This window comes from Corvus hawaiiensis, chromosome 14 (genome assembly GCF_020740725.1).
Source record: "Corvus hawaiiensis isolate bCorHaw1 chromosome 14, bCorHaw1.pri.cur, whole genome shotgun sequence".
Lineage (NCBI taxonomy): Eukaryota > Metazoa > Chordata > Aves > Passeriformes > Corvidae > Corvus > Corvus hawaiiensis.
The window spans coordinates 18,307,109-18,883,824 of NC_063226.1; the positions used below are offsets into that span (position 1 = coordinate 18,307,109).

General features: G+C 44.6%; 11 protein-coding genes and 2 long non-coding RNA genes across 51 annotated transcripts; 6 read left to right on the forward strand and 7 right to left on the reverse strand.

The window, feature by feature from the left end:
* Positions 1-6,657: 6,657 nt before the first annotated feature.
* LOC125333216 lies at positions 6,658-24,644 on the forward strand. The gene is made up of 3 exons (XR_007206802.1): positions 6,658-6,904; positions 19,787-19,860; positions 24,459-24,644. It is a non-coding gene; the product is annotated as an uncharacterized LOC125333216 (long non-coding RNA).
* A 960-nt stretch (positions 24,645-25,604) lies between these two features.
* On the reverse strand, positions 25,605-28,193 carry LOC125333369 (collagen alpha-1(I) chain-like). Its single transcript, XM_048319234.1, has 3 exons — positions 28,056-28,193; positions 27,203-27,869; positions 25,605-27,132 (listed from the first exon to the last, which is right to left on the reverse strand). The coding sequence occupies exons 1-2, from the start codon at positions 28,191-28,193 to the stop codon at positions 27,210-27,212; spliced, it is 798 nt and encodes a 265-aa protein (XP_048175191.1). The 3' UTR covers positions 25,605-27,132; positions 27,203-27,209.
* A 209-nt stretch (positions 28,194-28,402) lies between these two features.
* On the reverse strand, positions 28,403-33,219 carry LOC125333371 (serine/threonine-protein kinase PAK 3-like). Its single transcript, XM_048319235.1, has 8 exons — positions 32,871-33,219; positions 32,565-32,617; positions 31,581-31,690; positions 30,709-30,821; positions 30,214-30,312; positions 29,593-29,789; positions 29,166-29,279; positions 28,403-28,687 (listed from the first exon to the last, which is right to left on the reverse strand). Exons 1-7 carry the CDS (start codon positions 33,217-33,219, stop codon positions 29,178-29,180), a joined length of 1,023 nt encoding a protein of 340 aa, XP_048175192.1. The 3' UTR covers positions 28,403-28,687; positions 29,166-29,177.
* Positions 32,991-35,231, reverse strand: LOC125333215 (leucine-rich repeat and calponin homology domain-containing protein 2-like). The gene is made up of 2 exons (XM_048318987.1): positions 34,915-35,231; positions 32,991-33,862 (listed from the first exon to the last, which is right to left on the reverse strand). The coding sequence occupies exons 1-2, from the start codon at positions 35,198-35,200 to the stop codon at positions 33,735-33,737; spliced, it is 414 nt and encodes a 137-aa protein (XP_048174944.1). The 5' UTR covers positions 35,201-35,231; the 3' UTR covers positions 32,991-33,734.
* A 3,063-nt stretch (positions 35,232-38,294) lies between these two features.
* Positions 38,295-50,885, reverse strand: LOC125333241 (UAP56-interacting factor-like). Of its 3 annotated transcripts, none has more exons than XM_048319043.1 (9): positions 50,781-50,885; positions 48,301-48,444; positions 44,389-44,531; positions 42,556-42,680; positions 41,646-41,727; positions 41,175-41,218; positions 41,019-41,093; positions 40,269-40,380; positions 38,295-39,512 (listed from the first exon to the last, which is right to left on the reverse strand). In XM_048319043.1, the coding sequence occupies exons 1-9, from the start codon at positions 50,860-50,862 to the stop codon at positions 39,417-39,419; spliced, it is 903 nt and encodes a 300-aa protein (XP_048175000.1). In that variant the 5' UTR covers positions 50,863-50,885; the 3' UTR covers positions 38,295-39,416. The 3 variants fall into 3 exon arrangements, with proteins under 3 accessions (XP_048175000.1, XP_048174999.1, XP_048174998.1); XM_048319042.1 differs by having other exon boundaries at positions 41,646-41,730; XM_048319041.1 differs by having other exon boundaries at positions 39,324-40,380; positions 41,646-41,730.
* Positions 50,886-59,212: 8,327 nt separating this feature from the next.
* LOC125333070 (leucine-rich repeat and calponin homology domain-containing protein 2-like) lies at positions 59,213-100,278 on the forward strand. Of its 5 annotated transcripts, XM_048318616.1 has the most exons (22): positions 59,213-59,525; positions 72,815-72,959; positions 75,075-75,201; positions 76,006-76,111; positions 76,213-76,349; positions 76,572-76,705; positions 76,835-76,922; positions 77,244-77,355; positions 77,631-77,728; positions 77,824-77,891; positions 78,125-78,229; positions 79,889-79,966; positions 83,439-83,507; positions 84,815-84,863; positions 85,975-86,091; positions 88,057-88,101; positions 88,509-88,559; positions 89,629-89,686; positions 90,319-90,431; positions 91,615-91,752; positions 92,051-92,128; positions 93,269-100,278. In XM_048318616.1, exons 1-22 carry the CDS (start codon positions 59,240-59,242, stop codon positions 93,386-93,388), a joined length of 2,322 nt encoding a protein of 773 aa, XP_048174573.1. In that variant the 5' UTR covers positions 59,213-59,239; the 3' UTR covers positions 93,389-100,278. The 5 variants fall into 5 exon arrangements, with proteins under 5 accessions (XP_048174573.1, XP_048174575.1, XP_048174574.1 ...); XM_048318618.1 differs by lacking the exon at positions 88,509-88,559; XM_048318617.1 differs by lacking the exon at positions 88,057-88,101.
* Positions 100,279-107,853: 7,575 nt separating this feature from the next.
* IL13RA2 (interleukin 13 receptor subunit alpha 2) lies at positions 107,854-129,606 on the forward strand. 6 transcript variants are annotated; one of them, XM_048318528.1, is made up of 9 exons: positions 115,793-117,386; positions 120,207-120,358; positions 122,437-122,590; positions 123,055-123,175; positions 124,800-124,984; positions 126,519-126,676; positions 127,456-127,600; positions 128,242-128,344; positions 129,254-129,606. In XM_048318528.1, exons 1-9 carry the CDS (start codon positions 117,308-117,310, stop codon positions 129,294-129,296), a joined length of 1,140 nt encoding a protein of 379 aa, XP_048174485.1. In that variant the 5' UTR covers positions 115,793-117,307; the 3' UTR covers positions 129,297-129,606. The 6 variants fall into 6 exon arrangements, with proteins under 6 accessions (XP_048174482.1, XP_048174484.1, XP_048174483.1 ...); XM_048318525.1 differs by lacking the exons at positions 128,242-128,344; positions 129,254-129,606 and adding an exon at positions 107,854-108,087 and having other exon boundaries at positions 117,239-117,386; positions 127,456-128,235; XM_048318527.1 differs by lacking the exons at positions 128,242-128,344; positions 129,254-129,606 and adding an exon at positions 108,762-110,365 and having other exon boundaries at positions 117,239-117,386; positions 127,456-128,235.
* Positions 120,354-141,529, reverse strand: LOC125333032. 9 transcript variants are annotated; one of them, XR_007206720.1, is made up of 8 exons: positions 139,071-141,529; positions 138,457-138,941; positions 137,723-138,349; positions 137,427-137,571; positions 136,114-136,346; positions 135,831-135,995; positions 132,244-132,393; positions 128,016-128,102 (listed from the first exon to the last, which is right to left on the reverse strand). It is a non-coding gene; the product is annotated as an uncharacterized LOC125333032 (long non-coding RNA). The 9 variants fall into 9 exon arrangements; XR_007206723.1 differs by having other exon boundaries at positions 132,244-135,400; XR_007206722.1 differs by lacking the exon at positions 128,016-128,102 and adding an exon at positions 120,354-121,454 and having other exon boundaries at positions 132,244-135,995.
* Positions 141,530-142,134: 605 nt separating this feature from the next.
* Positions 142,135-409,744, reverse strand: HTR2C (5-hydroxytryptamine receptor 2C). Of its 6 annotated transcripts, XM_048318517.1 has the most exons (6): positions 409,655-409,744; positions 409,203-409,285; positions 218,723-219,146; positions 183,079-183,721; positions 154,241-154,441; positions 142,135-143,403 (listed from the first exon to the last, which is right to left on the reverse strand). In XM_048318517.1, exons 4-6 carry the CDS (start codon positions 183,461-183,463, stop codon positions 142,571-142,573), a joined length of 1,419 nt encoding a protein of 472 aa, XP_048174474.1. In that variant the 5' UTR covers positions 183,464-183,721; positions 218,723-219,146; positions 409,203-409,285; positions 409,655-409,744; the 3' UTR covers positions 142,135-142,570. The 6 variants fall into 6 exon arrangements, with proteins under 6 accessions (XP_048174474.1, XP_048174473.1, XP_048174475.1 ...); XM_048318516.1 differs by lacking the exons at positions 409,203-409,285; positions 409,655-409,744 and adding an exon at positions 357,469-358,311; XM_048318518.1 differs by lacking the exons at positions 409,203-409,285; positions 409,655-409,744 and adding an exon at positions 305,380-305,462.
* Positions 409,745-442,277: 32,533 nt separating this feature from the next.
* GDPD2 (glycerophosphodiester phosphodiesterase domain containing 2) lies at positions 442,278-459,973 on the forward strand. Of its 3 annotated transcripts, none has more exons than XM_048319296.1 (16): positions 442,278-442,331; positions 451,262-451,410; positions 452,481-452,584; positions 452,658-452,751; positions 452,984-453,043; positions 453,389-453,487; positions 453,875-453,968; positions 454,397-454,542; positions 455,036-455,118; positions 455,630-455,777; positions 456,308-456,523; positions 457,380-457,531; positions 457,877-458,024; positions 458,257-458,339; positions 458,778-458,877; positions 459,116-459,973. In XM_048319296.1, exons 2-15 carry the CDS (start codon positions 451,297-451,299, stop codon positions 458,872-458,874), a joined length of 1,638 nt encoding a protein of 545 aa, XP_048175253.1. In that variant the 5' UTR covers positions 442,278-442,331; positions 451,262-451,296; the 3' UTR covers positions 458,875-458,877; positions 459,116-459,973. The 3 variants fall into 3 exon arrangements, with proteins under 3 accessions (XP_048175253.1, XP_048175252.1, XP_048175254.1); XM_048319295.1 differs by lacking the exon at positions 442,278-442,331 and adding an exon at positions 448,474-448,643; XM_048319297.1 differs by lacking the exon at positions 442,278-442,331 and adding an exon at positions 448,475-448,643 and having other exon boundaries at positions 458,778-458,806.
* Positions 459,974-460,329: 356 nt separating this feature from the next.
* DLG3 (discs large MAGUK scaffold protein 3) lies at positions 460,330-538,242 on the forward strand. Of its 13 annotated transcripts, none has more exons than XM_048318378.1 (24): positions 460,330-460,408; positions 462,425-462,556; positions 470,225-470,373; positions 471,989-472,144; positions 499,956-500,009; positions 507,717-507,767; positions 510,798-510,922; positions 511,393-511,562; positions 511,937-512,073; positions 512,396-512,540; positions 512,684-512,843; positions 516,361-516,517; positions 516,903-517,005; positions 522,403-522,517; positions 526,078-526,254; positions 526,930-527,005; positions 527,578-527,677; positions 530,462-530,503; positions 531,208-531,258; positions 532,050-532,151; positions 532,328-532,500; positions 533,055-533,164; positions 533,748-533,839; positions 535,545-538,242. In XM_048318378.1, exons 1-24 carry the CDS (start codon positions 460,393-460,395, stop codon positions 535,649-535,651), a joined length of 2,700 nt encoding a protein of 899 aa, XP_048174335.1. In that variant the 5' UTR covers positions 460,330-460,392; the 3' UTR covers positions 535,652-538,242. The 13 variants fall into 13 exon arrangements, with proteins under 13 accessions (XP_048174335.1, XP_048174337.1, XP_048174339.1 ...); XM_048318380.1 differs by lacking the exon at positions 527,578-527,677 and adding an exon at positions 529,371-529,416; XM_048318382.1 differs by lacking the exons at positions 527,578-527,677; positions 530,462-530,503 and adding an exon at positions 529,371-529,416.
* A 4,195-nt stretch (positions 538,243-542,437) lies between these two features.
* Positions 542,438-569,562, reverse strand: TEX11 (testis expressed 11). The gene is made up of 29 exons (XM_048319244.1): positions 569,477-569,562; positions 569,199-569,386; positions 567,127-567,211; positions 565,868-565,947; positions 565,229-565,309; positions 565,027-565,146; positions 564,018-564,098; positions 561,718-561,803; positions 560,339-560,396; positions 559,469-559,564; positions 557,953-558,034; positions 556,181-556,259; positions 555,359-555,510; positions 554,560-554,645; positions 553,517-553,654; positions 553,138-553,240; positions 551,960-552,084; positions 551,116-551,201; positions 550,932-550,985; positions 550,454-550,494; positions 549,768-549,854; positions 548,605-548,675; positions 547,927-548,043; positions 546,992-547,064; positions 546,479-546,628; positions 545,347-545,455; positions 544,317-544,437; positions 543,792-543,956; positions 542,438-542,767 (listed from the first exon to the last, which is right to left on the reverse strand). Exons 1-29 carry the CDS (start codon positions 569,505-569,507, stop codon positions 542,696-542,698), a joined length of 2,817 nt encoding a protein of 938 aa, XP_048175201.1. The 5' UTR covers positions 569,508-569,562; the 3' UTR covers positions 542,438-542,695.
* A 150-nt stretch (positions 569,563-569,712) lies between these two features.
* On the forward strand, positions 569,713-572,564 carry LOC125333403 (nuclear cap-binding protein subunit 2). Its single transcript, XM_048319272.1, has 4 exons — positions 569,713-569,886; positions 570,044-570,225; positions 571,008-571,146; positions 571,804-572,564. Exons 1-4 carry the CDS (start codon positions 569,800-569,802, stop codon positions 571,900-571,902), a joined length of 507 nt encoding a protein of 168 aa, XP_048175229.1. The 5' UTR covers positions 569,713-569,799; the 3' UTR covers positions 571,903-572,564.
* The last annotated feature ends 4,152 nt before the right edge of the window (positions 572,565-576,716 follow it).

Sequence of the window (576,716 nt, forward strand, 5' to 3'; positions counted from 1 at the left end):
CTCAAACTCCTCTGTTAACTTAACCTTGAGGGGCTTTTATTGTGTTCTAGAGAAATTATTCTTATGCTCTCTACCAACACATTAAGGCTTGGAAGTGTTGCTACCCCTGCTTCATCTCTGAACTCTTTGCTGACATTTCCATTTAAAGAGAATCTGTAGCAGATATTCAGGAGCACATTTACACTTATTTTACATAAAGCCAAAACAGCACAGTTTCCACATTAGTAGGAGAACCACAGCCTTTGCACTTGCTGTGATTTTCTCTTTTTGAAGCCAGTAAAAATTGAAATTTAGGAAGCAGTCTCATGCACTGTGCTTTGCATGAAGTTAAACTGTATTTTTACACTGATTCATTAAAGTGTTTCTATTTTATTTTCTATTCACTTTGACTCTCCACCTAAATTTTAATTCCGAGACAAGCCCTGTATGCATTGCATAATACATCACGTAGGCAAGAGGTCTTCCATCTTAAACAGCTTCATGCAGCTGTTGCATTTACTTTACAAACCAGAGCAAATATCCAGGAAAATGTTATTCCTAGTCATCTTAAGGGGCAGCATCCTGTTATATGGATTAGATCCCCTTGTTTAGACCCATTGCAGTCACTCCAGGAACCAGTGGAAATCTGAGTTTTTCAGGATGCTGGTGCATGCACTGCAATTTTTTTTTCTTTTTTTTGGTCAAAAACTGTTTCCAGTAACAGATCAGATACCACCCCTGAAATATTTTGGCATCAGCTGAACCACATATTCTAATTGCCTTTCCTTTTTTATTTTTTTTATGTGTCCCAATCAGTTGTAGTCCTAAGTGTTTCTGAAATAATTGGTTTCTTTCATGGTGCAATTAATTTAATGGATTGCTTTAAATTTGTTTAGTAAAAAAACCTGTTCAGCACCGTGCAGCAAAAACATGAGACAGGTTTATCTGGACAAATTCTGCTCTTGTCTTCTTCAGTAATTCCCACAGCTGTTACTGAGAACAAAACGTCCCCATCAGCTGGAAGTCTCATAACAGCACTGTCATTGATGCATAGGAATAACTCTGAAATGTGTCCTCTTTACATCAAACAGAAACAGAGCATAGTGTTCTGCTATTACAATATTAGTAATTAACATTTAAAAAGTTACAATACAGGATGTGAGTTGTGAGTCTTACTATATTCCTAGCCAGCCTACAGCTGGAATGAACTCTGTGAAGTATCCTGTATTAATTTATTGCTACTGTTTAAGCAGCAGGTGAGTTACAGCTGAATATTACCAGAAAATTACTGATCTAATCTGAGATACTCTGTAAGTTCCAATCACTCATGCTGAGTAATGATGAATAAAGGATGAAACAGAGTTCATGAGATTTTCAGGAGTAAGAAAACTGTCCTGCTTTAAAAAGGAAATAAAAAGAAGATGGTTTGTTTTGGCAAAAGACATAGGTTCTTTAAGGGTAGAGGGGAATGTAAGAGAATTCAGAGAAAAATGCTGGCCCAAAATTTGACAAGAGTGAACTGGCTAGAAATTAGAAGTCTGCACATCAGAATGGTGAGATTCACTGCAGGGCAGTAGGTTTGGGAGGAACAAACTACCTGTTCTAAAGAGAGGGCTTGCTAAAAGTGTTGTTGCCTGTGACTGGCTATGACAGAGCAAAACATTTTTTAACTGTAATACAGAATCACACTTCAAATCCTAGCAGTGTTTTGTAGTGAGTGTTAACACAATATCTATGAGCAGAGTATTTGAAGCAGACCAAGGCAAGTTCTGGATACTCTGAATGAATTGCAGTTTCATTTTGTAGAGCTTAACACTACTTGACCCTCTTGTACCCCTGTTGCTATACTGCTTGTACTTAAAGCAGAGGGAAATGTTGGAAAAGCTGAAACTGGTACAATAAACTAATTAAAAGTAACAGCAGATGAGCTGAAATCTGTCCTATTCATGGACCATAATGTCATAGGCTGCTCAGTGCTGACAGTAACTGCAGCAGAAATTGTGTTTTTCCTCTCTGGAGAAAAGGGCAGCATGACTGGGATGAGTGTGACTACAATGGCTCAGGGTTACATTGTTAATTTAACTCAGCTGGATCCCTTTGCCTGCGATGAGACTGCCCCTTCATGGAACCTGGCAGCTCCTTTTCGACTCTGAGGGTGTCGAGTTGCCCGCACGTCTAATTCAGCCACCTTTTGGTGAGCTTTGTGCTGTTCTGAGAAGAGCAGTGATGCCACGTGCCTAAAGCTGCACTGCTTTATCTAATTGGTTATTATGAGGTTTCTTATTAGAAAAACTGAAGGCACTTTTTTCTAAAAAGCCCTGCATTTCAAGGGAAATCCCTTTCCCCACAGCCAAGTGCAGAGCAGCAGCAAGGTCACTTAGAACAACGAGTCCAGGTGGCCCTTTCTCTCTCGCTGTTAAATCTTGGGTGAAATATATGCTGTCAGCCCCTGAGATTAATAGTTCTATTTGCTGTTCAGTATATTTGAGAAACTCCTATTATTAATTTAATTTGGGAAGAACTTAAAGTTCTCAGGGCCTTTTTTTAGAGTCTGTATGTGTGCTGGTAAGGTTCTTTTTAACATCTTATAAAAGGCAACATAACGTGGCAAATTTATCCCCGTATAATTGTGCTCAGAAATATCTGACTGGCATATTTCTCATTCAATAATTATCCCTTATAGCTCTATTTGCTCTCACTTTACTTGCTTTAATTAAAAATAATTATCTGGAGATCAGAGATGCATTAAGTCTTGCTTTGGAATTTGTAATATATTCCCATTATTCTGGATGAGTCATATATTATTTTCTTCATTAAGCAGAAACATGATTTTGTGTCACTAGTAGTTTTAAAGTAGCGTATGCCTTGCCTTTGGGTGTTCTGGTAGAGATCGTAAAACTGAAAGATATCAGCAAAGTTTCTCATGTCTCCTTCTAATAGGACAATGTCTACATCAGTTAGTACAGCTTTTACTTCAAGCAGTAGGCATGGATGCTGAAATTGAAACTGTTTACATCCTTTTATAATGCTGGTGTAACAGGCAATTGCATTATACCCCAAAAACTGTACCTTAGACTTCTGATCACTATGAACACAATATTTTAGTTGCCATTTTAGTGAACTCGTTTAAATTTGTAATAAATGTATTATTACAAGGTGGGCTGTAAGATTAAAGTCTCATTAATAACTAAATTTCCATATGTCCTTATGTTTTTCAGTACCCTGTAGACAGCAGGTAACAAGGGTAGCTTGGATTTTCTTTACACATAAACTAAATATAACATATTCCTGCATTCTTCTTACATCTGTGGTTTGGCAAGTTCTCTCACCTGTTGCCTCGTTACTCTGGGGTGGATCCCATCAGGGCCCGCAGACCCGTGAGGGTCCAACTGGCAGAGCACATCAATAATCACCCCAGGGATTACAGCGGCTTCACTCAACTCTCCATCCCCAAGTTCCAGCTCTGGGGGCTGGGTATCCTCAGGAAAACTGGCCCTGACATTAAAGACTGAGGCAAGTAATGCATTTAGTACCTCCAAATTTTGTTCCTCATCCTGTGTCACTACACCATCCTCTGCATTCAACAAATGAAGGCCTTGCCTTTCTTGGCCATCCTTTGCCCTTCCTAACAGTCCCTTGAGCTGCCTTCCCTTGCCTAACCCTTCCTTGGGTTTCCTCGCCTTCCCTGTCCCTTCCTTGCCTTCCCCTCTCCTTCCTTTCCTACACCTGCTTGCCTTGCCTTGCTTTGCCTAACCTTCCCATGCCCCGCCTCGGCAACACCTCCCTTGCCTTGTTTCCCCTTCCCTTGCATGCCTCTCCCAGCTCCACAGTCCCTATCCCAGCCCTACAGTGATCCCAGCTCCAGCCCCACAAGCTTTATTTCACCACTTTGGCTCTTTCAGCTCCATCTCTGCATCCTCCCCATCACAGGCTGAAACTTCAGCAGGCTCTCTCAGCAGGATCTTTTCTTTGGCTCCAGCTCTGCGACATTTCAGCTCCATCCCAACAGCCCCAACATTCCCAACAGTCCCAACAGTGCCCCAGCACTACAGTCACTATTGCAGCAACAGAGCGATTTCAGTTCCACCCCTGCACTCCTATCCCAGCTCCACAGCCCATCCAAGCACCAGGGATTCCAGCTCCAGCGCTTCTGTCCATATTCCTGCCCCACACTCACTGAATCCCACATTCAGTACCCAAGTCCCACAGTTCTTATCCCAGCCCCACAGTGATTTCAGCTCCAGTCCCACAAGCTTCACTTCACTGCCAGCTCTGCCCGTCCCACTCCAGCTCTGCATCTACCCAGCACTGCCAGTCCAAGCTGCTCCAGGTTCTCAGGACAGGATCTTCAGTTTGGCTCCAGCAGCTCTGGAATGTTTCAGCTCCATCCCTACAGCAGCCATCCCAGACCCAGTCACCATCCCACTCCTACAGCGATTTCAACTCCAGCCCTTCTGTCCCTATTCCTGCCCCACACTAACTAGCCAAGTCCCACAGTCCCAGCCCCACAGTGATTTCAGCTCCAGCCCCACAAGCTTTATTTCGCTGCCAGCTCTGCTGTTTCACTTCCAGCTCCACATCTTCCCACAGCCACCAGTTGAAGCTGCTCCAGGTTCTCAGGACAGGATCTTCAGTTTGGCTCCAGCACTGTAACATTTCAGCCCCGGTCACAAGTGCTATCCCAGCCCTACAGGCCCCATCCCAGCTCTAGTCTTTATCCCAGCCCTACCGGGATTTCAGCTCCAGCCCTTCTGTCCCTATTGCTGCCCTACAGCCACTATCCAAGTCCCACAGTCACTGTCCCAGCCCCACAAGCTTTACTTCGCTGCCAGCTCTGTCGTTTCACTTCCAGCTCCACATCTTCCCACTGCCATCAGCGGAAACTGCTCCGAGTTCTCAGGGCAGGACCTTCAGTTTGGCTCCAGCAGCTCTGCAACATTTCCACACCACTACTACAGTTGTGATTTCAGCTCCACAGTCCCTATCCCAGCCCCACAGTGATTCCAGCTCCAGCCCCACAAACTTTACTTCAACACCAGCTCTGTGACATTTAAGCTCCAGCCACAGTGGCTATCCCAGCCCTGTACTTCCAGTTTCATAGTCTATCCTAGCATGATTTCAGCTCCAGCCCTTCTGTCCATATTCCTGCCCCACAGTCACTATCCAAGTTCCACAATGATTTCAGCTCCCGCCCCACAACCTTTATTTCACTGCCAGTTCAGCCATTTCAGCTCCAGCTCTGCATCCTCCCACCACTGCCAGGCAAAGCTGTGCCTGGTTCTCAGGGTAGGATCTTAATTATGGCTCCAGCCCCACAGCTGCTCTCCCAGCTCCACAGAAATTTCAGCTCCAGCCCCACAGGCCTTATGGCAGCCCGTCAGTGATTTCACATGCAGCACCAGCCTTTATCCCAGCCCTACAGTGATTTCAGCTTCAGTCCCACAAGCTTTATTTCACTGCCAGCTCTGATGTCTCAGCTTCAGCTCTATATCTTCCCAGCACTACCAGGTGAAAAGGGGCCAGGCTGTCAGTGAAGGATGTTCTTTATGGTTCCAGCTCTGCAAGGTTTCAGCTCCCACCCCACCATCTTTATCCCAGCCCTACAACGGTTTTGTGCCCAGCCCTACTGTCTTTGTGTCTCTGCCAGCTCTGCTACCTGAGCTCCAGCTCCTCAGCTTCCCACTGCCTCTAGCTAAAAGCTGCCCTTGCTTCTCACTGCACCTCAGGGCTGTTGACAAGGGCATAAATCAGTCCCTGTCATCACTTAAATGTATCTCTACAAGCTGTTACATCCATGCCCAAGGGCGCTCCCACTTTGGCGGGAGCAGCCAGTCAACCCCTGGCTCCCCTGGGACTGGTTCTGAACAGCCCTGAGATCTGCCTTCCTGCCTTGGTATCACTGTGGGGGCTGGAGGCCCCAGGGCATCTCCTGCAGCCCCTTCCCCAGGGGATTTATTTCAGCTCCACATCACTTTGAGGCTGGCTCCAGCCCCAAGGCTGTACGTTGGTGAACACAATTGGTGTTTTGGCCTTACCACCTTTATTTAATAGGCACCATGTATTAAGTAACAGAGTAAAAAATAATAAAAATGCAGTAATGCTATAGTATACTACATTAATAGATTAGTAACTAGAACACTAAAGTAATGTAATAATAAGGTGTGGTAGTAGTAGTAGAAATAAAAGTAGAACAAAGTAATAATAAAGTGAAACAGCTTTATTGCCCTTATTTTTGATATTACTTTAACCCCCGCACCTCCGTGGGGCCACCCCCGGCCCCCTCACTCAGCACCCCACGGCAGCGGCCGGTTCCCCCGCCACCCCTGCGGGCCCCGCACCAGCCTGGCGCCGCCACTGCCCTACTCCCCCCGGGGCACTCGGGGTGCCGGGCCGGGCCAGCACCACCGCCCCGGGACAGCGCCCGCCCGAGGCCCCGTCCCGGCCCCGGCTCACCGGCCCCGGCTCACCGGCCCCGGCTCACCGGCCCCGGCTCACCGGCCCCGGCTCACCGGCGCACCCCAGCACAGCCCCACGGCCACACCACCGCGCCCGCCATTTATACCCCAGGGCACGGCCAGCCCCGCCCCGCGCCGCCGGCCCAGCCAATCCCAGCTCGAGGCAGAGCCCGGCCCCGCCAATCGCGGCCCGCCCGTTCCCGCCCCGCTCGTCCCCCCCGAACGCCGCGGTCCCCGCAGGCCCCGCTCCTGCCGCCGCCGCTCCGGGTGGGATGACGCCGCCCGCTCCCTGCCGTCCCTTCCTTCCCCCGGGAGAACTCCCGGCCGGGGCGCGAACGGCAGTCCCCGCCGGCCCTTCCCAGGCCACAACAGCACCCGCCGGGGCTCCGGCAGCGCGGCCGCGCCGGCTCCAGAAGCGGCGTCGGCGAGAGCGAGAGGAGCGTCTCAGGAAAGCCGGGCTGAGGGGCCGGGTAAGGGGCGGGGCCGCGGCTCTGTTGAAAGAGCGGCTGTGATTGGACAGGGCGGAGAAAGGCGGGCCGGGATTGGCGGGGCCCCGGGGCGGGGTGGGCGGGGCTTGGGGTCTGTGGGGCTGAGGGGGACGGGCCGGGACCTTCGGCAGTGAGCGAGATGAGGAGAAAAGACGCTCCGAGTGGCAAAGTCTGTTCTGATGTAGGTGGTGGAGCGAGCTTTATAGTGTTCTAAATTGCTGCGATGAAGAAGAGTTCCCAAACCTGCTATACCGCAACTTATGTTACTCCCTTTTTACGCATGATCCAACTCCCCCAAACAAAATTCCGAATAAAAAGCAGAACGTATTCTATGCGCATTAATTTTGTAAACTTCCTATCTGCAGTTAGTTATGATGTATGATGGGTTTGTGTAATTCTTGGACTTTTAAAATACCTTTGACATGACTTACTGAAGACACTGGTTTGTTTTCTGCTCTGGGGGCAGGGGGGGTTGCGGAATGTATGGAAGAAATTATACATGTGGTAGAATGTAACAGATTGCATTTTAAATAAGGAGCAAACAAAACGTGCTGGCAATCTTTCCTGAAAGAAGACTAAAGGAGTTGCCATGGAAATTATTGTAATTTATGAGCCACTACAACAACAAACATTTAATTTGTGATTTTTTTGTTCAACCTATAGATCTCATTGGAATCTTGCAAAGATAGTCAGGAGTGCTGCATTATGTTTTCATAGAGTTCATAGATTTAATATTTTTCTCATAGTTTCTAAAAATAGAATAGCTAAATTTAGGTTTAAACGGCTCTGAAGTTAGAGGTAGTTCATGTTACATGCTGAACTTTCAGCTAAAATCCTTGTTTTATTAAAAGAGGGGTTTGTGCAGTGGTGGAAAAAGCAATATAAGTCCAGAAATATGCAGCTAATTTTCAGCTTTGTTACCCTACCATTTCATGCAATAGAAGAAATATTAAGAAGTATATTGACATTAAGTAGTCAATCTTTGGACCTATGTTTAAAAGATTTGCCTATGCTTGAGAGCTCAGGTTGTAGCCTAGAGCCACATTTCCTCTGCAGCCTTTGAACAACCTTCCGTTACTCTGCTTACGAAAAAGTTACTCAACAATAAAGTTTCATGGCAACATCAATATTGCAGATTATTTCCAATTAATTTGTTGCAAATTGCTTTTGTTTACTCACTCTCCTGTGATAGCAACCATCATTCCCACTTCTGCAACTCAGGGCTTTCAAAAAATTTTGAAAATGCCCATTTAGAGGTTTTGAAAGCCTACCTTTCACATTCCAGTTGTGTCTTGTGGGGTAAGGTCAGTTGGGAAGAAGAATTTTAGTTGACAGTTTGGGGGTTTTTTTAAGTAAAATCTAAACTTTCATTACTGGTTAAATAGAAAGTTAGTATTTCCAGTAGAGAAGAAATATTAGCAAGAAGGCCTTCTGAGCATAGATTTTAAAATAGATCAATTTCCTCCTCTGTTTGAGGCTATGAGAAGAATTGATTTGAAATAAGGATATTTAAGATGGGAAGGTTTTCACCAGGAAACACAGCATGTGGTTGGAGCAATAATTGCAATATTTGCCTTAAAGTCCAATTATAAAACTAATCCAAACATCATCATTTTATTTTGTTATTTTCATTAGAAACCTACTTCATTTTACTGATACATTTAATTTTTTTAAAAAATCTAATACAACTTGTTCATTTTCACATTGAGTTTTTATATTTATTTGCATAATATTACCTATAGTAGCAATATAGATAATACTCCAGCATTATAAAATGGAACATTAAAGAAAAATATGGGTATATAGCACTTTCATAAACCATTAATTCAGCTTTGCTGCGGGTGGGCCTCATTAAAGTCTGTGATAGTGGCATGCTAATGTTTACAAAATGGCATATATCAGCTGTAAGAATCTCTGGACCCTTTTTATTACAAAAAGTACTAGTTTTCCCAAAAAGCCTCTTTGAATTCAGCTAATTGTTTCTTTGAATAAGTATTTCTGCATCCAATAACTCATGTACAATGCTACTTGTTTATTTATCTGTTCATTCTTTGCCTCTATATATGCAGTCTAAAAGCATTTAAATCCCTGGATTTTTTTCAAAGTTATATTGGATTTGCCTTTTGAAAAGGAGCAATTACATTGTAGTACATTAGAAAAAAAAAAAATCTACATTTTGGAAAAAACTCGTTTTCTTTTAAATGCAGCCAGCTGAAGTGTAATTTTAAAAACCTGTGCAGTTGGAATCTGCAATCCCTCCAATAGCTGTAATTTTAATTGTAATCTGCAGAATGTCTTTGAGGTAAAACGAGATCTTAACTCTTTCAAAGTCTAAGGGACTTCAAGACAAAGAAAGCAGTTCAACTGCCACAATATTGTTGCAAAAATAAGTTTGGACACAGCAGATGCTTCCATTTGCAGCCCAGAGCCAAGGAGCATCCCACAAGTCTGGACCAAATAAGGACAGCACGAGTGGCTGTCTCTGTGGAGTGCCAGTCTGCATGGAGCACCCAAGAAACAGCAAGGAGAAGGCCCAGCTGAGGCCCTAAGTGGGATGTTGGTAGGAGAGGGCAGAGCTAAAATCACTCCAGGTATGGACTGTCTGAAATGAAAACCAGTATTGTAAAAATTTTGGTCTTTCTGTCCACTGCTCCTAATTAAAAAAATGAATAAAGTAACAACAAAAAGCAAAAACAACCAAAAAAACCACAAAAAAACCCCCAAACAAGCAAACAAAAAAAAAAAAAAAAAACCAACAACAAAACCCACATAATTTCTTGCCTTTTCTTTGTTATTCAACTTTTTTAACTGGCTTTCTCAAAAAATTAACTGGGAGCTCCAGCACATTAAATGGATATACATGTGTACATCACCTGGATAAGTGATGTACAGAAACAGTGCAGGCAACAAAATCAGCTGGGGAGCAGAACGACACAAATATTCTGCAATGCTGCAAATATTCAAAGCAAGGTTCTTTTTCAATATATTAGTCGACTAAAAATTAGTTTTCTTCTTCCCATGGCAGGTGAGCTGCTTAAAAGCTGCTTTAGTGCTGTGGGAGAGGTTTGGGGGAATTAAGAATGTGGCCATATCCAACTATGCTGGAAAAAGAGTTCCACCTTTTGAATCAGTAAAGTCTTGGAATATTCACCCTGAAAATCAAGAACCCACATTTCTCCACAGCAAACTTTGAGTGGGCTTTGAGTTGGTAATTGGAATAATTGCGACTATTCTGGCCCTCTACATCCTCTTTTGTCTACGTGCTTTGTCTGTGATTGCTCAGTCCTAGCCAGAGGCTTTGAACATTTTAGTGCTCTGGGTTTGCTCAGTGCTCAGTGCTGAGACAGTGAGGCTTAATGAGGGCCTTCAAGTCATGCTGTAAAAGAAGAGTGAGAGCAACAGACACCTTTAAAATATGTTTTGATTCCTTCCCTCTCAGCTGAGCAGGACAGAAAAGTTTACCGCTTGGGTTTTGATGCACTTACCAGCTTACACAAGATGGCCATTAGTGTTCATCAGAGGCACTTTTTTCTGGTTTTGTTCGATTTCTTTTTAAAATGTTGTCATTTACGAAGAGATAAGCAGTCTGTAAATGTAAATCCATGGGGTTTTTTACAGTTCTTACATAAACAACTAAGGCTTCTCAAATCACTGAAGGTCATTAAAATTTAATGCTGTGTAAAGTTCAGTGATCAATGTATCCATTTAGTAAACATACCTTTTTGTACAAGCTTTTAGCCCTCACCTTGTATTATTCAGGTGGAACCATTATATTCTAAATATATATTTTAAATGAAGCTTTTAAAAGCTTCCTCTGGCTTTTAAGTTTATACCCTTCAAATTAATAAAAGGTCTTCCATTATGTGATGTCATGTTTTGCAATGTTTGTTTATATAAAGTTTTTCTTTCCTTGTATTTTTATCTTTTGATGCAGTTGAAAATATGAATTTTTAAAGCTGTTTCTAAAATGGAAAGCTTTCTTTTGTTTGGTCACAATATAAAGAGGACACTTATGAAGACCAACTCAAATCCTTTTATTGCTTATGTAATCTTAAAATTTCAGTCCAATAAAGATGATTTTTGCACAGCAATATTCCCCTCAGTTCTGTGTCTTGCTCCAGCTAGACCAATCTACATCTATAGTCTGCTGTAATACCCATGGCCTTGTTAAGCCTTGCTACATATACAGCCTTCAGCTTTCCTCATAAGAGATTATCAGGGTTATTCCAGCCTGATGGAGAGGTAGCCTGAGATAGGTAGATATTTTCTTCAACAGAGAATTGTAGCATGATATTGGGGCTGGAAATAATATGTAACTGTCCATTTAAGTCTATCTTATATCTTTTTTTTTATTTATTTAAACTGAAATAATATTTTTGCTCTAGGGTCAGCTTTTAAAAGGGATTTTATGAGCAGGTCATTCCACTTTATTGGATTCTGCAGAACTGAGGTATCTCTTCATTGCAAACTTGTTACTAAGTGTACTTGTTTCAGAATTTGCTTACCCGTAGTTTTGGCAGCTCTAAAACAAATGCTGTTCCAGAATCCTCCTATGAACTTAAAATCAGCATCCATTACCTAGACAAGCAATGATTTTAGTTTCCTCCCTTGTCCATGTATCTGAAGAAGTAGTTTTACATGTAATGCTTACAGCTTCCATTTATCATTAGTTGTCTTGATCTGGATGGTGATCTCAATTTGAACCTCAATAGGGAAGATTAAATAGAAGAAATGAAGCCCAAAAAACAGCCTTGGCAGACACATAACTGAACATGATACAGAGAGACAATTGCCCTCATCTCTTCAACTCCTCATGTAGGCACATTGATGTTCATCTTAGGTCAGCTGATGTTCACACCCCAGGGCTGCAGCAATCAGCTTGGAATGGTGGGATTGGGCTGAGAACTGAGCACAGAGCTTTGGTATTTCATACAACATCTGTGAGTGACTGTGTGTCTGTATACCCGTATATATGGAGAGAGAGAGAGACACATATGCAAATATACATACACATTTGCAAATGTTTCTCTTTTTTTCCCAAATTTATTAAATTTTATGTGTATTGACATCACTGCACAAGAGTGTATTTAAATATAATAAACATTTGTGTTTCAGCTCCTCATCATGCCTCCAGTCCTGACCATATGAAATGGGTAGAATTTGGCAATTTGGCCTGAAAGTATAATCACTCAATCATATTCACCATAATTGATAATGAATGTTAAACTGAAGGTGAAAATTAGAAGTGAATGTTCAACCTTTGGTCTTGAATTACTATGATTTATCTCCTATTTTAAGGGGACTTTTTCCTTTTTAATTAAAAAATCAAACTAGGTGCCACCATTTGAAAAAGTCAATAGGAATGTGGGTTTTAGCACTGGGATGAAATGATCCTTTTTCCTCCACTCAGCTGTACTCCTCTGTTTGCAATGAGTAACAAGCCTTTTTTTAGCCTGTCTCACAAACATACACTTGCAGATGCACTTGCAGTTCTAACCCCGTATGAGAAATAAGCTCTTCAGTTCCATCTAAGTTCCAATAATAGATGTTTTCAGACAGCAGGCTTGGGTAGTCAATTTGGCTAATCACGGCTATCTAGTCTGTCTACATCTGAATGCCACATGGTCAGAATTGTTTCTCAGGCCAAAAGAACATAAAAAAAACAGGGGGGGTTGTCATCCTCTACATGAACTATGTACTGATGTCATGGAGGTACAGGAAAACAGCTTCTCACAGATAACAAACTTGGACAAACTTTAATCCACAACCAAATTCTATGGCCAAGACTAACAAACAAGGTGTATCCACGATGATGCTCCAACATCCTCCCAGGTTCCCAGTTCGCTGTGCCCAGGATACAGTTACTGCACGGGCAGGAATGATGGCCCAAAGCTGCTCTCACAGCACACAGACACCTCTCACTCAAGGGCAGCCGGCAGATCGGCCTGTTCCAGCCAAAGGGTCAAAGAATCCCTCAGGGGTATCCAGCAGAAAAACAATCACTCACCAGAGGCAGAGAGGGGGGTAAGGGCCCTCACTCCCAGGCAGTCCCTGTGGGTGCTGCCCCACGCCCCAGGAAAGATTTCCCTTCACTGCTCCAGGGAAAACTGCATTGGTGGTGCTGCTACATAGCTGGCTCCAGGCAGTGTTGCCTTCCCCTGGGCAGGAGTACAATCTGCTGCTGGCCTCCATCAGGTTCTCTGCTTTGAAGGGTAGGCTCTGTCCAAGGTTGAGGCATCTCAGCGCTTGTGATTGGACTCAGGCTCTTATAAGCTCAATGCCATGCTCTGTGGAGAAATGTGCCAAGAATTTGCATGCTTTGCTGTCCATGCCCAGTGCACTGTGAGCTTTAGGAGTCCTCCTGCCATCTTTCATCCTACAGGACTATGCACTACCCAGCAGTGAGGAATGAGCATCCTCTGTGGGGTATGTGCTGCTAAGAACATTCACTGCAGAATGATCTATCATGTTAGTAACACTTTCTTTAGTCTGTGCCCAGACTGCTGCAGGCACTTGTTTATTCTTTCTTCTCCATCTGGTTTTTGGTTTAGAGTTTGCTTTAACTGAGATCTCATTCTCTCAGCTGGGTTTTGTTTAGCAGCTCAAAATAGCAGGGCCAGCAATGCCTGGAGTCACCTGAGAGCAAGATTTCTCCTTCTAAGCTTTAGAAATAAGCAGCACCCGTATTCTGTCCATTCACTTTCTTACATTGGTTTCTAGATCAAAATCTATGCGTCTAAAGGTCACTGAATTACTTGATGTGTGAATGTGCAGTTGATTCCTCTCACTCTGCTGCTGTTCTTACCAAATAGAGCACTCTTAGCTTGCTTGAATTTGAGAATCCACATTACATTTGAAAGCTTTTTCAACATGACCAGAATTGGATTCCCTCAGATGCAGCTTCACAGAGACAGAGACTGGGCTGGAATCACTCATCCGATTCACCCGGTGTGGATGTATTCTGTCAGTGGGGAGTGCATGAGGAATCTCATTCCCCTGTCTGGTTTTGTTATTATTACTTATCTCCCTGGGTCTTGCATCAGAGATAGAACCTTGCACTTGCAGAAAAAGCAGAATTTATCTTTTTCTAGGTAACTGATGTACAGGCTCACACCTCAAAGAACGAGCTCTGTACTGCAGGCTAAGAACTTCGTTCTGAGGCATTTCATGCCTGAGGCTACTTTGTGCTTCTAAATAAGTGCCTGAAGAGTTAAGCTGCACTTCTGGGGGAAGCAGCAAGGAGAGGGAGACCTCAAGGGAGATGTGAGATCTTGTCAAAATTCTATTTTTACACATAATTTTCTGGTCAGAACATTATTGCACCATCAGAGCACACCTTCATGTTCCAGTGAAGATTCCTGTGTCTTCACTCCTCTGATAGGTATGAACACACTGAGACATTAACATTTGAAGTTAGCATTAGGATAGTTTTCAAAGAAAAACAATAGTTTTCAATTATTATGTAGAATAACTCTAGCAAGTAATAATTTGGATTTTATTCTATATACTGTTGCCTTTGAAGTAGCTGAAGAGATTTTGTGGTTAAATGTTTTCTTCCAAGTCCTGTGTTGCTTTTAGGACTGTTATGAAGACTGCCATTTGTGATCTGTACAATTACATTTATCATCAGCTCCAAATAAGTTTTGGCTGATTTTCTGGTTCGTCCATCAAGAAATGATTTGGGTCATCCATGTAGGGGGCTTAATATAGTAGAAGTTTTCCAAGATGGACATAAGGCTCTCTATAAAATAAAAATGTAAGCACAAATGAATAGAGGTGTTCAAAACTTGATGAATTTTACCTGTTCTTTACATTCAGTATCCAGCTCCATAAGAACTGTCCTGAAAATTGCAATTTGACACTGGTCCATGAGCTGTTTATCCCAGGGTGTTTTTCAGCATTTCCCCTCAAATTTTTAATAGTATTTTATAGACTCAGAGACCTGTTAGTAGTTAGTTTGATTTGGGCTTACCTCTGTTTTCATTGAATTAATACCTAAAAATAGTGAAGTTTCTGTACACACTTCAAATAGCAACCCATAAAGGAAATGGAAGGAAAATTCAAACAGTTTTATGCAGCTTATTATAACTGATAGTCCTTGGGAGAGGACTGAATAAATAACAGTAGACTGAATCACTTTGTAAACTTCATTCAAGAAACTTTAAAATGATGAAATAAATCTCATTCTCTCAGAGTTGATGGTTTGTTTTTCCTTCTTGCCCTTGCAGAGGATGCAAGTCATTTGCTAAGTACAGCAATAGTTATTCTGCAGATTACTTTACCCAAAACAAACAGGCTTTGTTCTTACCTTTCAAGTCTGCAGTCTGGTAGGGTAGGTGTGCATGACAGATTCTTGATAAATAAATGCATAATAAAATGTGGCTAGACTTTATTTTTCCCCAATGTATTGTAATATCAAAAAGAGCTTGGCAGATACTTTACCTCTGCTGTGGCAGGTATGCACATAATTATTCCTCATCCTTGCAAATGTAAAAGAAAAAAGCAAAAACAAAACCAAAAACAAAACCACTTTGTTGCTGGCCAGGATTAAAATTGAAGCCTGCCTTTTGGTGATGACATGAAGAAAGGAATTAACTTTGGTGATACGAATTTCATTGCCTAGCTATTCTACACATTTCATTCACTCAAATTCTTTGTTTTGAAAATAAAATGCAGGGAGGCAGGATTTTTTTGAAGCTTCCATGGCTCTCATTACTTTTTAGCGACCTTTCACTTGAGAACTGTATCCCACTCTCTTTTTACTTCTGCTTCTGTAGTGGGGACTGTCACAGACACAAATATCCACATTGCTATTTTCTTTAGAATTGTGCATAACTAAAATTTAAAAATGTATTTCAAGGACTGAACAGATTGTTAAAAACAGGAGAGGGAGAGATGGGAATTGCAAAGCCACTAGGTAAACTGGAGTGGAAACTATTGTGTGAGGAAGTTATCCAGAAGAGAAAGGCAGAAGGAGGACAGAAAGGAGAAATGATGGTCAGGAGAGTGGTCAGACAATGGAGGGAAAAATCACAGCAAAGCCTCTAGTGACACAACAGCTGCATGAATGGGTAAATACTCAGTGAGCAACTGCCTTGACCAGGGTTAAGAATCAGGTGTAAATTAGCAGGAAAATATTCTGTGATCTACATGACTTACTGCGCTATTAGTTCAATTCAGGTTACTTCACTTTTCTTTGTCCTTCATTTTAATTCCCCATTTTACTCCCTGTTGCTCGTCAACCAGATGTTTTTCTTTCTCATCTTGCTTTATCCCACCACTTTCACTGACTCAGCTAGAATCCCCTTGTCTGTACTGTTTCGGTTTGATTTTTTAACTCTAAAAAAATCCTGGTGCCATTTTCTTCATGATTTCACTTTGTCATTTTGGGGTTTCTTTCTTTCTTTTCTTTCTTTTCCTTCCTTCCTTCCTTCCTTCCTTCCGAATTCCTTCCTTCCTTCCTTCCTTCCGAATTCCTTCCTTCCTTCCGAATTCCTTCCTTCCTTCCTTCCTTTCTTTCTCCTGCAGAAATAATTACTGTTTGTCTGGCAATAATACTGAGAATAACTTGGCTTCATATATGTCAAAGCAGGCCTATGATACAATAGAGGAATCCAGAAATGCTGTTAGCAACTATGAAAATCCAGAGTTTAAACAACAACTAGTTTTTTATTGTCAGTAGAGAAACCCTTAACTTTTCATAAATGAAAGCCATCCTCTCTAATACAAGTATCCTTTTCATAAGCAAATTACTACTGATATGCAGTTAATCTATTAAATGGTTTGCTTTAGTTCAGAGACTTCATCTTTTATGGCAAATTATTTTTCTAAGAGACCAAAGCTACTTCATTAGCTTCCCAAAATATGAGGCAATTATTAATTAGATACATCTTTTTTCCTTACCAATAAATAATCTAATGCACGTTTGGTTGCAGCAAAGACTCAGTTATGCAGTAAAATCTTCTAGCTTTGATTTCAGAAATTAGTTTTCTGTACTGAAAAGCATTCCTGGGAACTGCTGAGCAATTGTGACCTCTGCTGGAAGCCTTAAAATGGCTTCGGATAGACGGCAACCACTGGAAACCATCATTATTGTTACTGTAGGCACTAATCTGCAGCGTGCTGGGCCCTGTACAGACAGATTAAGAGATTGTACCTACTCTGAGGAGTTTACAGGATAAATAGAAAAGGAACATACAACATAAATAGAAAATATAAATGAAACCAAAGAGGTCATCAGTGGTAGTAGCTCTTAAACTGCATGCACATGCTACCTTTGAAATAGTATAAGATATTGATGAATATTCACCATGCTTATGGACATGGTTATAAGTATCCTGATAAGCCAAATACTCCAAATTCTTAGATTGAAACAATATTCCTTATCATTATTTCTAAATACAACAGTGAAACGGGTAAATTTTTGTTTAGGAAGAAATTCAGTATTGAGTTTCTGCTGGAAAAAATATTATATTCACATGTGTATGACAGAGGGAGGCTTTAGTGGAAGTACAAAGAACTATATATTCATTGATCTGGGATTGCCTTAAGCCACCATTCATGATTCCAGCCCAGAGTAAACCTTAAGGTGCTTATAACCCCAGTGCTTGAAGTGATGCAAGGCTGTGAATCAGCATGAAATGTACAATTAAACACAAATTCCATTTGTATTCTTGGAAAGAGACGTTTATATTTGACAATTTATAGTGAAGAATGAACTGATTGTGGAGTTTTGAAAAATGCAAATGAATTTATGGCTGTTCTTAGAGTGGAGCATTTGCCATCCTGAACATATGGTTCATTAAGGCTTCAGCAACTGCCTACTGTGGTTAAAAACAGGGGTTTGGGAATTCTAAAAAGCAATGCAGTAAGATCAGAACTCTTGATGTCAGAAGGCCTTGAAGACAAGGCTGTCTTGCTCTTCCCAGTGCATCCCTGCTTTCTGTGATGGTCTGTACAGTATGTGACTATCATTTTTAAAAATCCTTTTGTTGTGATTGTGTCAAAAAACAGGCATATCCATAAGAATCTCTTAGGTGCAAGTGTCATGTAATGAAAAATTGACCTGCATGAAACTAGTTGGGAAACAGCATTAGTTTAGTACAAAGAGTAGCCCATTTACTGGATGCTCAAACCTGATTGTCACACTTGAAGGAACCAGCTTACCATCCAAATTAAACCTTTAGGCATCCTCTGAATAAATGGGAAAACTAACATTGATTTTGGTCAATGATGAGTTTAGCCATAAATAGCTTACAGTGTATAAATAGCTCTTTAAGAGAAGGGGAAAAGATGCAGGGAAGAGTTGAGAGATGGGATGTCTGTCTACAATAGGGAAAGAGCACTATGAGCCCTCTGCCTATTCCTAATCCTTCTAGCAAAGCAACTGGGGATGGTGTCATTTCTTAAAATTGCTGGAGAGGAAGAATATTCAGAGAAAACTTAGATTATTTACTGAGGACAGAAACAAACTTGAATGTTTCTCTTTTCTTCAAGAGAATAAGTCTTCACGCAGTCCTTTTGATGAACTTAACTGAAATATAAAGCAAACACCAAACTAACCCCATTCTTTATTTCCAGTGGATTTTAACTTCTTATACATCCCTATTTATTTCAGTTTGTCTATTTAATCCTTCTTAGCTTTTGCACGGACCTTCAGGGTGCTTTTTTGCCATACCTTAGTTACCATGCTTCAGCAATATGCTTTGAATTATTCCAGATCCTTTCACTGCAGATGCAGAGCTAATATAAATCAGGTGATGAAACTGTGAACCAAGAGGAATGTTAGATGGTATTCTTGGTTTTTTTCTTTGCAGATTCTAGAATTGTATTTTGTTGTTAACAGACTCTTAGATTTTCCTGGAGGGGAGTGGGGGGGAAAGTAATATCCTTGAAGTACTGGTGGAACAGCTGGAGCAGAATTCAGAGGAAAATAAAGGGGGTTTTCCTTATTTTTTCTGTGCTTTTAAACCAAGAAAAGTGTTTCATGCATTAGTGTCTTATAGGGATGAAGACAAGGAATTCTATACCTTTTGAGACAGCAATGAAGAACCAGCAACTAATTTGTCTTTCCAATAAAAAACAGCACAGCAAAAAGAACAATGTCATTTCAAAGCACATGTTAAGGCAAAATACTGATCCTTTTGAAATTACATCAGCATTCTGCTAGGGAATGAATAGAGAGAATATTAGTCCTCATTTCCTCACTGCCAAACAGACAAGTACAACGAGATTGGCCCAGCATGATGAGATACCTAAATGGAAGACTAATCATGTCAGGCTCCCTTTGGAATAACTGGGGAGGAAAAAAAATGTCTAACTCAGTGTTTGGAAGAGCTCCTCTGTCATTGAGCTCCCTCATGTGACTTCATGCCCATCCAGAGACCATTTAACTGGCGTGCCTGAAGTAGAGTGAATCTGTCTCAAAGATCATAGACAAAGGATGTTCCTGGGGATTTCAAGGCAGGACAGTGCCTATATTTTATTGGGACTGTGAATAATTAAAATTATTGAAAATATGGGGACTCATGTTTCAGATAACTCTAGGGTTTAGAGAGTCCAAAAGGGTCATAGGTTAGATTTTGCTGCAAGCTGTAAAAATAAGTTTGCAGATGAGAAACTGAAAATGTGATTAATCTCTAAAGATGCACTCTCAAATTGTGAACAGATGTACTCATTTCGATCTGAGAAACTGCAAGGTTTGTATAAAGTCTCAGTGAAGACCTAAATATTCAAAGTATATATTGTGCACTATGGTAACATTTTGAAATGGTGGGAGTGAAATAATTGAGAAAGCTTTGCCTAATATGAGAACAAGACAAATTATGACTGTCAATAACACAACTGGTATTAAATCCTAAGCAGGTGTGAATGCAAGATGGAAGGAAATGCATTTCTCAGCTCATGGGTGCCTTGCTTGAAGCTGAATGTTGCAGGCAGTAAGTACAGGCTTACCTAAGTAATATTTTATACATGATACTACTGTCCCTAGTTCCAGTAGCCCCTTTATTACATTAGTATTCTAAGTCCTTTGTGCTTCCTTTGTGGAGGAAGTGCTAACTTTGGCAATTGCAGTTTCCCAGCTCTAAGACTAATGAAACAGGAGTGCAAGTGAAAAACCTTTCATTTGTTGTGTTTCTGCTGCTGGAGGGCCAGCAGAGGGAGCTTAAGTAACAAACACTCTTCCCAGGGCTTATTAATAATACAAAGATACATAAACAAATAAACAAAAGTCTGCCATGATAGCCTATTCCCTGTAGGAAATGGGAGGAAAAAGAAAATCAGTAGCTCTTGAATGGAAAACGGTAAAATCAGCAGGGAAAGGAAACTTTCCTAGTAAACAAGAATGCACTAAAACTACCATAAAAAATAGTTTTTAAAATCTATAAATCTCTGTCAGATTTGCAGAGAATAAATGGTATTGCTATGTTCTTAAGCTTTTATCCATACCCAAGAAATTTATTGTTAGTCTTGCTTACTTTTGCTTTTTTATGCATGCTCAGAGTTTTAAAAAGCAAAGTCTTGACTTCTTACTTTACACACCATTGTCCTACAGGTGCTGTGACTTCAGGAAAAATAGTGGGGATAGATTTGCACTGTGCTTTCTAACGCAGTAGAATAATGTCCAAGCAATTCCTAAGTCCTTTTATCTCTTTACCTATCTCAGCAGGACAATCAAGTTGGTAGGAAGTAAGAGATAAACAAACAGGAAAATAATATCCATCTCGTCTTCAAGGAGCTACATAAGATACCTCAGTTGGCTTTTTCAACTAAGACAAGCAAATACTGTGCTCCAGGATCACTTGACAGAGCAGTGACAGGGAAACTCCAGTTCCTGCTCACCTGAGGAGCCTGGGGCACTTTGTTAGAGTGTCATGAGCACCTTACTTCAAGTGTATAAATTTTGCCTATGCTGGAAGGAGGAACATAATTTTGGGAAACTATATGAAGGTCTGGAAAAGACATGAAAAAAAATCACAAGTGTGTTCTCAGGTGATTTTTCTTTCCTTGTTTTTAAGTATGTATACTTTTGTGCTCAATATTTATAGCACTATTAGTTATAGAAAGGTTGGGGTTTTAATCAAATTATATCAAAGATTTCCTAAGAATTGGTAGCTAGAAAGATTGGTTAGTATTGAATAAGAATTTTCTAATAACAACTTTGCTGTTAGAACCCAGTATTGATTGTGCAGCTTGTGGCAGAGCTGTCCACAGGGCACATTGTAAAATGATATCCTCTCACTTAGTTTCTTTCACTTGCAGCATATTAGGGAGCAGTTGCTGAAACAAGTGGCAGTGATCTATAGACTTGCTGAATGTATAGTTTATTTCCAGCTACACACACATTTATTTCACATTGCCACTTCTGAGTGCCAAGTTTGGGGGTGCTCTCCTTGAGAACACAAGACTTTCAAGTTACGCACACTGTTCTGATTTGCTTTTCGTCTCCATAAATAAAATTGGTTTATGGCTTTGATAACAGGAAAGCAGATCCCTCAATAAAAGATTTCTGAGTTCCTTTCTCCTTCTTGTGGGTCAATACAGCACTTGGCTGCCTGCCTCTTTGCAGCCAAGCAATCAATCCCCTTCAGAAAAGACCTAGACCAATTTCACACTTGCTGTGTACTTCATAATTGGCCCAGTTCATTCCAGTGTTAAAATTATTTATTTTGTCATCATGATAATCTCTGTCCAGTAGTCCTAAAGTGTCACCTTGTGGCTTCTACTGGTTATGATTTTATATCTTCAACAGAAAACATACCCAAGCATCAAATACAGAAAATCTGTAAATTCCTCTCTGGGTATTGATAAAATTAATTTGGGGTATTGATAAAATTAATTTGTATTTTAACTGAGAGTGCACTATTGGGGTTTACTTTTGAAATAACTGGTGATAGGTAAGAGCAAAAATCTACTAAGTAGTTCATAATCTATTTGCAAGCTACGAATAGATTTTTCTATGGTTAAATGCAGTCAAATGACTTTAGGATGTGTGAAAAAACAAGATGTAACAAATCATTAGATCTTTAAAATGCTGATTGTTAATAAACCTAATTAATAAACCTAATTTTCACACTACAATGAAACAAACAGAAATGTTTATTTTGAGAGGAAAATGTATACAGTCCCTGACTGTTTTGCTGGTGGCTAGGGTCAGAGACACAGACACCAACTTACGGAACAGTGGCATTTACTATGATGTAAAACTGCAAAGAATCACGAAAGGATAAGCTAAGCAATGCACCTAACCATTAGCAAAGAGTTACAAAGAGATAAGCTGAGCAATGCTAATCATTACTAGGAGAGAATGCCCACAGTGATTAAGAAAGATACATCACCACTTACCCCAATAAAATAAATCATCCAAGTGCGAGAGGCATCAGCTGTGGGGGGAAGCTGTCCCAGCCAAGGACTGGAGAACCATGCCCGGAACTGGGAACTCCTGCAGTGCCTCCCCCTTTGCAGCCACGAGGCTCCCCCACTTTGCTCTGACAGGGGCCCAGTTTTTACACTGCTCAACAAACAAGCTGACATAATTTCTAATTTCATTTTCCTGCTAGACTTCTCCCAAAGCCTGGCCAGGGCTCAAGGAAGATCCAAGGGAGTTGTCCTTGATCCTACACCCCCTAATTAGGCCAGATGTGGCCTTATCCTGTTTCTAGATATGGAAAAGTGAATAAATTCTGCCAATAAATGAACACATATAACACTACTTCGTTAGTGAGCAACTATATGTATAACATTAAGTTGGAAGGTTCATCTAGAGGTCAGCTTTGGCTCAGGGCCTGTTGTTCAGGCCTGGGTACTTCAGTGACCCAGAGCACATGGGATCTAAGTTCATTTGCATAAAGGCCAGGGGAATTAATGCATAGACAAGATGATTTTTCTGAGATGAGAGTTGCTAATGAAAAATATTCCTGTTGTTTCAAGGAAAGTGTTGTTATGAGCTCATTTGTGTGTAATATTTTATACTGCATAACATGTCTTTAAAATAGATTTTTGAGTTATAAGTTGTGAATCAGCTAGCACAGATACCCACTTTAGTGATAACTTCCAATGAATTCTGCTTCTGAACTACTGCTAAGGTAAATTAGATATTGATTTCTGACAAAATGGAAGATTTGTCTCATAGCTGAATTTTGAACCTTACATATTAAATAAGAATTTGATAGCTGATGCTAAAACTTCTTGTTTTGTTTGATAGATCCAGAGTCCTAAACTGAAAGATGCCACTGCACAAATGCTCAGTTTAAAAATAAACACAAACAACAACAACAAACTGTTTTCCCAGTCAGCTCTGCTCTGCTGGAGCTTTGAGTGATGACTCTGAAGTGTTTCTTAGCTTGAACTTCCTTTTTGCCAAATCATTTTCTTGGGGTGTCAGGTTATTTCTGCTGCAAGCAGTAAATTAATGACAACTGAGACTGGCACTGTCTGTGTTCACACACACAGGTGGATTGCTCACTGGCTGACATTGATCACTTGCTGCATGGCTCTGACTGAGAGCCACATATTGAATTCATTATTACTGTATGTCTGTTATCTGCAAATCTCATGTGTTAAACCAAGCTTGCTGATAAAGCAAGAGATATTTCAAAAGCAAGAACCTCAAGAAAAAAATTACTGGTAGTTTAGGATGAACAATTTAAAACTTAAATATGTGGCAAAAAAATAGATCTTTTTCTTCACCCTTTAGTACTTAACTTCTTTTTTAACATTAAAGTTATAAACCCTGTGTCAGAATATGTGATGAGATTCTGCTGAGAGTCACTAGCAATGGTATAACAATACTAAAATTATTTATGTCCAGTGACGTAAGTTGAATGAGCTAGACCTTGGGTTCAAAGAAAATATGAGGTTTTATGTAAATTAAAATGGATTTTTACTGGCCACTAATCAAGTGTTTACCTGTTTCCATTAAAACTACATTGAGTTTAATCAGTATGCCTTCTAATGCATGCATTTCTCCCTAAATAAGCAGGATATTTGTCATGAATATTTAAATTGGATTTTAAGTCCATGAAAGTGTAATTTAAATAAAAAGTGAGGTGTTTTTTTCAGGGTTGGAGATTAGCATCCTCAGATCCTATTCAAAAGTTGTAAACAAATTTTCAAATTAATGGTCTCCAAATACTTTTTCTTAGCATTTGGGATTAAATGTCTTTAATTGCAAAAGGCTTAAAATGTAACTACAGTTAATATAATGCTATCTGTACATAAAGGGTTTTTTTCTTGTAACTAAACAGAACTATTACTGAATAATTCAGAAATGGGCAGAATACAGAGTATTTTAAATCTAAAACATGGATATATAACTGTACCTTATTCAAATGTCTGTGGAAAAAAAGGCCTCTGTGTGTTGATTTCTATGAATATATATTATATGTATACAAACAGAAGTGAAGCATTTCATGCTGTAAAGAGAAACCAGAATACAAGGAAGCAGGGAGTTGACAAATGATGACCACGTAAATAATTTTATGTTCTCTAGCGATTTAGAGCACAGCCTCTCCTAATTTCTCCTGTCTTTTCACAGGAAGTGAGACAGACCACCAACAGCTCAACTTCCTGTGAGCAGCTGATGTTTTAGGACATTTAAGTTAAGCCCTTAATAAAACCCTGGTTCTGTCGAAGTTGACACTTACCATGGACTGGAATAAAGCCAGACAGACACCCCTATTATTCCAAAAACAGAGGTTTTCTTTGACCTTCAAGGTTTATTTCAGATAAGCCAGCAGCAATGGAGTTGTATTGAAGGTGTAGTATTGCTCAGGATGCTCTTTAACACACAGAAGTCCACGTGAGAAAGGCTGTCAGCAGGCTGGTTATCACTGCTTGTCACTGTCACAGGGGTTTGGCATTGCTGTTCAGGCACTGAGTCAGTTAAGTGTTGCTGAAAGATGAAGGGCTGGATATAAATTATGTAAATGTTCGTGAATACATGCACTGTACTGTGATACTGTCTGTCACTCAGATTCACAGAGTGTAGGAAATGCTACTCCTTGCTGGATGAGCTTGGTCTCAGTAGTTTGAGGGGCTTTCTCGTTGTATAGAATGAAACCTAACAGACAAGATGAACTGCAAAGATGGTACCTGAGGAGAAAGTAGCAAACATGGGCAGGGATAAATGTTGACAGAGGTCATTCACACTACATGCAAGTGAGGTCTGGAAAGCCATAGAACTGAAGGCAGGATTTCCTGAGGCTTTAATGAAACCAGGGTTTCGCTCTCGATTCCTAACCTGGACACTTGCTCCTTCCAAGTTTTTACATGTACTCTCCCCTGCCTTGCCTTTCAGCAGTTTTGGCTTGATAAACAGCCTTGACATTGTTAAACTGACTTCAAGTGTTTTGATCAAGACTTGGCTTAACAAGGTGTGGAATGTAGCCTGCTTTCTGTTGAAATGCTAGCTCTATAAGATGTATAATAATTGCCTTTATTCAGTAATTACCTCACATTTTTATAGGTAATTTCTCTCTTAAATTCTAAAGAATTTTACCTGTGAGTCATCATTGGCCAAAACTGAACAGATTTCCTCCACTGGCAAGAATGATGGTATAAGAATCAGGCAGGGAATGGCAGTGGAGAGGCAGGAATGTTCTTGTATTCCTAATCTTGAATATAATCACTGGTCTCCAGCTTTTGACTCGTGTCTCCCACAAAAAGAAACAATAAACATAGGTTCATTACTTTTTATTTTAATAAGTAGTTCCCAAAACACCATATATTTAAGAAACAGAATCTCAATTTTAGTCTTAACTGGTTTTATTTTTGCTTTTTAAAACCAACAAACAAGAACCTACTGTGGAAAATAGCCCTCGTGTGTCAGAGAACCCTAGCAAGTTTAAAGGCAGAGAAAAGGAACAGATTAAAAACTATTTTCAATCTTGAGAAAAGGAACATTACATTTCATAAAATGCTTCTTGTAAACGCGCCTTCCCCATCCCAGTCATCGTATTTTGGTTTTTCCTGGTGACTGCCTCGCTGCAGTTGAGGCGAGTATGAGGTGCCTAACGCAGTCCTAACTTGCCATCTCGTGGCACGTTTCTGCATTACCGCGGTTACATTTCTGACAATCAATTAAGTATTTTTACATTCAAGAAAGTGTAGATTAACGTGTGTAAGCCCTCATAAAGGCATCTAGCCTAGCCCCTCATTAGGTACTTAAAAACCTAAGGGAGGCAGGTATCCAGTGTCAGTTTATCAATCACGCCATCTTTAATTAGGCTCAAACGATGCATAAATGATGCACGGACGAGCCTGGCGGGTCCCTCCCAACTCAGCGGCCCTGCACGGCCGGTGCTGCCCCGGGGCTCGGCCGGTGGGGAACGGACACAGAGTCACGGACTAACGGACACCCGGACTAACGGACACTCGGACTAACGGACACAGAGTCACGGACTAACGGACACCCGGACTAACGGACACAGAGTCACGGACTAACGGACACAGAGTCACGGACTAACGGACACCCGGACTAACGGACACCCGGACTAACGGACACCCGGACTAACGGACTAACGGACACTCGGACTAACGGACACCCGGACTAACGGACACAGAGTCACGGACTAACGGACACTCGGACTAACGGACACAGAGTCACGGACTAACGGACACCCGGACTAACGGACAGAGTCACGGACTAACGGACACTCGGACTAACGGACACTCGGACTAACGGACACAGAGTCACGGACTAACGGACACTCGGACTAACGGACACCCGGACTAACGGACACTCGGACTAACGGACACCCGGACTAACGGACACAGAGTCACGGACTAACGGACACCCGGACTAACGGACAGAGTCACGGACTAACGGACACTCGGACTAACGGACACCCGGACTAACGGACACTCGGACTAACGGACTAACGGACACCCGGACTAACGGACACTCGGACTAACGGACACAGAGTCACGGACTAACGGACACCCGGACTAACGGACACCCGGACTAACGGACACTCGGACTAACGGACACAGAGTCACGGACTAACGGACACCCGGACTAACGGACACAGAGTCACGGACTAACGGACACCCGGACTAACGGACACCCGGACTAACGGACACTCGGACTAACGGACACCCGGACTAACGGACACTCGGACTAACGGACACAGAGTCACGGACTAACGGACACAGAGTCACGGACTAACGGACACTCGCACTAACGGACACAGAGTCACGGACTAACGGACACCCGGACTAACGGACACCCGGACTAACGGACACCCGGACTAACGGACACCCGGACTAACGGACACAGACTCGCGGACTAACGGCCCGACGGACAAACGGCCCCGGCGCTCCGGCCAGCGGCGCCTCTACCGCCCCGCTCCCACTCTTGCCCGTCCTCCTCCTGTCCCTCTGCCGGGGTCCCTCTCGCGGCCTCCCGCTCCCCCGCCGCTCCCTCCCGGCCCCGGGCGGTCCCGCCGCAGTCTCGCCTCCGCCCGGCCCTGGCCGTTCTGGCTCCGGCGCTGCTGGGCGGGCCGCAGTGGCTGACTCCGGAGCTGTCCCACTGTCCCTGGGCTCCGCCTGGCTCGCCGCGGCTCCAGGGGGGACACACGCGCTCCGGACACTCCCGCGCCTCCCCAGGCCCCCGGCCCGAGCTCCGCCGCTCGGCAGCCCGGCCGCCGGCACCCGGTAGCGAAGCCGGGCCCGCGGCGCTCGGAGGCCGTCCGTGAGGCCGGGCCGAACGCTGACAGACGCGTCTCGCCAGCAGCGAAGGCGGAGGAGGCCCTGCAGGAGCAGTACGGGATGGGCTCCCTACTGGGGAGCGGCGGCTTCGGCAGCGTCTGCTCCGGGACCGCCGATGAGGGGCGGGGCTGGAGGGAGTAGGAGGGCAGAGAAAGGACAGGACAGGCGACCAGCTGAGACCGATGCTTCTCTTGACTCGCAGGTGGCCACCAAATGCGTATCCCGAAATCGCATCTCCCTGCTAACAGCCTCCAGCACCCACCCTGTGCCGGGAGGGGCCTGGGTTGCTGGGAGCTAGTACGACAGAAACAAACACCCGTAAGGCTACCAGACAGAGCCCGGGAGCCTCAGAACCGCGCAAAGGACGCTTTGGTTAGCAGGGACGGAGGGGCCTCAGCTCCTCCCCTGCCCTTATTTGACTTGCCACATGATTCAAGTTTTTGGCCGAAGTGGGAGGGGATAAACGCATGGGTTTTCTCCGCCACTGGCCGCGCTTTTCCCTTGCATGGAACAGCTGGGCGTTCCCTGGGCCCCTTCTGTCCTCTCCTAGCACCAGGGGCATTTTTCACCACCCAAAGTTTGTAAACAAGAGTCGGATGCACTCGAGAAGGCTGCAAGGGCCTCCTTCCAGCCTGGCTCTGCAGATGCTGCTCTGGGTTCTGCCAGGGCTCTGCCAGGGCTCAGCTCTGGGCACGGCTGGGCCCACTCTCCCCTCACATGGCTCCAGCCAGCTGAATCACAGGGTGAGAAGGAAGGAATACTTCAAGGGAGTTGAGGTTTAACAGAGTTTTTATTCAAAAAACGAGTGTAAAAAACTAGTTGTCCTAGCTAACATAACAAACTAGTTGTCCTAACTAGCATAAAAAACTAGCTGTCCTAACTACCATAACAAGCTATCTTAGCTAGCAGAACAAACTAGCTCTCCTAACTAGCATAACTAACCAGTTGTCCTAACTGGCATAACAAAAAGCTGTCCTCAAGTGCTTCATCTCTGCTGCTCCCTCAACTACTTTGCTGCAGTGATCAGAGGTGTCAGGCTGGAGAGAGGCTTGGCTGATGATAAAAATGGATATTGCCCAAAGAATAAAAAATAAAGAAATGAAGCATTACTTTCCAAACTCAAGCTCCTTACAGGCTCTGGTGCAATAGGACAAGGAGGAGTGGTTTAAATTCAAGAGAGGGAAGTAGACTCAGATTAGACATCAGGAAGACTTTTTTTACAAGGAGAGTGGGGTAACACTGACAGAAGTTGCCCAGAGAGGTGGTAGGTGCCTCACCCCTGCAATCATTTAAGGTCAGGTCAGGCAGGGTTCTGAGCCATCTGATCTGCTTGAAGATGGCCCTGCCCATCGCAGGGCACCTGGTCCAGATGACCTTGAAAGGCCCTTGCCAACCCAAACCAGTCTAGGATTCTGCTTGCTCTCCATTTGAAAAGCACCGAGACTGCAGATTATAGGACAGGGGCCTGCCAAGAAAACCCCTCCCTTGTGCTACTGTTTCCCCTGCATTTACCTGCAGCAGCTCCTGGGCAGAGCAGCAGTGCTCCTCATGGGGCTCCAGGCTGCACTGAGGAAGTCCCGCAGCAGAGCCGACAGGCGCCCGGGCTCCTGCAGGGCGGGGTCCCGTTCTGCCGCACCAGGCAGCGAGCCTGGGAAAAGCCAGCACAACACTGCACCAGTTCTCTTCATACCCACAGGTGCTCAGAGCCACCCCAGGTTCTAAACCCCAGGCTCCAGAGGCAGTGTCCACCCAGACAGAGATGCTGTCCAGAGATCACTTTTCTGTACCAACAATAAAAACCCAAACCCTGATGCAGCCACAGCTACATCCAAACGAGTTTGCCCTGACAGCCAATTTCAGTGAGTCCTCTGGGAATTCCAAAAACATCCAGCGGCTCATCCCAGTGCAGAGCCACTCTGTGCACACAGGCCCACGCAAACACTTGGACATCTGCCTCTTACCATGGCCACAGTTTGCTTGAAGTAAGGAGGTTCTCCTTCTACCACCTCGATGGTCACTATCCCAAAAGACCAGATGTCCACCTTGGGGCCATAAGGAGAACCACTCACAACTTCTGGGGCCATCCAGTGAGCAGTGCCCACCACAGAGCTCTGTTGATCCTGCTCAGGGGTCAGCTGAGTGCAGAAGCCAAAATCAGCTGAGGACAAAAACAAAAACTGTCAGAGTCAGCGGCAATTAAAAATCCAAGCAAAAGAATTCCCAGCTCTAAGTCTAAGAATGCACCACTGAATTGCACGAAGCTGCAAAAGGCCTCAGGCCTGTAGCCAAGGAAATATGCAACTGGCCACTTAAAGATACCCTCAGGTTTCAGGCAGTGGCTTTTATGTATTCACTTGAAGCTTTAGATTCTAACTCCCTCCCCTCTGGAAGGGACATACACAAAGCAAAGCCACTCTTGACACCCTGCTTCTCTCCAGACTCCTCTGCACGTTGCAGGGGCCCTCAGCTGGCAGCAGGATCCAGGCACTTTCACCAGCACCACTTTTGGGGAACTGGCCATCACTGGGAAGCAGCCCCACACCCACATCCCAGGAACACTGTGCCTGACCAAGGATATCTACCCAACTTGACAGTGCCATCCATTCCAGAAGGATGTTGGAGCTTTTCAGATCTCTCTGGATCACCTGCCTCAAATGAAGGAAATACAGGGCTTGCAGACACTGATAGAGAACAAGAAACATGAGGGTAAAAATTAATGACCTGAATATACAAAAAAGGACAATTTAGAATTCTGCCACCAGCAACTTTGCTTTGACAGGCAAGAAGTGCAGTGCAGCCCAGCTCCAGACAAAAAGAGTTCAAGGAAAAGTTGAGAACAGCAAAAAAAATCAGAAGAGAGAGAGACAGAGTACAGCAACAGTCTAAGAGTATAAGAAGAGAGCAGAAGTGCAAGGATACTGACAGGTGGTTCATTTAAGAGGCTCTCTCTTCTCCAGGGCATAAAAAACAACACAGAAACAAAGCTCTGAGCATGAAGCCGTTCCAGTTCTCACCATCTCTTTCAAAGGACCATCATGTCCAAGCCATGGGAAGCACAAGCAGGAGCCCTTACTCATAGCTGCCAGCTGCCATGTCTTCTTCAGCCACATGTGTCTGTCTAACAGCATCCTGGAAAGTTCCTCCATCCATGTACTCCATCACCAACCAGAGATCTTCATCAACAAGGTAGCTGAAAGAAGAAAACAGTGGCATGGACATGAATGTGCACAGCTAAATTACCTTATGAAAAAGACTGCAGGGGAGTTTTGCTTCCAGGTCAGTTGTAAATGAACACAGAGTAAAATGGAGAGACATTCCTGTAGGCTACCATCCTTGGAATCTTGCACAGTCTAAATGAGAAGGAGACACCTGTGAAAAAGGAGATGCCTTACATGGCAAGCACGTGAAAATGCAGTTTAGGAGGAGCTGAGATCAGCCTGGAACCACACCACTTGCCACCAGCTGGTTCACCACCTTAACTCAGCAATTCCACCAGTAACTCCAGCAGCAAGGCAACACAACTCTGAGTTATGCACAGAAGGAGGTTGTGCACCACTTAGCACAAAAGTGGTCAACTGTCTGGAAAACCTTGCCTAAAGAACCTTCAGAAACAGGCAAGGCAATTGAAAAATGGGCAAAATAGATGTTTCTGGAAACAAGAACCTTGTCTTCCTGGCATCCACAGCAAGGGAAAAGAGCAGGGGAGAAGCCAAGGGAAATAATTTCTACCACACTTTATCAGCACTTCTCATAAGACACAGAAAATAGGGTCAACTTCAAGAAAAAACTAAACCAAAGCAACAAAACAACAGGGACGTAGTGAACTGACAGGCTGTTGTTTTAGGAAGCTGTGGCCAAGTCAGGCTTTTTCCTAAACAAGCTACAAACTACATCTGCCAGAAAAGATTAATTCAGGACCAGTGCACGGGACAATACATGAAGCACTCACCTGTCCAAATAGCTGACAATGTTGGGATGCTTCTTGTCCTTGAGGACCAGGATCTCATTCACAGCTTGTTCCTGGTTCTGCTGTTCATGATTTATTTTCTTTATGGCCACCTAAAAGGACATTGAAGACCATTAACTGGAGAAGGCTGTGGCATGAGAGCACAACAAACATGCAGCGAGTCTTTTTGGAGTGAGGGAGCCAGGCTGTGCAAAGTGCCCTGGGATAGGACACCAGAGCACAGTCAGTGATGTTCCCCCCTCAGGGGCTGCTTACAGGACACATGGCCAAAGACATTTGGCCTTGGAAGCCCTCGAGAAATGGGTCTCTCATCCATCACCCACAAAACTCTAACAACATTCTCTGCACCTACAATCTTCTCAGTTTATCACCACTATTATTAATATTCACATAGCTTGCAAGCAGGAAGCAATTCTAGTCCTGTGAAAATAGAGCAAAATACTTGAGAAAGGGTTTGGTTATTATTTCAAATGCCACTGCTGCTGTTTGGGATTGCATAACAGAGCAAACACACAGCATACATTACTAATATGATCACTGTCATGGGCTGTCACTGACACCAAACCTAAACACAACTGTAGAGTTTAGGAGAGAGCTTTGCTGCCTGTGCTGAAAAATCCCATGCAGCAAGGCAGTCCCAAGAGAGCATTTTGCTTTCCACATACATCTTCTCAATTATCTCTCCCTTTCTATGAATCTGCTGCAGGAGGACTAAAACCCAAAACTGATGCCAAGCAGGATCTCTCCTTAATTAGGTCTTGCAGTATCCTTTGAAGTTACTGTCCTAACCTGGGACTATAAATTGGCCCTCAATAATGGCAGTCTCCACCAGCTGATGCATTAAACATTTTTAGAGAATAAGACCAAGCCAGCATGTCCTGCTCTGAAAGATACCACTGCCTTCCAGCAAAATACCTGGCCCCTGCTTGTGTAGAGGTCACTGACTTGAACTTACCCTTGGCCAACTGGCTCAACTTCAGTGTATTTCTTGGCAGGTTCCTCCACGCTCACGGTGTTCCCTGAAAGAAATAGGAAAGGCAGTCACTCCAAGATGGAGATCCTGCCTTGCAGCGGAGCCAAAATGCAGCTCCACTCTCTGGGGCTGTGAGCCCCTTTTACTCAGGTGGGCAAGAGCAATAAACGACATCTATGACATTCAGCTGCAGAGGAACACTGAGTACAGCTGATGCTCAGACACACACACACACAACAGCCTGCTCTGGCAGACAAGGCAGAGAGCAGACGTACCCAGCTGCATCAGGCACCACTCACCTCTCCCCTCTGTCTGTAAGGCTGTGCTGCTGTCAGAATGCTCAGCCCATGATGCCTCAACAGAGAGAGGTTCACTGTCCTCTTCCCAAAATGATGGAGCTTCACCACCCTCTTCCCAAACAGTGGGACGTTCACGGTGCTCTTCCCACACGGAGAGATGTTGTCCCTCCTCTTCCCATGCTGCATGATGTTTGCCATCCTCTTCCAACGCCACTGGATGCTCCCCATCCTGGTCCCATGCTGCTGGATGTTTGCCCTCCTCTTCCCATGCTCCGAGATCTTTGCTGTTGTTCTTCCCACAACGCAGGATGTTCCTACTCCTCATTCCACGCTGCGAAACATTCACCATCCTCGATCCACGCTGCTGGAGCTTTGCTGTCATCTTCCAGAATGGTGGGAAATTCACCCTCGTCTTCAAGAACTGTGGGAAGTTCACAATCGTCTCCAAGAACAGAGGGAAGTTCACTTTGTTCTTCCTCCTCTCCAGCCTTCTTGTCTTCCTCCTCTTCGGAGACAGACAGAGCCAGAGGAGGCCCTAATGCAGCTTTTATGCTTTGTGGACAGACAGTAGCATGAGGGACAGGAAGTCGTATTACACTGATTATCTTATTTATCCTCAGCTACACATCCAGCTGCACTAAAGAGAAATAGCATTCTGAGATGTTGAAACTAACAATGGGCTAGAGTAGACATTGCCACTTATGGTTGTGAATTAGATACTCCATCACGGCTAAAACCAGCAAGCAATCTTTTGTCTGCAAAATCATTCCTGCAGCTGTTCAAAAGCTCTTCAAGAGAAAAGGAGAAAACAGCCAGGGATCCCTTAGCTTCTGCTGCTGCAAAGACACTGACAGGAACTTTCTGTCAGCCCACCAGGCTGGCACTCAACTGGCAACACGCCAAGCTCACAACTTGCTGTACAATTCTGGACACCAAAGGTTCCTCTCCACTCCCCGAACGAGGAGTTTCTCGGTAGCCACCCGTGACGTGCCCTGCAATGGGAGAGGGAAAATTAACCAGATGCTGTCAGGAAAATAAAACGCCTGTGCTGGAAAATCCCACACAACAAGGCAACCCCAAGAGAGAGCGTTTTGCTTTCACAGTATGCCACCAGGAGTCCTTTCATCGAAAGCGCCACTGCACACACGGGGACAGAGACCACTCCACCCCGAAACACACCGAGCACCTCAGCCCGTGGTGAGCTCGGACACGCACAGCCATGTGCCCCCGCAACCACCGACAAACACAGAGCCCTGTGCCCTTCCACACTCGCACACACCCCTGTGCCCTCGCACACACAAATACACACAGCCCTGTGCCCTTCCACACTCGCACACACCCCTGTGCCCTCGCACACACAAATACACACAGCCCTGTGCCCTTCCACACTCGCACACACCCCTGTGCCCTCACACACACAAATACACACAGCCCTGTGCCCTTCCACACTCGCACACAGCCCTGTGCCCTCGCACACACAAATACACACAGCCCTGTGCCCTTCCACACTCACACACACCCCTGTGCTTTCGCACACGCTCACACACAGCCGCTCGCCCCCCACCTCCCCTGGCACCTCCGGGAGCCCCGCTCCGCTCGCACACACGAGGCTCAGCGTGCCCCGCTCTCAGCCCACACCTGCACGGCCGCTCGCCCCACACCCACGCGGCACAACCGGCCCTCAGGGCGCCCAGCAGGGCAGCCCCGACACTGCACCCCCACATCCTCCAGGCCCTGTCCTGCACGGAGAACCCCCCCGAACGCGGAGCCTCCCCGCTCTCCTCCACTGCCCTCACACAGCGGGGCCCCCGCTGCTCACCCAGAGCGGCCGCTCCCGTGACACCCCCTCCACTGCCCCCACAGCCCTCCCGTGTCACCACGGGGACCCCTCCGCTGCAGCCCCGCACCAGGGCCCCGCACCCGCCACCGCCCGGCCCCAGCGCCCGCCACAGCGGCAACGCGCCCCCCGCCCTCACCGCCGGGCCCGCAGCGGCCCCGCAGGACGCCCGCAGCCCCGGCCCGGCCACGGCCGGGGCCCACTCACCTGCTTGCGTGGTGTCGCTCAGGTCGCAGCCGCTGCCGGGGAAGTCGCGCAGCTTCCTCCCGCTCAGGCACAGGATGCCCGAGCTGCCCGCCTCCTCCAGGGCCCGCTCCAGGCTGCGCACCGTGTGCGACTGCGGCAGAGCTGCCGCGCCCCAGTGCGGCCCGGACGAGAAGGAGAGGGTCAGGTGCGCGGGGATCCCGAGCCCCGCCGCTCCGCTCCCGGGCGCCGTCCCGCTCCCGCTGCCGGTCCCGTTGTTGCCGCCGCCGCCCCCCTGCCCGGCCGCCATCTTGACCGGCCCCTCCACAACAACGGCCGGGGCCGCCCCGCCGCCGCTGCGCAGGCGCCGCGGGGCCCGCAGGGGGCGCCGCGGGACGGGGCGGGGCTTCGCACCGCCCCTCGGCCGCCACAACCAATCCGCGGCGCAGGCGGTGCCGGCGGGGCGGGGCTTCCTCAGGGGGCGTGCGCCCGTGTGTGCCCGAGGGCTCCTGTGCCGCTAGGGGGCGCTGCCGGGGCTGTGGGGCCGGGGTGAGGGGCCGGGGCTGAGGGGCCGGGATCGGGATCGGGATCGGGATCGGGATCGGGACCGGGAACGGGGTCGGGGTCGGGGTCGGGATCGGGACCGGGACCGGGACCGGGATCGCGACCCTCTTGGCAACGGGGGCATCCCGGGAGCCGGGGGAGCCCGGGAGGGGCGGTCCCGCAGCCGGGACGGGAGCGGGCGCGGGGGGCGCCGTTCGGGAGGGCGCGGCTGCGGGGAGCCCTGCGGAGCCGAAGGAACGCGCAGAGATCGCCTCGGCAGCCCCGGCGCCGCTGGGAGCGCGGCCCTGCCCGGCCGCGGGGCCCGTCGGCTCCGTCCGCTGCCCTCAGGCTCCGCTCGCAGCTGCGCTCGCATCTGCCCCGGCAGCGCAGAGCAGCGCCCGCTCCTCAGGCCCGAAGCGCTCCTGCGCCGGGAGCATCGGAGCCGCCACGGCCTCTGCCTTGCAAACCCGGCACCGGCAGAGCCGGACTGCGGATCCCCGCGTGTGGCAGCGAGAAAAAGCACCCAGGAATCGGCCGTGGCAGAACAAAGGGAAGACGAGCGAGCGGCTCACCCTGAAATGGGTCAAGGAACGCTCACACAAAAGCCCCAAAGGCACGAATGCCCGTGGCTCAGAGTGCGAAAGGGCAGTGGGGAGACATAAATCAGAAGCCGCTTGCAAGGTCCGGGGCCCAGTTACCTGAATAAAATGCTACACGACTGCTGGGATACTCTATGGATGGATAATTGCCTCTCTTACCATGTAATCAGTTCTTGTTAGGTGCTGCATATTTACTTTCCAAAAATGCCTCTGGAGCTGTGATTAGGAGGTGCTAAAGAAAGCCTCATAGAACCACATTTTAATGCAATTGCTCTGTGTTTGATAAGCAGAATCTGCTTTTAAGCCTTGAACCTCATGAAGATCCTTGCATTCTTCAATTGGTTTGGGCTGGTTTTTTGTTTATTTGTTTTTTGCATCCATATGTCATGCTTAATTTGGGGATCTAAGGGAAATTCCGTTTGTATGGAACACACTGGCCTTCAGTCAGCAACATATCACTGGGAGATAGCTGAGCCATTATTGATCACAAAAGGATCAGACCTGAAATACTTTGTGCGTGATGTCTGGGGGAAATTCAGCAGAACGGACTGAGCCAGGATCCCTGAGAAGGTACTGAAGAGTGAAGGCTTCAGTCCTGAGCTGCAGCGCTGCCTGGATTTGGGGATCACCCTGTCCTGGCACACAGACTGCCCTTCCAGCAAAGAGGTCTGTGTGCAACATGCAGGTGTAGGGAAAAAGGGGTCCCTTTGTCCCCTGCAAATCCTGTGGCTGGCTGCTTCCTCTGACCTCAGCTGTGGATCCTTGTGGGGACTGTGGGATTCAAGCTTACAGATGAATATCTACCAATCAGTCTGGCTGGGCCAGAGCTTCTGCTCTTGCCCTGAAAACTCATAATACTGCCCTTTGGAATCACAGACAAATAGAAAGCAAAAAGCAATAGTAGAAGAATCCTCCACCAAGTGCTGTAAAATACTGAAGACACAGATCAGTGGTACTGTGGGTTCAGTGCAGTGACCAAGCAGGACCACACACTTGTGCTGGTGTCTCCCCTCCCCTGGGATGCACTATGGGGGACTTTCTTCTAACCCTGTGCAGTTGATTCTACATTTTTAAACTTCTCAGACACCATCTGAGATGTTACTCTGAACGTGACATTGCCTGGCCTGAAGCAGTAGAAGTTTTCCAGGTGACAGATCTGCCCGTTCACAGTGGCCCCAGCCTGTGTGCAGCCATCCTGGCAGGGAGCTCGGCCAAAGCCAGCTGCTGCCACTCCCCAGGTGGGGAACTGCTGGGCCACCTGTCCAGCACAGGACACTGCACGGGAACTGTCAGACCCTGGATGAACACAGGCCACCTGTGCCCCTGGCAATGGCTCAGGAAGCAGCTGAGCACACAAACACCCTCCCCCAAAGGACAGCCAAGCCCTGTGCAGCAGCTCACCCTGTGTACCACAGCAGGGATAATTCTGTTAGAGACAATTATTCTGTGGGTATTTTAGTACTGTAGCAGAAAGGGGGATTTTATGCCTGTTGGGGTGAGCTCATACTGTGGCCTCTCCCAGTATGTTTTTAGTGTGATGGTTACGCATTTTGGCTACTTGTGAATTCGTTGCAAAGCCTGTTTTATCTCCTGTACATAAAAAGTCACCCAGCACTGCAAGGGAATCAAGCTAGGAAAAAAAAGCAGTTTTTATCACCTCAGCCTTTAATTTAAGGAATGGTTAAAAGATTGTAAGGTACAGATTGCTAAAAAACATTTCTGTGGAGAATAGAATCAGGGTGCACACTCAGCTGTTCTTTCAGGATTGAAGGGCTCCATCCCTTTGCAACCTGACTGAAGAAGTGCTCAGGTTTTCCTAGCAAGTCTGCCATCTTCTGTCCATATTTATAGTCAGGAGGCAACTGAAATCAGGGACACTGCCATTTGTGACAGTGTTTCTTGTTCAACTTTTCAACTTTCCATGACATATAGATTATTTGCATAAAGGGGTGACGTCTCCTCCAGAGTTCGTTAACCTGGGCGTTGGGGTGCATTTGTTTAATTTTGAACATACTTGGAGCCAGGACTGCTCTGATAATTTTGCCAATAACATTCAAGGCAAAAGAGCTCACAGCAATGATTTTACGAAATACCTATTGAAAACCTCACACTGCTTTGGAGGCAGCTTTTAAAGCAGTAAACTGCCTGCAGGTGGGCACCAGTGGGGACCCCGTTTCCCTCAAAGCACCAGCCCATGCAGTGTCAGGCTGAGAAGCTGAACTTGCACCAAACGGCTGTTGAAGGAAAGGAAATAATCAGAGGTGACATTTGACAAGTTAGGTTTTTATTCAGTGCACTGGACTCATACATCACGGCTTCGTCAACTAACAACATTTCACACATTCCTGTAAAATCAATGCCAAGTCCAGTCTCTTGTTAAAGATGCTCGGTGTAAAATGTAAAGCAGTCTATCAAATATTTCCTTTTTTAAGTACAGCTTAGAGCCCAATAACAGGCTGTGTCCAGCATGTTCAGTGTTGGGTTCCAGCAGTGGCTGGAGAATGGAGCAGTTACTCAGGGTTGATGCAGGGCTTCATTAACAACTGTCTAAACCCAGCTCATTAACATCTCAGCCAATGTTCATCAGAGTGCTGCTGCTAGTTTGATTATGCTGCTGCTTTGAGCATGGGTGGAGCTGCAACTACAAAAACCCTAATGTAGAACTACTCAGCACTGGAAAATGTGATCTGGGCTGGGGCAGCCTGTCTGTGCTCTGTGCTGAGGACAGTCACTCCAGCAGCACGGCATGGCACGTCTCACCCCGTCCCCACAGCTGGGCCAGCAGCAGCAGTCAGAACAACACAGCAATCCACAGAGAAATGCAAGGTGCTCGGGCCTGACTGTCAGGGAAAAGCAACATGTTTTCAGGGTGGAGGGGTCTTAACACTGCAAACGTCTGGGCAGGGATGCCTGCAAGCACAAGCTGGGCAATTAGGTGGATGCTGGGGATTGTGGGCAGGTGGAGCATCCCTGCTTCCCTGTGTCTCTCATGTGGGCAGGCACAGCATCCTCAACCCTGTCCCACCCAACAGGACAATGTAGGGAAGGCTCCATGGTACACCCTCCCACTTGCAGGAGTCACCCTGGTCAGCATAGGGTGCCCTGGCCAGAGGACTGGGCTTGTGCCAGCCCTACAGCTTCCCAGCAAATTCATCTCCACTCATCCCTGTCCACCGCCCTGCCCATGTCCCACCTGCCCTGTGCTCTGGCCCAAACTCTCATCCTGCCTCATCCCTGCCCTCAATCACTCATTCACTCTGTGTATAAGGAAGGAGACAGCACATTGCCAAATCAGCTATCTCGAAGGGAATCTAGCGACTTTTATTGAGCCCTAGTGATGGAGCCTGGACTGTTCCAGGCAGTCCCTGTGACGAGCACGCGGTGCTAAGGCATGGTGACCGTCCGTCCGGCGCTCCTGGCCGCTGTAAAGCGCCTCTTATTCCTCAGACCAGAGAACCTCTCATCCAGCGTCAGGCTGGTCTGCAGGGGAAAGCGAGAGCGAGTCAGTCCCTTGTCTTGTGGCAAAGCACAGCCAAACCTGTAGCAGGGTATTGATTAGAGCCCATCAGTCAGGCTGGTGTTTCACAGCTGGTTAGTCAATTAAATCACTCAGCACACAGAGACAGGGAGCTCGACAGACTGTGTGCGGCTGGAAAACCTCCAAGCAGCTCCCAGCCCCAAGACACAGGGCATCCTCGGCAAGAACAGGAGCAAGCAGATGGCATTTGAGCACAAGGCATCAAGTAAAACCAAACTGTCCAGACAAGAAACGCCGGCAATGAAGAAGGTGGAGCAGGATTTCTCAGCTGCCCCAGGGCTCTTGGACCATACTTCAGTGTAAAATATGACACCAAGAAGGGCACCAAAGCAAAGAGCGAGCAAAGCCCAGAAGTGCCGTGTGTCTCTGAGGAATGGGAAGCACTGACAGTGAAACAGTCCCCTCTCGCCAAGACTACTCATCAGCAGGATCTCCCTGCTCCAAGCAAGCACATGGACAGGCCAAGACAGGCCATCAGAGTGGGGAAAACTGGGCTGAGTCTGTAGTTGCTGAACAGTCTTCTCAAGTGCCTTCAGCTTTGTGAGCAACCTGGCCAACACAGCTACGAGACTTTCCTCCCAGGTTCTGTTAGATAAACCCAGCTGGCAGCCCCAGAAACCTGAGTGTGACGTTAACAGCTCAGTGGCAGGGCTGCTGCAGGGAGCCAGGAGCCTCCTGTCTCGTCGACAATCCTCTACCTGGTTGCCCATCGCGCGGAAGTTGAATCTCAGCAGCACCCCTTTGGGCTGGGGCTTGGCCACCCGTGCCGGGGGTCTCTGGCTTCGCAGGAATGGGCGCTTGGATCCAGGCCTGGGAAAAGCACACAGCTGCAGTCACTCAGGATGCTAAGGCAGCTCACTTCCCACCCTCTCCAAACCAGTGCGGAGTCAAGAAGACACCCACACCATCCATCCTATGGCGTGTCTGACCCCTGGCAGAGTCAAAAGGCAGCCAGGAGAGCAGCCGTGCAGGCAGAGTTCCAGCACTGGGGACTGTCACATCCAGGCTATTGAGGGGTGCTCTTGGCACCCAGAACATGCACAGTGCCCTCACCCATCCTTCTCTCTGCCCCCACGTGGGTGCCAGGTCCTGCAGCTGCCCCTTTCCAGCCTCTGAGCCCCTTTGGGGCACACTGTTTCTCCCAACACCCCACAACCAGCACAACCAGCCTGCCACCTCCTCCCACAATGGTGCTTCCATTTCTACTCACTCTGCATAACAAACAAGGGCACGTTAATTACAGATTACCACGTAATTAGAGGTAAATACAGGAGATTTTTATCTCCTTTTGATATGCTGGGAAAGGAACCAGACATCATTTGCTAACCATTTTGGATCTGAACCATTCATTGCACACTCATTATGGAAGTGATGCTGCAATAATGCTAAAGGGATTTTCGATGGCTTTTGTAGGGCTCCCACCCTAACAAATCACCTCATTTACTTACGAGCTGGTCTGGCCTGCCTGGGGATTAACCACAGAAACCGTCAGAATTGCTCCCGGGCTGGGTTTCACTTGCCACCTGCCAAGACAGGGAGATTCATCCAGCTTCAAGCGTGAAAGAGCACGTCATATTTGCATTGTGCCTTTGTTCACCAATTACCTTCTCATCCTTGGCGGTTTCCCTTCTCCTTGAGAATCCATCTGCTGTAAGATATATTTAAAAACAATTACTTAAAAGAATTAGCTCTCAGAAACAATGATTTTTCCAGGATTTTGTTTGGCGTATCTGAAGAGCTCCTTCCTCGCAAGTTGTTAAGAAATGTGCTAATTTGGGGTTTCCCACTGGCAGTGATGTGTATGGGATGGCTTTACCTTGCCCTGCTTGTGCTGCTCTATAAACTGCAAGGTTTATTTTTATCACCCTCCCAGGATTTACTTCCCAGCTGCCAGAATACCAAGCTGCATTAAAAGTTGCCTGCAAATGCTTTCCTTTCCTACCAACACATGCAGCGTTCAGGTCATCCACCTCCCTCCCCCAGCTACTTTTGGAAGCAAAGCTACAACAAAGGCTGGTAAAATTGGAAGGTTTGTCACTACCAGCAGACTGCAGAAGAAATGTCTCAATACTGACCCCTCTCTGGAAGCGGGCTTTGGAGAACCACGGCTGCACCCGCTTCTGCTGGAATGCTGGTCCCCTGTTCAGCAGGAAAGGCCTGCTGGTAAAGGAGAGAATGACAGAGGTGAAGATGATGCCAGGTCTCTCTAATGTTTAATGCCAAAATACCTAACCCGAGGTGGTCTTAAAAAGCAGAGTAAGAGGCAAATGAGGCGGTGTGTTACCGAGTTCAGCCCAACAGGTTTTTCTGCCAGCAAAGGGTTTCAGAGGAACTTGATTTTCTGCTCAAATGAGACAACAGCTTGTGTGTTCTGAACTTTGCTCATTAAAAGCAAAAAAAACATGGGAGGAAAATCACAGAGAAAAAATCAGGTCAAGAAGGACCTCTCAATGTTATTCAGTCCCTGTTCTGCTCAGAGCAGAGAAAGGATTGCAAGGAGGTTCCTTTTGAGCTCAGAGAACATAATGATCTTGATGAGACAGGCACCAAGACAGGGCCCAGCACCTGGCACACTGCCTTCCTCACAGCTCTTGGGGCACAGTCTGCTCCTGCAGCCCCTCATTAGGACAGACTCCCTGTCTCTGCCTATCCCTTATGGCTGGAATCTCTATTTCCTGCCTTTATGAAAATAAATGCTATTTTGCCCTTCAAAGTGTTTCCCAAAGCGACAAAGTTTAATAAAAATACAAAGGTCACATTTTCTGTGCTTCCTGAAATAAAACAACAGATTAATATCAGCATTATTAACTACGAGCATGAGGTTGTTTTCTTTCCAGGTGCTTTCCTAACATACCGGGGGTATTTTTCTCATATTGCACAAGCACATGCCCAGCTGGCACGTATGGAGAGCAGAACCCCATGAGCTGCACTCACTGCAGGGAATCACTGAAAACCAAAGTAACCCAGAGCTACCAAAGATTTTACCTTCTTCCTGGGGTGCGGATGCTGGAAGGATCTGCTCTGAATCTCTTGGGGCCTGGAGATGGCTGTGGCTGTTCCTCCTGTTGCCCACTGCCGCTTTTGGCAAAAGCATTGCTCTTCTTGTTGCCCTGAAAGAGCAGTGAGACCTCAGCAGTTGTCACCTGTGCCACAGTCTCGGTACAAGAACAGGGAGTGAGGACAAGGGACAGCACACAACATCCTGCTCTGCACTGACTGCTGCTGACACTGCTGTCAACAGTCAGGGTGTGGGCCTTGGTTCCTGGACATGGAACTACAAGCGCCAGGAAGAATGTTTCATTCTAATGCTGCAGAAACCAAGGAAGAAAAAAAACAATCAGTTCATGGAGAGCAAATCTAGCAGAAGCCATGCATTATAGCCCTGCTCAGGTGTGGCGACCTGTTTACCCATTGCTTTTCCTATCCCACATTGTTCCTTCCCTGTTCCTTGCCCCTAGCCCTGGCCATTCCCTCGGGTCCTCCCTACTGGTTCCTGTACCCCAACTCTGCCCATGGACCGCCCCAAGCCCCTGACAAAACCCCCTGTGCCCAGATCACGAGGTCTCTCTGCCTCTGAGGGTCACTGGGACAAGCTGTAACCATTAAAAGATCCTCTTAAACCCTCATGGAGAGACCCTTCTCTCCTCCTTCACCATCACTGGCTGTAACGCTGATGGCTGACCAGAGCAAAACCGCGGAGCCGTCCGGAATGGGCTACGGGATGGCGACATGGTCACACTGCCCTAAGCAGCCCTGCTGAGCTCTCAGGAGAGCTGCAGCCTGCTAAACCAAACCTAGCATTACAACACTCAGCTTTCCTTCTGGTCATCAGCTCTTTCTTGTCTGGACACCTATATTGCCTGGACCACACCCTGAAGCACGAAACACACCAGAAGACCCCTCAGCAGCGTCTCTCCTGCAGTTCCAACACAAACTGCCCCAGGCTTCAGCCTGTTTATTTCTGTGGGACAACTACCAGCACTGTTACTACCCTCTAACCGAGGTGTGTTTCCATATTCTTCCCCCTTGGTTTATTTCTGCCAAGTGGAAGCTACTGTAGAATTATACCTCCTAGCAACTGCTTATTACTTTCTGTAAATACCAGCCACGCTCAATATTTGAGTCATCCTGGTCTTTATCTTCGGGAATAACCTCACTCCTTGCACATGCATGCTCAGTTTAGGGCGTTCTTATTTATACCCCTACAACACATCCACTAAATGCCACCCTGCTCAGCACTTGCATTTTTTTTAAAAGCTTACTGAGCATCTGTGACCTCCTAACTGAGTGGATTTTCATCAGTGCAGGAAAACCCAGCTGACTCTCACACTATCTGTCAGTACTGGGAATCAGTGTCTCTGGTGGAAAGTATGTCTCTGAACCAGAGCCACCTGACAAGTCACCAAGTCTGTCCTCTGACTTCACAGGAACTTGGAAAATGCTCTGGGTGGACAACAAATAACAAAGAATCTTAACACACCTCCTCTAAATGATAATAATGAGATGCTGTGGAATTAATTTTTATGGAAGTATTTTTAAACCTTTTAAGACCAATTCTTAAAAAGTCTTTTTTTGCAAAACCCATGGGAACTGATCAGTAAAATTATGCTAAGTCAGAAGCTTTATAAAACCAACTGGAAAATTGCTATTCCATATGCATGTATGTCTGTACTCACCTATGCATACAAATGCTGTGCACAGGCGTATAAAGGATGGTGCTTTTTATGTAGATTGTTCTTTGGGGTGATCCAGGATCATAAAATCGAGCAGATTTCTACATGACATTTGGGAGAAGCCGTACCTTCCTTATTCCCCTACCTCCTGAGCCGATGTCTGGCGATTTAAAGGGCTCACTCCATCGAATGCAGCAGCTGCTCTTCTCTTGCGACCAGGCAAGGTATTCCTGAACTGTCTCCGATTGAACTGCTGCTGTCCAAACCCTCTTCTGAAACGGTTAGGTCCTACAAAAAAAGCCCTCTTATTTTAGCATCCTTCAAAATTCAATTCATGACTACAGCTTTGTAAATAGATTACAAGGTTAACTCGATGTGATACAGGAGTATCTACACAAATAGTGGTGCAAGAGTCATGCTCATTCATATTAAATAATCAATTTTTCCAATGTCTCTCTGGCATTCTTACTGTATGTAGGACTGACATACACATTATTTGATGTGAGAGAATACAGAACAGAAAAGCTTTTCACAATTCTGATTCCTTGTAAAGGCAGGAACACCCACATCAGGAGACCTGCCAATCTGTTGTCAGAGCTCACATTGCTATGAATTAACTATGACACAGAAAAAGCCTTTTGATACAGATACACAAGTGATTTGAGCATCCCAAAGCCAACCCCACAGTGCCCTGAAATAGCTCTGAGTGCCCACATTATAGCATAAATTTTATTTATATATATATACTTTCATTTTCTTTGAGCTTGACATACCATTACTTCCCATATTGGAGGGGACACCTCCTGCTGGCTTTTTATGATACACGCACACCCGCAGTCCCTCTTGCATTTAACCTTTTCCCCTAAGCCTGCTGATGATTTTGAAGAGTGCTGAAGTGTTGAGCAAGAGGAAAGCCCTGTCAGACTGAGGCACAGTGCTTCCAAACCTAATTACTCCACATAATAAAATTCTGTAGCTGTAATGAGACAGAAAGTTTCTGAGTCACTGTATGAGCTGATACAGGCACAACAACAACCACAAACTCACAGCTGGAATGCCAGGAGGGAATTTATTTTTTACTTCACAAACCAGCAGATCCCTGAAGCAACACCTAAGCAGAGCCACTTGGGCACCACTAAGCTTGGCCCAGTGCTGGACAATCCCCAAGCTGCCATTCACACCAGTTTATCAAGGGTTTGGAGCCTGCACAGAGTTACAACCACGCTGTGTTCTGATCTCTGTACCAAGGCAGGGAGCTCAAGCATGTCCAGTAGGATGCCCCCAAGTCTACCAAACACCTCCATCATCTATAAGCAGATGTTCTACTTCTCAATGCACACAGAGGGTAAACAGCAGTAGATGTGTATTTTTCTTCACTGCTACTTCAGACTTTGCTATCCCCAGCTGCGAGGTCACTTGAGCATACAGCCCCTCTGTTTTCGGCCCACTCCCCCCAACAGCTGCTACACCAGTGAGATGTGCACACATCTTGGGGTTGTGTAAGTCAGGCCCAAAGCTGTGCATGGCACAGGCCAGAGAGTGCACCCAAACCCTGGATCTCACAGCAGAACCTCATTGACACAAACCACAGAGCAGTGAGCTGCATGTATTGATCTTGTCCCATCGACTGTTACGTGACAGCAATTTATACTGACTCGCAGCAGTTGGAAATGAAGTGTTCTGAGGCAGCAGTGACATCACAGTGAGGGGCCAGCACTGCCATAATGAATGAAGGCTCCAGCCTCAGGGTGTAACACCAGCCAGCACCAGCCTGAGCTGCTTACACTGGAACATGTGTGAAGATGATTTGAGCTGCTCTGGCTCTAAAACAAAAGGGCACCAGGGCAGGGCCGTGGGAAGTAGATCCCAAACACCATGCTTCGTGCCCTATGGCCAGAGGTGCTGGTTGGGAACACACACAAAAATGCAATGCAGTTCACAAGCTCAGGGGCCAGTTGTTATTTCCTTTGCAAACAATGCCCTCTCAATGCAGAAGTGCAGATGTGTAAACGTTCCTCTCTTGGCAAACATTCCATTTTGGCAAACTGTTTCTTTTTGACCAGGTGTGGACTTGCTGTATTTAATGGCCCTTTGATTTTTTTCTCCTGCTTCTATTCCCCCAGTTTGTTTTTGCCCAGCCTTGTTTCTCTTCAACCCCCACCCTGCACCCGTCCCTATCTCTTGCCTATTTGCTGGGCTGCTCTCCTGCTGGCCACCAAGCCTTGCTGCACAGCTCTCCTACACCCTGGAGAGGACAAGAGACTGAGCTCAGCTGCCTTTCCTGAATATTCCATCAGGGCAATGGGAGGGAGTGCTGCGGAAGGCAGCCCTGACTAGAAAATCGTACCCCTGTCAGTCTGTTCCTATTAGGGAGCCTGTGCTCAGCAGTGCACTCAGGCACGGCTCACCCAGCACAAATAACACATGACAGAGCCAGCAGCTTCCAAGGGGGACCCCATTACACCAGCTGGGGACCAAGGCCTCGCTCTGTCATGTGTGTCCTGAAGTGTGACACATGGGAGGCTTCATCTCTGCAAAAGGTCTGGCAGATAGTTAATAATGTAAGAACATTTCAGTAAAACCCCACAGCGTCAGCAGCTGGGGAAGAAACCTCCCCCCACACACATCCCATGTTTGGGTGCACGCTCAGAGCCTGGTGCTGAGCACACCTGGGATGGCCAAAAGGCATCTCTGCTCAGCCAGTCCACTCTGGGCACAAGCTCCCGTGTCTGACAAGACTCTTTTTTTCAAGGAGATTTGAAATTCAAATTTCTAGTCATTAAAAATCATCTTTCCCCCACTAGGGAGATGGTTTAAGCCATATTCCAAGAGGGATTAACAGCACTTTGCTTGCTGGTTTAATCAGCGTAATACCCTTCCCCCTCCTATGTCATTACAGTGCTGGGCTTCTCAGATCATCATTTTGATAATGGTTATCACATCTCAGCCCAGAAGGGACTGCATTTCAGCAGCGACTGGAGTGAATTGAGCCCCTGATGAATTATGGGCTAAATTCCCAGTCACGCTGAGCTTCCCCAAATTGCTACCGACAATCAGCACCACACAGCATGGTGGGTCTCTGCACTTGGCATGGCTGAATTCAGACTCACTGAAAACCTGTGAAATACTAAAACCAGCAGAAATAATTCTATAAATTAACAGAAAAGTTTTCCCATCTAAGGAATAGGGTAAAAAATATTTTATTGGATTTGCCTCTGGATGCAGTGCTTAAGTGTGAGAGAATATCAAAGCCTGTGGATTTTGATAAAAAAATCAATTTACTACGGGCATTTTTCATCATTCTGTTTTGAACTGGAACAATCCTCAGTAAGGCACTGTGTGGTGGACACCAAGAACACAAGGATGGGAGGCAGAGCAGAGGCAAGCAGGATTGCTCCCAGTGATCCCACTGTCCTGATGTGTGATTGGCACTCCAATATAAGACTGCAAAGATATTTCTGCAAAATATCCCTAAAATCTTCAGAGATTAGCAGTATTTCAGTGCTTAGTGAATCTTCAGTGACTTAGCAGTAATTAAAAAAAAATAAAGTTCACAGAGATGGCATTTCATGCAGCAGATAACTTTGGTTTGTAGGTAAAAACCAGTGGAACAAAACAAAGGTGTGATCACTCGGTATTATAAAAAAAACTCACCATAAAAACAGCATGCTTGGCAAGAGTGACAATTTAGCTTCAATAACTGAGCTATCAAATACAGTTACTGAGGGGGTAATTGGGATAATTTAAGTCTGCTCTGGGAAAATGAGGATTAGGAACAGGCATAATTAAAATATGCAAAGCCAAGGGGAATAGAGAATAGATATTAAGTCACTTTAAATTAGTAATTCATGAGAGAGTGGAAGGGAGAGAAATGGATGAATTATGCTCTGAAAGGGCCCTGATATTCCATTGTTACGGGGAGAAAAGCTAATCAGAGCCCGAGCACATCTTATACACACAGAGAAATGAGATAGGAGAAGGATTTAAGAGCTGGATTTTGCTACAAAAATGCATTTTCCAGCCTGGCAGGCCTCTGGTGTCTCAAGTGCCCATCTACCTTGCAAATTCCTCTGCTTCCAGGCGCGATATCGGGGCCGCCCATAGCCCGAGGCTGAACTCCTGTTCTTGACCGGCTGCCTTCTGCTGTCGCCCGAGGCACTGGCATCTGTCTGCTCTTTCCTGTGGAGCTTTATGATGTCATCTAGAATGAAAGGAGAAGAGCAGAAACGCATAGCACCTGCACTTTCCACCCACAGTGATTCCCTCTTTGGGTGCTTGCAATTGTCCGCAGTAAACACGGAGCTTGCTGTTCTGTGAGCTACGCTGGACAGACAATGGAAGATTAAGCTTAGCTTAGAAAGTATAGGATCAATTTACCGGGCTCCTGCGAGCTGGAGATTAGAGTGCAGCAAATGATTTAAAAATGTGCTACCATCCAGCACGTCCCCACCGTGGGCAGGACAAAGATTTCAGACCCACATCCACCGAGGGATCTGATCCTGCAGGCTTCCCACAAGCCTAAGGGAAGATGTTTTTGCAGAGGCACCAGGAGCTCAGTGCTGGGCAGAGAACTTTTTTGAGAAGGTCTGACTTGAGTGGCTCTAGGAAAGGTGGTCAAAGGGAGGAGGATGTCACAGCTGTTGAGCTACTTGGATCACACACAAAGTACTTTCAGATGCAGAGCTGTATCAAGAAACAGCTCAGGCGCCTCCGTTCTCAATCAGCTGGTCTGCAATCAACGGGATCTTCTTAATTCAAGCTGTTCAGATGAAGAGGAATGGAAAAGGCAAAGGGACATCTCTTCATTAATTCATATTTTCCAACCTCAAATCTTCCAGAAAATACTTCGCAAATAATAAAAGCCACATCTGTGAAGCTCCAGACAGAATGTTTTTAACTTGAATAAATTAGCAAGAAATGAAGTGTCCAAACCAGGCCCTTTCCCAGGCAGTGGCTACTCCAGCTCCTTAATGTATCACTGGAGTCAAAGGCCAGAAGTACCATTTGCTTTCAGGGGGTGCTTACCATGAGTTATCATAGCCCCAGCACTGGTCCCTTGTAATTTTCCATCAAGAACTCCTGTGTCCAAATGAATACAAAGCCCAAGGAAAAGAAACGAGAGCAGATGTAAGAATAGGCTGCTTTTATGATTTCTCTTTCAAGTCTGCCAGGAAAAGAATAGGCTGGGAGATGCTGGGCCATGTTCTTGGGATGAATTTGCTAATGGTATCAGCTAAGTGTGCCTTTGGGACATGTGTGATTTGGAGCACAGGATGCTGTGAAGCATTTTGAAAGCATCCCTGCACACTCTGCAGGGAAGAGACCGCACGCATCCAAGGGTGGGCTGTCTACAGCATGAGGAAATGAGAGGAGCTGAATGCTCAGGTGCCTGATCTGCCACTTTTCAATGTCTTTTTTGTTTGGGTATGAGTTGTTACCCTTCTTTTCTGCCCATAAACATGATGGGATTAACAGAGCGATGTAATGGACTTCTACACAAGGCTGCAAGGGGATTCTGAGAGGTCACTTATGGTACACCTACGCCCTCAAGGCAGAATTAAATCTATCAGGGCAGCTTTAGAGCAACTCCTGCAGTTTTTTTGTGACTGCTAACTCATGTAAGGCACAAATATATCTGAAAGCATAGAAAAACCACCTGATGGAAAAAGTTCTTCACCAACGGGCTCTTGTTTTCCAATTCTCTCTTCTACCCTGAGTAAGGTGTATTCTGGATAGAATATGGAGTGGGACCACAGGAGGTGATCGAGAGAAACTCTAAGGGAGAGCAAAAGCAAAGGGAGCATCCCACATCAGCAAAGAGAAAAAGGGTGTGCAATACTATGAGAGAAAAATAAATAAAAAATGAGGGATCTGCTGTTGCGGATATAGCTCCTCATAGACATATTAAAATAAAGGTGCATCAGCCAAGGGATCAATTTGAGTTTGCAGCGGAAAATGTCCTGCTGTTCCTGACAGATGGCTCTTTGCTGGAAAGAAATGACACAAGGTTTCAGTTAGGAAGCTGACCCAATAATAAAAGGTGCTGCTGGACTTTCCTTTCACAGCAGAGACGCCAACACGATAATCCACCAAGATCTCTCGTCCATGCGTCAGAATCCAGGCCTCGGGAGCTCATGACAGGGCGGTTGCTGGTTGTTTATGCACACTCCACATTCCCAGTGCCAAAGGAATGGCGAACATCGGAGCAAGCTGCTATAAATAGCAGCACGGCGAGGCCGTGGCTCCCCTTCCCATGTCCAGGGGGCTGGTTTGCGTGAGCCCCCCCGGGCCGCTCTCCCGTGAGCTCCGGGCTGCTGCCAGCCCAGCGCCGAGGCCGGGGCCCCGCACACACCTCCTCCTCCGCCGCTGCTGGCCGCTGCCACCCGGACAGGGCCACCCGCACGGCGGGGCCACCGCACGGCCTTTGCCCGGCCCGGCCCGGCCCATCCCGCGCACACCCACCCCGGCTCCCTTCGCCGCACGGAGCCCCCGCGGGGCCCGGCCCGGCCCCGCCGCCCGGCAGCGCCCCGCACCTACCGAGGGACATGTCGATCTCCTCGGCCGCCGGCTGCGGCCCCGCCGCGGGGCCCGGCACGGGCTGCGGCCCCGCCGCCTCCATGGGCCCGCAGCGCTGTGCGCTCACTGCGCCTGCCCGGAATGTGCCGGCCCCGCACCGGCCCCCGCCCGCCCCGGCTGCCCCGGCCCTCGCCCCGGCTGCCCCGGCCCCTCGTGCCCGGCTCCCTGTGCCCGGCTCCCTGTGCCCGGCTCCCTTCTCCCCGCACTCAGCGGCCCCTGCGTCGCCCACAGGCAGCGCTGCTCCCCCGCCTGCGCTCAGCCCTGCCCTGGCTCCCTGCCCTCCGCACCCTCCCCGGCGGTCCTTTCCATCAGCACCTCCCCTCTATCCTTCTCTGCCTTAAGCAGCGTTCTCCAGGCTCTGGGCTGACACTCTTCCTCTTCTCCCCCTGCATCCTCTTCCTCTGGAGTTTATGCCGGCAGCAGATGTATCTTAACAACCCAGCAGTCATTTCTGAACCAGAAAAACAAGGCAACTCTGCAAACAGAGATACTCTTGGCTCATATTCGTGCGTGAAGTCTGTTCTCGTATTTGTGAGCCCCTTGCGGAGGAAGCACCTCATTTGGGATTAGTGTTAGGGCAGCATCCCGAACTCACAGAACTCAGGTTCGTCAGATCTTTCAGTCTCTGTGTCACATTGGTTATGGCACCGAAACTATTCTACAGTTTGAATACAAAATGTGAGCTAAACCATCTTCCTCTACTTCTAAAGACGAGTGAAGAAAATAAAAAAGAGATGGGAGAACTATATCTTCCAAAGGGCTGCCATGCATCAAGTGAGGAGCATGCTTTTCTCTGAAGTTTCCGTATGATAATACCCTGAAATAAACTTTCTCATCACGTACATAATAGGGGCCACATAAATAGTGAACAATGTCTGCATGTTTTGTGTTTTCAAGTCAGGTTTTTTTTCCCCACCTTGCACTTCAAATGGGAGAAAAATCTCTACACGCAGATCAATCAGGGCAAGGATTGCCTCCTGGTATGTGTACAGCTCTTAGAAAGATCAAGTGCTTCTGAAAGTGTTGGTTTAGGGAGGTGTTCTTTCACGAAAGAAAATAATAGAACAGTGTTGAGAGAGCAACAAATAACCTTTGCTATCTTTTGCAGTGACACTGCGGAATGACCATGAAAGCAGATTAACGTGAGATGTGAGGAACTGGGGTCATGACACCCTGTTTGCAACATTCTGTGGTACACAACGTGTGCTGGGGGCTCTGCTGCTTTCTGGAGAACCCTAGCACTAATGCTGCCCGAGTCCAATAGCTTTCCTCCAAAGAGAATCCTTGAAATTTCCCAGCAATTTGGCCAGAGCACCCAGGGAATCTGTGGCTGCTGGGAAAGGACTGGAAGTATCCATATAAGCCCAGTTTTTAGCAATAGACTGGAAGAGGAGGTTTACAGCAGTATCATTTTCTGCCACCTAAGGAGGGTGTTGGAGCAGGGCTCTGGGCAGTGTCCTGCAAAGCAGCAGCTGTCTAGAGACACGAGGGAAGGACTGCAGGAGGGATCTGGAGTCTCCTTGGGTACAGGCCAGCCGTGAGCTGAATGACCCAGGTTTCCACATGGGGCAGCAGCTGGAGTTGGTCCCTTTGTGAGAACAGTGTCATGAAAGCTTTCGTGGCTTTCTGTAAAATCTTGCACATTTGTATCTTCAGAAAATCTGAAAGCAACAGTTGAGAGATTTCCAGCAGTGTTTCTATTTGATCATTTTTAGTGAAACAAACATTTGAGACCAAAGATGACAAAGGCAGAGTTTAGAAATGGCAACTTATAAAATATTCAAAGGGCATTTTTTTCATGGAACTACACCACAGCTTTTTCAGCAAATTCCACTTCACCAGCCGAGAGCTTTAATTAGCTGCTTTCCTTCAAGTGCATTAAAGGCAGTGATAAAACCTCTCCAAGCCATATTTCTTCATCTGGGAAGTATGAGCTGATATGTGCTCTTATCTCTCAACTGCCAGTCTGTGACCTCTTAACATTTTGGCAAGTGTCCCATTTCCTTAGTATGTCTAAGCACTGCCATCATCTCAGTTCTGAGTAATTTCTCACATCAACAGTGTAAGTGACACATGCTGGAGTTGGTGAAAAGGCCTGAAGAGCCAGAACCTCCTCTAAAGCACAATCCCCCTGCACTGGAGAGGACTGCAGGTGTCTGGCAGACAGACTTGACCCTACATCCTAAAAAAAGAATGTCAGGAATGTGACTTTCACAACGAAAAAGCAGGATTAATAAAATAACAATGAGAAAAGAAAGGAAGAAGGGGGGGGAAGTATTTATGTTATGCTTTCTTCTAGAAGTGTTTTGTGTTGGCTCACTGATACTGTGGCAACAAGGCATCAAGTTGAGCCCTCAAAGAGCACTGTGGCACCTCTGCCACAGGCACCAGGTATTCCTTCCCCTTGTTTGGCATAGGCAGGACCAACTTGTTCCAAAAGACCAAGTGTTACTTTGGGGCACTGGGCCTTTCCATTTATCAGACGCTCTTCTTGCCATATAATGAAACCCCAAGGAACCCTAGAAGGCTTTTAGTTAAAACTAAACAAAAATAAACTCAGTGGGAGAAAGGAACGTATGCCAGCAGTCATACACTTGTATTATCTGAAATGTTTTCTTGGTCTCTCAGTAGATTTAGTGAATCTTTTACATGTTAAATTACTTGTCATGATTTATTGTTGTAACAAATCTTACGCCGTGATCTCAGAATTAACACTGGTCACTTTGTCTGTTATTCCCAGGGGTACCTCATATCACAGTTATTTAATACAAAACTGCAAAATATATGACTGTTCACTTTCAGTGAAGTGGACTCAAAACTACATTACTCCATTGCTAATAAATAGTTATTGTTTTTTTTTCCTTGGGAACTAAGCCTGGATGGCTGTAGGAATGTGTGTTAAGGAAAGGCTTGGAATCTGCATGCACACACTTTTTTTCTGAGGATATGGAAGCTTTCCAGCCTCTCCCAGAATTGCTCAAAGCATAAACAATCACTTAATTCAATGGGCCAGAACTCTGATCACTTTTGTGACACTGTGTTTTGCCCACAAGGGGGATGCTTAGGCCTTTTAATTTATGGGAACCCCACAACCATCAGCTCTTCACGAGGAACGGCTACAAAGCTGTTCCAAAATTGGTGAACAACCACTAAAAAGAGCTTATGTTTTATTGTTAGATGCTGGACATGGCCTTTCAACCATGTGTTACCACTTGAAAATCATCTTCTTGCGAAGATAGAAGAAAACAAAACACTTCTTCAGGCTTTTTGAAGAAAATTCTAGTTACACCAATATTTCTTTATTTTAACCATTCCCAAAATGAACTACATTGATAATGATAATTCAGTTTTTATGCAGAAGTTTTATGCTAACTGTGTGTATCTCAGCCACTGTATGCTATAAAGTGTCTGAGGTACACACATCACTGAGTTCTGCTTAGGGAAAACAAGATCAACCATGGATAATGACAAAATCCTTGCTTTGCTTCTTACAAATTTAGCAGATGCAGCCTGCATAGAGCAAAATTGTGAGTTATTTAGAGAGGGGCTGTTGGCTTTTTCTCCACCTCTCTTTCTGTATGTGTATTAAAATTGTCATCTCAGCCTGGCACGTGCAAAACTACTGCTACAACACCCATAAGCTGTACCTCTGGACTATGCAGAATGTCCCCATAGTCATCCCATAAAAAAGCACATGTACAGGATGACAAGGAGCTGGTAGCTTCAGTGCAATCTGTAACCAGCCAAGCTACATTCCAGTAAATGGAGATCCACAGATACACCACCCTGTGTTGGCTGTGCTGCTTGTTGTCGTGTAGGAGTAGTTTCAGTTTATGCTGCTTTTAGGGATCTCTCAATATTAACGCAAACTGAAAGGGCTATGCTTCTAATCTCTCCAGGAAACAAGCAAGGCAAGTATGCTACTGCACAGCAAACAAGTTATTAAAAATAGACTAAAAAGACAAATCCTGTTTGAAATCACACCAAAATGATCAGCGAAGGACAAAAGCCTCTGCAGCACCACAACAAGGTATTTCCAGTGCATGTAGTGTGAATAGGTGGGGATCGAAATGACATCTTTAAGGAGAGATGCTCCCCTCCCCACTGCCTTCAGAACTGTTTCCTTGTGCTCAATGAAGCAGTGCTAGCTGTGCAATCAATCAGATGCTCCCAATGGGAAAGGTATCAGGAATATTCTCATTAATGGATCTGCTCGCTTACTGTGGTCTGTTAATGACTGTTAAGAACAGATACTGCTTCCCAAAGCAGGTAGACAGAATCCTGCTTGCTTCTTTTCTATTCAAGCATCAGATGCTGGAGTATTTTGAGCTATTTCTAGCTCTTTAAAATGGCATTTCAGATAAATGACTGCCCTTTAGCAGAGATAGAGTGGCATTTGCCTTTTGATCTAAGTGGGAATATATGTATGATTTGCTTGCTTCACTTTCAAAATGGGCCAGATGGTGCCACTTTAGTATGAATCTTGAAGCCAGGTATTTGGAGATTATTTTAACTGCCTGTGGGAAGACTTGCAGGTCTCGAAGAAGAAAAGCAATATCCATGACACATAGAGCATGTGCTGATAAGCAAAGTAAACACAAAGAAATTGAAGAGGCATCAAGGAGATGGCACCAGGATCATGGGAGTGTTGAAGGAACAGTGACTGTGTTACCTCAGTGTCTCATCCATTGAAGAGTACTGAGGCTACTCATAAAGAAGCACAGCAAGAACAGTAGGAAAGCTCTCATGTTTAATTGCTTAAAGCAAAAGAAAGTCTCTAAAGGATGCAAAAAAAGCTCAGTGCTGACATTTCAGGAGGATTTAATTTCTCTAAGCAAATGGCAGTCTAGACTGACAAAGCCCTGCTCTGTGTTCACCTCAAGTACTTAACTCAGGAACACTGAAAGCTTCAGGGGTCTCCCTCCTGTCAACAATCCCTGTTGCTTGGCCATAGGTGCCCAGAGCTTGTGTGGCCTGGCAAGCACTGTGGAGGTGTCGAGGGAGCATCACACTGCACAACGCCCTGGGCAGCACCTCAGCTTTGCCACTGTGCTTTGATGTCCTTACCACAGGCACTGGCCTGCCCTGGGACACAGCCTGCAGCACACGCTGCAGTGACAGAGGTAACCAAGGACTCCACTCTTGCTGTCCCTACTGTCATAATCAATTTCACACCAACATGACAGATAATCCTGTCTAGCTCTCTCCAGAAGGCAGTGCCCTGGGGAACTTTGGGTCCGTGAGCGATGACGCTGAGCAGGGCTAAGAGGTGCAGCAGCGCAGGCAGAGCAGCAGGACGGGCACACAGCTCTCACTCACTTGTTCTGAGCATGCCTTGGGCCAACTGTGCCAAGGGCTACCTCACTGCAAGAGTTGTGAGTAACCACATCTTGCATTCCGTGTTGAATGTTAGACAGATCAAAGCCCGATACAGATCTCATTCCTTGAGGCATTAACATGAAATTTGTCGAAGTCATATCTTCATGAGTTTTCATCTCATCTGGAGCAGATGTGGGTAACCACAAAGACTTTCAAAGTGGAAGCTCTTCACGGAAGTGTGGGATTTTCACAAATTTTCAGACTCCTGAAACTCAACTCTGGCATGGCTGCAAGAAAATATGTTTGTCTTCCGCATTCTCATGACAACACCTGGGCGTTTCCACCTCGTCCTGAACTCACCTTTCACAATAAATAAGGAAATGCAACAATCTCTGTTTTATAGGAGAAACTGAGGGATGGCACAAATATGGCTTACTGCTCATTGTGCCAGGAAGGTTGGTTTGGGGAGCCTTCTGCCACTAGACTAGTAACTCTGGTTTTGCTTGTGAAATGACAAAGAAAGGAGGGCATGGGGAAAAAGACCTGTTGAGATCCTGTGAAATCCATTATAAATAAAAGTAATTAGAGGTTAGCATTCCAGACATCTGTTCTGGTTCTGCAGCTATTGGAGGTGATAAATGACCCCCACAGGTAAATCTGCTCTACCATAGGCACGTGCAATCAGTTTTCAAGCTTTTGCCTGAGTAAGCAGCAATTTGCTCAAGACAGTTTGCAGATTGGGAATTTTTGGTGAGCTGTTAGGAAAAGCCTCAGACATTGCTTCCAGCCTACTGTATGGGAAACCTCAGTTCCTGTGAAGATGTGTGTGTCTGAGCAGACTAAGCAAGCTTGGCTTGCTTTTCGTAGGAGCACCTGCAGGTACAGTGAGTATCTGGTTAAAGATAAAAAGGCCCCTCATATGTGAGAACTCCAGAGTGACAAAAAAGCATTTTGACTCTTCTGGCAATTTCTCAGGCCTATTTCATACAAAGAGAGCTGAACTTCTTTCTCTTTCTAACTTGGGCTCTAAACAGAGCGGCTGAGTGATGTGGCTGAGAGGGAGGACAGCAAATCTGCATCTCTGAGCTGGCCCCATGCCAAGCCACACACTTTGGATACTCAGAGCAACTATCTCTAACATTTAGTAGAAGTTATATGCTGGAGCTGCTCCTGGCTCCTGCTCTGCCTCACTCTTGCCAGCTGGAGAGACTCTGTGCCTCCTGCTCCATGTCTGCAGGCAAAATCATCCTACACACTTGGCCCAATATCAGTCTGAGTTTATTCACCCTCCACCCTCTCTGGCTGGAACCTCAACTGAGGACAGAAGTCAGCAGTATTTATACAGGTTTGCCCGATATTCTTGTTGTGAATGCAGGGAATGATCAGCTTTTTTAGGACAAGAGCAGAAGCTCTGGCCCAGCCAGACTGATTGGTAGATATTCATCTGTAAGCTTGAATCCCACAGTCCCCACAAGGATCCACAGCTGAGGTCAGAGGAAGCAGCCAGCCACAGGATTTGCAGGGGACAAAGGGACCCCTTTTCCCCTACACCTGCATGTTGCACACAGACCTCTTTGCTGGAAGGGCAGTCTGTGTGCCAGGACAGGGTGATCCTCAAATCCAGGCAGCGCTGCAGCGCAGGACTGAAGCCTTCACTCTTCAGTACCTTCTCAGGGATCCTGGCTCAGTCCGTTCTGCTGAATTTCCCCCAGACATCACGCACAAAGTATTTCGGGTCTGATCCTTTTGTGATCAATAATGGCTCAGCTATCTCCCAGTGATATGTTGCTGACTGAAGGCCAGTGTGTTCCATACAAAGGGAATTTCCCTTAGATCCCCAAATTAGGCATGACATATGCAGGCAAAAATAAAATAAAAAACCAGCCCAAGCCAATTGAAGAATGCAAGGATCTTCATGAGGTTCAAGGCTTAAAAGCAGATTCTGCTTATCAAACACAGAGCAATTGCATTAAAATGTGGTTCTATGAGGCTTTCTTTAGCACTTCCTAATCACAGCTCCAGAGGCATTTTTGGAAGGTAAATATGCAGCACCTAACAAGAACTGATTACATGGTAGGAGAGGCAATTATCCATCCATAGAGTATCCCAGCAGTCGTGTAGCATTTTATTCAGGTAACTGGGCCCCGGACCTTGCAAGCGGCTTCTGATTTATGTCTCCCCACTGCCCTTTCGCACTCTGAGCCACGGGCATTCGTGCCTTTGGGGCTTTTGTGTGAGCGTTCCTTGACCCATTTCAGGGTGAGCCGCTCGCTCGTCTTCCCTTTGCTCTGCCACGGCCGATTCCTGGGTGCTTTTTCTCGCTGCCACACGCGGGGATCCGCAGTCCGGCTCTGCCGGTGCCGGGTTTGCAAGGCAGAGGCCGTGGCGGCTCCGATGCTCCCGGCGCAGGAGCGCTTCGGGCCTGAGGAGCGGGCGCTGCTCTGCGCTGCCGGGGCAGATGCGAGCGCAGCTGCGAGCGGAGCCTGAGGGCAGCGGACGGAGCCGACGGGCCCCGCGGCCGGGCAGGGCCGCGCTCCCAGCGGCGCCGGGGCTGCCGAGGCGATCTCTGCGCGTTCCTTCGGCTCCGCAGGGCTCCCCGCAGCCGCGCCCTCCCGAACGGCGCCCCCCGCGCCCGCTCCCGTCCCGGCTGCGGGACCGCCCCTCCCGGGCTCCCCCGGCTCCCGGGATGCCCCCGTTGCCAAGAGGGTCGCGATCCCGGTCCCGGTCCCGGTCCCGATCCCGGTCCCGGTCCCGGTCCCGATCCCGACCCCGATCCCCATCCCGATCCCGATCCCGATCCCGATCCCGGTCCCGGTCCCGGTCCCGATCCCGATCCCGGCCCCTCAGCCCCGGCCCCTCAGCCCCGGCCCCACAGCCCCGGCAGCGCCCCCTAGCGGCACAGGAGCCCTCGGGCACACACGCGCGCACGCCCCCTGAGGAAGCCCCGCCCCGCCGGCACCGCCTGCGCCGCGGATTGGTTGTGGCGGCCGAGGGGCGGTGCGAAGCCCCGCCCCGTCCCGCGGCGCCCCCTGCGGGCCCCGCGGCGCCTGCGCAGCGGCGGCGGGGCGGCCCCGGCCGTTGTTGTGGAGGGGCCGGTCAAGATGGCGGCCGGGCAGGGGGGCGGCGGCGGCAACAACGGGACCGGCAGCGGGAGCGGGACGGCGCCCGGGAGCGGAGCGGCGGGGCTCGGGATCCCCGCGCACCTGACCCTCTCCTTCTCGTCCGGGCCGCACTGGGGCGCGGCAGCTCTGCCGCAGTCGCACACGGTGCGCAGCCTGGAGCGGGCCCTGGAGGAGGCGGGCAGCTCGGGCATCCTGTGCCTGAGCGGGAGGAAGCTGCGCGACTTCCCCGGCAGCGGCTGCGACCTGAGCGACACCACGCAAGCAGGTGAGTGGGCCCCGGCCGTGGCCGGGCCGGGGCTGCGGGCGTCCTGCGGGGCCGCTGCGGGCCCGGCGGTGAGGGCGGGGGGCGCGTTGCCGCTGTGGCGGGCGCTGGGGCCGGGCGGTGGCGGGTGCGGGGCCCTGGTGCGGGGCTGCAGCGGAGGGGTCCCCGTGGTGACACGGGAGGGCTGTGGGGGCAGTGGAGGGGGTGTCACGGGAGCGGCCGCTCTGGGTGAGCAGCGGGGGCCCCGCTGTGTGAGGGCAGTGGAGGAGAGCGGGGAGGCTCCGCGTTCGGGGGGGTTCTCCGTGCAGGACAGGGCCTGGAGGATGTGGGGGTGCAGTGTCGGGGCTGCCCTGCTGGGCGCCCTGAGGGCCGGTTGTGCCGCGTGGGTGTGGGGCGAGCGGCCGTGCAGGTGTGGGCTGAGAGCGGGGCACGCTGAGCCTCGTGTGTGCGAGCGGAGCGGGGCTCCCGGAGGTGCCAGGGGAGGTGGGGGGCGAGCGGCTGTGTGTGAGCGTGTGCGAAAGCACAGGGCTGTGTGTATTTGTGTGTGCGAGGGCACAGGGCTGTGTGTATTTGTGTGTGCGAGGGCACAGGGATGTGCGGGCTGAGGGGCTCCGTGCACCGCCCAGCTGTGCGTGTCCGAGCTCTCCGCGGTGCTCGGTGTGTTCTGGGGGGTGGAAGTCGCTGTCCCCCGGGTGGTGGGAGCGGAGCCGGCGCTGTCGGTGTGCTCGGGCTGCCGGGGAGCGGGGCTGTGCGGGGAGGAGAACGCTCTGTGTGCGGCGAGGGGAAGGTGCTGCGGTCTGCCTGCGTGCAGGGAAGGGGGGCGGTCTCAGGGAATCGGGCGTTCGTCCCCTGTGTCCGTCTGTACGTGCCTTAAGGACGGGAAATTGCAGTTGTTGTGCCCTGAGCAGGGTGTGCAGGGTGAGGGGAGCGCTTGAGTTCGCGCTGGGGGGAAGGAGAGCTCCGTGTTGTGGTTGGGTTGTGCCTTCAAGGGTGTCGGATCCCTTGCAGTAAAGCGGTATCGCGGTCCCGACTCCGCAGGAAGATGGTTCCAAGTGCGGGTGCGAGGGATGTGTGAGCATCCAGCAGCGAGTATGGGGAGCTTGATGTGTTCACTCTGTTGGTAAATGCTTGGATGCCGTGAGTGTGGGCCTGGATTTACCCAGGCTTTTAGGTGAAGTAAACATGGAGGCATTTTTCTATACAGTTCCTAGAAGACAAAGCTACATTTTCCACGGAGGTTCTCTCATATTGTGGCTCATCCCCGAAGTGCTTGTGGTTTTTTTTGCTGCTGGAGTAGTTGCTTAAAATGGATTATTTTGAATAATGTGCTAGACGAAAATATTACTGAGAGGCCCAGGGTCTTTTGTTCACAAATAGTAGTGGCTTTCGAAAATGTTGTTTGAGTGAATTAATGCTGTGGGGCTTTTTGTTTTGTTTTGGGGCTTTTCTTTCCCCATGGTTTAATAATAGCTGGTATATTGTTTGGAATAGGAAATTGTCCATGATGGTACCTGGAAATAAAAAGAGGTTCCATGAAATAATGGAAGCTGGAGTTTTCCTTGTACCAGCATAAAAATGTATTTAGCAATGTTGTTGGTCACTGCTTTGTGAAGGTATTCAGTAACCAAAGCATTCAGAAAGAAAGAAGCATTGTAGGCATATAGGCAATCTATTATTTAAAAGACTTTCTGTATCCTGAAGCTGGTCCATCAAGGATCTATACTTTTTGTTTGCTTCTAATTATTGCTGGTTGCATTTTGGTAGGTTTTTTTGTCCATTTATTTTGAATCTCAACATTTGAGTCAGAGCCGTCTTCAGTGATCTTGTTTCTCTGTTTTAGGATGTAGTAGAGCCCAGTCATTCCCATCAGGATTGAATTGTTGTTGTGAATGATGGTGTGAAAATGTTTTAAGGGCTGCCTCTGACAGAAGTAGCTTTATTGCTTGCTGCTCTAAAATCCTGTACTGAAATAATCGATCTGGGTCTATGAAAGTACTGTCTCAGAAGAATCCTGATTTAATGTAGTCCTGGTTTATGAATGAATCCTGATGAAGTACAAATTTTAGACATCTTTCAGATGATGCTTGTAAACAAAAGATCTGTAGTCTCTATTTTGATTTAATCTGTAGAAATTTTTGTCAAGTGGGTAAACAGTGTTCTGCTGGTGAATCATGGACATCCTTGACAGTGTCAGTGTGGCCTGGAGCTTGGTGGGGAATTAGCAGCAGCCTCAGAGGCAACAGTCATGCAGTTACTGGTGTTTCTGTCGAACTTATCCTTGTTTCACATGCAAATATCCCTGTGAACAAGGTTCTAGATGGAGTCAGAGATGTGGGAGATGGGGGCTTGGGTCAGAAATATTTGCAGAGTTTCACTTTCTGTTTTAAGTCAGTGACTACGAAATTCAATTCTGTGGTATTAGGAACAAATATTTTAAAAAAGCAGCCTCTGACCATTGTGGATGTAAGCAATTTCTTCTCTGTATCACCAACCCTTAGGCAGTAGATCTGCAGCGTTACTGTAAACCCAAAATATTCTGTCTTTATCTCAATAAAGTCAGCAAGAGCTGTGTTGAAGCACAACTGCTGATTTATCAAAAATAGCTTGGGATTTTATATTGCATCTAACTTACATAATGGCTTGCCAATATTTAATTTGCAAATACTGAGGCATACTTTTTGCATCTTAAATTAGGTGTCTAATGCGCAGTGACCAAATCTGGCTGCTTAGCTCTTTTTTCTGTTTTTTTTTAACTGTGAATTGTCCGTGCAGCACTTTGGCCAGGAAATCCTTATTTTGTTATTTATCTGAATTTGTCTTCTGGCTGCCCAAACAGATCGTGTGCTGCTTTTAATGAACTTCAAAAAAAAGTAAAATCATAGTATCAAGAGAGATCTTGAATATTCCACTAATTTTATGTGTAATTTTGCTTCTCTGTGTCTGAGCAACATTAGGCCCCCTGGCAGTTAAGTAATTGAGTCTATCACATCCGTGTAATCGCAGTCTGCTTAGCTGAAGAGTTGTGTGTTTGCTGTTTTATTTTCTTAGAGATAGTTCAGGATGACAGTGTAGCACAGGAGCCTAAGTCAACCTGCGCCTTTAGCAATTTGCCCCCTTTTTAGTGAACACTTATAAAAAAATGAATTTAGTAAATACGGAAGGTGCATGACCGACAGTTCCAGTTAAATGCAGCGGTGCCATCAGGCTTACTAGTTTATAGCTTTGTCACAGCAGCTTAAATTCCCACTTTTTAATTCTGAGGGAGCTTCCAGGCAATTATAAGTAGGTGAATAATTGCCTGCAGATAGATGAATGTTGAAATTTCTCCTTTCTCACCACCTGCTTCCTCATAGCTGAGGAGTAACACCAGTATATTCCAGTATGACTTGAGAGTGAGCCCTCCTGTCATGGCCAGTAGCAGTCTGGGCATGGCATTGTTACAGATGCCATTGTCACCATTACTTGCATGTCTCACTTTTTTTACATCCTAATTCTGGCCCTTCTAAGGTATATTGTCATTCACGTGATTACAGATTAAACCCCAAAGCTTAATATTGAGAGTGAAATGCAAAAGAATGTTAATTTATAATGCGGTTCTGCCTCTCCAGTATGCACTTCCAAACCAATTATATTTTCCTTTCTGAATAAAATTATTTCTGTTGGTGGAGCCAATGTTGATTAAATTGAGGATGGCAGTAACTGAAGAGCAGCAACAAATCCAATATTCAGCTAAAAAAACTAGCACTCATATTTGACATATATCCTAAATCTAGACTACATTCTGGAAATGTTGCAAAATGTAGTTTTTCAGCAGCATTTCCTTCAGATTTGAACAAAAAGAGGAACTCTTTGGGGGAGAGGGACCAGTGTTTATGCTCTGAAATGCATCTGATGCAAAATCTGGTAGTGACAGTTTATAAACAAACAATTGTGGAAATTTTCCACGGTGTTTTCACAGCCTGTCCAGTGTTTGGGCTAAGGGGAAATGAGCTGTGTGTGCTTGAGGCTTTCTTGCTGAAGGCCAGTAATAAGGATCCTTGTTAAGGATACTTGGTGTGATGGGCAGGTTAGGAAAAGTCTCAGTTCAGTGACTTGAAGTCAAAGGAGCTGATTATGACTATTTGCCTGCCTAAAAGGATTGTATTATGAAAAATTCTACTTATATCTTAATATTAAAAAACCCCTATAACGCAGTGTTATAGCCTTATCTGAAATACTGACCTACAGAAAACATGCGATGTGTAATTTTTTGACTTCTTACCGTCTCCATCCATCAAAATTAAATTTGCTATTGCATTGACTATTTGTGTTTTGTAATATCCAACATCTAGCACTGGTAGTATTTCTGTGTTTGATCAACTAAGGAATTTTTTTTTGATACTTCATTACTGATTATTTGCAGAGGGGGCAAATTATTTAGATTGCGAATTGTATTGCAAAAACTTGTGTGATAAAGAAAAAGGGAGTAGCTTTTGCTTTTTGAGATACTCTTTTTGGTGAAGTGTGTTTTCCCATTTGAGTTGTGCTGCTTGGTTGGAGCCGATTCAAAAGTACATACTCATATTCCCTGCAAGCCTGGCATTTAAAGCTGAAATATGTCCTTAGCAAAAAGGTAACAAAACCAGGGCTAAAGGCTGGAGTTCTGCAGAAAATGCAAAGATACTTGGATATTTGATATGTTTTTAGGGATTTTTGGGGGGGGGGGTTTTGGTGATAAAAGTTTTACATGACAGTGTGAAGAGACTTCTGAGTTCTCTGCTTTTCTGTGGCTGTCCAACAGTCTAATGTTCATCTGTCTTCCAACTAGCCTGGAATTGTTTGCCACTTGCTAGGAGAATGTGCTGACAGGTCTAGAGAAGGTCACACACTTCAGGTGAAAATAAAAAATACAAGTCTTATTCTCTGGTATAGAACTGAAATAGTTTTGTGCTTGGCAGACATAATTATCACAAATGTGTTCCCAATGTCAACATATGACTTCTGAAAAAACGTTTGTGTAGTTAAAAGGCTTGAAGGAGCCCTGAGCCCAGCCTTCTGGCAGCTGAGCAGCCGGTGTAACTGCACCGTGAGCAAATCCCCGACCATCTGGGTATTAAACCAAACACTCCTGCCATTTGTCACTTTACTTCTGTTTCCATAGGTGGAAGCAGGATGAAGTGGACGAGAACTTGTTCTTTTGAAGACTGACCTAGAACTAAAAGGTTTCTGAGAGTGTTTGCTTCAAGTCATTACATGCGGTAATGAGAGATACTACGTAATTATTTTTAAGCTAATAGAAGTGGCTGTGGCCATTCTTAAACGCTGCCATGAGGTCTGGCATGAGTAGGACAGAGTCGGCAGGAGGCACCAGCCAGTAAGAACAGATGCTGAAGTTGCTACAGCAGGGACCTCCAGGTCTCAGGAGAACATGCTGGAGTTGTTGCTCGACCCTGCTTACTCAGTGCTCATGGACTGCTGCTTTACCCAGTTTCTTCAGGTTTTTTTCTGCTTTCATCTTAGTGCATTTGCCTTGTTTTCCAGTGTTCTTTGTCTTCCAGTAGTTCAGCTTACTTGAAAAATGTTTCTGCTTAGTTTATTCAGTGACAAGCCATTTTATCTGCACATAAAATAAGTCATGTAGTAAACGCTGATTACTGCAGGTTGATTGTAGCTTCTGTCTCTGCCTCATGTCTATTTAGAATGTAAGCTCATCAGGACAAAGGCTTGGATGTGTGTTACTGAGCATACAGATGCTGATGTAAGTCTTTCCTTGGGAATTTTGTGTATATTTGAGCTATTCCTTAACAAACCCAGGCTTTGCTTCATTGTTGAATGAGGGTTACTTTACCTTATATTGTCTGTGAAACGGAAATTTGGAGTTAAAACATTTCAAAGCCAAAAAAGAAATTGTCAGAATTAAACCAATAAATGATGGTGAGTTTAAGTGGGAGGAAGATGCCCTGTGCTGTAATATGCCAGCTTAAGAAGTCTTGCTGACTTGTCAAGAAAATACATTTCACTCTTTCTGGTAGAAAAGCATTTTAACAATTATAGTCTAGACTAAATACTAAAGTGCCAAAACAAAAAAAGCTTCCGGTGGGATTTTCTTCTTACCACTTTAAACTCCAAAAGCTCTGTGGAGCCAAGACATCTTCAGTAATGGAGAGGAAGATAATCCTTGACATGAGGTAATGTCCTTTTGACATGGTATTTGAATTTACATCTTCATGTGCCAGATTGAGGAGTGATCCTGGTGATGTGTTCTTTATTTTGCATTTAAATCAAAATTAAATAGCTGAACACACTCCAGGGCTGGAGCACTGTGGTATCTTGTGCTGGAAATGTCTGGATCTTTCTAATGTTGTAACATGGTGAAGAATTCGCTGAATTCATCTGTTGGGTTCATCCTCATGTTGCAAAATGTGGAATGTGTGAGATTTTCTTAAGAAAGGATATTCTTTGATGTTTGATCTTTGTGTACTTTCAAGCCTACTCAGCAAGGAGGGAGATTTCAATCGGTGAAACAGATAGCAACTAACATGTAAGTCCTAAGTGATGTCCAGGTGTTAGAAAAACAAATTACTGGTTTAAGAATTGCCTTGTTAAGATTTAGGGCTTGACAGGCTTCAGTGATCTCAGGTGTGGAAGGTGGTTTACAAGGCTTGGGAAGAAGGATGTACCACTGATAGTGGGCACAGGGAGTGCAGAATTTAAGGGCCACAAGGACAGAACTCCCAAGATAAGGATGGAACCTATAAAGGCAACTCAGCATCTCTGTTGAATCAGTTCTGAGTGGGTCAAAGGTAATTCCAGCATGGGGAGATCACAACACCAACTCACAGACCACCAACCCAAGTAACCCACTGACCCAAACGAAGAGAGACTGGGCACATGGACTAATTAGCGAGAGAGGTCATTACCCAATAGAAGGTAGAATACTGGTTATTGAGAGAACCATGTAACTTGCAGCCAATGAACACTAATTCCTTTCTTTGCTAAAATGTATAAATAGTAAAAAGTTTTTATAATTGGTGTGCTTGACTCGTGGAATACCACTGAGCACCCACACTTGCACAACTCCAAAATAAATAATCAGTGCCTCTCTCAAGTGTGTAATTATTGGCTTGTTGCACCTCGAGTAACAAGTCTGATTTGTATGGACGACACTGGCATTGGTGTGCAGCAGATCAGCACCAGCATGCCCCCCAGTTATTCCAACCTTTAGATCAGAGCTTCTGGTTTAGTTTTGTGCTGGTACAGATTTCAGGAAAAACCTCACATACCTGAACCAGCATGTGGTGAGTGGAGGCAACTTACATGAAAAACACGAATTGCTTGAACCAAACTGCCAATTTAGACATGTTCAGTGTAGATGCATCCAATACAGACTGGGAGACTGGGCTCAGAGAGGGTGGACTGGAATAGTGGGTTCCTTAAGGCTACTTTGATTTCAGAGCCAGTGTGCTGGATCTCAGTTCTTTCTCCCTGGTAGCAGAAGTGTGAGAGAGAACCATTGGTCTATTCCAGTTACAGAAACATTTCCTTCATGTGGAAGAACTATGGTTCAGTCTGACAGGGTGTTTTATTTTTTATTGAAGTCTCTAAAGCAATAAAAGTGTATTTTTGAAAAGGATTTTGGTTTTTTTTGGAAGTGCTGATTAGCATGAAAAGCCAAGAACTCAGAATCTGTCAAATGGAGTTTCTGGTTGCCTGTACAACCCTCCCTCTGTACTTGATAAGAAACCTCAATTATATGGTTGTGTACAGTTTCTTTGTTTGTCATTTTAATTGCACAGATCAAGTCTGTAACTAAACTTGGGGGTGGGGGTAACCATAAAGCAAGTATCTCCTAGCACTTCAGCTGTTGGATCTAGAATCCAAATACCATTTTGATACCTGTTTGTAATACGTTCTCACAAAACCAGAAGCTATTCCATGCTGTCCATGCTGTCAAAGAGCCAGCTGAAAAAAAGTAAAAGCTGCTTGTAGCCACCTCTAGTCTTGGGAGTGTTTTTTCTTTCTTTTAAGCAGAAGACAGCCTGCTTCTACTTGACTTGAGTATATACAACACATGAAAATCAAGTTAAATATTGGTACATAAGCTTTTAAGAATAGACTTTAAATGTATGTAGCTTTTCTTGTGACAATTTGTGGTCCAGTTAGTTTCCTGGGAGCTGCAGGGTTTTGGCAGGCATGCTCAGTTCCCTTACCGTGCATAAGAGTTGATGGGTGCTCAGTTTGTTCTGTGTTGTCCTTCACCATAGCTCTTAGTGTTGGAGAGGAAATGTTGATTTTTATGTGAAATTCACAGTTACATGTAGAAATTATGTTGCTGTAATTCTTGACCATTCTTTGCCGGTAAGATCTAAATTTTTGGTCTCCTTTGCAACTGAAATGGTTGCTGTTTTTATCAGTATGGGCAATCATTCTGCATCTGGATGTATTTTAATTGTTCAGTACTTCATTTTGCAACATAAGTAAGTCTGAAGAATTCTGATATTTATTATTTAATTACGCAGGTTCATTTTTCTTTTGAAGGGAAAATTTTAAAACATTTCTGTGTTTAACAATGCTAGTCATTCATTAGGATTGAAACTGTGAAACTACAAGTAGATGTGTAGGGTTTGAGGGAAATGCTAGAGAGACATACATCCCATTTGAGGTGAGCTTGGGAATCTTAAGAGTTCCTTTCTTCTGAGACTCCTTCTCCAATTTGTTGAGAAGCTAAGAAAGTCAGGAAGAGATCTGTCTCCTGTTACTAACCACAGAAATGGCACTTAGCATGAACAAACCAATTTCACTGTTTATGTAACAAAGCTTTTTTCAATCAGAATGATGGTGGTTTGTGGACATGGACAGCTTGTGCCTCCCGGAATTACCACATGCAGGTGTTTCTGTAGTGTTTGAAGCTACTTTTTTTCTTCTTCAGAACCATCTTGCATCTGACAGACAAATGAGTGTTCTGTGTGATGATCTCAGATTTATGTGTAGATTGACTAAAAGAGTATCTTTGGGATCAGCTCTGAACACTTGTTTTATGCATCCACTGTCTTCATTAGTAGGACTAATTATACAGTTACAACTTTTCTTAGACTTTGGTTGGGTTAGGCTAAAGCATTGCTAGAAAAGCTGGCTAGGAAAATCTGTATCTGTGATGAGTTAGAGCAGTTCTGGCTTTTGTGGGGTGAGGAATGTGAGGCTTTTATGATCTAGTTTCTTAATGCCATTTTGGAGCAAACAAAAGCCTAACACCAATATCCTGGATCAGCAACGTATTTTTATGAAAAGAGTATAATATCAAGATCAGGTTCAAGTGTAAATTTCCGAGCTGAGCCTCGTATTTCAAGTTCAGCATTTAGTGTATGTAATATGTGAATACAAAAGGGATTGTACTGGCTTAAATAAAAGGCCAGTCTGTTATATCAGGATGTTCCTGACAGTAAGCAGTACTGCATCCTTAGGGAAAAGTGCAAAAACAAGGCAAATGTGATGTTAACACTACTTAACTACCTTGCTGCACACTGCTATAACCTGACAGCTTGAGCTTTTTGTTCTGCCTTTTGATCATGGCTTAAATTTTTACAAGATAACTTCTTATAGCTTCCCTTCCAGACTGATTTCCTAAAATTCTTTCCTTTTTATCTTTCTATATATTGTTTTTTAATCACTGTTTTATAGTTACTAAAGACTTTACTTTTTCTGTCAAAAAACTAAACTGCAACTGACTTCTTCATATTTTTCTAGTTCCTCTTTCAAATTTAACCTTAGTAATGGTGTACTTCTCACTTTTATTGTTCCTGCAGAGATAGTGTATTGAAATACCCTGTGATTCATGAGCAGGCATGGATAGTGTCTTCTATTTAGTCCTCACATAACACTCCCACTGAGAGTTTTCCAGTCTAAACTGGTTAAGCAAAGGATTCCTATAATCTCACTTCTAGAGTTGTCGTCCTAAATCATCTGTGCTTCTGCATTTAGCAGCTTTCCTTGCTTCTCCAGTCTATTAACCCTTACAAAGCCATTCTCAAGTGCTAGCAGCCTGTTTTCATTTCAAGTGAGATGAAAGCTGTCTTGTTTATAGAGAAGCAGCCTATTCCTAAAGTTTTTTCCTTTTTTCAGACCACATTTTCTTGGTCATCCATTGTGTTATTAGTCTTCAAAAAGTACCTAAATTGCATAAGTTTCACATCTACATTTTATTTACCATAATAGACAATACTGTCTCATAAACTTCTTGCTTGTTATGAAAACATTTTTGGAGTAGAAATCATTCTTTAGTTTGGATAAAAATAGCTTTACTTGTTTTAAAAAAGCTGCAAGTACATTCAATATGAGAATATTGTGGAAAACTATAGATACTCAAATCTTTCTCTTCAGAAAAATCTGAACCAACCCCTGGAGCTATTCTAATGCTATTTTGCAATGTTGGAATGAAAAAGTTGGTTGGACTAGAAGTCATGCTATCTCCCACCTCTTTAATTACCTTTTTTATTTTATTATTGAGAGATAGTGGGTATAATTTCCTGTTTTAATAGGATTTCTGGGTTTCATAATAAAAAAGTTTAATCCTTCCCCCAGAGTGTCTTCAAAGGCATTGTTTTCAGAGAAGTGGTCCTAAAGTAATACACAAATAATGTGACCTTGGTATATATTTTGATGTGCAGCTGTATGGGGTTTTTGCTGAGGGGCTTCAGCCAGACTGTGCTGATGTGATTTGTGTCAGGCCGGGGTAGAAACCACAGCCGGTTTATGTTGCCCGTATTACACTGCTGGTCCACTTATCCAGAGCAGAGAGTTGGTGAATCCTCTGCTTGTTTTCTGGTCTGCCTCTAGAATTTATTTCTGCAGAAGAAATAGCAAAGCTGGTTTTTAACCTGGGACTTTCTAAGATTTGTGGTTGAGGTATGGCTGGAAGCAAATAAAGCAGCAAAATTTTCATGGTGCCCTTGAGCCGCCTTGTTCAGGTGTAGCCTACAGTCCTGCTCCTGGGACCAGTGGCAGTAGGGTGGGATTCTTCATTTCTGTTTTTTGGACTAGGTCTTTGTACTAGCCTTCAGTCACCTTTCCAGCTGCTGATAAAACAAATCAGGAAGAGGCTTAGACCTGTTTTTTTTCAGAATGGGGTTGTATCAAAGACTTCAGCATGTGGTGGAGGTTGTAGAACTGTGCCAGCAATAAAACCGTGGGCATCTTTTCTGCATGCAGTTGTCACACTCTGCTGAACATTAGAACAAGACAGCATTTGTTTAAGAAGGGTTTTGCAGAAAACTTTCATGTGAAAGTTGTCATTTTTCTGTAACATTTTGAAATCCAATGTAGTAGAAAACAGAAAGTGAACCTCTCTGGTTGTAAAAACTCTTTCAAGCATGCGAATTTTTTAAATAAGCTTTTTATTTTTTGTTGAGGTGTTCAGTTTTAGTTAACTTTGTTCCATTTTTCTCACAGTTCATTAGGAATGCCACTCCTCCAACCTAGGAGTGTCTTTTTCTGCCTCTTGCAGGTAAAGTTTGCAGAATTCAGTATTAGCAGTGGATACTCTGATCTATTGGAAGACTTTGTGATACTTAAGCTTGAGAATGTTTCTTAGAAATAATGGAGTGACAACCAGATGACACACAAAATTTCACATATTCTAGACTTCAAGAAGTAAAATTAAAGCTGCTGCCAAAAATGACTCCACGGGAAGGTGGTGTTTCATTGTACCAGTCCATTTTATTTGCTGGTCACCTGCAGCACGCTGTGGATGGCCATTCCCTCTGCTCAGTACCCTGGTATCTTGCATTCAGCCTGTTGTGTACCAGCATCACAGGGTGTTCTCTGCACAGCTTTCCTCTACCCTTCTGTCCTGCAGCTCACACTGGTGTGAGCAGGTATCTGCCACAGGTGCAGGTCTTTGCACTGGCCTTTATTCAAGGTGAGTGTCTGCCAGGTGAGGTCCTGGCTCTCATCCTGTCCCTCCAGCATGTGAGTTGCCTCTTTGCTCCCTCCAGCTGGATGCTGTCTGTGCACTTCTGAAGGCACATTCTATCCTGTTTGCCAGGTTGGTGATGAAGAAACTAAACAATATTTGATTCTAGTGTTGGCCCTGAGAAATGCTGCTTGTAGCTGGTTTGTCAGTTAAACTTCAGGTCATTGAGCTCTCTTTGAACCAGATAATGACTTTGAGCCAATTTTCCAACCCCTTTCTAGACTTTTTGCAGAACTGTATGTTCATTCCAGTGTTAATAGAATGGGAGCTAAGCAGAAACAGTTATGCCATGCGAGTGTTAAAAACTGAGAACTAAAGCCTGAAATAGCAAGGGATCTGTATTACTTCTCTGTTAAAAGAGTTTGTTCAGCATTTCTGAGAAACCACATCCTTTTAAAATGTCTTGAGTTGGGAACCACAGTTACTTTCAGAAGACTGGGCAGTTGTTCTCAAATAAATACCTCTTTCTTCCAAGGTAGTTGGTGGACTTTTGATGACACAGGTTTTGGTAGTTTAGCTGATGATTTTCAGGATTCTTAGGTCACATTTCATTTGTATTTTCTGGTTCTTTTCAAGGTTTCATACAGTCAGAGGTGCTGTGCATTTTGGTAATGCGCAGTTTTGTCAGAACTCCTGCATGCAGATTTGCATAATGTAGTCATGCATTGTCAGAATAAATCTAGCTCAACTATTGTGTTCCCATGGTCAAAGATACCTCCTCTTTCCGTTTTTAGGCCAGGCTAAATTGCATCTTGACTTTTATACATAAATACGTGTGGCATTGGTTTTTGCAACTTTATGCTCTTTTTAGCTAAGTTACAAATGTGCAGCTGGAGAATGTCAGTTACTGTGGAAGGGTGTTTTGGGAGCTTGGCTTTAGCATTGCAGATACATTGTACAATGACATTGGATTCTAACGTAGCTGTCAAACAGGAAAAATGACATTGACTGGGTTTGTACCTTGACTTACTGTTGTGCCCAGAGTTGGAGGGGAAGAAATCCAAGAATTGCACAGAACAAAGACCTGATAGAAGAGGGACAATCATAATTGATATTCAGTGTCATTGTAACTATGTAGTATGAAATGTATTTTTGAATTCCTGTCGTTCTTCTACTTTCTCTTGTAATTGCATATTGAGCAATAATCTTTTAGTATGTTAAGGCTCTTTTGTGTATTAATTATATGCGGTAGCATCTGGTAAAACTGAATTATTTTACACTGCCTGCAACACCTTAATTTTTAGGAGCATGACAAGAATAACAGTGGGTACTGTTATCTCCTCTTACTGCAGGGAAAATCTTGACTAAAAAAGGAATTTTTTTTTTTTTCCCCATTTGCTTCTAGATCTTTCAAAGAACAGATTTACTGAAATTCCTCCTGATGTCTGGCTTTTTGCACCACTGGAAACTTTAAATTTGTATCACAACTGCATCAAATCCATTCCAGAATCTATTAAAAACCTGCAAATGCTTACCTACCTTAACATTAGGTGAGTAATGGTGGTCGGTTTTGGTCTTTATATAATGTATCTCATTGGAGAGTTGGAATTTTGCTTCATCAGGTCATTGCGTTTGCAGTTTTCTTTGTTTCTGATGTTATGTAGACAGACAGTGTTCAGAAACTACAGGTATGAAAATTTGCTGCCATCAAGAGGGTAAATTACTCTGGCTCATTTTGCACATTATTTACATCCACTGCTGTACTGCTCTTTTTAAACTTGGAAAACATATGGTTGGATTTTCTCACAAGAACAGAAGATGGATATGAGCTCTGGCAGGAGAGGGAATCTAAAAAACTCTCCTGACCCTGTTTTCCACAATATTCCTTGTTTCTGATATTGGCTGCATCAAATCCAAAACAGTTTTCTCAGTCAAGAGCTATTTAAATCCCCAAAACCTACTCTGTCTCAAAATCTGCAAATATCAGTTCTTCTAGTGCTAATTCATGAGTAATGTGCTCTGTGGCACTTTTAAAGAGGATTAATATGATACAAAACTGCAAAATTTTCTGAAAGAAATACGGCCTTTCTTCAGCAGCAGCCCATTTCTCTTTTGATGGTGTTTGAGGTGCTGAATACATTTCTTTACACAGAAATGCTGTGTAGTTCTAACTCTTCTTTCAAGAGTTGACTCTCCTGATCATCCTTTGCCAAACTGTGCTTTGTCCTCATTTCTGTGCTCCTATCCAAAGACTGTTTTCACAGCGCAGGAACGTGTGGGCTGTAGTATTGGAGAGCAGGCTAAAATCCTTCCTTCCTAGCTCAGATGCTTTGTTACAGAAGAAAACCACACGATCTCAGATTCTAATTTGGGATTCAGATGGTGGAAGAATCGTATTGTGCATTTCATAGTAAAGCAGGCAGCTCCTAAAAAAACCCAAAACCTGGAAAACCAGAGGAAATCTATGTAAGCGACATGAATGACTGCTTCATTGGCACTCTTTTATAGTCAGTTCAAGAAAAGCTTACTTGCACATTGTGTTTTTGCTTCTCATACCATCAACCAAAAAAGCCTGGCATATCTGCCTGAAATGCAACATAAAAAGAGACTTAATGCACACCTATATACAGAATTTATTTGTATTGTCCACTTTAAATTTTACAGAATAAATCTGTTGCTTTTATAGAGAGACTGTGAAAAGGTTCTAGTCATTTTATGGTGTAATTTGCAAGAGTATGTTTTTGTTGATTTTGCAGTTCTGTACGCTGTAGTCGTGGAGAAAATATTAAAAACCCCCAAGATTTGTAGATTGAGAACAATGCTCTGAATACATATCAATTAAGCACTAAAACTTCTGTATTTTTCTTAATGTAGTCTGAGGACTTAAAAGGTTTTTTTGGTCAAAAATAGAGCGAGCTCTACCTAAATCAACAGCAATTACTGATTTTAATTTTTTTACTTTCATATGTGAAAGGAATTGCTTTCATTTCATACCATATCTGAACAAGCTTGTTTTCCAATGACTTTTTAAAATGTATCTTATTAGAAACATTTTATGTATTTCTGGCAGTGGAAGTCCATCAATGTGGATAGCTTTTTCAATATAGATTTAAATCCAGTAGTGGGTAAGAATGTATTTCATAGCAGGTACACATGCATGCAGCTGGAAAATGATATACACAGAAGAAATATATTTTAATTAAGACTTACTTTCCAGACCGTTGCTCAGCAAAATAAATAAATGTTTAGGGCTTTTTGTGTTGGCTCAGGAGAGACACAACAACATGACATGAGAAGCAATGGTCTTATATAATGTTCTGGTTTGGCAGACTATCACATCAGGTGGTTCTTCTGAAGGTATCAGCAGGATAAAAGCAAGTGTCAAACATTATTTCTTTTAACACATTTCTCTGTACATTTTGGTGTTAGATTCTGTCCTAGTACATACTCATTTCATCAAGTAAAATGGGGATCTAAAATTCACATACCTGAGATAGGCTGTATCTGGTAAGGAAATTGTGGTGGAGATTGTAGATGAAATTGTAATAGGTGGAGAAAGTAATCTGGGATGGGAGAAAAGTTGTACAATATTCATCTCAGACTCCCTGAGAGCTAAAAAAGAGATTATAATCTAGTCTTGCTTGTCCCTTTTTCTTTCTTTCAAGTCGAAATCTTTTGTCAACATTGCCAAAATACCTGTTTGATCTGCCACTGAAAGTTCTGGTTGTCAGTAATAACAAGCTGGTCTCCATTCCAGAAGAAATTGGAAAGTTGAGAGATCTAATGGAGTTGGTAAATACAACTGTGAATCTTTGTACTAAGTAAACTTATAAGCAGTGTATTTTCAGTATAATAAATTATTAATATTTCTTTAAATATAGAACTACAAAATTTAAATTCAGCTACTGTGTTTTATTGGTATTTTCAGTTTATTTTTCAAGGTTATCAAACCCAGAATGCATGCTCGATGATGATTAAGGACATAGTAGAGAGAGTTTAATTCCAGTACCTGTGATATACCTGTTTAGAACATAAGAAGGCTAGAAAGACTCTATATGATTGTTTAATCACTCTGGTCTACATAAATTAACACTAAATTAGTGTCAGAAATAGCTGTAGTCTTTGTTCACTTGATGCAGTTTTGTCACCCTCTAGTGCTTGTATCCAAAAAGCTGGTGAGCCTGCTATTGCTGTCTGTACTTTTTTTAGTTTTATGGGTTGGTTCAAGGTTTATTAAGGAAAAAGAATTTTTAGAAGAGGGCAGAATGCCAGTCAATTTCCAGCAATAGCACAAGAAGTTTTTGACAGATACAGGAACTATACCAGGAATGCCTGATTCCTAGGCTACAGAGTTAGTTTCAAAACCCAGTATTTTATCATTCATTGATTTAACTTCTTGAATTGTATTTCTGGAACATGAATCACTAAATACTTTAAAAATCCGCAAGATCTGTTATGGTTCATCTTCTCTGTGGAAAATCCAAGGTAGTTGGGATTTCTTTTAATAGTATGCTTTATAATAGTTTTGACCGCAGTATTCCTTTGTGTAATTTCACTTAAGATGTTCAGTTGATTTATTAATTATATCTTTCTTAGGATATTAGCTGTAATGAACTTCAAGTTCTTCCCCAGCAAATAGGAAAATTGCAGTCACTTAGAGAATTGAACATTAGAAGAAATAATCTCCATATGTTGCCAGATGGTGAGCTACTCATCTTCTCCCCATTGATGTAGGCAAATTAGGTGAAGTGTTAAGAAGATAACTGATTCTTTTTTTTGTTTTCTTCTTTTCCCCAAATGCAGAATTAGGAGACCTTCCCTTGGTAAAGCTGGATTTTTCTTGTAATAAAATTACAGAAATTCCAATTTGTTACAGAAAGTTACGTCACTTACAAGTTATAGTTTTGGATAACAATCCAATGCAGATACCACCAGCACAGGTTAGTATTAAAGCACACAAATACAGAAATTTGTATTAGGATCTTAGAGGAAGCTGTTCTAATTTATACCAATCAAGTTTTCATTTTTTTAACGTGTATTTCTTGTATTTCTCCTTTTGGGGTGTTTTGGCTGCAAATGCAGTGCAGAAGGTATTTCTTGGGGTATATTCTCAGGGACCATGCTGTGTAATTAAGACTTTTTGTTCATTTGTTTCCCAACAGATATGTTTAAAGGGCAAAGTACATATATTTAAATTCCTCAGTATTCAGGCGTGCCTCAGAATAGATAAAAAACCAGATTCTTTGGATCTTCCATCATTAGGTAAACGAATCCCCTCCCAGCCACTCACAGACAGGTGAGTAGTGGGGTTTTTGAGTGTAGAGAACATACTTTGAAAAGGACGTTTGTTTTATTTTAGGAAAGTGAAACTACTGTTTCTTTAATTCTTGTGTGGGTTTTTAATGTGTTGTTTTTCTTAATGTAGCATGGAGGACTTTTATCCCAATAAAAATCATGGACCAGACTCTGGCATTGGAAGTGATAATGGGGATAAAAGGTTGTCCACTACAGAAGTGAGTATTTTTTCACTGTTGAATTTTTAATTTGTGGATCTTTAGAATTTTTTCCTTTGTATTTTGTATCATTTGAGAAATACCTCAGTAAGTTGCATTTAATATCCTTTCAGTATCTGCACAGTTGAGTTTAAACCATTAGACTGCCATATCAGACACAAATTGTTTATGTATTTCTTTAACTTTTCTGGTTAAGGTCAATTCTAATCAATATGATATGACTGGAATATATTGATATCCCAATCAGTAAGATTTATTAGGAAATCATATAATAATATCATTTCCATGTCAGTTCTGTACTAAATGTGAGTGTCTTTGCAGCCATCTGATGATGATACAATCAGCCTTCACTCCCAGGTATCAGAGTCAACAAGGGAACAGACATTAAGGAATGACAATCACGTAATGGGAAGTAAACTTGATCCACAGAAAGGTAATACCAGTTGTGCATTTGTCATTTTAGGTAACAGATACTTTGCCTAGGTAATCTAATGTGAAAAATGGCACAAAATCACAGGATCGTGTGTTGGTATTGTATTTTCATCATTTCATAAAATAACATAATAGTCATAAACAGACAAGGCTAGAAAGAAAGGGGGGAAAAAGATTATTTCTAGCTTAAGAAGGTACAATTTCTACATTTTATCTTTATCTGACATCGGTCGAGAGAACTGTTCAATATCTCTCCTCTTCATAAATCCTCACTAGACCAGGAGGCGTATGACTACATTGATCCCAGTGCAGAGGAGGGAGCTCTTCCTGAGCAGGGAGATGCACAGATTGGCCCACTGCTGTCCTATGTCAAGGTACCAGAGATTGACAAAAGAAAAACTGTTCAGTAGCCTTGTTTTTTTTTCTTTTTTTCCCCCCTAATTCAATTCTAACATTTGTTTTGTTTAAGGAACGGGGAAAACATCCTGAGAAATCCCAGAAAATAGAACAAAATGAGGACTGGCGAGATGAAAAAAGGTAAATCATCTTCATCTTTTTTGAGTAGGTTTTACTAGTAGTGGCAGGGGTGAAAGCAAGGGTTTTTTTAGCTCCTTGCATATGGAGGAAGCAGTTCTCATATTGAACACTGAGTGCTTCTCTTGGACAGAGAATACGTTTATAGGAAGTACTGCTTAGTTATTGCCATAATGAGCCGTTTCTGAGTCTTGCTTCACTGAAGTCAGGTAGGTCACTAATGTTTAATTTTTCAGACTCCAGAAAGAGCAGCTGCTGGCTGAAGATGATGAGGAACTCAAAGAAGTGACTGACTTGAGAAAAATAGCAGCTCAGTTGTTGCAGCAAGAACAAAAACACAGGTATAACAATAACTTTTGTTACAATTAATTTATTCTTTAACCTCTCTTATACCCAAAAGCTTTTGACACCTTATTTTGAGAACAGTTTTGTCCAGCTGCTAAAGAGTGAAGTGACAGACTCTGTCAGGATACCTGTCTTGTGTTTCTTGTCTGAATTACACAACCTGCATACAGTTTGTTTGTGACTGGTTATTTTTATTCAGACACAAACTAATTTAGGTGGCACTTCCTTCAGTCAATATCCTGCGGACTAAGGGGAAATTTGTTTGAACATTATTCTGTCAAATGACATTATCTGTGTATAAAAATAAATCATTTCAACTGCCTGCCTTTCTCTGCTTCATTATGGGCATCTCAACAGAACAATTCTTGAAAAGGAGCCAAGGAACAAGCAGCAGATTAAAGGAATGTAACAGAACAAGTTAACAACTGTGTAAAATGAAGAACAGGAAGGAATACCTGGAGTCACATAGGATATGGCCAGGCTGGGGTAGGAACAGTTTCTGTACTGTTCCTTTACCAAGCAGTCAAATGCTGTAAGGTACTTCGAGAGTAAGCTCTTCTGAGAGTGAAAGTTGTAGTTAATAGTAGTTCATTAACTAAAATACTTCCTAACACTCATTCAGTATCCCACAGTAATAGATGTAAGTTCATACCAACTTAATATAGTATTTTTTTCTTTCAAATTTCTGTATAATTATGAGACTGCTGCTTTATTTTCAAGATGGTTGAAATACATGTGAAGCCCTCAGAGAAACTGAGATCACAATACTATGATTTGCAGGGTCTTAAAAATTCACCAGCATTTTATATTAGTTAAACAGTAACAGTAGTGTGCATGTGTGGAAGATAAAATAGGTTTTTCTTAGAACTCCATGCTCTGCTTTCAAGAATTAGTTGTTGTTCACAGGAAAGGGAAAAATAAGAATGAAATCTTAATGCTAGTGTATTCTTAGTATCAAAAGTACTGCAAATAAGACCAAGAATGCATAATTTTCTCGTATTACTGAAGAGAGAATGAGGGTGTTTTTTCTTATATTAGGTTTTTATATGGTGGTTATTTATGCTGCATGGGGGTCTTGTTTGATTACGTATTTCCTGGTTATCTAATAATTTGAAATACCAAGCCACTCCTCTTCTGAAGTACTGCAACTTGAATTTTACTTGTCATACGTTGTTGTGTCTTACTGCAGTGGTCTTGCTAATTGTTCTGCTTTGTCTTGAATTATGCAGGTTATGCAATCTTAATAGTTCTTAAGTTTTACTTCTTAGTTTAGCATTTAGATTTTAAAGTTTGTTTATGTATCTTTAGGTACATGAGCTCAAAATCTCCTCTGATAGAAAATGTAGCCCTGATTTTGAATCCATGGGTTTTTTTAATCAGCAATAAGAATAATATTTAGTATTTAGTGAAGATATTTCTATGCTTATTTGTAGAATATATGTTCAATCAGTAAAGAGAATCCTCAGGGAAGTTAAGCATCACAAAATAATTCCTTACTAATCACATTTCTGTTTGTTCAGTGTATGTTTTTGTAATATTATGCAGTCTCCTTTCCTTTTGCTTGCTATGCTAATGACTTCCCTGTCCTCTCCCATCAACCTATCCTGCTTCCTTCCTCCGTCTTTGGCTTTGGTGTGCATGAAATGTGAATACAGACGAAGGCCACTAAGCTATAGAACTTCATTCAGTGAGAAACTCTTCCAGAGGACCAGGGCGGCAGGACGTGCATCAAGGTATAAAGTGTTTGTAGAGCTTCAGATTTCCAGAGTTAAAATGTGGACAAAAGAAGTGCTCTTGGCCGTTTCTAAAACAAAAACAGAGTTCAAGGGATTGGCTGAGCTACCCTAAGATGTTTGTTATCAAAAATAGCTTCCAATACATTGCTTGTTCTTTAGGATGAAATACTAATTAAGAAAAATACTTAGTTAGGCAATTCTCCGAAGAACACTTTGAGTCCAAACCTAAAACCTTTTATTTTTCTTTAAGTGTACAACCTCAGATACAGTGCCTCAGGCAAAGTGGTGCTTCTGGTTTTTTGGGGTTTTGTTTGTTTGGTGGTTTTGTGTTGTTTGTTTGATACTTTGGTTTTAAAGTGATCATTTTCAAGTTGGCATGACCAGAGATAATTTGTTTTGCATTTGACCCATGGTGGAAGTATTTGTAACATGCAGACCTCACCAGTAACATGAAACTTGAATATAGTGTAGACAATACTCAAACATGTAGGTGTTGAATGATTTCAAACTTTGTTACCTTATAAATTGAAGCTCTGTAACTTAGTCTGGATACTCCTTGTCTTTTTCAAAAGGCAGTAGAGTCGTTTAGATTAAATAATTTTCATTGGTTCCAAATGAGCCTGTTTGAATTTGCATCAAAATTAAGTCTGGGTTCTTACTTGGCAGCAGTGATTTCCTAAAACTGTCTAAATCCAGAAGAGCACAACTTCAATCACAAAGCAGAGACAGATGTGAAGTCAGTGGACTGCTCTGGAATGAATTGAAAATAAATCATCTTTGTCTCACTGCACAAGATTTCTAGTGTCTTTTTACACTTTAGAGACTCAAGGTAGTACTTGCTTGCCTAAGCTTGAGGATAGCTAACCTTAAGTAACACTACCATTGTTCACTTCATCTGTGTCCATTAATCGTTGTTATGTTTGCACAAAATGTGAAAGTGTAAGTGGCTGGAAAGAGATTCCACTCTTCAAATCCTGAAACTTGAGAAAATATTTTCCAATATCGTACGTGGTTTTGTCATTGCCTTTTTCTCTCGTCTGGTCAAGCACTTCAGTGCAGATGTTGTGCTTGCATAATATAGAAGTAGAAAAATGAGTCACTATGTTCATTTTGTGTTTAGTATGTAAATATATGTCAAATATATATAAATATGTGGTGTTGATTAATTTAGATTTTAAAATTTGTGTGAGTTTTAGAACCCTTTCAGAGGATTAATTGTTATGCTACATCTGTAACAACTGAATTGGTGTGATCTGTAAGACTCATGAGTAGGAAATTGATTGCAGTTCTGGAACAGATGTCCTGTGCAAGTTCTTAGTTCACTAAATCAGAAAGATCATCAGTATTTGGCACAATAATTGACCTGTACAATAAAAGTTTTGGATTTAATGAATGATAGTAGGAATGGCAACAGTTGCTGAAATTGTTGGACCATCAACATCATGTAACTTCTGAACCTGAGCTACTTCTACTTTCATTTTATATACTCTGCTTTGCATTGTATTTCTTGAAAGACAGTAATTAACATGCCTGCAGTGATTGCCCCAGACCCCCTTCAAACTGAACAAATTATTTTGCCGATTTTCTGCAATTTAGTAAATTCAGATTAGTTTTCTTCACTATTTTCTTTAGTTAAAAGCTTTCAAGTTCGTTATTCCGCAGGAAATTGAGATTTCTGTAACTGAGCTTAGCAACGTGTCAGATACTGAACTTGCTGTTACTTCCCCATCAGTATTCTTCAGTTTTTAAACAGGAAGTTTCAAAAATTACTGGCTCTGTTTTAGAAAGTATAAAAATACACTTTGTTTAAATATTTTTAGTTCATGATAAACTCAGTCATTAATTATATACGTGTTGCACAGAAACAGTATACCTGAAAAGTGTATGTATATATATGTTAGAATTAGCTTGAATAGTTTTTCCTTGCATTTCATATAATAAGTTTCAAAAAGGAATAGCCTTTATTATATACAATCATTGCATTTATACTATAGTGTCAGTTTTGGTGCAAGTGTTGCATCAAACTGAGTATAATTTTTTTTTAATTGTAGGCATCGCTTGCTACAAAGTCTCTCTGAATTTCTCATTGCTTTCAGTTAAGACTAAGCTAGTTTAAATGGGGAGTCTCTGTAAAAGGTAATGACTTTAAAATAGCATGAGATTCTGGTTTGATGACCCATGCTCTGAATATTTTTTTTTGGTTACACTTTTTTCAGGCTGTAGTATAAATTAAGTCTGTAATGCACCCTCAAAGCTAAGTTTCTGAACACAAAATATAGGAAGCAGATGCTACAGACTGAGTGCAGCAGACATTTACAGGCTTAACTTTTACAGGCTTAAACTTTTACAGACATTTACAGGTTTACAGGCTTAACTTCTCATAATCCCATTAAACTGAGGGTCACACAATGAGGGGTTTATACTGCAAATGAGATAACTGAGTTCAAAGTTATCACCGTAATCAGAGAAGTTTGATTGAAAAATCATCAGTCATTTAAAGTTAATGACTGTGCTGCACTGTGGAATAGTAATGAAGTATTAAAAGGTGACTACTGTTTTACTTTCTTCCATTGAAGAGTTGGTTGTGTTCTGATTCTTAATACATTCTAATTCTGTATTTAATTCTGTGTAAATACACTTCCATCACACTTCTGCACATGAAGTCACTGTCAAAATGTAATATTGCTACCTTCAAGAGTTCAGAATTTGTCACTTAAGTTCAATGTGATGCTTACTTAAAAACAGTTTTAAGTGTTACTGATTGATTTGTTATTTTTAACACTTAAAACATCCATAATAGCTTATATCCTCTTCCTGTGCACTCACACATGATACGTGTTTGCTCCAGATGAAAACACATTTCTGAATCTCGTTGAGTTTAGGCTTTTCTGACTGTTTACCATTTAGAAAAATGGAATTTCCATTGGTTCACTTCTGCATTAAACTTTTCTTTTACTTCTTAGGCTGTGTTTCTCCATTTTCCACCCCTCCTTTTTCTCTTCAATTCCTTTGCACTTGCAGTGTTTCTTACATCTTCGCATCTGTTACTGACTGACTTTCCTGTGCTTGATCTGTCTCTGTCCTTTCTGGTCTGCTTTAAATTGACTATCTTTCATCTTCTAATTTTAGTGAACAGTGGGTCTTTTGTGTTGAGAGCAGCATGACTTTACACAGGTGTGAGATCAGCTGAAATAGTATCTATTTAGGGAGAAAAATAAGAGGAGACTTCATTTTGGTTTGAATTATCACCAAGTTTTGCTAACTTGAAATACTTCAAGAGCTGGAAATGATACTGTTAATTCAAATGGAAGCAGGAATGGGCTTGGATTTCATATGTGTACACACACATTTTAGTTTTATGGAAGATGCCACTTAATGTTCAAAACTTGTTTATTTACAGGAAATGTGATGCAGTGAAAGTGACATACTGTAAGAAAATTGTTTCAAATACCTATTTTTTTCATTCTAGGCTTCTTAATCATTCAGTTTCAGTAAACACAAGGAACAGGCCAAAGCAGCCAATGGAATCTGAAAAATGGTATTGTTACACTTAAATGCATCACAGCTTTCAATATTTTATTAGCTTCATTTTTGTTTATTGTGTCACTACTGCCATCTTCTGTCATAATGCTTTTAGCTTATGGTGAAATTGCAGCTACAAGAGTAATCTATTCTTGAGCTTCTTTCTTTCAGATTGAAAAAAAAATAGCCGTTCTTCTGAGTATTTAGGAAAATTGATGTAATCCAGAAACAAATTTGTAGGTCTGATTATGGTGCTGATTATGGCAGCAATTCATTTATGTTTTAGACCTCCAATTCCAGTGTGGAAGGTTGTACCTCTTCCCACAGGAGATTGTGTTGTGCAGGTATTTTAGATTCTGTGTTACACAAGGTGGCACTGGAGCTGTGCTTAGGCATCTAGATTTTCCTCCCTGGCAGTCCTTTTGTGCTCTCAGGAGCTGTTGGAAAAGTGTTACTGGGAGTTCAGCCTACAAAACCTTTATTGTTTGAGGAGCATGTGTAACTGAGGAATCCACTGTCTGCAGGAGCTGTACTTAGGCTTTTTCTTTGAATTAAAAAAAAAAAAGTACAACCCCCTCATACAAAACAAAGCAAAAAAAAAAAAAAAAACAAAAAACCAGAAACCGTCAATAATCAAAAATACCCAAAGCCTTGTCTTTAGGGAATTGGGAAATGTCCAAACCGCAGTGGGGTGGGAATGGCTTTCTGCAGTTCAGCTACACCTCAGGGGAGCATCTTGACCCAGTACAGTTGCTTCAGTGTGATACATCTTATTTTGGCTGTCTCCTCTCTCATTGGTACCTGTGGTTTTGCAGAGCTGGCTGCACACGTGTCCTGTGGTTGTGTGAATCATGCTGTAGCTGTTCCTTGGAACCTTCCAGGCTTTGCTCACTTACCACAGGTTCTTCTCTTTGAGTCGCTGCCACCTATTCAAGTGTACAGCTCTGTTAGGCTTTTTTATTATAGAGTAATGCAGGAAAAATTAAATTTGCCTTTTCCTTGTTTGTTAATGAAACAGGCAGTTCTGAGACGTAAAACCAAAACAAACTTTAAACCTTCAAGAGAAGCTTTTTCTGAATAAAGTACTGGGGGGTGGAAGACTCATTGTCAAGTTATGGTAAAGGAGAGTCAAATATGATTTCAGTTAAGTAGTCATACTTTTAAACCACATTGTGACATCCATATACCGATGGCTAAAAAATACTGTAGTGCTGTGGAGAAGCCACTTTTTAAGTGTTCACTTTTTTTATATTTTCAAGTACTTTGTTTTAAAGTCCACAAAAAAATAGTATGCTTCATAATGCTTTTCATCTCACTTTTTAGTGTCTCAACAAATGAAGTGAATTCCCCAGTGTCCCCATACAGCTGGCAGGTAAATATTCAAATGTAAATGTAGTGCCTTTATATTTGAGTAGTGGTGGTGGTGTTTCCTTGGTTTTGTCTCTATGGCAGAAAACTTGTAATACATTCATATGGTTGCTTATACACGTAGTTCTTGAAGGTGTCTTAATTGTGGTGGAAAATGTAAGATCTTTGAAGATCTTATGCCTCAAGATAATTTGACTTGTTTGTAATGGAGCCCTTTTGTTTTAATAGCATATGGTACCATCTTTAAGGTCTTGAAACTAGTGAGGCATAAGTTTTACTTTCTTGGTTTTAGTGTATCTTTCCATATAAAGCTACTGCCTCACTATAATGTTCAGTTTGGTTTTTAGATGCAACTTCTAGATGGATTGGAGTATGTAGGCTTTCATTTTCCATCCCTCAATGAGAAGCTTGCATGATATGATAAAATTTCAAGTTAAACTGTAGAGAGTACTTTTTTATTATTTTTATCTATTAGTTATCTGCAACTGCTTTAAATGCCCTCATGTTCTAGTTGTGGTACATTTAGGAAACAGTCCATCCAGATTGTCTGCTTTCAGTTTTCATCAAGCAGACAGTCATATATATTTATTATTATTTAAGAATCAGTCTACTTTAGCTGTCTCCTCAGTATATATTGCATAATACAGTACTTTAAAAGAGAGGTTTCTCTTACACCTTCTTGGGGTGTATAATCTTTTAGATAGGAACAGCCAACAAATACTCAAACTGATTTTGTTACAGCCATCCTTTCTCTGTGTGATGATTATTCATAGTGAGAAATTAGATGTGCTGGTGGCTAACCACATTTGAAACTCGTGTATTTCTGGCAGCCTTTGGTGGATTCCTCACCTACCTGCACAACTGGTCTCAATGCAGAAAACTGTTATTTTCTGAAGAATTATTTCATAGATTCTTTTTCTTCTATGAAATACATTTTAGGATTTGAACAGAAATAAGTGGTTTCTACCAGAATCACCATTAAGACTGTTAAACTTTCAGGTCATAAAGCTAGATAGAGACCGGCAAATAATTAACAACTGTAGTTCTTCATAATTTGTGCTAATGCACAAGAGTTATATTTACATTTTACATAGAAGTATTTCTGACCATTATAGCCACTGGAAAACCAGAAGGATTCAATGGATGAGCAGCATTGGCCAGAAACACAGCCAGTAATCTGGCAGAATGAAGAAAGAAGGAGAAGTAAACAAATTAGAAAAGAGTATTTCAAGGTAATGGAGGGAGTGAGGGTGGGTGACACTTTTTTTTAAAATAAGACAGAAGAGACTATAAAACTAAGTAAAGGTAAATCCTCAAAGGTCATGATGCTTTTAAATTTGCACGTAACATAATTTTTGATTTGACTCTTTTGATTAAAAAATATATATATGTATGTATTTAGGATGATTTGAGAGTGCTGGACAATCAAGAAGAAAAAATTGATCAAAGATTTTGTTTATCCTTTAAATAAAAGAAAGTAATTCATTGTTGTTTTCTGGCAAAACCAAAACCTAATCTTGTCATTGGTCCTTCACCATCTATTGGTGGGATTTTGTTTAATTATTTATTTACTTAATTTTAGTGCAAAGAAAATACACGTTGCCTTTTCTTTGCAGCAGGGTTCTAGGAATGATTTATGCATTTTGGGTCTTATGGCATTAGTTTGCATTTCAGAACGGAAATTTTGTCTGTGTTCCGTTGCTGCTGTAGTGTGCACCCTCAGTCAGCAGGTGCCAGTGTCTGCTTTCTGCAGAACACGGGAAGTTCTGGGTAACATTTATTTTGGGCTATGTAGAGTAATAGGAGAGTTCTGAGCAGTGCTGGGTTGAGTTAAAATTAAATTGGTCACTTATGAAATTAGTTTCTTGGGTCTTTGCCATCGAACATATTTGTGAAATGCCAGGAAACTTCAAAGAAATTAAATTCTTGGGAGAACAGAGCATGCCATACAGCTCAGATACATTGTTGTGATTACAGAAAGCTTTTTTTTTCCCTGAAGAGATAATGGAGTTGTATTCTCTTTCCAGGGTTTTCATCCTGAAATTATTTTTTTTTTTTACTGTGGAATTTGAGGAGAGAGAGAAACTTCTAAGTAAAACAGAATTCCGGTGTTTGACTGGCTAAAGAGCTGTGCTACCAATACAGAAGTGGCTCCTCATAGTTTACCAGCACAGCTTTAAATGCCAGTCAGTAGTGAGCTCTGTGATGGAAGCAGATGCCTGAAATCACATTACATACAGCTATAGATGGGTCTCCAAAGTGAATTAAACAGTCTATACCAGTAACAAAATATACACAGTTTCATTTTCAAAAACAAGGCAATAAACCACTGAAACAGAGGCTGTCTTCCATGGCAAGCTGGGAAAAAAAATAGGTACCACTGCTGTTGGGAGAAAGCAGTGACAATGCAGTTGGTGTCTTGCTTAGCCCGCATTGAGTGTCACATCATGAGGATGAGTGGCCTGGTCATATGCACTCAACAAACTTAGACTTTTGTAGTCATGGTCCTTTTAATTCTATCTGCATGGGGCTTTTCCTCCTTTTTGTACACTTGCTCTGTGGACAATGAAATACATTTATTTTTTTTAAATACCACTTCTGTAAATTTTTTCCTTCAATTCCTCCTTAATTTCCTACACTTTTAGCATAATCAGGGAAGTGGGACAGTGATGAAGGCAACACACAACAAATCACACAGACCTGTGGGAAAAGCATTGTCTTAAATATGTAAAAGGATATGGTTAGACTTTGAAGTTTTAAAGGCAATCTTAATCTTTTTTAATTTAATTTTTTACAATGTCAAGTCAGTCTCTTAAAATGTAAGCAATCTTAGTCACATAAAAAACGTATTATAAAACTAGCTTTCACAGGTTGCATAATTTTTCCTAAGAAACAGAGCTTCATGTTAGCAATTGTTAAGATGTTTTCACTTGGATCAGCTGTCACATGCAGAGCTGACATTATAAAAGTATTCAGTTTTAAAATGCTCTTATCCCTTCAACTGATGAAGATCTTGACTAGCCTAGAAATGTCGTGTTCTTTAATGTTGTTTCTTTCTTGCTCCTTTGTTTCTGTAACATGGCTTTTGTTCTCAGCAGCTCCATCAGTAATAAGTAACATCTGAGTGAAAGCAAGCCATTTAGTTCAAATGAAAACCATGCTTTCATTTTAAAGTAATAATTGTGTGTGTTTTGCAGTATAAGTCTTCCAGAAAGAGTTCAAGTGGAAATGAAAATGATGAGGTGAGATGTAGTAATTGTGTGAAATATTAAGAAATAATTTTATTCACTTGTCTTTTTTGCACAAATTAACTTTGCATTCCAAAGCCATAGCAGAAATAACTATTATTCTCCTTTATTTAAAAAAAAAAAAAAAAAAAAGCTCACGATTGCCTGCTGGGGAACAGTAGGACATTTGCTTGCTTTGGTAAGAGCAAAGTTAATTCACCTATCAAGCAGAGGTGATGTAAAACTAATATTTGACGTAAACAGCGGATAGTGGCTCCTTGCCTTACATATTTCAAAATATAGTTGCTGCCAGTTTGTAGCATACTTGACAAATGTTACGTCTTGTGTATTTCATAATTTCATGTTTCTTGTTAAATCATCATTTTCATTTTTATAATTTCATCTCTTTGATTTCTTTTTAGCAAGACAGTGATAATACTAATGTGTCCCCACAGTCTCCTGTGTCGTCTGAGGTACAAGTTTGTGGGTTTGTTTTTCATTCAACAAACATTTCTTTGTGTTCATTGCTGTCACCAGGTTTTTCATGCAGATACAAAGTTGTTAGTTTCCTTGGAAATTAAAATTAGAACTACTTCATCATAATAAAAATACAAAACCAGAATGAGAGACAGATGTTACAGCTTGTTTTACCTTTGCAACTCTGATCTCCCCTAGAGTTCTTCTTTTTGACTGGTGTGAGGAAAGGTGCATTTCTCTGTCTCCATTATCTTTCCTGATGAAAATACTAATGAAACAAAAATCAGATTTGCCATATTTGATAGGCCTTCCTAAGGAAGACTGTTCTTCAGGGCACGTAGTCACTGAGAGATTTGAAGCTTGTGGTTTAGTACTTTATACATCACCCATGTATACGGTTCCATACAGGAGCCCAAAGGTGCTGACACTTCTCAAGGAGTTTCATCCTTCGCAATCCTGGGTGTCACCTTTGTGGTGCAGCCTTCCAGCTTCATTCAGGGGTGTCATCCATGGAGTCTTGCTGTGAGAGCACTGCCCTGCTTAGCTTGAAATAAAGCAAATATTATTAACATTTCCACCTCATGTCAATAAGGAGCCTGAGAGAGCAGAATTAAAACATGTCCCAGAATACAGTGAAACAAGTTGAAACAAAGATATCTCATGTACATACCAAAATATTGAGTGCATTTCTCTTTTTAGATGGTGAAATGAGAAAAACCTAGTCTTCATAGTTGGAAGTAGATTTTGAATCTAAGCATTGGGAGAATATTTGAATCTGCTTACAGCTGGCTTAAACTCTGTTCACAGAATGGTTGCAGTAGTTTGAAATATTTTGCAATAGATTTTAAATAATCTGGTGCTGCTTTTCTTTCTCATTATGACAATTTTATCTGTATGTAGTAGGGTTATGTTCATTCAATTTATTTTATACTGTCCTTTTCAAAAGACCATTTTACAGTTAAGCAGAAGGACTCTAGGCAAGAATAATTTAAACAGTATCTTGATGGGAACAAAAGTTATTTCTTTTAATGAGTGGAAGAAAATTGACTTCATCTCTTTTAACAGGACTATGAAAGAACAGATAGTAACACTCATGGTCCATTTGGTCTCAAACCAAGGTCAGGTAAGCTGCTGTTCTCTAACATAGTGTGTTTATTTCCCAGGCTGCTAGAGGCAGTAAGCATAGCACATGTCACAGTACTGCAGTTCACTCAATTTACTTATCACTGGATAGTACTGGGAAGGGTGTACACAGCACCTTTGGCAAACAAATAATTGGAAGCTCCTCAAGTTGTAGAGTGATTTGGTTGGTTTGTTTGTTTGTTAAGGGTTTTTTCCCCACTCCTTTATTTTCGGCATATTTAGTCACTTTCAAAGAACAGGGAAACACTATACAATTGTTCTTGAGGTTTGATGGCTTAAAGACTTTATACTTGATTAAAAGTAAAACACATGAAAATACTTTCAAAGCTAGATTGAGATTCTTGAAGAAGTGCAAATGGAGTTGTGTGTCCCAAACTGATACTTCAGTATTGAAGTTAGTTCTGTCTCCATATTTTCCAATTATCCATTTACACTTAAGTAAGATGATCTCTGCATTTTATTTGAAAGATGTTTCATAGGCAGCATCTTTTATAGCAGGAAGCTTAAATATATTTGTTCTTAAAAGTTCTACATTTTTTTCCTGTTTTTAACCTCAGTTATAGACCTTCAGTTTTTGAATGTTTTTGGTCTGACTTCCCTCATGTTTGATAGCTTTCAGCCGTGCCTCACGCCAGGACTACGGTGCAGTGGATCCTGGATTTACTATGAGGAGGAAAATGGAACATCTAAGGGAAGAAAGGGAACAAATCAGACAGCTTCGCAATGTAGGTACCTTTATTCACTGTATGGCTGCAGTGCATTTAGTTTGCTCTGTACCACAATGTAAACCTTTGTTTTAAAGGCCTCCAAATTGTTGCAGTTGTACAAGGGCATCTCTGTAGTGGTATTTCTTCCTAAGGAATTTCATATAACAGGCTACACTGGTACTAGTTTGGGTCCAATGGAAATACCAACTGAGAAGTAGTCGAGGTTTTTTTCTTTCTAGAAAACAAAGTGAAATTATTTTTTTTTTCTGAGGTGTTAAATTTTCTAAGGGAGACAATGTCTGCTTGTGTTTGCTATGGTTTGACCTGAGATCTGAAGAAGAATGATTATTGTTTTATAAATAGCCAAATGCTTTTTGAGTGTAGAAAGTTGCTATAAGTTACATAATCCTGAATGGGATCTACATTTCAGATTTCCAGTAAACTGGCTTTTGTGTAGTTGTGTTTTCAAGGCATTTAAGAGTTAGAGTTAATTGAATCATAGCTGCTCTGCTGTTCAGGGCAGTGCTAATTTATGGTGTGACTTCTATGAAGAATGTTTGTTTTGTCTGGTTCACTTCCTGAGCAGTAAAGTCTTGTTGTTGGGGTGGGAAAAATCATTGTTTGCCTTCTCTGTAACAACACAAGTGTGACCCTTGGCCACCTCAGCTTAATTGTCATCTGTACAAGTGAAATAGCCTTTCCCACAGTTGTGTTCCCTTCTTTGTCTTTTCCTCCTTCTCATTAAATCCTGTATGGTTTCAACTCACAGATTCTGCCCACTAAGCACTGATGACATATTCAGCACAACACTTCTGTCCTTAAATTCTGTGCTTTGCTGTTATGAGCAGTGTAGGGTCACTGCTCATAACAGGAGGGTCACTCTCATAGGGTCTTGAGAGCTGTGTATTGTGGTCATTGTTGGCAGAATGTCTTTCTCAGTGTATGTTGTTGTGTCATTTAAAAAACTCCAAACAATAAAATAACATACCCCCAAGAAAAACCTAACGATACAAACAAAGGGAACATGGGGCCAATAAGGAGAAAAGGATGTTTATACTGAGTAAAGTGTAAGTTTATTACATATACTTCAATTTAGTATTAAAATGTTCCTTTTAAACTTCTGCGTGCTTTCAAATACCCTGGATTTAAAATGAAAAATTACCTGATGTTGAGAGTAACTTACCTATGGCCCTTTTCCTAGAATCTTGAATCCAGGTTGAAGGTAATTTTGCCAGATGACATTGGAGCAGCATTGATGGATGGGGTGGTTCTTTGCCATTTAGCCAATCACATAAGGCCACGTTCTGTTGCCAGCATTCATGTCCCATCGCCAGCAGTGGTAAGACATAAGACATTTATCTCATTTTTTGGTACATCTTGCATGAAAACAAGCTTTTGAATTTCAATACTAAAACACTGTGACTCAGGTTTACCACATTAATTTGCTACATTATTCACTTCAGTTTTTCTGGAAGGTGCATTATAAAAGGCTCAGAAGTTTAGTTTAAGAGCTGTTTTCCTCATACTGAGTCCTCATAGAACGTGTCTTGTGTTTTAGTAACTGTAAGTGAATTTACATCAGAAATATACAGTCCTTCATGAATGTCTGATGAAGATCTGATATCCTGTCTTCACAGCCTAAACTCAGCATGGCAAAGTGCCGAAGAAATGTTGAAAACTTCCTTGATGCTTGTAAAAAATTGGGCGTTCCACAGGTACACTAATTACTTTATTGATTTATTAATAACCACTGAAAATGTCAGCAAATACTGATGTTGGGGGTTTAGAGGAGCTTTATTCAGGGAGCAGTAGTGATTATGACACTGACCAGAGATCTTGAAGATATGAAGAGAAATTCCATTTCAGGCTTATGGGGTGAATCTGAGGAAGCTACTTTATGGGTTTCTAGTCAGTTCTTTATAGTAAAAATAACTCTGACCTCCTTGTAAAATGAATTGTCATCTAAACAAAGGAAGGGACTTGAGAGGGTGATGTTCTATTATTTGAAAGTCTTGAGTTTAGCTACTTGCTTTGGCATGAATTCAGTCTGTCTAGGAAATATCCTGCAATTACAGAAGTCTGTAGCCTGAATGATTTGCTATCTTTTTTAGCATGGCTGTAGTTGTTGTTCATTACTTATGCTTCTGTTGCTTAAGTTTATCCTCTTACCTCCTTTTATGAGGGGAAAAAACCTGAAAATTCAATCATTTCCTGCATATTATGAGACACAAAATTCCCTTGATCTATTTCAGTGCAAGAAGAAAATTAGTTCATTGATTTAGAACCTGGTTTACTGCTCTGCCATAGCTTCTGTCTAGTGTGGAGCCACAGGCCATTCAGAAGCTGGAGATGCTGAGATTTACCTCGTGAATTACTTGTAACACCAGCTGGAAGTTGGGAAAATTGTCCAGCTTGTGCTCCATTTTGAGACTGAATGATTACTTTCTTGGAGAATGGTTCATTATTGAGTCTATCAGCACTTCTAAATTATCCCAAGGGAAAAATTGGTACTAAGCCTACAAAATAGGGGAAGGGGGAAGAAGGCCACTGAGCCAACAGCACCCATCAACTTGTTTTTCTTATCTGCTTATGAAAAGAAAGTCCTTTACTTTATGAATTTAGCAGTCTCTTATGTATCTTCTGATGTTGTCATAGTTTGACACTTTAAACAGATAGTTACTATAACAGGTTTCTGCCCATTCTGTTACTGTAGAGAACCACCTGTGACATTTAAGGCCAAAGGTGTTTTCTCTGCAAGTGTCTTCATGACACGTGTGGCTTCAGAGAATGTGTTTGTTACCCACCCTGGGGACAAAGGCATGGAACTGGTTAAATGTCCTATGTTTTTTTTGCAGGAGAGACTTTGCTTGCCCCATCACATTCTGGAGGAAAGGGGTCTGGTGAAGGTTGGCCTCACAGTTCAAGCTCTGCTTGAGTTGCCTGCATTGAAAGTATCTCAGCTTTCTTCCATGTGACGTGACTTCTTGGCAGCTAGACAACTTCCCATTTGCTCTGTTGATATGGATTGCTCTGAGGCAGTTCAGCCTCCCACATGGGAACACCCAAGCCATCAAAAACTGAAATCTGTCCAGATGCTGTAGAGAGCCTTACTTTGGAGCTGTGTGTGAAAACCTTGGAGTCAGTTCACAGTTAAAAGAACATAACTATTCTTTTTTTTTCTCTTGTAATTGGATGTACAAAGAGAATGTGGTAGCATCAGGTTCTCTTTCTAGTTAGGTTAAAAGCTGCCATTTAACATCTCAGTGTTAGAGTTAAATGCTGGATTTCTTTTTTTACGTTGGAAATGTTGTTTGAATTACTTTGGAAAGTACAAAGCACACTCCCCGCGTCACTTTAATTTTTCAAGTCAGTCATTTGATTTAAAGATAATACAAAAATGTAGCAATGGTATGATGGTAAAAACATTGAGCAACTGATCACTTGTAATCCCTTTTCACTCTCTGAAAGCTTAATATTTGCATTCTTTGTTTTTTGCACTCCTGATTGTAACTTACGCACTTCTAACATTGCCAGTATTGAGTGTGAGTGTATGGTGATTACACAGAACAGGATACAATGGGAAAAGGACACAGTTTATTGAGTTTTTCCAGTCTTCTAGGTTGGTGCCAAATATTTTTTTTCAGTTGTACTGTAGATTGTTTACATGTGAAGTGCCTGTGTAATTGATAACTCTTAATAGTCTTAAACATTTTTGAAATTTCTTTGTTTAAAATAGATAAAATGGAAATTTTTTAATATTTTAATAGTTTTTTTGTAAAATCAGTATGTGAAGATTTAAGTAATACTTCACTTTTTTGACGTTGGGTGTTTTAAGTTTGTTGCACAATTTAATTGGTTATTTGTTGTCTAATAATTAGAAAATACTGTAAATACTTTTTATTTATGATATTTAATTTGATAATACCTAATTACTTTTGGTTTAATGTATTGTTGGACAAAAAAAAAGTTGTCTACTTTTCTTTGTTTGGGACAAACAAATACACATGATGAATAAGACATGAGGACTAGTGATTCATACAGAGTAATTTAGGACATTTTGATAAAACTGCCAAAATCTCAGGTTTACGCTGTGATGTTCAGGATTTTGTGTAATATTGCTCCTGATCTCACATTACATTTTTACAACAGGTATATCCATAATTTAGTTGGGAAGTATCAGTGTTTTCTCTTTTTAGTGTTTGCAGGATTTGTTGTGTAATTTACTTGAGTGTGGCATTAGCACACAGGTCAGTTTGTACAAATGTCACTGTGCTGAGACATTAGATTGATTGATAAATGTGAAGAAAAGAAATTTCCACTGTGGTGGTTTTTTGAAACTTCTGAGTTTATGTATTTGTTTGTTTCTGCACAAAATCTTGGTGTTTTGAGAACATTTTGAAACCATACACAGTTGAGTTCTCTAAACAAATTGCAAATAATTTCATCATTTTGGTAGTAGATCTGTTTGTATTAATTTGTTTTTCATGACTAGGTAGCTCCATTAAAAAAACATTTTGACTGCCACAGATTTTCTATTTCAGGCTAAGTTATTTTCAGTTGAGGGATGTGTTTGCCAAGCATGTGACAAAATTTGGTTCTGCTCTTTCCAGTTGATCAAGACCCCATGTAATATAATTCATAAAAGAATGAGGGGAGGAGTATTGTGTATTCCTTCTACTGTAGTACTTATAGGTAATAGCTGACAGGAAAAATAACTTTTTTCTGATGATAAGTTTTAAAAACTTATTTTTAAATCCATTGAAGCAAGTTGGTGTATATGTAATAGTTAAAATCCTCTATTGTTCATATAGTGTTGTCTTAAAATACAGCTTATGGAGAGGCTGGTGTATAAATTAATTTGCAAAGTCCTAGATATAAATCTTAGGTTAGGTAAATATGTGTTTAAGGAAACTGGATTGCTTTGACATTTGAAATATCGTATTTCAAATCTATCTCTAATTGGTTTTTATATCTCTTCTTAATGGTTATTTTAACACCTTCAATCTCTGTTTTCATTAAAGGCATTATCTGAAAAGTCATGCAAAAACTAATGAAAAAGTTATAATTCACTAAGCAAAATGCTTGCCTGCTATATTTGAAGGACCCAGCCATTCAAAAAGAATAAATCCTTGTCTTTCATGTCACTGTTGTTGCTACTACCAGAGCAAAGTTTTAGTTCAGTGTTAGCCATGCAAGTGCTAACTATAAATTGTCAGTTATCTGAAAACTGGTCTCCACTGCTATTTCATTGTCATATTTAAATACATTTTCTGATCTTAAAATAACTTCTTTCCTTTTTGAACTAATTTTACTGAGTTATATCACAGTGTAAACATTAAGAATTCCCTTAATGTAGCATGGCAGCTGCTTACCAGTTAGGGATTTTTAAGGTCTTCTTAGTAAGTTGAAAACTGGGTATGAAACTTATGTACTCATTTTAAACTGAAAACTACTAAAATATTGTTTGGTTGGTTGGTTTTAGTACTCTGAAGTTCTTCCCACAGACATGCTAGCAACAGTCTTGCTTTGACATTCCTTGGAAATTATTGTGGCTACCTTCTTACTTATGGGGACAGATAATCACGATTCTTCCAAGGCTTCCCTTTTAGTATGGCAAAGATTAAAGCCTTCAGCTACTCTTAGGAGTAGTCTGAGAAATGATCCACAGTGCTTGGATGAATCTCTCTCACATCTCTAACTGCTTTTACAAATAATAATCATTATCTAAAGCCTTCCTAACATTGGCTTGTACCCACTGTGATTTCTTTAAGAGCAATTTCAAATATGATGCTAAAAAGATTTGAATTTTAAGTTTTCATTTCCAAGCAGCCTGTGGAAATATTGTGTCTCCTCTGTACAAGAATCTGCATACTCTGCTGCCTTTTCCCTTTCCTTTTGATTCCCAACATCTTACTTTTTGTGCATTCTCAGATCTAGTGCATTTTTGTTGTTGGGTAACTCTGGGCCACTTTCCTCCTTCTTCTTTAATTTTTTAAGAAATGGTTCCAGTGGCATTGGTGAACTATTGTGATTCCAGAATCCCTGCTTCAAACATTTGCAATGTTTGAGATACCCTTTTCTCATTTTGTTTAGGATGTGATGCCATCACTTTGTACTGGTATAGCTGATAGGATTCTTAAAAACAGAGTCCTGCTCAGTTCTTGTTGCACTTGGTCAGTTTTCACTTTACGACATGAAGAAAAGTTAACATTAAAAGCTTTAGGAAGCTGCATTAAGTTTTCCTGATGAACTTAAGAGTTAACTGCAATAATGTGGCATGAACTGTAAATTACAGAGTGAATCAGCGTAGTGGCTGAGCTTCTGTCCTCGTGTATTTTTTCTGTTTTATGTCACTGGATGCAGCATGTCACACATGACTGATCTTTCACTTGAGCAATAATGTCCCAGATATGGTGAGGTCTTAAAGCAGTGACAGTAAAATAATTGTTGTGAAGTGTGGTGCCTTCCCAGAGAGTATCTCAGAAATGCTTCACATCTGTTCTCCAACACTCCTAATCCAGTGTGCCCACTGGGGCAGTGCTGGGGATGCAGAAACCATCTAGACCCCTTTATCTGGAGGCCTTCCAAAATCTAACCAAGAACTATGAGCATAAAATAGGGAGCAATTGATTTGAAACAATAAATAACTGACATGAATCGTAAGAATTTCTTTTTTAAAAAATCCTGGCCTTACTGAAGTCAAGGCAAGTTTTAGCCACGACTTCAGTAAGTTCTCGCCTTTTTGATTTGTGGAACACCTGAGCTGGAGACCATAGCAAACATGGCTTAAACTTGTTTGACACTAGCAAACTTTAGCGTCAGATTTTTGACTAAAACAGTGATCTCTGGTAAGTCAGATGAAGTTGCAAAATGTTACATGGATTCATTTAATAAAAATTTTCTGATAAGCCAAATACAGTATTGAGATGGTAGGAAAAATTACGTTGTGGTGAGGTGGGAAGCTGTATGATCTCAATAAAATTGTAGGCGAGGACCACTAGTTTTTTACTGCACTAAAAACTTTATTTCAAATATCATATCATTTAGTGACAGTTTCCTCAGATTTTGACATAAATCTGTAGCCAAATCCAAACAAAAATGAAGACGTGTTTTCACTAAAACGGAACTTCCATGTGTTATGTTGGTACTGAAGAGAAGGACGAAGGTCTGGCAGTTCTTCCTTCTGCTGGTTCCTTAAATGTTTGTTTGAAAGGCTGATTCCACTGGTTTCAACTGACAGCAACCTGTGGGAGTTTTTAGCACTTCGGCAGATAGGAGATGTGATTTGGTATTGGTAAATCAAATGTCACTTTTTCCTCACCAAGTCAGGCTAATGTCTGTGTTTCTTTTGGAGGATCTCTACTTGAAAAGCAAAAGCAAAAACACACTCCAACATAAACAAATTTGGAATTAAAAAAAAGTCATTAAGACCAGGAATGGGAAAGGCAAAGTATAGTTGTCTTAGCAGAGAAAGAAGGACGTGTTTTGTAGCTGAGGGACGTGGATCCTTGAGTGCATGGATCTTTCAGTAGAGCTTAGAACAACAAGGAATTTGTCATCTTTGGTTTGGGTAGCTGTGTTCCAGTGCTGCAGGAAGAGTGGCTGGTGGTGCAGAGAGCACTGCCCGTGCCCAGCCCTGGGCAGGGAACCTGGCATGTGCCACTTGTGATCCCCTGGTTTTGTGCCATTGTCTGTGCATGACAACTGCTGACAGAAACACCTCCTGGCTCTTAAAGAGATGCTGCAACCTGAACAAAAACACTGAGTGATAACTTTGAGAGTAATCAATAATAGATGTTTACCAATATTTAACTTGGTAAGTGACAGCAGTGAATGATGTAGTAAAGCAGAGGAAGCTTTTGCTCTGGGAACTACAGACCTTTCCTGATTGAAAATTGCACCATGGCTCTGAACAGGTTCATGTGGCCCTCGTGCACTTCCATGAGGGAATGAAAACAGCATTACTGGGTTTGTTCCATGTGCAACACACTGGGTTGTGTGTAATTAATTCATTTACAGAGAGAGGAAAAGGTGAACTGTATTCTTAATGAGGAATGTTATGGTACAGGTTTGTTTTGTAAAATACGAAGATAAATTTTCTTCCTGTGAAGAAAAATCCTGCTGATCTTCACTGGTTAAATAGAGAATATATGTGATTAATTGAATTTTAGTTTAAACTTGCCGCTGCACAGGAGCAGTTCTGGCTCCTCTGTTTGTTAATAAAAAGCCCTTTGCTTTATTTGTCTTTATTGTACAATTTTGGCAACATATTATCATAAAATTGTGGTTATATGAAGTGCTTGTTCCCTCATTGGGTTTGACCATTTTTTTTCAGCATGAGAGGCAATAATGGGCAGTGAAATTGCTGCAAGGTACCTGATCAGTTTCTAGGGAAGGACCACCAGTTATCATAAAATGACATGTAATCAATCATTTTTAGTTCAAATTATATATAGCCAGTTACATTTTCAAAAAACTATTTTCAGAGCGTTTTTTACATTTTAGAGTCCTAATCTTAAAACAAGCAAAAACCAAAACTTTTTTCCATGGTTACTCTAGTATCTCAGCAAATTCTAAAGGAGAAGAATAGCTCAGACTGACAGCAAATTTAATTGTTGTGAAAAAATTTTGATTTTGGCAGTGTTAAATTTGTGGTTGGACTTGATCAGTTCAGTCTTTTCCAACCTAAATGAGTCTATCATTGTAAGACTTCAGTGAGACCAGAATTTCCCTCCAGAGTTTTGTAACTCAGTTACAACATAAAGTCAGTCATTTAAAGTAAATTCTTGGCACTAAGGAGGGTTTCCTCACTTCATTCAAAGTTGTGTGAAGTAAGGCAAACGTAACTTTTTCCATCATAGTTTTATGAAGGCAGATTGTAAAATACAGCATATTTGGAAATGCCACAAGGGTATTTTTTTGCTTTGTTTAATTTTAAAATGAGTGAACCAGTGAACTATTTCCAAAATTACTGTATTTGCGTAGGGTTTGGTTGTGCCATAGCTGGCACAGGAACTTGCAGTAACTGTTCAGTATTAATATGTATTCTGAAGTTGTGCAAGACTGTGTCTTCACATGCAGATGTTGATGCAGTTGTGTTTGCTGAAGGGATGTGTTACATGGAGCATTCCTGCAGCCATGGGATTTCCTGGCTGCAGCTGTTCTTGGCTGTTGGCACCAGCAGCAAAGCAAGGCTGAGATTCCCAGGAGGAGCATACACAGGTGTAGTGAAAAAGGGTGCATTGGTGGAATACATTGGGAATAATGTGTATGCTTTTTACTATGATGTAATGTCTAGAACAATGAAAATGTGATTGCTTTACAATTATCATTCAGTTGGTATTCAGTTACTTTATTTTGTAACTTGTCGTTATAAAACTCAGAAGATGCAATGTAACCAAATGGTCAATATGTAAATGTGTGCAGGATGTGGCAGAAGTAGTTCTGAGGGCACAGATGAAGAGTGATCATTAAAAATAGATGCTCAAATTGTGTATATACTTGCAAAACTTTTTGATAGTGCATTTCAATTGATTTCACATTTCATGTTCTTGTAAAGTGCATCTTTCACACTTTTGAAGATTGTCTACTTGTACTATACTGTATTAAGCCTTTTTTTAGGATTTCCATTATTGCTGGAGCTTCCAACATACATGTTTCTTTCAAAAAATGCTCTTACTGTTATTTCTTTTTGTAAATAGTGTTTTGTATTAAATTTGCATGGATAAAACCCACATTTCCAAAACCAGTGTACATACGCTGTGTATAAAATACAAACTGTTTCATAATTTTCATGTAGTCAAGTTATTCAATTTGCTTTCATTTCAGTTTATATATTTGTAGTAAATAATGAGAATTTGTTGTATGTTCTCTCTAATGTCTGTGTTGTCATTTTGATAAGTGGCCTGCCTCATTATGTCAGGAAATACATCCTCTGACAAACAAAAGAAAAGCTAACTCCTGGTTCAGGGAAGTAGGACGCATAATGAAGTATGTTGGGATTTTGGTTTTGACCAACAGTGGTGGGAATATGTGAGGATCGAGATGCCTTCACTTGTAACAATCTTTATACATGTACACACTTTGCTGTGAAAACCACCCAACTCTTCTAGCATATATATTTGGAACAACAAAGATTTTTGAACCTTGTTAATGATAAGCTTAAATCAGTACAGAAATTCCTCCCAACAGAGGTGATCTGCTTCCTTTCTGTTCCCTGGGCTGGGTCTGGAAATAGATCATCAATTGCTTGATCCAGCATTGAGGAAACAGAGCTGCCAGGTTTGGAGCTGTAGTTAAGTTGGGTTATTCAAATGTAGGTTAGCAGAGAATTTTATTTTTAGACCTGAATATTGAAAGTAAATACTCCCTTTTGAGAGATGTTTTTCCCTCTAAGACCTTGTTCTGCACCTGCACACATCCAGCTGCTCTTTTGTTTTCTGATGAGGCACATTTGGGGACTGTAAAGCAGAAATTGAGGAACAACGTTACAAAGAAAGTGAACACCATTCCTTGACAAAAGCATCTCAACAGTTGGACCTTTTTTTTTGTGCAGTTACCAGTGAGGGGTTTCTGGTTGAAATTCTCTGAGAGTCTCTTGTTCAGTTTCCAGCTCTGAAGAAAACTTTCCTCTTATGAAAAGGCTTTTTGGATTTTCAAGGGCAATGATACCCTGTTCAGAAACCTCTGTTCCAAGCTGAGCTCCATGAAGTTCCAAGTCTGATGAGGAGCAGCTGAGGGAGCTGGGGGTGTTTAGCTTGGAGAAAAAGAGGCTCAGGGGCATCCTTATCACTCTCTACAGCTCCCAGAAGTGAGGTTGTAGCCAGGTGAGGATTGGTCTCTTCTCCCAGGTAACAAGTGACAGGATGAGAGGACACAGCCTTAAGTTGTGCAGGGGGGGGTTGATTGAATATTAGGAAAATTTTCTTTTCTGAAAGGGTGGTCAAGCATTGGAACAGGCTGCCCAGGGCAGTGGTGGAATCGCCATGCCTGGAAGTGGTCAAAAGCTATGTGGATGTGGCACCTGGGAAAAGGGTTTAGTGGTGAACTCAGTGGTGCTGTGCTAATGGTTGAACTCAGTGGTATCAGGATTCTTTTCCAACCTTAATGATTATTTGATTCTGAGACGAAAATTAACTCTGTCCCTGTTGAAACCAAGACAATGACATACTACCATTTTTATCTTCCACGAAACTGTTAGAGGTACATTTCCTACTGTTCAGCAGCGCAAAGATGTTTGTTGCTTTTCCTCTTAATGCATTTCCAGATATTTTTCTTCTCCACAGTTAGTGGAAGCTGAAATCGTTTTGCATCTTGAGTGAGAAATCCTGATATCTTCAGTGTAAATATGAATTTGTGTTAATAAGAATATGACATTCCAGATAGGTCTAAATTCATGAGCTGATGCCATGTTGTTTGTTTCATCCACTCCCTTTTGATCTCCAAAATCTCCAGCTCTCCAAAAGAGAAGAAAAAGGCAAAGCAACAGACACCACCATATTTCCTAGCAGAAGATTCCAAGTGCATGAACTTCTGAAGAATACTTAATAAGACAAACCCTCCCACATTCCGTGTATTCTTCAGCCCCTAAGAAAAGAAAGCAAAAGAAAGCTTTATCTTGGAAAACTTTCAGGGGTATAATTTAGAAACAGATAAGTAGTATTGAATTCATTTCCAAATAATGTTTATGTGAAAGCTGCTCTTCTAACTCCACTAACCCCTGGGCCATGTATCGAGCTTGCACTTTTCACGGCGTACTGAAATAGCTCATTCTGTTCTTTCTCCAGTAAGGACATTTATACAGTGATGAAATTGAGATGCTCCTGCCAACAGTGATCATTTTGTAATTTTTGGCTCAAGCAACGTAAACTTCTCTTTCCCAGGAATACCAGTTTAAATGATGGTTTTATTTTTTTTTTCTGGTGAAATGAAAGGGGAGTTCCCAAAGTTTTCTTCCCCCTGTATATGCAAACAGGATTACAAAAGTGAGGTAGCAGATAGACCACTCCAGTGAGTGAACCATAATTTATTACTTGGTGTTAACTGCCCTTCTGTGAGCAGTGCCATGCTAGCTTATCTGTTTTTGTAGCATTGCCTGTATATGGCATTATCGAGCCTTATTTGAGTATTTGGGAACTTTGAAACTCTTATTCCCAGTTTTTACTTTTGCTGCTGGCTTAGAAACAGCCTTATCACACAGACTGCTTCTGATGTGTGCTCTTTTTGATAACTTGAATTAACATTTTATTCAAAGTACTTTCATTGCAAATTGAGGAGTTGTGTTTGATGCATAAATTGAAATGACAAACATTTATTTAGGAAAAATACTTGATTCTTTCAGGATTTATGTGCTGCCATACTGGGGTACATTCCTTTGTTTTGGTTTGGTTTTCTTTTTTTTTGTAACATTGTCTGGCCTTTCAGATATTAACAAATTACAAGGAGTTCTGTTTTGACTAAAAGCAAACTCAGAATTGCTATAATGTGCTTAGAAGACATCTATAAAACAGCAGATCTCACCACTTCTGTTCCCACAGGTACAGATGGGGAAAGAAACCTCACCACCATCTGGCTTTTCTCACTTGGACTTTCACATAAACCAAGAAAGCCTTATGCACAAAAGGGTAAATTTAGTTTCTCTAAAATACAATTTTTGTAAAACTAAATCTATTATTGTCTTTTTAAAAGCCACAACAAATTCCTGTCTAAATTGACAGTTTACTCAACAATGGTAGAAACATGAGGTATTTTTCACTTTCTGATGGACTGCGTCTGCTTGACAATATTGCAACTTGAATTAATCCTGTGTTCGCTTCTGAGTGCAGGTTGTGCTCTGCCTGCAGACAGTGAAGCCCCTTTGTTTTGGCCAGAGAACTGCTCCTGCACTCTGGTTTCCAGAACTACAGAGCATTCTGCTGTTTGCCACTTTTGCAGCTTGTTTATACAAATAAACACTCGATGATGCCACTGAAGCTGTTACCCTTCCATGCTCGTAAACGTGAAAAAGCCAAGCAAAGGATGTGGGAGTCAGGATCTGGGCAGTGCTCAGGGCTGCCTGAAGGAGGTTCAGCTCTCCACCAGCTTCCAGCAGAGTCACTGAGTGTGGCTGCATCCCTTCACCCCCTCACCACACTAGGTGAGCTCCACACCTGCCTCCCCTACAGGGCTAAAACACATTCTGCTTAGATTTTAAACCAGCTGCCCAGCTGTTGGTGTGTTTGACTCATTCCTGCCAGGGGGTGGAATAGACAGTCTCCTGCAGTCCCTTCCAGCCTCAGCACTGATCTGCAGTGTCCTGCCCTGCTTGCTGGCTCTGGGTTCCCCAGGATGGTGCCTCAGGAAGTCCATGTTGGCCAGCAGGCTTTAGACACCTGTGGATGCTGGTTTGTGCCAAATCCCATGATTTTTTTAGGAAAATGTCTGAGGAGCACACAGGTACTCCTGTCAGCTGGCAGAACAGGATGGGATGTTTCTTCACAAGCAAGAGCATCATATGCTCTGATATTTTCAAAATGAACAGCTGGATTTAAGTGAAATATATCTCAACTGCTGGTTAATTTGTCAGGCACGCTGTGATTTTGATGGCCCGAAGGAGGATTACAAAGGCATTTTTACCCTGCCCCACACCACGCTCTGTAGTTGGGCTCACAGTTTTGAGTGGACAGTTCTTGCACTGTGGTGCCATGAAAAGCACCCACAAGAAGTGCTTGTGTGGGCCACAATTTTTTCAGACAGTGTAGGAGACAAATTGCAAGTCACAATAAGTCATTTGAAACAGGGCTGTCAAAAGTGGTTAAGGCTGGGGAGTTTATTTACTTGCCTCCCACCCAGCAGGAAGAAGACAGTGGTTATGTTCTCTTGACCAGTCCTTCTCACAGGGGATGAATTTCTGACCTCTGATGGATGTTTTCTGTGCCAGACAATACAGAAACAAAACCTAAAAGTATAAGAAAATATGCTTGATGCTCCCAGACTGTGAAATAGGAAACCAATGAGGGACAGATGGTGTGAACTGAAGATGAGCCAAGGCTGTGGCTCATTAGCTTCAACTGGAGCGATGTCCCTTTTGTTCTGGGCAGTGCCCTCTCTTATCCTTTTTCCTCTCCTCTCCTCAGCACACTCACAACCAGCACAGTATCCCCAGTGGTCACCCCCTTGCCCAAGGCAGGGCAGGCTGGGCACCAGGCTGGACTGGCAGCTCTTGCCTGAGCAGAGACAGCAGGACCAGCTCTCCTTTGCTACCTGCAATCCCAGCCTGTGGAATTAAAGGTGATGCCCTGGAGCAGCAAAGCCGTGACCACTTCAGTGGCTGAATGTCTGGGGAGACTTTCCCTGCTTATCCTTTCCCTGGCAATATAGTGGTTTATTTAAATATGTTTTGGGCTGAGCCAGTGCATGGATCAAGGGAGTTCAGGCCTTGAGGGGCTTCGTGTGCAGTAGGACTTCACAAAGAAGGCATCACAAGGTGCTTCTGTTCCCGTGGCAAGTTCCCAGGGGCTTTCTGCAGAGACAGGTGGTGTAGGACTGGGAGATGCTTGTGAAGAAGGAAACTCTTCAAGATTCAAGGCTAGTAGCTGGATTAAAAATATATTGTAAAGTCACTGCTCAGTCACCTTGTGGGGAATTAAGGAGAGCACAACTTAATTTTAGAAGAATGCAGATTTCTGCACCCACAGGGTTAAGGAATGTCTTTCACAAAAACAGGCAAACTACTGAGATCCTTTCATTAAAATAAATATTTTTCTCTATTAAGGCAAATCTTCCCCCATCAGCTAAAATCCATCTTGTAAGTGGCAATTGATTAATATATTGGTGAAGGATTTTTTGGTATATCTCTTAAAGCCTCTTGAAATATTTGTTTTTCCTGTTGTAGATTTACAACAGGAATCCGAAAGTCACCTCTAACAAACGGAAAACCCCGAGAACAGAGCAGAACATCAGTGAAAGTCAGAAAAGGGAAGAGCTTGTCAACTCTAACGAATGGAAAACCCCAAGAACAGAGCAGAACATCAGTGAAATTCAGAAAAGGGAAGAGCTTTTAGGAAAGGAAATAACATGATGATCTTTGGGCTTAATCCTGCACACCTACAAGAGCCTGTACCTGTAGGACCTCTGTATTTCTCAAGCATTATATGTCAGTTATAAGGTGTTAGCTAATATTTTTGTTTGCAAGAGCAGTCTTGAAACTGTTTGAGCCCTGCCTTCAAGGTGAAACTGGAGTGCTCATTCTTTCTTACCAGCAACTGATCTGCAATTAAACTTTCCCAGCCTGGGTTTGTTTTGTTAAGTGTTGATTCACAGCAGAAATGTAACTCCTTAGATTCCTTTAACCTAAGGTAAAGTGCAGTGGTTGGTGCAAATGCTGCTTGGTGATCTTCTTCAAAAGGAAAACCCAACACAGCCTCTGTTGAAAAGGATCCTCAGGAGACTTGCATGGAATGGCCCTCCCAGGGCTCTAGCTTTGGCAATTTGCTGTGGTTTTGCAGAGGTTTGAGCAGTGTTAACTTCAGGTCTGGTCACACTGACCTAAGTCTTTATCAGTACTATGAATTGTTGGTAAATTATCTGGCAGAAACATCTGGCCCCAACACCCCAGGGACAGCTCTGGCCAGAACTGGTGCCTCCCAATGTCAGAGCTCACCTTTCCAAGCACGGCTGAGTGGGATTAGCCAGATCACCCCCTCAAGAGGGTCTGTGTGTCCCACCCTCGGCCCCCCTGCAGACCACAGCCCTGCAGCAGCTGCTGGACAAAGGAATCCTGCCAGTAATGCCTGCCAGTAATGCACAGCAGCTCATCCATCTCCCCTGGATTGCTGCTCCTCTGCTTCCCTTTCACTGTTCCCTGATGTGTGCATGCTCCTGGGCTGTACAGGGATTTCAGTGCTACCAGAACAGTCTGGTCTACCCTTTTCCCCTAACCATATTTCCTGCTGTGGAACAAACCTGTGTAAGAGCATCCACAAACCTGCTGAGATCAAACCTCTTTCTGATTTCACTGGCCAGGTGGTGCTGGGAAGAGCAACCAGCCATGCCTTGGAGGGCAGTCCTGCCAGCACTTCCTTCAGCACAATGATTTATAGCTGGTGAGCCAGCATCTTCCTCAGGATGTGAGGTCTGAGCTCTCAGTGAATTAGCTGGATCCCACCAGTGTCACTTCTGCCTGTAACTGCTTGATGCAGTTTTTTCCAGCAGCTGAGTTGCTGTCTGAAAGCTGCAATCATCTAGTCAGGACCTTGGTCAAAGCATTATTTCACAGGAAAGAACAATGGAGCAAGGTTTTTCTTTGATGAAGGAGCCCCATCCAATTTGAAAGCACCCAGTGAAAGCTAAGAACAAAATTTCTCATTGGATAAAAAGTGTTCTACTTTCCAACACTTGTGTTTGTTTTTTGGGGTTTTTCCCCAGAAATGAAGAAGTCCAGTGGTCATCTGCCTGTCCTGGGTTGCAGAGTATTCTATTACCATCCTCAGGAGCCGTTGAAACCAGGTGGGGCAGTGTTTTCCTTGCCTCCTCCCCCCAGACTATCTTTCTGTTAATTGCCCATCATTGTCCTGCCACATGACTCCCAGATAACTCCCTCCGGACTATCTTCTGTTAATGAGCCTAATCAACACTTGGCCTCATGACTCATTACCCCATTGTGAGATGCTCCACCCAGAGGGAGGAACCAAGCATCCCATCGTGGATATAATCTGGGACTCTGACCACCAGAGACAATGCCTTTCCACTGGATTTCCAGAGGACAGGAGCTACACAGCCACCACTGGACCTTCTGAGGAGGAGCAGACCCTTTGTTTCTACAGGATCACCACTTCGGGAGGACTGCAGCCACCATTCTACCAGACTGCTACCACCACCCTGACTAACAGGGTGCCAGGTTGTATCCTAACTCTGTCAGTTTAACCCAGTGTTATCTGCTTTTATTGGTTTTTTTTTTTTCCTTCCCCCCCTCTTTTTATTTCCCTATTAAATTGTTATTCTGACTTGGTGTCTCCCACTAGTTTGTTTTCAAACTAGTACATTGCCTACAGACAGTTGTGCCCAGCTAAGATACTGGTGTTAGTCCAGGATGTGCAGAGCTGCAGCAGTCACCATGCTGCAGGTGATGGGAGCTGGGAGACCTGTGACTTCGAGACCAGCCAGGATTGCCAAGGTTTTCCCACCTGCTGGACACAGAGCCCCCAGCCCCAAGCCCAGACCCCGGCTGCAGTGAGCCCCTCCGTGCTGGGGTCTGCCTGTGGCACTGTCCCACAGTGTCCCACAGTGTCCCACAGCCAGGCAGGGCTCAGCTGGAACCACAAAGCTCTTCAGGTCACAGTAATCAAGTTTTTCCCAATCAAATTGCATCCTGTGATGGGAAAGTCCCTCACACATCGTGTGGGGCTGTTTGCTACCACCCACATGTGCAGTGTGCTTTGCTGCCTGGGAGGGGATGTTGAGCCTGACGTCTGTGAGCACTGAGTGTCTGCTCTATTTCTTCTTGAGCATCCTACACACAGAACACTTTCAGGCTGCCTGGTCAGATGCAGCTGATTGAAGCTTACTCTCTAGGAACAGGAACATATGCAGGACTGTTTTTTTTCCATTTTACTGTTACAGCTTTCTTTTTTTAAGAGCTAATAAGTATTTTGTCTTATACCTTACTTAGCTTAAAGGAAAATCCCAAAGTGTGATGGTAAGTTATAGCTACTTTATATTATGATTTTATTTTGAATGTGTGTGTGTGTTTGAAACTCAGCATAGCTGTTCAGTAGCAGTGCAGAATTTGGATTTATGCATACCATAATTTCTATATAACTTTGAGAGTTTTCCAGGACCTCTTTATTTTTAAGTTTATTTCAAGAACACACACTGACGTTTGTGTTCTTGAAATAACTTTGGTTGCATCTGCTCAGAGTGCAGGGTGTTTAAGCTGCAGATTTTCAGACAGCTGTGTGTGTGTATCTGTGTTTACACTATTGTTGCACCAATATTTGTCTCATCCTTTTCAAGCCACATTCTGGCTGTTTTGAAATCCATCTTGTGGTCATTCCTAACTTAAGTATCTTCCTATACTTTTCCTTTTATGGGAAGATATAAACAGCTTTTCATATAACTTACATTCTTTAGGCTTGTCCTAATCGAGCACTGGCTTGCTGATAAGAGCTGTCAGCAGATATCATGCTGTCCTGGTCAAGCAGTTATTCTGGGCTAACACTCCTCTCTTAGGGGAGGTGTCAAAGATCTGCATCTGGAAAGAACAAATCCTTTCAGGATTTTTGGACTGGTTTTTGGTTGTTGGGGTTTTTTTTTTGTTTTTTTTGGAATAATTTCTTCTCAGTTTGTTCACTGTCAGGCCAAACTGTACTTTTAATAAAACATTTCACAAAGCAGCTTTCAACATCAGTAAGTTGTTGATGTGAGCCATAAATGCTTGGGCTGCTGTTTGCATTGGTGATCCCTGGTCACCACACAGAACTGGGAAGGCACAGGAGAGCAGGCCAGGACTGCTACCCCCTCAGACTCCAGGAAAACCTCCTGCCCCCAGGGAAAATGCTATTTTATATGCCCAGGGTTGCAGCTCAGGGTTCAAGGACCAGTCTGTGAGGATGACCTGGACCTTGCCCTTTCTCCTGCATGTGCCAGCTGGCCAGTTCAGGCACTGACTCTGTGCCCATCCCTCTGGACCTGGCTGCCACATCCTGCTCACAGCAGCAAAGGCAGGATTAGATTCTGGCTGCAAGGTGCCCCAGGGCTCCCTGGCTGCATTGTTATTGGGATGGACCACTTCTCCCAGCTGGCCTGCCGGGGGTGCCTGGCTGTCCTGGTGTCCTTGTGGATGTCCTTTTCCTACAGTGGGGGTGATGGCTGCTCGGCCCCTGGCAGATCCTGCTCTGCCCAAGGCAGCAGCCGTGCTCCATCCCCATTGGAGACCAAGGCAGGAAGCAAAAAGGAAGAGACTGGGAATTGCCAGATTCCATGGCAGCCCAGGTCAGGGCGTTCAACTCTACAGAATATCTGTTTTTTCACTTATTACTCCCACTGCACAGTGATTCCACCAGAACACCTCTGCCAACATGTCTGCAAACTTGCTGATGCAAGGCATTGAATGGAGTTTAAAGGAGAAGGGAAGGGAGATTTATTTTGCATATCCCAAGGACTTGGAGGCTTGTGGAGAATAAATCAGTTTTAAAAGACAAGGCAGGGAAGCAGAAGCCAGGAAGTTACTCTCTCTTTAGGATGGCCTGAATGCCGAGTGGGATCATTGGCTCCCTTTGCTGCCTGTGCCAGAGCCATCAGAGGCAGCTGATCCCTGCATGTCAGGAATGCTGCTTTGTTGCCTTCCCCCTCCACACTCCCTGGGCCAATCTGCAGAGTGCTGCCCTGCTGCCAGCCTTGTTTTCACAGTTACTGTGACAGCACTTCAGGTGAAATGTTTCTGCTTTAATAACAACTCTCAACCTCTTATTTTATATGTCTGTCTAATTCTGGACCAACCTGAAAACAAGGCTGGAAGTACTTACCACTGGGAGTAAATACTTTTACCACAAAAGTATTTACTTTTGGGGGCAAATGCTGCTGGGATAAGATTGGTACAAGGCAGGGCAGGTGGCCAGTGGAGATGGTGAATGCCCACCAGCAGGATGTGCTGGAAGGAGGCTGGGCTGAGACCTGGGCATTCACCACAGGCAGAAGGTTGAGTGTGGCTCTGGCAGGAGAGTCCCAATGAGAAGTCAGCTCCTTCCAGGATTTAGCACTGGAGAAGAGATTGAACGCCTGGCTGCCATTGGTCACGTCGCTCTGGCGACAAAACTGCTCTCATGGAAAGGCACCAGGCTCCTGGCACGGTGCTGCACTCAGGTTTTCAGCAGCAGGATGGCAGCCAGCCTGGGAGCTTGCTCTGCTCGCTCCAGTAACTGCAGCTCAGACTGCGTTCAGGATTGCACCAAGATTTAAGACTTCCGCCTTTCCAGGTAAGCTCAGTTTTGAAGTGGAGAGATTTTGGTCTTTCCTAAGGCAGCCTCTGGGCCAGGGGTGGGATCAGTTGTATCCACCATCCCCCCCCAGCAGGCTGGTGGATTTGGTGGGAGGCAGCAAATGGAGGTTTTTCTAACTCTTAATGAGTGCCTGCATGGTCAGAGCCTGCTGCCCAGGAGGCTGTGGTTGGCTCCTGCCCAACCTGCAGGACAGGCAGGGGGAGATGGTGTGGGTGAGAACAATTTGTCTTTGGATGTTCTCTGCTCCACTGGGGCTCACAGCTCAGCCTGTTTGGTACGAGGTGTTATTTCTGTCTGCTCTTGCCTGAAGAGCAGAAAGTGGTCCTGGAGCAGCCCTGGGCTTTCCTGCATGGGGTCAGCAGCTCCCCCTGACTCTGGGCAGCACAGATCCGAGTCTGCAGGCAGGGAGGAACAGGAGCAACAGGGGAATGGCACCTTCCTGAGGAACAGGGATGCACAGCTCTTCCATGTAAGCCCTGTGTCCCCTGGCAGAGCCTGCCATAGCCACAGGACCCCACTGCACCCAGTGCTGATGGTGCTGGGACCGGCCAGGTCTGCCAAGAGCAGCCATGTGGCAGAGCTCTGTCTCCGGTACACGGCTCTTTGTCGCCCCTAAACTCTTTCTGGGAGCTGTGGCAGAGCCTCTCTGTTCTGGAGATAACTTTTAGCTTCTTTTACATCTCCCTCTGGATGTATTCATAACCCATTGCAGTTGTTGCTCTGCCAGCTTTGTGTCTTCATTTCAGTTTTTTTCTGTAATGCCCTGGTGCATTTAGCAGCAGAATTTGGGCCCTGGCATTCCAGGCTGTGCTCCTGATCCCCTTCCAGCCTCTCCCCAGCATGCCCTGCACACCCTCAGCCCCTGGAACCCTTTTTTCCTGCAGGCTGATTCCCAGGCATTGCTACACATATTGCTCAGCGCTGTCTAATTCCTCAGCCCTGCTTTGTAATTCTTTTCTACAAAAGTTTTACATGCTAGAGTACAGTCACCGAGTCCTTTATTAAACCTGACACTGTGCCATGACAAGAACTAAATTATTCTCGCGGTCTCTGCTAAACCCCCAGTCTAAGCCCAGTTGCATCAGAGGGAGAGTCAGAGCAAGTCCTTGTGTGAGCAAAGGGTACATGCAGGCTGTGGAAGAAATTGCTCCAGGAGTGAAAGATGACTCAGTGTGAAGGCAGAAGCCAGCAGGTTGTGGATCCTTCGGTGCTCCCAAGGTAGCAGACACACCACACAGAAACCATTTCATCAGGGATTGCAGGAAAATGTTGATGGATCTGTGTAAGGAGTGCCTCGTAGGCAGTGGGGAGGCTGCCACGGAGTCAGCTGAAAGGCAGAGGGACTGTGTGACGCCTGACTTTGGGCTGGATGGGTCTTTCTGGGAACAACACTGATTACAGAAAGCAAAGATGTCAGCGGAGCCAGCTCCATGGCAGCTGCCTTGCTGGCTCACATGGCACAGGCACATTCAAACAGCTGCTGTCTCTTCTTAGGATGCTGTCTAAGCCAGGAGAGTAGCCATCAGCAAAGAAATACGGAAAACTGAGGTCTCCACGCACCAGAAAAATAAATATTGATACTGAGTATTGCTAGAGAGTCTGGATTCCTTCCATTATTTCCTGAAATCCCGTAACAGCCACAAGTGTTTAATTTATGAATGCAAAGAAGGGATTTTTTTCCTTGCAACACTCAGTCTGTTGCCAATGCCCTGTGTTCCTTTTCCTGGCACTTGACCTTGTGGTGACATCCCCTTTCCAGTGCAATCTGTAACACTGCGCTGGAGGCCACTGGTCTGCTTGGAATTACTGAGTCCTTTATCCCAGCGCCTTGGAAAGAGCTTGTTTAATGCAAGTTTTGTAAAAGAGACTGATTTCCCTGAAACATGAGGCAGTTAAAAGGCTTTTACAAATCATCCATTTTCCACGCCACTGGCAATTTCAAAACTATCCTTTTGGATCAAATGAAACATGCTATTTCACACCAAATGGTGTCTTCATAGCTGGAACCTTTCAGTTGTTACTTCAGTGATTAGAAAGCTGCTTCTAAACATGGAGGTTGCAAAGTTGAAAGCTTTTATTTTGAACTATCACGTCCCAATATTTTAATCTAGCTTGACAATGGATTGCTTGACAGAACCAATTTAGCACAAATGGGATGAATATATCAAATATATTTTAACCAAAAAGGATTTGGCCCATTTTTTATATTTAGCTCCACTAATGGTCTTTGCCAACTGCTTTGCCATTTGCAATGAAATATTTCAGCAATGATGCTGCTGTTCCTTTATTTCCTCCAGCAGAAGCAGATTTTTACAGAAGAGCTTTTTAATTTCTGCATGCAGCTGCATATCTGTCATAGTCCAAGATCCCAGCTCAGGGGATTCTCAGCTCTTTGAAATCTCTCATTCAGCCTGGTGGCACCTTCACAAGTTTGCATTCCCCTGGCTTTAGTGCTTTTATTAATCTTGCCCCAGAGAGCAGCTGTGAGACTCTGGGAGCTGACCATGCTCTGGGAGGAGGAGGAAGCTCCTGTGAGATGGTTCTGAGCACACAGAGACTCCAGGAGTCACTCACCCAGCTGACAAATCCTAAAAAACCTCATTCATGAGCAAACCAGATGAGTCACCCTCCAAATACTGTTGCAAGAGGGAAGGCAGACAATCAAAGGGGAAACAGTCCCTGTGGCTTTGCTCCTTGCTGTGCTCAGGGGAGTTTTGCTGCTGCTACCAGGGGCCTCCAAGGACAGGTGGGCACGGGGGACACAGGGCAGGCTGAGCCCCGCCAGCAGTGATGCCACCAGGTTCTGCTCAGTACACAGAGCTCTGGCAGGACACCCTCCCCATTGTGTGCAGGGCTTGCTGGTGAGCCAGAGCTGGCTTGGTTTTATTTTCGTCTTCTTCCATGAGCTTATCATCACCTTATGACGGATTTTTTTTTTTTTGCAACTTAATCGCATTTACAGAACAGTTACTAAGATGCAAATCACCTGCCTGTCCCTGCCCTGACTTCGGGGCCCTGAGGCTCTGGTCCAGCACAGCCAGGGATTGTCCCTGCCTGTCTCACAGGTTGTTGGGACACTGCTCAAGCTCCAGTCAGTAAGGGTGGTACCAGCTAAGGTCTGAGTCCTGTGCAGAGGTGTGCCCTGGGCCACTGATGTCTCTCCCACCCACGGGCAGTGCCTCCCCTCAGCTTTGCTGGAATAGGGCATGGATCCCCTCTGGTGTGCCCTCAGCTGAGCTCCTCCAGGACCAGCTTGGAGGTTGCACCAACACTGGCAGGGGCAGGAACAGAGCAGGAACAGCAGGTACCAGCACAAGCACAAGGAGAGGATGAGAAAAGCATCTGTTGTTCACAAAGGGAGTTGTTCTGAGCAGGAGGGTGGCCAGAGCAGCTGGACCAGCAGGCACTGCTCAGTGCAGACCTGCACTCTCTGCTCCTTCCTGGGTGCTCCAGCGCTGCTGATTGTGGTGTGGAGTCCTATCGCTGCAAATCCCAGCTATGCATTTTTGTCCAATCTAATTTTCTCAGGAATTGAGCCTGTTCTAGCATTCGGGAACTGGCATTCACTCTGCTGGCAAATGCTTCTTATTTGTTCCAAACAATGTGTCCAGTGTGACCTTTTCTGCTTAAATAGCTTACACAACGAGAATACATTAATGCTCAATTCTAATCTTGCATAACTCTGAAAGCAAGGCCATACATTTACAAGCAGCAAGGGACTTTTTTTGCCATTCTTTGCACAAAGTAAGAAGGAAAAGCCAGCACTGTGCAATTCCAGTGAAGGGACAACTCACACATAACTCCCTTACCCCCAAAATTCACAGGGCTCTCAAGGAGAGAGTTTTAGCACTACACATTTCTGCATGTCTTCACACACACACAGAGACATGCAGAGGACAGCTGGCACCTGGAAAGGGGCCTCGTCTTGCCTTTGCTGCTCCAAAACATTCTCATGGACTACGGCTGGGAAGGGATAACACATTCATTCAGGCCTCAAATCAAACAGCGATACCGTAAGACTTGTGCAGGTGCTTGGAGCACATTTTTCTTCCCAGCAAGAAGCACTCCTTCAGTTCCTGGTGCCATTTCTCATCTCCTTTGTATGGCTGAATTCTTTCTCAAGATGCCTAAATTTGGCCATGGGAAGAGTCAGCCTGAGCCACAGCCTGCTGCTTGTCAGGGCATGTGCACCACAGCTCTGCTCTTCCCAAAACATCCCCCTTGTCCCTCCTGGAGGGGAGCTGCTGCAGTCAAATTCCTTCAGCTCACAAGAGGCAACACAGCCATAACTGACTCGTGTGTTCCTGGCCATGACCTTGAATGGTCCTTAGAGCAGCAGGAACCATCAGATTCCTTTTTTCAGTAACAGATTTCTCACCTGGGATAAACCAGGTCTAGTTGAAGCACCTGCTCCTTGCAAGAGTTCTCCAGGCTGGGGCAAGGGAGGGCTTGCAGGGTGATGCAGGAAAGCAGGGGTGAAGTAAATGGTGGCAGGCAAGGCTGTAGAAGGCTCAGGGCTGATATGCCTGGCCACAGCAGAGGGGCGAGGGGAGGGATAATTCACTGTATTTCCTGCAGAGCCCCAGGAGCCAGGAGAGGCTGGATTTTCTCCAGAGCCAGCAAGCTTATGGGAAGGCTCTGTGGTGGGGATGGCCCTGGGGACCCCCAGGTAGAGCCACGTGGGCTGAGACGATGATTGGGGCTGCAGTGAGTGGTGGGGCTGTGGCTGCCAGCTGCTGGGGACAGCTGTGTGCCTCCAGCAGAGAGCCTGCACTGGTTCTGCCATTTGGTTTTCATCTTAATTAATCACTTCAGTATTTCAAACATACCTTTGACCCACTTGAGTACATAACAGCAACAATTAACACCAGCACCTCATAAATCACGGCAATGTTCCCTCTGGTGCTTAATAAAGCCTCTGACCGTGTGGCCGATGCCGTTACATTGCAATGTGATTTCTGATCCCTGGGGAGAGCAGAGAGGAGTCTTTAAAAACCACAAGATTTCTGTGAAATACAAAGCTTTGAGCAGAGCAGACATGAAGCTGCTGAGGAGCCCTACACTCCTGAGGTAGATGGGCTCCCATGCACTTAGAGGTCCAGGTAAGAGCACTTTGAAGGTTTTAAACCTCTCTGTGAAAGCCTTTGTTTATTTTTACTCGCCTTGTGAAATCCTATTAGTACATTCAAATAACTGTCCTGGAAATGAAAAGAAGCTTTCTGTGCTAACACTCACACACAGTGCTTGGATGCTGCTGCTCATCAGCTCCGAGTTAGAGCTGCTGCTTCTCCCAGCTCTGTAAGCTGCCTCTCCTTGTCACTGCATCCTTGGACCTTTCTGAAACACAGACTCACTGCCTACAGCCAGGTTTGTACTGACACAAGTTTTATGCCGTGTTTGATAGGTTAAAGAAGTAATTCCAGTAATTTTTTCTGACTACACGTTCTCATTTCACAGCAAAGCAGAAAAATTACTGGTATTGCTGAAATAATAATACTTATGTAATAAGGATACATACGTGATGGGTTTATGTGATTTAATAGTTAGAATTATGTGATGGACTGGGGGGATTTGATATTAATTTAAATTGAAAATTTGCTTTTAAAATTGTTGTGTATTTTTAGTTGCTGCTATGTGTTGCCAGCTAGAATTTCTGGTTTATTTTAAACACATACAGACACCCTGGCCAGCACAGCCTGTCTCCTCCTCTGGCTACCCTGAACCACTTTTTCCAGCGATGGAGGTTTTTTTTGGCTCCAATCCTCCAATCAGATTTCTAAAGATCCCTGCAACTTGAAGTTCTGTTGCTCAGCAGAGCCCCAATTTCACATTGTTGCATGGTAGCTGTGGGTGCTGAGGAGGAAGCAGCTGTGCCAGAGTCTGACCTGGGATTTCACCTACTTAAGCCAGGCTTGTATGGGCAATATAAAATGAATTTGTTTTCTGAATAGATCTCAGTGATAAATTACATGCTCACATTGATCCTGCCAAGTGCTTACTCAAGTGGAGCTCGAGCAGTGGCCTCAAGCTTCCAGGAAGATTAATGTCTATATCTATACCTATTTATGTACCTAGATCTGTATATATATATACAATCTATAGATCTCTCTCATCCTCCATCTCTATGTAATCTATAACTACACCTGTATCTGTATGAAAAAAATTAAAACCCTGTCAGCATGTGCTTTCTGGCATGGGGAAGCTTGCTGAGCTGGGGTGTCTGTAGGCAGTAATTTCTACCCAGCTTCAGCATGAAATCTGAAAGAAGGAGTAGCCCCCTCCCTGGAAACTCTGCTCCTCTCCCTCTCAGTCCCCATCTTCCTTTCAGCAGACCTGCACAGGAATATAAATCTGTCCCCTTCAAATATTGCCATGACAACTAAGAAGAATTCTCAGAAGCATTCCTACCATTCCTACCAAGTCCTGGAACAGGAAAGGCAAAAGGTGGCGATAGCTGCATAAGATGTGTCTGCTTATTGGATAAGGCAAGGCTCAGGCATTCTGGTTTCTTTTTTTTTTTTTTAATGAAAATATCATTGCTCCAAGGCATTTCCCATGGCAGGGTGTCAGTCTCTTGGTTGAATCACTTTCCACAGAAGACGTGAGACAGAGGGCTGGTGACTGGAGTACAGACTGACACACTTGTGGAGAGTGTACTTAGCTGGCCAGAAATTATTTCAAAGCCATGTGCCACCATCACCAAAAGTTGCAAAGAGAAGTCCTCTGGGAAATGATTAATCAGCCTTGGTAAACAAGTAAAGCCAGCTTATTGTCAGTGCTGAGCCTGCAGAGGGAACACCAGGGCCCCTCGGTGAGGCTGAAGCTGTGAACTCCGCTGTGTCTCCGCAGCCCCCTCGCACCCACGCTGCTGGACTGCTCTTCTGACCTGCCCCTGGCCAGTGGAACCCCTGACCTCTGATGGCTCCCTGGAGGCTTCCCGTGCTCCCCGTGGCTCTGGTGTGGGGCTGGGTGTTGGCCTCCTCCTCCCCCACCACAGGTAAAACCCGGTGTGCTGTTGTGTCACTGCCTAACTCCTGCTTCGTGTTAACTTGGGCCCTTTGTGGAGCTTGTCCTTCAACCAAAACTTCTGTGTGTGTGCACTGCTGTGCGAGTGGCTGGTTTATAAACCTGTAATCCATTGTCTAAATATATTATGTGTTTAGTGGATGTTTTTCTGAGCGAATTTGAAAGGAGAAGAGACTGCCTTTGGTGCACAGCAAATACACTGTTTGATAGAGAGTTATCAAATATAAACTCTGCTCAGATACATAAATGCTCCTGAGCATGGTCCCTGCCAGACAGACTGTGCTGGGTGTAAGAAACACAAGGCTTATTTGTACTTGGAGAATGATGCTTCTAAGACAATACTGCTCTTCAAGCTATCACTCCTGGCAATGGCACTTGAAGCACCCTTTGCTTCAAGCCCTTGAGCATCTCTTTGCTGCACTGCACCTGCTGGCTCTTTTGGCCTCTGGCAGCTGGCACTTCGCACCCAGAGAGATGGTGAGCAGGTCTGGCCCTCCCTCCCTGCTGTAACCAGTGCGTGGTGCAGAGGTGAGAACTTGCCCAGGAGGCCACTGAGAGACTGCCTGTCTTGGCAGCCAGCACACACAGAAAGCTGCCAGCAACCCCCTGCTGCCACGCTGAGCAGAGCAGGCTGCCTTTGAAATGGGTTTCAGAAAACGTAAGTGTCACCTCCACCTCTCTGAGCAGCACAGGGAAGTGCAGGCACAGAGGTGGAAGATAAGAGGGGGACACCTGGCAGGCTGCCATTTTTCCACTGGCAAAATAGGTGGAAATTTGCAAACCCCACGTGCTGCTTGCACTGCCTCAGAGGGCATGGTGTGGACAGAGGTGGTGGGGGGCAGCTGGGGACAGGCAGGGGTTTGTCACCAAAGCAGTGATGTTGGTGACATCAGCGTGCCCAGCAGCCAGGAGGGGTGGCTGTGAGGGCAGTGGGTATCCCACAGCCAGCTCAGCATCACCTGACTCACCACCACAAACATCAGGGGGAAAAGCTGTTAGTTCGGTTTTTTACAAGAAACATCCAGGAGCAACTTTTCTTCAAGAGTGGATGATGGAATAGAGCATTTCTAGTCCTGTGTTCTGTATGGGTGATGCGAGAAGGTAATGCATTTTTGTGAGAATGAGAAACTGCAAGAGGCAGTGCTGACATTTAAAAAACAATCAAATCCCAGAATGCCAGCAACATCCCAAAAAGAAGCTTTTCTGTTCCCTCTGAAATCCAGTCAAAATTTATTTTGCAAGAATTGCTGCTTACAATAACAATTCTTTTGAAAAAACACTGCTGTTTTGCTCAAGCTCAGGATGTAAATAAATTTCAGAGCATACTCATAGCCAGTCAGAAATTCCAGTTCTGACCAATCTAATCATCTCTTGACAGCTTATCACCTGGCTCACGACAAAGGCTAGCAGCTTTTTGCTTCCTTGTTTGCAGTGCTGCGAGGCTCAGCATTTAAACACTCAGGAGGAGCTTCCCAAGCACTTGCTCCAGTATCATCCTAAATACATCTCCTACTTCACCATCTACTGTAGCAACAAATCTCCCATGGAGCTTCACATATGGGGGAAAGTGGGATTTTCAAATGGCTGCCCCAAGTGTGTTTTGTTTCATTTGGGAAAATTTCTGTAGAAGAAACATCCTCCAGCAATGTACCCTGCAAACTTTTCAGGGAGCGTATTAAAGCTGGACTTATGTCACCATATTCCACTGAAAAATATTCTTATGGTCTGCTTTCACCATGGGTTTATAAAAATAATAAAAGGGGAAAATGGTGTAAATCCTGATGAAGACATGAAAAAGGTGTTAGAGAAGCCAGTGATCTGGAGGCCAGATTCAAAGGGAGAATGGTGGTAGTGCTGGACTGACACTGACAGGAGATGGGCTCCAAATTCCTGGGAAATAAAGTGTATCATGCAGAAACCAAATGGATAATCTCACCTTTAGACAGTGGAGAAAAATGACCTTAGACATGAACAAAAGTTGACTTTGTTTCAGCTAATAAAACTGAGCAGCCAGACAGCTGTTGTTATGTGAATGACAACTCCATACAGAGCTGGACCATTAGGACACAGTATGGAATTCATCCACAATACTTACTTATTTATTGACATATATCAGCACCTTATATTCTTATAAAAGCCAGATCAACTGTAAAGGCACTTTTTGTGTAGTATTGGTAGATGTCCAAAATAAGAAATATTCTAATTCTCTGGTTTTTGCCCTTTTTTTTCCTGTTTTGTTTTTTTTTTTCCCCATTAATCTTTAATATACTTGAAAGGAATATTTAAAGCAATATGGATGATTTGTGTCTATAATGGTAAAGGAATAGAAATCCTCCTGACAGCATGCTTTGACCTGTCATCCTGCATTGGTGTGTGTGCTGAACACAATGTTTGCAGGGATAACTGTCCTGAAGGTTGGTAAATATCATGAGTTGAAGGTCAGCAAATAGAGGACATGAAAGGTCACCCCAGGACAGCAGTTTTGCTTAAAACATCTTGAAAGAGAGTGTCAAAAAGTGGCATTCTGTGTGCATTTTCAATGGTCCTCAAGTGTTTTCTCTGAGCACCAGTAAAACTGGTTTTTCGGGGGGTGGGTGGGAGCAGAGCTTGTGTGGTTTTTTGAGAACAGGGTATTCAACATCCAGGGCTGCAGCCAGCAGCACTTCACATCCAGCAGCTGCATTTCAACAAATCATATCAACTTATCATACCAACAAATTTCATGACTGCTTTGTGTTTGTTTTCTTCACTTTGACACCCGGTTTTACCCTCTGCTTTGTTTTTAATGTAGTTGCTCCCCCACGAGACCTTCAGATCACTGACCCTGGGCTCCTGGGTTCTCTGGATGTAGAGTGGAAGCCTCCACCCCACGTACAAACCTTCAACGAATGCACGGTGAAATACAAGTTTGAATATCGCAACAGCGGGGACAGAGACTGGAAGGTAGGGCAAAGCATGAATTAGTCCTCTCAAACCAGGGCTATTGTTCTGCCTTTACTTCCTGCACAGGTTTATGTTTGCATTTCAAGGAGGAGTGGAACCAAAGCAGTTCCAGTTTTCCATGAAAAACCAGAATGTTTCAGTGGTTTGAATGGGAATGTGTTTTGAAATGTAACAGCAGCGGCAGCAGCCATGGAGGGGTAATTTCTGTCAGAGGGCTGGGTGTTTGCTGCCCAAAATATTTCAATAACATTCCTCACTGTAAAAGGAAAAAAAATTTACACTTTTCAAAAGCAGCTTTATGGGACTTGACCTGAGACAACAGATCCTTAGGGATGCAGAGTGGTGAACAAATAAAAGTGAAATTTCACTAATTATCCTAATGTTCCAACATTCCCTCTATCCAGAAGTGTGTTTTAAGTACCATTTGCTTCTCTCTTTTAGATATGGTTGACTCTAACTCAGCTCTTTAATAAAATTGTCAGTTTTCTCTCACTGGTGTGCAGCAGGGCAGTAGCAGGCACGGCACAGAAAGGGTTGCTGGAACATATTTTGTGAGTGCTTAGAAGATGAAAGCTGCTGCACACTTAGGAAGGTAAATGGAATGGGGAGAGGAGAAACCCAGCAGTGGGAGCTGTTTGGTTGGCACAAGGTACTGAGGAAAAATATGCCGAGGATCTTTCCCAACAACCTAAAATACAGACTGGTATCCTGAAAGAAAAAAGGGATTTTTTTGTACAATCCTAAGGCGGGAGTGCTAGAGGGCTTGCCAGCTCAAGAGACCAGGAAGAGAGAAGGAGCAATCCATCAGGCTGGCAGTGCTGTGGAGCCCAGCTGCTTGCTGGAACAGCTCATCTGCTTCATCTGCCTGAGTCAGCAAAGCCAAGGCTGCCAGGCCATGCTCAGCCACCACAGAAATGGGGTTAGCCCCAGCCATCCCATGGGAGCCTGCAGAGGTGGAAAGTCCAGTTTCAGCCATGCATTGCAAATGCAAGGGCGTGGAAAGGGGCCCTTGGGCCTGATGTTGGTCACGATGCAGCTCACACTCCCAGATATGCAGCAGGGTGTGTCTGTGCAGATTCCTCCAGGATGATTTTAACTGCAATTTGAAAGAAAAACATACACTGTTTCAAAAAACACATCAGAATTCCTGAAATCATGGGTAATAAAAGTTTCTTATACGAGGCAGACGTACAGACTAGAACAAAATCACCTCTGACACCTTGCCAAAATCTTGACCTCAGATAAGGTCATGAAGAGCGGTCAGGCTGAAGAAAATCCACTGGACATCGGCAGAAGCAAACATTGATATCTGTTAGAAATACCTGGCTCAAGACAGCTCTCACACTTGGGGAGTGCTGAGGGCAGCCTGACTGTGGGCTGTGCCAGTGCTGTTCCCCCTGCAGTACATGGATGCATTTTATGGCACAGATGCATTTTACAGCACGTTACCTCAGTCCTATGTGGGCTAACACAACACTTTGTCTCATCACTTGTTGTAAATCTCTGTCAACTTTGTTTTCCTTGCATTAAGTGATGGGGAGTAAGTCTGAGGAAAAAAAAAATAGCAAAACCCTCATAGGGGGTGCTCAGAAAGTCCCACAAAAGGCTGAGCCCGAGGGTACACAGTGGTGGAGGAGCCCTTACTGCCCTGCCTGGCTGCTGGTCCACCCTTGCAGGGTGTGGCTGTGCTTCCCATAAGAACCAGCCTTACAAGACTCATTGTTCCTTCTGTTTCTGATTATCTCACACCATAAACAAATGCCTTTTATCTGGGTTTGTGGTGGTGTCCTCCTCAGGTGGTCCACAGTGCTCCTGCTGGGGGTCCCATTAACCAGCCTGCTCTGCCTTGTCATTGCTGTGTCCTGTGGGGTGAAGGGACTCACAGCCAGCAAGGCTGGGCACAGCAGGTGTAAATTAGTGCTGGAGGAGCACTGGGCAAGTGAGGCAGGACAGAAATGTAAAGAGACAATAAAGCACACCAATGAGACTATTTGCAGCTGGAGCAAGAGCAAGGGTACCTAATTCTGCAGCCCACTTAGCGACAGAAGAGGTGCTTAAAAAGTCTGTCTTTCAACCAGGTTATTTTTACTAGGAAGCTAAAATTCAGAGTTGGATTTGACCTCAGCAGGACCGCTGAAGTGAGGCTGCAGACACTGCTCAAAGGGTGGTGTACAGATGACGTGGAAGTGCAAAGTGACTGGATTTATGCCACCTTTCAGGTCCCACCACAAGGTTAGGAGCAGTCTGGGGTACCTGGTGCAGTTCTGTGCTTTGCATGAGCCTGTTGCATGAAACAATGCTGGCTTGAGGGTTCCTGGATGGATAAGTCATTGCAGGGCTTGCTGATGTTTAAGGCACCAGAGCAGGTCTGCTACCAAAGGCTGTGGTTGTGGTTACTGGATACTTGGGGCTCCTTTCCCTCTGCCTGTGCCCAGACTCTGCTCAGCTGCCCTGCAAGAGCTCCACCACTGAATGAAAGTTAAGCATCTTTCTGCTCTAAGATGGACTGGCTTTTATGAGGAACAGAGCACTTGGCAGTAAAACTAATAATTCTGACTGGCAGCCTTTTCTTCTCCTCTCTTTTCATTTTCTATCTTTCACTGCAGCACACGGTTGTTCAAAGGCAAAAAAATTATATTTTGCTTGGTCTGACTAGTACATTGTTAAACAGTGATTATTTCCTTCTCATCTGACAGGAAAACTGGAATCAGAGGTCCAGAATTTCCACTGCATCTATCATGACTGGGAATACCTGAAGTGCAGCTGGCAGCCAGGTCTCCTCACACCTCATGGCGTACATTATGGGCTGTATTATTGGTAGGTAACAGCAAAATAGGAAAACATCCAGGCAGCAACCAAGTGAACCACTCAGAGTACAAAAATGACCCAGTAAATATGCTTTTATGGCTGGCAATGCTGTTGTCCAATTCACCCAGAATGAGCTGAAATAATGTCCCAAGCCACACATGCCTTCTGGCAAGAAAACACCAAATCCTTTCTTACTTTCTTAAAATCAGGCTTCTGCTGACTTTTGCCAGGAAATGCCTTCTCACTTCCTCCTTTCCTTTTATTCATCCCCCTGAGGTGTTTACTGCATGTTGTCCAGCATAAAGATTTGTGCTTTCTCTTTGCTGAATACACCTGGATAGTTCTGGCTGCACATTTCCCATGATCACACTGCTTATATCTCAATAGGACAGGATTTAGCAGGAGGCTACCAAGCTCAGTGAGCCCTAGATACAGAGTGGAGCTTCTCAGCAACTTGGATTTTTAGTGTTCAAATATGTTTTCATAGCCTCAGCACATCTTATACAAGCAAACATGCTGCCACAAGGTAATAATAATAATAATACATATTTCTCAGCTGTTTCTTTTAAACTGGTGCCTAGATTCTGTTCTGTAGGAAAACCATAGCTAGAATTAGTGGTTTGGGCCAAAGTAAATACTGTATTTGTGCTTCAGCTCCTATGATATTTTGGAAAGGATGACTTAGACTGGGTTTCATGCCACTGGGCTACGTGAAGAAAAGCATAGCTGCATTTTAAAGAGGTTCCACGTAACTCTTGGAAGTAGTCTTCAAAGCAGAAGCACTGATTCAAAACCATTTTGCTAACTGCAAAGATCTGCTTGAAGGAAACCATGGAAATGCATGATTCATACCTAAAAGAAAAACAAACACTAAAAAACTCCAACCTGTATTTAATTGCCTTCAATAAAACCAGGCATCTGGATCTGGGTCCCATTTCATCCCAAGATTGCGTGGACACCACAGCATCCTTTGATCCCTGTGAGCAACTTTTTATTGTACTAGAACATGAAGTTTTCCCCCCAAACATAATGTGCTTTGCAGGGAGACTTTCGTTAGGTCTGGAGTACAGGGGCCAGATTCAGCCCTGCCTTGAGGGCATAAACTAGCAGGAATCTTAAAATTTAATATGAAACACCAGTCAGTATTTCCAGGATGGAGCCAGCAGCTCAGCTTTGGGGAGTGGCCCCCAAAGGCAGTACATTCATGGCACACATCACCTGCCTGAAAACATTTCATTTTGGCTTGGGAGGGCACCTTTCTGCAACTCCAGAGTCTGTGACTGATGGAGCAGGAAGGGCCCTAGGGGAGGATGACTGTCTCCATGAGCAGAGGCCAGATTCTTCCCTGGCTCCAGTCACACAGTGGCACCTCTTGTGCTACAGGAATGGGCTTGAGGAGAGCCTGACACAGCCTACAAACCAGCCTGGGAAGCTGTCTGTGCATGTTAATTTTGTGTTTTCTCCACACTTTAGCCATAGCAGGAGTCCAGGTGCTGATCCACAGCTCTGTGCTTTGGACAAAGGGTGGGATATGGGCAATACTTGAGGCTTAGGTCCAATCTTACAAAAAAACTCTTTACCCAAGTAGTAAATTGCCCTGGTTATTTTTTTCTGTTTCCCTCTCCACTGCTAGGTACGAGGGGCTGGACCACGCGGTGCAGTGCGATCACTACATCCAGGATCGCGGCGTGAACGTTGGCTGCGTGCTGAGAAACCTCAGCCAGGCAGAATACCAGGATCTGAACATTTGTGTCAATGGTTCAGCAGCAGCCACCCTGCTACGGCCACTGTACACCACCCTTCGCCTTCACAACCTCGGTAATGACAGCAGGGAAGCAACAGGGGACCCTTGTGGCCACCACAAACCCCAGGCCCACCTCCTGCATTAGGGGTCTCAAATAAATGTGTGCTTTTGTAGGTGGGTGGTTGGAATGTGTGCATTTCCCCCAGGGAAGGGGCTGTGGCATGTGCCAAACAGGACTTTAGCTTCCAAGAGTGTTTGTGGGCAAGCAACACCACCCAGCACAACCCTGGAGGGTCAGTGGATGCCTCCAAGTGCTGCATTTGGCAGCTGGACAACTGGACATATAAATGGCCTGGTGGGCATACAGCAGGGCAGCTATGGGGTTTTGGCTCTAGTAGCAAGGTCACAGAGATATCTTCATTTACTGCTGATGGAATTGAAACCACTGCTCCACTCCTCACAAGCACAGGAGAGATCTTTAGGCTTTGCTGTTCAAACCAAGCTAAGGTCTGGGGTGAGCTGAGTGCAAGGTGTGATGGGGTCAGAGCAGAGATGGATTTCAAACCCATGAGAGACAGGGAAAGAGAGTGATGCCTGAGATGGCCACCTAAAAATAGAAACTAGACAAGAATAAGGGAACAAAGGTAGGTATTGATTTGAAGGGCCTTCAAAGGTGCACCCTGGGCAGTCAAAAGGCTACACCCAAGACGGACCCCAGGTCACGAGTTCTTCCCACTTTTATAAGTTTGGTCCATTTGCACGTCAGGATCAATTCTCCAATTACAACCCCAGTTAATGACATAACTACCCCAAGTTTGCCCTCCTCTTCAGAGGCCTTAGTTTACATATTTTGGGGCCTGGGACAATCTAAGTGTCCCTGGAGAGCAAATCTAGAGTGGCTTTTTATGTCTAACTAGCATGAGAGAACAGCAGCTAACAGACCACAAGAAACTTCAGAGTTACACATGAAGCAGTACATGATTTGAAAAATATAAAAGTTAAACCCTAAGGCATCAGGAGCAAGGCACAGCGTGATGTGCAAACATTACATGTACATGGGCTTTATTATAGACACCATGCTGGTGCATTTGCCTACAAGCCAGAAGGAAAAATAGCCAGTCCTCCAGCTAAACCACTGGGCTAATGAGCAGGATTTCTGAATTCCATTAATGCTGCCACGTGCTTCGTGTGTGGCTTTGGGCATCTGACACAAACCAGAGTGTTTTCTGGGATGCAGAGAGTGTGGGATCAGCAGTGCAGTGGAGTGACACTGCAGGGGCCGAGGCTGCCCCAGCAGCACAGGGAGGGCTGGCGGCTGCGAGGGGAACGTGCCGAGCACAGTGCTCACAGCCCTGTGCTTCAAATCCCCTGCACTGCAGCCCAGAGCAAGGACCTCATCCAGCCTGGGTGTCAAGTTAAAATAAATAATCCACCCTCCAGACTCTGTGGTATCTTGCTATTCCAGCATCGTGGCTCAGAGCCAGGAGAGCTCAGAAACCCCGTCAACGGGGAAAAGGGACAGAGGCTGGTGGTGATGAACTGAAGCCTTTCCACCAGGAGCTGTCTGAGAGCACCTCCTGACCTCCTCTCTTTTTTCTCCCCTCCTAGCAAAGCCCTCAGCCCCGAAGCAGCTAGTGGTTTCCATGTCTGCAGCTGAGGAGCTCCTCGTGGCCTGGAGCCCGCCGGGAGGGAGAATGCCGCCACACTGCCTGGAGTACGAGGTGCAGGTGGCAGAAGATGTGGGGGAAGCCACGGCTGCCTGGGCGGTAGGGACAGCACCCAGGGTGCCCCAGGGAGGGGAAGGGGTGGTGGGGAGGCACAGGCTGCAGCAGGGTGTGGGTTACCCTGGGCACTGACTGTGCACAGCCCCGGCCGGTGGAAATCACTGACCGGCTGCTGCACTGCACATGTTCCTCCTTAACCCCCTTAACCTCCAGCTTCAGCTTTGCTTTAGCAGTAACAGATCCCAGCAGGAGGCTCCAAGTGAGCATTTCCTCATACCTCCTGCCTGTTTTCTCAGAAAACTGTCATTGAAGAAATTTAAAGGTTGCTGTGGCTTGTTTCCCTGAATAGGGTGGCACAATTTGAACCAAGGAAACTATAATTCTAATCTCCCAAAAGGAGTGGCCTGGGGCAGAACACATCTTTTATGCATGGTGCTTTCTTCTTGTGAATGATCCAGGTGCAGTTTGGATGGCAAAAATGAAAAGGACTAATTAATCATAGGGGACATACCTTTTTTAATTGTTGTATTTCACTCATGAATCACCTTAGGTAATTAAAAGATTATTCCATAAATTAACAGGCATAAATGGCAACATACATGATGACACCTCCAGAAATTATTTCCAGTAGATTTGTCTTCATAGTCATGTTATTTACATTAGCTTGTACAAAACTATTATGAAATCATTTAAAAGTGCCAAAAGATAATCCAAAGGTTTGCAGAGCCTGGACAGTGTTCAGGAACATCAGGCCACACCAGACAGATCCTGATGGTGACACGTACTTCTGTGATATTTCTTCTTTTTGTTTCGTTCCTCAGTTTGTGTCGACCCAAATGGAAACTGCTTTAACGATTTCCAGAGCAAACCAAAGCCACGTTTCATGTGTTCGTGTCAGGGGGAGAACAAATATTTTTTGTGCTGACCAGGGCTTTTGGAGTGAATGGACACAGGATTGTTTCTCTGGTATGGAGCTCAAAGTAAACCGTGTTTCTTCTACATCCTTTATAAAACCTGTTTGGGTGCAAGTGCTGATGGCTGCCATGGCATCTGCTGGTGTCCAGCACTGGAGGGGGGATGCTGCCTTAGTTACACCTTCAGCCTCCTCCAGCACAGCCATTCCTACAGCTTTGCATCTCCAGTGCAGTTAGCAGGCAAGCCCCAAAATATTAATGCTTCTGCAGCAGCACCTTTCCCTGCTGCATGGGGACAGCTGGGGTGGAGGAGTGACTGCTGAGCAAGAGAGGGCACGGGGTACTTGCAGTATCTCCACAGGGCATCCTGCTGCCTGTCCTGCACCACAGATCAGCTCCTTTGAGCCCTGTAGGCTGTCTTGGGCTGTCCTTGTGTGCACTGGTTCTGGTGCAAGATGCAGAAGGCAGGGGAGAGGCACATAGCAGTGACTGCATCTATTTGCAGGAGATATATGACCCTGAAGGAGGATGTTAGCCCACCCAGTAGCATATACCTGTAGCAAACAAACAAATGAATAAGTAAATAAAAACATGTAGGGTAATGTGGACACGATGAGATCTGAGCCCAAGCTTTGTAGGAGGTAATACAATCAGTTCTAACATCTTCTTACTTCCTGTCATTTATCTTTGCAGTGTCCAGAAAAGAGGACAAGCAGCTATTTATCCTCATTCCAGTCATCCTGAGTTTGTCAATTAGCCTCATAGTATTTATGTTGATTGGCCAGTGCAAGAAAAGGTAAGCACCAAGGCAGCCTGTCGAAGCCATGTGCTTTTATGTTGGTGTCTGTAACTATTTATAACTGCAGTTATAACTGAAACATCACACTAAGTGTCTAAGGGCCAAACATTAATAGATGCTCTAAGACTGGACACCAGACAATAGTTTATTTTCAGTAAGCAGCCTTCCTGAGTGTGTCTGTTTCTGATATGAAATGCCCCTACAGCAACCCATAAACTCGCCGCAGAGACTCAAATACAGCTCATAAGAGCTCAGACTGTTTCTGTTAAATGCAGCAGTTACTTGCATGCACAGCAGCATAAATAAAGCTATTATCATGTCCCAAACCACTCAAGAGCAGAGATTTGTCCTAGCTGTGTTAAAGCAGTGCCATTTTAATGGGCTAAATCCTCATTCTCTTGGCACTCTCGTCCCAGCTGTTTACATTCATGTCAGTGATGGCACGAGGGGAAAGCAGATGCAGTGGATGAATTTGTCTGTTTTTACTGATAATTTCTTCGGGTCACTTGGAGAGAACTGATCCCCCAGCACTGATAACTTATCTTTTCCTGATGGCCAAAAAGCATGAGCAAGCAGGAAGCTTTTCTAATAAGCCTTTTAAGGCATCACTCATGAGGGAGACCTGGCTCTAGAAACACCTTTTTGTGGTCCTCAGAAACGAACTGACACCTGTTTGGCAGTCGAATGCACGGAGTCCCAGACACACACTCCTTCATCTTTGCTTTGCATCCATCTTCCAAATGTTTTGGTTTGTGAAATTCGAACAAAGCGTAGATGCTAGTGATAAATCTGTGGGAAGCAAATGCTTCCTGCATTGCCACTGGGATGTGGCAGTGTGTGACAGGGATGCTGGAGCATGTCCTCAGCTCTCTCAGTGTTGGGAATAACAGTCTGTGTCCATTTCAGACCCCCGGCAGGAAAGCCATTGCACGCGTCTGTGGGATGCTAACTCTGCCAGTGCCTGCTGCACCGCTTGTGTTTGGTGGGTTGCTCATGGAACACCATCCCAAGGACAGCAGAGGAGCCCTGAGCTCTCTGCAGCCCAGATGGGTCTTCCCTGCCTGCTGCCATTGGTGAAGCCAGCTGTTGCAACTCCACTCCTTAACAGCCCCAGGAAAACTGGAGGGGTTTAAAGTGACTGCAGGAAAACTGGAAGAGATCTAAACTGACTCAGAAGAAAGGTGTTTCTGATAACAGGACAAGGGAGAAAAAAGGGGCAGTGGAAACTGCCATGAATAAAGATAACACGTTGTTCTGTGGGTTTGTTTGGTTTTTTTCTTTTGTGAGGACTAGAAATCCGTCAGCAGGACACACACTGAAGGGCAGCAGCTCACACCCAATGCTACATGCATGCAAACACCTGCATCCAGCCCCTGGACCCCACCTTGCTCTCACCAGGTCTTCCCTGTCCCCAAACACTCAGCCTGCTGAAAGCATCTAAATGCTGAAAAAGGAGCTACCTGAGCTATTTATTCCATTAGCTGATATGCCTTATCTGTTGAAAAGCTCAAATGGGGAGACCTTGAGAGAAACTTTTGCTATAAAGAAGCATGACCACAGCTACTGCAAAGGACAGAAGATTCAGAGGAGAAGCAAGGGTTACTCCAGCAAATGTGACATGGGAATTTCTCTAGGAAGTGGACATTGGCACCAGAATTCAATGAAGCACACCTGATGTTTCTCAACAACAGGTATTCAGAAGATTAAATTGCTGACCAATTTTTAGGAGGTATTCCCTATGATGATGATAGAAAAAAAAATTTTAAAATCATCACTGGATGAGATACCCTTTCCTAAGCCCATTCTGGGTTTTTTTGAAGAACTAACCAAGGCAAACACAGAGGTTTAGTGTGGTTTCATTTCATCTGAACTACCCTGAAAACATATTTCATTGCAGTAGCAGTTATTCAAAGGGGGAATTTCTAATGAACAGTGGAAGCTCAGAGAGAAAATCAAGTTTGTGTCAATCAGCCAAGTAAAGAGCCGTACTAATCCAATCAGGAACAAAACATCACAGCAAGTGCTGTCTTACACATCCAACTGCAAAATTATTCAATCACTATCAGCTGCTTCCACTGCTAAATAGGCAACAGCCCAATGTAATTTGGGGAGCAACCAAAGGAGGAAAGAACCAGGAAAAAAATGGTCAGTGCACAAACTGAAGCAGAAAGGAAGTTTCATGGTTGTTGTAATTCTGCTGAGACAAGACCTCTGCCTCTACTGTCTCCTGGGGCTCCTGGCCAGCCACCATGGGATGGCTTTACTTGGAACAATTTGGATTTTCAGAACTGCCATCAGGCCTCTGATGTTCTGCCAGCCTCTTAAACTGTTAAAATGTCCACTAAAAACATGTGAGTGCATTGTGAATGTCCCCAGGGGGAAGAGTAGGGCAGGCAGCCAGGCCCAGCCTGTTGTCCTGGGTACATCTGGTGTGATCTCACCTACTTTACCAGGTGGGAATGCTGGGCACAGGCATTTGGATTGGGACAAATACAGCAGCAGCCCCAACATGCTGGATGGGTTTAAACTGGGCTAAAGCCTCTAGTCTATTTTTACCCCAAAAAGGTAAGAAGGGAGGAAGAATTAAAGTGCATGGGTGCAAGTAAGAGATAGCAAAGGAAAGGCTGTTGTACCTCCACAGCTAGAACTCATCCCAAAAAAGATCAGAGCTATTTCAGTAACCACAAAATATAAAAGTTAGGCTGAAGCCTGCCTAGAAACCTGCCTAGTAACAGAGTGATAAATTAAGTACATCTACTTATGGTATCTCTACGCTGCAGCTTTACAGGAGCATTTAGGTAAGGAAAGCTGGGCTTGGCCCCAGGGCAGGGCTCCCTGCTCCCCAAACTCAACCCTGAAGAGGGTCCTCACTGCAGCAGCAGCAAAACACCTCCCACCTGCTTTCTCACAGCATCACAGCTGCAGCATTTGCAAAATTTAGCCCTAATAGATGTCCACTCGCCTTCCCAACATCCTGAACCTCACTAGAATTTCAGTAGTAGGCTTTTATCCCATGCTTACATAATTACACTAGTGTATTTCACACAGTAGTCTCATTACAGTGTTTTAGTTCATTTGCTGTAGTCCATAATTAATACTTTTAGTAAAGGACTTTTAAAATCCCTCCTTTGGCATGCTCTGCTCTTATTGTTCCCAGCTGATGTCTGGGTTCCACGTGTTTTTACCATCTAAGCTCCACATGTTTAGTGAGACATGTCTTTGTCTTAGCATACCCATGAGTTTAGAGTCTTCTTTCTGTCTTTGACTGATAAAGTCTTAGAGCCATTTGCTGAAGAATAAACCCAACTTTTCCTACACAGCTTTTCTGTCTCTAGAGAACGTCAATACTTGTCACACATACCAAAGCATGATCCTGTGCATGCTGCAGGGAAACGCAAAATCCATTTAGTCTGTCATATTCTAACTGCTTTTGGGAAGTAGCAAATCAGGGAAGATGAATGCCAAGGTCTCTGAACTCAAAAATCACCCTTCTTCTCTCACTGAGGTATATTTTTAAGCTGCCAGCAAGAGAATAATTTGAAAATCAGTTTACATTCCGTTTCCTCACATCCATCCTCACATTTTTAAATTTTTCTGTCTGGCCTCTCAGTAGAAGTGTTTCAACCCCCATAACTTGCCAATGGCTGCAAGACATAAAGGAAGGCTGGCGTCTTGCACAGGAACATAGGAATTTCCACCTGAACATGAGGAGGAACTTCTCTGTTCCCTCTGTGAGGGAGACAAAGCACTGGAACAGGCTGCCTGGAGAGGTTGTGGAGTCTCCTCTGGAGATATTCAAAAGCTGTCTGGACACGATCCTAACTAAAGCACGCTTGGGGATCCTGCTGGAGATGGGGTTGAACAAGATGAGCTCCAGTGTTTCCTTCCAGACTTACCCATTCTGTGATCTCCCAGGAACTCTTTACTCCTCTTGCACTTGAGGAAATGGAAAGGCGGATGATGTATCTCACCGGCTGAGGCATCCGTGCTGAAATTTTCCCTCTTGTACGGGAGCTGGAAATTCCATGGCCACTGGGTGTCAGCATCTGTGCTTGGATGAAAGGACGTGGAAAGCAGGTGCAGCATCGGTGCGGCCAGAATTTGGTATTTAGTGCGTGAAAATTAAATAGGGGGGGATAATGGCTCTGTCACCGTTAGAAAGAGTCCTGTTCTTTCTGTCCTGCTAAGCAGAGAGGTGTCACCCCTTTGCTCCATCATTCAGCTCGGGTGTGACTGAGGGGTAACATCGCCTTGTGCCTCGTGGCATCGTCACCATGGCCCAGTGCTGCTACACTGCCCAGATCTGCATCTCCCAGGGTACATGCCAGCCAAAACCAGCCCTTGCTGCTGCCCTCCCCCATGCTCAAGGCACTGAGCACCCTCAGAAATGTCCCACCAGCCCAAACTGGAGGTTTGGCCCTGCCCTGCTGTGTGTCCCTGCCTCACTCTGGCACCAGCTCCTTCACCCCTGAGCCACCATGGATCTCAGCACCCATCCCTGAGCCACTGCAGCTCCAGGGAGTGCCTAGATCTTGGAAGGACAGCACAGCCCTTCTGGCTGCAGCTTCTAGATGTCAAGGCTTTGGGATGCAGTAGCTAATGATATAATCTAAAGAGCTTCACAGGCCATGGCAGGTTTGCAGCTCGCTGCCTTGTGCGGCATTTGTACATTTGAGAGCATTTTCAATCTCTTTATTTCTATGTAGGAGCTAAATTTTCTCAGGAGGGTCTCTGGTTTTCACAGCTTCAAGGCAAACAAATACAGCTGATGCATGTGCTTAACAGAACAATTTGAGGCAACATATTGTGGCTGAGCCGTCCGAACAGCTGAAATTGCTCTGCAAACTGTCTGTGTCAAGATACTCTTCCTAGAGTATGGAGAGATAAAACAACCAGCTGAAAAATGACAGACACCACAAGGCTTAGCCCAAAATTAAGGATTCATGTCCTTGCCATCCTGGGCTGCTTGCCTCCTGTGTGGATCTGCATCCAGACACAACACAAGACTGCTACATTCAGGAAATAAAACGCCATTTCAGCAAGTTTTACACCATTAAACACATTTAAAAAAAAAAAAAAAAAGGCAACTAATAACTAATTTAAAAATATTAAACATGGTTTTGATATTTGCTTTCTTGATGGGTCTGCCCAAGAGACAATCTCAGTGTTTAAGTGGGTCTCACTGCAGGGAGAGCTCAATGTGGGTGCTTCCTTAAGCTGGGAGGCTGGATGAGCACGGTAGCAGCGCTGCTGTGGTCCCCAGTGGTGCCTGCACTCATCTCTGATAGCAAGGACAGCCTGCACAGCACCTCTGGCTTCTCTGAGATGCCAAATGAGGTTGCCCTGCCTTGCCTTTGATGGAAGGTGGGAAACGTTCCTGCAGTTGCAGTGAGGGGATTTGAGCCATGACCATCAGTGATCATCCAAAAACGATGTTTTTTGTTTCCTTGCCTGAGAAGCTGTGAATGGAGGTGACAAAGGCATGTCACACCTTTGGTGTGCTTGGATTTCCCACCTCACCAAAGCACCAGTGACTTGCAGGAGTTATTTTCATTTGGGGAAAAAAAAAAGTACTTAAAATCAGGGGTTTTTACAAACCAGGGAATACCTTCCTTTAATGTTGCCTAAATACCTTTGTGATTTAAAAACAAACAAAGGGTGGCAGAATACTCTTCACTGGAATTCATGCGGTAGTGGAGAAAACATGCATAGCAGACAAACATGCAGAGCCTGATCTTCCTAGGGATTAAAGCCTCTCTCCAAGGCTGCTCTTGGCCATGCCACCCTCCCCAGGCACTCTCCCTGCATGGCCATGGCACACAAGTAACAGCAAACAGATGCCCACAGTGTGTTAAACCACCCAGAGCAACAGCTCTCCTGCAGAAGACACCAACACCAGCAGCACACGCAGATGTGAAGCTGCTCTAAATTTTAACAAATGCAACCAGGCAGTGGCCTGACGTGAGGTGAGCGTAGCATAAAATGGCTACAGAAAATTTACACAGGAGAAGGAAACAGAGACAGCAGACACAGGATCCCATCCTGTCTCTAGGTATCCAAACATCCCAACAGGGTCTGACTGCAAAGCCAGGGCTGCCCAGGGAGCCTGAGTCATTGTGCCACCAAGAGGTCCCCACCTGAGGCATGAAGCCCAGAAGAGAATAGACCTTGCCTTTTATCTGATGATGTTCCAGCTCTTAACTGTTGAAATGGAAATATGTCCCAACCTTTGGGACTCTCAAATTGATCTTGGCTGGTAGCTCCCCAGAAGTTTGTGCCTGTGATGCCAATTCATTTAGAAACACTCACACTGAGAAAACAATAACCTTGTTGCCTGCCAGGTTCAGCAAAGTTCACTCTTAACAATGGAGAGCTTAAAAGACCAACAGCACAATTTACTTTACTGAAGCAAAAGCCTGAAGTTCCTGGCTACAGCAACAAAGAAAAGTGTTTTAAAAGTCAGGCAGTGCAAGCACAAAGCAGGGTCAGCCCTGAAAGCTTCTCACCAGTGTTTGTTCAACCACACCAGCTGAAGGCAGCCCAAAAGGGTATTACCTCAGTGTTGTGGCTCTCCTGAGCAGACTGAGACTATCTCCAGTAACACCAAATGTCCACGAAAATGCTGTTGTATAAACAAAACACACTGACGTGACTGCATGCAGCCAGGCCTGGGCTAGCCAAGCTGGCTGATTCTGGATGCTTCTGAGAATGCAAGTGAAATACTGCCTCACACAGTTTGAGGCTGGCTCAGGGCTGAGAACACGCAGCCTTCGCAATGCCTTGACTTCATCTTGTCCTGCGTGTGGGAGATGCGCTGACTTGGCACGGCCTCACCTGCCTTCCTCCAAAATTGTGGCATTTTTCGTGGCTTTGCTATAACTTGGAAGGACCATAGCCCAAAAATAGCATTTTTTTCTCAGGATGTTTGTTCTTCCCACATTTTGGGACGTGTCCCTGGGGAGGTGCTGCTGTGCAGATGGCTGGCTTGGTGCCTGGGCTCTGCCAAACCAGAGGATGAGGACAAGTGGGCTGACTTGGGCCCTCCTGCTGTACCTAGGGGATAAATTCCTGTGTGAATGCAAGAGCTGAGCCCTCACTAAGCATTTCAGTTGCTGTTACTGCTGCCTCACCTGGAAGTGCAGTCCCAGACTTGGAATGCCCCACTTGTTAGAAACCTGCTTCTAATTCTTACTTTATTTCTGCCCTTTCTGTATATCAGTGCCTTCCTCTAGCTTAAATAGCTCCTCTCTCTCCTTAGTCAGAACAAGAACTCCCCGATATCCTGATGGAGAGCCTTTTTTGCCCATCTTTGGCTGCTAGGAGGAAAAAGCCAAGGTTTCTGCTCTTTTCTCATAAGGCCCTTGTGTCCTCACACCGTGCCTATCACCAGGGCTGCTGCTCAGGCCCAACACAGAGTCCCACCTATTCTTTAAAGCAAAAGTATCAGCTACCTACAAACCAACAGGGAATCACATTTATTTACCCTTAAGGTAAGGGGTGAAGGTCTGGCAAAGGAAAACCACCACTGCTGACCATGGTTGGCTGCACCACCGGCTGTGTTGCAGTCAGTAACTCATCCCTGCACTTTGCTGAATGCTCTCACAGGACAGCCTGGTGCAGGATGCAGGCAGCTTTGTCTTCAGTACACCTAGAGAAGGTACAAGAGAGAACAAATGCTCACTTTAGGGTTATCCCACCCGTGCTCCAGCCTTGTGGCCGCGCTGCAAAAAGAAGAGGGGGTGAGTACTTAGCTGAGGGGGCCAGACCTTGCCACGGCTTCACTGGTGAGTCACTGCAACCTGTGGATCTTCTCTGGACACCTTCTGGGACATGAATTACTGGTGCCTGTAGGGAAGGAACCCCCAACACAGCTGAGATCTCTGCTGGGAATTTGCACTTCTCTGTTGCTTTGAGCAGTGTCATGATCTTTGGGAAGTGCGGGCTCCACAGGAGAGGCACTGAAGTCTTCCTCCCCAGAATGTCACAGAAAATGTTCTAGCTGTCAGTCAGAGAAAAGGACCCAGATTAAAATCTCCAGTGTCTTTGATGAGCATCTGTCACTGGCACCCACCTGTCCTTCTGCAGGAGGAGACACCAACATCAGCAGCACACACAGATGTGAAACCGCTCTTAGTTTTAACAAATGCAACCAGGCAGTGGACTAACAGGCACTAGATTACAGATATTTTTTTTTAGTGTATCAGAAATTTAAATCACTCAAAGTACCACAATTAGATCCTATTAAAATTATACGTGGGATAATTTGGCTGTATTTTAATTAAACATTAATTTATCCAATTTATGCAATTCAAGCACAGGAAAATTCAGAACAGTGGATTTAACATGCCCCTGTGTGGTGCTGCATGATTCATTTTTCAAGTCACTTAAGTGTTGGTGCCCACTAGAGTAACAAAGCAGCCACCATTGTCCCGGGAAATTGCTGGGGAAATTGTATTTATCTGCTGAGAGATCCTTTGGTTTTGGGGGAAGCAGAACATAAGACAACATTCATGAGAGATGTAATACAGAAGAAAGATTGTTCCAGAGTCTCAGTCTTCCACAATAATTTGTCACCCGTTGCCTGCTGTGAGCAGTCTGTATAATTCTATTGTTGTCACCACCCCAGAGCAGCCAGAGTTATTTGGCCTGTACCACCACTAGACACTTAGCCACTTGCCAGGCCCCTCCACAGATCCTTGGAGCTGTGGCCCAGGAGGATGGGCTTGTGCAAGCTTTTCAGTGGTTGCAGTGCTCAGCAAAGGGTGGAGCGAATCCCACTGGGCAGTGCACCGGGACACGCTGTGCTGGGCCCTAAAACAAGCACCCTCTTGGAGGAGCCATGTGGGAGATCTGCCCAGAGCAGAAACCCTGCTGCTGCTGCTGCACTGCCTCCACGTGTACCCACACACCCTCCTGCTGTCAGCAAAAGCTGGGATTTAGGACAGTCTTAAGCAAAATTTTTCAGTGTGTAGCTCATGCACTTGACTGTTCATTAAAGATGTTCTGGTGTGGTTCTTTAATCAGCAAGTGTGCCTCGTTGCATTGATTGTCTGTTTTGTATAGATCCAAAATCCCTCACCTGAAGCCTCCCCATCTCCATGTTGTTATGGGATTGCAGCATCCCTGCACAGCTGAGAGGGAAGGGCACATCACAGAGATGTTTTCGGACAGCTTCAGAGCACAGGTTTCAGTGTGTGAAAAACAAACAAGCAGAAGACCTGAGACTTAGAGAAAAATGAGGGAGAGACAGAACAGACAATAACAGCTTCATAGCTAAAACTGAAAGAAACAAAAGCTTTTTTTTTGATACAGGCACCACCACAAACTACATTATGACTGGAACAGCCCCCATCTCACAGTGACATCGGCACTTACATTTGATCTCCCTGTCACAGGTTTCCTCCCCGGCTTTTCAGATACTCCCATTTTATCAAGAGAAGACTAAAGTGTGATGACATCTCCTGTGGCTCTCTGGGGTCTCTGGGGTGTGTGTGTTCATGTGCACAGATGCGAGCACACATCTGTCTATCTCTGTCCTCCTGCTTCACCTGCTCAAGGCTTGGTGGTCTTTGCGTGCCTTTTCCCAGGAAAAAGCTTCTGATGCCTTTTCCGCCCCCGAAATGGAGACAAAGCCAAGTGCAGTTCTTGGCATGTAGCTATCCTGATGATACTGTGACACAGAGAGGAAAGCCATCCAAGAGACATCTGCTCCTTTGTCACATGACGGGCTCTGCTTTTGGAATGCACAATTTGTCTGCTGCAGTATCAGACACCCTTCATGAGCTCAAAGTTAAACGATATTTCTGAAGGGCTGCTTGTGGTTTGCTTTTCTTCCTTAAAAGATGTTTCTTCTTTGGAATTTGGGTCTCCGTATCCAGGGCCCTCATGGCTCCAACACCTCGGATGCTGACTGGAAAGAGAACTGGACACACTCCACACCAGTGATGAAACTCTTCGCAGGGCTCTCCAGAAGAATTGCTCTAAGGATTGACATGAGTGTCTCTGTAGGGAAAACAGCAAGACCCACACTGCTCATGGTGATTATTCACACATCACCTAACATTTACATCTTGAAATTATCACTCAGATAAAAACTATTGCGGACTTACAGTTGTTCAGACAATAGAGAGCCGTGCTGAGGTGGGATGCCTTGAGACTCCTCAGCATTGGCTCTGAACCCTCTCGCCTCCCAAATGCTACAGCCTCTGGGTATCTGCTCTTATCTTCAGCAAGCACAGGGAGGAGCAGGCCTTCTCCTCAAAGCACAGTCTGTGAGGCTCACACAGGTCCCCAAAGCCACCATGGCTGATCTCACGGATGCTACACCCCAGACCTGGCTGTGTGGGGCAACATGAACAGATGCAGATGAGCCAGCTCAGGTCTGGAAACCAGACTGCCCAGCCATGAGGTTTTGTACACCATGGCCAGCCTTGCTTCTGGCCTCAGGCAGGGAAGACTGCAAGGCCCTACAGCTCAGGAAAACACCAGTTCCAACCTGGGCTGCCCCCAGGAGCAGATTCTCCAGTGCAAGTCAAAGGGGGTGGTCTGTTTGTTGCGTGTGTGCTGTCCCGTGAGCCCACTCACACAGCTCCATCTGGTTTGGGAAACAAAGCAGACAACATATCTCAGCCTCCAACCATTTCCAAGGAATTATCTTCATTTCTTCAGTCCAAATCAAAACAAAACATTACCAACAGACACTACTTGTAAGACAAAACTGTACCTGAGCTGAGATTTGAGGACTCACACAGAGCTTCCAGCAGGTGTTCCCGCAGGACAGCCCCAGGCAGGGCTTCTGGAGGCACCAGAATGGCTACATCTCAGGAGAAGCAAGGGAGCTGTGGGGACAACTTGACTTTGGTTAAGTTTCAGAGAACTAAATTGATTCTTCAAATTTACGTAGTTTAAAAATTGTAAATTTTAACAGTTATTCCTGGAGGGAGCAATTTGAAGAGGGAGAATAGTCTATCACTGCTTTCACATTTAACAAGTTTTGGGGTTGGGAGTGTTGGGACATCTGCTGACACTAATTCCTGTGATTCAGCAGCTGTGGGCCATACTTTAAGTATACATCCTTATCCTCTTTTGTTATTGATTTGGTTTTTTGATCAGGACATATTTTAACTGGGGACAGATGAAAGAAAGAGAGGGCATGTTCACTTATTTATTTTCTGATAACCATAAAAAAAAAAAAAAAAAGAAGAATGATTAAACCAACAAACTTTCTTTAATAAATTAATAGCAGCATCACAAAGCCCTGATGTGAATGACCCAAAGAAAGTTGGGTACATGACAGTATTTAACCATTCACAGAAGTGTTCTCCCCCACTGGCTGGGAGGAACGCAGGCGCTGTAAGGCAGTCCCCTTGGCTCTTCATCCAAACAAGAGATGGACATCAGAACAGGTCCAGCTGAGGTTGGCATATTTACAGTTCTGGCGCTGAATTTTTTTAAAAACACTTATAAAAATTCTGAAAATTCTCTGTTCAATTCTCGCTATTTACATCCAAATATAGCAGGTTCCCTTTTTGCCCATACAACAGAACTGGCAAGGGTGAGACATGAAGGCTCCTATGCAAAGACAATGCCTGTGTGCAAACTTACACTGAGCTCGAGGGTGCTGTGGAAAATGAGCTATTCACACGACTGACAGATGTGCTAGAAGCTACTGTAATTCAACTTATTGCTAAATGCTTTCAAAATCTGGTCAGTTCTTGTATATATATGTGTGTATATATAAGTACAAACTCACATGTGTATATACACACATATACGTGCTTGGAAGAGATGTGCTATAAATTCACCCAAAGGGGAAATAAAATTTTAAATGCACTGTTATTTTTCTGATTTTTCTGTACTGTTTGAGATAATAAAATCTGACTCAGGGTAAAGGGCAGTCACTGAAGGTGCAAGTTTTTGTTTCTGGCCAGTTGTTTCCCTATGGATTACCTGACCTTTTTGGAGAGGCAAGTGGGTTCCCAAGCATTCAAGCCCACGGTGGTATCTGCAGGCTGGCACACGGAGCAGCTCTGCTGCCTTCTGCAAGCAGTAAGCTGGACTCTGCACTGGGATATCTCATCTGCCTGCAGGTTAAAACTATGGATTTATCCCAGGAGGGGATGAGGGGGAAAAGAAGATAATCAACTTCAATGCATCAGTCTGGGATCAACCCCTCAGCAGATACAACCCATATGTTGTGTTTTAGTAGTGGCCTCAGCAAGGTTGTTGCTGCACACAGCAGTGCAACAGCACAGCGTCACAACTGGCAGAATTTTCCAGTTCTTCTACAAGTTAATTTTAGTAGAATGAACAGAGCAAGCTTAGAGTACAAGCAATTCATGTAAATAAAATGCGATTTATCCATGCCTAGCGTAAGCTTCTCTGTTTTGACAATTATCTTAGCCAGAGGCTGTCAGTGATGCTAAATGCACCCATGTTAGATGGGCACTGCAGCATCTGTGTAGTAGTTAATGAAGATATAAAAACCTTATGGGTGATATCTGGTGTTAGACAATGCTCCACATAAGGAAATCTGTGTGAGAGGCATCACCCCAGAGGCACAGTGCCAAAAAGACAGTGCCCTGGAGGGTTTGCATACACAGGAATGCAGAGGAAAAATAATTCAAATTATACATGGTGTCTATTAAAAGCAGATTACTTAAACTGCATTCAATCCCAATGTGGATGCTTTCATTAAATATGTAAGTAGTGTTAATATGATATACTATAATTTACTTTGGGAGTAAAATGGAATCAATCAAATTCAAAAGTTACTCCAGATTAACATTCCGTGTAGACTAGCTCCAGGTCTGCTTCCTTCCTGCTCCTGGTCACCGTTTGCTTTAGAGCCATGACACCAGCAAATGATTCCAATCATGTGCCCTGTTCAGCCCTCCTGAGACAGGAAGAGGGACCCTGGCTTACACCTCTCTCCAACATTCCCCAGGGAGGCACATCCTGCCCCTCACAGCTTGACCCTGGCCAGCTCCACAAACAGAGAACCTTCTGCTTTAGGCCCAAAGCAGTGTCCTATCACCAGCAATGTGCTGAAAAAGAAAAGCAAGTGCCAAACCAGCTAATGAATAACTAGATGTGAGGAGAGAGAAGAGAGAGAGGAGAGAGAGGAGAGAGAGGAGAGGAGAGAGGAGAGAGAGGAGAGAGGAGAGAGGAGAGAGGAGAGAGAAGAGAGAAGAGAGAAGAGAGAAGAGAGAAGAGAGAAGAGAAGAGAAGAGAAGAGAAGAGAAGAGAAGAGAAGAGAAGAGAAGATGAGATTTGGGCTCTTCCAAAGCTAGAGTGCTCTTCTTCAGGTAGGCCAAAGCCCCTGATCCTCCAGCAATCTATGAGGGCAGTGCTGGCCACACTGAGCACACAGCCTGCTCCATCCCAGAGCTGATGGTTATCTGCAAGACTAAAAGAGGGCTTTTAATGAATCTCAGGCTTTCCATTTATTGAATGTTTGAAATAGGTAACTGGGGATCACTCTGTTTCTCACAGCTCTTCTCCAAGTCTGAAAGTGATCCCAGTTAGGACTGCAAAACCACACCAGAACTGCATTCCCTACCTTCCTCAGGGGAGCCAGAGCCTCCTGAGGAACAGAAAGAAAACACCAGGATTGGAGAGGGAGCCAGAGTCTAACAAAGGTCCCTTGAAGTGCAAGATTGACCCAGTATGGCAGAAGCCACTACACATAACAGGACATGTCTGGCCAGGTGCCTGCACAGCCACTACGCTGTTGTGACGTCTCTCTGCCAAGTTTCTGTAAAGTCTTTACACGGCACAAATAGGGGTGAGGATTTAAAGTATATATTTACTGTCAACTTGAAAAAGAAAGTTATACTGACCAAGTCTAATAGCATGTATTTGATATATAACTATTAACGTGCCATTCTGGACTCCAGCAAATTCCACCTGAGATAAATATTCAGCATTTTTGTTCATGCACTGGAAGAAGAATTCAAACATTTTGTCCATGACATATGCAAAGTAACTAATAGTTCTGATCTAGTATTAACAGTAAATATAGAACCTTAAACTTCACTGCAGTATATTAATATATATTATTTTAAGTACTGGACTGGAAAGACAACTCTTTTTTCTCTTTAAAAAAAAAGAAAGCTTTGTTCAGAATGCAGTATTTACATTGTCCTTTGACCGACACTTACATTTTTACACAATATATTTTGGCTACAGATACACTGTAGCAAAGGTCTGTGAGAGTCACTTTTACACACAGCTCACTCTTTCACTTACAACATTACAGCTGTTTATAGAGAGCTCTGAAGTTCCTGGTTGCATCTCAAGGCCCTCCTCAGCCTCATCTAGTTCCATGCTATTGAATTCATTGCCATTTCGATAACTAGTTAAAGTCAGGTCTTTCCCATATAAAGCTGTTGAAGCAACATTCAGACACTGATTCTGCCGCAGTGCTGATTTTTTACTGGGCTTGTACTGGCAGCGGATGTAGTTGGAAAAAGCCCTGCGGTAGGTTTTGTTGAAGAGGGTGTACACCAGGGGATTCACCCCGGAGCACACGTACCCCACCCAAACAAACACGTCAAGGAGTTCACTCAAGAGGTCCTTGTCGCAGGCTTCCTTGCAAAGGACAGACATGACATTAGTGATGAAGAACGGGCACCACATGATGAGGAACAAAAAGAAGACGATGCCCAGGACCTTGGAGGCTCTTCGCTCGTTGTTGATGGACTGCATCGTTCCCTTCCGGAAAAGCACTGCCTCCTTATTCACAGGGGAGTTCAAGTGGGATGCCCCCTCGTGATTGTGAAGCATTGAAATGTTCTCTGTGTTGTTTTCCTTCTTGAGGCAGTTCACGCTGCTCCTCCTCTGCTTGGGCACCTCTCCACACATGAACACTGTGGCCTGTCTCTGCAGCACCTGGACAGTCAGGCAATATGTGATCACCATGATGATGAGAGGGATGAAGAAAGCCATGAAGGATCCAATGAGGACGAAGTTCTCATCGTTAAGGACGCAGGTCCCATTTACAAACACCCTGGAGTCATCCTGCAAACCAATGACTGGAATAGGCATAGATATCCCTAGGAAAATGAAACCAAAAAGGAGACTGTTACCTGGACAGACGGGGCTCCAAAGAGGCAGCAGAGATGATGCAGGTCCTGCATGCATTCAGCTCACTGCCTAAAGCTGTTTGGAAGAGAAGTTACAGCTTCCAGCTGAAAGGGAAAACATTCAACACTCCTGGGAGCACAGCTCCAGGGTACGACACCCTCCACCAGGAACAGGGGCAGCTTTACTGTGCTCAACAGCTGACTCAGTGAATGCAGCCTAACTCCTGTTTTTCTAGCATTAACTGGAATTTTTGGGTGCAGAAAAGGCAGTCACCACTCTGCTGTGTTCCAGCTGACCACTCCATACCTGCCAGTTTGGGAGGGTTTTGAAATCACTGACATAGGGTAGAAAGGAGCAAATTTTAAAGAGAAAAAATTTCAAAATATGAAAGAATTACAGCTATGAAGATTTAAAAGCACGGTTCTTACAGTAATTAAAACAATCCTGATAGAAAAATGGCCCCTTTTGTCATGGCATCACAGACACATGGAAGCAAAGTTCTGGATCTCAGGGCCCTTGTGGGCAATCTCAGCGCGAACAGACTGTTCTCTGCAAGACATCACTCAAATATTTTTCACATGTACTGAGATCCAAACTTCATCCCTTGATCTGTAAGCTCAGTCCCACATCAGGACAGACACAAAACCTTCCAAAAGCAACAACATATTTTGGAATACCACAACCTGTGTGTACAGGAGAACACGGAAAACACGTGGTGGGCCAGATCTAGTTACAGCATCATGGGTTCATCTAGTCTTTGGCAAGTATCAGAAGTTTAGAGCCACAAGCTTCAAAATGGGCACAAAATGGGGCAGCTGTAAGCACTATATCTTAGAAAATTCCAAAGCAAGAATTTGCATCCAGACCTGGTATTTAAAATAACCTTTGAGAGATTTATCTTCATGATCAATCTTACAAATCCTTGATCTCATTTCTAACTCCACAATACTCAGTGGCATTCAGTTCCTCAGCCTGTCATCTGAACAAAGTTTATTGCTCATTTAAATTTGCTGCCTGATAACTTCCTTTGACTGCCCTCAGTTCCTGTACTGTGAGAAACAGTGAATAATCACTATCTGGTCACCTTTTCCACCTTCCTAGAGATTCTATAGACCTGTTATCATCTTTCCTGTCTGACATCTCTTTTGGAGCTGAAGAATGCCACTCTATTCACTCTCCTCATGTCAAACTCATTCTATGCCTTTGATTATCTTCCTTCATTTCTTTTCAAGTTCCTTTCTACCCTTTTAAAGAAACAAAAAAAATCCTGCACATCCAAGCAGTTAGAGAGCAACAGAATGAATTCTGTGCTCCCCTCTGGGCAGCTGGCTGTCACGGAGCACCACTCCTCAGACACATCTGTGGCTGCCCATGCCCTCCTTGAGCTCTTCCACCCGAGAAATAACCAATACTGAGGCCACTGTTGTGCCTGGATTGCTTTTTTTGGAGTTGCTGTGAACACCACTGATCTAATCCTGTGGGACTCTGAACTTGTAAACAGGAAAAATAACATGCTAAAGAGATTAACCAGGGCATTTTTCCCACTCCAGCTAAGTGTTTTCCAGGATTCTGGAAAATTCATCTGCAATTTGTCATTACCAGAAAATTACCATTTGGCAGTAATCAAGTGACGGAATTTCTTCTGAAAATTAATGATTATAAATGTCTTCTGTGATTGTAGCATGTGTTTTCCTAGCTCAAGTACTAGGTCCAGGGTTTGTTTTTCTTTTCCTCTACATGCCAATGCTCATCAGTTTGCCCTTGGCAAGGCAGCTGACTCCTTTTTGATATGTTACTTGTTATCTTGCTTGTGTCAATTCCCTGCAACTGCAATAACCTTCATCCCATAAATCCATCATTAAAGACATCATCCTAATGCCTTGGCTCCATAAAACCACAGACATATGGGAAATGGTGGAAGTTAGACTGAGCACTCTTTACATGAAGAAGAAATCTGAATTAAGTCAATGGCATTACAATGGGACTACATTTGCATGTATAATTTTATGCTTTAGTGCCCTCTCTAACACCTACCCTTTGAAAAAAACTCCAAAATGAATGAAGTTTATGAAGTTATGAACATCATTTAAGTTGGTGTTACTGCTTTAGCCAAGGGAAATGAGATGAGGTTTCGGGATATCTTTACACATAAACTGACATTTGTGTGACACACATAAAGCACATTTGGGAAGAATAACCTGGTTCTGGGATATGATGGATATACAAATCAAGAGCATTGATGGCAGCCTACAACTCTGCATGAGCATGAGATAGCTCAGCATTAATGTCAGAGAATGAGGGGGTAGCTGCTGTAATGGCAAAGTGTCCCTCACCTCTCACATAACAAAGTGAGATTTCAGACTGAGAATGCACAGAAGAAAGAGAGCATTAAGTCTTTATTTGCACTTTCTTCCAGTCTGGGAAAATCCCATCATTAACAGCAGTAGGAAGAAAGATGCCCTCAGAGAAGCTGCCAACACACTTTGATTCAGCTGTCAGCTGGATTCACAACTGCTGAAGGGGCGGCACTACCCTCATCTCAAATGCCTTCTCTCACCTCACACCTCTCCTTTGAAACTCATTCTTTAATATATGATTTATCACCAATCCACTGCAAAATTGAGTCTGAAAGGGAACTAATTCTGTACATACCTTAACCAACAGGGACTAACTCACAGTGAGAAGTGAGGAAGGTCTCGGACACCTCAGAGAGGCTTTGTTCATGGGGGATTACTGCAAAATCGCTGCTGTCACAATCCCAAATGCACTAATACCTGCTTGCAGACACAGCTCACAGCTGGCCCTTGTTTTAGCAGGGGTATCTTGATCACCCCTAAGCATTCCCAAGCCTCCTGGACATGGATGAACATGGATGCCTGCCTGACTCGAGTTCTGCTGTTTGAACAAGCACAGAGAAGACATTCAGCTCCACTTGACTCCAGCAATCCACAGCACTAACCATGCAGTTTCAACTGTCCATAATTTAAGAACTGAGGTCACTTAGTGAGAGAATACCAGACTCCCTACACCAGTGCAAGGAGAGTGAGTTTCAAATTAGCCAAGAGGCTCTGAAGCCGACTGCTGTCCACAGCCTTTCTTCAGTGCAGCTCTCTGAGCCCCTGTGCAGAGCATTTCATGAGTTTCTCCCTAACACTCCTCATCAACAAACATCAGGCTGACTTAGTGAGCTGAAGTCTCCAGCCTCAGAGGCATTTTCCAGTTGTGTCAAACAACCCTTTCTAACTAAGGTGGCAGCAAATTCCCCAAAAGAGGCAGCACCACTCCAAAAACTTGCACGGCTGAAGTGTTGCAAGCTTACTGCATATCACAGTGCTCTTAAGAACAAATTTGGTCCTCTTGTTTGAAGTCTGAGCAGTGTCTGGGGCAGCTGGTTTTGCCCCAGCAAGAAGAGACAACCAGTTAGTAAGTCATGAACCAGGTTGAGTGAGTACACTCAACACTGGGAGCTTTGGGCACCCTTCTGCCAGGCAGCAGCTTGAGCAGGACATCCCTTCACACCACAGCAGAGAAGGTGAATGTAATTTTTTTTTCTCCTTTACCCTCCTTTGGCTTCTGTTTGACAGAGCAGCAGGAAGTCACACAGAGAGTGATCCTCTGGATCACAAATCCAATTACAAGTGTTGTCCTAACTGCTGCTTGTCAGCTTTAAAGATGTCCTTAAGCCAGTGGAAATGTTCACCAAATGGGGCTGAGGATACAGAGTAATAGATGCTCTTCACAGATTCTAAATTAATAAAACAAAACCCAAATGACTGCATATACAGATTTACAAAATATTTACTAGAGAAAAAGCTGGCTAAAAAGTCCAAATTGACATTCACAAATATTTAGACTTAAATGTAAAACAATATAGTTTTTGTGTTTAATACCTTGTTTTCTTCAGTGAAAGCCCATGAAACTGACAGAGATTACAGAGATTACTGAATATCTGTGTCTTTGATGGTTAATTCCACTAAAAAAGGGAGTAATTTCCACTCTTCTACGAGAAAATATTTTCTCCAAGGACAACCACCTAACTCAAGAAAACAGAGGCCTGCATATGGGTTTACTCTGTTTTTCCATGTGTGGAATTCTCAGGGCTGAATACAAAAAGGGTCACATTTTGCTGCAGGTACATGAGCTTGGGAAGGCCAGGGTCCACCTTTCCGAGTGTCAGCACTGAATTCAAAGTCTGCTGTGTCCATGGCAGGAGCTCTGCTGATGCAGGTGGCTTTGGACTCCACTGTCACCCTCCTGACATTTACAGACAATTGAAAAGGAGAAAGCAAAGAGAAAGCTGTGTGCCAAACAAGACTGTGGCTGCCACAAATGCAACACTGTAAAAATGAGAACACTGCTGAACACTACGTGTTCAAATCCATATCTTTAACCTCATATTTAAACAAATATAAGCAAAAATAAACCTCACATTTAAACTAAAACAGATCTGTTTGGTTTCTTAACTGAAATGTCTCACAAAGTGCCTGCACATTTCTCTAACTCAGACAGCAAGAAGCAAACCCCAACAGCCAGCAGCCCCCTGATTTGCAGTGTGCAAGAAAAGGCACTGGGTTCAGAAACCAAAGCTCTTCAGAGGAAAATTGGAGAATGTTGGCTTCTGAAGTGTTCAAAATCACTAAACTTCCATACTGTCCCCATATTTCAGCAGACTACCTCCTGTACTGATATTGTAATAATGCCCCTTCAGGGCTGGATTAGGTCTAGTTTTATCTAACCATTCCAATAAAATAACTGTGCCAGCCTTGTATTGGTTTAAAGTCGAAGCTAAAAGGGGGATGAACTTTGAAGGGTCTCCCTGCCCACAACAAGCACAACTGCAAACAGATGAAAGTCATTACTGACTGCCTGAATGAGCTGCTGACCTTTACTCAAACCTTGGGAGAACACTGAGAAACCTGAGCCCAGATGGAAAACCACCAAACAACAGTATAAGGCAGAAGAAATAAATTATTTTCCCACCTGCCTTTCTATTTTGCTAAATTACTTCTTTTGGTGTGCATTTGAAGGAGGGTGATGGGGCTCCTGCTCACACAGCTGCTGCTACCAGGGCTGGGCTTCCCCAAGCAATCAAACAGTGATGGTTGGACTGATGCTCAGCAGCAGAACCTCAGACACAAGACATCAGCACCTCCCTTGCTTGTGGGAACAGATCTGGTGTGATGGTCAGGCTATTTCTGTGCAAAATTCTTCACAGATTGTCACCATCTGCTGCTGTCCCAGGCAAAACCTTTCACTGACATCTAATGAAAACATCCAGCCAATCCAAGCACCCTGAAATCACCTGAAATCCCAAGGTAGTTTCCTTGCTACGAATTCAGCTTGTTATCAGTTAATATAGTCTTCCTCACCTTGATAATTCTTGCTACTGCGCTAGGGAGATCAATGACACTCTTGGGAATCATGGTACAAACAATAAAAATGTCTTTAGACAAAATAACTTCGTAGATGGCTCAAACAAGTAGGAAACAGGCAGATGACACCTTAGTGTTTTGCTGTAGGTCATAAAGCAAGTGTTTCTGTCTTATCCATGAGCAGAAGGCAGGTCTGAGAAAGTTTTATGAGCAGAAGCCAGCTCTACTGCTCCACCAGAGCAAAGTTAATGCCAACTCAGCCCAGCTTGCAATGCTAATGCCACCTCTGCATTCTGGTGAGGCAAAAGTTATCAGGACCACCACCACAGCACCTCTACCTACAGGCCAGTCAAGTATGACCCCCATACTTACAAGAGGAGAATTTTAGTCAAATATACACTGTCAGACATTCAGTGTCAAATATAAAAAGGCAAAATAGTGTTTAAAATACATTCATACAATTTTCTCCCAAATCTGGAGAGATATTGAGTTCCCTTAGGCTTTACTGGTATGCAAACATTTTTCTCAGCAATATATGTTGTTACTGTCCTTCTACCAAAGCAGTGCTCATAGTCAGGAATCTGTGTATTTTTCCAGGACAGGAGGGTGCCTGTCTAACCTTTGCTTCACCAGTAACAGTTGTCTTAGTACTGCTTCTTCATCTCCAAGGATGAGCCACAGAGCCAGCCTGCTTGGTGGGAAAGGTTTGAGAAAAATCCCAGCAGCACATTTTGACCTTGCACGTGCTGTCTTCTTCATTAGCAGTGTTTTTGCCCTTTTTTTCCATGAAATATGTCCAAAGGCTTATGTGCTAACCTGAAGCATGCAAAGAAATTCCTGGGGTTTTGGTCTTATCCCAAAGCATGATCTCTCAGGAGCAACTACAGCCCAGCACAGAGCTAAGGGTGCAAGGAGCAAACACATCCCACCAGCACATGAGTCATGGAAATGCCTTGCTGAGGAAGTCCCTGATCCCATAGACACACTGATGGGCAGAAATGCAAACCAGAACCCTAAATGTGCTCTGAAACTGTGACCTGAGGGAGGCTGTGAGAGCTATTCTAGGCCTCCTTTGTCTCCATGCCCAACCTGCCCTCAGCATATCCCCCTGCCCTAGGAGACCACAGTTCCTTTTATATCAGTGGTGCCACTCCAGGCACATTCGTCAGACTGAGGATTATCTCCAGTGGGAGAGGGGAAGGCTTAGCTGGTACCTGGAGGCTCTTGAAGGACATCATTAGAACAGCTTGCAAGCATGAGTCTGCTCAGCCCCTTTGAGAGACAAATACTCAGGGCAGAAACAAAAAGCTGTTAGATGTAAGTTCAGTTAATCTGAGATGAGTGTTTACTGATCCTTGAAGCACACATTTATACCTTTCATATTCTTTCATACTTCTATGAATAGATCTCCTCAGTAAAACAATGAAGTACTATGAAAGTTAAATGGGGATTTAAATTTCATTTTCAAACCTGAATGGTTTATCGTATACACGAACCTCAGGTACCTGAAATCAAAATCATAATATCATTAGTGAGTCAGAGAAAGAATGAAAATGTTTTCAAACACACACACACAATTTGTGGAATCTGCCTATGGCACTGACACACAGCAAAATTTAAAGGATGGCCTTATCTCAGTCACTTACGAACTAAATTGAATTTACACTGCTTCTGAGGATGTAAAACTGTGAGCTGGAAAATTGGTAGCATGTGTAATTTCAGCACTCTATAGCAAATGACCAAACCTTGAACATTCTGGGAAGCAGAGGAAAAGCCCTTCCAGGCACATATTTGTGTCACAAGGAACTTCAGAATTAAAACCTTTCAGCTATTTTCATATCAGAGGCGATGTGTGTGTACTTCCACATCAATGAAGTGCTTTCATTCAGATTTTCAAAGGGATACTTTGTTTATTTTAATATTACCCTTTCTCCTGTATGACAAAGTGTGCACCCAGGGTTTGACTGGTTCCTCATCACTGCTGCTGAGCACTGCATGGAGACCTCCACTTGTTGCCAGAGTGGCCCAAGGCCACCTTCCTCAGAGCAGGACAGAGGGAGTCTGCTGAGATGGTCAAGTCCACATGTTGGTTGTGAAAACTTCGATACTACACGAAATCTGAAATCTTGAAACAATACCAAGATTCTGCCAGCAGGCTCACACCTAAATTTGATTTTCATTTTCAATTCTGAGGATATTTCTGTTGCCTGCATTTCTATTTCCAGCTTCAGCACAGTTCTATCTAGTACAAAACTCATTTTTACAAGCCCAGCCCTTGACAGCAGCCACTTCTTCTCTAACTGAAGACAAAATTCTTGCTGAAGTTACGTTTGCTAAAGCACAGGACAAGTGGCTGTAATGTACTTTAACCTGGAACAACGAAGACTTTGGAAAAGATCCACTCAAAATGAAATTGTCAAGAGACAGGAGGACTCTGTTATGCTCTCCTACTTTAAAACCTAATCATATGTTTAGGCTTGTGCAACTTGACAAATTTGTAGCTCAATGAGCAAAGAACCTCTTTTATATTTTGCTGTCGGCATTAAGCTTTCAGAAAAAAATTGTATGCAAAAACCACTGAATTAAGATAAATTACATGCTTTTTACTTCTTATTTTGAACTCTGATTCAGAAACTGAACTCAGGATTCTTTGCATGGAATGCATTTAAAAGTCTCTTCATCTGAAGCAGGACTTAGGAAGTGCAAACTGACCAGCCTGCACTTAAGTGCTGCTTTGAATTTGATACCTAATCACAAACAGAAATGCACAAACTCCTTCATGATACTGAACACCGAAGTGAGGATGGATTCACTTAACCTATTTCATCCTCTTGAAATTAGCACAGGATTTCACCAGGCCTTTCCAAGTGACAGGTAGTTAAGGGCCAGAAAACAGCAACAATACACTTTGAGTGAGTTCTCTTTTATTCCATGCTCAGTTGATTCCCGTGTCTGCCACACTTCTAAATTCATTTATGAACTACCAATAATTGTGCTAAAATAAGCTAGATACATACCAAGAGCGCTTTTCTTTCTCCATTTAGTGCAACCTTCTGGAGAAAGCCTGAGCAAATGGGTACACCCTATTATATGCACTGGGGAGCGTGGAAATCCAACAGCATTTCAGTGCCCTGAAAAAGCTCTGTGGGGAGAACTGATTCTGCCTGTATCTTCAAAAAAAAGGGATGCAAGTAAAGACTCTCCTGGGCCAGCTGTATCAGCATCAGAGGGAATGAACAGAACACAAACAAAGCCCAGCTGTGCTGTACACCCTCCCAGCTATGATCCTGACACAGGAGGGCACATAGGTACAGCTGCACCTCGTGTCCCTTCCAGCCTGGGAGGGGAAATGCTGCCCAGAACAGTCCCCCTAAGCTCCGTGCACTGCAGACATTCCACAGAGCAACTGCTCACAGCTCCTTCCTAAAGACTTTAGGATGCTGGGGAACAGCTGCAACATCCATTGCCTTATGGAGGGCTGACAAACCATTGCCTTGTGCAAAATAAAAGTGCCTTTCCATCTCCTTTCCAAGCTATGTCTTTTAAGCTTCATTATTTCACCTGTTTCATATCCTATCATAAACACAGAGTGGTCAAACATCTCCTGAGAAAGCTGGGTAGGGGTGAGGTGTTGGTTTGCACTGTCCAGCAGCACAAAGTCACCTCACCTGTTCTGGCTCAGGTACCTTTGTCCTTGGGGCACAGCAGAGGTCACAATGTGCCTATTTTCCATTGTCATGAGCCCAATCCCCACCAAGTAGCTCCACGAAGAGACAGGTCTGTGTCCTAACATCTGTTTGGTCAGGCACCAGATTTTCTCCCCAGTCTGCTGAATCAGTGAACCGTGCATGAAGTACTTACTTTATCCCTTGGACCCAGAGTCCAAACCACAGCTTGATCCTCAAGGCACTAGTGCAGGCAGCCACCTTCAGCACTAGCCAAAATTTCTAAGGATATGTCTGCAATATCTAAGGCAGCACAGGCAGAAATCTGCAAGTTACCTCCAAAAATGGAAGCAGAACAGTCTTATTGCCCAAGTTTTGAAATGTGATTTTTACATCTCTGCTGGGGAGGTGTCTATCAGTTTCTCCCTCTGCTTTACAGTGCAACGTGGAGCACAAATTCTGTGCTGATTCTGAGGTGCCTGTGCAAATGGAGCCCACGTGGACTTGTTCTCATGTGACTGCTTACATACTGAATTCAGCAGCTCTCTTTCCCGTGCCAAATAGAGAGCACAGAGAATTTAAAATAATAATAATAATTTTTTAAAATCTTAAATGAATTGATTAAACCCAACACAATTTCACTGGTATTACCTGGGGGAAATGTAGCAGGCCTGTGACACATGAAAAAAAAATGTTTCTAGTAGATATTTTTTGTTATATTTGTGAGGAAAGAAGGTATAGTTCCCCTAAATTTTTTCATAGCCTTTTTCCAAGGCAAACTTCTTCAAAATCAGTCCCTGTAGCACCCAGACATCCAGAATCATATTCCACTTCTAAAGCAGGCAAAAACTCAGGCGAAATTCACATACCTGGAAAATGCTTTTCCTTGCAGTACATCACTGAAAGCAAAACTGCTTTATAAAATAGAAATTAAATGTTAAGTCTCTGTAAGACTGCATTTTAATCAAGCATGAAAGGCAATACAGCAGATGGAAGTGGTCATACGATTCTGCCCTTGCCTCGAATGTCTCTTTTCTAAAGCACATTGAAAGAATTCCAGAAAAAAACCTGTTTTTCTTCACATAATTCTCAGTATTACAGTCATCTTGCTATCATTTTGTGCTTTCTTCCTTATTTTACTGCTGCTTTATTTATTGTGTTTTATCAAAGCAATACAGACGTGTCTTCTGTTATGCCTACTCCTCGTTCACTAACGCTCCTAAACTTGCTAGCTCAGTACTAGCAGCAATCCAGCTGTGGCAGAGAGCAGTGCAGGCCATAAAGCCTGTGCAGGAGCAGTAAATACCTCACTTATAGCCTGTCTTCAACTCTGTGCTGGTCCACTTAAACCATTAGCAGGACTTGAGAGGGTTTAACTGCAGCCACCGCAGTGCAGCCGTGTGCTTTGTGCTGGCTGGGTTCTCCTGCCCGAGCCTTTGCTAATGCTGTTTCCTTCTTTGTTTACACAGCAGTTTTAGGGCACTATTTGTCTGTGTTACTGTTGTTATTGGCTTATTGATACGGACACAGCAGCAGTGCTTCAGCGTGGAGAGTGGTGATGCTCTGAAAAATGACTGCTCACTCTGGTCTCCGACCAGCTGCAAGGAAAGGCTTCCATTTCCCAGTAATCAGTTATTCCATTCCGACATGCAGGCCAGCTAAATTAATTTGAGTATCCTCTTAAAAAAGAAAAAAAAACCCTACATGAAAATTGGAGTAACACTATTATTCATTCAGACACAGTCAAGAGCGTGAGCCACGTTGCTTACCTATGGATATGGTCCAAACTGCAGCAATTTTCATAATGGCCTTGGTGCGGGAATTGAAGCGGCTGTGCTCAATGGGATTGCGAATTGCTACGTACCGATCAAGAGAGATGGCACAGAGGTGCATAATAGATGCAGTTGAAAAGAGCACATCTAGGGAAATCCATATAGGGCACAACTGTTTAGGCAAAGGCCAAGCATAATCTGAAACATAGAGAGAAAAGAAATGAAAGGAAAAAAAGGAAAGGAAATAATTTGGGAAGCTAGGCCATCATTTCTGAGAAACCATTGGGATATTTTAGCTCTGTGACACCAGTAAGGGGCATGTGCGTGAGGAGTGGAAAAGAAACCTCTCATGGGACTTCTCTGCAGGCAGTTCCTGGCTCTGGACACTCCGTAAACCCATAGCCAGTTCCCACACATCTGGTTTCTGTGACCAGTGGCTAAAGGGCAGTGACCACTTCAGCTCTGTTCCCCACTCTTAACCTTTCTTCCATATCTTTACAAAATCAAATATTACATTCCTTTATAACTTGCTCATCACATTGTTTTCACAGATTGCAAAGCACTTTGTGGCATTAACTTCAGTCAGATCCTTTCTAAAACCCCCTTGATATGTCTGTCTGCTGAGGAGAAAGGTAGCAGACAGTTTTTCTGCACAGTCTAACACATAGCTAAATGGCACTACTTCACCTTTTCTCCCCAGGCAGTGTGTGTGATATCAAAGGGATACTTTCCTCCTTACAGAGAAGCTGGGATTGAGTGGCTGAAATTCAAAAACTGTTTTGAAGGTAGACAGAGTAGTGTTATTCTTTACAGAATCTATGTTAGCAAAGAGAATAGACTCGATAGCCACATCTGACAGCAGCTGGCACGCAGCTCATTTGGGTGCCTGCACTTATTAAACTGTTTACTCAGCGCTGAAGTACAGCTTGAGAATAAAAGTGACCCAGAAAGATCCTCAAGTGCCACTGATATTTAAATCAAAGCTCAGAGAAAATTGATCTGTGAATGACACCCCCATGTCAGTGTCCAACATGGATTGTGCGTGATCAATAACACATCCTGTCAAGCTCTGGGCTTCTTATTGAAACAAATCAAGAGTATCTACAGCAGCTGAAAACATGAGAGACTTCATAATAGTTGAATAATGAGATATTCTTGTGTCTTCATTCAGAACATGGATATCTAAAGCAATCTTGACGTTTAACCCAAGGATCAGAATCACCACTCTGCAGAATCAATGTTATATTAAGAATAGTGCAGCTCCATCCTACTGATCTCAAATGGAAAGGATGAAACATTAGTCTCAGAAATCATAGTTTGAAACAAATTACCCAGCCAAGAGAGACCCAGGATACCTTCATGCAGAAACCTGAGATTAACTGAACCAGAGTAAATTATTATGAAATGTCCCAGAGAAGCCCAGGAACCTTTCACAACGAGCACAGCAGAACAAGATGGACACATTAGTTCATTTTACCAGTGGGAAACACGCAGATGAAGCGCTAAGTACTCACCAAACCCACACAGCCAGACCTCAGCTCTGGGGAGATAAGCCACTCATTTCAGTGAGTTTGCACCACGTCTATTAAATGGACTGTAAGTGGACTGAAATCCACAGCAGCAAGCATTTAAGAGGTCCCTGTCAAAGGGAACTAAGTAAAGCACTTTGTGGCTGGTGCATCTTTAAAAGGCACCTCTGTTGTACAAATGAATAGAGCTTGATTAAGTATGACTCAGCCCCTTTATAACACTACAATCAAATTCTCTGCCTCCTGCTCACCTTCACACTTTGCAATAGCTGAGGACATCATTGGCATCAATCTGCAATTGAGCTCAGAGCTGCAGCTAAGCACACCTTGGATTTGCCAGGTGTTTAATGATGCCTCAGTGAATGCTCTGGGGAAGAACAAGTCAGAAATCCTACAAGTGGTTGCCGTGCTTCCTGTACAGCCCCAGGCTTTCTCTGCCAACCCACACTAAAACACATTCAGCACACTTTATCCCTCCCTACTTCTCCTCTGAGTTGCCAGAGCCAGCTTTGTGCTGCAGGCTGAGATGAACCATGAGCACAAAGGCCCTGAGTGTGCCCTGATGGAGCAAGCAGTCCCTGGGAGCTTGTGCAGCGTGACCATGACTCTGCAGACAGCCTCTGCAGAGGGGAACAGTGACATTGATGGCTACTCCCCACATCAGGCAGATGGCCAGGAAACCTCCAGTGTCTCCAGAAAAAGACACTCGGCCTCCAGGCTTCCTGTGCGTGGGAGCGACTCCAGTCTGATCCACGGTGCTGCAGTGGGTACAGTCTGATGCCTGACATTTGCTAGACCTGGAAGAGGTTTCTACAGCAACCACCTTTTCAGCATTATTGAATGAAGAATAGCCTCTCTTACTTCTTCCTTCAAGCTATCCAAACACTTCCAGTGACTGATTCCCCCCTGGAACAACTTCTGCTATTGATGTGAAGTAGCACAGCTTCGCAACCAAAAAGCTATCAGCAGCAAAAGCGGTGTGAGGAGAGGAGACATCACCTGCTGTCAGCCCTGGCCCTGCAGGAGCCACAGACACCAACAGATCCAAGCCATGCTGCTCAGAACTACTGCCCAGGCAACTGCCAGGATGTTTTTGAAGATAAAGGTGAGATGAGAGTTCTCCTAAAGCCAAATCCTGTTAGTCTTTACTGTCCCAGGGCACTCCACTACACTTCTAGCTGAACAGCCAGTTGTACGAGTAGATATTTTACTTTCTCAGGAAGTTTCCTGAAATGATCTGCAATAACAAAATGTCACTCTGGAAATCTGTAGAGTGGCAGCTTGTAACACATCACTGTAGCTCGATAGGAAGGGCATAATATATATTCTATCTCAAAATGTAATTATTTTTAAGTAAGCATGGTGCGTGCCTTTGAAAAACACCTACACAGCCTACAAAGCCAGTAATTTGTAAAAAAAGAAAAACAGCTTTATTCTAATTCTGTTTTGAATAAATGTATAGAAACATAGGAAATGTGCCCTGTGACTGTGCCAAGATGCAATCAAGGATTTAAAAAAAATCTGTTAACGATGTTATACCTTTAAAACAATTTTATCCTCAGAAACACTCTAATTACAGAGGATAACATTTCTCTAATTTGTTCTTTTTTCTCTTATTTCATTTACAAAGAATAGCAATTACCCTATATTTAGAAGAGCAGATGACTGAGTGAAATGAATTCTTGGACCCCAGCACCTCTAAGATGTAGTAATTGCATTTCCAGTGGAAAACATTCATCTCAGTCCAAATCTGGCTTCAAGAATGAAACAGTGCTAAACACCTGCGGAAGCAAAAAACCAAATTCTTTGTAAGAAACTCTGATTTTTGTACCTTGAATTAATCTGAGCCCTTAAAATCATATATTTAATGCATTGGCTGGTAGACCAGATAGGAGAGTGCTGAAGGGAATTAGATGAATGCAGCAGATCAGAACAAAAGTTGGTATTTCTTTACCCAGCATGTAATCAAACCACAGATTTTTGTGCCTCCAGATATTTTGTGGGTGGTAGATGTTTACAATGGCCAAATTCACAGAGAAAAGAGTATAGAAGACTATTGCAGTGATATTACTTTGAGATCAGTGTTAGCTTCTGGCTCTGGTCAGAATAAAACTATTGTGTAAAAAACCCAGGAAGGAAACTTCTCCAGAATATTGCTTCAGCCTCCAGTGCTGAATAGCATCTCATGGAATCTGTGGTTGATGTGGTTCCTCAGAGGACACATGGGACAAACACTCATATTTAACCAGGGGTCATGATCCCCAGGTGGGATTTCATCTCCTTCCCTGGGGTGAAAAAGCAAACCACAGTTGCTCTGTGTCCCTGAACAGCTGAGATGAGCAAAAACCGTTGGCAGAAAAATAAAGAAACTCAAAAGCATTTTGGCAAAGCGACAGACCATCTCTGTGTGTAGTTAATTTGCTGTCAGATAAGAGTTCCTTACACTTCTTGTGTTTTCCATCAAGAAAGATGACAGCTATGAAACTGAGTCACCTTTGTCAGAGGTTTTATGCATATGGATAAAAAGTGTTTCTTAGCACTGTTAGGGGCATTGTACTGTTCAGTGCATGAGAGTCAGAATTACCAGCTACATAGCAGGAGGTGACTGAATAATCCAAAACACAGCAAATGGAAATAAAATTAAATATGTCAAATGGTAAAACAGAATTACTCCAGATTGTAGGAGAATGGCTGTACTGAAAAAAAAAATTTAAACTGGCTGTTACTTGTACATATTCAGTACTTCTAGAATGCAATCTGCTCCAGGAGATCTCCTGGGAAAATGTGGTGTGACACCTAGGAAAAATCTGGAATAACAGCAACACAGTACCTGCTTACACCACAATAAAATGAAGAATTATGTAAAATTCATCTCAGTATCTTCAAGAGTTTTTCCATGAAAAAACTCACAACAATCTGCATCAATCATTTCTTTTCCAACCATGAACAGGAATTTGGAAAAGGTTTCAGAACATATTTGTTGTGTTTAGCCAGTATCTGTTGGGATGGATAGAAGGATAAAAACCATCCTTCAAAGTGACACAGGAAGAAAAAGGGTATATTTTGCCTCATTATGACATTTAACATACATATACATATATGCACACTATATATATTATTTATATAAAAGAAACAGAGCTAACAGGTGCAGAATAAGTACTAAAGATGCTTATGTGTTCAAAAGCCCCTTTTAACATTGTACATTGGCTTGGCTAGAAACTAAAATACATGTAATATTTCTCATTTTAGGCTTCTGATATTTACTGTTTTTACAATTCACTTCTAACTACTTTAATGAATTGAATGAAAAAACATAGGGGTTTGAATAAATCCCAGTACAAAGCACAATTTCCCAGCAGTTAAAATGGCAACACCACGCGTGCTTGAAGCACCTTTTGGATCATCCTGCAGCTGCCACGGATCTGTTGCAGGCCATACACTGACCCACTGTTCTGTGTAGTGCTCTGACTCTTGGAAAAGTCAGTCACAAAGGCATCAGGAAATGGTTCAGATGATTCCCTGAGAATTCCAAACTGAGCTGAGTGCCCTGTGCAATGACAGCGCTCGCTTGGGTTTCCTTGCTGGAACTGAGAGCAGCAGCAGCAGCCAACGCAAACAGCAACCCAGAAAACACCCCAGAGCTGTCACTTTCTGATAGGTTTTGCAGCTTTTGAAGACTCCTTCATACATTCCAAGGAAACCCACTGTTGTGATTTGCAGAATAAAGCCTACTCTTTCCCACTGCTTTTTACCCCCGCTGCACCATTGAAAACTGAAGAATTTTGTATGAACCAGACTTTCCAGTGTTCACTTTAAAGTTTCATAGCTGCCACAGGCTTTACAAAAATAGAAAGCAATTACATACAGTTTTAACATTACTGCATTGCACTATTCCCAAGGGAATGAAAGAATTTAAATGATTCTTTTCTCTCTCTCTCTCTTACCTAGTAAGTAAAGCGTTTCTTAGTCTGAAATACCACATCAGGAAGTGTAAAGCTATGTTATCTCTTTTCTGCTAGTTTGTTTTCCTCAGATTTACATAGACAAATGACTCAGAGGCACCTCTATCACTCAGAGAGCCACACACCCAAGGGTGCTGAAAATCTCCATTGTGCCCAAGAAGTACAGAACGTCTTGCTTGACTCCCCACAGTCATCAGTGTTTACCAGCACATCCACAGAGGGGCTCAGGCATACACAGCCAAGACCCCTGGCTAAATAAAACCAGTCTCAAGGGCAGCACTGCCAATCCTTTTGATTTTATCATCAATGGAGTGGAATTTAATGTTTTTCCAATATATTGAACTCCTGGGCACCAAGTTACATGAGAAATTAAGCTTACCTTTAAGTTTCTAGTTTGCATTTTTCTAGAGGAAGAAAAGGCTGTCCTAAGGCTATCTGGATCCCTTAAGCAGCACATGTTCTAGCCCAGCCAAGCACAGGGACATAGTTACACACAAAGAATGATGGTGGCTTTTAGGAGGAGGACTGTGTTCGTCAGTGCTGCAAGTTCAAAAATGCTTGAGTGTCCCAGCAGGTGCTGAGCAGAGGATGGGCTCTCAGGTGATGTGATGGCCAAGAGAGTGGAGGAGACCACCAAGTAAGAAAAGGAGGTGACCCTCTGTCCAGGCACAGCGTTGGAGAGATCACGGCTGGCATCCTACACTCGGCCAGAACATCTGCGAGTGGAAGATGCTGCTCTGCCATAGTGCAACACCACACAAAGGATTTATTTGGATCTGTGCCACTGATCACATCCAACTGGGCTGTGACACCATTCCTGAGCTTCAGTTTTCCTCTGAGCTATTTGTTTTTCAACTCTTGGAGCTGTCAATGTAGCACAAGTGGCCCTCAGGCAGGGAGCAGCAGGAAATGGGCACGGAGCGGTGTGGTCTCCTTTGGAAACCCCCCCTCACTGAGGGAAACTCCAGAGGAGCTGAATGTGCCTCCAAAGATATTTTGGTTCTCATCTCACAAGTTACAGTGATTAATTGATGTGACTGTATTTTATTGCAAATTAAACAATTGCACTCACTATGCTGTTATAAGAATTTTAAATAACTGCTAGATTTTCCTTTCTATCCAGTATTGCAATGACTTGCAGTCTTGACAGGATGTGTAAAAAAGAAGGAAAATTAAAGCTAGAACAGATATAATTATCTGAGCTAGGGAAAGGCTGCTTGAATACCATTTAAGTAATATTTTAAATGCAAGGAGCCAGCTTTCCAAATACTATGCTTAAAACAACCCTGATAATAAAATGGGATGTTTGCTAAGAAGCAAACCTAGGGAATGTTGTTTTCATCCCAATGTCAGCATCTCTTCTCTTATGGAAATATAAAATTATTCTGGTGCGATTTGTCATTCCAAAAATCCATGTGTTAGATTGATATTTTCATTTATTGGCAGAGACTAAAATTAAGTTTGAAGCCAGAGGAAAAATTTCCAGGCTCAATAATGTTCTCTGCTCGCAGTTTAAGCATCTGTAGTTGCATCTGGAATTTTTGCATTGAGTGATATGGACAGTTAACGGAGCAATGGTACAATTAATTGAATTGTTTCAGCAAGTTGTCATATAAACGGTTCCTTCCAGCATTTTAACTCCACGAGACCTATGATCTCTTCACACACTTCTGAGCTACATGTCCTTCATAATAATTTATCTAAATGGAACCACTGTCTAATAAAATATTCATTGCAGTAAACATTTTCTATTTACTGATGTTCTGTATGTCAGCACACCATCAGGACAGCGTCCTCTCCTTCAATTTCCATCATGCAGGTCATAGATCAGCCTTCACCTGTTATTTGAACAACTAAAGCAACAGTTGAATGCACACCACACTGGAAAGTAAGCCCACAAGTGAACACAGATCTCACAGGAATACCTTCTAAACATAAGAATATAAATATTTTCAAAAAGTCTGTCTCCTAGCAAAGTGCACAAACGTGTTCGTAACAGGTGGTTTTCCCCCAGTTTTGATATAATTGAGAAAGATCCATTATCACAAGAAAGAGCTGCCAAAGCCTACAGATCATTTGAGGAAACTAAAATTCAGAACTTAAAATGATGTGGCATTATTCAATTACAGCTGACTGCTGAGCAGTTACCTTGGCTGGAACAAAGAAGCCATCTGCTTGGACCCAGAGTTTCTAACATCAAATCGAGTTTAGACTATGCCTCAATCCTAGGATGGGCTCTGGGGCTAGTGAGAGGACACAAAACCATAGAGAGGATTTTTTTTAGGTATTTGGTTTTATTTCAGCATAACTCAGTGGCAATTCAGATGTCTGTGCTATCCTGACAGCTGCCTTGGAGCCTGCATGGGATTAATCCTCTTTCTCAGCTCGGGCTCCCTCCTGACAGTGCAACTGGACAAACTGGCCTCCAAATCAGGATAAAATACCTGATTTCACAAAGAGATAAAATAAGGATTTTCTTCTTTTAATATAAAGGGTTCCTTATTCAGAGAATACAGGTCAGTCATTTTAACTAGCCAAGGTTTTTATTAAACATTACAGGAAGATGACAAATTTGATAAGAATTTACACTCACTGTAAACCATGTTCTGCAAACCAGCAGTGTTGGCTTTGAGCATACAGGTGCAGATGTTTGGTCTGCTATACCTGACATGCACACTCTGTATTTTTTCCCCTATGGCTTGGGATATAAAGCATGATGTGAGGTTTTGCCTCCCTCTTGCTGCAGGCTGCTTGATGTGCCCAGGATGTGATCCTCGTTTTGGCCACCATTCAGCTCAGCCGTGCACCTGCACCAGTCCCATGCCAAAGCCAAGTGCAACCCACACTCAAGAGCTTTGGGGAATTTAGGGACATTGGAGGAGTTCAGTGAATCAGCTTTTCAATTAGGGACAGTGGGTTAGTGGTCTGGATGCACTTCATGCCAGCGTGAGGCACGGTTTGCTGTCTGATGAGGTCAGAAGCCATTACAAGCACTTGTGAGACTGATACTGGCAAGAAACCACTTCAACCAAAGGAAACAAGCTATATTTTGGTCATGCTTAGAGATAATTATTTTCATTCCTGATATTTCTCAGAGCAGGATTTGCAAAACACAGTCCATGTTTAGCTCCTTCCAAGGCAATGGGCATCTCTGATTCTATGTGATTATACAGGTGGGAATGCCAGTGTGAGAGTGCTCCACAGAAGCCACTGCCAAAAGCAGTTATCTGGGGGCTGCTAAGAAGCCTAGAAATTCTGGCCCTCATCCTTGAGTGCCATCTACTGTCCTGCTGTCACTGCATACCTGAGGTGCACACTTCCCACTTGCAAAGCATTTCTGCCCCTGTGCCCAGACTGCTCCGGACTGGGAACAGACACACTTCTCACTACAGCAGAAACATCAGACTTGAGGTCAGCACACTGGAAACAGCACCTTCAGGGGCTGTCTCAAGGGAATAATTTGCTCATGAACACTGTTCCATGTGCAGTAATCCCAAGGAAGTGTGTGAGCATGTGAGCAAGTGTCACTTCTCTAGGAGTTTGTTGATCACCATGTGCCAACTCAACATAAAAATCTGTGCATGTGCAACCTGCCCAAATTAAAAGGCAGCAGAATGAAGGATCATGGTCATTCCCTGAAACAGGAGTGGAGGGCAATTCATCTTGTATGCAAACAAGAGACAGAGATTTAATTAAAGAACTCTAACAGCAATCTAGAAAATGCATGTATTGCTAATCAGTTCTATACTCTATAGGAATAACCTGTTGCACCATGCAAGTATGCAAAATATGCTCAGTTTGCAACCAGAAATGCACCCAGTTATCCATTAGGGTTCTTGATATGTGGTGTGACCCAGACTAAAACTTTGGAGGAATTTTGCTGACAATTGTCTTTTAACTGAGGAATAAGATGTATTCCTCAGTAAGAGAGGAGCTAAACAAGTGCAGCTAAACTCGACCAAGCTATTTAACTACTTGACCTCTTCTCAAATCTTGCACAATACTTGAAAAATATAATTTCAGTAGCCTTTATCTGCCAGCACAGTGTTCCAAAGTTTGAAGTCAACCTCAGTTACCTAGCTGTCCTTCCCCACTTCCCTGTTTTCCCATAATACTTAGATGTTTCCTCATTTTGCCACACCATGGAAACCCTGGAGGCTTCTTTCACAGGCCTGGAAAATAATTTTCCACAAGAAGATGAGGTCTGAAAGCTTTATTGGCTGATAAGCCTGCCAGGAAGCTCACTTCTCTCAGCAGCACAAGAGGCTTTCCTAGACAGCCCAGGCACCCACAGGACATGGGTGTGTGAGCAGAGAGCCCCTGCTGCAACCTGCTCCCTTTCTGTGGTGGCAAAGAAGTACAAACATTAAAGGCTCGTGTTTAATCCAACACCTCAGTGGGGACTATGGACAGAATCACAGTCTGGGGATGTCTCTGCATTATGCCTTGGAGGGAAGAAGGCCTGCAGCCTTCACCCTGGCATGTTGCAGTGCTTCCCCTTGCACCTGTCAAGGCCTGCAGGATGACTCTGTCTTCAACCCAGGAGCAGCCAGTGCTACAGATCAGAGACTCAATTCCTGGCTCTCCTGTAGGATTTTTCATTCAGACCGGCTGGGAATCAACCTCCCATCTGGATATGATGCTCAGAGAAGGCTGCCTTGTCCCAAGCCCCCTTGCTCTGAACAGGGCACGTCACCCTGTCACAAGCATTCAAAGCAACCCTGGGAAAGCAGGGGTCTGGGAAGGCTGCCCGTGAATGAAGCTGCATTGTCTGTCTTGAGAAGCACAGGGCTCCTGCAACCCTGCTCACCCCCAGCCCTCACAGCACAGCTGCTACACCCCAACCAGCCTAATGAAACACGATTTTAAATCGCCCCTTTCCTCTGAGCAACAGATTTGTCAGTTAGTGTGACAATCCAACTTGTAAAACCACATAATACGATGTTAAGGATTTGCATTACTGCAAGCATTTTGTGCACAACTTGTTACTAATTAAAACTGCTCACTTCCCTGAGTCTACCACAAAAGACTTGAAGTTGGAATGTGATTTAAGCCGAGATTATGGTGGTTCTCTACCACAGCGTTTACAGCCTATAAAATGCCCAATTTTTGTCAAACCATTGCATGAGGACACATAAGAGTCAACTCAGCACAGCTTTTATTACACTTCCAAAGATTTAGAAACATGTCAGACTAAGCTAACACATGTACCTCCATCCTCATATCCAGAAATTCAGGTGATACTCCTCATCCAAAAAGAAAACAAACAGGCAGAAACAACAATCCTGGCTGTCTCTGACAAATGCAAATACACAGTTTTGAATCCTGAGAAGGTCTGTGTTGAAAACAGCAGGGCAGGGCAAGTGATCCCCTTTCCCATAACAGTGTTTTAGCATGTGGGCCCTACTTCTGGTGGGTAACATCAGAGAAAGTGAAACTTAACATGTGACCGCCCTCTGGGTACAGTTGTACTCCTTTGAGTTTTGCAGAAATTGTAGGCCTATTGTAAGTTCCATTAACATGAAGTAGAAGTTTAATTTAACATGGATAAATGAAGCGTGGGCGTGCTGATATATTAGAAAGAATACTATTACCCAGAAAATTATAGTGGTCTCATGAGGTGGTAAAGGAAACTAAAGAAATTATATTTAGTTAAGTTATACCATTGGGGGTTTTGATAGGCTTGTTTTTGCTTTGTAATCAAGTGCAACATTATTTTATTATCATGGTTACACTATTATTACAGTGTAATCTTGCACTTGATTACAAATCAAACCCAGTGATAACTACAATAATAAAATAATGTGTTAACATAGTAATCCAGCAAAACAGAATAGAATAGGTGCTGTTCATCAGGCACAGCATCGCCAGCCAGTCAAGGGAGGGCATTGTCCCACTCTGCTCTCACCAGGGAGGCCTGACCCCAAGTGCTGGGGACAGTTTTGGGTGCCACAAGAAGGGGAGACTGAGGACAGACCTTGCTGGGGTCTGCAGCTTCCTCATGAGGGGAAGAGGAGGGGCAGACACTGATCTCTTCTCTGGTGACCAGAGACCGGACCTGAGGGAACGGCCTGAAGCTGAGTCAGGGCAGAGTTAGGTTGGATATTAGGAAAAAATTCTTAACCCAGAGGGTGGTTGGGCACTGGAACATGCTGCCCAAGGAAATAAGCACAGCCCCAAGCCTGAGAGAGCTCAAGGAGCATTTGGACAATGTCCTTAGGCACATGGTGGGATTGTTGGGATGTCCTGTGCAAGCCAGGGGTTGGACTCAATGATCCTCATGGGTCCTTTCCAACTCATAGGATATTCTAAAATTCTAAATGTTTTCTTAAATTTCACAAATACAAATGAATAATATGAGTGCTGTAGCATAATTAGCTACTCCCAAGATACAAGAAGCACCTATCTGAATATGGACTAGAAAAAGCTTGGAAAAATCATTATGGAAAGTATATAAAGTAAGGTGCAAAAAGTATATTTAAAGGACTTAATCTTGAAAGCTGTTTTTCCTGTATTCATGCTTGTCAACATCAGCTTGCTGTGGTATATCAATCAATTAACCTTGTTCTGCTGCTGCGCTTCTTCGATGGACACAGCCAGCTAGATTTGAACAAGAGAGTCACTGCTCTTGGCTTCTCCTGTGCTAAAATGCAATCTCTCTCTCTCTGTTATTTTCAAATTGACTGACCAGAAAAAATCAACAGAAGTCCAACTGGCAAATTCAAAATTTTACCCAACAAACCCAAAATTTAAATAGTGGAGCAAGAAGTAATTACCATTCAGAGCAAACGTGCAGACAGAAGGGCAGAGCTCTGCTGCCTCCCAGAACCAGCCATCAATATTCATGGATGTCAGACACGCATTTCCAGTCTCCTGCATCCCAGTGGGTGCCAAATAGGTATGGTAAAAGCCTGTCATACAATTTCCATATCTCAACAACACTGAGACCTTTCCATACAGCTGCTGCCTCTGATTGAGGATGGAAATAGACGTTTATAAAAACAAGTGAAACGCCCAAAACTTACCAAAAATAAACACATTGCAAAACAAATTACACATCAGAAGATGGAGAGGTGTTGGTCAGAATAACAACTGGTCTGTCCTGATAACTGCTGCACAGCTGGAGAAGTGAGGCTCTCACCAATATGTCAACAGGAATGGAAATCAAACCACCCAAAAAAACAACCATGAATCAACAGAGCCTTATCAACCATCCTGCCTTGCCCATCAAATCTCACACCTAAGAGCTGATAGAGGAACACTTCATGTTTGTATATTACTCATTGAACTTTCTAGTCCTGAACCTTTTTCATCTAGGAAGCAAGACAGCATCTTGGAGGAGAGATTCACTCACTGAACCCGCTGATGTCACTGTGCTTATCAGACTGCCTGCAGGAATAGTAAACTTTTCCAACAATAAAACTTATTACAACCAGAAAACAGGGAGACTGGAAAAATGGCATATATATTTGAAATTAATGCATGAAAACAAAATTTTGGCATAGCACGTATTTTTAATCACAGCCTAGGCTCCATGACAGGCTCATGCACAAATTCCCCACATGCTATTAGCATCTTTAATGACAATTTTGGCAGAATAGCCAGTAAGGATCCATTCTGTTTCTCTTATAAATTGTCCATTCAGGAAAAGATTGTATTTTGTCAATGAGGCAGTGTGCAAAATAGTACAAGGCAGAACAATTGGCATGTGGCCCCTCTTCCATCTATGTAATTTTCATTTAATTTCCATGCAAGCAGATGAATCACATCAGAGCCTGTTTCCCAGCATGTGCTGATAAAACACAAAGTAGGAACTTATTGCTACCCTCACTGCTAGGTCTCAGGGAAGTGAACTAACTTATGAGGGTATTTTAATGAATAATGGACAACCCTAGAACCAGAATTTCAAGGAATATGTCATGTGAATTGGATAGAGAGAGTAAGATCATAATTTGCTGAGTAGAATTTAACGATATCAATTCAAGTGATGAATGGGAAAGGAAGTAGAACAAAAAAGTAAATTCGGAGTTAATTGACCCAATCCTGGAAACATTCATAATTTAAACAAATGTGTTACACTGGGATATTTGTCTTACAACCTATTCAAGAGCTTTCTAGAGATTTCACCTCACTTCTCTGTATTTCTTTCCATTTTGTGTAAAGCAGCTGTCTATGTATGTTTTGGCCTGCATAATGGAAGTGATTTTTCCCATATTTTTGAGCAAAAGGCTGAGCTGGCCCACCACATGCACCTCTTCTAAAAATGCAGCAGTCTATTGATGAGGTCCTGGCATGTCACCAGCACTCAGGCTGAGCCCTTAAGGCAAGAAATTATGATATTACTGCATTGATCACATAAAGTTGCCATACGCTAAAAAGAAATCACACTCCTTTTCACAAAACGCTTCCCATAACATAAGACAGTAAAAGCACTAAATATGATAAGAGGTACACAAATACACCAAACAGCAAAATGCAGATGAGGCACCCATCTGCATCCAACAGCAAACTTCCTGAGTGACGAGAGGAAACAGCCTCAAGCTGTGCCAGGGAAGGTTTAGGTTGGATGTTATGAAAAATTTCTTCATGGAAAGGGTGGTCAAGCATTGGAAAAGGCTGCCCAGGGAAGTGATGGAGTCACTGTCACTGGCAGAGCTCAGAAGATATGAGGATGTGGTGCTTAGGGATGTGGTTTAGTGGTGCCACTGACAGAGTCAGGTTAATGGACTGATTTGATCATCTCCGAGGTCCTTCCTAACCTGAATGATTCTATGAACGCAGACTGAAGGAGGATGAAACAGATTTTTAATGTTAAGTCCAGAGAGAGAACAGAAACACAGCTGACCAGCCTCGGAGTTTTGGGTTTTGCCTCAGGTTCTCTGCTCTCTGCAGCTGCAGCCAGCACAGGAAAATGAGCCATATGTTAATGTTTACAGAAGACTGCAATAGGACCATTCCTGGAAATCATAGCTGCTCCTTGACAAGTGTGGAGAAACACATTCTACTGACTATTTCCTCAGCCCAATTTCTCTCTGCTGAGGTTAGCAAGAAGAGAGCAAGTTCTCAGCATGAGATAATATGTCCTAGGTACTTGGAAGTCTTGCTAGATTTAGCTGCAGTCACCTTCTAGGAAGGAAAACAAGGGGTTTGTGGGTAAGAGAAAACAGAAGTAGAAGCAATAACTGGTGTGGGGTGTTCAGGATGGGCAGAGTGGCTGAAGCTATTGAGATGAACTCCTCTGTCACAGCTCACCTGTGATCACAACTGTGTCTTAAACTTTAGGTCACAAATTGCTTCCAAGTAGAGAATATTTTATTTCTCACTCCACTAATGTTTGGGTAAGGATTAAGAGGAGTTGCTAGTCTTTCAGTCAGGTACAGGCAGCTCCCTTGCACACTGAGGTGCTGGGACACCAGGCTCTGTGGTGTGGTTGGGGAGGCAGTGAACATTTTACTCATCTGTTCCTCATCTGCAGGTGAGGAACAGACAGGTAAATCTGTATGTACACTGACACAGACTAAAATTAACTCAATCTTGGTAAAATGTTTGCAATCCTAGTTAAATCCTTTCTCTTGATCTTAAAATTTTAGGAATGGGGATGAAACACACCCAAGGAGGACTCTGGTTGGCTGTCTCTCACATGGCTCCAGTGCTTGGAGCTGGTGCTGTTCTTACTTTCAGATGAGGCTAAATCTGTCTGTGGCTAACACATAACCTGTCTTCCTTTTATTTGGAATCTCCATGATCTGACTGGTGCCTTTATGAAGCACCAAATTTACAGATGGAAAGTTTATCATCATAGGGTCTTTCTTTTTATACATAACAATTCCAGCTTTCTCATTATCTTGTATCAATTTCTGGTTTGCTACAGAGCATGTGAGTTTATATTTCTTTTCAACCAAACTCATAAAAGTTAATTACAATGAGGCAATGCACTTACAAAACTACTACTGGATCTAACAGGCTATCGTCATAAAAAGTAAATAAAGATTCATGCATTTTAAAGCACATTTAGCTTCACTGATCTAGAAGCAAATTGGGCATGAGAAGATTGCACTGATGGCATTAAAACTGCTGCTGTATTTAAATTGACATCAGTAAAACAGGGATCTATAAAACAGGAATGTAACTATACACACTCCAGATTTTGGGGGCTTTACACTCCTGTGAGTTTTAAAACCTGTTGCATCTTCCAAAAATTTTGAGCAAAAGGATGAAATAAAAACTGTAATTGGATCTAAAACTTTATTTGCATTAAATAAAAACATTTAAATGAGTGCTGTTCAAAATTATTCTAATGAGTCATTCTTGCACATAAAAGATTTATTTTGCATGGGCAACTCTCAATTTCACCAAGCAGGCAAGACAGACCCATCCAATTTAATGTCTAAAATATGAAAAATAGCTGCTTGATTGGATGCAGCACACAAGCTGTGGGTAAACTAGTGAAATATAAGGCCATATGTTCAACTACTATAATAGGATTTACTCCACTGAAATCATCTCAAGTATTTCAACATTTCCCTTCACCTCTCAGGTGCAGGCAGGGCAAAGGTGGACTCTGCCAGCTTCTTCTCCACATTTGTAGAGGTAGAATCCAAGGAAGCATCCTGTCTGAGATGCCTGGGGGATGGCTTGTGGCTTGTGCTTACCTAGAACTGCTTCCATGGTGTGTTCTGGGGTGACACCACATCTCCAGTTGAGCTGTGGAGCTGGCAGTGCTGCAAAAATCTTGTCCCCACTTACCAAGAGCACACTGAGGCTTTGGTACCTAACCTGCTCTGCAGCCTGCTCTCATTGCCACTTAGCTTCTGGCTTGGTTTCAGACCCCATCCTCAAACAGGGTAGAGATGATGGGCCCAACTGACCCAGTGATGACTTCTTGAGCCCTGGTAGAGACGTAAGAGGGGAAATTCTGGTAACAGGTTTCACTGGATAAATCTGAAAAGGGAAAGCAGCCCAGTTTATCAGCTTTTGAGGGAAAGTTTCAAAGCACATTTGCCTCTTGCAAAGTACAAAGGTGAATGGAGGCTCTGCTTTTTTCACACTGCACTGTTAGGATTTTCTGTTTAAAAACTGCCTTTTGCAATAAATTTAAGGGTTTTGATTTTGTAATAAGTTGTTCAGAGATTTGTCCTGGCTTTCTCTTGCTGCACACTGAAAAACACATATTTTGTCCTCAACGTCCCCAAAGAAGGCAGCTGAAAGGAAAGAAGCTCTGGAAAATGGAAGATATGACTGCAGCAGCTCAGTGTCTTAATAATACTTGGTAGCAAACAACAGCCCACAAGAAGTCATAAAGTTCTTTTCAACCCTGTATTTCTGTGGGATCAGTAAACTCCTCTTGTGATCTTTGTGATTTCATTTTCTTATTTGAGTTATGTCACTCAGCACAATATTTTTCTAAGGTGACTTTGCTTCCACTATCTTTTAACTATTTTTGGTTTATAACATAACCAATGAAACAAACAAAAACCCCTCTGTTGGGGTCCCTCCCCTGCCGTGTAGCCCTGGGAGAGGGGCCCTGAGGGCACAGACACGGGGTTTCCCTGCCCCTGCTCAGCCTCGTTCCCATTGGTTGGTTTGTGTTCCCTGCGCGGGCAGAAGGACCCTTGGTCCCGTGACTGGAACAGTTCCTGGGCAGAGCTCCGGCCATGCGGCTGGAGAAATAAACATCTCTGAAACAGCTATCAAGAATCTGTCTGTATATATATATTTCCTTTCCACGGGACTCCTGGTTTGATATATGCGTGTTGCAGGATCCCCACTGCAACAAATGGTGGAGATTTGTGAGCAGAACGATCCCCGATCCCTAAGCGACTGATTTGTGTGAGTAAACCCTGGAAACTTTGGATTCCTCTTCTTGGTTTTGCTTTGCTATTCCATATCTGAACTATGGAGGAACCGTGGGAAGACTCTTGGCTCTCAGAGCCGCATATGGACATTTATCTTAAACTTAAAATGATTCTTGAACAACGATTTGTAAATTTTAGCTTGATTCAAGCTCAAAAAGAACTGAAACACTTCCTGGCATGGTTGTTTAAGAACTTTTTCTATGTTTCTTGGGATTTAATTCTTACCAAGGGCTTTTGGAAAACCGTTTGGACACAGTTAATATTGGAGTCAAAATATATGCCGATGGAAGAATATTTTCGTGAATATTATTTAGTTACCGAGACTGTTGAGCAATGTCAGCTGTGTCCTGGTGAAGGGAAGCGTGGCGCAGGGACCGTGCGGCCCAGGCCACGTGCACCGAGCGCTCTGCGAGCAGCAGCGAGGCAGTTCCCGCGCGCGGGCGGAGCCACGCGAGCCGCAGTGTCGGTGGCGGAGCGAGGCGCGGCGGGACCCGGCAGTGCCCGCCCGGTCCTGTGCAGTGCGTGGTGGAGCGAGCCCCGTGAACGCCCGGCCGAGAGGGGCGGCGCGCGGGCAGCGGCTGGCGGCGATGGCGGTGGAACGGAGCCGCGCCCAGCCGAGACGCGCGCTGGAGCGGGGCGCGGGGGAGTCATCGCTCGGGGGCCTGGCCGAGACGTGGGTGCAGCGCCCGGCAGCGGCAGCGAAGCTGCGACCAGAGGAGGCGACGCACGGAGAACTGAGCGGCGCGGCCCAGCCCGGCCCGCGCAGCCCCGAACGCGACCCCGGGAAGAGCGCGCAGGCACCAGCAGCCCCGACAATTCCAACACGGGAGCGACCGAAAGAGACAGCAAAGACGCAGCGAGACAGAAAACAGCAGCCACTCGGAAAAAGGAAAAGATCATAGCAACTAAGACCTTAGGGATAGTAAAATGGTATAATGTTAAGCAAAATTATGGTTTTATAACAAGGTGTGACAACCAGCAAGACATATTCGTGCATAGAACTGCTATTAAAAAGAATAACCCTGAAAAATGCATCCCAAGCTTGGGAGATGGAGAGGTGGTGGAATTTAATATTGTACTAGGGAGAAAAGGGTTACAAGCATCGCAGGTCACTGGGCCTGATGGTGTTTCTGTAAAAGGCAGTATATATGCAAAAAATCGTAGTCATGTTAGACAATATCTCCATTGTAAGCCCCCCCTACAGTTTCCCTTTCCTAATCCCACCTTTCCCTTTTACCCTATATCCTATTACCCCCAGTGTACTCCCAATCCGTTTTTTCATCCATGGTTTCCCTCACAAAACCATGCTTTTGCCAATTGTTTCCCCAAAAATCCCTTTCCAATGCCGAGTGGGGGATGAAAAGGGGGAGGGAAGAAGTTAAACCCTCTCCTGCCTCAGTTTCCCCACAAAGCATGCTCAGAGAATTCTGTCTCCCTTCTGTCAGCCCTAAGATGTTCCAGAGAATCTGTTTGGACATTTAAAGACTCAGGAGGGTGGCTTGTTTTGTTTTGAAACTGTTCTTGTTATGTTTATCCAGTTGTTTTCATTCTCCTTTTATTAAAATAAAACGGGTGAGGTGTTGGGGTCCCTCCCCTGCCGTGTAGTCCTGGGAGAGGGGCCCTGAGGGCACAGACACGGGGTTTCCATGTCCCTGCTCAGCCTCGTTCCCATTGGTTGGTTTGTGTTCCCTGCGCGGGCTGAAGGACTCCTGGTCCCGTGACTGGAACAGTTCCTGGGCAGAGCTCCGGCCATGCGGCTGGAGAAATAAACATCTCTCTGAAACAGCTAGCAAGAATCTGTCTGTCCTTATATATTTCCTTTCCACGGGACTCCTGGTTTGATATATGCGTGTTGCAGGATCCCCACTGCAACACCCCTCAACAGTCTCAGCCAACCCAAAAGAGAGGAATTCGCTCCTTTTGCAGCAGGAAAAGCAAAACACAAGCGCCTTAGGGAGAACCAGCCTCACCAAACCAATCACGAGAAACTTTTCATGCCAAACCACATTAAGCAAATAGAGGCCCACAGAAACACACTTTAGAACCAGGCCCTGCACAGACCAGGAGCACATTTCAGCACTGAGCAGAAGGCTTCACACTGTGCAACTCTGAGTCACCTCACCTGGACAAAAGCCAGCTCGTTTCTCTTACCTGTATGTTCCATAAAGCTCTAACAAGAGACTGGCTCGTGCTTTGGACGAAGGTGCTGAAACCTAAACAGCAATGGCATGAAAGGAGCTGCATTGCAGTGGCAGAAGAGATTTCCTCAGACTCAGAGAAGAGCAGCAAAACACCTCAGACCCTTCTCAGCTGAAGGATACTGCTGCTGTCACGCCAAGAACCTTAGTCATGGCCAAGCAGGGAGTAAAGAGGTTGGAGGAGACAGAAAATTGCTCTGGCAAAAGTGTTAGCCTCTCTGAATGTCCTGTCAATGCTCCTGTCAATTTAGAATAGTCAGAATCTCCCCTCATGCATTTTGTAGGACGCCATTCCCCAGGACCCCCATGCTTACCTGCAGCCTGCTGCCACTGAGCAAAAAAAAGGAGGAGCAATCCATCTAGAAAACAAAATCTAAGGTGTTCCGTAGCATTCCTGTTTCTCGTTTTTCCATATTTAGGAGAAACTTGAGGTGTCACTTTAAATCTCAGAAATATGGCCTCATGATTCCACGCAGGTTATAATAACTGGTTTTGTTCAGGCCTTTCTGCAAGAGGCTCTGTCTGCGAAAAAACCCCTGTCAGACCCCTGGGGCAAACAATGAGTCTCTGCAGTATCCCTTGGCAAGCTGTGAAAATCTGGGCTACAAGCACATTTTCCATGTTTGTTCCGTGTTTGTTCCGTGAAAAGGGCCAGGATTAACTCCCAGTCTGGCAGTGCTGCCACGTGCCAACACTGTGGCTCGCACATATCTGACCTGCCCGGTGCCAGGCTGGGCTGCTGGCACAGACCCCTCATTCCCTGAGGTGCATCCTGCTCTGGAGTGCACACCCGGGAGTTTTGGGATGCTCTGCTCCTCTCTAGAGGGATGTTATTTATCTAAATCTAACATAATCTCACTCAAAGGGAGTGAAATCAGTACGTTTTATCTCAGCCAACAGAAAGCAGCCATGCAGCCTTCTCTGTGACCAGCCCCCACGATGGAAGCTACCAGAAACAGAAGCTGCTGGAAGTGTTTGTGCTCTGTTCATCTGCGCTGGACTGAGCAGCCTGAGCTCCATGGGCAGCAGCATCATCCCTGGCAGATCACAGGCTAACAGTCCCATTAACCCACAGCAGGCAGAGGAGCTGGTTGCTTAACAGCAAGGGGTTTAGAGGAGCAAAAAAAGCATGTTTACAAATGTGGTATGTTTATTGTTCTCTCATGTTTTCTCCTAATGCTGGTGGATTGACAATCTCCTCTTGTCAATGGGAACAAATGGAGCAAGGGCAGTAAAGAATATCTCTGCCTATTCCAAGAAGCCAGCCAAAGTCAGAGCTGGATGATATACAGGTGGCACAGAGGGAAGAAATAACAAGAAAGAGGCAAGTGGTAAAAAAATGAAATAGCAACTGTTCTTCCTTTTTATCTGACAGCAGAATTTGGTCTTCAGAGTCCTATAAACGAATGCTCCAAAATGTGGATTATAGCTGAGCTCAAATGAGTCACAAGGAGCTGGCACAAAACTGCCAGGCCCTACCCACAGCAGTAAGCAAGGTGCCATTGAAACTCTCTCTGAAGGCTGGCATTGATTTATTCTGGTGAAAATTATCTTTGCACCACAAAGCCTTTGCTGTGTCATCCAGAGCTTAGCAGTAGAGGAAGCGAGATCAGAGACCTAAGGCAAGGGGTCCTCTGCATTCCTCCTGGAAATAAGAAAAGACTTGCCATGTGCAGATGGCCCTGAGCAATGGGCAAGAAGTTGTAGGGAACAGCTCCTGTGTGAGATGGTGGGGAGCTCAGGAAGAGCAGCTGGCATCACTGTCAGATGGACACACTGAGCCCTTTCCTCAGAGGAAGCTGCTTGCTGACCACAGAAAGCAGCTCCTGTTTCCCACAGGCTCCAGAGAGCTGCCCAGTTCATGGCACACACCAGCAAACTGCAGACTGGATCTCACAGCTCCACGGCCCTGGAGTGGCTTTTGCTGTTTGAACACGCTGGATAGAATTTGAGCTTCCCAGCAGTGTTACAGGGTTGGAAATTCATTTTCATTCAGCATTAGAATAAATGTGAAAGTTATCTGATTTTTGCAAGAAGAGTTACATTAAAAAATACACATTTTCAAGATAGAAATTCTAGTTTATGGCTTAAATTATAGTCTGATACACCCTAGTGATTACTGTGCTATTGGCTAAATTTTTAATTTTTTGCAACAGATCACCATAAAGCTGGCAGAATGGGGACTTGGGCTCCACATGCTGCAAAGAACTTCACCAGCAACAAGAACAACTCCATCCCTCTTCCAGCTTCCCAGGAGAAGTGCTGCAGACATGGATCCATTTCCACAGTTTCAATCAAAAATGCAATTAGACAAAAACACTCCAAACAGCTTTATTTGCCATGACATGTTCCTCGGGATGCTTCCAGAGCAGTAGCCAGAAAGAGCTCCTTATCTCCCACTTTCCCACAAGACATCAAATGGTGCATGGCAAAACAGAGTCCAGGCTCCCACAAGCTGCAGCAGAGCAGCTGCAGGGGAGAGGGGGCTGCACTGAGGAAAGCAGTCACTTCCTAATGAAGCATCTAATGAAGAATAACACCATCCATTTCCAGGAGGAAAGTGCAGAGCAGAACACCTTGTGGAACTGACCTTCCTGTCCATGGCTGGGCAGGACAGGACATAACAAAGCTTTGCTGAGAGGCCAGGAGGGACATGTGCCCTTTTTATAGCCAGTTCTTAACCCCAGGTCACTCGTGCTGCCTCAGGTAACACACAGCAGAGCAGGTAAGGATACCAAAATACCCCAGAGGCCAGGGGATAACTGCAGCTGGTTGCCCCCAGGAATTGTAGCCCCAAACACTTGCTCTGACTTTGGCCCCTACACCCCGGACACAGCAAAGAGCCTGGCCTGGGTCAGGGTTTGGGGCAGCTGCACACTCACATGGGGTGGAGGAAAGACTCGAAACATGCTGCCAGACAAACCTGGGGGATTGCTGGCACCGGGTGCTGCCTTGCTGTCCTTTCTAGTGGGGCACAGGGCTCTGAGGATGCAATTCAGGTGATGCTTGGGGTGCACTACCAGCAGGCACTGCCTGCTCCTCTCAGATGTATATTCCTGGTTGTCACATCCTGCTTAACATGATAATACTGCAGATTTCCAGCTGCTGTTGCAGCACAGATGCCTGCTAAGGAAGGGACAGACTTGTCCTGAGGGAGAGAAAAGAGCATCCATACAGAAGACTTATGGCAGGTCCCTTGGAATTTTTTAGGAGGAATTTACAATGCAAGCCAAGGTTTTACTAAAATCTGAATTTTTATGGGGCCTGTTCTTACTACATTAAAAGTGACAAGCTTCCTAGATGTGTCTGTACAGGTGCAGCACAAGGAGAAAAACCAGCTCAGTTACCAATAAGTACATGACCATCTGCCCAAAGAAGTGATAGCAGGTCAAGTGCTGAACACTGTTATAATTTAATCTACCAGAAGACAGACAGATCTAACACCTGCAGGTGTTAGAAATGAGGAAAAACTGCTTTCCAGAAGATCCAAGCACACTCTGTAGCTCTTCCTGCTCTACCCAAATTTAGGTTGAGACACTGTTCAAAAGACAACTACAACTCCAATTAGTACTTTAACATAATTAAAATAAACCTCCAAATTGACAAGAGACTGTTTGCAGGCACCAGAGACTTCCCTGACTTGCTTCCCTGAACGTGTACAACTTATTTATGGACTGCTCCATTGCTTGCAAGTCTTGTAACCAAAATCCATTCCCAAAAGGAGAAATTCAGTAGAAAGCAAGCCAAGATACAAGCTTGACCAGGAAAAATTTCACTGTCCCCTTCCCAGAGCAGAACCTCATTATCAGTGCTGTGTGTCTTGTTTTATGTAGCACGGCTGCAGCTCATCATGGAGGAGGTGGAGATGACCCATCTCCAGTTTTATGGGCTGCCCAGTTTTGGATCTTTCTCCTAATCTGATGAGGACTAAAACTTCAATAGGGGTTGGAAAGGCATGTATGAGGAAGCCCCTACAGTTAAATGAATGTTGCCAGGCAAGAGGAACAATCAGTACAAGTGTTACTGGTGACATTTTACTTGGTTGAAAATAAAAACTGCTTTAAGCACTGTGTCTGTATCAGGGTGGGGGTGCCCACATAAACAGCTTAACTGCATCCATGGTTTTACACCATTTCTGTTTCCTCTTCACTCCTGGTCAACCCTCAGCACTCCTTCATCAGGGCTAACAAGCTGGGTTTTGGGTTTTTAGCATAGTTACTCTAAGACTGCAACATGCCTCTAGAAGAGTGTCCAGCAGATTTTTCTATTAAATTAATTGAGACCAAAGGAAAGACATGGAAAGGAATTGAAAAAATTCATGTTAATTTGCTAATTTCATATGAAATCTTTATCTCAATGGAGAATATTGCACTAGAGCCATACACAACCTGCCTGTCGAGAAAGTCCTGGGGATGGGGAGGCTGCATGGATGAACAAGTGAAATTTCATCAGCTAGGAAAAAAAAAATCAAGTTCAAATGAGTGTATCCATCTCATATTGGTGCCATTTTATTTCTCATCTCTCATAACAAAAGAATAAAAAATCTTGAGGAGATTTTCAGACAAGGCATCACTAAAAACATGCATTAAAATAATGAGAAGGAGTAACAAAAGGCTAGAATAAGTTAAATTGCTGTGACAATTTTTAAAAGAAATTCTGCCTTAGTAAGACTAAAGATGACTTTAAAGTACTACAGAGCACTGTGGTCTTTCCTTCAAAGTGCTTTGCACTGCTCAGATGATGAGACTTTCTTCACTCATCTGGCTTCCAGTCTTTATTGTCCAACATTAAAAGTGTAAAGAAAAAAAGTAAAATACACTAGATAAAAAGCCAGTTATAAAGTATGGATAACCTCAGACAAAATCAGAAATGAAACTGAGAGGAAATTTATGTGTGTGGAGCAAATCCAGCTTTCAATATGACAATTAAATCTCTGACTCAAATGTTTTCGGAAGAGGATGATGCAAATATAGGTTTAATAGATTTAATCACTGCTGAGAAAAGGTGTGGAGCATCCCTCCCTCCTCTTGACAGGTATCACCACCCTCTCCAGTCCCGAGCTCCTGTGCTGATTTCAGCTCTTCAGCTTTTGACTCTCACCTGACCAGAAGCCATCAGATTTCCACCAATGCAAGCCAAAGCTGTGTGAGTTCCTAATGCTATTTCCAAATGTGATCAATCAGAGAACCATCATATGGTGCCAAATTTTCAATGGCTCTGAAAAATCTTGCAAGTTAACATCTAGCTGCCTCGAGATATTTTACAACCAGGGACCCATCTTCAATGAGATACAGAGAGTATCTATTTAGTATTCCCTCCCTCCTCTCACTCTAAGCACAATTTAAACCTTGGGTAGCTGAAAAGAAGCTGTTCTATGGATTCAGGGCACACCATACAGAGCTTTCTTTCCCAACAGCAACACAGATACACCACAACTTAATCCCATTTGTCACATCAGGTAAACAGGCAGTTGTTCATGTGGAGAAAATTCAGTAGCAGGACACTCAATATCTCAACTAAAGTTTCCTATGTATCTAATAATCTGGAAAGAGGGTGAATAATGATGTAGTAGGTTTTCAGATTTCACAGAATTATTTAGGTTAGCTGAGGTTACAAGAAAGCTTAAGGACTTGGAAAGAGAATAAATGCTGCTGGGTGAGCACACAGTGTAGGCAACCTGTGGATCCTACTGATGGCAAAAAAAAACCCCTAATACATCCAGTTGGATATAAATTTCACTGGACACATCCCAGGTACAAGGTGTCATTGGAGAGAAAAAAATAGTCCCATTTCTGAATTTATGACACAGATAATGCAAGCAGTGTAGGAGTTTCCATTCACTCACACCCTAGCAGAAGAATAAAATGTAGTGGTTACTCAGCACAAACAGAAACACTATGCATTTAAATCTAAAAGGAAGAAATAATAATTTCTGAAAGTAATGCAACTGTCAGCTGGAACTTAGTGCAGTCAAGATGCATTTAAACCCATGACTTGGTATGATCTTTAAAATGATCAGTTCTAGATACCTGAATGTCACATCAGAGTGCTGAACTGCACTGCTCACCCCATCTGCAGGGAAATCTACATCAAAGTCTGCCCAAGTGCTCAGCACATCACCACACGATAATGATGGTAATTATCAATAATAACAATAATGTGGTTGTAAGGCTGCTCTGGCAGCTGGGGCTGATGAATGCTGCATCCAGTACCAGCCCCCCTGGAAGCTGCATCAGCCACCAGCACCACAAAGGGAAGAGAGAGCCTGCACTGGGAGTCACAGAGGGGACTGCTGGCCGCTTGTTGGCCACACCCTGGCAACTTGCTGGCAGCTGTGAACCTTCTGCAATAGAACCAAGAAAGCTCAATATCCTCTGCAGTGTCCACTCAGCTCAGCTGACAAGATTCTCTTGCATTCCTTCACCAGCACAAGCAGAGGAAGAGAAGCCCTCCGTTTCTCGCTCATAAACACATGACACGATGTAAACCCACTGCTGCTTGTCCCTAAAGCCCTCAGAGGTGAGGAAACAACCTCAGTCTGTTGTCAGAAGCTCCTCCATGTGCAAGATACCTGATGCCCTATCATATCAGTATTTTTAATTAATCAGGCATTTCTCCATTGAGATGAAGCTGTGTACATTTCTCATTTACTCTGCCCAAAGCACCCTTACTAATTAGGACACTAATTTGCTTAGATCTTTAGGAATTACATGCCAGGGAAAATGTTCTTGGTTGTCAAATGCAACTCATCGATTACTGTAAGACTCTTAAGAAAGACTAATTGATAAATATATCTGAGCCCTGATTAATGGGTGAAAAATCCATCATGCTGCATCCTGCTGTCCCTTCCTTTATAAGACTCTTGAATTAACTTACAACTTGATTTTTTCCTACTTTTAATTAAGAAAACCACCAAAAACCAGAAGTATTTGTGGAGGGTGTCTATTCAATTTTCTGGTTATGCTTGAAGTGAAATCTACTTCATTTACCTTATTAGCCCAAAAGTAAGGAAATGAGCCTACTCTGTCAATTAGAATTTATCTTTGGGGCTGAGGGAGCTGATGTGGAAACTTGAAAGTAATTTCTTCATTCTCCTATTTGTTATATGTATTTTTAAAGGTTTCTCTCTGATTACATAAATTAAAAGTGACTTCTACAAATCTGGAAGAGGTGTGCTGCATATACTTCTCAGTACAGCATATGGCAGCCTTTGAAACAGCCCAGAACAAGATTATGTAGAATATATAGAATGCACAAGGTAAATTATACAGAGTAAAAATGACTGAACATTCACAGTTATGTTTCCAAGCAGTAACACTCTCCCTGCTCAGTCCATGGCCAGGCACCCCAGTTACCCTCATGAGAATTCTGCTGGTGTAAGAATATTTCCCCCTTTTTTGCTTCCACAATTTAATAGCTTAAACACAATAGCTTAAATAATATAAAAAAATTTATTTCACTGGGGTCCTACTCAAATCAATCCACAAGTTCCTCTGAGTTCCATTTTTCCCCAAATGCAACTTTTCTTCTTCCTCCTCTCACAAAGCCTGAAGGCAACGTGCCTGCTTTGGTGCCAGCACCCGGCACTGCCCCAACAACCTCTTCATTTCTCAAAGTATTTCCACAAATCTTCCATGTCTGTCCTGAAATTAAAATTTTTGCCAAAAAAATCTACATGGTGCTGTTTGTGGAGAAATGTTTGGGTTATCAGCAGCTAATACTGGCTCTCTGGCAAAAAAAGGGCAATAATTACAATGCCTCTTCAAATCAGAGGTATTTCCTTGCTGCTGAAGGGGTGGCATGCTTTACACCTTTAAACTACCTTAAGTAATCATTTTCTAGGCAGAACAGAAAATCCATTTCTATTACTTTCCAAAGACCTTGAAAGTATGTATGTAGGAAGACCACTTCCATAAATTCACCTTTTTAGAGTCACTGGCTAACACAGAATTTATGCAAGTGCAGGTCAGTCACATAATTCAGTATTTATATGCTCCTTTTCAAGCTCCTGGGAGCTGGAGTAAAATGCTAAAAATAAAATACACATGTTGTAATACACACAAGATTTAGAGATGGAACTATTCTGACAGTTCAAAATAAAAGATCTTTGTGCATAAGATCTCCACAGCTAGGCCTGCACCTAAATCACATATTGATTTAACTCACTGTAGACAAGTTATATAAGCTTTGGAATGATGTATGCTTGATCAATGTGTTTTAGGAATTAATCTCTGCCAGACTTACTCATTTAGGCAAGTGAAGAAGTCAGATAAATATCCCTACATTTTACTTTATAGGACAGTAAACCAATTTCTAATCAAATTTGTAAGTAAACAGCATTATTTGTTTCCAAGAAATATTAATATTAAAATACCTTTCTAAGAAAATCTTAAAACAGACTTCAAAAATTAGTAGGTTTTATCTATGAAATACACACATTATAAAATTGATACGTGGGTATACAAACATGATGATCAAAGATACAGAGGAGAATGAAATACCCCTTTGAAATATCCAGGGATGGAGATTCCTAGCACCCCACTGAACAAAGGGATTTGGAGTCCCAGCCAGATGAAAGTTAGATATATTTGATATTTTACTTCTCTGAAGTGCTAACAGTGACTCCACACCTCAGTGCAGCAGCACTGCCCCACTTCATTGCAAACACATGGACCCTAACATGTGGAGAAATAAATGTTTACACCTATATAGGCAGGCCTCTGGGTGCTTTAAAATAGGGCATATTCTCAGGTTAGAGATAGGGAACTGAGGCACAGAAAGGCAAAATGACCCCCTGAAAGGTACAAATGCCAGGAGTGAAGGCTTTATTTGAATGCCAAATCTACTAGGGCAAACCTCCTTTCTTATCCACGTTTTTTCTCAAATCCCACTGATCACAGCAGTGGGAGCTCAAGGACAGATCCCGACCTGGCTTCGAGCTGGGTCGGTCATGAACACACACTCCTCAGATTTTCTATGAGCTCTTGTGTCCAAGCTCAGTCTTGGGGCAGTCCAACCAAAAGGTAAAAAGCTGACTTGCTGTCACAGATTCTCTCGGTGGCCTCAGCAATAGGAACCCCACAGCTGGACATTATTCACGGGTCATTCGTGGCAGCGTGGACACAATCTCTGCTCCCAGCAGAGACTGAACCTCAGCCCAGAGCCATGACCAAGTGCACACTGATACTCCCCAAGTTACCAGCACAGGGAAAATCGGGCACAACAGATTGCTGCAGCCTCAGGGGACTCCCTGCAAAAGCAAATATTCAAACTAGGAGGGAAGGCACTTACCGTACAGGACTGCAATGAGCGACACGGGCATGACCAGGATACCCACCAGCATGTCTGCTACTGCCAGCGACATCAGGAAGAAGTTTGTGGCATTCTGCAACTTCTTCTCCAAGGACACAGCCATAATTACCAATATGTTCCCCCCAATGGTCAGCAGGATGACAACCAAGATCAAGAGGGCTGGCCAATTCTTCTCCCTCACGGACATCCGAGAGACTTCGCCCTTCTCAGAGGCGTTGAGAGGATCAGATGTAGGCAAACTCTGGTTCAGAGTCAAATTGCTGCTTAAGGACCAAGCCATCAGACCACCATGCAAACTAAAATCCAGTGTAACAGACACTGTCGTTAAGCTGAGTAATATTCCAGTGCTACTTAAAGTGCTCATTGTCTGGGGCTGGTTTCTCTGTCTCTTAACCGTGCCTCAGGAACGATCCCTTTTCCAAGGTCCAGGTCCAAGGCAGATGCCGAACATCACAAAACCTGAGCCAGAAAATCATTTGATCTTCCATAGTGAAGTAAAACTTACAGAAGTTAGCGTGGAGCTCTTCTAGTTTCCTTGGGTGTGGTAGATGACGACCATTGACCAGCAACCTCAAGGGAAAGGAGACTTTGCAATCTCCGGCTGGTTTCCAAGTTCACCATTCTGAAAAGTAAAGGAGAAGGATATTCTTCACTGAAACCACATTATACACAACACCTTCTTTATTCCCCATGCAACTGCCATCCGTATTCTTCCCCTTCCTGCTGGCTAGGATGTTCTCCAGACTGCAAGCAATTTATCTGAAGGGTACAGACTATGCCTAGAACCATGGGGGAGAGAGGCAGAGAATCACATCAGTGTGCTCTGGCTGGTTAAAAGCCGATTATCACTAATTAAATGTTTTGTGAAACCTGAAAAAGCAAGTCTGAAAAGCAAAATATGTTTCAATTGATACCCACTTCACAGATACTCCGCTGCTGTGTAAAATAGTAATTGCACAAAATTCCAACCAATCCAGATAGCGCAGACAAGCACAGGGTAATCCATCACCTTAAATGGAAGGGCTTGGATATATTTTACCTATTCTGAGGTAAAATGAAGGTGTTGTAAAAACCCTCAGATCTTAATGACTAACTCTCTTACAAGAACAAATATTGTAGTTTGGTTTCTAGTGGGAAATGAAGGATGGATATGACGCAGCCCTATATGATCCTTCTGAAACAGACAACAGAGAGTTAAAAGAAAAGAAAGGACAAACTTTCATAAAAGCTGAGCACTTGTTTCTGCTTTTCATCTGGTTTTGTGCCACTGCTTCTTGCTGATCACAAGCACACAGCCAGGCCAGTAAATCTAATCCCAGCAGTCTGCTCCTCAGGACTACTGCCCCAACAGCCTCATCCCACACACGGGGTGGGGGACAGATTTCCTCACAGTATCTCACATGATTTGTGCTACTTCACAAAGTAGCTGACAAAGTGAGGACAAGTCTGATTACAACCCCTGACTGCCCATGTAACACAGGCCAGAGAACATCATGCTGCTGCTTCTGAAGTCCCTCAGCCTCATGCATGGAGCTAATTTGGTAGATTAAATGTACTCTTGACTTCAGGCACATGTCTGCACCCACTGAAGCTAAGGGCATGTACTCCCAGTCCTGGTTAAATCATGTCCTCAGGAACTCAATAATTTTGACTGCCAATCCTGTAAAACTGATGAAAAACAGCAGCTTTGCTTTGCACTTCCACTGAATTGGAGTCAAGCTCCTAACAACCACACACAGCACAGGGCTAAAAGCACAGTAGGAAAGCTCTTAGCTGAGCAGTGGTATGGAAGTGGACCAGTAAGTAGAATAAAATCAATAGCAGGCAACTTCTTTTGAGCATATCCTCAACTTTTTGTGTAGCCCACAGGAAAAGAGCTGTTCTGTCACTGTTAAATAAATAATTAAATAAAAGCCAGATTTCAGCCCTTGAATGCACTGTGGCACATATCTGACATAGCAATTTGTTATCCAGGGATCAAAAGCTAGATGTAATTAATGAGATTACATTAGAGTTCATTTAAATAGGAAGTGCTCAGAATCCTATCATAAAATGTTTAACATTCATGAAGGTTTTGGAACCTTGCTAATGGGCTTTGTGCACAAAAATATTTCTTAAATGAGCAGAGCATACAATGAACCCAGATTTGCTTCTGCATTGCAGTTAATTACTCCCAGAGGGTCTCTAAACCTCATATTTAGGAAGAAGTTTTGCACGATAGGCACAGAAAATAATTTTGCAGCTGCACATGCAGATGAATGAGCAAGTGGTTACTGGACTGTTTATTCTTTCCAACTTAGCTGGCCTCAAAAAAAAAAGTCTCTAGAAAGTTTCTAAATACTTCAGAATATTTTTTCCCAAGCACAGCTTTTAATTCAAACCTCTGATGACAGTTTTTCCAAATCACCTTTCCACAATGAAGGAGACACTAGGCAGCCAAAGGATCATAGGCAGGACATACCTTAACTCTAGACTGTGAAAACAAACAAGCAAACAACCCCCAAACAAAACCACACCACAAAAAACAACTCCAAGATAAGGCTTCTGTATTAAAAGTGTCTATTTTTATAACTGCTCAGGTCTGAATACTGAAATGGTGAGTAGAGTCATTCACTCTCTCTTGCATTTTGCATATTCAGTTTGAAAAATCATGTGGGAATTTGACTACAGGAATTCTCAAGACTGGGCTCCACTGTCAGAATTAACTGTTTTATTGCTTTGCTAATACTCTTGTTCTTATTATTTTACACAGATCCTGGCTTGAAGTCATCAGTTTTCCATTTCACGGCATCCTTCAGTCTCCTCAAGGTAAAACTTTATGACTAATTCCTTCATCTACAGTCTTCTAAGCACACTGCTGTACCAGAAAAATAACTCACATTTTATGCATGGATTCTGCATTTATTTAATAACCATCTCCATAATTTTAAATTGAAACATGTGCCTATCACAGATTTTTTTCCAGTAGCTAACATCAAAGTACACATACTGAATTTTGTGGTCAATCATCAATTCCAGTTCAGTCTACTACTGACAGTCCTTAAAATTATAATTTAAACATTCAGCAAAACCAAGTTCTTTTCGATGCCACTCCTGCTTTCTGATAAAGTAAAATAATTCTTTCTTTTGGCACATTCTTTCCCTACAGTCTTTAAGTCCGGTTTAGAATACACTGAAGGTAGAAAAACATTTTTGTCTATCGAGAAACACATGAATTATTTAAAGCAGAGGTTGGTATGCTGGAGTTTTTGGATATTCCAGAAGGTTAAGTTGAAGGGAAACAAAAGCTACAGCAGTTAACGGGTCTGTACTGGTGGGGCTCTGGGGGGGGCTCACATGCCTTTGGGAGTATTTACCACCATTATACTTGTTAAAAGGAAAAAACCCAAACCTTTCTTGGAGTAAACACAATTATTTTTTCCTTTGAATTAAATGCATTCATCTTTAGCTGTTTTACCCTTCAAAGCTCAGAGCACTTTTTCCTGGAGAAAAGCAGCTGCCTGCTGAGAACTTGAGATGTTCCCCGGCCCCCAGCCAGGATCCTGCCTCTCCTGGACAGACTGCAAAGCTCCTGTGCTCTCGTGAATCATTGAGCAAAACTCTGGGACTCACACCCTGAATGTTAACATCATGCATTTGAAATTGGGTAAGAAATCAAGGATTTTCAGTTTAGCCCAAAAAAGGAACCTGAGTTTCAGGCAGACTGAGGATAACACATTAATTCATGGTGAGTCTTGCTGCAAAAAAACCCCAGAAGTACTTAATAGTCAAAAGCAATGCCTTTCAGCAATTCCCTCCCCACAAGAAAAAGAAGAAACCACCAAAGGCACCACAAGCACAAAGGCCATACACAAGAGAGATTTTCTCTTCCCAAACTATTGGCAGTGTCCAGTTCTCCACGTCACAATCCCATCTCCTCCATGCCCAGATGAATGCCAACAAGCTGCTAAAGAACAAACATTTTTAAAGAAAAAGTTGATCATTCAGCCTTGACTTTGATGGCAGACATACATCAGGGAAAAAATAAATCTGAAGTCAACTGAACTGAACTGCAAGTACTGCAATTTTTGACAGGAAAAGAGTTGCAGATAGTTCACAACTATCTGAGCCAGATAGTCAGCTGACCTAAATTTTTATAGCTCCATGAAGCCCTTTTCAAAATGGCAAATAATTTTAAATTATATAATAGAATACGCAATTTATGCTCAAGAGGGCAGATTTAAGGCTTCATTCTTCACTCTAAACCTTGCATTTCCTGCTATTTGCATCTTTACTATTTTTTATAATCCATTGCCAAATTAATTTTCACTTTTTTTTTTGGAACAGAAGGTTGCTTTAAAATACAGATTTTCATGGCAAACCTGCAAAGGCCACCTTCATTTTAGCGATTCAAGAAAGTCATATTTTTATATTAAGAGAATTCTATATTTTGGGCAGCTGGAACTCATCTTTCTTTTTGTAGCAGCACTAGGAAACATCTCTATTTCTGTGCAGTTCTATTTTTAAACAGTGTGTGAGAATGCAGAAAGTCCAGTGGAGATGACCAGGGTGATGTGGGAGGAAGCATGTTAAGTACTGGGTTTGGTTCAGCCCAGAGAAAAAGCTTTGAACAGGGAGGTATTTGCTGCCTACATCTACCTGCTGGTACTTACAGAGGAAACAGAGAGACTCTTCCAAAAGCTGGGCAGCAAAACAAGAAGCAATTGTGACAGTGACAGATCTAAGGAAAGGATGTATGAAGTAGGAAAAAAAATAGATAAAACAAATCTCAGTGCAGGCGGTCAGACCAGGGAAGTGGGACACAGAGAGACTGTGGGATCCCCATCCTCACAGATGCTCAGAACACAGCTGGCATCTACCCTCAAACACCCCATCCAACCTGGAAGCTAGTTCTGCCTTAAGTACCTCGAGGTTGGACTAGAGACCTTCAAAAAGTCCCTCTCAGATTAAATTATTCTACAATTGTATCAAAATTGTGCTTCTGAGCAAACCTGTCCAGCGTGGGGATGCTTTTGAGCTCCTACCCTTGGATACACACCCTATGCTTATCCCTACTGCTCAAGCTCAGGATTAGACCAGCACATCCTCTCCCCTTTGGTTCCCCCAAGGCCAGAGCTAAAAGCGCACAGCCAGGTGGGAAAACACAGCTGTGAGGACTCCAGTGTGCCTGGTGTAGGATCCAGGGCCCTACAGCTGCACCAGCACGTGCCCATCACACCAGAGAGATGCACACACCGACGCCAGGTCCTCACCTTCAGACACCCATTGAGGTCATGTGCGTCTGAGGAACTTACAGTTCAAACATATTCTGAAAAGTGGCAGTTTTGGAAAGCCCCAACTCATTTTAGTCACTCAGCAGCATCAGGAAATCTCCTGGTCTTTTGAAAGCAATGCCTGCACTGTCAACACAGAGGCAGCGTTGTCACAGTCACTGCAGTGGGGAAAGAAAAATCAAAACCTAATGATTATTCTGTAGATACCCACTGCAAAGTTAACCAAAGTTGCAATCCAGAGAAGTGGCTATGCCTAATTTGACTATTTTCCTGAGCTATTCTTGAACTTGGGAATATATTATTAGCTCTTTGTTTAGAGATTTTCTTTCCAAGGAAGAACTTGATACTCCCTCTTCAGTTTTGCAAGAAATTCTGGAAGCTTTCCCAACAGGTATTGGAGATAAATCAGTGTAAAAAACACTTAATAAAACCTATGGGGAACCTCCCCAAACCCAGCTTTTCACCACTCTTTTTAAATTCTGACACAGAAAATAACTATTTAATTACTTGCAAACTAAAAAGAGTATTTCATTTTTTCACAGCAAGAGGAAAATGGATTTTCTCAGATACAAGCTCAAGTAATGATATTTTGTAGGGTCATAATAATGAATCACTACCATTCTGTCCAAAAGCAAATAGCATCAATTTCCCTCTCTGTATCTTCCCCCATACTGAGTCAGAAAGGCATTAATTTCTTTTCCAGACATTTCAAGGCAATACAAACACACAAAGAGATCTTAATCTACCTTCTGGCGGTAAGACCAGCATCTTTTTTATTTTCCCTTTGTGGAAGAGCACCTGGGAACCTCACAAGAAGATGTAGATACTCTGCCACTCCCTGCAATGATAAACTTGGTCTCTTGGCTCAGACATGCAGAAATACTACAACAGAATAAATCTGAATCTCATCACACACTGTCCTAACTTCTTGGAATGATTACACCCTAGTTGTTCATATTTTCTATGGGTAGGTATAACTCCAAACTTCCTCTCTGGTTTTTTGTTTCTTTTTTTTTTTCTATAATACTCGTGTCCCCAGTGGCTGAAATTCAAAGCACATATTAACTCTCTGCAGTTAGTGCATTTACCATGGCAATCCTGACCCTGCTTTCCTGTTGCTTTAATAAATCACATTATTCATGAATCTGGATCATGCAAAGTCCTACTGAATGCAATCAGACCCACATTCCTGAACTGGTAACTGCCCTATTTGTGCAACTGTGCTCCTGAAAATTCTTACTGAGCTTGACCAGCCTCATAGTCTGAATTGGCTGTAACCTGAATTCAAGCCCTGCCTCTGACTTCTAAGGACCAGCTGGAACACAAGGGACATTCATCTTCTGCCAAACATTTATGCCCTTAATGCAACAGTATCGTGGTATTTGCTCCCTGGCACATGGAGGTTTGAGAGTCCATGGGATCTCCCAAGGCAGCTATTCTGGTTGTAAGAGCCTGGCTTCTGCCTCCACTGCAGTGACATCCCCTCTGTCCCTTTTTAATTCAGCTGCACAATGTGGTAAACATCAAGTGCAACACTGGTGGAAAAGTCTTGTGTGGTAGCTTCTTTATGCTCAGCTTTTCAGGGTTCTTGTAGTAAACTACTGTTAAAGTTTTTCTTGCTCTTTCTAAACATTCTTTCTCTCTAGAAAACCAGTTTTTCGTCTTCTCTGAAATGTTTTGCATGGCAGCTCTTTGTTTACATCATTAAAGTCTGAAAGTAAGCACTTACCCAAAATTAAACATAATAAACCAAAGCACAAAAACGCTTAGCTTTTGGTAGCTAACTTTTTTGCAAGTTTTAAAGCCAGGCCTATTTAAAAACCAGAAGACTCCACAACTTTCAGCAGTTTTTGATATACAGTGCTGTACCCCACGTGTGGTTGAATAACTTCATAGCTGTAAGTGCAACCACAGGAAAACACACCTAAATACGCACCTGCCGCTAAATAAAAAATAATCAGTGATTTATTTTCAATTCATGTTTTAGGGGAAATATCACATCCAATATCAATGAGCCTGGCATTCTTTAATGGCTGTGCACACTTTGCAGTAGTAACAGAGAGCAGCAGTCAGTGTGGAAGGAAGAACAGGAGCATTGAGCAGCTGTGAGTCACAGCCTGAGCGTACACACGGAACACACGCGCCCGTGTTTGGGGGAATGCTGGTGACTCACTCATTACTTATTAAGTAAAATTTCTTAATCAAGCAAGAAATCACTTGATGTTTCTCTCCGAGCTTTCTCTTCGTTCCAGCTCTTTGTGCCTTCTGAAATCACACCATGGGATCCCTCATGTTCTAGAGAAGAAACTGAGATTTACAGGGCAGTGACACGGTGCTCACCCTGCACCTCATCCCACGTGAAATCCAGGGAAAAATCTTCCCTTTCCTTTGCATGTGGGCCCTCAGCTCAGGCAGTTTGAGCCCCTGTGCCCTTGCACAGCCTGGTACATCACCAGCACATGGCTGCTCACCATGGGGTTCACATGGCTGAAACAGCTTCTCCCCTAAATCTGTTTTCCCTGTAAGAACCTCAACCTGCAGAACTAATTCAAGGCTCAGGGAGCTCTTTTTTTTTTAATTATAAGACGTTTAATAGAGGCCTCCTCCCTCCTGGTGTACTCTTAATATATGTTACAGAGTGCCTCTCCTGTCATTGCTGTCTGAGTGTCTTTAAAAAGAATAAATTACAGCATCAAATAAGCCAAGGAAAAGGAAAACAAAGGTCAAAGCCTAATAAACAGTGTGCCTAATGAACTGACAAATGGCTCAGGGCTTTTACTGTAATAGCTTAATTATGTGTTTTCACATATGTGCGTAGTGTCAGAGAAGGGATTATTGAAACATTCATAAGTTAATTGACTTATCTTTATCTCACACATAGCAATAGTTGATACAATAATTACATAGAAAATGTAGCTACTCATAGGAGTTTTTTCCTTTCAATTTTTTTTTCTTTTTTTTTTCTGGAAAAATTGACCCCTATGGACCCAAAAGAGGATGACTGACAGTATAAATTCAAAAAGCCAACATTTTTCTGATCTAAGTATGTCACAACTGGATATTTTGGTGAATCTGTACTAGGGGAAGCTCTGATGATAAAAGTAGGTAGAAAATAAAATTCTTAAAAACTGGTATTAAAAAAAAGCAAAAAAAGACAAAGAAGATAAGACTGAAACAGTTAAAACAACTGGTCTGTGTGATGCCTGCATTTAAAGATAGAAAATGATCCACACAAACCTCTTAGTTTGACCTTAACCAGGCAAATATTCAGAACAGATTTTAAAGGAAAATTTGAGACAGGAAAATGCATGGAAAGTGCTATGAAAGGCAACATGAGTTTCCCAGGTGAACACTGTAAGTCTTGACTTGGCGTCTTGGGATTTTGTTCATCTGTTCTGCAACACCCCATTCTTCAGGGGGAAAAGAAAAAAAAAGAAAAGGCAGTGTATCTAACTCACAGTTCATTAAACCATTTGATATGTTGTCACCAGGGAAGTTATCATGTAAACTCCAGAGAACAAGATGAGCAGAGAAATTGTGAAACTGCCACAGTGTTGGCTGCAAAAGAGATGAAAATGGATTAGACTGAAAAACCAAATCCTGGTCTGGAAGTAAGGTGTCTGTTGAGGTTGTCGAGGTTTGATCTTGATAGTAAATTGGATTTTTTTGTTTGTTGGTTTGTTTTTTAAATGCTGCCTAACCAAAACATTTACTTTGGGAATTAAATATATTGATAATTCAAAACCAAGATGCAACACCCACATCGGGAAAGGTTGGAACATAACACAGGAAAGGAGAAGAATTTGGCTGTAAGTGATGAGCTTATCAGTCAGAAACAAAGATAATTACTTCAGCATCTGAGCCATATGTAAGCACAAGTGGGACGTGAAAGAGACAAATATAATCCAAGCTACACATAGAGCAAGCAAGGGATTTCTGCATGCTCCATCACTCTAAAATCAAACAAATACCTGCCTCCACCCCCATCACACATTGACTGTTTCATGCCATAAGAAGCCACTTTAACCTGGATGCCTTATTTCACATAAATTCTGCGTTGTGATGCTGCTCCCAGACTAAGCTAGGGACATATCTGAGCTCTTACACTATAGTAAATCACGAGTATTTTCAATTAAATGACAACACCCAGGGGCCAGACAGAGCTCAGTATAGTCACTCTTGATTTGCACTAGAAAGCAGGCCAATTGTATTGAAACATCTTCAATGTGATTAGAAGCAGGCTCTTTATTTAGGGAAATAACTTAATTTTCAAAGCATTTGACAGTTTTAATAGACATCATCTATGAATAAGTCAGGGTGCGTAATATGCCTGGAGCAAGAAGAAAAAGGCTCATTAACTTTGAGAGAATAGACAGATGGGCAATGTTGAGGTAGAGCTCTCACAGCTCCCAAATTATGTAAGCAGAGGAGCGAGGAGTCGGACGCCACGCACACGTGTGCAGGAGTCATTTCCATGGGAGCAAATTGCACTGACACAAACTGTCATCTGTGACATCAATATGTGAGTCAGGGAAAATGAAATGAAGGAGACAAAACATAATGGAAAATACTCCAGTTTCCAGCACGACAGGAAAGACAAAGGAGGTCTGTAAAAGCTGATGTAATTTGGATTAATCTGCTTCTCTTTATGAGCACACAGGTGGAATAAGGATTTTGTGCAATACTATCCCAACTGAGGCATGCTGAGCCTGCAGCAGAGGGAGCAGTCCTGAGGTGCTGAAAAGAGCAGGCAGGTGCTTGGCTGCATTTAACAAAACGATTGGGACCACTCAGAATAATATGGGAATAGGAGAGAAGCTGTAGATAAAATCAGCAACAGTGGAGAAAATATGAACGTTAAAGGCTAACAAAGAAATGTAAAAGACAACCTCTGGTCTCAGTGACAGTCTAAGAAGGAAAACTTGCACTTAGAAATGAAAAAAGTCTGATATTTAGAAATTGCATCATTCAAACAGGATCCAAAGCAGCCACTTCCTTTTTAAAAGGAGTTTTCTTCCTACGTTTACCTAAAATGTGGGTAAAATCTGCCAGGTGCATCAGCAGTGTTTGCCAGACAGGCTGTGGATGCTGCTGTTGTGTGGTCAGAGACCCAAAAGGAGCTGTCCCCATGCAAGCAATGGGTGTCAGGGGACCAGGCTCTCCTTCCAGGGGTCACACCAGCATGGATATATCAAAGGCAGGGCATGAAATCCACTTGTATTCAGCCCTACTGAGGAAAAATAATGAAACTGTCATAGCAATTTATATATGAATCAGGTAGTGTCTGCATTTTAATGGCTGAAACAAAGACAGCTGAAGTCTAATGGTGTTGATTTTCTCTTGCAAGTGATTACTAAATTGCTTCCACTTTGTCAGCAACGTAATATCTCTGTGAACAGCTCAGTTAAGGAAGTAACAAACCACCAATTGTCAAGTGGAGAAAAACAACACACATCCACAGACACTGAAAGTACGCTTGAAAGAGAAACACTTCTGCTCCTCTGGTAACAACAAGCCCTTCACACAAGGGAAATACTCCATCAGAAACAACAGGGCAAGTCCATCGTTCCTGGCTTCTGATCTCCAACCTCTTCAGTATCACCACAAACCAAAATAGTTTGGGTGCTGACACTGTTCATTATAAGTGAATGAGAGTTTTGCTGTGTCCAGTGAGTCAAGGAAAAGCATTTTTGGAGGCAACATTTAAAGCTTTTGAGCAAGGAGTGTGTCCCTTTCTTGCCAAAGTTCAAGCATTCGAACAGTTTGAGGCAGAAATTGTTTTAGTTCATAAGTGCAACTACAGCACACAGCAAGCACTGCACAGAGAGACATCAAATGAGGTTGGGGAGCCAGGGAATCAGCAGCACAGAAATCTCTTTGGACACTGAGCCCATTAATTACCTCGCTGATCAGTGTGGGGATGAGGATAATCCCACCACAGCCAGGCTGTGTCTGGGAGTCAGCTCTGTCAGTGCTGAGCTGCATCGAGGGGAGTTTGGGATTCCCAATACACACACTCCTTGTGACAAATAGATACAACTTCTCTGCAGGTTGGGTTAATTAATTATGCTGGCCTGTTGACCTAGTAGCAAACAGGAAAGCCAAGAAGCAAAAGCCCAAAGCCCTGATTCCTGTATTGTGCCCATTTTTTTTGCCCATTTCCTGCACATCCCAGATGAAGGGAGGTCTTATCCCCTGTATCAGCCAACTCAGAACAGTTGCAGGAACAGGGTCTGGGTATATTTGTGCAATAACACAAACATCTCTCTAGTTCCGTGACAGTAAATTATTTCTTATGTTTTCATTTTCCAAAACCACTACCAATACAAACAAATGGTTGTGGAAATATCTAAAGACAAGTAACAATATTTTAAGCAACTTTACACCAAGCAGTGCAACCACTACAAACACATTTTGATAAATAGTAGTAGTCTAAAATTGAAGCAGTTATGTTATTTCCATTAATTAACAGGCAATAAAAAGCTTCCCTGTGCAGATGACCTAACAAATATCATAGTGTAATTTAAAAATTACACTGGCATTTTTTTTCTCTCACACACATCTGACCCTCAGGCATGATTTGGATTTAAAGGGCAAAAATGTAACTACTCAGTGAGGTTGAAATCAGCTTCATCCTCATGGGTCAACAGAAGCATGTCCCATGCTGATGCTGGGAATCAGTCTGTGGGGTTGAAATTGTGCCCTTCAGTCAAGGGGACATGGCACAGCACCCTGCTGCCACCACTCCTTGCTGTCTCCTTGACAGCTTGGAGGAAGAGTCACTGGACCATCAGTGGCTGATGTGTGAGGTGCACAGTTTTGAACTCATGACTGCAGCTTATAGGGCCTGTAGTGAACTGTCTCAGGAACTCCCAGAAGTAAAACCAAATCCACTCCTTTGATATGTGCCCCTTACTTAAGGCTGAAGAAGGAGGGATGCAGAAGCCCACAATACAGGGCTCACAAACATCTGAACCTTACTGGAGGAAAATTCCTGTGCGGAGTGTGACATAAGCCAGGTTTCCAGTTACAGAGCTAAAGTTTCCATGAGATTGTCTTAGGCAGAACTAGGCCTTGTGTTCTGCTCCAAAATATTACAGACCTCTCAATGTCCTTAAAAACAGTATCTTACTCAAGCACTTTGTTCTGCAAGTCTGAGCTGTCAGAGAACCAAGGAGTTCAGTACACACACTGACACCAAACAGGATGATGTTCTGTGATGGAAAACACCTTCGGGCAAGATCATCAATAAGTGGTGGATAGCAAAAACCGCTGGTGATGCTGTGCTACTGCACAACACTTCACAAGAGCTTCAAAGAAAGCAAGAAGATCTGGCAAAACAGACAGCTGAACATTATTCCAGACCACTACCAAAACCTGAGAACACCCATCATTGCACCAGAAAGGGGGACTGGATGAAGACACACACCTTCACCAAAGTGGGGAGCACCATATAAGCTGTTAAAAACCTCAGGGATGGATCAGGCAACCAGCAGTCATTAAACATAGTGGGTAGAAATATCAATTTACAGCTTCTGAGCAAAACTGAGTGTTTTGAACCTAGCTGCAGTCTCAGTGTTTGTCTGTGGGTGTGAGAGCTGTTGAGATAGAAGATACTAGAAACCAAACACCTCTGAAACACTGGAGAAAGTCACCTGTGCACAGCTGAAGCAAACCAAGAAATCCTCTTGCAGCAGTTTGTATCAATCAAAAATAAGCATGGGACACAAGAGGATCCTGTTTGAGCTGATGGCAAGCACAAACTAAGGCACATTATCTTAAATCTCTTTCATTACTGCCAAGTTTTGAGACTTTACATTTGCTGAAGATCAAGGGATGGTGCAAACATTTTAACCATTGCATACACTGACCTAAGGCACAGAAACTTCACCAAATGCAGGGACCTGAGCCCGACAAAACCAGCAGACAACTCTGCAGAGAAAAGCTCTGAAAGTAAAGAAACATTAATTTAAGCCCACTTTCACTTCCCAGCAAACTGTGTGGGAGGACAGACATTGTTCAAGCACAGAACCAAGGACGAAAGCCCAAAAAAACAACTACCAAAACCTAGAGATTGTAACTTCATTGAGGATTCATAAGGCATAACAATACCAAACAAAAGTTTTTTTCTCTTTGATGCTTCTATAGCATTAAATTCATTTAGAAAACTGAAGCAGATTATACTTTGTGCTTTCCAGATAAAAGCACTATTGTAGTCATTTGGATGCAGAAGGGCTTCATTCTGCCAAAAATATCATTCTCGTGTTGCAGAGCAGAAGCCCTGAAACACGAGACCCAGCTCTGAATGGGAGCAGCCGGTTCATTGAGAAAGCAGGGTGCTGCACTCCCCACCCAGAGCCTGCCCTGAGCTCCAGTGCCAGCAGGGAGAGATCTGCTGCTTCTGTGGTGATTGAGAGAAACCCACCCTGCCCGACAGCTCATGGGAAGGGTCACTTCTCACCCAGCTCCAGAAGAGCTAAGAGGCATCACAGCAACATCTAGGAGTGAAACTGGTAGGGCAGCATAGGAAAGGATGGGAAAACAAGGCTTAGTTCTTAAGAACTAGAGCTGGTTTTGTGGCTTGCTTGTTAAAATAATGCACTTAAAGACATATGAAAAAAGACCAAGGAAAAGCAAGTGTTTACATCAAAGCCAAATGCTCCATTCTGCTTGCTCCCAGGAGAGAAATAGAAATAGCCCCTCACAGATCTGAGTCTCAGCACATAACAGGAAAGATACAGAATAAGCATTTTTTTACAGGAGTGACTGAAATACAGGACAAGGCTGAATTTCAATCATAAATTTATTTTTTAAAGATTATAAAGAATTCTTGTAAACAACTTAAAATATTTCTTGCTCTCATTTGCTACTATTTAATATCGAATGAATTCTTTGTACTTCCTTTCTTTGAAGCTGCAAAAGCACAGACCAGCTATGAGAGCTAATGGCAGTGTGAGTTATTCCATCTCTGCTTTCATATTACTCTGGGAAAAATGAAACTAGCCTGGTACTGCAAACTGCCATAGGTTTTCCTCGCAAGTCTTTTAGTGTCTTGTGTCTTGGGTTTTTAAATCCCAGTCCTTTGAGTCAGGACGTCTCAGGGCAGCAGAGAAAACAAGAAAAATACACCTCCTAAAGGCTTCAGAAACAGAAAGGGGGAAAAAATACATATATATAAATAAGCAAAGTGTGTTATCTTCTGAATTTTCTGATCTGGGCACTTGACTCATGTTTCTAAAAGTTATCTTAAGGCCAGTGACTTTGTACTCAACAACTTCTGTCAGAGACTTTTAAAAAGCTCCACATCCAGAACACTTTTTTTTTTTAATGTATTTACAGAGCATAACAGAAATATTATATGAGCCAAAGTCCATAGAGCCTGAGTAAACCCACAGGTTATCCCTCCTAAAAGAGGAATGTGTTTGACTTTCACCAGCCTTTTGCCTACAGATGTTGTGTCAGGAGTCAGCTGAACATGTTTCCTTACTAGTGAGATCACCTCATTTTGGAGAAGAAATAAATCTTTGCTGTCAGCATCACAACAGAAATTAAAGAAGCCAAAATAAAAATTATGGACACACAGAAAAAAGGAAACCCTCCAGATCCTAACCTGTACTTCAGGACCACCAATACTGCACTGACAAATAACAGCACTGCACTATTTTACCCCAACAGGCACCTCCCTGATCACTCTTCACCCAGAGGTGAACACCTGATTACACTGTTATTTGTCTGACCTTCTTTGTGAAGTCAGAAAATAGAGGCCCTCAGTGATACAAACTGTACACAAAGAATACATGAGCAAAGCTATAATCCTAAGCAATTCTGGGCAAGACAAGGACTTGAAAGAATTTAATAAACGTTTTCTTATTTAGATAAATGTTATTTAGAAAATCTCTTTATCAATACAGGTGAAAAGAAGCACATTTGCTGTGGTACACCTCACACAGAGCCATCAAACACAAAGCCATACATACCCCTGTGTGCCCGCTGTGATGATTTTTATGAGCTTTAACCTGATTTTTGAGTAACAACAGCTGTGCACTTAACCATCTTCTCTTCCTGCCATGCTTCAACATGCCTCACTTGCAGAGCTGATACAGTGATAACAACAAACCATCAGGGAATTCCTGAATTCTTCCATTACTCCTGCCAGGACATCCATTATTTTATGAGTTGGTGGGGGTTTTTTTTTGTTTTTCCTTTAGTGCTCTTGAGGTTTTCCACAGAATACCAAGCTCTGTGCTGTTTTTTGTGATCTAAGAACAGACCCTGCCTGCCCTACCAGAAAGCCTTGTCATGCAAAACTAAGATTTCTTCACAATTTATCAACATCCAGCTCAGGCTGGAAGGTAATAAGCTTTTCTGTACATGTATGTAAGTACATATGCACAAATATATATATATACAATCCATGCAAGATTTTGATCTAAATCCTCTTGTCATTAATAAATAACTCAGTAATAATTTCTTTTTCTAAAAAAAAAATCTAGGGGGCAAAATAAAAAAGAAAAAAGGAATGAGATTAACAATAGACTTCTGGGTTTGGGGCATTTTTCTTATCACAATCTCTGCCTCAAATCCCTGTTGTTTCTATAAGGACCTTTCCACCTGGAAAAGGGCTTGGGAAGAATTCAATGCTGAGCACCATTTTTCTATGTGACTTCATAAAAAGTAACTTCCACCCTTCCTTTTCCCAGTGACAGCTGTATCTTGGGGCAACACTAGGTTCTTTCCAAAACAAATGTGGCACAGCTGCTATGATTTATCTTCACAGCTCATAGCTTAGAGTTACAGACAGAAAATACACTTAACAAGGGAACATTTCCACTGTGTGTTCCTGCATGCTGGAAGAGTTTCCTCAGTTGGAGGGAGGATGCTGCAAACTGCCTGAAAAGTTTGGAGCAGCACTACCAAGTGACTAAACCCACATTATGTTTCTCTACAAAATTTGGAGAACTCTATCTAATTTTGGTGAGTTCTCCAGCTTCTGCAGCAGGAAGAGTTTCTTTTTGCCCTAGGCAGAGGAAAAGGCTTTTGCAAGTGTGAATAAACCAACAGAGAGCTGCTGGAAGGTTTGGTTGGGCTTTTCTAAGAAATTACCTCGTAAAATCCCTGCAGTACATGTCCCAGGTTCAGAAGATTTCATAAAACAAGAGTCAGAAAAGGAGCAGCTCTTGCACATAACTTTCCCCTGGGCCCTGGCACAGGCTGCTCTTCAGGGGTGTCAGCACCACTCCAGCCTCTCACCCGCAGCTTTGCTCACCACGTTTGCTTGCAAATGATAAGATGTAAGGAAGGAAATAATTATTACTGTAGCTGGTTGGGAATAGTTCCACAAACTTATTTCTAGTTGAGGTTTCCAGTTTACATAAGCCTTTAAACATTTTTACACATTCTGAGATATAGCTGAGAAAAAAAAATAGATGGACTCCTGAAAAACAGCTGTGGGCTAGAAGAGCTCTTTCCATCTAGCACTGGTTGTGTTATTGGGCTAGCAGTGAACGAGAGAGACACCATGTTACTCTCTGGATCCAACAGCTTCTTCTATCACACGAAGATATAAATGTGTGAACGTCAACCACATGGAACACAAGTTCTTTGTTTTTCTTTCCCTAATGAACTGTGCAAAAAATGCAACATAATTATGCCTCCCAAAGAAACTACTATGCTATCAGAGATACTAAAAAAGCTCTGTTCTTTGGCTGGCACCCATCTCTGCAAATGCTGTCACAACAGACTCCAAACTGTCACTTCAGCAACTGCCCCTCACGGGAAAAACATATTTCTTCTAATTAGGCAAAATTCTAACTCCGCATCTGAAGAGTATAATTTGATCTTTTCTCTAGAAACTCATTAACCACTTCAGTTTAATTATTAACATTTGCATTAATAACTCACTGAATTAACTACCTATTGTGTGAGTGCAGCTCCTGCTTTGGCAGGATGGTGCTCTGTGGACATTCCACCAGGGAGGTGCTGTGGGCCACGTCCACCTCTGAATGTTAGAGAGATGCAGTTCCTACCTCTGGGTCTGCCATCAGCTCACTCGATGGCTTTGGGCAGGTTATCTCTTTTCCTTTCCCTTTCCTTTCTACATCTGTTTAAGACAGTCAAGCCATGAGCTGTGACTTCTCCCCATTCTCCTCCTTCACTGCCCCCAGGATGAATAAAGTGCCCAATAGAAGGACACCAAGGTCCTCACTGCAATAAAATAACTGCTGGCAAGGGTGGAAGGTATCAGTACTCAGCTCCTGATGCTGGGTCTGGCAACACAAATCTCCCAAAATGAGAAAAAAGAAATAAAAAACTTCACGCCTAGGTACTGTTTAATGCCACAGTTATTCATGCTGGGGCTCCTGCGGGGCCCAGAACAGCAAGAAACCTGCTGAAAGCCCTAGGGGTTCTGAGATAAACTGAAACTACGCTGATTCCTTGATGGAAACCTTTCATAGTAGTAGGAACCCATGATTTATTCAGTAAGAAACAGGTGTTCAAGCAGTGCTGTAAACACTGAACACACAGACACATGCTTGCACCTGGCCTCAGCTATAAAATGAGATGACTTACAAATCCAGGGCACAGTGGGGTGATGCACAGTACAGATGTTCAAGTGCAGAAATGTATCTTCAGAAAGCTCTTTCCTCACAAAAGCTCCACAATTTGAATTGGGGAGGGGAGGGAAGGGAAAGGACAATAAGCACACGCACACAGACAAACAACTAACTTCTACTTCTGGTTTAAATCACATGGCTATGTACATTCAACACTTTTCTCTAAAGTAAAGGTTCCACAGGTGCTGGAGAGGATGAAAGTTTGGTTAAGAAAGTTTCACAGGTATGTAGGTGTTGCAGTGGGGATACTGCAACACGCATATATCAAACCAGGAGTCCCGTGGAAAGGAAATATATATGGACAGACAGATTCTTGATAGCTGTTTCAGAGATGTTTATTTCTCCAGCCGCATGGCCAGAGCTCTGCCCAGGAACTGTTCCAGTCACGGGACCAAGGGTCCTTCTGCCCGCGCAGGGAACACAAACCAACCAATGGGAACGAGGCTGAGCAGGGGCAGGGTAGCCCCGTGTCTGTGCCCTCAGGGCCCCTCTGCCAGGGCTACACGGCGGGGGAGGGACCCCAACACCTCACCCGTTTTATTTTAATAAAAGGAGAATGAAAACAACTGGATAAACATAACAAGAACAGTTTCAAAACAAAACAAGCCACCCTCCTGAGTCTTTAAATGTCCAATCAGATTCTGTGGAACATCTTAGGGCTGACAGAAGGGAGACAGAACTCTGAGCATGCTTTGTGGGGAAACTGAGGCAGGAGAAGGTTTAACTTCTTCCCTCCCCCTTTTCATCCTCCACTTGGCACTGGAAAGGGATTTTTGGGGAAACAGTTGGCAAAAGCATGGTTTTGTGAGGGAAACCATGGATGAAAAAATGGATTAGGAATACACTGGGGGTAATAGGACATAGGGTAAAAGGGAAAGGTGGGATTAGGAAAGGGAAACTGTAGGGGGGGCTTACAATGGAGATACTGTCTAACATGACTACGATTTTTTGCATATATACTGCCTTTTACAGAAACACCATCAGGCCCAGTGACCTGCGATGCTTGTAACCCTTTTCTCCCTAGTACAATATTAAATTCCACCACCTCTCCATCTCCCAAGCTTGGGATCCATTTTTCAGGGTTATTCTTTTTAATAGCAGTTCTATGCACGAATATGTCTTGCTGGTTGTCACACCTTGTTATAAAACCATAATTTTGCTTAACATTATACCATTTTACTATCCCTAAGATCTTAGTTACTATGATCTTTTCGTTTTTCCGAGTGGCTGCTGTTTTCTGTCTCGCTGCGTCTTTGCTCTCTCCTTCGGTCGCTCCCGTGTTGGAATTGTCGGGGCTGCTGGTGCCTGCGCGCTCTTCCCGGGGTCGCGTTCGGGGCTGCGCGGGCCGGGCCGGGCCGCGCCGCTCAGTTCTCCGTGCGTCGCCTCCTCTGGTCGCAGCTTCGCTGCCGCTGCCGGGCGCTGCACCCACGTCTCGGCCGGGTCCCCGGGCGACGACCCCCCCGCGCCCCGCTCCAGTGCGCGTCTCGGCTGGGCGCGGCTCCGTTCCACCGCCACTGCCGCCACCCGCCGCCCGCGCGCCGCCCCTCTCGGCCGGGCGTTCACGGGGCTCGCTCCACCACGCGCTGCGCTGGGCCGTGCGAGCACCGCCGGGTCCCGCCGCGCCTCGCTCCGCCGCCGACACTGCGGCTCGCGTGGCTCCGCCCGCACGCGGGAACTGCCTCGCTGCTGCTCGCAGAGCGCTCGGTGCACGTGGCCTGGGCCGCACGGTCCCTGCGCCAGGCTTCCCTTCGCCAGGACACAGCTGACATTGCTCAACAGTCTCGGTAACTAAATAATACTCACGAAAATATTCTTCCATCGGCATATATTTTGACTCCAGTATTAACTGTGTCCAAACGGTTTTCCAAAAGCCCTTGGTAAGAATTAAATCCCAAGAAACATAGAAAAAGTTCTTAAACAACCATGCCAGGAAGTGTTTCAGTTCTTTTTGAGCTTGAATCAAGCTAAAATTTACAAATCGTTGTTCAAGAATCATTTTAAGTTTAAGATAAATGTCCATATGCGGCTCTGAGAGCCAAGAGTCTTCCCACGGTTCCTCCATAGTTTAGATACGGAATAGCAAAGCAAAACCAAGAAGAGGAATCCAAAGTTTCCAGGGTTTACTCACACAAATCAGTCGCTTAGGGATCGGGGATCGTTCTGCTCACAATTCTCCACCATTTGTTGCAGTGGGGATCCTGCAACACGCATATATCAAACCAGGAGTCCCGTGGAAAGGAAATATATATGGACAGACAGATTCTTGATAGCTGTTTCAGAGATGTTTATTTCTCCAGCCGCATGGCCGGAGCTCTGCCCAGGAACTGTTCCAGTCACGGGACCAAGGGTCCTTCTGCCCGCGCAGGGAACACAAACCAACCAATGGGAACGAGGCTGAGCAGGGGCAGGGAAACCCCGTGTCTGTGCCCTCAGGGCCCCTCTGCCAGGGCTACACGGCAGGGGAGGGACCCCAACATGTAGGCTTGGCAGAAAGATCTCTGAATGTAGAAACTGAGGATGGGATAGAAATGAAAGCAAGTTTTGATAGAGAGTAAAAGATGTTTTGCTGAAACACTGATCACTGAATAACTGAGAAGGCAAAGGTTGGAGATGAGTTGGAAGGAGATTTTTATGATTAGGAGAAAGGTATGTGACTACAAACAAAGACATGTTTTTCACCAAGTAAATAAGTCTCAAGAAGAGCATAAGTAAATAGAAAACATGTCTTTACCAAAAAGAGAGATATCACAGGCAAACAAGAAATGTCAATGTAGCAAGAAGAAGAGAGGTCTGAGAATTTTCCAGTGTAAGCTTAAATTGTAACTTACTCTTGTGATTGGATAATAATGACTGTAATATGGTGATGGTAGTAGTTATGATAGGCTATAGGCGAATGTAAAGGTATTGTGTATGGAGCTTATTGGTTGCTATGTATTAAGATACTCTGCAAAGAAAAGTATATAATGCTTTGTAACTTGAACAGAAAGGGGCTTCAGGTATGCCCACAGCTGGAGCTGGCAGCTGTGGGGCTGGCTCTGGATACCCACTCCCTGAGCTGCTGTAACTTCGCCTATGCAATACACAGCTTTCAAGAGAGCTGCCTGAAGTCTAGACATCCTTCAGGAACATTTCTCCTATACACAGGTCTTTGTCAGGTTACTTCCCACAACATTTATGGGTGAGTTCCTCCATGTTAAGGATTTCCAGAATCCTTTTAAATTCCCCAGCTAGTATTTGCTACAGTGTTTTGGATATGCAGTAATGTGTGAACCTGCTCAGGAAACTGAAGGGCTCCAGCACCAGCTCTCTGCTATTTGGATACTAATTCAGACATTTTTTGCTTCACAGCAAAGGAATGTAACGGAAGTTACTTTTTGTTATGAGATTTGACACACTTAAGCAGCCTTAAAAAAACCCCAGCAAACAATCAGTGCCATAAAGGACCCAGCTGAAAAAATAAACCTTCCCAAATTCCCAGTGCCATAAGATATTTTCAGTTGAATAAAGGCATAAACTTACGCAAGAGCTTCTACATAAACTGCAGTGTCAGTCTGCCTGAGACTCTGGTGCTTTTGTTATTTCTGCAGTTGGTAAATTCAAGCATAACAATTTCTGAAGTCCTTCGGATTTTACAAACAGGTATGACTGACAGCCTCTAAATGCTCTGCTTTTCATAACAACCATGATTGACAGCCCTTTGGTGCATAGCCCAATCAGCGTAACAGTGTTATTGTTCTCTAATAATTACCTGGTAAGTTTTTTTTTCAATGTGTTGCTGTTAGTTATGGTTCAACTAAGTGTCCTCCAAACTTTCCAAAAGTTTATTTAACCTGCACTGATTTGGGGCTGTCTTTCTGTGGTAGCACTGGGATTACACACACTGGTTCCCAAGGTGCACAGGCTGCCACTCTGCCTGTAAGTGATGCTTTCCCTGGCAAACAGAACATGCCAGAGCCCCAAAAATGTGACAATCCATGTGTCATTTTGGCACATATCAATCACAAAGTTTTTGTACAAAGAGAAATGTTTCTTAATGTAATAATCCCTGGAGCATAAAGAATACAGCTCACAGTTTGCGTGCATCCAGGGCCAGAGCCTCGCGTGGGATGCGTGCCTGGAGCTGAGCTCAGCTCAGAACAGTTTACTACTTCCAAGCTGCTCAAGATGGCAACTTGTTTAACCTCTGCTGAAAGCAATAATTGAGATTTTTCTGCTACAGGGAGATCATCCTCAAGAAACACTCAGCCAGGGAAACTGACTTGTGTGAATCACATGAAGAAAATCATGACCTGCTAGGGTCCCTTTTCTGGTATCTACACAATAAATTTCTGAAATTGGAAAGTGTGGGTTTTTTTCATCTCACTCTTGGTTTTCAGATAGGATGGGAGCAGGAAGGAAGTAACAAAATGAAAACCCACATTGCTTCAGATTTCTGAAACCTTGTGAATACTTTTTTTCTTGAGTATGTTGAAAAACGTGACAAAGGCCACCTACCTTGCAAGAAAGGCAAAAGAAAAATTTCTATCAGAGGACTATTGAAAGCATATTATTATGTATTTAGTTACTCTTAAAAGGACCAATTAAAAAAAAGAAAAGCCTTAAAGAAGGAAACATGCTCTGGGTTTCTCCAAACACTTCCAGTTTTGCTACAAGGGTACTGAAAAAGCAAGTAGGTATCGGAAGGAGAGAGATGGGACTTTGCTTTTCAAAACCAGAACTGTGGAACTCGAGCACTGCTTTGTAGTTCACTTGTTGGGTCCCCTTTTCAAGAAATAGTTTGAAGTTTGGCCTCTACACCAAGGTACACTATGCATCACCAAACAGCCTACAGACACAGGGTGTGGATTTGAACGTATAATGCTGTAATGTAGAGGGGTTTGTGCATATTTACTGCAAATGGAAGCAAGTACACATAGACTGTAGAGCCAAATGGGCTAATTCTGCTCATAAACATTTGCTCACAGAGATTTAGGGGCTACCTTGGGGCCAATTGAACAGTTAGACCATTATTATTTGTTAATTTACTTTTCAGTACTTCTGAATTTTACCCACACATTTACAGAACTGGCCATTTCCATAATGTATTACCCATGGCCCTGACCACAATCTCTAATTATCTACAGAGCTCGTTTCATTATTGAGTATTTTTCCCACCCTGTAAACATACTGGGCATTTTCTTAAATTTGGTTTTGGGTTGACAAATTGTATAGAGAACAATAGTGAACAAATGAATCATTGCAGTGACAGCACACTGCTCACTACAGGCTGAGGAAATAACTCATTGCATACTAGATACAAAGCAGAGGACAAAAAATTCAGCCATCTGTAGCTTATACTAACATTATGAGCAAGAGCTAAAAACAGCTTCCCACAGATCTTAAGTCAATGGTAGCTCTGACACCTTTTTTCAAGGACTTTCAGGATGCCTTATTGAGTTGTCACCTCAACACCCCGCAATCCCTCACCTCCAGCTTGGGCTCAGACACTGCAGTGCATTCATTCAGCTTGTTTTGGCACCTAAAGCTCAGTTCTTCCATATGCACAAAAGCTCTGCTTGCTCACCAAAACACAGGTCAGAGAACAGAATAATCACTGTGCAGGTAAAACCTTTTAGGAGTCCAGAGAGGGTGGGAAGGACACATGTGAAACACCTGGGCCCCACTGCCAGGAGCAGGTGAGAAGTTTCCAAACAGATGAGAGCAACATCCTACTCTGCTGTCTAAGGCACAGCAATGTGTGGGAAAGAGGCACTGTAAAAACAGCAGAGGTGCTGGTTTGCAGGGAGTTTCTCACAGATCCAACACTTTAAAAATCATTATAGCAATGGGATTTCTTCTGGTGTTTCATGTAACATTCACAGATATTTCTGCAGCACAGGCCTTTCTGCCCTGCCAGGCAACAATGTGATGGATCCTGTCATTCCTGCACTTCACAGATCAAGCTGTAGTGGGTTGGCCCTGGCTGGATGCCAGACACCCTCCACAGCCTCTCTATCTCTCCCCTCCACAGCTGGACAGGAGAGAGAAAATATAACAAAGGGTTCATGAGTTAAGGACAGAGAGAGAGCTTAGCCTTGAGGTAATTCTGCTGCACAGAAGAGTGAGATGAAGGAAGTACTTCATACATTTTCAGGTTTAGAAATGAGGATCAGAAGCCACATCAACAGCCAACCCTTCACAGACAACCAGCTGCCCACAAACAAGCTGAAGAAAACCCTGCAGGTGAAGTGTAGCAGCATCTAACAACAGCTCATATCCAGCAGCTACACAACCACAGTGTGTGCTGTACTTGAGATACCAAACTAAGAGAAATTAATGCTGGTTTGAGGTTTCTTCTCTGACGTGGGTGGGACAAACTTTCCTTCCATTTTTGCTGTGTTTCAATTCATTTTCCTCATCTTGCTCTCACCAGCTCTACAATGCAATCCCCAAAATCCCAGACAAAAATCCAGAGAATAATCAATAAGATAAATTTATTCTTTCTTATTCAATACAAGTTACTGATTCATCTAAGTTTATTTGATATTTTCATGGTCCTCAGAGAAGTTTTGATGACACCCACTTTTACTTTATAACAATGGAAATCTTTCCTTAGCACTGTTTCACTGGGGGAAAAAATTGAATAGTGTCAGCTAAGGCCATCTAAAATCTTGAATAAATTACTTTTACCCTCTCTAATTATTAATTACTGACAGATACACTTCCAGCATCCTCTTCCCATTCATATTTTCTTACATTCACAATCTGAAACCACATGCTAATGATCAGCATTTATCTGATTTCCAATTCCACTAATTATTTATGAGATCAGCTAAATCAGTTACATTTAGAATCATAGACTTAGTTACTCAAGGCAGAATTTTCTCACAATTAAAAATTTTAAGCTGCCTAAAAGTAAATACTATAATAAAATTTAATCTCTGTTCAAGGCCCAAATATATTATTAATAAGTGATTTTAAACTGTCAAGAACATACTTCATTGTAGAGATATCCTTTTAATCCAAAATTAATTAAACAAGAATGGAAAAAAAAATGCTTTATTGAGTATAAAAGACCCTGGAAAATCTCAGAAATGCATTTTTAAATTCCAGAGATAACACCGAAACCAGCCTGGTTTTGTATCTTCAAAAATGCTATGAAATATGAGCATATTAATCCTGTAAATAAATTAGAAAAAATTTAAGGTGCTGAAAGATGCACAGACCTTCAACTGCCAGAGGTTAACTCCGGAGATGGGAATGTCGCAGCTTGGGCATTAGAGCCCAGAAGGTGGGACCCTGCACCAGGTGTCCCACCAGCTCCACTGCTGATTGTACAAGCTTTCTTAATTAGATTCTGAGAACTTTTTAAAAGTGTGTTTGTATCACTGAAAGTAAATTATCTTCCTCTCTGACAAATCATAACCTTGTCTGTCCACAGGTGTGGTCCCAGCCTTAAAACCACTGGGGAGTGTTTTCCCAAATGGCTCCTGCCGCATTTGTCACCTGCCCTTACCTTTTCCTCTCTTTCACACATGCAGACTAAAGGCAGACTAAATAACCTGAAACCACACCTTCGAAGCAACACCTTCCCACCTGCCCAGGTTTCCCAGGTCAGGAGGTTCTGGGGGAGTGCCATAATGGGGAGTGAAGCTCCTCGGTGTGAGCAGGAGCCGCTCGCGCTATTGGTTCCGGAGTCTCCATCCCTGTTCCCTGCTGTGCCTCACTCACACCCCACCATCATTTCCTCCCGAGGCAAAATCACACCACTTGCTCTTCACAGATTAGCACTTGACTGTTCAATCCATATTTCTCTGCTTCAGTTCACCAGGGAAAGCCAAGTGCTTTGGGTTTTTCAGTCACCCCAAATCCCGTCATTATTGACAACAAAAACACATTGCTGAGGTTCTTTTTGGTTTCATGGACTGTTTTCCTAGCCTGAGGATTTTGGCTAGAAAAAATTCAGCAAAGTGAAAGAGAATGGAGCAATGACATTACTTTTGTCCCATTTCCAAGCAGAGTGGCAGAGAGCCAGTTCTCAGAATTTTTCTCAGAAGCCAATTGATTCATGTTTGTCTCAAGTTCCAGCATCCTTGTGAGAAGCTGTCAGAGGGCAGCCAAAATTGCTTCACCTACAGATAAAAGGCCTCTCTCTTTCAATCATATGCAAAACCAGGGAAATGTCACAGAGAAAACAGCTTTCCCCAAAATTCAGATTGCACCCAGAAATCACCAACCATTAGTCATTGCTGTAAATCAGCATGACTAATCACCTCAGCTCCACATCTTAATGACACTGATGTATACTCACCAGCCTCAGGACCTATCCAACAGGGCCAGGGCAACTCTGGTGAAATGCACAGCAGGTGCAGGGACATGGTGAAGAAGCCTCCCCCCAAAATCCTCAGCAAGTCTTGCTTTAAGCCAGGCTTAAAGGTGTCCTGTGACTAACATAGCCAACTTTCTACTTCCATACCTGGCCAGTGGCAGGAGCCATGCAAGCTGTCAAGATAGATGGGAAAGAAAGAGCAAAATGGAGAACACCACACCTGGGTTTCCTTTGGCTTTGCTTCTTAGAAATCAGCTTGTGTTAGATACAGAGAATACAGAATGACATTTTAGACATGTTCTTTCTTTAGGTGAGCCAGTTCACCTGACTATATTTTGAAGTATATTTATAACACCAATGTATTGGTATACCTTCACAGGAAAACTTTTACAGAAACCTAACAGCTAATTTAGCAGGACTCCTTCATTACAAGTTCTTACACAGCCTCTCTATTATCTCAGGCTCTCAGACAACCTTTCAGTCACACAGTGTCTGTACAACACAAACGCACTTATGTTCCATTTACAAGCAGATAAATCAAGACCTGCTATCTTGGAAATAAAACCTGGGAGAAGCAGTAGAGCAGACACTATAGCCCAGCGGGGTTCAACCCTGGATTCTTATCCAGAAAGTCTGGACTGTGAGCACTTGAGGTTTTCAAGCTTTTAGCTCAGCCACGAGAGCAAAGCACACTCTTCTATCAAACTAGAACTCTTTGATAAGCACTCTGCTTGTCAGACTAGAAGCAGTAACAGAAAGACAGAAAATAAAGGGAGATGATAAAATTAAGATAATCATGACTGTATTTCACAGAACTTTCATGCTTCGATGCTGTTCCATCAGACACCTAAGAGAAAACATGACTTTGGGCATGTTTTGGACTGGCTATTCTTCATGCCTGAAATTCAGCACTTTGGAATGAGCTGTATCAGCTCACTAGCCCAGGTTTTTTTCTGCCTTTATTTTATTATTTTTCTCATCTGGGAAATATCTCAGCTAATTAATGAGTTGAAATAGTCACTAATGGATTCAGTGAAGGCAAAAACTGGTGCTGGAACCATGGAGCCATGAGTGAAGGCAGGGTGGGGAAACCTGAACAGGACCCTTCCTTTTAAGAGCAGCTAAATGCTCAGCAGTTAATTGAGCAGAGGAACTCAACTCATCTTATTCAACTACAATGTAATTTGAATACCCTTGCTGCCCTGTAGAATACCCTACAGCTGCCTGGCACAGTCTAAGCTAAATGCCTGAATTTCAGCATTCAGTGTGAATATCTGAAAACAGTCTGATGGTTCATGGACCATCAGAGCAATTGGGATTTTAAAGCAATTGGGAATTTAAAGCAATTGGGATGTCTGAGACAGTTTATTCAATGCCCATAACTGAATTCAAATTAAAAGCAGCAACCAAGAGACATAAGCCTAAGCATCTCTGCCAGAGGCAGAAGAACTGATATATTAATTGAAGGATGAGGTGGAACACATTGTACCTCAGGAAATGCATTTGCTCCAAAACACATTAAGACTGTCAACAATTTGGCTTGGATGTTCTCAGCATGGTACACCAAAAAAAAAAATCATTACTGTGCCATAGCATGCAATAAAACTGGGCTTTAACACAGACAGTAATGCTCTAGAGAGAAAATGTGCATGGCCAGGACCTCAAAATAAAAGGTTCCCAGATTGGAACCATAAAGGATTAAATTTTGTAGTCTATTTGATGTGAAAAGTTCCAATTAGATCCCAAGATTTCTTCTGGCATGTGAAAGTACTGTTTAATCCCATAATCTATTACCACTGCTCTTCATTTCTCCATCAGCTCTGCACACTCACAGCTCCGTGGATCAACGCTGTCCTCCTGCACACCCTGTCCACCACGGGGAGTCCTTCCACCAACGGAGCCAGAACTGCCTGCAGAGCTCCACGTGAACTGGACTAGGAACAGAACTCAGGTGTGGACAAGAGTTCTGCTGTAATGGCAGTCCTGTGCTTTGGCAATCAAAATCAATATACTACCAGCTGGGACCTTGCTACATCTTTTCATTAACCAAAACATCTACAGTAAATAATTAATTAGTATTCCAGGACAAAACTTGCCTGTTCTACTTATACCAATATTAAAGAAAGGACAATCAAAGTCTAGAAAAAAATACAGTGCATTTTCTGTGCAGGAGAATGAAATTTGCTGCTTGGTCACAAAATCACAGACTGGCTAGTGTTGGGAGGAGCCTCTGGAGATCATCTAGTCCAACCACCCTGCTCAGGTGGGTTCACCCAGAGCAAGTTGCACAGGAGTGCATCCAGGCAGGTTTTGAATCTCTCAGAAGGAGACTCCACAACCTCTCAGGCAGCCTGTTCCAGTGCTCTGTCACTCTCACTCTCAACTTTTCCCTTCTATTCTGATGGAATTTCCTGTGTTTCAGTTCATGCCCATGGCCCTTTGTCCTGTCACTGGGCACCGCTGAAAGGAGTCTGATTTGGTTCTTGTTTACAGAGCCTAATGAAGTCAAGGGAAAATGGATGTCTGCTACTGAGGGGTAGAGTTCACCACAGATGAGAACAGAAACAACTTTGGGTATTTAAATGACAACTTTTTCCTACTGAATCCATCCTATTATTTTAAAAATTTGGTTTAAAAAAGTGGTTGGTAGGTTTTTTTTTTTTTACCTGCAGCAGATGACAGTTTTTGGGAGTGATAGTTTTTTGGGGGTAAGTGGGGTGTTTTCTGTTGTGGTTTCAAAGAAACTAAGAAAACTCATTGAAGCCAAACCAAATCAGAGCCATCAGCTATAAAAATAATTTCCTCCCCTCCTCCAAGATAAATAGTTTGTTAAGAAGAAAAAGTCCCAATTCTCAGTCTAAATGCATCAAATAGTGCTTGGGAGCACAAGATGAAGCTCATGCTACACTGGAAATTTGTTGTGACCTGTGCCCTGCGAAACCACTCAGTCTGTTCTCTTTGTGGTTTGACTCCCTCACTATGAGTTGGAAGCAGAACAATCTGGTGGGCAGGATGTTTTCACTTCTCTACAATTCCACTCCTTGGAAGCTTATCATACTTTATCTTCCCTTCTACTTACTCCTTTAGTGACCTTGGAAAATACAGATAGAGATCACAGAAGCAGAATCCTGAAAGGATTATTGCTTTTATTATCTTACTATTGGGAAGCTGATTAAAAGCACATATCCTTTCACAGACTACCCTGTCCATTAGCACTTTCAGCTCTCTTAAAAAGGGCACTGAGCAGGATATTAAACACAAGTACTGAGCACTCTTTACTTTCAGTACCGGTGTTCTTCTCATGGCAGATGTTGTAGGAAGTTGTCTGTCCCTAGCTCAGGAGTCCTACCTTCCTACTAAAACACAACAGCAGTAACAAGGATTTTGATAAGAAAACCTCACTGGCCTGAGAGTGAGCCAAAGAACGGTGGTGGGTGATGGATAGTTACATAAATACTGCTATTTTATCTGCACAGTTTCAGCCAAATCTCTGGTCTGTGATGGTCTCTGACCAGGCCACAGTGACAATATGCTTGACCTGGCTTGGGCCCTTAGCACTTCTCTGCTGAGTGGCAGTACAAAGCCAAAATCACTGCGTGAAAATCACTGCAGATAATCACCTCATATTTTCACAATGCCAACCTAAGGACATTTTATAAGGTCTGAAAATAATGCCTTTACTACTTTCCTATTATAGCAGGCTGCTTTCTAATGTCATTCCTCTTGAAGCTATCAGGTGCTTTGGCATCAAGTAGGATGTCCTAATGTCTCCTCCTACCATGTAGAATGGCAAGGCATGAGCCCTGAAGACACTCAAAGAGTCTCCTAAACCCAGGAGGAGGCCAGAATACGCTCCCAGCCTCTCTAGGCTGCTCAAAGTACCAGTTATAAAATCAGTGTTTTTAAGCATAGATTGCAGCAGCCATCTCCATAAGCACCTAAGTCCTTTTGTGGGGTCATGCATCCTTAACACTGAAGTTTTTATTCCATACCTGTTCTGAGCAGCAACGAATCTGCTGGAACACCAGGGAGACGTGGTGTTTAACTGAGGAAGAGAGCAGATTGCCAAATGGACAGAAATAACTCACAGGAGCAGAAGCTGGGGGTTTTTTTCCTGGATGACATTAATATATTGCTGCTTTTACGGAAGAATCCCCCACAAGTTTCCAGAGCACCGTGAGTCAGCGTCATCCCTCGGAATAAATGCGGGCGAGGGTCAGCTGTTCTGCTGCTGGTATCGGCCCAAGGAAGGGAAGGAGCCCTCCTTGCTGACAGCTGTTATGCAATGCAGATAACCCATCTTCCTGCAGTCATTTGTGGGTGTCAGGAGAAGCTAAGAATAAACCAGGAAAAGCCTCTGGAAAGGTCTGCTAAGCAATGAGCTGAACGAAACATCTCTCAAGGTACAGAGAGCATACCCTGGCTTCAGCTTAAAACACAGCCTTAGGTGACCTCTGCTACATGATCACAGGTGACAATCACACAATTGCACTTAAAATTACTCATTTACCTGTCCATGAAGTGTTAAAAGCAGCACGGAAAGTGGATGTTAGAAAAAACACTTACATCCCTGTTCATATGGGATACATTAGAGTTGCTAAGCTTAAGAAAATAGGTAGGTGCCCCCTCCTGCTCATTAAAGGGAGTTGTGAAGCAAATTGAAGATTTAAGATTCAGCTTACCCACAAGCCAGATAAATTAGGATTTCTTTCCTTTTTTTTTTTAACAGCTTGTCTCAAACGAGCTACAATAATATGCACCTCCAGCAGAGAAAGCAGGTCAGCACTGACTGCCATTCAGAAGGAGAGACGGTCAGTTAAAAGAAAGAAGCCAATTAAGATGCAATTGGGCATCTTCCAAGTCAGGAAGATGCTAGGGAGAAAAGAAAGGAGATAAGGAATGTGACTGTCTGAGAACACTGAGTCTCCCCAGCAGTGGCTGGGGCAAATCTTCTGTTGTGGATGAGATATATTTCATGTCCTTGCCTGCAAACTGAGGAAGCATGCTATGATGAGAGCCTAGAAATTAAAAAAAAAAAAACAAAAAACCAAACCACACCAAATCCAAACAACAACACCGTGTTTTTGTCAGCTTTAAGCTTCTTGTTTTCCTTGTTAACAAGATCAAGAAACTTCCTTGCAAGAGAAAGCTCTATAATTTTGTAAACTTACAAAAGTTTGTGAAAGACAGGATTACTGCTTATCTCCTGATTAAGGCTGAAGCTTTACAGCAGTCTAGCAGCTAAATTAATGCTTAAACTGTACCTGCAGGATTCAAAATCAACCGTTAACTCTCTTGAGACATGCAAAGCAAGCCTGCTCTCAAGGTCTTCAGAATAAGTATAATAGTCCTGGGTTTGGTCCCACACACACTGAGCACAATGAAATTGCAGCCGCATAAGACCACAGAGAACAAGGTTAGAAGGAAGCCCAAGCAATAAAAGGTCACGACACATGAAAAGCTGACCTTCACTTTGCTGCAACTGAATTTTTTGCAAAAAGGAAAAATTGCAATCCCTTTAGAAAGAAAATATAAGATGTAACCTAACCCACATCCACTCCCAAATCAAAGGTCAATAATGTTAAATGTACCTTTTTATATTGCCCAAAAAACCGGAATATACTGGATCTGTTGAAGTGTCTAACACCAGCTAGAAGCAAGAACAGCAGGAGATAAATTGTAAATCTGGATGAAAAGTCTCTTCTGGAATGTACCAGATAATGGCTTTCTGCAATATTATAAAAATATAGGGAGAAGAAGCTTTTAATTCAATGCAGCAGTAAAGAGTTTCAGTTAATTCGAGGGGGGAAAAATAAACAAGCGCATCTCTGCTGAGCATAAAAAGCAACAGTCTTTGTAATGGAGCAGAAGGACTCACCCTTTTCTCTCTCTTTTAGAAATAAAGCTCTGTAAACTCTGGGCATATTATCAATCTGAACCTTCTCGATGCTCTGAATTACTTGATCAAATAAGAGCAAAATCACTGCCCTGCATTGCTCAGACAAGGTGCACAACCTGCCTAGGCTTGACTTCAGAGCAAATGGGGAATAGGACATGGGCTGTTGCATCATGGGCATGTTTTGAATTTGAGGAAATAAACTTTTTATTTTAAATTACAAGAATTATCATCCTGCATCTGTATTCGTATCCACAAATGGTTCCTAATAGGATAACATGTTGATTAAGTCATCAAACAAAACACTCTGGCACTGGTAGCAGCAAGGCGCCAGCTGCTTCTGAGAGCAACTGTGAGTCAAGTGCAAAGGCTGGCAAGTTTTGAGCTAACATTTAGCTACCTGAGCAGGTTATCCTTTTCAGTAGCAAGAGGACAGAGGCACAGCTCACTTGGCCAGAGCCTGGTGCTAATAAACACCAACATCAAGGTTCAATCCCTGTATGGCCATTCACTTAAGGGCTGGACTCGATGATCCTTGTGGGTCCCTTCCAACTCAGAATATTCTGCGATTCAAATGTGGAATCAGCAGGAATGTTCCTACCCAAAGTGCACAGAAGGAAAGGAACCTCTGCCGTTCAATTAATTATTTAAATTACTTGATGCAACCCTTATGTTCACAATCTGCAGCTACACTGAGAAACATAAGCAATCCAAAACCTCCAAGGACCTTAATCATTACAGAATATGCAGGGGGAACTTGTTGACAACCGCAGCAGTAATTTAAATCTGCTGGCACTTTTGGAAACAAATAGCTCTGTATAAAATCCAGCTGGAGTTGGCTTCCCCTCCTCTTGGTCTCTGAACACTGACAGCAGGACATCCCCACCTCCACCCACCAGGTGATGAGCAGGGTAGGTGGTGAATCCTGTCGATGACCACGTGGAGCACACGGGTGTTTTCTCTCCTGAGAAAAGCACAAAGCAATCCTCCTGCAGCTGCCACTGAGAAATGCTTCCCCCAGAAACAACTTGTGTGGTTCTTCACAGTGTTTTTACTGCTGGACAGCAACCACGGATTTTTCATGGAAATAGTTATTCTCTCCAAAAGTACAATTCTTCACTGTTAAAATCCACAAGCAGTAATGGGTTGGTGATGCTAAAGCTTTTCTGTTTTCCCACCAGAAAGTTATTTTATCATTAATTTTTGGTCAAATCCCAACAAATCATTCCCACCCATTAGAGGAGGATGTGCTGCAGCAGACTGAGACTTCATGAGTCTCCAGTCACCAGTGAGACATCCCTGGGGTCCTGACCTTGTGTACAGACCTTGTCTTTCTGCTGAAGTGCTGCCCAAAACATCCTTCAAGATCCATAGCTACCAATTTTATAGTGTGTAAGCTTCAAAACACTTCTCTGAATTTTAAGGGACAATGATAGCACAATAAAAATCAAGAGGCTGGAAGACAAGGCCATGCAAAGGAGATAAAACACTTTCCTATATCTTTTTAGATTAAGTGTACAGAGCTTTTATGAAGCTAGTGAAAATCTCCTAGATGAGCCTTTAGGGCACATCAATTCAGAATTATTTTCTTTCTGCTCCCTTCTCACTAACATTGCTCAAAAACAATGCTGAAAATAGTTGCCAGCAATGTAATTGAGCCTGTGAAAGGCACCATAAAGGCCTCTGTGCCTTCTGTGCCTCAAGGCACATCACTTCTGCTCCTTCTTTTATTTTTCCATGTATTTAATTGAACTGGGCAGTAACCTTTACCGTGTAGAGCTAAGATGGCACAACAGTAGATTTGATCTGAGTGCTGAGTCTGGACTGCCTTGCTGTGAACTGCTGGGGGAAGTGGTGCCTGGAGATCCCCTGAGTTTGAAATGGGAGAGCCATGCTACCTGTCCCCCTGCTCCCATTTTGTGGGAAGTTTTGCCCCACGTTTTTTCCATGTAGCAGCCCACAGAGAAAACATCAGGATAGCAAACCTCTGCAGAAATTTTCCCTAAATGGCATGTAACTGTTGAGAGGGAGCAGTGAGTATCTCACTAGCACAGGTACAGGAACTCCATCCTTTACCCTAATCCTTAGGCTTTCAAAATATTATAAACCATGGGCAATCAAAACAAAAGCAAAGCTAAAAAGCACACAGCCAAAACCTTGCATTAACATTATAGCTACAGATCAGTCTCCCCTTCACTTTATTTTATGCTGTATTTCACCCAAACTTTGTGCTTGCCAGAAAGATTTTCAAAATGGACAGCAGTATCTTTTGTGTTTGGCCAATATCCAGCACTGTGGGACCTTGCTGGGTGGAAGGTACAGAAACAACACTGTTAAACATGTTCAGCACCACAAGTACCTTCTCATTTGCAAAGAGAATGGGATAAAACTCTAAGGTAAGGGCCTGAAGTATGAGATTAGATAAAAGTTGTAAGAGTTGCTATGCATATCTGATTAGCAGAATGCACAGGGGCACTGATCCACTGATAGTGCACAAGAGAGTGAGAACCTTCTGTGCTTGGGGGAGAATGCCCTGAACTGGCACCCCCAGAGGGCAGGCTGGGAGACCAGTGCCATCCCACTGGCACTGGTGTGTTCCCAGAGACACCTGAGCCTGGGGTGTGCAGTGGATTTTGTGGGCTGGCAGGCAGGGGGTGCAGGCAAACACCCCTTAACTGGCCCCTTCTTCCCCTTTGTACAAGAGAGCAGAGACCAGGGTCCTTCCCTGCTCCAGAGCTGGAAAGGCAGCAGTGACTTCCTCACTTCCCAGTGGTTTCATCTGCATTGGTCAGCAGCTCAACACCCAGCTCTGCAGCATCAATCTCAAATTACAAAGCATTTCTAATGCACAGGACCATAGAAGCTGGTGCAAAACCAACTCAGTCTTGAAGCTGCAGGGAAGAAGAACTTCTGGCAATAATGGAAGGATCTAATCAGTATTGTCATAAAATGTCTATAGTTACTACACTGGCAATTTTTCCAAATGGGTTGGCTTAGAGATTGGTCTCTTGCACTGATTACTAAATTATTTTCTTTACAAAGGTCTAAGTGGCTCTGTTTTCCAGATGAATAGCCTGAAGCCACTTGGTTCAGAGCTTCAGTCCCCTGAGATTCATCTTGGACAGTAAAGAAATGAGACAGATGAACACTAAACTACTTTGTGTACGAACCCAGCAGCAGCTTGGCTGATGAGAACACTTTGTATAAAGCACCACTGAATTTAAAATAAAGACAGAGGTGAAGTAAGGCTAGTTAAAAGTTAGAAGTCAGAAGCAGTATTTGATAACAAAGCATTTTAAACCAAGTAAAGCTTCCTAAAGAGAATTTTGGCTTCACCACATCTGACCTCATCTGGGAGAGCTGCCTTGCCAGGCAGATTAAGAGCAGTGGGCTGGAACTGGCACTTTCCCAACCCAGTCACTGCCAGGCTCCTGGAGTGCCCTGGCCCCCTTGCCCACCCCCAGGGAGCAGCAGTTTCTTTATCTGAACATGCAGCAATACATTTGCCCAGCACTTACTGAGCAACACTTACTTTTTTCTTGAAAGAGAGCACCTGTGCTCAGGGAGGGAAGCTCTTTGCAGCCACTTGCACATCTGGTGGGTGGTGATGCAGCTCTGCTGGCAGGGGCTGGAGCAGGGAGAGGTCGTGGGTGAGCAGGGAGAGGATCTCACGCTCACGTGGAACCACTGAGATGCAGGTTTCCACCAGCCTTTGCTGACATGGAACAGGATCTGGACAGCACAGCAGGAAACAGGGGAGTTCAGCCCCTCTGGTAGCTGCTCCAAAGGAGATTTGAGGCCTGTGTACGGTGATGAGCTGGGCAGGTTTGCTGTGCCTGTGACTCAGGGCCCTCCTAGCAGGAATTCAGGGGGCTCTTCTCAAAGCACTCTGAACCTGTGGATGGCACTGGGCTGAACTGCTCACTGGGGAGGAGACTCAAACATGCCAGGGAGACCTTTGAGAAAGAGAGATGGAGAGAGAGAGATGAATGAAAAACATTTATCCTTGAAATTTAAATGTCTGTGGCTTTTCTAGAGTACGTTTGAAACATCCGAATTCAATTAGTCCATTAGACAAAATCCTATTAATTGGACAGCTTGGTCAGCTGTGGCTAACTCAGAATTTGTTCTGGTTTTAGTATTTTATCATTAAACATAGTTCTGAGTAATTCAAACCTCACAACACCAAGGAAAAACTGCCCATAATTAACATCTTCAAATGCAAGCAGCTTTCATCACACAAACACCAGCAAGAACTCATACCACTCTCCTCCACTCTACTTCACTTGTTTATTTAGTCTGGTTTATCACTGAATTTCTTCTCTGGGTTCCACTGATGCAAACTTGCACTGGTTTGAATGGCTCCTCTGCAAACACAATAAACCAGCTCTGCACAGGAAGGTTTAATCTGCTACCAGAGCTTTTCAGCAATCAGATCCCTAAGCATTGTTTGTTAGCTTTGTTAATTAAAGTAGCACATCTGAAAAATTAGCAGAAGGGAATACATTGGCATATTTCTGTGCAACAGGGAGAATTTATACCTTCAGCGGTCACCAGTGGACTGAAAAAAGCCAGTATAGCATGACACATGATATAGCAGCACCCCTGGGCTACAAAAGCAAGTAATATGAGTCAATCAAAAACCAGAAGCATTCAAAAGGTCATTAAAAAGCTACTAAAGCATACAAAAATCAAATAAATACATTAATCACTTAAAGCCTCTATGAAACATCCTAATTGAATTTTGCTGTAGTAGTGTCACATGGCTGTGGAAACTGCCCTTCAGTAATCACACCAAAAATTGGCATGCTCCCATTCCCACTTAATTCTCCCTGATTATGTGAAACATCAGAAGGAAATAAAAAACGAGGTGGAGGGATTCAGGAAGAATAAATACTAGTATTTAAATTTCCTCATGTCCTTTTCATTCATGAATCTTAAACTCATTTATCCAAGGCAATGGATGGCATCCTTCTGCAAGAGTGGATTGTAGCCACGAGCCACTACCCATATCATGGAACACAGCATCACTGGCAAGGGGAGTAATCCAGCATGGGAGCAGTGTCAGGCCTGACACTTTGAGGAACTGAACAGCTCGTGTTCCAAAACATCTCTACTGCACAGCCCGAGAAAATAAAATGGCAAAACTCCCCAGTTACTCCTATGCACTCACACAGACCCCAGAGCAGCACCAAGGGAAGCCTCCATGCAGAGGCTGTGCAGGAGTCCAAGAAAGGTCGAAATCTCTTCCCAGGAGTCTCCTGTGATACCTAGCACAGCACAGAAGTGCTAAATGAGAGGGGGAAGGAGCAGGAAAAGCAGCAGCGGCACAAGGAAGGCCATGAGCAGATGTGTGCTGGCTGCAGCACAGTGTCTGCCCCACAAAACAAGCCCCAAAGCAGGACCAGCACAGAAACGAGAGCATAGGGGAGGCACTGACATCTACAAGCATGGAAAATGGGAAAATTACTGATGTAACCGATCTCAGCTAACCCACAGACCTACTATCACATCAATATACCAAATATCAACCCATCAGTGCTCTTCAAAGGGAAGAGGAAGCCAAGCAGGAGGCACAGAAGAGTTGCACAATGTATTTTTGAATAAGGGGATCCTGTGATGGACCATCCAATGCAGGTTCTTGGCTCTGCAACAGTCTGGTTTTAAGTACCACAAAACCTCTGTCTTTAAAAAGTCGTTTTTACGAAAGAAGTGACTCTGAACTGGTAACTCTCCTTTACCAGGCCACTCAATATGATGTAATTTATACTGCATACAGATGACAAACCCCAGTGAAGACTTTGCCATGCTACAGTCTGAGGCCCAAGGCATTCCCCTTGGTGACTCTCTCAGCTTGTGACAGCGGCTGAGATGAGCCTATGAACAGAGGATGGACTGCAGCAGCTGCTCTGAGGCTTAGACGAGTGAGAAGCCCCACCAGCACTGCACAATGCCTCCTCCTTTATCTTTTATAAAATGACCTCTCAGGAAAGCAATTTCCAAAGTGACTAGTGTTGCTGGTGACACACAGCTAGGAGAAAGAGAGAATTTACAGTGATTAGAATAGATCAGATTTATGGACTAACAGGACAGGCGATGCGTGAAGCAGGGAATGAAATGTAATGAGGGCAAGGAAAAATTAAACACATGCTCTATTCCAACCTAAACAGCAATGTACAATTAGACAGGAAACACAATCTAAAATAATTCACATAATGTTTCATAGCATTATAAAGAAAAAAGCAGAAACGATCTTCCAGCTCTTACAGACTTCACAATACAGAGTAAAAACCAAGGGAAGACTGTAAGGATAGTTGAAACATGAAATGCACAAAGAGCCTGTCAATCTCAGGAGCACTTTTTGCCACAATGAAAAATGTGAGGCACTGCCAACAGACTTCCAGAACGTTCAAATTCAGTCCTGAAAGATTTCGTAGATATTGTGTTATTTGGGCAACATGAGCATTTTTGCAAAATTAAACCTACAAGTTACATTAAATCATCCTAAACCTTTCAGGATCTGACAGCCTTTAGGCATGTGACAGATAAATGCAGTAGAGAAACTGTTTCTCAAAATGAAAGGGTATAGCAGGGAATAAAAGTGACTTAGAGGAGAACAGGAATGAGAAGCCAAGAGTTTGAACTGGTCCTTGAAAAAGCTTTGGTGGTGTGGTACTGTGGCTGAGCCATATTGGAGAAAATGCTGTGCCAAAGGATGTTCTGGGTTACCTAATACTCCTGTGGGGAATATTTTAATGCAAATAACTTCTTTACAGAGAGGAATGCCCTTAAAACTGTGAAAATTTTCTTTGTGTGAGGTTTACATTTCTACTCAGAAAACATCTACATACATGCTCAACTTTATATGTGTTGACCAGTTAAATCAACTGGGATCATCATGGGCTTTAATTTAACATGCTTAGCCTTGAAAAGCAAGTGGATTAGCAGGTTGGTATGTTTTTGTCTGTCTTTGGTTCATTGTATATTTTTTGCAGTTGTACTTAGGGCCATGGGAAGAACTGCAACTCCCAAATAACAGAGACAATGCAAGATTTTAAAATACTATCAGATGCAACAAAACTTTTCTTTACTGGAGAGCACTCATTTTTAAAGGCCCTCTGTACATACTTTAATAAAGTATTGCCTCAAACACAGCAACTTCTTAGCTCTATTCCTGATAAGCTTCTTGATTGGGCTCGGAAGTAAAATTATCATTCAGATATTAGCAGTTTTGCTGTTCAAAGTCTAATCTATTTTGAAAGCTTGAACAAAGTCAACACATATTTAAATTAAATATAATCTGCACTTGCTTAGTGATTTTAATTAAGAATTAAGTTGCTACTGCCTTGATAAGTGTAAGTGTTTCAAGCCAGTGCAGTAGAAGAATAATGTTAGGGCATTTACAATTCTGTACCATTATTAATATATTTTTCAGTGTATTGCAGGCTGAGTTTAGCACTATAGTCAACGCTGCCACACAACTACTCAGAATTATCTTTCAAAAAATAAAAAAAATACCAAATTTTGAAAACTTAACTCAGTTTTGAACTGCTGTGACTAAAGCACAGAAGAGTGTTTTACTCAACTTTTTCATCTCATTTTTATTTCTGTTTGAAGGTCAGTTTCTTCAGGACTCCCTCCCTGAGGCCACCGGGTGTGACAAAGGAGCCTCATGGAGATTTATATGGCTTTAGGAAGAAAAGTCACCTGTGCTGACTTCACACAATTCTTTTCACACAAGAGAGTTACAATCCTATTTAAGACAAAGACTTATTCCTCGTATGAGGGACACAAAGCATGAATCCCATCCATGGGTTCCCCTTGGACTAAATAAATCCAAGAACACCAAAGGGTATCCCACACATCCCAGAGCATACGGGACCTGCACAGGTTATAAACCTCACAGTCAGCTGCAAGATTTTTTCTCTCATAGTCCACAAAAGGGTAAAAACATCTCTTCTGTTTGTTCTAATCTCTGAAATTAGGCCAGCATAGACTGTAGTTGCATTTTTATCACAACACAGAAACTGTATTGGACACATTTTTCTTTGGTTTGAGGGACAAAGTAGAGGTGGGGACACAGGCTGTGTTTGCCCTTTACCTTGGAACTGCTTAAATGGGATGGAACTGGGAACCAGCAAATAGAAACAAACAAACAAACAAACAAACAAAAAAAAAAAAAAAAAAAAAAACAAAACAAAAAAAAAAAAACAACAACAAAAGAAAACTAATATTTAAACCCAGTTTCATTAATTCTGAATGTTACTGACTAAAGCAAAAGAAACTTGGTATTTTGCAGAGAATGGCTTACAGTTTTCCTTTGAACGGCTTCATGGCATGTAAGAAGATAGTAAGAAGATAACTGTATATCTCTGGAGGCCTGATTTAAAATCTAACTCATAACCAACAGCTACTTGCTGATGTAGAAATAAACAGCCCACCACAAAACCCCAAGTCAACACCCCACAAAAGAGCAACACACAGAGACACAATCACAAGAGGGCAGAAGATTAATTCTCATTTTGATCTTTTGATGAGAAAGAACACAGTTTTGACATGAAACTGCATCTTCTCCAGTGGACACCAAACAACTCAGAGTAGCACAGACCAAGAGAGGATTTTCAAAACTGCCATCCATCTAACTTCAATCTGTTCTACCATTCAGCTGGTGACACCCAAAGCCCCAAGGCATGAGCACGTTGCTCTTTCCCCACTAAAGAGTCAGCATAGACAATATTGGATATTTAGGTGTTCTAGAACACTCTTAGGAAAGAAAAAGAAATAGAGCAAAGCAAAGAGTGCACGATTTTTGCAGCCAGAAAAAGCCAGCAATGATATTCTCCACCACACTAGAATTTTCATTTCATGGAAGTTTGGCACTGGCTCTGTAGGAGCAGGGTCTCTGCCAGCAAGGTAGGGTGCAGCAAACACATTAAACACACAGCAATTCTTCATGGCTTCAGCTTTGCCCTCTGTCATTCTCCTTTTTCCTGCAGTCCTTTGCACAGAGAATGAGACATATGCCAGCATCACCTTTTGCTCTGTCCCTCAGACACCTCTCTTCTGACTCAATTTCCAATTAGCATTCCTGTTCTACATCCAGTATATCACTCATAATAATTTTAGTGCAGTCAAGCACTTCCTCCCCAAATGAGAGAAAGGTTAATGATGCTTCCTGTTACTGTTCCTATATGCTTTGCATAAGAAAGGGAGTGGATTTCTTAAATAACAGGAGACAACCTTCCTCTCCTGTGATGCCTCAGTGCAGAGGACGCCGTCCCTTCCTCGTCACTGACGTTCGGCTGGACTGCCCGCGTTTTACAAAGCCAGGAGCTGCTTTCTGCCCTGACACTTTTGTACACTGAGGCCAACAGAGAAGTGGCCTAAGTGTCCTTAGCCTTGATCCTTGTCTGTAACAGAGAAAAAATTGTCCCTTGAAAATAGAGCCGAATGCAAGGGTGTTTGCATTGGTGCAGCGCAGGGGATGTCTTCTCCCTTCTCCCAGAGCAGATACTCAGCTCATGAACCACACAGCAGCCCAGCCCTGGGACTGGGGTGGGCAGAGGGAAGGGATCCTGCTGCTCTGGAGCCAGGAAGGGCAACAGCAATGTCAGGTCCCTGCTTCATCTCCAAAACAATGCATGTGAAACCCAACTTAGGTATTCAAAGAGCAGAAAATATTAGAGGAAACACAGTGCAAACAAGAAGGATGATCTAAATAGGAGGTTGACCTAGGAGCCACTGACTGCAACTAAAACATTTCCATTTAAGTAACTTTTTTTCACCCTATTGTCTAATCCTAGTTACCTGCTAATCTTTCCCCCCCCAAAAAAAACTAATTCTGATTGCCTGGTAACAGTTACCACAGCTTGTGGCACTACAGAAACTTCAAATATTTTTATGCTAATAGCACACCATGTTAGCAACTACATTTTCCCATATTTCTTACATTTCTTACTGTTTAGATAATTAATTTTACCTCCAACTTATGTTAAACTGCTTTTGAATCAAAGCTGGAATTCAATTTACAATGCAGAAAAAGAGTATTTTAATAGGTGCACTGGCTACAAAAGCAACCATTGAGCTTGCATTTTAAAAAGTCATCACATGAAGAAAATTATCTACATAATTAGTGACTTGAGCCAATTGTGGCTAATCATAATATGAACCAAAGATTAGGAAAGACCTCACCTCACCTTTACCTAAGAAGGTATTGATGATAGCTGCTGCTTTTATGAACTAAAGTGGTTCGCAAGTAAGGATAATTCATGTGTTTAGCCAGAGAATTCCCTGGGTTGTAGCTTTCTTTACATGTTAATAGGAAGTGGTCTTAGGTTTAAATATTTGGTTTATGTGAACTTGAGACATTATGACGGGTTTAAATCTTAATATAGGAATTATGCAATGTCATTTTAATTCTGAAGGGGTATATTTCAAACATTTTTATTTCAGATAGACATACAAGGTTTAAGTTAAAAAGACAAAACCAACGCAAACACAACCACCAACAAGCCTCGTCCCCTCCCCCAAAACTTCACATTCCCTGGAGATGGAATAGATTTGAAGGATGCCATCAACAAGAAAGAGCACAGAGCAGCTTCAAAACTTAATGCTCATCAGAACCAAAGCAGATGGGACAGGAAACGTAGTCCAGCACCCCCACATAACCAGTTCACAGGAGCAAAGGGGTCTTATCCAAAATAGGAGAAGCGCCTGGGCTGAGCAGGATGTCAGGTACATCATCTCAGCTCATCACAAGGCTCAAACACCCACTCCTTCAGTCTCTGTTTTTCACTGGATCCCACTGACCCCCTTGCCAAAGTGGGAAGACTCTCTGTGTGCTGTTTGTGAGGTAGAATTTGTCACGTCAGTTTTACTCAGCATCACAAACATAAGCCATGCTGGTCCCAAGAGGGTCCAGATGCTCAGCAAGATTCAACTCCACACCAGGTTGTCTTTCCACCTAGGAAAGCACTGCCCCTGCTCAGGGCTGAGCTGGCCAAACACCCCACACACCCTCTGGCAGCATCCTCATGTGCCCAGCTCAGCCCAGAGCCTGTGACAAAGCTGGTCTGAGACCACAGTTCCCCAGTGCCATGGCCATGGGGCAAGAAGCTGCAGTTCTGCAAAGTCTGGCTTAAGCTCTGGCTTTAGTTCAAACAGGAATCAGTCCAGGGAAGCCCTTAAAGATCCCTCTTGCCTTTAGGAACACTTACAGCACAAATCACTAACGTTTTGTCTTGGCGCCAGGCTTTGTACTCACTCTGTGTTACCATGAACGACTGCCAAAAGGGAAGGGAGAGGAACTGGGGTCCATTAGCCAGACTTTAGTTTTTCATGATCTTCCCAGAAGTCACTGCCCATGCTGTTCTGATGCATCTGTGCAGTTCTCATCCAAGTCACTGAAAGCCCACGCTGCAGCCCTGGGGTACCTACAGCTTTTAATCCTGGGTGACAGCAGTACAGGCAGCAAAAAGAGAGCTGATCCTGCAGAAAGTATCACTGTGAAGAATGAGTTCCATGTCAGCTCACTGTCTTCACAGAATGACAAGCACTGGCCAAGCTGCAGACATCATATGAGGTGCTGATTCTGAATATATGCAAAATGAAGGAAGTGGCACTGCTATCAGCAGGAAACATTTGGGTTGAAGTTAAGACAACAGTTTAGGAATGATGTCACAAGTGAATTTTTTTCTGAGCCAGAGGGGTGTGCTTTTTTCTGTCCCTTCACAGGGGACTCACCAAAATAATCTGCCAAGTGCTCATAAGGAGGGGAAAATACACACACCAGGGCCTCTGTTACAGCCACTGCCTTCACAAAATGCCCATTTAATGTTTAATGCCTGGGAGGTTACACTTTGCACTGTCAGCTTTAATACCTAGCCTACCTAGGATGGGAAAAGTGCAGCTTATTGAAATTAGTTATTAGTCTTTGAAAAAAGACTCAGGGAGGGTTCTTTAAGAACACCAAGCAATAACAATCAATAATATCTGAGTCACTGGGCTGGCTTGGTTTTAGATGTTAAGAGGTTCTCTGTGGATTTCCCATTTATTAGTATTTTAAATTTTTTTAGATTAGGACATTATTTTTATAACTACAGTTGGTAAATAAATATCTTAAGAGGGTGTTTCCCTTTTAATGCAAGGTTCCAAAGTGATTTACAGTGAAAATTACGAAGACTTAATATTTGAGTTTCCTCTAGAAAATACCATTCCTGCAAGGTCAGTACTATTGAATAGTATTTAAAACTGATGGAAATACATGTCCTGTGGGGCAACCAAAACGCTGCAGTCCCTCATTACCTGTGCCACAGGACTAAGAACCAAGCAACCACAACTGCCAGCAAAGTTTTGATCACCAATTTGGGAACTAAAAACCCTCCTAAACTGGTTATAGCCAAGACTTGCAGGGACAGCACGAAGGGCATCTCTTTCCCTGACATGAGTCATTACCTTCTACCTGATTTGCTTTCTATGTTTTAAGATTCCCCAAACACTTCTACATTAATTGCATTAATGCAAGTAAGTGATAAATGTAATAAAAAACCATCACAGGACTCATTTACTTTTCCCAATCATTTTCTGGTGAATAATTTTACATGCAGACAGTGTCCACTCTGTAGAACGAGCCCCTCAAAGGCAGGGTTTGAACAGCCAAAACCCAGCACATTAGAAAGCCACCACACCAGTCTCCATGTCTGCATTCAGCCAAAAATACCACATTTATTTAAAGGTTTGCACCATTTCAGAAGGCCACACAGTGTCTCACAGATAAGCAGTACTGCAGAGGAAACAAAGGCAGCAAAAGGGCAGGCACTGGGGACAAGGACTGACTCCACAAGACATCCATCATGGCATAACAAGCACTGCATTCTTGGCAGGTTTATCGCTGCAAAAAAGGAATTAAGAGCAGCCTTAAGAGCCACAGTACATGGGAGCTGCCTAATGCTTGAATTTCACATCTGGATTTACTGATGTTGTAAATGTCCACATCATGAGCCTCACAAAACTCATACCCTGTAATCAAACAACCAAGTAAAAATTCAAATTTTTGTAATACTGGGCGCAGGAGGAGGGGATTATTCCCCATGGCTGAGAACCAACAACTGAAAATAGTATGATGCTAAATGAATAAAACTTACAGAAGTAGTTAAAAGAACCATGAAATCCCTCAATGTAAAGGTGCTGAGTCAAGTTTTTTTGAGTGTGTGCCAGGACTGCACTTCTCAGAAAACAGATGAACTCTTTAGAAAAGATCTATCATAACTCTTCTGAAAATAATTTTTATTTCAATTCACTTGACAAACTTCCCAGTAGAGACAGTTGGGAATCACACATCCAATGCCACACTTTGTAGCTGTATACCTAATGCCTGATCCAAATCCCTAATGGGCATCAATTATTATATAAGATGAATTAAACATGAAGCTTATTTATTTCCATAGCACATTTTAAGTATGTACTTGTATGCGATGAAAATTTTATTGTTTGTGCTTGGGAAATAAAAGGGGCAGGATGCCTGATGTTAAAACGAATTTTCTAATTGAACTTTAATGAGCCTTGTCAAACCTCTTGATGCAGCTTTCTCACTTCTAAGGATCTCTTGGTCCTTATCTAAAGAATGAGCCTGCATTAGCATTTAAAGGCAGCAAGGCTGTGCATGTTGAGCCTTAGCTTTAACCAGAGGCAAAATATTTTTCTTTTAAAAATTAGCCAAATGAAATTAGCTAATGGAATTATTTTACATTATTTTAGATAACGCGTGTAATTTATTTACATTTTTTTGTTTATGAGGGAAAGCACTAAGGAAAAAGAAGAAAAAAAAACCCAACCAGCCAAAACTACGCTAGTTGTTGGCAGATTAAAAGCAACAGCAAATTCCACATTTCAGTAGTAAGTTTTCCCTAAAGTTTTGCCTTGAAAACAAGAAGACTGTTTTGTCTTTTCAAAAAGAGATCACATTTGGACCAGTCTACTGTGACCATGTTCATGGCAAATGCCTTAGAACCAACAGTACATTTATGCTGCTCACACAGCTTAAACAGGAAACTGTTAACCAATTTTGTAAATTTTTTTTAATGCAAACATTACTATAGCAAAGAAACATTTTGTGTGATTCAAGCAGAAAACAGTTCCACAGAAAGTGAAGCCTCAGAGGACAGTGGGGATGTGCTCCCCTTGATCCAGTCTCTCTGGGCTGCAGCAGGTCCCTAAGCACCACAGAGGGGCTCTCAAAATTCACCCAAATATTTTTTAACAATAAAACACACGTGACCTCCTAGTTTCACAGGCTTCTTGGAAACATTTTCTTCCTCTTCGTGTCAACCTTTTCCTTTAATACACAGCTCTTCCTTGTGCTTCAAGGAGGCTTTTATAGCCACTGCATCTGGTACTGGAGATCTGAAATGCCAGATCTGGCTACAACAGGACAACGAATTATTCCCGTCAGTCCATATTGCAGACTTAGGAACTCAGACTGCTGTCACTGTCAGTAGTGCTAAAATTAATGAATATAGTTTATGAGTAAACCTTAGCTCAATTTAATTACCTTACACCAAACGAACTAGCAAAAACCATGGCTTCACTCCAGAAAACAGAGTATTATCCATCAATGTATGAGAGCACTCCTAATCTGAGGTTGAGGAACCACTTACTCTCATGCTTCTGTGGTATCAAAGGCTTCTATCATTGAAAAGACATTTTCAATTATGATGTATTCCTATCTTTTAACAAAAGGCATCCCAAAGAAATATAAAATCCTCATTTAATTACATCCCCAGCCTTACAAGCCCATTGCTGCTTTGTAAGACTAAAAATTTCCTAGATGTTAAATAGGAATATCATTCCAAAGGAAAAATAATGTCAAAGATAAAACTTTGTTCCTGAAAAAAACTAGAACTTCATTTAGTATTTTAAAGACTTCATTAACAAAACCCTCTGTGGGTATCTACAAATGTTAAATTAAGATCAAGACCTTAAACAGTTTGTCAAACAGATGAGCACATCAAAGCATTTCAAAAAGGAAGAACCTGAGACTAGAAAAGCCGTCAAGAGAGCAGAAGTGAGAAGAAATAAAGGCTAATGAAGTAACTGCAATGCCTGAAGAAATGTCTGGAATAGGTTTTCCTCTACATTATTATTTTAGAACACTAAAAATGAGGCTGAATTCACTTCATCACATACAATATTTTATTACACAGAGATGCATATTCCTATAAAGACCCATTCCCCCCTTTCTTAATCACTTTATAACTGGAAGATCTCTTTGCTGTTATTTCCAAGTTATTTGTCACATTGGGAAATAGAGGAGAAAAATCCTGCATCCTTTCCCGTGCACCTACTGGACAGTGCCACAGTCCTGACTCAATCCAGCTGCTCCCTGCAGCTCCACATTTCAGAAACACCCACACAGGGAGGGGAACCCAGCCCTCAGTGCTGAACTCTCCAAAGCAAACAGCAGCTGGAAGCTGTAATGTCCTACCTAGAGCTGTGCATGAACACCCCAATGGCCACAGGCAGGCTTGGAGAGCATTCAGACAGAGCTTCAGAGATGCTGCTGGTGCTGGAGCACACTGAGGCCATCAGGCACCAGAGACACCCAGCTGCATCCCAGGAGATCCTGCTCCTCTGCTGACTGCAGCACAGCACGAGCTCTCCTGTCCTCACCACCAAAATCAGAACCCCCAAATGCTGAGATGGGGAGAAAATAGTCCACTTACTGTGGGTAATTAAATGTAATTTATGTTAAAAAAAAATCTCTGCAAAGATCCAGAACAAATAAATCAAACTTTTCTTCATCTGTAACCTAAGGCTCAAGGAAACCCACAACACCCTCATGGTGCAACATCTTCAGGCTGGAGGCTTTAATTTTGGGAAAAAAGCACCTGCTCTGGCTTTCAGCATGATACAACTCTGTATGTGCACCTCTCATCCCCAGCAAAGGCAGGCATATGAAAAAGTCCATTTATTGGCTATCTGCTGTTGATAGTAAAGAATTTTTTGTTAGAAGGAAGCCAAGTTAACAACTGACCCCAACTCTAAAACTTCAGAGCTGTGTAGTCATCTTTATACCTCCTCTATTAGCTCATAAACAAACGGGTATAAGCTGTTATACTACTTCTCTTAAGTTCTCAAAATAATATTTTTTGTATTCATTACGATTTTTAAAGAAAGTCCATTTTTATCTTGTGTAACACACACTAACTCTGCATGCTAATTATTTCAGAGCCACAAGGCTTGCATCCCACATGGAAAGAGCTAAATCTTCTGTGGGAGCTGGGATTAAACCTTCTGACTTGGAAAAATCTATTCTCAATCCTGTCTCCCATGTATTCATTGCTGCGTTGTCCCCCAACACAATCTGAATTTTAAGTGTACTTGCTGTGAGAATACTGGAAGATGATGTTTCAGTTGCCTATTCTATTGAGTGTAAAGCTCCCCAAAATATGACAGGTTTTGATAGATGATTATTTGGAAACCCTACTTGTAAGACAAAAGCTAACAATGCCTTTCATTTGGCACATACCATTTGGGAACGTGGCTGGAGATGCATCTGAAAGTGCTCGTTTGTGAGACACACGTTGTCTGACTGCAGTAGGGGAATGACCATGGTCAGACCACGGGCTCCTTTCAGGAAAGGGGGCTCTAAATCCCAGAGCCAGCCTAGGAAACCTCCTGGAGCTGAGGGAGCCTTGGCCACTTTTCCTGCAGTGCAGGCTCAGGGTCACCACTACAATTTCCTTGCTGGGTTGGGGTTATCAGCCTGTGCCCCAGGAAGGAAAGTCCCTGTGCCCCAGAAGACAAACTTTCATGGCCCAAATCCAGTTCTTCAGGTTCTGGAGTCTCAGGGAATGTGGTGTGTGCTTTCTAAGCTCATTTGATATGAGAAAATATATATTGGGCAGGATGAAGACAATTCCTTTGCCACCAATGGGAATTCATCATCACAGAGTCATGCACAGCAGCTGCACAGTCACTTCCCCACTGCCATCTCCCACTAAAAGGTTTTCACAAAGACACCCACACCTGTTTTCAGGGGAATATTGATAGATAAGATACCCCTGACATCATCTTCCCTCCAGAGGAGCATAGGCAGGGCTCCCAACTACCACAAAGTGTATTTTTTATCTTAATGCTTAGCAAAGCATAAAGCAAACACATACTATCAGAAGCAAAAATACAACCACAGCCCAGTGTTGGTGTCTCTTGGAAATGATGTGATAAGCTGCCTACAAGTTCATTATGACCCAGCTTCCAAAATAAATTAGAAATTTTCAAAGCCAGAAAGATGAATAATCAAGCAAATTTTAAAATGTCATTTACAAGGAAATAGCTTTATAAAACAATCTTTGTTGCTGCTACAAACTGACCATAGCCACAGAAATTATTAACCACTGATAAATGTCAATCAAGATTTTCCTCCCCAAACAAAGAAAATACCTCTGTGTTCACCCTATGCTCCTTAGCTCACTCACTAATGTTCTGCTTAATGCTGGAGATGGAAAGAATAATGGGATTCAAAATACAGTATTGTTTCTAAGCCTTAATAAAAGCAAAGTCACTGAGTGCAAACCTGAGTAATTACTTGTACTCAGAAGAAAATTACTCAGGCAGTTTCCCAGTTTAAAGCACTCAGAGAAAAAAAAGTTCGCTAGGGCTTGTTTTTATAATTGAGCTGTTTTTGACTGCATGACTAAATAAATAACTTCTTCAAACAAGAAAACAGGATCCATACTGCATGCATGCAGCTACCACTCATTGCTTTCCACTGTATTTTACTGTATTTTTGTCAATATTTCAATTTTTTAAATATTTCACTAGATATCCCAGAAAGCTTTTAAGTTACTAGTTTGCTCAGCTTCATTGAGGTTAACAATATCAAAGAAATATCTCTCACTGTACCCTGAGGAAAAAAACTTCTTAGTTAGAAACACCAGATAGCAGTAAGTAAATTACTTGTTTAAAATTACACAATATTGCCATTGGCGAGAAGCAGGAGCTGAGTAAAACTTCTTGAAAAAGACACAGGAATGTCACCTTATCTTTTTAAAGTTGGAATTCTATCAATACACATATTGAATATCGCCTTTGGGAACAAGTCTCCATGACTGGGTGATAGCTGTGATCACTTCCCACAGGAGTAAAGTGTGTTCTTGGTCTGATTATCTCAACCTCAGGAAAAGACAACCCCAACACAGCACAGATTTGAGAGCCATCAAGGTATCCTGGCTGTGGGTCACAGTGTCCATGACACTGAACCAGTTTCCAGGTATTGCTCCATGACTGACTGTTGCCCAGAGGATCCATGGGTTTATTTGCAAAAATCCAGCTGCACATGGGGGCATTCTGGAGCCAGCATCATCTGCAGGGGCTCAGCATTTCTTTACACACACAGCTTCTAATAATGACATGTCTCCCTGTTTCCAGGCACCGCCAGAGCCACAGATGGGAGGTATTTGGTGTTACTTCACAAGCAAGGGCCATCTCCAGCTGCATAGTGCTGATACCTGGTCTCAGGTATCCAACACAATGAAAATTCTCCCATTTTTCCCTTTCAGCCTTTCTGCTTTACTCCTTTGGTCATTTTTCTCTTTTCCCAGCCTCCCCCAGCAAGATGAATCAGACACCCTACTAGATGCATCTTACAATGCCACAAAGGCACCCCAAAATGGTTGAGTTCACTGTTTGCCTATGTGAAGAAACCTTCAGCTATCCCAGAGCCACAAAACAGTTCTGACCCTGAAAACCTCTTGGATGCTACTACAGGGCTCATGCTTAATGCTCTCTGACCTCTGAGGGAATCCCATCTGGCCTCTTTGGTTTGAGGGTTGGTTCAAACTGCAGCCACAATCAGACATGCAAGAATCACCAAGTGGTTTGGGATCAAAGAGCCCCAAAGACTGTTTCTAGCATAAACAGCCACTGCAGAGAAGATGAGTGATAGCACCCACTTATTTATAGTTTAAGGAAGAAATAGATCTTCCTGCAAACTGGAGCCAGCAAGAATTCTGCAGAACATGTCAAGCTCCACTGATGGAGATGGGTCAGGCACAAATGAAGTAAGCGATAAAGCAAATAGCTGCAAAATGGATGTGAGGGTCCCAAACACCCACATATGAAATATCGCCCTGCAAATGAAGTAGTTTATTATCTCCCAGAATGCTCAAGGAAGCCAAAATGCATGGAAACGTGATTTATTTTAAAGCACAACAACCAAAGGGGCTCTCACAGAAGGGAAGATATTCATGGTTTTAAGCAAATCTACTCCAGTATTTGTGCTATTTTCAGGACCGAATGTGTGCACAGTGAAAAATTAAATAACTTCCAAAGTCACTTTGCATGGCACTGTATGTAAACCAAGGCAGTTCAGATGCTCTGCATTACCTTTTGTCTCTGCTATGAATTTGACAGGCTGGCACAAGAATGACCCCCTTGATCTCAGATTTTGTTGTATTCCTACCTCCTTACTGCTATGTGTCCTACTACTACAGCTTCTTTCACCAGCACGCTGCCAGCTACACGCCTACACTCAACAACTCCCAAAACAAAGGACTTTTGAGTTACAGGTGAAGAGGGAAAATGTCCTTTTGCAATCAGAGTCTCTCACTCTGAAGTCTCTGCAAGTTATTCTGTTGATTTCTATGGCACCAAAGCAAACAGCCACATCAGATCCGGAGATCTTCTTCCTGTTCTTGGAGAGATGACACCAGTCTATTTCTGTTATCTATTTACTCATGCCCTTCAAAAGTAAAGGCTGTGTTTTAATATGGGTACATTGCCACTAAGAAGAAGTCTGTGTTATGAATGAGTTAATATTTACATTCCCTCGGGCCTGGCATGTAGAAATCAGTCATCAGATATCCCTCCTCAGTGCATTTATTATTCCCTGAATTCACACCGCTTGAGAGTACCTTAACTTCTACATAAACAGGCAGTTTTTAAATTTCTACTGGTGAAACATAAGGCATGCCAAAATTTTTTGCTACACCTACTTCAGGGCTGGCTTCTGTTGTACCAGTGTGGTGAGACCAAGAGCATTTGCATGTGAATAGTGCCGTGCTCCCAGAGCATCCTGCTGGCACTTCTGCACTGCCCTGGAGAGCACAGGCCTTCTGCAGCTGCAGAATAATAATAACAATTATTATTAACTATTTTATTTAAACAATAAAATAGTTAATAGTCAATACTGCTGCATTATATAGCATCAAAAAACCACATAATAGCAAATCCTAGACCCAAACCCAATGATTTTTCATCTGACCACCCATATTGTCAAATCAGTTTTCAACGCATCTAAGGCTGAGGAAGGATGGCATCAGCTGTGGATTTGTATGATGAAAGGGCAAGAGTGTTTCATCCACCCATCAGCACTGCCCAGGGAGATCAGCTTCCATGGCTTGTAACCCATTTCCTGCTGTACAGGCCCTTCCTCCTCATTCAGACCACGGCCTGTGCCAAAAGACCTTTTGGATCCAATGCAGAGTCCTACCAGGTTCCATCTTCTAAAACCTCTGTATAATCCTTCCATGGGTTCTCCTGCAAAGGGATCTGAACCAGCCAACATTAACACATCTGCACTCTCAAAATCCTCTGCAAACGATAGAAATTTACTTCAGAGTCACAGAGAAGGTAACAACAGCACAGAAAAAAATTAAACATCCAGCTCAGCATTGCACTGTGCCAGCCCCAGAGACAGGCAGACAAACCAGCCCACAGGGACAAACTGCAAAGCAGATGCAGCTTCAGCTAAACTAAGATGCCATACAACATAACAAAGGGTCTGTAGATAATGAAATTACCACAGTGATCCACCTGATTAAAAAGTCTTCCATGAGTCCAGCTGTTAGAGGCTCACCAACCCCCCTCAAGTCAGGTGCCACATTACCAGGTAACTTTTGATTATCGGGTCTACAAGAATTTATGTCGTAGGGTATTACAAGAAAGATGATAAGGTCAGATCTGCAATGCTTCCATAAAGCAAAAAGCTCCCAGAAATGTTCTATAATAATACTTGCTAGGATGCACAGATCCAGAAAGCTATAACTCTTTGGACAAAATGCAATGCAGGCTACAAAGGGAAAATTCTCCAAGCCCCTCAAAACCTTTACAAACTACGCAATGATGCATCTTTATAAGGGTAATAGTTGAGATGCTTTTCTGTTGGGAAAAAGCCCCAAATTCTTGTTAAAAAATGTATGTTTATAAAAACACATGGCTACTCTACCGAAAATATTAAAAATAATTTCTGTTTTGATTATTAGAAAAAGAGAGAAAAAGAAGTCCCAAGTTGTCCTCTTACTTGAGCTTGTGAATGGCCTTTTTGGTGTCCAAGTGTGTTATCTAACACCTATTGTTCTCTTGCACATCTACCCAGTCCTTGGGTGCCAATTTCACTCTTCAGGTGAAAAATTTTGATTAAAGAATTATCTTCTACCCAGAAGGGAAAAGAGAAAAAAAAAAAAGGCTGATGCTAGGACTAGAAAGGGACAAATACAAGTCTTCCTCTCTGGGCTATAACCTTACTACTCTCAGTTTTGTCTCCACAACAATGGGAGCCCTCAGTATATGCTCTTGCAGTCATGCAATTCAATGAACACTTTGTGCCCTACACAGGCCTTGATCAGGTCAGCAGCTCAGTTCACCAGGCAGTAAAATGACACTTACCTGGGCAGCTTCCCACATTAATGTGCTACTTAATAAACAAATCCTGCCCACGTTATTTTGATGTTTGTGTAAAATCACATTCTGTGACTTCCACAATTGGGGAAGGGAAGATCCTTTAATTAGACAATATAAAAATGAAAACATGAAGGATGGAATCCTCTAACCTTGGCCATAATCCAAAATTCAACTGATTAGGCCTTGAGAGAGCTCAGCTAGTCATGCCCTGCTTGCAGCAGGGGGCTTTACCAGAGATCTCCAGAGGTCCTGTCTGGTGTAAGCTACTTCACGAGTGTTTATGGCTCCAAGAGCTTGGACTTTATTGATTCTGGGTTTAAATCCAAGTATGCAATAAATTTGCTTGGGATAGAGTTTCCCACTCCAGGTAGCAAAGCAGAGTTTTCCTACCTGTAATCCATCACCAGCGTTCACTGCCTTCCTCTCCTCACTGCAAAGCCAGCTCCTGTACCAGCCCATCTAGTCTGACTGCACCACCTGCTTCCTACCCTAGAGCTCAGAAGCTGGAGAGTTAAGATGACCCATAGATAGGACAAACCTATCCCAAGTTCATGAATCATCAGAGCTTTGAGTGAGAAGTGCCTGGCAGCTGCAATTTCCCACCAACCCCATCATCAGACCAAAAAAAAAAAATTAAAAAAATATTACATCACTTCAAACTTTTTTTTTCCGAAGTTGTAAAGAGAGGAAATGACAAAACATTATTGACACAGAATAACAACAAAATATTCCTCCTCCAGTGGTAGCAACTAGCTCATAGCCCTCTTTCTCTGTGGGTAAGTGAAAGCTGCTATTGAGGTGAAACAGGATTTCTTTGTGAAGGTGCCAATGCTCTCAGCTCAAGCGTGGAACAGGCTGGCTTAGCAGGGCTTCCTCCTCCCCCGTGGCTGGCACTGCAGTACCTGTCCTGGTCCAGCACACAACAAGCCTGCTTGCCCTCCTGCACGTATAATTTACATATTGCTGGCTGATTATTACAGTTTCTCCTTCAAATCACCTGCCTCTGCTGCAGCCTCCCAAAGGCAACGGGTAAAATTTACGTATCACGTACAACATATTAAATGTATGGTCATTAGGTTCTTCATTAATATTCTTCCAGAAGTGTGACACACAACTAGATGATGATGTGGCAAAGCTGACAAGTGAAGACTCTGTGCGGCAGCAGCTCCCCTTCCAAGCCTTGGCTCTGCGGACTCCTCCTGGGAACCCTTCCCATATGCACTGAAGCCACAGCAGCCCAGCATCCTGCAGCCCACCAGGGCTGAGCATTGGCAGCTGTGTGAATGCCTGAGTTTGGCCTGCAGTGAAGTGAAAAGATAGTTAAAGTTACATTTGAAAAACAGCAACATCACCAGAGGCTTAGGACTCAACATACCATTACCACAGCTCAGGTGACCTGTAAAACTAATCATGAACCTGAAACCTTATCTATTTACATTGGAGTGATGATACCCATCTGTCCAAAATCCCCTGGAATCAATGCAAACTCTCTCTGCATTCAGTGCCTTATGTTTCCTGCTACAGCCACATTATTTACTTTGATTAATGATCACTTTGTGTACTATTAGCTGAGCAAGCAAAGAGAGATGCTGAGCATCTGAAATAAGACCAGGGAGATATTAAAGTCTATCACAAAATCAAACGGCCTTGCAGCTCCCTGCCCTCTCCTTTCCAGATTCTTTTTAACCAGCTATCAACTACAGGATTTATTTCCTAAGAACTGTCCAAAAGATCCCATCTTACTGTTGAAATAAAAATATTTAGAGCTCTATTGGGTTGTTATGAATAGCCTTCTGTAGCTTTTCAATTTCTCTCAGGCTACAAAGCTAGCAGCACTGGAGCAGTTAGCCAAAATGAACATTTAGTTTGCTAAACAGAGTACTGTGGATAAATTGTAATCTATTGCTTGGAGAGTCCCAAAAGAAAATGGGAGACTAAATATTCCCATAGTACCAAGAAGAAATAGCCTTAAAAAAAAAAAAGGTAGGAAATTCTAGCACTACCTACATATATTTAGTTTAATTCACAGATATAAGGGTTTGGGTGGATGATTCATGAAACCTTCATGGTCAGTGCCCCGTGGTCCTCGCAATAACATGGTGAGAGTCAAACTCCCAGTGAAGACTCAGTTCTTGTCTTCCCTCTCAGTTTATTTAAATACCATATACAATGGTTATTCCCTGCTTCTTCCCCAATACAAAAATTACCAGGAAGCATCTCTTCTGTAGAAGAGTTTTCATCAGCAAGTTTGTTAGCAAAAAAAAAAGTTTTTAAGAATATATCTCCCCGAAACCAGAAGATGAGATAAATGCAATGGTTATTTATGAAACATGCCACAGAGATCAGCAACCAGGCTTTTGTCTCTGGAGAAAAAAAGCAATCATGCAATGAGCTCTGTCTTCAGTCAGAAGCAGGACTGGACTTGCAGCTGTCCTTGGTCACAGTCTGAGCTTTTTCCATCCCCACACACACTGGATGACTTGGACCAACAAAGCTTTCTCATGGCTTGGAACTTTAGGTAAATTCCCCAACTATTTCTTTCTAAAGCATTTACAGATAAAAGAGGTTAACTCCCCTTTTGCTACTGAGGGAAGGAGAGTTCTAGTAGGGTTCAAGCTTTTTCAACCTCTATCAAGAAAAACTACCAAAATCATGCTGCAGACCACAGCAGCTTCCTGGCTCCTGCTATTGGCAGCATATGAAACGCTGAGAAAAAGCAAAACAAACAAAACAAAATAAAATTAAACAAACAACCCAAACATGTAAACCAAACTATTTGCAGAGGTTTTAGCAGTTCTCTGAAACACAGGAACTTGGCTGTGTGTGCTTCAAGATCTGATCTGACCTCTATTGCTCGCCGCAGGGGTGTGTTTTATAGAGCAGATCTGCAGCAGCTCTCCCTGCCACATCTCTGCTCCCCTTTCCCTGCACATTCAGAGCCCTGCAGACACAGTCACAGAACAGAGAGAGCCAAGAACTGCCCAGGGACTGATGTAGAACCCACCTGCATTGCATGCGTCACTGGCTTGCTGCTACAATGCAGAGACAAGGTGTTCATGACCATTTTCCACTCTCCATAGTTTGCTGCAGTTTCAGGAGCCTGAAAGGTCAGGGTCACAGGCAGGTGCTTTGCAAAGCCACCTTTGAGAGGGAAACACAGAGGCTGCAGCTTTGATTTATAGCTACATTGAATCAGTTCCAAAAGTCTCTCTATAATAAAACCCCAACAATTGCGTATTTCAGAGATGGATCTCAGCTTTTAAGATATCAGGATGATTTGAAGGACTACCACAATGCCGAGCCTACAGACACATACTTGGTTCAGAACTGCTAAACCTGGCTCACAGTTTGGACAAAAATAACCCCATTTTAAAGACTGCCAGAACATATGGATCAGAAATCCTTCAGTTTTTAGAAACCTAGCATTTTGTTAAGGTGAAGAACTCTCAACGTTCTATTTTAAGTTTTAAGAAAAACAAGCTCTGGAATTCTTAATAAATATCATCCTTTGATTCACAAGAGAAGTATTCTCCTTTTATTCCCTTGTAATTCACAAAGAGGAAGGCATTCAGAATATTTTCTTCCAAAATAGCATTCCCCTGGTTATCTAGATCAGAGGTCTGCCTACAAAAGTGATAATGAAACTGCAGAATTATTTCAGTACAAGCTCAGCTCCAATAAATTACGTGACTACTTTAAATAGATGTTATGCATCAAACTAAAGTTCTCAATCTTATTTTAGGATAACTCCATATTCCTAGAATATTTCATCTCCTAGTTATATATTAAACTTACAATTTAAATCAATACATGAAGGAAAACTATTGCAGGACTTTGTTATTCTTGTACAAAGCAAAGTGCAGAAGATGAAGTTCCTAGAAAGAAAAATGTTGATAAGAAAGCTAAGAACAAGGGACATTTTGCTAATTTGTTTTGAATTTGGGTTTGATCTCTTGAGCTTTTACATCCCTCGAGTGCCCTCATATGTAGACTGTTGTAGATTGTTTTTCCCATCCTGAGGCAGAACTCTGGCCCTTGGGAAGGGGATGGGTGCTGGTGCCCCCAGTTCTTCACCTCACAAACATGAGCAGATTTCAAGGGGAGTTATTGCTGGTTCTCCTTTTCCAAGAACATACAACATGGAACTCTACAGACAAAGAGCAAATCCTCATGCACAAGATCAAATCTGAACCACAGCCTTTAAACCACACTCTGAAAACTGGGATGTTAGAGTGGCAGGGCAGTTCAGAGCAAACCACAAGTCAGGTGTGGACAGGGCAGAGCTGAACACTAACGATTTCCAAATGCAAAAACAGAAAATACAAAGCCAAAAAACATTCAATGAAATGAAAGAGAGAGTGTTTCTCAGCGAGCTTCACAAATCAGCCTGCACCAGGGAGGTGATATTTGCATCCAGAGCATATGGGGGTGGCGGGGGCTTTGCTTTGTTTTGAGAATTGTCATATTTCTTCTGGCAGTGGTCACAGCACACAGGGCTCGAAGCTTTGATGCTTGTGTTTGACATGAAGGCTTCAGTGCTGCCTACTACCTGCCTTCCTCACAGAACAGCCCTGTGAAATGTGCTATCACCTTTCCTCCACCTCTTTTACACCACATACATTCATGGTCTGTACACGGCTCTCAAAACAGCATGGAACCATGCTAAAAACAGTAACTTAAGGCATACACCAAGGGCTTTTAAAAATAGTTTATCAAAGCTAAACACCAGAGAAAATTTGAGGTCACAGAGGTTTAAGTAGCAATTAGCAATGAATATTTTGTTACTGAATTTAGCTTTTTTTTTCCCTGCTTGCAAAATATGTAGGAGTGGAGTAAAAAGGTCCCATATTCAGCATTACTTACTAATTTCTATGCAAAATATTTGATAGGATGGTATTTTCAAACCTCAGGTGAAAATATGCAGCATACAAACTTTTAGGCATGCATTCGTGTTGTGATTTTGCTACCAATGAAATGCAATACCAATCAGCACAATACAGGACTCCTTCCCAACTATAATTAAATATATATGTTGAATTCACATTCACAAAATACGAATATTGGAAATTAAGTTGGTTTTACATAAATGTGTCTGCTACAAAAGATACATATCCCTAGGCAGCGAATTTTAAAATAGTTTTTCCTTTAATATTCCAAATGAAATGGCAGTACTTTAGAAATGTATTGTCAATATACATATCAAAAGCCTGTGCTTGCTGAGTGCTTGAGAGTAATAGTTTTCAAAACAGACAGATTATAATTACCAGACTGCTGATTTGCTTCATCTAGCAAAAGTCAGTGGGAAAAGACACTGCTCTTCGTCCAGGGTTTCCCCTTGGAGAACATGGACAGTTCAGTTTTGCTCAGCTTCTGGAGGCTCTGGCAGGGCTCCCCCACTGCCTTCAGATGGGGAAACACTGGCACCCCTTTCCTATGGCTCCTGGACAGCCAGCAGCCAAGGAAACCCTGCTGTGTGTGAACTGGCAAGCCCAGACCTTACCTAGGTCATGGCATCTGTGGGTGGGATTCACACAATCACTGCCTTCAAAATTGACCAGCAAAGAGAGGCAGACAAGAGCTCCCCATGGCATCATGAGCACCTTGTCCTCAGCATATCCCATCTTCCCTCTGCTGACATCCTCTAAACTGTCAGTGACGAAGTCACAGGATACAACTTATTTAAGAAGGTCTGTGGTCAGGAGTTCCTTAAACAAGCTTTTCTAAGCAATTCCAAATCGTGGAAGTTTTTAAAAATCCAAGTTAGACCAAAACCCAAGAGAAAGAAAGAAAGAAATCAGAGAGGGGAACAAGTAAAACCCCCCAAAATCAAAACCCAAACCAAAAAAACACAACCCACAATCCTGCTATTTGGCCTACTTTATGCTTATGCTTAAATTTAGTATCTAAGAAATTCATACTCGACCCACATTTAAACGATGCCAGTATTTTGAAGTGATCTTTTTTGCACGAGCGGTAATGCTCAGTTGTTTGAGATGCACTCAGAGCCCAAAATGCATTTACTGGGCTCTGTTCATACTAAGTTTATTTAGCTTTGTCCACAGCACCACTCCTCTCCCCAGGTGTAGGAGCATGTGAACAGTCAGGAGCTCTATTCCTGTTCTCTGTCACCCCTCTGTGAGCTCCCACAGCAGGAGCACGCATCCCCTCAGCATGAGTTGTCATTCTGAGCTGACCTGGAAATGACCCTCGTGCTGCTTTATGGCTACATGAAAACAAACATTCTGAGCACATAAACCCACATTTGTCTTTCTCTCCAAGTGAGCACTCAAAGCACAAGAATTGCACGGATTCTGGCTCAGAGCTCTGCTCCAGGATGCTGACCTTCACTTCCATTGGCAAAACTAAAACCATGACATCATTATGTATGTTATGTACATGTGTAAATGTTCTCTCTGAAAACTCATTTTCAACCTTCTAAATAGCCCTATAACTATCATACTTCTGATAAGGTTTCAGAAAAAGTCATGAGAGCCTTTTTGTCTTCTGACGCAACAGAATGCAATTTCTCCTCCCAAAATATCAGTTTGCTTTGTCCCTTGTCATGATGCTGGTCACTAATGAAACCCCTGAGCATCAGCTCAGAGAAACTCTCTAAAATGCATTTACTTTGTCACCAAAGGAAGTAAAAAAAAAAAAAAAAAAAAAAAAAAAAGAAAATAAGCCTCTCACTTTTCCCAAGCCGTAACTGAATCAGAACTTCAGATCTTCAAAGTATTCTAATTTGCCCAGGGCATTTGTGACTCCCCCTGTCCCAGTGCTGTGTCATGGATGGCACCTGTGGACCTGATCAGGGAAGGCATCCTGCTGCAGACTGCCCATCCTAAAGAATAAAACACTTCAACTTTCTCCATCCAGACCTCTAGAAACTTCTTCACTAGTTCTAGCTAGCTTCACCATCGCACCTGGGCTGTTATAAACATTTTAATATGATGTGATCTGACATAACTTGGTGCTTTGTTCTGCTCTAACTTGCCACAAAGGACTTAGAAGGGTGTCTGATAAAGCATTAATACATTTATCTGTTTTTATGCAAAGAGAAACAGCAAACTTGCTTTTTCATGCACTGGAATTAAAGTCAACGTGATCATAAGAATATGTTAACATAGTAAAATCTCTGATGAATAATTCAGGCTCTTAGGAGTGGAACACTGAAGGAGACAGTTTCAGATGACTGTGTTGACAGGCTCTGATGTCCAATATGTTCAGTGCAATAGAGAATGAGTTAGAAAGCCCATGAATGTAATTTTTCTAGTTCATTTACTTCTCAGTAATAATAAAGGGCATCATGTATTCATTTAAATTCCATACTGGAGAGACTGGAACACTCATGCTAGAAATGAAAAGTGCATCACAATGACGTCAATACCCAGATGCAGGAATGAGTCATTCGTGTGCTTCTAACCAAGACAGCACTGAGAGGAGTCAAGAAAAAATATCCCAGTATGACCACAATATTTACAATAAGAAGACACATGTGAGTTAATACCACAGGTGATTTTTCCCTGCTGGTAAGTTCAGGTGGGTAAGATGTTTTCTCCAATGCCTTTAAGGTACATGCTGGGCTCTAGCCAAGCTGCCCATCCATCTGTAAACTCCAGTAAATAACTCCCGAATTTGTTTACATGCAGCCTTTTATCCCTCCCAGGCTAAGATTTCATAAAGTCAAGAACAGCTTGCCTGGATCTCAAAGATTTGAAGTGTTGGCCCACTGACTGATTTTGCAAACAGAGACCAAGGTGAATGCTTTACAAACATGAACAGCAAAGCATTCAAGTTAAGCTTTTTTGTGCCAAACAAACCATTAAAAGTTTTCCTCCCTCTCACAAGATGCTCAGTAGTCAAGCTCATGGAATCACAAGCATCATTTTAAATAATTTATAATTTATATAATCATGCACAGGTCTATTGAGCACAATTAACCTCCACTGCTAAATCTCTCAGAAAAAAAAAAACCAACAAACCTTTCACCATCGCACTTCTAATTAGTAAATAGCAGATTTCTCTAATTGCTAGAGAAACAAAGCTCACCCGTCACAGCAACAGCCCTGCAGGTCGGCAGCACAAGGGAAAACAGGCAGCACAACAGCACTGCACAGACCTGAAAGAGCTGTTTTCACAAAGTGGACACATCACACATCCCTTTATCACCTGCCTCAAAGTTGTTTCTTAGCTGGGGACATCTCACAAGCTGCTGAAAGCTCAGACCTGTCAGCTCCCCCATTTTCTCCAAGCTTCCTGGCCTTTCCCTGCAATGCACAAGCAAAGCAAAGCAGAGCTATACAACTGCCCAGAGCCCAACTGCCTCCAGAGCCCATCAGCGGCTGCTCAGACAGAATAAACCTGTTCCCTCTGCAGATCCAGTGCGAGGTTTCCTCTGGGCTGCCCAGGACTCAAGGACCATCAGGCACCTTAATGGGATAGTGTTACCCATCATAGCAAATAACCCTTTTAAAGGGGAAAACCAAGTTCCTTGCCCCCTTCTTAACACTGTGAACTTCTTCCAGTCAACCCACACTCATTCTGGTAACTTCTGACACATGGCAACCTCCTTCTGTGTACAAACTCCAAGGCTGAGCCAAAGCCGCCTGGTAACATGAGAGGTGGTTTGCAAAACTCCAGCTCTCCTTTGGCTCCAAGTCAAATGCACACAGAACATGTGTCACAAATCCCAAAGCTGAAGCACAGACCAGTGGTTTATAGATTGGTGCAAGATGGAAGTCCCTACAGGGGACTTCAAAGGCATTTTGCCAGTCAATGCAATATTAAGAGGTACATATTTGCACCACACCTGAAAGCCCTGGAAGGATCTGAAGGCCCGGCTTGGAAAGTGTCCACATCAGTGCCCCACGAGAAATATTTTCAACTTAGCCTCTCATACACAGAGCTGTCTTTCCAACACTGCAAAATTAAACTGCATCACGGCTGTAGGATAAAACTAATTAATGTTTTGACCATAAAGCCATAACTCTGACAAAGATATAAGATTTAAAATTACCTTTTGTATGATTTCAACAGGAGCTTATTATTAAAATGTCAGGTGCAATCAATAACATTACCTTTTGGTATATCCCAGTGTACATGATTTATTTGCACTAATGTTCCATAATTACAACTAATACGAAATGACTCATCAAATTCACATCCTGACACCAGTTCATCACAGATAACCAATCTCTACACAACTTCCCCCCTGTTGGCTATTTAATATACTTTTTAAAGCAGTTCCATGAGCCTTAAATAAGCCAGTGAATCATGGTACTTCATGCAGGTTTTTGTTTGTGTGTATATATGTGTGTGTATATATATATACATATATATATACACACACAGAGAGAACTGACCATTCTCTCTGCCCATTAAAATGTTTTACAAACTTGAAGACTTCACATCAGGCAAAGTGATTGACTATATGACAAGTGAAAGAAAATAAGCCAGCTTCTACTTCCTTTCAGCTTGTGTCATGTATTTTATTGGATTACAGTTATTAGGAGCTGGAGGAGGAAAGTGGGCAGGAGAAGGGGGATTAGGTTTCGTTGTTCAGTCGACAATGTAACTTACTCATTTTGGCACATACTGCAGTGCCTATTTTTACTCAGCCCATCGCTCCACTCTCCCCAAGATGTGCCTTCACCCACACACCACTTGTGCACTGTACCAGTCACACTCCTTATGTAATGGGTTTGGTTTGGGCGCACAGGCTGGTGCCAGAGCATGTGAAAAGGGGAGCAGGCTTGCAGAAAGGGACCAGCTGGAGGCTGGGACACAGAGCAGGAGGAGTGGGTTGGGTGGCTCCCAGCTGGAGGGCTGCCCATGGCTTTGAAGGTCCTCAATAAAAGCAAAGATGAACAAAATAAGCATGGCCAACACAACCTTGAGAGCACAGATGAAAACCAGTCAGTATGGCAGGCAAGGATTTACAGCATGAAAATCTCTTTCACATCATTCAAAATGGCCAGTGGAGGTTTTCAATCCTTTTGGTTTTTTTCTCCTTTTTTAAAATCCCTCTCTGACAACACCATATCATGGTATTGGCAATACATTCCTATAATTCTGTGCTTTGGAACCGCTGACTTTTGCTCCCTACACATAAAAATAAAGTTTAAAATTAAAGGGAATCTCTCCTTTTTCCTATCATTTACAAGCTATAATTATAAAGGCGATATTTCAAACTTCAGTCACATGTCTTGCTCCCTCACATTATCTAAAAAAGGATCAGTTTAAAAGAGAAATGAAAACTGAAGTCAAGCCAGTCAGATGAGGGGGTTTTGGCAAAACTATATGCTGCTATTGCTCATGGGAAAATCCTAATAGGATGTTAAAACTAGCTTAAAAAACCATTTTACATGATGAAACTACGTTTTTGAGTATATGTATATATTTGATATAACCACTTAAAATTAATTTTTTCTTTCTTGGACATTGGTTAACAAACACAATCACATGTCTTTTTAAAATTTTTCATCAATTGCATTCTAGAGACCTTAAACACTTCATACTCAAACTACAAAATGTTAAAATTACCTGTATTTGCCCTCATGCATTACTGATATAAGAAACAGAGGGGGTAAAAAACTGTATACCAGTACAGAAAAAAACAGAAATATGTTAACCACCAAACTTAGATATCTTATAAAAGAACAGAGACCAGTGGAACTGAAAAAACTCAGGACCTCAGTGGCTGTAGGATGACTGTTTTCCCTGTTCCCTTGCCCTGCTGGCTGCTCAGTAGCTCAACACCAACTTCTCCCTACAAGTCCATGACTTGACTTCTAAAGGATTTATATGGAGCAGATGAGATGCATGATCATGTTGTCCACAATTACTTTGCAAATTACTGCCAACCAGATTCAGCACTGAATATATTTCAGAGAAAGGTCAGTTAAACATGCTAAAATATTACTATTAAATGATATAATAATTGAGATGACAAGCACAACAGACAGCTTTCAAGATTCCCCACAAGGAAACCAGCAGGCTTTGCTGTGCTATCTAGGGAGACCAATACATACAAATAGCTAATAATAGTAAAGCAGAGTCATTGACTAATTCAAAAGATATAGTGGTTTTCCTTCCTACAGAGATTAAAATTATACAACAAAAATAAGATAGTAACAGGCTAATTCCATCATCATCATTATTATTAGCCTGTACAGTTTACGCAAATGTTAACGAGGGTTGTCAAGACAGTTCGAAGATAAAGCATATGCAGCAGACAGATTGGTTCAGTTCAGCATCTGAATTTACATTTTAGCTAAACAGAGCAGTTTAAATATGAATTTAATTTGAATTAAAATATACAAAAGGATTTTCATACAATGACCTTTTTCCCTATAGATCCACACAGTCATTTTAGCAGATTTCTTTCTAAAAAGACATGAGATGGGCGATAGGAAAGTGAAGGGGCCTGGCAAAGTGAATGTTTCACTTCATGCTCCACTTTTTCCCAGGACCATGGACAGACTCTGCTGGGTATTGCTGTGGTGAGGCCCCATGTGTGAAGATGAGCACAGCATTCCCCTCCTCATCCCTCCACGGAGGCCTCATGCAGCAGAGCACAGCTCTGACTGAAAACCACTCTGGGTGTGCTCCGGCATGAGCAGAGTGGGCTTGCAGTGCTCTGGATGGTGCCAGCATTGGCAGAGAGCATCTGGGAGGGCACATCCATGGTCAAACATGCTGGAAGTGGGCTCTGCTCTTTCTTTGCCTCGTGGAGAGCAAAGTCTGAAGGAGCACAAAGACAGGGAAGAGATGACCAGCAGAACAGGGCCCTGGCCACTGGTGAGAGCGTCATCAAAGGACCCCCAGGAGAGCTGGCATGGCATGGCAGGGCTCTAGAAACAACCCTCAGCCCAGTGGAGGCCTGTAGGCTACCAAATATATTATTTTTGTAGTTTTTTACTTAATCACAATAACTATAAATTGAAACAACATCTGGTTTTCTCAGCCCTGCGGAGCGGTGCCAATATCCTCTAGGTCTTTCTTCTATTTCTGCAGAAATCCCAATATCTTCTATAAAGTCTAGACACAATTTTCACAGTGTAAGCTCTAATTAGACACCAATATTGTTGTTTCCAGAACAGACATCTGTTGTCAACAAAGCAACACTCTGCATCTGGAACAGTTTAATATATTATTTGAATAGGATTTTAGTTTTAAATACAAACTTAAGTTCAATTCTACAGATACAAACTTAAGTGCAGTGCCATGGATATATAAAATCTGTCTACCTCAGGCAAACAGAAATGCTGAAATGTTTTGTCATTTCATTAGAACTCCCTTGCAATAATATTGGTTTTCCCTCCATACACAAAGTACACTGAAGAATAAGATTGGAAGGCAAGCTGCGAAAATGACAAAATATTACCTCAAAATGAAATCAATGACTTCAGCACCAATGATTATGATGACATGGAATGACATCATTCAGTCAGCCACAAGGAAAGACTGATTGGAAGGGAAATAACCAACTCACTGTGGCAATGCTCAAAATGGAAACACACCAAAAAATGCAACATATTTTCATGGCGCCTTAGGAAATCAACAGATACCAGCTCAAGTTGTGCTTCAGGACCTGTGATATCCATTGGCACATTCCCAAACAGCTCCTCTGCAGCAGCACAAAGCTACAGTCATGTGCAATTGCTGTTGCATTTAAGTTTTTTGTTTCCATAAGGTGACTACAGCTGTTTTCCTACCTTTCTTTGCAAGGCTCCATAGTGTGAATGACATCACAGTATTAAATCTTTTTTCTTACTCTAACTGCATAAAGGAATAAAATTGGGATTATGCATGCTGGCACACACACACTCTGCATCTACAGGTCATAAAAGCAACAAATCTAGTAAATTGCTGTCACCATTTTGCCAAGCAAAAATGAAACACATCATCACTTCCACTAAAAAACAAATCTACTAAGTCTTGAAAGTCAGTGCTGTATTTATATAAAAAGTGATCTAAGTATTAATCCTCACAGACGGCATGAACTTGAGAAAAAGGATTATGAATTTCAATTCTTATGCTACTGATACTTAGCAGTAGTTTAAAAGTATTCTGTATGTTTGCTGAATGTTTTTACACCATTGCAAAAGAAGTGTTGTATTACAGTTCATTACTGTATCCTGAGCTCAAACTGCACCTTTCACACAGTCTCCCCATTACAAATATTTATTTCTTTGGCTGACTTTTTAGCAACAGGAGCAAGAAAAAAAGTGCAAATAAACAAGAAATGTCCTACTGTGCATTTCAGAGGGAAGAAGGGAAAAGTGATCTTAAACAAGAATTGTGACCTATTGGAAAGCAAAGATTACTCGCACATGGATGTCCAGCAGGGCGCTGGGACCATACTGTGGGCATGGAGACCCAGGAAAGCAGTGAGAATTAAATTGAACTGAAAATAGCAGCAGAGAAATCAAAATCAATGGGTAGATGGGGGAAAAAAAATACCAAACAAGAAAACAATCCACAGAGAGCACACAGGATAAGAGGAAGGACTGGGAGAACATAACTTAGGAGGACACCAGAAGCACAGAGAAACCCTTCTTAGGGTAAGGAAGGCCATGCATAAGACTCCCCTGTCACTGATATTTGGTTATGGTTTCATGGAGACACCTTCAGTGATTTTATAATGCATAATTCAGATGGGAAAGAAGAACACAGTTGAAAAAAATACCCAAATTACCAAACTCAAGATGTTGATCTGGAAAAAGCATATCCTAAATGCTCTGCTCTCATCACTCAGCCACCAAATTCATCAGTTTGGTGGCTACAAATGCACAGAAATTGCAAAACAAGAAGAAAGACTCTGAGTTTGAGCTTTGCTTTCCTCCAGAATGCAAAGTTTTCCTATGACAACAGATGCTTGCTAAGATTATTGTTTTTGTAGTTGCGCTAATCTTCTCTGAGATTTGCATTCACATTATTATTTGTGGAAGAAAGAAGAATGACATCTTTAAGAACAGAAAAACAAAACAAATTCAGGGAATTTATTATCATGGTCTATTAACATAGACAGATATCTCAAGAGCAAAGCAAGAAGAAGGCCTAAGGGAGGCACTTCACCATTTGAATTTGCAGGAGTTTGCTTTGGAAAAGCTTTCTGGAAAAAAGAATTAGAAAGAAACAGGAAGATTTGCTCATTAGCAGTTCCTGCTGAAGCTGCATAAACCATAGATTTATAATGGCAATGTTTTCTGCTTCCACAGATATGACAAATATATAGCTTGTAATTACTAAAATGAGATATAACTAATGACACAGTTGAGTTTTAGATAATGAGATGGTATCTTGGAAAGCATAATTACAGGATCAAGGGTGAATTTGAGGCCATTTCAGTGCCACTGCTTTTCTAATGGCTCCCAGATTTCCATTCATTGATATAATAAAAACATTTGAGTTAAGACCCACTAAAAACTCAAGTTAAGCTTTCTTCACATTTCTGAAAATCCCCCTCCATATGACCAACTAAAGAACAAGGCTTCAGTGCCAGTAAAAGAAGGGGGGTGTAGCAGAAAGTGCAGTGCCTGCCAAGGTGGAGAAATGACAGAGCAAAAGCAAGGAAAACAAGGAGGTGAGACCTGCAACAGTACTACCAAAATCTACCTCATTTTCCAGCCCCACTGAGGTTCACTGGCACAGGAGTCCAAAGATATTCAGCTGAGAGCAGGGCTGAAATCATGCCATATTCAACAGTTAAAGTAACTTTAGTGGTGCAAGTCCAAAATGCCCATTAATTAGCTGTTGAAAAACAAGGGCAGTGAAGACTACATCGTACAGTACAGAGAAACAACTGCAAAACAGAAACTGGGATTACAAACCACCTTCCTGGCTGCCTTTATAAACTCAAAATGGTGACATTCTGGTTTGGGGGAAGTCCATCAGAACCACTTTGCACTCTGCATTGCACCATTCCTACAAAGGCAGGTCTATTATTTTTCTTCATAAGTAAAATTTATTTTCCTTTTGGCTGATGGGATGACTGCATATGGTGATTTATCTTCATCTGAAGAAACACCTCCTGACACTGCTCCATGACGTGTCCTCTAAATGATGCTAACTTTCCACTCTTCCATGATCTCTTTCAGTGCACATCAGTGCTGCTCCATGGGGCTCTCATCCTGCTGTTCTTACTCAGGCAAGACTCCAGCAATGCCTCTAGGAGTCCCATATGAGCACACTCACTGCACACAGGAGATATTTTATTCCTTTATTATTGAAAAACTAAGAGGGAAACAGTTTTCTCTTTCCCACTTTACAGGATTGCATTCAAAAGCCACAATTATAATTAAGTGTTGGCTTCAAAGGCCTTCCTCTTAGTTCCAGCCTCTCCCCCACAGCTCCTCTGGTATGGTGGAAGATTATTTTATTAATTTTCTATATTAGAGAGGTTTTTTTACCACAAGAAACTGGACTAAATCATCACCCAAGTGAACCAGAGAGCCTGCTTACAAACCTAAACCGTCCAGGGCAAGAGCTCTCTCTGTGCCTAATGGCAAAGTACTGAGCAAGAGCACCCTGTTGGGTGGGAAACAGGTCTGAAAGCAAACCTGGGCTTCAGACAGAAGGAACCACTTCCCCAGGACATGAGGCAGAACCAGCCAGGACTGCTGTAAAGGGCAGCCAATGTTTTTCAGGTGTGTGAATACCAGTATATGAACAGTACTAATGACACCAAATTAGCTATTCCCTCTTGGAGCATCCAGCCTGGTTCACTGCCAGTTTATTCCTTTCTGTCATTTTGCATTCTGCTTTCTCTCTCTCCATCTTACACAATCCCACTTTAACACATAAGCTGGCTAAAGACAAGTGGGACAAGTTTCAGGAACTACAGCTTTAATGCTTGTGCCAAGCTCTCCTCCCCAAGTTCCTCTTTATAGTTTGAACAAATAGTTTCCAAATAGTCAAATGGTTTTGGCTTTACAAACATTTAATAAAAGTTTAATTAACTGAGGAAGAGGGACAGGAGTGGGAGAATTATGAAAATGGAAATATTTTCTGTGAGGCACAACTTCTTTTTGAAGAGCCTTATAAAAACAGTCACTCCTTAGGATCAAGATTTCTGCAGAATAGCTCCTTCGTGACCCATTGAGAAAGCACAAATCTAGAAAATACATGATAGTCATCATGCATGTGGTTCATTTCCCTGAATTTTCAAGCATAAATGAATCCATAAGGGGCAAAAAGTAACCGATCTCACTAAAAAAATCTAAGACTACTTTGGACAGATTATTTTCTATATTACTGACATTTGCATAATTTTTTGGAACAGCACAGAATGTATGCTGGAGGGAAACAAGGGAATAAGCTGTCTGCATTTCCCCTTCAGTTTGTCAATTTTATCACTTTGACCACATCATATCCTAAACAGCATCAGCATCATCAGCAACTTTGCAGTACCTCTGATTTTTTGCAGGATGTCTTTTGAGCTCACAGAAAAGTATCCACTGGTAACTGTATAGTCCCAACTGTGACTCATTACCACTTCTGGGGACGTATTTTTTGACATCAACAACGGTGATGTTGTACCTATAAAACAGATTAATGGCTGGATATGCTGATTAACATCCCAGTGTGAGTCTTTACGCAAAAATAAGCAGTCCAGAGGAGCTGGTACATTTATAACAGAGCCAACACTGTGTTGCTTATTCATATTTAACACATTCAACCCATTCTAGGTGGCCCCTTACACCACATATTCATTTATTAATCTAACAATCCATCTTTTACTGCTGCACAATATTTTTTACCCATATTCAGCCAATATAGCTGTTACTATCACTTTGCATTCTTGTCATCCCTGATGCTAAACATGTCCTTTAACTCATTTTCCAATGTGCCTGTTGAGAGAACCATCTCAAAGACCAGAGTAACTTAATTCCAGTCTTCAAGCTTTCCTCTGGCATCACCATCCACTCAGTTGCTGTGTGACTTAATTTCCTGTCCCAATCCATCCTACTGTGTTTATTTCCTAACAATCTCAAGCACCTTCCAACAAGTTCCCTATTCTCTAAAGATTATTCTTTTGACTATTCTAGGAGCACATCCCACCACAAATTCCATATGCTAACCTTGAGTATTCATGACATACATATGTATATAATACACATATTTATATATAAAAATATATGTACATATATATTAATATAGACTTATAACACATACATGTATATATTAACCTGCCTATTTCCACAAATGTGCATACAGTTCTCCAACAATTACCCCCAGAAATTCTGAGGCACCAACCTTGGAACAGGTTGAGACTGAGGCACCAGTCTCAGAAACATGTGACAGCACACTGCTTGATGGATCACTTAGGAAGCAAATGATTCATTTTGTCTGAAATTATGGACTTTGCCTCTTCATCAAGATAAAAAGGCACTGTTTGAGCAGAACAATGAGTCGTCACATCAATCTGGAACACCAGTTTCCCCACATGTTTAAATAACACAAACTTTTCAATATCAGACATGTGCAAACAGGAACTTAAAGAACACTGAAAGCTATAGAAGAATTCTCAACAGTCGAATGACACCAGCCACAAGTGCTACAGGAGAGAAAGATGAATAAGAAAGGGCACTTCTGTATTTTAAAGTGAAGTCAGATAGCACACAGCACACCACAAGATCAGTGGGTTTGGAAATCTGAAAGTCCACCCCTGGAAATCACAAAGAGCACTGCAGAGCAGACATGCTGTGAGTCAGGGAAAAGGTAAACAGCTGCCTGTGTGCATTTGGGTATCTCCATAGTGAGGGATACCTGTTCTAGGGAGCCAGGAAAATACACATCTCCCTGAGACAAGATGTCACAGCACAGTCAGAGCCCAAGGGAAATGCAGATACCATAGAACAAGGAGTCCTCTGAGCCTTGCAACCTCCAGCAGCTGAGCTCCCAAAGTCCCTTTCTGAAGGGGTTACAAAAGGTCTGCATCAAGTCTCACCTTTGTTTGGATATGAGGAAAAAGAGTTCCCATGTTCAGGATGGGAGCACAGATCCAGACATAGCTTCTTGCTGTGTCCACATAGGGAAGGGGCCCAACTGGGCTACACCTTCTGTCATGAGTAATCCCCTGATCCACCCAGAAAGGAAAAGGAAGATGGAGATTCTTAAGATATTTTTCCAGTTAGAGATGGGGAGCACATCACACACAGCCTGGTGGTAGCTGTGTTCCATACTCTGATAACCAGCTCTTGCTCTGACTTGCAAGGATGAAGCCCACAGCAACAAGGAAGAACATCACTAAAAATAGGAGAGGAAGCCTCCAGCACAGCAAACAGGGAATCATTTCTTTAAATGCATTGAATTTGTTACAGCCTAAACGTGCCAGAGGCACAACAAGGTTCTCCCCAGCTGGAGTCAGATGAGCCCCAGGGATGTCTCTGCCAGGAGCAGAAATCCAGCAGAGCAGAGGTGCTGGGCAAATACCAACAGCACACAGGTACCAGAGTGGCAGAGGACAGAGAAAAGGCAAGAGTAGATAAATAAGGTAGATAAATTAATCAAGCACTTAGATCCAAGAATCAAGCCCAAATTTCATCCAGTTTGGTGAAAGATTATTTAAAAAGGACTTCAGAATTTCCCCTCCAGCCAACAGATTTTATTAATAACAGTATTCTGAGAGCCACCCTTAACACAGAGAACTGAGCTGTGGGGACGGAGACCTGGAGGAGGTTTCATCACTTGTTCCCTGCTCCCAGGGCTTGGTTTTCTACTCATTAAACACAACTGGGGCAAAACTCAGTTCTGTTACTGTCAATAGGTATTAAGGGCAGATGAAAAACATAAAGGACAAGGATAGAAAAAAAAGGTACATTTGCAAGAAAAATACAATTCTGATATCTACTACAATAAACTGAGCAAAAATACACATCAGCAAACATGCTGCTCCCTATCTCTGTATCTTTCTTCGTGCACTCACATTGGAAATTCTTTTTCCCCAGGTAGGTATGTGATAATTTGTAAGACAACTTAGCCCAAAAGGGGACCTAGCCCATTCATAGACACTCAGAACACCAGCTGGGGCACCAGTGCATGGCTTATGTAGAAGGGTGAGAACCATTAACGGGAGTGAAAACACAGGCAAAACCAACATTTCCAGTCATATTATCAGCCACCAAACTGCTGCCCCAGCACAGTCACCAGCTACAGCAGGTGGTTGCCATCACTTCAGTTTGATTTGCAAACTAACACCCTGCCAGAAATTCTCCAGAGAGCTGATTTCAATGGCTTGAATTAAAACAACAAAATAGCCCAACCACCTGCAAAAACAACCACCCAAACAACTGTCACCAATCCTATTGGCCCCAGAGGACTCCTCACCCATTTCTCTAGTCTCAGCACAGATTATCCCTGACCAGAAAACTGGGAATAAGCATATCTGCACACCACCATGCAGGAGAGAGAGGAGCTGAGGAAAAATCTGTATGCTCCAATGCACCCCAAACTGCAGGCACTGCAGATGGCTGTCATGGAAAACAGAGGTTAAATACTCTCCCCTCTTTCTCCCATGCACTGGCCTCCTGCTCCAGCCCTCGGCTCAACTCAGCTCTCACGAGAGCCACACTGCAAATCAGGTATGATCCACCCTGCAAATAACCTCTGATTTCCTAACCCCAGCAAAATTTGACCTTTAACCCCTCAGCAGCACCAACAGGACAGATGCATCCCTCACCTGAGAAATCAACACACCATGGCTCCTGGAGGGGAGCTTATCCAAGGATTTATGTCAGGTCTGAGCTGGCTGGAAGATCACTGGTTATTTTTAATTCAAGTACTTTTAATTTTTTTTTCCATTTTAATACAGGTATTATTTTATTTGGTTTTTTAATGTTGGACTTAAAATATAGGTTTGGAAACCCAATGAGCCCATGCTACAAAATCCATTTTCAGCTGTGCTGCACTGCTAGAATTTCCAAGGTCCCTTCTTCTGTTGCATACCGAGACTATTCATTCCCCACACAACCATTCAATTTCCACTTTGATTTTATTATACTCAGATATGATGCAACTGGTATTTAACAATGCATTACCATTTTCAAGGGCAAATATTTTTCTGTAATCCCAGCTATGTCATTATTCTCTTTCTATTACACATACTTTAAATGTCAAAATCCATCTCCTAGAACTAATCAAATATAAAACAAATCTAGCAGGAGAAAGTGAGATTGAAAGGGGTTATTCCAGATGAAATAAAACCTTACATGTCCTTTTTTAAAAGGAGACCTTGTTTATTACTTAATTCATTTTTTTTAGGTTTTGAAAAGGTGTCCCAGGAACAACATTTGGAAGACGAGGTTTATGCCTGTCACAGCTCTGTTGAAATTACCCCCAATTTGGGACAGTATAGGCATTATGACTGAACATTGAAGAAGAATTAACCTGTGTTATAAAAAAGATGGTGAAGAAACACATTGCCACCATCTCTGATACTAGCTTTTCACTCCAAACAGGCCATTAAGAAAAGTAAAAGTACAAAGGAAATGTTAAGGCAATGAATAACTATTTTATGAAAATGGAAGTGTCAACATCAGATGTTTAAGTGATCAAGATTAAGCTGGAGAGTCATATTTCCATAAATTCCTTTCCCTATGCAGTTTGCCAGAATTACTTTACTCTTCCAGTAGTGTTTTACTGGTGGTAGAGTTGGAGGCCTGTGTTGTATTAATCTTACATAATGCACAAATAATTGGTTATCTTAAAATGCAGCTGTTAAATTTTATCTAGTGCTGCAGTACAAAACTAATTTTGCATTTGCAGAACAAAAACCTTTTCGGGAGTTGGTTTTGGTTTGTTTTTCTAACAGGAATTCCTAAAGTAAAGCCTCTCTTCATGTTGATATAATTATCTTTAAAGTGCTCAGTGATTTAAATTGTTTTTTCTATTTGAAAGTTTTAAAACAGTAAACAAGTTCAATACATAACTTTTTTTTTTTTTGGACTTTTAATCAGTTCAGAAAGCATTTCCCCATTGGGGCACAGCTCAGTTTCTGACAGAGGTGGACCAACACCACAATTCCTTTCTTTAGCACAGACAGTGTCTGGACTGGTTAAGATGAGCAATCTCTTCCGGAATTCCAAAATTTCCATGCAGTTCAACACAGTGAAATGTTTGTCTGTTTTTAGGATCTAGCTCCTTCAGGAAGTATGGAAACGCATCAAGTCTTAAGATATCTGGGGTCTACTTCTAGGCTACAACTGGAATCTTTCTTCTACGCCCAACTTGATCAGCCCATTTAAATCACCAATGAGACCCTGTGCATTGGTCTCCAAACATGGGATAACACCAGCCAGCATGTTTCTGCCCAATTTACCTCTTTATAGGTTCAGATAAGAGGCTTGATACACACTTGTCAGGGTCTTCATACTTGAAACCCCCAATTTTGTCCTATTTTGAACATTCATTGATGAAAAGTAGATTTATTTTTGTAAGACATCACTGATAAGACTACAGCTGTCCTGTTTGCAGAATGGTATTTTGTCCTGCATTCACTACCCAGTTTAACACTGACTTGCTTTTCTGAAGTAGCAGTGGTGTCATCTTTGGGTGCTCTCACACAGATGGGCAAGAAAATGATACCCTCTGTAGTGTTAATTAAACCTACAGCAGCTCTGTAAATATCTATTCCTCATCTTAACATGCAGATGGAGATGAGTTGAAAGAGCTGACAGTGACTTCAAGTGGCTGTTTCCCCTGTTCTGAGGCAGCATACAAAGCATATATTATCTGCCTTTACTATAAATCATCCAACTGGGCTTTAACCCACAGTGAATTAATTAGTGAAGCACATTTCATGACTTCCACAGCTCTAATGCTTAACAGTCTCTGTAGTTTGAGAGTATTTCCTAAGTCAAAATTCATTATTCACTTCCTTTATTTTCTGCAACAGCCAGATAATAATTCACAAATATTTTCTTCACTACAAACTTTAATATATTGCGGTCACAGGAGCCCTTTATAGTCTAAAAATCCCACAGTTTGCTCAGCCTTTCCTCACCAGTCACACATTCTGTCTCTCTCATTCTTTCCACCCTTTGAACACTTCCACTTGTCTGCAGATTCCCAAAAGATGAAGCATGCAATGTACCCCTTTAGGATAATAACCAGACCTCTGCCATCACCCCTCTAAGCTTTTTAGTGGCAACATGAGGCAGTTTATTTATATCTGGATACCATTTACAATGTCAACGGACCTAAAAATGAAGGGTTTTTCACTGTAATCAGTAAAGTCTCTGCTTAGGGGAGCCCCATGCTGGGCAGTCGATGTGGTTGCCATTGGCAGATTCCCCACTGTGAGTTCCTGCTGCGTTACAGCTCCTTTTAATGCACACAAAATTTTCATGACAATCCAAGACTTGCGTGCTACAATAGAGATCTTTGTCGATGTTCCCCTAAGGTGCAGTGAATCCAATTACATCACTGCACCTTCTTCCTCAATAAATTTTAAGATACAGATTTGTAAGACCATCTACAGTACCACAAAAGAAATATATAAATATATATATTCCCAAGCTCTGTTAAAAGTTCTCTTCCTCTTCAACCTGCACACACTAGTCCCCAGTGCCTATTTGCCATAGCTGCTCCCAAAGACAGACATACATTCCTCAACTGAATGAAGTCAAGGAATTTTAGGCAAAAATAAAAAGGTGTTGCAAATTGTACATTTCTTAAACACAGCTTCAGTAGATGAACAAGACAAACAGCTTTATATATTCCCAGGAAAAGGTGTTTTCATGGTATAAAATCCTAGCACCAAATACACAAAGATCAAGGTCAAACAACTGTTCCCTTGTCATGTGATAATATAAAGCTTCATTTGCTGGTTTACACACAAAATTTACACACACAGTTGCCATAGTATCCAAAGGAATGGGAAGCAGTAGCAAAAAGCAGACATTCCTAGGATGGAGAAAGATGATCATGCATCACTTTAAAACCAGTTGAAGCTATTATTCTGCTACAAAACCAAGCAACTTCAGGGGAAAAAAAATTAACATTGACATGCTAAAATTTAGTGGTAGCAGTTTGCACACTTGGGAAGACCTCTTTCTGAGGTTTCAACAAGTGAGTTTTGTGAAGCTCTTATTTGTGGAAAAATAATATTTTTTAAACAAGAAAATTAGGCAAGGTGACCTGGCTTTCACACCAGGAATTCCACAATCTGGAATTGAACAACACACTTGAGCATTTCGAAGATTATATTTGGCAGTTAAAAAATATACACAGATCACACCACCCCTACATGTACAGCAAAATCACACCTGAAAACATGCCAGGGGCAAAGAAGCAGCAGAGGGCAAGGCAGAGGAAGAAGGCAGCCAACAAGGACTAGAAAAATAAGCATACTGGTGTTCAGGGCTGCCTGTCCTTAGTAAACATTAACTTAACTTCTCTCTCTAATCATCTTCTCCCTCTTAAACCTGTACTTAAGGTGCGTGTTTTGACACCTTCAGAAAAAACACTGAAATTCCAGTGCAAATGGGACTGTCCTCCAAGTCAGCTCAGTTTTCAGCCACCTCTCCTCCAAGCACACCCTCTGGGTTTAGAAAAGGCCACATTTCTGCAGAACAGCTCTGGAGCTTCTCAGGGACCCAGCACTACCCATGTAGCAGAGATTTAGGTCCCCTCATTGCTCACCAAAGGGTGCAGTACATGCTCAGAGTTCTCAGTGCAAGAGAGAAAATTATAGAGAAACTGATGAGAGACTTGTTGATGAACATAAATTAAAGAAAAGGCCCTTAATCTGCCAACCCTGTCTCTTGGAACAAGGCAAAGTAAAAGGCAGCAGGTTGAAAAATATAATTACCTACCTTCCAGGTGAAATAAATTATAAGCTCTTAAGCCTAGCTGACAGTTCTGAGGCCTGTAGAGCAGGAAGTAAATGAAAGGTAGCTGCTCTGCTGGCTAGATAGTTCTTAAATCTCACCTCATTCTTTTCTACACTTCTTAAAGTTACAAAAGGGACTAGAGAGTCCTTTTGAAAATCATAACACAAAGTACACCAAGCCCAACAAGAAGGGTGTTCTGACACAAGTCCTGCATCTCTTTTGGACCTATTTTTCCTTCGACTGAAGCATGTGAATTATAATTTTGGGAGATGACTGGATGGAAATGCTCTTCCTTCACTGCAGCACTGAGTCAGCACCCAGACACCACAATAAACCCAGTTACACACTGAACAAGGGCACCTCAGCCTTATCCACAGGCAGTGGGCAGGGATAAGCCACCTTTCATTCAGAGCTGTAAAGACAGCAGTCTCAGGGAGCCTAAAAGGAGCTTTACCTTCCAAATTGAGCAAATAAGCAAAGGATAATTATTGTACCTGGGCCTCAGCAGCATGCAGGAAAAAACAGCCCAGTGGGGCTCATGGATTTATGGTGGCTGAGGAACCCTGGTCCTCATGTATCTCCTGGCAATGAAAATACTGACTTCTTGTTTCACTGATTTGTGTTTGGATTTACATTTTCCACCTTAATTTCTGCAAATTCCTTGATGTGTCAGCTATTTCCCAATGGGACTGAGAAGGGGGATAGAGGAAACCGAATGGTGTTGAGATGCAAAAATGAAATGGCTGAAGAACTGACAGAAACCTGGGGAAAATAATTATAAAAGTGTCCTCAAAAATGTCATGGAGAATAGAGTCACACATTCTTTTGCTAAAGAATGGTAATACTGAATCAAGAGAAGGAGGAGAAAGCAACTTTCAACATTTCACATGAGGTGGAAGCTAATCAAAATACAGCCATGAAGATGGTACTTCTTTTAAACGAGTTTCCCTTCACCTTGTCAAAATGGTGATAATTTGAAGTAGATTGTACTTTGCAGTTTGGTTACTACTGGATCTTGTTTTGTTCTTTGCTGCTCTTTATTTAAGTGTAGGTATTAGATTAGGCATCATAACCATCCTTCTGCTCCTAAGACTTATTTTTACAAGACATTAGAAATATTAACGAAAACTTTTGAAAAGTCTAAAATTAGTGGGCATAGCAAAACTTCTAAATAAAGAGTATGAGTGACTATTTCAAAATTTATGATACACAAACATAAATTGGATTCATCATTCCAATAGATGTCTGGGCTTGGAACCACAAGGTCACAGACTCCTTTCTCCTCCACATGCTCTGAGCTAAAGGCATCAGTGTTCATTAACCATTGAGTAAAACTTCAAGGAGATGTTTTAAAAAAAGCAAACCTGGCTTGTCTTTCCAAAGGAAAAATTGGGGGTCTGAGCTCCATGTCACACCAGATCACCAAAGACAGAAGCCCAGCATCTGTCTGGACTTCTGAAGGGGGCCCCATGGGACCGAGAAGTAAATAGAAAATAATGAAAAAGTCAAGGAATACACACTGCTTGTGTAACCTGTGAAGAGTAGGAGTATAAAACGTCATGCTCTGAAAAAAAAAGCCTTGCCCTGTAGTAAATCCAATATTTTTTTTAAAAATTCTCCTCACTGGAACAGAGTTAGTGCACTAGATCAGATTATAACTTCTCTGGGAATCAGGTAAGTGAAATGAAGGGCAGGAGAAATTTCGTACCTGCCCAGTGCTTAGCCAGTTCAGACTGAAGCTCCAGGTTATGCTCATAAGCACCCACGTCCTGCTGCTAAAAGAGGACCTGAGGGAACAGCCTGAAGTTGTGTGAGGGGAGGTTTAGGCTGGATATAAGGATGAGGTTCCTCCCCCAGAGGGTGGGTGGGCACTGGAACAGGCTCTCCAGGGCAGCGCTCACAGCACCAGCCTGCCAGAGCTCAAGCATCTGGACAATACCCTGAGGCACATGGTGGGACTCCTGGGGCTGTCCTGTGCAGGGCCAGCAGTTGGACTTTGATGATCCCTATGGATTCCTTCTAGCTCAGGATATGAAATTCTATTCTACTCTACTCTATTCTATTCTAACAGCCGAGTTTTCAAAGTATGTACCTTGAAAAGGAGGATAATAGTATGTGGTTACCACTCATTAGCAGCCACCTCTGAGGACATAGAAGAAATAAAAAGCAATGACCTAAGGAGAGGGGAGAGAGAGATATCAGAGGTGCCACCAAACAGTCTGGCTGACAAAAAGGTGACTTCCAGTGCAAGCTCAGGTCCATCTTCTGGACCAAAAGAGATTACAGCTGAGTCTGAACACCCATAAAAATGACTCGTTGCTATGGCTATGAAAAGGAAAGAGCTCGCTTTCCTCAAAAGCGTACTCGAACAAGAGGACAAGCTACCATGATTACAAGCAATACAAACATGAAGGTTTAGATGTTACAATGGCTTTCAGAGTCTAAATCAGACACCTTTCTCCAGCTCACCCTGCTCCAGTAAAATCAGCAATTTTGGGCTGCTCTGAAGAGAAGTAACAGGAGAGCTAGAAACACACATTTTTTGACTCATCTCTTGTCTACCATTCTTCATTAGCTAATTTCAAAGCAATTTACAAAAAACCATCCACATCAAAAAAATAATGATGGCTCAGAGAAAGAACGGACTTGTCTGTCACAAGGAGTAAAATACGGGGAATTTCAAGAGTACAGGGCTGCCTACTTTAATAAATTTTTGCTTGAGTGTTCCTGGCAAATCTGATTTTTAGTTTTAGTGCACAAATGCCCTCTGTCTCTTCTGGGATTTTGCTTTCAACTGCAATCTTTAATTTCATGAGATGATTGTAGAGGTATACATGGATAAGAAATTATCATAATAATTTCCAAATATTCCAAGCTGTTTGCATGGGGACTAAATCAAGCCACAGCAGCTTTCCACACAGAGTGAAGCCACAGCAGTTTAGTGCTTATGTACAGTCACAGGTATCTATGGTAACAGCAAATTCTATCACATTGCCACTGTACTCACACTTGTTCCTTCCTTGCCTTTTACATGATACACTGGCTGGGACTGAAGAGTCCCACAAGAGCATCCAGTCAATATCTCTCCCAAATGACAATCAAAACAGAGTATCCTATCGTGCAGCATGTTTTCCAGAGCTCAGTATTGAGGCAGGAAACACCTGCCCTTATACCTTCTGAAAGGATTTCCAAATGTTAGAATGCCTTCTGGCGAGTAAGTCATTTTTTATTGACTTTTTTCTGACAAATAGTTTTTACCTCCTCTAACCTGACTTTTCCTCTCTGTTGAAGGTACTTCCCTTGGCTCTGCCTTTATCTGTGCATACACCCACACCTACCAGCACCAGAAACGCCTCTGTCCCACAGTAATCACAACTCCTCTTAACCCCCACATCTCCCCTAGTACTTTTCTACTGTTGAATGAAATTGCTATTCCAGATCCTTGCTATCACAGACAGCAGTGGTTTCTGCTTCTTTCTTCCAGGACTCAGCACTGACACATTATTATAGTTGTCATTTCTGCCGCTTCATCATGTCACACAGTCATGCCTATTTGTCAGTCCTTTATTACCCTTACATCTCCCAGAGCTTTACTGGCCTTCCCCCTCTCAGTTCTGATTTATTTATCTTGGATTACAAGCCCTAAATTCATTAGCTTGTCCTTTCATGGATCAAATCTCAAAGGAGTTTTTTTGGCTGCTCTTGGAATGTCTCTAGGTACCTTCAATTTTTTTTTTCCTTGGCATTTAGAGAGTCATCTAATTTACTATAATCTGTCACTTTTGATACAGCACTGTTTGTTCACTCTTTTAGCTCATCAAGGGACATATCAGCATCAGGAAAAAAAAAAAAAAAAGAAAGAGATGATGTTATTGGAACTCACTTCAAATCACTTTACAAGTGAACAGAACATCCTCTTTTCCACACAGCTGAAGTTGCTGAAGCATTTTATGGATATTAATCCAGAGGAGGCCACAGGTAGTGCTAGCTACAGGTATGCTCACAGACTCCATGGCAGTTGTCCAGAAACCCTCACAGAGAATCCAGATATATGATTTTACATTTAATTGCCCTGACCCAAAAGATAAATAACAGAAAAACAGAGTAAAAAAAGTGAAAGCTCAGGATTGAAAACGACAACTCTATATTGAATACATTTCAATTTCAGTTATCAAAGCAAGGTCCTGTAAGTCACAAGAGAGTATTTTCCTAAATATTCAGGAGCAGAAATAAGTCATTAACTCTGTACATATCAATGATGTTTAGAATTCCTTAGGAATAATTGAGGAATTCTCCAGGGCTTACCATTTAACCAGTTATGAGTTACTGCAGTGGGAAACACATCCTACAAGATGGTGTTCAACATGTAGTAGTTCTTACGTGCTGTGCATTTTGAAATGACACTTCAGGACATGGGAAAAAACACATCTTTTCAGAGATGACTGAAAAATTTCCAAGACACAAATATCTTGCAACTGTAAACAATATATAAATTAAAACCAAAGCCAAGAAACCGTCCAAGATAACTGACAGAACAGAACACATCTTTCTGAATATTGGAATGACAAGATAATAAATTATTTTCAGTGACAGACGCAGGCAGGAGCAAACACACGCAAAAATCTTAAAATAATCTAGGATAATAGACAGTGGCTCAAAAATACTTTAAAAATGTTCATTGTTCACCTGGATGGTGATTAACAGATTATGAAACTGCATCCAAATGTTGCCAAGCTGCAAGTTCAGATCCCCCAAACTACTCCAGAAACCACTAGATTTGTACAAACTAAATGTGAAAGAATTCTTATGTTCTCTCCTCAAAACTGGAGAGGAGACTAAAAACGAAATCTCACAACTGGTGACAAGCCAGGCAAGAGCTAAACACCTCTGTCAGCAGACAAATGTATCAGGAATAGCAGAGTGCATCATTCACCTTCCATCTTTTACAAGAACAACTGCCAAAAAGCCATTTCCCCAGATTTTCTACAAAATATTTTGGACTTCTGTTCTATTGAATAGTAAACTATTATTTTGATCATAATCCCAAATGACAGGCACTACACAGTGCTGATGTTTACTTCATTTCTCCTCATTACTGGCCACCTTAGAATCATTACCCCTTCCTCAGTATTATTTACACAGCCCATTATTTTCCCACCAATCAGAGCAGAGTCACAATTCCTCTAAAGCTTGTTTAATTAATAAACTATAAACTAAGTATTTACTGACTCCTTGTACCAAGCTTGGCAGTCTGTAAACCAGAGCAGACACAGTTCTCAGCCCACTTTGCCTAAGCATGCGTGACACCGACAATAAGGAGCAAAATAGCATTTCAGTAAAAATAGATATGAAAACGCAACTGCCATGGCTCTCATGAGTTTGGAGAGTCCAAGCTGTCAAGTGCCAGTAGGGTGTAAGGCAATAAATATCTAGAAAAATCCAGCTTCTGCCTACCCAGTTCATTTGCTGCTCAAGTACTTCCCCTGCAGCACACTGCATAAGTGGGACATTAAGTCAGGGGAAAAAAAGAAGAGACATGACAAAGAGCAGGCAGAAGAACAGCAAAGAGAACAAGTTGTTATTTCACTACAGATTTTTTTTATTCAGCTTTTCTTCCAAGGAAGTGTAAAAGTAACATTTATCTCTGTAAAGTCACATTGCTGTTCTGGGAAGATATTCCTAAAACCCAGCAGTGTCCCAGAATTTGGCAAAAACAATGCAAAAATAAAAAAGACAAAAAAATCTGAACCAACAGTTTGGAAATATGGCCCTGCTCCCATTGTGTGTTCAACAATGTTCTGTTACCCACACATTCAGCCTAACCCATATAATCTCTGTCTTCAAAAATTTCATAAAATTCAGAATTTGATGATTCTACAATAAATCATGGGCCAGCCATTTCCAGAGATCACAGCCTGATCCATCTTTTCTGGAAGGGCATATACCACCTCCTTGAACACCCCTTTTCTATATAAAACCTAGAATAAGACTTTCTTACATCCTGAAGGAAAAACAATGACACAGTTTCTTCATTCCATTTGAGCCAAGATTTTGAAACCCTTGGGTGGGGCTTTAAGTAAATGCACCCTTTCTGAAACTGAAGTGCAGAGAGGCAGGGGTAAAGCTGCACAGGAACACCCAGGCACAGCCTTTGGCTGATAAGAGATCAAATACCTGCCCAATGCTGGTAAATTGGTGGAAGCAGCTTGGAGAGCTGCAAGGCTTTCAGTCCTGAAGTTGAAAATCAAAGTGTGTATAAAAGCCACAGGATTGCAAACTCTGCATTTCAGGTCAGCCAGAAAAGCATCTTCTTATGAGCTCTCAACGCCTCATTTACTCAAAACCATGAACTCTGCACTCAACCCTAAACATTGTATACAGCACACAGGCTTTAAACACTAGAGAGAGCACATAGCACACTCTGGAAAATCTGTGGTCTTCTAAATTAACATAGGACATGGAAAGCCATCTATTGAACCATTTGAAAACTTGCTTCAAAGCATACAGACGTGCTGGAAAATTCCTACACAGCTTGCCATCCAAAAGCGTTCTCCCTTCTATGATTTCTGATAACCTAATGTGCCTGGCAACAGATCATTCCCAGGCAGAACACTGACACACCATATTTATTGTGCCCAGAAACACAAGAAATAATTCTCAGTCATGGGGAGCATTTAATTCCAGGGTCCTTCCAGGGCCCTTTCAGGGTCAAGAAGGAATTTCTGGAGAATGACCAAGCTGGCTAAGGAAGCAGGATTGAAAAAGAACATAATTTTATCTCTATCTAAGGAGACACAAATGAGAACAGAAATTTTCTAATGTTGCTGGATGATCTAGTTCTTAGAGGTCAAAACTAATTAGTCAAATTAAAAGCCTTTTAGTCCTGCTAAGGGCTAGCCTGTGAATGGAAGCATTTGGCTGAAGGTAAGAGTACCTCAAATAAAGGGAGTGGAGTCTTGAATATCCAGGAGATCAGGTCTGTCCTTGAGGAATTCTCCAGGGATAAATATGAAGGGAACACTGCATACATACTTGCATATGTATATATACATACTTATATATGGGTGATAAAATGTATCTCACATATTTAAATAAAAATATTTACACATGGATGGATGGATGGATGGATGGATGGATATTTAAAAAATCCACAAGAGTTTTTGCTTGGATATTTCCATTCCATACCAATCTCAATATCATCCTTTACCTACAGTGGAGCCAAAACACAAAACACTTAAACCAAGTGGTGTTTAACTATTCAGCTCTTATATTCCCCCAGTGGCAGAAGATTTTTGCAATTACAGACTTAATAAATCATATTTTACATCAGTGTTACATTGCAAACCCTCAATGGATTTATTGATTTGTTCTTTTTTCCTTAGGTCAAGTTAAAACTTTCTTGTGCAGATAAATATAGATTCAGAGCTAAAAAACAACCTGAAGCACATTCAGTTTGAGGTTTCTTTCTCCATACTGCGTTGTAGGTTATGCTACCTCATTGCCAAAATTGAGAAGCCAAAACCCATCTTCAGAGATAATTAAAAAAATTCAACTGTGAAATGAAACTATCAGCATGGCACCTTTTAACTAACAAGATTAGAGCCACAAAAGCTGTGAGCTTATACAGGTCTCACCAGTGTAAGTCCCTGTGGAACCAAAAACTTTATAAAGGATTTCAATACAAACCCACAATCTTTGAGCATGCCTGAAATACACAGAAGCAAGTTATTTTATTTTATTGAGGTGTCATTCCAGGAGACACCACCAAACATTACCAAAAACAAAGACTTGTAGGAACGAGCACTTCAAAGGCTGTCATTGCATCTGCAGCACGCTCCTGTAACCTCATTTTGTGCACTTACTCTTGCTCTTAGTGGGCTCAGTGATACAGTGAAATAAAATGCACAAAACCAGGATTTTTCCATATCCCACTTGGGCCAAACAGAACCTACTCAGCTCTTGTACTCAAAAAGCATTATGGAAATAAATGCTAAAGCAGTGCTGAATCACTTTATCAATTACCACTGGTGCCCTAGCCAGGCTTCTCATCTTACTCATGAGAATCCACTTTACTTCTGCACAAGGGCCCACTGGATCCATCTCAAAATTCTGAAAATTGAATTTTCATCTTTGATTTTAAAAAGTAAAATCTAATCCCTCAACCCTGTATATATGTTAGAAGGAAGGTTTCCATTCCTAAAATTCTTTAGCTTGCAAAACATCTTTTTAATGGTAGATATTCTGGAGCTCCTGGAAAGTCTGAACCAGCTTAGGGTGCTACTCTTAGTGTAACAAGAGGCTGTGGACCCTTGGTTTGTTTGGTCCAGAAGAAAGAGTGAATACTGATGGGATGTGAACTTACTGTGCTTGCAACACTGCCAGCTAGAATGGATCCACTGCCAAAAAGTTGTAATTTGGGTGTAGTTCAACACATGCAGCCCTCAGCACTCACTCCTGTAGTGGACTGGGATAAGCAGTCCCAGTGTAATCCTAATGGGCCAACATTTCCTCTCTGGGCTCCCACTGCACTGCTGTAGTTCTGGAAATGGCCTCTGGTGCTCTGAAGTTTAGTGCACAGATGTGAGAAGCCCACTAATACAAGCCCTTGAGGCAGAGACTACTGGAGCTAAACAACAAAGATCAGCAGCAGGAAATTACCATTGAAGAAAAACTGGGATCACACAGAAGATCTTTACCATCTCATGGAAATCCCTCTTACAAAGGGCTTGTAGCTCTCCAGATGCTCCTTCCAGCCTTTCCTGTAGATGGGCATCACAATTGCTTACTTCCAGTCAAGGGGCACATGACAGCCTTGTAGTGCCCTGAGTTGCCCACCTCTTCCTCCGAAAGTCATAAACTCTCTTTTTATTCCCAGTTCCATAGTTTTCCTGATCCACAGTGGTTTCACACCCTCCTGTTTGTTGCCCATGCTGTGTGCATTGGTGCACTTCAGTTGGGCTCCAGATCCTGCCACCCTTTTGGGAGAAGGGGACATAATTCCTTTGTGACCATTCTCAGGTGGATCTGTGGGTTTTAACACATCAATAACCTTTGCCCCTTTGCTACCACGTGGATCTGCACCCCCTAACTCCAGAGAGAGCAGACCCAATGAAGTTGCTAGCACGTTATCCCTCAGTGTTGCTGTGCCCACCCCCACCCACCCTCTGGCAAGCCTGGAACATTACAGCAGGAAGGAAAAAACCCCACTGAATCAAGGGGAAAGCAGGGCCTCACCCATGCAGCAACACTCATTACAAACCCCCATCAAAAATAGGATTCTCCAAGCAAGCAACATCTCTTCTCCAGAAGAATTTGAAACATAATGTCTCTTACAACTCAGAGGCACCATTTCCATGGTTAATTAAACAATCCATAATAAATAAATTACACATTCTGACATGCACAAGGAAAGTGTGAGTGCTCAATACCACATCTGGTGATAAAGAACAGTTTGCACGTCCTGTAATTTTAAGCTTGGAATTCAGAGCAGTCAATGAATACACTTTGGGGCAAAGGGCTTGGTAACTGGTTACCTTCACAGGGAAAGCAGGAAAGCAAACTGCTGAAAATCTGCTACCCCAGGTAAGCACTAATCAACAAAAATAACATACACAAGTGGGAGCAACAGGCTGCCCTGAAAATTAGAAGTTTAGTTTTGCTGAAGGAAAAAAAAAGTATCCTCAATAATTTAGATGCCATCTGATACACATGAACTTTAATTCTAGGTTGCTAAGTCAGAGCTATTAAAAAACAGGGTTTCTTGAAGCTATTTAGTGACTTACATGGTTCTAATTTCAGCCCAAGTTGGCAAGGTGAACTGGGGAAAAAAAGCAAAGAAAATATCTATGCATCCATGTGATCTTATTTTTGCTAAATAAAAATTAGTTCCCACACATCAAGTCAGATTCTGAAGTGCCACACTCATTTTTGGCTCCTAGCAACTGTTACATAGATCTGGTCCAGACACAGAGCAGTATTTTTGTAAGCATTCCTACAAAAATACTCTTTTGTCTGTTCCAGTTCAGAATTGCATTAATATGAAGAAAAATAAGGTTTCTCAGAAACATCCACCTATGAAAATGTGAAATTTCATTGAAAACATGCCTGTTATGGCAAATTTTCTACAGCTTCACTCAGCTCCAGTGATTGGGTACTAAAAAGAATATTCACTTTACTTCCTTAAGAAGATTTCATCTCTTCAAAAGCGATTGAAGACTCAAGATCTTGAGCACGACCCTTTACAGGCTCTCTCCTATACAAGCAGCTCAGTAGGACATACTTTTGCACCCTTTGCATTTGTATCCCCTAGCCTTTACTTTTATCATATCTAATATTCTGAAATCACACTTCTAATCAGACATCCGATTCCCCTCGTGCTCCAGCCCACCCCCTCAAACCATCAAAAATAGAAAGATTGGGAGAGGAAGAAATGAAGCCAAAAGCAAACCTTCTCAGGCACAAATTCTGGCTTTAGTTCTCACCATCCTCAAAGGCCACAGCCAGCCAGGGGTGATGTGGCAGCTCCAGGCCTTCTCTGTGCGCACCCATCAACCATCAGCAGCATCAGGAATCTTTGGCCAGAAGGTCAAAGAAGAGGCCCAAAAAAAAAGGAAATCATGTGTCTAAATCAGAAGCATAAGCTCATTCTCAGACATGAGATGATGATATGAAATGCCCAGCTTCACCTTAATGGTATGAATCACACATTTGGCCCTCAGACAAAGTTCTTGTTTTTCTTTGGTGTTCAGTGTGAAAGCACTTCCACCAAGAAAACTGCTGCACAGCAAGGTCGTGCTTCTCTAAATCTTTCACACGTTCCAAGTAAACATTCAGACACTCTACTTAGCTAAAACACAATCTTTGTAAGGGAAATAATGCAGCACAGCTAATATATTTTGAAACACCTGATGTTTCTCCCCAGATGAAATGGTAAGAACATTCCTCGGACTAACTCAATATCACTACAGAGTCACAGGAGCCAGGGCAATACCAGCTCAGGAGTTCTACATTAACACTAAACTGCCCTAAAAGCAGATGGTATTCAGAAGCAGCTAGAAATGTCATGATCTGTGAACTTACAAATAAGTGAGTTAAAAAAACACATGGCCAAGTCTTTCCACAATCAGTGATGGAGGAAGAATAAATTAGCAATGACATTTCAGAGGTCACGCTTAAACGACTCAAGAGTATTCACTCCATTTACAAAATGACAATTAGCAAAGAGACGCAGGAATCAGAGCCACCTGCAGTAAGACAATCATGAGTGTGGCACATTTTGGCAGCCCCAGGTGAGCTTCAGCAGGGCAAATGTCAGGCAACAGCAGCATCGTAGTGACAGTGCAACAGGAGCTGCTTGATCCCCTGGGTTGGTGGTATTGCCTGAGCACGGTGGTTTGGTTATCTTCACATGGTGAAATGTGACTCTGCTACTCTGTTCAAGATGTGAACAAGTCTAATGTAGGTTCTATTTGCCACAGACACACTCCCATCTCTATCCTGTGAAAATGTTCTCTCATGCTGTCAGTGCTAGGACCTGGCAACACAATTTCTTCCTATGAACAAGTCAGGCTGTGACAAGCTAAATAAATTCAAACCAAAATGCAGGACACATGCCTCTGTGAAAGCCTTTTCTCAAAAGTTCCTAAGAATGGGTATCTGGAATGGAAAGCAAGACAAACACAAGAAGGGAGAGGAAAGAAAGAGAGAAGGATAACATTTCACCGTAGGAAATGCAAAAGAGATGGAACTGAATGAGCCCACACCACATGCTGAACGTGCTACAGCTCTACAGCAAGTACTAAAATATGTGACAGACACAAAGGGTACAGCATGTTCCCCTCAGTTGCATGGTATTTTAGAAGCAATCAAAAAAAGAAAAGTTAAAAACTCACTTCTTCCGTAAGCTAGACTTGTAATAAAAGCCAGGTCCTTAGGTTTGTCAGAGTTAAAGGTGTTGGCACTCCCTAGCCACAGTAGTGCTCTCCAGAGAAACAGGGAGCACGTTACCAGCCTGCCACTGTCATGCTGGTCCTTCCATGACTGTCTTTTCCCAGCACACAGCACTGGGGAGAGGCACAGGCTGAACTGGCAGCGCTTGTTATGAATGGTGAGGAGGCATGACCTGGTCAGGATCTGCTTGCAGCCACACAGCTGGACAAACTACCCTCAGGACAGACTGTATGCACACAAACCAGCCTTGCAACAGAGTCCTCAGGGCAGCAACAGCCCCTGAGAAGATCCTCATATTCCCACAAAAACAGCTCTTCCCTCTAGAATACAGTTAGAGATGACAAACTCACCACCTGTCCAAGGGCTGACATTCCCTTGGATTCCTGGGTTTATTGGTGGTTTCTAACTCCTGGCCACCCTGATGGTTTCATTTGGAGAACCAGGTTGTTTTCCAGATTAGCAAAAGGAGACAGAAGTGGAGCTGGTATTTCAAGCAGTCCCTGTCCCCATGGAGGTCTCAAGGGGCTTTTCCTACACTATCCCTAGAGAAATCCACATGGACAGGTCTGCTGGATGGACTTGGCCTCACCCTGAACTGCTACTACCTTGTTCCTCTCTCCCAAAATACCTGCTGGAGCTTAAGCATGCTTCTCTTAGCTCTTTGTAATCCTAGCTTGCATCTACAGGTGTCAATATATTCCCTCCTACCCTCTTCTCCACAGAATGATGCATATGCAAAGCCCTTACATTTTTTTCCTCCCTCAAATTTCCACCTCTTTCTTTCCACCAAAGTACTTCTGGTCCTTTCACCACCCCCAGCACAGAACAGCACTACATTTTTAGCATGCAGCATTTAACCTCACTGTTTATGTTTTTCTTTTTGTTTGGTCTATTACATCTAGGGAGAAAACATTTCCATTAATGGACACGATGTCAATTCAGAGTTATAAAATGTTAGATTTTGCAGCTGCCTCAGTTGGAGCCTTCTGACCACAATACCACAGACAGCTTCGCTCAAGAGTAGTCTGAGCACTGCTTTGGCTCAGGACAGGCTGTGACTGTGGCACGCCAGGCCAGACCTGGCTACAGGGCAGCAGCTGCAGAAATCCCAGGCACTCCCAGAGCTCTGCCAGGGGAGGAACAAGGGATAACAGAACAGAGGCAAAACCGACCGTGGCTGCCAGGATTTCAGCCTCCCCAAGCTGCAGGAGGCTGTTAGCACAGACAGATAAACATCCTTCTCCTTTAACACCTCCTCACTCACAGCTCCAAGGCTTTGTGATGGGCACAGAGCAGTGCCCCTGGTCATGAGCAGCCCTACTAAGACAGTAGTCCTACAGCTTATACCCTGTGGGCATTCTCCCCTTGCAGGGGCTGGCAGTTTCTGTCAGCAGGAGACAGTACAGCATTCCCCAGGAGCACAGGAGGGAGGGAAAGGAGAAAAGAGGCGTGCTGAGCTCGACCTGTTCCCTCCTCACTCTGCCCATTCACACACCCATGACAAGCACAAGGGGTAAATAGAGAAGTGTCCTGGGAGGGATAATGGCAGACCACAATTACACTCCAGTCACTGTTGGGATGCTCAACAGCAAAGGAAAACAAGAATAATCTATATTCAAGACATATGTTTCATCACATCTATAAATTCTGTAGCAAATCTTACATAGAAGAAGCACAACAATTAAGCAGTTCTGCAAATGCTGTGCAGATGTCTCAAAAACCCACCCAACAATTTATACTACAGTGAATACTACTTTACTGCTGTGTTTTCCACACACTTTTCCACACAGAACTTGAGTGCCATGTTTCCAGCAATATACACGGATTTTAGTATCTTCTGCCTATGGAAAGTACCAAGATATGGGCACTTCTGAAATATGTCAAAGGAATGAGGCAAGATGCTAATGGTTAGTGCAATCCATGAAAATTCAAGTATTCCTTTAAAGTCATAGATAAAATTACTAGATAATACAATTATTGCTTTAAGATAAAAACATTAAAGATTATATTTTTTTAGGGCAGAGGCTGTAAGAACACCAGAGTTGGACAAAGCAACAAGTGGTTACAGTCCTTGCAGGGCATTTCTTCTCCTCCCCTTTTTCTGCTGGGACCTATAAACTGTTAAAACTTTCCATCAGAACATATTTTCTGACCATTCCCACACAGAGAAACACCCAGGCAGTGTCCAGACAAACAAGTGAGCTGCTGGGGGATGCACAGGCAGGCCAGGACAGGCGCCTGCTCTTGCTGCTCATTTCTTGTGTTAACAGCAGTGTGCTCACTCTTCCTAATGAAGACAGGACTGCAAATTACTGGGCCATCTTCAAAATTTGAAGGGTGCCTGACTAAAATTCATTTATGATAAACTCTGTTCTAATACTGGTAAAGTTTTGATATGAACTTTAAAGAAGAAAGAGTTAAATTCTTACTCACTGCACCTCTGAATAGATGGGTTAAAGGCAGCTCCTCACTCAGTTATTTTCATTTTTATTTTAGAAAGAACAATCAATTCTCCATGCATATTCTAATCATGCTACCTCTGAATTTCCTGGCCAGGGTGTGGACAGCAGCAGCAAGGGAAATTTAAAGAAGAAAAACATTTTCACAGGGGCTATGAGAAGTCGGAATAGCTGTACCGTAATGAAAACATGTTGGAAGGAATTCATTGCCATCTGTCTTTATTTTGCTAACCAGCTCAATCAGACACCACAAATATACTTAAACATGAGAAAAATATTTAAATTATTTGTGTTCTGTCCTTTTTCAACATGTAGAGCTCAGTGTCAGTGTTTTTGTCAGTTTGAATGCACATCAGTAGCAGTGAATTCATTTGTGCATAGCCTTTGGGGATATACCTATGCAACTTCAAATCCACATTACCAGCATAACACAAAAAAGCCCACTGTGAAAGTTAGAATATTACAATTTTAAAGTTGTTCAAGGAAGCATGACAAAAAAGTACCAAAAGAGATGTTGTTCCTCATTGTCAGAGTAATTAAAAAGCCCTACAGCTTTTCTAATTGTTGGGCAGGAAAAAGCTCAAAACAAAAATATCGTGTAGTTCTACCACAACATTACTCATGCAAAGGATAACCCTGTAGAGTGAGAAGCAAATGAAGGAGAAAGGGGAAAACAGAGGAAAAAAAATGAACTGTATGAAAAACATAGAAAATAATGAGAAACTATCTGACAACAATTAATCAACAAGGAAATAAATGCAGAGCTCTGCCCTCCACAGAGCTGCAGGAATGTGCCCTGGAAGCCACCTTCTCCCTGGACCCTGTCCCTTCAGCCTTCACAAGCAGCTCCAGTCTTTCCTAATCCACAAGGGCAGGAAAGGGGCCAGCAACGATTGCTTTGAGGAGAGACCACGTTGCCCAGAGACACTCCTGGGCAGATGAGAATTACTAGACAAGGTCAGCCTCAGCAGCTGCCCAGAGACAGCTCATTTCTCTCCACCCGTCACACTGAAAGGCAGCTTCAACCCTTCCAGCCCGCAGCCCAAGGAGGCAGAACTGGAGCCATGGCCATTCCCCTGGGCACATCCTGTGCCACAGCCTGGACCTGCAGATGTTTAATTTGCTGCAGACAGGACTCAGCAGCACAGCCGTGGCTTTGCAGTACCTGAGGTAGGAGTTACTGCTCAGGAAGTGGTGCAGAATGAAGGTTTACAGTACATGGGCGGACTTGATGATCTTAAGGGAGTTTTCCACCCTAAATGCTTCTATGATTCTATATCTACTCCAGAGCTTGGATTTGTCAAAAAAGAGGTACAGCATTATAAAGGCGAAACACATCCCTTCCTCCCAGCACACCACCACACCACTCCACTGTTGTTTTCTCCAACACCAACAGGGCAGGAACCAGCACCACACAAGCACCAAACTCTTTTTACACACACCCACTTTCCTCTGCTCCAGCACACCCGATCCAACAGACCTTCAGCAAGAGAAAACAATTAGAAGGGTGCAGAATGAAGGACTCCTAACACCAGTGCACACTCAAAAACCACTCAGCACAGCAAACCTGGACAGGTTTAAGCAGCCCCCTCTCTGCAGAGGGTTTGCTGGCAGCAGCAGAGCAGCCAGGGCACAGGCAGAAAGTGAGACCCTGCTGCTGCAGCTGAGCTGTGCCTGCCCCAGAAGCTGCCTGTGAGCCAGGGCACGGGAGAGCACATCTCACTCCCTGGCATAAGAGATTGATTGCAGATAATGGAAACACAAGGTGCTTGGTAGTTCAGGTTCCTGCTCCACATCCAGTTTTAGGGAAGGAGACCAGAACATGTGGAAGGTAGAGATCTGCAGTGCTGTTCTTCACTGTTTATTTAGGGCAACAGGCAAAGTTTCAAGTTCTCTCTGTATTACAGGCTTCAGTCCCCATCACTCATTCCCCTCCACCAGCCCTGCACACTTGAAAGGCTCCTGTTTCAAAAAAACAAGAGTCGAGCAAGGCTGTTGACAGCAAGAAACAAATTTCATGCTGTACCCAGTAGAGCTGCAAGTGTGTTAGCGGAAAAATCAGCACTTCACTGAGGTTCAAGACTTCTACAGTGGAAACACATGAAGGAACACTCTGCTGAATCTTTGCATTTCTCTTTTTTTAGCCTCTTTTTCCCTGAGTTTGTATTTTTCCACCACATGCAGACAATACTAAATTTGGAATTCCTCAGCTGTGCACAGCAGTAAAAACATGTAGTCCTTTAATGCTGCCTCTTATGAAATCTCTTTTTCTGGCATCTTTCTTGCTAGAACAGACTAGAGATACAGAGAATTCCTCGGCGCAACCTAGAAACTAAATTTATTTTACGTAAATAAACACTTTGAAATAACTTGAACTAGCAGCTGCTGCTGCCATCAGGCACCCCAGAATATAACCACCACTGCCAGGCTGAACACGAGCAGCTGAACCCCAGCATGGAGTGAGAGAAAGAGGAGCCAAGGGAAACGAGTGGGTACCTCAGCACCTGCCTGGGACAGAGAACAGAAAGCTTCCCTAAATCAGAAAAAGAAAGTCATCCTTGCTTCTGAAACCCCAAAAAAGTGAAACACAAGCCACATGGGGCCACTTGGAGAAGAACAAAGATCACAAATATGCTGTTACTGAAAGGAAAGATCAAAATAACTTCATGAAAAGAAACCGAGAAAGCAAATCAAGGAAAGAGAAAAAATAAAAATCATCAAAAAGCATACCTAAACCAGAAAGGAACATCAGAAAGAGCTTTCTTCATTGAAAACTTGCTGTAGCTGAGAGGCTGATAAATGGACATTTGAGAGGTAATTTGTTTCCATCCCTTTTGCAGTTTAGCACTGATGCTCTAAACGATTCCATTCACTGCTTCAGATGCAAACCTCATTTACCATCAGAGGACCAAACACCATGGACTGTCAGGTGAAGGATGTTTGAGTCTGAGGAGCTAAGCACAGTCTAGGTGGAGGAGATTCTGAATAATGCAGTTTGAGAGTCACTCGGGTCCATAATTTTTCATCTAAATCCTCCATCAGGGAATAAGCCTTTCAGCGTCCTTTCCTTCACAGAAAACTAATTTAATTCAAAACACCAGAGACAAAATGAAACACTTCCCATTTGAAGACACAAAAGGTCAAAGAAAGTTTCAATATTTGGATTAAAAATAATAATAACAGGTAACTCTAGCCCTTCAATTGATTTAATTATAAAGAGGTAATTAAAAAGTGCTCTACTCAGAAAGAGTGACAAACCAGGCTTGCAAACTGAATACGCAGACAATTGCATGCCTGAAAGGTGGGCATATGGCATGAATAATGGGATGGCTGAGAGCTGTTCCAGTTTGCCATTTTTCTTTATCCAGATAGGGGTTTGATGGAACCTACAAACGCAGAGAGGATATTTGATAAGTGAGTATCCATTATGAAAAGATGGCTTAAGATGCAGATGATGAAGACTGGAATATGCCTCAGTCCTCTTAACAGAGGTGATTCCCACAGCCCTTGTGCCCTGAACAGTCTGTCACAAACTCTTCTTGCTTTTACAATATTGCTAGATTAGCTCCTAAAAAAAAAAAAAAAAAGAGTTGTCCTGAAATGTGAAATAAAGCAGGATGCCCACAAAGCATGTGAGGCAGAACATGGCAGCTTATGGTGCACGGAGATGAGAGGCAAACACAAGCAGAAGTTATCTACAATAAAATATTCAGTAACCAGGCCATTATCAGGCACTTTCATCATGATAACAGCCTCCCAGTGAGATTGGGGTATTAATATTGGTAGGTTGATACCTTCCTCTAATAACTTTGGCCTAAAAACATAAGCGGCTTTTACATTTTTAATTACGACTGGATTTTATTTTGAGGCTATAATCCTTTTCCAGCAATTGGATTAATGAAAATAGTGATTTATAAGGAGGAATAAAAAATAATCCAGTGAGAGCAAAACCACCCTGGCAGAGGAGAGTCCCAGCCCTCAAGGAGTCCTTTGCTCCAGTGGGAAACAGAGAGCCAGGTCAGAGGAGCTCCATCAGCTCCCAGCAGCCACTACCAACACCTGCAGGACTGAGCTTTGAGGGGTTACATCCCAGGTCCTCTTGGAAAAATACCTGGAAGGAAAGCACTGCTTTCATGGTACTCTCTGCACTGGGTCCACTTCTTTTTTTTTTTTTTTTTTTTTAACATCAGAAACTAATTTTCACCATCTCATGTCAGGTCTTTATTTGTGTTCATGTAGGCTCAGGACAGGCAATGAGTGAGGATCCTCAGAAGATACACCCACAGTACAGTTCCCCCAAGAGAGTTTGTTGTCATGTCCTCACTGTCCCTGAAAACCTGTCCCTTTGCCACCACACACCCCTCCTCTTAAAATTTAATCTCAGCACGGTGAAAGGAGCACAGCAGTTCCTGTTCTTGAGCAGGGCTTCAGCTCCTGAAAGGAGATTTTGGCCCATTACAGATTCAGGCTATATCCAATTGAGAATGGACTTTCATTTTTGCAGCCTCCACAAGTCACTTTAGGTGCAATATTTTGCCCCTGCAATAATTTTCACTTTTAAATATCTAATGCCTTGTATTTAGCACTTACCAGGGTAACTGCTATTCACACGAATGTTCACAGGTTGTCCAAATCACCTAGTGAAAAAACCCCATCATGAAAAAGTGTTAATCCATGGCAGAGAAAACCTGGAATGTGGCTCTGTGTTTGCTAATGTAGAGGAGTGAGTAGAACTGCCTGAAAAAAAGAACAACAATTAAAACTTCTCATGGAATAACTTTTTTAAAGTACTAGGATAAAAATGATAGGGTTTGGAGCTCTTTTATTTAAAACAAACCAGAAGATTTGGTTTTGCTTTGCTCTTTTGGTTTTTAAGATAAACTAACCAAACAAAAATAAAAACCAAACCATAAAAAAACAAAAACAAAAAACCCCAGACTTAAACATTGATACAAGATTTGCACAACATTTTCTTGTTACATGAAAAAGGCAGGTTTTTCCCCAAACTCTCAGTGATAGTACAAAGCACAGAATGTGCAAAAAAATTAAACACCACAAAACAACACTAATAGAATACATGTACCTAAAGTGAATCACCTTGCTATCAGGAGCCAAAATTAGATTCCTGCTATTATTTAAGTCCCACTAATAGATTTCTTTTGTGGACATCTGGAAAACTGCAATGACCCTGTGAGTTCTCGCCTCTGCCTTATTTTCCTGTATCTACAACACAATTTTTAGACCCCACTTGTACACAAGAACAGCATGCACGCACACCAAGGAAGTTTTATAATCCTACAACGACAAAAATGAAATCCAAAACACAACCAGGCCCACACCAACATTTCTTGCAGGTATTTGTTCTATTATCAGGCGGCCATTGAGCTCCATTATGTCCACATTGCATGCGCTGTGTATGTGACAAATACACACAGCATGTACAATGAGGACACGATAAAGCCAGAGTGGAGAGGTCACAAGTTGCTTCAGAAAGGAAAAAATCAGCGTCTGGTGGTGGCCCAAGCCCTGCAGCAGCGCTGGGAAAGGTTCTCTACTGGAAAAAGAGGTGATGTAGACAACTGGAATGCCCAAGAGACAATTGCAGAAAGAAAGAAACTGCTTCAGAGCTAGTGAGTTAAAGGAAAGGGAGTACATCAAAAGGCCCTGAAAGAAGAAAGCATACAGGAAATAATCTATAATTGCAATTATCTATATTTCAGTCTAATGGCACTGCAGTGTTACTGGAAGCCAACAGATTTATCAGTGCTTTAGCAGAAGTTTTAGCAATGGCTGCACTTGCACTTTTTTTTTTTTTAAGCACTCGTACTATTACCTGGATCTTTAAAAAACACATTATTGACAACTGCTAGGAGCACTGCAAATTAGGGAAAAAAATTTCCTGATCCCCTCAACCATAATTATTTTGAAAGCTTTTGAAAAGTAGCACTAAAAGTACTTTCAGAACTTTGTGCTTTAGGCAAATAAATTCACAACAAATAAAACTTTATTAAAGACCACAGATGTTTTTTATGGATATTGCAACTACGTATTTATAAAATCACATCAGAAAAAATGGGCTGGAGATATATTAGCCATCTCTGACAAAAGATCAAACTACAATATATACATTAATAAAGTTTAAAATAGGAAAGACCAGGAGAAATAAGATTAAAAATAAAGCAATACCACAACACATTTCCTTCTTCCATCTCTCACTTTGTCACTGACAACACAAGAAAGATGAGGTTTTTCCACATGCCCTGAGAGCCCAAAGAATGATTCTTCCTGGCATTAGGGTAATAGCAGGGTGTTTTCCAAAAGAAATTATCCCAATAAATATTTTCCAGAAATTTCTCCCCATTAATATTCCATAGGAAGTGTCCTCCTTTTTTTTTTTCCTAATGGAGAGGTATTTCATACAGAAAGCAACATGGAATTCTTGGCCTCACAATATTTTCAAAACCGGTCTCAGCACTCTTCTCAAATATTGGTGGAAACCAAATAATTCATTATAGTCTTTGCTAATATTATGTTCTTGGTATTTTCTCACCTTTCAGAAAACTCCTTTTTCATAGAATGTTTTGTTTCATCTGTCATTATGTAGAAATAAATAAATACAAGCACCTTTGTTTCACAAAAAGGGACCGTAGAGAATTTAGTTTTTCTTACCATTCTTCACAACCTTTTAAAATAATCTTCAAGACAGCTTTGAGCACAGTCAGCAGCCTAAATATATGTTCACAAATCTGACTTGCCATACAGTACCACAGCACAGTTATTGTCATACTCTTCATCATAAAATAAACTGTTTCTCTCAGCCAAGCCTGATTCTTGGGAATCAAGGACACCCCTTTACCCGAAAGGAGGTCAAAACCTCATGAGAGAAGGCAGAACCTTGGGTGTTATGCAAACACAGTTTGTTCAATATTTGGCTTAATTCAGGTTTTCTAATAACTGGGAGATTTCTAACTCATTACACTCCTATGTTGCTATGGCAGCATAAGATACATGATAGCAGTTCCTGTGAATGCAGTCAGTTTCCAAAATGCAATTCTTCTTTCCAGGTATTAATTCATAGAATGATAAATAAAGTCAGATGAGAATTCTTCCGTTCACACCAAACACAGTTTCCTATTCTTGACCTAAAGGAACTGCTTGGCCATTGTAAAAATAAAGTTCACTGGAGTTTCAACCCATCTCAAACGTACTGTGAGTTCAGCAAAACTGCTCCCTTCACTGATATCCTTCTCCAGGTCAGTGAACCGTGCTTGTTCCCGGCTCAAAGGCTGGGGCTGCAGAAAGTAGAAAACCCAAACAGAGCCTCCTTTCAGCAGCTCCTGATCCTCACAGTCGCCTGCCTGGTCAGCACAGTGAGAGACCCCAGCTCACTGCAGAGACAACACTGAGCACTGCATGGCTTTTACACCAGGGAGCCTCTGTCCTTCAGAACACCAAAGCCCCACACAGACTTGCCATCCTTTAGGACAAAATACCCAATTTTTTATATTGAATCAGTTAAGCAGATGAAATATATACTCTTAATATTTAAAGAACCGTAAAGAACACATTACTAACATCGCCCATTTCTATGTCCACTTCAGAAAAACGCTCATATGCTTATGATGAACAGAGGTTGCAATCTCTGCAAGTCAGGAAAATACAGAAGATGATTCAAAGAGCACAGAAAGGTTTGCTAGAAGTAGAGAACTGACATACTGCTTTGTGCACCAGCACCAGGGAGGTGGATCCTTCTTTCGCCCACAAAGCTCTCTTTCATGAATTCAAAAATTCTGAACTGAATCTTCATAAAATGTGAAAAAATTGTGTTATTTTTTACCAGACCTCTTGGCAGAAAATGATTTAAATTTATATCAAGTGTAGGCATATGTAATTACCCAAGTATATTTTCTGTATCAAGCTGATAATAGGTGCTATTGAATATCCATTACATTTGAATGAACAAATACAACCACTGAATGCCAGAAGTACATTCAGAATGCTTAAAATTTCATATAGTGAAGCCACTGACAATTTTTGAAATACTGAATTATGAATGCTTCAACACCGCAGGCTCAGGGAACAGAAAATGATGATCAACTACGTTGGTAACAAACTAATTTCAAAGGTCATTTGAAAACTTTTCATATGTTTCCTTAAACTACCAGGAGGACAGAAAGGAGAACAATCAAAGCCTTCAATATATGTTAATACATCATATTGCCATACACAGTATTCACTTCTCAGTTATATAATGCCTGTGCACATTCATGTTCTAATTTTATAAAGGAGGCAGGTCTTATTATATCTAAAAAGCATATCTATCTACAGGGCAGATTAACCATTTGGTTACTCTCAGACCTGTTCATCAATCACACATGATCCGACTGACAACAGCATTTGGCACTGACACAATTTCTTTGTCTGGACAGCTTTAGCAACATTACAGGGACACTGACCATTTTTTCAATAGAATAAGGAAAAACCTGGAAGGCTTCCAGCCCTCTGCACATCAGCATGTGCCCATACATACCTGATATTTGTCCAGAGACTTCCCAGCCCAAAACTGGAGGTAGGGCACATTGTCAGGGCGCTGTGTTCAAACTCCAAATGGCAGGGGGTGATTGTACCCAGGGCAACTGGGGTGGGATCCTCGGGCTACAGACAGGTCCAAAGAGCTATGTCAGATCCACACCTCAATATTGAGCTGAAAGTCAAAGCTCCAGCAGCCCTAAAAAGCTGGTAGTGTGAGAGGTCAGAAAGCCAGGAAAAGGCTGAGCTCTCTCTGCTGTGGTGAAAGATGATAAACAGTGCTGCCACCACAGCTGGTGATGGCCATGGTGAGGCAGATGCTGGAGTACAGTGTTTAGAAAACCATCAAGAGTTGGTCACTTTGATCTTCTGTCTAGTGCAGCAATAACAGTGACATGGGCTCCCCAGGGTTTTCCAAACCCTGCCTTACTGCCTGCCATGCCAGACCCAGCACCTCCACCAGAACCGGTCACGTGTCCCCAAAAGCCTCCTGGTTTATAACACTGACCTTCAGAGTGGTCCATCTGCCCAAAGTTGTTCATACTTCCTGAGCTGAAGCATTATTTTAGGAGAAGGAGAATTATTAATGAAAACTAGAAAACATGAAACTCGTTTTTCTTCAAGGGCACGAATCCAAACTCTGATAGTTAATGTTTCCAAGCACCACTTGAAGTCAGCTCAAATTTTACTAATTAATGAGAAGCAACGCTCCTTACCCTTTAAAACATTCTGGCAACAGAATTCCCCAAATCCAAAGCTTTGAGGAGGAGGTCATGCCCAGCCTGTCACTCACTCCAGTGGACACACTTTGTCTCCAAACATTAGGGGGGCATTTTTTTTCCTCTTTGAAACAGTGCAAGGCTTACTTGGAGGGCTGTGCCATGGCATCTGCTTTGGGACAAAGTGCAAGCCAGCTGTCCTCCTAAAAGAGGGGTTTAGCATGAGCTGAAGCTGCACTGTTGCCTTCCATCCCACAGTGCTCCATCCCTCACCTGGGAGTGGGGATGAGGGGACACCTGCACACTCTTCTCTTTCAACTTTCTGCAGCTCTCTTACCTGCCCATAAACCTACCAGGTTTCCCTGTTCTTCAGGAGATGGGATGGCTCAGAGTAGTCCAACATTAACTTTTATGAAAGCCCGTCATTTTACATAGAAAATAATGTCACATTTAAAAGAAAGAAAGCGGAGTATTGTGAGATCAATCTAATTTTGTTTCTGCAAACAAACATTAAAAAAACAAAGACTGGGAATACTAAAACAAATCTCATTCCTGCAATGGAATTTGAACAGACTACTATGAGTAAACAGGATTTCAGATAACTTTTTTTTTCCCCCCTAAACTGCTGTGCTATCAAGCCTTGTTAGAAATTCCACAGAAGCCAATCCTTAATAGTTTTTGTCTTCTTACTGGGATTTCATCAGACCAAAAGCAAAGTAACTTTTGGATAAATAACTTTATCATACTACAAAGCATCTGTTTGAGTCCACTGTTAAAAATAAATATTTAAAACACTCAAATACCAGGCCTATCCTGCCCCCCACATTTCTATTACCATTATAAAGCCTCACAAAATCACCACGCAAATAGAAGCTGCCACTCCTTCCAATAACAGCATGTTCTTCACACCCCGATTTCATTTTCTTCAACCACATTTCTGATTCTAAATTAAAACCAAAAAGTGACTACAAACAGGCCCACAATAAAGTTTCTCCCATTTTCACAACCATGCACAAGGGCAGAACCAGAACATGCTCAGCCCCTCTCTGAATTCGTCTTGTGACTCTGTCAGAAGTTACTGCTCTCAAAAAACACAAATCTGACAGTTTCAGCACCATTTGTGGACCACAGGTGTTCATGAGGCAAACAAGAAGGTTCAGCATATACAATACTCTCCATTTTCAGCACAGGAGACAAAGTTTTAACAGAGCAGAAGCAGGAAAAGCAAAGTCTGTGCTCTTCAAGCAGAACACCTCTGTGCCATCAGGTGGAGGACAGTCAAATAATAAATGGGCAAAGCAAAACAGCAGAAAACATAAAAGAAAGCTTCATATGCACAATAACCATTATTTCAGAAAACACTCTGCAGAACATGACTGTTCTGACAACCAGCTACTACCAAGGTGTGCTGTATTTAAGAAGTTACTATCTGAGCATCTGACAGCAGGATATCTGCTGGGTGAGAGACCACAGCTGTGAGATTTAGCTGAAGAGATCCTGAAAGCATTGGAGAAATGCACAATCTTTGAAAGAATTTATTCCTGCACAGCAGGAGAGCTCAAGGATGTGTTTTCACTGAACAATACAAAATGACAGTAAGCAATGCACAGAGAAGTCTATCAAAAATGAACTTCTTCAGAGCATAAAGCACCACCCAGAGATGAAGGGCTCAAACGCTCAGTGCCTTTCCCCAAACATCACAAGGGCTGGGGCAAGAGCCAAAAAACCCCCTGCAACACTGGCCAAGTTTGGTCTTCTCATTCTGTCTCTTCATTACCAGTGTGTATCTGCCTCCACACTACAGCTGGAGCAACATGCGACACATCGCCTGGAGAAGGAAGAGGTGGGGCACGTCAAGGAGGAAGAGATGGGACACGTCAAGGAGGAAGAGATGGGACACGTCAAGGAGGAAGAGATGGGACACGTCAAGGAGGAAGAGATGGGCAGGGGGCTGTCAGGGCCTTTGGCTGAAGTGAATTGAGCTGCACATGATGCAGCTGCACCTTTGCCTGCAGCACAGGGGCACCTTAAGAGCCTGACATTTGATGGACATCAGCTCCAATGCAACATGGCAACTTTGTATTCTTGAAACACACCTCAGCATCTCACATTTAATGCTGGCAAGGAAGCAAAGCTCTGAAAAGAAGGTAGTCATTTTGATGGCTAGAGCAGATATTGATTAAACACTGAAACCATCTTAGAGATGGTCATAAATACAACAGCTACTTCACAAATACACCTTCAGCAAAATGCTAGCCAGGCTCAGACCTAACAGTTCAGTATTTATAGGCACCCCACACTGTATACTCTCTAGCAACAATAAAGCACCTGAAATGCTCAATGCTTGATTTAATGCTTCCTGAAGAAGAAAACTGCTTTGCATAAGCTTCTGTAAACTACATTTTATAAAATCTCCTTATAAGCCCATATTTTCTCAGATTACACCATGTTTGTAAGCTGTATTTTTCAATGCTTTTTAATTCCATTAAATTGCAAACAACAGTGAGATAATGGGAAAGCCAAGGAAACTCAGCGGTGATGTACTACTCCAATTAATTAGAAATATCTCCAAGTCATCATTGTGGAATAAACCATTTTAAATATGCAAGGTTCGCAAGTTTCAGCCATTTGTGTAAAACTATCAAAGACTTTCTTGCTATAAAGCTTTAATTCCCATCTTAGAAAACTTGGAAGCTAACCTACTTTTTTCATTATTAGGTCAGGAAACACACCATACAAATTATCCTGGATGAATGTGCCAGTATTTCCATATTAATAGGTTGCATCCACAATGTATAACATCATCCATTAGATAATAAAAAGCTTTGTTATTATTTTTCAATGCACTGGATGAATACATGCACCTAGAAGCCCTATTGAAATGGTAATTAATTATACCTCAATAGAATAAACTGAGATGTTGCCTCTGAGCTACAGTACATATTTGAGTTAGGTTACATGGTGTTACAGTACTTGGAAGAGATCTTTTCCTCAACAATTTAACTACTCACAAAACCATCTGGACATCACGTGGTGCTCCTGGAGATCAGGGTGAAGACTGGGGAGTAGGCAAGGAAAGGATGAACATATTTTATTTTGAACACTTTCTGTTCTGCTACAGTTGCACAGCAGAATCTGAATCAGTCTCCTCACACTGGCAAGTTAAACCAGCCCCGAGTCCAGCTCAGCAGTGGCAGGGTCCAGGAGGGATTTCCTGCAGACTGGCTCTGCCACTGCAGCAGTAGCAGCACTGAGGGTCTTTTGGTGCCTGCATGCAAGAGGCAAGATGTGCCCCCCGAGGCTAGAAATGAAGAGGTACACGGGATTACAAGGTGAGGTTCATCAGGACCCCTGCCCCATGAGCAGACGCCCCAGTGAGCCCAGCAGCTGCTGGCTGAACACAGAGAGACTCCATGTGCCAGCAGGAGAGATTGAGTCTTGGTGACTGCTGAGCTCTCCGTGCAGAGGAGGGCTCGAGCCCAAAAGCCTTGTCTCTCCCACAGAGCCAGCAGCTTTGGCAACCTTTTGTCACACTCAGAGGAACTCACCAGGATCAGTCAATCCGAGTCTCACCAGAGTTCCCAGTGCAGGCTCTCCCCACTCTGGAGTGACAGCGCAGCACGCTGCACAACTGTGCTATCCCCTGTCACCATCTACAGCTGACACCTCTGTGGGTGCACTGAGAGGCAGCTGTCACCATTAATGTCACCAGAACCCTCCCACATCACCTGCTGGATCTCCCCAGGAGCCCTGTGGGTATTATCCGCATTAGGAAGGAATTACTTGGCACACTGGCTTATACAGCCAAAGGAAAAAGAAACATGGAGTTGTGCAAAACAACAAAAGTCTGTGAGCTACTAATTGCATTCTTCATGGGTGCTGGTAAAACCATCTTTACTGAGTCAACAACACAAAGTATCAGAGTGATACTTTTATAATTCCAGAGAAAAGGTGAAATACTGCGTCACACTCAGTACTGATCAAACTAGATGTCTTCAAAACCAGTCTAATCTAAGAACATAGAATTTCTCTCAGTTATAGTATTCATATAACTTTTTGCCTTTCACTCTACTACTGCATTATGATTTTTCTCAAAAATTATTTCTACGTCACAGCTTCCAATTCAAACATTCTCTGAACTTATTTTAACATGTAAGTTAACTGGAAAAATGCACTTTTAGCAATAACTTCATTCCTGTATGGTTCTGTGGTTTTCCCAGTGGCTGCATAATATGCAAATGTGTATTTTAGGACAAAACAAAAGCCACTCAAGCGGAGTAAGTCTAAAAGAGCCACCAAGAGCAATTACATCACATACAGTACCCAGTAAATTCAAAGTACTTTGCAAATGGGATACCATTACTAAATAGACATGAAAACCAACTCCCACTGCCCACAAGCACCTTTGGCAGAGCCCAGAAAGACCAGAATGGTCATTCCATCCAAAGACACCGAGCACATTATCTCATAAACGCTCTTTTTGCAAATACAAGCATTTACTCAGCAGATCAGGAAGGACAGAAAAGAAAGGGACATTTCCAGGATTACCAAGGAATTGCTGCTGAGCTTGTTCTCTCAATGCAGATTTCAAATCAAAGAGGTTATCTGGGGCATAAGAGGCTTTCAGATATTCCCTGGAGAACAATTCATCCCAACATCTTTGAAGTAAATCACCATTCAGTTCAGAAAATTAGAAGTACATCAACATGATATGAGAGCTGAAAGCAGCAGATGAACTCATAATAGGTTAATAGAGAATGAATGTAAATCAATAATTTAGAGTCACACTGGAAATGGTTAGCTGGGAATAGGGGCTCTTCCAGCTACTGCAATGTCCCTTTTGATATAAATAGTGTCAACTGGTACACAGATGGCTCCACACTGGGTACATTTTCACACAACAAATTATGCAGTTTGTACATCGTTGTTTGGAATGTTAACTAACAAGGTAGAACAAAGGGCTATCATTTAAATGATCTTTTAATTTCAAATTTTTTTTCCATCCTAGTTTTATCCACCAGGGAATTATCAAGCAATCTGCAGACTATTACATGTCTACACTACTGGAAACATGAAACAGTTTCAGTCAACTCAGTCTGTGGAGAAATACATTCCCATTGTAAGCAAAAGAAACTTATCAAAGGCTTGCTTGCTGACAAATAAAACCCAGAACTACATGGAAATTATCTTGAAAGTTACCACACTAAAAAGCTGCACAAAATAAAGGGTTGTTTTAAAACTGCAGTGGTAAATATTTTTTACAAAAAAAGGATGTCAGGTGAAAGCACCAGGGGTTAATAATGCATCCCTGATATTGGAGTATGCCTTATTTACCTTACAAAGTATCCTGAGTATGAGTATAGTTCTCAAAATACCACACAAAAGTTAATCCTGTACTTTACAGGGAGATGGCTGATAAATCAGATTAGCAAGCCAAACAGAAGAGGAGATGGAGGCATAGAGTGAGACAGAGATGAAGCTGAGCAAACAGCATTCCTGAATCTGTTCCCAGAGCTCATCTGCCGGGAGGCGCGGGAAAAGAGGCCGTCCACAGGAGCAGCACCCGCTCAACACACAGCCAGGTTTTCATCCTCTCTCATGTCCATACCTCCTCTGGAGCCTACCCACCTTCAGTGCTGCCCGTCCCCGTGGCGAGGCAGGCAGGGACAGCGTGCCAGTGTCACCTGCCCAGCATCCACCAGCCCCTGCAGCCCCAGGCAGCCGCTCTGCAGGCACTGAAATGTCAAGGTGAGGATCGTTCGCTTGTCAGCAGCACATGATTATGTTAAACTGCAGCCCTGTGTGTACCTGCAGTACCAAAAATACAATCCTTTACCATGCCAATCAAAGCAGTATTTATAGTGGCTGTAAGAAAGCAGCACACCTAAGTTGGATTGAGGTGATAATCCTACTCCCGCTCCTTCCCAGGATGGGATGTTTTAGTACAAGATCTGGTGCTGTGAGCGTGCTCCATGCCAGCCTGATAGACTGCCCCTTCCACTCAGAAAACAGGCCAGGAGAATCAAAAATCGATAGATAAATAAATATCACACACCAGCCCAACAATCCTAGTATTAAAATATTATACAGGAGAAAAAACATAAGATAAATCAGGGTACACCTACTGCTCATGGCTGTTCTGATGGCAAGTGGACAACTCTGCCCCAAGAAAAAAAACTGTAAATAAAAAATCTTATTATCATTTCCAGCCTGCCAAAGGGAAGCATGATATGTCATAATCTGAAAGCTAGATGACTCTGCAGCCTTTCTGGTCCATCTAATGAGGGTATATGGGATGGCAACACCAGCTTTACAGTCATAGAGGGAGCACTTTAGAACTGCTAAAAGCATGAAGCTCAACTTCATTTATATTTATTAAGTTTGTTTCATAGCAATAGACCAAAAACGGATGCCTGAAAATACCTGGTGTGTTTTAGGACTGCAGAAATACCCCAGCTCAGTTTTAAAGAGATCTTTCTATAACACAGAAGACTACACAAGGAGCTGAACTACCACTGTTTTAACTCTTCCAGCTGCACAGTCCATGTCATGGGGTGTGAAAGCACTGACCAGCTACACTGCATTAATACTTACTGTACAATAAAGCTGTGAAAGCCAGTATACGGCTATTATTTATTACTAATAAGAAAATTCAATTAACAAAACATCGTAAATAACAGGAAATAACCATATTGCAAGTGCAGGCAGACCAAGTTAAACCATTCATTAACAGCACGTCACCAAAAGGGATTATTCACACCCTGGGGTACCTGGGAAACCCTTCCACAGCACACTCTTCCCTACCACTCAGATTTCTGTATTGCCTCTGCAAAGACTTGTGTAAAGGATTCCGTGGCAGATCACTGTGGGCTGTTTTCAAGATATTCTACAGTATTTCTAATTTTATATATATAATATACAGCAGTATATGCTTCTCTTACCATTTGTTTTTTAACATTGCTCAACATTATCAAAACAAATGCTAGAGATTGCCACTCAAGAACTGCCAGGATCACTGCGGTCTCAGACCATCAGCAGAGCTTGTAGCTGCACTGAAACAAATGCTGCTGCAACGAGACAAATGGGAAAGGTGAGGAATATTGTGACATAGAAAACTGTGCATTGCAGCAAGTGCTTCTGATCACAAAAAGCCCCTTACACGTGCCCTTATGAGAACAGATATGCTTAAAACCAGAGGGACGTGGCTCTCCACTGGTCACCACGCATCACTGGGCATGTCCAGAAAAACCCTGAAGCACTCTGACACTCAGCACTCAATTGCTGACCTTATAAAAATATTTGCTGAGCAAAAGGTGTGTTTATTCCTTTTCATTTTAGGTGTAGAAATGAAAATCATGAAGGAAAGTGATGTGGAGAGGCTTCATTATAATCAGTATACAAAAGTGCCACTGCATACTGATAATAACATCCTTCACTCTGAAGTTTTCTTTCACAGTGGAACTTAAAAGCTGATGCATAATAAGGAAAGCAATGATAAAAAAACGAAGTTTAAATCTGTGAAGATTCTTTGAAATATTTATGAAACAGGGGGTTTTAAATCTAGCTGTTCAGGCTCATTGTTCTATTATAAAATATTGCCCACAATGTTTTTGTTCTGCTTCCCTTTTGAATAGCAGAAAAGACTGATATCCTTAAAGAGAGGTGCAAGGTACTATTTTAACACCAACCTCTAATGCTTTTTCTGCTACTTGCAGAAAAAAAGAGTGATCACAAGGCAGTTCTCTCCCAGTTGCATTTGAAAGTAGTTGCATTTGACTTCAGTTAAAAAAAAAAAAAAAAACTAAAAAAAGATAGATATAGATATATGAGAGAGCACCATCAATAAGACAAGATGTTCTTTCCCCAAATCTCAAACCATCCAGGGTAGAAATTCCCTGGCATTTTACATTGGCCAAAGTAATTTTTTGCAGTCACAGAGTAATGTTTTGAACATTTCAAATCCAAAGCTGAATATATTACTGCTTTGAGAAATTTCACTTAATCCCCTCATTACTTAAGAATAATGCTTCCTATTCTCTCTCTGGAGAAGTTTGGCTGTCAAAAAGAATAATGATTTCCAGTCTTTTCACTAGAAAAGACCAATATTGCTGCAAAATCTGTCTGTATGGATTTTGAGTGGTTACACTTGTACCACATTACAAAAACAGAGGGTGGGTAAAATGTAAAACAGAAGTCAAAGAAAAACAAAACTGACTCAGGATGTGCAGCAACAGCCCCGTGTCTCTAACACGGCATGGACAAGGGCACTTAGGGCACAGTCCTGACCTACCCACGAGTTTGCAATCCCAAACCTGGATTTGGGCTCACCACAGCCTTGGGAAGGAAGCCAAGGTATCTCCTGCTTGCTCCTTCAGCTGAACCACCCAGGGACAACAAGCCCTTGGAAGATCACACCCCCCACTCCCCCCTTGCAGTTCTCTGCCTTTCTGTTTGTTTCTCCCCAAGCAGCAGCTCTGTTCACCTGGGTTTTAAAAAATGTTTAGTAACATTTTTCCAAAGACACAAACTGATGGAACACACTGATCTCCTGCCTTCTGCAACAGCTTTCATCCTTCTACAATCTGTCCCGGTTTAGTGGCCAGAGCTTTTATCATCCCCATTTTCCAGATGGGAAATGAGCTACCAGGTGACTCAGCTTCTTGTTCAAGGTCATGTACATAGGTTTTCACAAAAAAAAAAAAAGGAAGGCTGCCCAGGCATCCAAACCTCTCTGCATCTGGTCCCTCCAAGGGAAGGGCTAATTCCCAGCTAACTGGACAACCTCTGACACACTGGGACTGGAGGCTTTCCAGATGTGTCCTGTGCTTTTGTGAATTCAGCAAGTGGGACCAAAGGTAGAAAAGCCAGTGTTAAAAACTCTGCAATCCTGCTCTTTTTTTTTTTTTTTAATGTGTAAACTTTTAAAATATCTGAATTTTATTAAAACTTAAGCGATCTAATGATTTTTTCTGTTAAAGCTTCATTGGGATTCCATTCTGTATTCAAAGATCTGAAGTTACTTCAGAACTCACTGTGCACTGTAGAAAGTATAGAAGTAATTGTATTAAAGGCAAGAGCAGCAGACCCGTTCCGACTTAACCTGTATATCAGCGTACTTAAAAATAAATCATAACTGTGATTCACACTTAAGAAGGATTTTGTAGGGCAGCAAACACTTCCTTTCTGCCTGCAGGCACTCAAAAAAAAAAAAAAAAAAAGAAAATGGTGTAACCAGAAAATCCTTCATAGCCTGGAAATTTAACCTGGAAAATGAAGATTCAATGGCTATCCCTTTCCAGTGCTTTTTCACATATACTTAGTTCAACAAAAGCCCAGAACAAGAGGTCAGAAGATAAATATTATCACAAGCATCTGTGGTTTGTGCATCACATCAGCATCTACAGCAGTATCTGCAGCAGTAGGACAATTTCTGAGGCCAGGAAAATATATTGTGGCAGTGCTGTCCTCCACTCATCTGCTGGGACACTGGGAAGAAACAAATCACCAGTCACTGTTTTGTCTGAATTTAAAAAAATTTTAAAAGCCCTAATATAGAAGCATTGTGTATAAGAATGCATTCAATATCTGGACAAACAGGGAAAATATCTTCCTAACAAAGGACAGCAGGTCTGTCAAGGGACCTGGTGCTTTATTGACAGCTGAGAAACCCCACTGAGACACTCCCCTGGCCCATCTTCTGGGACACACATGAGGAAGTGGGAGCAGGAAAAAGGCAGGCAAAGAGCCTCTCCAGAGCAGACAGGGCTGCATCCCTCATTTGCTTGCAAATTATTCTGGAAAGTTTCCCAGGCTACAGTTCTGCTCCTCTAGTTTGCAGGCCCATGTATAAGAATGGAAAGGGAATCTGAATTGCTGTCACTGGGGTTTGCAGGAGCCCTCTTTGTTATTGGGTTGTGTTAGGACTCAGTTGGATATTTTTTTCTTCTCATACTTCACAATGTACAACAGAATCTGCAAGACTCCCATGTCCTGCTGCAAGATTATGAGATTCAAAGCAGTGGAGTTTCTTTCTGAAAAGCTAATTCGTTTACCACCAGTTAGTTTAGCATCATCAATTTTCTCTTGCTAAAAATAAATAAATAATGATGGAACAAGAAAGTGAAAAAAAAAAACCCAGCAAAATCCATCAACCCAAAAGAAACCAAGAAACATTTAAGAGGTTACATTTATCTTTCCAGCTGGCAATGAAGACAAGCACTTCTGACAGTCACTTTTTTAAACCCCCAGAGTGGATAATGGCAACACAGCTCACCACAACTGCTGTGTTTTAACACTTCCTGGAGAACTTGTGTTGCTGCAGGGTTCAGTGAAAGGAGATGCCCCCCATCCCACACATCTAAAAATTGCAAGGAAAGGTAAATACATCCCTTCACACTTCCCAGGAAGGCTACATTAACTGTTTATTTATGCAGCTCAAATCCTGGGAAAAAGAATTAGTTTTTTTGTTAATCCCTTTTGCTGTGAGAGAGATTTTGGTCAACCAAAACCGATCCTTGAAAACAGCCAGGGCAGTACTTGGCATGGCACGCTCCAACTTCTTCCAGGAGGCATCTTTCCTCCTACTGAATCTCAGATCAATTGGAAAATTAAAACATTTCAGCAGCAGATAAAACCACTACCAGCAAGACCCAGTGAAAGAGACTGTGCAAGTAGTGGACAGGAAATCCCACTGGTGTGTGCTGTCTCCTCAGGTCAGCTTCTTGCAGTGAGCACAGAGCAGCCCAGGCTCCCAGCTCTGCCTGGGCCATCCCAGGGGATGGAGAGGCAGTGAGGGGAAGGCAGGGAGTGAGGACAGGGATGGCAGCAGCTCAACTCAACCCAGAAATGCCACTGCTCTAATGGATCTGGGGAGGGAGGGCAGAAACACTCAGGAAGCAAAAATGCAAAGGCAAGATTTTGAAATGCACCTTAAAAATAAAATAAATGAAAAATAATCATTTTATTAAAAATGTAAAGCAAGAAAAAGAACAAAAACAACGTGGTAGCAATTCAAAGTTCTTGTAATTAAATAAAAGGGGGTTGGGTTGTTTTTTTCTTTAAACATTTATGAAGCCTGGGTAAGCTCATGATTGGTGTTTGATTCTCCTTTTATATATACTTATTTCAAGCACTGGGCCTCAGGCCTGGAAACCATCAGCCACAGGCTGGTGGCTCTTTGAAAATCCAGCTGGCCAATAGGAAGCCATTGAAATTTTTCAGCTGGCACATTGTTACAGATTGACTTGAGAAGTCCTCTCAGCACATGAACCTTCTGCTGACAGTAGTGCTCCCTTTGAGCCATCACACCAAGTGCCAGGCACATCTCTGTGGCTGCACAGGAAAGGGAAGTCACACCTTCATTGTCTGCAACCAGAACGAGAAGCACCTGGAGATGCTTCTCTGAGGGTGAGCAAGGTGTCTGCCCCTTGCTCCAGGTCTAAATGCAACTCTGCCAGGTAGGAAAAAGTGAGGGTGAAGGAGACACATGGACACAGTTTGGCAAAAATTAGAGGTGTTACAAAGAAAAATGGTTTGCAGTGCTCTTGTTTCTTTCAACAGAACTATTATACATATAAAACCCCCAAACAGGTTTCATTTAAACACGGTGCAATAGCTCAACAAAGTGCTGAAATTCCATAGAGGAGGGCCAATTTATACAAGTATCTAAATCACCAGGACTTCCCCAGACATTCACATTAAGCTAAAATCTAATGTTAAACACAATTTCAAAAGAAAGAAAGAAAAAAAAAAACCACCAAATACAAAAACCCCAACCAGAAATTTGGTAAGCGGGTGAAGGGATAATTCATAAAGACAACTAATAATTTTTCCTATGATTCATCCCGTGAGTAACCCCCACAGCTGCTGTTCTCAGGCAGCAAGGAAAAGTTGATTCGGGTACAGAATAGCTGCATGACTGAAGTTTTTTAACACTGTGGGATCTGCAAGCACAGAAGTCTGGGGCAAGGAAGGTCCATCACTAAACCCTCATGGCAGGTCAGGGGATGCCCTATTTCTGCAGCAGATTCTGATGGGGCTGCTGCCTGTTGTGCCTACAGGACCACCAAAACTTCTTGCCTAGGGCTTGCTGCAAAGGTGCCAATTTACTTTTGTGTAATCTGCTGTTCCCCTGCTCGTGTAAATTCCTCACCTGAGAAGGGACTGCGACTTTTAACTGCTGTTTCTGTCAAGCCTCCCCAATAAAATGCTTTTCTAATCTTAGCACTATTCCAACTCATTAAGCACTAAACTTCCTGAATTCACTGTGGGACACGGATTTAGCTTGTTTAGGATGCATGGTCTCAAAAAGTAATAGTAACACAGATTATTAAAAAAAAAAAAGAGATGGTTTTGCAGCAAAAAACCGCTTACAGAAGAGCCAAGTGCAGAGCTGGACTCACCCAGAAGAGAGCTATTTCAGAACTGCTCATAGGGTGTCTGCCCACTGCTGGAGCAGCAACAGAAACTGCAGTTATCATTACTAACCCACGCTAGACACCCAAAACATCTCCCTCCCCCAGCAGCCCTCAGCATTAAACACTAAGAGATATTCAAGAATGCACACGCACAATAAAATAAAATGCACAACTCAAAATACCTTTTTAGTACTCTAGTATGTGAGCTGCTGGGTATGTTACTGCAAGTCTCTTCTTCCTAAACTGCCTGTTGTTAACAATTCCTTACGCCCAAAGCACTCTGAACCAGAAGGTGTCCCTGTTAGTTTTTCAGTGTGAGGCTCCTACCCCTCTCTCACACACTGGTGACGTTTTCAGCATGGCTGCAGCTGGTTTGAGAAGATCAAACCTCGCAGCCAATACAAGTTACCTGCCCAATCACCTCCCAAGGCATTTCCACCTGAACACCCTTAGTAACAAGCTGCAAATTGACCTGCTAACAGGACAGGCTGTTGCTGGTATGGGAGAACATCCTGACACAAGCTGCGTTCTAGACAGCAGCCTAAGCATCCCACAGAAGATGCAGTCTGATGAAAGCAGGAAGGAAATAATTGTTTGGGAGGGGGCTTTTTAAGCTGAAACAATAATCTTTTAGCGTTCTTCCTACAGAGAGCCTCCTATGTGCCTGCATGATGAGGGAGGGAGACAAGTGAGAGGCAGAAAGCTGTTTAGACACATATACACAGCAAAACCTGCAGTACAGAAGCCAGCCCTTACCATAATTTGAAATCAGGACGTGGAAGAGGGGACCAGAGATCCTGCTCTTCCTTGGCCTGCAGGCAAGGGGAGGGTGGTGGGAGGAGTAGTGTGAAAAGGAATGGTGAAAAAGCTGAGCCTAAGAGGAAGCACAGATCAAAAACTGGTGCCTGAGATCCTATTAAATATATATGAGCACAGCCAGTGCCACCGGTTTGGCCCTGCACATCTTTGAGTGGCACATGGGGAGAGCCACTCCTGGGAGAAAACAGCAGCAGCTCTCCCTGGCAGGGATCACAGTGTCACAACACTCATGCCACGACAACACTTCATCCCATCCGTCCTCTGGAGTGCTGCAACTGTCACATCCAGGCTCATTTTGTGGCAAGTTTTAGAATCTAAAAATGACTCAAGGTTTTCTTCTGTCCTTTTTAAAGGACGGGGTAAGGTCATTCCATCTTTTAAGCTGCAGTTCAAAGTGGATGGAAGGACTCCATCCCAACCTAGTGGGCTGCTGGGGAGACATCTCCAACAGCTGAGCAGGGGTGAGAGAGAAAGGGAGCTAGCTACCAAAATTCAAGGGGAGAAACAGGTACCTGGCTGAGGAAAGAGCTTTCCAGAAGGCTGGGAGAGCCACACAAGAGGTGACTGAAAGTCATCCCAGCCAGAACAGGAGAAAACAGGAGCTATCAAGACACCCTGCTCAGAGCTGTAAACCACCTACCCTGTGCTGAGTGGGCACAGTGGGAATGCTGGGTGGTGGTTCCCCTTCCTGCTTCTCCTCAGCTCCCTGCCTGACTGCAAAGAAGTGACTATTTAGCTCACAACTGCAGAAACAAGCAGGGAGAGGTAGAAACACCCTTTTTCTCATCTTCTCTCTGCTCTGACAGAACATTAGTGCTTTTACTGAACAATTTACCAGTAGCAGTAGTGAAAAGGAAGAAGCAAGTTTGAGTGGAAGGAAGAACTGAAAATAGAGCCAGCTGGAAAAAAGATTTCCATAAAGCTAATTTTTAGCCAAAGCCCTCTTTTCCTCCTCCATGTACATCTCTGTAGGAGATTTCTAATCGTAATTACACTAATGAATTAGTCCATGGGAGAAAAGGCAAACATACGCTTCAATACTTGGCCAATTCTAGCTGATACACTCTCCAGAAGAACAATATTTAGCATTTTACACAAATGGCTTTCATCCAGTGACTAATTAGTCCTCTTTACACAGAGGCATGTGATTTTTTTTTTCCTTAATGTTAAAAAACCCCAAAAAGTGCACCATCTCATGCTAATCTGCAATTACAAAATGTTCACTTCCTTACCAGAGAACAGGAATGCTGCTTTAGAACCTGATGCTGCAGGTCTGCTCCAGCTCCACATTTCCTATGAGGACAGTATTCCCTGAAAACCAGGGCACTACAGCTAACCACTGCCAGCCACCTGCAGGAGCAGACATTCAACAAGAAATTAAGCCCCTTAAAACCACTCAGAGAAACTGTTTTCCTAGCCTAGTGTCTCACTAGGGATGGTGATGCTTATTTCCCCGCAAGGTGTAGATTAAATTCAAGCCCATTGGAATATACAGCAGCATCTATCATGGTGACTTTTCAGCCAAACATTGGTATGGTTTATAGTCACACTGCCATAAAATATTGCTGCTTGCCTATCAGGAGGAGACCAACTCCATCCCTGAGGCAGAATATTCTCTGAGGGCTAATACAGCCGTGTCTCCAAAAAGCTCTGCACACAGACTCCTCCAGACAGCCAGGAGAGGTTTGAAAGGCTCTTGCCCATGGCCTGGGCATGCTAAAATTGATCTTTGCTTGACAGTAGAGCAGAACTGTGTGAAGCAAGCAGAAGGAACAGATTTATATGCTGTTTCCAGGGCAATAACCAGCTCCAGTATCAGAGTGGGTCATCGCAAGAATTGGCCCATCATTAAATATCACACACATACCCCACTTTTGCCTCTCCACAAAAACCAAGCTGACCCACTCTGTTCCTTACACCCAGACCAGTGTTCAAGGAGGGTCATCAGAGATGGGTTAAAAACCCATAAAAAGACAGCAGCCCAGACCCACCTGTGGATGTGCTCCCGAACAGAGATGTCAAGGAGTCTGCAGGGGATCACACACAGCTCCTACATGGCCACCATGGTGGTTAAATGACTTTTCTTCCAATGGTTTGAGAACATGTTTTTGGGCTTTACATTTCTGATGCAGTAATTGTTCAAATAGAAAAGCACAGGCCATGTGGCACTTCCTAGAACACAATTCACTTTCCGTGCAAAGCTGCTATGAATTTAGATAAATTGTCATGAATATGTAAAAAGGTAATTTTCAAAGATTCACAGACTCACTTCATAGAAAATATCCTTCCTAGCCAGAGCAGGCATTGACCATCAGGCAGTGACTCACATCCTGCACACTCAGGTTGACATGAATTGCTTGCAGCTCTCCTGTATGCAAAGTGAATCACCATAAAACTTGTCAAATTGCACCAAACTCTAATGCAAGTCCCACTCAGGGTTATGACCCCGGATAGCAAATATTAGAGCTGTTGCCTCCTTGGTAAAATATTTTATCATCAGAAGTTTATTATGCAAACAGCTAACATCTTCAGAAAATTTCCCTGAGGTCGAAAGCTAAACAGGTACAACACGTTTCAAATGTTAATGTGTTTAATACCACAAAATCTTCATTATAAAACCATAATGGTGCACATAATTCACTGTAAACCATCATCCAACAGAGAGACAGCATCTCCCCAAAGATGTGAGTGCAAAGACACAAGGAGATACATCACAGGACAGCACCACAGCTCTCTGTCCGGGCAATGCCAGCTTTGAGAGGAGGGAATAAGTGCAATAGATATGCTGGGATCCAGGCAAGGAGGCTGAGATAGGATTGGGATGCCTCTGACACACGCTCTGAGCCTGGGCCTGGTGTGGACAGATGAGCAGAAATGCTGAAGGTGACAAGTAAAACAGGATTAGGAGTGAACATTTGGCCAAAAATAAATAAAAATCAGAGCATTCATATTTGAGGAGCCCAACACACTGCTGTCCTTGAGGAATATTCATAAGAGATGAAGGAATTCAGCCTGAGAGGTGAGCACAGAGGCAGAAAGGGCTTCAAGGAACAATGACAGGGACAGAAGAGATGAAGAGCAGGGCAATTGTCAGTAAGTCAGATTACAGGGAGCACAAATCCTGCCACAGGACAAGCAGAAGTCTTGGTTTGTCTGGTGAAGCAGGAGGATTCAAAGAATGCCTCTTCTCTGAGGACTGGCTCAGGACCTGCTGGAGGCAGCAGCCAGGCAGAGGTGTGGGCAGGGAGCAGGAGGGCTGCCTTGGCCACAAGGACAGGGGATGGCTGGTGGGGTCAGAGGGTACTTGGAGAGGAGACATAGAACAGGAACACCTACAGAAATTGCAGGTGTGAATAAAGCTCTCTAGGAATAAAAGCGGGCGGTGAACCACCAAAATGGACAGCCTCTCAAAAAACAAACAAACAAACAAACAAACAAATAAGGAAAAAAATAAGACAAAGGAACAAAATGAACCAAAAAAAACCCCAACAAATAAAATGCAACTAAATGAAAAGACTGAAAATAAGTCTATAAAATTATAGAGCCACTGCCAGAACTCACTGGGGATCATTGTACTCAAACTTCTGGGACAGTTGAAGCTACATTATTTAAAGTTGGTTTGCAAATACATTACAAAAAGTTGCACACAGTTACTGACTGAAGACAACTTATTTTTTAAATGATTGTTTGAGCACATAATTACTTCAGTGATTTCACTTTGCAGTTTTCCAAAAACTACAAACCTTTTAGTCCCTAACTGTGAAATTAAGCCAATGAACACTGATACCCTCAGAAGTAAGGCCCCATAGATACAGAGGAGAGGGACAGTTTAAGGAGTACAGTCAGAAAAGTATCTGCAATGATGGTGAAGATCCTTCTGGGACCTCCTGAAAGTGAGAGAGCTTAGAACCATGGCTTCAGATGCAGGAGGAAGGTACAGCTCTGATGTTAAAAGGAAAACACACCATACCCAAATCCGTACCACTGAGAGAGTCAATATCAGCTGGAGTGATCCAACAGCCCGACTAAGAGGTCCATCCTTTCTTTGCTCATGAACTGAAAAGATTTTCTCTCATGCACAAAACAGTTTTGGCTTTTTTAGGAGAAGCAGAGAGCCCTGTTCCAATTGATCTACCTTGCTGCCTGTTCTACTAAAGAAATGCAACATCTCTTGCCAGCAGATAAAGAGGTCACCATCTGAAGCTGACCTGCATCCATGGACTGCTTCCATTCAAACAAGACAACTGTACTTTATATTTTTTGAGCATCTTACTGAAGCCAGTATCAAAGAGGAAACTACAGGCAAGCACATATTTGGCTTTGCTCACAACTTTTCATCAGCAGCTCTCAGCGCTGATCAAGATGATTTCATTCAAAGCAGTCCCTCAGCTGGCCCAGACTGATAAACTGCCCCCATGTACTGGATTCCTAAATCATAGGAACATTTGACAGGGCTTCAAAGTCACTTCTTATACTGTTCTAGAAAGTCTGAATTAATTTTTTCCTCCACTGCATACAGAGAAGTACTAATTCTTATAAGAGATCCAAAGAACTATCACAGGATGAATCACCTAATGAATTACTCAAGTATGTGATTCTCTCACTTTCTACTGCAGCTCCCTACACGCTGTTCTATTTCCTTCTCCTTGTGGCTTATGCAGTACTATAAGCCAAAGCACAAGTCTTTCTATTCCAAAACAACATCACAGAAACCTCAGACAAACACTGCACTTCACCCTGGAGATGGCTTCCGCAACAGACTGTGCCCTGTAGTAACCTCTAGGATCCTGCTGAAACACTTCCTACATAAAGTCAAGCCAATCCTCACCATGTAAAGTTCAGTCAACCATACAGAGCAGCATTCTGAAGTTTTGTGGTCATAGCCCATCCAGTTTGAAAATTACACACTTGCAGACAGCCATGCAAATCCAGCTGAAATCCAAGAAGGAAACTTATTTCAGTGGCAGCTCTGAAAACAGTGGTCATACCCATTGCCTGCCTCAGGGTTTACACCTGCAGGTTTAGCTAAAATTGTTTTACTCTATCCACCCTCAGCTGTGCACATTCAGCAGTGTCTTCTCACCCAACACAGAAATAAAAGCAGGTTTTCCTTGTACAGAAGGACACATCCCCCCAGCAGTATCAGCATCAGCAGACTCTTATCCCCTTCCACAAGCCAGCATAAAAACAGTGAAATAACTTCAATGGGCTTCAAGAAATATTTACTCTGAATCTCCATGGAGTTGTATTCCCCCAGAGGTACTACAGCTCAATGTTTCCTGCAACCACATAGACTGCTATAGCTATTTATACTCCAACTAGAACATATCATGCAAAATTAAAGTGGCTACTCTCAAGGAGCATTAATAAAAGCAAAGAAATTAATGTCATGAGGTTCTATGGCTTACAAGGGACTTCTGCTTAAAAGTGCAATACAACAAAAAGATTCCAACCCCTGTTGGAGCTCCAGAATTGCATCCAGGACTGATGACCACCATTGTGATAAGCAGTAATCTCAACAGCAGCAGGATGCTGTTAGCAGGGGGACAGAGAAAGGGCAACCAATAATCCAGTTTCTCTGATGGTACAGGGCTGTCCTCTCCCAGCTGAAGCTGTGGCCCAGCACTGCCTCAACAGCTTGTCACCATGTGTCCCACCAGAGATTATATTCCTCTCCATGCATTTGAGGTGTCTATATGAATAGGCCTTAAACTGTCCCAGCAAAAATGAGCCTGCTCAGCCCTGATCATTTCCTTTTTATTAAGCGAGCTCACTCGGTGCTTCTTTACCCATTCCAACACAAACTCTTCAGACAGGAGATCAGTGCAGACAACACTTGTCACCTGCCAAAGCTGTCAGTGCAGAGGCTGCACCCCTGATGTAGCATTGGCGCGTCTCATAACACATAACTGTACAATTAACAAAATTTCAGACATTTTTAATAAAGCAAGACTTATTACTATGAAAATTAATTAATCTAATTTTATATCTCCACTATGCCAAGCCTGTTGCATATCTCCAGGCCTCTTAAGCATTCACAGGCCTCAATTGTCCTCTGCAGACCATGGGAAGAAGCACTGCTCTCTGTGGTCTTTGTCCAGATGTTCTGCTGTTAATCAGTCCTCCCTTCCTGTCACAAAAGTGCTTGTTAACAACAGTACACACTTACTTTGTTTTTTCTGTAGGCCTGCATCCAGACAGGTTGGACACTTTTCTAGTTTTGCTTCAGCTTTTCTTCTGACAGATACTTTACCTCAAAACTGACAGCCTTTCCCCAAGGTGCAGTACACACAGCCATGCCTGTACACTTCTAAGCAGATTTCTCTCCACCCTGAGTTTTACAGATGCAGCCCCACAGCTCTTTGCTACAGCAACTCCTTTCTTAAGCCCACACCTCAATGACAAACCAAAAAGGGAGGATGTGTGCAGGTACCACCCATGCAAGGGACTGATCCATGGGAAGTTTTTATGCATCTTTTCACTCCTACCCACCCTTCCCACCTCCACATTTACTCCCCTTGATAGATCCTCAGGAAACTTTTCACCTTGCACAACATAATCCTGTTTGGGTTTTGCCCTAAAGCCCAATAACTCCCACTGTCCCCGGAACTATGTCGTACAAACAGGAAATTATTCTCTCCCTATCACATGAAAACCAGACAAAATTGGTATAGCTGTCAATAATAAGTGGGAAAAGGGCTAATAAGTTTGCCTATAAGTGTATTTTACATTCAGAATTATAAAAGAGGTGTTATTATTTCAAAGAGATGTAATTATATTCTCCTGTTTCACCAGGCAACAGGACCAGTGTCAGGCAAAAGGCCACTGGCATACATATTATAAAAGGTAGAATAAATAACATTGAAGATGCAGCAAGGAGAGGACAGGACAGGCTGTGGGAAGTTATCAGCATTTCAGCAAAGGATGAAATGCTGAAAGATTTAAAAGAAATTAATAACTTCAAGGGAATCAGCTGAGCACAATAACCATCAGAAACGCACCTGAATGAAGTGATACAGCACAACTGATAAAAGATTATGAAGTGAATATACACTTCAGTAAACAATGACTGACCTTAAAGAGATCAAAAAGCTCAGGCCATGGCAAGGAAATTGATCTTTTGAAGGAGAGGTGTTAGCCTCAAACAGGTTCATTAAGAGCACAGTCTTTCACAGAGAATTTGTTTCACTGGCTTATTCTATTTTAGAAGGAAGCAGAACTGATGCTGCTGCTACACACTCTGGCTGCAATGTCCCACCCCATGAGCCCAGTGATTCTCAGGGTCTTCACAGTGCTACAACAGGCTGTAAAACCACAGCCTGCAGGAGCAGGGGATGAAGACGGAGAAACTGAGTTTCTGCACAGAGCAGAATTTGGGATGGTGTAATTCCTACATGCTTCTCTTCAGCCTGGGTAATCCTTGTGCTGGGTTACACATCAAAATGGAAGACCTCAAACACCAGAGCAACAGATATAAAAGCAGTTGCAGAGAAGAAATTACTAACAGAGGTGTGTCAGTTTAGTCTCCTTTTCTTCATTCCTAATCCAAACCTTGTACCACAAAAATCCCAGATGAGTCAGTAGGCCAAAATGCAATTATTCCCCATATTAAAACTATGCAGGCATAGGCACAGAGCTAACACCCTGACTGACTTAGATCCTGAGCAGACAATTGCTATGCTCTGCACTGCACTAACCTGTGCTTTGCCTCCTCTTTCAGTCAACTCCCACCTCAAAACATCTTTCCAGCCACCTTGGACAGAGGCAAAACCTCATCCCTTACCTGGTGATGTGCTGCAAGCGGGAGCAGGGACAGACACGGCGGAGCTTTCTGAGCACAAGAGCCAGCCCACTCATTCTCCTGTGCTCACAAATTCTCTTCTTTTCTGGCCTCACTCGCAGATAAAACTAAGCCGCTACATAGAGACAAATCCTAAATATTGACAGCTCATAAAAGGCTTAGTACTGAGGACTGCTATGAAGTATTATTTCATGGCATAATTTGCTTTCCCAAGCAAGCTGCATTTCACTACCAGAGGAGAAGCTATCAGAGGTTCAGAGAAAGCTTCTGAATCACAGCTGGGGAGGCAGGCACAGCACAGGGCACAAACACTGCTGGCATCTGCAAACACCTAAGAAAAATTATGTACACCTGTACAGGAAAGTGTAAAGCCAACAGCATTCTCAAAGCACACAGTGTTATGCACCAAGTGTGTGAGGTTCATTCTGAGCCTTGGGAGTAAGCTAAAACCAACCAAGGCCCCTGTGGGAAAAAAAGTTACTTTTGATTTTGAACAGTTTGTCAATTCAGTTTGCTGCTTGTGTGAGCACACAGGGTGGAGTAGACCATGGACACAAGTGAAAACTTAAGAATATCAAGATTTTATTTCAACATCAGAGCAGACTTAAAGCCTTCAGCTGACTTTACAGACACTCCTTGATTTTTCTTTCATAATATTCACAGCAGTGTTTTATGATTTAGCCTTTCTTTACCAAATGCTAACACCTAATTTCCAGAAACAGATCCTTTGCAAAATGGATTTTACTGAGCTGATTATTTAATATGTCAACTTCGTTCTTTTAATGATACTAAATATTTTCTGCCTTCACATTTTGTGGAAAGCCCCGACCATTCATGCCTGCCTCGGTGATTGACATTCCCTTCCCAGCAGCTCATCACATCCTCAGGCACATCTGAATAGCCTTCTGTGTCCAGAGGGAGGGGATATTTAAGAGCAACAGATACTTTTGGAACCATGTGTTTCAGAAATTTCCCACCAATTTGACAAATAAATTATAAAGTACCTCCCTAGTTTCAGCAAAGTACTTCTGATTTGCATTTCTGTAGATAAAAATAGGATTCAAGGGAAAAGTGCAAGACAGGCCCAGCTTGATCCAGTTCCCTGTTTATTCCCAGTGCTAAGTGAGTCACGAATGAAAAGCTAATGGGACAACCAGCATCACTGGCCTTTTCTTAAAAATCCTTCTGGAAACAGAGATGGTACCACAAGCATTTGAATTCTCATCTTCCCTGCCCACGTCAGTTCTAGAAAGAAAAAATTCCAGACATCAGAGGCTGGACCAGGCTCACACCAAGGCAGTGGTGTGGGAATGTTTCCTTGGGCAGCACTGGTGCCAGGTTTCCATTCTGCTGCTCAGCCCAGTTTCATTCTCAGCTTGTTCCCATCTGCACGGGCTGTCCATCTCAATTTTAACACTTTTATGTCAGAAATTACAGCAGTAAAAAAACAAAAGCAGCGAGGAACCTGCAGACACTAAGCCATAAATGTCTAGGCTTATCCTTCTTGTGCTGTGGGATGAGAGAACAGACACGGGGATGAAGGGCCAGCAATTTAAAACTGGTCATAACATGTCAGCTAATCCACTGGAACTTTGTGCTAAACACAAGAGGTTAAGATGGAAGCAGGGGCTAAAAAAGGGTGGAGCACTGATACCACTTGACAAGAACATTTCAGTTTCAGTACAAGGAACAAGACTCTCCAGTGACTGCAAGCCCCTGGTTTCCTTGCAGGGGCCATTAGCTCAGCCTCAGGCTTGTTTCATCCTTCCCTGCAGGTAGCTTCTTTCTGCTCCCCTTGAAGCAAAGGTCCCTGACACCAAGCAGGACCAGGCTCAGCCTGAGCAGAAGTCTGAACCAGCTCGGCAGCTCCCATGCCCCTAAAGCGGCACCCCTCTGTCCCAGAGCACTCATGTCAACCCTTTGTCCCAAACTGGGATTACACATAATCCTCTGACTCAGAAAACCCCTTCACTGCTGCTATTACTGGATGCTGCAAGTGCATCATGCTGAATACTTGCAGAATTCCCTTGGCTTCCCCTCGGGGGGCTGTGGGATGTTCCCAGGCTGCAGGGGCTGTGGGTACCTGCAGTGCCCCTGGTCACGCATTCACTGCTCTGCACCCACCCATCATTGTCTGCACACTCCAGCTGGAAACAGGAGGCAAACACAGGCAGCAAGTGGGAAAAAAAGAGTGAAACAATCACCTCAAACAGCAGCCACTCCTTTCTCTGAATCCCTTCCCTATGAAGTAATTGTGTATTCAGTGACAAAACCTGGCTTCCCAAACCAAACCAAACCAAACCAAACCATAGCAGCAGCAGCAGATGCTGCACGTGTTCAGGAACTTTTTACTTGGTCATTTTCTCCAGTGGAACCCCAGGGAATTTTGACTTCTCTCAGTTCCTGGAGAAGTTATCCTGCATCTCATCTCCCGATCCGTGCCCAGTCTACCTGCCAGTCCCTTGGCCGCAGCGTGTCAGTCCCTCCTTCTCCCACTGCTCACCTTTACCTGAATTGTTCCCAAAAGACATTTCATCATGACATTTCTGACATCCCAGCTGACATTGCATGGTCCACTGTAGTGGCACAACCCCCAGGCATCACTACCTGTCATGGCTCTACAAGGCACAAACAGCTACTTAAAAATATGTGGTTCATTCAAGCCACATGCAGCTCCCTTCTGAAGCTCAGATTTATCACCACCTCTCCTCCTGATGCATGGCATAGCCTTGCTCCAGCTATTCTTTCACTGCCTTTTAAAACTGAAACCAGTAAAATTAATTTCATTAGATTTGTAAGGTATGTAAGAGACACTGTATTTTCTTTTATTATCTTAATCTGCAATTTTCTGATTGTTCCCTCATCAAAAGAACATAATACTACAGTGCCTGTTAGTTTAGTCTTTATGAAAAAAAAAAAAAAAAAAAGAAAGCCTAAAATAAGCTGAGACTGCAAAAAAATGTAGTGGATTCTGGCTCACTCTTTGAAAGGACTGAAGAATTTTGTCAGCTGCCTGAGTTCATGAAAAAAGCTCAAAGGTGGCTGCAGGAGATTACGAATGGAAAGCTCTTCCTCTCCCCAGGGCTCACTGAATCGTTTAAATACTAAGCTTAAAACAGTAGAGGAATGCTTTTCTATACTTTAAAAAAAAATGTTATCCTCTTCACCACCCCTTTTTTCATATTTGTGGAAAAAAGATGTCAAGAAGCAGCTCTGAAGTGCTTGTTATCTGTTCTGTAACTAGACAGGACTGATGGCCCTCCTCATTGCAGGGCAGTTGGGCAGGATGATCTTTAAAGGTCCCTTTCAACCTATTCTATGATTCCATGTTCTACATTGCTGTTAAAGCAACGCGTCCCTCTTCCTGCAGATAAAAATGTACTTCAGAAAAAGAATGCAGAGAAAATCAAGTCAAGTCACCTGTCTTTCTGGCTTCATTGCCCAAGATCAAACTGCTCCACTTACATCCAAATCAGACAAGAGAGAAAATTCGAAACTAACCCACAATTAGGTGCTTGGCATTCAGACTGTGAACAGAGGCAGAGCTGGATTGTTTGCACAGAAAAACCTTGAGGATAACAACGCCAGACAGCCGTCATGAGCTTACTTGGATACAGAGTACAGATCAGGGCAGCCTGTTTGGGCACGCAAATGTTCCTGAATTTTGGTGACCTAAGTCTAGCTAAAACTATAGCATGAGGTCGTACATTCAGCCCTAAGGAAAGTCAGATAGATTTCAACCCTTAAGTGTCATTTTGTTTTGTGGCTCATAGCTTACCAGGGACGTAGCAAGCGACAGCAAAGAGTTACACAGTGTAACATACTCAGAGGAGTTGCTCTAGCACGGCAGGACCATTTAGAAAAGTGACATGAACATTACCAAGGTCTAAAGGCAATGAGATGTCACAAAGCCCTTCACAGGTTTTACGTTTTGGGCCTTCTCCATGTAAGGAACGCAACAGGAATTCAGCCCTGACCTCTTCCTGCCACCAGCTGAGCCAGATCACAAGGCAGTACTTCCATAATAGAGGAAATGCAATAACATTAGCTATCATGTTCACATCAGGAACTTCTGGCTCTTAACATCTCTGTTTCTGGAGGATTCCCACTTGTTCTTTGCAGGTGGTGCACAGATAGCTGTGATTTCCTCGAGCTGCAGGCACAGCCAGGTCAAAGCTCTGTGTCGCAGACTCTTCTGAACCACACGTCAGCAGCATGGAGAACACTGGCCTTTCACTCTGCTGTGGGTTTAGAGTATCCCAGCAAGTAATCTCTGAACTAGTGAGCCCTGTCTGCTCAAGTCCTGGAACACATGATATTGGGAATCCAGCCAAAAAATGTTTCCCTGGAAGGGAAGGAGTGTAGCCAGTCTTGAGACAACCACCAAGCCCTTCAGGCATCTCAGTTGTTTAGCATTTTTGTCATTTTCCTTGTTAAAATACTGCTTTAAAAATATTTGGCATGTCTGGAAGCTAGCAGCATAATCTTAATCCTTGTCTCCATCATTAATTCACTGAATTATGTCTTCCCCTGGTTCCCAATCAACCTTTTGCCCTGGTGCCTCAATGTCAATTGTGCTATTAGTACAGCAGCTGGGAACCAGGGCCCCTCTGTAGCATTAACTCCATGTCTGAGTGCAGGGAGAGGAAAAAAGGCAGGCCCTGCTGCGGGGTTAAAACCAGAGCCAACAGCAGGTGGGAAGACAGAGGAAAGGGATAATAAAAACAAAGACATGCATAATTCTTCTCCAATCAGAAACAGCAATCACAGCTCACCACCTGCTCTTAATGCTCTTTTTCAGTGGACAAAGTCATCAGAGCAGTTTGCAGATAAACACAATTAGTTGTTTAGTTTAGGCATTCGTAGAGATTACGGGGCGTTAGAGATTACTGTGCAAAGAGAGCAGAACACATACATGTGGACACAGCAGTCATGCAGTGGATGCTAAATGTTTTAAGGGCATTGCAGAAAGGAATTAGAATATATAAGAGATGAAAAAAAATGGAGAAAATTAATCAAAGAATAGAGGGATTAATATCAGGCAAGCTACAGGGGTTTATCTCTTCCCATTCCTGGAAAAGCCACTCAATGGAAATGATGAAATCATCTCCCTAATCAGAACAGGAAAAAACCCACTGACATACAGATATGCCTTTTATGCAGCAGGAGAAAGACCAAAAGGTCTTTTCTCATCTCCAGTTTTAATGACAAATACAAATTATATAAATTATTTTGCACCTGACCATTTGTGCTATAAGAAGCATGAGCACAATCCCAGCAGATAAATTGAAATCCTCTGAGAGAATCGACTGGAACTGGCTGGGTGTCCCTGCACACAAAGCCATGGCCCTCCCTTGTATATCCTCTGCAAACCTACCTCCTCCTGTTAAGCCATCGAGTTTTTATTTGTTTAGCAAGAGGGAACCATGTTGCTAAAGTAGGTTTCTTTAGAAACTAAAACATAGAAAGATGCCTTTTTGAACACAATGGGTTTTCCAGAAACATTCCTTTTACTTTCACTGGGAAACTACCACCACATCAACCCTGGTTTGATCATTCACAAGCATATTGCTAAGCTATTATTCATATGCTGGGAAATATTTTGCTAGATGGCAAGTCTGTCAAACAACAGTAATAATTCTTGTTTGCAACAGCTAGGACACATGAAGCATAATCCCAGATAAAAACTGTTTATAGGGTTTTCTGTCCTGCTCTTGTCAATCACTACATACCAGACTGGTTAGCTCTTTGACTTGTTTTTGTTTTCCTTTGAATGTTTTCACTCTTTTAAGCCAGTTGTCACAGACACAGTTGACATTGTTTTGAGCTCACCTTTTTATATTTTCCTTATGGTTTTGCAGAAATTTCTCAGACATAACTGCAGGTTGCTTCTGGCATTCAAACCCCTCCTCTGGTTTATAACAGATTCAGTGCATAATTTTATTTGCCTTGGCCATAATCGAACTTCTTAATGGCATTTTTTCTTCAAATAACTGTGGGTGCTTTTATCTATTCCGTCTTCAAATCTATCACCTCTGAGGTAACAGGGATGAGCTCAGGCCAGGGTGGGACATCAGCCCACAGGTGGTTGGGAGATACAAGGTGAAGGTCAGGACCAGGATTTCTCTTGCCCCTTTCCACTCTTTGCTGGACCCTGCCCCATGCATTTTACTCAGGATGTATCCCAAGGACTTCTGCCCCACCACAGAAGTGGCCCCACCCTTTCCATCTATCTCATCGTTCAGCACTGTCTCCCAGTACTTGAACACGGTCCTACAGGGTGCAGACATGTTCCCACCATGAAGGGAAACATTTCATCCCCTTGCTGCACACAGATCTGGCACACACACAGTCCCCAGCCACGCATGTGCTGCTGAGTGAGCTCAAAGACGTGGCATTATTAAAGGGTGAGCAGCTTTTGTTTGAGCTCATCTAGAATTAATCAAGATGTAGGCATTACTTGTATACAAACCCCCTTTTCCTGAAGCCATCTGCACAGTGACATTAAGAATGGCAAGTGAGCTACTGACAAACCATCTGATTTGCATTTGTGGTTACAGCACACAAGAAACTGTTGGGCTACAAGTAAGATCCAGAACTGCTTTTTCTCCCTAGTGTCAGCTCAAGAGAAAAACGTAACAACATCCAGTGAGGAAGCACTGGAGCTCTATGCAGGATAAAAAGAAACTAGACCTGAATGCTGAAGTACTTCAGATACACAAACACTTTACAGAGCACACTCCAGTCATCCATAAGTGCTTAAATTGTGTATTAGGCCAGACCTTAAAAGGGGGGGGCGGGGAGAACAAATGATAATTGATTGATTTGTGATAACATACACCAACAAAAATGTGGGGTATCATCAGTGCAGCCCTGACCTCTGCCAGCTAGCACTCCCAGGATTTTCTGCCCCAGCAGACTGCTGGCACTTCCGTCTCCCACCGAGGTCTCTGGAAAGGTGACGTGTAGCAGAGTGCAAAGCCTTCACATGATGGGAAGCAAAGTGGCTGCTGGTATTTCATTTTAAGTGGCTCATCTAAATTCTATAAAATCCTGATTCCAGAATCACCATATATGGCAACCTTCATTGCAGATTTCAGCTTTCCCTGTTAGGGCAATATCAGACTGGGCTGCTATTAACAAAAAGGCAAAACCACTGAGATTGTTACCCAAAGAAGCCTTTCTCTCCATAACATTTAAATGTTCTGTTTGTACATGATACCATGCACTCCTTTGCATGACTTCTTTTATCAAGTATCTATCATACACTTATTTGAATGAGTGTTTAATCCATATGGTAACTGTGCACAAAAATTCAAATTGTAAGTAGTGCTATGAGTTTGGTTCATGCTATGTGCCTTTTAACATATTTAGTCATCTCCCTGTCTGCACATCCTCCTCCATACAGTATCACTGGTGCCTGGTGGAGACTGCAATCCGTTCATAGAGATGCAGATATTCTACTCAGTAATAGCTAATATTTTAACTTATTTGCTATGGCCTGTAACCACACAGGTACAAATCTGGATTTATGTTTTTTCACGCCTTTGCAGTTGTGCTTTATCCCATACTGCCATAGTAGGTGACACAGCCTACAAGAGACAGTCATTCAATTAATTAAAGATCACTCCCTGCCACTTCAGGCACACACAGCTTGTCTGCTTTTGTGCACTCACTTGAACACTTAGAGCCCAGCCCTGCTCTCATTATATTTGAAGTTACAGCAACTCCACATGAGGAGAATCTGCCTTTGACCACGTACACAGAAACACAACTGGAATAGTTTGCTTTTAAATACATAAAATACAGATGGTTTATACTTTAAAGCTAGCTACAGCTATCAACAGGCCAGATTTCAGCTTCATTTCAACTCTGCAACACCCATATTTGGCACAGGAAGGACTTTTCAAATGTAAAAACCCCAAACACACAGCAATCTTATACATGTTCAGGGTCACATTTCCAGGGCATTGCAATGTTTTGCTTCTTTACGGTCACAATGACTTAAGTTAGTCCAACCTCAGGAAAAATGTTAACATTGGATGAATGCACCCCTTGGGAATTTTTATCTGCTTACCCAAAATATGCTGCAGGTCGTGTGAGCCTGCATGGCTCCCCTTGCCTCAACGAGGAAATATTTCCTGGGAGTTTCTCAGGAGCAGAGCTGACAGCTTGCTGCCATTACACAGCCAGGCTGTGAAGTGCAATGGGAAGCACTGTGCTGGGTTAACACCTACCATTGTCAGCCTCGCTCTACAGACTGATTACTGGCTTTGGGGAGGGTTTCCCACAAAGGTGATCAGGCTCTTAAAGTGTGACTATGGACTCTGGAGATGCTGAGAGTTTGCACTGAGTTCCCCACCGCTCGCTGCCTCAGCAGCACGAGCAGCTGCAGGAGCAGGGGCCATCCAGCCCGAGATGCTGCTATCACCCTTTCAGAAATAACACTTTGTGATGCCTGGGTGCTCCATATGGATGCCCTGATCTGATCTGCACAGCGCCATCCAAAATGTTCCCAACTTCACTGGCCCAGAGAGTGAGGAGACAGCACAAAACCTCTGCAGCTGCACATGGAGGGGCCCTTTGGAGAGCACAGTAGAGGGGCAGAGGAGCGTGTGGACACAGCACTGGCCACAGGATGAGCTGGAGAATGCACATGGGCATACCCAGGAGACTTTTTCTCAGCAGGATACGATTCACAGCTCCCATCCCTCTGTCTGGGAAGATGCACCTCTCCTGCCTAATAAAATGAAATAAGCAGTGTAGGATGGGATAAACCAGCTGTTCAGATAATTACAGTGGTACGAGAGAGCACAAACAGCAAAAGCAATGGGTCAGAGGGTCTAATTCAGGGTCTGAAAAGAGTTTTGATTTCTTCTGTCCTGGTTAAAGAAACCACATCGTTACACTTGTGCTTTGGTTGGTTTGTTGGTTGGTTGGTGGAATTTTTTAAGGTACCTTTCAAGCTGAAGAATTTGTAATTCTGATGCTTCCTGTGGGAACTGAAGCAAATCCTCAATATGGTGAAACAATGAGGCTCCCAGCACGGGGAGAACAGGCAGATCTCAAGTCTGGGGAGAAGAAGTCCTTTGGTATGCTTATAACCACAAGAAGGTCATCCCAATGTCATTGATTAGTCAGATGCATTTTTGCCATTTCAGACACTAAGGGATACAAACCATCCAGTGTCAGAAATCTGCCAAAAAAAAAAAGCCTTGGCAAATGCCGAGCTCTCTGTGCTATGTGCAAACTGGCAGACACTCCAGGTTTCTGCCAACTCATATAATTACTCTTTTAAAAATAAAAATAAAAAAATAAAAAAAAAAAAAAAAAAAAAAAAAAAAAAAAAAAGAAAAGAAAATAAATGTCTCAGCCTAATTTTTCCATTTTTTAAGACAAGAAGTCTGCTAGATGCTATCTTTCTCTCAGAAAGCTTGGTGGCATAGGTCAGACAGAGATAACCTGAAGTAGATGCCTTTTTTTGCTGTTTTTCTCCCTCAAGAACCTAGTCCTTGTTCATATTCCCAAGGTACAGACTGCTCCAGAGCTTGGAGATTCGGGGCATAAGATCAGTCATGAGCTGAGATGTTCATCTCCTCCAGCAACTGAAGGTCTACACGATGAATGATTCACAGCTGTCCTCACCATCGCCTACTCTCTGTCTTCAGAGAAATGAAATCTTGCCTTGGCAAAAAAGAAAAGCAACTGCATTTCTACCTCCTCTTTCAATATTTTTAAACTTTTCTTTCATTCCTGTTGGAAATTAGATGTTTTAAGAATAGGCTTAAAAACAAGGTTAAAAAAAGAGCATGCAAATACATTTGCACATCATGAGCAATTGCTGAGGTACTTTCATGGCTTTATTTCTTGTTTATTCCCACATAGGAAACATTCTGAAAAAAGTTTTTAGAATGAAAAGCAATGAAGTCCCACTGAGGTATTTAATGTTTTTCCATTAGAGGATAAAAACACAGATTAAAGAATTTTGTCAGTATTCAGAAAAATGCAGTATTTCTCTGGAAACTTTGGACACAGTAGCAGCTGGATTGAAATACAGAATACAAGACCAAAGGTGGTTAAAACACAACCCAATCTAATTAAACAACCCAACCCAACCTGTCTGAGATTTGAATCCTGATGCTATCACTTGCTTTTCTCCACTTTAGTGAATGTGGTGCAACAGTGAGACCAAAGGAGAAACATTTGCATCAGAACCTAGATTTCTGCGTGAGTCTCACTGCACAATCAGCAGAGAGAAATGCAATCTGTCCTTTGCCAAGGCCGGTGTCCTAGACACATAAAACAAGCTGTAGTGCCCAGAGGTGCTCCTCCAGCTGCCCCACAGCCAGGGGTGGGCAGTTTGGGAGGGCAATGCAGAGTTGTAAGCTGGGGAGGGACGTTCCCACTGCTCCAGCAGGACAGGAGGAGGAGCACGCTGTGGAGCTGATGGTTCCATGGGAGGTTTCGTGAGAGGAGCTCAGCAGGGCCCCTCAGTCACGCGGAGAGGACTGGATGCTTCTTCCTGTGCATCAGCTTGTTTAAATGGGAGGAGACAAGCAGGACAGAAAGGCTTAGAAAAGGAAAACAAGAACAAGTGGAACAAAACATCAATATACTCCACTATTTTCTGGACTAGTGGAAAACAATTCTCCAACAGTCCTGACTGATGCTCAGTCAGAAACAGGCTTCTAATTGAAGGTAATTTTTCTGTCCCCCGAAAGACAAAAACACCTGTATTGTGTTAGTCTGCAAAACAGGAGCGCCAAGGGTTGCAACACCAACAACAGCTTCACTCCAAAGAGGAAAAGTTACTCTTACACTCAGTGGAATTGTGTATGCCCCAGGTAAGAGATCACAGCTCTGCATACTGTGACTCCACAGTGGCAAAGCTTCCTCACACATTTCAGCATCTTTAAGCTGAGGACATTTAATTTGCTGCACAATTGAATCAGTAAATGGGCTAAGTGGGTAAAATTTCCTAGAATGATGGTGGTTTTTTTCCTTCTTTTGAATTATGCTTTAAATATCGCTACTTATTCAAGGACTCCCTTTAACCAAGGAAAAACTAAAATACATAACCAAACACTCATCCAAGAACATTTAAAGTGTCATAGGAAATGCTGTTATATTGCCATAATTAGTCATAATCATGAACTCCCACATTCATCATGTTTCTCAGTACGTATCTGTACTACCACAGCACCTCGGAGTCACCAGCATGTACTTAGGCTCCAGTTCTAAGCACTTTATAAACACAAGCCACAATGACTGTCCTTGTTCCCAGTTTACAGTTCACTAACCACAAGCTCCTTCTCTTGCAAGTTTTATCCCCTTGGCACAGCTCCTCAAGCTAGACATTTCTGGCTCTGACCCCAGAGTCAGGTGCCATCACTTATTCAGACTCTCATCCTCGCTGTTCATCTCACCTTGGGGTAAGAGGGGATCCTGCAACCTGTGGTAGGAGGTTACTTGAAAATTCATTGGGCAAGTAGCTCTCCATTGTTGCTGCAGAAGGATTACTCTGCAGCTGTAACTGTGTTTGAGGGCACTGCTAGCATAGTCTTCCTTCACAGAACCACTAGTCATAATTTCTGCATTTATGTCTACGGGAGATACATTTCAAGAAGGCATCCGTTTTTAATACAAGTATTTAAACAAACAAAAAAATTATCTGGAGGCAAGTGTTACATGCAGGAAATATTTAAGCGGCACTGAAAGCAGGACTTGAAATCCATATGTTCTGCAATTTGTATCTTTTTCCTGCTACCGGAACCCGTAAAGCCTCAGAACCTCAGATGAAACCCACAATTGAATTGCTGGCCTCTTCTTGGGTTTTCCTGTATCCAGAAACTAGAGTTACTTTATCAGAAGATGCTAAATTACTTAAGCCCTAAAAAGCCATTCATGGCTGACCACTCCCTGAATAATTTCTCAAGTGTCTGTTTCTTATTTAGATTGTGTATGGTGCACATTTTAGTGTTTGGCTGCATGATACAGATGAGAAGTAAAAGCAAGTACAGGTTTGGTAGAGAGAACAAATCAAGCCCAGCTGAATTTAGTGATTTGATCTGCCATTCATTTACAGCCAAAGTAGCTGCTGCTATTTGTATTAGTTTCACACAATAAAGTATTTACATTTCTTTTCTTAGCTTACACTATCTAATTAGAATTATGAAATAATAGGGGACCCATACAGCAAATAACTTCATTCAAATCCTTTGATACTACAGCATAGCATGGTATGGCAAGATTTGCAGTGCCACTTATGCAATGGCCTAAGACATAACTCTTCCTTCTGAAAAGTTCTCCTCCCCAATGGAGGAGACAGCAAATCCACCACACAGCTTGTCTCAGCTCTGCTGAGATGTATTTCCTGTACCTCCTTCTTGGCATTAGCATTTCTGCACATCCATACCTGTGAGGGAAGCTATTGTGTGATTTGGGGGCAGGCTCTTGTTTATAAGGAGCTATTCACATAATTACTAGGGTCAGATTAATTTACAGGATCACAGAAGCTCTGTGCTGCAAAGTTTCTTAACACTCCAGGAGTGTTCAGGACTGCCCTGCACACGGGATAGACCTCACCTCACACACCTTCCCACCACAGCAAGGCTACAGCTTCACTCTCCGGTCACCTCAGCTGCCTTGTATCTCTGGGAAAGGCCATTCAGCTTTTCTCTTGGCTACCTATCTCCTAACAGCAGGGCCACTTAATAGTTCAGTGTTGTTAGCATAGGCATTTGTTCAGTATTTCTGCTGCCACGATTCATAGCCATGCACACGTACAACAGTCCTTTCAGAAGGGGAATTTTTTTGGTGGAGCACTCCCACAGAGCAGGAAGCTCCTCAGATCTCACGCACAGGCAATGAGCAGCTTCTCCCTCACAATGATATCTTACTGCCAGTGCAGGTAGATGTTGGCAGTCCAGCTGGTTAATTTTTCCTTCAGGCACAGTTGTACTGAAATTAAACTAAAGCAAGGAAAAACAGCAAAAAGCCAAAAATCCAACAACAAAAAGACTACCAAAAATTGCCAAAATACTGAACACCCACCAAAATAAATTATGGTCACTTTTTTTTTAATTATATTTGTTTGGTTTTGTTTGTGCCAGTATTTGTAGTGAGCACTTCTATTCAAATAAAAGACAAATAGCAACCACCTGTTACATTCACTTGCCAACATATCTGTATTGAGACAGAAGCATTTTCTCAGTTTCCCATAGCATTCTGATGCTCCAATCACCAGAAATAAGACAGGAATCCATAAGAGGTGTAGCTGGAATTTAAAAGCAATGCAGAGGTGAATTTCAACTGATCACATTACTCACTTTGCCAGTCCCTCAGACTAACAGGAACATTTCTAGAACATCCTCCAGAAAACAGTAGGACCACAACAGTTACCCCCAGCCACACAGATGTGGTTTGGAGCAGTTTTCAGCAGAAGTATGAGATGCAGAGCACTTCTGTCCCTTCAAATGAGCTCTCATTTTCATCCCCAGCCCTTCACACTGCCAAATCCAGATTTTGTGCAGTGCACTGTTCAGTGGTGTGGACCATCAAGACAAATCTCTTGCTAATGTATAGGTTTGACATTTTCAGATTTATTCAGACATATTACCCATAAAATGGCTTTAACACAATAAAGGATATAATCAGAATTGTCTGTTCCCAGGATGTTTGGCACTTCATAACAGATGCATTTAACTCCTCGATAACTCTTGTACATTTGGATAATTTGCTGTGGTAATGTATAATCTTGCCTGGTGGATTCATACCTTAAGAAATTTAATAAAGTCCACAGAAACCTGCATAGCCCACATTTACTAGTCACCACTCCATTTAAAAAGCCCATCCCAGAGTGTCAGCACCGCATGGTCTCATCATGTTGCTGCAAGGCAGTGACAATCAGAAGAGCATTTTACTCCAGGTTTCTCCACACCAGAGGTGGAAGTGGTGGCTCATCCTATTACCTTCCACTGTTTCCAGACCACCCCAGGTCAGAGAGAGCAAAAAATCACTTTAGGCTCAAGGTAAAATGCACATTCCAACTCTTCTTCACACCAGTCAGAGAAGGAGGCCAAAGCCAGAAACAGAAAGAAACAGAAACCTGTTCACCTCTACACACAAGTCAGGGCCAAAAGACAGGAACCAAACAGGAAGGAAAAAGATACCTGTCAGTGCTACATCCTCTGTGACTAAAGGACTTCAATTTTCAAGGCAATCTCCTCAGCACCACTCTCAAGTGGTGCAATCACCATCTCTGGAAGTGTTCCCAAATGTGTGGATGTGGCATTTGAAGACATGGTTTAGCGGTGGACGTGGGTGTGCCACATCAACAGTGGGACTTGATGATCTTGGAGATCTTTTCCAGCCCTAAGGATTCTAGGAGTCTGTGAATTCCTAAGCCAGCAGCAGGGCATCAGTGCCTCAGGTCTCTGCCTGTGCAGACAGATTTCATTTCTAAATGAGCCCCATCTGCTGATCTCTGGCATGGGACACTACAGCATGGGGCACCCCAACTTCTCAACAGTGCTTCACACCCACTCCTTTAAACAAAAAACTGTTCTCTGCAGGGACATTGTGGAGTGTATGAGCTGAGGGATGTGCTATATGAAAAATTCAGTGAGTGCAGGACCCACAAAGGCCCAAAGTGCACCAAAGGCCCCACCAAATGCCTTCCCATGCCTATCAAAATCCAGCTTGCTACTTCATAATTCAAGTTCCTGCCTGCTGTTAAATAAATATCTAAAAGTAGAAACCCGCAGAACCACAGAGTCACAACATGGTTTGGGTTGGCAGCAACCTTAAAAATCATCTTGTTCCAACTTCCCTGCTGTGGGCAGTGATGCCTTCTAGTAGACCAGGTTGCTCCAAGCCCCATCCAGCCTGGCCTTGAACACTTCCAGAGGTGGGGCATCCACATTTTCTTTGGTCAACCTGTTCCTGTGCTCACCACCCACACAGTGAGGAATTTCTTCCTAACATCTGATCTAAAACTGCTCTCTTTCAGTTTAAAGCCATTCCCCTTGTCCTGTCACTGCATGCTCTTGTCAAAAGTCCCTCTCCATTTCTCTCAGAACCCTATTAGGCACTGGAAGGTGCTCTAAGGTCTCCCTGGAGCCTTCCCTTCTCCAGGCTGAACAGTTCCAGCTCTTTCAGGCTGTTCTCACAGGAGAGGGGCTCCAGCCCTCTGAACACCATCCTGGGCTGCTCTGGACTCACTCCAACAGAACATCTGCTCATGGGTGTCAGGCTGCTCCCAGCCAGGGCTGCAGCTGCCCAGCTGTGAAGCTCCTTGGCAGCTTTTGCCCTTAGAAGGGTCACTGTGTCCCTGACATCTTGCGCAGGAATGCTGAACTCATCCTGAATTTTAGACAATCAGTCTAAAATTTTCAATCTAAAAAGAACATGATCCCGCAAAGAGAGCCAAAAATTCAGGTCTCATCAGTGCCTTAATTACACTGGGTTATTTGCCTTGTTTGCAGCTTTACCAGTATGAGGTAATTACACTTATAGGAAAGCAATGTTTACAGCTGGAAACACTAACAGGAACAGAATCTATAATGTCGAAATCCACCTAGAGAGTGCTATTTTATTTCATTTCCCCTCTATTAAACACTTCTGCAAGAAAGCTCCACTGCAGACAGCATGGGACCTTCCTCTCTGAGACTTTCCAGCACAGCGGTGACCCAGACTGTTCCCATCATCTCTGGGCACAGGATTCCTCCCATCAGTACCAGACCAAGTGGCAACCTGAGGCCATCAGTGCTGGCCAAGGCACCCTGCAGAGCCCTTGGAACCTGCCCCACCTCTTGCAGAAAAAAAACTGCAGCAGGGGCTCACTGCTGTGAGGGCCTGAGTACTGATGTGGAGAACTGGTGAAAAAACACAGTATTATCCTGTCAGAACCATACAAATGTTATAAACTCCACACTCTCCTAGAAAAGGCAGTGGGAAAAGCACCTGCATATCCAAAAACAGGGCTAAAAGGGTGCTGTTCCATTTGTCTAAGCCCTACATCAGACAGTTCACACCTTTCCAAAAAACATGGGGCTAGACAAACTAGTCTATTGTAGATAGATTTGTTTCATGAACCACTTGTTCATTTATTACGACGTAGATATAAAAGAGTCTTAGAAAAGAATTTCCTCTAAGACATTTTTGATAAATTATTGGGTTCTGAAGAGCTCTGGAAGCACTCATTGATCATTAAGACCCTTTTTAGTATTTCCTCAAGTATTCACCTCTTTTCTTTCTGTGATTTTTAATTCAAAGATGTAAGTGATGATGATTTTAGGGTCAGCAGGCACACCAATAGTTCATTTATCAGTATACTTTGCTCATTCTTCTTTATCTTATCTCAGCACAGAAAGCTGTGGACTTTTGTTTTCTTTAAGTACTAAAGATTATATATGTAAACAGCAACACAGCTAAGAGTAGAAGTCACTGAGCATGGTGTAATTATGTAGGTAAACAGCATCAAAGCTAACAGTAGAAATCACTGAGAATGAGGCCATCTGCTGCAACGAATTTTCAGAGTATCAGAGGAGGTAAAATGTGGCTTTGTCATAAATTTCCATGAATTTTCTTACAGCAAAACCTTATGTTTCTGTACAGCACCTCCTTAGAGAGAAGAATCCCTATTCATCTCACATGCCGGTCAGATAATATTTCTCAGGACAGGTTGAATACTCAGAGTCTGCTACAAGATCTCATGCAATACAACAAAATAGGGTAAGAAATGCAGAATAAAACTACATCAATGGGAAGGTAGCTAAGAAGACTATAATTAAGCAGGCTAGAATTTCACAAGAATACTCATATTACCACATTACTCTCAGGGTTTAAATAATAGCTTGGTTATTATCACCGGGGAATATCACAAAAGCTGTGAAAATTACCCAGTGCTGGGGTCTCAGGTTTTGAGTCTTGCAGAAGAAGCAGCCCTACCTCCAGAGTGACACCACTGTGCCAGGGGAGCCTTTGGTGTTTCCCTCAAACCATGGGTTCAGTTGAGGCACCAGCTCCTCCAGGCTGAGCCACGAGCTCCATCACCCTCCAGTCTTCCTCAAAGCCTCATTCTTTCACCCCAAGCCTGCAGCCAGGATGTGCCAGCTCTCTGCAAGAAGATTCATTTTCCTGCTGGGTGTCACACAGTACACTGAAACAACTGTGTCATTCAGGGAGAGGTAATGTGCATCAATTACTGTGACAGACAACAAGAGATTGGCCTAATATGTGCATTAATACAGTACCTGTTCATTTCTTAAAGAGGTAGTTTAGACTCATTGCTCCTGCAGCATATTACAATCTCAAATATAATTAATTCCAGTTTTAAGTGCAACAGCTAAAGACATTCAAAAATCAAATCTGAAAAACTTATTTTTGATTCTATAGCAACAAGCTGCTCTCTTCATAGTAAACATCTCACAATAAAATTACTAACCTCTTTTTTTTCTTGAGACTTCAATACAGAGAATTGCTTTCGGACTTGAATTTTGCATGACAAGTTTCAGATGTATTTGAATTTATAAGGCCAAACAAACAACTCCTGAAAACAGCGATTTAAAGTTTAAACACGAGCCTTATGAAATAGATGATGTGGTTAGATTAGTTCTCCAGAAGTTATAAGAGATACTGCATTCAGTTTAAAATGTCTTAAAGTGTGACATGTCACAAATATCTGCATTTCTGGAAGGTGATACAGCTGGCTTGTTCTCACTGGCTCAAACACACTAAGAATTTAATTTCCTATTACTCAAAACTGTAATTTTTAATTTGCAGCAAAAAACCAATAATTGCGACAACTAATTAGCAACAATGAATGTCTCAGCAGATGCAAGACTTACTCAGTGCCTGCCTCCAATTTCCCATCACATCCTTTTCCCCACACACCAGCTCCCCAGAAGGGAGATCCCCACAGTGCCCAGGAGGAGCAGAGCTCTGGGCCTGGTCACTACACACTGGGTGGCAACAGCACCTGCTCAACATATCAAAATTACCATCCAGGTAACTCTGTTATGAAAAATGTCCAACATTCAATAAGACACTCATGCTCAATACTCTCTGAGTTTCCTATTCAAGCCCTGGAGACATGACCAGCAATCCTGTGAGATGCCAGATGCTGTGGAGCAGCCTTCAAGTTTCTTCTCCTCAGAACTACTCTGTACTTCCTAATTCAAGAGGCTTTTCTCTTCCAGAACCAACAGTAGAGAAGTTTCCTTACTATTTACAGCAAAATACATGCCACATGCAAAATGCTGCGAGTTTATTTGCTACTAACCAGTTGCTGTATGAAGTATGAGATTTAAACACCTTTTTTGTCTAAGGGAAGCACAAAGAACAAAGCATTGCTTGATTGGCATAAAAGGAATTTTTTGGGAAGGAAGAATTTCCCTTGAGCTTCCAGTGTACCCAGGAGGAGGAAATGTGAGCAAGCCCTTGAGTCAGGCAGGATCCCAAAATGACAGCATCGGACTTTGAGTGCCACAGGGCACAGCTGCCCCTATGGTGGGCTGGATATTAGCCACTCTTCCTCCCTAAAAAGTGAAGTGTCCTTAATACAAAGCATGTGGGGATTGCATGATTTAGGGAATGCGAGTTTGATTCTGGCATTTACTTATTACAGGCAACTAATTTAAAAAGGAAAAACAGATGCTACAGAACTTTGAGAAAATATCCTGAAGGCTGATTTACAAATCCCTGGTTTCAAACTGGGAAGCACCCTGCCCAACAACACACAATGAACAAGAGACCAGCAATGGGGAGGATATAACATTCAGAGCTTGGCTTGTAGACTGGGTCAACACAAACTGCATTTCTTTTGTGCCTAGAGCATAAATCAGCAAGCACACGGTAAATTGGTGCAACATAAAACAAGTTGCAGATTTACACCACGTTAGCTGCTCATTGCAGCAGCTGTCCTGAGCCCTGAGAGTCAGCATTCAAGGAGCAACCAGAGGCAGCAGTCACCCTGCACATCCACATCCTGCATTGCCTGCACTCAGCTTGCAGAGCCCATCACGGTGTCTGCAGCAATCACAGTAAGAGCAGGTGTCCTTTGGGCTTCAAAACACTGCACTCATAACTCACGCTTTTGGCAAAGCAAGCGAGCCTGAGAATCAATGTAAAAATCTCAGCTGAGCTCAATAATCAATAAAGTGTAAATCTCTGCCTTTTGCTCCTGGGATGATGCTTACTTGATTTTTTTTTTTTTTTTTTTTTTTTTAATTCTTGTTAATAGGTGGGTTTGTTATACAAGCATTGCAGCTATTGCACTTTATAAGTTTTATCCACCCGTTTTTTGGACTTGCATTCATGTTGATCTGGGTAAATGAAGCTGAAATTTAGTCAGGATCACAAGATAGGTTCTGATGAACAATCATCATTCTTATCAAATTTAAATTGCACAGAGAGTGGTTGACTCAAGAAACGCATTGTAATTAATTATTATGATCATTGTTATTTTAAAATTAATTTTGACAAGATCCATTATTGGTAAGCACCATTAATTTTCTCTATTCTCCTGGCTGTTTTTATGGGACACTGAAATTACATATGTCATAAAAATTGTTCATTTTAAAGTATTGTTAAAACTTAATAAAATGACAGTAAAATTATCCGTACTATAGAATGTGTTCATGGTTATGAAAAACTGGTAAATTGCTAAATAAATAACAGGCTCAGTGAGAAGGAAAGCAAATTTGTACTGCAAAGGAATTGATCTATTTTACATGTTACTTCCCCTAGAAAACAAAAATGAGGGGTACAATATATTAAAGTTACATATTTTTGCAGGCACATAGAAGCTCATATTGGAAATTTCTATTTTGTGTTAATATTTTCTCCAGAAGTTCCATAAACAGACAACGATCTTGTGATGAGGCAGTAACAACGCATCTGGGGGGATATCTGGACTATTTTCATGTATCTTCCTTAGAATAAACCAAACTGGGAATTCTCCTGGTTGCAGACGATGAATCAGAGCTGGATTATTTGCCTGCCCCTGGGAACGCTGGCTGTGCATTCTCATTTGTGCATGCACAGAGTGCAAACAAACACATTTGCACCGCTCCAGCAGCAGCCCCTTTGCTCCTATACAGACCTCAGGATCAGGCACAGCTCAGTCACCTCCCTAAATTAAGGAAAGGCAATTGCCTGTTGACAAAGCATTCAGAGGTGAACAATTCTACCAAATACAAGCAATGCTAGGGGAATACTTCTCCCAGCATTCAAGGCATAAGTGTATTCAAGAACTACTGTAGAACTTAGTCCAGGTGTCTGTAGGCAATATTATTGAAAGAATAAGCAAGGGTCCCATGTCAGAAAATGTGCATTATTCATATAAATTAACATTAAACTTAGGAGGGGTGGAATATATTGGGTTTGTGTGGTCAGGTTTTGGTAGCAGGAGGTGGGAGGGGGAGGAGACCATAGATGTGGCTTCTCTGAAAAGCTGCCAGAAGCTTCCCCCATATCCAGCAGAGCCAACACCAGCCAGCTCCAGCAGACCAAGGCTGAGCCCATCAGCAACACTGGAGAGGAGGAGGGAGAGAAAATGGGAGAGAAGCAGAGCCCCTGAGGAAGGGAGGGATTGTGGGGGGCAGGGGCTGTAATATTTGGTTTTATTTCTCCTTCCCCTGATCTGATTTGATTGGTAATAAATTAGACTAATGTCCCCAGGTTGAGAGTTTTGCCCATGACAGTGACATATGAGAGATCTCCCTGTCCATACCTCGACCCACAAGCCTTTTGTTATATTTTCTCTCCCCTGTGCATCTGAGGAGGGGAGTGACAGAGCAGCTCTGGTGGGCACCCAGCCCCAGCCAGAGCCAAATCACTCCAGTCCCGATACTAAAACCATAATGGTATCGGATCTTTGCTGGTAAGAGAGGAGGAAAATGGGTTTTATGGAAATACATCAGCTATATATCAACATAATATATATATATATCAACACAAAGCAGTGCATGCCCGAACTCATGACATCAGCCTCTCAATACTTGTTTACTCTTTTGGCAATTGTCCCTTTTATTTGCATTTAACCAGGTCTTCTGCACGTCTGCCACATCAATACAGGATTTAGGTCCCTCTAAAGAATGTCCTTGCCTTCACAAACAAGATGCTGCACTAATAGATTTTCCCACCTTTCATTTTATTTTTAATAACCTGTGGAGAGGAGCCTGGGGCATACTCCAGGAAGCACTGGGGCTATTTATTCCACTAGATAAACTGATTCCTAATGATCCAGCTTCAAACAAACTTCAGGAACACTCACACTGCTCCAGACACTGACACATTACCTTGTTTCTTTCTCAACAGAGCTGCAAGGCTGCTCTAGAGCTACTATGACTGTGAAGATGGGCAAGTTGATTTTACATGGGGATGCTACAGGCAGACTTGGTTGCTACAACCTGTTCAGATGAAGTTACTGATGCAACTATATCTATGCATAGCACCTATTTCAGTAAATAATCTCAAGTTGCAGTGAGGAAAGCCTTTTATGCATAATTACGGCGTCCCACAGTGCTCCTTGCGGAGTGGGGATTCCACATCCACTGGCAGCACCTGACGAGCTGCTCTTACCCAGGGTCTGAAGCTTAATTTTGCACAGCCACCACCTAAACCCATCAGAAACACCAAAAAGAAACTTAGCAGCAAATAAAGGAACAATAGATATTGAGAATATCTAATGAGCCCTAACCTCAGAGCTTTGAGGTCTAGATGGAATTGGAAAGGTCAGAAGGTTTAAGGAAAAAAAAATATACAAACTCTTTCTGGGCTAATATTATCCCTCAAAAACGGTGTAAAGAAGACAAATTGAAAGTGAACACTTTCTATATTTCTCTGAAGAAGTTCTAAGTGATTTTATAAAACTTGTTTTCAGCCAAAAGAAGGACATTTTCAGCTCTCAAAGAATATCTGATTAGTACATTTCAGCTGTTCTATTTCCCAGCTGAACACAATAAGCAAAGACAAGAAAAAAATCAGTTTAATTAAATATAAAACAGTTATTTCTGAGCAATCTGAAATGAAAATAATTTGCCTAGTAAACAAGATGCACAACAACAAAACAAAATGCTAATAAGTTATAGGTCATGTCAGTATATCCCTCATTAGCAATCAAAAAAAAAAAAAAACCAAACTCAAATTTAATAGTTATTTAAGAGTTATTGCACCACTTCAAAGATATCATCAGCTCCTCAGCAAACATTTTTTGCTGTGCATAGCCATACACCTCAGCATCACTTTAACTTGACAGAATTTCCCCAAAATGTAGATTTCTTTCAAGCAAAGCCACACACTTTTGTAGCGGACTAGAAAGAAAGACATAAGCAACTAAAAATCAGTGTTTGATAAACTGTTAACTTTATTTCCCAAGTTCTTTTTGCAGAATGAGATGGGAAGAGATTCCTCAGCATACCACAGAAAGTGAAACACTTTAAACAGAGAAAAGATAAAGCATTTCAAGAATTTAATACCTCACAGAAGTATGTGGCTTACTGTTTTATTTTTCACCTAAAAAACAGCATTCATATTCAGTGCAGTGCTGGATGCAGTTGCTTATATTCATCGGATTTTTCAGTGTATTACAATGACAGGAGAGAAGGAGAACCTCAGAAGAGAAAGGAGGAATAAAATACAGTTTAGAATAGATAGACATTCCAAGCTGTTTTGGTTTTTTTTTTTCCTTTTATTAGTGTGTTAATTTATGTTAATATCAAGAAGAGGAAACTCCTCACCAAGGAATTTAATAAGAACGTAATGATCTGAAAAATAAGAAAGCAAAATACATACAGATTCTGTACTGTACTTTCTGATGATTGGGGTGCCACCAGTCATGGAATAAAAGCCATTCAAAACACTGCAACCCCAGATTATCAGATTATTTTCATTATTTCAGTCAGTTCGATCACAGGTGAGCCATGACTGCCAGAACATCCACATGAAGGAGAAAGAGTCAGCAGTGTGGCACAGTGCAGCAGCTAAAACAAAAGCAAAAACATGTCCCCAGTGTGATGAAGGCAGGACACTGCCTGTAGCTGCAGGAAAACTGAAGCTACCTGCTCATACTGTAAACCACACTGGCAGTTCCTTTTACTGTTCATGGGGAACAACTATTCCCCAAAAACTGGCAGGCCACTGAACAAAGAAAAGGGAAGGATGAAAAGGGGATATCTATAAAATTCAGGTCCCATAACCATTGCAAATACTTTCTCTTACATCTCCTGCATACTGGGACCTATTTCTTTCAATTTTCCACACACAGTTTTTAATTATGGAGCAAAAGTTCAAGGACTATTTGAGCAAAACAAGTCCTGGTAGAAGAATACACGAAGAATGGCACACTGTCAGTCATTACACAGACATTCAAGGAGGCAAAATATTTAACATGATATGCTGAGAATGAAGCCTTTGAGTTACATAAATGAACTGGAATCAGCAGTCTCTGACTCCTCAGTCTTGGGTTTACCATGTTTGGAGTCTGTTATTCAGTCTGAAATTTGCTGGTTGGAGCCACCGTGGGACCAAGGCTGAGGCAGGGCTGTGCTCCATTCCCTGACTCCTGAGTGCTCCCAGGCTCATCTTTCTCACGCCCAGCTTGTCCTGCAGCTGTGCAGATTTGTTGGCTGTCCATAACTGAAAATGTAGATTTGACACAGACCTGGTTTTCCACACGTGCTCTAGAAGGAAGAACCCTGCCCTGTTCTTCCATGTGCCTGTGTTCTTTTCCTCCTTTCCATTTTTTGGCCCAAACCCATTTTGTTCCATTGCTGTTGGGCAGTCCGAGCCCGGCTCAGCACTCAAGCATTGATTTAAACACAATCACAATCACATGGATTCAAACAAGCACCTCCAGCCTGGTGCAATTCCTCCCTCACAAATCTGATAATCAGTCATTGGAACCAACTCCCAAAGCAGCACCAAATTCCCTTAATGCTGACATTTTCGGATACAAGGATTCCTGCCCCAAAGATAGAACACAATAGCTTCCTATACTCTAAGAAACCATGCAAAAAGAGAGAGTGGACTGTTCTTAGGCTATAGACTGATTGCTAAATGTTCACTTGGCCCTGGTAGTATTAATCCTATGGATCTGCAAGCTTTTGCAATGCTGCTGCCATCAATTCAGAGCAACTTTCATGGGAAATGAGGATATTTTGCACAATAGTTTGAACAAATTTGAGCTAACATTTAAAGTGGATATTATGAATGCATCAGTTCTACTCTGGTTCAAGGCTTATCTCCTTTTATAGTTTAACCTTAGATAAGAGAATGAACTTCACACAAAATATGCCAGTATTTATTACATGCTAATTTTTAAAAGGCTTAAATAATTTATCAAGGCTTCTTCCCTAAAGAGATGTGTAATTTCATTTTCAAACTGGTCATCACAAAGAATCCAAATACACATTTTCACAGACATTTTCACAGCATTCTGCAACATAGAAATATCTTGCAGGAGGATCTCTAAATGTTTATCTTCTGTAGGCATGGGAAAATAAAGGATTTTCTTAGGCATATAAACATTTTTGTGCTGAAAAGATTAGGGCTTAAATGGAAACAGCAACAGATGAACGGCACTGATACGTACTGGATGTGATTATTTCCCTTCTTAAAAGCATAACTCCAACTAAAATTCAGCCCCAATGTAGATTAATTACAATCTAATTTTTAATGGACAACCAAATACCAGAGTGGATAAAAGGTCATACTTAGAGCTCAACTCCTCTGTACCCAGCCCTGGCAGCACACACAGCCAGGCAGCACTTCAGTGCCCAGCAATGGCACACCAGATAAATATAGTCATCAGTGGGAGCAGTCCTAGCAAGTTTTACCACTCTGTCATGAAGATGACTTCTAGCTGTGTTTTTTATTGCTCTAGCAGTTATAAAAGATTGGCTTATACAGGCTCAAGTTCACAGCATTCAGAGAAGTTATTTTGGAGCCCTGGTTGTACCAAATTAGTTTGGGGACTGAGGGGTGAAGCATATTTCAAAAATCAGTATAACTTTGTTGTGGCAGCTGATTTATCCCTAATTAGGGGACAACTTTACATTACAAAGCTATCAAAAGTGATAGCACAAAAAGAACAGTTATCTTGGAGATGAAAACAGATTTAAAATAATTACATATACAATGTATTACATTGATAACAAATACCATGGACCTCAAAAATGACAGGTTATCTTATATTGTTCTCAGGGGATATTTAAGCCAGGCACATGGGATCCACACAGCCCAAAAGTTTCCCAAAAGTGAGCAGGGAAGGCCCGGGATCAAATGTTTGCACACCAACAACAGGATTCCACTGACAGCTACAAATATTTACTCTGTGCTTCTTCCTTTGAAGCACACGAAGCTTTAGTGTGTTGTGGAGCAGCTGTTTCTCTCACACACACAGAGCACTCAAGAATTTCACTTCAAGATGAACAAAGGATTACAGGATTTGGCTTTTCCTCTTTTTTTTTTTAAGTTGCTTTTATTACAGAACAAAAAAAAATCTATAGGTTGTTCTGCAGTTCATGTTGGATGTACAGATGTGTACCAGACTTATTACTACTGGGATTCAGTGTTCTGCAGCAGACTGGATTTCCTCACCTAAATGAAATTAGAAAGCAATGGATAATATGCAGAAAGAAGGATTGCATCTTAATTCCCATACTAAGATGCCTGGGGTTTTTTATGCTATTTACAACAAACCTTGGAGCTGTAAAACCTGTATGCAGTCTTTTACATTGAAAATGTCCTGCTTTCCACAAGTAACCAAACAGTTTGAGGAACCAATTGCTTTGAAACCAGCAAGTCATGATTTTATTAAAAATATTTAAGGAGGACTTCAAATATATCTCTACAGACATTTCATCCACCTCCGCCATGAATGAAAAATATGATAATGCATTACTGCCTGTATAATTCAGCATCATCTACTTGCTTTGCTTCTTCCCACTGACAGCCAAAAACCACAGATATCTGAGTAACAGCAAGGCTGTGTAAGGGACAAACCTTTATTTGAACCTCTCAGTCGTATACTTAAATATCAGCCGCTCCCAGTCAAGCCCAGGAGAATTCAAGATGCTCATCAAACCTACTCTCCAGGAATTAATTTCCATGTATCTCCTTCTGGAACCAGCTAATGCCATGCTAGCAGCAGTCTTTTCAATGATCCTCCACTACCTTCCCACTCCATCCTACTCTGCTCACAGACTGGAGGACAAGACAAGCCACCTTAGCAACGCTGGCACCAAAACTTAACTTCCCTTGGCTTTTACCACACCCTGACAATATGTTCCCAGTCACAGATTTTAAAATTATGACTCCTCTACTGAGAGTGTGATCCTTGGTGGGTTTTGGTGGTCCGGGGCCATATCTACAGCCCCAGTTGGAGCTGTACCTCAGCCCACAACACCGAGTCTGCAAAGCCTACACCAGCACAATTCCTGGGGAGAAGAGGGTATGTTTAGCCACCTTTGTCACCTCCCAGCCTGCTCAATCTGCATGAGAAATATTAACAAAGCACTCTTTCACCAAAAGGAGGAGCTTGCTGCCAAGAGATGGAGAATATAAAACAGAAACCCAGAATACTGCTAATACAGGTCACAATGACTGCATTGAAGAGAAACCAAACATATATGCAAATAAATCAGGCTTCTGAATAGGACCTGAGAGACGAGCAAGCAGAACAGGCGTCTGCAAAGGAAGGATAAAAGTCAGCCTCAGGGAGAGCATGGGAAAGCCTCCAAACAGCTTCCTGGCAGGTCCTGCCCCTCCTGGGAGGAACACTAGCCAGGAGCAGCTGATTCCAGCAAACCTGGGAGGGAAGTGGAGGACAAAATTATGTGGGTCATGAGATATTTCTTTTTTCCAAGATGCTGGACCTGGATCCCTCAACCTAGTGACTTCTGAAACAGAAGCTGAGGAAGTCACATCCTAAAGGGACAGCTTTCGGTGTGTGGTTAAAAGGGAAATGATCTTACAGATGAGGAACCATTAACTCCTAAATGTTTTTTACCTGCTGTAGAGATGTTCCCTTAGGATAGGAAAAGAAATGCAGAAGCAGTTGGGCTCAGAAACAAATGCCTGCCTGTAATTGTCTGTCAGGATTATCAGCTACATTTTTATTCTTTTGTCAATATAAACTCAGAGTGAGGCCACATCCACAGAACATTCATACATACTTGGTTTCCACTGTCCTTCACACTTACTCTTCCCCACCACTGAGCGAGACAAATGAAAGTTTTCATACGACTTTTAAGCACATAATAAGCCCAATAAGTCTAAAAAGTAGGAATTCTATTAAGTGCAAGCATGTCATATATTTGGTGACACTGTCATGACAAACTGGCAGCCTTACCCCTCAGAAGAGCATATGGCAACAGCTTTGTCCTTCTGCTGCATTGTGGGGTGAGAACATCTTTAGGGGCTCCAGCTCAGGGTCACAGACTTGGCCATAAACGCAGTGCTTTGAGATCTGTCCGCACAATGTGCTATGCACAATCCTCCCAGCTCCAGAGACATGAATTTCATAAAGAGTAAACTACAGTTTTAATAAAAACTCAACATCATGACTACTTTGAGCAGAAAATTCACCCATTTTTAGAGTTGCTAGCTTAAAATTAACACCTTCCCAAAGAAACCAGCTAATTCCAAGGAAAGCAACAAACACAAAAGTCAGCAGCGAATTCAAAACTCAGTTTTGTCACATTTTCCATGCAGAAATAGCTATTTTGTCAAAGTCATGATAATTTGACATTGATGAGTGAGATTTTGACAGGAGACATTTCATGCAATCTTTGCCTTTAAAAAGCAGTTATAAATAGACTCAAAACCTCGGGAATCATTTCCGTTATTCTGCGTCCTTGGCAAGTTGTTGCCAGAACCTCGGTCCCAGTGGGTGCAGCAGCACCAGGGAGGCACTGCCCAGCTCCCAGGGTGGCCACCACACCCCCTGTGCCCCAGCCACGCCAGCAGGGGACAGCCAGAAACTCAGCTGTGCACAAGAAGGTGGGGTTTACGTTGTTTAAAGACAAAACAAAAAACAAGTAGCAGTATTACACATTGATTACCCAGCAATTAAGTCCCATGACAGCAGGTGATTTGCTCCAATCAATATAATGAATCATTTGAGAGATTATCAGTTAAAGAACATCTCAATAAGAATAAAGCAGAGTGCCAGCAAGACAGTAATAGTTTGGGAAACCACATTTTTCTTCACTTTGCAAAGACTTCAGATTAAGGCCCAGACTGTACTGCCTAGAACAGCCCTCCTCAGGTGTATTTTATTTTTATTTATAGGAAATGTTCATTTGAACATTGACTCTCATACTCCTCCAAAAATTAGAAACCCACAAGTCAACAGTATTGCACCCAGTGTGATGATAATAATGCCACACACAGTAGATTTGTCACCTGAAAAACTTTTCTTTCTAAGGAAAGGGCTTCCAAAATAGTGGTCTCTTATGTCTTTAATAATTAACATTCATAATCAAGAAGCTTTTCCTTCCTCAATTGCAAAGTACACTGCCTGAAGTCAAAGTACACTCAGCACAGCAAATTTCACCCCAAAGTGACATCTCCAGATGCTGTGTTCTTTACTTCCAGGAACAAGGCAAGCTCTATCAGTGACTGAGGGTAGCAAGACATTCTTATTTTTTAACAGTAGAAATACATTTTGTGTTACAGTCCCTTGGACAAAACAGCTGGCGGAGAACCGCAGCTGCACAAAGTCTGCAGGCTAAGAAATGCCCCAAACTTTGGTAAAAACAAAACATGAAGGACAAATAAAAGCTGTGGACTCAGTAAGAACAGAGCACACGATAGAAGGATATTGCACAAACCACCACACTGCTCTCTCCTGCAGCAAAGAGTTCACACAGTTTGGTTTCATGACGTGCACAAGATTTTCAGCAAAAGAACAATATACACATTAGCATTAAACTAAATAAATGTTTGTGTAGTGTCTGCAAAACAGATAACCCTAGAGATTAAGCAGCACACAGCCCTACAGAGGCACCCCAAATCAAAGGGATTTCTGTTTGAAGTGGAGCTGAAATTTGCCAGGAATCACGTATTATCAATTCTAGGCACACGAACATTACATTCCCAGAAGGCTATGCCAGCTTTGCAAAGTAGAAAAAGGTAGAATTTTGTGAAGGAAAAAAGCTACCAAAATCCTGTATTTTAGATGCTTCAAATGTTAAGTTATAAAAATCTTGGAAAAGTCAGATTTTAAACACAACCTGATAAATGGCAGTTGATATTTGCAGAAGCTACCATTACCTCCTGAAATCTCAGGAAAAAGCAGCTCCCAAGATTTTGGCACATTAAGTACAGGCAACCATTAGAAAGAGCTCTTCAACATCGAAAGAATTCCCAAACAACACAACCCCTGAAGTGCACCTGCAACAAATACTTGATAAAGAACAGCATGAGTGGTAACTGCTATGAAACAAGTCCAGGCAAACATAAGGAACAAACATTGGTCAAGGGAAGACCAGGTTTTGTCCAAACACAACGAAAAGTTTAGGGATGGAAAATGGAAAGGGAAATAGCCAAACACCCTTAACAGAAGTGCAGTAAGTTCTGCTCACTGGTTCATTCAGTGGGTGCTCCCAGGAACCACTCTGCTGCTCAGGCTGCAGGGACATCCCAGACAACCCAAGGCTCTATTTCAGATTTACATTGTGTGGGGTGCAGCTTCATCTGCACCATCGCCTGCTAGCATTTAATTTTGCTTGTCATATTCTTTTAAATGCACAGACTCCTTTATTCTCACTTACCTTTATTTCTTGCACCTGCTTCATTCTCTGGAAGCATCTCTGGGGCAGTTTCTCTGTAAGGACCAGTGTAGCTGATTGCACATTGTGTTTTTGTTATCTGATGAGCTGCTTTGTTTCTTCATTCCTTCTCATTTCTGGCTTGTTGGGGTTTTTTGCCCCAGCAGGAGAGGGCACATTAAGCCAGTTTAGTTAAATTTATGTTATTCTTACTCCTATAATACCCATATGCTGCACTTCAAGAGACATTACTATTGTTAAAAGCTCTGGTCTTCAATTAATAGCATCAGCCACACAAGGGCATCCCAAGGCTTTGTTAAGGCAAATGAAACATTTTAAAGCAGATCAAACAGGCTATAATACTGTTGTTATTATTATTTTCCAGAAGTACAATTCTGTTTGAATTAAATGCCATCCGTTTGGATTTTGTGACACTGCCAAACTTGACCCATATCCTTTGCGTCTGCTGAAGCTTAACTTTTTTAGCGAATTTAAAAATCTCCAAGGCAATAATTCAGCCTACCCCTTCCCAAGGCTAGTCTGCCTTGTGAGTATTGTGTTGCAAAAATCAAAATGACTTTCTGCTTTCCAAAGCATATCATTTACAAGCAATTAAGGAAGATGCAGGACATAAACTGATGCCACATGGCCAAGGGTGGCAATCTGCCTGTGAGGAGCTGGGATGAGACCCTTACATGGGTGGTGCTTTCAGCTGAGCATGGTATTGACAACTCAGAAATGGAGAGTGCTTCTCAAAGGGCATTCATGCACAGGACATTTATTCAGTTTTACCTTAGTAAACGCTGTATTAAAAAAAAAAACAAAGTAGCTGTAATCTTAGTATACAGTGTGATCTTAGTATAAAATCCTATTTGCAACAGACACAGTGAACTGGAAATCTGATGACAGTTGTTTAAAGGAAAGTAAAATCTGGGGAAAAGAAACCCTCTTTGTTATTTTATACCTATTAAATCTGTGAGCAACATCTAAGATCCCTACAGCTGAAAGTTGCAAATGAAAAAAAAAAATTCATTGATTCTTCCTTTCTTCACTTACTTAATATGTACATTTCAAAGGGTTTCTTTAAAGACAGTTTCATTACTTGCCCAGAATATTTAGCTACAGATTTTGCTCTTGGGATAAAACATTCATAAGCATCAGTGAGATAATTTTATATATAGTTAAAAACATTACATCTAAAATTCTCCAGCAAAAATATATGCTAAGAAATATCAGTGTAAAGTTATTAACAAAAACAATAAATCAGACCAGCAAAGAAAAATTTTTTTTTTTTTTTTTTTTTTTTTTTTTATATCATTGGATCCTGGAGCAATCCTGGCTAGTGGAGTTTGGATCCTTATGGAAATTATCACCTAACAGTGATGAGCCCTCTGCAATCATCGAGTCGAACCGTAAATCCACCATTGCCAAGCCCACCACAGAACCACACCCCCAGGTGCCATGTCCAAGTACTTCCAGGGAGGGTGACTCCACCACTTCCCGGAACAGCCTCTTTGAGTGTTTGACAACCCTTCTGCGAAGAGATTTTTTCCTAATATTCAATCTAAAACTCTGGAAAGATTTTCTCCAAAGCTCCCTCACATCAGTGACTGCCAAGTGCTTAGGTTTTAAGGCCAAGAGTAGGTAGTCTAAATATTTAATGCAGTCTTACACATAGTATAACCCAGAAATCTCTAAGGAGGGTCTCCTTCAGCTACCCTGGAAGTCAGTAATTTGCTGACCTTCAAATGCATCTATTCTTAAGGACTTCTAGTGATGAAGACCCACTCTGTTCTTAGGTAAGACTTTTTTTGGGTTACACTTTTTCCAGTATGTATTAGCTTAATTTTAGTTCCCATCCACTGATTTATAAAGTTCCACTTTTGCCTATTAGTTTAAAAAGCCTCCTGCAACCATAAATCTCCAGCCACAGTGTTTATACAGTTCCAATAAGTATCCTCTTAACCTTATTTTAACTAGACTGAACTTCTCATTAAAAATGAACGTTTTACAGACACCCAGTCATTTTTGCAGAACTTTCCTGAGCCCTTTACGAGTTTCTATAATCCTTTTCTAAAACGTGTCGACATCAGAGAGGGGCTGAATGTCTAAGCAGTCATGTCATCAGCAGGGTGTATGGGAGCAACAATGCATCCCCCCCAGGTACAGCCAAGGGCCACATTCAGCCACACAAAGCTGGAGCTCACACGTGGCTGGCTTTCAGCCTGACATCCAAGACCGTTTCAAACATCATGGCACTCTAAGATTGAATCCTCCCACCCTGCAGATGCAAGCAATTTTCTTCATTCCTAAATGCATGACCATTGATTTGGCTGCATTAGAATGCATAGGAGACTACACCAATTACAATGGGCTTTGAATCAGACTTCAAAAGAAAATGTGCTGTGAAAAACGGGGCTTTTCGGGGACCAGAAGACAGGCATGTTAAGAGCTTATTCCAGCAGCATTCTGCAGCAGGAGATACTTATAGAGGTCAAAATGATACCCAAATGCTGGTCTGCACCAGAAGCCAGTAGGAGTATTCACACCCCCAACCCATGAGAGAAGGAGTCAGGAATGGTGAGCTGACACCTTTGTGTTGACAAGGAGTATCTGCACCTGTTAGTGCAGCCATGTGGAGGGCTGCCAGATCTGGCAGTGTTCATGCAAAAAGTACATCCTATCTCATCTATTTTAATCAATGCAATAAGCTAACGAGAAACAAAAAGCCAGCAGAGCTGATCTACACCGCTGAATGGAAGGATTCCATCCCGTTATGGAACGACAGTGCACAGACACACTTCTACAGAATAGAAAATGTAAAATAGTTTTACTTGGTATATGAAACCCGTTCTAAGATGCAGAGCTGTGGGCATTTTGCAATAATTTCAGAAAAGATTACTATTCTTGCATCATATAAGCAGAACATCAGCAAATCCATGGCCTGATCACCCCACTCCACACTGCAGGAACACCTGCCGTTCCTACCTTCCAGGCTGCAGGCCTTGGAGGCCCAGTTCTGCTATTTGAACATGATCCAAGATCCAATGAATAATGAGACCCTGTCCTTGAGTTCAGGGGGCTCTGTGGCAGTCCTCAGGTTATAGCTGTGTGATTGACACTGTCGAAAGGAGTTTCTGAGCACCAAAATGTCATGTTCCTAAACCAGAGTAGCTGCAGAACTTCCTGACACTGACCACTTTCCAAACAGATGATTTTCTTTTAGGGTTTTTCAAATGTAAAGTAACAGCCATTAAAAAAAAACAAAAATGTGCTCTTCATCTCTGCTCTCTTCCCTCTTCCCACTCCTGGTTTTCACTGGATGGAGAAATTCTCTCACCTCTGCTAAGATAAGGTTTCCCCCTTCCTCTGAACATCTTAGCATCCATCAGAGACACCAAACAAAGATGAACTCACAGCCTTCTCCACCTTTACAGTTCTTGAATTCCTATACTGTTTGCCAGCAAACAAGTAAACTTCAGCTTTTTAAATAGCAATAAATTCTTCACTTCTCCCTGTCCTCTAAAATACCATGTACATTCACATCTCTCTAGAAGCAGTAATTGTGTAAGCTAGTAATTCTTAATAATTACAATGAAGATGCCTAGACTATTCCTGGCTACCAAAATTGACGTTCTTATAGAGATGCAAATATATTATTTTTAGAGATGCAGAACCACATTTTATCTCACAGTCTAATGGATGTTCCTTAAAGGGCTGCAAATTTTCTTGTGCAGCGTTTTTGTCCTGCTAATGTGGCACTTAGAAAATGTGGTTACCAATATAACAGCATCTGTAAAATTTCACAGGGCAGAGGGGAAGCTATTCTTTCAGGTACAGAACCTTTGCCTCCACTTCACTAAAGTAAGCTTTTTTCTCTTACTGATGTTCTTCAATGACAGCAGTAGGGATGGGGCTGAAAGAAGGAAGATATTGCCATGAGCAGATTCCAGGGTGCAAACAGAATGGGAAATATTGATGCTACTCAGCCACTCTTATTCACCACAGCACACAAAAATTGCCTCACATACTTCCAAGCTCAGTGATAGAAGTCAGCCCTTCACTCCAAGGTACAGTTTGTAGTTAATCCAATTTTCCTGGAAACAACACATTTTCTGTTTAACTTCTTTTGCTACTGTTGTAAATCTGTTCTTTTCAATATGAATTTTGCAGACAGGGTTTTACACGTAGCCCAAGCTCATTCTTTTGAAAATGGCAAAATATTCATCCTTTCCTGTGGATAGAATTGTTGTGGGAACAACAGTTTAAGGAACACCAGCCAAAGGAAACTCCTCTCCAGGGGTGCAACAGCTGGCTTCAACAGCTCTTCCAAAGCCTTCAGGCTCCTATCAAGTTTTGGTGACTGTGTAGCCTCTCCTGACACCATATTGCCTGTCTAGTAGGACACACGATGAGCAAACATCCAGAGCTGAGGATGCTCTTTAATGACAGCATTGTTCATGCACCTGACAGTATTATAACTTGAGTTAGGCTGGGGAGTTTCCATGGAAACAAAACATGACACGAAGAAATAAAGCAGAAAACAGATTTTGAAAGAGGGTCTCAGTCTGTAGCCCACTGACAGTCTGGAGGGACTCCAGCACTTGTCACAGCAATGAGAGAGGAAAATAGGAATAAAATAATTCCTTATGAAATGGTTCCATCCTGTCACATTTCAGAGCTATTTCATTGGTGATGAGCAGTTTGGGCAGGAGCAGTACAACCTGTACCACGGCAAAAGCAGCAGCTCCAGGCATGCAACAGGCCAAGGAGGCAGCAGTGCTCAAAGCTGAGTCACAATCAGTGGGCACTCACAGCCCTCCTAGATCAGAACCAAATGCCTTGGAAACAAGTTCAGATGCTGGTAGTTCCAACTTCATCTATCCAATGTGGTATAAAAACTAATATCTCAGATGCCCTGCTGACAGCCTAATGAGAAACTGGGTTTGCTCAGGCTGCATGTCCCAGGTGAGCAAGCAGGGTAACCCTTGGCATGGAACAACCAGCCCTTTTCCACTCCAAGGTATAAGTGCAAGATGACTGATAATCACTGTCACCACTGCCATCATCTGCTCTTTCACCACAGAGCCAGAATTTTCATGTGACCCAAACACTTCACCCAGACTGAGCAAAATGTTCACTGAAAGGCAGCAGTTAAGAGAGAAAAGTTTAGACCTAAATGCCTCCATTACAGCCAAAGGCAAGTGAAGAGCCATCATCTTTCTTTTCAAACACACCCACCACCTAAAAACTATTTCCAGAACTGCATGTTTTTAGGATTAACCTCATTGCAGTCTGGATAGAAAAATGGGAGCTCCAGCATAAGGCATCAGGAACACTGAGCCAGCGTGCAGTGAAATTGCATCTCCCCCAGCCTTAAGCAATGTCAGGCTGGGACAGAGCTGAACAGCCTCCTTCTGCTCCCCAGCTCCCACAGACATCCCACTGGCAGAGTACAACCCTGTGCTGCATTACCAGCCCCTAAGTTAGCTGCAGAAAAGCTGTTTTCAAACCAGCACAGTTCATGTTTGCCTGGGCTTTGTAGCTTCACTCCTGAAAGCTGCATGGCCATGGAGTTCTTCACAGTCTTCTGTCTTCTGTACCAACAAAGCCTTCTGCATCTTGAACAACGCTGGGGCACAATTTGACCCTTATCCAGACAGCAACACAGAACTCAACAAGTCAGTACGAGATTCTTCTTAGAAGCCTGATAAAGGACAAAAGATTCAAATAGGGAAGAAGAAGGTCTTGACTTTAGACTCATTCCACCTACAATAAACCCCTCACTTGAATGGTTACATGTACTGTTTTCTTGCACTTGTCTGACAAGTTACTGCTCTTCGTGCAACAAATTCTCATTAAAAAAAACCACTGCCAACCATTTCTCAGAAATATCTGCACAAGACAATACACCCTTAATTTCTGAGCTCTTTGTAACTCCTTACTCAACTCCCGTTGAGACATGAGCATGGCTCAAGTGTGACAAGTCTAAAGAAGGAAGCTTGTTGCAGAAAAAGCCTGGATTGCTACACAGGGAACTCAGTGATTTCTCAGCTCTGCTGGGGTGCTCATCCTAGACGTGTCATGCCTCAGTGCTGTGCATGCCTTGATTCTACAGTGGCAAAAGGAGATCAAAGACAGGCAATGTTACCAGCAGACCTCCCTGAGGCTTGTCAAGATGCCAGGCCCCTGGGTATAGCCTTGCTTGTACTCACCCTTGCCCTTTCTCATCATCTTTGATTGTAAAACCTTCTATCTGCCTGTGGTGTTTAGCACAACAAGGGATGTCACAGTGTGTGCGACATATAAAATAAGAAAAAAAACCCAATGAAGTCAAAGACATACTTCAAAAAAAAAAATCACATCTCGTTAGGTTTCTTCATAAATATCAGTTAACACATCCTACAATCATCACTGGATTTTCAGTTCTGTCTTGAACTGGAACAGTCCCTTCCAGTTCAACAGTCACTTTCACTTTTGCTGATGCTATCTGAACCCTCATGCACCCCAGCCTAGGCTTCCTCCACACCCTTCCACCTGGACCACCAGTTTCCCCATCTTTGGGCCAGCCAGCACTGAGAGTCATATGGTGGGGAGAATTTACACTATTTACATTACCCAAATCACACTGAAGGGCGTTCACTACATCCTTGCCTAACAGTTGTCTCCCTTTCAGGAAAAGCAACAGTTGTGGGGAGGGCAAGGAGGAGAACTCCCTGTTTGGGAGCACCACACCCAGGGTTTTCAAATCCAAGAACCTTGCACATCTATAAGGTCTAGGCCCAGCTCTGAGCATGTCCCTGACCATCCCATAGCAGCTCACAATTTAATACACTCAGATTATAGTTGAACAACAAGTACCACATCCCTGTTTAAGAGATGCATGAATTATTGATGGTGTTCAGGAGCCCTATTAAACTGTCTAGTGGGCCAGCAAGAACACTCAGTAGTTCAGACGCATCAAAATGAATAATAAAGCTTTCTATTTTGAAGTTTGGCCGTTAGAGAAAAGAACCCTGGCAAATCTATAATTTTGTGTAATTTCACTTGGATGCTCACTGTAATAGCCGTAGTATTTATGACACCATGAGTCATAACCATACACTCCTCGGATAGCAAAGACACCATTATCCACACTATTTAAAATCAGAGTTCTTATGCAGGAGAATATTCTACTAAAGGCAAGGCCTGCTTATTTGACTTAAACTATAGGCTTAGTCTATAAATATGTACTATTTCTCTACATACATCTGTGTCAGCCATGAAATGCATGTAAATATGTGTTATAGAAGGAGAGTTGTAAACATTATGAGAAACGTCTTCTAGTAATTCTTTAGATTCTGCCCATAAAATAGAAAATCCAATTAAATTGCCTTCTTATGCTTCAAACAAACCTTGGTCATGCAGTAATTAAATCATAAAATAGACCCTCTCAGAAAAAAAAACCACTGCTGCACATTCAGAACATGATACCCTCTTGCATTCTGGCAGCATTTGTGTGTTTCACTGAGTGCAATGAGAAGACAGAAAACAAAGTTATCATCTTTATTTTGAATGGAGGGCAGTGAGGGCTAAAGATGTTTTGAGGGACATTCTCAGTAAATTTGAGACAAAAGGGATTTTTCTCCATTCAGTTCTGGCAGATATTCAGCTGCAAGCTTGAGAAGTTCCTGCACTGAGGGTCAGCACCTCTCTTTCCGTCCTCCTCTTCACATAATGTGTATGAGACTGTAGCTCCTGAGGATGTAACCCCTTGCTGATTGCCAGCACAGTTCTTACAGCTACCAGGGACCTTTCTGGGTAAGATACTGCACACAGCTTCTAGGATTTCACACATTCATTCAGTGCTGTTAATAATTACTCAGTGTAATTCTGAGCAGTAAAATATTTATTCTGAAAGACCCAGTGTCTTGATTTAAGGAACCTTCCAGCAGTTTGAGACTCACAGTCCACCTCAACCACTGCAGTTACAGTGAAACAGTGATTGGTATTTGGAGAGATGTTGTTACATGATATTCAGAGGCATTTAATGTAGCTGCTATGTAAATATTATGTAGTTTTTATTTGCAGTATCCTCATAAAACTTCTCATTTTAATATCCTTCCCTGTTTGCTTGCAATCACCATCCACATAAAAGTCACTAACTTGAGAAAATGTTTAATCCAGAGTTGTTATATTCTGTCAAGCCTCAGAGATTGCACAGAAATGAACCATATCACCCCAAAAGTCAACCCTTTGCCTATGCAGAACTCTACCATGAGCAGAACTCTACTGCCCCAAACTCCAGAAAAGAGATTACTGAGTCTGTAAACACAGAGTACTCTCAAAAGCTTTCCTGATAGTGAAGGAATTGTTAACAAACAGGTAATTTTGCTGTAGAAGACCGAATGTATTTCCAGAATTACATGTGTCCCAACACTGCCATTGCAATGGATTTTTATATAGCAGTACAGCAATAGCTATTATAAAAGATGGCATCGACTGCTCCAGGCAATATTTCGTCCTTGGATCTTCATCTTTTCTAGAGTCAGCATCCACATTTGTGCAAAACAAGAAAAGGATAACAGGGTCTATTGTACAAAAAGCTACCTGTTCCTATCATCCTTACAAAATAAACCCCTCATTTCTTATATTTCGTCTCCAATCAAAAATCTGTCATCCTGACAAAACTGAAGTATCTTAGAAAATTATATAAAGATTTTCAGGCTTGACCTGTTAGCTACCCATCATCAAAGAAACTACTGCCATTATGACATGCATTCAAGCCCCTGAGGATGCTTTTCATACTATTAGGAAGTCTAGTGGTCAATTTCAGCATTTTCTCATTTTTCCTCAATCAGCCAGAAGCAAAAAGAAATCCCTGGGCAACACAGAGCAAAAGAGAAAATTCTATCTCAGTATCCACTTTTCTCTCAGAAATCTCAAAGAAGAAATCAGAGGTGAACGTAGCTCTATAATTATTATTCACAAAGTGTTTCCAGTGAGCTTTTTCCTCATCTCTGGGAGATGCAGTCTTCTGCATCAATGTCAGACGACATGGCAAAATCACCTGCAAACTCTATAAAGGTTGTGAATTCATCATTGCTTGGGGCAGTGATGTGGCTGGTAGTCATTTCCTGATCAAAATTATCTTCTGGAATAGCCCAGGACATAGAATATACAAGAAAACATTGATGCAGCTGTAGAGCAACACTACTTAGAGACTAAGAAGAGATTGGGGATTTTCTTTGCTTGTTTATGGCAGATATACTGAGAGTCTTTCATTTAGAGTCTGGAGCTAGTTCTTCCTTCAACCACAGCTAATAGTCAGATGACAAACAGAGCATTAAAGCTGCATGACTAGCCAAGCTTGTAAAGTCTTAATAAGAGATCCATTGGAAAGCATTCCACAAAAATGTAAGTATTTGTTTGTCTTACAGGCAGGTGATGTCATTTCTTCTACCTTCATCCCTGTCAGGGGGAGCTCAGGAAAGCGAAATCCAGAAACATGAAACAGGCAGAGATACCAGCTCCATTTTCCATCATGCCATTTTACATGTGCCAATGCTACAGCCAAGGGACACCTGTGATGGAACCTCACTGGTTTTACTGGTCAGGAAAGTTCATTAATTGAAGCATGTGCCCACGTGCCATCCAACAGGCAGCAGACCTGAAGGAAATACAAAGAATCCCCAAGACCTGCCACCAGAATAATGAGTTTGGCTGAATAGCGCCAGACACAGGTCTTTCTTTTTCTGTACAAAATGTCAGTAGTGTGGAAACAATAAACACCCTGTGAGATTAATGCAGTCATTTTACACTGCTCAGCAAGCTACTACACAAGTTAGATGTCAATGCTGAACTTTGCATTCATCAGTGAAGTATGAACTTTCCTAATATTTTGTAAAAATAGTGATTTTTTTAAAAAAGTGAAAATACCTCTAGAGACTTGTATTTGGAAATTTAATAAAACCCAGGGAGTTAAATTTTTTTGTACCCTCAGGAAGAGTGGCAATGTAAAGCAGTCCACTGTGGAAACACCACCTTTAAGTTTGGATAGGTTTAAAAATACTTGGTTCCAAAATAAATCCAAAACCCTCAGTCTGCTTATCTGTGCCCAGGCACCTTTTCATTGCCTGGGACAAGAGCAAAATTGCTTCTCACCCTGCTGCACACATGCCATCATTCAGCTGGCAGCCAGTCACTAGTGGGGTTCCCCAGGGCTCAGCATTGGGGCCAACTTCATTGATGATCTGAACAAGGGGATCGAGGGCACCCTCAGTCAGCGTGCAAATGACACCAGTTTGGGTGGGGGTGTTGATCTGCTGGACAGCAGGAAGGCTCTGCAGAGGGATCTGGACAGGCTGGGTCCATGGGCTGAGGCCAGTTGTACGAGGGTCAACCAGGCCAAGTGCCGAGTCCTGCCCCTGGGTCACAACAACCCCCTGCAGCTCCAGGCTGGGGCAGAGGGGCTGGAAAGTGTCCGGTGGGAAAGGCCCTGGGGGTGCTGGTCAAGGTGGGCAAGGGGCCAGTGGCACCTGGCCTGTCCCAGCCATACCAGCAGCACCAGGACAGTGACCGTCCCCCTGACTGGGCACTGGTGAGGCCACTCCTCAAATCCTGTGTCCAGCTCAGGGCCCCTCATGACAAGACAGACATTGAGGGGCTGGAGAGTGTCCAGAGAAGGGAATGGAGCTGGGGAAGAGTCTGGAGCACAAGTCTGATGGGGAGCAGCTGAGGGAGGAGGAGTTGGCCTGGACAAAAGCAGACTCAGGGTGACCTTCTCACTCTCTATCACTCCCTGAAAGTTGCAGCCAGGTGAGGGCCAGCCTCTTCTCCCAGCAACAGGACAAGAGGAAATGGCCTAAGCTGTGTCAGGGGAGGTTCAGGTTGGACATCAGGAAGAATTTCTCCATGGAAGGGGTTGTTGGAAGGGGCTGCCCAGGGAGGTGATGGAGTCACCACCCCTGAAGGTGTTCAAGAAATGACTGGACTCTGGACTTGGCACTTAGTTCCATGGTCTAGTTGACTAGGTGGTGATCAGTCAAAGATTGGACTTGATGATCTTGGAGGTCTTTTCTAACCTAAATGATTCTGTGGTTCTGTTCATATGCATTTACTGAAGAGTTTACATGGCAGGACAATAAAACAATCACTGTAAGTCATATATTCCTACTAAGATAAATATTTAGAAAAACCTGTGACCTTTAAAACCATGTTTTCTGAGCTGTGAGGACAGATAGAAAAGGAACCACGTGAGCCCAGGCAGCCCAAACCACAACAAAAGAGACCCCTGTAAGTACACAGTGCTTCAGCAGGAGGGAGACAACACGCCCTCCTGGGTATCTCTTCTCCCAAATTAGCGTCATTAACACAGTATTCACACCTTCTGTTTCCCAACCCACAGGAGATTTCGCTGAAGTGCAGCAGGCAGACATAGTATTTGCCCTGCCACAGATGAAAGAGCCAAGGGAAGCCATACCTTATCCATTGCAGCTCTTCAGAAAATTAGTTGGAAGTCCAAGTTTCTCCAGCCTACTTTGACAGACTAAAGCAACACAAACCATACAACACAAATGGGAGAAATAAAAAGAGAACTATCATAAAATCTGCAGCCAGCAGAGGACAGGGACAAAGTTTAAATCTCCTGTTAATAGCATCTATTACTTTCAGGGCTCACCACAGACTGAAGAATTTCATCTCACTCTGGAAAAACAATACTGATCCTCAGGCTGAGAAGAGGACTTCATCAAGCACTCCCATGGCCTGATGAAGTCAGGGCCTGTCTGACCATTCAGATGCCACTCCTGGGGTCACACTCACACCACCCCGGACTGTCACTGCTGGAACCAAAGCCCCTTTGCAGTGGCAGCTCCAGTGACCCACTGCACACCCCACACTCACACAGACAGGTTTCCCTCACTGGCTTGACCCCAGGTGTCCCATAAGAGAGTCCCAGGCACCTGGTTCTTTTAAATCATTTAATCATGGGGCAGGACATCGTAACTGCTGGAGCTGGTGCCTCCAGGGTGGGACCCCAAGCTTTTATGCCCTCACAGTCTGTGCACCCATTCCAAGGTGACACTGAGTCTGGGGTCTTGCTGCTGTTCACCAGCTCCTGCAGAGTCTCAGGGTGCCTGGCCATCCCCCAGTGTCCTTTGTCAGATGAAGGGTCAGTGCTGCTTCCCAGCCCCTTGCCGGGGGCTCCAGCCATTTCCCCCACCCAGGGCACAACCTGCAGCTCTCACTGCAGCTGCACGGGGAGCTTCCTGCTCCAGATGTGTTCCTCAACAGTCAGCATAAAAACCTCTTTTCATAACAATGTTCCAACCCAAATTCCAGTCATCTAACATTAAAAAATGCACACCTATCTTTTAATATTTATAAATTAATACTTAGAGATAGTAAGACTTGTTTGTTCTCATTTTTACACCACAGCTAGAAAGAATCTGCACTGCAAGATAGCAGCAATAACTCCAATTTAACCAAATTTTGTTTGCAAGTAGCACAAGGTTATCACTTCAGTAAAGGATTTTACAGCATAATGTCCACACAATGAATAACTTTCAGAGAAATAAAGAGTGGAGGCAAAAAACACCTCCCAGGTAGAATGGCTATTACCTTTAGCATATTTATAATTTGGCTTAATGTAAAATTTTGAGATTTCTTTTTGCAACATTTCTTTTTGTTCAGCTTTTACAAAGAGACACATTCTTTTTCTGTGCACCGTATCTGCATAAACAATCATTAAAGTAATACCTGCTTAACATGCCCTTGCTCATCAGCCTAACTTGAAGCATGGTCTGACTTGGCAGCATGATGAGCAGTCCTTCTCCGTGCTTTCCATCGTGGTTAGGGGTATAGGCTGCTGGATGCATTTGCATACATTAGATGAGCACAGGTGTCCCTACTGCTAAGACACCAATAAAACACTCTTTTAAGAACAGAATGAATCAACTCAACCTAAAAAGGAGCCTAAACATTCCTAAGTAATCATGGCATCTTCATTTTGAAGAAAACCAACTTTTAAGCATCCATGGCTTAAATATTATTAAGATTTCTAGGAGAAATATTCTTCAGCCCCAATAGAGCCCATCTTTTATTTAAATTAGCATTACACCTAAGAGCTTCAGCACATATTTTCTTCTCAGGCAGTCCTTATTACTTTGTGACTGCTTCGTATCACCCCTAAATAACACTGTCACCAGCTAAATGAATAGAGTGAGCTATACTTACAGATGATTTATACAGAACTAAAACATGTATCAGGAGGCATATTTCCACCTTGAATCTCTAGATACAGTTCCCTGTGGCAGCAAAGGAGCGATGTGCCTTTCTGCCCTGAATTTCTAACAAGATAATTTGCGTATGTGCACTCTCCTGAGCTCTGGCACGCACAACTTTGCACAAAGTTGGAAACCTCTGTCTGGGAAAGGCACATTGTGTGCCTCACCCTGTTCTGAACATCTTCTACAGCCACTGCAGGCATCACTTGGCACAGCTCACCAGAGGCACTCTGCTTCTGGAAGGAGAGGGGAAAAAATAGACAGGAAGAATCATGCCCAGTCTTATTCAACAATCACATGGCATGCACTGGAGCAGTTCAAGCTGTAGGGACGTACGGACTCACCTCTGTGAACAGAAGAACCCTTATCCTTACTGGTGAGGTCAAACAGCAAAGAGCTGGCTGCTGATGACCAGTCATGCCAATAAAATGCTCCTGTCTTCCCACTGGCCCTTTATATATTGTCCTAGAGAAGTTCCAAGGACTCCTCCAAAAATTTTGTGGGTAGCGTACAAAGTAATAACCACAAAAGAAAATATATCATGTGAAGAAACTACAACTCTGAAAATAATTCTGTCAGTCAAGCTGACCATCAGGTGAGGATAAATCAAACTATTGTGTTGGATACTGGAGCAGTGGTGGTAGCAGAGGAAGCTTCAGCTGAAGGACTAGGAGCTAAAAGTCTAACACTTGCAACATCACTCATTCAGCTGCTCAGTGCCCTGGGTAGTATATTCTTCATACTAACAGAGGTATTTTTAAATGCAACTTCAAACCTAACATTGAAAAAATAGAAATACATCTTTCTACCTGCTTCACACTGTTCAGGCCTTGTTTCAGATTTGAAGGAATGCTGGAGAAAACAAATAATCTGTAAAGAAAGAATGAACCCCAAAGCAACCATGAAGATGCAGAGAGAACAGCCCCCCCAAACCCTCCACATAACTTCTCCTACTGCTTTGGGTCCCTTCCTTGCCTATGTGGCCATGATTTTCACAGATTTTCAGCATGACACTTATCAGATTGCATTGCAACTAGTCAGAACTTGAACACCAGAGGAATCTGTCAAGAAGCACAATCATATAAAGGCTCATAACCAAATACAAGGACTTCTGCCTTCATCTTGCCACATTGCAACCATGTCAAGGAGACCAAAGGGAGAGAACACAAGCTCCTACTTGATCAGGTACGAGGAGTCCTGCGAATAAACCTCAGGACTGGCTCAGAAACAAGTATGTGGCTGTTTGTGATAAGCTAAGCAAAGCAGTGGCACAAGAAAAGGCCAGCACTTCTGGAAAGAGGCAGTTACACAAGAAAATTTGCCATCTTGTAAAATTATCCTTTCCTCACCCGCATAGTGTTAGGCATAGTCCCCACTGGGCTGTGCTGAAACACATTCACAACAGTCAGGCAGACGTGACGTTGATCACTGCTGCCAGGATATATTAGGATTATTATATTCTCACCCTGCTTTTTACATTATTCTCTAAGCATCTGCTATTTGCCACTGTTGGAGACAGCATACCAGGCTGTCAGTAATTGTTAGTGTCAAGGAAACAAATGGACTGTTCAAGAAAAAACTGTAAAAAAATGAAGGTGGCAAAAAGAGAGAGGAAGAAGTAATCAAGGTGGAATCATAGAGTCTCAGAGATGAGGTCAAGGGGTGCTAAATAAATAATAAATGCCAGGGTGAGCACTGAGGGGATAAGAAATACAAAACAACACCCCAGTGGTTGGAAGAGGAAAGATTTTACTCCATATTCCTGCTAGAAGGGAAGTACCTCAAGGGCAGAACAATGGAAAAAGATGATCAAGCTAAGGAAAAGACACAGACGAGGCAAAGACCTGGACAGGAGCATTTTTGGGGGGCCACAAATATTAGTCCTGCAATTGTAAGTGGCCACCTGGACATGAGACCCAAAGCAGCATCACAAAGCAATTGCTAGAGGACTGAACTCCTAATGAATAAAGAAAAAAGTACTTAAATTAAAAACCAGCAGAAACCCCAGAACCAACAAAAAGTATGGCAAAACAAGAGCGCTCAAAAACCAATTTTGTATTTGCTTTGTCATGGATTTTATGAATTCCTCAACAGCAACAGAAACCTGTTCAGACTCTCCTGGAAAACATCACCCAGTGGCCACCAGGAAGCTGAACCTGAAAGGAACAGAAATCACTGTGACTGCGGGGCCTCCTGCACGTGATGGGAACCTCAATCAGCCTTTTGAATAAACCTGAAATGTTTTAATCTACTTAATAAAGGGGGGGAAGAGCAGCTGTGCCAGCACTGCAAACTTGTTTTTTGCAAACAGCTCAGTGACACACCACACACTGACTGTAAGAATATCATTACCTGAAATTACTACGGCACACTTTAAAAATCATTGATAATTGACAAGATGTAATTTTAATGAGGAACCATCAGTGAATGAAAGTGCTTTTAACTGGGCCTGCAGAGACAACTTTCACAGCCCAATGCAACTCAGAACTGGCTTAAGTGATAAATATTGCCAAACCTAGACAAGCACAATCAAACAACTCAGTCTTCTCCATATGTCCAGCCCTATCAGAGATCAGACACTGCAACAGATAAAAGCATAAGTCTACTTCTCTAGGGTCAAAGAATTCAGTGGGGAAGGATCTACTCCAGTTACAAAAGGGGGAACAGTTATGTTGAAAGTTGGAGAATTAAAAATATATTTTGGAGTCAGGGCAGATAAATGGAACACAAAGTCCCAGGGCCATTGTGGAGCTACAGGATCTAATGACACATTTAGATGTTTGAAGAGAAGCAAGGTTAGAAAGGTGATGTTGTTTCTATGTAAGGTGCTAGTGAGAATATTATTAAAATCTGGCATTCTGCCGTCCCAGAGCAGCCACCTCTAATGTCCACAGCTCAAAAAGATGCTGAAAAACACAGAGAAATGCATAGAATTTAACTGCCTGAAAACAGATTGTGTGGAAAGGGTTTAAATTATATGATCTCTCCAGCAAAAAGAAGGCTGAATAATGATTTGTCCACATCGTGGGAAATGATTTGCATTACCAGCAGGCTCTTTAATTAAGCAGACAAAGGATGAAGATGATTCAACTTATGGAACAAGAAAATAAACAGATTGGATTTATTATTTTATAAATCACTAGAAATAATTACTCATCAAAACAACTACCCTGAGGACACCTTTGAGCTCCAGTTATCTGCACTCTTTAAATAAGCCTGAATATTCCTCTGAAAGGCAAGGAGAAGTTTCTGGGTGAAATTTTCTGCAGCCTGTGTCATCAGGATGATCCCAAGGATCATGTATGCATTACAGAACTGAGGACTGCTAGAGAATATTTGCCATAGTCGCACTACAGTGCTCAGACTTACTTGCTTACATGAGGTTTGGTATTTGCACATAGTTGTAGAAAATAGAGAATGTGATGATTAACATTCAAAAGCAGGTACGTTATCGAGACAAGAGAGCCATTTGGTACATTTATTCCAGCATTCAGCTATTTTATTGTTGTAAGCCAAGCACATAGCACTGGGTACCATAAAATATAAAAATACAGGCTTCTTCAAAGGCAGTGTGTATTAAATTTAATCCATAACTGTAAGAGTTTCGGTAGACCTACAGTAGCCCCCAGTAGAAATGTTAACATTACAGTCTTCCACATAACAGTGTCCACAATAACTGTGTGCAAACCACTGTATATATTAAAGTGGGGATAATTAATATGCTTCTGCATTTTATTTTTTGTTTCCTTTGCAAGCAATAGCTGTTCTAAAATCATACATATCTGCCCAGAGCATCCTGAATGTCACATATGCTGAAAAAGAAAAATTGTGGTCAAATGCTGCAATTCCTGGAATGAAAACACACTCAAAAATCCACATTTTGGCTGAAACCAGCCTGTTGGGTAAATCTCAAATATAAAATTCTTTATGGGACAAATCTCACTCTGCTGGTCTTCTCTCTGCAGCAGTAATTGCCTGCATACAATCAAGGTGCTGAGAAGTGGGCAGAAGCAGAAGATCCACAACACCCACTGACACAAACACGTATTCTCCACACCAGTCTCTACAGTGACACAGATTTTCCCACTTTGCTTTCACCATAAAGCCTGGAACGTACCAGTCTGGCAGATATAACTGCTATTTAATAGGAGGGGGGCAAGCACAACTTGCAGTGCCAATCAAAGAGAGGGTTTATAGAATCAAGTAGCAATATCGGGTCCCAGTGAGCAGAAACATACTGGCATCTGCTCTTGGGATGCTCAGGAGCAAACAGCAGCACACGCTTCACAGTCCCACTCCATCACATGGACTGACAAAAATGACTCAAGTCAGCAAGGCAGAGTTAAATCTGCAGGGTCAGATCCTCCAGCGAACTCTTCAAAGGAGCCTGGAGCATCCCAGGTGGCGCTGGTGGTTTGCTGAATGTGGACTGAGCCCAGCTGCTGTTGCGGGGTGAGGTTCATCTCATCCACTGCTGCTGCCACCCCCACACCCAGCCCCGGACCAGTCACGCAGGCTCCACCCATGGGATTGGAGAGGAGTGGGCATTTCCAGCCTGCAATTCATCTCATCTTGCTGTACAAGGGTAATGGTTCCCTCCGACTGCTTTTTTCTCTGCTGCGAAGAAAATCTAAACATGAAGCTCCAACATAAATCCTTGCACCATCAGATTAATGCCCTTCTGTCTGTCAGTGCCAGGTAATTATATCTGTAATGACCAGTGAGATCTTCCATGCTGTCACACCTAAGAAATAAAGCTGGGACAGAGCAGGGAGACCAATTTTACCACTGCTTGAGTTGGAATCAAAATGTATTACTTGTTACCTAGTATCTATGAAGGGGAAAAAAAATCCAAAATACAGAAATTGGTTATAAAGGAACCAAGTTACCAGAACATGTCCTGCTGTCCAGAAGACCAAAGTGATGATCAGTGTGTGTCCTAGCTGCAGAGCAAATAAGCTGAAGTAGTTACTGTGCAACTTGAATTCATGGACCATGGCCCAAGGATGGGAAAATCTTGGCTGGCAGAGGGGCTAACCCGTATCACATCCTGGCTCACCAATAAACTGCACCTTTGCTGTACAACAACCTCCCACCTCTACTTTCCCCTTTATCGATTATGCAGAAACCACAGAATTCATACAATATTTATATCGTGGAAGGAGTATTATAGTGAAGGGGGGGTGATGTCATTTCTCTAATGTTTGTTGACTTATGGCTAGAATGTGCAATTCAACAGCTGAGGAACATATAATTTCTATTCATGCTGCACTGCTCAGAAGCGCACACATTTCAGTCCATGTCAGCTGAAAAAAGGTAGCCAGATCCTTGGACACTTGCCACTGCAGCTATGTAGTAGAATTATGGTGCCTTGAACATTTTATGATCTCTGATGATAGCAGCATTTACACTGGGCTGATGGTTCAAATTAATCTGATTTTCAGAAGTTACAGCATTTAATTAGGATTGGTAATAAAAATTATGGTATCAAAGAAGCATTATGACAGCATCTGTCCTGATCCAGAGATGGGGGAAATCGGTCAGGGTTTAAAAAAAACAAATAGTAAATTATTGAAAGTGACTAACAACCAAAGAAAAGGACCTTCTGGAACACTAAACAGTAGAGAGCAACTGCCTCATCTTTGGGGTGGGAAGTTGCTTAATAATTTTGCACCTCAAAACATTTCTTTGATGTGGTGTAAAGCCCTCTCAACAATACAGGTCCCTTTCTGTACATTTTCTAAGCAGCTAAATCCTAGCACTCCATTTTTACTTTTATTGCCTTTCAGACTGGTGAGAGCAATATAATGATTCATCATTAAAGCACACTTTAAGCAGCTTTGTTCCTATTTGTTGCTATATATATTAAATAGAAATTGCTCTTTGAATTCACCTCTAAAGTCAGACCCAGTTTTTTTATCTAACAAGAATGATATCTCCAGTCATCATCTGAATGCAGCAAAGTGAGAAAACCTTTTGCATAATATAAATATCTGCATTCACTAAGAGGAGACTGATGCCACCACCTACCGTGAATGCATTTTATAAGTGGTACAAAGCCAGATAGATTCCAAATGCAGTAGCACAGTCTCTTAAAGACACTCCAGGCACTATCAGAAAGGAACAGTTTTATCTCCAACTCAACAGTTTCTGGACCACAGGCTTTAGTCACCTGTAGCTGGTTTACAAGCAGCATACAAACCGTAAAAATGCGATGGTTGCTGAAAGAGTGCAGGCACCTAAAGACAGGCTTTTGTTTAAATCCTTAGAGAAACCAGGGGAATCACCCCCTAGCAAAGAGCTATTTCTTTGCCCTGTTACCCATCTCCTACACCACCTGTCACTGACAAGCAGCATATGACTGGCCCTATTCCAGCATGGCTCAGCAGGCAGAGGACCTAATGGATAAGGCCAGCCATTGTCTCCAAAAGGGCAGACCTGCAGAGGTCTCAGCATCTCTGCTTCCAGGTCACCACTGGGCCCATAAGAACATCAAGTTTAGCCCCTTGTTGCCAGGGGGCACAGCAGGAAGTCCCTGTCCTCACACTCCAGGGTGGGCAGAATGTGACTGCCAGGTAGAGGAAGGTGATCAGTACAGTGTGTGTGACACAAAGTGCTGGCCACTCCCCATTTTATTGATTACAACTTTAAAAATTACCTCTAACAAATAGCTCTCAACTTCCACATAGTTAGAGTTTAAAGCAGAACTTCATTGCTGACCAGAAAGGCTGCTCAGAAATAATCAGTCGTTCAAGTGTACGTGTTTGATTTCCTGAGCGGATACAAGTAGGGCTGTAAGGAACATATTCCCATCCACTTCTTCAAAACACATCACCTGGAAATACACCCTAACTTTTTTTGCTGTTTTTTGTAAAAGTACCTTTTGAAAAAGACACTTGCTAGAATAGAGGCACAAAGATGACCAAAATAGTTGCTGGCCAGCAAGCGCCCAAACTAATTCTGAATTTAGAAATCATGTTTGAGAACCATTTTGCTCTGATTCAGCCAGTTCAAATCACCATTCTGTCTGTGTGCAAACAGCAGTAAATGGGATGACTAATATATATTCTTTTCTAGTGCTTCCTGCACAGGCAATGGTGCTACTTAATGCTCACCACCTTCTATAAGTGCTGTTCTAGAAAGAAGTCATTCAGATGACCTTACACCAATTCTACACTGGTGAGACTCCACTGAATGTTCCTACATTTGTGTTTTCACCACTCCAAGTGAAGCCAGGAGATTTTTCTCTTCTTTGTAGGAGAAATACCTGTTGCTATGGAGCACTGGGGATCTAGTATGTGGGTAAGAAGGGATCCTCTTTCTCAGGACAGAGAGGAGTAGATACTTCCCAGGTGTCATCACAGCCTCCATCCCTAGCAGGGATTGTGGCTTCTTGATTCATACACAACAACAAACCCACCAGACCCACTTCTGCTTCTCCACCTCCAACACAGAGGTCTTGCACAGCAGAAGAGGTCTTCTCTACAGGATCCCAGAGCAGGATGGACAAGAGTTCTGTTCTTGCAAAAAAGGAAACATGTTCTTGCCTGCATTTGGGCCTAAATTACAGGGAAAAAAAAAAAAGGGTGGGGGTGGATTCTACTCCAGATTTCCCTATGAGAGATGTCAATGCTGAGTCAAACATAGCACAACAGCCCTGGGGAACCTTAGGAGGCAATTACAAATGCTCTGACAAAAATGCTCAGGTAGCAACACGTTCCAATTAAGAAGGTGTTGCTACCTGAGCAAAGAAAACGAAAGTGACTAAAGAGATTTACAGCGCAGATGACAGTGCTGCTCTTTTTCTTGAAGGATGCAGTTATGAATGACACATTTGTTCTGTCAGGATGCCACAGAAACACTTCTGAAACTGTTACACAGCAATGGCACTGTTGGCTGTGCTGTCTCAATAGCTCTGCAATGCCAGAAACAAACACGAACCACTCTCCATGTGATGCAGGTGAGTGATCCAGGCAGCACCTTCCTGTTGTGCACAACCAGGTTTCCTTGGCAGGGTCTGCGCTCAGCAGCCAACAGGCAAACCTACAGATGTGGGTCAACCAGGCCAACAAAATCAAATAGGTGTCCAATGACCAACACTCTGCTTTTCCAGGGAAACTGGAAACTTTCCCTTCAGATTAATCTTTACAGAATAAAGCTCCCACTGGAGGTCTCAAGACAAACCAAAAAAGCATGCCCTGATGGTGAGAAGGTAACAGTATTAGCTGCTGCTGATTTTGTTAGGGATTTCTCAAGAAGGTGACTTTTTAAACAAGCCTAAGTAAATTTGATGGCACTGACACATTTTTTTTCTCCCAGGTATTGGTGCAAAAAATCCTCAAGCAAAGATTCTGGGTGGTAAAGTAGTTAGAGTTGAACAAAACTCCTCTCCACGGAGCTGTGAAAGCAAAACGTGAACCCCAGACTCATACACAGACTGCTCCTAAAACAGATTTCCTTCTCTACTTACGAACACCAAGATCAACCCTTAAGGACCTCAACATTCCTTCTTCCTTAGGGAAGAGCACCCTTTTTCTTCCTCTTAGTGCAATTTCACTCCTCAAAAGCATACCAGCTCCCTGTCAGCAGCATTTTCCCTGTCTGTGTGGGTGCCCCCTGTCCTCCCCACATCCACAGGAGCAGAATGAAGGGACCTGTAGAGTGCAGTGTGTCCCAGTTTCTGAACCGAAGCATAACCCAGCATACTGCGGCCAACCTCATTGAAAGGTCATACAGCAGGAAGAAGTAAAAGCTCCCAGGTGCATTTCACTGAGACAGAGGGTAGTTTGTTTCAATTAAGTGCAACAACTTTATTGCCAATCAGAAAAGGTATCACTCAGGTATCCTTTGCCCTCTCCTCCCTGCTGCACACACAGAAATCACACACATATTTTCTGTCTGGCGTTACAGACTGCAAATTAAGCCCTGTTCCCATGGAAAATTAAAAAAAATTTTATAGCCCAGACTGAGGAGAGGACTGTATCCCCCCGGCAAAGATCATGGCATATTGCACAGGCAGCAGCACCTACCTCTGTGAGCCGACAGAGCCAGCAAGTCAACATAATTCCTCTTGGATGGAGACGTTTACCCCAGCTCAGACAGCCGGGGCTCTGCTGCCATGCCTGGAGCTTCGGACACGCCAGGAGAGCATCTTCTGTGAGCAGCGCGGCTCCTCTCACACACCGAACTGCAGCAGCGGCAGCCTGAGAGAGCAGCAGCAGTTGAATTGCTGCACATGTATCTCTGCAGATTATTTCCTGCTCAAACACTTGGCGTAAAAGCAGATGCTCTTAACCCTCTGGAGGCCTCTGCCTTTTTCCCCCCTCGGCAGAAGAAAGCTAGCAACTCCAAATATTCTGCGGTGAGGCCGGAGAGGAATGACCGGAGACTCGCAGGGCATCTTCCGAGAAGTAGTCCCAACCTCGTGTTAGTTGCAGTCACTTTGTGCTCAGGGAGCCAGGCATTCCCACAGCAGCCCACAGCATCCCCAGCCAGGCACCACACGGTTCCCACTGCATCACCCACTGCAGATCCCCAGGCTCCAGCAAAGCACCGCTCGTAGCTCACATGGGAGGGTGGCCAGAGGTCTGACCCTGCAGCTGGAGGCCACGGCCGGGCAGGCGAGGAGGTGAGGGACACGAGAGGAGCACAAGTGATGTGGCAAGCCCAGCAGTGTCACCCAAACTCAGGCCTGCAGGGCTCCTGCTCCTGGCACAGAGCTCTGCGGTCGCAGGCGCTGCCCCATCACCTGCAGGCACCCACTCGGCGGGCAGGCACGGAGCGTCCGCGTGGCACTCGGCTGGCTAGCGTCAGCACTGCTCCCTCTCACAGCCTGCGAATGTGACTGGAAAGCATGGCTGAAAACATGCTACAATTAACAGGAGGGAGGGAGATACTATTGCTCTCCTGCTAGTCTTAAAGGCACATTGCTCACATGTGCCTGTTGAGAATGCGAACGCCCACAGCTTCAGACCCAGCGTCTCACCCATCTGCAGGCAGCCGAGAAGCCCAGGCAGGAGCCCTGTCTGGGTGTGGGGAAGGAGAGCACCCCAGGAGTCAAGAATTGAAGGGGCAGCTAGCAGGAGTCCCTACATCAGGGGCTGGGAGTGAGGCCTGACACACCTTCACCACTGTCCAGGGAGCCAAACCAAGCCCCTGTCACCCAGCCCAAGTGCTAGCCCCTGTCAGTGGCACCTCCACCAGCATCCCAACCACACACGGGTCAGACTGGCCACTGCCCCACTCAATCCCACGTGGTACCAGCCATTGTCTCCAGCAGGCAAGGAGGGCTTGGTATAGCCTAGGAGCATGGTGCCCCTCTCCTGGTCTTGGCAGGAGAGTCAGATTAGTGGCACTGTTCCTGCTGGAGATACTGGCCAGGACCACAGCAGCAGCAGGTGCAGTTTTGCACCTTGGTGTTACACAGCAAGGATATCCCTCGTGCACAGCCACAAGCTGAGGCACTGAAATCCAATATGCCACACGTGCTAAAGCTGTGATGAGTCCAGCAGGTCTTAGACTGGCTGTAGCTTCTGGTGCAATAGCCACCTCCCTCCTGCCCCAGGGCTTGGGCCAGCAGGCTGTGCACCAGCTCAATGCCACATGTTCTCTCTTTGATTCTCCTCATATCCTCTTCTGAGTGCCTTGGGATACTCTGGTTTGTCCTTCATCATGACACAGCACAGATACAACAATAACAGTGCCCGTAAGTCCAGCCCACATCAAGGTTTTCCCTCCCTTGCCCCCCTAACAGCTGGCATCTGAACCTCAGAAGTCAGCAAAACAGGTGATTTACACCATTATAAATCTTCACTTTTTTCTCAGTAGCAGTTGTTGCCATAGATAACATGCTTTTCTGAGCAGGACCCAACGGTGTGAAGCCCTGAACCTTGTTAAGCCACTTTGCGTCACACAGCAACCCGTTAGCACCTTTGATTCTCCAAGGCCATGGAGACACCAAAATTAACCTGATCAATACCTACCCCCATCACTGCGAGGCAAGCTATTAGTAGTGTGGATATTTTAGCCTGAGCATACAATGCCAAAACAAATTACTACGGTGAAAAGTAAGTTAAGCATCCTGTAACTTCAGGCTTTCCTGAAAAATAGTCTGAAAGGGAAGGTACAGACTGTATACCATTAACACAAAACCAGCAGAGTTACCACTGAGGCAAGCATGCACCACAGCAAGACAAACACCTGCTTTCCCTGTAGTGCTGGTACAGAGGGGCCATTAAAACACGATCACCTCACGAAACGAGCGCAATGCATGTTTCACTGCTTCCGGGCCATGCAGCTTCGTGCAAAAAATACCAGGGTGAATTAGCTCAAAATGGTCTTTATTAAGCACTGCACATCTTAAAGAAAGCCTTTTTAACACCAGACCTACAAAACAAGCATAAGTAGTAATCAAAATGCTAGGCAGAGACACTTAAGGCTTTATACTCCTGAAGTTTTTCCGGAGTATCAAAGATCAAATTTGTTCTACAGAAGATAGCTGAGGATTTCTCAAGTTCAATGCTTCCTGAGCTCATTGATTAGTATGCAAACACAGCACAGTGACTACCAGCACATCACTACAAGCATCTATCCTGAAAAAAGGCAATCCTCTGCAACTCACTCAGTAGAAATATTCTATGTACAGGCACTATTACTTTTTTAAACTGCAAGACCTGATGGACCAACCAACTCTAAATTCAGGGGAAATGACTGCTTATTAAATGCATAAGATCAAAGGCTTATTTGAGTTATTCCATCATGTACAACAGAGTGTTTTGGAGTGAGAAACTCAGGTCAGCAGGGTCATCTCTTTCAGTCAGATACCAGATCTGTCACTAAAAATTATGCACGTTTGCAAGGGTAGATTTTTTTTTTGATTTAGTGTAATATGAGACTTCATTCTAAAAAATATTTGAGCGTAAGGAAGCCATCATATTTTGAAGTGTCATACTACAGAAAGCTGAATCATTAAAGATGTCTGCAAGCAACTGCAAGACCCAAAATTCACATCACAGTTCTACTAACCTGCATATTCCACCAAATATATGTATTCTAATTAGATAACACAGGCCTTCACAAAAAGAAAAGCACTGCAAAACAACCTTTATCAAAGGCTTTAAATCCATAATAAATAAATGTAAACTGTAAGAAACACAGCCACCATTACAATGGGGGTTAAAAAAAAATAAAAAAGAAAGAAAAAGAACCTTGGAAGTCAGAAACCTGACCATAATTATTCCCAACTTTCAGAAACATATTTTCAAGTGTATTGCTATGTGATACCTGACGAATAACAACACTAAAACCTCTTGAAACTCAGAGCTCTCAGGTGGTGGATGTGTCTATGCACACAAAACAAGCAACTACCCAACAGACAGCAGGCACATTCAAGAGCATCCAGCATGCTGACCCTACTGGGATTTATAAAAATAACAGCACTATTTTAAATGGCTACTTTGGAAAAAAACAATAAAACCAAGCAGGAACAAGAGAGATGGAGGCCTGGCATGATGAAGCTGTACCCACTTACATGGGTCCTGTAAATATTGTGGCTCTCTCTGCTCAGAAATCCTGGAATACTGACCTCAACCTTCTTCATGTTACAAAATTCCCATGCTCTACTCCTGAAATTCAACATCTAACTTCTCTTTATAATTATTCTTCTACTATACTCATATAGTGCATGAAGACTAATCTATCTTCCAAGAAATGGTTTGTCCTCTGCTGTTACCAAGTTGCAAAAATCACCATTCGTTTGTCACAGGTAAGTAAACAATTCATACATCAAGTAAACCATTCGTACATCTATTGTCAGTGCACCCTTCAGGTCACACATAAGAAAATCCTTACAAGTGGGAGGAAAGGGCTTCTGTACAGTGTGAAAAGCAAAGTCAGCACGATCATTTCAGCCGTCTGGAGAGTGATGGGGGTGCCTGGAGTTTTACTTGTGCACTTCATGCACTGAAGCAACTGCATTGGGCAACTCATACATGGCACAGGCAAGAACCTGAACTCCTGCAGATAACGATGGCAAGAGCAGCACTGGAAGAAGCCAGGACACCCTGGGTAAGCAACAGGTAGGGAGATTGTCCCTCCTGAGCCTTGCATCCACTTTTGATGCATGCAGTAAGAGCCGTACTCAGCCCAGTGAACAGCTCCTCTACAGACCATGAACTGAAAATTTTGACCAAGAAAAAAAATTTGGCAGATGGTGAGAGCTTCTCTTAGAAGAACATTTCACACACACACCCAAAATCTGTAAAGAGTAATGCCCAATTCTGTACTCCCTACAAGCTCTTGGCTACAAATAAATTACAGAGTCTCTGGGATATGCCAAACCTTCCATGCCAGCATTCCCTGAACTTGTTCTCCTGGCTACCCACCAGAGCAGCTCCCAACATTTTGCATCACTAATCACTCCAGTTTTTCTTATCAGCCCCTACCAATAACCAGCTACTGTGTGCTTACCATAACCCCAGGGATGCCTGCATTCAGAACCACTGGGTTGATAGTGAAGGGGTTCCAGCCAGAAGAGAGGTGCAATAGCAAATACCTGAGCATGGAGTTTGGGAAGCAACAGCACCGAGCTTTAATATGCAGCTTGCTCAGAAACTACCTCCCAGCAAATTTAACAAAAGGAGCAACTAAAGCATTTACAGTTTTGAACACTCACACACACATTAACCTGGTGAGCTGTCAGTCCTGAGGTTTATTTATATTGGAAAAACTTCAGAAGTTCAAAAAAACCATTAGCATCCAAGGAAGCCACACTGCAGCACCTCACTGGGAAACATCGTAGAACCAGTCTGCAGTGTTTACCTAAGGAGATGCAGGGAAAAGCTACGGACATCAGAGGCATAAATGCCCTTTCAAACACCCTATCTGCAAGACAAAAACCCACTCTTTTGACTTGGCCTATTTAGAGGCAGATATTACTGACTATGAATCTTCAAGATATCAGCATTGTATTGTGGTTTTTTGCGAGGTTTGGTTTTGTTTGAAATCAGTATTTATGTTGTGCTTGAAAATACTCTATTGTATTTAGCCATTAGAATCCCACAGCCCTCCTTGTATCTGGGATTTAAAAATGGAAGTATTTGCACTGTGAGCAAGGTTTGCAGAATTCAATGAATGTGTTGGCAAAGAGTCAAAAGAGCATGTTTGGACAGCCTGGGGATTATAAAGTCCCCCCTGCGGCCTTTTACAAGCTAGCTGGTTTCACCTTTATCAAGGCTTCCTACTTGAACTACTTTTGTGAAGTCAGCCTTGATTTCTCTGAAATTATAAAATGTATTTGAGAAATTAAACATTAAAATAGGACCACAGGAATAATTCATAATAATTAATAATAATCTTATATCTACTAATGTCCTTTGTAGTCAGAGACATCTGGGCCAAACTCTACAGCCAAAATCAACTATGGTATCTACAAGTACAAAACAATCTACTCAAAATGGAGCTCTCAAAGAAGACAAATCATCCTTCAGAAGTCGGGCACTGTGGTTCTGACTGCTGGTGCTTCTTTCTGGTTCAGTAATGAAAGAAAGGTAGTAACTATGAATAAAAAACTCCAAAAGGTGCCAAAGAGAGACTGTAGCAAAGAGAAAAAGCCTGTAGCAAAGTGACCACCTGGGTATTGAAAGACAAACTCTCCTAAGGCTCAGATGCAGGAAGAATGATTAAACATGGAATCAGAGCCCAAACTACAAGTAGATCCAGTTTCTTCGTGCAGGCAAAGTGAAGCTAGAAGTATTTTAGGAAGGTGAGCACTGGTAATAGCTTTACTGTAGGACAGCTAGGTTAAATTGAGCTGGGATAAAAAGGAGTGAGACTGAATTATTTAAGCTTCCTTTCTGGCCATATGTGCTGTGAACAGCTGATAAGTTGTAGGAAGAACATGCTACTTTTAGAGCTCTTGACTTTCCTGTGCCAGGGTCCTTGTCTCTCTGCTGAGCAAACAGGGAACTAATGCTTATTGCTACTGGGAAGCTGGGAAACATGGGTTCTCCCTCGCCTCTGGTGCTGGCTGATGAGTTATTTTGGGCTAAACATTTAAGTTCATAACCCATTCTTTAAAATGGCCCCAAGATTCCATGCATATTTGGGAGGTGCTCTGAAAAATGCCAGCGCAGCTTAGTTCCCATCAGCATCTGTCTGCAACAACAAAGACTCCAAAAACAGAAAGATCTCTCCAGGCAACCATGATGAGCAAGCTCTGTGTTCAACTGGGACACACAAATATCAGGGAAATATTGTGAGAAGAGGTCTTGAAGAAGCACTGTAGCTATTTAATGTCAAATGAGGAGCTCAACAAATGTCAAATGTGTCTTCAACATCGGACCAGAGCTGCACTGGCTCGGCACCCAGAAAGCCACGGGAGCACCCCAGCACCCAGTGGCACAGGGAGCCACACCAAAGTCATGGGACACTTTCTGGCACCCTCCCCACCTCATCTTCTTTCTGGGGATTTTCTTTGTAATGAAATTCTTCCTTTCATCAAAGATTTCATGAAACTTCACAGCCAAGTTCAATTTTCTATTTATATCTGTTTTACTTTCATACAGTTTTGGAAGAATTCTGAAAGGATTCTACCACACACATTTGCCAGAGTTTGATAAATATTGTTTCTGTTCAAAGGTCCACAGGAAGCAACAACAGAACCAGGAGATTCACACCTCCACCTTCCTGTTGCACTTCTGGAGACCGCCTCTCTGGTATGCACCCACAGGACAATCCCCACCTTTCCTTTGCCTTGCTGTTGCCTACCCTGCTGCTCCCAGATGCAGCATCCCTTCCCTGGGACTCCACTGTCCTAAATACCAGTTACAAAAATTTCCATGTGCAGGGCCTCACATATTAGCACTTGTGGAAAGAGAACCAATGTTAGCACCAAAAAGCTGTTAGGGGACTGTGGAAGCACTGAGCCTTCTTTTCACACAAAACTGCATTGGGAATTTGAATTGGGGGTGTCTCTCTGTTTCTCAGCTGCAGCATGAGCTTCTCCATGCTTCAGGCATCACCTGATGGAGTCAAAGCACAAAACAGTCAGTTATTCAAACCTGCAAGGTTCGAAAACCCCAGCTGAGAAAGTGAAAGAGGAGTGAGATATCACAACTGACAAACCACAGCAGAGAAAGGAGACTTGCTCATGCTGGGCTGAAGAGGAGGTTTCTTATACAGCAGCTGTCAAAAACCTTGTTCTGAAATGGCTCAGCAAGCCTCACCTCAGCCTTGTCCTAACTCGGACGGCTGGGGACAGCTCTGCAGTTTCCCCAGGAATTCCAAGAGCTCCTGTGGCCCCAAGGGCCTTTCTGGAGAACAGGGAGATGACACTGTCCCTTTCTGCACCCATGATACGCTGTGGGGCCCCTGTCCTCCCTTCTGCTCCCATTTCACACTGTCTCTTAGCCAGTGGGTAACAGAGTGAGGGTTGGGAAAACACTGGAGAGGAGCCCAGTGGTCAGTGCACTGATACAGCACATGGTGTCCTGAGCTCTCTGCTGTCCAAGCACACACACTCCCTGTCCTGGGCTGCTGGGATGCCACAGCTGCTGTTCCAGCCGTGGGCTGAGGTGTCGGTTTAGCACCTTCCAGCTGGCCAGAGCAGCATTCTGTGTCCCAGCCCCTTTGCAGGACACTCACTGGTGCACTGTGATTGCTCAGCCTGAACACATTAACCCAGGAGCTCTAAAAAGGTTTATCTGAACTGGGACTGAAAAGAAAATTACAAAGAAGCTTTGGCAGAAGGGTGAAACCTATCATTAATTTTAGTAGTGAGTGATCTGAAATATATAAACACATTGTCCTTTTATAGCAGGACTGTTTTTCTCTATTGCTGCTTTAAAAATGTCATACTAGCTCCACCTAGCACACGGAATGGTTGTACTAGCACTGGGGAATTAGTCAGGATTAAATATGGCCACTTTTGTTCAGTTTGATCAACTGGTTATTTTTTGCAACTCAGACTAATGCTTCCATTCAATTCCTTCCACCATCTCCCACAGGAAAAATATGGGCTTCAGCTAATCTCTCAAGGGTACATTTACTAAGAATGCAAAAGATTTTACAAATAACTGAGGAGGAAGGCAACAGTTTGTTATGCATCACATATATTTTAAAAGTCCATTAGAGTGCTCCAGATTTATCATGCTACCAGAACTCAGATGGGTATTTAATACCAGTAAAATTTTATAGGTCAATGCAGAAATCTGACTGACTGATCCAAAATTGCCTGGACAATAAAAGTGTTCAGGCCACCCCTTGCAAATACTGCCTAACAACTCGTCCTTTCCAAGCCCTACTGGTCCCAACTGGAGCAGTGTTATCTCATTAAAAGCTTCTGCCCAGTCACTAAGCACTACAACCACTAAAACAGGATTTCTGGAATATTAATTCCAAAGGACGACAATCAAACATAGTGCTACTACTACAGCCCACCTAATTTTTTGTGATTGGCTCTCCACTAAATTTACTAAAAGAAATTGGCAATCAACAAACAATACCTTTGACAATAGACAAGACAGAAAGGTTTTGGAGAAGGGGCAATCATTGAGGTAAGATATGAACTTACTTACAGAAAGCCAGGAGGAATTACTGTGCCATCTAATGGGACAACTTCCCTTCTGAACAATGCGAGTAACCAAAAGATAAATCATGCAGGGCATATTTTCCAATGTTTGGGTCACAAGTTTAATGAGAAACTTCACTGCCATTCAAATGGCTGGTCCTATGGGCCAGACTGTGCTGTCTGGGGCATATTCTGTTTTGGTTTCTCCCTGAGGTTGGAAAAGGCTGTGAAGATTTGAGGGAATCATGTGAAGTTTAAGATTTGCACATCCTTTCCATGGGCTTAGGATTTCGCCATTCAAATGATTTGTAGTTGAAGTTCATGGGCTTTCTCATCATAAGGGACATAACACTTTTTCTGCACTGAATGACAAACAGACTCACAGCTGTGGCACTTCAGATGGGATTGGAATGGCCCTTTACAAGAGACAGACCAAGGGCATTCAGAGAACACCCTGAGTCCCTCCAAACTCACACTGCCAACCTGACCAGTTCTGAGTTCAAGCACTTCTGGTTAGAGGCCGTTCTGAGGTTCTAGGAACACATAACTTGTTAAGAAACCCGCAGACAAAGGGAGAATGATGGGCACAAGTTACTTGGATTTGTGAAAAAGAGGACCTAAAGCAGATTGCCTTTTACAATTACACAGCCACAGGGAGAGAGCACAGCAATAAAGACATGGCAGAAACACAACAAAAGCCCTCACACATCCTCAGTATAGTGTGTTACCCGCAGGAAGCAGGCTCCTCTGTATATACACTAGCAACCGGTCTCCTAATACTTTCATTTTCAAAGAAAACTAACAAAACAGCAAAACCATTTTGAAGATTAGGCCTTCTGCAGAGATAAGAAAAAAAGCTGATATAGACCTTAGTCACAGCACTGAATAACAGCAAAAAGAGTCAGAGAAACACAGATCAGAGCATACTCCACCCACGGGGATTGGAAAGGTGAGTGCATGCCTGAAAGCTGCACTCCCTTTCCTGCGTGGGAATCCTGCTCCTGTTTTACAAATGCACCATCCCTGCTGCACACACTTGGAGCAGCCCGAACCCATACGCCTGGGTGGCCCACACACAGACACGTGCCAGTTCCATCAGGGCAAGAGATGGTGAGTGACTCTGCATGCAGATGGGGAGTGCGGTAACGAAACCAGCGCCAGCTCTTTGGCAGGAGGCTGCTGGGCTGATGGGGTGATGCCATGTTGATAGCAGATGCTGCTAACACCTGTTGATGGGTACAGCAATCTCTTTTTAAAAGCAGTCAGCCTTGGGAGGCAGGGAAGCATGGGGCTTCGAGGCACTCGGGTACAGAAACAGATAATTGCATTGCGGGTGCCAGTAAGCAGTAAACAAAGGAAAACTGTGCTGCAAGGTTACAGAGTCAGGCAGGACATGAAGGAATTTGCATGAAACAACAGCACCAGTCCTCAAGGAAATGAAGCACCAGTCTGAAGCTGTGCGAGCCAGAGCAATGGATTCATTGCTTCGTGTACAGCAGCAGCAGAGCAGAAAACATGAACCCAGTAAAGTTTCAAACGGAGCTGGGTTTAGCACAGAGACCAGACTAGTAAGATTCATTCGAAGAATTTTAGCTCTTCCACATCACATTCATGAATACACCCTCTGTTCACTCTGCTTAAGAAACTCATTCTTTACTAAGTTACATGAAAGAAGTCTTATTTTTCCTAGACTGGTTAATTCAAGTGGGATACTGAATAAAGCAGTGAGGTAGAAAGGGAACTGTGGCTCCCAGACGATAAAGCTTTCCTCTCCAGAGGCAGTGCCAAAAAGAAGCTACAGACCAGGGCTGTGGCTGCAAAGAACCCCTGCACCAAGCAAGAGATGTAGCTGGTGAGTCTACTTTGTATGATAGGGCAGTCAGGACTCAGTTTGCACTGGACAAAGTAAAGCTTGAAACAAATTTGTGTTAGGGTACCCTCACTCTGCACCTCATTTTCTTGCTTCTTGCTGCATTCATGTTAATATACTCTTCCTCCACTGCCAGTTTCTTTTTAAATACCCACTTGGAGCTGCTGTGATAAAGGGTGTTTTCGTTACAGATTCTCAATTATCCTTAAATTACTAAAACGTCCAGATTTCAAATAAGCGCTTTTTTCTTTTCCTTCAAGATTCTATCAAATAGTGCCCCAGTTAATTATTGTCTTCTGAGTTTCAAAACTCAGCTTGTTTGATGCCACAAAAGCATAAATCCCAAGAAATAAAATATTCTCTGGAAAAGCAGTCCTCTGCTTCTTTTATCTTAAATTGGTTTCGTGCCGTCAATGAAATCATCCTGTGGAAAAAAAAAAATTAATTTCAGCCTTTGGGGAAAGACCGAACAGAAAAACTTTTAATATGCAAAGTTCAAAAAGCAACAACAGAAAAGAGATTTTGGAAGGAGCACCTCTGGCTGGCCCTAACAATAGCTTTTGTCGGTCCCCCAGGCTCCAGCAGCACAGTCGGCCAGCTGGCTGCATAATTTAACACATCATATCTTATGCATCTTGATCTTATCAGAACACTTTACAGAGGCTAATGGAAATGGTAGAATAGACTTCCAGAGCGCTGGCTTTGAACTGCCCAGGTTTACACAGCATCCAGTCAATTACCTAATCCCATCTACAGACATCTCCTGTCAAACGGAGCACAAAGGAAAAGGCATTTAATAAAACCATGGATGGAACGAGATCAGCTGACCATGAACAGCATATGACTGTTCAGTCATTCATACAGTGATGTATTTAATACCCTCAGAGTTCATATTTCAGAAGTCCTTTTTTTCCTAGGCTTGCTCCTTCTTCTAAGACTTGCTGTTGTAAAGACGACAGCACATTTTACTAGCAAATAACTGTGAAATACATTCTATATCAAAAGTTTACTACGGAAAAAGTTCTTGTATTTTGCCATAACTAACAAAGAACACAAAGGTGCCATTTGTTTGTCTTTGGCTTTTATCTGTTAAAGTCAGGCAGAAAGAAGTGAAGCCACTGAAAATAAAGCATTCATACTGCATACAAGCAGTGCTGGAATTACATATTTCCATGGCTGCTTTTTTGACTCAAGCAGCAGTCTGGCAGGGCACACATCATGCCCAGAAAGTTGTTTTTCCCAGGGTGTGATCAAATCCTTACACTCTAGCTGGTCTGACCTTGCAGCTTTCCCACACACACGGAAGTTGACTGCATGATTTGTAGAACATCTCAAGTTAGATTTTTTTTTTTTCCCACCCAAAGTTAATCCCTGTAAGAAAAATAGATCAATGTGAATCAGCTGAATCTAGGAAAACAGAGAAAACAGGTCTGTTGCTAAGCACAATAAATTCAAGAAAACTGCACTCATTGTAACAGCATAATTACCACCACAACTGTGCAGAAGATAATTATTCACGCTAAGATGTGGCAACCTTTTGCAAAGATAAGACAGATACTTCCACTTTCAATCACCCAATGCAATATCTGCATTTATATGAAGATATTAGACAGGGAACAGGTAAAAAAAAAAACATGATTAACTTTGTGCATTCTTTTTATATGACTTATGTGCTTTACTGCATCTTGGCTTCCATATATGCCATAAATCAGAGAAAGGAGAGAGCAATAAAAATAGAGGGACACAGAAAAGATGAAGAACTAATATTCAAATCCTCCCACAGAAGGCAGACAAACCTCCAAGGAAATGTGGGCAGGAGGAGGAGAATGAGAACATGAAAAATATAAGCCAACCAAAATAATGGAAAAAACCAAAAACATACATACATATGGATGGCCCTGGGAAACTGGCAGGGACCTCTCTGCAGGAGTAGTGTCTGGGGAACAAGATGTCTCAGGGCTTTTAAGTCAGACCATCCAGCCATGAGGTACCAAAGCCTGTCAACATCCAAAGCTAGCACAATGATTATAAAAGGGAAATAGGAACTAGGACACACTGATAAAAGCACTAAAATCACCTTGAAAAAACAAGAGCTAAGAGATTAGCAAGCTAAACAATACTTTTTCCTCCACGCTGTCATGGTTGATTGTTTAAAGCCTGTCAAAAGCTCCTCTGGGAAACCCTGCATAGATATACTGAGAGCAGTGGGAGAGTAGGGAATCAGTCAATATTTAATAACTTTATTACTCAGACAGTACCATACGCATTTAATTGAAAATTACAATGGCATTTGGGGGAAAAATGCTTTTCTTTTGCAATAACAACCAAGTCGTTTGAAGTATTTTGAAAGGATTTTCTCTTTTTAATATTTAATAGAGGCACACACCTTTGCTCAAGCTGTGGCAGAAACTTGAGGACACCTAAACTACCAGAGAATTTCCAGCAATAACTTCTGCCACCAATGCTGAAAGTTTTCTTTTTGCCATCCTACTTTCTTTCCAAATCATGAGCAAATATGAGACTGCACTGAAATCATTAGCACCGCCCACCAGGCAGATCTGCTTGTCACTGCACATTCCCTCTCCAAGACAGACAGCTGGAGGCTGTATCTGGACACCAAGGAAGAGCCTGGCAGAACAGTTTCAGCTTCTACTGCATAGGCTGCCTCAAGTTCCTTTCTCAGGGAAGAAACACAACTTCTAAAGGAAGCCCATGAACACATTCAGCTCCGACATTACACTAGTGGAACTACTTTTGGAATGCTGAACACATATCAGAAGTTCACAATTCTGAAAGAAAGATGGAAAAGGGAAAAAAATAAAAAACACATGGAAACAGCCAAAAAGCATTTGGGAGGTAGACACTATGCTGCACAGCAAGACATCCAAAAGAAGACTTACAGAAAAAGGAATACCAAGCAGTGACATGTAGAACTGCATGAACAAGTGTCTTGGAAAAATATACATGTGCCTAACTACTGACACAGACAGCTTCTGTAACTCAGTAGAGAAAGAAAAGGGAGAAAAAAACCCAGTACCATATAGTAAAAATTACTGAACCTGTTATTAAAGTCTACCAATCAGTATGTTCCTAGCACTCTCAAATACCACGTCTCCTGAAGGTCTGGGAGCACAGCTTTCATTGCTCTTCTGTATCTGTCTTCCTCCAGCCAACAACCTGAAGAAAATAATTTTATACCTTCCTTCCTCAGGCACCAAACTCTGAATTACAGTATAAATCTAGGTCTCCAAAAGACTTGGTAACTCACCTGCCTTTGCTTGTCCCCATCATTTTCCAAGGAGAAAAGCAGAGCAGTGGCACTCTCACAAGTTCATTTGATTGGCAAGTGCCTGAGGTTTTCCACTGATCTTCAAATGCACTATGAATCTAATAAAACCCTCAATACCAGTACTGGAATATTTCATACACTGCAGTTTTATTTAATTTCTTGTTTATCTGACTACTGCCAAACAAGAGGATATTCCATGAAAGCTGATACAGCCCTAAATGAGATATGAGCCATTCTCAAAATACCCTGTGTGTATTTCCTTGCACACATGTGAGCCCACAAATCCTACTGCTTAGCTCTCAATGAAGACTTTGGTTTGTTTTAAATAACCTGACTGGAGACATTCTGCTTCAGAAATATCTCTTTAAATACACCCAGGAGGAAATTTGACATATACAGTATAATTGCCTTGCTATCTAGACTTAATCCTGCATAGAAACCATCTGTTGCATTAAAACAAAAAAAAAAAAAGGAAAAAACCCCACAAGCACAAAAGCCAAATAAGATTCTTTTTGTACACTGCCTACTATTTCTGAATACTGTGCATGTGTAGACCACAACATCACCATGCACAAGATCATCACAAAGTGGTGTTACAATACTGCTCGAAAAAATCCAGACAAGCATGTCAAGATGTACAGAGAAACCAGGTGTGTAGAGCAATCCTTTCATCCTGCTCTGCTCAGGAAGGAACCAGAACCAATGGAAAATCAATCAGAGGACACAGCCAGAAATATAAAATATTTATCTTACTAGGAAGAGAATGAAAATCATGGGCTGCTGCATTGGGAGAGAAGACAGCTAGGAAGGGGGGGTGCTGAAATGGCCTCGCTTGATACAGAGAGCACACAATGCTCTGGCTGGAAGGCACTGCTCAGAGGGTCAAGGGCTGCTCCCTTCCCCAGTAATCCTCTGTCTTTCCAGAGGTGTTTAGCTTGACCTCCACCAGTGAAGGCTCTAAATTTCCCTGGACAATAAATTCTGATGCTTTACTACTTCTCCCTTAGCATCCAAACTCGAGCTTCCTTGTCACAAGGAACAATTAGGTGCCATTAGGCAACCTGTGGAAACTCCCCTCGGAGGTCCTTAGGCTAGCAAAACTCCTGTTTGAAAAAATAGAATTACCTGTGACCCTGCTCAGGTCAGGTGATGAGAGCCTTTTGGACTTACCTGGGGGGATGTGGAACACAGGACTCTTGCTCCATTCACACATCCTGCTCACACTTGTTGGTGTGTCTGAGTGACAGGGTGCTGCAGCCAGCTGGGACAGCAAACGCTCCAAGCACCAACAGAGCTTAAGAGAACTTGGGGATGAGCAAGAGTCCTGGCTTTCATGCCCTAAAGGACCCCCAGCTTCCTCTGAAAGGGACATCAGTTTCCAAGAGAGTGGACAGTGGGCAAGTGAGGAGGTTGGGTGCTGCTCCCAGGGAGCACCCAACCACCTCTGCAGATGCAGAGCCCTTGTGCTTCCACATCGTTCGAAGACTTGCTCCCCACTCCTTACCCTGCTCTGGTTCCTCCAGGTGTCAGCCAGAATTTAGCTTCTCTTCCTAGAAACCCATCATTCCTACAGATTGATGGGTTTTGTCTTGATCCCTAATCTCTCCAGACTTATATCCTACCTTCCAAAGGAAGGCTCATGCTTCACTCTTAATGCAAGGCTCCATATATTAACAACTTACAAAAGCCATACAAAAACCTTTAGCCTGCTGGAAGCAATAACCTATTGATTTAACATTTTGCTCACTATTACCATCTAATAAAAGGATGAAAGCAAGGCACTATATCACAAATTGTCACCAGCAGCTCAGAACAAATTGGGTCCTTTTTGGATCAACAGAATCATGGAGACTAGCACAAACTCAAATCACCTCTCTTCATCAGCTTTCAGCCCCATCCCACTCCCATCACCTGCGGGTGACCAAGTGCACTCAGAACAGGACTAATGCAGATGGCATAATTAAAAGGCTTTGAGTCATACATCAGTGAGTGCCTGAGCATGAGGGCATGTCAAATAGTATACTTACAAACACAAGGTTTTGAAAGACAATCTAAATTACAGCACATGACCTCCAAGTTCAGCTCTGAAGTTTCAAAATAGCCTTGTCATCCCCAGTTACCAAACAGCCATGCCCAAAGCTGGATGTACATTCCCTCTTTCATCAACCTATGTCTACTCCTGCCTTGTCCTAATGGATGCATTATCTTGAGTTGTCACATCTGATTACACATGATGTGACACAGGATGACATGAATAATGTACCCCCCTTTGATGTGAACAAATTCATTAGTTTAGCTTTGGGGAAGAACAGGAAAGCACAATGTAATAAGCAGCAGTTTACTCGAATCATTGCAGCATAATTATTATTGTTATATTACTGTTAGGATGATGATGATGATGATGATGATGATGATGATGATGTTTACTTCCCCTCTCACTGAAGGGTAACAAAGAAGCCTAAGTTAAAAAGAAATTTACTTCCTCACAAAAAGCATTTAGGAAAGTTTCCACAGTTCTTTCTTTCCAAATTCTACAAAAATCAAATGGGCCACTTCAGCATGTGTTGGCATTGAACTGTTACCACAAGCTTTTCATATTTCTTTTCAGAAATGAAGGACATGAGGAAGAGGAGATCTTCACTGCTGCTTGGTTTTTGACTAAGCAGACTTTTCCCCCTCTATTGTTCTACAAGCTGGATGTACACAGATTCAGGAATATTAAAGAGCCAAAAAAGTTTAATTAAATCCCTTGTTAATTAAAGTATGAGCTACTGAGCTTCCTGCTTACTCATAAGGAGGAGTAAGAACAGCACTTGGAGAATCACAGCCTCTTGAACATTGTATGTCATGGCCAGCAGTCTCCCAGAAGATGGTAAGAGTGGGGTGCATTCATCTCTCTTTTTGAGCACATGCATATTGCCTCACTCTTCCAGGAGTAAGTAAAAGTTATACAAATTCTCTTGTAGATCTCTGAGTTGTGCTTCACACTCATTTCCATGTTCTGCATTCCCACCAGGGTTCATGGCACCACACGCAGATCAGCCAAGGAAGGAATCCAGCCCTCTGCTTTTATTTTTACCCGTTGTGCTTTCATCATAGCTGGGTGAGTGAGAAACCATCTGCTTCCTTGGGATGAAAAGGCAGGAGAGGGAGCTACAGTTTCCAGAGGAGTGTGTCTTTCAAGATACAGCATCTGTCCTTTCTGTTCCTTCTGATTTATAGGGATTTTGGTTTGGGCCAAATTCACAGCTACATTAGGAATGAGAGTAGCCTAATGTGACACTGTACCCAGAATGAATTTGGCTCAGGGACTTCAGCTCATTCATTCTCAGGGCTGATATTTCAGAGCCCTTGATCCATGATGGCAAATTTACACTGATGCAGTAGGTGACTTTCTAATTTCATTTATGCTCAGATCATCCTGTTGGCTGGTATTAAAGAACAGGTTTTAGCTGAAACCTTTTAGTTTGAAGGATTAGATAACAAGGATATGTAGCTTTCCTAATCAGAAATGCATTGTGTAAAGATTTCATACAGGAACTTCTGCAGTGCAGCACAGAATTGCTGGACATCCAATCTGACAATCCTTCGCATTTGAAGGCAACAGGAGCTACAGCACCCAATTTAGAGACAAATATCGACAGAAAGAATGACGTGAGGAAGCAGTCAGAACTAAAAAATCTAATCTTTCTGACACATATGAATTTCAAGAATTTTTATCTTGAAAATTGATAGCAGTATTCCAGACACATGTATAAGACTGAGAGACTTTCCATATCACAAATACAGTCACTGTAAATGCACTTCAAATAATAACCCTGCTCTTCTAACTTTCCAGATAGTTGATAAAATTTGAAATCATCTTTCTAAAGCTTCTTGGAGATCTTCCTCTACTTCCTTACTGAAAATGATCTGACAAAGCCTGATGAACAAGCAAACCAACTTGCTATTTTCCTTTCAGTTGCTTCTGTGGTAATAAATTTCCAGATTTATTCATAACTGTGTTTCACATAAGTTTTTCCCTTTGCAGAGGAATGTGTATTATCTTCAACACTGCTCTGCCCAAATTTTCAAATCCTACATTCTTCCTGAGATGATGCTAGGAATGCTGTGAACAGTAAACTTGTTTGGGGGCCACAGGGCTGAGATGATGGAAGTGACAGTCAAGGCCATCCTCTTGCTGCTGGGCAGGTGGCACTGACACCCCCCTGATCCTGCTTCCCTTGTAGCCAGGTGTTCTGCAAGATTCTGGACAGGCAAGTGCTAATTCTGCCCTACTAATATAAAAAAGATATTTCTATTTAATGACTAGTTATTCTGTTCTAAGGTACACACACTTAGAACAACACATCACCAAAAAAGGCACCACAGATAAGCCTTAAGAGACACAGTGCAGTGAAACAAGAACAGGAGATGAGCAGAAGGGAGATTGTTGTGACAGAGGCACAATATGTGCATCTTGGGAGCAGATTTCAGACCCTGGCAGTATCATCTAGACACAGGATTTAACCCAAGGGTATTAGCAACAATCTTAATCCAAGCCCTTTTAGCAAGTGACAATGTTGATACCAGTTAATCTGTGCCACTAACAGCTTCCAAAGCTAAGGCAGAGAGCCCACCAATTCCAGCAACACTTTCCACATACTTGGGTCAAACTGTGGGCAAAATTCAAATGTCAACATTTTTCCAGTGCTACAGAGCACTTCCTATAGTATTCAAGACATCTGCATGGGGCTTGCAGGAAACAAGACCTCTCAAAGACCTGCAGCCTCCACAGGCAGCAGCTGGAGGCCAGGACATGTGCCAGGAGTAAAAGCCACAGGAGTCCTGAGCTGAACATCTGGGTCATCTTCCTCCAGAGCTACCAGAACTTTTAGAAAAGTCTTTTGCCAACAAAACTTTCTATACATATTCTTAAAACTGCTTAGCATGTGTTATATGCAAACCTGTCCTGAAGCATTAGTGTCCACAATTAACCCTCCTGGCTGGACATGCCTCTGGAGTCAAGTCCTTGCCACGCTTTCTATCGCCTCATTACTTAACTCCCTTTATTGCCAAGGGGATAAGTACTGACTTTGCCTTTGTGAGAAGTGATGGAGGAAGCAGAGATCTGCAGCTGCCAAGAGAGGTTGCTGAGGTACTTTTATTGGCAGCAGACCCAGGCATAAGTCTTACATGAGTACTGCAGAGAGGACAGTATACAGCACTCCTTACAACTTTAGGACACAGCAACCTAGAAACTACAAATCTGTGCAAAACTGGGCTCCACCACAATCATATTTGTGATGCAGTGGCAGTTGGACTTTGCAGAATTAGTTCATTAAAAAAAACCTAGAAGAATTCTCAATAAGTATACTTATTCCTGTCATTCATTAATACACCTGCTGGCTAAAAATGACAAAGGACTTCCAGCACGGGAAATATGTTCTTAAGTATGGAAGAATCAAGAACTGCTATACTCCATTTTTGAAATGTCTTTTCTATCATGGTTGGAGCACAGCTGTCTGTGTTCCTTACTCTCTGGTAATGAATGTCACTGAGAAGTAACATTAATCCCACATATTGACAGAAAGCGAAGGAGCAAGGCTGGAATTTATGCCCTTCTCTGCTTAAAGGGAGGAAGCTTTGAGTCTGATTTGATTCAAGAGGGCTGAGATAATAACAGGACTTGGGAAGGTGATTTTCTAGCATCTGAACTAGAAATGAGAAGAAAAAAATCCAAAGCAGACCCACAACAAAGACTAAATTTGTCCATTCTCAATGATAAGGACGGCAGCCTGGCACCTAAATACACCTGTGCACTGCTTATTGGTTTTGAGACATGCTCCTCCCAAACAGGTGTGTCTGAATAAAGAGAAGTGCTTTACCAGGAGAGGCTTTTCCCCATTTAACTGCATCCCTGCCTCTACGGGGGGAGCACAGCCACCCTCCCAGAGAGGGGTGCAAGGAACACCACAGGTCTCCAGCTGAAAGCACAGGATGGAAAATGCTGCTGAAGAGCCCACCAAGTGAGAAGTGGCACTGGAAGATCTGAGAGCAACGCTTCAGGGAGAGGCAGTGAGAAGGTCAAAGCAACAGAGAGCCAGGGAACTACAGCATCCTCAACCAGAAACACTGCCAGCCTTCCTCAGAACCACCAAACCCTCCCATACCTGGAGGCACGCAAAAAACAGAGAGAGTGCTTTAAGTCTTTCTATAAACCAGGGGTCTTTCAGTGCAGGTGGAAAAACTGCTTACTAGTGATTAATAATTAGTTAGTTTTAGAAACACTAAGCGATTAGAATAATTCTGCACTAAAGCCATTCCAAATCTCATCTCCCAAAGACCCCCGAGTTGCTTGGATTCCCAGAAAGCATATTGTGCCCACAAAGCAATGCTGTTTTCCATGCACAGTAAGTCACATCACGCTTTCAAACTTCCCTGCAAGCATCAGCTTGAAAATAACTACAAATGAACCCTCTGCAGTTCCAATTTTGGAAGTTTTAACTCCACACAAGTAAGCATCTCCCCCTTTAGGTATGGACCCACTGGCCAAGCATGAGCTCAGCAGGTGTCAGACCCACTTGCTGTCTCTGGGGCTGATCAACACCCAAGTAGATGCTGTATGATCTCATTCCATGTTTGTCTGCAATAAAGGCACTCATCTTGTTCCCCTCAGTAACATTTACTCAGCAGGTCAGCATGAAGGGAAGTAATGAGATGAATTTGCCAATCTAAACATAGTGATGCTTCTTGAGACTTCCCAACATCAGACTTGCAAAAATAAAGGGTTGATCTTAGCCCTAAGGTGATGCTCCAGGTGGTCTGTGCTCCCTGTGTGTCACTAAGGGGTTTCTCAGAGAGCAATCAGTCCCTCACCAAGGGGCTTCCTGTGCATTGCTCAAAGTGGACACACAGTTGACACTGAACCATGCCATAAATCAAGTCCCACCTGATGGGAGAGAACTTTCTGAAAGTCCTTGCAAGGAGTTTCAAGGATAAACTGAGACTTTTCCTTGAGTTTCAATGCTTCTAGATAGTTGTTTATTAAGTCTTATCAGAGGAACAGAGCCACTGCCGTGACCCAGGTACAGCACAGAGCACAGAAGAGCAGGAGTGAAGGCTCTCTATCAAGATTTACACAGCGTTTTAAAGATATTTTAACCAATAGTTACTAAAAACGTACATTATTTTCACTTTCCTACCAATTATTCAGTAACACAACTAGGAACTGCAGAATTTTCTATCCAATCATTCCAAACTACTTCTGCTGCAGAACATGGAGTAGTAGAAGAAGGAGAAGAAGGTTTAGAGAACAACAACAATACTCCATCTTGGTATTTTTTACTCTTACCTATTTACTACAAAGAGAAGCCCAAAACCTCTAAATTTTTCACCCTGTGACAATCTTACATAGTAGTCTATCACCTAATTCACACCACTGTGTTTTCTAGTTCTTGTCTGACTGTTGGTAATTTTTTCCAAGGTTTGAAGCTAAAACAGTGTTGTTCAGGGGGGTAAGAACCTTTAAAAACAGGCAGAGGAATATTCTCGGCACTCTGGGTTCCTACACACAGTGAGTTGGCTCTCCATGCCTGAAAATGAACTATGAGGCAGATGCAGTACAACTTTCCATCTCCACCTCTCAGTCCCTTATGTCAGATGGTCCACAAATTCTTACCTCTTCAGACACCAGCTAAGAAATTAGCTTTTCCATTCTATTGATTTCTAAATTGCATTGAAAAGAACACATTTGAAAACCTTCCATGTCCAGTAGTGATTACAAAACATGTACATTGCCCTACAGCTGTCCTTCAATTCTGAATTGGCCCTCCAGAGACACACCTGTGTGGTTTTGCATTTACAGTCAGGCAGCAATAATATAGCCAGCTCAAAGATAAAGCTAAGAGAAAGATTTGACCTCGCTACTTATAGATAGTCAGAATGCAAATCACCATGGAAATCTAAGCAGCTCATTATGAAGGGTGCTAGCTGAGGGGATGCAGAACAGCCAAAAGTGATAAACAGATTCCACTGAAGCTCATGTGATTTGTACATTATGAGGTTTTATTGATACAGCTGTAGATGATACTGTAAGAGAAAAAAAAACCATTTCTTAAAACCCCATTCCCTACAGTCATCTCTGGTTTTCTTCATGAAAGGGAGTAAGAAATTCAGGGGGATCTCATTTCTGGAAACCAGCCAGGTCCCAGGAAAGCATGCTGGTGTTCAGGACACACATCCAGCTGCCTTTAAAGAGGATGTGTCACTGGCCAGAGGATTTGCCATATAATTACTTTGGATTCAATAAGGAGAAGAGCAATTTATGTTAACCTTTTACTCCAACTCAAGCAAGTTAGGCACACTGAGGCTCCTCTCCAGGACAGCAGAATCAGCAGTGATGTCACATCCAATTGAATGTATTTGCTGTGTGAATACAGCCCTACCTAAGAATTTCTCTAGATCTAGAAGTGAAAACCTAAATTTAAATGACCAAGACTGAAAGTTTAGAGGGATTCTTGGGCTGTTCCCAGTGTAAAAGGAACTGAAGCTGCAGAAAAAGGACTTGACTATCTCCACCGGTCAGCATTCTTTAATTCAGTGTTTTCAGAAGTGGTACCAAACACCTCAGTGAAAAGGCTACAAGGAGAAATTGCTACTTTATGCAATGAACTGCTGTCATGCTTAAAAAAAAAATCCCAGCTTCATCAGCAGAGACACAATCTGTAAAGTGCAGTTCAGCTCCTAAGGAATTTTTTTATTATACACACAGGAAGTTTCACAGTCTGAGAAATAAAATATTTTTAAAGGATTCTCTTCTCTCTACAGCTAAGATTGGCAGGTGGGAAGGGCACCAGAGGACAGGTTTTCAGAACACATTTTTCAAGGTTCTGTTCAAATTCTAAGCCATTCCTACCTCCCAAAGCAGGTACATCACTTTTTTTTCATAAAATGCACATGTAATTCTGGAAAATGAAGAGTATAATAAACCTTCATTCTTAATGATACTCTGCTGTGAACAGGTATATTTTAGTGTATCTCAAATTAAGTGTTCTTAGATGTCTTCCAAAAAAATACCTGACAAATTTTCTGTTTGCCAACTCTTGATATCAATAAATTGAGAGTTCTCTTAAGACTATGCTTAAGAAAAAAAAAAAAAACACAAACAAAACCAAAACCTTGACTTTTTCTGTATTTATTTATTAGGTTATTAACATTTCAAAGGCTCATTCATCATCTACCAGTTGACAATGATGGAGTCAAAACAATTTTTGGTTTTTTTTAAACTGAAACATGGGTCAAATCCAGCCATGGGATCACTGTGAAGTGAACAGAACTACATCAAACTTGTATCCCAGCTTGGCCTGCAGCTGGGAAGTTGAGAAAACAGTGGATGTAATTCACAATTGGAGCAAAACAATTTCATGTCTCCTGGACTCCTTTCAAAGTTACTCTAATTAAATTGACACCTTTTTCAGAGAGGCAGCATGTGCTTAGAAAAGCACCTCTGATAACTACAATTCACTGGCTTTTTCCCACATCTCTCATTATATGGAAGACGACCACAAGCAAGTATTTAGTTCTCTTCCTTTCTCAAAGGTCAATGGTTCCAAGCTAACTCATTTTATTTCATGCAAATATATAATAGATCCTCCCTTTTTTCAGAGACTCCCCAAAGCTAGATTAAGTCAAAATGCAGGGGTTTTTTAAGGATACAATGCAGTTTAAGGAGCTTGAATTCTGGAATAGAGATGAAACTGACTCAACAATAAAAAAAAACCTCATCCATTTCCTTTGCCTTTTGACCACATTTAGGAGGAAAAAAGCAATTCTTAAAAACAGATGAAAGTTCTGTTACAGTTATATAGATGACTAAAACTTCTGACCCTCTCTGGTGCTGTTTACATAAGAGACTTATTTCAGTGTAAAATGACATTTCTATCAGAAGTTACTTCCATGACCAGGAGCCCTTGGCACCAAAAAATGCTCTTCTAGAACACCTCATTTTAGAGTGCCCTTTAACAGTGTTATATATAGACCCACCACTCACAGGAACCAAGCAAGAAGCACTTCAGGGAATGGAAAATATATTATTATTATTATTAGCTAATCTACATTAATTTAATGCCAATACCAGGACACTTATTAGCCACTGGTCAAAATACACTGCTATAGAGATCCTAATTGCAACTTCCCAAGGTATGCATTCCTTCACAAGTATATCATTGCACATAATGAAGCTCACTCAATTTGCATGCCTTAATATCCCAGTAATTAGGTAGTAGGAAGCACGCATGACTGGGCAGAAAATTGCATCCTTCTATTTTAGATTTTGTGCTATATTTCCTTTTCTCTTGCAGGTAAAGGGCCTGACATCTGTTGTTTTGCCCAGTTAATATCTACCCTGAAATTTGGCAGCCCTTGCCTAACATTCACCTTATTAAGAGCAAAAGGGCTTTATCTGTTACACACATGGGACTCACCCAGGAATTGCTGAGACACTCCTGGAAAGGAAGCCTTCCTATCTCAAAGCCAAAAAGGCAGCAAGCCCCAGTCTGTGTGCACCATTCTCCACTTAACACGTGCTCTTATATGACAAGTGCTGCATGGAGGAGCCTGTCCTCCTTTTACCCTTTGAAAAGAACTCTCCCATTAATCTATTTTTACTGATCATCATGAAAAGCAAATCATCTTTTCTGAAACATTTAGCTGGGTAGCAGCAGCAGCCCAAGGTAACAGGATATGGATTGTTCATACAAAATACTCTTGTAATTATTGCCTCTGATAGTCAGCAGTGAATACAAGAGCTATTCTCATTTTAAACTAATTAACCGTGAAAAAATGTCAGGCTCTTAATATCAATCTCAATCACTCAGCAGGAGCAATACTTACAGATAAGGTCAGAATTTACTTCCATTGTCAAAAGACAATGTCAAAGACACAGCATGCTATGGCATGGACCAGAGGAGACATCTCTGCAGACCTGATTCCCAAATTCAGCTTCCTTGGGTGCCCTTGCTGGCAAAAAAAAACCACTGGCAGCAGCAGCCACCCTGGCTCTATGAAGTTTCATGTGCTGGCAAAAAGCTGCAACTATCTGGGATACTCATGCAGATATTCAAATAACCTGCAGCCCCTGAAATTTTGAAAACTCCCTGTCTGAAGGAAAACTAGGATGCTCCTCCCTTTGAGACCAGCAAGTGGTGAAATCGCATCCTTTCACTTCTGACACAGGCAGGGAAGTTCTATCTGTTCTGCAGCACTCCCAAATATCCCAAATATGGTCTTTCTGATGCAAGCAAAGAGTCATGGATTAGCTTTCAGCACAGGCATAAGATATCTGAGTATATTTGTGGGCTGTGGCCAATCTGAATTCTGAGCATCCCAGAGTCATAGATGACTTAGAACCCCATGCATGCAAAATCCAATATGTGGAAGTCTGGGAAAAGACAAAACCAGGACTCACAGGTCACGGGCACAAAAGAGAGCAGTCATCATGCCAAGAGCTTTTTATGGCGCGTTATAAAAGCAAACCAGCACAGCAGTAGGCTGAAAAATTAGAGGGTGGATTCCCATGCAGTGGTATAACCCTGAGCACTGCCAGGTCCCCTTAGACAGTTTCTGCCTCTGGTTTTCCTGGATGTGGGCCTTTGCTGCCTACAGACTTTTCAAAAAGTAGTACAGGGTTATTTGCACACGGAACAAAAAATTTCTGTGCCACTCAAAATGATTTTCACTGCTGTCCCCAAGCACAGCTGGTATTTCCCTGGTTTCAATAGAAGTGTAAGAATATTAACCAGTTGCAATATTTACTCTGGTTTATAAGTTAAATGAAATATCATATCCAGTAGGTATGTATCTAAAACCCAAAAGAGTCTCTTAACAAATTTTTAATTTCCTTCTCAGCTGATTTTTTTTAAATTTCTCCAAGACATATTAAATATCTCTGTCTTTCCATAGCCAGAAATAATCATCAAACACTTATGTAGTGCCACAATGAAATATCAGAGAAAGCAGATGAAGTTTACTTACTTATCGTGACTTGGATGGTTATTAAAACAAAATTCTCTGTGAAGAATGCTTTAATGGAAAAAGCCAAGTACCTTGAACACAGTTTTGTGACATGTACTGCATATCACATGCATCTCATAGCTTGGATTGATGCCTTTTCCTGATCTTAAAATCAAGAGCCAAACATGGTTAGAAGGGAAAAAGGGATTTTATTTTTGTATTTATTTTAAGGATCCTTAGGTGCACCACGTCCAGGTTGAATGCACCTCAATGCACACCACAGTGCACACTCACAATAGATTGAGTACAACATTATAGGTGTTACTAATTAGCAGATCTATCAAAGATTCCCCAATGAGAGGCTCGAGTGAGCTCCCCTCCCCAAGGAGCCTTCCCCTGGATGGTTCTATCTTGGTTTACAGAATGTGTTCTGGAGAGGACCTTGGGGGCTGGGGCACACTGATCCCTAGCTACGAAGCTTCTAAAATGTTTAGTATCTTAGCTTGACAAACAAGTCCAAGAATGCAGGCAAAAAGCACTAAGAATACAGAAGTTGTAAAAAAGGTATAAAAGGGGTAAAAAGAAAAGGCAAAAAATCATCATGGCATCAGGATCCTTTGGTACAAATATTTTAAAAGGACTAAGTTTTTTTCTTACAATGGCCTGGTGGTGGTGGTAAAGTGACCTACAAATTGCTGCATTTCAAGGACTAATTTGCTATGCAATCCCCTCCCTCTCTTGCACTCTTGTTCTCTGGGTAGAGCAGAAACTGGAACCCACCCAAAGCAAACACTATAGATCTTTTTTGGCAGTTTTTATAGCACAAGTTTTATATGGACACTACACGCTAGATGCTGATGCAAGCATTCTGCAGTACATGCAGTCCCCAAGACCTTCAGTTCCTGCAGACACTTATGCACATACATAAATGAAAGTAATTTCATTAAAAGCGGATGTACTGTTCTGATGAAAAATACTCTGTCTGTCCCTAAACACCCGCAAGATTTGCAAGCCTACCATTCTGTGAAAACCTGGGTCAGATCTCAGGGACCAAATGACCTTCATGTACTTCAGGAAAAGCAACTGTGTTCTCTAGGGGAGCTCCCCTTAAGTTTTAACTTCCACTATTAATCAGGAACAAATTCTCATGACTCCTAGAAAGCCTCAGAGCTGTTTAATGACCATGCTGGCTAGACCTGCCTGGGCTAATAGCACCATTAGTGTGCACTGATGCTAACTTTTTCTCCTCAGCAATGAAGATGCTGGAGCACTCAGTAAGGCCAAGCTCAGCAGCTTGGGCTGATTATCAGGAAGGCTGGGGCAGGAGCAGACCCTCTACTGACACAGGTCTGGAGGCTGCATGCTCCCACACTCGGTGGAAGTCAGCTCCCAGAGAGCCACCTCAGCATGCCCTGTGGCAGGCCAGGCCCCTGGGGATGGGCTGGGAGTGCAAGAGTTGGAGTATCTGTCCGTGAAAACAGACAAGGAAAGAGAAAAGTCCCATCAAGTGCCCTTGGTTGAAACATCCCTTGCATCTGCCAACATGGATTGCTGTTCAGAGAGACACTGGACCGTGTTAGAAAAGGTTTTTAGCCAAGGATGGGGCTTTGGGGAGAGGTGTGGCAGCATCCTCCTGCAGTCAGAGCCATTTAGTCACTCTGTACTAGGATATTTCTCAGGAAATTAAACCCCCACACATAAGGAAGCTAAATATTAATAACACTCAGGCAGAAGGCAGGTATTACCACACTATTAGTCCCATCTCAATACTGAAGATGCAGGTGGCTGCCTCTGAATCCCCCAAAACATATGTTAAGTCGGAAAGAGTGAATCTCTGCTAGCACTTACCCAGTGAATGTAAAGCAGCCTGTCCCTGCTGCCAGCAATGTCAGGCTGGGACAGTCTGCTAAAACACAGGAGAAAGCTTTGATGCCTCATGGCTTAGAAATGGTTCCTTTCTTAATCTCCATGGCACCAGGGCTAAGTACAACAAATCAGACAAGCTGCTTCTGGTCTCCACACCAGCTGCTTTCCACAAGGACAAGCTGTTGCTCACCTGAAACATTTACTAATTTCCATAGGTCTGACCTGAAGATTTTGGTGCCTTTTGCAAGCGTGCTTATAGGAGTTGGCTATCAGAGCTCAGCTGTGGTACAGACACCCCTGTGAACTTCGAATATTACATCCATGATTGCAGCACTGGAAGCTATCAGAGCAACCAAAAAGAGAATCTATTCCAAAGAGAGTCCACAGAAAGGCAGAAATATTTGTAAAATGCACATGCTAGCAGTTACAACAAGATTACTTCATTCCTGTCCTTCAAGCATGTGGTGAGAAGTTAATTATGAAAATTCATTTTAAAACATTGAAAATGTAGCTACTGAATTCCTTATGCCATTTTGGTCTCATAAATTTCAGTAGACTTTGGTAAATAACATATCTTTACCAGGGAAGAAGATGTGATAATTTATTGTCCTGCACTACACAATGAACATTAAATCAGCACAGTAGCTGATCAAACAATGAGAGAATTTGCCTGCAATTAAATTATTTCAACACTGTAGAATACATTTTTCTATAGTAGCAACAAGCTTTTACTCACAATGAAGAATTAATCATAGAATCATTTAGGTTGGAAAAAACCTTAAGGCCAGAGAGTCCAACTGCAAACCTAACACTGCCTGGGATATTATTAAAGTTAAGAAGTGGGCAAGTGTTGAATGCAAATCAACTGAAGACACATAATTTTAGCAGTGGAAACCAGATATATTGGAACCAGAACACTGGAAGTGGCAAAATGAGTGACAGAAGACACAACATGTTAAAATTCACAGAATACAATGTGATTCTAAATAAAGCTATAGACCTGAGAATAAAATAAGATAGAGATAACATCTAGAATTTGGGATAACAGTTTAAGAAATTCACTGAACTAGTTGCAGAAAGATACATTTTGCGGCATCTAAGCTAAAGGTGCCAGTAGGCTGAGATTAAAAAGAAACTGTAAAGTCTGTATTTCTAGCTGTGAGTTACTGAGTTCTAGAAGAGTAATTCCCAAGAAGAGTGACATTCACTCATTTCTGCTATTTTGATACCAAATTACATCATGAAGCTTAGAGGTATTATTTTATATATTTGAAAGATTTCATCCAAAGGGAACTGTAATCCAATTTTGTAATGCTTAGAAAAAGAATTTTCTGGTAAATCTGCATCATTTCTACAGACCTTCTAATGACTCTGGAGTCTCTTGTTCTCAGTCAAGGTGAGTTAAGAAATCTTGGTGCTGCTGGTTATTATTAATGAGTTTTCAGCCTAGAGGACAAAAAAAAAAAAAAAAAAAAAAAAAAGACAATTCTATTTATTTGAAAAATAGGGTAGAGTCCTTGTAATGCTTCAGTTCTATTGAAGTAGGAAATATATGTTAAGCAGCCCAAAGCCTGTATAGGCATCCTTTTATTTTATTGGAAATATATCCACATTTGAGACTATCAAAGGTCAAAACAAAGTAATCAGGCTTCTTACTGCAACTGGACTGAACTCCACCCAGAATGATTTACATGCCATTTACATTTTTTCCCCAGGATATCGATAGTCCAATGCTAAAGACACAACAGCTGCTGGTGAGTCTCACCTGCCCTCCTCAAAGATGTGAGCATCACCAGAAGTCCACTTTTGAATAAATGGATAACAAACATCAGCTCCATTCACTGCAGCAGAAACTTAATTCTTGCATAAATACTTCTTAACATAGATGTCAAGGGGTACAAAGACTTATATTTGTGCTGATATTCCTCCTATCTAATGACAAGATCTGACAGCAACATCTTATCTGATATATGCCTCAGAAATGCAGTTTCCCATCAAGGCTCCTTTTTCCTAAATTATGCAATTCTTTAGCTCTGAACAGACTAAATGCCCCACAGAATTAAAAAAAAAAAGTTCAGTGGAGGGGATAGGAATAGATAAATCTATTGCAAAATAGCCCTGATCATCTTGCCATGCAAATTGCACAGTGTCACCATGCATTAGAGAAGCTAATAGCTACATGAAATGCTACTTTTCCCCTTAATGGGCTAGATATAAAGCTAAAATTCATGTTTAAATTATGAGATACATCTCTAGAAATGACAGCAGAGCACGCATGTGTTCTGGTATGGGATCAGAAATGTGTTTTTCTGGATTTATGCACTCCATGAAATAAGGGGTTTGGTACACACAAGGCATAGGAACAGCTCAAAGGGATGTATTTCAGTGTGTCCCATATTTTTGAAAACCCAGTACTTCAGTTTAACTCTTGCCCTTCCCAAATGATCTTTGTGGAAAGATCAGAGTGAGAAAACAAACCAGTTTTTACAAAGCAGCTAGGAAAGTACATCTTTTCTTAATGTCACATTGCAAAAAAAGTCATTAAAAAAGACTCTGTAAGTGGAAAAAAAAATTTGATTTCTTCTGTAAAGTTTTAACGCAGTGAATCCAATCCTCAGAAAAACAGAGTCAATATAAACACAATCATGTTTGGAACTTTCTACTTACGTAATGACATTAAGTACTCAGGAATTTAAATTGTATTCATTTTGAATGTGGTGACAGTTTCAGATAAAAGGAAAGTGTTTCAGAGGTATATCAAATATGTTTTTTAAATGAAGTCTCTTTAACATTTGAGTGCATATTGTCTGACTTAAAGCCTTGCCGCAAAATGTACATCTACATTTCAGAATACATTCTTCTTTTAACATGTCTGTGTTTCAGATTTTATGGAACAGGTATGTCGAAATTTCAGCCCTGAGAACCAAATATCTCCAACTGTTCTTCACACATTTGGAAGTGCAAACAATTCACATCATAGTAATAGAAATTATAAGCAAATAATGGAAATGTGTTTTTCCTTGGAAACAGCCGTGACAGGAAATACATTTCTCTAGCTAGACAACAACAACAAAAAGAAAATAATGCTCTAATTCCCTACACCAACACAATACATTTAGGTTTTTTCCTGTCACAGAAGATTTATGAGCAGAAATAGGGAATAAAGAGCAGAGCCATGATTTCAACAATTCTATCAGGCAAAGGAGAAAGCTGGTGACTGGATAAACTAACAGCTGTGTCATTTCAGCATCCTGATGCAAGCAGGGGGATTTTCCTCTGAGCAATAGGTCTGCATTAAACTTTCATAAGCTTATTTTATGCTAGTCAGAATGACAATGAACATTTCTACATGGCTACATGTCTTCTGAACATGAATGCAGCCAGTTTATTATTGACAACGGGATGTTTGAATTGATATAGAGATTCAGCATTTCATTGAATCACTGGTCATCAGGAATCAGTGATGGTGGCAAGCCAAGTAAGGGAAAGGAATAAAAATCTGTGTACAGACCTGATAAGACCATGAGAAACACCTTTTATGAGGACTGTGGCAGAAACACCACAAAATACTTTTCTGGTTTATTTAGGATGTTTCACTGCATTATGACACATGTGCACATACACTGAAAACGTGTAGTTAAATAGCACAGGCACGGGGTATTGGGTGGAATTGCAGCTCAGATTAAAAGTATTCAAGATCCTCCCTTTTCCCCTGTAATTCCACAATCACCGATGCCTTCCCAGTAAGTCAGGATCAGCAGCCACGGGTGCTGCAAAACCCCAGTCCAGCCCCAGATGAAGCTCCTCATCCTCGAGCAAGGAGGAAGACACTGCCACAGCAGGAGACCACACAACACATGCACAAGGGGGAGGTATTGACCAAATTTTATGTGCTTGAATTAGGAACCTTAGCACTCGTCCTTCACCACGGCGCCTTGGGTGCAACACATCGGGGGTTTCACATGGCTCGGGAGCTGTGCCAAGTCCCCTCCAGCCCTCACTGACACCCAAAGCCCCGGTGCTCGGCACAGCCAGGTGGGTTGGCACGGCAGAATTTGCGGTGGCACCGAACTGAGCCCATCCTGATGGCAGCAAATGGGAGCAACCGACCCCTGCTAAGTAATCCCTCCCATCCCGCCCCCGGTGCTGCCCCGCACATCACCTCACAGGGCACACATCCAAAATGTGGCACCACCATCAGCTCCTGGCCTCTGCTTCTGCAACAAAAGAGGAGTATAATGTGGTGGAGCAAACTCCCTCAAGCATCAGACTATTTCAGAAAACTACATACAAGAGAGAATCCATCACAGACCCCATAACAAAAATTCATTTTCTCTGTTATTCTGTACAGCTCCTAACCACATTAGAGTTCAGGGGATTCTGCAGTAAAGCTACTTTTAGGGTCCCCCCAACAACTGCAGACTGTGACAGCTTAGAACTGCATTTCTAAAGCTGTGTGAACTCTTGTGCCCAGGCAGATGTCCGCTCTCTGCACCTTCAGGCAGCCACAGAGCACAGCAATGACGATAAATTGGTTTCTGGATATGAGTGCTCTTGATTTACATAATTTTAGAACCAAAATGCATAGTTTGAGGCAACAGAATTGTTAATTAGGTGGGAAGAAATGTTCTGCCAAGCTTTCTGAAGGGAGGAACTTTCAGAGCTGATGAGGCTCATGTTGCAGATATCACCAAAAAAAATAAGCACTTTATGCAGGCAGGTTAGGAGCAAAATATACAGCTATGGTAACTTCATGGGAAATTCTCTTTGCTTGATGTCCTTGTTGCCATCATGGCTTGTGTTAAAATAACCACCCTGACAGGAGAAATCTCAGCATCATAACAGTTTGCTATTACTCCATGAGAGTGTGTTCACTTCAAACTACAAAAATAACTCAGATTAAGTTTAACCCGTTCTTCTGTGCTACCCTGTCAGAAGAAAAGGGAATGAAAACTCCTCACAGGCAGTATAAAATCTAGAAAAGAATCAAACTCAAGGGTGCTAATAGCTATTTGACATGAAAAATCCAAACAAAAAGCACCAAACAAAAAAAAACATAATTACTTGTCATAAAAACCTCCACACGTTTATGGCAGGTTAAACAGAGATCAAGAGAGTAAAAAATTTATCTCTGTACTTATTTTTTGTTCCTTCACTATTGTCAGCTAGGTGCAAAAGAGAAAGAACCAGAAGTCAGGAGACCTATGATTAACATAATTGTTTAATAAAACCCCCAAAAAGGAGAGTAACCTAGAACAAGATACTTTCATGCACTGAAGCCTTTTGTCTTCAAAACCGTGCAAAGAGTGTAAATTAAGGGATTATAAATTGAAAGAGCACAGCTTCCACTTTCGTTCTTTTTTTTCCTTTTGCCTTTGGCACAGGGACATGAAAACAGCAGAGAACTGACCCTGGTTCATTCAGTAATCAGGATGGCAAAAGAAAATTAAAAAGAAACCAAAGCAGAAACAAAGCGTTTCAACTTCCCACTCTCTGATTTTACACAGGAGCTGCAATTCCACTGATGCCAGAAGAGTCAAGATCAATTGATGCTACTGAAGTGAGGAACAGGTACTGGATGCTGGAAGATGCTTTCATATTCCATCCCAGAGGCACCACTGTATTATCATCAGTCAAAATAATTAGAAGAATTCTGATGCTGGCTAAAGCATTGTCTGCATAATTTCAAATAAAGTAAATTTTCCTAAATAGCACTTCAGAAGGTGACAAATTCATGCACCTGTGGAGGTTTGCCCTCCTGACTTCTAGATCACCTTATCCAATTTAAAGTATTTTTGGACTTCTATCTTCTGTTCCTCAGGTCCCAGGGCTCAAGAGAAATGTGACATTCACTCAAAGTGAATTATTAACTTGATGAACAAAAATCCAGCTTTACACAGTGCAATTAAATAGTGAAACTCATTATCACAAGATATCACTTAGATGAGAAGCTTAAAAATAAATAGAGATACAAGGCACTGCAAGGATCACCAGAGCAGTAAGATTTAAAACAGTGAATGTTGGTAAACTCAGGAAAATATCATCTCCCAGGCTTCAAGGCTTCTTTGTCTACAGTTGTTCTAGAAAGAGACACTCTATCAGGTGAATTCCAGGAGATACAGTCTGATAATACCTAGAATTTGCCTTCCCAAAAGAAAAGGCAATATTAAGATGTAGCTCTCTACAGCACAGCAAAGACTACCTCTACCCAACAAGAACCATGCCAGTAAAATAATAGCATGCACGTGAATGTTTCTGGGAACCTCTTTGGAGAGATTAATCACTAAGCAAAAGACTTCTTTTTGTTTCAGTGGCAATAAAGAGCATCATCTTGATCTTATACCATGATGTATTCCAAAACTGGAGTAAACCATGGCTTCTGATATAATTTTATACCTATTGTCAAGGAAACACCAATCAGATCAGCAAAACTGCAATCCCAGCTCCACAGAGCATCTTCAAAGCTCACCCTTTTCTGAGTAGTTTGTTGGTCAGAACAGCCCAACAGCGAGCTGTGCACACTGTGCCCAGAAGAGCACTGATACCCCCCGGGCTCTGCTCCACTCCCTGACACAGGAACAATTTGCAGTTTTATCAAGAAACTTGTTTCTTGAACTGGTACATGCTTTTACAATCCTCAGGCATTAGCTGCTGTTCCACCAGCGAGGTTGGGCATCCTAATTACAGGAACTAATTTAACTTTGACATCTCCTTAGTTGGGATCTAGCTAAAGGCAGCTCAGTGGAGACAGGAGCAGTCACAGAAATATAATGAGACTCGGTTCAAACAGCAGCACTGGAACCACACAGTACAAGTACAAGCCTTCCTCCCTTTCTGCTACCCAGTGTTTGCCAGACAAAATGGATCTTTGCTGCTGTACCAGAAGTGATGCCTTGTAATTTTACAGACACTTTCAAAGGCCTTTAAACTGCAGTGGCCTCGCTGCACAACTTTCACTGAAGCATTCTGGAAAAGCACAGGTGCTGGATGATGCTGGTTTGGGGCAGTGTGGAATAAAAACACAAGATTATTTCTTTCATAAGGAGAGAGGGAAAAAAGAGAAAAAAAATGAGATATAACAAAAGGTAAGGAATTATAATGACTAATTATGATTTTTTTTTTCAAATAATCAAGTTGTAATCCATATCACAAATAGGCTTGGACACAGTTGGCCCTTCTGGCTGCCAGAGCACACTGTGCCTCATTTTTTACTATAATAATACAAAAATAATGGTGTAAAAGAAGTAGTTGGTCTAGAAATACAAATTTTAAATCAATTTCCAAACTAGTTTTGTTGTTTTCCTCAAAATAGTTAATGGCAACAGGAAAATATGAGTTGCAGAACTAACAGTTCTGGTAGGTTTGTGACTCCATAATGTGTAACACAGTGCTGGCACTAATAAAAGCTTTGTTATATTTGGGGTATTTCATGTAAATTCCATGAACTCAAGTGCTAAGCACACGATGAAACATTTTCCTTACGGACACTAATTGGGTTGCTTTCCTTTAATTAGCCATCTGCTTTCATGGAATTACTCCAGATTTTGTAAGTTGAATATCCATCTCTCTGTCAGGTTTTACAGTAATCTGACAACAGGTTAAAAAGTTGTTGGGTGAACACAGAGGGACAGACTGACAGTGTCTCCAAAAAAATTTAATTGCCTCGGGAAACAAGGTTAAAATAGATGCATAATTTATAGTTGCTTCTGAAGATGGGTCCACTGTCAGGATATAATGAAGAGCTCAGGAGTTAATTTGATTATTTAAAAAAAAAAAAGAAAGAAAGAAATACATCAAGGGAAATGTATCAATGTTTCAAACATTTGTGGATTTCTGAGGTGTGGGCAGAGAAAATACTCCTCCCACAGATAAGAAGAGCTACTGCTGGATGGACAGATGAGTTAGGGGGTGGTAGGTCAGATTTCTTAATCCTCAAAAAAGTTGAGTGGAAGTTTGATTAAATGTTCAAAAAAAATGCATCCTAAATTCATCTTTACCTCACTTAGCCCACACTGAGCTTCTTTGCTAACTCCCAATAAGATCAAAACAGCCATTAAAATTTGAGAACAATCTTGCACAGTGCAGAGGATACTATTATTATCTGTGGTAACCCACACTGACTATGAAATGCTAAAAAAACCCTGCAGTTCATAATAGTTTAGACTATGGCACCATTGACGCACATTTTTCATTTTTTTCCCCAGCAAAATTAGAACTCTGATAGGCAACAAGAGACCTCTTGCAGCTGAATGGAGATGCTGGAGAGAAACACAGTGCTTCTACCAGCTGGCAGGTCAGGCAAGTGTTCTGTAATCACCTGACTTTATCCTTCTGCAAAAACATACTTTAACTCAAATATTTCCATGTAGCTGCATTGGAGATGTTAATTCCTTGGTCTTCCCTTGAAACACACATGCTGGACTGTAGGCAACAGCAGTGAGCCAGCCTACACCCTTTGCTTTAAAACATGCCATGTACTGTGACTTTCATAAGTCCAAGCCAATCCATAGCATCATTGCAGCTTTGTCATTTGGTGAAAGGGGAGGAAAAAAACCCATAAAATAAGTACCAGCTGACAGAAGCAACACATTTGTACCCGTGGATTGGCTCAGAGAACCACTGCACAATCGCCACCCTGAAAAGAATAATTCTGTCCTGCAAAGGAGGAGAAATGCCAGTTTCTCTGCAAGTTCTGATGGCTCAGCAGTTTGATGTCAGTGCCTGGCTGACAACACTTCCACCACAAGTAGGTTACACAAAGCAGCAGTCCCAGTACAGCCAACAAACCTCTTGCACACCCAGAAAAGGGGACTGAACACAGAGCTCTCCATCAGCCCAGGACTCCTCTGCTTCACAGCTGGGTTTGTGCTGGCTGAGTCCACACAGCAGCACAGCACTGCACTGCCTGCTGAGACAGCCCCAGTGCCAAAAAGCCCCCATCACACCTGATTAACCTGCAGTGATGGAGCCTCTCCCCTGTATTAACCTGGTATACATGATGACTAAATCCTCATTTGTAAAGCAGACCACATCTCTTGCATAAAGAGATCACTGCTAGACAGCAATACCACATACCCAGTTAATTATGATTTTTATAATTTGGGCTCTTAATGGTTTCTTAGTCAGAAAGCAATTATGAAAAAGCTTTGGAACATAAATACTGCATAAATTTTCATAACTTAAGACAAAAAGTTGGTCGATGTTCTCTAAAGCTGACAAACTGCATGCTACAGTAGTTAGAAAGAGTGCAGAGTTTATGTATAACCTGCATGCAAGCTCGTATTGCTCCTATCCACTTCTTACAAACTGGCAATCACAGATGGTCTCATAACAGACTTGGAACAGAAAATAGATCTTTGCATTTGGAATGTGCAAGTTACACTTCTACATTAACAGATTTGTAATTCACAGCATGACACTCAATGAAGGAAGACATGGTAAGGGTATTGTACATTTTAACATACTTACATAATGAGCAATTATGTTGAATATATTCAAAAATAGAATTTATGTAGGTTGGGAAAAGTCCACAATTAGTAATAGTTTTCCTTTCTAGAAGTTCTGATACCTTGAACGGCTTACATGGATTTTTTGGTGCATTGATGCTAAGCAATTGTTATACAACAAACACTGAACCCAACCTGAAGAAGTAACAGTTTTATTTTGGAAATGACATAATGAAATACTGTGATTCTACGATACTTGAGAGAAGCATTGCAAAAAAGTGCTTTATGATAGTGCACTGTTTTATTTTTCCAGTCATCTCAAAACTTCCAATTTTTTTGTTGTTGTTGTCAGGAATAAAAATAAGGACCTGTTCCTTTTTTCTTGCTAGAAAAAAAAATTGAAAGGACACAAGTTCTGAAGCTCCTGAAATACTGCTGTAGTAGGGATATGAGATGGCCTGAAGAAAAGAGGAGCTACTCAGATGTGTGAAGGAATGGACAACCTGGTGCACCAGTTCCCTGGCCCCTCTCATTTCATGTTGCATTCCACAATACCACTCTCACCTGCCCAACAACCACAGCAATACACAGCAGCAACACCCAGGTTTAGAATCAATACTTGACATTTTTTCATTTCCAAAATTGTTTTCTCAAACTCCAGGCCACCCACATGCACTAGCCAAGCAGAAGAACAAGGAAGGGTGTGATTTTGTAGATGGAAATGAAAAAGCTGCCTTTAACTTTGCTATTCTTTGGTGTTAATCATTCCACCTCCAAAAGTCTTACCACACTGCATTTCAAGGATGATATACTGTATGGAAAATTTGTAATTAATCCAAACCAATGTCACACATAGACAAAGTGACCTTATTCCAATCAGTGAGAAAGGCAATATAAAAACCACCTGCACCTGCAGTCACTTGCACAAGCTACTTACACTATAAATCATGTAGTCAATAATGATTCATAACAAACAGAGCTTATTTTGGTTTTGTCACTTACAGCTTGAGCTTGTAAAATCAGGCACATGCAGACAACTTACTTGAAGCAGCTTTTGGTACTGGGTCTGCTGCTGCACATTCCCCTCCCCTCGGCGTTGTGCTCCTTAGCTTTGGGTGCACCTGCAATGCCTGCAGCCTCTTCTACCCTTCAGCTTCCTGCTCTGTCCATCACTGCAGTTACTGCACGTTGGTTTTGGTTTTATTTTAACCATTTCAAAGCAGCTTTGTTGCTTCTGCTTCTACACATAAGTGATTTTTAGGAGCAATCATTTTAAATACTAATACTTTGATAGAATTTTTTGTTTTGATTTTGTTCGTTACGGCACCATTGAGTGCAATGATTGACAAGGTTCTTACAGGACCTGTGACCTGCACTAAAACCTGCAGTGATGCCAGGGCAGTTTATTTCCATGCCAGGGTAGCTGTCAATCATCCTCAAAAGTGGGATTCATTGCTTAAACAAGACTGGACCTTTCTTATTTCAGGAGTAGAAGCTCTGTGAACCACTCTGGACTGGCAGCAATGCTACTTCTCTGTGCTGAGGAGCTTATAAGTCACACAGCCACCAGTCATTTGTCATTTTCTCAGGTCAGAAGATTGCTTTGCAAACAGGATTTAGCCCATGAGTCACTAGTTGGCCTTCTGTTCGCTAGAAAAATCAATTATCAGCTCAAACTGCCTTTCTTCTGTGACTCCAAAGCCATAAGGAAAGCACCTTGGATGCCCTTTCTTCCAGAGCAGGAAAAAGAGAAAACTACAGCAGCATTATTGCCCTCTTTCATCCTTTCCTCTTTATCAAGTTCTCCAGTTCCAAAGTGCAAGGAGCAAGAAGACCTTGGCCTTCTGCAGCAATGGTCAGCATTTATTGCCAGGGCTTCTTCAACACTGATTATTACCTCAGAAGAGATAAAACTATGAACAATTATGTTTGACTTCTGTGCAAGCAGCCACTTCTGCCTGGGAAGCAAGAATGAGTGATGTACCTCTAAATAAGCCCAGTGAGTAACACTTTGGAAGACTACTGGAAGCACATTAGGGTTACTCAGCACAGCTGGGAAATTTTTCCTCTCAAAGTTGAGTATATTCCTCAGTCCATTCAAGTGTGCCAAGACAAGGAAGGGCTTGCACAATCAGGTTTTCATTTCCCCTCCCAGCAGAGATGTGTATGGAAGTCACATGTAGAAATGTTTTCCAAATTAGCCACCAGTAACATCACAGAGGCTTCTTTAGCCACATTCTTCATAGCTATAGTTACATTAGTAAACAGAAAATGTACTTTCTTAAATTAAGCCAACTAATTTAGGACTGACAAATTGAATGACTCATTTCACAAGTGTTTCACATTCATTTCTCAGTAAAATTAATCCCGAGGAAGGAAAGCTGCTTCTATAGTAGGCATTAATATATTTAGTATCATACTTGTTTCTCCATGCTTTGCCTCCTCAGTTTTATGTATTTTCCACCAAGAAAAACAAATGGCATACCACAATAAAATGTTGGTGTCAGTTTAAGCCTCAGTTTGGAGCACTGGGGAGTTCTCAGCAAAACTCCAGTCTGGTTAAAGATTTCCCCCATGTCCCCGTGTCCTGAATTCTCTGCTGACATCCCAGAATGCTTTGTTCTCTACAACTTCAAAGACTTGTGGCTTTTCAGAGATGGGGAACAGACGTCACACACACTCTTTACCATAGGAAAGAATTGTGGGGAGACTCAAAATGCCCATCACCCATCCCTGCTGCCCAAAGGCAGCAGGTGAAGTGTCCCCAAAGGGATAGAAGACTGTCAATTAATCTCCACAATTATACAGAACACAAATACAACTAGAGACAAATACTTAAACCTCATTTCTCTGCTGAGTGTTTAAGCTCAGGGAAGCTGGACAGTCAGTAAATACAGAATTTCATGTTTGATTTTATCAGGGATAGTAGAACATCACATCAAACAACTCACTTCCCAGTGAGTCTGACAACACTTTTGGGCTGCAAAGAGGGTACCAGCTATGCTGCACGGTTTTATGTGCATTTTGAATTGTGAGTGCCTGGAATTTGCACTCAGGAGTAGCAACAGGTAGTTTTTTGTGGAGCAGTGCTTGTCTCGAGTCCTGCTCTCACATTTCTTGAAAACTGAGGCCATGGCACAACTCAAACACCAGCAGCTTCCCCTCTGTGTGCAATAAAATTCCCATAACCTGGCTTTCAGGAGACCCTGGGCACACAGAGACTGAGACTTGTTTGCCTCATTCACTTTTAATCAAATTCTGCTGTTTGAGATTTTTTAATTTATAGCTTTACATCATTGCAAACTTTATTTCTCCTAAAAAACATTTCACATGGGAGACTTCCTGACATGCAAGAGTTTGGGTCACGCTGTCCACCAGAAATCCTTGGTCAGAGGTTAAAAGTACAGTCACCTTTGAAGCAGGTGGTCATGACTTCTGCTGTGCCATGGTGCTGTCGGAGATTTCTGCTACCACATAACTCTGGCACCTTAATAACAGCAAATTCAAGTATTACCTGAATTTGGACAGAAACAAGTTCTTTACTCCCTTTTGTAAGGTCCCTGGGCTGTTTTACAAGTGTCTGTTTTGGGAATAATTTTGAGTTGGCTGCAAACATGGATCATCAGACTAAGAAGATGGTAAAGGTTCTTTTTAAAATCTAGCTTTCAGAAAAGGGAAATTTGTTTTAAAAACAATACAATAGCTTTGAGGCAAATTCACTCATCCACAGTCAAATACAATTTCTCTTTATTTAACATGCTCTCACCTTAACTTCTAGAATATCAAAACCCTCACTTTCACGTGCACATCTGCATGTCAGAAAAAAAGATACATTTTTGCACTAAATTCAAAATGCTTGCCATGCACTTGGAAATGGGAAAAATAAAAGATGTACTTAAATACTTCAATGCAAAAAAGCACCAGAACCAAACAATTTTTTTTTTTTAGTAACCTCTTCACTTAAACCAAAGCAGAAACATTGCTAGCCACCAATTTTTTTCTCCTTCTGAGTGTCCTTTTGGATCCAGTACCATGAGATTAAGGAAACAAGTAATTTCAGAGAGACGGGATCATTCCTCCATCCAAAGTGTGCTTCCCTGGCTGGTGTTTGACTGCATGCTGCCAAGGAATTCCTGCAAACACCCATACAGCTGCAGATTTCCTCTAGGAAACACAGATGGAGCTGAAGCAGTCAAGGCAAAAATAAAACCCCTACAATCTCCCTGCACTGGAGAATTTGTGCAACACCTCCTCTGGTGCTGCTGTACATGAGCTGCTGACACTGGCACAGGGGAGCAGCAAGAGGCAAACACTTGAATTAATTGGCATGGCCCGATGGTCCTGGCAGTCTGGTCTCTGACAGAGGTTTGCCCCTGCTCTAGAAGCCCCTGCATGTTCAGGCCACTGACTCCAGCATGAGACCTCTTGGCACTGGAGTTACTACAAAAAAAGCATTAACCAGACTGATCAATCCATCAATACAGGCTTTATAACAGGAGAGGAAAAGCTGTCAAGGGATTTCAAAGACCGGAGTGACTTTTGATTTGGTTTTCATCAACAATTCGGCTTGGAAACAGTTACCAAGGAAGGAAATGTTCATGAGAACAAGGAAATGCCTTTTTTGCATTTAGAGCTTTTCTTTTTAAAAAGAAAATCAAAGAAAATTCTCAGGACAGAGCCCTTCTTGTGCTTCCATCACCCCTTATAACCTTTCTCAAGAATAGTACATCCGATTGATGTACTATTATTTATTCCTTTCCTTATTCCTTAAAGGAATTTCCCATTCCTTTATTCCACTGATTCTCCCACAGACTATACCCTAACCAGCCTTTCTCTGCAAGGCCAAAACAGTATGAAGGTGCTTTTTAGGGCAACATAAGCTTGTACAAGGCTGATGCCCCGTGACAAGCACAAAGCCAGTCTAAGCAAAGTACTGATTGGAAAGAACTACTGGAAAGTTATCAGTTTTTAAGGTAATATTTTATATAATAGTAAGATTAAAAATCAAGTAATATATCCAGCTCAAAGCTATGCCAAATGCAGAGAGATAAAGCATACAGACAAATATCACTGGCTTCCAGACAAAGCTGGTAACTTTTTTTCTGAGAGCAATTCTGATATTTCAAAATATTTCTGAATCAGAATAAAGCCTTAAAGATGCCTTATTTCCTGCAGGAGCAAAATTATGAGTAATAATCTTCTGGAAAGCTTAGGTGCTTTTTCAAGTAAATGAAGCACTTTGCTCTCCCAGTTCTGCTTTGTCCAGAGCTCTGACTGCATTTGAATGTGTCAGGATTTGGACCTGGACCACAGTGGTGTCAACAGTGACCCACAGCCCCACCAGGCAAGCTGAAGTAAGTCTGCCAGGGTTTCATGGGAAGCTTGCGTAAGCAAAAGAATTTTTCTGCAAAAGACCTTTAGAGATGAACAAACCTTAAATTAAAATAATAATTTTTTTAAAAAGAAAAACTTTAAAGCATTTTCTTGAGAAACTCATGAGAATTCAGATTTGAAACTTGCTTTCAAATCCAACGAATATAAAGTTCTCTGGATTTTCTAAAATGCTGCAGAACCAAAACTGCTCTAAAGGAAGCCACCAATCAAGCATGTATCCCAATTCTTTCAAATACAAACCACTGAAATCCATTTGCTACAGTCCTGACAAGGAAAGTCAGAGCTGCCTTTTTGCACAAAAACCTCTAAGGTTTGTCCAGAGACACTTTCATCTATCAGTGTCCATTTGGGAAGATTAGTGGATCAATCCCCTTTATAACAGAATCTAACATTAAATGCTTTCTAATGTTAATGGGTTTTTTCCCCACTTTCTTCCCTTTCTTCCCCAGAAGGGAAGCACAGACAGATATTTCTTGTTACTGTTACTAAGCCCATTTCTCTATCCCTGGTGTTTTCCTCCTTCACTTTTCCCCTTTGCTTGAATACCTCTCTCTTTACCCTGTGTGTCCACAGTGCTCCTCAACAGGGCTGTGTTTGTGCTCTTTACCTTGTTATTGCAGGAGTGACACCTCTTGCTTGCACTCACTACAACAAAATTGCACTTTAATCAGTAAGGTTGTTCAGCCCTGGCACATTATCAGGATGGGCCCCTATGAGCAGCAGAAGACATTCCTTATTTGTCCTTGAGATGAGGCGCTGTTCTCAGGCTCAACTGCCTCACATTTAAAAGCTCTTATCTCACTTCTCAGCTTTCCCTCACTGTTAACTGAAGAAACTAATAGGCAATCTTTCTCAGGCAAGGGACATTTGTTTGGATTTACAAAGATGTCAATATCTGTGTATGACAGGCCTACCCCCAGTACAAACATCTTGTATGGATTTTTGGCTTTTGCTGTAGCTCATTTCCAGTCCTTTCCCCCCTTCCTCTCTGACTCAATCCAAACGTCATCTCTAGATTCCTTTCACCAAAATAGTAACTGCCCTTTCCAGATTGGAAACTATTAAAAGGAATAGTTTGATGAAGTTAAGAAAATCATTATGTCTATAATCTTTCCACACAGAGGAATCATGTGTCTTTAACAGGAGGAAGTGAGTGCAGGAATACTTATCAGTAGTTCAGAGTTCAGAGCCCAACCTGTAACTTTATTTTGCAAAGGGGTCTCCAAACACGTTTTTTCAAGCACAGAGAGTGGAAGTACAGCAAAGTTCCAGCATTTTATAGCAGTCCTGTGGGCAAAACTAGTTCTGCTTGTCTTTTATGTTGCCCATCAGGAAAGTTATCAAATGGTGGAAAAAGGCTTTAATGTCCATGTAATAGCTGAAGGCATCACACAAATCTAGTAACTCTGACTGCAGAAGTGAGATCAGAGAGTGCTATCACATTCTGCAGCCAGGTCACTCCAGTACTCCAGATAATCACACTTCTTTCAGGTCCAGGTTTCTTACAACTGAAATACAGTCAGAGGCATGATCTGCAGTGGCAATTTACTGCCCGACACAAAAACATCAAGAATGGAACAAAGTAAAACAACAACAAAACAAAAAAAAAATCTAATTTTTCTTATTTTGGAGGTAGCCAGGATTATTACTGCTTTATCAATTTATTGCTGCTTCTTCCTTTCTTATCACTGCTGCCAATGAATAACAAATTGGAATTTGTTTGCTCTAAGACACATATTCAGCAGAAGAGTTGTCAAACACTGGCACTGGCTGCCCAGGGTAGTGGTTGAGTCAGCATCCGTGGAGGGCTTTAAAAGACACATAGATGTAGCACTTGGGCACATGGTTTAGTCGTGAGCTTGGCAGTTCCAGGTTGGACTTGATGATCTGGGAGGGTTTTTCCAACATAAATGACTGTAACCCTACATCTACAACTTTGAAAATGGACTTTCCTCAACTCCAGGTAACTAGCAAGGCTTTAGAGATGGATCTACTCTGAAACATGGCACAATGTAGGTTTAAAAGGACTGGGTCAAAGGCAAAAATAAGGGGACAGACACAAAAACAGCCCCTAGAGAAGGGATGAAAGCATCCCTGCCAGCCCATGACAGCAGAGAGCTCTGCACACCTGGCAGAGGTGAGAAGCTGCATTCTGCAGTGGCTGGGGACAAGTCTCCCGTTGCACACATATCACAGTTTCATTTTATAGAAGCAACAGCACTCCCTTACTGCAGCATACACAAAGCAGAACATGGCTTATCATACATTTGCAACCTCCAGACAGAGATTTTAGGGTCTACAACTCTCCCACTGACTTTGTTGTGCTGGCCAGTTCTTTGAAGCCCTGTCTGCAGCTCAGAAATCAGCTGCCCAAAAGAGTTCCCAGATTTTTCTCAGAACTCTTACAGACAGAACTTCTTTCAAACAGGCTCAGGTTATTGCAAGGTACCAGTGCCACAGACCAGAAGGCAGCTGCCAACATGATCTCAGGAACAAGGATGGGCTCCCTGGCAGTGACAACTCTACGAGATGCTGTAGCCTACCACAGAGCTATCACAGCTCTCCAACATTCTTCACTTCTTCTGTATTTGCATATCTTGCATATATTTCCATATCCTTATTTTCCTCTTTTATAGTAGGAGAAGCCCTTAAACCTGTATTTGGGGTTATATCGATCTAACAATAAAACAGGCAATAGAGCTCTTAATACGTGTTTGGTAGTAAAAAGATAGATCCTTTTCCCATGCAGGACAGCAATCTAAAGAAAGGAAATCATGAAACAAAAACACTTTTCTGAACATTAGTCCCATATCACATTAAATTCAAAACTCGATGTCAAGTAACAAATGCTATGTCTGATGAGTAACGTTTTATCCATAGAGGCACTTGTTTCAGTTAGAGTTTAACATTTGGTAAAAGTAATAAATCCATTTCAAAATAAGTCTTAATTAGCTGGTCATGAGACATTGAATTTAACACTGGTACATCCTGTCAGTTCTTTCTAGGCAAGGTCCTGGGTGAGATTCGCTTATGCAGCAGAGCAGAATTGAATTAATGGATTACAAAGTCTAAAGAGGAAATAGATTTTTAAGGGGAATCCTGAGGCTGAACAACAGAAGCAGAGTAAATTGCTGTGGGAAGACAACCTGGAAGACTTAAAATGCAATCGAACTGCTTTATCCTTGTGTGCTGTAATTGGTAAACAAACCCAGAGTTACTAAGGGAACTAAGAGAAGTCCCTGCAAAGGTAATATAAAGTATGGATCTATGTAGAAGAAAAACCCTTGGGAAAATTAAACTATGATATCGCTTCCCTTGGCATTTCCCAAGCCTGTAACATTCCTGACAGGCATTATCTAGTTTTCTCCTGAGAGAAAAACTTCTGTTGAAAGATTCTTTTTGACATCCTTTTTACAGAGATGGGATCAGCACAAGGCACAGTATCCAGGATGCAGCTACACTAAGACCAGGGGCTTTCTGATTTGCTCTCTTTCCTCACAAATCATAGCATGCCCTTTGCTTCTTTTTGAGAGCTGCTGGCACTTTCATATTACTATTCATTATAAATGAATAATAAATAATATAAAATTCCAGCATTAATAGCTAATCTATCCATACTACTAACAAAACCAAACACTCTCTGCTGTAAAGCCAAATAGCAAAACAACTGGATAAAGTATTTTTCCTTTATGTGCTTTCCCAACAACGCTTCAGGACTATTTAAATTTTCAGTGCAAACTTGAGAGGTGTGCACTGGAAGCTGCTCTTGTCCATTTTCTGTTAATTTGAAAGAGGAGAGACTTACTAATCCTAATTGTTTTCTGCTCCCAACTACTTCAGCACAGAGGAAAAAGCTGAACAAACTCATGTGTTTGAGTAAAGCCTTGTCCTTCATAAGTTTAAATGCATGAGTTCTTGACACCAGCTTTCACACATATACATAGCATCTATCATCTGCTCTCAGATACTGTGAATATGCGTGTTGAATATTAATTTCACTACTTTTTCCTCTCTCCTTCTGTCAAAATAATGTACTTTAACCCCACAGCCCTCAGAAACAGAAAACAGAAAATATAAACTAACGAGGACTTTCAACTTCCACAGTTTAAAGCACTCTGGCATCTTGTATTAACTGGAAGACTTTTAGGAATCCAATTACTGGGGTGGCAGCTTGCTGCAGATGATTCCTCTGCCTTAAATAGATTCTGTCTGCAAGAATTGATCAAACCCCACTTTATATCACACTGTCCCTCCTCCTTCCAACATGTCAGGACCTTCCACCTCCTCCAGCTACATGAATACTTGTTCCTCTTCATTTGGTTGTATTTGTCCATCCACATCACTAAGGTGCCTCACCTGACAATGGCATTTACACAGCTGGTGAATAGAGGGGCAGAAATGGTTTGAAATTCCAAATAGCATCTGCTTTTGTGGCAATGAATACCCATGATCTCCTTCTACACCCTAAAATGCTGCAAAATATGGCTTTTCCCTGCCTGGGGTAGAAATAGTTCACACTCCATCTGCCAACATGTTGCAGATCTTTATGTGCTTTTAAGTTCACTCATATCTTTTGACCACAATAAATCTGCAAAAGGATTTATTGAAAGCAAACAGAGACAGATATACAGAGTTAACAAATAACAGAGTTATTTGAGGCCACATCCATCCTCTGAGCCAGCAGGACAAGAGCCTGCCCAAGCCAGAAGACCTTTTGTCCCACTAACCTGAACTAACATGCCTGGTGACAGCCACAGTATTTGCTCTGTGTCAGAGCACCATATTCACACAGCTTTGTGGCACAAGGAATGCCCACAGGGTATCTAAGGCCCTGCTTTGTTGGGCCCTTCTCAGCAAAAACACAAAACACAGTCAAACATTCCAGAGACTTACGATAAACCATTGCTTTTCCAATAATTAACGGCACAAAACACTAAGAAGGATTGTAAAACACATTCTGGGTTTGGGTTTTTTTCTAAATAAAAATAAGATAAATAAATAGGAAACCCCCCAATATTTGGAAGAGTAATGCAAGCATGCATTAAAAATAGATATTAAGCCTCTGTTTCCAAGGACAAATCTATTGGTATTAGGAAGCCATGAGTGATCTGTACTAGGCAGCGCTAGAAACTTTCCCACTGCTATCCAAAGTTCCTGGAGTATCCCTGAGCCTCTGTGCTGTAACAAACCTATAATCAGGAGAGCAAAACCAGAGCAGCTGCCAATGCTGCATCACAGGGGGCTTGCTAGGGAGTTGGGATACAGGGGATTCCCAGGGCAATGGCATTTCAAGATATATTGCAGATGGAGCTACTCTACCAGTCATGCTCTGAGAAGTCTTATCCAATTTATTAAAACTAAGAGAGTGCTGGAACAAACAAAAAACCCCAAGGCATATTGTAGCAATTGGCACAGAATTTTCAAACACTTCATCAGGTCTAGTCCTCACCTCCACAGTCAGAAGAGAAAATAACATTCCCAGGTTTTTTTCTGGAGTAAAATGTCTGGGGTTGCTACAAGAAAAATTAAAATATTAAACCATGTAAATATTATGAAGTTAACTTCTTCCTCTGATGACAAGAGGAAGAAACATCTTCAGGCAATGGTTACAAATGTGACAATGACCCAGCAATGGTCCATTAAATTAGAAAACTACTGCAATTGATTGAGAACACTTGGACTGCACTTATACAGAAAATTCTGATAGGATAAAATATCTTCTCATCAGAAAGGTCAGGCTTTTGGAAAGATGGTTTATTCTTAACGGAAACTTAGTGAATTTTCAGGCTCTTGAAAAGATGATTTATTCTAAACAGAAACTTCGTGAATTTTTCCACTTCATTGATCAAATGTATCAGGAAAATAAATCAAATTATTATTGAATTATTGGCAGGTCTTGGAGACCAGTAAAAGTATTCTTTTTGTATCTTCCAGTCCGGGAAGATTCACAGCTTGAAAAAGCAACCTTCTGTCACAGAGCAAGTATTAGATTAAATATGAGAAGAGCAATATGTTTTTGTCAACAGAACTTGCTGCAATGCTATATTCAGGCATCTGAAGCATTTTTCAGCACTGCAGAGCATATTAAGAGATGAATTCATGTCACTACACACTGTATTACATTCGAGGGTAAGTAATTTGCAGCAGGTATCGAGTTTCCTACTGGTTTTGCATAAAGTTAGCAAACTGAGCTTGTAGTAGGGACTACAGTGAGCCAGAAATGTTCTGGTTTTCAGAAGAAAACGCCAATCCAATGAAACCAAAATGTTTAAAGGGCCATTTGTTCTGCAGCATTGTGGGCTGTGGCTAGAACAGGGGGTGAGAGATCTGTCCCAAAGTCAAGGTCATGCCCCTCTCCTCACTGTGTTTTAGGGCAAAGAAGGACTCACAGGTGTTTCTCTGGCTCCAGTTTCTCCCTGTACTGGGAGCAATGGAAAACAAGAATTCCTGGATCTCTGTGCACTGGTGTCATGGTTTAACCCTGTCCTGCAGCTCAGCCCCACACAGCCACTTGCTCAATCCCACACCAGAGAATGAGAAAAGTAAAAGTGAGAAAACGTAACAAATCAGGAAACCAAAGTAAACCTGCTCCTCTACTGTGGTCCATCATTTCATACCTGTGAGTTTACCAGGAACTGCACCAAAGCTCTGGGCAAACACAGTGAATTAAGGACTCATACTTCAGAGGATTTTATCTTATGCTAAATACAGTGTACATTTACTTGGAAGAGGATATATTTCTCGTTGATCTCCCCATGTCAGTTAAATGTCACTGATATCTCTGGCTGCCAGAAGTGGTAAATAAATGTGATAAACAACATGTACAGCCTAGTCAAATGTATCCTTATTGCAATGAATCAAGGGAAGTATTATGAAAAATGTTTGCAATCAAGCCAAGAATATCAACCCATTACATTTTAGTAAATACTGTTATTTTACATATTGACACCATTTTATCCATATTATGTCATTTTACTGATGATATTTGTCACAGCAGGTTTTCCTTCATGTAAAATTACACATTTCCCAGCGATTTGATCTCTGACATACTTTGTATTTGAAATTTTCCATTTGCTTTGGATGACAGAAGTCAAGCCAAATGAACCTGGGCAAAAACTTGGCAAAAGACAGAAACTATTATTGTCAAGTCCAGGTAATCCACATCTGAAAGCTGCTAATCAAAATTGCACAAGCAAAGCAAAAATATTGACTGCACTTCCTATTACCTTGCAAAAATAAACAGATTCATAGCTCTGCTGAGGCCTTTACTCATTAATTCCCTGTGAGAGTTAAATTTGAAAATTGAATGTTCTAGCCATGCATTATTTTGCCATGTTATAAAATTCTAAAGTGAATTAATCTAATAATGAAAAAATTCTGACCAATTGAGGTTAAAAGCAAAAGCCATGTTTCACATTCCTGTAAAAAACCTAGTAAATCATTTTTTTTTTAAATCTGCTTGTGATAAGGCCATAGGCTAAATATTTGTGCCTTTTTCATCTTCCCAAGTCTAAAAGACTCCCTGGATTTACATTAGCCATCATAATTTTGACACATTCAAAGCAAATGAAAGATGAGTATTTCCTATAGAGATCTTGTATCTGGGATTGAATGGGGCTGAGCCCTAAATTAAAATACCATAAACAGCTGGTTAAAGAACAGCTCCTGAGGCTGGGAGGCAACAAACTCGAGTCTCCCTCATACCCCCAAGGTTGCAGCTCAGGCAGGAACACAAATTACCCAGCACCACCCAACCTCTCCAGGAAATCTGGCCATGGGAAGGCAAGTGGGGTGGGACTGCTGCTCCTGAAACCATGAATACACTGTCCAGTGGTGACCCAGAAGTGCAAATTAACTCCTGAAGGAGCTTGGACTGAAGGAGAAACCCCCGTGATGGAGATGTCATGACTACTTGTAAAGCTTTTCTGGCAGAAAACAGAAAACAAAAAAGAATATATCACAGAGATTGCATGTAGAAAATGCTACAAGCTGCATGCTATGGGCAAAACAAACTTGGAATCAGAAGACAAGGGAAACAACTTTGTGCCACTGACTTCTTTCTTATCTTAAAAGGAAAAAGTCCTTCTGCAGAGCTAATGAATGGAGAATCAACTGAGAGTTGCTCTGCGTAAGGCTCTACAATATGACCTTTCTGAAGCTGTGTAGCTCCAAGACACTATTTTAATTGAACAAAAAAAAAAAAAATCTGTAGTCCTGATTAAGAAGAAAAAGTCAAGAGGTTGTTAAATTCAATGCCCAAATGTGGAAAAAAAAAAAAAAAGTCAAAACATGATCAGAGTATCATTTTCTGTCTTGTAACAGCACTCTCAGGTTCTTCTGATCAACTTTTTCCTCCTTTAAAAAAGTCCACACTGCTTTAATTGCATGGGATATAACACAATAAAAAAGTAACTATGTATGTGTTCTGAACACGCTGAAAAACAAGAGTCAAGGGTCCTCTGAGACAGAAATCAATTTTCTGTAAATCAAGCAATCCCACCTTGTTTTATCAGACAGGGTCGTCCTTTGATAGGAAGAAATACCAGTGCCAGAAGACTGATGCACACACAATCAGTCTCAGTGATGAGGTTCCCTGTTAAGCACAGTCCTCTAATTTCTGTGTGTGGCACCTCACCAAATTCCCCAAAAATTAAATAGAAAGAGGCTACCCATTAAGTTGCCATAAACCTCTAGGGACAGGGAAGGTATTCTTGAGAGAGTCCCACTCCACCATTTCCCTCTTTTTAGACTCTTTCCCAAGCAACTTTTTTGGTATGCCTTTGAAAAAACTCAAGATATTGGGCTAGATCAACCTTCAGTTCAATTTTGTGTAGTCATACTTACATTATTAAAAAACACTTATTTTTTAAATCTTAATCCTTACACTTTATTTAATTTACATGAAACCAAGAAGCCATCTCTTTGAGGTGCATTAGAGACCTTTGAAGATGCCTTCCAACCCAAACTATTCCATGATTCTATGACACTGCAGGCAGAGTGGATACACTAGAATATGCAACAGCCTGCAGTAATGTAAAAATTGGCCCAACTCCAGGCAGCTGCTTCATAGCTGGCAGCATGTGTCACACAGGAAGGGTCTACAGACAGCAGGGAGGGAGGAAAAGAGATGATCAGCACATTCCCATGGCTCGAGCATCTGACAGGAGATGGTCTGTGCAGAGAGGAGCAGCGCCCTGGCAGACAGAGAGCAGGGAACTCCTGTTGAAGCCCACCACAGTGACCAGAACAGTCACTTATGTACTGTTTACTTCTTCTCACTTCCACCACTGGGTTCCCATCAGCATCCTCTGAGGCATAAAAATGACAACTCTGAATCATACCTTTGTCAGCTTTCATTAGGTTTATCAGTGAAACTGAGCCATCCTGCACACGGGGGATTGGGTTCACTCTTACAGATCAGTTACTGGAAATACAAAGAAGAATATAATTAATTTCCTTCTTTTCCTTGCAGGACACTAATTCATCAAGTGATGTGCATGAAGAAGAGCTATTGCACTGGCGCACAGACTGAGCTGCAAGTTGTCCCTTGCTTATGAGAATGCCCCATGTTGTCTTCTCAAGCACAGCCATGTGGAAACCAAGGGCAGGCATTTTTGTTCTGATGTTTTAGACTGAGCCCCACAAGATACAGGAAGAACTTCAACTTCTGTATATCAAGAGCTACCATTAAACCAACAGAACAGTGCAAGTATCTTAGAAACTAGACAACCTACAAAGAGTATATATAAACCCCATTTATATATAGATTTAAGAGCCCAACTTTATCACCCACCTTAAAAGCGCTGGCTTCTTATCAAATCAGTAACACTCTTCAGCAGAAGCAGAGACAGATTGCATGAAACATGTTGTGATTTGCTAAGCTCTGTAAATATAAACAAAAAAGGTATTAAAAAAGTGCTTATGAAAAATATGTAGCCAAAAAAAAAAAAAAAAAAAGAGGAAGGAAAATACACATAAAACAAGTGAGATATAAATGCAAATAATACTGCAGAATTTAGGACATTGTATAAAATAAACAGATTTAACCATTTATATGGGATACTAAGAAAAACCTCACATCCTGTTATTGACAGCTGAAGAGGATTTAATAACAGCAGGGAAAGAGTGGAGGGCAAATTAACCCCAGTTAGGCAAGAAAAAAATTTTTTTAATCATAAGATTTAAAACTTTGAGGAGTGTAAATTCTCCCGCTTCAAGTCTTTATTCAGCTTCTCATAGATGGAAGGAGGAAGCAAAATCTCCTGGGGGAAGCTCTTTTTTTATTGCTCCAGCAATTTTTCCTCATGTTCTCCCTTCAAAAAGCTGGTCCTGACTATTACTAGAGACAGAGTGCAGAGATAGGGGAACTTTGCTTTTATCTCATGTGACAACTCCTATATTATAAAATCCTAAAAACAAGAAATCCTGAGTCTTAAAAAATCTTTCTATCCTCAAGTGTAGGAATCCAACTGCACCAGGAAGAATTGACAAAAGCCTTTTTATTGATTTCTGTGGACATTACATGGGACCCCAGAGATGTCAGCACAAATGAGATCTGTAAAATATATTCACAGTCCTGTCAAAACCTGAAGACTAATAACCTAATGTGAAGTCGTTAAATTGGTGATACAAAGATATCCATCAAAATTTTATTCAGGGGTGTGAACATTTCAAGTGACATCAGGGTAATATGAGCTTGTAACGCAGGAAAGGGATGTGTTTCCTTTTGCTTTTCAAGTCCAGCTGAACACTGTCATCCTCCTCAGGCAAGTTATGATGATGAGGAGGAAATTAAATTCACAACTGAGAAAAATGTGTAAATCCACTGGAAAGTGAGCCAGAGAGAAAATTCTGCAGGAGCCTCTGCCACAGCTGCTGGCCCACGGTGCCACTGCTCTGCTCTCAGAGCCCAACAGCAAGGCTATAGTATGGGGTGAAAGTGGTGAGTGGGGAAAAATGCATCTTTCAGATGGCACAAAAAAGCAAAACACACAAGAGTGGCCTAAAACAGGCTTTAGAGTTAGTGGATGAAACCATTCATTCTACAAAATAACTTTGCTATCTTCGGCTTGGGCCTTTTGTGTTGAAGTCCCTCTGTAGCAAACAAAGATCACTTTGTTTTAATTTTCTGCCCTAAGGTAAAACCACCTACCAAGAGCTTACAGTTATAACAAAATTCCCCTTATTACGTTGCTTTAACATAGGATGTGAACTCCATCCTTGTTTTTACAGCCTAATTCATTAACTCTCATGAAGTTCTCGGGGGAGATCTGTTTTCCATCTTTGAATTTTCCAGAACTGACTTAAAAACTTGAACTTACCACCTCAGAACTAAAACCAGAATGATTACACCAAAATATACACAGAAACCTTCCCAGATACTCAGATTCCTCTGTACCTGCTCAACTACCATTGTTGAGACTTAAGGTCTGATCTAGACATCATTTTAACCCATGTTGCATTATGGAGATTTCATGGTGTTATGCTGACACCCAACCTGAAATTACACTAGAGAAACTCTCAAAGTCAGATGCACTTAAGGAAAAATCACAAGTCGTTCACTTTAAGGTTCTAGACAGTTTTTTTCCTTCAAAAAAACTGCACTGTAACATGACTAAAATAACTGATAGGTTCGGGTATGTTCTATAATGATTCCTGTGTATGCTCTCTTCTCCTCCTCCATGGGATGTTTGTTACAAGAGTTTGTCTTAACAGAGCTCCATGTGATGAAGCAAGGAGGGAAACATCAGGTTCAAGTTAAACCAGTCCTTAACAATGAATTTTTAAAGACTAATGCCAGGGTTATAATCAAAAAAAAAAAAAAAGAAAAAAAAAAAGAAAAAAAAAACCCTAACTTTCTGAATTTAAGCTCAGAAACAGGAACAAAGAAGATTTGTTGCCAGATTTTGAAGTAGTTTTTATGATCAAGAAAAATTTGGCAGTAATGTGAGAAAAGATGAAACTGGCACAGAAATGTAGTGCAAGTATCTAAGAACCTCAGTTTGCAAGTGATCATCAGGCAAGGTTTCAGAAACAAAATCATCATATGTTCCTCATAATTCTTAAAAGGTAATGAAAAGTCCACAATATCTTGCATTTATGGCTTTTGAGAGGATCAGGTATTGTCTACTAGTCAAAATCTTTTCAAAATTTATAAGCAGAGGAGGCAAGATTGGGCTAATCTACTACATGGGCTGTCAAGGTCCTCAGCTCACACTAATGCCAATTTTTAAATTTTATCCATAGGGAAAAAGGCACAAGAACTAAACTTGGGGAACAAACACTGAGACAGAGGAAAAAGTACAGGAAAATGTAGTTTTGTCTGCAACCCTGGGACTCAAACAGCAGTTCCAGAGTCTGTAGGTAACTCACAAAGGTTTTGAGAACTGATTTTTAGCCACATCAGGAGCAGAGTCAATAGCAATGGATCCTCTCTCTGAACAGGAAAGACAGGCAGGTTTTCAGAAACTGTTTTGGGCTCTTATGGAAACTAACAGAATATTCTCTTTTCAACCAAACTTCATAAAGTGGAGCCAGTTGGCAATGATTCCTTTCATGAAACTGGATAGAGTTAAAAGCAGGTTTTGCAGACACTGTTGTAGCTCCTCAACGTTTAAACTACTTCACGTATAAAAGTCAGTAGAAGCTCTCGCTTTCCTGTGAAATATTGCACCAGAGAACATGACTGCACGTGTCAGTAGTTCCCTCCTGTTTCCAGGACTGAACAAACTATTAAAGTTTCAGTGCTGGCATAAAAGCTCTCTGAAAATATTTTTAGCACTCAACGTGTAGAACATCAGATTCCCCTGAGGAGCCCAATTACAACTCACTGTAAGTTAAGCCAAACTCCCAGCAAGAAGATGTTCACTTAAAACATCAAAAATAAGTTTTAATCGGTAAACAAACTGCAGTTGTGGACTAGTTATGGTTCTGCTTTGTTTCCAAGCTATAGCAGCAGCAGTTCTATCACACAGTCTGTCACAGCACTCAGAAAGGATTCTGACTTTCTGATATGATTCAAACAAGTTCAGTGACAACTGAAGCCTCTGACAAGTCTTCTCACAGATTAGTGTGAATGAATTTTGCAGCTGCTTTAATGGCTGGTGCTGCATTCAGGTTTTTCAATGGGCTCTATCACAGATCCCAACATGCTCATTCTTACCCAAAGAAACAATGAGTTTCTATCTCAGCTGTAAACTGAGACCAAATCTACTCAATATTGTGTAAAACCAGACTAAGTGAGGTCAGAATTAAAGGTCAGAATTAAACTATTAACATCTGCAGTGGAGACAAAAGGCAAAAACAAAATATTGTCTGTAAAAGAGAAAAAGTTGATAACGGAAAAAGGAAATAATTCTTTCCTTAACAAAAGTCAGCAGGAGATCTAAATGTACCATCTAGACAGCTGTACTGTTCTATAAAACAGATTCTCATGATGATCACAAAAGCCTGACAATAATTCTCTATTTTAGACAGGAATAACAATTCTTTTGTTCCGGTTGCTCTTCAGCTGGCGCCTTTAAATAGAGAACAGTAATTTCACTTTTCAGGGGAAGCCAAAAGAGATTACCTGTATTTCATCTCCTAATCAAAGCTGTCCAGTTTGCAGTGCAATCTATATTTGAATCTCATTTGCCTATGTGAAGATACTTCACATGCATTTAGCTTCAGACATTGTGTATTACTAAAAACCACACAAAACAGAACAATATTCTGTTTCCTTGAAAGTAAATGCAATCTCTGGCTTTGATTTTGGTGATAACAGTGTTGGGTCCTGAATGCAGGCAGGAGATACTAGGAACAAACAACACATTGTAGCTCCCTAAGGCAGAGGGAAACAACACACAGACTTTTAAAGCCATTGACTGCTCTGACAAACCTACAGAAAAGCTCCAGGAAGAGTTTTAGAAGTGAACAAAAAACCCAACTCAAACAAGCCAAACATCAATGCACCCCCTCAGCCGACTCCCATTAGAGAAGGATTGAACAAACATTACTCTCCTGCACTTTACTCAATAAATGTGGGATGTGGTGCAATCAAGTGTGATTTTCCTTGCATCCATTACAGCCTGCCAGTTCTAGTAAATCTTCATCTCACCTGAATTCTCTGATATAAATGTGTAAGTGGTATCACTTATCTGCTTCTCAATCATCACAAGATTTTTTAAATAACCCCATTTGGTATACTCACTATCATAACCAAGTACTTCCTTAAATACTTAACCTTCTTGCATATAATAGAAAAGAAACTCTGTTTCTTTACTCACTGTAGAGTACACAAAACACTTTAACAAGTGTACAAACACTTTTGGATGATTATGCTTAAGGATTGGTTTGGGATAAACTAGAAGAAAATGACACTGGAACATTGCTTACTATAACACTGAGTTTGACCACAGAGGTTTTTTTCCTCCATAACTACATAAATTTTTGCCAACCAAGAGGGATTACTCATTCAAACCCAGAAGCACCTACACTGGCTTTAGAACTGGGGCTGAATTCAAATATTTCTTTCTCGTCACTTCAAATTTCACTGACATAATTCAGCTGAAGATAAACAAGTAGTAAATGTTATGTGGCAAAAAACCATATACGTGCTATTCATCAAACAAATATTTTTTAGTTCAGTGCTGTTGTCTACAGCACAGCAGATCAAATCTAACCAGTTCTGGCAGCGATCTTCACTATTCCACAGAAGTTTGTGTACTACCACCAGCACCACAGTAATTTCCTCAATCGTGAGGAAAGCCATGTTAAGCAGGTGGCTAATCAGCAAATACTATTAAATTATTTGGCAATTTCTAGCTAGTCCTTGGTGGATAATCATGCTTGTCTAAAAAGCTGCCAGTGTGGCCGAGCATCCAGTTGGCAGGCTAGACCAATTAAGGAATAAGTAGATGAAGACACAAGAGATACCTTAGATTAAATTCTGATTCCTGGCACATTTCATAGGAGATAACAGGGACACAAGGCAAAAGAACCCAGTCCTCAAAGGATTTTACTCACACAGTAACTGTGTGCTCACTTTGCTGCAGCAGCTTAAAACATGAGGAATAAAAAGAGTGGTCAGAGTCACTCTCACCAGAAGCACCTCTGCACACTTTACCCACCTCCTGCTCAAGCTCAAAAACTCAGTTCTGCCTGGCTGGCTTCGAGTGTTAATCCCAATTCTTATCACTAGCACTGAATGTGTCTTTCTTTTAAGTAAGAAACAAAAGACACAGGAAGAAAGAGGTGGTGAAAATCGAGCTGGGCTCCAGTTTTGATCATCTCTTTCGGGCACTTGGAAAATCACCTCACGAGCAATGAAGTCAGATGTACTGCTGGCTACTCTCAGCAAGAAGGGAAAGGATCATTTTGATATGATCACATAAATATTCAGCAAACAAATGAGTTTTTACTTTCTGCAGAGCCCTCAATACAGAGATCAACTTTTAGTCTGATTGCTTCAACCACTGTACTTTTCCTCTTAGCATAATTTATATCACAAGTATTTTAGCACATAAATTGTGCTACCTCCAAACAGAAAATGATTAAATATGCTAAGAAGCTTTTAGCAAGTATAGGTTGACTGAGTCATTCATTGCATTTACAACATTGTGCTACAAAGCAAACTTAAAATGAAAAATACAGTATGTCAAATAGAAGTAAACAATCTGTCATTTTATACATACTTAAGCAGAAGCTGAAATGCTTGCTCAAAATAAACTGACATCAAAAGTTCATTGCTTTCCAGTGAGTATTTCTTGCTTCATATTATGCTATTGCTTTGCAAAAGAATATTTTGAGAGGTATTTGGTTGTAGGATTAATTGTTTTTTGAATAACAGCTCCACATTATTTCAAGCAATTCTTGTGGTTTACACCAGTGTGACTGAAGTGACTGGGTGCAAGATGAACACTGGGGTGCCTTGTGCTGCTCTCTGTGACTGCTTTGCCAGCTCAGTGAATCTGTCAATTTACAGATGATGCCTAAACATTTTAAGAAGGACTTTGTTTGCAGAAACAATTTCATTTTAGAAGGTATGCTTGAAGTTCAAACATGTAGCAATATAGCACTCTTTGTGAGTCATTATCTTAGAAACTTAGACAGTTCTGAAGGGAGATGTGTCAGAGTGTGACCAATATTTTTGTAATGACATTTTTCATGACAGCATCACCTATCTGAGAGAGCAGAGCAGATGTTTTCCTCTTTGCCCCCTGCCAAGCACAGAATCCTCAACTCCTTTCCGAAGTCTTGGGAAGGCAGGAGTTACTCACAAAAGGAAGACTCAGTAACCCACCAGTGGGTTATTCCTCACTTGCCCTGAATTAATACACAGAGCAGAGTACAGAAAAAATGAGAGAATGGGACATAGGGGAAGCTTCCAGAAGCTTCTCACAGAAGACACCCCTGTAACCCCCCCCCACCAAAAACCTGGCCACACAAACCCAATACACAAACATACCAGCAGCTCAGGACAAGGAGAAGAGCTTTCAGTTTGAGGGTTTAAGTGCCATCAGAAGACAAACCAGAATACCCTTCTCTCCCCACTTCCATGAGATTTTAGTTAACCATTTCTCTGAATCCTATTTTCCCAGCATAAACCACTGCTCTGCTACTTAGGTTTCTGCCCAGCAGCTGCATCTGCTCAGAATGGCCGATTCCCTACTGAAACTAAGAGCTGCCAGAGGAAGGACCTTGGCACCACTGCTCCCCGACCTTGGCCAGCAACACAACAACAGAGGCACAGTTCAGGTTGAGAACACTTTGCACCGAGTCAGCCAAGTAGATATATATGCTACTTCACTTCAAGGGTATACGTGTTTTGAAAAAATGAAGCCTTTCTAGACTTTTCCTACCTAAAAGCTGAGTATTAACACAAGACAGGAAAAGGGGTAGCAGGGCACTCGAAGGACTGTTTGTGAAAGGTAGATTCTGTTCATTGAAGTCACAGCAATTGAACTTGTCAAAAAAAAAAAACCCTCACAAAACATTTCTCTATACATTTTGCTAAGGCTTACAGGCAGGTACACATTTAGATTTTTTAAGTGTATTAGGCAGGTTTTTACTAAACCCAGACCACACATCTTGTTCACTGGCATCAGCTCTTCTGGGCAAACTTGTATTGCTCTTCACTGGATTCATCTGTCCTACAGACAGAAAATCACCTTCCTAAAGAAATGACAATAAACTAAACCCAAATGTAACACCCTTCCTAACCCCAAAATTGGCCAAAATAATTACCCAAGTGCATAATTCTCACTTCCTTGAGTGACAATCAGTGAGGTTTGGCACAGATTCATTCTCTGGGAAATGTCCACATCTCAGATGTAACTAATTCTTAAAAGATGCAGCACCTTCCTTGGAACACACAGTGAGTAACATCACTTCATGTGCCTTGTCACAAAGCCCCAGAAACACAAGGAGACTCAGCCTGTGCCTTGGGTCCCTGGGTCAGCAGTTTGGCTCCCTATAAATGCAGGAAACCCTGCCTGGGGCCAGCAAGGACACAGAACAGCAGGACTGAAGGGCAGCAGAGAGGAATGTCTGGGGAATCACACATGTCCCGAAGCATAATCTGCAGCAGGTCACCTCCATAAAGCACACAAAGCTTGGATTTCACTTTCTCATACAAAATGCAGAGTTCATTTGGGGGGAGCGCATTAACTTGAGACAGCTTAAAAGGTACATCAGCAGCACTGAAAGCAGCTTGCATTTAAAGTCTGTGATACAATTATTTTAGAGCAAATACTCTTCCAGGGTTCACTTCAAAAGACTAAATTGAAAAATATCACAAAAAGTGATTAATATGCTAACAGTCCTTCAAAATGCATCATGATTCTTTCCACACAAGGGAACTGGTTTGATTTCCCTTTCTAGCAGCAGAATTAATATATTGTTTTAAACATAGATATGCCTAATTTTAGAACATATGGACTCTGCCATGTGGTTGTTTACTTAGATGGGGTGCTTTAATTTGCTTGGCACTTTCTAGTGTTTAGGGTGTCTTTCAGAATAAGGAAGAGATGTCTGGACACATTGTGGGCTAAAACAGAATATAATTAGAAAGCAAAAGCTTTAAGGAATCCTCCTTTATAATATCCACAACACTTGAACATATTATCTAGCTCTGTGCTCTATAATAGAACACTCAGCATATACTAAGAGACAAACCAAGAATAAAAATAGCATCATGAACAGCCCTCCATATGTGTTTTCTGCGAGAAGCACCATGCAAATGCAAAGAAGCTACAAAGAAACTGACTGCATACTTTTCATATATAAATTCTGTCTTATCTGTTCAGAAAAAACAGTTAACAGATCCTTTAGGAGCTCCCGACAATTCATGGGGGAAAAAAATGCTAAATATAGCATTTATAAAACAGTTTATTCTTTAATATAGTGTATAGACTATAATATAGGCGTATAGACTATTTTACTCAAAGACTCCCCTATAAAAAGGTTTAGACTTAGGCATAATTGAGTAAAACCAGCCAAGATCAAGGCCTGCAGAATGCAGGTCATCTCTGCGTATCCTGGGACCATGATAGCTGTGGAAGAATCCAGAACTGCGTTGGTCATCTGTTTAATTAGCATAGGTCACAGTTGGACTTAGAGAAAACAAGATTAAATTCCTGATATTGCTAGACTAACAAGAAATTTGTTCACATAACTTCTACACTATGAAATTTGTATACATTTATAAGACATGAGCAGCAGAAGTCACAGCTTCTGTGCAGAGAGGAGCTGGATAGAATTGTAATTGTAATTCAGAGTCCTTTCCAAAGAGGAAGGTAAGAGCGTTAATGAAAATCAGCATATCAAAGTGTGTTTGCATATCAAAAGATAACTCAGCCCCAGATAAACAATGTTCATTTGCATTCTTACAAATTCCCAGACTTAATCAAGGCACAATATAAAATTTCACTAACTTAATTAGCATGAACAAAAGGGAAGTGAAAGCCCCTACATACTTCTTTGAAGACTCATTAGTGCTCAACAGCATCCTGATAACATTCAAGAGCAATTAGAGAGGGGTACCAGAGCAGAATACATTTTAAAAGACATAGCCCCAAAAGCAGAGGACTGAGATGCTGCCAGAAGGCACTGCAGAGGAACACAATGTGAGGTAACAGCTTAATGACAGGCATATTCTCTACAGAACAGCTGCTTTTGTTTGATGCTTTTTTTTTTTTCCCCTGCAAAGTTATTCTAGTTTTGTAACCACTTCACTAAAATAAAATTTACCGCCCTGATTGTTAAATTGCTACCAAGAGGAACTCCTACTTACTTTTTACTTATTTGAAATTACTCATAGAGGTGAAAGGACATCCTGTAGCAGCCTGAAGCTTGAGACAAGTTTGGAAAGTCGATGAGATAAAGTGCATCTCCCATTAAACTGAAGTGGTCAGTTTGAGAACTGGGATTGCCCAGTGGGAGCTCCAAGTCTTCACTATGAGAGAGCTCATAACAGAAGTCAGCACATAAAAGAGCCCGTGACAATAGTGAAAGCTCTATCCCCAAATGCAGGACAAAAAGTTTAAAAAAAAAAAAATTATCAGTTAAAACTTTCCAAAAATCCATGACTGAGCAACTCTGAAAGGCAAAACAGCATCACTGATTCAGAGCCCTGTCTTCAGGAAGATTCTCCCTTGCATAAAGGGTGCAGAAAGCACCAGGCATCTGCCCTGTTATTTATGGATGAATAGTCCTTTATTGGACTTTAATTAAAGTCCTTTAGTTTATGGATAAGAAGTCCTTTATTCAATAAAGGATTTTGGATTTTTCATATTTGGGTTAGGATTACGTGATGTAGTCAACTTAAAACATTTCCAAACCGTTGAGAATATTGGTAGTTTCAGCCTCCAATTCTTCAGTAAAATATTCTGTATCTATTCCATCACTTCCCTCAGTTAAGAAGTAGAAATAGCAATTGGTATTATAGCAACAAGTGAGTGACCTCCCTGTCTTTACCTTGCCTCATGAGCTGCTTCATCTTCTTCCTCCTCCTGTGCTGTTCAGGGGGGTGAGTGAGAAAGGGGCTGGCTGAGTGTGTGGCAGCCAGTTCAGGTTCATCCAGCACATGGTCAGAACCCAGGTCTCATGTTTACAGCAGGATGGCAGCTCTGATGGTGAATTATAAGCACGAGCCAGTTCTTGGATTGAGGACTCTAAAGCCAATTTATTGCACCATTACCACTGCCCCCATCTTGCAGTTCTCCCACATTCCTGAAGGCAAGGACTCATTTGCTACGGAAAAGGAAACAAGAAACAACATTTGTGCAAAGGATCCATTGCACCCTCAGTTATGTACTCACACAGTCACACTGCCTGTGAATAATGCATTGCTTGGTGTGCACAGCTGGGAGCCAAGGTGTTCTATAAAAGAATGGAGGATATGATGCTCTATAGGAGTAGGACTGTTGCAGTGGGGATCCTGCAACATAGGACTATAAGATGTATAGGATATCAATCAAGCATATATGGTTTTAAGCAGATTAATTGCCATAGGTTTAGAATATAAACTGGGGGAACTTTCATCCAACAACCAGGTATGTTATGTTTCAGCAATTTGGTTTCATGAACTCGAATAACAACCAAATACAAACTCCAATTTAACTTGGACCTGACAGAAAAAGCTTCAGAGCAGTCTCAGTACTTCACAGTAATTGCCATGCAGAGGTACTAGAGATATCTATTGTAGCCTGAGAAATTAGTCCTGGTAATCAGGCACCCTGCAGCTGTGCCAAGGAGCTTTACTGGGAACACCTTTGTGCTTCATTGGACACAGGAGTGCACTTCTGAAGAGAACCTCACAAACACCCCACTCTAGAGTGCTCTAATGCACACTGTAGCATCTCAGAACATGGGAATTTAATCCCTTTCAGCTGAACATGGCCTAGAAATTCACTCCAGCTGCATCACAAACCCAGGCTAGAGCTAATCTGAAGTTCTAAAAATTTTTTTAAAAATTAAAAAAACTTTTAAAAAACCCACATAATCTGAAATGCACATAGCATGGACATCAAGCTGTATCTGTTCCCACTGGCCTGCAAATGCAGTCTGGTCACAATTCCCAGTGCTCCCATGGGCCTCTCCTGCCCATTCCATAACCCACCAGCTGGCTGCTACTCAGGAGTCCACAGGGGCCACCATCACCTTTCCAGGTCTGTGCCAGGCATCTTCCTGACTGCCTGCAATGCCATGAATTTACACACTGATCCATGACACCACACACAGCCCAGCCAGGGGAACCCCCAGCTGCCGTGGTGTGGGGTCCCACCACGCTCACAGAACCAGGTGCATTTATGGTCACAGCAAGCCCTGCAGGTGGGGACTGCCCAGCACCTCACTGCAGTTTGGAGAGTTAAACGAGTTACCCATTTCACAGAGGAAAAGCTGCTCTGCAGTGGAGTGACGGGCAAGCAGCTGGAGCAGAGGGCATCCCTGAGCAGCCAGTCTGACAGAGGAAAAAGCAACAGAAATTTGGGCCTGTCAAGACAGAAAGAATTATATCCACAGTGTGGGAACAGAGCAAGAGGTTCACTCTAAGACATTTAAGTCAACAATTATTCAAAGTATCCTGTCTTGAGCCACAGGCCATGGGATGACCACTGTATCACAGAGAAGACAGTGTTTTGTAGCATATTAAATAATGTACAAATGGTGCCAGCATTCAGCAGCAACTTGAAGCCACTAACTGGCTTTTCAGCAATTATAGCTCCAAGCTATTTATCTAGACTTGCTAACAAAAACAGTCAAGACAAAACCCTACGAGATCATTTAGTCTCTTTCTTTATCAAGTTTATCCATGCTGACAGCAACAAATCCTAATTACTTCAGATAAGCGATTTTAATTTAAAGCACAATCCCAGCCTGCTGGATTAGTAAAAGAAAAAATAAATCATATGTCTGTGCAAGAGAAATATTTTTATTTTAGGACAGCTGAGCAGTACTGTTGTGGATATTCAGTATTTTTCTGCAGTGTATAAATAGTCATTTATTTGCCATAAAAAGACACAACAAAAATAGCAAATGGGTTAGAAAGCCATGCACACTCTAATGAAAAGAGAGAAACTGGCATCTCAGAAATGGCCAAGCAAACATAAAACCCATTAGGTATGGTGGAAGAGGAACACCAGCAGTGCCAAACATATGTGATTAATAGAAGGATTTAAAAGGAAGGAAATAAAAGCAAACCAGTAAGATATCAATAGCCAATATGGTTAGAGAAAATAAAACTGGTACATTTAAGTGAAATGAAGCATTTTATAATACAGAGAGAACAAAATTAATCTAAAGTAAGACACATTATTGTTAAATGCAGTTGATAAAATCCTAAACCATGATGTAAACAAAGGAAAAGTACAGCAGATAGTTGTGGACCCTTTCTTAAAACAGACGTGTGTCCTGCCTATCACACACGCAATATGAAGATTGCTGTCTGTGACAGAAGGAAGAACCCATTTAGACTCCGCATCTTCCAGCTGGCACATCCAAAAGATTTGCATCTATGAATCTGTAAAGCACCACTCAGATAAACAGAGAAGCCTTCTAAATTGAAAATGAGTCAGCAGTACCCTGGCAGCCAGGAAGGACATCTGTGTCCTGGGGTGCACCGGGCACAGCATCGCCAAGGGAGGGGATTGTCCCGCTCTGCTCTCGCTGGGGTGGCCTCACCTTGACTGCTGGGGCAATTTGGGGTGCCACAATATAAAAAAAGATATTAAGCTGTTAGAGAGCATCCAAAGGATGCCACAAGGGTGGTGAAGGGCCTTGAGGGGAAGCCTTGTGAGGAGCAGCTGAGGTCACTTGGCTTGCTCAGCTGGAGGAGACTGAGGACAGAGCTCATTACAGTTACAAGTTCCTTGTGAGTGGAGAAGGAGGGGCAGATCTCTGCTCTGTGGTGACCCGTGACAGGACCCGAGGGAATGGCTGAAGTTGTGTCAGGGGAGGTTTAGGTTGCATGTAAGGGACAGGTTCTTCACCCAGAGGGGTGGTCGGGCATTGGAACGGGCTCCCCAGGGCAGTGGTCACAGCACCAGCCTGACAGAGCTCACGGAGCAGATGGACAGGTCTCTCGGGCACATGGTGTGACTCTTGGGGATGTTCTGTGCAGGGCCCAGAGTTGGACTCAACGATCTTTTTGAGTCCCTTCCAACCCAGCATATTCTGTGATTCAGTGAAATTCCAATATTTAATAAATCCAACAAACTGTTGAATTTCACAAGTCTTGAAGGACTCCTTGGGTAGTTTTAAGATGTAAAAATGGCAAGAAGGATACCCGTGGAGTTACAGTCTGTATAACAGATTAGTCTACAGAACAGTTACAGTGAATCTCATAACAAAAAAGAATCAGAAGCTAAAATGTAATTAATGACAGTCAACATGGTTTCATAATCTTTCCACGCCTTTCTAAGCCTTCTCAGACAAACCTGTAAAGCTGACAAGATTACTCATCTGGTTGATCAAGCTATCTTGACATATATTTGAATTTCTTCAAACTGTTAGATTTAATTCCATATAATATTGGCACCAGATGCAGTCTGAGAGGTATCAAGAAGGATTACAGAGCTCTGGGAGCAGCAGTAAATGACTCTGGAGTGCAGGTAGCCTTTTCATCACTCCTTCCAGTCAAAGGGAAGGGGTTTGAAAGGGCCAGGCCAATCTGCCCAGTCAAAAAGTGGTTACAGACAGGTGCCAGAACCAGGGCTTCAGCTTCTTCTTCACCCAGAGGGTGGGTGGGCACTGGAACACGCTTGATCAAGTGCTGTTGAATGTTTTTATGAGCAATATAAAATCTCGGCTAATAAAGCTTGCCACAAACACAAAGTTCAGTATTGTAAAAAATAAGACAGGTAATAAATGATACAGGATCATGTGAATTGCCTACAGACTAGTCAGGATCCATCTAAACCTGTTTTAACACAGCCAAGCTCCAGGTAGAGGTGGCAGGATTACAGCACACAGACACAGTAACTTGCTCAGCCTGACCTTAGGGCATGTCTGGAGTATCCTTCATAAAATGGAGGATAATTGCTAAAATCTGGGTAATGGCAGTGATTAGGTATATAACCCTGGAAAACCACATCCTTTCAGAAAATGAGTTTGCACAAAGGGCAGAACAACACAGGAATGGATTCAAAGGACAGATGTAAAAATAACCTGGGAAACTAAACTTTACCATGAGGGGCATAAAAGCTTAAGGGATATTGAAAGAATACATGGTTGCCCTATGGTAATTTCCCAGGTAAATATGGTGGTGGGGAGTTTTTCCTTCTAATGCAAATAATAATAAAATCCAATGCCCAAAAGTTGAAACTTGCAAAATTCAGCATGAACATTAAGATTTAATTTACTAATGTAGGTGAGCAGTGGCATATATAAATGGCAAATGCATTGGGGAAACTGTATCAGTCCAGACCATTGAGGCAGCCTGTGTGAATTAATCTTTAGAGGTGTGAATAAAAGAAGCAAACTGGTGTTGGACTCTGAATCCTGAACACAGACTGTGAATGTAAGGGAGGACTCCAAGCAGCAGGAGACAGAATGGTCACTAGATGAGCCCCTGCAGGGAAGTTTTATAAAGTCCAGCTCATTTCCTAAAATCTTAAACCCACCGATATTTGCAGCACCAGCATTAGGATTCACCATCACAGACAGGTAACTAATATTTGGTGAGTTTTACAGTGCTCTAAAAGGGTAATCACAGCTGAGAGGAAAAAAGCATGTAACATCTGATCCATCGGAAAAAAAAAAATCTTTGAGCAGTTAATTTAGGTACAAATGAATTGCTGCAGAAATGCTGCCACCCAGCTGTAGAAAAGCACAGGGGGAGCCTCAGCTCCCAGCACAACTCAGCTAAGTGGAAAGCTACTAAAGTTCACTGACTTTTCAGTTATTTGAGCCTTTGCTTTGCTAAGCTTGGTTAAAATCAATTCTGGCAAAAAAGGTGAGTATATATACTTGCTTACAATACACAAACTAGGTAACCTTACAGACTCTCTAAAAAGTTCTGAACACATTAAAAATGTACATCTGATGCATTTCCTGACAATTTCTTTTATGCACTAAAACGCCCTTTTCATCCAGCCATTATATTAAAAAATAATTATTAAAAGCCATAATGGCAACACACCTCATCTGAGAGAAATGAAAGGGTCCTTTTTAATGGGGGGAAAAATAAAAAGATAGTCCAGGCCCAAGTTTCAAATCTGTAATGATATTTAGCACACAGTAAAACCAATCTCATTAGCATTATTTAAAAAGTTCTATTGAAAAGGCAATTTCTAGATGAAATTAATAACTCACAGATGACTATGAATGCCTGAGCAGTGAATAGAGAGTCAGATGTTTTACTTCCATGTCACTCCTAGATAATGAAGAGAACAAATAACTAAGCCTCTAACACATTTAAATATTAACTCTGAATTACTGTATTCAAACCTGACATTTAAGACTAAGATTTTTGGGGTTTGTGCTCTTGACTCTTAAAATAAAGATCAGAAGTCAACAAATGAACAGCGAGACCTGAATTTTAATTTACTTCCCACTGCTGAGTAAATCATAGAATCACAGAATGCTCTGGGTTGGAAGGGACCTGAAAAATCATCCAGTTCCAACCCCCTGCCATGGGCAGGGACACCTCCCACTAGACCAGGTTGTTCAAAGCCCCACCCAACCTGCCCTTAACCTGAATAGAGAAATGACAAGGGCACTAGTCCAGCCACAGCAAAATACTAAAATTCAGAAGATATTAAGACCATGAAACCGGGATTAAAGGCAACCTTTGTACAGTTCTCCCACAAGACCTCTTCTGGAATAGCAAGCATTAATCTGCTCATTTTAGCAAATCTTGCCATGCAAACCCAGTACACTTCCCCCTCTAAATTAATGAAGGAACAAGCACAAGGAAAGGAATTGTAGTGGTTAAGAAGTATTTTGATAATGTACAGCATAGAAGACAACTTTGTGAATATCAGCTAACCAGATTTAGGCTAAAAGTTGTAGAGTTCCCCAGACAGGTACAGTGGAACTATCAGAGGGCCAAAGAGCTCCACCACAGCAACACACACTTTCCACAAAGCAATTCTGCAGAACAGTTGTGAACCATTGCAGAAGGTTTAAAACTAAGTAAATCCAAGAGATCTCGTCTAGTCTAGTGCTCCTGCAACACTTGAGCTTAATTTAATAAGAAATAACCTATTAGTGCACAAGTGCTTGCTCCTCTTCAGCCTCTTCAACAGACCACAGGCACCGAGGGGAAAAATGCTGCAGATCACAAAATAAATGCAATTCCAGCAGTCATTCACACAGTAACTCAAAGGGGTCAGGTTTCAGCCACAGTTCCCTCCACGTCATGCTCATAGCACGAAATTCTTATTTCATGTGGTCACTGCAATTGGGTATTGTGTACAATGAAGCTATGTTCCCTTCTGCTAGAAGAATTCTACATGCAATGCTCATTAACTGGTAACCAACGAAGTAAGTTTTATCTAAAGTTTTGTCTCTTCCTAACAAATGGAGTGATTAGCAATAGGATAAAGGACTAATGTCACTCAGGAACATAAAGGGCTGTTTGTAAACCTAAGTAGAGATGATTACTCACAGTAACAGAGGATTATTCAGGCTGTTAGTGCACCTACTCAATTGCTACCTTTCACAGGAGGGTTTAGGCACATAGCTGTATGCAGGCAGAATCAAAGAATGGCTGAGGTACCTCTGGATCCTCTGCACAGAGCAGTGTCAGACAGAGTAGATGGATCATGACTTTGTTCAGGTGAATTTTGAATAGCTCCAAAAACGGCCACTCCACAGCCTCTGAGTCACCACCTCAAGCATTCAATTACTGTCACAGAAAAAAAAATCTTATGTTTAATTTCCTGTATTTCAATTTGTGTTTAGTGCTTCCTGCTTCATTATTTATTGCCTTGTGTTTATTGCTTCACTGAACACCAATGAGAAGAGTCAGCCCCCATAATCTATACTTCTCCCACCATCAGGCATTCATTATGCACATGAGTAAGAGCCTTCCAAGCCTCCTCTGTTTCAGGCTGAATAGTCCCAGCTCTCCCAACCTCTCCTTGGATGTACAACACTTCAATCCCTTCATCTCCATGGCTCTTCACTGGACTCACACCAGTATGTGTCTCTGGTACTGGGGAACCCAGTCCTGAACACTGCTCCGGATGCAAACTCACCAGGGCTGAGCAGACAGGAAGGGTCACCACCCTTGGTCTGCTGGCAACGCTCTTCCCAAAGCAGCCCAGGAGGCTGCTGGCCTTCTTTCCCACAACTGCTTGCTCACTGTCAGCTTGGCATCCACCAGGCACCCTCTGTGTCTTTTATCTTCAAAGCTGCTTTCAGGTTACTCCTGTTTGCATTTTCCCCTGTCAAATTTCATGAGATTCCTCTCAGCCCATTCCTCGAGCATGTCCCAGTCCCTCTGAATGGCAGTGAAACCACCTGGTGCACCAGTCACTCCTCTCAACTTTGTATCCTTTGAAAAAATTGCTGAGGGGTCACTCTGTCATGTTATCCAGGTCAGCAATGAAGAACAACACTACTGCCCCATCACTGGCCCCTGGGTACACCACGGGTAACTGGCCTCCAGCTGGACTTCCTGCTGTTCATCACGACTCTCCCAGACCAGTTCAGACTGTGCTGTGAATCATTTTGCTTTTTGAAAGGCACCACATTTGCAGCAAGGCAGATGACAAGTGAGTTTCACCTTTTTGTACTCTAACCTGACAACTGCTGAGTCAAGGCAATGCCACTAATTACAGTTCTGTTGACATTTCGATTGCTTCCCATCAGTTTAGAAGCAACCCATAAGCACCACACACAGCTTTGAGATATTCTTGCATAAAAACTTGCATTATCCACTTCACCAAAACAGCAGCCATTTACGACTGGTGACAGCTTCCATCCCATGAACATAACTACCTACAACACAGCAATTCAGTGGGATATTAAAGACAAATAGTGACACTCATACCGAGCATTTAAAAGACAGATTCTGCCCCCCAGAAACAGCATGATTGTTCTGCACTCAACAGCACTCCAAAGAACAGGTGAAAAATTCCACAGCAGCTTTTTGTGGACAAGAAAGATCATATCCAGAGGCGATGCAGCCTCTGTAGATGTGTCTGTGGGATTACACCATTTTGTCACTTTTGTCACAGTATTTTCCCTGACTGAAAACCACACGATTTCTCTTCTGGAAAAGACTTTCTGCTACTAGACACAACTGATGGCAGAACGTACCCAGCTATTTAGGAGTTCAGAGTTATGCAGTCCCTTTTGGAGTCTCAAATCATTAATATAGCATCAGGGTGTTTTTTATGACAAGGATTGCTTTGATAGAAAAGTGGAATGAAGTAGGCTAAAAAACAGACAGAAAACAAGCATTTTAGTTTCAAAGAACCATGCAACCTCTAAACCCAGGAAAGTCTGCCTATTTTCCTACTGTTCTTACAGTTCAGGAGATAAGCTACAGCTCCATCACATTTCACACTTGTAGCTTTGGGCAGTCAGCAGCTTGTATACTCAACTACAGAACTGTTTTGGGAGCTCTAGAACTTATGTTTGTTATATAACCCCATAATAGAAATCTCTCTAATAATCTAAATACATGGATTCTAACCATGGGGTGCTGCTCAATCACTGTGCCCACAAAAAAATTCAACTTACTTAACAGAGTGTTTCTTTATGCACCTATAACCTCGAATTTCCATGTATATGAAGTAGAAAAATGTAGCCACAGAAAGGAAGGTATTACAAAATGCACAGATACAATTACAGAAATGTTTCAGAGATGAAACAAGAATTTTGTTCATTTTTTTTTTAATCAAAACTGTGATCCAATCTGATCTATTTTCTGAACTTGTTTTCATTAGAACTGATCCTATTTAGCCAAAGGAAATAAAGGTCAAGTGACATATGGTCACACATGGCACAATCCAAATGAGCTAGAAGGAAAGACATGTTTTTCACTTCATTTGTTGATCCTATTTCCTTTGACACATGCCATGGTTTTAATCACTACCAGCTATGCTGAAATAGTGCTCCCATGAAGACAAAGAACCAGAAATCTGCAATTTATGCAAGCTTACAGTTAAGGCAGAACTGCTGGTTTTAGTAGCCCTGTAGTACAGCATCTTAATCTGTTTAAGCAATAAAAACCCTCCAGTACACTGACCAAAAACCACCACATTATGCTGCTACTGAAGCTGTTTTATTAAATCAGAAGATATCCACTAATAGTTGGGAAAAAAAACCCATCTACTGCCCATGGGGTGTATCATTACTGGGAGCTATGACAGAGCACCACATAGCAGCAGGATCTTCTACAGCTCACGCCTGGCAGCTGAAAGCATCAGGATCTATTTAACCAAATGAATCCAGCCCTTTGTACAGCAGCTTAGAGCTTCTAAAACACCCTGTTTCATACAAACCCCATGAAATTACTCTTTTCACTCACATTTAAGCTATTATATTAGTCTATCACAACTTTCAGGCCAATAATCACACATCTTTCATTAAGAGGTTTTTTAGATTTTCATTTACATGAGTGGCAACAAACCAAAAGAATCCATCAATTTCTACCTACAGCTCTGTTCACAAATCCTGCAATTGTGGTGTATAACTTCTGTTCCTTGTTATTTCACTAATTTTTTCTCCCAGATATGTAAAGTTCTTTTGCACAACATCTAGAGAGTTACAACAGACTCCCACAGTCTGTGTGCCTGTTCCAAGGTGATATTTAGACCCAGGGGTCTTCCCACTGTCCTCTGGCAGCAAAATTTTATTGATCAAGACCTTATCCTATTCACTCTGTTTGCTTGAACAGGTTTCATGGGGGTGCTTTGCCTGTGAAATGGATGAGGTACATGAATATACATATGTATTTGAATTTAATTTTTGTTTTAAACAGCAGTCTTGAAGATAAGACTGATCATTGTAGTCAGAGAACCTGAATGTTTGCAGACATCAAAACCAGTTCATTAATAAAGTAGGATCTGCAGCTTTAAAAGCAACGACTGGCTGAGGTGCAGTCGAGCTGTAAAACCCAGAAATTTCCTTACACACATGCCCTTGATTACTAGTTTTATAGCATTAAGTCATTGAATCAAAAATACATCCATAAGTAGATTTAAAACACGACAAAGTCTTTCAATAAAAAAATAAATAACTCATCTCCCAAAATCAGCACGACCAAAAGATGAAAAGTGCTCTCCTCTAAGACCATGCAGCGCATTCTGTGCTGGTATCCATGGTGTGCAGAAGTCACTGCTTGGACCATAGGAATGCTTTTCAACTTTTTACATTGATTATATCTCTTCCCACTGCAAAACTTTCGCTTTTTAATTAAGAACCTAAGCCAGCCAAGGTTTTTGTATTTGTCTTGAGTAACTAGGAAGCACCTTAAGCACCATGTCCCAGCCAACTTCTGCCAGGTAATCAAGGTCCTGTGCTGCACCCCACAGCAATCTCCCAATGCTCCTGCATTCCTGCCAGCACACCTACAGACTAAACTGAACTCAAGCACAGCAAGTCTTTTCCACTTGAGACCACGGGATCAGGCCAAATGATTTTTGTCATTAGCAAGTAGAATCCTGTATAAGGTTTGCTAGCTCATAGAATAATACTGCCTTTTTACTTTTAAATTACTTCCTGCTTTACTTCTTCAAGCACCTCTGTCCCTGCTTGATTTTTGTCACATAAGGAAATTCAGAGATCTGGGCTAGGACTGAGAGTCTTTGTCTTCCAAAGAATGAGTTAGACAGCAGCAAACACGGCTAAAAGGTGACTGCTGTAGAACCAACCTGGAAATCTCCAATGAAGGATGTTTCCTGCAAGTGCTTATTTGCCTAAATGCCACACACAGATGGGTGGGTAGGGAGCACCCATGTACTAGTTTGAAAACAAACCAGTGGGAGGCACCAAGTCAGAATAACAATTTAATGGAAATTAAAGAAAAGGAGGGAAAAAAAGGTAAAAGAAAACACTGTCAAACTGACAGAGTCAAGGTACAACCTGACACCCTGTTAGGCAGGGTGGTGGTAGCAGTCTGGTAGAATGCTGGCTGCAGTCCTCTGAAGCAGTGATCCTGTAGTAAAACAGTCTGCTCTTCCTCAGGAAGTCCAATGGTGGCTGTGTAGCTCCTGTCCTCTGGAAATCCAGTGGGAAGCCGGTATCTCTGGTGTTCAGCCTCAGATTATATCCACGATGGGATGCTTGGTTCCTCCCTCTGGGTGGAGCATCTCACAATGGGGTAACGAGTCATGAGGCAAAGTGTTGATGAGGCTCATTAACAGAAGATAGTCCGGAGGGAGTTATCTCTGAGTCAGGCGGCAGGACAATGATGGGCAATTAACAGAAAGATAGTCTGGGGGGAGGAGGCAAGGAAACACTGCCCCCCCTGATTTCAACAGCTCATGAGGATGGTAATAGAATACACTGCAACCCAGGACAACCCAAAAACCACTCTTAAAGAAGTACAGTTTCCTCACCCCGGCTGATGCAAGCTAAAATTTTCAACATTTCATCTCTCCGTGCAGAGAGCCACATTCTTGGAGAGCACAGCCACACTGGTCAGAAGCCACTGGAGCTTTCACCCTCCACACACCGCCCTTAGAAAACATTATCAGCCACAGCCAGTCCAGAATCAGCCATTTCAATCCAGAGCTCTTGACACCTGGGCCATGTCCCTTTGCCTCTGTGCACGTTGAGCTGATTTCCAACCAGCATCCATGAGGACTCCAGGTCTTTCTTCCCAGCATGCACCAGAGCCAATGTTTCCATGTGATCATCTCAACACTCAACCATTAAATCTGAGGGACAACCTCTCACTCAGAGGCCAACTCCAACATCAGAGCCCATGAACAGTCAATGGCAGCATGCTGGTCCCCAGGATGAATGAAACACACTTGGCCAAGTCACCACCCTCCCCTTCATTCACAGCCCCCGTGGTGCTGGTGTGAGCCTGGGGAGCATCCCAGCATCTGTGTGTCTTATGCCAAAACTTTGGAAAGGGACACCACACAGCAAGACTTACTGTCCCCAAAGCAACTCTTCAGCTGGTTTCAGCTGTGCTTAAAGGGAGAGGAATTATGCAGTTTTATTAAGTAGTGTTATTCCATGTTGGTATTTCAAAAAATTACTGGGAATGGGACAGATATTAGCATCCCCCACAGCTGCTGTTGCCAGATGTGGCTGACAATCTTTTGCTGCCTGTTTTAGCAGTAACTGAAGCATTTGCAAGGCACTTAAATTTTCACATTTTTCTCCCAACCTCCACTGAGGAGTTCTGATTCAAAGATCAAGAGAGAACGTTTCAGCTTAAATATCTCCAACAGATACTGGCTGTCACAGTAAAGAGCTGCAGAATTTCCCAGCCCTTGAGAACGAGCCCCCACCACATCATACCCTCTGTTTCATGAACTGTCCAAACACCATCTCAAAGGCAGTTAACACTTGTAACCCCTCTGCCTTTAGTAGACTTTCACAGACCTTCTTGGGGCAATCTATATTTAGGCTGATTATTAACTGATTTAATTATGCCTGATTTATTTGTACCCACCTGTACTGTGGAAATGCTGTCTTTTTTTCCTCTCCCTGTGGTACTTAACTCCTTGATGTACCAAAGAAAGCAACTATACTCCTCACCTTTTTTGGCAAGTTTTACAGGCCAAGCTTTTCCAGTCACTTATGAAACTGGCAGTTCATTTCCTTGGTCATCTTTCTCTGTACCTGTTCAAGTTGAGAGTTCATTACCCTTGTGTACAGTGTAGAGGAAATACCTCACTTGAAGGACAGCAGCTGCAGCCACTTCACATTAAATAAAGAAACCTTGTTATTGATAAATGCACAGGACTCCACTATCCTGTTCAGGACATCACTCAGGGAATTTCCTGAGTAAGGAGCAGTTAAGCAGCCTGTGCTCTCTGCTTTTGAAATGTCTCCCTCAGGCACAAACAAACATCATGCTAAACTGGCACATGGCCAGTGCAGAGCACAGCCTCAATCTGAGGAATTCCTCAATCTGAGGAATAATCGATGACCCCAATTTTACAACAGGTTTCAATAAGCAAAAGATCTGACCGTGAACATCTCATTGCAAGGTCACATGGTTGCTGCTGTTAACTTAAGAACTGATCAAGCATGCTTTAATTAAAACATTAAAATTGACACCAGCTCTGTTTCTTGAATACAGAGTCAGGAGTCTTGTCCTTCTCAGCTTCTCTAGGCAGGGAAAAAAGCAGACACAGCAAGAAGCTGCTACTTCTCACGAGACCAGATCCTCCAAGACACAAAGTTTCTGACAAGTTCACATCCAGATGGAGCTCTAAGCCCGAGGCAGGGAATTGCTTAATAGTCATTTGTTGGTATTCTACCTTGCAAGAAGCAGAGCTCGTTCAGTAGTGCCTGCAAGGCTTTAAGGACAAGCAGCTCTAGCCTCCAGCATGACTGTACCCCCAGTGTGACCATCCAGCATGAGATGGCACACCGGATCTCAGGTGCTGTAGCCCAGGAACATGACTGCTCACCCATTAGAGCAAGGCAGCTGGAAGCAGCAGAACACAGGCTAACTGCTTACAGAAAACACTGCACAGGCCACAGCTGCCCTCACTTTGACCTCCTTACACAGCCACTCTCCACTCCAGTTTTTTCATTAAGTAGAATTTATACAAGTAGAAAAACTAGAATAAACAAGGGTAAGAATGTCCATCTCCCCTGCACTCTGCAGGAAATGCCATTTCCCTGCTGTGTCGTGTGAGCAGCTCCTGACTCAGCCATTCCCTCAAGAAGCTCTGTGCTTGTGGCATGAGAGCACATTATGCTGCACGCTATGCCATGCTCACTCCACTGTCAGCAGCTTCTAGACACTCACTTCAGAAGCTCCATCTTTGAATGTGACAATGAGATGGGGAAGGTTTTCATTAGCAAGAATTTATTTAGAGGAAAAAAAGAAAAATATTAATCAGACAGAATTTGTTTATCTTGAGTTGTATCCTGAAGCACTGGAAGATGCCTCCTAGTAACAACAAACTCTGAAGAGCAGCATTTCAAATACAAATAAAATGCACACTTGAAATCCCTCTTCATCCAGTGTAGCATCTCTTTCAGAGTAGGCACGTTCCCTATCATGTCAGGCTTCTTAATGCAAAGCTATGATCAAAGATGATAGCCCAGCCCTGTGCTCTCAGGCTAGCTAGTCCAAGTTACATATTTGCCCTAGGACTAACACAAAAATCCACACAACTTTCCAAACTTCCCTAGCAAGAAACTGTTAATTTTACATGCTATTCATCTTTGGAAGATTTAGTCTGAAATAAAAACAACAGCTGGCCTGATGCTGAAAGCTGTCATACAGCTCAGTACCATGGGGACCACCCAGTCAGTGATAAAATGTTTTATTATATCAGCTAGAGCTGAGAAATGTAAAAGCAGTTCTGTAAATTTAATCACCAGTTGTTGGAAGAGCTGAAGAAAACCTCTCCATTTGTTATCCATGTGATTCAAGATGAAAAAAAAAAGCCAGCTTATAAATGATGGGTTGCAAACACTGTAATGAGTTCTGTAAATTCAGCACCTTTCATCAAATTTCCATTTTAATTTCATGACTCAGAGCCACTCAGCATCTCAGGTGGGAATAGTCCAGTGCCTAACGCAATGACACTTCTAGCAAAAAGTAGTACATTATGTTTTTACTCACTTTGAGATGTTTGAATTAGCACAGCATGGTGCAGCACAAACATACAATAAAGTACAAATAAGTAAATGCTCCCAAATCTCCCGCTAATACTAATAAAAATATCAAAGCAGCACATAGTTATGTTGTTTTATCCAGTAGTCCAATACCACAGCGTAAGAATGCAATTTATTCAACAATTTACTCAAGAGACTCCTGCAAGAAAAATATATTCAGAAACTCCCAAGATACTCTCACCAGAGGTGTTTGAAGATTGTCTATTTATATTTTACAATGCCTTCACAGAAGAGAGGTTAAAATGCCTGGCTGTGTCTCCCCTGCCTTGTAAACAGGGGAAAACATATCACTACTGCTCTGAATCTGGCTCCCTACTGCAAGACAGAGGGCAACTTGCCCTGATGAAAGCTAGGAAATAACACAGGGGTTTAGCTGAACAATTTCAACATAAAACAGAACATCTTGTATCTGGGGTAAATTGAACAGCAGTTTAGCAACTGTGCATAACGGCAGATGTAATGTGCAAGGTTAAGAGGCAAATCAAGTAAAAGACAAAAAAAAAAAAAAAAAAGTAAAATGAAACAGTGGGGATCTCAGACAGGCCTGATATCTCTGGCAACAGTTCCAGCCCTGGTGCTTCATCACAAACCTGACAGCAAATCCAAGGAGAGAAACAAGTAGGGCCTGCTCCTTTCACTTTTTATTGCATTTCTGCTGCTGCCTCTTTATGGACTCCAGTATATTGCAGGTACTTTTGATGTTTATACTATCACCACATTAATACACAGTGTATCTCACCCCTATGTCCTGACCCTGGAGTAACACAGAAACTGTTGCCTTGGGTTCATGGCTCAGCTAGTTTCAAAGCAATTTATATCATTAATAATTCACTTACGTCATTCTTTGAGCAGCAGGTAGACCACAGGAACTGGGCTCATGTTGCAGGAGAACTTATGCATGGGTGGTTTGCCTACTTATGTAGGCTCAAGGAAATAGGGATATACAGGGAGCTTAAGGACATGAGAGGTATTCTTATCCTCAACACTGTCATATTTACACAGAAAACAATGTTACTTGCTGCATAATGTATGTATAAGAAAGCTGCATTTTTGGTATGAAAGCAGTGCTGGCAGCTGTCTCCACTCTAGGGAACAGTAAGAATGATTTTAAGGACCTCCACTCACCCAAAGGCAAGCAGCCCAGGTACAAAGCCCTGTTCCTAGGGACATGCCACCTATGGGAACCAGGAAAATGGAAGAGACAGCTAAGGAGAGAAATGGAGCAAAACAGGAAAACTCAGCCACCCTCAAGACAGCATATCTGTCAGCTTGCACTTCTGGGGTGTATCCTCACAATTCCCAGATGTTAAGGAAACGTTCCTGTCTGACCCTTCAGGTGCCACTCCTGGGGTCACACTCACACCACCCCAGGCTGTCACTGGCGGGACCAAAGCCCGTTTGCAGCAGCAGCTCCAGCGACCCAGTGGGTCCCCACTTGGCTCCCTGCACACCCCACACACTCAGACAGGATTCCTCACTGCCTCATGGCACAGTAACACAAATCCAGCTCGAGCCGGTGCTTCCAGGGAGGAAGCCTGAACAAAGGAATCCCTTGGCTTTTATACCCTCACTGTCTGTGTGCCCAGATAATCTGGGATCTTCCTGCTGAACCATCAGCTCCTGCTGTGTCCAAGTGTCCAGTCACCCAGCCAGTACCACAGGTGCCTGTCACAGCACATGCAGAAGAGTAGAATTCCCACTGCTAAGTGCACAGTACTTTCAGAGTGCTCCAGTGCTTAGCTAGACTGGCACTCTGCAACATTCAGCTGACACCTGTTTCTGGCTCATCTGGATTTTCATGCTCACATCATTGCTGTGAGGAAGAAAAAAAAAAAGAAAAGAATGACAGCCCTTAAGAAGGAGAACAGTATCAAGAAGAGCCACGATAAAAGAGTGATCACGGGAAAGGAATACAGCACTGTGTGACAAGCAGAGCCCAGTGATTAGACTAAGATACCAAAAGGTACTGATCTCATTGGTTTCAGTGACTAAGAAATTCAAACTGTTTTTAAGTGCATTTTCTCTGATCTTTAGGTGTTTAAACAGATTTAAAGATCAGATCCTTGGTCATTTGCTGGCACATAAATCCTGAACTGTTCCTTCAAGTGCTGAAGTGAATCACCACCATCTGCCCACTGCAGCAGGGCACTTGGCTGCACCTGCCAGTGTCATTCTTCCCCAAAAAGCCATCCCCTGGCACTGCAGCTCCCATATTGACACACCACCAGCAGTAGCTTGTACAGCCAGGCAGTCCCTGGAGATTGCCTACACTCTTGTTTAATTACACGTTGCTGAGGCTTATCTCACCTGAAGTCTTTATCATAGAACAGTTTGGGTTGTAGGAGACATTAAAGATCATCTTGCTCCAACTCTCAGGAAGAATCACACACTGAATTGGTGTTAAGGCACAAGACTCCAGAACAAAAGAATTGCCTTCAACACAGCAGCTCCCTACCACAAAACCTATTTCCAGTTCAGGGATCCTTTCATTGAAACTATTCAAGCTTAAGGCATCATAATTATTTCCAAGAATTATGAGAGTTAGATCCCCAATGTGATGATGCTCAAGGAATCAAAAGAGATTGCCTCTCTCAAAGTTGCTAATAAATGCTCAGAGTATGCAGGTGTACACAATCAGCTAGAGGTGGACTGCACAAGAACCCATCTGAGCCTGCATCTGAGTTTAGCTCAGAGCTCCTACTCCTGCCTCCCCAGCCCTGGTGTGCCAGTCAGACCATCTCATTCTTACGCTTTTCCCCAGGAGCCTTCTCTTTCCTGCATGAAGGCCACTCCAGCATTTTGGAGAAGAGTTTCAGTCTTCTGTTTCTCCAGCAGCAGCAGCTGGGACACACAGATATCACTGTTCAGCACCGCTTCCCCCAGGCCCAGCCTGCTGCCTCCAGTGGCACAACACATCCACACACAGGGATGGCACAGGAAGGTAAAGGAAGACTTTGAAACTTGTGTGAGAAAACTACCAAATACCTCTGCAATTACTCAGACATAGCTCTTTCAAAAAAAAGCTACACCAGCCTATCACAGACTGTGGGGGGGAAATTAACTATATATACAATTGGTTTTAATTTTAAATACTGCATTTCTTGACAGATTAAAAACTGAGCCGAGCAAATATACTGCTTAGTGTACAGGAATTTAAATTGCTTGCCTGTAATTTCCAGGCAAGTGCAATCAAGTGATAATACAAGCAATAATGCATGCTGCTCCTTGAAGTATAGAAACTCTAGATAAGAAAAAATTTCATTTTATCATTAAGAGCAAATGCCTTCTCAAAGTCATAAGAATCAATATGATCTGCCTTTTGATGCAGACACATTGGGAATAAGTATCTCAGTCTGGTTTTTTAAGACCCTAGCAGCTTTCCAAGATTACTTATACTTCTTTCTAGTTACGTATGTCTGAAATTTTCTATCCGTGTTTGTTTTGAGGGCTTCTATTCAAGTAAAGTGGGCTCAGGTCACAACTTCCTTCAAATAGGGGCTTGACTTATTGATTTTATTGTTTAATGATGAATTGAAAAATTAAATAACCCAAGAACAAAAGTTTTGTTAGTACTTGAGATGTTGGCACCTCCCTCTGGCAGTGACAGATTAGCTTGGAATCTATTATTTGTTTATGAATATCCTATTACTGTAAGATAATGCATTATGAGTATTTCTGCTTGTTGACTTTCACTGCAAGAAGTGTTATTTATTTTGCTAGAATCTATGCAAGTTTCTCTTGTGCCATCTGGCAACCTCATTTGCATGTATCACATTGTATACAGAAGCACCATCAAGTATCTGCTTAAGTTTCCTCAACACAATGCTTTATTTTTATTATCAGAAACTGTTTTCCTTCTGATCATCAGCAATAAATCCATATTCTTCCCAGCTAAACATCATTTCCCTTTCCATTTCATCCCAGATGAGTTTCTTCCTATACACTCAGAATACAATTTAGGATGCAGATATCATGGATTTTTTAGGGCCCTGGCTTTCAAGCACACACACAACTTCATTCACAGAAGTGAAAACCTACAACCTACAGTGAAAAACCACCTGACATATGTGAGGTGCCTGCTGCACAAGCAGGATCTACACCTTCAAGAGGCAGCAAGGGAAGTTTATTGCATTCACTGCCACCACAGGTTGGCAAAAAAACAGCCCCTTGACTTGGAACACCACCAAGAATGGCCTATGCTCTTGTAACAAAAACCCCACCTCTGAACAATCCCATTTGCACTCCTCAAGGATTCCCCATGGTCTGTAAAAGGGATAAGCAGGCACTTACCTAAAGGGAAAAGGAAAGGACAGCTCTGAAACATCATTAACACAAGACACTGGGGTAGGAAATTGAAGAGCCAGAAAGAACCATCTGGGTTACCAGTCCCTTGCCATTTAGGGAGCTACTCCAAATGCTTCATCCCTCTGTGACTGAATGCAACTAGGTTCTCAAAGTGACAAAACCACCTAATTTAGCATTTGCAGTCAGCCTGTTACCTGCCACCTCTGCTTAAGTCACACCAGATTTAGAGCGAGTTTGGGTTTTGTGTGTTTGTGCTTTGCCATTTTGGTGGGGGTGTTTGTTTTGTCATGTGTTTACATGTGTTTTATAGAAACAGAAAACATAACACTTATCTAGGCTTCACACAACAGAAAAAAAAGGGTTCAGAAAAAAGTAATTAGAATATTTCACAGAAATATTATGGTCACATTACCTAGCCCTGTTAACCAAGTGACTAACATCCAGGGAGGCTCATTCAGAATTTCACATAATATAAAACACATACATAATGCACACAAAGTAGTTAAGCATACATTATTACTTAAGTGAGCCCTTCTAAACTGCTGATTATACGTTCAGTAGCTCAGAGCCTTGATCTGAGAAGTTAAAACATCCTTGGCAAACACCCCCAACACGCCAGTGCCACACAGCTCCACCTGGACACAAGGCCCCAGTAGCATCCATCTACACTTTGTAGTTTTATTCCTGACATCTTATCACACCACTAGACCTCTCAGCTAACCTTCAGTCACTGCTGCATCCCTGTTGGGTTTGTTCCTTTCAGATTCATCCTGAATCATTCCCCATATTCTCCCTACCATTTTGTTTGTTTGTTTTGCCAACCAGCATGTTGCTTTCTTCCATGCCAGACTTCACATGTGGGGGCTGTCTCAAATACATGCAGTACTTGCTCTACTTCTGCATATTTCTGCAGAACCTAGAAACAAAGCCTGACAGTGACAAAACAGCCCAAGTGCCAAGACAAGTGCCCTCCATGCAGAGCCAGGCACATTCTCAGCTCCTCACAGCCATCTGTCAGTAACTGCACCTGACAAGGCAAGCAAGTGCAAGTACCTAAGGCAACAACCACCTTCCTCCCATAGCTGTACATATCCTATAGCTCTAAGGCAATGAGGTACAAGTTGTGGTGGTAGCTCCAGTTACAGCTGCAAAGGTTATGAGTGGCATTTTTCATCTCAACAACCATTTCAGCCATTGAAGGTCCTCTCAGAACTTGCTTTTTAAGACTTTTTTTTCAGGTGTGCTTCTTTTCTTCACAGTGCTGGAGTTAAGGATTTCAGGCAACAAACCCTCCCACTTCAGCATCACCCTGCAGTGATCAAGAAGGGAGATCACCCTTTGCATCAGCTTCACAAATTCTAAGCCCACCATGCACTTGTAAGCCACAGACCTGCCAAAGAAGAACAGAACTTCTGGACACTCAAGCACCTTCTTCAGATAAGGTAAGCTCTAGAAACAGCCATCAGATCTCTGTGTAACTATCTTATCTAGTAAGCACTACACAGGGATGCCTACAAGCTCTCAGTGAGTATTAGTGGAAGTGTGCTGCAACACAGGAGACAAGAACTACCAGTTTGGTTTTGTTCCCTAATGCAAAATGCATTCTGTTCTGGACACAGGATCAAATACTTATTTTAACAGCAAAACCCAAAACCAACTTGGAAAAAAGCATAAAAGGGAATTTTACCACAAGCTACATTGCAGGGAAAAGCAATTGGCACATCTTTTAAGTGCACAAGCTGTATCTGCATGAACTTTGCATTTGAAATATAATCAAGCTGGGAAAAAAAGGACTAAAGATAAGCACATGCTGTTTTAAGTACGCTGCCTCCAAAGTTACGATTTAAGATTTAACTGGTCTTAACATCTAAATCTGTGAATTTTTTACTGACTCAAAAGTAAAACCACCAAGAAGCATAACTTAATTATTCTAGCATTACTTCAAATCATCAATTAAAACACAGTAGGAACAAGCTGGTGGGCTTCCAGATAAGCTAGGAGCTAACAAGCTTAAAAGAAAGTATCACATACACGCCTACTTAAAAACCACTTCCCAAGCAGCTGAGAATGCACCTCCAACAGAGACAGCCCATACATACACAGATCCAAGATACTACAGTACAGACCATTTAAACTGCCAATATGTTCCCACAGAACATGCTCTCTGCTCATTGGAAAGGGTATTTAGTTATCCTAAAAGTTCAAACAAGCATAGCCACCACAACCTGACAGCAGAGAAACAGGCTCTGGGTACTTTTTACTTGCACAAGATACATAACCAAGCCCTAATTTAAGAGCCAGAACTGGTCCTCTGCAGCAGGTCCCTCAGGTAGAAGCAAAACACTGCTGTGGAATGTGCTGTGGCAGTTTAAGGGATTTACATTACGAAGTTCTGCCTGACAGCTGAGCCTCACCACCACAGGACACTCAGTTTTCTCCGTGCCAGAAAACCAACCACCAAAACAAAAATTGCTTTCTACTGTATGTTCCAGTGGTAACTCTTTGTCAGAACAGCTCAGACACAATGTCAAGCCTCTCTATGCTGTCAACTACTCCACCTGAAAGAGTAGCAAGAATCTCTTGCAGCCCAGGTTTCAGAGAAGGTCTCAGAAAACACAAACCATAAAAGGTTAAACTTGACAGTGTTATGCTCAAAACTACACAAACACAATCAGCTGCCTGAGGCAGATACCTTTACCCCCCAAAATAAGTATTTTGTCTATAAATGCTGAATATTGGAAACCACAGGCAGCCAAAAACTAAGCCCCAGAGATACTGATTACACAGCAGCTCTGAGAAAATACCACAAATGCAGACCATTAGCTAGAAATCCCCTACAACCCTTTGCATTAGTTAAAGGGTCAGAAGAAAATTCACACAGTGGTAACTAGAACAGAGCCACCATAGAAAATCACAGTAGGCATCTGTAACAACAAAGTGCAAAAATAGATGCTAGACAGCACTAAAGTCTTTTTTCTTTAAGAACTGCAATATTTTACTTATATTAAATAATTCAGAACAGCCAGTACTCAAAGATACTTATGGCTAGGAAAGACTTTAAATATATACAAGACAATAAGCCATAAATGAAAAAAGCAAGGAATTTAAAATAGATAAATAAAGTTTAACTAATTATTCTAGACCCAAAACATTATCTTTGTAAATAAAAGCTACTTCTCTTCCAGCAACACTACATACTGACTTCACTGCAACATAGCTACACCACCAGCCACCTAAAGCTATATAAACCCCACAACTCCACCACATTGCTGACCACTCCCTAGCCAGGGCCCTTTATATAAACCCACCCTTAGCACAGTTCTGGAGGCTGCTCCTATAAATTTGGCAATGGCAAACAGCTGTTGCTTCTATACACTAGAGAGTGTGAAACGAGGAGGTGCTTCTGCCTGGTAAGTGGGGCTGGTTTGGGTCTTTTCTTCATCTGGGGGGGGCTTCTTTTTTTGTGCTTGTTGTTGGGTTGGTTTTTTTTTTTTTTTTTCAGTCTTAGTGTTTAATTTAGTAGTTTACAGTTACTATAAAGCACTGAATGTAGTTACAGGCATGGGAAAGTGGCTTTCATAGAAGTGTCTAATATAATTAATTGTTTTTCTAAAGGCTACATGACGGGCTCTAATAGTTCTGCAAAGCTGTCTCATAACAACAGCTTGTAGGTATTAAGAGAAAAAACACATAGCACTGCAAGTACAGTGGGAGTATTAATGACTGCAGCACACTGTGACTCACAGAAGTGTTACTTATCCTCAAATGAGCTCGCTGAGAACAAGAAAGTGATAGTAAAATAGGTGTGCAAGAGGACTTTGTTCTCTCTGCCTGGATTTACAGAGAGGATGGAATCCCAGGAGTGGTAAGACTCATAGGGCATCAGAAGGGATGCTCCTTGAGCAAGGACTGACCTCAACCAGGGGCTTTATCAGTACTTTAATACAAAGCAAGTGAGTAAGGTGCTCTGCAGCTTGGGTTGTATCCTAACAGGTCCTCGTTGTAGTTTGAGAGTTGAGCTTCTCCTTGTTAAGCACTTAAGCTTACTTTTGACATGAATGCTGATGCAGGGTCGTATTCTACCTAGACAGCTGCCAGCTCCCCACTAATGCTGTAACGAAGTTTGTGGCTTCACAGTAATATCAGTGAGGGGTAATGACTTCAGGGGAGGCTTCTGAAACCATGAGGAGAGAAAGGCAGCTCAAGCACCAAATCAATTTTGTGTTCTGCAGCATGACCTAACACAGTGATCTTGCAGCTGCTTTCACATGCTGAAAGGGGGGAAAATGCTGTTCTATAGTAGCTATAACTCTGAGCAGAAATTAGATGTGTGGCAGGAGCAAACACTCCACAGTAAAGGCTTGTCCCAGTGCAAAAATAATGTCTTAAAATTAGTAAATAAGCATTAAAAACCTTAAATACCAATGTTTTTGTTTTAGAGCGATGGCAGTAAGTGGCACATAAGCTGTTTTATTGACAAGGTAAATCTCATCTTTTTTCCTGGAAAAAAAACCCACAAATATTGATCAGAAAATAACATAGACGACTGGTCAAGTGCTTTTCAATGCAGAGCAAGTGAAACCAGATCTACAGAATATCAGTGTTGCCACATTCAGTAATTTATGCCTACAGTTTAACTTCCAGTAGAGTTAAATATCCTTATAAAAGAAATGGACTTACTACAAAAAACAGTTGTGCTATAATTAAATTAGTTGACTTCCTTTGTATAGGTGACACTAAACACAAAGATATGCTGTTAAGAGCAGAATTGCATGTGAGTATACCCTGTGAACATATCTTCTGCTGCATCCTAAATTGAATACTTGAGATTTGCCTTCAGTTTGTTATTGTGTGACTTCAGTTAAGTATGCAATAAGGCAATTAGGAAATGACAAATGATAAACATCTTCAAATTCTAAACTAGTTCAAGTTCCAAAAAGAAAGAGCTACATGTGAACAAAACCAAATATTTTTGTCCTTGAAATAATGAATGAAGCCTAGCATGTATGCCTTACAAGACAGGTCTCAGATGGAAATATCAGCATCTGATAATTAACTTTTTTAATGAAAGAAGGACTTGCCTGTTTGAATTTTTTTTGTTTGTTTTTAGCTTTAGATATGACATGACTAAAAAGTTATTTCCTAACTGTATTTTGTAGTATAAAACTTACTGAACATATTAACTGTTGCTTATCCTGGCAAGAAGGATTTGGGGGTGCTGGTGGAGGAGAGGCTGGACATGAGCCAGCCATGTGCACTCACAGCCCAGAAAGCCAAGTGTGTCCTGGGCTGCAGCAAAAGCCCTGTGGGCAGCAGGGGAGGGAGCGGATTCTGCCCCTCTGCTCCACCCTGGTGAGACCCCACCTGCAGTGCTGCCTCCAGCTCTGGGGTCCCCAGCACAGGAAGGACATGGACCTGTTGGAGTGAGTCCAGAGGAGGCCATGAAGATGATCAGAGGGATGGAGCAGCTCTGCTATGGGGAAAGGCTGAGAGAACTGGGGTTGTTCAGCCTAGAGAAAAGGCAGCTCTAGGGTGACCTAACTGTGGCTTTCCAGTACCTGAAGGGAGCCCACAAGAAAGATGGAGAGGGACTTTTCAGGAGATCGTGAAGTGACAAGGCAAGGGTGAATGGCTTCAGACTGAAAGACAGCAGGTTTAGATTAGATGTCAGGAAGAGTTTCTTCACTGTGAGGATGGTGAGGCTCCAGCAGATGGCCCAGAGAACCTGTGGCTGCCCCATCCCTGGAAGAATCTGTCAGGCTGGATGGGGCTCTGAGCAACCTGGTCTGGTGGAAGGTGTCTGTGGCAGGAGGGTTGGAACTGGATGGTCTTTAAGGTCCCTTCCAACTCAGGCCATTCTATGATTCTATAATCTATGATGGCCTTGTAAAGTCTGTGTTCTCTGTACCTTAATAAATGTATCTCCAGAAACCCTTGAGGGGTGTTGGATTCCTATGAAAACAGGGAGCTAAACACTGCACTGGTACAGTGCCCAACCTGAGATCTGCTGTTACTGTGCAGCTTGAACTCTTAACACTCCTTAGCATTTGATCCTCAGGGCTCCTATCACTGCTCTCAATTACAACAGTTAATGATTAGCACTCCTGAAAATCTGCCCCATGCTGTTTTCAAGTATTCAGGAAATTGAACCTTTAAGGACCACCCGTGAAAAGTTTGGGTCAAGTGATTTGCCTTGTATCATACAAACTCCATGATAAGAGCTGAAATAAGTACAGTCATCCACAGAGGTTTTTTTCAAGATGAATAATACTCTCACAATCTGCATTCCTGATCTCCTTAACTAGTCCACTTCTGGAGGGGGAAAAAAAATCTGATTGAAAGCTTGTTCATCTTTAATTCAATGCTTGTTCATACTTTAATTCCTTACAAGCTTCTGGCCTTTAGGAAAAAAAATTACTGAGACTAGTGCCATGATCATACACTGTCCCCTTAAGCAGGCTGTTTGTTGTCTGATTAGTTCTTTCAAACAACTTAATTATTAATGTGACAAGGCAGAACATCTTCAAACTGTAGCAAAAACTATATTACTGCAGATTAACAGCAAGCAGTGATTTTTAGATTCATGATGGAGATCTTTGCCTTGGTCTATCTGCTTATGTAGGTCTGCTACTAGCTGAGGTGGAAGCCTAAGTCTGTGCCACTGGCTTTTAAAGTGTTGACAGCAGAGAAATGGTGATACTCTGAATTTTTGTTGTCTATTACAAGCTGAAAGAGTGTGAAATAATGTTATAGAAACCTGTATTGCCTTCTCCTTTTATTCCTGGTCTTGGGTCCTATGGGAGATCACATGAAGGGAAAGCATTCCCTAAAACAGTCAAACTTAAAAGCAGTATTTCTTGTAGATTGTGTGCAGTATGGTGAAAAACAGAAGTAACTGAAACAATGGCTTGCTTTTTTTTCCTGAAAAGACTAGTTTATGACCAGTTCAGTGGACAAACAGGAACCTAACATGAAGCCATTAAGTCACTTAAATATGTTGAAAATACCTTCTCTACGCCCAAGTTCAGAGTCTAGGGAGATAACTTCAGCTGCGCTGTAATACACTGACGTAACTTTCCTTTCTTAGAGCATTCCTCTCCATGTTTGTTTTTATCACTTTGCCATAATCTAAAAGAACACCCACAGATGCACCTTCACAAGTGAAGGCAGGACACAAACTCAATTTACATGAGTGCAACACTTGATGTTGTGTGTGAGCTCACGCAACTGTGTTGAGAGGAACGTTATTTTCTGTCTTTTTCCCAACTAATTCTGGTGCCTCTGACTTCGTGGTGAGATGGGTAGAGCTAAGCCAGCTTGATTATACACTCTGCTCGTTAGCTTTAGCTGTTCACCTGTGACTTGGTTCCTGGAGCTCAGTCTGAGCTGGCAGGGCAGTGGATGTTGAGGAGGCCCGTGTTTATGTCGGTCTGATGGGCTCGGTGCTGCACCGCCGAGCTCAGCCCTGTCCTCTGCATGTCAAATCTGAGCTCGGCTCTGTCCTTTGGGTCGCGCCCCTGGGCTCAGCCCTGTCCTTTGGGTAGGACCCGTAAACTCAGCCCTGTCCTTTGGGTAGGACCCATAAACTCAGCCCTGTCCTTAGGGTCACATCCCCGGCCTTTAGGGCGTCCTTAGGGTCACATCCCCGGCCTTTAGGGCGTCCTTAGGGTCACATCCCCGGCCTTTAGGGCGTCCTTAGGGTCACATCCCCGGCCTTTTGGGCAGACCCGAACCTCGGGCGCTCCCGGGGCGGCAGCGCGGGCCGAGGTCGCCGCCTGGTGGCCACGCACCGGCAGTGCCCGCGCGGCCCTCGCCCCGCCGCGCCAGTAGCCAGCATGGCTCCCGCCCCTCACAGCCACGGCTACGAGCCGCTGCCCTGCCTCAACAGGGCTGCCTCACGTGGCGGGGATTAGACAATGGCCCAGCGGCCCCACCGCCGCTGCCCGTCCCCACAGCACCCCGTGCCGGGCGGGAGCGGCTGCGGGAGCGCAGCGGAGCGGCCGCGCTGCCGCCCTCGCGTGGGCAGAGGAGCCGCTGCAGGCGCGGGGCGGTCCCCGGGGATGGGGCTCCCTCCGTAGCGCCGGGCGGGAACAGCTTGCCCACCCCCAAAAAATAGGCTCCCTCCCGGCGCGGTCAGACGGTGGCCAGTCCCCTGGGGAGCTGCCTGTCCCGTTGCTCTATCTGCTCGGGACGCCTCTTCCATCAGCTTTGCCTCGCACCACTAAAATCCACAGCTTTTGGATCTCCCGCAGCTCTGTTGCAATTTCCCCTGCTCCAGTCTCACCTTAGTCTCTACTCATGCTCGGTTTTGCCCTACACACTAAGATGTTTCTTGGCTTAAGTGATCCTTCACCTCACTTCAGTGTTCACTTCATCTCCTTAAAACCTGCAACCCAATCCCTGACAGTGAATCTGCTACCCCATAAAATGGGCTCTCTGCATCCCAGGGGTTTTCCTGGGGCGCAGGTCTACCGGGAAGGCTCGTGCCCACGGCTTTGCTCTTCCGTGTGCAGCTGGTCTGTGTCAGAGTCGGCAGAACACACGGATGCAGGAGGTGAAACTCACTGCCAAACTGCTCACAGCTGACAAAATCTGGGGTGCAGGGCTGCTTGCTTGTCCGAGGGGTACTCCTGGCCATTGCAATGCTTTCAGCTTACTCCTTTGGGAGTAAGAGCAATGGGTGTTCCTGCACAAACTCTCCTGCAGCGCTCCAGACCCTCCACTGATAAGACCTTAATCAGCACATTTCATGGAGTTGTTCAATGAGTTGTGCCGAAGCTGTCAACAGTAGTGTGGAACAGGACGCGCTGAGGCTTCTGCCTAAATTGGCAGTTGCTATGTCACTGCAGAATGCCATCACCTCCCTGTAAATCAGCTTTCTCAGGTCCTTTGCAAGTGGCAGAAGATCAGAGGGGTCCCTTGAGATCCCGGGCAGTGACAGATCAATTCAGTGACGCAGAAAGTTCAGAGTGCCCATCGTGCATCCTGGCTCAACAGGAGCTGAGACTTGGAGCAGAGGGTGGGGGGGGGACATAGCTGTGCTGTGCCACCGGGAGGGAGGGGGAAGATGGAAGGCATCAGCCCATCCATCTTCAGGTGCCATCAGGCCTGTCTGGAGCCTCCTTTCATCTGCTGCTTTAGCAAAGTTCAGATGTACTGCTTCGGAAGCATTTCTCTTGGCTCAAGGCAAGAAAGCACTTTTACTTCTGTGCCTCCGCCTTCAAAGCATGCCCCGGTGTGTCAGCCGAGCTAGCCGTGGTGACCGGGATGTGTCTGTTCGGGCTTCCTCTGCCGGGAAGGGAAAAGTCCCTTTTGTCCCAGGGGCTCCCACAGCCCCTCGCTCAAAGGCGCGGCGATGCACGAAGCTCTGCCTCCATCTCCCGGGAGCTCTCCCTGGAGTCTCCGTCTGCCTGGACGTGGGCTGCCTGCAAACTCCTTTGCGCTGCGACGCGTGACGGCCCCGGGGCCCCTTCCCCCTCTCCCCGCGGCGGCATCGGAGCCGGCGGGGCCCGCCCTGACCCCAGCCCGGCCCCCCGCCCCGCTCCGCTCCGCTCGCAGTCTGCCCGCCTCTTGCCGGCCTGTGCGGACCTGCCGGGCCGGGGGCACACCCAGGAGGGTGTGAGCGCAGCGGGAGCCGAGTGCTGGCACGCATGGGCCCGGGGAGAGCCCAGCCCCGCGCTCACCTGGCCCAGCTGCGGGAGCCCGACGTCCGTGGGGAGCAGGTATTTTGTCCCGGCGTGGCTGCCCCGGCCGTGGGGATGCTGTCCTGCGCTGGTAGGGCGGCACGGGGAGGGGGTGATCATCCCGGCTCTGCGGGAAGCTGAGAGGGGGAAAGAAGGGGGTTGCCCGCGCTATTCCCACGCTCTGGAGAGCAGGAACGGGGAGCCCAGGGCTGGCTGCCCGGGCATGAGACTGAGAGTGGGGGATCTGGGCCAGGCTGTGCTGCTCTTACTGGTTTGGGTCACTCTGTGCCCCATGCTGAGCCCGTGTTCTGTCCTACGAGGAAAGGGAACAGCGTGGTTAGGCACCAGCTCCTGCTGACCTGCCCGTGGCACACAGCCTGGGCTGGCTGGGCTACACCAGGGCAAGGGGATCTTGACCTGTTCATGGCCACCAGGTTGTCCTGTGCGAGCACTCCTGGGGCATGGAGGTCCTTGTGAGGCTACCAGCATATGCTGCCGTGTGACTGTGGCAATGGGTTTGTCACCCCTTCAGATTCCCTCTGCCTCCCACACTAGGGCTGTGGCGTGCTGCGGGGGTTGTTTGGTGGGAGCTAAAGGAGGGGTCCTTCAGCCGTGATGGACCCCCAGCTCCCACTCTGCTGCTCTCCCACTGGAACCGGAGCAGAAGCTGAGCTGGGTCTGATGTGTACCCAGCCCTGCTCTGTCTGGGACCTGTGCCCTGCGCCAGGGGTGTTGCGCCATAACTACTGATGCTACTGCTGCAGTCGCACTCTGAGCCGGAGAACGGGGTGGCATTTCCCCTCCAAACTCTCCGGACAGTACTGTTGGGGTAGATTCGTGACCAGTCCTGTGCCATTCTCTGCCAAGCTCCAGTCCTGGCAGCAGCAGTCCCTTGGAGCAGTTGAGTGCTGAATTACAGCTGGTGCCCACGGCCGCCACTCCTGTACTGTGTACCCTGCGTGGGAGCCTGCCAGCAGCTGCTGACACCAGTGTTCTGCCCATGTGAGCTGTGGCAGGGGACAGGGTGACTCCAAGTGGAGGCTGGTTGAACCCACTGATCCCTGGTGGAAGTGGTGGCTCTGCTTCTGGTGATAGCAGGGGTAGGGGCCTGCAGCCAGAGCCCCTGGGCATCAGAAAGGAAATATCTGGTTCCACACCCTCCTGTACTTGTGTTAAGGCTGACTCCCTCAGTGCCATCACTGAGGAGGTCACAGCTGCTGGTCTGGTCCCTAGAAGGTAGAGGGGATGGCAGATGTTGGGCTCTGCTTTGCTGCTCATCATCCTCTGTGCCTTGGCTGGCTGGACCTGCTGATGGCAGCCCCCAGATGTCCCCCAGCCTGCAGAAGCTGCCTGGCCAGGGATGGGGTCCTGCTCTTGGGGTGGTACCTGCCTGTGCGTGACCCTGTGCTCTGTGTGGGTGCTGGGGAGGGCTCTGCATCCCAGCCCTGGAGACCCCCATAGTGCTGGTATTTAGGATTAAGGTGACAGGCTGGGGTGCTGCCCTGTTACAGGGGGAGACCACGCTGACCTTGGCCACAGCTAGGGCATGCCAGAGCCACTCTGGTCTGGCTGGCTGGGCCTGGGAGGAACTGGGCTAGCTCTGCTCCCCCTCTCCACAGCCCAGATTGAAGTGGGACACAGCTCCACGAGGCATGCCATTGCCTCCAGCATTGGAGAGGATGTGGCTGGGAGGATGTGGTCAGCTGGCTTTCATGCCTGGCTCTGTGGTCACAGTGAAATGAGAGCCAGGCTTAATCTGCAGGGTGATAGTGTTGCATAATGTGCCTGGCCTGTTGGGGAGGTTGCAGTGAGGAGGAGGAGCATCTCCACAACAGGACAAGAAATAGTAAACATGGGATTTCTCTGGGTGGATCAAGGGATACCTCGTTCTGGGGTCCCTGCATCTCCCAGCCAAACACCAGGAATCTGGGGATCATAGCAAAGCATCCAGGCCCTCTCCCCTTGCCAGTGCTTGGGGAACTCAGAGGTGGTCCTGCACCCAGCCTGGATCTCCGTGACTGTAGAAATGGGCTCCCCCCATAACTGCCTCTCACCCACATCCCCCCCATAAGCACTGGGACCAAAGCCATCCAGTGCCTGCTCAGCTGCAGCTCGTGCAGCCACACTTGGGATTCCTTGGAGTGCAGGTTGAGATAAGGAACTACCAGGATGGTGCTGCATCAGCAAGGACCTGGACTTAGAACGGGAACTTTGTTGCATGTACCCCCAGCTGCAAACAGGAGCCCCAGGCCGTGGCATGGGGCTGGACAGTCCTTGCAGGTGGGAAGCCTGGGTGCGAGGTTGCTGTCAAGCTGACTGGCAAGGCTGCCTGCCCATGGAGCCTGCACAGTGGTCCTGGCTCCCAGGCAGAGTGCTGAACCCTGGGCTGGGGAGCAGGCCCTGCTCCCTGCCAGCTCCAGGCATGCCCCAGTTTGTTGGGTGAAGGGTCCCAGCACAGCCTGCTGAACAGGTTGGGCTGCACCCTGGGCTGCTTCTTTCCCTGGCACCATGCCTTGCCTGGGGACACAACCAGCAGCCCCACGATGTCCCAGCACTCTGGGCCACCTGCCAGGGTACCTGGATACAAAATGCTTCAGTGGGGTGGGGGCAGTGTGTAGGGAGGTCTGTGCCAACACACTGTGTTGTATCCCCCACAGGACACCTGACCTTTGCTCTGGGACAGTCTGCTGCTATGGCAGACCCCCCTGGCTGCTGCTCTACCTGTGCCACCTGCCTGCTCTGCCCCTACAGCTGCCAGTGGATCACTGCCAAGAAGGAGAAGAGGAAGGGCCTGAGAACCACCAAGGTGATACCTGAGTGATGCTGACCTAGGGCTTGCCAGCCCCTGTGTGGGAGTCTCAGAGTGGTGGCTGGGCTGGGGAAGGGCTCTGGCTGGGATGGTCAGCCCAGACACTGAGCTGCTGACCTCTTGCTGGTGCTCGTGCTTCCCAGGGCCGAGCCCCAGGAGAGCTGGGATGCTACCTGGCACCCTCGCTGTCCAGGGTCTGCCCTAGCCTGGAGCAGTGAGAAGGTGAGAGCTGTGTTCCTGCTGGGTGACAAGAAGGGTAGAGCAGCGTTAGTGTGCATCTGCAGCTCTTGCACGTTCCTGGAGCAGAGCAGAGCCCTCGGGCTGAGTGTGGCAGCAGGTCCGGGCACCTGGCCAGGCACGTGGGAGACACAGTTCCTGGGCTGGGTGTGGCCCCACCAGGAGGGTGTCCCCCGCAATTTGTAACCTGGGAGTGGTGGGGCCCTGGGATTCTCTGAGGTCTCCGACTCCCATGGGAGTGGCTCTGCTGCTGCTTGTCCTGTCTTGCCTGGAATGTACAAATAAGTCTGGGTTGCTAGGTGTCCCTCTGGCACCTGTGGCACCCCTCACCTCCCCTACACACTTGGGACTAGTGGCTGGGGACAATGTTGCTGGACGCAGTCTGCAGATTCACCAGGGCAAGGGGAGTTCTGAGGCACTGCACCCCTCTCTGCCCAGCCCACAGATCATCCAGCTAGAAGGGAATGGGACCTTGCTCCCTGTCCCTTCTTATGTCCAAAGTCCCAGCCTGTTCCTAGGGAGTGCTGCATGGGAAAGGAGGCAGTGATTTCACAGGGGCCATCTTCCCCATCCTAGCATAGGCAGACTTTTAGTCTGTTGTAGGACATGCTCATCCATCTTTCTGTAGCGTGGGTCCAGCTAAAAGAGCCAGCCAGGGTAGCTCTGGTCCCTCTCCATGGGGCAGCTCAGTGCCTGCACCCCTGGGCCAGTGCCTGCTGTGACCCCCTGTGCTCCCCGCTGCTGGCTGGCTCATACCAGGGGTCTCAGAAACCTGGCCAGGGGCTAGGTGCCCTGAAGGTGTGTGTATAACTCTCATCTCTGGCTTCCAGTGTGACTGCAGTTGGTTCCTTTTCCTCTTCTGCGTCTTCCTCTTCACACTGGTGTGGCTCTACTTCGCTATCATCATCCTCAATGATTTCCACAATTTCAACGAGTGAGTAGGATCCCACATCCAGCCTTGTTCCTCACGTCACCCCTGCCTCTCTGACGCTCCCCTTTGCTGGCAGATTCATCTTCAGGGAGAGGAAGCTGTGGCTAGACTGGTCCCAGGTCCTGCTCATAGCTACGGCTGTGCTGATCAGCTACTCGTCTGTGCTGCTGGTGAGCCCTCCTGATCCCGCTGGGCTGGGGGGATGGATCTGTGCTGAGCACAGGCTGCCGTGCCCTGGGCAGAGCTGGGAGGAGCCTGCAGCATCTGCAGCTGGGTCAGCCTGAGCACGGCCAGAGATCCTGCCTGTGCCAGGGGGCCCGAGCTTCTGTGGCTGAGTCCAGTGGCCTGTGAGGGCTGAGGTGTGGGGTACAGCCCAGCTCTGACAGCTCCTTGCTCTTGCAGGTCCTTGCTTTGTGCCTGCAGCTCTGCGGCCAGCCCTTGAAGCTACACTGGGTGCACAAGGTGAGAGACTGGGAGTGCAGGGAGGTGGTGCCTGTCCTGGCTGCCCTTGCACCTTCAGAAGCTGGGACCAGCCTACTGAGGCTGTGTATGGCTGCTGTGACCCCACTAAGTGGCTGTGTGTCTCCGCTGAGCTGGGCTGCAGCTGTCAGTTCCTCAGCCACATGTCTCTGGGATGGGAATATTCCCAGTGCTCAAAGCATCGAGCACAGAGCTCAGCTGGAAACCCAGATGGGAAAAGTGGGGTATCAAGGCTTGCAGGGGCCCATGAGGAAGGGATGAAGAGGACTCTGCCTAGCCTGCAAGATGCTGTGTGCTCCCCTAACTGCCCTGTGCCCTGCCCCACAGGTCCTGCTGATCCTAACTGCCCTGGTGGTGGCTGCAGCCTTCACAGGGCTGGGAATAAAGTGGGCGGAGGAGTGGAAAAGCGCTCGTGTCTCCCTGCAGGTGAGTCACCTTGATACCAGGGACTCCCCTGCTGCACCCAGTGCCTGGCCTGTGGGGTTGAGCTGCAGGGTGCTGACTGAAGCCCCGAGCATGGTTGTGTACACTGGGGGTTAATTCCCAGCCCTTGACTTCTGCTGCCTGGCTAGGCAAGGTGCTCCTTCTGCTCTTGCAGTCCTGCCTGGAGCAGCTGCCACCAGACTGATGAATGGTGGCTGGAGCAGAGCAGGGAGTCTCTTCTGTCCCCCAGGAGCCTGTCCCTCCCTCCCTGGCACTGTGGATCTTCCAGCAGTACTGGCTGCAGTGGCAGGTCCTTGGCATTGGAGCCATGTGTATTTTGGGGACGGGGACTGGTGCTGGCTGACACCCCGTTTGTTTTTGCCTCCCCAGGCAACAGGTCCCTTCCTGCACATTGGAACTGTGGGGGGAATGACGCTCCTTGCCTGGCCCCTGGCCAGCTTCATCTACCGCACCCGCAAGACAGGTAATCCCCTCCAAGATCTCCTCTTGTCACCTTGGCTGGTGCCCTGCTTCCTGCCACCCAACCAAGCAGCACCGTTGGCAGAGTGGTGCTCAGGGAGCACCAGTGCAGTGGGAACAGGTCCCCAGTGTGGTAGGAATGCCTGCTCTTGGTTGCTTCTCATGACCGGCCCTTGTTGCAACTTCAACCCTCCCTGCCTTGCAGCTGAGGGAGGGCTACAGGTGGCAGAGTGCTGCAGAAGTGCTGAGTTAGGATGCAAGGACACGTAGTGGGCCAAGAATAAATCTGCAGTGTTCCTGAGGCTGGGGATGCAATGTTTGACCTAGGGCAATGACAGGTTAATGCCAGCTGAAGCGGCCTTGGCTTGTTCCTAGTGACCTGAAAAATTCTTCCTCTGTACCTCATCCCCTCTAACTTCTGTCTGCCTGCAGGTCTCAGGGTGTTTCTGCTGCTTGTGTACTGTGCAGCGATGATTGCACTATACCTGGCTCCCTTGGGAATCACCTCCCCTTGCATCATGGAGGAGAACCAGCTTCCCCCCAAGCCAGCCCTAGTTGGCCATCGAGGAGCACCCATGGTGAGTGACCAGCACCCTGGCAGTGGTCTGGGTGGGTGGGGCAGGCTGCTCCCCCAGGAAAAGCCAGGCTGTGCCTGGCTGCAGGGCACAGATCCTTGTGGCCACAGGCCTGGACAAGCTCTGGCCAGCCCAGAACAGTGGGGTCCCCACAGCAGCCAGGGCAGCTTAGGCTTGGAGGATGGGTGAGCACAGGGTGAGGAGGGAGGTGCAGCAGCTGCAGGACAGAGCTGCTTCCTGAGCGCTACTGGACCAGGAGCACGTGACTCCCAGCAGAAAGCCTGGCTGTGTAGTGTAGGCTGGGAAGCAGGGATGAGGCAGGCTCTGGCTCTATCCCCTGTCCTTTTCCATCCCCCACCATGCCCAGGTCACCCCAGTCTCACTGTGGTTGCCCTAGAGCTCAGCCAAGCTGCTGGGCGCATCCAGGCGGGTTGAGTGCCTGCCTGCTGCCCCATCCTGCCCATGCTCTCTGCACTAACACCATTCCTTTTTCCAGCTGGCCCCCGAGAACACCCTCATGTCACTGCACAAGGCGGTGGAGTGTGATGTGCAAGTCTTCGAGACAGACGTCATGGTGAGGTAAAGGTGCTCAGAGGGAGGAAGGGGTCTGTGTATCCTGGGATGTCACCTCCCGCAGGGGGCATTCTGGAAGACGCCTGGAGGACTGATACAGCCTGCATTTGGATGCAGCCCTGTTCAAAGGGCTCTGCCACTCCCACCTTCCCAGTATGGGACTGGCTCCAGCTTGGTGTCCCAATGATTTGGGAGAGGTACTGGGTTTCTGTCCTCCCCATGCAGATTGCCTTCCAGGGAGGGAGGCTCCATCGGGGGAGGGGTACTGCTTGGAAAACAGACCCTGGCTCCAGTTCATCTCATGTAATCCTGTTATTGGGACAGCTCTTTTAGAGAGCAGGAAGCTACTCGGTTCCTGGCTTGGTCTCTAGGTACACACTTTTGTGTAAAGGGCCACAAGTAGAATAAGGGTGGGCGGTTACTCTAGCAGGTGGCTGGGAGGGGGTAGAAATGCCAGGGCAGGGATAAGAAACGAACAGCTTGCAACATATGGCTTTCCTCTGTGCTCCTTTGCCAGTGCTGACGGGGTCCCATTCCTCATGCATGACGAGGAACTCACCAGGACCACCAACGTGCAGGCTGTGTTCCCTGACAGGGCTGCCCAGAGCATTGCCTTCAACTGGACAGATCTCCAGCAGCTGGATGCTGGCAGCTGGTTTCTGGAGGTCAGGAATGCCCTTAGGGTGGTTGGTCAGGAATGGGGTGAAGCATTAGCTCTGCCCTGGGGCTCCAGAACCTTCCCTCTGGAGCACTGGTCCTGGCAGACACCTGGACAGGGTGCAGAAGTCTGCACAAATCCCTTGGGTGCGGTTATGCCCCAAGCTGGGCTTTGTTCTGACTCCTCAGCTGAGTCATGGAGGAGGCTGCTTTGAGAGGGGATGTCTCGTGTTTGCTCTGAGCTGCACAGCCTGCCTGGGCTTGAAGGCAGCCGTGGCCAGGCTCTTCCCCAAAGGTGACTAACTACTGCTGAGCAGCTTTGAATGCCCACAGGTGTTGGGACTGCTTGAATTCTGCTGTTAGTGGGGAGAAGGGTAGAGGTGCCCGATGGATGTGCACAGGGAGGATTCCTGTGCCTGTCTGCACTGGAGAGCACATGGAGAGGCCAGTGTAGGAAGCTGAGAGTCAGAGACAGTTCGAGATGTGGAAGCTTACAGGTGGTCTGCCTGTGGTGACTGCCCCTCTCTTCCCCTTGCAGCGGAGGCCATTTCCCACTGTGCAGAGTCTTTCCCCTGCTGATCGCAATGAGACAACCAAACAGAGGGTCCCATCCCTGGAACAGGCTCTAGAGGCAGCCAAGCAGAGCAACATCTCCATCATGTTCGACCTCCGGCCTGAGAACCACAGTGACTACCAGAACTTTGTCAATGTCACCCTGGGAGTGATTTTACAGTCAGGCATCCCACTGCAGCAGGTGAGTTGGTCACCACCCCACCCCTGCCAGGCCCTGCTGTCACACCCTTGCCTGGTGGGAGGTGCCCTGCCAGCCACACAGAGCATCCCTGACACCCCATACACCACATCCCCGTGTGTGATCCCTGTTGGGCAGCCCTGCCCAACTGTGGGGTTCTCTAGCTGGGAGAAGTTGCCAATAATTAGGGTTTAATGCCTACAGCTTCAGACCCCTCTAAATACTTTGGTTTCCCAGCACTGTGCACCCTGGTGTGTAAACAATGACTCAGTCTAGGGAGGGGACCAACACTGCCAAGCACGAGCAGGAATACAATGCCACCTCCCCACACTCTACCACAACTCTCCCTGCAGCTCTTGGACTCCTGCTGCACCCTCCTGTGTTCCCTTTATGCTTCCTCCAACCTCTGCAGCACAGGATATGTGCTGCCCGTAGGGGATGAATCAGCACTCAAATCACCTTTCTTGGCCTTTTGGGAATGCAGAGCAGGAAGGGATGTAGAAAAGACTTCTACTATAGTGCTGATCCAAGGTGCATTCTTGCTGCAGAGTTGGGTCTAAATAGATTCACTTCTTGACTCTTTAAATGACCCAGAAAGGACTTAACTGTTGCAGATTTCCTAGGCTGGAACTGCTTTCTCCCTTCAGTGGAACCTGTTGTGCTTACTTCTTGGCTAGGGCAAGCTCTTAGGAGACTGTCCTGGCTGAGATCCTCGTGGAGGAGCTGAGTGTGGAGATGGAGGGGCAGGAAGCAGCTGTCTAAGCAGGCCATGTGTGCCTGGACCTGCGAGGGAATATTGGAAGAGAGCAAACTCTCTGGAGCACCTCTCCTCTGCATGTGCTCTCTGGCTCTTCCCTAGGTCCTCTGGCTTCCAGATGGGTTCAGGGAAGATGTCAAACAGCAGGCCCCAGGTGTCCAGCAAGTCTACGGCCGGAAGAGACTCAAGGATGAGAAGGAGCCAGTACTGCATGTCAATTTGCCCTACCAGGACATGAGCTCTGAGGAGATCAGGTGAGAACCCTTTCCCAAGTGCCTGGGAGTTACGGAGGTCTGGGCACTGTCCCAAGGACCAAGAGAGGTGAGGGCCAGCTGAGGCTGAGTGCTGGTGTGCTGCTGGGAAGGGCTGGGTGCGTGGCTTGTGCACAAATGGCAGAGCTGGTACAGAGAGGATGGAGTTGGCTGCAGTCCTCTGTCCTCTGCCTTGCCAGCAAATCTGCCCTGGGTCTGGATCTCCAGACAGTCGCTCCGTGTGGCTGCAAGTGCTGGATCATATCCCAATTGTACAGCCCTCTCTGGCTGTGCAGAGTGTGGTGGCACCCTCCTGTCTCCTACTCTGACCTCAGCTGTCCCATGCAGGCAGTACCGCCAGGACAACATCTCTGTCAACTTGTATGTGGTGAACCAGCCTTGGCTCTTCTCTGTGCTGTGGTGCTCAGGGGTGAGCTCTGTCACCACCAACGCCTGCCAGGTGCTGAAGGAGATGAAACACCCTGTCTGGCTGCTTGTAAGTGACCCCTCCATCCTTCACCCTGCCCCACAGCCCTGTGTGGCAGGCATTTGTGGGTGCCTTTCTGCAGCAGCCCTGTGCAGCTGCCTGGAGGGTGACTTCTGCTCACCGCTGTACTGGCATGGGAACATGTGACCCTGTAAAAAGGACTGGTGGCACAGCAGGCAGGGCTGTGCCACAGCACACCATCCCTAGCTGGTGTTCAATGGCTTGTCTCATTGCCTTGCAGCCCAGCAGCACATACCTCATGATCTGGATCGTTGTAGACTGCGTTTCCTTCCTTATCATCATCTGGGCCTTCGTCTTGCTGAAGTAGGTTTGATCCCCTTCCCCCTCCCCAGGCAGGTCTGTCTGGGGAGATTGTAGTGTGCCCTGGGTGGCTGGTGCAGATCTAAACCTGCTGCCACCCTCTGTGGACTCAGATCCTGGGCAGGTCCTCTCCTGTCTGGCTAAGTAAGACAGAAGTGTGTGGAGGCAGCTTTTATCACCAGGCAGCAGCTAAAACTCTGCCCCGACCCTGCCTCGAGCTGCTGTATGCCTTAGTTCACGCTTCCTAGCCCACTCTGCACCCCAGGGCTTGGTGGGCTGAGGTTGGGGGATCCTGATCCTGCTCCTTTTTACCAGTGCTGCACGCACTGAGAGCAGTTCCCTCTGGGACTGCGGGGCCCCACAGCCTCCAGCTGGCAGCTCAGGGGAGGGAACGGTGAGACCAGACTTGCATGCTAACATCGATCCTATTCCATCTCCTAGGAAATGTTCCCACAGAAGACAGCCAGCGGGTGAGTGCACACGGAATGAGAGCTTCCCTCCCTTGGAGCCAGGCTCTGCCTGTGGGACTCTTTTCTAACAGGCAGGCAGCTTTCTTCAGCCAAACGTGACGGAGTGGTTTGGGATGGCTGGGGGAGGGAAGGGAATCCCAGCCCAGGGAGTTCCTCCTGTCTTGCCCTTAACAAACAGCCCTGTGGGACACCACTAGGGAATCCCACATCCCCCAAGTATCCTCAAACCTGCTTTTCAGGCTACTCTGCCTGTCACTGCTGCGGGATGGTGGCTGCCCACAATGACTGGTTTTTTCTCTGTCTCCTCAGAGTCTGAGACGGATGTGCTGCTCACAAAGATCAACAGCTTGATGCAAGAGTGACCCCTCTTGCCTGCGTCAGCCGTGGGGAAGGGCGGCCAGAGCCCTGCACAGCTCAAGCAGGGAGCACTCCTCAGGCCAGCTTCGAGGCTCCTTTCCTTTTCAGACTCCTTCATGAGCCTCCCTTCTACCTTGGCCTTCCTTGCTCCTTTTCATGGTGCACAGCTGCCCTCAGCTGAAAAGACTTGGAACTGGGTTCTCATTGCCCACTGGCAGCAAGGAACTAAAGCTTTGCAGGAGTTGCCTAGGGGCAGAATATTTACCCAGCAGTGCTGGAGCTGAGGCCTCTCCCTTGGGGTTTGGACAGGAGCAGGGATTTGGGTCGCTGTTTGGTGCAGGGGGTGTCCTGTCTCTGCCTGTTGTCAGCAGCTCTGCAGCCAGTGATGGGGCACCTGGTTTAAGGGCTGCTCCCCTGGGAGCTGCCCTGTCCCATGGCTTGAGGAATAGGAAGGGGGGTGCAGAGTGGCTTGTCACAAGACAAAGGAGAAGCCGAGCTCTTCACCCTCCCATCCTGAACAGAAATCCTGTCCCGGCTGCTGCTGGCTTCATGTTCACGGGACAGGGTCCTGGCACTCCATGCAGCAGTTAATGCCTGTTGCTCGGGAGAGAAAAGGAGTAGGGCTGGGGGTGGTGGGTGGCAGGGGCTGGCAGGACCGCGCTCACGCTCCTGCTGCTGCTCCAAGGCAGCAGAGGGAGCGGTGGGACTCGGCATCGGTCACATTGCAGCACGGCCTTGAACAGGGAGAGGGGTATCGTGTCAGTTTGACTTGTTGCTGTCTATTTATGTCAATAAAGCAGAGGAGCGGCAGACAGAGCCCGCAGGGGTGCGGCGGGCACGCCTGCGTCCTCCGTTCCGCACTTTTCCCTGCCGGCGGCGCTGCCGGCCCGGAGAAGGAGCCGGCGCAGCCCGGACGGTACCGGCCCGGGGCGGGCTCGTTCCGCGTCGCCTCCGTGCCACCCACTGACGGCACGGGGAACCGGGGCGGGCGGCCGGGCCCTGCGCAGCGGGCAGGGAGGGGAGGCCGAGCCGGGCGGGGCTCCCGGGGCGCAGGCCGGGCCTCGGAGCCCGCGGGGCAGAGCGGCGGTGGCGCGGGGCGCTCCCGGAGGCGGTGCCGGCGGGCGGGGGGCGGCTCCCGGCCGGCTCGGGCGGGGCGGGGCGGGGCGGGCGGCGGCTCGGCCGCTCGCGGGCTGGCACGGACCGGAGCGGCCGTCGGCCACGGCGGAGCGATGATCCGCCGGGAAGGTAAGGAGCGCACTGCCCGGCCCTGCCCGCCGCGCCGGGCACCGCGGTGCCGCGCTCAACAAGTGTCTGCTCTGCCGGGATCGCTGCTGGGACCGCGCCCGGTGCTCCGCGCTCCGCGCTCCTGCCGGGCAGCTCCCGCCCTCGCTCCCCACCGCGGGCGGCCGTGCGACCCAGGGGTTAAGACCCGAGGACTGGGCGCCCTCGCTTCACGCCCTCCTCGGGCTGTGGACACGTCGTGCCGCCGTGGCTCAGAGTGGTGGCCGTGGGATGCTCTGTTTGGAGCTCCCTTGCGTGCTGCGGGGAGGAGAGCGGGCATGGGGGTTTGGGCTCTGCGAGGAGGGGTTTCCTCGAAGTGGGACTTGCCTGCACGTTGAGGCACGTGGAGATGGGCCCTGGACACCATGTGCTGTTCCTTGGGTGCTGTAGGAAGGGTCCCCTGGTCTCCCAGCCACGCTGGGTGCACAGTACTTCCCCTGATCCGCAGCCAGCACTCCTCTGTTCCAGCTGCCTGTCACCCGGTACCAGTGGCCAGCAACACAGTTGTCAGCACAGGGTGCATGCCGCTCTTGCTGCGCAGCCTGGGCTGCGGTGGGAAGTTTACACCAGGTTCACAGTCTTTGTGGCCTGGCGTGGTGGCCCCAGCTCTCTGTCTGCTTCTTTAGCTTCTTCTGATGAGGGCAGGAATGACCAGGCAAAGACATCTCAGCCCTGCTCATGGTATGCTGGGCAGTGTCTGAAGCCACTGTTTTATCTTGCAGAAAAGGAAGCTCTTAGTAATAGCATAGGGCTAGGATTGCTATAAAGCTCGGGGAAGTCCCTTCTTTTACTGGAGCAAGTGTGGAGCCCAGCTCCAAGTCGGAGCTGTTCATGCTTCCCTTTCCCTGTTCTGCTCCCACGATGAGTCAGTGTGGGCTGGTGACACAGGCAGGAGGGACCCCCTTTCGCTTTTGGCCAAGGAGAAGCTGGGCAAGCTGGGACACCAGGTGGCACGTACCCAAGCAGACACAGGCCCCCTTGTTTGATGACCTGAATTCTCGAGGGCCCTGTGATGAGCAGGGTCATCCTTTCTGCATGAGTTCCTGGCTTAAAAGATGAGTCTCCAGCAGTGGCGGGACAGCTTCCCTGCCTTCTCACACAGATGCTCTTTGTCTGCAGTCTGCCTGGGTGACAAAGGGAAATATCCACTGATAGGGCAGGGATGGTCTCAAGGTCCACAGGAGCTCACTGCCTGCCTGAGATATGGGTCACATCTGAGGTCTGGGCTGCACTGGCAGCTCTGGCTGTCTGCCCAGAGAAGTATGGAGGTGTCCAGGGAAACAGATGACAGCCCCACTATTTTAGGTCTAGGGTTTTCTCACAGCTATGGTGAGCCCAGTCATTAACCAAAACGTTGCTTCATGGCAGCCTCCAGCTCCCCTCCTTACCAGCATCTCCTCTGACCCCAAGGCATCGTGTTCCTTTCCCAGTTGTCTCCTGCTGACCCACGGCTGCTTGGTGGTTTGAGCAATTCTTATGCTTCACCCTGTAGAAACCCAAGTTTTGCCACTCCTGTAGCTGAGCTGTTTGCACTACGTGAATGGGCCTACGCTCAGCTTTGCTGCAGCCATCTGGCCCTGTGTGGGAGACTGCAGTTCCTGCAGTAGTATTCATAGCCCTGTGCAACCAGAATGTGTCCAGCTCCTGAACAGCTTCTGTGCCTGGGAGGTGGCAGAGGTGTTCAGGCTACCCAGTGACACAGGGTTCAGAGGTGAGTCAATCTGATTTTAGCCCCTGATTTTCAGGGTTGGTGGCAGAACCACCTTTCCTCCAGTCCCTGCCCAGGTCTCTGCCATGGGCCCTCAGTGCCTCTCAGCAGGGTTAGCTTTTCCAGGTGTGTGTAAGGAGACTGCTTTTGTGGCTGGCTGACTTTTAAAAATGCAAACTAGAAGGCAGCTTGAGGCATCCAAGGCTGCACTCGAGCCTTCCCTTAACATCCTTCAATGTTAATGCCTTGTTACTCCTGTGTCATCTCTGCAGACACTGAACGGGCAGTGGAAATTCTGACCAGATACCAAAGCACCCTGCGGTCCCCAGAGGAGCAGGAGTTAAAAGCTTCCATTGGAAAAGTCTCGCACATCTTCCAAAGTGAACTCTTCCAGGCTCTGCTGGGTAAGCCCCTGTCTTGCAGTCCCTTGCAGTCCCTGCAGCCTTGTGTTTAGTGGGGTCTCCCGGGAGCCTGATCCCACCCCGGTGCCTGGCACTGACCGGTGTATTCTGTGGAAACACTTGGCATGTGATGCCAGGGAGCTGGGCTGTCTTTTGCCTCCAGGGCCTGGGCAGGAGATACCAGGGCTGCAATCACTGGGTGTTTGTAATGTGAACAGGATTCCTCAGTTTGATTGAGGACAAGGGGTAAGGCCTTCTTGATCACACCATGCCTGGTAAGGGATCCTGCCCTGCTGTGAGCACTCTCTGTGCTGTGCAGGCCTGGTTTGTCCAGGAAGGACCACTAAATTTTTCTGTCTTTAAGAGAGAATCCACATGTACCGAAGGTCCTTTGGGGTATTCTGGCCTTCCTAGTGCTTAGACCCACCAGCACTTGTGAGTAACACACTGTTCCAGCAGCTCCATTTGACACAAGGAACAGACTTAACAGTAAGGCTCATCTTGGGGCTGGACACCAGAAAATGACATTTTGAGCACTGTATAAAGTTTTCCATGTGGACTGAGACAAATGCAGCTGGAGTCTTGCTGGACTATGCAGCTTCTCTGTGCAAGACACACAGCTATCTTACTATTCTCCTTAAGGTCTATTCACTGTGGGCCTTGGGAAACGCTTGCAGCCCTCGTGGTTTCTGTTCCTGGATCTCCTGGGAGAGAAGCTGAGTTTCCCTGGTGGGAAGAAACGGAAAGCATCCCAGAGGCTCTGCACTCTTAGAGGAAGACCCAGGCCCCAGGGTGCAGAGCTCCACGTGTGGTCTGTGGCTCACTCGCAGTGCTGTCTCAGCCCTGGTGCTCCCCACCACTGTCGCTATTCTCTTGGCAGCTCTCACCTTTTCTTCACACCTCTGCAGCCAGAGTTCCACTTCTGTGCCCGCAGAGATGAGTTGCCCACAGCTCCTCTGTGCTTCAGGTTTTCCATTGAAAATGAAGTTGTGTGCTGTGTCCTGAGCAATTTAATTCTTCCCTTTTTTCTTTCTTGCTGTTGGAGCATCACCTGGAGGCTTTCAGTCCCAGCATGTCCTTTTAAAGGTCTTGTGCTGAAATGTCTATGCTAGCAGCAGCAGAGACATGTGACAAGAGTGGACTCCCCAGGGCAAGTGAGCCCCCACGCTGAAGGAGCCAGTGTACATCTCCTTTCTTACCTTTAATTTATACAACCTGCTCTCTAAATGATCTCCTTTCTTATCTCTTAGTTTATACAACCCGCTCTCTAAAAGATCCCCAGCCTGGAGGCAGTGATCCCGAGCAGGGCTGTGACCTTGACCAACCTCACATGAGCCCAGCACCCCTGGCTGCTTTTGTGTGCTGGCCAGTTCTCCCTGGGGCTGTGTGAAGGCATCGAAGCAGCTTTCCCAAGGCCCGGGGCTGTTGCTATTAGTGCAGAAGTGCTGTGGAGAGAGTGTGGCTGCGGAGAACAGGAGAACACGTCTGCACGAGCACCGAGCCAGCTGCAGCTGCACGGATGCTGCTGAGTCCCCAGCTCCTGCTCTCAGCTGTTTGTCTTGGTGTCCTATCAGCCCTGGCACGAGGGAGTGTTGGGAGTGTCCCTTGTTTACTGGTGACCTTTTCAACTGGTTTAACAGGATATTAATTCCCCGTGCCAGAGCGAGCCTTTCTCTAGATGTGTTTACCTAAACTAGGAATTTGCATTAATTACTTCCGAGCCCTCCTCCCCCCCCACTTCCCCTTGGAGTGTAGATTTGTGAATTCCTCTGTCCCAGCATGGACATTGCGTGCTCACTGTGGCCACACAAGGTTGGTACACACTGGGTTGCCTCGTGTCCATGGTCCAGACCCACTGGAGCACAGTAACAACTCTGCAAGGGTGATAGAACATTTCTGTTTTATTTATTTTCACCCCTCCTTTTCCCAGGGGGCCGCTGTATCTCTGAAGTGTGCTCCAAGTCACAGCACTGGCTCAGTGTGGGAGGAGGATTTGCAGGAGAGCACAGACATACTGCTCAGTGCAGAGCTCCCGTCTCACTGCCCCACACCATGCCAGATGCTTCTGGCTCTGGAGAAGCCTTAGCCTGCAGAGGTCCATCCTCTTGCAGCCTTTCAGCAACACAGCCCTGCTTTTTTCAGCCCCTGGGGAAGATGAATGTGTGAGCATGGTCCATCCCTGTCCTCAAGCTGCCTGCTCCTGCAGGTAATGCTCTCCTGGAGCATGCGTTGGCTGATTGGAGTTTGAACATCAAAATGCATCAGGCCATAGCAGAGCTACCAGCAGTGACAAACATCATGGAGTTTGCCAAGTTGGTCCACATGAAAAATGCCAGGGATATGACTTTGCATACACTTTTTTTTTTTTTTACAAGTAAGCTGTTGGGGGTCTCCAGAAGCCCCAACCTGTGTTGTGTCCCAGGATGCGTCAGTGTTGTGCTGGGTGTATCATCAGTCACTGCGATCGTTGCCTGGTGTTGCTCTGCACATGCACCATATTCTGCCAGACTCCCCTGAGCACAGCACAGCCCTTTAAATCCTTGTGACCACCTCCCTGTCCCCGGAGCTGCCTGTGTCGGGGGCACACTGCCTGTGCCAGGACGGCTCCTGTCCCGGCGGGTGCCGCGGCTGGCTCGGCGCGGCACAGCGGTGCGGGAGCTGCTCTGCACTGGAATGTGCCAAACCCTGCTCCGCACAAAAGAAATTCCTTGGCTGTGCAGAGAGAAAACAGGCTGTGCTGGCTCCCTTCTCCTGGCCCCTCTCTCCCTGTGTCTGAGGCTGTGGAGCCAAGTGCGTGACTTGCAAGGAAACAGCCCAGCAAAGGGGTGCTCCAGGAGCCTGGGTTGGGGCAATGGTGGCCCCACTTTCCCTTTGCACCGTGGAGCCCCTCAGGGAGATGCTTGGTCTCTTGTGCTGCTGGGGAGGATGGGGCTTGCACACAAAAGCAGCTCCCTGACCTTTCCTTCCCAGAGCCGGGGCTGAAAGGGACTGTTGTGCCCTTTGCAGCGGGAGAAGCTGGTGGACAGGCAGGATTTGTGTCTGTCCAGCTATCCCAGCTGCCAGCAGCCCAAGGGGCCGAGCTCCTCCCGAAAATCCTCTGGATCTCAGCTCCTCTCCTGTGCCTGAGCAGTGGCCAATGCAGACCTCTGTAAGTCCTGTCAGCTGCTTGAGGCCCCAGTCCTCCCCTGCAGCTCCTTTTACCCTACAAAAAATTCTTCCCAGAGCACCCTGATGTGGTGAAGGCAGAAGGAGAGGCAGGAAGTGCTTCCCTGGGTGCAAAAGCCCAGCAAGACGAGCTTGCCAGCAGCCCTGCCTCACCGGGTAATGGCTTCACCGGGTGGCTGCAGGAGCCAGGGTGGAAAACTGGAGGAATGTGGAGGATTCCCAGCCCTGAGGACTCCTCCTCTTGCAGATTTGCCCATAGCAAGGATGGAAACTTGCAGCTTGCTTGAAAAAGATCTGCTGTGGCAGCCGTGGGTGTGAATGGCAGTGGGGCATGGCTGGGGGTCTGGTGTGAGGCTGGGGTTTCTGCTTGGGGTAAATCCGTGGTGCTGCAGCTGGTGACAGTGCATGCATTGGGGGAGAAATGTCATTTTCTGGAAGTGCATGTGCTGGCTGGCACAGGGGCACTGCATTAAGAGTGCAGATGCTGGTGCTATAGAAATATTTAATGACATTTATTTGACATGTTAACCCTGGGAAAAAATTGTTGGAAAAATTCTAATCTCTGTAAATCTCGAGTTACTTTTCCTTATTAGACCCAGAATGGATTTACATGTCATCACACAGAAATTGGGTGGTAAGACAGAACATGCAGCTTCATCTTTTGCTACCACAACATCCTCTTATGGAGGCTTTTCAGGTACTGCTGCTCTTAAAGTGCACAGGTGAGGCAGACTTGTGTGCAATTTGCGATGCTCCTAAGAAATGAGGGAAACCAGCATATATTTAAATTATCTTTAATGCCACGTGCACGTGTCCTAAAATGTACTTCTGTCCTTTGCTGCCTGAACCCTGTCCACCAATCCTGAAACTCGTCTAATCCCTGGTGCCAGCAACAATTCTCTCTTCTGGCAAGCACCTAAACTGGGCTGAGGGTTTTGGAGGTGGAGAGTGGCTGCTTCAGGGGACAAGTTTCCTGCCCTTCAGGTGCCTTGCCAGCTTGGCTGCCCAAGGCTCTGTTCCTGCAGCAGATGGGTGACAAAACGGGGTTGCCAGCAGCAGCACACCCCCACAATGGGGCTGTTCAAATCCTGTTTTCATTCTTGCAAAGTTTTGTGTGTTCCCAACGTAATCCATGCAGCCAGAAGCCGTTGCTATCCTGTTACGCAATTATTATTTTTATAACCAGACGGAGAGATGTTTTAGCACGAAAACAACGTCCAGTTTCTCTGGCTGTGAAGTGAGTGCTTGCTGTGACCTCATGTCTGATTTGGGAGGGTTTCAGGGGCTGCCAGCAGCCTGTTTGGCAGCTAGGGGGCCGTAGAGGGGGTGCCCCAGGTGCGATGGGTACATCTGGGGACTCCCACTCCTCCCATCGTTGCTAGCTGCCACATGTCTCCCAGGGCACAGGACAGAGCCTGGCAGCACAAAACAGCAGCTCCGAAAGTGGCACTGATGCCAGGCAGTGGCACGGTGCTCCCTGCGCTCGGGCAGCCACACAGCCTGGCTGGGCTGCCCTTGGGCACCCAGCTGGTCTGCCAGCAGCTGCAATTTATAGCAGCTTTCCCCCTCCAGCTGGGTGGTCAGCAGATAGGGCAGCCCCTGAGAGCTGGAAGATGGGGGTTGATGCAGCTCTCGTCCCATCCGCAACAGGGCTGTGCTGCTGCAGTGCACAGGCACGTGGTTAAGCACTGGGAAAGAGGATAGGGAATTGTGTCTGGGCGTGCAGCCCTGCTCTGTGAAAGCATCCCTGGTGGCACAGGCAGAGTGGGAGCTTCAGATAAAGTTTATTCTAAAAGCTGTTGAGTCACAGGATGAAGAAAGGACACCCTTCCTTTCTAAACTCATCCTCAGAGAGGAGCCTGGGTGCAGCTGGAGCTGGACTTTGTCAATGGTATATGTCTAAAGGATTATACAGGTGTAATTGAACCTTTATACAACTTTGTCCCACAGGACTGAGGATGATAAACCTAATGTATTCATATAAATATATTAAATTATTTGTTTAAATTGATTACAATAATGGAAAGGATTAGAAAAGAAAGAGCTTAACCAGAATTATTTACTAAACAGTATGGATAACTATAACTACTACTGTAGTGCACTGTTTTTGAAGCAATATTAAAGCAATTGTATTAAAGCTAGCTAAACAATTACCAAATAGAGATTGATGTTACTCACCCATACCAATGACCAAGGGCAAATCTCTGACTCAGCCTTGAGGAGTGACCTTGAGGGGTATCCCCACTCAAGGGAAGGATCTTCACCCAGCTTAGGGAGGTATGATAGAAGTCCTCACTGTGCAAAAGTGTGACTGGCCTTTTATAGTATAAAGTGATTGACTTTTTAGATTACGTGTTATCAGACTTAATCAGCAAAATACACTTTGTGCTGAAAAAGGCGTGAGCAGCTCTTTAGCTTCTTCTTCTCTCCACTCCTGACTCTCCCTTCCATATCAGAGTGTGCACATTTGTGCTGCTCCCAGCTTCAGTCAGGGAGCATGTCTTGCATGTCCTCCTGGTGGGGTCTGAGAGTTTGGGCAAGCTGGTCTCAGTATTTTTCAGCACTAAGAACAGCAGACCCTCCTCACCTGATGTTATCACTGCTCCACAGACCCTCCTCACTCAGGCCTTCACTGATGAACTTGTGAGACAAATTTCCAGCTGCTCTATCCCTGCTTAGGCAGAGCATCCTGTTACACCTGGGAAATAGCCCTCAGGCAGTGGTCAGCATGTCCCTGCTTACACTGCCAATGCTCACCACATCTCCTGTTGAAATCTTTGTGATGTGGGCGTTTAATACCTCGTGGTGCCTTGGTGTGGCATAGTTTCAGGTGTGAAATCACAAAGTGGAGGACAAGTTCAGGTTCTTCATCCATGAGTTCCCAGGGAGTGCCACGGGAATGGCCCCGTCCCCCTCAAGCTGAGACCCACAGCTTGCCCCTTGAGTCACTCACAGACGAGGAGCTCTCCAGCTTCCTCTGTAGCAGATGCAGGTACACAAAATAAACTCAGGCTCCTGCTGTGTCTTTTCCTGCTTCAAGTGATCATTTATGCTGCCTTGAATTTTTGGCCCTGCTGACTTCACCAGGCTTCCTGTTTCCCAGGTGCTTGAAGGGATTTATTACTTTTTTTATGGCTTTTGGAGGCGTTTACCAAACTCTTTTGGCCGACCTCTTGGAGCTTTACCTTTAACCTGTCAGCATTTACCATCCATTCTGGTTTTCTCATTTAGATGCAGCTTCAGCAGTTTAGATGAATGTCTTCTCATTTTCAATAGCCTCTTTTCCTCTGCAGTCAAGCCTTGCTTTCCTCCCTTTTGCCTTTACAGTATCCTCCAGCCAGACGCTGCATGTCTGCTCTGTTGTCCCAGTGGGTCTCTCTAAATAGGCTCAGAGCCTCCCACAAGTTTTTGTTACCCCTTTCAGTTTCTTCATAAAAACAGGTTCTCACTTTTGATATAGTTTCCTTTTTGAAATTAAATGCTTCTGCAATGGATATGTTGACCTCTATGGAGGTGCTGGCTCTGGAGATGAACTGGGGGCTGCCAGGGGCCAGCAGCTGCTGCCTGAGTGTGCAGCAGTGGGGGCTTCCTTAGGGAGGAGCAGAGCCTACTGCAGCCCTTCTGCTCCCTGGAATCATCTGTGTGTGAGCAGGAGAGGGTAAAATCCTCCTGGTTGGGCTAGGAGAGGGTCTGGGCTCCCAGAGCCCCTCTGGAGCTATACCTGGGCACCTGCTCTCAGGTCCCACTCTCACCCCATAACTCTCTGGAGCAGTGAGGGCTGGGACACCCCATTGTCATGCCTCTCTTTGGAGCTACTACGGTTTGCAGCAGCAGACTCAGGTCCTTGGAGCCCAGAATGAGGGTGTTTGATGTCTCTTGTGGCACTGTGCGGGTGGAAAGAGGGGAGATATCAGGGAGGGAGCTGGGGATAACAGAGCTGTAGTCATCAGCTTTAGAGCTTGTACACTGAGTGCCCTGTGCCCTCTCTGTCTGTCCCCCTGGGAAGCGAGCCCCTCCACAGGCCAGGGGTGCTGGGGAACAGTGGTGGGGAGGGAAAAGCCCATCAGCATCAGGGCAGGCAGGCAGGGGCTGCCTGGTGCAGGAGGCTTTTCAGGGCAGAAGGGACATGGGACCATACCTGGGGCTGGCACAGCCTGGAGGAGAGCAGGATGGGGTGGGTTTTGGACTGATGCTGCTGAGCACAGTTTGCTTTTAGTCTTTGTGGACTGCATGGTGATTGCTCCATGGACATTCCCATGCCTTCCAGAGCCACTGCACGGTGAGCCAGGCACCCCACTACACCTCTTGCCTTGCAGAGGGGATGTGGTGGGCAACACAGCCAGCACAGGGAGCCAGCAGAGCCCTCTCCAAGGGTGCCAGCCTCTCACAGAGGACTCAGACCCTGGGGACAGAGTGGGAGGTCACAAGTGCTGCACCCCACAGAGGCTGCTGTCAGGCATCAGGCTGCCTCCCGGTCCTGAGGATGTTTCTCCTGCTGTTTTGCAGATATCCACGAATTCTATGATTTCACGCTGCGCTCTGCACCCCTGCAATCTCCAAGCCTGGATGCACGTCATGGCACAGCCAGGCAGCAGCTTGGGGACAGCGAGCCCAGCTCCACAGTCACACCCAGAGAGCCCCAAAACCTACCTGAGGTAAGAGCCACCCTCATGGTGCTGCGGGGCCAGACCCTGCACACTCCTGCACTGAGAGGGATTCAAGGGGCACAGCAGGCTGCTGGCCACCACAGCCTGCCCAGCTCACATCCAGGCTGTTCCCACACATTCTCTGTGATAGCTTGTCTCATTAATGAGGCAAGCTCTCTGGTTCACAAGTGTTAATTGAATTACTCATAATGCAGACAGCTCCAGCTCTGGCTCCTGCTCTGCAGTTGCAGCTGGATTAGTTGCTCCCGTCTGACGCTGTCTCCCATGGAGGCGTTTCAGCTCTCTGATCCAGCCACTTTTGATAAGTGAAGTAGGTTGAGTCTTTCAAGTTTCCAATTTCAGGATTTTTTCCCAGCTCCCAGATAACTTGTGTCTCTCTTATTTGCATTCTCTTAAATTTTCAACAGCCATCTAAAAGATACAGCACCAGGTGGAGAGGCAGGAATTGAGCAGTAGGGCCTCAGTTATCTCAAAGGCACCAAAGTAAAGAAAATTGCCTCGTGTCTTTGCAGGCCTTCTTTCCATCCCCCACTCACTGCCCTACCATGGGATGCTGTGGGATCCCCCTAATCTAGATACACTTGTGCAGAAATGCAAAAATTCAAGGATTCCTCCTTTCAGTGAAATAACCCTATCAGATAAACACCATTTTCTGCCTCACAGATTGAACTGGCTCCCCAATTGAACTGGCTCCCCATTATATACCTGGGGGGACTCCAGATTTGAGTGTCACATGGGGAAGATAGAGCTGAATGATATCATCTAAGGAAAAACAGGAATTTAAAGGAGTTTGGGGATCAAAAACAGAGGGACAAAACTGCCCACAATCACTGCAGGAGATACGTGTCCCTCTGACTCAGGAACCACTTTAGTTCCATCTGTTCTTGACCTTCTTCACATTGCCAGTCCCTCTAGTTAAAGTCAAACCTACAAATCTCTTATGTGGTTATGAACACATTCTTAATGATGTTGTACGATAGGCACTGGGATCCTGCTTTGGTTTTTTTGGGTGTCCTTGTAGCCTTGATCCACCCAACAGTCAACTCTGCTGGCAACAGCCACCAATCTCTGGGGCCAGGCCAGTCTGTGAGTCCCCAAGGAGATGTGACATTCAATAAGGACATTTAAAAATCAGTGTGGAAACAAGCAGGGAAGCAGCTATGGGCCTTGCACAGCTGGTGTGAGCGGTGCCCCTGCTCCCTCCACTGTGCCCTGTCTGCAGGGGGGATGAAAAAAACATCCAGTCTCAGGGCTTGCTTGCACTGAATACAGCCCAAGCCACTGACACCGTCAAATCCCTCCTCCTTTCTCCAAAAAAATGTGTTTGAGGCGTCTTGTGTGCTGAAACGTGAAATGCAACCCCTCAATGGCACAGCCCCAGAGTCCCTGGCCAGCAAACATCCACCATCACCTGCAGTGGCCCTGCTGGCCCTGGGGCCAGTGCCAGGCAGACTGATGCGAGAGATGGGATGCCCACCATCGCTAAAGACACTATTCCCCGTGCATGGGGGAAAGCTCATTTTTGGCCCTTCCAGAAGCAGTGGAGAGCCTGGAGGGCAGCTGGCCTGCCCCTACCCACGTGTTCCCCCATGTCTCGTTTCAGGACTCCTCCCGGGACCGTGAGCAGAGGCTCCCCACGGGAGCTGGGGACAGTGCTCCGGGGACACCGCCACGGCTGGTGAGGGTGACAGCACGGCGGATGGAGGCACCGGCCAGCGTCTGCAGCCTGGTGCTCAGCTCTCACAGCACCCTGCCCCAGGTGAGCCTCCGTGCGCCCCACGCCACCTCCCGCCCTGCCAGCCCTGCCAGAGGCTGGCACTGAGGGGACAGCGCCGGGGCCGTGTGCCCTCAGCACTGCGGGGATGTCATTTGCCTCCCCTGGGGCTGGCAGTGTGTCCTCCTGGCTGCTCTGCTGATGCTCACGCCAGGAAACCAGGCGGTCACCTGTGCCAGGGGCTGGATGGCACTGAAATCATCCCCTTGCGTTAGCACTTGCCATGGCCCCGTGTCAGCCCTCAGGGCTCAGAGGGGCAGGTGGATGTGGCGCAGAAATAAAGAGGCTGTGTGGAGCTGGAAATCCTCCCAGGCCCATCCCTCTCGCCCCCAGCGCTGGCACGCTCCCGCGTTGCAGATTTCCGTATTTTTTTCTCCGAGCTCTTAAATGGCAGGTTCGCTCCTCAGCTTCCCGGGAGCTTTTCTCTGCTGTCTTGTTTACTTGGAACCACCATTTATTTGGATGTTCATCGTAAAGCTCAGCTTCCACCTGGTGCAAGAAAATCGTTTGGGCTACACATTTGAGGGGAGTTTTAGGGATGAGTGAAGGGAAAAATGCACTTTTGGGAAGGATGAAGTGGCCAGGAAGAATGGAGCTCACCACAGATTTAAAATTATATGAAAACGTTGTTTTTCTTGGCAAAGTTTGAAATAATGCTTGTTTGCTAAGTCTAAGTCTTCTTCCAAAGTATTTTAAATACAAAAATTGCACTGCCTCTTTCCTGTCCTTTTTTTAAATGTTCCCCTTCTTTTTCTGGACTGCAATAAAATGGGTAACACCCCATTTTTTTCTCTTACTGTTTAATTTCTCCTTTTCCTCTTGTTTCTCTCTACATTTTCAATCATTCACCATATCTTTAGCAGTTTTTCAAGGGCGAGAGTGGTTTTCTGAATATGACAAGAAGATGAGCTTGGCTGCCGATTTCCATTTGCCAGTGGGTGGGAACCACCACCACAGGGGAGTCAAAGGGCAAAACCCATGAGGGGGTGAGAGCCTGAGCAATTGGGAACAGATTCCGTTGTGATTTTAAGGGATTTTCTTCCTAACTGTTCCAGGCCATGACGTGCAGCAGCTCTTGCATCCAGCCCCAAACGTCTGGCTGAGTTGCAATGTCTCCTTTAGCAGCAGACACCTAGCTTTGATTTTAAAGCTTCATGCAATGAAGAATCTGCTCTGTCCCTGGTCTGGCTGGCCTGATGATTATTTATCCTTCACATTAAAAATGTGTATTTTACTGTTAGCCTGGACTTCTCTTGCTTTAGCTCCCAGCATCAGGAAATTTTGCTGCCTTTGTTTGCTAGGATAGAGGACCTTGGCAATCAGAAATGTTCCCAACATGTAGGTATTTATAGATGCGTTTAAGTTCCCTCTTAACTTTCCCTTAGATAAACTAAACAGATTGGCTTCTTCACTCGCTCGCTGTTGAGGCAGGTTGTTCCAGACCTGAAATAATTCCTGTCATTCTTTTCAGCCTCCTTCTTTCCTAGCCTGTGTTGGCATGGGGCTGGTCCTCAGTGCCAGGTGCTGGTGCTTTTGGGGTCACCCATTTGCAGGGACTGCAGCTGCCAGCCCCAAGCAGGGGGTCACTGCCCTGAGAGGGAGGAACAATGGGGACCTGGGTGAGCAGATTGGGACTCTGGGAGGACTGTGCTCTGGCAGGGCTCTTATCTGCAACCTCCTTCATCCCAGAGGATGGTCATTTCACAGCATGGCTGCAGGCAGAGCAGGGAGCTGGAGGTGGAGAGCTGTGAGGATGGTAGTGTTCAATGCCAGGCTTTGCCTTGCCCGTAGTCCTGCCTGAAACTTGGCTTTCTGCAGAAACCCAGCAGCTTTCCTGAAAACTGGAGCCAAGCAGTGCTGGAGAGCTGCAGGCTTCAGCAGAGCTCCTCTGCAGCAGCCCCTGTGCTGGGATGCAGAGTCCTTTGTCACAGTGGTGAGCCTTTTCCTGGGATGTCACCTTCACTGCTGAATACAGGCCTTGCCCTGACAGAGGGGAGCATTTCTAGCAGACCCCCATGTCAGCGATTTGGACCATGAGACAGGATCAGATGCCTGGGGCAGCCTGTGCTGGTGGACCACAGCACACACCCTGTTTCTCATCCTTCACTCCTGCATGAGGGCACTGAGGACACCTCAGCTCCAGCCAGCATCACATCCCTTGTCGGTTCTCAACAGCCCCAGCATGCAAGACAGCACCTACACACCCAGCTCCTGCCCTGCTCCATGGGGACTTCTTGCTTTCCAGCCTTCAGTGTGTGCTTTTTTTGCCACAGGCATTTCCAAAGCAGGTTTCAAAAACTAACTGAGATGGCAGATTGCACTTGGAAGAACCAGGGAAGCTTTTATAATAAGTGATAGTTAATGCTAGGGCAGGGGAGCACAGGCTGCAGGGCAGAGCAGCTGCCACCCTGGTGCCATCAGCCCAGGAACAAGAGCTCTAGTGGACACCCTGCCACTGATAAAAGGCAAGAAGATGAGCTGGCTTTTCCTACCTGAAGTAAGTGCAATTCTCTTATTGCATCCATCAATGTAAATAAGTTTTCCGTTATCCTGGCTTTGTCCTCTCCCCTGCCCACAGCTCTCCACGGCATTGTTAACAGAGCAAAAGCTACCGTGACCTGCTTCAGCCAGGAAGATGCATGTCAAATAGATTGCCTCTCCACACAAATGCTTCCAGGAACAGGAAATTTCTGCCTGCTGGTGAGGATATGGGTGTGCTCTGAATAGCCCTGCAGTGTGCAAATGGCTGCTACAAAGGAAGAGGTGCCGGTAAATACAGCAACAACATATGCTTCCTGTTGAGGTTTAGTGGGCTGAAACCATCCCTCCATGTGAAAGTGGATGTTCAGTCCTCAATGGGGCAAGAGCAAAGGGACTTTGCCAGATAAAATGCCCTGTTGAGGCTAACAGAGGTGCAATCCTGCCTGAGTGCTGGGGCTTGTGGGGTTTTATTTGCTGAATCCTTCATTCCAACCTTTTTCCGAGCCCTGTCGTTGCCTTAGCAGGTCTGCTCAGGGCTTTATGTGCATGTGCAGCGGGAAGACTCACGAGGATGCTCCTCCTGTGGCCGGTGTTACTTGCCTGTGCTCCCAGGCTGCCAAGGAGGCTGCTGCTCTCAGTAAACGCCGTTTTCATCCTCCATGCAGGGAGCAGCCAGCTGTAAAGATAAATGAAAAAGGAACAATGCCGCTGATGAGCGGAGCTGTGCGCCTGCGAGGAAGCGCTGCTCTTCCCCTGCCACCCCTCTCCTGCTTCCCAGCGCGGCTCTGCAGCCACTCTGACTTCATCCCTGTCGCCGCCCCTCCGCCTGCCCGTGCATCCCTCCCGTCGGCCAAGGCGTCCCTCGCTGCGCTCCCCGACGCCAGCGCCACAGCTCTGTCCTTGCTCAGCCTGACAGCTGACACGGAGCAACAGCAGGTCCTGATATGATGGAGAGCACTAGCAAGGCTGCTTCAGAGGACAGGCATTCCATGCATGCTCTGGAATCACCGGTGAATGAGAAACCTCGCTGGCAGGGGTCACTGCTGCTCCGGCAGGCTCCGGGTGTGTGGGATGCCTCTGAGCGTGCCCGCAGCGTGAGAGGTGCAGTCTGTGCTTCAGCCCTGAGGCCAGAAATGTCCCACTCCCCCTCCCTGTGTTCCAGGGAGGACACAGCTCTGGCAGAAACGCCCTGTCAGGGTGATAGGAGCCCTGTCTGCTGCACCTTCTGCTGAAGAAGATGCATCCGGCTGCCCCATAAGTCACGGCTCAAGTGCCAAAGAGGTCCATGGAGCTCCCCGGGGCATTTGGCAGAGAAAGGCAAGCTGTGCTGCCAGCGTGGCGACCAGCTGTCTGCTTCTCCCGTCCTTCTCTCAAGTGTTTTTTCCTCTTTCCCAGTATGCCTTTGGCCAGAGAGAAGGGCGTGCCCGTGCTGTGCCCCTTTGCCTGGCAGGAGCAGCGGGACAGGATGAGATGGGCGTGCGGCAGATGCTGCAGCTGCAGAGATGCCGGCTGTGAACTCCCTGCTCCCCTGCCTTGGCTGCAGCCTTACCGCTCTCCATTTTCTCTGTGAGATACAGGAGAGGGGAAGCACCAAGGAGCTGTTTGCTGTTGCATGGGGCGTCAGGGAAATGTAGCAGATCTCTGTTGCTGGCAAAGTCTGACAATGAGTGCAGCCCCAGCAAGAAAAGCCCCCTGTCAGGTTGCTTGGTTGCACGCGCCCTGCTGTCCCCACCACCCCATGCCCTCTCTGTGGGCTGACTGGGCAGGCAACTGAAGCCATTGCTGCAAGCCAGACTTTACCAGGCCACTGCTTTATCTCAACCTGAGCCCATCAGCATTGGCCCTGCAACCCCAAAATCCCAGGAAATGGCTGATGCTCAAGCAATGGGAGCACAGAAGCAACCAGCTCCTGGGGGAACTGGCCCCTCCCCATTGCATCCCCCATGCAAGATTGAGAGCATGCTTATTTTAGGAGAAGCAGAGAAGAAAAGCAGCAACCCACAGGCCAGAGGGCCAGAGGCTGCTGCCCAGGGTCACTTGAGCCACTTTGTGCCTCGAGGTCGCTTCAGGGCATTCAGATGCTCTCCAGCAATTTTGTGTTTTGACACTGCAGACACAGGCTCAAAAGCCAAAGTGCTGAACTCAAGAGGGTGTCTGTGTGTAGGAACACATGCAGATTGAACCACACATCAGCCCTGCACAGTGGGGACACCCAGCTGGGCAGCCGGCTGCCTGTGTCCCAGGCATGCTGCTGCTCAAAGGTGGGGTCAGCAAGGGCTGTGTCAGTAAGAGCTGTCACTTCAGTGGACATTTTGGGGTTGAATGGCCTCAGCTTTACTAGAGGCTCTTGCTGTTCCTGCTGCAGAGATGAACATGCTTAGACTTCAGTTCTCCCAGCTCAATATCCAGCTTCAGCAAAGGATGAAGAAGTCAGTAGAGCCACCAGGCTGTCAAACCAAAATCTTCCTGTTCCTACTCTACTTGGGGACTTTTTGTCTAAAACCAGCAGCTAAAGGAAGATCCTTGCAAACACAAAGGTGTTTCTGTCTGTGCAGCATAGGAAAATCTTGATGGATATGGTGTCTCCATTCACCCAAGTCATTGTCATTGTTTTGATGGTGTGAGTGCATGCAGCACTCCCCATGTGGTGGTGGAAAGGGAACAGTGAGGGGGAAGCTCTGAGCAGTGTCCAACAGAGAGCCATGCTCCAGAGCCATCCAGACAGGCTTGGAGTCCATCCATCCTCCCTCCAGATCAGTGCTTCAGCTTTGTTTGCCTCCATGTAGTGTCTGTGTCTGCCTGTCCCCAAGAGAGCACAGCTGCTGGAACAACTTGCACACTGACATTCATGCTGATGGGTTTCATGTGTAGCTCTGAAAGCAAGAATCAAGACCATTCACAGGCATCTCCAGCAGGATGGGGACTGATCAGGGGCTAGGCCCATCAGTGCCTTGGCCAGGAGCTCAGTGAGCTGCTGCAGTGTCCCTGCTGGGTCTCTGTCTGCTCTGCTCATCAAGTTTGCCAAATGTGCTGATGCAGGGTCCACACAGCAGCACCCAGGTTCCTCCTTTCCTGCTTTGTCTTGTCAGGTGATGAACCATATTCCTGCTGCAACCAAAGTGAAGCGCTGGAGCCTGTCTCCTGTAGCACACACCCACCAGGGGCTCTGGAAATGTGGAGCCTCCATGCCCAGAGCATGGGATGTGCCACCCTCTCCTCCACCCATCCACGTTGCACCCCCCCTCACAGCCACCCCAGCACCTCAGGAGGGTGAGGACAAATCCCCCAGGTGCATTTCTTCAAAACAAATGAGCTCTCCTCACCATTTTTAGAGAAACAAACCAAGCTTGAAGGCAGATCCTGGCAGGCCAGCTGCTTTCTATCTGGAGCTGGGGGAACGTCACTGCATCTTAATGGCATCAGGCTGGACAGAGATCAGGATTCTGGTGGCAGAGGCAGTACTGGCACTGTTATAAATAGAGCAGCCACGATAACTGCTCATGAAGGTTTATGGTCTTTAGGATTTGGAGGATCAGTATCAAGCTACGCTGCGAGATGTATTATCCTCGGCATCAGTAGGAGCTAGGGGAAGTACAGGGGGAGGACAGTAAATGAGCGTGGATTTGGAAATCATCCCTCTTGTGAATCTAAGCGTGAGCCCTTGGAAAGGTGCTCTCTGCTGTGTGCTGGCTCCTCTTGCCTTGCTCTGCCTGCTCTGGGAGGGTTAAACCGTGCGTGGCTGCATCAGTGGCAACATTTCAAGCCAATCTCTGTCTGCCCTGTTGCAGGAAGCAAGGATTTGCCCCAGGACAGTACCTGCCAGAGCCCTGCAGCCTGCAGGTACAAAGCACCTTGTAGGAGTCCCGCTGGCATTGAGACTAAAAATTATTCCAAGTACTGAGGCTCAGGCAAAGGCCTCCTGCAGTCTGTGGCCTGGATAGCTGTAGGGGCTGGCACTGCTCAGGTACACCGATGTCTGTGCCCAGAGCACTGGCATGGAGACCATTCTGCCTGGCCAACATCGCTTCCCCAGCCTCACAACCAGCTTCCCACCTGCACGTGTCCAGGAAACATGGCAATGTCCTGCCAGGCTGTCCCCCCCTTTTAAGGGGTATTTTTAGACCAGATCATTTCACAGCCCAGGCTACAGCAGACTGAGGGAGGAGCTGTGGCACAGCAAGGAGGGGGCACTGCACTGCAGTGCAGGGGGAGGCCAGGCTGGACCTGGAGCTGGGTTTAGTGCTGAAGCCAGGGGCAAGCTCTGCCCGCTGCTTCACGTGTCTATTGCAATCCCATTGTTGCACTGTTCATTCCCTCTCCCGTGGCACGTACTGCACAGCTATTTCCTCACCGTGCAGTGGTAGATTTCGCACAGCTAAGTCTCGCGGGGTGTTTCTGCAGGGAGATTTCATAAGCTTTAGGGCTCCGCTGCTGTGGGAGTGCTCCTGCATTCCTGATCTGGGCTAGAACAAGAGTAGGGTGATGAAACAGCTCTCCCAGCTGCCTGATCCCCCTCACACCATGGCGTGGCAGCTCATGGCCTTTGGGGGAAACTCAGCCCAGCTGTGTGCTCTGGCCAGTGTGGACGTCCAGTCCCTGCGACCTGACCATCCCATGTCCAAGCCCTGAAGTCAGGGTGAGGGGAAACTGGCACATCACCTCTCAATACCATCCATCCTCCAAGGCTTGTGTTGCTAGCGTGTCCTTCTTGAGGAAGGCACGGGTGTGCATGTGCCTCAGGAACGGCTCCTCACCCCGCGGCTGGGACCCGCTTCGAAGGTCACCTCGGGGCTTCCGAACGGGCCGTGTGGGGACGGGCGGGTGGCGGCAGTGCGCCTTTAAGAGAGCGCCGTGCGCGGGCTGCGGCCCTGCGGCACGCGCGCTGATTGGCCGGGCGGGCGGCGCGCGCGGCGGGGGCGGGAACAGCCATTCACAAATTTCCGAGCAGATCTTCCTCCCTTAAAGGGGCAGGGCCGGGTCAGCCAGGCGCCCACCTCCCGTTCACCGCGGGGGCCCGTGGCTCCAAGGGACACCAGCATTGGTTTTTCTCCCGGCGGCTGGGCAGGTTTCCCTGCCGGGAAGTGTGTTCTGGGGCAGCACTGCCCGGATGAGGCACCAGCATCCCTGTGAGTCACTGGCTGTGGGCTGTGGGAGTTGCAGAATGGGCTTTGCTCCATCTGGAAGGGGCAGATTGGAGCAGGGCTGGCCAGGGGAAAGAGAGAATGCGTGGACCCCACAGGGTTCCCCTTCTAGTTCCCCAAGCAGGGTGGGAATAATCGAGGAGGGGACATCTCTGAGCCCTGGATGTGCGGAAAGGTCCCTCTGGGCAGGTCTGTGCTAGATCTGGACAGAGTGGTGCTGAGCCCTTGCCTCCCTTTCAGAGCCACACGTTGAGCCACTCTGAGGAGGGTACCTGTCCCTACAGGGATGGGTCCTGGTGAGGAACCCCTGAGAGTCAGCCTATGGGGCTTTGTGGCCCCAAGGTCGTTTCAGCTTAGGCAGAGCCGGCCAGTAGATCTCCACTGGCTTGTACAGCCCAAGCGGGGTGTGTTTGGCTCCCTCTAAGACTCAAGTATGTAAGAACACCCATCTTGGGACTAGTGAAGGGTGCAGGGAAACAGGATTTCTGGCGGTGTCACACTAGGCACAAGGCAGACATCAAGGTACAGGACCAAAAACACAGCAACTGATTCTCTTAAAGACAATGAGATTTCTTGCTGTGACCCTGGTGTGGAGTGGTGAAGTTGTGCCCTGGTCACACTGTCAAACCTTCCCTCTGCTCCATCATTTTCTGAAGGAAATGAGGCACACAGAAGGAGTGGGCACCCACAGACCACGGGACACATCACTGCTGTAATTGCCGTGCCCATGCAGCAGCAAAGCTCCCTCCTGCCGTGGAGGGAGGTGCACAAAGGCAGCCCACGGCCAGCCCATGCTTCAAGTGCTCCAACACAAGGCAGGAGCATCCCTGCCAGGTGATGGGGAGAGCAGCTGTGGGCATTGTGAGGCTGTCAGCAATTCCATAAAGCCGGCTGCATTTGATTGCTATTAAGTAACACCTCCAGGCTCTCCTTTACAGGCAGGGAGCCTGAGCCCTGCTGTAAGGACCTGCTTCAGGTCTCCATTGCTCCTCTCCCTGCCCCCAGCACAGCCATGGAAGACATTTAGTTGTCCCTGATGTGAGTTGCAGAAACCAGCCAATGGTGTCTATTGAAGGCTCTCGTGCCATTGCTGCCACAAGAGAGGATACAGCAACTGGGCGATGTATCCGGGATCATTAATAGAATAAAAATGGTTTTGCCCTGGAGGAGAATAATTTGTTGGGCATCTGCACTGAGAGTGCTGAGAGCTATTGGTCCCTTGGTATGCCTGGTTATTATTACCCCAGCTGCACATTTCCCGGTGTGAATTGCTGCTGGTGGCAAGAAGGAACAGCCATGGAGTGAGATGTTTCTTATCCTGCCCCTTCCCACTCACCTGTGACTGCGCAATCCCTCCAGTGCTCACAGGAGCCTCCAGCCCAATATGCTCAGTAGCTGTGCTCTACAGAGCACCTCTTCAAGTTCCAATTGACAAGCTCCAGACCCAGCAAAAGGCAAATCCCTGCTGGGTGGGGTCTGTGGTAGTGCTAAGGAACTGACTGACAGACTGAGCCAAGTTCACTTGGTTCCTTTCTTTGCTGCTCACCTCCTCCTAGCCTGCCCGCCCAGATATATTTCCCTGCTGCCTCCCCGGGCTGCATGTGCTGGGTGTCTTTTTGCAGGTGATTGTGATGGAAAAAGGTACCTCCCCCATGCAGAACTGTCCTCCACGTCCTCCTGAGCGTTACAAAGATTCCCTGTCCGCACCCAGGCTCAGAGCTGACATGTGGCTTCGGTTCCCCTGGCAGGATCCAGCTCCTCTTGGGTGATAGTCAAGCACTCACATGACTGCTGTTTCTGCGAGGACCTGGCTGCCTTCAGCCTGCCCCATCTTCTCATCCACTGCTTCTAGAAGGGCTGTAGGTACAACAAACCCGCAGTGCCTGGTCCCTCACACTTGCCTTCCTCTTCCCGCAGGACTTCATGCGAGAGGAAGGAAGCGGCAGCAGGGGCTGAAATGCCGGTGACACCAGATAAAACCTAGCTCTGTGCCATCTTCATGCCTTGTAAATAGCATCACCTCCGGGGATTTCTTGACACTTTGCTGAAATTAGCACCTGTAAAAAGAGCAGCTGCCAAAGCTGAATTTAAATAAGACTGGGAAAGTACCAGTAGGAAGAGGGTAGAGAATGAGAGTACTCTTGTTTTCCTTGAATCACTTCCCTCCACGAAGGCACCTGCCTGGAAATCAGCTCATATCTCCTTTAGCCCTGCTCAATGCTCACATCACTGCAGAAAGATGCCCACAGCTGCCTGAAAATGCTGGGCACTGTGCCTGCCCTGCCAGGCAAAAGCCTGGGCACCCCAGTGCAGGTGCCCACCTCGTTTGGTCTCCCAGTAGGGCCACCCCCAGTTGCCAAAATGCCACCACTCACTAAAACAAGCTGGAGAAGTACAGAATGTGGGTGCCCCTGGCCAGCCAGCCCTGGCCTCCTCTTAGGCTTGATAAGGTACCCCAAGTCTTGTGCAACATTCGGGAACGTTGCAAGCAGGCAGCAGCAACCACGGCTTAGTTTTGCCCTTTTAATTGGGGCTAGCAGGTGGCACATGCAGTTCATGACAAATGATTAGGAATTAACTCTCATAGCAGCTAAAATGGGAAATGTGGGGTTTGGGGAGGGGAGATGCAAGCAGGTAGGGAAGAGCTCTAAAGAGCTGCAGCAGCTGAGGCTCAAGACCCCTCTGTTTGCAGGTGGCGATGAGGCACTAACAGATAAGAGAGCTGGGGGAAGTGGAGTGGGGTGGAGGCTGTAATACTGCACTCCAGGGCTGGCAGCGAGGGTGTTTCCCATGTGGGGATGCCCATTGCATGAATGGCTGTGAAGGCTGCCAGAGACCGAGCATAGAGAGAACCAGACACCTTCCTTGTGGAGGATGCACCAAAAAAAAAAATGGGAGGAGAAAAAAAAATCAAAGGCTTCTCTTTATTGTTCACTCAGATCCTTATTAAAACATTTTTCCCTAACAGCTCTTGTCCTTTGCTTCTGCGCTTCCTCCCTGAGTGAATGCCCATGTCCTTGCCTGCCCCCATCCCAGGACAGAGCCAAAGGAGATGTGTCTGGAGCAGGGCAGGTGTGAGCAGTTGGGGTGACAGACTCTGCTTGTGCAGTTCCCTGGTGCTTTCCTCCCACTCAAGTCAGTCTCATCCAGACATGGGGTTCCTGACTGACCTTGGCCCAAAGATGGCTTTGGAGAAGGCCCATGGCAGTGGAGAGACCTCACTGGGAGGCCACTGCATGATCCCTGCAACCTAACCCTGCAATCCCAGGGTGGGAACTGCAGTGGGAAGGAGGTTTGCAGCTGGGATGGAGCAGTAATTAGTTGTGGTTGTGTTACAGGTACTGAGCACATCTCAGTGATGAAGTGATCTCAGAGGTGCTGCAGAGTGGGTAGCTGAGATGGAATTCCTGTCCTTTTGCTCTCATGTGGGAGACACTGGCCACCTGCCCTTTTTTACAAGGCTTTCTGCTCTACTTTGGTGCAGCAATCTCATCTCTGATTCAATCTGGCCCCAGTCCCTCCTGTCATTCCCATCTGATGGCACAAGGAGCAGTAGAAGATGTGGAGATGATCCTTATTTCTTAAAAGCTGAAAGTGTAAATACCTCTCTTAAAGCCAACACTGCATGCTTTCCTGCCATGCACACAAACACGGTTTTTCATTGATTAATTCTGAACAAGCTTGCTTTGCGTGCAGGCATCCCATCCTGCCCTGCCCTGCCCTAGTGACCTCCTGGGCACAGCTGCAATGTCCTGTGGCACTGAGCTCTGCAGGGTAGAAACACTTTCTTGTGTGCAGCCATTGGCTTCATCTCACTGCATCTCTCTGGGTCTTTGGGTCAGTGCCACAGTGCCCCTGGGTTCCATAAGTGACCATCCATCAGCGAGAGCCCAGGGGAGCAGCAGGGTGAGCCTCACCTGTGGAGCTGTTTCCAAGGGCTCAGCAGCAGTGCTGTGCTCGGCTGCTCGAGGCCACCATGGTGAGGACAGCTGCTCTAGACTTGCTTGTCCAGGAACATAATGACTGTCCTAAGCTTGCCACTGGGAAATCTCAGTGTCTGAGCCACTCCACCACTCCGTGGCATTAAGCCACCGTGTGATGGAGGTAACCTGAGCAGCCTGGAGACAGTGAAGTGCAGGCAGTGCTGGAGAGGACAGGTTCTGCACCGTGCAGTGGGGAACGTGGTGCTTGGGGACAACGCCGATCCTGATTATGGGGTGTCCTCTGCCCCCTCCCCTTCACCCAGAAGCAACAATTTCACTTGATTGCTTGGGAGCAAACTCTGCAGGAGCACTTCTGTCTGCAAAGGTGAAGTGCAGAAGTAATTTTGTATTGCAGTTTAAAGAGCTAAAGGAGCAAGGAGTGGGCAGGGGCATTTTATCTGACCAGCCATCATGTGCTTCCTCTTCCCACAGCCCTGCTCGTGCCCAGGGCCGTATTACACCAGCTGCAGGAGGCTGGGAGGAGCCTTGCAGACCTTGGAACCTGAACTGGGGCATTGCACCACCATATCTTGTGGCTCAGCTTGTGGCTCCCTCCTGCTTCTGTGTTTTAGCCATGTCCTGTGCACATTTCATTGCTCTTCTACATATTTATGTACCATTTCTTTAAATAGTTTTTCACCCACCCTAGTGTTCTTTACAGCCTTTAAGCATTAGGAGGCCGAGTTCAGGTTCTAAATGGTCAGATGTGGGATTTTGTAATGGGTTTTCTCTTTCCCCGTCAGTTTGTCTGGATGACTCTTCTGAGTTCCTTCCCGTCCTGCACTTCTGTGCAAGAGGTGAAGGACTGCCTGAGCTGCACTGGGAGCAGCACCCCTGCCCTGCTGCACCAGCAGGCATTTGTGCTCTGCTTTTACCATCCCCTGATGGCAGTAGGTGGAAGGCCCAGCAAAGACCCTTGGGGTTTCTACACGCCCAATGCACCTGTGGGTCATGGGGCAGTGGCAGCTTCCCCAGGCTGCTGTTTTGGATGGAGCACGTGTGGTAACATTTCCAAAAAGACACGGTGAGAACTGATACAGAGATGCAACAGAGGTGCTGCTGCCAGCCTAGCAACCAGTTCAGATCTGGAAAAATTATTTCATACTCCAGCGCAGACCACAGCTGAAGCAAAGTGAACCCCTCTTGGCGTCAATCACAAAGCTGGCAGGGCTGCCACGGCCGCGCTGGGGCTGGAGGAACGGCGCTGCACAAGGGCTGCCCGGAGCGCCGGGAGACGGGCTGAGGGCAGCCGCAAGGTGATGCGTGAGGCAGCGCAGGATTTCTGCTCCGCCTGGGTGCCGCCTGCGCGGGGGGCAGCGGGGGCGGCGCGGCCGGGGACTGCCCGGTGCGGCGGGGATGGGAGCGGGGATGGGCGCGGGGATGGGAGCGGCGCCCCCGCCGCCGGGGCGGGGCGCGGAGGCTCCGCCGGCGCGGATTGGCCGCTGCGGGGGAGGGGGGGCTCCGCGCCGCCGCAGGTGCCGCGGTCCCGCACCGAGCCGAGCCGAGCCGAGCCGGACTGGGCTGAGCCGGGCCGGGCTGAGCGTGTCCGAGCTGCTGCCCCGCGCCCCGCGCCGGGAGCGGCCCCGGCACTGAGTGGCGTTGCGGACGATGCCGCGGCGCGCCCCCGCGGAGATCACCGCGCTGTAACACCATCCCCCTCCCTTCCTCTTCCTCCTCCTCCTCCTCCTCCTCCTCCTCCTCCCACGGGGCCGGGGGCGCCGAGCGGGCGAAGAGGCGGCAGGCGCGCCTTGCGTGGGGCGGGGGCCGCTGCCGCCCCCTGAGCATCCCTCCCTCCTTCCCTCCCTCCGCCCCTCCGCGCCGCCTCCCTCCCTCCCTCCCTGCCGGCTCTATGGTGTGAGGGCAGCGATGCACAAGCACCACCACTGCTGCAAGTGCCCCGAGTGCTACGAGGTAACGCGGATGGCGGCCCTGCGGCGCATGGACCCCCCCTCCTACGGCGAGTGGCAGCACGAGCAGTACGGCTACGGCGGCTACGGCTCGCAGACCCTGCCCGCACCCGGGGGGGCCGCGCCCGCCGCCCGCGGCAAGGCCAAGCTGGGGCCCCCCGCCCGCGACCCCGCCGCGCTGAAGCCGCCGCCGCCGGCGCCGGGGAAGAGCGCGGCCAAGGTGAACGGGAGCGGCCCGGGCTGGTGGCCCGAGTGCACGTGTTCGAGCCGCGACTGGTACGAGCAGGTACGGGCCAGCCCCGGGCAGCGGCTCCCCGGTGCGGGACGCGACGGGGCGGGCGGCTGCCGGGGTAACCCGGGGTTCGTGGCGGGTTTCTGGCACGGTGCAGCATCACTCCGGGGGCGTCGCGGGCAGCCGGGGTGGATGCTGGCGCTGCTGGGGCTCGATGCCGGCGTTGTTGCGTTGGCCGTCGTCGTCGCTCGGGTTGGCCGTCGGAGTCGGTCGGGTTGGCGTTGCCGTTGTTCGGGCTGGATGCTGCGGTCCTGCCCAGCGTCGGAGCTCAGCGCTGGAGCAGCCTTTCCAGGGCCGAACGGGGCCAAATGGATCTTGCTTGGCACAAAGTGGTCGTCGGGCGTGATGTATTTTGGACACCATACCTGAGGTGCTCGCTGCTTACGATGCCGTTGCCTGAAGCCGTGGCAGCATCAAGGGCATCCCATCATCCTGTGTTTAGCAGGCTTGGTGCGTGCTGCCCGCTGGGCAGCCTCGTGGGTTCGCGGTGTTGCTTGCCAGCGCTCCCAAACTGTCACCCACTCTCCATTGAGTTGTGGTTTCCTTGCTCTGCTGCTACGTCCCTGCTCCCCGAGATTATTACGTAACCCTGCTCTGGTCGCTGGCGTGCTGTGTGCATTCTGCCCCATTTCACTGCCTCCATTTCTTCCCACACACATTCATTTTATTAGTGTTCTCCTGGACCCATTCTCGGGCTGTGTCTCTCTCCCCTAAATGGAGAGACCAGTCTTGTTTTGAACCCACAAGCCAGCTTAGAAAATGGTTGGATCTGTTTGCAAAGCATTAAAATGGAGGCTAGACCCTGCCTGAAAAACAATTTACCCTGCTTGAGAGAAAGGCATTTCAGTTTGCTTCTTCTGCTTCTTTCATTCATTATCTTCAAACCTCACATGATTTCTTATTGATCCTTCTAATTATTATTTCAAGATGCTATAGCAGGCAGACACACGGGAATCAATGGGAATTCTCTCCTCCTCTGCTCTCAGCAAACACAACCCTCTTCTTCCCTTCCTCTATTTTTTCTTCATTACTGTCTCAGTCTGTAGCTCTGGTTGAAATAATTAGATTCATAGCTGATAGCTCAGATGATATTTACAGAAGGCACCAAAAACCCCAGCCACCTTCCTATGAGCCTGGTCCTGCTTTCTATCGCTTTCTCTGCCACTCTTTGCATCAAAATCAGCCTCAGCTCTCTCTCGCCTGCTGATTCCTGGCAAGCATTCTTCCATCTTTCCTCCACTATCTCTTTCCTTCACTCCATCCAAAGCAGCAAGCTTGGGGAGCAGAAAATCGAAGCATGTTTGCTCCCTCCTTTCTCCTCCTGCTTGCATGAAAGCTCCGGCCCAGTATTCCTGGTAAGACGATTGCAAGCAGTGTGAGAAGGAAGTAGTGCCAGCTGCATTGCTGCCGTGGCAGGCTGGGCAGGGGAGCCTTTCATGTTTTTGCAATGGTGGAAGAGAAATCATTGTCTCTTTGTGGTGCTGCCATGGAGCTTGGGCTGCTCGGAAAGTCGTCCGCGTTGGGAATCTCTGCTCTGCCTTTGCCTTTCTGAACGTGAAAAAAAAAAGAAAGAAAACCAAAAGCTCCTCGCAGCATTGCAAGCAACAGAGGATGCCTGTGTTGGAGGCTATGTGGGCATAGCGGGCTCTGCATGTAGAATATGACGTGTGTGCTATGTGCAGTGCCTGTATCCGAGCAGGCAGCGTTGCTCCCTGGTGTGGAGCAAATGTGTGCCGTGAGTAAAGCTTTGCAGCAAATACCTCGGCAATGCTCTCCTCCTGATCCAAGGGTGCAAAGTGCCTGAGCCCTGAGGAATCCATGTTCTTCCCAGTCCAGTGGTGGGCAGAGGGACAAAAGGTGGTAACATGGAAACATATAGGCATGGCTTGTGCTCAGGCAAGCAGGTCCGTCCAGTTGGCTCTGGGAGGCTGGGAGATGTTGGGCTCTGGGTAGATTTGGCTGGATGTTGCAGATGCAAAGCAGTTTCCTTCACAGGCTGTCTCTGTGTCCAGGAGAGCCTTGGCTGGAGGCTGGGCTGCCATTTTTCAGGGCTGCCCCTTTAAATGAGCTCACTGTCCCTGAAAGCACTTCCAGCAGCTGAGGTGGGAAGGGGTGCACAGGCCAGGAAGCTTTCCCGGGTAAGCAGGGATCTGTTAACCTCCTGGGGAGCTTCACCACCTCTCATTTAAGCCTTTTTTCTCCCCTTGCTTCTTCACTCAAGCAGAGAAGCATGTGCTAGTTCTCTGCCACCAGAAACGTGCTCACAGTTGCATATGGTGGTGTATGTTCTCTGACATCATGGCATACTCACGTACTCTGTGTGCAGCTCCACGGCATGTGAGACGTGCCCACACGTCCTGCCCAACACACGGCACGGTCCCAACGTCAACCTGCACCTCCTCCCACTTCCAGCCCCCGTCTGTTCTCTCCTCCTGCCTCTCTCCTTCTCTAGGACACATTTTAGCTTGCTCAGGCAGTGCCAGTAACTGAGAACCCCTAATCCTCACCGGAGGAAGAGAGGAAATCTGTGAGCTCTAGGTATCTCATATCTTTTTTGCTTTGCTTTTCTTCTCCCCTCTGAGATCTCTTCCATTTATTTTCCCTTATCTATCCATGTTCCCTGTTCATTAGTTCCCGGTCCCTGCACTTGATGTCATTGCTGTCCTCCATTGTTTCCATCACCATCCCTCCTGTTGGCCCTGTGCCCTCCTTGTCCCCCTTTGCTTGCTGGTGGGGGACTCAGTTCCTCCCCTGCCAGACTGGGGTGACAGGAGGACTCCTGGCTTTGAGGGAGGAACAGCAGTGTGATCCAGGGAAGCATCCCTGATGTGCAGCACTAGAGGAGCAGACTGCTCAAACCCCTCCTCTCCTCTGCACAGTGACGCCCACAGCCCCTCAGGAGAGGGGTGCTCAGCTGCCTGGCCATGCCCAAGCCCCTTCCCCGGCACTGCTCCAGGAGCTGAGGGGCCAGAAGTAGCACCTTTCCCTCCCACAGGAAATGTCCAGCCCTGAGTCTTAGTTCACTCTAAGGACCCTGGTGCCAGGCACAGTGACCAGAGAGAGGCCCCCCCCATGAGAGTCCCAAGGGTCTCACCAGCATTTTCATGTGGGGCATGGGCTGGGGAAGGGGCCTCACAGTTCCCTGGCATGTGGTGAGGAAGTGCCCTCAACCCCCAGGGCTGCCCCAGGTTTGCTGGCCCTGCTTGGCCAGGAATGTAAAGTCCTGCTGCCTCCCTTTCTGTGGTCCCTTTCTCCCCCTTGGGGTGGTCACGAGGATGCAGAGGGGAATTGGAAGAGCATTGCAATGAGTCCTTGACCACGTGCAAATACCCAGAGCATGCCAGGCTTGTGTGGCCTCCACCCCTGGCAGAGGTGTTTCATGGCCAGGCAGGTGGAGGAGTGGGACAGATCTTCCCTGCCCACCATCAGCCATGAGTGCTTCACTGATTTTCAGGGGTGGTTTTCAATGCACAAACGTTGCTTGTTGAGTTCCTCCCATGCCCTGGGCAGTTAACTGCAGTAGGTAGGCACAGGACAGCACATCTTGGCCGAAGCACCAGCCTTTGCTGAGCCTTCAGATGATGTTGGACCTGGGGTTTCTGTCTCTTGGGACATGGGTGGCAGGGGAGGAAAGAGCCTTGGAGAAACCGTGGGGGTTCAGACCAGGGTTTCTGAGTGATGAGCAGGTATGGCTGGAAGGAAGGAGGGAGAGCACCAAGGGGGCAGGCAGGAGGCCAAATACAGGTTGCTTTGTGGGAAATGGCTGAAGCCCCAGATGTTCCCTGGGGAGGTGCGAGGGAGGGTGAGAGGAACAGGGTGCCGGGGACATGGAGGCAGTGGAGGTGGTGAGGTTGGCAGGGTGATGTTGCTATGGCTACTCCCGTGCTATTCATAGAAGAAATTAGCTAAATCTTTGCACTGAAACGTGGAGGAGGAGAGAGGAGGAAGGCGTTCTCCGTGTTTGGAGGGAAGGAGAGAAGCCAAAACAGGAAGGGGGTGAAGTTTTCCTTCTTTTCTCTGCCTGCACTGTGGAGGGGCATTTCAGGGAAGCACCACTGCCTGAGCTTCCCAGCGCTGGCAGGACGTGGAAGGATGCAGGCAAAGAGGAGCTGTCCCGTGGGAAAGCCCCCCCCGCAGAGCTTCCACACAGAGCCCCACATGGCAGGATGAGTTCTGTATCGTGCCAGGAGCACAGGAGACATCCTTTTAATTAAAGACAGCCAATCTGTGAAAGGTATTTTTGGCAACCTAAATGTAGATGCAACTGTAGTGAAACTTGTCCTTTGCGTCTGGCTCCATTGCTGAACACAGTGCTTGTCTGTTCCTGGCCCCATCCATTTGCTCAGCCCCTGCTCTGTGATCACTGCTGGGCCCCCTGTCCTCCCTCCACCTCCAGCATCTCTTCCAGCCTGTCCCCCTGCCAGCCGGAGTCCCAGGGAGTCTTCCCTCTCCCTCACTCCTCATCACACTTCACTCCCTCGTGAGAGTTTGAGTCCCCTTCCACAGACCTGTTTGTCACCTCCTCACTCATGATGTGTAAATCTGCGTGTCTGTTCCTAATATATCCCCCTCCATCTGATCTCACCTCTCGGCTTGTTTCTTGGGCATCTCCATCTGGTGATCCTGCCGTCATCACCCAGTTGAGTTGCTATAACCAGGTACTGAGCTGCTCTCCTTCCCCCGAGCCCAGCCTCACACCCATCCTCAGCCCCTTGCCCCGTGGACCTGGGAAGAAGCTGATTTTTCTGATGGTTTTGATGTTCCTTTCCTGCCCCTCAGATGAAATCAAGGCCCAGATAATGCTTTTTAAAGTCATCCCCCTTCCCTGTGCCTCTCCTGGGAAAACCTTACCACACAGATGCTGAGTGAGCTGGTTCTCCTCACCCCCCCTGGAGCATCCCATGTCCTGCTGTCACCCATACCCTGGACTGAGGAGGGTCAGATGTTCTCAGTGCTCCTTCACAAAACGTGTTGAATTCGTTTAGGAGTGGACAGCTGAGGACATTTGTCTCCTTAGTTTATTTATTCACCTGTAAGACTCTCCCCCCTTTCTCTGGGCATATGAATCCCTTGGAAAGGGGCTGTACACTTGTGCATGTTGGCTTTTCTGACTCATCCCTTTAATACAGTAAGGGATAACACTGGAATTAGAGAAGTGAGTTGAAGGACTGAGCTTAGCTCCTCTCCAGCTGGATTACCTGCCAGCCAGCCCAGATGTGCACACTGCAGCCCTAGAGCTGCGCCTAGGTTTGGGGTCTTGAGCTGCTGGAGGAAGTCCTGGAGCAGCACAGGGAGAGGTGCTGGAGCTGGTGTCCGAACAGGCTGTGGTAGAGATGTGGCTGCTGCTCTAAAGGCAGCATCTGAAGCCGCACAGGTGGGAGAGACCCCGTCAATGCAACATGTGGAAGAAGAGCAAAGTACCTGCCAAAATCAGGAGGATGTGCCCCTGTCACACTGCTGGAGGAGGAGGAGGAGGTGGAGAGCACGTTGGTGAGGCATGCAGGGCCAAGCACAGGCATGTTTCAGCAGGGGTGTGTGCAATGTGGAGGAAGTTGCTCCTCGTGAAGAACCTGGGGGCAGCAGGAAGCCCATCAGCCTCCACTGTGACAGCACCTGCTGTCATCCCTGGTGGAGGGATGCCTCCGTGACTGCGCTTTCCACCAGCTCTTCCACCACGACTGGGACCTGCGTGAGCCCAGTCCTGACCAGTGCCAGGGATTCAGCGGGGATCTGCTGGCCATCCTCAGGGCGTATGGTCCCACAGAGGGGTGCATGAGAGGGAAACCCAGGGGACAGCTGTCCCAGAGGCCCAGTCCGGGTACCCTGGGCGCAGAGGAGGGTGGGAGGAGGAAGCGGAGCAGAAACTGTCACTGTTCCTGGAGAGTTGCCTTGTTCGGGTAAGCCCCTCAGCACGTCGTGTGCTATTATGGGAGGAGAGAAGCTTCCGTTCCTTCCAGAGCTGTGAATGCTCATTTAGAGAGAGGAAGTCATTAAGACTAATCAGGACGTAATCAGGGCCGTGGTTCTGTGCCGGGCGCCCGCTGCGCACAGCTCGGTGCAGGATGCTTTCCAAGGGGACCGTGGTCTCTGGGTGCCAGGGGAGAGCAGGTCCAGCACTGCTCCGTGCTGGGCCACGAGGAGCTCAGTGTGGGGGATGAAGGTGCTCTGCCTGCCACCCCAAACCCCACGTGCTGGCAGGAGGAACAGTGAGCCTGGGGCTCAGCCTGGCAGCTGTGATTCAGGGATGGGTGAGGTTGTGCCAGCACTGTGGGTGCAGTGGGCTGTGTTAATGCTCGCAGCTGGTTTTAACACATGCAAAGATGGGATGATGTAGGGAGTCCTCAAGGGCCCTCGTTGCAAATCCAGCAATATGCTGTGAGCGTGTATCAGGGACTTAGAGATGAAAACTTTTAATACAGCGTTTAACAAGTTCAGAATACCTGAATTTGGAATGAACTTCACAGTTTAGCTTGCAGAGCTCGCTTGGTGGGGCTTGCAGAGGAACTGCTCCAAGGGTGTAATTATTTTTGGGAACATGTAGTGCTTCAGAACACCCTGGACCAGGCCCTAGATACCTTCTTGTTGCCTTTGTATTAACTAGAATTTAGCTTGAAGCTCTGTTGGTGGATCTTGGTTTGCCTTTCTTCCCACAGAAACAGGTTTCTTAACACTTATTAACTGGGTGTGCACGGGAATTTACCAAAAAGAAGAAATTAGGATATTTGAAACCCAGGAACCAAAGAAATCTTTATTTTACCACTGTTCCTTATTCACTTTTTTCCCCCCCTATACATATGTATTTGTCTGAGAGGCAGATAGAAGCATGTGACTCTTTCAGATAATAACAACTCTTCCTGTGAAAAAAGGAATCAAGTCAATTTTATTTGGTACCGCCAGGTCAAAGAGAAGCCACTGAAACCCAGCACCTCTGCAAATTGGGTCACTTATTTTAGTGGGCTGAGCCTGGAACAGGATGTCTAACTTTCAAGTTTGAACACCCTGGCCTTAATGGTTTCTAAATGGAAACTTAGATTCCACAGAGCTTCTGTTTGGGAAGCTTTCTTCCTTCCCTACTGCGTAAAGGCTTTTTCCAGTCCCTATTTAAGCTACTCTTTAAAAAAAAAAAAAAAGGCACCAAAACAAAGATTAAACCTTCAGTAGCTGCTTGTGTTCACATTACACTTTGGGCACTTCAGTGGCTTTGCCAAAGATCCTTGTGACCAGGGACCTTTCAAGTCCCATGTTCCCTGTTTCCGGCTGGCCGCGGTGCTTTGAGCCAGTGCCGAGGTGCAGCCATGGGACAGGGGCTCTGTTGCCACAGCCCCAGAGCCTGCTCATGCCACCAAAACGGCCCAGCTCAGATGGGCAGCCTGGAGAGAAGGGCTGCTCTTGCCTGCAGGCCACCAGGCTGGCTGGGAGCCGAGCACAGGGACGCAGGCAGCAGCTGGCGCCTGGCTGGGTGAGACTGACGCAGGGGGTCTGGGCACCTGCAAGCTCCACAGTCTGCCCCACCATCGTTTCCTACATCACTGATGCCATGTTTTGAGCTGTGCAGGAGGGCAGGGGCCAGGCTCAGCCTGTCACTCCCCTTCATGCAGGCACACTGTTGGGTGATGTCCTCCCCCTGCCCAAACCGTGTCAGCCAACAGGCTGCTCTTGCAGTGAAAAAGTGAGAAAAAGTGCACAGAGAGTTACTTTATATCCAGCCCAGTTAAAAGGATGGGTGATTCATCTCTGGCCAAGAACTTCTTCAGCCTCCAAAAGTTTCCGTCCTCTGTTTTCTTTTGCTCCCTTTCCCTGTCCCAGGCTGTGGGAACCCTGAGGGATCAGCTCTCTCTCAGGGCTCTGCAGCTCTGCTGATGCTCCCAAGCACCCTCAGCTCTGGCCACCATGTAGAGCTCAGGAAAGCAAAGAGAAATGAGCACAGGGATCTGTGAGGATGGGACCAGCCCGCAGCAGTGTGGTACCTCTCCCCATGAGAAGGGGAAGGATAGGTCAAAGCATGGATTTGGTGTTGAGATGTCAGAAAAGCCCTACATCTCATGGGCCAGCTGGGAGCAGGCTTTGGTCTGGGAAAGGATATGCCATGCACTGCTTCCCAACAGGAGGACTGTGAGGTGGCTTCCCTGGGCACAGCCAGGTGAAAGCCAAGGGGGTCTTTGGGGGGCCACGAGCAACCTGGAGGGAAGATGCCAGCACCTCTCTGCTCCACACACCTGCTCTCCAGCAGGGGCAGAGCCAAGGCTCATCCCCTCCTTGCCTCAGGGAGCCTTAGGAGTGGGTTTCTGTCCGGCCTCAACCTTGGAGGTACCCAGAGGCTGCTCTGGAGGAGCCATGTCATCTCAGGTGCAGTGGGAGCTATGGACTGGGCTCTGGCTTGGTGCAGGAGGTAGCCCCAGCAGTGGGAAAGCCAGCATCTGGGCGAAGGGCAGGCAAGCCTGGCACAAAGCAGATGAGCGTGTCAGCGCTCATCAGGGTGCGTGGCAGTGAGCACGGGCTCCCCGTGTGTGCCGTGCACGCAGGACCTGAGCTTGTTCCTGTGAAATTAATTCATCAGCTTGGTGCAAAGCTGCTCCCCCCAGCAGCAGGAGCCTGTTGGTGCCTGGGCATCCTGCAGCCGACCCCACTGCCGCACCCTTGGTGTCCCTGAGCCAGTACCTGTGTGTTCCCAGCCAGAACTCGACACGGTGGGGTCCTGCAACAGAGCAGCTGCTTTCATAGCTGTAAATCCACAGCTTTCTCCATGGTTTAACACCCTTTAAAAAAAAATCAAAGCAGATGGAGCTGGACTACAAGCAGCTCAGTGTCAGCCCTGATTAGATAATTCTGTTGGGCATTTCCCCACTTGTGACCTCTACCCCTGAGAGCTTTTAAAAGGATGTAAAGACCGAATTTCACTTATCTCCAGAGCCATTTCTTTCTGACTGCTACTATTATACCTCAGATGATATGAAACAAAGGATATTAAAAGACACATTGACTTTTCACTCTGATGCAGTCTGGGGAATTTGCAGAAATAAAGAAGTTAGTACTTTGCTTCCCATGCACTAGCCCAGTGTCTCAAGTAGTGACTCTGTCCTGCACATTCCTTCTTGCATGACATGTGGGGCACACCAGCCTCCTGCAGAGACCAGCTCTGTGTGCTAGGCCTGGTATTTGCCATCTCTGGAGGCTCCTTTTAGTCCTGTTGCTGGTTAAGATGGAAATGTGTTTATATGTGATCACAATCCAGTTGCCTTTGTCCTGGGACATCTGTAGCAGGTGTATTTTGCCTGGAGAAAGTTTGTAACTCCTGACCTCTGTGGGTTGGCACCCGTGCCAGTTCTGTGGAGGATGTGAAGCTATGGCAAAGCTTTGGGCTTTCATTTCTGGAGACATTATCTTGAACTTTCAGTTCAGAATCTCCCTGCCCAGCTCCTGTGTGCCAGCCCTTGGGGAGATGCCACAGGGCAGGACCCAATCCTCAGCAGCAGGCTAGTGAACCTCCTCCATTTGCATGTAATTGCAGCTTTTCTTTTGCTTGGGAATTTTGGAAACTCATCATGTTTCGCAATTCCTACCTTTGTGCCAGCAGAGGACAGGCAGTAGAAACTGAGGTGGGGGGTGACACCTGTAGATGTTTGGGGCTTTGGTGCTCCCAGGTGATTTTGTTTTTGTCCCTGGGCTGCCATGGCCCAAGTGGAGCCCAAATAGCAGCAGTCCCTCTCCTATCACTACCCAGAGGGGATACCTAAGAGTGTTTCTGAAAGGCTGCATCCTGTGCCTGAGATTTTCTCCAAGCACTGCTGGCCTGCCTGGCTGCTCCCTGCACGTGCTGCAGTGGTATTGCTCCAGCTTGCAGAGCAGACATCCCTGCTGCCCTGCATACAGCCCCACAGCCTCCTCCTGGTTTGAACCACGGAGGCAGCTGCCCCAAACAGGCACAACGTTCACCCAATGCCTCTACAGAGAGCCAGTCCCTTTCTGGGGACTGCCTGGGGCAGATTGCTGCTCCCTCCATCAGCACCTGGGCTGTGGCTGTCACTAGGACTGTCATGCAGAGGTCAGTGAATGCAAGGCTCTACTTCTCTCAGCCCCCATGAGACCAGAGAGCTCTTGAATCCTGACCTTCAAACCTCATCCCTCTTCACCACGGTTCCCTTTGACTCCTGTTGCTGCCCAGATTTTCCCAACAGCTGTCCTCTTCCTCGCTGGCTTTGTGCCCAGATCAATCTCTCTGCATCTGTGCAGTGCCCTCCTCACTCCCCAAGGTCCTCCTCGAGTCCCTGCAGCCTCCATCCCCTGAGACCAAGTACAGTCCCTTGTGCCTCTGCCTGATGGAGAGAGTTCAGGGCACCTCCAGCTCCACTGGACTTTGGTGATCCTGCTGCCATGGAGTGAGCACTGTAGGACTTAGACCTCTTCTCTTTCCATCTGTAAATCCCCCCAAGTGCAAACAGGGCTTGGTAAATAATAGTGTGATGAAGAGGTTTAGGTGGAAGGGATCTGACAGCCCCCATTGAATGTGATCTGAATGCACAGCCCTGTTCCCTCTCCTCCCTGCATGCAGCAACCCCCTGCTCCTTAGGGCATAAATTACCGTTCCCTATAGAATCAAGGGCGTGGTTAATTCACCAGCACGTTCCGGCTGCCCAGCAAAAAATTATGATGCTCTCTCTCTTCCCCTGGCTAGCAGAGCTGCTCGGTACTTCTGCCTGACTGGTGGAGGGAGGCAAAAGGTTTTTGTTTTCAGGTCCTCTTCTTATTTCTGAGTCTTTGGTCTTGTCTGTCTCTTCAATAGGACAGGCAAAGTGCAAATATTTAAATATTTGCAAGTGAAAGAACTAATGCCCAAACACCTTTCTTGTGGTAGCTGGAATAGCTGGCCACAAGAGGCAAGTGGGGATTTCCTGGTCTGAGTTCCTCCTGACCATGTGTGACTTTGTTTTAGAGCAGCCACTCACATTCGGTATCTCCTGGGTCCCATCTGGAGCCTGAGTGGGAAATTGTGCTCCTAGCAGTATTTTGAGATGTAAAAAATCACTAGTGTGGAATGGCTGTGAAGGATGCTCAGTGCGCAGGGAGCAGGCTAAACAAAGTATGTCCTTAGGGCTCACCACTGTGTGAGCGAGGCAATGTGATGTGTGATTTTTGGGCTATTATTAATTCAACAAAGGGTGCAGTGGGGCTCAGTGGAGGACTCAGGCTGGACCTGCAAAAGCCTCTATAACATTATTATATAGAGCACTTCTCCCTGGGAGGGATCCAAAGCATCATTTGTGGAGTTGAATTCTTTTTATAAATCATGGGGCACGTGATGGGCTGCATTCACTTAGGCTGCCTCTTCTGCATCCTTCCTGGAAACTCATCTAATAAGAGCTGGCCTCTGGATGTTCAAACCTTGATGTGCTACTGGTTGTTAATTGCTGGCAGTAGAAGTGCTTCTTTTTTGCCTTGAAATGTGGAATCCCTTCCTAGAATTGCACTGGGGACTAATAAAAGCCACTGCCAGGTTTAATATATTCCATCTCTCAAATTATCTGGATTAAATACAAGGACTGTGTAGTGCCAGAGAGGGGATATTCCCAGTTTGACATTGCTTCTGGGCCTTGGAGATCCCAAGACACTGGACCTGAAAATTGTGATTCTCTTTTGTGTGGGGGAGGGGTTTGACAGGAGTGCTTGGAAGTGGTCATATTTGCCTGAGTTAGAGAATTAATTGCCATAAAAACTATGGTTTTGTAACCAATAGTTACAGCTGCAGGAAAGATCAGAAAGCATCTGAATAAATCAAATTAACTACCTCCTGCTCTATCCATATGAGAGCAGAACCTTCCAGGGCGGGATTTAAACCACAGTCTGGTTGACCCTTAGCTCTCTCATCCACTGATTGAGGAGAGTGAAGAGTCTAGAAATAGGGCCAGCTAAAACAGGACATGGTGGGGACTGCCGTGCTGGGTTATGGGAGGGGGCTGGTCGCAGTCAGGGACGGGTAAACCCAGACAAGGGCAATAAGGAGGTAGCTGGCTCCTGTGAAAATATTCCAGACTCACAGAGGCTGTTGGTCCCACACCTCTGTTAATGGACAGACCGTGGTCGCTGGTGAGTGCTTCACTAGCCCACAGCTTGACTCGCCGGTTGCTGACTGTTGTTCGTGATGCCTTAAGGCAGACGGTTCACTTCACCTCCCCCTGGTAGCTCACGTCTCTTGGCGTGTCTCACGCTGGCTGTTCTTCTCCTCACGAGCCTTGGGATGATGAAGCGAGTTCCAGCTCACCGCTGACCTTCCAGGCTTTGCACTACTCTCCGTGATGTGCCAGCCAGGAATGTCAGTCTTGGTTGGGATTTTGCTTCTCGCTTTTGTCCGCCCCTCCCTCACGCCCCCTCCCAGAGACCGGGAGTCAAAAGACTTCAGCAGCCGGCGGCGCTGGACAGCTCCGGCGAGCGGGACCCCGCAGCCCTGACCCCCCGGCCCGGCGCTCCTCCTCCGGCCTCCGTTCCATCCCGCCCCTCCGGCCACCCCTGGTCCTCCTCCGGCCTCCGTTCCATCCCGCCCCTCCGGCCACCCCTGGTCCTCCTCCGGCCTCCGTTCCATCCCGCCCCTCCGGCCACCCCTGGTCCTCCTCCGGCCTCCGTTCCATCCCGCCCCTCCGGCCACCCCTGGTCCTCCTCCGGCCTCCGTTCCATCCCGCCCCTCCGGCCACTCCTGGTCCTCCTCCGGCCTCCGTTCCATCCCGCCCCTCCGGCCACCCCTGGTCCTCCTCCGGCCTCCGTTCCATCCCGCCCCTCCGGCCACCCCTGGTCCTCCTCCGGCCTCCGTTCCATCCCGCCCCTCCGGCCACCCCTGGTCCTCCTCCGGCCTCCGTTCCATCCCGCCCCTCCGGCCACCCCTGGTCCTCCTCCGGCCTCCGTTCCATCCCGCCCCTCCGGCCACTCCTGGTCCTCCTCCGGCCTCCGTTCCATCCCGCCCCTCCGGCCACCCCTGGTCCTCCTCCGGCCTCCGTTCCATCCCGCCCCTCCGGCCGCCCTCCTCCCTGGTTGCCGGCCATCCCATCCTGGTTGCTCCGGCCGCTCCGACCGTCCCGTCCCGTCCCGTCCCGTCCCGTCCCGTCCCGTCCCGTCTCTCCTCCAGCTGCCCCATCCCTTCGGCCGTTCCGGCCGTCCTGTCCTGCCCCTCCTTCGGCCGCCCCTGATTTCCAGCCGTGCCGTCCCGTCCCGTCCCGACCCTCCTCTGGCCTCACCCCCCCGTCCGGCCGCCGGCTCTGCATGTTCGCCCATCCTCTTCTCCTGGGAGACCCTCCCTCCCTTCCTCTGTCCCTGCCTCCCTGCCCTGCCTGCCCGAGCTGCCCTCTGCACATGTGTCTGCCCTGCGATGTGCAGCGAGCCGAGGGGCAGAGGGCAGCCCAGGAGGAGCAACCCCGAGAGAGGTTCACGGGGAGCCCTTCAGGACAGGAGGATGCATGTGGTGCTGTGGAGGATGAGCCGACGCTGCCGAGCAGAGGGTTTACCCCAGGAGTAATGAGGATAAGGGACCAAATGCTGTCACCTCTCCCAGGGCGTGGTGGCTCTGTGCTTAGAAGGAACAAAAGCTGTCGGAGGGTGCTTGAAGGCTTGGTCTGCTGGCCTCTCTCAAAAGGACTTCTTTTCCTACTCCTATCTCCTAACCCCTCACTAGTGTGAATTTCACATAAATTTTGGTGCTGGTGGGAGCCTGACACAAGGCTGGGAGAGTTTCCAATCTTCCCTGTCTCTTTCCCAGTAGCCAAGGCCATGGGGTGTTTGGGACACACTGAGTCTGAGGACCAGACTGATGCCCAGAGCCATGCTGTGGCCCTGCTCCTGTCCCAGGGCTGTTGGACACTTGGAGGAGGGACAAGCAGAGCCCTTCCTGAATCTCTCTCTGCTGCCTGGCCTGGAGGGTCTGCGCTGGCATGACCAGGGGAGAGGCAGTGCACCACGAAGGGCTGGGTTCATCGCTCAGCTTGGTGACATCCCACTTTTGTCTCCTCACAGGCCAACCCCGCTCCCATTATCGTGAATACAGACTCGCTGGAACAAGGGCTCTCTGTAAGTCTCCCGGTTTCGTTTTGCTTCCTTTGATCAAGTGCTGCATTTTCCCTGCTCAGCAATGCAGGAAAGACTTTCCCAGCTCGAGGAGGCCCTGGTAAGGCAGCAAAGGAGCCTGATACCCACACCACTTCCCCACAGCTCATCCCACCCCCAAACCTTGCTGGGGCTGGGTGACACTGCGCAGAACCAAGGCCAGCAGTAAGTGATGCTGGGCACTCGAGCACAGGGAGGTACAAGGCAAAAGGCCTCAGCAGAGGAGCTGGGCATCCGGGCTGGTTGTGTTCAGGGTTAATCATACAGCCATTTCCTCTGCCTCCCATGCAGGGGGGCTGGGAGGCTCTGCTGGGGCATCCTTTACCTTCCTGCACTGCCTCAGCCTCCTTAGGCAGGGCTCTCTGGGTACTTGCTGGCATCACAGTCACTGGTCCTCAGGGCAGCAAGGCCCATCAGATGTTGCTCCTCTCCCACTGAAGGCTGCCAGCAGCTGAGCAGTACTTGGTGAGTGTGTTTGCAGCCACAGTGCATTTGGCACTCCTGGAGTAGCATAAGATAATCTTAGTTTGTTGCAGACAGGGTTTGCATCCTGCTGCATCCGTCCCCAGAACATTTGTAACTCATTCCTGCTGGGGGGATGAAGGGAGGAGGGTGGCCAGCATGGGTTTCTGGCCAGCAGCACTGGCTCTGTGCTTGTGGGGTGCTTCCCTTTTTTGCCCAAAGGAGCCCAGTTAACAGCTTCCCAGGGCTGGGTGCTTTGCATCTGATTTACTTCTGATGCATCAAACTTCAGCTGCCTTCCACAGCAGTGAAGCAGCACCAGGACTCAGAGCTGGGGTGGGTTCATCTTTGGAGTCAGGGTAGTGGGCCACAGGTGACCTCTGGGGGTTGAATTTCCCCTGCAGAAAACTGCAGATCTCAGCCTGCAGCCTGTGGTGGGGCCCGTGCACATCAGAGCTGTACTGGGCTGGTTGAGAAGGGCTACAGAAAAGAAGGAGAGCCTGGCTGAGGCCCTTCCAACCCTGGCTGTATGGTTTAATTAAGCCTGAATTAAAGCCACCTGACACTGGGGAGGAAGGCAGTGGTGCATCTCTCAGCGTGGTGGTCCTGGGTCCAGCAGCTTTGTGTGAATGTGGCAGAGGAGAGCTGCTGTCCCCAAAGATTACCTTCCCAAACACACGGCATGTCAGGGGCTTTGTGGGTTGGAGGTTTTCTCATTGTGCTGGGCACCCTGGCTGCAGGGCAGTGTCTCCTGGAGGGAAGGGACGGAGCAAGTGAGAAGTGTGCTGTGAGCAGGGCAGGGCAGGGAGGTATTCCTGGATGGAAAGTCTGCTTTCACATCCGTGTTGTACCCTCCCTCAGTACAAAATGTCACACCTTTGGAGGAACATGGCCTGCTCATCACTGCAGGCACCAGCACTGCCTCCTTTGCCACACTCCATCCATGCCAGTCCTTCCTCCCTGCCCTCCCAAGGGCAATGAGAGGTTAGCCCAAGAGCCAAGGACAGGTTCTGTCACCTCGGGCAGGTTCCTGAGCCCTGCAGAGGCCAGCAGCAGGGAGCCCTCATGTGGGGCCAGCAACCACTCCTTCCACTGCAGTGCACTCCACTTTCCTGCTCTCCCCGCTGTCTCCCTCTAGTCCAGCTCATTAACTTCACATCCCTCCCTCTCCCTCCACCTCCATATCCCTGTCCACACCTTCTCCCCGCACCTCGTCTGGGTTTCAGGGGGTGCTCTGCACCCCAGACAGGCGCCAGCATCACGCTGGGCGTGGCAGTCGCTGATCCCATCCATCCAACCTCAGCAGCACATGCTGAGACCGACTGTCCTGCAGGGGTCAAAAGGTCCACCGGGCTGTGGCTGTGATCTGCTGGCTGTGATCTGCTGTGTGTCACCACTGGGGTGCCTGGAGGTGCCCAGGGCAGGGGAGACACCTCACTTTGATTCCTCTCAGCATCCAGCCTGGAAACCCTCTTGCCTTCTACTTCATGTTATACCAGAAAACAGGCCTTGCTCCATCTTTTCCTTCTCTGGGGTGCTGGATTCCTCAGGCTTCAGAGAAAACAACCCCCAAGACCTTGGCAGTTTCCCAGGTCAGCAAAGGAGCCGCACCAGGAGCTTGCTGCGAACACCAAAATGCCAAATCTGGAAGCACGGGTTTTTCACAAACCCAAAAGCTGAAGGCTGTTGGTACAGTATGTATTTGGAAGGGTTAAAGTCACATCTTCCAGTCTTTAATTACTTAACTATTCAGTGCTTTCCTTAATGATAAACAGATGGATGTAGTCTAGTTCCTTCCTGTTCTAGCTCCATTGATTGCATTGGACTGTCTGCTGGGCTGGATTTGGCCCTGATAGTTTATCAAGAAGTCTGTTCTGCATTTCAATGTCCCCTTCCACCCACTTCCATCCCCAGAAGCATGTAGCTCCTGCAGCACTGTAAGGTAGGAGCTGCAGCACTGGGATGGCTGGGGCTCAGCATGTGGCTTGAGCAGAGTCCAGCACCCCCAGGGTGTAAAAACCCAAATAAGCCATTATAAAATGCCTGCAGTATTAAAAGTATCCCTTGAAGGGTAAGGAAGGTGCTGGAGGGCATCACCCATGCCAGCTCCAGGTCGTTGCTCACAGTTTCACATCTTGGTATATTTTGCCCAGCATGTCCATAATGGGGAGACAGAGAATTGGAAACAGAGTTCCCATGGCAGATGGGATCTCTGCATTTCAGAGCTGCCTCTCTGAAGCTAAAACAACTTCTTGGTGCCAGAAAGTTCTAAAATGAGCAGGGAAAGTCACTCCAAAGCCCCTGAGGAGTTGAAAGTTTCAGAGTCTGAGTACCTGGAGCCTGATTTGGTGCCTCATTGCCCAGCAGTGAGGTGCAATCACCTCTTCAGTCACTTAAAAGCCAGGTGTGAGGAAGACAACTGCTTTCCAGGCCTGATCTGAGCCAATGAGTCCCTCACACTTTGGTCCCAAGTGCACATCTCACTGCCAGTTCCTGCAGGGAGCATGACTGTGGTGTCCTCCCAGCTGTTGCTGGGGCTGTCAGGCTGCAAACCCCTTCACTCTGCCCGAGCTCGGCAGGTTGGTCCCTGCAGCCCTCTGGCAAAAGGCTGACCAGAAATAGAGCATTTATTCATTCTGTGCACAAGGCCAGCACCGTGGGCAATGCACACAAGGGGGTTGAGGCCAGGGGGTAGCTGGAAGCGAGTCAGTAGGTCTCAGTGCTGCGGCAGGATGCGTGGACACGGGGAGGTGAAGGGAGGGAGCTCTTGACCTATTTTCCCTGGGCCCCCTGCCATGTGCAGGCAGGGAGAGTTCTCCCTTGCCAGCGCTGGCAGTGCCCGTGCCAGCAGGGAGCTGCCCCTTGCACCCGCTGCCCTGGCACAGGGCTTCTCCCCTTTCCCTGTGCACAGGGCAGGTGTGGGGCATCGCCAGGTGCCCTCCACACTCGGGGCTGGCTGGCACAACCAGGGGCTGGCTCTCCAGTCTTCAGACTTATCTTGATAAGTGGCTGCTCCACCAGCAGGTCCCAGTGCTTGTCCTCATCGCATCCTAAGCACGGGATATGGGCAGGATCTTGCTCCAAAAGGGGCTGTGAGCAGTGTTATCTTTCCTGCAGGTTATTTCCTCCTACAGCCTAGTTGGCTATCTGGGTTACATTTGAGGAACCTGATCTTTGTCTTCTAAATCTGGCCTTCTTTTTTATTTAAAAAACAAGCCAACAAGCAAAACCACACCACAAAAAAAAAAAAAAAAAAAAGGCCGAACAACCCCCTGAAAAAACCTACCTCAAGCCCTTACTCTCTAGCAAATTGCAAGGGGTGTTCCATGTGCGCTGTTGCGGTGTTGGCCAGCAGAGCCTGCAGACAGCTTGCAGTAGCTCTGGAAGGTGTGTGCTCTTCTGTTTATCAAATGAGTGTTAACTCTGCAGCCTTCTGTTGATTATCTAAATGCCATCATCGGTAACTATTTCCCTCCTGCTCCAAAGAGGAGAGGGCCAGTAAAGGCGCCTCTTCCTGAGCCCTCAGGTGGGCTTGTTGCATGGGAAGAGCCTGGAAAAAAATACCTTTACTCTTTTCCATGAGAAACCAGACGATGCTTAGGATCAGGATATGCTGGGAACAGCTAATTAGCCCCTGACACTCCTGTCAGCTCTGCAGGTGTTACACGAGGAGAGGAGAGCAGGGTGTGGTGTGCTCTCCCTGCCTGGAGGTGATGGAGCCAGGCATCCTCCCACCGGAGATGGCCCCAAACAGGAACTGGGGAGGAGCACAGGGCACTGGTGAAGGACAGGGGGAACAGCCTGCAGCAGTGCCAGGTCATGGCAGCTCTGGTGGGTATCATGGGGAGGTTTTTGCCGTCAGTGAGTGACTGGTATTTGATTTTCCAACGCTGGAACGTTTGCTTTGTTGGCTTGTTCCCTTGGTTACGTGGTATATATTAAGTTCTTCATTTGGCTTCCTTGTACAATTAACTGGCATTCCACTGGTGTGAATTTTGGAAACATAATCGGAGCTAAAACTTCATGGTCAGGCCTGGCTGACCCCAGCATGCCTGGCCAGCACAGGCTGCTCCCAGCAGACGCCGCATCAAGCAAGCACCTACCCCACCGGTTTTCTGGGAGCAGTGCAAAACACTGCTCTGCATTGGCAGCCTGGAGATTTGGGGAGTGGGGCTATCCCAGCCTCAGCTGCCTGGCAGCACCGGGGTGTCTGACGGGGTCTGTGTGCTGGGCTGTGGGTGCACCCCGGGTGCCGCTGGCAGCGGCCGCTCCCTCGGCGGGGCTGGCTCTCACCACGGCTCACAGATTGTCACAGCTTTCTGCAGATCCCCATCCCGGAGGGATGTGTATGCTGTTCCTCTGCGGCCGTGGGTGTGCATATGGCTGGCTGTGTGGCAACTGTGTTGAATGCCAAAGCAGAGAGGACAATGTGTGTAGTAGCAAAGGGTGCCAGGAATCCGAGTTGCTGGAAAGGCGGGGAGAGGCGACGCCGCGCCCCACGCACTGGGATACCAACTGCAGAGAGGGGATGGGCTGGAGGCTGTGCTGGGGGAGGCTGTGAGGGTGGCACAGGCCAGCGAGCCGGCTGCATTTAGGATTAGTCAGTACAGGAGGATGAGAGGGGGGAAAGGCAGCCCATGCCAAAGAGGGAACCTGTGGCAAGGGAAGCAATTGCCCCACTGCCCACAGGGACACAGCCCAGGCTGGCACTGTGGCAGAAGATGGCACTGACCACATGTCCCTGTCCCTCTGAGGCTGTCAAGGATCCTGCTGTGGGTTAATCCCACCACTTCCACTGCTTTTCTGCTGCAAGAGCCTCCTGTAAGAGCTGGCCAAGGCCTTTCCCAATGTGCTGGGAGGATCTGAGCAGCCTACTATTGGAGTATCTGGATGTCCCAACCCTGAACTGTCCCCTGAAATCTTCCTGTCACTGAGAGGCGCCAGGCACAGAGCACATCCAAGGATGGACAACACAGCCTGTGTTCCCTGGAGCCTCATTCCTGTCTCTTTGCCCAACCTCATCCTTGAAGCACAGTACAGGGTGTGGGATTGCTTTGGCCTCCCAGGGCAGGGGATGAGGCTGTGTGGCACAGGTGGCACAGCCCTGTCCCAGATCCTGTCCTGCAGAACTTCTCCTCTACCTGGGCCCCTCATTGCTGCCATCTAGAAAAATTCCTGTTTCTTCTTCCTACCTATAACAGGCCCTCACTGTTGCCTTGCTGACTATTCTTCTGTGGTGTCAGATGATGGATTTAGCATAAATAATGGTTGCTGTCCCCTCCATGGAATGACCCAGCACTGTGGGGGTGTGGAGGATGGCAGGGCTGTGCCTCTGCAGGGGCAGATAGCAAGGAGCTAGGAAAGCAGGACACAGCCAGCATGCTGGTGCCACATGAGGCTGTGTCCAAAGGCATGTCAGCTCCAGTTTGGGATTCAGAGCGTATACAGGAAGTGGCTCCATATGATCTATGAGCCATCAGTTAATGACGGGTGTAAAACCCAGACAAGGAACCCTGCACGTTGTCCAGAGGCCACAGGCAGAGGCAGGACTGCACAGTGGGAGAGATGTTTGCCTGCTGGCTCCAGGGTTCTGCTGCCTCTGCCTTTTCATACAGAACTACCCATGTCCCATCCCTTGTTTCCCAGAGTGACTCAAATTATGACATTGAGTTCAGTCCCCTCCAAAAAAAAAGGTGAGTCAACAGTGTGCCCCAGTAGCCAAAAAAGGCCAACTTTGACCTGGGGTGCATGGGGCACCAAATCACCTGCCGGGCAAGGGAGGGGATTGTCCAGCTCTGCTCTCACTGGGGCAGCCTCACCTTGAGTCCTGGGGCCACAATATGAGGATATGAAGCTATTAGAGAGCGTCCAAAGGAGGCTACAAAGGTAGTGAAGGATCTAGAGGAGACTGTGTGAGGAAAGGGTAAGGTCACTTGGCTTGTTCAGCCTGAAGGAGAGGAGACTGAAGACAGAGCTCGCCACAGTCTGCAGCTTCCTCGTGAGGGGAATCAGAGGAGCAGACACTGATCTCTTCTCTCAGGTGCTCAGTGACAGGACCTGAGGGAAGGGCATAAAGCTGTGTCAGGGGAGGTTTAGGTTGGACATTAGGAAAAGGATTTTTGCACAGAGGGTGGTGGGACACTGAACAGGCTCCCCAGGGCATGGTCATGGCCCCAAGGCTGCCAGAGCTCAAGGAGCATTTGGACAACACTCTCAGGCACATGGTGGGATTGTTGGGGAACTGTGCGGGGCCAGGAGTTGGACTCCAAAACGCTTTGGGTTCCCTTCCAACTCAGTTTTCTTTGAAACTGTTGCTGTTGATCGTTGGATGTTTCAGTAGCCAATTGCATTGCAAATCTTGCTAAATTTTAGACCTCAGCAGCTGTTTCTGGCCTGATCCTGATGACTTGGAGTGAAACTGCTGCCTTGTTTTCCTGTGCATCGTTCATTATGAGGAAAATGGATTTTTTTTTTTTTTTTTGACTCTACATTTACCATTTTACAGCCTACAATTGCATCCTTTTTTGTTTCTATTCATTATGTTTCCAAGAGCTCTGCTTTGGTACTCTGGATATGGGAGACCTTTAAGCGTGGGGATCAGTGTGGTGTACAGCACTGAGACAGGCTACACCATTTTTGTACATGAGGGCATCACAATATTTTCACCTCTTACTGTGCCCCACTCTCTCACACCTTGTTTCCTTCGCACCCAACTAATTTCGTAGAATAAATTATTCTGAATTTCCTGTTAATACAGTCATGCTACGAAAAGATTTAAAAAATATAAGCTGCTAAAGGTGTTTATTATGTTGTTTTGTACAGACATTTTTTTCCCTTTAAATGGACCGACCCCCTCTCTTCCCTTCCTCAAGCAGTGAATTCCTGAGGTTAATTATATGCCGCGTAACGGAGGTGTTATTTCTTTTTGTGCCTTCGGTTGTGTTCCTTTTCATGGCTGGAGAAATGAGCTGGGAGAATAAAGGCTTTGCACAGAAGTGCATTAAAGTCAGTGGGCTTTGGCTCATGCCCAGGAAAAAAAGCAGCACATGGTTTAATTCCAGGGCAGGCTCAAGCAGTTGCATTTAAGGTTTTTTCAGTGGTGATGATGCAGCTTTTAGGTTGGATTCTTCGTGTTCAGCTATCAGAGGGGAAAAACGAATTCCCCCAGGACCAGCAGAGAGTCGTAACACGCTGTCTCCCTCTCTCCAGATGAATGGCAGTGATGGGATGTTCAAATATGAGGAGATCGTCTTGGAAAGGGTAAGTACTCCTTACTCACCCACCAGCAGCCTCTTCCCACTCGCCCACCCCTCGGCACAGCCAGCCCCCCACGCATCCCTGCACAGCTGATGGGGAGAGCTTGGTCTCTACTCCCCGCTCTCTCTGGAGGCTTTCGTGGGTGTCACACCTGCTTTGCCAGCCTGGCTCCCACCAGGGTGGGCTTGCTGCTCCCCTCTCCCCCTCCGCACCCCTCCAGAAGGGAGGGAGGAGGGCTTCTCCCTTCCGTCCCTCTTTCACACCCTCACCCGCACAAACCCATCAGTGCAGAGTATGGGGGGAGGCTCTTTGTCATTGCCTTTGTCAGAAAACAGAGGTGTGGAGGGCTCTGCTTGTGCAGACACAGGTGGGTGCACCCCACAACTGGGCAGAAGGACCGAAGTCACCCTGCCACCAGGCTCCCTGTCCCTCTCGGGTATATGGTCTAAAACCAGGTTTTTTAGTAAAACAAATCACAACAGGGGAAGTTCCTGCTCAAGCCTCTTCTTCGCTGGCAACACAGAGGTGATGGCGTGCACCACACCAGCCGTGGCTGAAATTACCTCCCGCCACGTATGGGATTTATCCAGGGGCAAGCCAGCACCACACAGGGCAAGAAGGGTTTTCTTGTTGCCCAGGAAGCAGCAGGGGAGGAGGGAATGGAGAGGGAGCGGGAAAAGCTGGCCCGGGGTTTACTCTGAGGCAGGCACAGCCCTGCTGGCTGGGAATGGCTGTGGTGGGAGGCTGCCCGCGGCTCTCACAGCACACCTTGCCTCCCCCTCACTGCTGTGCCAGGCGGCTCAGCCTCGCCGCGTGGCCGGCATTGCAGGGGAAGACACATCGCTCATTATTCTGTTCCTCTCTGCCTTTAGTCATCTCCCTCCTTTCCTTTTCTCTGCATCACGGAGGTGGGTGGACGGAAGGTTATCTGGGGCTGCTGCCTCACCCACAGCTTCCCCGGCGTGCCTGACGACACCAGCCCAGGGGATCCTTCCCTTTTTGGGCTAAGTACTTCTTGCTCCGGGCCCAAGTCACAGGCAAAATTCTTGTTTTCGGGGATTCTTCAGAGCATCCTCTGTCATCAGCCCATAATGGGAACAGGGGAAGAGCTGGCAGGACCACACAAAGAGACAACACTCATTGATGCCCCCATTTCAGAGCCCCAGGCAGCAATTCCTTCTCCAACAGCAAGAAACCATGAGGGAATTTCAGTGCTTAGCAGTCTGGGCTAGCATGGACCATACCTAGGTCCTTCCCCTTCACCTGGTCCCCAGTGGGATCCAACAATCCTGTCTTAATGCAGGAGGAGCACTCTGCTGCCTGTAGGTGAGGCTGTCCCCTTGCTGAGGCTTCCAGAATTGACCCCAGTGCACTCCAAAATGGCTGGTCAGTCACTGTTAGTAATCCTTGTCTTTCTTGTAAAGACAAAGGTAAATGCAGCAGCATTTTGGGACAATAATAGCAGAAACACAATCTGCAGAGGGACACAGCTTTGTGTTTTACCCACCATACATATGTCAACAGCAGGAGCTACCCTGGCATCAACACTGATATCAGCTAAGAAATCCCTTGAACTCCTTTTTGAGGTTTATCAGAATAAAAATTGGCACCTCCCAGATGATTTCCAGGTTTTGTAGCTAGCAAAGGACCTTCCATAGACAGGCACAACGAATGGCTGGAGATCATTTTGCAGTCTCACCTGCCTTGCTGTGGCCAGGCTGGGTCTCTGTGATAGTAAGGAGCTTTTTCGAGCTAGGCCCAGGGTAATCAGAATCCAGCTTAGAGGAAAGAGAGCAGCCACAGACCCTTTACCGTTGAATGCCTCCGTGCCACATGCCAGCCAAATCCCAGCTGGCCAGAGAGCATCCGGGAGTGTTGCACGGTGACAGGCATTGGTGGCTCCTGGTGCTGTGTCATGAGCATCATAAAGTCAGCTCTGCATCGCTTCAGGAGCTGATGCTGGGGCAAAATTGCTGGGGAAAAGTGCAAGCCCCAGATGGCTGTTGGTGCTAAATTATCCCGGGGAGCCCGAGTTCCAGTGTGGCCCTCCCGGCCGCAGGTCCCCTGGAAGAGCAGAGCACCCCATCATCTCCCACTGAGCAGTGGCGCCATGGGCAGCCAGGAGAGCTTGGCCTGAGCCCACTTGTGTTCGAGAGAGGCAGGCACAATAGTATGTGACTAAGTGTCAGCTCTTCCGCATGAGGAAACACGGCGAGGAGCCGTCTGATTTTCAAGGCAGAGCAAAAAAGGCAGGAATTGTCCACTTGCATCAAGCACAGATCTCGAAGCAGCGCCTGTGAGTGTGTCACTAATGGGGATCCTGCAAGTGGGAGAGGTGGCACAGGGCCACAGCCACTCATTCCTGAGATGCTGCAGAAATGGCCTGGAGATGAGCTGTGGTCCCTGCATTCCCCCCAGGCATAATTCAGCAGAAGTTCAAGTGATGCTCCAGGCATGTCTGTGAGGAAAAGGAGGCAGAATTGGAGAGCCCACTCCCTCCTGATAGCCACCTCCACCCAAACCTGTATATTTTGTCATCAGTGTTGCTGGTCCCCGGCTTGGCTCTATGCCAGGGCTACATCCCAGAGTGCAGAGGGGCAGGAGTGAGATGCTGGTGACTGGCACAATCCCCGCTGGTCTGTGCAGGCTGCAGCATCAGTGTCTCCTCCTGGGGAGCAGCCAGCAAGGGGAGGTTTTCTCCGCCAAGGACCACCTCCTCTTCCCCCAGCTCCCCGCCTGCCTTAGAGTCTCTCCGTGGAGACACAGTGGTGAGGGAGGTCCTCGGCGGCTCTCACTCTCCCACTCCATCTGTTCCGTGCTCCACGCTGCTGTGCTGAGCACTCAGCTGAGGAACGCCGGCCTCTCCTCTGGCCAGCATCCCTCTGCCCCCTGAGCTGGGCACCCCGGGGTGTGACAGATGCTGTAAGGGCTCCTGTGCCCCAGGCGGTCCCGCGGCTGGGGGGAACCATTTAAGGAAGGCTGGCAGCAAGCAGTTGCCCATGGGGGAAAGACGCGGCGTTTGATTTCCCACAGGGTAACTCCGGCCTCGGCTTCAGCATAGCGGGAGGCATTGACAACCCCCATGTTCCAGATGACCCGGGTATCTTCATCACCAAGATCATCCCCGGGGGAGCGGCAGCCATGGATGGCCGTCTAGGGTGAGTACAGAGCTGGGGGAGCAGCCAGGGTGTCACCCAGCATCTCTGCATGGACCCTCTAGGCCTAACCCCTTTTCCTGACATGGTCCCTGGCCTCCATATATCTCTTCCCCACAGCCAGATCCCTTCAAGACAGGGATGTCCACCATCCCTGGCCACCAGCCTCCTGTCTGTATTCACCCCTGCTCCCCTTCCTGTATCAGGCTCCTGCTCCCATCCATCCTGCTACAGCTCAAGGCAGGGATCCAGCCTTTCTTCTCATCTCCCATCTCCATCAGGGTTGCACTAAAGGGACCAGCTGTGCTCTCCCCCACTTTGGGAGGGACCCCTCTCATCCCAGCAGGGCAGGATCTGACCAGCTTGAACAGCTCTCCTTTGTGTGGCTGGAGGAGAGTGGCACAGGTGACCAAAGGAGGGTGGCATGGGTTGGTGGTTCCCCAGGGATGCTCAGAGCCGTCCTGTCCCCACAGGGTGAACGACTGCGTGCTGCGGGTGAATGACGTGGACGTCTCTGAGGTTGTGCACAGCAAAGCTGTGGAGGCCCTGAAGGAAGCAGGCCCCGTGGTGCGGCTTGTGGTGCGCCGCCGGCAGCCCCCACCAGAGACCATCATGGAGGTTAACCTGATGAAGGGCCCCAAAGGTGAACCCCTCACTCTGGCTTGCTTGGCAAGGGTGCCCCACTGCCCCACAGGACAGTGTGGGGTGACCCCTCGGTGTGAGATGTCATGAGATGCAGGGCAGCCTCATGGGGGATGTGGGATGCAAGGAGGCACCACCACAGTGCAGGATGCTGCAGGGTGACCCAGCAGCATGGGATGCTGTGGGGCACAGGGTATGGGACAGACCCACAGTGCAGTGCACGGTGGCCAGGCTGGCCTCAGGCAGCAGTGGGGTCCCCCATTGCCTGCTGGATTTGGGCAAGGTGCGAAGCCCAGCGAGGCACATGGGCTGTGGTGCCAGCCCAGAGCTCTGTTTATCTGTCTGTCCCTCACCTGCATTCTCACTCTCCCTCAGGCCTGGGGTTCAGCATTGCAGGGGGCATCGGGAACCAGCACATCCCTGGGGACAACAGCATCTACATCACCAAGATCATCGAGGGAGGTGCTGCCCAAAAGGACGGGCGCCTGCAGATCGGGGACCGGCTGCTTGCGGTAAGCCCCATGGCCACAGCCAGCTGTGAGGCAGAGCTGAACAGGTTCCACTGTGATGCGATGTTGATCCTGAACCCCAGCCCCTGTCCTGTCAGCAGCCTCACACCTCTTCCCCGCAGCTCCTGCTGGGATGTTGCTGTGGGAGGGCAGGCACAGCAAAGGCTGCAGGCAGGAGGGTCAAACCCAAGGCCATGGGACCATGCCTCTGGAGCTACTGGGGCACCTCCCCTATGGAAAATCACTGCTGCAGAGCTGCCCTGGTCCCTGCCCTGGTCCTTGCCCTGCTGCTCAGCCATGTCACCCAGCCCTTTCCCTCCGGCAGGTGAATAACACAAACCTGCAGGACGTGCGGCATGAGGAGGCAGTGGCCGCTCTGAAGAACACCTCTGACATGGTGTACCTGAAAGTGGCCAAGCCTGGCAACATCCACCTCAACGACATGTACGCGCCCCCCGACTACGCCAGCAGTACGTACGCCGCTGGCCACTGGCTGGGCACGCGGGGCTGTGGGGCACTGAGCTTGTTGGGGTGGGGAGCAGGGCTTGGGCTGGTCTCCATGTCCTCCTTGTGTATGGATTTCTGCTCCTGATGACCTTCTCCTCCCCTGCAGCCTTCTCAGCCTTGGCTGACAACCACATAAGCCATAACTCCAGTCTGGGCTACCTGGGCAGTGTTGAGAGCAAGCCTGCCTATCCCATCCCTGCCCAGGTGACTCCATCCCGGTACTCGCCTGTCCCTCGGCACATGATCGGAGACGACGACTTCACCAGGTGAGTACCAGGCATGAGCATCCCTCTCATGCTCCTCATTTCCTCACTTTCCCTCTGTGGCGGCTTGAAGTCATCCCCACTGCCAGTGCAGAGCCTTGAAAGGCCATTTGTAGGTGCATGGTGCAATGCTTGAGGTCCCCATAATGAGCTTTGTGCTCACCCCCTGAGACCAGCCCTGCTGTGTCAATCCCTGGCTTGCTGCATTCCCTCCCTCTCCAGTCCCTCTCCTACTCTTTCACAAGCTTTACAAAACTGCATTTCAGCTTTGTTCTCTTGCTTATTTTACAATACCTGGAATAAAAGGTGTTCCCTGCCCTTATAGTGCCATCCAGCAGTGCCACGGGCTCCCGGGATGTCCCCAGGTGGAGCTGTGCTGGGGGTGAAGGGCCGGGGGGAGCACAGCCTTGCAAACAGGTGGGGTTCCTCCCACGCTCCGAGACCAGCATCCCAAACCACCTACACTCAGGTGCCATTGCAAGGACTGCCAGCCCCCCTTGCCCCAGTAGAATCCTTTATGCTGCATGAACAGGTTTGTTTCCTGAAGCCAGGAAATAAAGAGGAGCACAAAGAAAACATTGCTCTGAGCCTAAATGCGGTATAAAACTTTTCTAAAGCCTCAAGCTGAGAATGGGAGAGCAAGACCTGGCAAGTCCTGCTCTACTAGCCGATTCTTACAGCTTTCCCTCTTCTTGTCAAAGCCTTGGGGCCAGTGCTCTGAATGTGGTATCCCCAGGGCCAGGACTGTAGGGATTAGGCTGATTTCTAAGGACCAACATCCGACTTAGGCTTAGGGCTGGCTCTGCTGTTTGGAACAAGGTTGCAGGCTGGTTTTGGGGGTGTGTTTACAGTGGAAGATGTGGTAGCTTTGTCCAGGATTCTCCCATTTGACAGGTCAGTGGTGGATGCTGGAGTGGGAGACCCTGACTTGCCATCTGCTGTCAGGTCTGCCAACCTCCTGGAGAGTGTCTGCACTCATCTTTGTCACAGGGGTTTCTCACTTCTTGGTGCTCAGCCACAGCTGGGTGCCTCTGCAGCCCGTGACCTGTGCAGCACTGCCTTCCACCCACACCCCACCTCTCCCGCTGGTCTCAGCATCATCGATGCTGGTTCTAGAGCCTGTTTCTGGAACTGCATCCTCACCAGGTGTAGCCACTTCTGTGCTGCCAGGGCACTGGGGGATGATGCCACAGGCAGGAGCAGTGCTGTCTGCCATTACAGTGCACCACAGAAGGGACTGAGTCCCAGCGCTTGGAAAACACACCAGGGACCCTGGTCCCACCAGGGTGTCCCTTCTCACACGTGCCAGCATTCCCATTTGTGGGCTAGAGAGCAGAAAGAGGCACCCAGCCTAGGCTGGACACAGCCAGTGGCAATGGCACCCTGAGGGCTCAGTGGTGGCTGGGCAGTGGCAGTGCCACAGTGATGGCTCTTCGGTGGCTCAGTGGTGGCTTGGCAGTGGCAGAGGTATGATCAGGGCTTGCCAGTGGCTCAGCAGTGGCTTGCCAGTGACAGTGGCACAGTGATGGCTTGGCAGTGGCCCAGTAGTGGCTTGGCAGTGGCAATGGCACAGCGATGGCTCAGCAGTGGCCCTGATGCAGCACGTGCTGGTGGCCACTAGAGGATGGTGCTGCCTTGTGGAGGGCCCCGCTGCGGATGGGCTGGCTCCACTGGGCCAGCGTGCCCAGACACAGCCCCGTGCTACCCAACAGATTCACAGCCTGCAGTGGGCTCAGCACTTCCTTCATCCTTCCCAGGACAGTGCTGAAAGCCTCGTGTGCATCGCTGACCCCCCAGGACAGCTGCATCGCTGCGGGTCTGTTGGCACCAAGGTTGTGCACTGGGACCGGTGTGGTCCAAATGCAAGTTACTGGTGTGGGGAAAGGCAGAAGCTGCCCTGAGAAAGAGGCTGTTTCTCATGAGGCACCTGCCAGCCATTCCTTAGGAAAAACAGAGGTCCAGTATCCAGCCTCTCCCCCTCCCATGGGCACAAGTGCTGCTTGGATGTGGATGTGGCTCCAGAGATCCTCATGTCCTGCAGCACCTAGGGCTGGGAACAAAGAATCTGTTTTCTGGTGAGCTCTACCACTGCAACCCAGACCCAGCACAGCCCCACAGGATCCCCTCAGCTGCTCTGTGCCAAGGTCCCAGTGTTAGCACTGTGACATTCAGCATGGGATCTGCCTGGAGGATCCATGTCATGCCTCCTGTGAGGAGGATGGAAGCCAAGAGTGCATGTCATGACTGAGCCCTGTGATGGACCTGTCTGGGGCTTCATTTCCTTTCCTCATTCTTGTAGGGTCTCTTCACCTTCCACCAAACTGTCTGGTCCTCATGAGTGCTGGGCGTACTTCCCCCCACACCAAGTGGAGGTTGTGCTTCCTGCACACTGCTTGGGCAGCAGCAAAACCCAAGGGAGAGAGCAAGTTCATCTCCTGGTTGGAGGCAGGGTTTGCAGACCCAGAAACCTGACCTATTCCCCTGGGAGAACTCTAGCCCTAGGCACAGCTCTGCTGCAGAGGGACTGAGGGCTGCAGCCCTCCCTGCCCCCTCACAACTGCCCGTAAGCCAAGCACTGGTGACATCTTGAGGATTTGCGGCTGAGCATCTTTTGAGTGAGCAATTCTGTGGCTGTCCTGATCTCCTCCTGGTTCTGGTGTATTCCAGCCCCACCACCCCAGTGCCCCAGGGTCCTCTTAGTACAAGTCTGCCAACATTTTAGGGTCTACAGTGGGTGCCCTCACTCAATGCCGTGCCTGGGCCCCAGCATCTCTGCTAACACATCCCAGAAATCTCCCTCTGATACCTGGCAGGTGAGTGGTTGATCAGGTTGCTGAGTTCAGGTCTTTGGTCCTTGTGGTACCCAAGGAAGTGCCCAGGATCCAGCCACAGCAGATGCACTGATGTTCCCCAGTATCATGTTGGCTGACAATCACCACCAGCCTGTGCTAATTGTCTGGCATCACTTATTCCTTATTTCAATCCAGAGCTTGAGCTGGGAGCTGCCGTTGTTCCCATCACATTGGGTTTTTCTCCCAGACGAAAATTGACGCAGGAGTTTTGCAATGCCAGGCAGTCTTCCTTCTTTTGCCTGCCTATTGTTTGAGCTGTGATAGAATTAAGTCATCATCAAAAAATTTAGGACTTCTGTTGAGCTGTGCAGGGTCTGTCGCATGGAAGAAGTGCATGGCGTTGTAGGCATACTTGTCATACTGTGGAGGGGCTTGCTCCCCCTCTCCTGGCTCATGGCATCTGATGCCATCATGCAGTTCAGTGTTTCTGTGTGTGATTTCACGGTGGATGCTCTTGTCTCTGTCCATGCTGTGTCTCATGTCACACTGCCTGCACCTCTTCTGGTTTATCAGTCTCCACAGTGCTGATGGCTGAGTCACACTAGACTGCACTCGGGTGACTCCAGTCCCACCAACGTGCCACAAAGCCTGGGCACAGAAAAGCCTGTCACCAGCTTTGCTGCTCCTCACCCTGATGATGTCTCCCTGTCCCTTATGTGTCCTTCCAGGGAGCCTCGGAAAATCATCCTGCACAAAGGCTCCACCGGCCTGGGCTTCAACATTGTTGGAGGGGAAGATGGCGAGGGGATCTTTGTGTCCTTCATCCTGGCTGGAGGCCCTGCTGACCTCAGCGGGGAGCTGCGAAGGGGAGACCGTATCCTTTCGGTGAGTTGGTGGGGCACCCACCGGCCCTTCGTGGCCTCCCACAGCCCCGGGTGGGCTCCCACAGGACACCTGTCCTCTGCCACCCGAAGCGCAGTTCTGTGGTTTGCATCCCAGGTGCCGGTGTGTTGACACGGCCCCGGGGTGCCTGCGGTGGGGCAGCCCTGATGCCTGGGCCAGCCGGGGGCGGGTACCGGGGATGCCGGTACTGGAAGTGCCGCTACCAGGCATGGTGCTGGGGGCACAGTGGCAGAGCGATGAGGCTCTGAGAGTGTGGGTACCGTCGGTACCAGGACAGAGGCGGGGCAGCGGGGCCGAGGCGTAGGGCGGACCCCCTCGATTCCTGCCCGCGTGGGTCCGGTCCAGCGGAGCCGCTCTGTCCCGGCAGGTGAACGGCGTGAACCTTCGCAACGCCACCCACGAGCAGGCGGCTGCGGCGCTGAAGCGAGCGGGGCAGACGGTGACCATCATCGCGCAGTACCGGCCCGAAGGTACCGCCACGGGGGACCGCGATCGGGATCGGGATCGGGATCGGGACCGCGATCGGGATCGGGATTGGGATCGGCACCGGCAGCGGCACCGGGCCGGCGGCGGGCGGGGCATGCAGATGAGGGGGTTGATATGTAGATTGACTGGGCGGGGATATGCAGATGAGGTGGGCGGGGCGGCGGCCGGCGCGCGGCTCGGGAGGCCGGGACGGGGGGCTGCGGGCGAGGCGCCGGCGGGCGGGGGGGCGTGGCCCGGGGGCGGGGCGGGCGCTGATTGGCCGGCGCGGCGGAGGGGCGGGGCCGCGGCGTCCCGCCGGCCGTGCCTGCGCGGCTTTGTGTGCGGGCCGGGCGGGTGCGGGGCCGGGGCCGCCCCGCCTGCAGGTGAGCGCCCGCCGCCGCACGGGCAGCCCGGCCGGGCCCCGGCCGGCATCGGGGTCGCGGGGGGGGGGGGGGGGCTCGGTGGCACGGGGTCGTCTTCGAGGGAGGGGGAAGAGCTCTGCTTGGCGGAGGGCGTCGCCGCGAGGCCCGGTTCCGTGGGGTCCCACGGGCCTTGCTGGAGGGACCCCGTGGTCGGAGGGGCTCAGGCGTCCTGGAGAGTGAGCATGGTGCGGGCGGGGCTGGAAGTGGGTCGTCGCTGGTGAGTTGGGGCTCGTCCCCACCTCTGAGCATCCCACCTGCGGCGCCACCCGTAGCCTTTCGTTATCGCTGAGTTCCGATTCCCTCGGCAGCGGCGGGGGCTGGTGGTCCCGGGATGGGCAGCCCGGGGTAGCGGGAAGGGAGCCGGCAGCTGCCTGCACAAAGCTTCCCTGGGCGGCAGCGCTGGAGCGTGGCCCGTGGGCTGGGAGGGTGCCCCGCCAGGCAGCGAGGGGCCGGGGCTGACCCCGGGGCTGCGGCCGTGTCCAGAGCGGCATCGTGCACGTGCTGGGATGCAGCCGTTCCCGGCCGCTGGAAAAGGTGTCTCTCCTGGGCCCCACTGGCTTTCTCCACCAGCAGTTCTGGTCCTCTCCAAGGAGGCCAGTGTCCCGCCCTAGTCTAGCCCTTCGTCTAGTGCCTCCTCTCTGGCATCTCTGGGCAGCGTCCTGCTGGTCCCTGTCTCCACTGTTCCTCCTCCATCCCATGGCAGAGGCCGTTGGAGCGCGGAGTCACTGGTGCTGCTCCGGCTGTGCTGTGGGTGTGGGGTTTGTTTGTTTTGGCTTTTTTTTTCTCTTTCTTTCCAGGAAGCACTTAATGTTCTCGTATTTCTGGCTCCCTTTGCCACTTGAGATTTGGCAAAGACACCAACCAAGAGTGGTTCTTAAATGTCAAACTGGACAAGATGTTTTGAAACCCCCTTAGACCGAGGCAGAAATGTCAATGTGTTGTAGCTAGTGACTTTCCATGTCTGTGATGGCTCCTGGCACATGTGGGCAGCAGCACCCAGCACAGGGGCTGCAGCCATCCTGGGAAGCAGCGCTGTGGCTGTGGAGTACAGACTGTTGTATCTTGGAAGTTGCCTTCAGGGTTCAAGAGGCTTGAAGGGCTGGGAGTCATGGAGAAAGAGCTCCCTGGTGTGAGCCCTGGGTGTGGGTGAGTCTGGGCCCCCTCGATGGCCCATGTGCTCTCACATGTTTGCCTTTTCTGTGTTCATCATGGCTGTGGAAAGAGCAGGAGAGCTGGATTGTAAGATGGCCAAAGGAGGAGATGCTGGTGAAAAGGGGATCTGAGAAGTTCTTCCCCGCTAGCAGAGGCGGAGGATGGCACCTGTCTCTCGTACCTGAGCGTGGGCAGGGCTTGCCTTGGGGTGCTGGATGAGTGCAATGTGCTCTGTGTCTGACCTCGCTGGGGCTCCAGGGGGTCAGAGAGGCTGCTTGTGCAGGTCTTGCAGGATGAGGGACCCTCCCTGTGGTGTCCTGCCAGGCACTAAGAGGGAAAAGAAGCAAAGACCAAACCAAGAAAGACTAGAAAGAGGAGCTGCCATCCTCCCTTTCATCTGAATACCAGCACCTTTGACCACTGCTGCATTCTGTCGAGGAGGGGGAGTGATGATTCCTGAGTTTTTGTGAGGTCCATTGCCTCTGAGCACTTCTCCCCCTGACCTTTGCTTGCCACTATCACCAGCGCTTGGATTTGGCAATTCCCCTTTCTCACACCCCACGCAACAAAGCCTTGATATTCCTCACCTGAAAATACAAAAATTCTCATTATGGCATTTCTCTGAGCCAGTCTGTTCAAAGGGGACTTCCAGGGGTGTGCAATGAGTTCTAAAAGCTTCTGAGCTTTCCCTATGGCTGTGCTTCCTTCTGCTTTCCTGGGCCTGCAGAGGGAAGGTGTCTGGGGTCAGGGTGCTAAAATGCCAGGCTGAAGCTGTGCATAGTTTTTGCAAGTGGCTGGGCTGAAACCTGTGCCTGAGCATTTCTGTGCTCTGCTGATGGCCCAGCCTGGGCCTGGGCAGAAGTGTTTGGATACAGGGCTTTATGTGTACTCAGGAGTTGCTTTCCAATGTAGCTCCCCTCTCTGCCAACGCCTTCCCCTTTGTGCTGTCTCCTGGTGCCCAGATGCAGACCCGCTGCTTTGTTGGCTCTGCTGGGCGTGTTTGCAGGTGTGTCACACTCGTGTATTCTGGTTCTGGGATCCTTGGGGCAGGCAGGAGATCCCTGCCTGTTGATAGTGGTCTACAGCATGTGCACACTCAGGGACTCCACTCCCAGCATGGAGCTCACCCCAGGGGCCAGAATCAGGCCCAGCTCTAGGAACACCCACACCCTGGAAAGGGAGAAGCGGTGGGAGGGTACAGAGGTGTTTTTATTGAGCTGCTGAGTGAGGAGAGCAAACATCCTGGCACACGGCGCAGCGCCGTGATGGCCCTCACAGCAAGAGGTGCCGGCTCACCTGTTACATACTTTTCAGTCTTGATAAGCATGTCCTGAACGTGTTGAACACTGTGAGAGTCAGCCCTGGCTCACCTCCCTGCTGCACCCTGGGCAAGCTTCCTGGGAGGGTTTCAGCTGCACAGGAGATCTCCTTACAGAGAGTCAAGGTGCAGAGTCGAGGTGGCCCGAAGTTAGGGAGCAAAGGCTTGCTGGTGGTGATCTGCTGGTAATTGTCTGAGACTGTTCTAGTGTGCAGTTAAGAGCACCTGGGGGTACCCCTTGCTCAGTCCTGGGGTAACCTTGCCTCCTGTGCTCTGGGAGGGAGGCAGCGGGTTTGCTTTGGGGCTGGCTGCTTCTCCACTCTGTGCCCTCCCACAGCTGGAGCAAGTGTGGGTTGGTGGCTCCTTGGAAAACCCTTCCTAGGGCGGGACTGCGTTTGCTCTTTGGGAGTTAAAGCCAGAGCAGCCCTTGTGTCATTCAGTTTGCTGCAGCCAGCCTGGTTTGTGCTTCTTGTCATGTCAATGGGCTTTTCCTACCTCTCCAAGCAGCGTGACCACTCCAGCAAAACCAGGAAAGTCCCTTTGCATGGAGGGCCCCAGCTGAAATGGGGACATTTGAGGACTTTGGGCTGCATGCAGCGGGATGCATATGCCATTTCTGGCAGGGCAGTGACACCCACAAGTTGCCCTCCCAACACCCCCACCCTGCTGCTAGGGGTGGAGAAACCTCCTTTTGCCCTGTGTTTCCTGTCCAATCCCAGGCAGTGTGGGGTGTGCAGGGAATCTGTGCCCCCAGCAGGGTTTGCAATGACCTGGCTGGGGACAAGGGTTGTAGTGGTGCTTTCTGGGGGAAACTGCCCTTCTGTACCAAAGAGCGTTTATGAAGAAGCTGTACCCACTTCTGACAGATGCTCCTCTGGGATACAAGAGTTTATGGCAGAATGAGCTCTTCCAGAGCAGCATGAGCTGTGTGGGGCAAGAGATGTGGACTGGGATGAAGCTCGCTCCCCTCTGCTGAGAGCTCCGTAAAACCCTGGTACTGCTTTGGTGTCAGAATTCAGTTTTCTTGTAAAATAGGCATTATCCGTGCCTCGCTGCATCTGTGTTTTCCTCTGCCAGCAGGAAGGCAGGTGAGGCAGTGGGTGCCCCTTGGCATGGGGCAGCCAGGAGTTCTCATGATCTCCACACTAAGCAGCTGACCCTGCCCATTGTTGCAGCAACTCTGGATGTTGTGTGGCAGGAGAAGGGGCTTCACATGGAGTTTCTGTGTGCCACTCAGCAGTTTTTGTGTGTATTGCCTTTCTTTTTCCCAGTCCTTAAGTAAAAATGTATCTTTGGCAACTGGGTGTAGCAGGGGGATACCCAGGCAGTAGGGCTGGAGAGTGAAGGGCTGGAGAGTCGGGAAATGCTGAGCTGCAGCTGCCTCATCCCGTAACCCCAACTCCGTATTTGTCTGCACTGAGAGTCCCTGGGAGAGGGGCTGGCTCCCAAACAAAGCCCACAGAGCATTTCTGAGCAGTGTTGCTGCTCCCCCCATGTGATGTGGCTCCACAGCTGTGGCTCTGCTCTGCAGCGAGCGCTTGCTTCCACAGCTGAGCTGCTGTGCTCCCCTCCCCTGAATTAAAACCCAAGCCACGTCTAAACCACTGGGTTGTGGGTAGGGTTTTCTAGGCAAGTCTTACAGCACAGATGAGGCTGGTCCTCTCTCACCTGTGACTGCAGGATGTGCCCAAGGGACAAAATCGAGGGTGCGAGGTGAGATCTGGCAGTGTGGGCTGTGGCAGTGCCAGCAGCTTTCCTGGAGCCGCAGCTGCACTTTCCTCATTCGGCCCTGGGTAGGGAGGCCTGGAGCCTCCACCCTCTGCATGTCAGCCCGACCTTTACACCCGGCTGAAGGTCGGGCTGGCGCAGCAGCAGGCGCCGGGGTGGCGGCTGCTCCTGCCCAGCTACCTGGCAGGAAGGTGCTGGTGTCTTCTGGAGGATTCCCCAGCTCTTCCTGCGTGTCTCTGCCGCTGGGATGTAGAAGCAAAAGGTGAATTCCTCCTCCCTGCTCCTCTGCCAAGGGCAGGTCTTTGTGTTTTGCCTCCCTTTCCCCATTCCTGCTGAGGAGGAGGTCTTTGCTGCCAGCAAGGCGGTAGCTGGGGGCTCCCCCAATGGCTGTGGTCGTGTCTTGCTGCTCCAGCTGGTGGGCAGTGGTCTCCTGGAGGGGCTCTCACTCTCTCTGCGTGTTTTGAACTGCTCTGTAGATCAGCAGCTTGCCGAGTCCTTCCCAGCCATTCCCTCATGAAGCTGCAGCTCAGCAGCAGTGGAGGTCACAGCAGCCCTTGCCTGAGCTGCTGTGTGGGAAGTTGTGGTGGGGTTGGGAGCAGCTGGAACGCTGCCTGCTCCAGATGCCCTGCCTGCACTCCTGCAGAGTTCTGTAACCTCTTTAGCTTTGCCCTCCCTCATGTGCAGGGACAGGCAGGCTGTGGGCAAGATGCCTCCTGGACAGGCCTGGCTGGGGATCAGCCCGGGGGCAGCTGTGCCTGCACTGACCAGCCCTGTCCCCACAGAGTACAGCCGCTTCGAGTCCAAGATCCACGACCTGCGGGAGCAGATGATGAACAGCAGCATGAGCTCCGGCTCCGGCTCGCTGCGGACAAGCGAGAAGAGATCGCTCTATGTCCGGTAAGGCTCCGCAGCCCCACTTGTTCCTGGGCTCCCGGCAGGTGGGGGAATGGGCACATCCCCACGGCGTGGGGTGCAGGGGGGATGGTTACGGTTCAGCCTGGGCTGTGCAGTGCCTCTGAGGTCGGTGTGTCAGGGGCCGGGGAGGGAGTGAGTGCCGTGGATGCATCACAAAGCCTGGAGGGTGCAGCGGGGAGAGCAGTGCTTTTGCACTGGCTTGCCAAGGCTGGGTGCTCTGCACTTGAATGCCTCTCCTGAGGACTGCTCCAGTTTGGAAAGCAGTGGTCTCTACAGAGCCAGGATGGCTGCTGGCCAGGCCAATGCACTGAGGACCACTAGAAGTGGTGGGCATCCAGCCCTGCTTCTGCCCCAGGCAGCTTGTGGCAGCTTTCAGGGCGCTCTCCTCAAACCAGCTAACAGGCTTCTCCTTGTCTCCTCCTGCCATTCTGTGGCAGGATCTGGCTGGATGGGAGATGAGCTCTTAGGAGGATTATTGCTCTGAGCCCTCAGTGCACTTTTGGTCTGGAGCCAGGTGCAGGACAGGCAGGCAGGGGTTAAACAGCCATGAAGCTCAAACTGCTGCAAGTCCTGTGTGGACAAGACAGCCCCTGCCTGCCTCCTGCCACCTCCTGCCTGCCGCAGCACCAGTGGGATGAGAGCTAATGAGTAATTTTAACTTGGTAGTTAAAATAATCCTGTAAATCCTCGCCCTGCACAGCCTGTTGCAGGTGAGGCTGGCAGGAGCAAGGGATGCTTCTCCTTCTTCCCTGTGAGAAGGATGGCAAGGGCCGAGGCTACATGAGTCAGCCTGCAAGTCCCACTGCATGGCTGCTCCATGCAGAGGGACTTCAGGTGTGGTGGATATGTTGCAAGCCCAGCATGGCAGGAGGGGAGAGCTGCAGCTCTGGGTGCCTGCAGTTCACACCTTCCCACAAGTCTCTGCAGGCAGCTTGCTTGATTTAGCATCTCTGGGCTTCCTGGGGGTGTGCGACAAGCTGGGCGCAGTGTTGAATAAACATCGTCTTGTTAGTCCTGCCCTCACTCCCCTGCTGTCCTGTGGACACCCTCATGTGTGGAGGAAGATTTAGGCTGGGCCCAGCTTGAGTTGAGCCTGTTCTCTGCCTAGAAAGGTGCTCATGTATTGAAGTATTCCTGTGAATCAGAGAGCTCCCTGTTGCCTCCATACTACTCTTAGCATTTCTTAATTCTTGGTGCATCCCCCCACGGGGCTTTGGAGGCCTCCACAGCACTGTGTCCCCTCACACATACCCAGGTGGAGCTGGTCTGTGCCTTGCTGAGACGGTGATCCCAGGGGAGAGCTTTTCCCCAGCGTGGCCCTTCACAACACTCTGCTTGACACACACCCTGAAAACGTGCTTGCAAGAACTGCCGGGTGCCCAGGCTGCCCCAGCCCTTCTGGGCGGGGTAGTTTCAAGCACAGTTTACCCGAAACCAGCTGAGCTGCTGCGCTGTGGACAGGACATCAATTACAGGACTTGCTACCCAACTGTTTGAGTCAGCCCTGAGTGGCTGCATTGCGTCCCATGTGCTGTTGAAGGGCTGGGGCCGGGCACCCAAGTGCCTCCTGGAGCCAATTTGGGGGTGCTGGAGCCGATTTGGGGGTGCTGGAGTTTGCAGCTGTGCAGCACAGGCAGAGGCAAGGCGGGTTCATGTCCTGCCTGTTGCCTGCCTGCGCTGCCGCAGGGCAAAGTCTGCCAGCACTGGGGCCGTGCCGGGTGGGGATGGAGGTCAGGCAGGCACTGTGCCTGGACACCAGGAGGAAGCCATGGGAGGCCTTGGCAGTGCTTCCCTGCCCTCCAGCCAAACCATCTGCTCTCCTGGCTGTTAGTCTGGGGGCAGAGCGGAGCTGCCGTCTGGCCCCTGTGCACCTGGAGGAGCTCCCAGCCACGGTGGGTCCCACGTGCCAGCACAGCCAGGGGCTGGTGTCCTGGAGCATCATGCCTTGGGGTAGCAAATGCCTCATGAGCTGGCTTTGCAGGTGTCCTGCCCGTGCACAGATCTTGCTGTGCCTGTCCCGGGATGCCGGTGGCTGCTGCGGGAGGAGCCGCGGGCCCAGCGCTGCTCTGCAGGGCAGGGTGCACGGAGTGGGCAGGGCTCCTCACAGCCTGCCTGGCTTTGGGAACCGGCCTGACCAGTTCCCCAGGGCCTTGGCCAGCGGCACTGACCTCACAGCGGCCTGTCAGCCGAATGCAGCCTTATCTTTTGGCCAGAAGCTGCCTGCAAGGTTTGATTACCTCCGGCCAAATCACCCATTGGTGCTCTGCTGCCGGCTCCAGCCACTCTGCCCTGCAGAGGGAATGAGCACAGGAGCTGCCCCAGCCCTGAGCAAACTGGGGAAGGAGAACGGATCTGGTGGCTGAATGTATCTGGATGCATAGGGCAGCCTGGGTGTTGTCCCAAAGAGCCCTCCCTGTGGGGCAGCCCTTCTTCCCATTCGAGACCCAGTCCCAAGTGCCCTGAAAGGTTTCACAGCCCAGCACTCCCCTGGCAGAAATGCCCTCCAAGCTCTGCTGCACCACAGGGACCTGCCATATGGTCCCTCAGCCCTTCCACTTACAGTGTGCTTTTAGACCCTCTTCAGAGTCCCCACAGTGGAAGGGGGTAATGAGCAGAACAGGGGATGTCTCTCCTGCTTGAAGAAGGTTTATTAGGGCCAGGATTAAACCAGCAGCAATCCAGTTTGCAGTGCCTGGGCTCATGCTGGGCTGTGGGCCAGTGTCCCAGGAGCAAATATAGAGGTTGTGCTGCCAGTACTTTTAGTGGCTCTTCCCTTTCTTTGTCTTTTTGCAAGTTGCTGCGTCAAAGCAGACGCAGTTTGTGATCTGACATTAGTAGAACGAGTTGCAGGTGAAGCCACTGAGAGCAGCTTATGGTACAGGCTGCAGTGCTGTGTGTGATGTATGTGTGCAGGAAGAGTATTAGCACTCCTCTAGTAAAAAAAAAAACCAAAATCTTTTCTATATCTGGTTAGTTTAAATTTGAAGATAATTTTAAACCAAATAAACTGTTCTCAGGGGAGGTGTTTAGGAGTATGAAAAGGATCGGTCGTGGAAGCAGATATATATACTCTGAGATGCATTCCTAATTCACAGGCTCTGTGCTCAAAGCCTGGTGGTCTCTGCCTGTGCAACCACCCACCAGCAGTGGGGTCTGATATTCCCCATCCCATTCCTTGGCCCCACAGCCACAGAGGGATGGTGGGGAGCAGCCCTCCTGCAGGCTGCTGCTCTGGGCCTGGCTTGCTCACTAACCACAGACTCTTTCAGTGCATCTATGGCTCGTGTGCATCCTACAGCTGAGGTCAGCAGTGAGTTCTCTCAGCCCAGCACTGTTGTTCCTGCCTTGCACTCTTCAGGGCTTGTGCTGAGCCTGCCAGTCGAGGGATGTGCTGGGGCTGGCAGCACTGCTCACCTTGGCAGGGTTTGGGTTTAAATCCTGTAAGGTATGAAGGTCACAGTGCCCCAGAAGGTTGTCAGTGCTGCTGCCCTCGCTGCCTGGCCATGCTCAGAGAAGGCATCGCTCTCTCTGCTCCTCCACAGAGCCCTCTTTGACTATGACCGGACCCGGGACAGTTGCTTGCCCAGCCAGGGACTCAGCTTCTCCTATGGGGATATCCTGCACGTCATCAATGCCTCCGATGACGAGTGGTGGCAAGCCAGGCTCGTCACACCCCACGGCGAGAGCGAGCAGATCGGGGTCATCCCCAGCAAGAAGAGGTGAGTGGCCATCAGCAGGAGCTGTCACACGCAGTGACCCCAGGATTTCCCCAAACTCTGTAAGCCCTGCAGCCCTCAGGGCTCTGCTCAGGCCGAGATCTCCTTGTGGTCCCAGTCCACCTGGCAGTGTGCAGGGCACCTTGGTTTTAAGCTGGGGCTATGTGCTGGTCTCCCTAGGGAGGTGTTCTCCAAAGCTGGGTGAGACTCCAGGTGAGGAGGGGAGTGGTCAGCCCCCTCTGTGGTCCCTGTGGGGATGGAGAGTTGGTGTTAGCCAGTCTGGGTCTCCATATGAGAGCAGAGTCACAGCAGTGAGTGTGGGCTGCTCCTCGTGTCCTCTGTCAATTTGCCCAGCTCTGCAGCTCACAGCCTCACTGTGAGGTGAATAATCATAGGGAGCAGAGGAGCTGGTTGCTGCTGCCTTCAGGTCTGCAAAGCCAGCCTCAAGTCTGTCCTCTATCCCTGTTGGGAAGGCTGGCTTGGCTCCTCTCCTGCTCCTGCAGACACTCGCCCTGGCCAGACCCTGGGCAGGCAGCTCCACACCTGTCCCTCCCTGGGAAGGAGCTGCCTTTTGCCAATGGGGCCACCACCCGAGGGTGCCTGGAGCTGCCTGAGGAGCCACATGGGCAGCATGGAGGGCACACGCATGGGACTAGCAACTCTTTCTCTCCTGATCAGGGTGGAAAAGAAGGAGAGAGCACGGTTGAAAACGGTGAAGTTCCACGCCAGGACTGGCATGATTGAGTCCAACAGGGTAAGTGCTGATCTGGGGCTCAGTGGGGCACCTGGAGCTGGTAACTGGTGAGGTCAGGATGAGCCCCAGCAGCAAAAGCTCCTCAATCCCAATGCAAAGAGCTATGTGACTGGACCTGCCCCAGGCCCACATCTGCTTGGCACAAAACCTCCGTGAATATGCAGTGATTGAGCAGAGGAGCCCAGGATGGTGTGAAAGTATTGGGGAAGGACCCATGTTTGGAGTGATAGGGTGGCAGAGCCCATGGCTAGGAGGTGCCTTCAGGCAGCTGCTGAAGGTAGCCACCCTCACACCTCAGGAGCAGTGCCTAACATGCCAACGAGCAAGGAAGAACAGCCTGGCTACCCCTGCAGAGCTGCTGACTGCCCCATCAGCTTCCCAGCATCCCTACCACATGTTTTTCTCCATGCTTAATTTTTTTCCTGCATTACAGTTCTCATGTAATCTCCATGATTTCATTTGAGGGTGACTGCCCTGACACAGCTCCTCATTGTCTCTTCATTTTAATTTTCCCCACATGCGTTAAACACCATTGTTTTTTCTGTCCTCCCTTCCATCTCCATGTTCTTCAGTCGATCAAAACGAAACGTAAAAAGAGTTTTCGCCTCTCTCGAAAGTTTCCATTTTACAAGAGCAAAGAGAACCTGGCCCAGGAGAGCAGCGGACAGGAACGTAAGTAGCAGCTGGCCAGAGAAGGCAAGCCTGCAACCCTCAGGTCGCCTGCCCTGAGGGGAGAGATCCAGCATATTTCCATAGCCAGGGGTCCTGGCACCTGCCTGTATTCAGGTCTGTGCTCCACAGTCGTGCCAGCAGCTAGGGAGAAACTGGAGCTTGAAACGAAAGCAACAGCTGCAGGCTGGCACTCCCTTCCTTTCTCTCATGTTCAATGTCTTCATCTTTTCATCCAACTTGACACCCACCCAACTCCCTGCTCTGCCTCCCCCTGCTCTCCCCCCTTTGCTGCAGGCTCTGCTCCCTCCCTCTGCCTGCTTCCCTCCAAGCGAGGGGCAGAGCTCTTCTGCAGAGCTTCTCCTGTCCCTCTCAGGGCTCAGGGCCTGGGCAGGTCCCAGCTCCATCTTCCCTAGAAGTGACTTAGAGCTCTATGTTCCCACTGGAGAGCCCTTCCCAGCAGATTAAGCCCTGTGGACACGGGGGAGCCATGACCCTGCTGCCCACCCATGACTGAGGCACATCTTTGGTAGTTGGCTGCAGATGTTTGGGCTCCACAGCTCTTGCCACTCTGGGAGGTGGCGGAGGCAGGGCGTTTGTCTTATTGCCCCAAATCCTGATGTGGGCAGCATTGGAGCTGTTCACCAAACCCAACCCCTGCTCCGAGTGGTGAACTGCATCCACTCCTCTGGCAAGCATCCAGGCTGGAAGTGCTCAAACCTCTGGAAAAGGGCAGTGGACAAGGCAGAGCTGTGTCTGTGCTCCAGTGCCAGTGCAGCAAACACATCTCCTTCCTCTGGGGTGTCTTGGGTGTCATACAGAGGCAGGAGGTTGCTGCTGGGCTGCTCCAAGGGCTGCCTGCATTTCTCTGCTGCCCATGCCAGGCTGGTGCCAGCTTCCAGTGATTTTAGCAGATAGCACAAGCCTCTGGCCCATGCTGAAGGTTGTCTGTATGTCTGCCTGTCTCTAGTAGTGCCTGGGCACGGCTGGGCTCCAGTCTGATCCATGCTGAAGCTGGGGGCCCGCTTTTGGCTGGCCCTGCAGTGAGGTGACACAGCATGGGATGGGGCAGGCCACTCTCTTTACCTGCCTGTGCCACAGACACCCAGCCAGCTCCCTCCCTGTGCTCTGCCACTGTCCATCCCAGCTTGCAGTGGGGGATCTCTGCCTGACATTTCCACAGCCTGTGCAAGCATTGTGGTGTGGGGCAGCTGACACACACAGGTGGGGAAAAATGTGTCCTCCTGCCACGTGTTACAGGACTGCGGGCTGTGCTTGGCCCCAGAGAGGCCAGGCTGTGCTGGGGAAGCACAGAGCCACTGTGCCATGCCAGTACACTCCACGAGGAGAAACGCTTCAGCCCCTGTGCCAGCAGCTCAGGGCTGCAACTGCTTGGTGCCAGCTGATGCTGCTGTGGCTGCCCTGCCCTCCCCAGACCCAGGGTGGCCCTTGGGTGCTCTGGCAGAGAGGGTGAGCTTGGGGGAGGAAAGGTCCAGCTGCAAAAGGCAACACGTTGGCAGCGGGCTGATGGTGTCAGCTCTGAAAACATTTAACCTCACTTGCAGTTGCAGCTCTAGGCCATTCTGCACTCCTGTCACTAATGCTGGTCTGGCTCTGTCTCCCCCATCCCTCTGACTCCCCTTTCCTTCGCTGTCTTCTCTCCCCCTCTCCCCCTTCTTGCTGTCTGTGAAATCAGGACTTCCCTGGGTTAAGTGACGATTATTATGGAGCAAAGAACCTGAGTAAGTTGAATTCCAATGCACATTGTTCCCTTTCTGTGGCTGGCGGTGCCTGGGGAAGAGCTGGGCTCTGGCCGGGGCAGCTGAGCTTCCCTGGGTGCGGGGCAGGAGGAGCCCCGGGTGCTGCTCTGCTGCCGGGGACCGGCGTAGGCGGCGGGGCTTGAGGTGCCTCTGCTGCATGTGGGACGGGATGGGGGAGCTTGTGTGGGGGGGTTGGCCATGCCTGAAGTGCCTGCTGCACCCAGGGTGAGCTGTACCTCTTCATCCTCTTCTTCCTGCTCCTATCTGGGTTGGTTGTTACTTTAGCACTCGGAGCCACTGCCAGTGTGGGTGGGAAGTGGCCATGGTGGGCCTGCTCTGAATGGGGTGGGGGACAACATTTTGAGGCGTTCCCACGTTTCTCTGGGTTACCCCGTACCCAGAACTGCAGAATAATGATAGGAGCCCCATGATCTTCTCAGCTGGGGCATGAGCTCTCTGCCAGGCTCCGCACCCCCTGACCAGTGCAGAGCCTGACTGGGGCAGGCAGCGGCCAGCGAGCCTCTGCGGGGTGGTCGCAGCACTAGGATCAGCCTGAGCAAGCAAAGCCCCAAACCCTGTCCCATCCTGTCACTGTCTTGTCTCTGTGCGTCCCAGCCCCATCCCCAGAGGCAGGCTCCCCCATCCCTGTGCCGGCACAGCCGTGCCCTCCCCTGCCCGCTGTGTGCATGCTGCACCTGCTCCCCTGCCAGCGTTCTCCTCCCTGTGCACTCCACCTTCCCTCGGCCTGGGAAGCCCAGTGCCTTCACGTCTGCCAGGCAGGCCCTCCTGGCATCCTTGTCTTCTCCTGGAAGCATCCCCCTGCATGCCCCCGGGTTCCCAGCAAAGGGTGAAAGATGCCGCCCTTGCCCATGTGGCACAGACTCGTCCCAGTGCGTGCTGGGCTGCAGGTTTTTCGGGAGGCCAGTGCTGTCCTGCCCTTGGTCAGTAGTGCTGGGTGACAGCCGGGGTGCCCCCGTGCCTCCTGCCCATGCTCCTTCTGAAGGGGATCTCTCTGGTTGCTTTGCAGAGGGCGTGACATCAAACACCAGTGACAGCGAGAGCAGTTCCAGTAAGTGTGTGTCCTCCTGCTCTCCCACCCTGTGTGCGTGTCCCCGTGTGAGCGTGCATGTTCTGGCACTTCCATCTTGTCTTGTCCCAGTGGTGGTTCTGTTCGGAGGCTGGTCCTTCCTGCTGGTGACACTGAGATGCTGCGGCCAGCTCCCTTCTCGGAGCCAGGGAGAGCAGGGGCTGGGGAGCAGGAAGGAACCTGCCTGCTTCACTGCTCTCTCCTGGCTGCAGGGCTCTGCTCCAGGGCAGGGTAGTGGGTTCCCAGTCCATGATGATCCCCCATCCTCAGTGCCTGCTACAGGAAGCAATGGCCAGAGGCCAGGCCTGTAGCATAGATGGCTCCTGGAGCCCAAGCCTGTACAAGAGCATGGGATCCAGCTGCAACAGATGCTCCCTTTGTCCCCAGAAAGTTCTCTAAATACCTGCAGGGAGGACACTACATCCCAATGGGCTGGGAGCCTGCAGCAGTGGGGGAGGGAAAGAGGAGGCTTGACCCAGAGCTGGGACACGAATAATTAAAGTGGCTCAAGGGTTCATAACTGCATGCCCGTCATGCTTCACATCCGTGGGTGGAGTGATGGGGACAGCCTGGAGTGTCCCCAGAGCTGTGGGAGGCTGAAGGGGCAGGAGCCAGCTCCTCACAGCTGCAGAGGGGCTGGAGAGCTGCTGCAAGTGCTCACCTACATCCCCCTGGCTCTGTTGCAGAAGGACAAGAGGACACCATCCTGTCGTACGAGCCAGTGACGCGGCAAGAAAGTAAGTCCTGAGCTGAACTGCCCCATGCCCGCTGCAGTGCGGCCACCTGTGTCCCCAGCACAGCCAGGGTGTCCGGTGCACCCTCCCCTCCTGCCACACCAGCACGGCACGGGGTGGATGCAGGTGGAGTCTCGTGTGTTGCGTGCAGCAGGGGAGCCAGGTGTGCACGGCTTTCCCTGGCCTCGACTGCCCCGTTTCAATCAACAGAAAAGATTTGTGTCATGGTCTGCAAGACCAAGGGAGAGATGCAGAGCTAAAACTGAGCTGGGCTTTAGTCCTCAGCTGAGGACAAGATTATCCCTTCCTGCCTCAGACCAGGTCCCTGCTGCAGAGCAACCCTCCCCCAGCCCTCAGCCTTTAACCCTGCTTGATGCTCAGTCCCTGCAGACCCTTTCGCAGGCTGAATAGTCCCAGCCTCGGTGGTCTGTCCTTGCCAGAAGCTGGATCTGACTCTTAGGCTCCCGTCACTCCCCCAGCTCCGTGGCATCCTCGCCCAGCTGTCCTGGTTGCCTGGCTCCTGCCCCAAGCAAGGGAGCAGCTTTGCTGATCCGCGACCCTGGAGACCTGCAGAACCTCCCCCGGGGCCACGCAGATGGTTTGGGTCAGATGGGAAGGACATGTTGACCGTGACCAGGAGGAGATAAACTCGCACGGAGGAGGCACCTTTGGGTGCCCATGTGAGCAAGAGCACCCACTGCCAGCAGGGAGAGGGCAGGTCAATGCCAAAAGTGGCAGTAGGGTCAGCTGCCCACAGCACATGTGGGGCCTCAGGTTGTGGCTCTTGTTCACAGTTCACTATGCGAGGCCAGTGATCATCCTGGGGCCGACAAAGGACCGAATTAACGACGACCTCATCTCTGAGTTCCCACACAAGTTTGGTTCCTGCGTGCCCCGTAAGTCCCGGCCGGCACTCGGTGCCCTTGCTGGAGGGAGGGGAGAGTGGTGGCTCTGCTCCTTGCAGGGTCCCACCCGCAGCATGGGGAGGGGGCCGGGAGCACAGGTGGGTTTCCTCCCTCCTGGTTTCTCGTGCATCACTCTGGGTTCACTCTTGATGCCCGCTCTCCTCCAGACACCACCAGGCCTCGGCGCGAGAACGAGGTGGACGGACAGGACTACCACTTTGTCGTATCCCGGGAGCAGATGGAGAAGGACATCCAGGACAACAAGTTCATAGAGGCTGGGCAGTTCAATGACAATCTGTATGGGACCAGCATTCAGTCAGTGCGAGCGGTGGCAGAGAGGGTGAGTGTCAGGTGGCATTCCTGGGACCGGGATGCATCCAGCAGTTCCCCTCCTTTCCCTGTGTTGTTAATGAAGGGCTGTAACCACATTAAGCAAGTATGGCACAAGCCTCTCCTCCCTCCAGAGTCCTGCCAAGCCATGTGCCTGCTTTTCTCAGCTGTGTTACTCTACCTCAGCATGGTACCTCTGTCATCCAAACTCCACCCGAAACCCTGGCACTGGTGGCCCAGCTTTGTGCTTGGGAGCTCACAGGACAAAGATACCAGGGTACCCTCAAAGCAGCAGCGTTCCTCTGGAGGAGTCCTGGAGCTACCCAGGGCTTGTAAATAGTTTCACATGTCCAGACAAAGGTTCAGTCCCTTTGCATTGCTGCTGTCCTGCCCTGAGCAGGCAGGAATGTGAGGCCACTGGGAGCTGGCTTGTGTCTCAGGACTGGGGTTTCATTTCTGTGGCTCCTCCCTTTTTAGGAGGAGCCTAACATCTGTATGAGCAAGCTGCTTCCCACACAGAGTAGACTGTGTGGGTAGGTCTGATCCTGATTGTCTCCTTTCCAGGGGAAGCACTGCATCCTGGATGTGTCTGGCAATGCTATCAAGAGGTTGCGACAAGCACAACTTTATCCCATTGCCATTTTCATCAAACCAAAATCCATTGAAGCCCTCATGTAAGTGCAGCACCATGTTCTGTGCCTCTCCAGCTGCTTGTCCTGCTGCTCCTGGCCCTGGTAGTGCAGGCTGGAAAGGATGTGAGAGCTGAGCTTGCAACTCTGCTCAGCAGCAGCAGCAGAGAATGTTATCTGTGAGGAGATTCAACAGCTTGAGACTGACCCTGAGATCAGAAGAAATTCTGCTGGCACCAAGGGGCCTCAGAAAACCCCTTCTCAAGTCAGAAGGGGCCAAATTGTTTATTTCTATGTTTTATAAAGATGAGAAAACTTAGGCAAGCAGGGAGACTTCTGCAGTGGTCTCACAAATTTAGGGAATTGTCTGAATTTGAATTCACTTCCATGCTATGGTGAAGGGAGGTGGGGTAGGTGGCAATGGGAAGAACTGGTGGAAGTTGAGATGGAAGTGCCAAGGCAGCCCAGAGCCTGTGGGGAAGGGCCCTGCCTTTGAGAGCTGGGTCCTGCACAGCTTCCATTCCTGTGAGCAGAGGATTCCCAGGCACCCTGGCTCTGTGGGCTATTTTTGCTTCTGTTCATTGCTAAGAAAAAGAGCTAAAAAGTTTCTCCCTTTTGTATGTGGCAGGGAGATGAACCGGAGACAGACGTATGAACAGGCCAACAAGGTCTTTGACAAAGCCATGAAACTTGAGCAAGAGTTTGGAGAATATTTTACAGGTGAGTGTCCTGAGCAGGCTTGTATCTGATTTACTTCGTTTTTCCATCTGGCAGCTGTGACCTCTCTACCAGCACTGTCCTACTGCAGGGTCATGGGAAAACATCCAGCTTCATCAAAGCAAAAAACAAATGGCACTTTGCCAGGAGGGCTCTGCAAGGGGACTGCTCCAAGATCAGTGGATAGGAGTAAACCAGTCGTAGAGGAGGAGACAAGTTGTCAGGCAGGATTTTCTGAGTTTGTGCAAGCTTACTGCCAATTTCAACAATAATAAAAAGTCTAAAAATCCCCGGCCAGGGGAAGCACAGGGTTTCAGGGTGCCACAAGTCTACAGGAAGTAAACTCCCTGCATGGGAGAAAAGGGGAGCATTTTCAAAAAGAGAAATTTCTAAAGAGGAAAGATAAAAAATTAGTGACCTAAATGGTGGAGACAGTCCTGAGTTAATTACAAAACATCTACCAAAAAAGACTGGAAGTTTGGCTTGCTTCCTAAGTAGTCTTTGCTGAAGAGCCAGTCAGGGGTTGCTGACACTTTGTGCCTGTTGAGATGAGCTGCTCATGACACAGGCATCCTTGTGCATTAAGGAACTAATGTTTGTAACATGATTAATTCTGGAAAACCACAGGCAGGTGAAGAGGCAGAGAAACTGGTCTTCCATCTTTTCTCCAGTGTTTCTTCTTAAGCTGAGGAGTGATAATGTTGCCAAACTGTATTACCCACCTAACAGCTACTGGGAAAAACCCCAAGCAGGATGTTTTCTAAAAATTTATTTCAGCTGGGCAAATATTTGGGTACAAACAGGGTGAGCTTTCCCCAGACCTCCAGCTGGGCAGCAGTTCCAGAGCTGCTGCCTGTTCTTCCAGGAAGACCTGCCTCAGTTTTGCAGGCCCTCAACATGCCACTGTGCACTTGGAGAGCGAGTTTGATGTTGACTTGGGAAAGAAATGCTGTTGGCTGAAATGTGTTGAAAGAACTGGGTAGTGGGCAGAGAGATGGTCACTGTCACAGGTTCTGTGCCAGCAGTTCAGGATGAGGGAACAGAGATGCTGGAGGATGGTCTTGGCTGGGTTACAGAGGTAGGCTGGATTACCAGAAATCTTCGGCCCTTCCTGTGATGTAAGAAGCACAGTGAAATGCCTCGTGCTGTGTCTGTGCTAAGCAGCAGGACTGGGCAGGAGTTGCTGCTGGGAGAGTGGCCGCACGCTGGCCTTTCCCAGCCTGACAGCGCTGCGTTCCCACCCCACAGCACAGGAAGCAGCAAACATGAGGAGCCCTCAGCAGATGGCCAGAAGGAAAACCAGAGGGAAGGGACAAAGCTGGCACTCCAGGGCAGGTGCTTGGTGCGCTCCACTGAGCTGCCCCAGCCCTGCCTTCCCTCGCTCCAGTTCAGCGCCGCCGTGGTGGTGCCAGGCCCGGCCACAGCCCCAGCGCGGTGCCTGACACAGTTTGCAAAGCTGATTAGCAGCCTGGTGTGGAGAGCCCAGCCGGCCCTGCACACAGCCAGGAGCTCTGCCAGCCGGGATCAGCGCCGGCTAATCCCTGCCGAGGTGCTGCTTTAACCCTCTGTGTCGCTGGGCCCGCTGCAGCGCCCCTGGCACTGCCTGGGTCAGGCCCTGCTGGCTGCGGCCTCCAGCCCTTTGGGGCAGCAGGAGCTCATGGCAGTGCTGCCTGGTGCTCAGGGTCTTGCTTGTTCTCTCTTCTTCCAGCCATCGTACAAGGAGACTCTCTTGAAGAAATTTACAGCAAAATCAAACAGATCATTGAGGATCAGTCCGGGCACTACATCTGGGTCCCGTCCCCAGAGAAACTCTGAAGATGTCTCCCACCTGCTTCCCTGTGAGCAGAAGATCTCCGAAGTCCCACCCATCCAAGCCCTCTGCCCCGAGGGGGAGGGATATGAAAACTATTCCTGCTCCCTTTTTTAGATCGTCGCAAAATTGAGTTTTCTAGTCCTGTTTCTTTTGTTGGGATGAACTCATATCATTCATCACGTGACTGTTCCCACCATTCCTGCATGGACCTTCCCACTGCTCCATTAGAGACAGATGAGAACCCATTCAAGGTCGTTTTTTTATTATTATTATTATTATATTATTATTATTATTATTATTATTATTAACTAAACAAAGAATCAAGATGGGAGGAGGCAGCTAAGGACTAATGTAAGAAAAACAAGTGAAACAATGGACTCTGAACACTTGAGCTGGTATCAGAGCTCCAGGGGCATTTTTCCAAGTGTGACTGTCTAGCAGCTCTGAACAGTGCGACAGGTGGGCAGCAGAAAGCATTTTATTTATCTGTATATGTAATTTATATATAATATAGAGAGAGATATTATATATATATTATATATATATATATGTATGTGGACTAGGAAATCTGAGGGACCTCTCTGAAAAGGTATTGTATTATTGCAAGGTTCTCTCAGTTCCTCTGTCCCAACCACTCGGCGTAGGGAGTCCACTTGGGCAGGAAGAGCTCAAAACGGTACCAGGTGCTTTGGAAACTTCTCCCGTCCAGGCCAGTTCCCTGCAGCCACCCTGGGTCTGAGACAGGGCAGAGACTGGTACTGCCCCTGCAGGAGGGACCAGAGCAAGGAGCAGCAGCTGGCCTGAGAGAGGCTGGGAGACAGAGACTGAGCAGGAGGCTGCGAGCAAGAGAATGGATGATACTACATATTAAATTGCACATTGTTTTACACACCACCTTATGTGTTTGCATGAGAGGTTTCCTTTTGGTTCTATTTTTTTAAGCTGATTTTAAACCAAACCCATATTGTGTTGTTGTGTTGGCTTTTTTAATTATTGTTATTATTATTATTATTATTATTATTATTCCATTTTTCTCTTGTTAATGATGAACTGAATGGGTATAAAAACCAGTTTTTTAACTTATTTTTTAAGCTGGCTCTATTGTAAATAGAATCTAGATCTGTGGTGTTTAGTTAAGAAATACTTTACTGGCCACATGGAACAAATGTACTCACTGTCCTGTGTTGCTGTGAAAAACCTGGGATGTTGGACTGGCCCTGCACCTGTGGGTGCAGGTGGAATGACCCATTCTGGCTTGTGGCAGCACACTGGCATTCCCTTCTGCATTGGCCACTGGCAGGAAAAGCCCCCAGCTGTGCCTTGGATGGACACTCACATTTTCCAGATCAGTAACAGAATTGAAAAACTTCCTCTCTTCCCTGCTCCGTGCCGAATTCCCGGCTCTGCTGTGTGTGGGTGCCAGGGCTGGCTCTCCCAGGGGCAGGGCCGTCCCTCAGCACAGCAGGACCTCGCCTGTCGCTCCAGGAGCCACAGCTTGGCAGGGGACAGCGTGGCCACCTTGCCTGGCTCTGTCTCTGACATCTCTGTGTGAATCCTGTCGCTGAAGCTCTGCTGCCTCTCTCAAGGCCACCCCAGAGCCCTGAAGTGGTGCCCCAGCTCACAGGCTGAGGGGCAGGGGCTGCAGAGCTGCCCCATGCACTGGGCACTGGCATTTTTCAAGGGAGGCAACTGTTGGCACCGAGACACTTGGCCCTAAGCTGAGACATGTCTGTCTTTGAGGACACTTTGGCTTCTGTGCTTGACTGGGGCTCCAGTGTGGGAACAGACCCTTGTGTGGAGCTGGGGGACACTCATGTGGCCTTTGAGGAGTGTGTGCTGGGTACCCAGAGTTCAGGTACGAGTGCTCCCACCTTACAAAGAGCTGGTGAATGCTGTTCCTCAGACAGTGCCACACAGCCACAGCACAGGAGGGCACTATCCAAGCACAAGCAGGTAAGTCTTCTCCTCCCCCTGTTTGGCAGGGACGAGCTGTGGTCCCCTCTCCCCAGGGTGATGGTTCTCAGTGCATCAGTCAGTGCCCAGCACACAGGCCACGGCCGTCGGGGTGAGCCAGAGCTGCTGTAAGACTGTCTGTTGCCTGGGGAGAAGCCTCCTTTGCCCGTCCTGCATCCCAAGGAGCCCTGCAGGGACTGAGCAGCTTCTGGGGCCAGGACAGAGCGCTGCAGCCCTGAGCACGGTGGAGGGCAGAAGGATTCTGCTCTCGGTGGGACCGACCCTAAAGGAGCACACAGAACTTTGGCAATGGATTCCTGTCGGGCATCCAGCCCCCTGCCCCGCTGGTCCTGCTCCAGCTGCTATAAATGTCGGTCCCTGAAGAAGTGGAGTAAGTGAAACAAAAGTCCTTAAGGTGCTAGTCACACATTCCTATCTTTTTTTGTCTTTTTTTTTTTTTTTTTTCTTTTTTCTGTTTTTTCCTAATAGCCTGTCTCCCTTTATCAAGTCACGTGGAGAAAAAGATGATGTACTCCATGGCATAGCTGACAGTATCGAATCGATCATGACAACAGTAGTTGGTTAACAGTGTTTCTTCCAAGGAGACATATATTTTTAATAAACAGAGAGTTGCAAAGAACTCTTGTCTTTGAGACCTTCTTGTAGAGTCCTTCATTGTGTACCAGATCTGGTTTTTTTGGTGCTGATCTTGGCAACTCTTGATGTGGTCTCTCTATGGCAAATTGAAGTGTTGACAGTGGTTTGGGGGAAAAAAATTGCCTTTTTTGGTATAAAAGGTGGTGCCTGAGAGCTTGCCTAGTGGAAAAAGGAAATCTAAAAAAAATTTTGAAAATAAAAGAGAAAATAAAAGAAAGGAAGTGGGCTTATTTAGAGCTGTAACTCAACCACTGAAAAGTGCTTTTGGTTGGGTTGTTTTAACCCAGGTTAAGTCTGGCCTGATGCCACGACGCCATAAATGTATTTTGGATCATGACTGGAATTGTGGGGAGGTTGCTTTACAAATAATAGGGTTTGTGTGCTGCTACATAATTGTTCTTGTATTGGACATAAAGACAGCAAAGAAAATACATAGTCCAGCTAATATAGAGCTTCTTTTTATGGTTTTAACATGCAGTTTAAATATCAGAGAGAAGTTGTAAAGACAACTAGTATAATTTTTACTACTCCTGAAGAGGGAGTGTTCCCTGGAAGAAAATGTGGTTAAAGGAGTGTCACAGTACTTCTGTGCCTGAATCTGCTTTGTCATTTAGCTGAGCTGACAGAAAGGTTTTTAAATACTAAATTTCTTTTTACTTTCAAACTGCACAGAAAAGAAGCAAATTGAGACTTCAGGGGAACAAGGATGTTGTACCAACTGAGCATGGACATACAGTTTGCTGACTGCTCAGTTTGTGAAGCTCGCTGGACAAATTAAAAACCATTTAGGAACTCCTTTAACTGATCAGATCAACAGCCTGTTGGTGGTAGTGGTTGTCCACAAAACACCAGAAGATTAAGCAGTTGCTAAGCAGATCTGATGCTAGAATTACCACTCAAAAATCAAACTGCTTGCATAATGACAGATTTGGAGTGATGAAGCAGCACAGAAACAGTCACCAAAATGTGTCCTGAGCTCGTGTGGCATCGGCTCTGCTGGGGCAGGGAAACATTCAGGTTCCAGGGAGGAGAGGAACACGGGGTTAAGTTCTCAAATAAACCCTGTCACACCTGTAAGGCGGAACAACCTCTGGAAGAGAAACCAGCATGTGAAGAGAAAGATGGTGGCATGAAGAAGGAACTTGCTCTGTTAAAGCTGTAACAGCCCATTTTCCTGGCTAAGGACAAGTTGCTCTGCCAAGCAGGACATTAGCAAAGTCCTGGCCCAAATAAGAGCGGAGCATTGTCCTGATAATGGTCCTGTCTAACTGTGAAATGTAGGTGCTGGTTCTTTTCTCTGCCGAGATGTCCTGCTACAGCTACCTGCAACAGGAATGAAACTAATCTGCCCTAAGACGCTTCTAGAAAATCAGGCTGTAAGCTGCTTGTGCTACAGAGAAACATGTCTGTGCTTCTGTCTGCAGCTCTGGGTAATTAACTGTCTTAGCAAAGCAGAGGAGCACAGAATCTGTGAGGCTACTGGAAGAGGGGCTTTAAAGAAATGCAATTATAATTTCATCCAAAATTCTCTCCCCGTTGATGGAGCTGTCTTAGATACGCCCATTGTTGCTAATGATGCTTGGCAGCACAGTTTTCCAGAACTGCTGTTCTCTGCCTTCCTCAGGCTGTCACAGCAGGATTCATGGCACTGAAGCATCTACTGTGAAGCAGGTAAAGTCATCACCAGGTCAAAAGTGTCTCTTCAAGAATCCTTGGGTACACCTTGACCTTCAGTGTTTATTTATATCCCCTGCCTCCAAAATGAGGGTCATTTGTTTACTTTTAGGGTTTTTAACCCTAAGGAAAAACATTACACATTGTTTGGGTCAGTCAGTGCAGCATCTCTGAATGGTACAAGCACATGGGTGCACTTATGGGACTTGCAATACCTGATTGGGGCCACACTTGACTCAGCACAGGGGTGGCTGTGGTATTTCCTCCCTAGTTCCAGTGCACTACTTGACAAAAGCTTCTGCCCAAGCCTCTAATGAGCTTCAGCCCTCTTCCAATTACCTTGATTTCTGATTACTGTGGCCACTTCTAAGTGTTAGTGGCCAGGCCGGCCCCTCTTTCCTTCCTGCCTCTCCCAAATGCTCAATGCAGCCACAACAGTGGGAGCAAAGCTCTTCCCACACTGTCTGGTGGGAGAGGCACCCTCAGTGGAAAGCTGCTGGAGATGCCCTGCTCCTGCTGCAGGTGCCTCTGGGTGAGAGGGGGTAGAAGGGGCTCCGGGGCTCAGCAGCTGAGCTGGTATCTTCTCTGCCCTGCCCCATTCCAGGACTCTTCTCAGCAAGGATGTTTTTCCCAGGGCAGGCTCCCTGCAGCCACAATCCCATCAATCCCAGATGGTTGGTTTAGAATCGCCCTCTCCCTGGACCCATTCTCCACACTGCAATTCCCTTCTGCCTCTGCTCTGTTGCTCCTCCCCAAACGGTCAAGAAGTTATCAGATTAGGGGGTAAAAAAAGGGCATAAAGCACAGGCTGGGGAAAGGGGGCAAATTTGTGACTTCCTGCCCTAGAGGATCCATTCACGTTCTCAGAAGCAGGGAGGACTCTGCAGTACAGAACCAGTGTCCAGCACACCCTGGAGCATCCACAGTGATGTGTAAATAGGAAACTACTGCTGCAATACCACCCTCTGGAGCCATCTGTGCTCACAGGGATGAGCACACAAGATCTCTGAGCTGAAAAAAAACAGGGATCAATGAAAAGGTAAGACTGGGGGAGGAATGCACAGCACTATTTTTTTTTTTTTTACAGGAGCTGCTGCTGGTTTAAAAAGATTTATAAACCACAGACACCCTCGATGGGCTACTGAACTGTAAAGCAGCATTTAGCATAGTAAAATAACCTGAACCAGCCTGCATCTGCACCAGCAAACACCTGCAAAGGTCTGACTGCACACAAACTACCTACTGGGAATGGCCACTGGAAACGCAGTTAATTATAGTCTGATTCAACTAGGAGAGGAATTCTTGCTCTACTTAAACCCTTTGGTAAATACTAAGCCTGGAATAAAATGTACTGTGTAAAAATGTGCAGGAAGAGATGAGTACTATAAGCAGAGTCTGTAACTTATCTGATCTGGGCTCTTCAGTGCTGTCTGTAGCATAAAAGAAATCAAAATTAGTATCTCCAAGGAAAAAATTCAAACCATTCTAGCTGTAGGCAAACCCACATTCAGTGCTTGCAGCCTTCTATGGCTGTATGTAATTATCTCCTTGCATTTGCTGGGCAAACGTGACCTTTCTCCTCAGGTGCAGTGTGACACCTTTACCTGTTTATGTGTGTGCGCAAGTCAGAACTGAGCAGTAATTAAAGCCAGCCCTGCAGGCTCCAAGGAGATGCTGCAGGCAGGATGGATACCTTTGAGTTTGTGGCTTCGTTCACAGTCCCCCACTGCTGTGATGCAGCATGGATCTCCAAAACTGTGACTCCAGATGAATTTTCTGTGGCGTTTGAGACCTGGATTTTTATGGATTCAAAGGTACTTCTTAGTGAAACATGCAGCACATTGTGCATTAGAGATCTGAAAGCAGTGTCTCACAGAGACTCCAGCTACATCTGGTGAACTGATTTAAGTTCACCATTAAATAGAGAATTTACACTAAACAGAGCCATCCTCCTGTTAAGGAACTCCTCTGTGTCACCCTTCAGATGCCCCTCCCGGGGTCACACGTGCAGCACCCCAGACTGTCACTGCTGGGACCAAAGCCCCTTTGCAGTGGCAGCTCCAGTGACCCAGGGGGGTCCTCGTTTGGCTCTCTGCACACCCCACACTCACACAGACAGGATTCCTCACTGGCTCAGTCCCAGGCCAAGTCCCAGACACGTGGTCAGGCTGACTTGCTGAGCACCTGCCTGGCCCAGGGTTCAGTGAGCTGGAAGGGCGGAGTGCAGCCCTCACAGCACCACCAGTGACAGCTGCAGCTTCTTCCCTGAGCTCAGTAGTGCTGATTTTTCTATTTCAACTGACTGTGAAACCAGAGAACAGCTCTGAATTCTTGTCCACACTGAAATGGACTGGAAACTAAACAATCTGATAAATATTTATGCAGCAAGGCAGCTATGACAACCAGAAGAGATGGAATACTTTTTAAAGACTTTTATCGTGCTCACTGCCATTTACTACTAAAATCAGATATTTAAACCAACCTGTTACACAACAGCAGAGGCATCTCATGAAAAAGTTAAATATTTATTTCTAACTGTTAAATAGCTCCAAAGAATGAAAATTATTCCCTAGAGGAAAACAATTACATTTATTGAACAAACACTTCCTAAAAAGTACATAACCTCTTTGCGAACAAGAAGGAGATCCTGGTTTCTTTTCCACTGCTCCCATGACCCTGTGCCTTCCCAGAGCTAACAGCCTCTCATTCAGCAGAACATTTCCAAGAGAGGGTGCTTTCCTTTTTTGTAGTTGTGGCTGTCATTATTCTTCATTTGGAATAAATCCTTTTGCTCTGTCCAGCTTGTCCAGAACCTCACTATAGAGGCCAACCATCTGGAGAATACGAGCACCATAGTTGTCAACAAGGATGGATAAAAATATATCATTTAACTAAGTGACAGAGAACAGAACCAAGGGAATAGGTGGGAGACTACCACCAGCTCCTAAACCTAAAATTTCAGACTGATGTAAAGATTTTTGGCCCAGGTTTAAATGCCATGGTTTAGAAAAAAACAGATCGGTGCAACCTAACAAAAACAGTTTTATTTACACTGTTATAAAGCATAGTTTATATCTGAGTCTTATATCCATACATAAACCTATTCACCAAATCACAGACACTGGGAATTGAGGGTGGAAGAGACTTCTTATTGTCAGCACTTATTGTCTTAACTGATGGATTTTCAATGGTGTAAGAGTTACAGCCAATCCCTTGATTGCTCAGCTTGTGCACAAGAGAATGAATGGTGACACCAGCCACACTGCACTGGGTTGCAATCTAGAGAGGAACAGCAGCCAAAAGCTGCAGAAAGAAGCTTGTGACAGAGTAAGAAAAAGTGTCATTGCAAAGTGTCACCTACAAAGGTACTAGCCTGGAAATTTCTCCCTCATAGGAAGTGGCTAAGCTACACCTGATAAGGTGAGCTTTAGTGATTTTCTTCACACCATCTTAAACCCTGTTTGTAAGACATTAGATTATACTAGAAACCAAGTTTGGAAGTATTCATGTAACAGCTGATTTAAGTAAACTGGTACAGCACCTTGGCTTTAGTTAAAGTGGGCAAAGATCCAGGGCTCTCCCGTGGCCACAAACAGTCAGAAGTTTATTTCCAGTCACCCATTTGCATCATCCTTCCAGTAAAAGAATGCTACATTATTCTTTCCATTGGCTATCAAAACTTTTCTGGCCTCACTTTGAAAAAATCTTTTAGTATCAGGCTCCCCCAAAATATTTAGGTACCACGATTCTCCTGAAACTCTAAAAATCATCAGCTGTGGTTTCTTCACCCAGATCCACATCTCAAATTCAGGGCAGACATCCAATCCCATATCCTCATATCCCCCTGTGTACACTTACATGGCCTTCATAGCTTTTCTTCAGAGATCCTAAGTGATTGAGGAAACGCATTCCCAATCCACACCACTGCTCAGCTTCCTTGTATTTACCAACAGTGTACTGAAATATTCCTGTATTCCAGGCTCTTGTCATCAACCAAAGGATCTCCATCTCTGGGTAAGCATCCTGAGGTAGCAAACAAGCAGCAGCAGTTCATCAGAAAATAGAATCTTCACTTTAAAACTGACAAGTCAAGAGTGTTTTAGAGTTTAGTTTTAGTGTGGGAAAACTGTTGGGTTTTTTCCTCCTAAGCAAAGGGAGAAAAAGCCCTTACAAAATCCAAGGAAATCTGTAATACAGTCCTAATTATCCAAGAGACATTTCTCTGGAGGTCATTTCAGTGTATCTTTTATTGAAGAAGTCTTAGCAGCTCCACATATAACACTATGTAATGTTCATTTTACTAATGATTCTCAGTCTAATGAGAACTTTTTTCAAATGTGCTCAGGATCATCTCCCAATCTTTTGGTTTCCTGTTCAACTTACTGTGCTGCTGACTACACTCAGAGCATCTTCAAAGTAATCCCACACCTCCTGCAGCACACAGGTATCCAGGTCTGTTAATCCAGTTGGCAAAGAAATGTTAATCAAACTGTGTAAGCATTTACTGAGGATTGAAAGAGAGCAAAAGAGGAAACATTAAATACCACATGCACAAACAGTTGGTTTTTAGTATCAGGAGCACACTGAGTTATGCCTCTATGATTGTCAGACAGACATGTCTACCTTGGTGCTTACTACACTCATATTCCTGTAGCAGAAACATGCATTTTCATATATCAGATCTTATTCATACAAACTATGCAAAAACAGAGCCAAGAGCAATTAGTACTTAATTATCTTCATTGCTGGTCTCTACAGTAACACAGAAGGAAAACCACAGGATTTCCTAGGGTGCTACACATGACAGCAAGAAAAAAGTACCTTTCCTAACTTCACCAACAAGAGCTACGTAGGCAGCATCCTCAGAAAATCAGTAGCAAATACAGGGTTCTGAAAACAGCTCCTTCTCAGTGTGAAGTGAGAAAGGCAATATCAACAGTTGCCTTTGCCAAGTGCTTACTTCAAGGAACTTGGAAAGGATAAGTAACACATAAATATGCTATAAATCATGTATGTACTATGGCATTGGATCACTACCTTACAGCTCATGGCTTTCTTCTCAACCCTTAATTTCTCCTCATTGTCTTGGAAATATCCAGCTCACTACTGCAGAGCAACAATTTGAAATGAACACCTTCCTCACAAGAAACAACCAGAGACCTCTTCTGGATCCAATTTTCATTTTCCTTCCTCAATTGATTAATTTATTGGAAACAAGGCTGTGCCAGAAAATAAGCCAAGTAAACAAACTGCAGTTAAAATATCTATTATTAGACAAGTACATTGGTTGGCCAGCAAGAAGTGGAACCTTGAATTTAAACTAAAATCCACTTTTTTTTTCAAATTGCAGGCTTTATTCCCTGTCAGCCTTTCCAGTCACAGGCTCATGGCAAAGCTACGTGATAATACTAACCTAAATTTCACAGCATCAATGACAGCCTGCTTTCTGTGAAGGTTTAGTGCACTCTTGAGAGCTTTCTTACACAGTACAGGATACCGAGCTGGAGATTCCATTGCTAATGCTTCAAAGTAAAAGAAAATAGAGAAGAATAAAAAGATAAATTACTGAAGTCAGACTTCAATCTCATAGGTCACTAAAATAAACTACAGCATGTTGCCAGATCCCTTGTGAAAAACAACTGAAAAGAGATTTGCTTAATGCCTGGGTTGGTTGCAAGCTAGTGCTTCTCTCCCTTTTTCTTACCAAGGACATCATCAACGAGGATGAGGCAGAAGCACAGAAAGCTTCATAATTCACTGCTGTTTATCTCCAGTGCAGTAATACAAAAATATTGTGGTGGGGGGCCCTGTCTAAAGAGTTTTGTTTCTCCCCTTGAACACGAAAATCCAGATGGAAACCTTATGCAGGAGCAGGATTTCAGAATGGTGTCTCCAGGCACTGGAGCATATTCCCTCAGGGCAAGGAGAACAGAAGGTGTTTATGCAATCCTACAGGACACCCTCCAAAGACTCGGCAATTCTAAATGCTCCTCATCTTTCTTGGATCCTGCTCTAGATTCTCAAGCATATTTTCATGGCTAGGACTTTGTGATGAAAATATGGCACAGTGTAGAGAAGTGCTATTTACAAACTGACTATACAAACTTTAAGTTGAAACTTAACGTTATCTTAGTGGCTTAAATATACTGAAAGTATCTATCCAAAGTCCACAGCCCAAAACTTCTGCACTGGGGCATGAATCAGTGAGGGTCATTCTCTGGCCTTTGCCAGTCTGGAGCTTGTAAAAGTTTATCTGAAAAATCCTTTCCAGACTCACAAGATATATGAGTGTCTCAGGATCTAGAAATGGAAGGATATGGCAATTTTCTGGTTCATCATCTATGTCATCTGGTATTTCAAAACACAGCTTTTCTAATGTTGCTGAGATCCTAAGCATCTTTGCTCCAGGACAAAATATATATGGTTAGATCCATTTTCTGAATGTTGTACAATACATGATAATCCTAGTAACCTCAAAAGAACAGGAAAGAGAAATGAAAGCTTTTTTTTTTTTTGTGACTTGGAAGATCTATAAAAGTCCTTACATGAAATGATTTCAAGTGTCTTGATCTCTATTTGTGGTTGCTCCCAAACTGATTCCATAAGATTGTGAAGTGTTGGATCATTCAGTTTGGATCTTGCTTCAAATTCATAAAGCAGTAACAATGTGTCTGTTGGGTCTTTAGCAAAATCTCCTACAAAAGAGACAGGATCACCTGTACATAATGATGAATTTTCTCAAAGCCACAGGGTGTACTATAAGGTATAAATTTTGCTTCCAAGAGGCAGGAAAACCATCAAGGCACTCAGACTTAACCGTAGAGCAAGTGAATTTGCCATTCAAGGAATACCTAATGGAATTTTTCTACCTATATCCTACCAAAAAAGTGAACCGTGAATCTGCCAGGCTAACAGTCACTTAACACCTCAGCTTTTATCATAGCATCTATCTGCTCCAATAATCTCCATCTGAGACAGCAATTCCACATGCTCTGTATTTTTCATTAATATTGTGACTAAGAGTTACATGTGCTGAAAACACACACTTTGTAGCTTACCTGTTAATTTCAGAACCTTCCATATCTCCTTGCATGTCTGAAGATGTTGAAGGGCCTGACTAAAAAGCTCCGTCTATTTTACAGAATTAAATAAGTTATTTTGGTCATAGTTTTAAAAGCAAAAGGAATAATTATGTCAGAACTAACTGTAAAATAAATTAAGAATCAGCCTAGTTAGTAAATCACCTATATCAGTTAGTGGGTTTTGGGGTTTTTTTTTTCTCTTTTCCAAAGACCTCCACATCGCAGACAAAGCCACTTCCCACTGAACATTTCATTGGCCCAGAAAGAACCATCCATGTTCCTATGGGACATAACTGTTTTAGCTCCCAAGCACAAAATAGTGCTATTGAGACTGACAAACCACTTAATGCCACAACACAAATTGCTGTGCATTGCCCTCCACAGAATTTTCTACAATCGCTCTATACCAGACTTCTGTAGTTCCTTCACAACCACTGTGTGTTTTCCTTAATCTTCTTACCACAGTAAGCACAATGCCCTCTTCCTCCCCCCCACCATAAATAGATATATGCATAAAAACAAACAAAAAAAAAATGGTGAGCTTTATCACAACCACAGTGGTAACTACTTTCAGCAACAGCAGTAATTGTCTTTCTGACTAACCCACATTTAGCAGCAGACTCCTTACAATATATCTATTGTAGATTGAAATTCCTCTAAGAGAAGATATTGCCATGACCCTTTACTGATACAAACCCATTCAAATACACTGAAGTCAACAGAACTTAATTTACAGAAATCCAACATTTACAATTGTCTGGAAAGGTGCATCAATTCTAAGTAACTATGAAATATTCTCTTGCTTACACTCTCAATATCCCATTCTGAGTAAAAAAGCTAAGACTTCAAAATCAAAAGGAAGAAAATGCTACACTGGTACATTCAGAAACAGTTAACAGGCTTTGCCTTACCTGTTCTGAAGGTGTTACTTGTTGTCTCCCCATTTCCAGATCAACTGCAGCTGCCATCAACAGGCATGTCTTCTGAGCAATCAGAACAGCTTTGTCAGAGGGACAAAACTGGGACAACTGACACCAAAAATAGGAAAAAGTAATGAGAATTTCGCCCATATCAAGCAATTTGCTTGTGAACAGATAATTGCTGACCCTCCTCTATGACACTTGCAGGAACCAGTCATGAGTAGTATATATATTCATATTGTAATTTTACTTGTACAATTACGCAAAAGGATCATTTAAATATAAAGTGTAAAGCTGAGTTGGAGCCCGCTCTCTACAAACATATACAAAACTGACAGTGTTGGTAGAAGTTCTGCATAAAGATTAGGACTCAAGTACTTAACATATTTTTATTAATGATACAGTTTCCAAACATCAGAATCCATTTATTTTAGAAACTTCTCGTTGAAGTCTTAAGTTTATTACATCCTTAAGAAACAGAATGTAAAGTATGACAATAATGCACACATTTTGTTTTACAAGTCAATCTCCTTGTGACAAAAATGCTCCAGCTTCAGAGCATACAAGCATGTCTCCATGGAGATACCCAAACCATGGATGTGACTTCTAAAAGAACTAGACAGATGAAAATATTCCTCAATCAGACACACTATTTGCAAGAGTAAATACCTTGAAAGACAGTACAAAAAAATCCCTCATCTTTTCAGGGCTGTCCTTGAACTGTACAGCTAAGTTCCAAGCTAACGAAGACATAAAGATAGAGAATAGAATAAAAATCTGCACTGCTATATGTGTGCCCATCTAATCTCTAGCAATAAGCAGTTCACGTTCTACAATTCTATTTCTGAATCAATGTCATCAACAGCTCATTTAACAACAGCAAGAAATACTGTTCCTAGTGATTTATTAAAATAGCTTATTCATGCTTTCAAATTTTGCCTTGATGATTTCATCACAAACAAGAACCCTTTCTAGCACACACCCTGCCCTCAAAAAGCATGAGCTGGGACAAGCATTTTCTTATATTAGTTAACAAAGCTAGAATATGAGTGGAAGTGTTGAACAGTATTCCCAAGACAAACAAAATAGAAAAAGGAAAAAAAAACCCTACAACATCTTGAACCATTCTTCATTTTACACCAGAAAGGTCAAGTAAGTGGCAATTAAGCACACAATTCTGAGTGCTAAATGGATGAGCATCTAAAGGCAAATAAATTATTTATGTATGAGAGCTTGACCCAATTAAATGTTTAGATTCTACAGCAACTTTCACATTAATTTATTCTATAGGACATGTTTTTGTAGTCTCTGAATTGTTTATCCTGTGAGTGAGAATGCTGCCTTTGAAAGGTCATGAATCCATTCATTCTCATGTCACTGTATTTGACCTCTGCTGCTTCTCCTCCCCCTCCCTTGCTACTCTTTACTGGAGCACGGTTACACTGTGAGGATGTGTGCAAAAGCAGATGTCTTCTGATATTGACTGCACCTGTTTCTCTCCTGTATGCTCTGACAGAAGCATGAATCTGAAAAATTGGTTCAACCTGTTACCCTACGCATATATTTTTATTTATAGACAAGCAAATGAACTAATCCTTTAGCAAAACAGTGTAACAAAGACTACAAAATGAGGATCCAGAGACAACACTATGCAGAATGCTTAGGGCAGCCCCATGGGAGCTGCATTTCCCACTAGAAACCACTTTATCTGTGATAATATTTGCTGTTTAGATTTCACAGTCTGTAGTTCAAGGCAAATTCCAGGGCTGCTGATTTAAAAGGACTAAAAAAGACAGAGGAGATTCAGTTTAGATTTTGAGAGTGCAACCTACCAACTTTCCTAAACCAGTGAGCTTCAAGGATCCTCATGTCCCCTGTAAATTCTTCTTCTGTGAAAGACTCAGCAAGTTTCTTGTGAGCTGCAGAAAACATAATTCAATACAAAAGTACCACTTTCACAGCAGAATAAAAACATTTCCAAGTCTAATCCCTACACTACAAAACAGATGTTTCCAAAAGTCCCATGTAATTCCTGATGAAGACTTATTCTCACAACTTAAATCTAATATTCTTCAGGAGAAAGCCCTATAAAAAACAACAAAAGGTGCTCTCAAACAGTATTTTAGAGAAGATGCCAACAAGTACTGCCTCTTCTAAGTTTACTGACACTGAAGTCTAAAGCATAGGAGTTTTACTTAATTTCACAAGAAGGGGGTATAAATTTAATTAGAAGTTTGAGGCCTTCCTTCTAGCAACCTTTTATTGATTTAATTCTACTCTTAAATCTATTCTACTTCAGCAGTACTGCAAGTTTTTGATAGCAAAGACCTGTAGCACTGAGATCCAACTTCACAATACTATTGACTCTCCAGCTTTCGCTTTTATTGATTTCACTGGGAATTTGAGAGCCTGGACTGAAATAAGGAGTCTAAATATTTCATTGGTATGGATCTAATCATACCATAAAATGTTCACGTACAGAAGAACTCCAGAAAATGCAAATAAAACAAAAACATACCCAAGTTCAAGTAAGCCACTATTGAGTTGATATCTTCATCTCTAGAATGGAGAAAAAATTTAGTTTTAGAAAATTGATTAATTTTTTTTCAACAGAATGCATTATTTATGTTGGAATATATTTTCCCAGTTATGAATAGATCCACTCTTCTCACTCAGAACTTCTCAAAGATATCCCACAAGAGTCAAAGTTACAGAGATTGCTTCACTCACAACCTCTATTAAAAATACCTAACAGGTATATGCATTAATAAAAGAAGAAGGCAAAGAACAAATATTTAAAGAAAAGTTTATACAAGTCGAAAATATGTTCCTATGTGACATCATTAGGTCAAGCTAGGAAGTCATCTGGGTGGACTTTTACTAGCATAAAAAATAATCTCTTGATTACTCTGCAAGAAAAAAAGCGCAGAAAGAAAACATTACACAATTTGAACAACATATCCACCATGAGAAAATGGTTTTTCAAGCAGACCCACCTTTTCTCTGCATTTTCTGCCATGACTTTTGACAACATCAGACGGACCAAACATCTAAATATGAGAAAAATAAGCAATGAAGAAACAAGATTTTTTTTTCAATGGTGTACTTTGCCCTAATTTTCCTGAAAGAATCCCACTTTTCTTCTTTATGCTTGTTCTTGTAATTATATTGAATTCTTACTTTAAGGCTGCAAACAGTTGTCGGCAGTCTTGTAAATGTTCAGACAAATACTCCAAAGCCTTGATAGCCACAATTTGTTGGTCATTCTGAAAAGAATTAAAACATGTTTTGTATATCCTGCACTACCTCAGTTACCACAAAAAACCCCAAACCAAAACAACAACAAAAACCCAAACAAAAACAAACCCCAAAGCAACCACATATTCTAAGTCTGTGCAGTCTAGTAGCAGGAAAATGAACAAATGCACAGAATTGCCTGAGAGTGCAGAGAAAGCTCTAAGGAGAGATCATATGATTCCCTGCACAAAGAGCCTGTGGTAAGAGCAGGACTAGAACAGGTTGGTAAGGCTTTCATGCCTCACAGGGCTAGGAACAAAGCCCTAATAGCCTGAAATGCAATCAGCCAGTTCAGACATCGCTCAGGCCACCAACCAAGAGGCAAGCAGGAGGGGCAAAGGACTTTCATCATTGATTTATGTGTATTTTATACACAGGTTCCCCCTCTCACACCAAAGATCAAATCCCAGAGGCAGAAGAAGATGTAACTTTTTGCTAAGGAGAATTTTACAGAAATACACAATGTAATATCCAGATGCCAACATTCGTAACTCAGAAATCTTTATTTTCCTGTCAAAATTTTAAAAGATACCGCTTATTTCTACATGAAATTAATTTCTACTTTCCATTACCCAACACATTTGAGCAAGACCTTTGTTGTGGAAGCATGAAATACTAAGAAATCCATGAAATACAGAGAAATATTAAAACTAGGCTAGGTTAAAGATGTTACAGCTGTCCTACTTATATCAATAAAGGAAAGTAAAGACAACATTATCTGCTCTACCTCTAAAGCAATTTGGGCAGCTAAACTCAAGAGGTTGCTGCCTGTATTTTTATCCACTCTCAGCTTGCCTTCATGTTCTGATGGCTTTTCTGCTAGCTTCCCCATTTCAATAACAGCTTCCACAGCTGAAAGAGACAGAGGGAAAAAACAACATTTTTATAGAAGCAATTGGAAGGTGGAAAATTCTACTGTTTCAATGATTTATGAAAGGCTGTAAGGTTTTTTTTAATGAAAAGCCAAGACAAGAAAACCTGACAATACCAGCACTTCTCCCCAGATATGCATTTCTGCCTAGGGAGGTGCCAAAATGCTTTCCAGGCTACTAATCTAAGGAAACAAAGATGCCATACAAATGATGCTCATCTCACATCCTTAATTTTGTTCTGCTAAGTAACTGTTTGTTACCAAAGACAGAATACTTTCTCTAATACATTGTCTGGGCATCATTCCAAGCTCCCACATCTTGGCTTATGCTAAGGGTGGCACTGCTTTTATGTTCACACTGTGCTGTGTTTCCCACTCTATATTATGTGAGCAAATTATGCTGTCAATAAAAGTTGTATTGAGAATAATTAAATGGCAGAGAACTCATTGGAAAATAAGCTCTGCACATTACTCTGTATTCTAAGTAACTATAGACTGTATTTCTCAATTTTCATTACTTGAGCTAAGATCCTCATTAAAATATGAAACAGCAGAACTCATTATAAAGAAGAAAGAGGCTACAGAGATACAACATTCTCTAAGTCATCTCAATAATTCATGCATTTTTTGGTAACTTCAGGCTCCATTTGTCCAGAGAAATTAAGAGCAGCAATAATGGTTCCCTTAAGGTTCATATTGTATATGCATACAAAAAAGCAGAGAGTGATTCTCACCCTGGGATGCTACTACAGCTTCTGCCCAAGGGAAGATTATCCTCCCCAGCCACAGGCTCCACCCAAACAAAATCAAATACAGCAATGGACTCAGCATATTACATGCTGTGTGCAAAAAAAAAATCCCACTTTTACAACTTAAATCTACAGCCTGACATTTTCAATGACTTTAGAGACCCTTTTTCTAGCTACCCTCTACTGTGTCTTTCCCAAGATGAACAGTCCAAAGCTGCTTAGTATTTTTTAATATATTTGGCACTTCTGCTCCTTGTAGTGAACCCTTTAACTTTCAAGTTCTACCTTTATCAGTATCGTTCTCCATCACTGCAATCTTATAGACACTGAATTTAGTAAAGATGCTGTTTGGATCACACCTCTCTGCTTGTTTAACTGCCTCTTTAGCCTATTCACAGAAGAGATTAAAGGAAATCAGTAAAACATCACCTTGAAATTAGTATATAATTTGCAATAGAAGAGAGATAAAAAGATACACAAAATGTTAATGGTTACTTATAGAATAACTCAAGATGTTTGACAGGGCAACATCTGCCCTTGAAACAAAAGTGGTGAGACCAGAAGAAAGCACCAAAGGCTGACCAGAAATGAAAGAGGAAATTCCTCAAAAATAAAAGCAATGCAAATAAATACATAAGTATGTCTATATATGCATTAAATATACCTTGTCAAGTTGTTTCAGATGAAGATAGCAAGAAGCCATGTTTCTCTGCAGCTTAGCCAAGTTCTGATCTATCTGCCCAGGTGTATAAAAGCTGACTGAATAATTGTACCAGTGAAGGGCTTCAGAATAGCTTTTCTCCTAGAAAATATAAAAACAAAACAAAACCCAAAAAAACATGACCATATTTGGATGATTAAACTGCCTATGTCTTCCCAATTTTTTTTTTTCTCAAAAAGGTCACAGCAAATGAAAGATTTAGATAGTCAAGTATATTCCAGTGTAACCTTCAGGTTGTGCCAGGTGCAGAATCCAGCACCTGCCTTTGTTAGATTTCATACAGTTGGTGAGTGCCCAGCCCTCTAATTTACCCAGACACTTTGAGAGACAGTATGCAAAGCTGAACTGAAATCCAAAGAGGTGACATCAACTGGCTTCAGCTGATCAATGAGGTGGGTGACCTTGTCCCAAAAGGAAATCAAGTTTGACGAGCAGGACTTCCCCCTCATGGACTAGTGCTGGCTGTGACCAAGGACTGCATTGTCCTTCAGGTGTTTTTCAATAACTCCCAGAATAATCTCCATAATTTTACCAGGCACCGAAGTGAGACTGACAGGCCTGTAGTTTCCAGGGTTGTCCTTCTTGCCCTTCTTGAAAATTGGGATAACTTTTGCCAGCTTGCAGCCAACTGGGACCTCTCCAGATTCCCAAGATCATTCAAAAATCATTGAGAGGCCTCACACCTGCCAGTTCTTTGAGTACTCTTGGATGAATCTCTTCAGGCCCCACAGCCATGTAGGAACCAGCTGGAACAGGAATTCTGGCATTAACTGTTCCCATGCACAAGCCTTAAGATGAGGCTACCTGAAACTGGATTTTATAACTGAAAACAGCACCCAGATGGATGAAAATAAAACTAGTGCCAGCTGGAACAAGGCTCTTAGTAACAGTTTGCACTCTAACCAAAAATAGATATATCAAAGAGGTCAGGAAAAGATTTTCATTTTCACTGACATAAATGAGAACACTACTATTTGGTCCCAAACCTCGTAACGTTTGGCAGCTCTGTCCCACAAGATGATGTGCAGCTGATTCAAGGCTTCAGGCAGCAGCTGTTTCCCAGTATAATGACCTGAAAAGATACTGCAAATCATCACTTTACAAAGCACACTGAGAAGCATCTAAGAACTATCCCATAGCCTGCAACAAAAAACAGGGACACAGCAATAGCTTCAGCTAGGAGCCAGAGTTTCATATCCTGTTTATGGAAAAAAAAAAAACAAGCCAACCAATCAACCAACCAAAACCCAAAAAAACCCAGCGGGTAAGAGAAAAATATTTTCATGCTTGAACAATGTAAATGTAGCTCTTGCTCCTAGCTAGATGCAACATGAAATAGGATTTGTTTTACAGCAGATCTGATAGTCAAAAAGTACTGCAAGTGCTACAGGTCCAACAGACCTGAAAAACAAATTGTTATCCAGCTGCTCCAACAAGGATATGCAACCTGTCTTATACTGACAAACAAAAATAAATTGGGCTGGATGGACAAAGTATTAACATTACACAGAACTCCTGGTTAATGTTTCTAATCCCACATGTATCAGTCACACACAGTCTACACTAAGAAGGAGGAATTGCTCTAGCAAATGAATTTAACCCTGAGCTTGATCATGACTGTCATTCAATATGGAAGTTGAGAGTTGCCAAGTAAAAGAAACATAATGGAAAACAGACACAGAGAAAGAAATATGAGAATAAGCAAAAAAAGTGAAAATTAGAATGCAAGACCTTAGCCAGCTACATCCAGCTTTCAGTAAACAGCAGTAAAAGATGGATACAGACCTATAATAACTTCTTCAATCTTTTGCTTAGCGAGCAGCTCCCTCTTATTCTTCAACAGGAACTCGATGTGGAGCAGGGTAATTTTTCCAAGGTCAGGTGAAGATTCAAATCGTTCAGGAACAGATTTCAGAAAATCAAAACCAACTGATTCCCTATTCACAGAGATGCATTTTTAAGAGGCTGCACCAGAAGAGCTGTTAATTTTCCATTCTAGAGATTAACATATTCACACCATACAGCATGTTTGTCATTCAATCACACCGACAGAACGAATCAAGGTATGAATTTGTTACAGTTCATCTATTCAATGGCAGCTTCCTCTTACCACATGCTTGTTCCACTGTATTCATAAGAGTTTATTCTTCACATTTGCTTCAAGATACAAGCATATACATATATAATCATGACAGAGCACTTAACAGGGCAAAATGTCATGCCTCAATTTATTTTGCAGTAACTTGTTATCCTTCTACTGTTTTTCCCAAGAATGATTCTAGGACTCCGAAGTCATTCTGATGGTTGGTTAAAAGAAAGATGTCAGTCTGATGATTCCAGACATATATTAAAACTACATAAGGAATCATAATCACTCCAAAGTAGGGCTATAGCACTGCATATTGCCACTACACTTATTTCACACCCTGTTCTGTTGCTGCCATAATCAGTATCTCCTTGCTATAGAAGACAGGCTCCCTCTCAAAACCATTTACCTCACCTCTGTGAGCTTTTATTTGAAATAAAGTATCATTGTATAATACATGTTCTTTGCTTACGAAGCAAAGAACAAAATTGTGTTTACCCCACTTAGTGATGCTTTCATACCTTCCATGCTCCAGCAGCAGCTTGGCAGTATTCAAACAGAAGTCTAAAGACATCTCAAGGTGCATGAATTCTGCAAGAGCTAGACAGAACACAAAGCACTTGAGATTATATAATCAACTTAGACACTTAATTGCTCAATTTACCACTTATCTCTTACAGCTTCTTTGAAAGACAGAAACAAAACTGAAAAAAAATACCAGCTGCCATATAATAGATCTACAACAAAAGGAAGAATGTCTATTGTGTTTTGACTTTCCTTTCACTGTACAGCTAATGCAGTACTACAGAAAGGTGACATACTGATAGCCCTGGAATTCTAGTCCTCTGCCTCTTTAAACAGGAACAGCATAGGCATTAGTAGAACAATCTTTTGCCTCAAGCTGCCTTCTATCAAAATGTCTCATCCTTATCCAACAGGAACAACCTAACACCGAGGTTGGTGCTCAGGCTGTGTGAGGTATCATATTGCAATGGGAACTACTTCAGCATAACGCCCTCAGCATCAGTTGTGGGTGATAAGCAGGTATCAGTTTTACACCACTCAGATAAAGTTTTTAAATTGTTACTTTGTGCTGACCGGTTAATAACAACATAGATACATTTGTAGCTTGCATGAGATCAGAGAAGGAATACACAGGGACAAGACTGTAACAGTTGTTAAAAGAAGCATTTCTAAGGCAGCTGATACAAGTGCACAACATAAGATTTTAGTGAAACGCTTAAAACTTAGCAGGACTCTTCACTCCAAAGACAGAGAATTGCAGTTCATGGACACAACACTTTTCTGCCAGCCATACAAGAAAAGATACATCCATTCATTAGTAAACTTGCTTGAAAAACTGACTGGAGGCTTAGTGTTATTAAATAATAGCTGAGTGTGTTTTGATAGGCAACTCTATGGTTTCACAATTCAAACTGCCGAACACAAGTCAGCTACTGTATGTTTATTTGAAAGTGTAAGTTTCAAATAACTGGCTGCTTGAAATCTGGCTGAAATTCCCCAGGAGCAATGTGGAGTTACCATTTCTGCTAGTCTGGCAGCATTCAAATCACTCAGCCCTCTGCAAGAAATTCCTCATCACATCCTACATTTCTCGAATTATTCATTACACATCTGATGCTTTCCACCCACAAAGAGTACAAAGCCTCTCTTCCTTAAGATTTCATTATTTATGAAAATCAATTTCTCTGACACATTCATTATCCTTTCTCTGTTAAAGTCTCCCCAAAAACTTTCTTATCCTCTCATTTCATAGCAGAATCAGTTCTGTTTAAGTGATAAATGTGAGGAATAAGGAGAAAAGAGTTTATTTACTATCTTATAATACAGCTTTATAACAACACACTGATCAGCACATGATATCTGTCAGACAAAATCTGCAAAATCCCACACAGAGAACAGCAATGCTTCACCAGCCTTTGTTCTGTGCTGGCTGTGTAAGAGTCAATGCACCTTCACTGAGTAACCTAATGCATATGTCTAAATAAACTGTAGCTTTACACTGCTGTATTTTCACTGTCTTCATTCTAAACAGCCTTCAGAGTCTTCCCCCTACCCTATTTGCAGCAAGGCTATTTAAATTAGCATCTGGATAACTCCTCTATGAACACTGAGTACAATGTCTCACACTTCAAAACCAAAATGACATTTAGTTAATGCAGATTCTGCCAAAAACACAAGAAATGATTGTTTTTCTATGTACAACACAGGCAGTCTCCTTGGATATGGAGTAATATGACCTCACTATGAAACCTAGAGAGAGCTGTGATACCTGAGTTGATATCTTCATCTGATGCTCCACTTCTAAGAAGGATTTTAACTTTCAAGAAAAACCCTGCTGGATGCAAATTCTCCTGCACAATGAAAAGCAATACATTAGCTGGACAGCTCTTTGTAGAACACAGATCCTGTGAGAGTGCAGCACATTCATAATACAAACAAATATTAAGAAATCACATATTCCCCACCGTAATCTTCAGTTCCATTTTAATGACTGAAACAAGTGGTAGGCAACTTATGCAATAATTTCTTCCCAAATGCAATGTGCATCTTTATTATTTATTCTTACACTGCCAAAGGACCACAAGGATAATGAAAGCAAAAGATGTAAAATTCTCATTTTGCTGTGGCCCATTTTTGATACTTTTAAATAGAAGCTGAACATTACTGAATGATAGAAACATTTCCTGCTTTTCTATGTGTGAATTGGCTGGATTAATCTAAAATTAATATGAGCAGATTCAAAGTAGTTTATAAAAAGAAATTTAGGGGGCAACAACAGTGGGAGCAATTGTAAATAATGAAAACTGTATACTAAAGATCTCACTAAGTGCATATTTCAGGTTCTAGAATAAACATTTTCTTCTGGGTTTCCATAACCTCACACAATATCAAAATGTGCATTATCAAAAATTATGATAAAAACACTTTCTGCCTCAAAAAGCTTTGCAAAAGTAAACAACAAAGAGGACAAAAGGCTTAGATACTGTAGTAGCACATCATTTGCATGACTATACACTGCCTTTTATCCTGAGCTCTTGAGCATATGCATCATGATCTGTCTGTAATTCAGGCAGCACGCAGAAACTGAATTTCAGCTTCCATTTAAAACAAAATTTTATACTTAAAACTTGTTTTATACAAAACAGAAAATGGATTTTTTTAAATGATCAACCGAAGAGAAATAGGAATTCTTCAGATTTCATTTACTCCACACTAACCAGAAAAGACAGAACAACAAAATTAATTCAAGTCTTTGTATGGGAAACAGATGGTGCAGGACCAAGAGACCTCTCTGTAATGACTGCTTAGAGGTATATGAACTTCCTTCAGGGTCGTTGGTATGTTTATACACCTCATTCTTTAGGTCTGCTCACGTGCCTCTGCCCGGGTGTTGCTTTGGGGATCCCCCAGATAACGAGGTAATGGAAATAATTTTACTCTTTGTGTTTTAGCTGTGGGTTTGTGGTTGTCCCAGCTGCCTGCCTGTATCAACTCACATGTCAGAGAAATTTTAGTCACACCATCATCAAAGGACCTTACTACTCACAAATAGCACGCAGGAGGACAGCTCTACTTCTACATGCAAAAGAGTATTTTTCTACACAAAAAAAAAAAAAAAAGCTGGGAACACCAAAACATCCTTAGGAGCATGAAAACATAAAGCACACACACCTCAATCCATTGTCAGGGGTAACACACCAGTGATTAATGTGATCCATATTATTATGTCAATAAATGCTTGAGTTTCATCTATTGCAATCTATAAATAGAGCAAAAATTACTACCTGATTTGCCAAGCTTATGGCTTTCAATGCCTTGTCCAGGTACAGACTGCAATCCCACTCAAAATAGGTCGTGGCTAACAATCGCAGCACTTTAGCCTGGAAACAAAAAAACAGCCACAAATGAACATACAGATGAGCACAAAAGACTTAAATTCTAAGGTCCTGAAAAATAAAAGCTCTTTGAGTCAAAAAAATGCCTGCCTGGTATCAGACATAAAAAGTGATTGCTCATTTCTGAAACATATCCAGGCTCGAAGCAATGCAGTACACACAGGACACAAATCTACTAGAATTCAGAGAAAAGCAGAAGGGTAGCAAGGAAAATCAGATAACTGGGAAAAAAAATGAAAGAAGAAATTGAAATAACAGGAGGCAAACACTTCACAGAGGAAAACAAACGAACAAAAAAAACAGGACAAAGACCAACATGATGATGGACTTCAAATATATAAATTATTTACATAAAGAGGAAGAGATTAAAATCTTCATATCTGCAGTTGGAATTAAAAGAATAAACAGACTTCTGAATGAGACAGAGAAACATCTATCAGAAATGACACAGCTGTAGATGATGATGTATTCAAAGAGAAGTGGAATGAAAGAAGAGATGGCCTTTCAGGATCTACTTCAGCCTTACTTTCTACACTTTGATTTCTGTGAAATAGTAGAATCAAATGTGATTTATGGGCGCTCATCAGTGACTGACGCTCATAACAACTGAACTTGAAACTCTGCCAAACTTCATAGCAGACTACTGAAAAGGAGACCAAGACATCACAGGGCAGGGTTGCACAGAAGAGGCTGATAATACACTGGAGTCAGTTCAACAAAATCCTCCAATTTGTAAATAGAAATTTCTCTATTTCTTACCTGCATTTCTTTGCCAACAGAATATTTCATGTCCATCTTCCCAATGTCATAACTCTGGCTATCAATGATAAATGAAAGTTAGAATTAAACAGGATGACAGAGATAAATTTAGTATTCTGATACATGCAAAGTTCCTATCCTTTCCCACTTCCTAAGCAGTTAGAAACCACATAAATCACACAAACTAATCTCAGTAGTCACTTTTACTACAGAACAGAAAGTTTTGGTTTCTTTCTACCCTTACATTAAAAATTGTACTCAATCCCTTTCTTCAACCTGTTGCAGTACATTCTGTAACATCTTCTATCCAAACATTTCATTAGGTTTTATCAATTTAAACAATAGAGATTTTGAAGAAGCAAGTGTTTCCAATCTCACCTGACATATAATACAGTAATACACAAAATCTATACATGACTGTTCTCTAGATCACAGCACATCAATAGCAGAGACAGAACCTGGAACCTGTGATTCCCCGTTCTTCTTCTAAAAGTTAAATGGCAGAACAAAGAACTACCCAGGAGAAAACACAGTGATAATTCCACAAAACCGGATTTGATTACAAATGCTGTGAATGAAGAACTGTTAGAAAGAAAAACAATAAGTGGGCTCTTGTTTTCTAAGCTAATATATTCTTAGACCGGGGAAATCTTACCCCACTAGATGGAGCCACACTCTTTCTCCAGATTATTATGTGCACTTTGCAAAGCTTTATTTCCCCCTCAAATTCTGTCATCAGGGCTCGGTATTTCATTTTCCACAATAATAAAATATAAAATAATCAACAAAGCACCAGCTGTAACTAATCCTAAGCATTTCTACAAATCCTCTTTGACAACATATATGATCATAATGATTTTGAATTTGATCTGTTGCCCTTCATTTTCTTCTAATTATTTAAAGGAACAAGAAGACATAAACACAAATTTTCTGCACTGAGGCCATGACCATGGCATGAGGATACTCTTCCTCATAGTCTACATTTTCTCACCCTTAATAGTACCACAATAGTTATTTGGATCCTACCCAAACAGTCTCTAACCATTCCTTTTTCACCTTGATGTTTGTGCCTTTCATCAGTCAAGGACTCTTCAGAAAACTAATCTCTTTGGAGGAAGTGCTAGGGAGAGAATTGGCAAGAACCACTGGAAGGTGACTTTCATTCTAATGGCATGAAAATTCATGTGGGAAAGACACAGATTTTAGGCAATAGTGTACAACCATCAAAAAGTATCTGCTCAGCTAATTTGGTTCAGCTAAAATCTTGTATTCTCACATTTTTAATGAGGCCTCTACTTTCCCTTGCTCCCCCCTCTCCTTCAAACACATTTTTGTATCTCAAAAGAAGGGGGTTGTTTTATTTGGTTTTTGCACATTACCTGAGCCAGAAGGAGCTCTGTTCATACCTCTTCCATTCATAGGTTTCCACTCCAAAATTGTAACAGAGGATTGACAGGTAACAGGTCTGCAATAAAAGATTCCTGCTTCTATAATGTTCTTGTAAAACATCATTAGATCTGTAGCACTCCAGTCTCAGATTCCTTAAAATGCATTTTGCTTTCAAGATATACCCACTGTTATCACTCCTGGCCTTTTGCAAGGGGATACTGAAGATGACTAAAACTGAATCATTAATTCAGTGGAAAAGAGAAGTATCATTAATCAGTCCAGGACACAAAAAACAGCAGGATTCTTGAAACATAGGAGGAACACAGAGTTCCTCAATAAATCACACTGAAAGCACTAGAACTGTGTAAATTATACAATAAAAATTAAAATTTGAGAGGAAAAACTGTAATACTATAACCTCATTTTTTTTAAATAACAAAGAAGTTTTACATAATTAAGTGAAGAGGACTCTACCTGTTCCACGATAGGCTTCTTCACAGCACGTCTCTTTGGGGTTAAAAAAGGATTACAAGTTTTAGGAGAAAACTGCTTTTGAATGCTTGGTTATTCAGAGCTTTATCAGCCAGCCCTGACAACATCTGCTCATAACAACTTGCCTTTCTTTTGAAATGGTTTGCAGCTGTCATATGCCATCCAAAGAAGAGACAAAAAAGTCATTTTATATGCTAGCAGGCTGCCAATATTTACATCCATTTTGCCTCTGCAGTATCCTTTTTCCCAAATATAAATGATGCTTTTGGCAATTGACTGCAGATTCCAAATTCTCAGACAAAAATGAGAAAGGCAGCACGTCTTGCTTCAGTTGTTTTGGGTTTTTTTTGCAATCCAGAGGCAAAAGCACAGACTAGGTATATGCACAAACACAAAAAAGATCGCTCTCAGATGTGAAGCCTTATTTTTCACAGGTTCATTTGTGAAGGTTTTCTTTCCAGAAGAGAAAGTTTCCTGTTGTGAGCACTAGTCCGTAGACTATCAATGACCCACAATCCTCTCCAGCTGATTTCTGGTATCACACAACACAACAATCTCCTTGTGATACTCTCCAGGGACTCTTTGGTACAATGGGAGCCTGGAAGAGTTTAGGATTGAGAGCTACCCAGCAGACTAAAAGTTTTGAATTCACTCAGCAATCAGTAGCTCTTTCCTTTTTCCTTGTTTTTTAAATGCCACTCTTTAAATCAGAAGTAAATTGTATCACTCTCTCATGACCAGAAGCCTTTACCTTGTCTGCATCAGTGCTCCTGGTTTGTAAAGAGCTTTCATCACAAGCAGTTTAATATTTAATGAAGGAGTTCAAGCGGAAAGAATGAAATTAATTTAGAATTAAATGAGGAACAGGAATGCAAAGATCCCAGTGAACATTTTCAAAAAGCTCTGCTCTTATGATTCAAATCAAAGCTAGACCCCTGCAACTAACTTAAGTCACTCAAATGCACTTGAACAAGGCCTGCAGATCACAAAAAGCAATGTAAAATCAGATGGGAGTTTAATTGGTTAAAAACCTAAATAAACTCCAATCATATTTCCCATATTTTCCTTTCAGAATTTGCATCTGCCCCTTTGAATTTTATTACCTGTACCAGAGAGGAAGGACCAAAATGTTTCCTAAATCCTGGGAAAACATGTAAGCAAATGAAAATAAATGTTGGGAAGTTTATTCTGATATAAAAATAACAGACTTTTATCTCTGCAAACAAAAAGCTAATCTGCATATGATAGTTTGTTTTCTCTGCAACACAAGAACTACAAAAACCACCATTTAGTGCAATGGTAAGCCTCCACTCATAGCTCTACAGTTCCATGAAGATTAGTACTGAAGGTAGTCTTAGACTTGCATATCAAAAACTTTGTAACTCAGCTCTTCTCTTGTCCCAACCATCCCCAAATGTTCACATGGGTACAAGATGCAATATACAAGATCAAGATGTAAAATGCAGCTGGATCTCTAGAAAGTAGGTGATATATTCAATTTAGAAATCTTTTTGCCTTGCTTGCTGAGTTGTCTTCTCATTGTTTAGGAAGAGTTTATCGTTCTATTTCAAATGCTAATCTAAGAGAAGCAAGAAAAGAGTGCACTTTGAAAAAAAACCTGCTGTTTCCATGCAAAATTTTTAGCAACAAGATCTCAAAGAGGCAACCAACCACAGAAGAGATCTTCAGTTCAGAGTACTTTTCAAAATTTTATATGGCATATGTAATCTCTTAATATATAAAGAGGAAAGTAGGTTCTCAAAGTTTGCAATGATAAAGAAGGGATGATCTCACTTACTTCTTTTGGCAAATTCATCAGCATATCTTTGCAGCGCTGCACGCACATCACTGCTTTCTGAAAATCCCCTTGAGCAACTGCCTGAGAAAGCAGCAGAGCATGCCAACAAACTGTTAGTGTGCAATCAGTCTAAAATTCACTAGAAACCTGACTCTAAAATAGAACAGGACTTGGGTTTTTCACATGCAATAAAGCTAGGTTTGGGATTAGAGATCTGTCCTTACAGTGCTACAATAATTCTGTATATTTCTACATATTGCCAGATGATAAAGACATCCAGAAAATCACTGCAGTCCTCAGGTAGTGTGCAAAGGCCAGAGATGTGGGACAAGATTATTCACATGTTAAGATGATACAACATTTCAGCAAAATTTATACCACCTCTCCTTTTGTCTCCATGATCAAATTTAAAAATATTGGCCATTGCTTTGTCCTGTTTAGACTAGCTCCTGAGAATTTTGGAGATAACAGTTCCCCTCTAGATACTGAGGTCAGTGGTGTGATCAACAAATGCAGGAAATTACATTCTTTGTATTTGAACTCCTATGTCCGTAATACTCTGTAGGATTGATAAGAGTTCTCAGACACATCAGTCAGGCAAAACAATTCCTCTCAAAACTTAGAATTTCTAAATTACATACTTTAAATCACAGTTATTTGTCTTGTTCTCCGGTCAAGCACAGGACACTGTTGGAACTGACCCATTTATGATTCATACAGGAAGCTGTTTATTTTATAAACAGCCATGCTAGCCAAATCATAAAGCAACAAATCTGAACTAGAAGATATAAACAACACTGCAAAAATGACTGTGATAAATGAGGGAAATTAAAAATCATTAAATGATTGCAACACTGAATGCAAACACGAGATCTGCTATCTGACATCTAAGTGAAGGAAATCTATCCCCCAGCAAGTCCTCAATGCCAAGCATTCAGGTATCTAACAACTGGGTCAGAGTTTCCCTCTATACCCCTAGTGACTTATAAGGAAAACTGAGAACACATACAGATTCAGCTTGGTAAGAGAGTACTTTGAAAAGGCTCTTCTCCACATCAGCTCTGTGCACTTGAATATCTGCTTCACCCTCGCTGCCCTTCCGTAACTTTGCATACAGCTTTTCTACACTCTGGAAAACAAAGTGCAGGCATCACCCATGGAACTTACAAATAGATGTGTATGTAATAAATCAAAAGTGGAAAACAGCTTACACTCATGGCATTCTCTAGAAATCCATCTGCAAGACCAGCTTTTCCAATATCTATCCATCCTTTCCCAGTTTTCATAGACATCTGAAGGAGGAAACGGGGTAAATCTTTTGTGAAAATACAGTCACTTTCAAGAAAGGCAACATAAGATCTCATCTCATTGTTGCACTTATCTAACACAGCACAAGGGTATTTCAGCTCTGCAATTTCTGACCAGCAACTCTCACTTCTGAATGAAGCCCTGAACACTCAGATGCAGCATTAAGACTTATGGTGGCCTACTAGACAGTATTATAAGATTCTGAAATAAATGAATGTGCTGCTCCTATTTTACCCTACGAGAAGATGTGATGCTGACCACACTGTCCAGACATTCCTAACTCAAATGGCTCAGCAAGGTATCCCTGTAAAATACAGGTCCCACTTCACCATGTATTTTTTCTTAAAAAGGAAAAAATGGGATCATCAGTCTTATCTTTCCATAAGTGATGAGAAGAGAGAGTCAGCAATACTCCTGCCAAATCACCAGCTATCCAGAACTAGACACGTATTTTACTCCCTTTCCAAAGAAAATGTAATAAGATTTGAAGACTTCCCTGGGGGATCAACTGCATTTCATTACTCACCCAAAATTAGCCTTACCAAAATCTGTCTTCGTATAGTTCCCTCCGGAGGATCACTGCCTTCACAAAGGCAAATCAGTCTGCAGGCAACAAACCGTACTGCAAAAGAACAGTGCAGGCATTCAGAAGTTTCCTTTTCTCTACTTCTTTTTTTTTTTTTTTAAGAAAGTCAGGCCCTGCCATATCTGAAAGACTGTTCAGCATTTTAAATCACAAGAGAAAAATCTGAAAGCTTCAGGAGTTAAAGCAATCTGAATTTTAGCCAAGATGCTTTAAATTGCTTTTCAGGCAGTAAGAAAAAAAAGTAATATATTCTCATTAAAATACCTATTAAACAATTTAGAGAGAGTTTAAGTAAAATACATGTTATTCAAAGACTTAATTACATTGCAGGTGCTAACAGTAACATGTCTTGAGAGCCCCAAAATAGCCTTCAGCAAAATAAGGAAATGAAGTTTAATAATCTTTACAGTTTCAAAGTAAAAAGCAAAAATATTTTCAGGCCTTCCTTAGACATCTGGGATGGAAAAGACACCACTTAATGTATTTAAAACAGCCTCTCCCTGGCCCTTCAGCTGTGATCTGAGAACATCACACTCTATTTTGTGTCAACTTACCCTTTTCCCTTTACCTGATATAATTTATATGATGCAGATGATGCATAATTTTGACTACAATCCCTCAAGACAGGAATGTAGGCCTGACACTGCAATCCCACAGAACCACAGAAAGAACACATTGAGGGAAAAGACCACTTCTGCTTTCTCCCAGCCCTCCTCCTGGCCCAAGAGAACCCACCAGCTGTGCACCTGGTTAAAGCATGTCAGTAAAAAGAGGACTTCGAATGTTTCTGTATGTAAACATGGATGAGATTGTTTTTCTAATGTAACTATCTCACTTGATACAAATTAAGTGACCAACACTCTAAAATTTACATCTATGTTATTTCCATACATTTTTAGGTTAGAAGCACAGTATCAGAAGGCAAATTACAACTCCTTTGGTGACATCACCTCTTTACTGATGTTCTGGCATGAAAAGGAGGAGTGATAAGAATGCCTACACCGATTCTGTGTCACAAGAAGATAACTAGTACACCAGGATGCTTCTTCTTGAACTGTTTATACAAGCCCAGCTGTACATTCTTCTGTTTGTACCCATTACCTGCGAAGATCCAAACAAATCTACAGCACTACTTATGTACCTGTCAGCAGAGAGTGTTTGATTCCCATGCTACAGCACAAGGAACACATTTAGGAAGGTACAGAACATACGTACGTTTGGCTCTTTGCTCATCATCAATAACAGCACCCGTGTGTTTGGTCACAGTCCAGTTCCACAAGCTGACTGCACTCTCTTCAACCTGAAGAGGAGAATTCAATTCTGTTTAATTTTGTCCTGGATGTGGATCCCATTGAAATTTACTACTGGAAAAAGAAGCATCTTTCACGTGTTTCACAGGAATGGCCCCTTCTGATCTTTATGCAACTCCCTTTTACACCAGAGTCAAAGGTGTGAGTTTTCCATAAAATTCTCACAAGATCCCACAGGGACATGCTGGAGAGTGACCTGAAAACAGGCACGCTGAATGGACCACGTGGCATTTCTTCAGCTAAAATCTGAAGGGGTTGGAAAAGAATCTTACCACGTTTGAGAATGTACCTGTAGTAAGGCTTCACCTCTTTTGCACATCAAAAAGAACACTAAGTAGCTTAATTGCTTTAAATACCTACACTGGGAAACTTCTGATATTAGCAAACAAAGAACAAAGGCTACTGACTATATACTCTTGTTAAAAAGATAAGGCACTACATAAAGGCAATAAGCTGCTTTAGCAACCCACCCTGAGGGGCTGCATTTTCCATCACTTTATTCCACTTTCCATGATAGATCTTGCCTACAAATACACTCTTACCTATCTAGGAGAGAGTTCATAGCCTCTCTTACTGAAGTGGCCAGATTACAAATTAATGTTTTCTCCTTTTTTCAAAAATAGTTTAGCCCAACTGATTCAGGAAGAACTGAAGGATACCACTTTTATGCTCTTGTATTTCTTTACATACTGTACTAATCACACTTTCTGTTATGACACTTGCTAACCTATCTTGCTCCTTGTTGCAAATTTAGGACTTCCAAAATCAGTGTGCCTTAGCTGATAACTGCTAATTAAATGTCTCTTGAAAATATAATTTTGGAGGAAAAAGTTGAACAATATCTCAGCTGGTCTTTTTTCTTATTTCAGATTCATGTATTACTCACCAGATTTCTTTTTGAAAAAGGACTTTTAAAGTAGATGTTTACTACTTTCTAAGTACTCCTCTAGGAGAAATAAACAGAAGGAAAAAACAAACATTATAAACAACCACCTGGTAAACTTTTATAAGGACTGAAAATGAGTACTTCCAACATAATATTGCATACTGGGTTTACCAGGCAGTTAAAATTACATGCTTGCTTGTTTTCTTCCTCAGGTATCTGCTGTCATTATGGAATCCACAGACAGGATGAGAAGGACCGCTCCTCTGATCCAGTACCAAACTCTTAATGCATCAGTGCTCTCTATTTCCATTTTTACTTGAAATTACAACTAGATACTACTAGTAACTTGAAATAATAAGTACCTTAACATCACCAGTAATCAGTAACTTTTCTCATTATTATCATAGAATGGTTTGGGTTGGAAGTGACCTTAAAGACCACCCAGTTCCAACCCCCTGCCACGGGCATGAATGCCTTTCAGTATCCCAGGTTGCTCCAATCCACATCCAACCTGGCCTTGAATACTTCCAGGGATGGGGCAGCCACAGCTTCTCTGGGCAACATGTGTCAGTGTGTCCCCACCCTTACAGTCTTACCAATATCTAATCTAAATCAACCTCCTTTCAATGTGAAGCCATTTTCCCTTGCCCTGTCAATTCACACCCTTGTCCTAAGTCCCCCTCCAGCTCTCTCAGAACTCCTTTAGGCACTAGAAGGTCTCCCCAGAGCTTTGTCTTCTGGCTGAACTCAGTCTGTCTTTGCCAGGAAAGGTGCTCCTGCCCTTAAAATCACCTTCACGGCTTCCTTCAGCAAGTCCGCATCCTTCTGATGTTGGTGGCCCCAGATCTGGACACAGTATCCAGGTGGCGTCTCATGCAGAGCAGTCAGTGACACATATTTATATTTACGATCATCATTTCGCACTGACTTTTAAGAACACCATTTCCCACTTTATTTTGGACTTTCACGCTATTGGGGTAAACGACGAAGAAATGAACTGTTTTCTTTAACGTTTCAGTAGTGCTACACGTGCTTCACCGCAAAGGCTGGGAAGCAGCAGCAGCTGGTATTTACAGAGCTGCAGCACCAACCTGGGCCAGGGCTGTGGTGTATGAAGCACATGCACCCCCCATTTCTTCAGACGGGCTAGGAGCGGGGGGCTCTCCCTCTGCCGCCTTCTCATCCTCTTCAGAGATGCCCTCCGCCGCCTGGAACAGCTCCTCGGTGAGGGCGGCAATGCGGGACGGCGCCTCTTCCCTCAACAGCTCCCGCACCAGCGCTGTAAGACAGGAGGACAACGGGGCGTGACACAGAGCCCAACAACAGCCGCCAGCGGCGGCGCTTATCGGGAACGGAGGGCCCGCGGCACCTTCCACGGCCGCCACCCGCGGCCCCGCCATGGCCCCTCACAGGGAGCTCCGCGAGGGGCGCGGAACCGCGGGAGCAGCACCCCCGCACTGCGCGTGCGCGCCGCGCACCCTGCCCCGACCCGGCGCTCCCGGCGGGCTCCCGCGCCGCCGATTGGCTGCCCGGCGGCCCCGCCCCGCCCCCCGCCCCGAGTGACAGCCGGCTCGGCCAATCGCGCGGCGCGGCGGAGCGGCGTTCCTCAGGCGCCGCTCGCCGCGTCCGGTGCGCGGCGCTTCTGGAAGGATCCCGGCAGCGGGGCCCGGGAGCGGGGCCCGGGCGGGCGCGATGTCGGGGCTGCTGCACACCACGCTGAGCGGGCTCAACAGCGACTCGTACTGCGAGATCAGCCAGTACCGGGACCAGCACTTCCGGGTGCGCCCCGCGCGGCGGGTGGCGAGGCCCGGCCGGGGCGGGGAGGGCTGAGGCCGGGGCAAGGCCGTGCGAGGAGCCGGGCAGCGGGAGGGCACGGAGCGGTGGGAGCGGGACGGAGAAAGCGCTGACTCCGGGGCTTGCGCCTCTGTGCTCGCAGGGTAGCAGGCAGCTGCAGGAGAAATCCCTGAAGATTTCCTCCACGCTGTATGTCGGGAATCTGTCCTTCTACACCACCGAGGAGCAGATCCAGGAGCTCTTCTCCAAGTGCGGAGATGTCAAGAGGATTGTCATGGGTCTGGACAAGATCAAGAAAACCCCCTGTGGCTTCTGCTTTGTAGAGTATCCTTTCTGGTTCCCTTCTGTCAGCGCGCGTGTGGTTGGCACCTTTAGTTCTTCTGCACAGCAAGTGTGTCTGTACTGCTGCTGGAAAGGTGATAGCCAAGTGCTTCCTACCAGGTACATCCCGTCCACCCTTGCACCTTCTTCTCCACATCCTGAGACTGATTGTACAGTGGTGCCATATGTGACAAGTGCCACCAGAGCTGTACTTTCTGGACATGGCAGAGAGCTTTAATTCATTAATTTCTTTAATGATTTTAGGGCCAAAATGAGAACTGTTACAGTCATCAGCCTGATGTCTTCCATGTCCAGAGCACATGTTTACTTTCTCACATCAACTGCACACCTGAAGGAAGTAGCAGCATAAGCCATGGGGGCATTTTTAAGCAGAGGATACACGCTCATACAGGTTGTGCCAGGAGCTGTCTGTGCAAAGCTCTCCTGTGAAGCCTGCTCCTTTTGTTCTATTTCAGTCAAGTTTTACATAGTACAGAAAGGCATATTACTGATTTCTTGCCCTTAGCAAGGTTTTAATGTCTTTGTTCCATTGTCTTGTCTGTGCAGGTACTAACATTAAAGTACAGAATCCTTTCTGATCATTAGCTGGTTTTAGCTTGGATTTACACGAGTGCAGTTTTTGATCCCATAGGGAAGAACGGGAAGAGTAGAAAAGGCTGGAAGGCAGGGGGGGAGTTCTGCTTCCCAAATACAATAGTTCCCCTTTTTTTTTCCCCTGTACCCAACTAAACAGCACGCTTAGTTGTCCTTACAGAGTGCCTCAGGTACTACACGAGAGCAGATGCTGAGCACGCCATGCGGTTTATCAACGGCACGCGCCTGGACGACCGCATCATCCGCACGGACTGGGATGCAGGGTTTAAGGAGGGGCGACAGTATGGGAGAGGAAAGACTGGAGGACAGGTAAAGGCAATGCCAGTTCATCCCTGAATTTGATCCTGTAAGACTCTCTGCTATTTGCTGGTTTTGTCTCATGGAGAACAATGTGCAGGCTGTAAAGACCCGATAATGAAGTTTAGTCACTCCCAGGTTGTATCGGTAATTGATACCTGGTGTTAAAAGATGGAAATAGAACTTAAAGCCATTTCTGTCTAGGACTCCAAACTTCCTGCAATACAAGCAGAATGTTCTCTAATCCAAGCTAGTACCCTTGAAATGATCCAGAATTTGAGTAGAAGGAAGCAGTGTAGCTGCCAGGCCAACTCATAACACAGCAGTTTCCCCAAGGGCAAAGATGATGTTTGGATGGGATAAAATGTTCTGGAGGCCAAGCCTGGCAATTCAGAAAGATGGACTGAAAAGCTAAATGAAAATATTTTGGGGTCTTCTTTGCTTATTACCTGAAAAAATTTCAACCATCAGATATATCCTTATTTGTCATTTTCACCACCATTACCACCTTTTTGGTGGATTAACTGAAGAGATCTCAAACAAGTTGAAGTGCATCTAATCTGAACTTGAGTTCCCCACCAACTGAACAAGGAGGAGATGATGGCTCTGAAGTCTAGGAGGAGACAGGCAGTGCGTGCTACTAATACGTGTGTTGTTGTTGTGCCCCAGGTGCGAGATGAATACCGGACAGACTACGATGTGGGAAGAGGTGGCTTTGGCAAGATCATTCAGATGCAGAAGGCAAATCACCAGCCTGCAATCTATTAATTGCCTCATGGGTCCTAGCTCGTAGAGGGCTCTGTCCTTCCAGAGCTAGCCCTGTTCTCGCATTTGGGATCGGAGTATGGAGTGAGATCCAAGTTCCAGCAGAAGGTGACCCTCCTTAGACTGTGGATATACATGTGTTCATTCTCCCTTCTTTCTGAGCTAGAGAGGATGTTCTGTGCTGATACAGGGCAACAAGGGAAAAAAAATGGACAGCTCTGTAGGATTCTGGGCAAGAGGAAATGCAGCATGTCACACACACCTTATGCTATGACACACTCTTCTTGTTGCACTTAAGCAGGTGGCTTCCTCCAAGCTGCAACTGCAGCCGTGGTTGCTTTCAAATGGAACTTTTTTTAAAAGCTTACCACCACTGGAGCCCTCCAGGTGCCTGGGCACCTAGTGGGGATGCACAAGAGATTTCTAACCTCACCTGCTTAATAAACGGTATCACTGTTTGAATGAGAGAAGTGGATAAGGTCTTACTATCCACTTGGAGGTGCTTGTCTGCACATCTAGCCCTTGGGTTAGTCAGGGCCTGCAGAGCATTTCTCTTTATGATGCCCCCAGTGCTGCCTGGCTTTTCAGATCCTCGCTGTTCGGTGTGATTTTCTTAAAAGTTTCTGTTAATTTTTTAAATAAACAGTTGTGTTGGGTCTGGCTGAGATGAAAGTAATTTTATCCCTAGCAGCCCTCATAGAGCTGTGTTTTGTATTGGTAGCTAGGAAGGTGTTGATAACACACCAGTGTTTTGGCTATTGCTGAACAATGTTCCCACATCTTCACGGCTGTCTCTAACGTTCCCACCTCACCAGCAGGCTGGGGCGGGGACAAGATCTTGGGATATTCCAGACCATATGGCATCTGCTCAGCAAAAATAGCTAAGAGAAAGGAGATGGGGGGCATTCCTTATTACAACATCTATCTTCTGGAGCAGCTGCTCCGTGTACTGAAGTCCTGCTTCCCAGGAGATGGCCAGGCATCTCCTGGTGGTCGGAAGTAGAGAATAAATATTTAGTTTTCCTTTGCTTCCGCATGCAGCCTTGCTTTTGCTTTATTAAACTGTCTTTATCTTGGCCCACACATTCCGTTCCCATCTTCCTTTCTGCCTGGCCCCTCCCACTGAGGAGGGGAGTGAGAGAGCAGCTTGGTGGGTACCTGTGTCCAGGCAGGGTCAGCCCACCACAGTCCTGTTCGGTGCCCGGCGTGGGGTGTGAGACAGTGGCAGTTCTGTGTGCTTTAGCCATAGTAGTTACTAAGCAGGCAGCTCCTGTCAGGTCCAAGTTTGTTGGCTGCATTGCTTTGCTCTTTGCTGGGCTTTGGGAACATGCTGGTACAAACCATGGCTCTGTGCTTTGCCCTGGCACTGCTGGCCTTGCTCTGCTGGGGGAGCTGCCTTGTGGAGAGGGTCTCATTTCCCACTCCCACCTGGTGTGGGTGGCTTTATTGTTCCTGCTCACTCTTACGTGAGCTGTTTAATACTGCTAATTAACACTGTTGGCATATTATGGGGTCTTTGTAATCTGGTGTCATCCTGGTGTAGGAGAAGACAATTTTTGGGCGAGTCAGCACTGAAATGTGCCCTGAGGCGGCTGGTCCGTGGGTGGCAGAGTATGTGGTAGGATTTGGGCAAGTGCCTGGGCTGGTTATCACCTCCCATGGCCTGGGTCTACACCTGAACAGGCAAGTAACGCTGGCAAACAGACGTGCCAACTGACAGAGGGTGCCTACCCCAGTGAAAACCAGCAGCTTCTGGCACTGTACTGGGGCTTGGCATGTGCCTGCTGAGCCACAATTCAGGGCTGCCAGAGAGCTGTAGTTAAGTCAGGGACCCAAGCCACCTCTGAGAATAACTTGACTGAAACTGGGGACAAACTCCATATGGGGGGATAGTAGAGATAGGAACCCAAACAACAGCTACAATTGCCCCAGGTGTGAAAACAACCCAGTGGACATGGAAGTCAGTGGGTCTATATCATCAATTATTAAGGGAGGAGGGAGAAGAAGGGTTCAATCAAGAAGCTGGTCCTTCAGAAAAGAAAATGCAGGAAGGAGTGAGGGAATTCAGACACGAAGCGGAAACCACCCAGTGTGACCTCATCAGAATTTAGAGACGTGGAAAGATTACAGGTATGTGGAATCCTGACTGGCTGCTCCGATGCTGGGATAACAGGGCCCAAAGTCAGCAGGAAGATAGGGAAGCCCAACAGCTGTTCAGTTCTTGGGGACAAAATAAGATGGATGTCAACATGTGCCTATGGATGTGATTAAGATACCAACTATACCTCCATCAGCTAACTAGAAGGAGACACTAGCTTTCCTAGGCTTTGCAGAAAGTGCATTTTCCAGGTTATTGTTAGCTTGTGAACCCTCACCATTGAGTAACCTGGACGAATCACAATCACAGAGTGGTTGGGTTGGAAGGGACCTTAAAGACCAGCTAGTTCCAAGCACCCTGCTATAGTAGGGATACCCCTGAAGAGGAGAGTGACATGAGTGTTTTGGTGGGCACCTGGTATCCAGCCAAGGTCAGCTCACTCCAACTCACTCCAGTGAGTGCCACACCAATTGGAGTTTGTGTGTCAGAACCACTTTCTCTATGACACAAACTGGGGGGGACACATCTGTTGGTGTCTTAAAGCTGCTGTCACTTGCAAACACAGAGATGGGTACTAGGAGGGTGCACAAGTCTCACCATGTTTCTCTGCACTTCTGTCTTGATGCTGGCTTTTCCTCTCCTGCTATGCAGTAGCTCATGGCTGATGTCAGAAACAAGTTGCTCATGAAGCATACAGCTGCTCTGAATCAGACCAGTCCTTTGGCTTCATATCAGCAGTTCTAGGAGAACTTTCCCTGTCCTGTCACCTGTCCCACAACTGGAGTAGCCTATAAAACATAACAAATGCTCGATGGCCACTTCAGAGAGGAAGGAACCAAGTATTCCCTTCCCTTTGTTCCTATTTTAAGAAGAGCATGGCTGGCACGCTCTAGCCTGTTCTTAAGTCCAAACTAGAGACCATAAGAGATGTAAACACTTTTTGATCTGTCCCCAAGAACCTCTCAGCTGGGACGGGTAATTCCATTGAACAAGTTAAATTCTGTCTGTAAATGTGGTTTGTATTATGTAAACAATAGCAGCTGCTCCCTGCCCAGTAATGTGTCATGATTTTTCATGCAATATCTCATCCAGGATGATAGAAACGGTTGCACGCCCATCTGCAGACCAGGCAGTTAAATTAGTTTAACACTCACAGTACCCCGAAGTCTTGATAACTGAGGTAGGAGGGGTGTTAGATTTAGTTTGTCAAAATGTCTCCTACCTGTTTGTTTTGCAAGTCAGGTTGCTGTGCCCGGACAACTGTCACAGGTCTGGAAGGAACTGCATGTTTATTCTTCAGTGGGTTTAAGTAATGACAGCATTGACCAGCCTGTGATGCGGGCTGCCCCTGAGAGGCAGTGAAATGGAACAGGACATCAACTTAAGAATGAAAAATACAACCAGTCATCCGTCCAGCCTTGCAAAGGTCCATCAGTGTGAGATCCTATGTGGAGAATATGAATTAGAAATGGAATCATTGCCTGGGTAAACACAGCAGAAAATGGGAAAGCTTAAGGAGGACAGGGGGATGTAACAGCCATAAACTCTATGATTAGCAAAGAAATCCATTGTGTATGAATTAGGGAAACCTGCATACCTGTGCAGCCTGTGGACATCCTGATGGTGACAGAGAAGGGGTAGTTCACCAGAAGGTAGCCACACTGATGGAAAACTACCCATCTGCACCATAAATGTGCCACTTGCACTGCCTGTGCTGCCTCTGCCATCTCCACTCACTCACAGGCTTGCTTCCACCGTAGTGAGGGTGTGGGTGCCGTTGGGATACAACTGTCTCATAGGAGAGGTACTCCTCTGAGGCACCAGGGTGACCTCCTACGGGGTGCAGGCATCATCACACCATGTTGTCAGCTCCAGGACAGACTGGTACAGGAGCTACTTTGGCTACTTGCAGTGTGGACTGGGGGAAAAGAGCGGGAACCAGAGCAGCAGCTGCAGCACTGGGAAGACAGGAGAGCAAGAGAAGAGCAACCACCTGGCAGCAAGTCATCATGCCAGACCTGCAAAGGCAAAGTGAGGCAAACATTAAGCCTGTGTGATTAGAGAGCTTGGCTGCCTGCCACAGCTCAGGGCCAAGAGGATTATTGGATGCACACAGGCTCCTCACAGCTCCTGGGTCATGTGTGTTTAAGCTCACCACAGAGAACAGAAGAGTTGGGGCCTGCCTGGAGCCAGGTGAGTCAGGAGTGATAAGAATCTCACTCATCACCAGCTTTGATCTTCTGGAGCTCTTCTGGACTGTGGGGGCTTACAGCACAACCCAGTGCTACTGCAGAAATATCAGGAGCTGGTATCAGTTCGCTCTGTTACACCAGTGACTCCATCTGCCTGGAGTCGATTCCCTAGATTCCAGGACTCAGGCCCTGCAGATGGATTTGTCCCACTCAGCGGCCAACACAGCTCTGCTCCACCAGCAGGAAAGGGGATCTGATGGTGCTCACTGGTTTTACAGGGAAGAAGGTGGCACATTAACTCTTCACATTGAAGTATTTGGTGTTACAGAGCAGAGCAGACTTGCCAGCTGATTTTAATTTCCAAGCAGATCAAAATTTAATCTGCTGCTACATCTCCCCTTGCCAGGGCCTGTTCTGGCCAGGGAACAGTGCAGGGGCAGGCTCTGCAGCTGCAGCTCTCCCTCCAAAGGCTCAGCAGCACAGCCCCCCATCTCCATCCTGCCCCCAGCCTGCATGGCCACACTCAT

What these genes read in the sequence shown, in the direction of transcription:
- LOC125333241 (XM_048319041.1), bottom strand. Translation starts at nt 50,862, where the DNA reads ATGGAGGCGGCGGGGCCGCAGCCCGTGCCGGGCCCCGCGGCGGGGCCG. An exon ending in GGAGATCGACATGTCCCTCG is followed by an intron (nt 48,445 to 50,780) that starts GTAGGTGCGGGG and finishes CTTTCATTCTAG; the next exon opens with ATGACATCATAAAGCTCCAC. An exon ending in AAGCCCGCTTCCAGAGAGGG is followed by an intron (nt 41,219 to 41,645) that starts GTCAGTATTGAG and finishes TATATCTTACAG; the next exon opens with CAGATGGATTCTCAAGGAGA.
- LOC125333371 (XM_048319235.1), bottom strand. Translation starts at nt 33,219, where the DNA reads ATGGTGAATGTTTCGCAGCGTGGAATGAGGAGTAGGAACATCCTGCGT. An exon ending in GGATGGCACTGTCAAGTTGG is followed by an intron (nt 29,790 to 30,213) that starts GTAGATATCCTT and finishes TTTTGTCCTCAG; the next exon opens with CTGATTTTGGCTTCTGCACT. An exon ending in TCAAGCAAACTGTGGCCATG is followed by an intron (nt 29,280 to 29,592) that starts GTAAGAGGCAGA and finishes GGCTTTTCCCAG; the next exon opens with GCTCGCTGCCTGGTGCGGCA.
- LOC125333070 (XM_048318616.1), top strand. Translation starts at nt 59,240, where the DNA reads ATGGCGGCCGGGCAGGGGGGCGGCGGCGGCAACAACGGGACCGGCAGC. An exon ending in TCTCCATATGTTGCCAGATG is followed by an intron (nt 76,112 to 76,212) that starts GTGAGCTACTCA and finishes CCCCAAATGCAG; the next exon opens with AATTAGGAGACCTTCCCTTG. An exon ending in GCGGCAGGACGTGCATCAAG is followed by an intron (nt 79,967 to 83,438) that starts GTATAAAGTGTT and finishes TTTTCATTCTAG; the next exon opens with GCTTCTTAATCATTCAGTTT.
- LOC125333403 (XM_048319272.1), top strand. Translation starts at nt 569,800, where the DNA reads ATGTCGGGGCTGCTGCACACCACGCTGAGCGGGCTCAACAGCGACTCG. An exon ending in ACCGGGACCAGCACTTCCGG is followed by an intron (nt 569,887 to 570,043) that starts GTGCGCCCCGCG and finishes CTGTGCTCGCAG; the next exon opens with GGTAGCAGGCAGCTGCAGGA. An exon ending in GAGGAAAGACTGGAGGACAG is followed by an intron (nt 571,147 to 571,803) that starts GTAAAGGCAATG and finishes GTTGTGCCCCAG; the next exon opens with GTGCGAGATGAATACCGGAC.
- HTR2C (XM_048318517.1), bottom strand. Translation starts at nt 183,463, where the DNA reads ATGAGCACTTTAAGTAGCACTGGAATATTACTCAGCTTAACGACAGTG. An exon ending in GCTCATTGCAGTCCTGTACG is followed by an intron (nt 154,442 to 183,078) that starts GTAAGTGCCTTC and finishes TCTATGTTTCAG; the next exon opens with ATTATGCTTGGCCTTTGCCT. An exon ending in AGTTTGGACCATATCCATAG is followed by an intron (nt 143,404 to 154,240) that starts GTAAGCAACGTG and finishes TCATTTTCCTAG; the next exon opens with GGATATCTATGCCTATTCCA.
- LOC125333215 (XM_048318987.1), bottom strand. Translation starts at nt 35,200, where the DNA reads ATGGCGGCCGGGCAGGGGGGCGGCGGCGGCAACAACGGGACCGGCAGC. An exon ending in GAGCGACACCACGCAAGCAG is followed by an intron (nt 33,863 to 34,914) that starts GTGAGTGGGCCC and finishes CTCCCATTGCAG; the next exon opens with GGCACGTCACGGGTGGCTAC.
- GDPD2 (XM_048319296.1), top strand. Translation starts at nt 451,297, where the DNA reads ATGGCAGACCCCCCTGGCTGCTGCTCTACCTGTGCCACCTGCCTGCTC. An exon ending in AGCTACACTGGGTGCACAAG is followed by an intron (nt 453,044 to 453,388) that starts GTGAGAGACTGG and finishes CCTGCCCCACAG; the next exon opens with GTCCTGCTGATCCTAACTGC. An exon ending in GAGACAGACGTCATGGTGAG is followed by an intron (nt 455,119 to 455,629) that starts GTAAAGGTGCTC and finishes CTCCTTTGCCAG; the next exon opens with TGCTGACGGGGTCCCATTCC.
- LOC125333369 (XM_048319234.1), bottom strand. Translation starts at nt 28,193, where the DNA reads ATGCCCCTGGTGCTAGGAGAGGACAGAAGGGGCCCAGGGAACGCCCAG. An exon ending in CCAAAAACTTGAATCATGTG is followed by an intron (nt 27,870 to 28,055) that starts GCAAGTCAAATA and finishes GGCTGTTAGCAG; the next exon opens with GGAGATGCGATTTCGGGATA.
- IL13RA2 (XM_048318525.1), top strand. Translation starts at nt 117,308, where the DNA reads ATGGCTCCCTGGAGGCTTCCCGTGCTCCCCGTGGCTCTGGTGTGGGGC. An exon ending in CTCCTCCTCCCCCACCACAG is followed by an intron (nt 117,387 to 120,206) that starts GTAAAACCCGGT and finishes TTTTTAATGTAG; the next exon opens with TTGCTCCCCCACGAGACCTT. An exon ending in AAGCCACGGCTGCCTGGGCG is followed by an intron (nt 126,677 to 127,455) that starts GTAGGGACAGCA and finishes TTCGTTCCTCAG; the next exon opens with TTTGTGTCGACCCAAATGGA.
- TEX11 (XM_048319244.1), bottom strand. Translation starts at nt 569,507, where the DNA reads ATGGCGGGGCCGCGGGTGGCGGCCGTGGAAG. An exon ending in CTGCTGCTGGAGCATGGAAG is followed by an intron (nt 555,511 to 556,180) that starts GTATGAAAGCAT and finishes CTCTGTGAATAG; the next exon opens with GGAATCAGTTGGTTTTGATT. An exon ending in GATTGAAGAAGTTATTATAG is followed by an intron (nt 554,646 to 555,358) that starts GTCTGTATCCAT and finishes GTATCTTTTCAG; the next exon opens with GTCATTATACTGGGAAACAG.
- DLG3 (XM_048318378.1), top strand. An exon ending in TCGGGGACCGGCTGCTTGCG is followed by an intron (nt 512,074 to 512,395) that starts GTAAGCCCCATG and finishes TCCCTCCGGCAG; the next exon opens with GTGAATAACACAAACCTGCA. An exon ending in GTCATCCCCAGCAAGAAGAG is followed by an intron (nt 526,255 to 526,929) that starts GTGAGTGGCCAT and finishes TCTCCTGATCAG; the next exon opens with GGTGGAAAAGAAGGAGAGAG.